At 47.7% G+C, this 420,063-nt stretch overlaps 9 protein-coding genes across 12 annotated transcripts; 5 read left to right on the top strand and 4 right to left on the bottom strand.

Moving 5' to 3' along the window:
* Positions 1–17,877: 17,877 nt before the first annotated feature.
* pi4k2a (phosphatidylinositol 4-kinase type 2 alpha) lies at positions 17,878–47,212 on the bottom strand. The gene is given in 11 exon segments (XM_052027334.1): positions 17,878–24,884; positions 26,729–26,788; positions 27,779–27,912; positions 29,431–29,530; positions 30,979–31,040; positions 33,749–33,902; positions 34,566–34,697; positions 35,948–36,149; positions 46,754–46,791; positions 46,793–46,840; positions 46,842–47,212. Coding segments are annotated over 11 exon segments (1,380 nt in total). The 5' UTR covers positions 47,133–47,212; the 3' UTR covers positions 17,878–24,725.
* cdc25d (cell division cycle 25 homolog d) lies at positions 47,131–81,184 on the top strand. The gene is made up of 12 exons (XM_052027678.1): positions 47,131–47,225; positions 61,465–61,559; positions 65,569–65,620; positions 67,864–67,897; positions 68,631–68,696; positions 69,420–69,566; positions 72,152–72,247; positions 72,688–72,750; positions 74,538–74,636; positions 76,577–76,710; positions 77,789–77,900; positions 79,976–81,184. The coding sequence occupies exons 1-12, from the start codon at positions 47,131–47,133 to the stop codon at positions 80,114–80,116; spliced, it is 1,134 nt and encodes a 377-aa protein (XP_051883638.1). The 3' UTR covers positions 80,117–81,184.
* Positions 81,185–87,706: 6,522 nt separating this feature from the next.
* Positions 87,707–96,655, top strand: pgam1b (phosphoglycerate mutase 1b). Its single transcript, XM_052027673.1, has 3 exons — positions 87,707–88,230; positions 92,354–92,534; positions 94,839–96,655. Exons 1-3 carry the CDS (start codon positions 87,817–87,819, stop codon positions 95,006–95,008), a joined length of 765 nt encoding a protein of 254 aa, XP_051883633.1. The 5' UTR covers positions 87,707–87,816; the 3' UTR covers positions 95,009–96,655.
* A 4,103-nt stretch (positions 96,656–100,758) lies between these two features.
* Positions 100,759–138,824, top strand: hps1 (HPS1 biogenesis of lysosomal organelles complex 3 subunit 1). The gene is given in 18 exon segments (XM_052027679.1): positions 100,759–100,891; positions 103,243–103,383; positions 105,053–105,195; positions 110,150–110,258; positions 113,203–113,262; positions 113,264–113,364; positions 113,430–113,466; positions 118,267–118,335; positions 120,663–120,714; positions 120,717–120,826; positions 123,846–124,025; positions 125,379–125,446; positions 125,962–126,093; positions 126,784–126,848; positions 127,896–128,038; positions 129,030–129,143; positions 133,747–133,829; positions 136,109–138,824. Coding segments are annotated over 18 exon segments (1,887 nt in total). The 5' UTR covers positions 100,759–100,774; the 3' UTR covers positions 136,272–138,824.
* Positions 138,825–138,934: 110 nt separating this feature from the next.
* On the bottom strand, positions 138,935–163,741 carry st3gal7 (ST3 beta-galactoside alpha-2,3-sialyltransferase 7). The gene is made up of 7 exons (XM_052027637.1): positions 163,609–163,741; positions 152,744–152,813; positions 150,216–150,339; positions 146,821–147,170; positions 144,940–145,126; positions 140,725–140,883; positions 138,935–139,813 (listed from the first exon to the last, which is right to left on the bottom strand). The coding sequence occupies exons 2-7, from the start codon at positions 152,773–152,775 to the stop codon at positions 139,571–139,573; spliced, it is 1,095 nt and encodes a 364-aa protein (XP_051883597.1). The 5' UTR covers positions 152,776–152,813; positions 163,609–163,741; the 3' UTR covers positions 138,935–139,570.
* A 3,665-nt stretch (positions 163,742–167,406) lies between these two features.
* On the bottom strand, positions 167,407–185,528 carry LOC127576672 (cytochrome c oxidase assembly protein COX15 homolog). The gene is made up of 9 exons (XM_052027283.1): positions 185,361–185,528; positions 182,944–183,125; positions 181,314–181,436; positions 178,335–178,521; positions 176,652–176,819; positions 174,620–174,701; positions 172,981–173,135; positions 171,023–171,136; positions 167,407–168,856 (listed from the first exon to the last, which is right to left on the bottom strand). The coding sequence occupies exons 1-9, from the start codon at positions 185,511–185,513 to the stop codon at positions 168,725–168,727; spliced, it is 1,296 nt and encodes a 431-aa protein (XP_051883243.1). The 5' UTR covers positions 185,514–185,528; the 3' UTR covers positions 167,407–168,724.
* A 227-nt stretch (positions 185,529–185,755) lies between these two features.
* On the top strand, positions 185,756–210,567 carry cutc (cutC copper transporter homolog (E. coli)). Of its 4 annotated transcripts, none has more exons than XM_052027116.1 (10): positions 185,756–185,955; positions 190,687–191,716; positions 194,992–195,066; positions 197,003–197,062; positions 198,093–198,302; positions 199,130–199,165; positions 203,448–203,581; positions 206,027–206,054; positions 208,238–208,343; positions 209,724–210,567. In XM_052027116.1, the coding sequence occupies exons 3-10, from the start codon at positions 194,997–194,999 to the stop codon at positions 209,833–209,835; spliced, it is 756 nt and encodes a 251-aa protein (XP_051883076.1). In that variant the 5' UTR covers positions 185,756–185,955; positions 190,687–191,716; positions 194,992–194,996; the 3' UTR covers positions 209,836–210,567. The 4 variants fall into 4 exon arrangements, with proteins under 4 accessions (XP_051883076.1, XP_051883078.1, XP_051883075.1 ...); XM_052027118.1 differs by having other exon boundaries at positions 185,762–185,868; XM_052027115.1 differs by lacking the exons at positions 185,756–185,955; positions 190,687–191,716 and adding an exon at positions 192,302–192,361.
* A 9,308-nt stretch (positions 210,568–219,875) lies between these two features.
* On the top strand, positions 219,876–303,922 carry abcc2 (ATP-binding cassette, sub-family C (CFTR/MRP), member 2). The gene is made up of 32 exons (XM_052027106.1): positions 219,876–220,041; positions 227,469–227,642; positions 230,052–230,198; positions 234,005–234,142; positions 237,567–237,689; positions 238,034–238,089; positions 240,109–240,334; positions 242,977–243,155; positions 245,643–245,820; positions 248,590–248,844; positions 251,136–251,201; positions 253,046–253,183; positions 256,602–256,748; positions 258,589–258,673; positions 260,159–260,225; positions 264,761–264,887; positions 266,005–266,181; positions 267,134–267,301; positions 269,711–269,894; positions 271,628–271,760; positions 272,858–272,984; positions 275,044–275,263; positions 277,351–277,505; positions 279,752–279,907; positions 280,976–281,175; positions 286,745–286,871; positions 287,340–287,441; positions 289,772–289,915; positions 290,839–290,997; positions 293,825–293,991; positions 295,107–295,301; positions 299,426–303,922. Exons 1-32 carry the CDS (start codon positions 220,000–220,002, stop codon positions 299,553–299,555), a joined length of 4,692 nt encoding a protein of 1,563 aa, XP_051883066.1. The 5' UTR covers positions 219,876–219,999; the 3' UTR covers positions 299,556–303,922.
* A 74-nt stretch (positions 303,923–303,996) lies between these two features.
* Positions 303,997–415,953, bottom strand: LOC127576874 (dynamin-binding protein-like). The gene is given in 20 exon segments (XM_052027680.1): positions 303,997–305,121; positions 306,430–306,887; positions 309,632–309,830; positions 311,355–311,534; positions 313,269–313,427; positions 313,429–313,602; positions 314,552–314,680; positions 315,352–315,456; positions 318,347–318,477; positions 319,833–319,941; positions 319,943–320,033; positions 323,235–323,252; positions 324,851–324,998; positions 329,481–329,580; positions 330,370–330,563; positions 361,377–361,654; positions 361,803–363,093; positions 377,132–377,254; positions 378,323–378,472; positions 415,839–415,953. Coding segments are annotated over 20 exon segments (4,290 nt in total). The 5' UTR covers positions 415,903–415,953; the 3' UTR covers positions 303,997–304,932.
* Between the last annotated feature and the right edge of the window lie 4,110 nt (positions 415,954–420,063).

The raw sequence follows: 420,063 nt of genomic DNA on the forward strand, positions 1-420,063 counted from the left end.
GCTGTAGGTCGGCCCTGAGTCTGTGAGTGAGCGGTGGAACTGGTGAGAACGTAGGATATGGAGGAAATTGGTGAAGTGTGGGATTGTTCTATGAGCTAGTATAGGGGGAAGGCTGAATGACCTGCTATGTTGCTTAAAAATATGGAAAATATGGAAATATGGGTCAGGAAAGATAAATGTGAGGAGGGCTAGATGATTGGTGGAATACCCAAGCCTGTCAAGGGTCATGGGTTGGCCAAGGATGGACAAGCGAACAAGGACGAGGTCCCTGGAGGATGCAAGCAGTAAGATCAGATGTTTGAGTCCTGTCTGGTGTCCTGAGAGTGATGCACAGGCTTGAACAAGCTCATGCTCACACAAGGGTATGGAGCAGGACTGGGCACATGAGGGATCAATGTTAAACCGGTTTTCTTCACCCCGCTTGCTTTACCCTCCACAACCTCCTTCCCTCCTGCCTGGGTTGTTGCTCCTTAATATTCCAGAGGCCCGGACTGGATGCAACCGAATTGGAAATAGAAGGAATATCATTCCTATTTAAACTTCTCGCTTGGTGAGAATCAGATCAGTGGGAAAGTAAGGAAATTCAACATGTCCCCGATGTCCCTCACCAACTTTTACATATGCACCGTAGATAGCATCCTGTCTGGATGCATCACGGCTTGGTACGGCAACTGCTCTGCCCGGGACCGCAAGAAATTTCAGAAGGTCGTGAACACAGCTCAGTCCATCACGCAAACCAGCCTCCCCTCCATTCACTCCGTCTACACTTCCCGCTGCCTCGGGAAAGCAGCCGACATAATCAAAGACCCCACTCACCCCGGACATTCTCTCTTCGCCCCCCTCCTATCGAGCAGAAGATACAAAAACCTGAAAAACCAGGCCACCAGGCTCAGGGACAGCTTGTATCCCGCTGTTGTAAGACTCTTGAATGATAAAGGTGGACTCTTGACCTCACAATCTACCTCGTTATGACCTTGCACCTTATTGTCTGACTGCACTGCACTTTCTCTGTAGCTGTGACAATTTATTCTGCATTCTGTTATTGTTTTCCCTCTGTACTATCTCGATGCACTTATGTTTGGAATGATCTGTCTGGGCAGCACGCAAACAAACTTTTCACTCTATCGTGGTACATGTGACAATAACAAAACAATTCCAGTCGCAAAGAAGTTCGCAAAAGGCTGGTTACCAAGGGCAGCCATGTTGGACACAGCAAGATCCCACCAACAGCAACACGGCGTCCAATTAAACTGTGGAAAACTCCTGTTGCTCGACCTCAAAGGGCAACAATGGATAAATCACCGGGAGAGTGTTAACCAGAGGGTTGTATTTAAGTTGATTGACAGAAGAACCTGAGAGGAAGATGGAGGCAACTTATTCCAATGCAAGAGGTTGACGTGATCCAGAATTCCTTGTCAGAAGTGGCAGTGGGGACAGATCTGGCTTTCAAATGGGAATTGGATAAATGCCAGAAAAGAGCAGAGCTATTAGTAATAGGGGATTGGTTTACTATTGTCGCATGTATCGAGATAAGGTGAAAAGCTTTTGTCTGAATGCCATCCAGACAGATCACTCCATGGATAAGTACATTGAGGCAGTACAAGGGAAAAGCAATAACAGAATGCAGAATATAGTGTTACAGTTACAGAGAAAGTGCAGTGCAGGTAGACAAATAAGGTGCAAGAGCCATGATGAGGTGAATTGAGAGATCAATCTTTGTAGAATAAGAGGTCCATTCAAGAATCTTATAATAGCAGGGTAGAAGCTGTCCTTGAGCCTGGTGGCACGTGCTTTCGGGCTTTTTTATCTTCTGCCCGAAGGGAGAGGAGACAAGGGGGAATGTCCGGGGTGGGAGGGGGTCCTTGATTACGTTGCCTGCTTTCCCGAGGCAGTGGGAAGTGTAGACAGAACTATGGGCTACAAAAATACGGTAGCCAAAATCCTTCTATCCAGGGTAGGGTCATCAAAAAACAAGAGGACACAGGTTTGAGGAAGGAGTTTTAAAGGGGAATCTGAGGGGTAAACCTTTTTACATAGAGTGGTTGATATCTGGAATGTGTTGTCAAAGAAACTGGTGGAATTGGATACAATTACTATTTTTAAGAGGCATTTTTCAGGCAAGTAGGCAAGGTATAGGTCCTAAAGTGGGCAAATGTGTTGATGGGCAAGAGGTTCAGTGTGGCCTTGTTTCTATGCTCTTAAGATAGGTCATCCAATGTGCCAGGACAGGAACATTGAAGAGGCTGAATGTCCCCTTTCAGTGCTGTGTGATTTACCATTCCACTGCACACTTACCCTGAAGAATGCCCCCAACTCCCCTACCCCAGCAGTCCGTCCGTCCCTCGGCACTGCACCGGGAACGTCAGCCTGCATCTGTGCTCAGGCGGTTGGAATCCTCACCTCCCAGAGTCCCACCTCTAAGATCAGCGGTAGTTTCTCTTCAATTCACTTTTCAGGATTACTGATGGGCAACTAAGCACATGTCATAAGCTGCCTTCCTGAACCGCTGCAGTGTTTCAGGTGAAGTTGGGGAGGATCCCTCAGGATTTAGACCATGTGATATCTTAACCAAGTCTAGATGGTGGGCTGCCTGGCAGGCAACCTATACAGTAGGTGGTGGCACTTCATACACCTGCTGCCCTCGTCCTCCTTGGCGGTAGAGATTGTGGACCTGGGAGGTGCTGTTGGAGTAGTCTGGGCAATTAACTGCAGTGCATTTTTGTCCCTCTGGCCCAGTCGAATTGGCCAATCAGAGGCAACCCTCCAACTGCGTCTTTTGGCAACTGCAAACATGTGACTGATTCGCCAACCAGCCTGACTGAACGACATGGACACCGCATTCCCAAACTCCCCAAGTTTCCTCCTTAATGCAAGATGCCCCTTTACCCCTCCCTACCCACCGATTCAAAACTCCCTCCTATTGCCTGGATGGACTTTTGTCTATCAAGGTGAAACTGCCCTTCAAATTGCTTGGATTTACTTCCTAATTTGCACTGAATGAGCCTACAACAGCTCCTGAACTTGTTTTGTCCTCTGACCTAATTTGATGCTTCAACCTGGTATGAAAATCATTTTGTTCCATTCACTCTCAATTCCAATGGCCCAGCAGCGAGAGAGAAAGAAAGGTGTTTGTTTCTATAGCTCCTTTCACTGCTTCAGGACATCCAAGGTGCTTTACAGCCGTGAAATATAATGTGAGCACAGTGAGCTCCCGCACACAATGCTGTGATAATGATTGGGTCATCTGTTTTTATGGCCGTCATAGCTGTAGGTTAAATATTGGCCAGAATAAGTCACTCCATTACAGGTAGGGTGTGGAGGCTTTGGGGAGGGTGCAGAAGAGGTTCACCGGGATGCTGCCTGGATTAGAGGGCAGGTGCTATAAGGAGAGGTTGGACAAACTTGGGTTTGTTTTCTCTGGAGCGGCAGAGGCTGAGGGGAGACCTGACAGAAGCTTATATAAGATCATGAGAGGCATAGACAGACAGCGGGTATCTTTTCCCCAAGGTCAAAATGTCTAATTCAAGAGGACATGCATTTAAGGTGAGAGGGGGCAAGTTCTAAGGAGATGTGCGGGGCAAGTGTTTTGTTTTACACAGAGAGTGGTGGGCGCCTGGAATGTGCTGCCAAGGGTGGTGGTGGAGGCAGATATGATAGAGGCATTTAAGAGGCTCTTAGATAGGCACATGAATGTGCAGAGAATGGAGGGATGTGGACATTATGTAGGCAGAAGGGATTAGTTTAGTGAGGTGTTTTATTTCTAGTTTAGTTAGTTCAGAACAACGTTGTGGGCTGAAGGGCCTGTTCCTGTGTTGTACTGTTCTATGTTCTAAATGTGCTGTAGGATATTTCACTTCCACCCAAGAGGGTCAGTGGGTCATTGGAGCAACTCCTGAGCCGAAAGAAGGTGCCTCCAACAATGCATCCCTTTCAGATAACCAGCCTTTCCAGTTTGTGTTAGATCTGGCCAGTTCTGGCAAAAGATCATCTGCCAGTAGCATTAACTCAGCTTTCCTCCACAGATAACTGTTGGGTGTTTCCAGTATTGTCCTTTGTGGTGGTGTTGTTGTGTCACATAGTTCCAATAGTGACTTTCCTCCTACAGACAGATCACCGGCCTTCACCACCTCCCTCAGCAGGCTCCACCACCACCTGTGTCACCCAGTCTCTCCTCACCTCCACCCCTAAACATCTCCCTTCCTTTACTGATACCTTCCTCGTTGGCTCGTTCTCCTCTTCCTCTAAATCAGTTATCTCTCTCTCTCTCTCTCTCCAAATATCTTCCCGGCCCAGACCACCTCTGTTTGATCTGTCCCATTCCTTGTCAATATATAATGTGTAGGTATAAATGTTCTGTCTCTGCTTCATTCAGACTGTGCACTCTATTCCGGTCTTTCTTCATTGCTACTCTCCCTTTCTTTTTTTCCGTCCTCTTTTCCTCTCCGTCTCTTTCTGTCCCTGGCTGTTTCATCTGTCTTTTATCTGAATTATTTAATTTACAGCAACAAGCAGTCTGTCACAGTTGGACTACAGTTAAAATCCCACCTCCCGCACACTTGTTGGTGGAGATGAGGGGTAGGTGCATCGGGGAAGATTGCGATCCAGCACGTGGGTCCTTGTGGGAGACGGATCAGGTAGCGGAGAGAATCAGAGGCAGTGAGATGGAGAGACAAAGCGAAATTGTATTCCCTTTGTTCTCCTCAACCCTTCTCCCACTCTGCAACTTAAAACAAGTCTGTCTTCTAACTTTGCCTGATTCTGATGAAAGGTCACTTTAACTCTGTTTCGCTCTCCACAGAAGTCATCCAACCTGCTGAGTGTTTCCAGCATTTTCTGTTTTTATTTCAGCGCACTCTCTGTTCTGCAGCGGCTGTGTCAACCCTAGTTATCCCCGCTCTGCATGTTGGAGAACTACCCACTGCCTCACACAGCTTATCAAAACATCAGTGGCAGCAAAACATTGGCAGCGGAGAGAGGCCCTGTTTCCATTCCCTAATTCTCTGACAGCTAGTTATGCTCTGCTCTTGTTGCAGCCCAGAACTGTGCATCCGTCTCGCTGTTCCTTGCTATAGAACATAGAGCAGTTCACCACAGGAACAGGCCCTTTGGCCCACAATGTCTGTGCTGAACACCATGCCGAATTAAACTAATTCTCTTCTGCCCACAGATGATCCACATCCCTCCATTCCCTGCACATTCAAGTGTCGACCAAACAACCCCTTGAATGCCACTATCGTCGTGGCTGGTACGGAGGCTCCAATGTACAGGATCGCAAGAGGCTGCAGAGGGTTGTAGACTCAGCCAAATCCATCACGGGCACAACCCTCCTCGCCAGAGAGCGGTGCCTCAAGAAGGTGGCATCCATCACTAAGGACCCTCACCATCCCGGAGACGCCCTCTTCTCATTACTACCGTCGGGGAGGAGGTACAGGAGCCTCAAGACCCTCACTCAACAATTCAGGAACAGCTTCTTCCCCTCCACCATCAGATTTCTGAATGGTCCATGAACCCATGAACACTACCTCGTTATTCCTTTTGTTTTGCACTATGTTTATTTTTGTAATTTATAGTAATTTTATGTCTTTGCACTGTACTGCTGCCGCAAAACAACGCATTTCACGTCATTTAAGTCAGTGATAATAAACCTGATTCTGAATTCTTTCTCCTACTAACTGGATTCAGGGAAGGATGATTTCTGTAACAGGGATTTCTTTCTTGAAATTCCACACCATTATTTTTAAATGTGTGTGCATTTCCACAACAAAGTGCTGATCTGTGACGGTCTCTGTGCCCAAGTTACAGGGAAAGTGCACAGATACACAGAGGCTCCAAGGTGGAGTCCCTGATGTTAAGTCACTCCAAGGAGTGCATGGATGGGCTGAGAACGTGCACAGGACAAGTTGCACCATCTGGTGTCTGGGAGATCATCTCTGAGACGGATGTGGGCAGGAGCTCTTAAGTTTTAGACAGAGAAAGGGAGAAAGTCTAGAGTGGAAGAATTCCACAAGGAATGATCGAGTAAAGGAGAGGGGGAAGAGAGAAGAAAACAAGGGAATAATTGAGAGGGACAGGGATCAGAAGAACAACCAAGACAAAAAGTGAAAGAGAGACAAAGATAGAACGTAGCACAAGGAATGTTAGACTAATCCCCTTTGAGCCTGTCTCACCATTGAATTAAATTACATCCAATCATTCACAATTGGCAGAGGAGGGCAAGGAATTAAATATATTCAGGAAGGAGGTAGATACACTTCTTAATGCCAAAGGGATCATGAGATATGGGGAGAAGGTAACAAGGTACTGAAGGAGATGATCGGCCATCATTGTATTGAATTGTAGCATAGAGCTGTAGGGCTGAATGGCCACCTCCTGCTCCTATGTTTCTTGATTCTCCACTTTTCTGCCCAATCCCAGTATCTCCTTATTCTGTCATAGTCCATAAATCTATGAGTCTCATTCTGGAATACACTCAGTGGGCATCCACAGCTCTCTGGCGCACAGAACCCCAAAGACTCAACCACCAAACGTAGGGAATTCCCTCATCTGTCTTCAACGGTGGCCTCTCATCCTGGGGGGGAGGGGGGGAGGAGAGGGAGGGAGGAGAAAGGAGAAAGGAGAGAGAGAGAGAGAGAGAGAGAGAGAGAGAGAAGAAAGGAGAGAGAGGAGAGAGAGAGAGAGAGAAAGGAGAGAGAGAGAGAGAGAGAGAGAGAGAAAGGAGAGAGAGAGAGAGAGAAAGGAGAGAGAGAGAGAGAAGAAAGGAGAGAGAGAGAGAGAGAGAGAAAGGAGAGAGAGAGAGAGAGAGAGAGAGAGAGGTGGAGAAATAAAATCAAAATCGTAGACTGTGAGCCTGCAACAGAAAGGAGATAAAAAGACAGTAGATAACAGAGAAAGAGGAACAGCCACAATGAGGGCGGCACGGTAGTGTAGTGGTTAGCACGACGCTATTACAGCGCCAGCGATCGGGGTTCGATTCCCATCGCTGTCTGTAAGGAGTTTGTACGTTCTCCCCGTGTCTGCGTGGGTTTCCTCCGGATGCTCCGGTTTCCTCCCAAATTCCAAAGACATACGGGTAGGTTAATTTGGGCGGCGCAGACTCATTGGGCCGGAAGGGCCTGTTACCACGCTGTAAAAAGAAAGAGAGGGCAAGAGCTATGCAATTGTTCATTATATGTTTTCAGACAAAATGCAAAATAGGAATTTGATGCAATTTTCCATTGTTCTCTGTGCATTAATTCATTGGCACCTTTTATTCACTACTGTCTCAGGCAGTCCTTTGGAATCAGGATGGTACAGCTGCCACCTCACAGGTCCACAAACCCAGGTCCAATCCTGACCTCCAGTACTGTCTGTGTGGAGCTTGCACACTCCACTTGTGACAACTCAATGAGTTGATGAGGAGGTCAAATTTTTTGACAGAGGTTTTAAGAACATCCTTGAAGCATCGGCTTGGTCTTTGTGGAAATCTCCGACTGTGACAGAGTAGAGGGCGTGCTGTAGGAGTCTGATGCCAGACGACTGAAAAATGCGATCAAAGCTTCAGTGCTGGAGATGTTGAGAAAAAAAAATGTTGGTTCTTCCATTCTGCCAATGGAGTGGGAAGATTTTGCAGAGAGCATTGCTGGTACTTCCACAGTTGGGGTGACTACTAAAAATTGTTCATGTCTCCAAAGTCTGCAGGATAGAATCACTGCTGCTCAGTAGACTGCGAGGTGGGCACCAGATCTGAGTTCCTGGCCTTCAAACACTCTTTTCCTTAATTGAAGTTAATGGAGAATTTCATCAAAGTCTTCATATAAAATCGTGAGGGGCTTAGATAAGGTAAATGGTCAGAGCCTTTTCCCCAGGATGGGGGAGTCTAAAACTAGAGGGAAAAGATTTAAGGTGAGAGGGCAAAGATGTAAGAGGGACCTGAGGGGATACCTTCTCATAGAGTGGGTGGTGAGTATATGGAACAGGCCCCCAGAGAAAGTAGTCGAGGTGGGTACAATTACAAAGTTTAAAAGAAATTTAGACAGGTAAGATTTCTTTATTAGTCACACGTACATCAAAACACAGTGAAATGCATCTTTTTTGCATAGAGTGTTCTGGGGGGCAGCCTGCAAGTGTTGCCACACTTCCAGCGCCAACATAGCATGCCCACAACTTCCTAATTTGTACATCTTTGGAATGTGGAGCACCCGGAGGAAACCCACGCAGACACAGGGAGAACGTACAAACTCCTTACAGACAGTGGCCGGGTTCAGTGCCGGCCGCTGTCTATCTGTACATGGGTAGGAAAGCTTTAGAGGGATGTGGACCAATCACAGGCAAATGGGTGTAGCTTAGAGAGACATTTTGGTTTGCATAGATGAGCTGGGCCAAAGGGCCTGTTTCTGTACTCCCAAGATAGGGAAAGTGATTCTCATTTTCCAGGGTCTCACTGGATATTAATTGTTAAGAGGTATGGCACTGGGTGGGGTGGGCAGGTTGTTAGTGGACCTGTCATCCAGATGTTTAGTGCAAGGCACATCCTTTTGTCTGCTTCAGTGAAAGCCAATGAACATCAATGACGTCTCTCTGAATGCACCTTGCTCAATGTTTATCCCTTAATCAGCACACCAAAAACTGGTTAAACAATGTGAAAATAACCAGTTAATGGAAGGTTATTGTGTGCTTTGAGATGGACTAATAATAAAAGGTGTCATATTAATGTACACCTTTCTTTCAAATGCAGAATTCCAAGTGGCTGCCTCGATCTCACATGTAGGCCTACCACCTGCTGGTCATGTTATGAACTGCTAAACCATTTCCATCTGGCAAGCTGAACTCAATTTACAGCCACACTCAGATAAATTTGGCTTGAGAACCCTTGATAGGTCAGGTAGAGCCCCAAAGGTTCTTTAAGCAGTTATCCTAGCGAGGGAAGGACTTGACATGCTGAGACTGGAATTACAAATTCTTTTGGCGAGCACCAGGAAGTTAAATGACTTTCTCAGGATTGTGATGTTTTAATCCCTTTCAATTTTGGTTACATGGGTATTAATTTCTGCAAAGCTTATTGTTAGATGTGAAGGGTTGAAATGTTTTAAAATAATGGATGCTAACATAGCGCATCTAGGTGCTGTCAACACTGAGGGAAGATCTAATAATGGGATTCAAAGTTAGCACGACAGGGCATTTGATTATTTTATCAGCGTATGGGACTATTTTAAGAATGACAGCAATTTGAATGATCAAGTTAGAAGGTATGTTTCCCTTCAAACAACTGAAATTTTATTTATGGACTTTTGTTAAAATTAAACACATATCCTTTTCGGCCACTTGTGGGATTTTGGAAAATAATGGTCTTAATAGTAGGCTAGCTTGAAGTCTCTGACCAACTACACCAACATGTCACCTGCAGAACCAGAGGAGCCAACACACTCGATCACTGTTACACCATTGTTACACTTACTGTGCCATCCTGCGCCCACACTTTGGCAAGTCCAAAAGGCAGAGACCGAAGACGTCAGCACCGGTGGTGACGACTGCAAAGGTTTGGTCAAAGGATGCAGAGCAGTGATGACATGACTGCTTTGAATCAGTTGACTGGATCATATTCAGGGATTCATTTTCAGATCTGAATGAATGTGCCATGGCCGTCACCGACTTCAAGACCTGTGTGGATGAGTGTGTGCCTTCGAGAACAGTTTTCGCAAACCAGAAGCCTTGGATGAACCAAGAGATTTGCAGTCTGCTGAGGGCTGGATCTATTGTGTTCAAGACCGGTGATCCAGAATCCTATAAGAAATCCAGGTAGAACCTTTGTGAGAGCAAAAAGGCAATTCCCTGTGAAGTTAGCGACACAATCGGATGCATTAAATGCACATAGCATTAGGAATAAAGTAGATGACCTAGTGGCACAACTACAGGTTAATAAATACGACATTGTGGCAATCATCGAGTCATGGCTTTATGACGGATGTGATTGGGAACTGAATGCCCAGGGGTACACAGTGTATAGGAAGGATAGGCGGGTAGGCAGAGGGGGAGGTGTGGCCATGATGGTTAGTAGTGATATAAAATCAATAGAAAGGAAGGACATTGGGTCAGAGGAGGTGGAATCCTTATGGGTGGAGCTAAGAAATAGCAAGGGTAAAAGGACAATAGTAGCAGTCGTATATAGGCCCCCTAATAGCAGTCAGGAAGTGGATGATAAGTTGCAGTTTGAGATAGAAAAAGCATGCCAGAGTGACAATGTGAAGATAATTATGGGGGATTTAACATGAAGGTGGACTGGGAAATCCAGCAAGGCAGTAGAACTCAGGAGAGTGAGTTTGTGGAATGTCTAAGGGACGTTTTTCTGGAGCAACTTGTTGATGAGCCCACCAGGGGATCGGCTGTTTTGGATTGGGTGCTGTGTAATGAATCGGAGGTGATTAGGGAACTAAAGGTAAAGGAACCACTGGGAACCAGTGATCACAATATGATTGAGTTCAGTTTCAAGTTTGAGAAGGAGAAGCTGATAACTGGTGTATCGATATTCCAGTGGAACAAAGGAAATTACAATGGTACGAGAGAAGAGTTGGCCCAAATTGATTGGAAGAGTAAGCTATCTGGAGGGACGGCGGAGGAGAAATGGAAGGAATTTCTACAGGAAATAAGGAAAATGCAGGATAGATACATTCCAAGAAAAAAGGTTTTGAATGGAAAAAAGGCACAAATGCGGATAACGAGGGAGGTGAAGGCTAAAATAAAAGCAAAAGGGGCGGCATACGAAGAAGCAAAAATTAGTGAGAAAACAGAAGATTGGGAAGCTTTTAAAAACCTGCAGAGAGAAACTAAGAAGGTCATTAGGAAGGAAAAGATGAATTATGAAAGGAAGTTGGCGGATAACATTTGAAAGGATACTAAGAGTTTTTTTTAAATACATAAGGAGTAAAAGAGAGACATGGGTTGATATAGGACCAATTGATAACGGTGCAGGAGATATTACAATGGACGATAGAGAGATGGCAGAGGAATTGATTGAATATTTTGCATCGGTCTTCATCCTGGAGGACATCAGCAATGTGCCGGTTAGTCAGGAGTCTCACAAAATGGAACTGAGTTCAGTTAAGATTACTAGGGAGAAGGTGCTAGGAAAACTAAATGGGCTAAAGACTGATAAATCTCCCGGACTGGATGAGGTGCATCCCGGGGTTCTGAAGGAGGTGGCTTTAGAGATAGCAGAGGCATTGGCGATAATTTTCCAGGAATCGATAGATTCTGGCATGGTTCCGGAGGACTGGAGGGTCGCAAATGTAGTTCCACTGTATAAGAAAGGGGGGAGGCAGCATAAAGGAAATTACAGACCTATTAGTCCGACGTCAGTGGTGGGAAAGTTATTGGAATCTATCCTCAAGGATGGGGTTACGGAATACCTAGAGGCGCAAGGCAAGATAGGTCCTAGCCAACATGGTTTTGTGAAGGGAAGATCCTGCCTGACCAACCTATTGGAGTTTTTTGAAGAAATCACAGGTAGGGTGGATAAGGGAGAGGCAGTAGATGTTGTGTATTTAGACTTTCAAAAGGCCTTCGATAAGGTGCCTCACAAGAGACTGATTAATAAGATGAGTGGTCATGGAATTACGGGTAAGATAACAGAATGGGTGGAGCATTGGCTGGTTGACAGGAAGCAAAGAGTGGAAATAAAAGGATCCAGTTCTGGTTGGCTACTGGTTACTAGTGGTGTGCCGCAGGAGTTGGTGTTGGGGTTGCTCCTTTTTACCTTGTACGTTAACGATTTGGATGATGGAATAAATGGTTTCGTGGCTAAGTTTGTGGATGACACCAAGATAGGTGGAGGAGTAGAGAGTATTGAGGAGACAGGAAGGTTGCAGAGAGACCTAGACAGTTTAGGAGAATGGGCAAGGAAATGGCAGATGAGATTCAATGTTGAGAAATGTGCAGTTGTACACTTTGGAAGCAGAAATAAGCGGGTAGATTATTATCTAGAAGGAGAGAAAATGCAAAGTACGGAAGTACAAAGGGACTTGGGGGTACTCGTGCAGGATACCTTAAAGGTTAACCACCAGGTCAGATCGGTGGTAAAGAAAGCGAATGCTATGTTGGCATTCATTTCGAGAGGTATAGTGTATAAAAGTAAGGAAGTGTTGATGAGGCTCTACGGGGCACTAGTGAGGCCTCATTTAGAATATTGTGCACAGTTTTGGGCCCCACATCTTAGGAAGGATGTGTTGACGTTGGAGAGGGTTCAGAGGAGATTTACGAGGATGATTCCAGGAATGAAAGGGCTTACTTATGAGGAGCATTTGTCGGCTCTTGGACTGTACTCACTGGAGTACAGAAGAACGAGAGGGGACCTCATAGCGACATTTAAAACGTTGATAGGAAAGGACAGAGTAGATGTGGCTAGGCTGTTTCCCTTGGTAGGTGAGTCCAGGACCAGAGGGCACAATCTTAGAATTAGAGGGTACAGTTTCAAAACAGAGATGAGGAGAAATTTCTTTAGCCAGAGGGTGGTGAATTTGTGGAACTCCTTGCCACGTACAGCAGTGGAGGCCAGATCAGTGGGGGCGTTCAAGGAGGAGATAGATAGATATCTAAATAGTCAGGGTATCAAGGGATATGGGGATAAGGCTGGAAATTGGGATTAGAATAGTTTTTTTTGTTCCCCCCCCCCCAATTTCTTTTTTTCCTTTTCCTTGGAGCAGACTCGATGGGCTGAATGGCCTGCTTCTGCCCTTGTCTTGTGATCTTGTGATGGCAGCTGTGGCAGGGTTTGCATGCCATTACTTTCTATAAGGCGATACCTAACAGCATGAATGGCAGTGATGATTCACTCCCTGATGAGCTCAACGCCTTTTAAGCACGCTTTGAAAGGGAAAATAACACTACACCTGTGCGAATCCCCACAGCATCTGAGACCCTGTGATCTGTCTTGGAGGCCAGTGTCAGAACATCTTTCAAGAGGCTGAACCCTCACAAGGTGTTAGACCCCAACGGTGTAACTGGCTGGGTACTGAAAACCTGTGCCGACCAACTGGCTGACGTGTTCAAGGACATCTTCAACCTCTCACTGCTGCGGTCTGAGGTTCCCACCCGCTTCTAAAGGGCAACGATCATACCGGTGCCCAAGAAGAGCAGGGTGAACTGCCTCAACGACTATCGCCTGGTAGCACTCGCATCTACTGTGATGAAGCACTTCGAGAGGTTAGTTATGGCTAGAATTAACTCCTGCCTGAGCAAGGACCTGGACCCACTGCAATTTTTCTACCGCCACAACAGGTCCACAGTGGATGCAATCTCACTGGCTCTCCACTCTGCCTTGGAGCACCAAGACAACAGCAAAACATACATCAGGCTGCCGTTTATCGATTACAGCTTGGTGTTTAACACCATCATCCCTTCAGTATTAAGGAGATGTGCTTTAAATCTTGGACCTCTGTACCTCCCTCTGCAACTGGATCCTCAACTTCCTTATCAGGAGACCACAGTCAGTGCAGATTGGCAATAACATCTCCCCCTCGCTGACAATCAACACAGGTGCACCTCAAGGATGTGTGCTTAGCCCACTGCTCTACTCTCCCTACACTCATGACTGTGTGGCTAGGCACAGCTCAGCCGCCATCTAAAAATTCACAGATGACATCACTGTTGTTGGCAGAATCTCAGGTGGCGACGAGGAGGCGTACAGGAGTGAGACAGATCGGCTGGTTGAGTGGTGTCGCAACAACAACCTCGCACTCAACGTCAGCAAGACCAAGCAATTGATTGTGGACTTCAGGAAGAAGTCAGGAGAACACACACACCAGTCCTCATGGAGGGGGTCAGCAGTGGAAAGAGTGAGCAGCTTCAAGTTCCTGGGCATCAACATCATCTCAGAGGATCTCTCCTGAGCCCAACACATTGATGCAATCACGAAGGTGGCATACCAGTGGCTCTACTTCATTAGGAGTTTGAGGAGATTTGGTACGTCACCAAAGACTCTTTCAAATTTCTATAGGTGTACGGTGGAAGGCATTCTGACTGGTTGCATCACCGCCTGGTATGGAGGCTCCAATGTGCAGGATCGCAAGAGGTTGCAGACTCAGCCAGCTCCATCACGGGCACAACCCTCCCCACCATCGAGGACATCTTCGAGAGGCGGTGCCTCAAGGCAGCAGCATCCATCACTAAGGACCCTCACCACCCGGGGCACGCCCTCTTCTCATTACTACCATCGGGGAGGTGGTACAGGAGCCTGAAGACCCACACTCAATGATTCAGGAACAGCTTCTTCCCCTCCGCCATCAGATTTCTGAATGGTCCATGAACCCTACCTCATTGTTCCTTTCTTTTGCATTATTTTGTAATTTATAGTAATTTTATGTCGTTGCACTGTACTGCTGCCGCAAAACAACAAATTTCATGTCATGTAAGTCAGTGATAATAAACTTGATTCTGATTGTAGGGCACAAGGCGGCCAATGTTGGGTGCTCTGTCAACACTCGAGTAGAAGTTTCACCTGACGACAGCTCAATGGAGTTTTTCCACCAGCCGGTTCACCATAGCCAGCCTAAAAGTACGTGCCGTTATTTTCATCACCACAACGTTGCATGATCTAACGGGCATTACAAAAATGTGTGCAGATTGTCAAGGTTGGGAAATATTTATTTTAGAAGAGATAAGATGAATAGAGGGGAAGTAGGTATGGATAGTAAAAGATTATTTAAAATATCCAATTCAAAGAATGATCTTAGCTCAGAAAACCAAGCTGTGGCATTAGTTTGGTTTTATGAAGACAAGGCTGTCACAGGAAACAGAGTGGCCACAGCGGGTAGAACCACTGCCTCACAGCTCTGGAGATGTGTGTGTGTGTGTGTGTGTGTGTGTGTGTGTGTGTGCGTGCGTGCGTGCGTGCGTGCGTGCATGCGCAAGGCTGGGGCTGGAATTGCAGGGGCTTCAACCTCAGCTACACGAGTAATGTCAGAGGACTGGACAACAGCTAAGGTTATCTAAAACAGGAGGAGGAAGAAGGGAAAAATTACAGGTCTGTTTAGCTTTAGTGTTGGGCAAATTATTAGAAGCCATTTTAATGGACAGGACAAATCTTAATTTAGGAAGGCAGCAATTAATCAGGGTTTTTTTTTAAAAAGGATATTCATTTTTTTTGAGAAAACAAGGATCAATGAGGGCCGTGTCCTTGACGTAGGCTACATGGACTTCAGCAGGGTTTTTGACAAGTTCCGTCATTGGAGACTGGTCTAAAGTCCATTGGATTCAAGGGCAAGCGGCAAATTGGATCCAAAATTGGCTCAGTAGCAGGAAGCAGAGAGCAATAATCAATGGATGCTTTAGTGACTGGAAGATTATTTCCAATAGATCTCCACAGGGCTCAGTACCTTGCTTTTTGTAATATACTAATCTTAGATTTAAAATGGGCATGTTAAATTAATTTGCAGATGAGATAAAATTGGCTGTGTGGTTACTGTGGAATAAAAAACTTTACACTGCAAGAAAATATAGCTGGGTTAGTCAGCTGGGCAAATAGAAATGGAACAATCTTTAGAAATGTGAGCAATGCACTGGGGAGGGAATACTGACAGGACATTGAAAGATGTGAAGGAACAGAAGAATGTTGGACTGATCTTTGAAAGTAATACAGATCATGGTGGCAGTTAAAAAGGCACATGGATTCTTTTGTTTTTATAAGCCAAGGAATAGAACACAAGCAGAGACCATGACAGACTTGTACACAACAGCTAGACCACAGTTTGAGTAGAGTCAGAGTTATACAGCACAGAAACAGGCCCTTCGGCCCAACTCGTCCATGCCGACCAAGTACTACTAGTTGCCATACACATTTACTCCTAGTTCTAGTCAACACATTACAGGAAGGATGGAGAGGGTGCAGATGAGATTTACGAGGACTGGAAAACTGTAGCAATGAGCAAGGATCGGACAAGATGGAGCAGAAGCTGAGGAGACATTCAATTAAGATGTATAAAATCATGGGGGGGGGGTGGGGGGGGGGAGGTGGTGTGACTGAAAGAACCATTTCCCAGAGAGAGAGAGTCAAAAACCAGGGGACATGGATTTGAAGTTATCGGTAGGATTAGGAGCAATGAAGAGTTTTTCCTAACCACATAGGAGGGGTCTGGAACTCACTGCCTGAAAGATGGCATCAATAGTTTAGAGAAAAATCAAGTGCAATGTATCCATATCTTCTGACAACACAAACCTGGTAAGCTCCGAAGGCAATGTGGGAGCAGCACAAGCAAACAGGCAAGGAAGGATCAGTCATTTGGCCCTAGGTAGGGAGCAATACTCAAGCATCAGTAACCATATCCTGCACTCATGGACAAGTTGAGAACTGGCTAAGATGGCACTGTTTGAGGTTAACAGCAACTGAGTGCAATCACATCGATCAAGGTCTGCCCCAGGACTGGCTCCAATCTTGCAGCAGGGCTCTGGTTTGATTGGATGAGGCTACCATCCCAGTAATGGGCTCAAAGAACTGAGACTTCCTGGCCTTGACATTAATGAAGCATAACAAGAAATTACGCATTAGCATAGGGGCAGAATATTTTTCACATGGCGAGAGGGGAAGTGTTGGTATTCAGGAGGAACTAAGTAGCTTTATGGATGAATCACAATAAATACTGCAATTAGTTTTAGTCTCTTTGTCCAGGAAAGAATTTGTTGCCTTTTAGGAACGCAGCAAAGGTTTTTTTGGATTCACTCTTGGGACGAGGACAGATTGAAAACACTTGGCCTAAACTCCCTAGAGATTAGATGAAAAATTCCATTGACAAAATTTGAGGTTCTTAGATGGAGAAGTTGTTTCCTTTGGCTGTAAGTACCTGACACAAAGCCCTGATTGAGATGAAATATTCTCCAAATGGGTTTGAATTCTCAACTCCAGAAGGCTGTGGATCTTTAGCTATGGGGTACATTCAAGGTGGATGTATATACTTTTAAATACAAAGGCAATCAAACAATACAAGGATCAGGCAGGGTAGTGAACTGCCTTCTGAATCCTTTCTCATAGCCTTCATTTCCTTAGGAAAGCCACCCCAAATTTCAGCAACAATCCCCAAAGCTTTAGATGTGCAAGTAAATGAATTTTTGGTGATGTTCGCTGACAAGGTAAGTTTTGACTATTCTCCCATTGAGCCTATTCCACCTTTTAGTTCGGTATGTCAAGCTTCACCTTGATTGTAGAAGATCTGACAAACAGCATGGGATTAAGACTTGTGACCAAAGGTACAGCTCCCATTTTAACACCTTCATGGACTCATGTTCTCATTCCACACAAATCTGCATTCACTTTTCATTTGTATAGTTTAAATATAACATCGCTGAGCAATACCCCCACCTATCAAACAGCTCATTGTATTAAACTCCTCCATGCATCGTGGCTAAGTTGTTTCCTTTGGTGGGTGAGTCCAGGACAAGAGGGCAGAGTTTTAGAATTAGAGGGTACCCATTTAAAACAGAGATGAGGAGAAATTTCTTTAGCCGGGGGGTCGTGGATTTATGGAATTCTTTGCCACATACAGCTGCGAAGGCCCGATCATTGGGGGTGTTTAAGGAAGAGATTGATAGGTATCTAATTAGTCAAGGTATGAAGGGATATGGGGAAAAGGCCGGGAATTGGGGCTAGATGGGAGATAGTTTAGCTCATGGTGAGGTAGCAGAGCAGACTCGATGGGGCAAATGGTCTACTTCTGTTCCTTTGTCTTGTGATTACCTCGAACCTTAGTTACCCATGAAAACCAGACCGATAAGTAGTCCAGTACAATCAAACGTAGTGCGATAACCTTCACCACTGATGCTTACGCTACATGACTGAAGTGTGAGCACTCTGGATTCTTCCCTCATTCACTTCAAATCACACCATCACAAACACTATAAAAAGAGGGCTGAAACAAATCATGTTAGAAAATTTATCAAATGCTAAACAGTAGTTTGGCAGATTTATACTTGCAGAAAGTGATTATTTGGTTCTTGTTTTATATATATATTTAAATACATTACAGAGTATACAGTGTTTTATCAGAACAGTACATTATAGATTCCGTGTCCAAGCAAAAAAAACAGTTTAAACTGGCAGAAATATTAATCGTTAACAGTTCCTCTGATAAGTAACTGGTCCAATACAGTTTAGTAGTGTTACACCATGCCTGACAAACGCTGCTGGTGTTGCAAACACAGCAGCTTGAAGCGTAGTAAAAGTTGATCTTTCCATTCCATTGGTGCTAAAACAGGTTTTTAAACTGTCACGATGCTACTCACAAGCAACTCAAGCTCCCTGATGGGAGAGAAAAGCAAGACTGATTGGAAAGGGAACCAACAATTCAGGCATGTTGGACAGGCATCAATTTCTAACCCTCTTCATAAAATGATGGCTATAGAAATAAAAAGCTGAGGTAGAACCTCAGCCAACCTATTTAAGTCAAAACTCTAGCTCCGTTCCTGAATTCAGAACTTCCCAAAGAAATGGAGAAATTACAAATGGTCTATTGAGTGGGTTGACAAGTCGCAGCAGCTGTACATTGATGGCACTATTAGTCAGCTAGAGAGCCCACCGTCACAGCAGACCACCCCTTGCAGCAGGTACACGACACCTGTGTCATATATACTTTAGACAAAGTTTAAATAACCTTTTAAAAAAATAAATTCCACATCTTAAGGCAAAAAGAACACCAAAGCAGTACCTTTACCACGGTTTCCCCACATTGAAGAATTGAAGGCTGTTGCCCAGAGACTTGCATAATAGTTTTTGACCAGTGTACACTGTGGAAAGGTTTGTTAGTTCGATGATAAAGTTGACAACTTAACAGGAGTCAGAGTATTTTACTACAAGGACTCTTCACTTCCATCCTTAAAATGTTGAGTCTCTGAAGATCATGCAAGATCAGTGGGAGCTTGAAGGAGCTTTCTACATGAGTTTGCATTAAAGCAGGATTAAAATACATTGTGTTCCCCGATGCATGGTCTATTATCTGCGCCGGGAGTCATACTTTAACTGTATTCCTACACTGTATTTAGCAATGTCTCAACTGAAACCTGCTAACTTGCAAAGATTGATTTTGGTTTCTCCAAGGTAGGAGAAAAGCTACGTTGATTTCCACATTGGAGAGTCCAAACTGATGTTGGTCAAGGACTGCATCAGGCCAGTCTGAGCCATAGATTATTTGAATATATTCTTCTGCAAACTTGAAAGAGATCTCATTGAAATAACCAGTGGTATAATCACAAATTGTTTGCTAAGTGAGTGCAACATTGCAAAGGAGCCAGATGACAAATCAAATGAAGAGAATTGCTCAGATTCCTACATTTACCATCACCAGAACCTTTATATGCAAAAGGCAATAAGTCACTACAAGCCTTCAAAAGTGAACATGCACATGGTTTTTGCAAGATGGCAAAGTATTCGAATGGGATTGACTCAGTGTTGCATTTTGACCATGAAGGAGTCCTTGATGGTTGTTAAGGGTGACAACATAATGACAGGATTGAAATCATCAATTCCCACCACCCCCCCCCCCACCCCCACTACCAGGGAGCACAATACAGCATTTACCCTCAACAAACAATTTGCTTTATTGATATTAGGAATTGGAGAATCAACCTTCCACATAAATATTTCTATCAGAGGGCAAGAATCTGATACAAGGTGTCACAACATCCTGCAAGGTGTGAAACTGCAGCATACATCTGGGACAAGAACATAACAAGTAATATGGAACAGTTTCAGCTCTGCATCAATAAGAATGTGGGTGAGGTGGAACAAACCTCAGTTGCAGCTTTTGATCAATGTGCCAACACAAACCTACAACAACGTGCTGGCATTAAGCAAATAGTTACTTACTTGGGAGTAGCTCTCAACAGCTGCCTCTCCACCCTAAACTATTTCCTTGTGTAAAAGGCAGCAAGTCACCATGGGCCCTCAAGAGGAAATGAGTGGGATTTTTACAGGACTAATCCATGGGATAAGTATTTGAGCAGCCAGTTTAGGTACACACTACTTAGAAGGCAGAGAGAAGGAGAATTTGGAAAGTTCTAGAGACAAGTACTGAGACTATCAAAAAGCAACATATACTACATATTCAGGCCTAATAAATCAAATGGATATGATCTTCAGACAGACTTAAAGGGGTAAAAATGGAAACCTCTCAATTGTAAAGGGCAAGAGAATCACACGTGAGTTACACTAAGATTTGTAGAGAGACTTGAAGTTACTATTCTGGAAAAAAATTGGTACATCATAAAATCTGCCACTTTAAGATCAAGTTTTCTTGCTTGGAAACAGATTTTAAACATGTTCTACTGGGAAAGGTAACCAATACCTGGGGAAGAGGAAGGGAACCTAAATATTGGCATAACTGACCATCCCAAACCATGGAGTGGCATGGTCAGTTATAGCAAGGGCTGGTGGGACAGACTCGGTACAAGCTGCACAATCGTCTACATTATGGAAAAAAAGGGGAGATAAGAGAGGAAGTGCATCAGAAGGAAAGTAGTACAGAACTGATGAGACTTCAACAAATTGCACCGCGTGAGGTACTGCCCATTACATTTTGTTCCTCTCCCTGTAGGGTAGTAATCACGAGAATTTTATCCAAGTGGCCATCCTGCATCTAAAACCAGTGGGTTGACAAGCTATTTGCCTTTGAGGGTATTATACCAAAGTTCAAGTACATACACAAGGACTTCGATGGGGAGTAGGAATGCACACATATCTCTCCCATTAGACCAGCCATGATTACATTAAAACTACAACATTCCATTACAAAATTAAAACTAAAATCACTCAAAGATTTCCTAATTTTATTCTCCATCCTCCACCTCTTCCCCACCCTGCTCACAACACAAAGATTAAATAAGGCTGTGACTTCAGCTAATGCAGGAAAAAAAACCCATGGGGTAATCATTTTAAAATCAGTCCTAACTGGACCAGAATGCAGAACATTTCAAGATTTATTCTATTCAGTCATCTCCACCATAATACATGCACCTTCCAGCAAGACTTCCTCAAACCAGAACTACTGTGGTGTAGAACCACTAGAAGTTACTTCTGGGATCGACAGATTGCTAGTGGTAAACCCAAGCAACAATTCAATGACAGCACCTAAACATGCTTGGCTGCATTTACACCCAGGGAAACCAATCAAAAATCGACCGAGTTTCTGTGACTATCCATTGTCAGTGTTCTACATCCTCTCTCGCTGGAAGAATAAAGTACAAATCATCAACTGAAGCTTAGTTCTTAAAAGCACCCAGCAAGCATGCTGACCAACTTAAGTCCAGTCATCCATCTACAATGATCTACAATAACGTCTACTAGATTCAAAATAGCGCAATGTAGTGCGAGGATTTATTCCATTCACTGTTTCAAATATCTTCCCAGGAATGAAGCAAAAAGCTGTGCACAACCTCATCTTTCTTAACCGTCACCCAATGTGCTCAATCATTTTGCATGGTGGAAGGCAGGGAACCCTTCCCCACAACAGCTAACTAGGTCCATTTTACACAGAACAATGCTCAAAACATCACTGAGCACAGTATAGATGATACCCAAAGTTATTTGATACTAAAACACACTTCCACAATCTCGTGTTGCCTGAAAATCTACCTAGAATTTAGGTGAAGAAACCAGCTATCGCTGCACACCTTGTATACATTAAATGATAGTGCAGGGAAAATTTTAGTGAAGTTTTGTTGATAACTCAGTGATAATTTAAAACAAAATCACCTGATGACTGAACAGACAACTTGGCCAGAACACATACTGAAAAGTTGAAGCTAGACAAATGATACAGGAGATTTGCCACAGTTTAAAGATTTATAACCCAAAATAAAATCGCAACATACAAGATGACAACAGAGGCCCAAACCACTTGACTGAATTCAAAAGTGCTGCTACTGATAACCAGAGAACTTATTGGGCTGTGGACAAATCAACATTCAGTTGTGAATGAGTAGCAACCAGAATTCTCCATTGCCATTCCCAATTCTCAGTATGTTTTCTGTTAAAGGTAACCAGGAGTAAACCGTTCTCACTTCCCTGCCCACTTCTTCCATTTTACTATGTTTCAGAGTAGATGATCAAAATAATACGGAGGGACTTATTGGGACACTTGGATCCACTGCCTGTTCTCATTTCGGTTATCCAACCCTTTCAACTCTAATGTAGAAGAGTTGGGAGAAATGGAGCAGACAAGCTTGTAACGCCGACAAAAAAAAGGTTGTTAAAAAAAAAATCACACTTAGCAATTGCATAGTTTTTCTTCCTTAAAGTACCCATGTGGTGAAGGTGGAGGCTGGCCACATTCAATCAAACAAGGTTCATTTTCCATTGACAAAGGTGAATGCAGAAAGCTAATATGTAATGTGTTCCCACTAATCAGGTTTAGGCTGAGCAAAAGGTGCACCACGTACTCTGAGCAATACACCAGGCCCTACAGCCATGACTTGGAACTGAGCGGGGAGTTAACATAATTGGGGCTGCATTGATGCAGCAATGTTTTAAGTAGCCAATGACAGAGGGAAAGGAGTATACAGAACTCCTTGCAACTGCCTCATTTCAGTAGAATATTCTGTTAAATATGGCTGAGAAAGCACTTCAAAAAATATAATAAGCTTTCAAACATTGATCACCTGCCTTCAACCTCGATACAAGTTAACCATTAATACAAATTTACAAACCATTTCACACACCCAGCCCTATCTTTACTCCAATAATAATCGCGAAGTGGATGCTATAAAACTGCAGGATTAAGTCTCAAGAATCAGCACACTTGAGGGAGGGATACAATCCATTCTGGCCCTAACAACTACTGAAACAACTGGATTTACTGCAGTAGCCACTTTAATTAAGAGTTTTAATCCGGAATTTGCCAAAGGATATCTCAGATACCATTTTATTCTGCTCTCTCTCCCTCCAGTCAGGAGATGACGGATGTTAAGGGCAACAAGGAAGTGTATGGCCGCCTCGGATTAAAGTACCTCTAGTTCACCACAGGAGCAATGTGGGCATCATTCCAATTTTTGTTTAAATATGTCAGATGCAGGTCAGCCAGTTTTTTCCAATCTAACCAGGAAAGGATCTGGCTATAAAGATCTGTGTTTGTATTTTTGGCAACACTCAAGCAGCTTATTTCTCACGTTAACCATTTAAAAAAAAATCAGAGGCTGTTATCTCCTCTCATTGTGTGGTGATGATTTCATGGTCATAATGCAGCAGAATATCAGAGAGTCTTTAAACTTTGCTGTATGTGACCAGCATCAGAGAGGTGAGGAAGCTGCCCATTCAAGAGGAACAGCCTACCTAAATGAAATATCACTTGTCTTTGAATAAAGTCTCCTTTCTGTTTGCCCAATATCTGGCTCCCACCCCATCTACCACTACTAGAAAAGCAGGATGAAAGGGAAATGAAGATCTCCTCAGTCTGGCACCTGGAAAGCAGACTATTTAAAAGACCAGCACCTCCTCCCTTTGCTCTGCCATCACCGCTCCAGAGAAGTAACTTAGTTTGGAAAAGCAAAAAGGCATCCTGTTAGGCAGAAAGGTTAACAAAGAGTATTAGCAACCTGAATAGGAATCTGCTGAGTATACTTGAGTCACAGCAAGATTAAAAACCATTAATGCCAAGAGGTGGTGCACTGGAAACAGTGGGCAGCTATAAGGACCCTTGTGCAAAGTTTTTGCTTTAACCATTATTTTGGCTTTTTTGTTTAAAGATATGTATTATATATATATTATGTGTGTATATGTATACACACACATGCTATATTAGCTTCTGATTACAGTTAGATTTCTCGATCACAATCAAACTATGTAGACTGAATGCCATTTCACATGCACACCCCTTCCCCCTACTAGAACATGTGCAACGTAGGAAAATAGAAGGTTGGGGAAAGAGGGCAGGGGAGGGAGGGAGCCACAGATGGGGTTTTATCTACAGAACTGCAAACTCATGCTGTAGGTTTAAGGCCGAAGGTTCCAAGCCAGCAATGGGAAACATTTTGATCTGGCTGGTATTCAGATCGTAGCAAGGCTGCGTCAAGCGGATGGAGCGATTATCTTATTCGTTTTCCTTTCCACAGCTACCCTCCCACATCCCAGCTGAACAGAGGTTAGTGATGTCTTCTCTCACAGATTCTCTTCACAAGTACAGCATGATCACTTCTTGTAACTGCAGTTCTCCTGTATCCTTTATACTTTTTCCTCCGTAAAAGCAGAAACGCACTGCAAATTGGATTGGGAAGGACCATGATTATAGCAGATTATTCCAGCTCTGGCATAACCATAGTTCATCAAGAATAGGTTGCAATTTGAACCAATACCATTTTAGTGCAAAAAAAAAAATTCCAGTTTTGGGGCTCAGTGAAAAGGGCAAAGTTAAGACACACCAAGAGAATTCTGTGCCCAAAACAACATAAATTAGCTCAATAGAAGCAGCATTAGAGTCCAGTGGCGTTCAAGCGTCTGAGTCGTCAGAGGGAATTGAGGAACGATGAAAAATTTCAGGGGAGGGTGCTTGAATTAAGTGCAAATCATCCAGAAGAATCCCCTTCATACACCACTTCTTAAAGATGTAGTGACATCTTGTGCAATGGTCATAAACAGGAAAAAACACAAAGATGACCTCCCTCTGCTCTCCAGTTGTGACATGAGCCCGAGTCCTTATCAGCAAGAGCCAAAGGAGACGAGAATTATCAGGACTGTCAATCAGTACATGTTCACAGGGTTGCTCTCCCTCTAGTCGGTCATGCTACCACCACGTAAAGAATGGTTTTCTGCTCTGGAAGCTTTGTGTGTACAAGTCGCTGCTGCGATGGTGGCTTCGTGTTGTTTCAACGATGACGGGTGGGATGTGAATGAGCAGCAGAGGTGATTTCCCATCCTTCAGAGCCTGCGTGAGGTTTAAGATCTTAGGATTGAGAAGGAGAGGGAGGAATGAACAGAAAATAAAACAATATGTCAGACTGGATATAACACAAGAGATTAATCACAAGCCTGTTTTTCTTCCCCCACACAGTCAACTTGAAGAGACCATCTCCAACCCTTGCTCTGCCTGAGGGGGGCAAAAGAGAATGCTGGGTATGTGCACGAGGACAGGCAGCATCTATGGAGAGTTAACATCAAGACCTACCATTACTGAAACAGCTTTCCATAGAAAGTACAGCACAATGTTGTGCCGACCTTTAAACCTCGCCTAAGACCATCTAACCCCTTCCTCCCACATATCCCTCCATTTTAAATTCCTCCACATGCTCATCTAGCAATCTCTTGAATTTGACCAATGTACCTGCCTCCACCACCGCCCCAGGTAGCACATTCCATACCCCAACCACTCTCTGGGTAAAAAACCTTCCTCTGATATCTCCCTTGAACTTCCCACCCATTACTTTAAAGACATGCCCTCTTGTATTGAGCATACAGAACCACTTTCCTCTCGATAGATACTGCCTAACCCACTTCAAGCTTTACTTCAGATTTCCAGCACCCACAGTTTTTTTTTGCTTTGGTAAGCAGCCCTTTATTACCTCACCAAAGTGCTCATTTTTCCTGACAAGACCAAAAACTTGATTAGCACGCTTTCAGCAGTTCCTCTTCCAGTCTGCCTACCACAACCCACCCCTACAAACCTTCACGGGTAAACTTTCAACAGGATCAGTGGCACAAAATTAGGAACCACAGCTGTTCAGAGGCACGATGATACCTCCAATTTCTAGTCCAATAATGTCTTTTACATTTAAAAATATCACTCAGGACATTGGTATAAGTGCGAGGGTCGCATTTCTTGGGCATTCAGTCATCTACAGATCCATCCAAATTCCTTGCTGAGTCAATTAGGAACCAGCCATTTCGTTGAGAGTTTAGCATCACATATAGGTCACACCTGAAACATCATTAGGAAAATGGTCTAGTCCTTTAATACATCCATTTGTTATACCATTCTTATCGGTCCCCACTTTTCATTTTCAAAACAAAGAAAAACAATTTAAATTCTAAAACTCCATTTGGTCTCCCACTGCATCCAGTCACTTTTGATTACAGATATCAGAACCTGCATATGGAAAGCACACAAGTGTTCAGAAGTGTGAACAAGATGCCCAGTGGCGCACTTCTAATTCCTCAGAGTGTAGAGCTCCTGTGGACATTAGGCATAGTCTTGCACACTCATGCTTTTCAGCCATAATGAGAAGCAGCTCAATAATTACAGACAGGATTTAGAGGCACCTCTGATTCTGGTTGCCACAGCTGCACATGGGACAAAAGGTTCCAAAAGAATAACCAAGGATTGAGTTATATGTTACAGTTTGCGTTCACAACCCTAGCTAACCATATCCACGTCAGGGGACAGAATGGAGGCCCTACATTGAGGGTGTGGTGGCAGAGGTGGAGAGAAGAAAGAAAGAAAGAAAGATCACAAATGGATGACTGCCAAGGTTCAATCTGCAGGAGCTCTTTCAGTAGCTGGAACATTGGTTTTGCCTGTGATTACATGGCAACTTTCCAATTTTGAGTCTGAAAGAGTCTTAAAGGACATAGCTCCACTTTCAAACTACACAAACATTCAGAATAATAAAGTAGATGGAAACCTCTAACCTCAATCTTCCTGCTGGGCCCTCAATAACTCTTGCCTTGACACACTGGGCATTCTCCCTCTCAGGGACCCTCTTGTCCTGCCCTTCTTTATAAGGTTGCTATGGATGATTCATTTCACAAGCACACTATAGGCAATCTTTGAAGATACAAGCAATGCCTCACCTGCCCTCTCATGACAGAAATTTGTTTGTAGAACTGTCCTCGATCAAAGCCAGGGTCTTTCTGCAAAAGGAAGAGCAAATGACATTTTAAACTAGCACAAACCCCTCAACATCCTGCATCCAGCACGTCAATAACTAAAAAATTCCAGACACAAATTTATAGGCCACGAGGTCTTATACAGAAGAGAAGCATCTAAAACTAGTCTGTGCATTGTTACCAGAAGATAACTGAACTTTTCCCAAAAAGTCTCCACAAAGCAGTAACCGTTGAGACTTCACACAAGATTTCAGAAAACTGCACCACTGCAAAGGGACACAAGAGAATGTTTGGGGAGTGAGTGGAAAACATTTTATTCAACATCCAAGTTCACGCTACATTAGCTAAAGCCTCAATAACCTTTGGAGCTGCAGACAGGGAGCATTCAGTGTGGCCCTGCCTATTTCAGTAGCAGCATGAACAACAATCAATAAATTGTGAATCACACTTCAAGTGAAGTCTCACAGGCCGACCACTGAAATAAGTACTGGCAATATAAAAACTCAAAATGCTCTCTTCAGCCATCACAATTTGTCAGAGGAATATTTATTCTGCAACATGGTTCTCTTAGTTCAAATGGGCAGTGCCAAAATGTTATCAAACTGCTTCCCACAGTAGTATTACTAGGCTCCTGCACTTTACCTGCTCATATGTAAATTTAATCCTGTCACCACAGACATTGCAAGTAATGAAACACTGACTCCTGAGATATGGGACAAATAAGAATACAAGAAATAGGAACATCAAGCCTGCTCCACCATTTAGTGAGATCATGGCTGATCTGGCCATGGACTTAGCTCCACCTACCTGCATTTTTCCCACAACCCTCAATTCCCCTACTATGCAAAAATCTGTGTCTTAAATATATTTAAATACCCCTGTTCCCCTTTGCTTGTCTCCCATTTGCTAAGTGCTGTACTCTGAAACTCGTTAATGCAGTGTGGAGAAGAGTCAAGTCCTGTTGTCCCCTGATAGCCAAATGCAGAGTCGTTTTAGTACGTGATAGATACTAACCTTGAAGAGCTCGTAAAGGTCCTCTTCTAAATCTTTAATAAAATTCGGGTCAGAAATCTTCGGAAGAACGAGGTCCTTAATTTCCTGGGAAAATGGTATCTTTGCTTGAGGTAGCCAGGCCCAGTAAAAAGGATCTAAATACAAAGAAAAATAACTCCCTTACCCTTCATCTCAAATGTTCTTTTGCACGTGACAATCAATCAGGCCACCTGATCATTAAAAGGCAACAATGGTCACACAGACCAAATCTCTCTCCAATGGGTTAATAATAAGCAGCAGAGATTGTGAACACCTCTTTCTGCACTCAGGCATCTTTTAACAATAATGATCAATGCCCCATTTATTTTGGGAAGATACCACCAGATCCACCTTTGGTCCCATTAGTTGACTTTTCTCATTTTTATGTGAAGGTTAAGAAGTCTATCTAAACATCTCCTTTGCATCCTAGTCAACTTCTGCATCTTGCTGCTGCAAAATTCTGGGGACATTTTAAAGTTTTAAATCTGTTGTTTAAATGCAAAATGCTGTTTAGTACAGCCTTATTTTTCATATTTCAGAACCAATCCTTCACCCTCCATGTACCAAAATTAAAAAGACATTATTCCCTTAAAGTGAAAATGTTCCCCTCACTTGGACAACCCCTTTACGTTCACCTTTCATTACACCTTTTATACTTCGTTTTTGTCATTCTTTGCACTTATCATTCTGGAAACATTTCATTTCACACCCAATTCTTGTTCTCGTGCAAAAATGCAAATGGCATTAGTCCAGAAAAGCTGTGGATGATCTAGCTTTTCCAGAAGAAAGCTATTCAGCCCACTGTAGCTAACTGGAACCAGATCCACATAATTAACGTCAAATGTTTCCAATCTTTCCCACAATCTTATTATCTCCAATTATTCAGAGAAATTCAGCAGTGATTTGAAAACAGAAAAATCTCACAAGTGACCGAGATGAGTGACCAGTGGTTGGTTAGTGGAGAAGATCGCCTACACATTGGGAGAACTTTGAAATCACGATGATTAACATCTACCTTTGATTTAACTTCTCACCCAAAGAGTCAGGGCTAGGATCTGGAACACTAGCTGAAAGGGACAGAATCAAAATGGCAGCAAAAAGAATTTGAATAAATGATAAATTTCAACATGTACTGGGAGGACTAGTTTGCAGCATTAAAAGGAAGGCAAGGATTGGGATTAATTGAATAACCCTTTCAAAGAGCCAGCACAGACAGAGGAAGGCAAATGGTTTTCTCCTAAACTGTGAAACTCTGCTATGTCAGCACTGCATACAATAAATCTCTATTGCAAGCTCTGGTTCTGAGGCACTCACACTACCTGCAACTTAAAGGCAATAGTGCTAACATCAAGCCAAATTTGTATAAAATATGGCCAACTTGGCCTTGATAATTACTTCTGGCAATGTGTTCATAATTCAATAACCTAATGCATGAAAAATTTCAACATCACACTATTGATCAAATGACCTATAATTTCAAGGCGACATTCAATACTTCTCAACTTCTTTCACAGGATTGTCTCTTCAGTTAACCTTCGCCAAGCTTGGATGTTAAAGTCCATGCAAACACTGCCAACTTAATGGGCCTGATATTATTCTGCTTCATCCCTACAACAGTATATTGAGTTACTTACATGCCCTCCAGGAGTCTGGGTGCTTCAGAGGGAATGCCAATCCATTGTCTATTGCTGCAATCTTTATAATGGGATCTTTCACTACAACCCAGTCAGGATCCTGCAAGGAAACACACAGTAGATGCTTTATCAAATTCAAACATCATTTCTAAATGAACCTTTTAAATGCGTTACACAATTAGAGAATTAGAGAGGCAGTGTTTTAAATAAGCTGGTTAAGTCGCTTTGATTGTTGGCTCTTAGCTGACTACTACAAGTACCTGCAAACACATGACTGGTCTCCAGCTGGAGATCCTGATCTGGGTTGAACAGTCTGATCCCAGATGAAGCATGATCACGACCTTATAATTTGCCTCACCTCCACCCCAATTATGAAGGGGAAAGGCAGCTATCTGAAGACCATCACAAAGTACACATAACCATCCAAACTGATGAAATGGCCAGACTGGTTTGCAATAATCACACTCACTTTGATATTTGTTAACTAGGCTTGCACAGCTATGTCATATGCAGTGTGGAGCAAGTAAGGAAATATTGTTGGCATAACACTAGGAAGTGCCTACAGATGTGGCTACAACCTCTGCTGTTTCCGTTAAAAGGACTATTTATTAAGGTCATGTTATGAAGCCATTGCACATCTTTGACATGCTGAGCTAACTGTCTGATGTGAAGCTATAAAAAGGCAACTGGGGTGACAAAATCATTTTTTAGCCAAGCATGGAAGCTAAGAAATTGAAGGAGAGTACACAAGATCAACATGCAGCGATGTCCCTAAATCTGCTACTTCATCTTAATTCACAGACCCCTTAACCTAATTTGCTTGTTCACTTTAGCCAGCTCTGCTTTCATGTGCTTAAAATTTCCCTCATCTACATTTAAATGGGATGTGCATTTAAAGTCATGTGCTCTGAGAACTCTGTAGGAAGCATAAAGGGCCATAAAAACAGAGAAGGCCATAAAACAACAAACTAAGCACTCCGGTTTATTTCTAGAAGGATCGGATTGGAAGGCAGATAAGTTATTCTAATCACAAAATTGTAGTTCAGCCACACAAGGTATTGTACACAGATCTAGTCACCATATAGTTTGGCACTGAAAGGCGATACCAGAAAAGCAAGTTATACCTACAAGTTCAGGATTATCAGGCAGTGGTGTTTTTCTTGGGGGGGTGGCGCCCAAAGGGATAACATCAGATAGATCTCTTTAAAATAATGAAAGATTTCACAAGAGTAGATGTAGTTTTCCAGTTATGGAGAGAACAAAACTGGTAGCCAACAACAAGACAGTTAAATTCACAAGAGCCTTATTTACCCTGAGAATGCAGAACTTGCTATAATAGTCAGCAATTGAGGCAACTTGCATGGTTGGGTAAGTACAGGGGACAAAGGATATGACAGGGTAAGATGAGGAAAGATGTGGAGAGGTGCAAATGAAGCACAAATACTGGTAGGTGAGTTGAACTGTCTGATGCTATCCTATTGTGAAGTTTTATATATACAGCCCATGAAAAGACCTGTCTAATATTAAATATAAAAAAAATCTACTCACCCTCGAACTGGCCCCATCCATAGGACAGTCGTATTTAATCAGCCAGTTATCATTACCCCGATCTACAGAAAGAGAGACTTTTGTGATGAAGTTTGTGGATTCTCCTTGCCACCACACACTGCCTAGTTCTATTTTTCCTCTCACCTTAGATATTAACATCTCTTGGAATTCCCTTTACAGGGACAGAGGATAACTGAACCAATCAGTTCATCCAGCATAAATCAACAACCAGAACCAGAATATACATAGGTTTCACGAGAGACTGCGGATGCTGGAAATCTGGAGCAAAGAACAAAACGCTGGAGGAACTCAGCAGGTCAGGCAGCATCTATGGAAGGAAGTGAACAGTCGACATTTCGGGCCGAGATCCTCCATCAGGACAGGAAAGGAAGAGGGCAGAAGCCAGAATAAAACGGTAGGGGGAAAGGGGGAGGAGCACAAGCTGGCAGGTTATAGGTGAGTCCAGGTGAGGGAGGGAAGGTAGGTGGGTGGGTAGGGGAGGGGGGGTAAAAGGGAGTGATGTGAGAAGCTGGGAGGTAGAAGAGGCAAAGGGCTGAAGGAGGAGGAATCTGAAAGGAGAGGACACATGGGTTTGTTTGGGTTAGAATCAAGATGGGTTCAAATATGCCCACTTGGAGAAAGCTCTTTTCTTGTAATGGTAGGGGAGCTTTTAGCCATCCTCTATCTTCAATAACAAACCAGTGTCTAACATAGTTACATGAAGAACAGCAGTACTGATCATGAGAACGGACGCCACTACAAAATAGATTTACAAGTAGCAATAATGTACACTCACTTCTATCTCCTGGTCACCACTTCACAAATACAAAATGCAAATGCTTTCTTCAATATCACTTGTGTTAGCCTTTCCAAGGAGATAGGAAGTTTATTTGACGTATAAAAGGAACTAAATCAGGTCAGAGAAATAGGGTGCAACAGTATCACCAGAGCATCTGTGCAGCCCAAGGATGAAAATCCCAGCAGTTATCCAAGGATCTTTAGGAAATAGGGGAGAAAATTGCACTTAACGTCCATTCAGCATCAAATTGTGGTAACTCTGAATAATGATGGAGGTCACAACAGCAAGCTAGGAAATCCAAAACATGAGCACAGTAGAAATGGCAACCGCTCTTCTCAAGACCAGCCCATTTTCCCCAGAGGGATTCCGAAATAAGGATTATGTGCCTCATTGCAGGGGGCAATAGCCTTCCTGGACATACAACTACAATTCAAACCAATATAGGCATCCTTAGGGCATCGCCAACATACCTCTGGAACTGGCTGCTCTCTCCGTTTATTGTCTGGTAAAACACACACAAAAACATCGTGTGTACCACAACATCGGACAAGGCTGGAAAAGCACTCAGTGGATGTGCAGTTAAAAATGGATTTGTAGTCTATGCACTTTCTGAAGGCCCCAAGGAAAAACACTGCCTGGATACATATTTGCAATATGTCAAAACAAACCATTCCTCAGGTTCGAACAGTCACATCACTAATATTTCCCCCATGAGTATCAATAAAGTTACTAACTTATAACAAATTTCTCCTGTAGATCCAGGCCAACTGATTACCATTAACATTTTTGTTTAATTTCAAGTTAGAAGTTTTCCCCCAACTTATTACTCCTTCCTTCTGAGCTACAAGTAGGTTAAAGCGTGGCTGGACTCTATGGTTGAAAATCAAACTACAGATGCTGGAACTTGAAAATAAGAACAGAAAATCCTGGAAACACTCAGCAGGTCAGGCAGCATCTGTGGAAAGAGAAACAGGCTTAACATTTCATGTCAAAGAACTGAGAAAGTGAGGAAAAAAGTTGGCTTTTGAGACGAAGGGAGGGTAGGGGAGGGATAGATAAGATATGAGGAATACCTCCAATAGTGTGGGGCCTGGTTTGGTATTGGTTTATTATTGTCACTTGTACCGAGGTACAGTGAAAAACTTGTCTTGCATACTGATCGTACATGTCAATTCATCACACAGTGCAGTTACATTGAGTTAGTACAAAGTGCATTGAAGTAGTACAGGTAAAAACAATAACAGTACAGAGTAAAGTGTCACAGCTACAGAGAAAGTGCAGTGCAATAAGGTGCAAGGTCACAACAAGGTAGATCATGAGGTCAGAGTCCATCTTATCATATAAGGGAACAGTTCAATAGTCTTATCACAGTGGGGTAGAAGCTGTCCTTAAGTCTGGTGGTACGTGCCCTCAGGCTCTTGTATCTTCTGCCTAATGGGAGAGAAGAGAGAATGACCCGGGTGGGTGGGGTCTTTGATTATGCTGGCTGCTACACCAAGACAGCAAGAGGTAAAGACAGAGTCCAAGGAGGGGAGGCTGGTGTCCGTGATGCGCTGGGCTGTGTCCACAACTCTCTGCAGTTTCTTGCGGTCCTGCGCAGAGCAGTTACCATACCAAGCTGTGATATGTGCTGTTTTCAAACTTGTGTGGTTTTAAGATTAACAAGTTGGAGGAAAAAAACAAAACCATGCATACAAACTAAAAATGCAGGTCAGAGATGCATGGATCAAATTCTGACATTTACACCCCTTGCAGGAGCCAATCCAACCTAGCCTTGACCAAACAAAGGTTTGCATTGCTATGACTAAGAAAGAACCAACCTCAAAATTGCCCAAAGTTGACAATCAGAGTGGTCAGACGCCTTCCAAGCTCACATGTACCCATGCATGCACACACACGATATCATAATAAAGAGGAAGTAATTATTCAGTTGCAGCACAGGGGAAGAAAACCCCCAGAGAAGCCACTGACCTGTGTTTCTGATGATGTAATCCAGCACTACCAGCCTCTCGAACTGGAGCTGCAGTTGTCGATTGGTCTTCTCGGGCAAAGGCTCTGCCTCAAACCTGCGCAACCAATAATCTGCATCCCTATAACCTTCGACGAACAACTGGAAGGAACCAACCTAAAAAGAAAAAGTGAAGGGGGAAACTCCTTTCAGTTTTAATGCCAAATTGAGAAGCTGGGAAAATAATTTCAAAAGATTAGCCAATAGGAATTTGTGGGGTCTGCTTATAGAAAAAAAGATTACACCAGAACCAAGGGGTTATATTGTCAGGAAAAAGAAAGAATTTGCAGCTTTTCTCCTGGTTAAAAATAGGCCTTGAAAAGACTATTTTGGAGAGGCAAGATTTAGAAGGTGGGGAAATAGAGACATAACTGTTAATGGCACAGCAACTAAAACTTAAAATACACAACAAGCTAGGATAGGTGAACTGCAGATTGCTGGGCTGGAGACAGAATTAGAAGTTAAAATCGATATATGATGGACCTGGAATCAATGTAAATCAGCTAGCACTGGGGATGGGTGGGTGCTTGGAACAACATATTGCCCTAACAGTCAACATTCTACTTTCAGAGCTCATGTGGGCAAAATGTTAAATAGAGCCACAAAGTCAAACAGCACAGAAACAAGCCCTTCGAACCTACTCGTCCATGCCGACCAAGGTGTCTACCTCAGCTGGTCCCATTTGCCTATGTTTGGCCCATATCCCATATTAAAATGGAACAAACACACGACTTAGTGCAGAAAGAGTAAACGACATGATCAAATGTTATTAAATTGTACCTTGGGAGGCAGGCCTATCCGGTGAAACCGTTGTCCTACTTTTGGAACTTTCTCAAGAGCCAGTTTCTTCCCCCGGGATTTCACTCGGTCAATTGCACTGTAGTTGAAAGTTTCACTTGCTAGATGTACTACCTGGAGAAAGAAAGAACCAGCATTAAAAACAGCATGCAACTTTAACTCTCAATCCAGCTCAGATAGCTTCAGTGTAGATTTCATAAACAGAAGTAGGCCATTTAGTTCATTTTGCCCACTCCACCTTTCAACAACGTCATGGCTGATTTGCTACCTCAATGCCACTTTCCTGCACTAACCCTATATCCCTTGATTTCAACCTTACTCTGTGAACTCCTTTCCACAGACGCAAACTTACTACCTAATCACATACAGCAATGTCATTTTGTTAGGTCATGTACCACCTGCAATGAGGACAAAAAGTTGCCAAAATTGCCATGTTGCATTAATATTCACTCAGCAATGGCTTTTATTCTATTGAGATTGGTGAGAGTTTGATAGAAAAGTACTTAGCAATGGCTATAACGTTCAAACATCAGTGCATTTTTGTGGGCCTGAGCAAGTCTGCTGCTTTGGAGCTAGCCTGGACTGCAAATACCAATGGGATTCTGTATTCTCCCCTTTATTTCCTCTTCAGTGGAAACACAAGAAACATCAATATTTACAATTGTACTAAAATAGCAAAAACAGCTGTAAAGCACATGTGGCGCTTTTTTAGGGCTGGCCAAGACTGTGGACAAACAAGGGAAAGCATCTATCGACGTACACATGCTGTAGTTTAACTTCCTGTCAGAAGAGATTAGTCTCCAGTTAGGAACAGTGGCAGGAATGAAACCAGAAGCTCACCTTTTGGGAACGCTAGGCACAAACATACACGCCAACGTACTGTGCAACAGAACTGATTATGGCCTTAAAATGATACACTTAGGGCACTGACAAACAATGCTCAACGTAAACATCTGCCCTAGCTAAATGTCCTCCACAAAACTGTACACTTGACCTGCCCTGATCTTCTTGATGGTTCAAGTAGATACCCTCTCCCCAAGTTTAGCAGTGTCCAGATGTAAAGACAGCCAGCCTTCAAGCCTCTACACCAGATGCATACAATCTCAACCAGGTTAGCACTGAGAATTCGAACAAAGAGTCAGTAAAATCAATTAGGGCTGGCCTAAGTGATTGAATGATAGCTCAGGCTGGACACCAATCTATAAAATCAAATATCTGCAGACCATCTGTAATAGTTTATCAAGGTATCAAATGGACACTTGTGGGACAGGGTAATGCCACAGACATAAAGCTGCTCTATGAAGGGAGGACAAAGAAATCAAAATTAAAGCAGGAAAGGACATGCACACGACCCAAAGCCCTACCTTAGTCCTTGGTACGATGTTAAGCCCCAGTTTCTGGTCCACCAGGCTGGCCCCAGCCTCCGAGAGATAGCCCTGATTGAGGACAAGACAGTCTCTGCCAAAGCAACACGGACAACACAGTTTCTGCAGCCATTTGGTCCATTTAGGATTCAGGTGCCCATATGGTTCCTCGTTTTTAGGTTTAAAAACACCAATAATGTTCTGTAGGTGGAGAGAAAATACAGTCCTGTCAAAATGCTTCCAATATTTGAACAGATCAGGAAAATACACAAACTTCCTTCAAAGTGGTTTTTAAGGATTTGACATTAATGACTGATTGTGCACCAGGATTAGCCCAAAAAGGCTTGCCTCCATCAGAAAAGCAACATTGATCATGATTAAAGCTTCAATGCTAATTCAGCAGATTAGGTATAGTTGTGCGTTGTAGGAGAGACCGTCACAGTCACAAGATCAAACACATGCACGACTTTGATCCCAGTTAGGATTAAGTTTCACCCAAAAACTAAATATGAACAAAATGTAATGAAGCAGTGTTCTTGCCTTGCCAGCACTAACACAGTGACGTGCACATTCTGGAATGCACTTGTTGGCACAGACAACAAGGATTCCCTATGTGCTAAACAGACAAGTCTGAATACAGCAATGAGCTGTGAAACCAAGCCCAGTTCCCACCCATTATGCCAGATAGGTACAGATCACAAGACAGCTAGGCAAGACAACCCATTCCAGGCTCATTCATTCAAATTAAACCACCATCATTTACATGTTTCCAAGGAGGTTTTCCCTCCAGCTCTCTGGTGTGCTTCACCAATCTTAAATCCATCTGTTAGTAGTATAAATCATTGATCTGCGTTTACATGTACGGATGACGACGACCTTTTAGGTGTGGATTCATGACTTTCACTTTCCCACCTTAGAAAGAAAGAGCTGAATGTAAAGTTACTCCTTTCACATTCACCACAGCCCCTGCGCTGTGTTTGTCGGTCTCATATCTCACCTTTACCCACTTTTGTTGGTTAAAACTGAAATAGTAACCATTATTTGGTTACAAAGGATAAAACAATGAATTCAGTTCAAATAATTAAACAAGTCACAGATCCTTTCATTCGTTAACTCATGCTGTTTTAACCATGGCCAACCCATTTCTGAGGTACAGTACAAGCTCCAAACTTGCTGCGCCCATTCTCCAATCACATTGCTCAATCTCCATGACTGGAGAACAGCCATTTTTCTCTTTCTTAACCCAGGCCCCTAAAGCAAATTCTAACTGAACGAAGACATGCATTTTGATAGCACCTTTTACAACTTCAGGATCCCCCAAAGCACTCCCGAGCTGAAGTACTTTATGAAGCAGTCATTGTTGGATACAGGAGTCAACTTGCACACAGCAGCATCTCAAATTGAGATGAGCAGGTAATCTATTTTTGTAATGTGGGTTGAGGGATAGATATTGGCCAGGTCACTGTGGAGGACACACAAATTCAAAAAAGATGCCATTTCACCACTTACTTCCACCACATTGTCTTAGCTTAATATCCCACCTGTGAGAAAGTGCTGAAAGTGCACGACATTGGGAGGAGCATCAGTCAAGATCATGCAACAACTTGATGATAGTGCTACCCACACACCCAAGCTGAAAGGCTGTGGGTAGACAAGACCAAGTCATTGGTATTGACTTATTATTGTCACTTGTACCGAGGTACAGTGAAAAACTTGCCTTGCATACCGATCGTACAGGTCAATTCATCACACAGTGCAGTTACATTGGGTTAGTACAGAGTGCATTGAGTTGGTACAGAGTGCATTGATGTAGTACAGGTAAAAACAATAACAGTACAGAGTAAAGTGTCACAGCTACAGAGAGTAATAGTTAGTGACATAGAGTTTAAATTTAAAAGTGTAGAACGATTATAGTAAGGGTAATGAGTCGATCTGTAGAGAGCAGCTTGCAACGAGTCGCCACGCTCCGGCGCCATCTTGACTATACTAGATTGTATAACTGAGCAATATAACTTATTGCATCGGCGATGCAAGAAGCAGTTTGATGACGAGGTCAGCGTTGGGCTTGGCGGTAATGAATTAAGTGAGCCAGCAGCCTGCTGGGCCTATGTCGTGGTTACACAAGATTACGCACCCAGGGGAGATACACTTGTGCCTCCAACCCACCTAAAAGGCATAATGAGACCATTAAACAGAAGCCCGAAACAACACCCCTACTGGAAAGAGTCTCACTAGGGTCACTCAGCAGCAGTTGTGCAGGTGGGTTGAACACATTTCTCAGTAACATGGTGCCTCAGCCACACTCAGGGAATACAGCCAGAATCCCAGGGCTGCTGCAACAAACAGTCCTCCTCATGTTTCAATCACTCCCTTTTCTTGCTGAGATACAACTCCACATGCTGAGATGTGCCTTGACTCCAAACATCAATCTATAAAGAAACATAATTTGAGACCCAATTACCTTCTTAGGTGGATGGGAAATAAATCAGGGCAGGAATCCACCCATGTCCTGACCAACATCAGGAGAACAGATCCAGTTATCACTACTGCTTACGAGAGTTTGCAGTATACAAACGGGTTGCCCCATTCCCCTATATCACATCAATAGCTTTCCTCCAAGTACTGGCTGTAGGACATCCCAACATGTTTTATGGTTGTGAAAGGTGCTAGAAAATGCAAATATTTCTTACTACCTGAACTCAAGATTTCTGACCCATGAGAGAACAGAGGGAATTTTAAAAAAAAATTAACAGGCAAGCTTCAATCCTGTCTTTGTCCAATATCTACACACCAAGGTTATGGTAATAGAAAACACAGTAGTATAGCAATTAGCGTAACAGTATTACAGTGCCAGCGACCTGGGTTCGATTCCCGCCACTGTAAGGAGTTTGTACGTTCTCTCCGTGTCTGCGTGAGATGTATGGGTTAGGAAGTTGTGGGCGTGCTATGTTGGTGCCAGAAGCGTGGCGACACTTGCGGGCTGCCCCCAGAACACTCTACGCAAAATGATGCATTTCACTGTGTGTTTCGATGTACATGTGACTAATAAAGATATCTTATGGACAATTCCCTTAACTGGCCCTCTCTCTTTCCAACTCTCAGAAATTCATTGAGCATCTCAGTTGCAATTAGCTACAGCACAGGGACCAGTAATCAAGCCTCGGACATGCGTGGATAACTGAACACAATGGCAATCCTTTATTTATCCCATCATATTAACACCCACTAGTCTTTCTTCAGCCTGATCAGAATTCTACTTGGGTTACAATGCAAATCAGAACAAAAACACTTAATTGGAATTATGGATAGACGTATGCAACCTTCTGGGCTTTGCCTCCTTTCCTCAGGACATTTCTCCTCACAAACAACTGAACCCAGTGGCAGTACTCTCGTCTCCATCACCTCAAATCAAGCTATTGGGATTTGAGCACAAAATCTAGGCCGTAGCAAGAGTGTAGTGCCCTCTTGGGAAATTCCATTTTTCATGACACAGTGATAAGTAAATTTCCACCCCGCAATAAAAAACAACTTACAGTAAGAGGAAGCTTACCACAACAGCAGAAGCTTTCACCTCTATAGGGCCAATAGCACTCATTTTACAAATCTTTCTTGAAGGTCCACAGGCTTCACTGTAGCAACACAATGGCTGAAGAACAAAATTAATTCAGGAAATAAAGCTGAGGAAGATGTTATTACTCCAAATTCCATCTACACCTGCAAGTTGCTCCAAATAAAACAATGTCTCCACTCAAATAAGATCATACACAAGACAGGTTTGAAAGTGAAATCAAAACTGGTAGGGAATTCCATTACAACAAAGGCCAAGCTGCAGTAATATATAGGACCCAATGCGATGCCAGGACAAAGTGGACTATGACACAGCCTCAGATGTCCATATGCTTATGTCACATGTAATCTCGTGCTAGGAAGGGAACAAGGTAGAGTGGGCGTCAGGCTTGTTAAGTAACAGTATCAGATGAAGCTAATGAACTTTTTGTAATAGCCACTAGAATGACACAGCAAAAGACAGCTCACCCTATTATACCTATGCTGGCTCTTTAGAAACTATTTAGCCCCACTTTATCCTTTAAAAATCTGATTCCCTTTAGAAATTTTTAATTGAATCTCTTTTTATGACTTCTATAGAATGCATTCTAAAATGCAAATCATATCCACCTGGGTACAATAAATGCATCCATTTTATTGTATGGAAATGTGACCAATGCTGACAAAGTTGGCATTTAGTGCCCTCCCTATGAGGCGGGTGGGGGGAATGCGTGGGGGTGGTGGTGTGGGGTGGGTGGGTGCCAAATGAGACAGCAATACAGAATTGGAAATAAGCATCCCGGTGATGGCACCAATTCATGGGGGCGGTTCCACTATTAGCTAGAGAAAATTTCTGTCGAAATTCCTAAATGCTGGACAAGAACTTGAGACCGTGGTAGAGCTGGGTGTTGGTATAATTGAAAAAGACACTGCTTTTAAACATTATAAATGGGAAGGGGGAAAGAGGATTGGAGCAGTTTTGACAGAATACTATTCAAGCTTTAGTTCAGCTCATGGTTTAATTACTGCAGTGACTAGCTGTCGTACGTTTGCTTTTAAATCCTGCTTATCAGGGTTTCCAGCATTGTACAGCAGATAAAACAGCCCAAATAACAGTTGACCAAATGCTAAAAACGTACACAATGGCTGTCTCGTGTGCGCCAGCTTTTATCATTGTCTGAACAGAGCAAACTAGTGTCCCAGACACAGAAAAAAAGAACTCACTGACATCTCACATTCAGAAAAGCACATCACAGTTGATCCAGGCCCTGCACTTGACCAAAACTTGCGAAACAGCAGGTCACAAGATAGTATGTCGTTAGCCTTGATCATTTTGTCAGAATAGAGCAAACTAGTGTCCCACACTAGCATCTTGCATTCACAGCTGATCTAAGCTCTGTACTTGATCAAAAACAGGGTCACACGATAGCACCTTCTCCTTTCATCTCACTTTCCTAGCCCAGACTGCTGAGGCTGATGCATTGAAAATCAAAAAACTGCAGATGCTGGAACTCTGAGATGAAAACAGAAAATACAGAACAGCATTCGGGTCAGGCAGCATTAGTGGAGAGAAAAACTTAACATTTCAGGTCAAAGACCCTACATCAGAACTTGGCCTTGCCTTCCCCTGCTTCCTCTGCTCCCTAGAATAACGTTGTTTTTGTTCTCAGTTCTGATGAAGGGTCAATGGTAAACATTTCTCTCTCCACAGATGTTGCCTGACCTGCCGAGCTTTCTCCCCCACTTCCGTGCACCTGCGCCCCCCCCCATCCCCCAGCATTTTGTTTTTATCTTAGCCTGGTGTATTATCATGAATGCAAGAACCTTAGTTCTCAGGGTCTGAAGCAATGCACCACTTCAGTTTATTAATAAGTCCCATGCCCTACTAAATTAAGCTGATGCAGGGTCTATTTTAGTCTAATAGATTGAATCAGTCACACGCATTATGCAATAAACTACACAGAGTTCCCATTCAGTTCCAATCACCGAGTAATGATCTTAATTCTAATATACAGGCCCTCTCCAGGGTACAAACACCAGACCTATGGACACCCAGACATACAAACAAGCTCCCATAAATATTAAATTCACATGAGAACCGGTCTTGAAAAGAAAACCTGTTTACATGTAACCTCCTAGTAGTAATCAGACACCACTGTCTCTCAAGAACACAGGCTCCCTGCTTCACCGTGGGAGGCCACTTGAGAGTTGCTTTGGAATCACTTCTATTGATACATGTGCTATGATACTCCATTAAACAACATAACATCCACTGACACTTCAAGCCCATCGAAACCAGCCACTGAGTGTGGGACGCCCTGATTCAGGCAGAGGAAGACAATAAATAAATGTCCAGAGAATCTGGAGCAATAAAAATGAGCTGCCAAAGGAACTCAGAATGTCAGGCAGCATCCGTGGAGGCAAAGGGATGGTCGACGTTTCAGGCCGAGACCCTGCATTAGGTCCGAACACCTCTGCCTGACCCGTAACGTCAACTGTCAATTTTCCCCCAGAGATGCTGCCTGACCTGCTAAGTTCCTCCAACTTGGTGCGTTGCTCCAGATTCCACCATCTGCGGTCTCTTGTGTGATTCATAAGGGAAGCTGTACGTAAGGCGGGGGACTGAAGATGTACATAGCTGTAGATACTGGAATCTGGAGCAACACACAGAACTGTAGGAACTCAGCGGGTCAGGCATCCATGGAAGGAAATGGACTGTCGACACTTCAGGTCGAGACCCTGTATCTGGAGGCAGAGAGGTGTCCAGTCTTAACCTGAAACGTTGACCATTCCTTTGCCCCCAGCCGGGCCATGGAGTCCAGATGAAGAGTCACGACCCAAGACCTTGACTGTCTCCCTCTAAAGATGCTGCCTGACCCGCTGAGTTCCTCCAGCATCTGCTGTCTCGTGTCGTCCATGAGGGAAACCACACGCAACACAGGGGGAGGGAAGGGGGGGGGGGGGAGAGGAGGAGGAGGAGGGGGGACAGAGAGAGGGGTAGTGGGGGGAAGAACCTGAAGCCGCACACAATGCTGGGGGGGACGGTGGAGGTGGGGGAGGGTAGGGGAGGGAGGGAGAGAGAGAGGAGGGGAGGAGGAGGGGGGTGGAGGGGGGGAGGAGGGAGGGGAGAGGGGAGGAGGGGGAGGGGGAGGAGGGGGAGGAGGGGGGAGGGGGAGGGGAGGGGGGGAGGGGGAGGGGAGGGGAAGAGGGGGAGGGGAAGAGGGGGAGGGGAAGAGGGGGAGGGGAAGAGGGGGAGGGGAAGAGGGGGAGGGGAAGAGGGGGAGGGGAAGAGGGGGAGGGGAAGAGGGGGAGGGGGAGGGGAAGAGGGGGAGGGGGGAGGGGGAAGAGGGGGAGGGGGGAGGGGAGGGGGAGGGGGAGGGGGGGAGGGGGGAGGGGGGAGGGGGGAGGGGGAGGAGGGGAGAAGGGGGAGTAGAGGGAGGGGAGGGGGGGGGGGGGGGGGGGGGGGGGGGGGGGGGGGGGGGGGGTGGGGAGGGGGGGGGGGGGGGGGGGGGGGGGGGGGGGGGGGGGGGGGGGGGGGGGGGGGGGGGGGGGGGGGGGGGGGGGGGGGGGGGGGGGGGGGGGGGGGGGGGGGGGGGGGGGGGGGGGGGGGGGGGGGGGGGGGGGAGGGGGGGGGGGGGGGGGGGGGGGGGGGGGGGGGGGGGGGGGGGGGGGGGGGGGGGGGGGGGGGGGGGGGGGGGGGGGGGGGGGGGGGGGGGAGGGGGGGGGGGGGGGGGGGGGGGGGGGGGGGGGGGGGGGGGGGGAGGGGGGGGGGGGGGGGGGGGGGGGGGGGGGGGGGGGGGGGGGGGGGGGGGGGGGGGGGGGGGGGGGGGGGGGGGGGGGGGGGGGGGGGGGGGGGGGGGGGGGGGGAGGGGGGGGGGGGGGGGGGGGGGGGGGGGGGGGGGGGGGGGGGGGGGGGGGGGGGGGGGGGGGGGGGGGGGGGGGGGGGGGGGGGGGGGGGGGGGGGGGGGGGGGGGGGGGGGGGGGGGGGGGGGGGGGGGGGGGGGGGGGGGGGGGGGGGGGGGGGGGGGGGGGGGGGGGGGGGGGGGGGGGGGGGGGGGGGGGGGGGGGGGGGGGGGGGGGGGGGGGGGGGGGGGGGGGGGGGGGGGGGGGGGGGGGGGGGGGGGAGGGGGGGGGGGGGGGGGGGGGGGGGGGGGGGGGGGGGGGGGGGGGGGGGGGGGGGGGGGGGGGGGGGGGGGGGGGGGGGGGGGGGGGGGGGGGGGGGGGGGGAGGGGGGGGGGGGGGGGGGGGGGGGGGGGGGGGGGGGGGGGGGGGGGGGGGGGGGGGGGGGGGGGGGGGGAGGGGGGGGGGGGGGGGGGGGGGGGGGGGGGGGGGGGGGGGGGGGGGGGGGGGGGGGGGGGGGGGGGGGGGGGGGGGGGGGGGGGGGGGGGGGGGGGGGGGGGGGGGGGGGGGGGGGGGGGGGGGGGGGGGGGGGGGGGGGGGGGGGGGGGGGGGGGGGGGGGGGGGGGGGGGGGGGGGGGGGGGGGGGGGGGGGGGGGGGGGGGGGGGGGGGGGGGGGGGGGGGGGGGGGGGGGGGGGGGGGGGGGGGGGGGGGGGGGGGGGGGGGGGGGGGGGGGGGGGGGGGGGGGGGGGGGGGGGGGGGGGGGGGGGGGGGGGGGGGGGGGGGGGGGGGGGGGGGGGGGGGGGGGGGGGGGGGGGGGGGGGGGGGGGGGGGGGGGAGGGGGGGGGGGGGGGGGGGGGGGGGGGGGGGGGGGGGGGGGGGGGGGGGGGGGGGGGGGGGGGGGGGGGGGGGGGGGGGGGGGGGGGGGGGGGGGGGGGGGGGGGGGGGGGGGGGGGGGGGGGGGGGGGGGGGGGGGGGGGGGGGGGGGGGGGGGGGGGGGGGGGGGGGGGGGGGGGGGGGGGGGGGGGGGGGGGGGGGGGGGGGGGGGGGGGGGGGGGGGGGGGGGGGGGGGGGGGGGGGGGGGGGGGGGGGGGGGGGGGGGGGGGGGGGGGGGGGGGGGGGGGGGGGGGGGGGGGGGGGGGGGGGGGGGGGGGGGGGGGGGGGGGGGGGGGGGGGGGGGGGGGGGGGGGGGGGGGGGGGGGGGGGGGGGGGGGGGGGGGGGGGGGGGGGGGGGGGGGGGGGGGGGGGGGGGGGGGGGGGGGGGGGGGGGGGGGGGGGGGGGGGGGGGGGGGGGGGGGGGGGGGGGGGGGGGGGGGGGGGGGGGGGGGGGGGGGGGGGGGGGGGGGGGGGGGGGGGGGGGGGGGGGGGGGGGGGGGGGGGGGGGGGGGGGGGGGAGGGGGGGGGGGGGGGGGGGGGGGGGGGGGGGGGGGGGGGGGGGGGGGGGGGGGGGGGGGGGGGGGGGGGGGGGGGGGGGGGGGGGGGGGGGGGGGGGGGGGGGGGGGGGGGGGGGGGGGGGGGGGGGGGGGGGGGGGGGGGGGGGGGGGGGGGGGGGGGGGGGGGGGGGGGGGGGGGGGGGGGGGGGGGGGGGGGGGGGGGGGGGGGGGGGGGGGGGGGGGGGGGGGGGGGGGGGGGGGGGGGGGGGGCGGGGGGGGGGGGGGGGGGGGGGGGGGGGGGGGGGGGGGGGGGGGGGGGGGGGGGGGGGGGGGGGGGGGGGGGGGGGGGGGGGGGGGGGGGGGGGGGGGGGGGGAGGGGGGGGGGGGGGGGGGGGGGGGGGGGGGGGGGGGGGGGGGGGGGGGGGGGGGGGGGGGGGGGGGGGGGGGGGGGGGGGGGGGGGGGGGGGGGGGGGGGGGGGGGGGGGGGGGGGGGGGGGGGGGGGGGGGGGGGGGGGGGGGGGGGGGGGGGGGGGGGGGGGGGGGGGGGGGGGGGGGGGGGGGGGGGGGGGGGGGGGGGGGGGGGGGGGGGGGGGGGGGGGGGGGGGGGGGGGGGGGGGGGGGGGGGGGGGGGGGGGGGGGGGGGGGGGGGGGGGGGGGGGGGGGGGGGGGGGGGGGGGGGGGGGGGGGGGGGGGGGGGGGGGGGGGGGGGGGGGGGGGGGGGGGGGGGGGGGGGGGGGGGGGGGGGGGGGGGGGGGGGGGGGGGGGGGGGGGGGGGGGGGGGGGGGGGGGGGGGGGGGGGGGGGGGGGGGGGGGGGGGGGGGAGGGGGGGGGGGGGGGGGGGGGGGGGGGGGGGGGGGGGGGGGGGGGGGGGGGGGGGGGGGGGGGGGGGGGGGGGGGGGGGGGGGGGGGGGGGGGGGGGGGGGGGGGGGGGGGGGGGGGGGGGGGGGGGGGGGGGGGGGGGGGGGGGGGGGGGGGGGGGGGGGGGGGGGGGGGGGGGGGGGGGGGGGGGGGGGGGGGGGGGGGGGGGGGGGGGGGGGGGGGGGGGGGGGGGGGGGGGGGGGGGGGGGGGGGGGGGGGGGGGGGGGGGGGGGGGGGGGGGGGGGGGGGGGGGGGGGGGGGGGGGGGGGGGGGGGGGGGGGGGGGGGGGGGGGGGGGGGGGGGGGGGGGGGGGGGGGGGGGGGGGGGGGGGGGGGGGGGGGGGGGGGGGGGGGGGGGGGGGGGGGGGGGGGGGGGGGGGGGGGGGGGGGGGGGGGGGGGGGGGGGGGGGGGGGGGGGGGGGGGGGGGGGGGGGGGGGGGGGGGGGGGGGGGGGGGGGGGGGGGGGGGGGGGGGGGGGGGGGGGGGGGGGGGGGGGGGGGGGGGGGGGGGGGGGGGGGGGGGGGGGGGGGGGGGGGTGGGGGGGGGGGGGGGGGGGGGGGGGGGGGGGGGGGGGGGGGGGGGGGGGGGGGGGGGGGGGGGGGGGGGGGGGGGGGGGGGGGGGGGGGGGGGGGGGGGGGGGGGGGGGGGGGGGGGGGGGGGGGGGGGGGGGGGGGGGGGGGGGGGGGGGGGGGGGGGGGGGGGGGGGGGGGGGGGGGGGGGGGGGGGGGGGGGGGGGGGGGGGGGGGGGGGAGGGGGGGAGGGGGGGGGGGAGGGGGGGGGGGGGGGGGGGAGGGGGGGGAGGGGGGGGAGGGGAGGGGGGGGGAGGGGGGGGGAGGGGAGGGGGGGGAGGGGGGGGAGGGAGGGGGGGGGGGGAGGGAGGGGGGGGAGGGGGGAGGGGAGGGGAGGGGGGGAGGGGAGGGGAGGGGGGGGAGGGGAGGGGAGGGGGAGGGGAGGGGTAGGGGGGGGAGGGGGGGGAGGGAGGGGAGGGGGGGGGAGGGGAGGGGGAGGGAGGGGGAGGGGGGGGGGGAGGGGAGGGGGGGAGGGGAGGGGGGAGGGGAGGGGAGGGGGGGGAGGGGAGGGAGGGGGAGGGGGACCTGAAGCTGCACCCATCGCCGGGACCAGCCGTCGGTAACGCGGGGACCTGCCACCCCCTCCCCTCCCCTCCCCCTCCCCCCCCCCCGGGGACTCACCCCCTGCCGGGTCGGGGATGAAGTAGCTGCCGCTGGAGCCCCTGGCGGATGCGCTGCGGCTGGATGCCCAGCTCCTGCGCCTGCTCGGCCCCGCCGCATCACCTCAGCGAACTCGGGCTCGTCCGGGAACTCGTTGAGGCCGCGGGGTCCGAGCAGCGGCTGCCGCTCCCGCTCCCGGCCGGCGGCGGCGGCGGCGGGCGAGCCGGGCGGCGAGGGGGGAGCCGGGGCCGGCACCGGGACCCGCACCCCGGCGCCCGGACCCCCGCCGCCCGACAACCGGGGCCCGAAGGCCGCCGGCGACGGAGGCCCCAGCTGCGCCGTGGCGTAGTAAGTGTCGGGCGGCTGTTGGAGCGGCGAGCGGAGCGGGCTGGTCTCGTCCATGGGCGCGGGGAGGCGGGCGGGACAGCAGCGAGACGAAGGGCCGAGCGGAGACGGCGGCGGGCGAACCGACTCCCGCGGCGGCCGAGCCACTGGGTCAGCTGACGGAGCGGCTTCCGGTTCTATCACAAACTTCCGGTCTCCTTCCCCACACCTCCTGGTCCTGGCCAAGGCAATGGGAGCAAGGTCCCAAACTCTGCTGTGGGGCAAATCAATCAGCTCAGCTCCACCATACCCTACCCCCTGCACCACTGCCAGACATCCACTTCCTCAGGAGGCTAAAGCAATTCGGTTTGTCCCCTTTGACTCTCACCAACTTTTACCGATGCACCGTAGCGAGCATCCTATCCGGATGTATCACGGCTTGGTACGGCAACTGCTCTGCCCGGGACCGCAAGAAGCTGCAGAGAGTTGTGGACACAGCCCAGCACGTCACAGACTCCAGCCTCCCCTCCTTGGACCTTTACCTCTTGGCTGTCTTGGTGAAGCAGCCAGCATAATCAAAGACCCCACCTACCCGGGACATTCTCTCTTTTCTCCTCTTCCATCGGGTAGAAGATACAGAAGACTGAGGGCATGTACCACCAGACTTAAGGACAGCTTCTGCCCCACTGTGATAAGACTATTGAACAGTTCCCTTATACAATGTCTAAGACCTCATGATCCATCTTGTTGTGACCTCGCACCCTAGTGCACTGCACTTTCTCTGTAGCTGTGACACTTTACTGTTATTGTTTTTACCTGTACTACATCAATGCACTTTGTACTAACTCAATGTAAATGCACTGTGTAATGAATTGACCTGTACAATCGGTATGCAAGACAAGTTTTTCATCTTGAGGACATCTTCTAGAGGCAGTACCTCAAGCAGGTGGCATCCATCACTAAGGACCCTCACCATCCAGGACATGCCCTCTTCTTGTTACTACCATCGGGGAGGAGGTACAGGAGCCTGAAGACCCACACTCAGCGATTCAGGAACAGCTTCTTCCCCTCCGCCATCAGATTTCTGAACGGTCCATGGACCCATGAACATTATTATTCCTTTTTTTAGCACTATTTATGTATTTTGAAATTTGTAGTAATTTTATCGGTACTTAGCACTGTACTGCTGCCGCAAAACAACAAATTTCTCATCATAAGTCAGTGATAATAAATCTAACTATCCTTAGAGACCTTGTAACTTGCTTATTTTACCAGAGATAACAAAGCAATTACACCTTCCAGTGAGGAAAAAACTACTCTGTTGTACGTGCGGGCAAATAAATCATTCCAGCTCCAATATTTACCCCCCACATCTCACTGCACCAATACCCAACAGCAGCATTAATCACACTGCTGTTAAGTGAGATCTTCAGAAAATGGGATCTGAATGTGGCACTGATGCCAGGGAACCAATCCTAGGACCTTCAGCCCCAAACTTCTTTCGGTGCAAAGTGCGGCCCACCCCCCACCACCCCCAGAGTTGGGCTTGCTTGCATGCATCAACTTGGGCAGATCGCTTGCCGATCCAGTCCGGCCTTCCTTCCCCACCATCAGAAGTATCTACAGGAGGCGCTGCCTCAAGAAGGCAACATCCATCATGAAAGATCCCCACCATCCAGGTCATGCCATCTTCTTGCTGCTATTGTCAGGCAGGAGGTACAGAAGCCTGAAGTCCCACACCACCAGGTTCAGGAACAGTGACTTCCCTTCAACCATACGGTTCTTGAACCAACCGGCACAGCCCTAATCACTACAGTTTAGCATCACTATGATCACTTTGCACTAAAATGGACTTCATTTTTTTTGTTTTAATTGTGTTCTTTCTTGTAAAAAACTGTGTACAATTAATGTTTTAGAATTGTAAAAAGAATGCTGTTTATCTGATGCTGTCTGCCTGTGATGCTGCTGCAAGTAAGTGGTTCATTGCACCTGTGCACACATGGACGTGTGTGTAACTTGTGCATCTGACAATAAACTTGACTTTGACTTTGAAGGATCTTGACCTGAAACGTCAGTTGTCCATTTCCCTCCACAGATGCTGCCTGACCTGCTGAGTTCCTCCAGCAGTTTGTGTGTTTGCTCTAGATTCCAGCATCTGCAGTCTCTTGTGTCTCACTTGCAGTCCAAGTTCAGGCATGCATGGCATCTACTGCACTCTAAATATCCTTGGACACCTTGTAACTTTCTCATTTTAGAACATAGAACATAGAACAGTACAGCACAGAACAGGCCCTTCGGCTCACACTGTTGTGCTGACATAGCTATTCCCTCCTACCTACAGAATGCCCATATCCCTCTTTTCCTCTCATTCATGTGCCCATCCAAGCCCTTCTTCAAAGCCCCCAATGAATTTGGCTCCACCACCCCATCAGGCAACGCATTCCAGGCATCCACCACTCTCTCAGTAAAAAAAGAACCCCTCACGTCTGTTCTGAACCTACCCCCTCTCTCCTTAAATGCTTGCCTTCTGGTATTGGATCACTCAATAATGGGAAAAAGATATTGCTTGTCCAAACTATCTATGCCCTTCATAATTTTATACACTTCCAACAGATCACCCCTCAGCCTCTGCCGCTCCAGAGAAAAGAGCCTCTCCTGATAGCGCACGCCCTCTAATCCAGGCAGCATCCTAGTAAACCTCCTCTGCACCCTCTGTAAAGCCTCGACATCCTTCCTATAGTGAGGTGACCAGAATTGCACGCAATAATTTAAATGCGGCCTAACCAGAGTTCTGGAGGTATCAGGGTAATCCCCGGCTTGATGCTGTCAGTGATGCTGCCTTTAGGAAGAGAAATTAAACTGGGATCCCATCTACTCTTAGGTGCTGCAAACATATCTGTAGGTAGAAGATGAGCCAGTGGTTCCTCAGCATGCTTCAGACACTCCTGTTCTATCCATCTGTACCCACCTAACCCCCTTGCCTACTCAATATTCCACACCTGAAGAGTCATAGAGTCAGAGTAATACAGCATGGAGACAGACCCTTCAGCCCACTTGTCCGTGCTGACCATGGTGCTCACCAAGCTCGTCCCATTTGCCCATGTTTGGCCCATATCCCTCTAAACACCCTCCTATCCATGTACGTATCCAAATGTCTTTTGAATGTTGTTATTGTACCTGCCCCAACCACTTCCTCTGGCAGCTTATTCCATATATGCAACACCCTCTGTGTGAAAAAGTTGCCCCTCAGGTCCCTTTTAAATCTTTCCCCTCTCACAAACCTATGCGCCCTACTTTTTAGTTCCCCTTCCCTGGAAAAAAGACTCTGTGTGTTCCCCCTATCTATGCCCCTCATGATTTTATACACCTCTATAAGGTCACCCCTCAATCCTCTGCCCTACAAGGAATAAAGTCCCAGCCTGCCCAACCTCCCCCTGTAACTCAGACCCTTGGGTCCTCATTGGCGAACTGTCATTTCTGTTTCTCCCACTGATGTTGCCTGACATGCTGACTGCGTACAACACTTTATGTTTTTATTTTGATTTACATCTTCTGCATTTTAGTTACTTCAGTTCTTCAGCATGCTGACAAATATTCATCCATCAATTTCTCCATAATAAAATCATATCAAGTTATTTGCTGTTTGTGCAAATTGGCTGGCATCTTTCCTACATTGTAATAGTGATTGCAATTCAAAATGCTATGGAGCACTTTGAGGTGTGAGAGGTGCTAAAGAATTAGAAATAAAAGTTCTTTTCTCTGTGAAATGACTGCAGTGCTGTGTTTTACGTGGTACCCAAAAGAAATGAAAACGCAAGGAATCATCTTTTCCCCCATTTCCTAAACAAGGGGAGGGTGGGATTAGCATAAGAGGAGATTTGTAGAATTGAACATTTGTGGGTCTACATTATCAATGCTTTGCAGAATCAGAATTAGATTTATTATCTGAATGCTGTCTGGCCTGCTGAGTCCCTCCAGCATCATCGTGTTTTTCATCTAGATTCCAGCATCTGCAGTCCTCTGTTTCTCTTAGATTTATTATCACTGACTTATTGTTGGTTTTTTTTTGTTGTTCTGCGGCAGCAGTACAGTGCAAAGACATAACATTACTATAAATTACAAAATAAACAGTGCAGTAAAAAGAGGAATAACGAGGTAGTGTCCATGGGTTCATGGACCGTCCAGAAATCTGATGGCGGAGGGGAAGAAGCTGTTCCTGTATCATTGAGAGTGGGTCTTCAGGCTCCTGTACCTCCTCCCTGATGGTAGTAACGAGAAGAGGGCATGTCGCAGATGATGAGGGTCCTTAGTGATGGATGCCACCTGCTTGAGGCACCGCCTCTTGAGGATGTCCTCAATGGTAGGGAGGGTTGTGCCCATGATGGAGCTGGCTGAGTCTACAACCCTCTGCAGCCTCTTGTGATCCTGTGCATTGGAGCCCCCTTACCAGGAGGTGATGCAACCAGTCAGAATGCTCTCCACCGTACATCTATAGAAATTTGTAAGAGTCTTTGGTGACCTACCAAATCTCAAACTCCTAACGAGGTAGAGCCACTGACGTGCCTTCTTCATGATTGCATCAATGTGTTGGGACCAGGATAGATCCTCCAAGATCCTCCAAAGCAGGATCCTAGGTGTTTCAATGCAACTAACAGAGGGTGAAATGTGATCTGCAATCAATAGCTCCTTTACACATAAACCGGATGCCAATCCTGCTTTGAAACAAGAGTCGGATTATCTTATAAAGTACTTTTGTTTTGAGGAATAAAGAAAGCTCAGCATGATGTATCTTCTCACTTTGTACTCTATCCTATTTCCCGGTCTTTTATGGATTTTGCAAAATGTGACAGCTCTGACACAACTGTCAGCAATTGATGGTCACTTTCATAGACATCTCAAGTCTGCCCATTGGCTCACAGTGATCCTTGACTACAAAGATCAATGATGATAAGATTCAGTGGATAGGATTGTGCTTTAAAGATAATAAACCATTAAGTCAAGCCTTTTCAGTTCATTCTGTATGTGGAGCCCCTTGAAAAGAGCTATTTTGGTTGTCTTCTCTACAATCCAGTGATGAACATGCATTTACATCTTAAAATCTCAGGCCTTCTTGACACATTTCACAATCAATATAAGACTTTTTTTCCATAAATTAAGTACTTCTTTAAAGTATAGCCATTATTGTAATATCAGAAATGTGCACCCACAGCAAGCTCACACAAACAGCAGTGAAGTAACCACTCATTAACAAGAAAGGTGCCATTGTGTTTAAACTACTAGAGTAGTAATCGGATAGCCAGGACAAGAGATGTGAGTCTGAATCTCACAAAGCACCTGTGAAACTAGAATGAAAGATAATATCATAATGGTGACCACACAGCTATCTCCTTTGTAAAATTCCATTTGTTTTGACAATGTCCTTCAGGGAAGGAATCCTTCTCATGTGCAAAGTTGGATAGGCATTAAAATACTAGTGAGATTTAAAAAAAATTATGGAATAAATATTGGCCAGGACTCCAGGCACTAATAGTGGTACATTTCAGGCAGAAACGGTGGTACAAATTATTCATTTTTGGTGTGTGGTTTACCAGACAATGAACGGAGAGAGCAGACAGTTCCAGAGGTAAGTTGGCGATCCCCTAAGGATGCCTATATTGGTTTGAATTTTAGTTGTATGCCCAGGAAGGCTATTTGGTGAAGCAGCAGCATAATCAAAGACCCCACCCACCCAGGACATTCTCTCTTCTCTCCTCTTCCATCAGGTAGAAGATTACAGGAGCCTGAGGGCACGTACCACCAGACTTAAGGACAGCTTCTACCCCACTGTGGTAAGACTATTGAACAGTTCCCTTATACAAAGAGATGGACTCTGACCTCATGATCTACCTTGTTGTGACCTTGCACCTTATTGCACTGCACTTTCTCTGTAGCTGTGACACTTTACTCTGTACTGTTATTGTTTTTACCTGTACTACCTCAATGCACTCTGTACTAACTCAATGTAACTGCACTGTGTAATGAATTGACCTGTACGATCGGTTTGCAAGACAAGTTTTTTCACTGTACTCGGTACAAGTGACAATAATAAACCAATACCAATACATAATTCAGAATTCCTCTGGGGAAGATGGGCTGGTCTAGATGGGAGCTGGTGCCATTCCTACTGTGCTCAGGTTTTGGATTGGCCTAGCTTGCTGGCATGACTTCTATCTTTATTCAATTGCCACACTTTGATGCAGAACGGACATCAAATGCAATTCCTTCCCTTATTTCCTTAAAATCTTTGGATAACTGCTGCGATTATTCATCCTGAGGCTACACAGATGCGCTTATGTGATACCTGCAGCGTTGTAGCTTGTGTTTTCAAGCAGGATTTAGTTCCCTTTATAGAACAAATAAGCTGCCTATCTGCTTGGTGTTGAAGAATGCATTTGCAGAATGTAATTGTGCAGTGATGATGAGGAGAGAGGCGTGAGTGCACCTTGCTGCTACTCGGTGTAAATCTATGTGTGGTGGTCATTTCTCGGATGCAGAACTGCCATTGTAACTGCATTCCATCCTTGCTGTGAGCTGGCAGTACTGCTAGATTTACATGAATGTTGCCAGGACCAGTCTGCCTGAGTTTATAGGTTGGCCAGGCTGGGTCTTTATTCCTTGGAGGGTAGGAGTATGAGGGGTGCTCTTATTGAGGTTTATATAATCCTGAGAGGCATAGATAAGGTGGATGGTAACAGTCTTTTCCCCAGGGTAGGGAAGTCCAAAACTAGGGGGCATAGATTTAGGGTGAGAGGGGCAAGATTTAAAAGGGACCTGAGGGGCAACTTTTTCACACAGAGGGAGGAGAGTATATGGAACAAGCTGCCAGAGGAAGTGGTTGAGACAAGTACAACAGTGTCATTTAAGAAGCACTTGGATAGGTACATGGAGGGGTGGGGCTCGGAGAGATATGGGCCGAACGCAGGAAATTGGGACTGGCTGGGTGGGCACCATGGTCGGCATGGACTGGCTGGGCCGAAGGGCCTGTATCCGTGCTGTATGACTCTATGAATAGTTGTACCTCTTTTCCACCCTTAAGTTATTTCATGGCAGGCACGGTAGTGTAGCAGTTAGCGTAACGCTATTGCAACGCCAGAGACCCAGGTTCAATTCCGGCCGCTGTCTGTAAGGAGTCTGTACGTTCTCCCGGTGTCTGCATGGGTTTCCTCCGGGTGCTCCGATTTCCTCCCACATTCCAAAGACGTACAGGTTAGGAAGTTGTGGGCATGCTATGTTGGCGCCGGAAGCGTGGCGACACTTGCAGGATGCCCCCAGAACACTCTACGTAAAAGATGTATTTCACTGTGTGTTTCGATGTACATGTGACTCATAAAGCTATCTCATCTCTCTGAAACAGCAGTTGACTTCATCAAGAGTCAAAGATTATAAAAAAAAACACATCTCCAGTCAATGATTGGAGAACGTGTAGGTCGACCATCCCTCTGCCTCCACAGATGCTGCTCGACCTGCTGAGTTTATGTTTTGCTCCCGATTGGAGCGTCTGCAGTCTCTCGACGTCATTGTTGTTGCACAGCCGAGACCGGTCGCTGTTTCCTCTTGTCTCACTGAACGTCGCCCGCAACAGCTTGTGAAAACCCTCCCAGCACTTTGCACGGGCTCCGACGAGAAGGGGATCTGGTCCCATTCCTCCCTTCCTCCCTTCCCTATTCCTTTGAAAGTACAATTGAGTTGAAATTTGCTTTCATCGCCTGGGTACTTTGCACGGATTTTTTTTGTTGTTGCAATTTATAACTTGCGTGAAAATTGCTTCCTTGTGAGAGGACAAGATCCAATAGCTGGGATAAAAACTGCGTCCTTGACAACCGCCTGCTGCAACGCCGGATTGCTGGTAACCGCAAGGGATGCGCCTCAGTCACCCCGGATCTCAGTCAACACTGCGAACAGCGCATCTTTGGAGGTTCCACTGCGGCTGCGAGTATTTTTAATTGCATTATTTCACCTGTTGTCCTTCTGATTTGCAGACTTGGACGGGCTTCTAAGTGGCTTTCGGTTCAGCATCGTGTGCATTGAAGAATTGTGGAAGCGGTGAAGAGCCGATGTCTTTCTCGCCAGATCCAGCTTTCTCCCCTGTCTCCTGCCTGTCCTTCAACCTCAACGGACTGTCCTGCCAAGAGAGGTAATGCCCAGAGGCCGAAAAAATGCAAAGCAAAAAGGCTGCATGGAACGGTACAGCGCAGAACAGGCCCTTCGGCCCACAATGTTGTGCCCACATAGTTAATCCCTCCTACCTACAGAATGCCCAGATCCCTCCGTTTTCCTCTCATTCATGTGCCCATCCAAGCCCCTCTTAAAAGCCCCCAATGAATTTGCCTCCACCACCCTATCAGGCAACATATTCCAGGCATCCACCACTCTCTGAGTAAAAAAAATACCCCTCACGCCTGTTCTGAACCTACCCCCTCTCACCTTAAATGCATGCCCTCTGGTATTGGATCGCTCAATAATGGGAAAAAGATATTGCTTGTCCACCCTATCTATGCTCCTCATAATTTTATACACTTCCAACAAATCACCCCTCAGCCTCTGCCGCTCCAGAGAAAAGAGCCCAAGTTTGTCAAGCCTCTCCTGATGTTAGGATACAGAATGTTAGGATAGGGGATGAGGTATATAGGAACATGTCTAAGGTAGTATGTAGTGAAGATGGTAAGAAGGATAGACAGATGGAAAGCCAGGATAATCTGCTGAACAATAGAAGTACAACAAAATTAATAGCAGATACCGGACTAATCGTACTATATTTAAATGCACGTAGCATTAGGAATAAAGTAGATGACCTAGTGGCACAACTACAGGTTAATAAATACGACATTGTGGCAATCATCGAGTCATGGCTTTATGATGGATGTGATTGGGAACTGAATGTCCAGGGGTACACAGTGTATAGGAAGGATAGGCGGGTAGGCAGAGGGGGAGGTGTGGCCATGATGGTTAGTAGTGATATAAAATCGATAGAAAGGAAGGATATTGGGTCAGAGGAGGTGGAATCTCAGGGCAGGATAGGTCCTAGCCAACATGGTTTTGTGAAGGGAAGATCCTGCCTGACCAACCTATTGGAGTTTTTTGAAGAAATCACAGGTAAGGTGGATAAGGGAGAGGCAGTAGATGTTGTGTATTTAGACTTTCAAAAGGCCTTTGATAAGGTGCCTCACAGGAGACTGATTAATAAGATGAGAGGTCATGGAATTACGGGTAGGATAACAGAATGGGTGGAGCATTGGCTGGTTGACAGGAAGCAAAGAGTGGAAATAAAAGGATCTCGTTCTGGTTGGTTACCGGTTACTAGTGGTGTGCCGCAGGGGTCAGTGTTGGGGCTGCTCCTTTTTACCTTGTACATTAACGATTTGGATGATGGAATAAATGGTTTCGTGGCTAAGTTTGTGGATGACACCAAGATAGGTGGAGGAGTAGGGAGTATTGAAGAGATAGGAAGGTTGCAGAGGGACCTAGACAGTTTAGGAGAATGGGCAAGGAAATGGCAGATGAGATTCAATGTAGGGAAATGTGCAGTTGTACACTTTGGAAGCAGAAATAAGTAGGCAGATTATTATCTAGAAGGAGAGAAAATCCAAAGCACGGAAGTACAAAGGGACTTGGGGGTACTCATGCAGGATACCTTAAAGGTTAACCACCAGGGCGGATCGGTGGTACAGAAAGCGAATGCTATGTTGGCATTCATTTCGAGAGGTATAGTGTATAAAAGTAAGAAAGTGTTGATGAGGTTCTACGGGGCACTAGTGAGGCCTCATTTGGAATATTGTGTGCAGTTTTGGGCCCCACATCGTAGGAAGGATGTGTTGACGTTGGAGAGGGTTCAGAGGAGATTTACGAGGATGATTCCAGGAATGAAAGGGCTTACTTATGAGGAGCATTTGTCGGCTCTTGGACTGTACTCGCTGGAGTACAGAAGAATGAGAGGGGACCTCATAGCAACATTTAAAATATTGATAGGAAAGGACAGAGTAAATGTGGCTGGGCTGTTCCCTTGGCGGGTGAGTCCAGGACCAGAGGGCACAATCTTAGAATTAGAGGGTTACAGTTTCAAAACAGAGATGAGGAAAAATTTCTTTAGCCAGAGGGTGGTGAATTTGTGGAACTCCTTGCCACGTACAGCAGTGGAGGCCAGATCAGTGGGGGCGTTCAAGGAGGAGATAGATAGATATCTAAATAAGTCAGGATATCAAGGGATATGGGGATAAGGCCGGAAATTGGGATTAGAATAGTTTTTTTTTCTTCTTCTTCTTCTTCCCCCATTCCCCATTTCTCATTTTCTATTTTCCCTTTCCTTGGAGCAGACTCGATGGGCCGAATGGCCTGCTTCTGCTCCCTTGTCTTGTGATCTTGTGATCTTGTGATAGCACATACCCTCTAATCCAGGCAGCATCCTAGTAAACCTCCTCTGCGCCCTCTCTAAAGCCTCGACATCCTTCCTATAGTGAGGTGACCAGAAACTGCACGCAATACTCTAAATGCGGCCCAACCAGAGTTCTATAGAGATGCATCTAACTTCGTGACTCCTGTACTCAATACCCCGATTAATGAAAGCAAGCATTCCATAAGCCTTCTTAACCACCCTGTCTACCTGTGTAGCCACTTTCAATGAGTCATGGACTTGCACCCCAAGATCTCTCTGCTCTTCAACACTATTAAGGGTCTTTGCCCTTAAGTGTGTACTGCCTCTTGACATTAGTCCCACCAAGTGCAACACCTCGCATTATCCAGGTTAAACTCCATCTGCCATTTCTCTGCCCACATCTAGAACTGATCTATATCAAGCTGTATCTGTCACCAGTCTTCTACACTATTCACAGCTCCACCAAAGCTGGTATCATCTGCAAACTTACTAACCCACCCATCAACATACTCATCCAGATGCTGGAAATCTGAAACAAAAACAGAAGGTGCTGGGGATACTCAGTGGGTCGAGCAGCATGTGGGGAGAGGGGAACAGTTAATGTTTTCAGGTCAATGAAGCTCATCAGAACAAGGAGCAAATGGCCTTCTCTGCTTTTAATTTGCCGCAAACAATCTGCTGGAGGAGCTCAGCAGTTTGAGGCCCAAATTTCTCCAGCAGATTGTCTGTTGCTCCAGATTCCAGCATCCACAGTCTCTCGTGGCTCCCGCTTTTCCTTTGCTGAGGTAGGGTTAGGGTTGTGCAGGTCGGTTCAAGAACTTGATGGTTGTAGGAAAGTAGCTGTTCCTGACCCTGGTGGCGTGGGAAGCAACCACGTCAAGCATGCGTAGCCACTCCACAGCCGTGCAGTGTGATCCCATGCACAGGCAGAGTCCTGAGGCATGGGTGGCCCCAAGGACTGCGAGGTACAGGCTGGTCACTGGCGCTGATGCCGCAGTTTCTTGCATGTAGATTGAGTGAACACACAGTGATGCTTCTCCATCAGCTCTAAGCAGTGATAAATGTGTCTGGGAGAGGCTAGGTACAATGTTCCGAACCCTTCCATTCAAGTCAGTCAGAATCTTTCTCCCTGTGTAGAAATGTTACATAAAATAAGATATTTATTTATTAGTCATGTGTACATCGAAACACACAGTGAAATATGTCTTTTTGCGTTGCTAAGAATGTTCTGGGGGCAGCCCGCAAGTGTCGCCACGCTTCCGGCGCCAACATAGCATGCCCACAACTTCCTAACCCATACGCCTTTGCAACGTGGGACGAAACCGGAGCACCCGGAGGAAACCCACGCAGGCACGGGGAGAACGTACAAACTCCTTACAGGCACCGGCGGGAATTGAAACCCACGTCACTGCAGCTGTAATAGCGTTACGCTAACCGCTATGCTACCGTGCCGCCCATTCCAGAGGACGTGCATTTAAGGTGAGGGGGGAAAGTTTAAAGGGGATGTGCGGTGCAAGTTTTTTTACACAGAGTGGTGGGTGCCTGGAATGGGCTGCCAGGGGCGGTGGTGGAGGCAGATACGATAGAGGCATTTAAGAGACTAGTAGATAGACACATGAATATGGAGGGTTATGGATCATGTAAAGGGAGAAGAGAATTAATTTAATTTGCCATCATGTTCAGAGCAGTCATTGTGGGCTGAAGGGCCTGTTCCAGTGCTGTACTGTTCTATGTTCTATGTTTACCAATTTGCTCCCAGTGGCTAATAAACAGAGGTCACATGCAGCACCCAGGGCACCAATTCAGTTGGATAACAACACACATGAAGATGTCATTGGCTGCATGACTGCTCTGGGGAAAACATCAGCCTCAGTAAAGGAAGTCGTGCCTGGGATAATCTCCTGACGGGCACTCATTCACCCAGAAAGAGTCACCGTCTAATCCAATGTAGGATGGTGTTCTGGGCGGTTTGCACATTAAAAATGTGTGTGTCTGGGCAGTAATGCCACTGAGGCAGCTTTGGCATAATTTGAGCCTGTCATTTTTTTTTCCAATATCTGAGTTTTAAATCTACTTCAGAGTAATCGGAAGACCTCTTCATATTTTTTTAAGATACCTTTATTAGTCACTTACATTGAAATGCACAGTGAAATGCATCTCTTTTGCATAGAGTGTTCTGGGGGCAGCCTGCAAGTGTCGCTACCCTTCCGGCACCAACATAACATGCCCACAACTCCTAACCCGTATGTCTTTGGAATGTGGGAGGAAACCGGAGCACCCGGAGGAAACCCACACAGACACGGGGAGAACGTACAAACTCCTTACAGACAGCGGCGGGAATTGAAGCCGGGGTCGTTGGCACTGTAATAGTGTTACGCTGACCGCTACAATAAATGAAACCTAAGCTACAAATAATCTGCTGGAGGAACTCAGCAGATGGATCAGCATCTGTGGGGTGGGGGGTGTGGGAGGGAGAAGAATGGCTGACATCTCGGTCGAAATGCTACATCAGGATACCCCCCTCCCCCAACAGATGCTGCTCGACCCACTGAGTTCCTTCAGCAGATTGTTTGTTGCTCCAGATTCCAGTGTCTGCCATCTCTTGTGTCTCCTCTTAAATGAAACTGAATTTTAGAGTAACGTTCCACGCTTTGAGTTGTGTGTAATGTACACAGGGGAAATTCTGCTGGCAAAATCCTGTTCAAGATGCTTTTTTTCATTCCTACATTAGGTGTGTGCTTGGTTGGCAAGGCTGGAGTTTGGTAATCCTTCATAATTTCTCAAGTCTAAAAACTTTCATTTCAAAAGGTAGTTAAGTCAACCACATTGTTGTGGATCTGGTGATGTAGACCAGAGAATGGCACATCTCCTTCCCTGCAGAAAGATGTGCACTTTGTGGTCATTGATTCTTACAGGACAGGAGACCATTTGGCCCATTGTGGCTGTGTTTGATTTTTTGCACTCAGTCCCACTGCCTCTGCTCCTCCCCCCCCACAGCCCTGCAAAAGTTCCCCTTTCATGTCTTGAAGTCCCCTTCACAGTTTGAGAATGTAGGGTTGGCCATTCATGACTGAGATGAGGGGAAAATTTCTCCACTCAGGGGTGGTGCACCTTTGGAATTCTCCACTGCTGAGGGCTGTGGTGGTTCAGTTGTTACGTTCATTCAAAAACAGAGATTAAAAGGTTTATGGACATTAAGGGAATGTTATGGGGATAGTGCTACAAAATGGTGTTTGAGTAGAAGATCTGTCAGGAACTGCAAGAATGGTGAAGAAGGACATCTTCAAGCAGTGCCTCAAGAAGGCGGCATCCATTGCTAGGGGCCCTCACCATCCAGGACTTGCCCTCTTCTCATTACTACCATCGGGGAGGAGGTACTGGAGCCTGAAGACCCACACTCAACGATTCAGCTTCTTCCCCTCCACCATCAGATTTCTGAATGGTCCATGAACCCATGAACACTACCTCGTTATTCCTCTTCTGTACTATTTATTTATATTTGTAATTTATAGTAATTTAATGTCTTTGCACTGTACTGCTGCCACAAAACAACAAATTTCACATCATATGTCCGTGATAAATTGGATTCTGAAGGTTCTGATGGACACCAGAGACGACAGATGCTGGAATCTGGAGCAGCAAACAATCTGCTGGAGGAACTCAGTGGTCGAGCAGCATCTGTGGGAGGATGGGAATTATTGACATTTTGGGTCAGGGTTTTGACGTGAAACGTCAGCTATTCCTTTCCCCCCACAGATGCTGCCTGACCCGCTGAGTTCCTCCAGCAGATTGTTTGTTACTCGGGCTCCTATTTTGTGTGTCCTGGGAAAATGCTTTATAAATACAAATGAAGTAGTTTCGGGTAGAACCTTTCAGAAGCAGGCCCCATATAGCCTGCTTGACAACTCTAAAAGCAGGGAGTTAAAATATTTGAAATCTTTCACACACTCTCCCTCTCTCCCTGCTGCCTCCACAAGTATTAATCTGTGTTGTTGACCACAGTGACACCCCCAAGCGCAGACTGAAGCTTTCGCCCGAGGACGGAAATCCAAGCCCTGAGGCCTTGCTCGTTGCTACGGAGACCAAAACTCCTACAGGTCTGTACAAGTTGCCTCAGCTGGTAGCTGTAGTCTGTTGCTATGGAGTCTTATTCTATCCAGGGTGGAGGCAAAGGAGGAAAACAGAATACTTTGCATGATTTCTGCTCTCTGTGTGTATTTGGAGGGAGGCTGCAACCTGACGATTGTAGGTCCTACCAGCCTCGAAATGCAGCTGGAGAGTATCTCTGCAGATATCTGTTTAACAACCATGTTTATGTGTGAGTTTGACTGTTGGCTCTGTCGCTGCAGCTTTATCTTGTGTGGGTGTTATGTGTTCTGTACAGCACAGAGTCAATTACAGGCAGTCCCCAGGTCCCAAACAGTCCTTCCAGGTGAGGCAGCGCTTCACCTGTGAGTCCGAGGGTGTCATTTATTGCATCCGGTGCTCCCGGTGTGGCTTCCTGTACATAAGATAAGATTTCTTTATTAGTCATATGTACATCGAAACACACAGTGAAATGCATCTTTTGCGTAGAGCGTTCTGGGGGCAACACTTGCGGGCTGCCCCCAGAACACTCTAACAGTTAGACCCGACGCGGATTGGGGTGACCGCTTCGTCGAGCACCTTCGCTCCGTCCGCCACAACAGCCGGGACCTCCCGGTGGCCGCCCACTTCAATCCCACATCCCACTCCCACACTGTCCATCCACTGCCTCCTGTACTGCCACACTGAGGCCAGGCGCAGGTTGGAGGAACAACACCTCATATTCCGCTTTGGGAGTCTCCAACCTGATGGCCTCAAAACATCGATTTCTCTAACTTCTGGTAACCCCCTCCCCTTCTTTTTCCTCCCCGCCCCCCCCCACTCCTTCATCTTCCCTTATTCCTGTGACTCCCTTCCCCCGCCTTGATGACCTGCCCATCTCCTCTCCTCCCCTCCCCCATCCTTTATTCCATGGTCCACTGCCCTCTCCTACCGGATTCCTCCTTCTTCAGCCCTCGGCCTCTTCTACCTATCACCTCACAGCTTCTTACATCTCCTCTCCCTCCCTCACCCACCTACCTTTCCCCCCCTCACCTGAACTCACCTCTTCCCTGCCTGTGTGTGTTCCTCCCCCTCTCCCCACCTTCTTATTCTGGCTTCTGCCCTCTTCCTTTCCAGTCCTGGTGAAGGGTCTCAGCCTGAAACGTCTTCTGTTTATTTCCCTCCATGGATGCTGCCTGACCTGCTGAGTTCCTCCAGCACTTTTTGTGTATTGCTCCAGGTAATGACAGGGTTCCGCTCCTGAGAATGGTCCATAACACGGTAGTGTAGCAGTTAGCGCGACGCTATTACAGCGCCAGCAATCGGGGTTCAATTCCCTTTGCTGTCTGTAAGGAGTTTGTACGTTCTCCCCATGTCTGCGTGGGTTTCCTCCGGGTGCCCCCCCCACGTTCTAAAGACGTACGGGTAGGTTAACATGGGTTTAAAATGGGCGGCGCGGACTCATTGGGCCGGAAGGGTCTGTTACCGTGCTGTATAAATAAAGTAAAAACCTGAACTGTTCTTCAGTCAGAAATGGTAGAACACAGAACAGTGCAGCACAGGAACAGGCCCTTCAGCCCACAATGTTGTGCCTACCCAGTTACACAATGTCCACATCCTACCACTTCCCTTACATTCATGAGCTGATCTAAGAGCTTCTTGAAAGCTTCAATCGTATCTGCCTCCACCCCCACCCCTGGCAGCACATTCCAGGCACCCACCGCTCTCTGTGTAAAAAAACTTGCCCCACACATCTCCTTTGAACTTACCCCCCTCAGCTTAAATGCATGCCCTCTGGTATTAGACATGTTGACCCTGGGGAAAAGATACCATCTGTCTACTCTATCTATGCTTCTCATAATCTTATAAACCTCTATCAGGTCTCCCCTCAGCCTCCGTCGCTCCAGAGAGAACAACCCACGTTTGTCCAACCTCTCCTCATAGCTCATGCCCTCTAATCCAGGCAGCATCCTGGTGAACCTCTTCTGCACCCTCTCCAAAGCCCCCGCACCCTTCCTATAATGGGGCGACCAGAATTAAATGAAATACTCCAGATGCGGCCTAAGTAAAGTTTTATAAAGCTGCAACATAACTTCCTGACTCTTGAACTCAAAGAGTTCAATTGGTAAATTGGTTTATTATTGTCACATGTACTGAGGTACAGTTAAAAACGTTGTTTTGCCTGCCATCCATACAGATCATTTCTTCACATCAGTGCGTTGAGGTAGTACAAGGGAAAACAATAAAAGAATGAAGAATAAAGTGTTACAGTTACAGAGAAAGTGCAGTGCAGGCAGACAATAAGGTGCAAGGGCCACTATGATGTGGATTGTGAGGTCAAGTGTCCATCTTATCGTACTAGGGGTCCATTCAATAGTCTTATAACAGCAGGATAGAAGCTGTCCTTGAGCCTGGTGGTACGTGCTTTCAGGCTTTTGTATCTTCTGCCCAGTGGGAGGGGGGAGAAGGGAGAATGTCCGGGGTGGGTGGGGTCATTGATTCTGTTGGATGCTTTACCGAGAAGTGCAGACAGAGTTGATGGAGAGGAGGCTGGTGAAGAGAAATGAACAGCAAGAATGTGTGGGAGAGGGTCACAGAAAGAGCAGTCAGGGGGGACCGAGCAGGCGAGGGAAAAGTGGCCGCCAGCCGGCCTCAGTGAGCGAGCCAGCGAGTCTGCACAGCTCTCCTGTCTCTGCTTGGCTCCACCCCCCCCCCCCCCCCCCCCCCCCCCCCCCCCCCCCCCCGATTGTTGTGGCTCCTGGGAGGGCCAGCAATTGATTTTAAGCCCATGATTTCAAAGCGATTATCTTACATTCATTGCTCCTGTGGTGTGACGTTGCTGCAGTTTATGTATCTATCCTCCACTCACTGCACTCTCCGGGAGAAATTGCTGCCAATTCTGCTTCCTCTGCTCTATAAACAGATTTTTTGAGTAAATTGGTTTTGTTTGTTGTCTAACCAAGTTTAAGATAACTTAGCTGCTTCCTTCGAGACATGCCATTTCCACAAGAATGATTTTTCTCTTCTTCCACTGCTCATAGAGTCATTCAGTCCAGAAACAGGCCCTTCAGCCCGTCATCTCCATTCTCTCAAGTGATTTTGATTCCACTATCCCAAGCTGACGTGCTGATCCCCGTTCCATTCCAGGAGACAGCCAAGATCAAGTTTGCTTGTAATTACAGCTCCCGACCTATTGGTAGCAGTCACTATCCAGGCTCATGGCTGGGACTGAAGTTAGACAAAAATGACGTGAAGTCAAAGGAAGTCCAAGAAGTTGAATTAAAAAAAATTAGGTGCGTCCCTGTGTTAAAGAACGCTAACTGTTGTACTGTTGTACTCCAGGGCAGAGTAAGTGATAGGACAAATGTTCAGTTAATCTAATTTTTGACAGTCTGGTATGGAGGCTCCAGTGCACAGGATCACAGGAGGCTGCAGAGGATTGTAGACTCAGCCAGCTCCATCACGGGCACAACCCTCCCCACCATCGAGGGCATCTTCAAGAGGTGGTGCCTCAAGAGGGCGGCGGACCCTCAACAGATTTCTGAACGGTCCATGAACCCATGAACCCAACCTTGCTATTCCTAATTTTTGCACTACTTATTTATTTCTGTAATTTATAGTAATTCTATGTTTTTGCACTGTACTGCTGCCGCAAAACAACACATGTCATATAACTCAGTGATAATGAATCTGATTCCGATTCTGACAAGAGAGGGAAATCGGTGCTTTTTTTCCAATGTGGAACACTCATTGCAAACAGGGTCACAGTTTATCTGATAGTGACACCTTTGGTGTTGCAACACCCCCTCAGTACTGCATCGGGACCATCACCTTAGATAATACACTCACATCCCTGGAGTGGGACTTAACCCACAGTTTTCTGATAGAGGCAAGAAAGCTGCCCACTGTACCACGGGCAAGAACTGAGGAATTTCTTTCTGGTGTCTTAAAGTTGACAGGGACCTTCAGAACGAGCACTAAATCAGAAGGCATGGGCTGTAAACATGTTAGTTACTCATCTGAATTGTGGGACTCTTACAGGTCGATCGCTCAGCTCACCCCATGGACCGGAGAGAAAGAGAAGAAACAACAGGTACATCGCAAGTCACAGGGCATCTTAATCCTGCAGCTGTTTATCATGTAACAGGTTTTATTTCGCCTGTATGGGAGTATCTGAAGGGGAAGGACTGTTGGTTTTGGCACGGTAGTGTAGCGGTTAGTGTAACGCTATTACAGCACCAGTGACCCAGGTTCAATTCCCGCCGCTGTCTGTAAGGAGTTTGTACGTTCTCCCTGTGTCTGCGTGGGTTTCCTCCAGGTGCTCCGGTTTCCTCCCACATTCCAAAGACATACGGGTTAGGAAGTTGTGGGTGTGCTATGTTTGGCGCCGGAAGCGTGGCAACACTTGCGGGCTGCCCCCAGAACACTCTACGCAAAAGATGCATTTCACTGTGTGTTTCGATGTACATGTGACTAATAAAGATATCTTATCATCCTGAATGGGACTTGCTCAGGTAGGCAACTTGGTCAGCATGGACGAGTTGGGCCGAAGGGCCTTTTTCTGTGCTGTGTAACTCTATGACTATAGAGTCATACAGTCATACAGCACGGAAACAGGCCCTTCAGCCCAACTCATGCCGACTGTGTTATCCAGTGAGCTAGTCCCATCTGCCCGTGTTTGGCCCATAGCCCTCTAAACCTCTCCTATCCATGTACTTGTCCAGATGGCTTTTAAATGTTGCTGATGTGCCCGCCTCAACCACTATTTCTGGCAGCTTGTTCCAAATATGCACCACCCTTTGCGTGAAGAAGCTGCCCCTGATGTCCCTTTTAAATCTCTCGCCTCTGATCTTAAACCTATGCCCTCTTGTTTTTAGCTCCCCCTCCCTGGGAAAAAGACGATGTGCCTTCACCCTGTCTATGCCCCTCATGATCTTATACACCTCTATCAGGTCACCCCTCAATCTCCTATGTTCCAGGGAATAAAGTCCTAATCTACACAACCTCTCCTTGTAACTCAGGTCCCCAAGTCCTGGCAACATCCCAGTAAATCTTTTCTGTGTCATTCCTATAACAAGGTGACCAAAACTGTATGCAATACTCCAAGTGCGGCCTCACCAACATCTTATATAACTTCAACATAACTTCCCAACTCCTGTACTCAATGTGCTGACTGTTGAAGGCCAGCGTGTCAAAGCCTTCTTCACCACCCTATCTACCTGTGATGCTGCTTTCAGCATGCTATGCCATTGTATTCCTGGCCCCCTCTGTTCCGTGACACTCCCTATAATGTGTGCACCTTTGGTAAGACCAACGTTTACTGCCTAAAGAAGGTGACGCTGGTGAGCCTTGAGGGAGAGGTCACCGCTGAGACAACCACTACAGTGTGTGCTGGGAATCGTCTGTTGGCCCAGGTTACGACAGGGTTAGCAGGTTTTCTTCTCAAAAGGATGTATGTGGAGCAGTTGGTCATTCAACAGCATTCAGACGTGTTCACAATCACTGTTGCTTGCACCAGAGCTTTATTTCCATGTGTGAAGAAAATTGAACAAATTTTCAAACACCCGTTTTGAATCCAGTATTATTACCCCGATAACATTCATATCAAAATCAGGTCACAGAGAGTCTGCTTGGGAGACTGTTCATTCAATGCACCCTTGCTCTGTGGGTTTAGTCAGTCAGTAGCTGAACCCCATGGATCATACATCTAATGGGAGATCATCTGATCAGATCATCCGGTCAAAATGTTGAAAGTTGATTTCAAGTCTCCGTCTATTCCGGAAATCCATTCTTTTAATATTTTTAGTGAAAAGAGAGATGGGAAATGTCAGCAAGTACAACGGGCAGTTTGGAAGTTTGCAGGGAGAGATTGAAATGCTGAGGTTTGGGGAACAACATCTCAACTTCCGCAGAAGGCTAAGGTAATTCGGCAGGTCCCCAGTGTCTCTCACCAATTTCTACTGATGCACCACAGAAAGCATCCTATCTGGATGCATCAGGGCTTGGTATGGCAACTGCTCTGCCCAGGACCGTGAGAAATTGTAGAGTGTGAACACAGCCCAGTCCATCACGCAAACCAGTCTCCCCTCCATTGACTCCGTCTACACCTCCTGCTGCCTCGGGAAAGCAGCCGACATAATCAGGGACCCCTCCCACTCCGGACATTCTCTCCAGACCCTGTATCAGAACAGGAAAAGGGAGATAAAAAACAGTGGTTTTAAATTGCACAGAAGCTGGGAACAGAGATGAACGGGACAAAGGGAATATCTGTGGTCAGGTGAGACCAGGTCAAACTGTGGATACCTTAGTGAGAATAATATTGTTCTTTCCTTGTAGCCGGACTCCAGCAAGGCAGACAACCCCCAGGCCGGTAAGCTATGAAAATACATCAATTTATTTAACAAGACAATAGTAAATCGCCCTGGTGTCTGTTCTCTGCTAGATGCTGACTCCAGATTTACGTATAATGTATGTGGGTGCCTTCGGACGCTGGCTCCACCGTGCCTCCTGGTGGCCAGAGGTTGCAGCTACAGCAATCCAACCAACCTGAGGTTTCAGAGTTCTGTTCCACATGCCAAGAAAGGCAAAGTCTGAAAGTATTGCAAATTGTTCTCGGAACAGAATGGCATAGCAATGTGAAATACAAACCTTTAATGAGTGGATTCCAATCCTAATTGCCCAGGTATTAAAGGCAAAGTTTACTCCAGGGAGTCAAAAGTTCGCTCTTAGAGCCATTCAGCAGAGAAACAGGTCCTTCAGCCCATCGTGTCCATGCTAACCATAAGTCTGCACTAGCATAAGGTAGTATAAGTGTGCAGTACACGGTCTGCACCATCCATATTTTAACGTCATATATTCTGCTCTAATTTCTATGTAGTTTAATTTTACAGTTAAATAGCAAATGTGCATCAATTAGGGAAGAGTAGAAACACTGGTGGTTAACTGAAGAATCAGAATTTACTTGCACCATGGGATCTGGGAGATGCAAAGAGGGCTAGTGGAATGCAGTGACAAATCCAGGCAGAGTCTGCCGTTGGTAACATGTAGACCTCGGTTTCCTGTAGATCAAATCTGATGCAACATTCTCTGGTTTATTTGCATAGACGAGGCTTCTGGATAAAATTCAGATGAACACGGAAGGAAGTTTGTGTCAACTGGGAAAGGAAAATGTGAGACTGAATGCTCTTTCTTTTTATTGTAATTGTCCTTGCCAGCCCCCAGCTCTGACAGCAGCGAATTATCAGAACCTCTCCTAGACAGTTGCATCCTTATGTGACCCAGCAGAGCTCACAGGGTAGTGATCACAAGCAGGATTCCTGCTTCATAGAGACTCCAACCTGAATTATAGCGCATCTACAGCCCGTTCCATCAAGATCCTTGTGGTCTGGAATGTTCACTGCCCCATTATCACCGAATCATTCCTTAATCTGACAGTGTAGAGGGAGCTTTACTCTGTATCTAACCCATGCTGTCTCTGCCCTGGGAGTGTGTGATGGGACAGTGTAGAGGGAGCTTCACTCTGTATCTAACCCGTGCGGTCCCTGCCCTGGGAGTGTGTGACGGGACAGTGTAGAGGGAGCTTCACTCTGTATCTAACCCGTGCGGTCCCTGCCCTGGGAGTGTGTGACGGGACAGTGTAGAGGGAGCTTCACTCTGTATCTAACCCATGCCGTCTCTGCCCTGGGAGTGTGTCATGGGACAGTGTAGAGGGAGCTTTATCCTATATCTACTCTGTACACTCCTGGACCTGGGATTATGACTAGTGACAGAATAATCGAGTCCTCAGCTCTCGTGCCCCCTTTACTCCACACTCTTCACTGAAAGAATCTCTGTCCAAGTTGAGTCCTGGGTCTCCTGGTGAGCTCAGTAGTTTTCTGCTTTTGTTCCCACAGGACTACGACAGTGAGAGACCAAGGGCTCCTCTCTCACCACCTCTGACTCAGACTGGCACCAAGCGCACCGAACTGGCAGATGGACTTCAAACCCCGGCTCAGAAAAAAAGGAAAAGCGGATTCCACAGAAACTTGGAGGGGGGACGGGTAAAAGTTGTGATTCCTGTGGATCTGTTCCACTCCCTGGGATACTTATCGGCACAGTGCAGATACACACGGTGCCAGCGAGTATGGGAATTGTAGGTCAGGTGAATATGTGGCTAAAAAGATGGTGTGTGCAGTCAGTCCGTAGATTTCTGGGATCTCTGGGAAAGACGGTAGAGATGCAAACTGGACCAGCTCCACCTGAACCAGGATGGGTCCCACATCCTTCCAGGGAGGTTTGCCAGTGCTGTTGGGAAGGGTTTAAATTCAGCAGGGAATGGGACACAGAGTAGGTGTACAGTCAAACATAGAAGGGTCTCTAGGCAGAATATACCACAGGCATGATAAGGCACGCAGTAACGAGGGACGTATGCAAGGCTAAGTTGTATCTATCTTAATGTGGAAAAATCTGACTAGCAAGGTAGGTGAATCCAGAGCAATCCAGAAATATGATGCTGTTATTGTCATTGGAGACATGGTTGAAAGAAGGGCAGGATTGGCAACTCAACATTCCCAGGGTATGGAATCTCCAGGTATAACAGTGAGGGATGTAAAAGAGGAGGTGACACTGCAGTATCAAGGTGTCCATTACTGCGGCAATGAGGGAGAATATCCGAGACAGCTCTTCAAATGAAGCCATATCTGTAAAGCTTAGAAACACAGAGGAATGGGGGCAATCATTCTGCTGGGGGTATACTACAGGTCTCCGAACAGTCAGCAGGAGATGAGGGGGGCAGATACTGTATATAGATAAATCACAGAGAGGTGTAAAATTAATAGGGTTATTGTAGAAGGGGATTTCAGTTTCCCCAATATTGGGTTTGCCTCAGTATGAGAGGCAGAATACAAGGTTAATGGCAGGGCTGTTTGCAGTGTGGAGGAACAGAGGGATCTTGGGGTCCTCGTCCATAGATCCCTCAAGGTTGCCGCACAGATCGATAGGGTTGTTAAGAAGGTGTATGGTGTGCTGGCCTTCATTAGTCGGGGTATTGAGTTCAAGAGCCGCAAGGTAATGTTGCAGCTCTATAGAACTCTGGTTAGACCACACTTGGAGTATTGTGTTCAGTTCTGGTCGCCTCATTATAGGAAGGATGTGGCAGCTTTAGAGAGGGTGCAGAGGAGATTTACCAGGATGCTGCCTGGATTGGAGAGCATGTCTTATGAGGATAGGTTGAGCGAGCTCGGGCTTTTCTTTTTTGGAGAGAAGGAGGATGAGAGGTGACTTGATAGAGGTGTAAAAGACGACAAGAGGCATAGACCGAGTGGACAGTCAGAGATTTTTTCCCAGGGTGACAATGGCTAACATGAGGGGGCATAATTTTAAGGTGATTGGAGGAAGGTATAAGGGGGATGTCAGAGGCAAGTTTTTACACAGAGAGTGGTGGGTGCGTGGAACGCACTGCCTGCAGAGGTTGTGGGGACAGATACATTAGGGACATTTAGACGGCCACATGAATGATAGAGAAATGGAGGGCTATGTGGGAGGGAAGGGTTAGATAGATCTTAGAGCAGGATAAAATGTCGGCACAACATCATGGGCTGAAGGTCCTGTACTGTGCTGTAATGTTCTATGTTCTGTGAGAGACTTAGAGGGGGGAGGGCGGAAATTTAAAAATGGGTGCAGGAAAATGTTTTGAGTCAGTATATAGATAGTGGTCCTGGAGTAGGGGCAACGCTGGACCAATAACTGGGTAACTGGTGGGAGTTTCAATAGGAGAGCATTTCAGAGATAGTGACCATAACTCTGTGAGACTGTGATTGGAGAAGGGCAAGGAGCAGAAATTAAGGGGTTTCTGATACGACCTGGCAGAATTGGACTGGGAGCAGCTGCTTGCAGGTAAGTCTACGGATGACCAGTGGGACTCGTTCAAAAACTAAATAGCGAGAGTTCAGAGTCAAATTGTTTCCATAAGGGTGAATGGAAAGGCCAACAAGTCCAAGGAACGCTGGATTTAAAGAAAAGACAGGATGTATATGGCAGTCTAAACATGGGAGAGACCATACAGGGGTATAGAAAGTGCAGAGTAGAACACACAGGAAGAACAGTAGGGGCCTAGGGGGTACTGAGGAATAGAAGGACTTTGGTGTACAGTTCCAGGGATCCATGAAGGTGGCAGCACAGGTGGGTAATGTGGTGAAGAAGGTCTATCGGATACTTTCATTAGTTGGAGCATAGAATATAAAAGCAGGGAGGTTACGTTATAATTTTCTGCAACATAGGCCAGAGCTGAAGGGTCACCGCACCAGAGGATGTGATAGTGCTGGAGATGGTGCAGTTTTTCACCAGGATGTTGCCTGAGATGGAGTGTTTCAGTTTTGAGGAGATTGGAGAGGCTCAGATTGTTTTCCCGTGGAGTGGAGACAGGTCGGGGGACCTGATTTATCTGAGGAAAGAATCAAGTAGACATGTGATACCTTCACTGTGGTTTAACCAGCCGAGGCTCACTCTCAGTGACGTGATGGGGACTGGCTGTTCCTTCTGTAACTCATTCTCTGGCAGTGAGTTGGCACTTGGGAGGTTGGAAGTGGTCTGAAGTGATCCGAACGCAAATTCCCACTCTGATTCCCATTTCCAATCCTGTTTCCAGGTGTATAATCTTCGACGATTGTTCTGCTCCCCGCAGCTTGACACTGAACAAATTCCAGACTCGGGTGAAAAAGAAATCATTGGAGACTTCTCTCAAGTACGAACCACCTCAGGCACCCAACGCTACCCCCTCACATCTACCTACCCGCTATCTTCTCCCAATCCCTTACACTCCCTCTCCTGCTCCCTCTTACTCCTTTCTGCTCCAAGTGTAGAGGGAGCTTCACTCTGTATCTAACCCGTGCTGCCCCTGCCCTGGGAGTGTGTGATGGGACGGTGTAGAGGGAGCTTCACTCTATATCTAACCTGTGCCGTCCCTGCCCTGGGAGTGTGTGATGGGATGGTGCAGAGGGAGCTTCACTCTGTATCTAACCCGTGCTGCCCCTGCCCTGGGAGTGTGTGACAGGATGCCATGTCTGTAAAACAGGAGTGTCACTTTCCCCACTGTGATGCCCCTGATCCTTGTGAGTAGAGAATTTGCTCAGGAGAGGAGTACTGAGGGGTCGCTAACTGGTGTCTCCCTGCCACTTGATCTAGGCCTGTCTTCTGCCCGTGGAGGAAGGGAAACATCAGGATCTGAAATACATCTCTGCCCAGACGGTGAGTATCGCCTGTACACGGAACAGCCGACAGCTCGCTGCGCCTGAGTCAACCTCCACAGGTTCACCATTGACACTCCCTCTTTCACTGCCCCACAGCCCCCTTCACCCCCGACTCCTTCATTTATCTTTGCCCCCCCCTTCACTCGCCTTTCGACCACCTTGACTCCATTCCACTCCCCTTCCTCCTCCCTCCAACCCTCTGACACCCTCCTTGACTCCCTTCTCCCCTTGCTCCCACCCCTGCTTGAGCCAGGTTTGATTCCCACCCTTCACCTGTGAGCTGATGGACCCATCTCACCTGGGGGGATGGGGTGGCGGGGGGAAGCCAGTGTGCTTGGTTCTATCTCCCCTTGCCCTGGTTTCTTAGGGGGTAGGGCTATCAGCCAGGGTTGCTGCTGGTTCAGGACAGGATCTGCAAGAACAGGAGAAGTGTGTTCAGTGTATCAAAAATGTTCTGCCATATACTATATAACTGTTACTTCACTAACCCACATTCCTCCTGTGGCCCTGATATCTTTGCCTTACAGCAAACCAATACTCTTGGTTCTTAATCTGACGTCTTAGCGAAGAGAGTCCCCACTGTGTGTGAGGAAATGTTTCCTCCTGTCTCTGGTCGGACCTGGCTGTGATTTTTAAAGTTGACCCTTCACACCAGTAGAAGAAATCTACTTCCAGAAGGGTCCTAACCCAACAAGTTGACCGCCTGCTTTTCTCCCTGGATGCTGCTTGGCCTTCTGAGTTCCTCCAGCATCATCGTGTTTTGCAAATCTATTTCCTCTCTGCCCAATCAAACCTTTTAACCACAAACACCTCACTTCCGTTCCCCTCAGAGGTTCTATACATCGTAACTTAGCCTCTTTATGCCGGGGATGTTCTGACAATCCTGCACCGCACCCTCTCCGGAGCCTCTCCCTCTTCCCAGTGCCTGGAATTCAGTTACTGCAGCTGGGATCTGGCTGAGGGAACAGGAGAGGAGAAAGTTGGATCACTCTGTGAGCAAGCATTTGGTTTTAGGCTTGGGCTAAGGCTCCTACAACCCCCCCTCACTCCTCCACATTGAATCTCCTGATAAACTTGTCTTCTCCTTTACTGAGGACTTCTTACAACACCCAGTGCCGTCCTGGGAGACGGCTGCACTGTCAGAACTGACATCTTGTAGCTGAGACTTTAACCAGTGACCTTGGATGGAACTGCTGCCGTGGCTTTATTTGTGTAAATGGCATCACCCACACACCCGTCCCACTGGGTCCCCTCCCCCCACTGTTCCCACCTGCCCTCCCCACCTCCCTTATTTGGTTCCAGGCTCCACCTTCCTCTCCTATCAGATCCCACCCTCTGCAGCCCTCTGTCACCTCCCGGTCTCGGTCACTGTTCCCACCCTCCCCTCCTCCATCTGCCTATCACCCCTCCTCACCTGGATCCACCCATCACCTGCCAGCTCCACCCCTTCTCCCCACCTCTTTATACCAGCTATCTCCCCTCTATCTTTCAGATGAAGGGTAAATTGGTTTATTATTGTCACATGTACCGAGGTACAGTGAAAAACTTGTCTCAACCTGAAACACCAACTGTCCATTTCCCTCCACCGATGCTGACTGACCCGCTGAGTTCCTCCAGCTGTTTTTTTTTGCTGCAGATGCCAACATCTGTAGTCACATGTGTCTCCACCACAAGTACCTGATTGGCCGTAAATTACTTTGGGATGTCCACTTTGGAAATAAAAGTCCTTATGTTTGCTTGTCTGGTGGAACCGTGGTCTCACAGAGGTTCTGGGGTGTTTTGCAGGTGGCAGTTTTGCTGGTCGGGAACTTTGACCATCTTATTGACGAGTATGTCATTGTGGATTGTCGCTACCCTTACGAATACGAGGGAGGGCACATTAAGGTATGTTGCTTACACTTGCATGCATTTGTGCTTGTACCTGTGTGTGTGTGTGTGCACGTCAATATGTGCATAGGTGCTTAAGTGTGTGTAGAGATGCATGTGTGTGTGCGCGGGATATGCATGCATATGTGTGCATGTCAATGTGTGCATATGTGCTTAATGTATATGTAAAAATGCAATCACATGTGCTTGCATGTGTGGGTATGTATGTGTGTGCATTCATGTGTGTGTGTGTGTGTGTGTGTGTGTGTGTGTGTGTGTGTGTGTGTGTGTGTTCCTTGCTCTCCCTGTGTCAGAATGCTGATGGCTAACATTTCGCTCTATAATTTTGGCCATTTCCAAGCAGGTGGATGAGAGAGATCTTGCCAAGTGCAGGATTAGCAGCCGGGTATTGAATAGGAATAGTTCACAGTGTGACGGGTAATTGGTATTTAGTTAATTATTGTCACATGCACTGAGATACAGTGAAAATCTTTTGTCTGTATGCCATCCAGACAGATCATGCCATACATAAGTACATTGAGGTAGTACAAAAGGAAAGCAGAATGCAGAATAAAGTGTTACAGTTACAGAGAAAGTGCAGTGCAGGCAGACAATAAGGTGCAAGGGCCATGACGAGGTAGATTCAGAGATCAAGAGTTGATCTTTATTGTATAAGAGGTCCATCCAATAGTCTGATAACAGTGGGATAGAAGCTGTCCTTGAGCCTGGTGGTACGTGTTGGTGGGTAAGCTGGGGAACTTGTCCTTTTATGTTGCTCTACCTGTCTCATATAATTCTCTTTCCCCTACCGTTGACTCTAGTACATTGATGTTAAACGCACCAAGTAGATTGGGGACCTGTCACTCCGTTGCAGCGTTCCATCTCCCACTCCTGCTTAAGAACATAAGAAATAGGAGCAGGAGGCGGCCATCTGGCCCGTCGAGCCTGCTCCGCCATTCAATAAGATCATGACTGATCTGGCCGTGGACTCAGATCCACCTACCTGCCCATAACCCTTAATTCCCCTACTATGCAAAAATCTATCTAACTGTGCCTTAAAAATATTCAGTGAGGTAGCCTCTACTGCTTCCCTGGGCAGAGAATTCCACAGATTCACTACTCTCTTGGAAAAGGAGTTTCTCCTCATCTCCATCCTAAATCTACTCCCCCAAATCTTGAGGCTATGTCTCCTAGTTCTAGTCTCACCTACCAGTGGAAACAACCTTCCTGCCTCGATCTTATCTATCCCTTTCATAATTTTACATGTTTCTATAAGATCCCCTCTCATTCTTCTGAATTCCAGCGAGTATAGTCCCAGGCGATTCAACCTCTCCTCACTTCCCACTTCCTAATAGAGATGGCATATGTCCCAGTGCTGACTGAGGCCAGGATTGAGCTCTGACCATAAGTGGTGCCTGGTGCGGTCAAATAACCTGCCCAATATCTCACCGTCTAATCACACATATGAATGTTGGCTCAGGCGACCCAGTTTCCAGGTGTACATCCATCACTTTAACCAGGGTTCGATGAGTAGCTCTCTCGCCTCTGAGGGCTGTGGGCTCAAAACCCACTCTGGGACTTGTGGGGAGTTATCTAAGGAGTGTAGACCATGGAAGGTGCTGTCATTGGCATGAGACGTTAAGCTCCCACTGCCCTTCAAGGTAGACTTACAAGATGCCTTGGTACTATTTTGAAGGAGGGTTATTCCCAGTTTCCCAGTCTGCTCAATGACATCACTAAAGGTCATTATCACACTGCTCCTTGTGGGATCTTGCTGTGTGTAGTTTGGGTCTTGGGTGTCAGGCACTCAAAAATACTTCATCAACTGCAAAGCAGATTGTAACAACCCTTTCAAATGGCGCTATTGAAATGCAAGTCCACCTTGATCTTCAGCACGGAGAGAGACATAGAATTTCCTTGGTTCTGGCCTTGCGGTTCATTCTGAGTCTTGTCTGCAGGGAGCCCTGAACCTGTACACGGAGGAGCAGCTCGTCAGCACCTTCTTCCCACCGCAGCTGTCACCTGATCCAGCGAGGAGGCGTACCGTCATCGTCTTTCACTGCGAGTTCTCCTCCCAGCGAGCTCCCAAAGTGTAAGTGCCACTAAGGTCCTGCCGCACACCTCCCCTCTCCTCACTGTCCCTCTCTGGATGCGGACCCACACACCTTTTAGCATCTTATCCTAATGGTCCTACCTTGACCTTGCTTAAGCCCAATGTATGTGCGCACACACGCACGCACGCACACACACACAACACACACACACACACACCACATACACACACACACATAACACACACACACCACATACACACACACACACCACACACGCACGCACGCACACACAACACACCACATACACACACACACATAACACACACACACGCACCACATACACACACACACACCACATACACACACACATAACACACACACACACCACATACACACACACACCACACACGCACACATGCACGCACACACACACAACACACCACATACACACACATAACACACACACACGCACCACATACACACACACACCACATACACACACACATAACACACACACACACCACATACACACACACACCACACACGCACACATGCACGCACACACACACAACACACACACACCACATACACACACACACATAACACACACACACACACCACATACATACACACACAGCACACACGCACGCACACACACACAACACACACACACCACATACAAACACCACATACATACACACACAGCACACACACACGCACACACACGCACGCACGCACGCACGCACACACACGCGCGAGTTGTCCCAGAAATCAACCCACAATGAGCTATTTCCCATTCATCTGCTCATGGTGTAGGGGCCTGTGTTTCTGAGCCGGAACACCGTGACTTTAGATTTGAACTGCAGACCCCAGTACAACGATGTAGGCTGATACACCACTGAGAGAGTGCCCACATTGGATAGGCTGAGTTTGTTTACCTTGGGGCAGGAGGAAGCTGAGAGGGGTCCTGGTTGAGGTATACCAAATTATAAGTGAGAAACCTTTTCCTATAGCAGAGGGATACAAAACCACAGGACCACGCCTGGCATCTCTTGCATTACAATAACTCAGTTGACTTGTTCCCCCAACATATTTCCAAGTATTTTACTTCCTCAGCTGCCGGAGTCTGAGAAGACTGGATCGGAATGTAAATGTGTATCCCAGGCTCTGCTTTCCAGAACTTTACATTCTGAAGGACGGCTACAAACATTTCTTCCAGCAGTTTGAGGTAACTCAGCTGGATACCTACATTAACGGGGCAGGCACGGTAGTGTAGCAGTTAGCGTAACGCTATTACAGTACCAGCGACCCGGGTTCAATTCCAGCCACTGTCTGTAAGGAGTTTGTACGTTCTTCCCATGTCTGCGTGGGTTTCCTCCGGGTGCTCCGGTTTCCTCCCACATTCCAAAGGCGTACGGGTTAGGAAGTTGTGGGCATGCTATGTTGGCACCGGAAGCATAGCAACACTTGTGGGCTGCCCCCAGAACATACTACGCAAGAGATGCATTTCACTGTGTGTTTCGATGTATATGTGACTAATAAAGATACCTTATCATAACATGGCACTTCCGGGGCCGGGTGGATGGATATCTTGTCCCCTTTTAATTCCCCTAATTCCACCTTTTAGATCTTTCCTGCTTCCTTTATATCCTCAAGGGCCTTGTCTGATTTCAGCTTCCTAAACCTTCGGTATACTTTTTCTTTTTGACTAAAAATCTCTTGTCATCCAAGGTTCCTGGACCTTGCAATCCTTACCTTTCATCTGCAGAGAAACATGCTGGTCCTAAACTCTAACCAGCTGGCTTTTGTAAGACTCCCGCATGTCAGATGTGGACTTACCCCCAAATTACCCCGGGTTTCCCCAGGTGCTCCGGTTTCTTCCCACATCCCAAAGATGTGCAGGTTGGTGGGCTAATTGGCTGCTGTACATTACCCCCAGTGTGTGGGTGAGGGGTAGAATCTGGGGGGAGTTGATGGGAATGTGGGGAGAATAAAAAACTGGGATAATGTAGGATTGGCATAAATGGTGGTTGATGGTCGGAATGGGCTCGGTGGGAATGGGAAGGGCCTGTTTCCGTGCTGTGTCACTCTATGACTCTATAAACCACTGAGTGCGAGAGAGAAATTCCAGGAGAAAGTGAGAGACGGAGGTGGAGAGATACACAAAGTGAGAACTGGAAGGAGAGAGGTAACATGAGCTTCAGAAAGAGAACGTGATGGGAAAATCAAATGAGATAGTGAGCAAAAGAGAGCAAAGACAAATATAAAAAGCATTGAACATGCACCTGTCTACATCAATGGTGCTGAGGTCGAGAGGGTTGAGAGCTTCAAGTTCCTGGGAGTGAACATCACCAACAGCCTGTCCTGGTCAAATCACATAGATGCCACGGCCAAGAAAGCTCACCAGCGCCTCTACTTCCTCAGAAGGCTAAAGAAATTTGGTTTGTCCCCTTTGACTCTCACCAACTCTTACCGACGCACCATAGAAAGCATCCTATCTGGATGTATCACGGCTTGGTACGGCAACTGCTCTGCCCAGGACCACAAGAAACTGCAGAGAGTTGTGGACACAGCCCAGCGCATTACAGACACCAGCCTCCCCTCCTTGGACTCTTGTTGTCTTGGTGAAGCAGCCAGCATAATCAAAGACCCCACCCACCCGGGTCATTCTCTCTTCTCTCCTCTTCCATCAGGTAGAAGATACAGGAACCTGAGGGCACGTACCACCAGACTTAAGGACAGCTTCTACCCCACTGTGATAAGACTATTGAACAGTTCCCTTATACGATGAGATGGACTCTGACCTCACCATCTAACTTTGTTGTGACCTTGCACCTTATTGCACTGCACTTTCTCTGTAGCTGTGACACTTTACTCTGTACTGTTATTGTTTTTACCTGTACTACATCAATGCACTCTGTACTAACTCAATGTAACTGCACTGTGTAATGAATTGACCTGTACGATCGGTTTGTAAGACAAGCTTTTCACTGTACCTCGGTAAACCAATACCAATACCAATACATAGACAAATAATGATTATAGAGAGCATGAGAGACAGAGAGAGGAAGAAAGTAAGAGATACACATGCCAAGGCAGGAGAAGTGGGTAAACAGAGCAAATGGACAATAAAGGAGTGATGTAGTGACTTAGAAAGAGAGACAAAGGCGGCAAGGAACAAGGGGTTATGGGAGAAAAAAGAGGGAGCAGGAAGGAGAGGGGGAAGGGGAGAGGCTTTGCACCTAGGCAGGTGGTGGGCTGTGATGATGTTGCAGGCTGTAACCTCATTCCTCTGTCACACAGACACTTTGTGAACCTCGGGGGTACATTCGGATGCTCCACAAGGATTACAGGGAGGAACTGCGCAGAGTGCGCAAGAAGGTGCAATTGGTGTCCGGGCGACGCAGGCGGAAGGAACTGTTCAAAGCGGCAAGTGGACGCTGAAAGTGGGAAGAGGTCTCTGTGGGAACAGACCATTAACGGCTCTTCTGGACCAGACCATCAAAGCCAGCAGTGACCTCTCAAGACAGCGTCTCCCTTTCACACACTGTTCAGCATCTTTCCTTCAGTACTCTTCAAAGTCAGAAACAGGAACTTGGGAATTATTGGTTCTCCGTTTGACCAAGAACATCTAGTGCCCTATTGAACGTTCCCGGGTCAGGTATATTGTGGGTTAGATACAGAGTGAAGCTCTGTGAAGCTCCCTCTACACTGTCCCATCACACACTCACATTAATACTTATATAAAATACAATCTCCCAATGTAAGGGCAGCAGGGGTTAGATACGGTAAAGCCCATTCTGTACTTTGACAGGAATCAAAAATGGAAATGTAATGTGGAATGTCTGGTTTTTTTATTGTAGTTTTTCAGATTTGAGAACCTCTGGGGGTCCTTGGGGTTTTCCCAGGTGGGGGTTTTGTGGTGGAGAATCTGCCCGTGATTGAGGGGCTGCTCCTGCAGGCAGCGATCATTGTTAGAGCCTGAGGCTGGCACTCATTCTGGGGCTGAGGTCAGAGTCAGAACGTGCAGATCAACATCAGCCGGTATGTGCTGACCCGGGGGACGAACTGGGTCCGCTTTTACAGATGTCCTCAAGTTGATTTTATCCATAATACACAAAAATCACTCAATGTGGTAAGCACACCTCCAACATGTTATAATGAATGGCATCTAAAACACATAAGACCGATAAGGAAAGAACGGTTATTAAATGTGGAGACAGAGAGCAAACTGGTTCTTCCATTCTTAGGAACGGACGTACGTCAGAATTTAGTAATATTATGGGAGCTCATCCACCTGTAGGGGTATCCATGTCAGACGTTTGTAACCTGGGGACTGAGTGCAGAGATGACTCAACTGTCTGAGAGACGATAAGAGTGGAAAGCTTTCAAATTTTTTTCTACATTACAATTTTTTTTTGGAAATCATTGGACCAAAATGATATATCCAAATATTTAATGCAATTAAATCATTACCAGTACAAAATAAATGGAGGCTATGCATTATTTGTATATGGGATGGTTGGGAATGGGTGGTCATATTGTTGTAATACTGATAGAACCATAGAAAACTACAGCACGATACAGCATGATGATGTTTGATTGATGCTTGACAAGGCTGGGACCCAAAAAGCAACCTGTACTTGTGTACAGACTATTTACATTTGAAAGAATTATTAAAACATATTTTACCTGAAGTACATTTATATTCTGAGTGTTGCATTGTGCTGTAATTTAGGCGGTTGGGGGATCGACTTTCCCTTGAAGAGAAGTCCTTAAATTGGAAAAGTCTGGGAATCACTGATTGTCGTTAGTTATTGGGTATTGTGAGCACATCCTGAACATGAGGAACTTGCATCTGTGCCTTATCCAAGACAATGTCTAAGGCAGAAATAAGAACAAGCTGGAAACAGTCAGCAGGTCAGGCAACATCTGTGGAGAGAGAAACAAGTGCTTCAGGTGGAAGACCCTTCAGCAGAACTGGGAGAACGAGAGCAAGTTAGTTGGAAGCTGCAGAGAGGATGTGGGAAAGGTGGGTAGGACAAAGGGAATATCTCCGATGTGGGATTGCTGGCAAGGAATCATAAAATGTAACCTAAATAAATGCTGGAAGTTCTCGGCAGGTCAGGCAGCCTCTGTGGGAGAGGAGCAGTGTTAACGTCACTGGCTGATGACCTTGCATAAACTCAAGCTGCCCTTGAGAGGGCGGCTGTCAGTCATTAGCTGAAGGGGCTCCCACAGAGCTGCTGGGTAGCGAGTTCCAGTGAAGGCCATTGTAGGTCAAAGGTATGATACTGTGTGTGACCCAAAGACCAATGAAGGTGGTAACCCTCCTGTAAACAGGAAAGTGTATTGGCCCAGGACAGTGAGAACAGTCTCTTGCCTTTCTGTGGAAAACACCATGGGGAATCTATGGAGCCCATCTGAGGAGACATTGAATATTTTTAGTATTGGTTTATTATTGTCACTTGTACCGAGGTACAGTGAAAAACTTGTCTTGCAAACCGATCGTACAGGTCAATTCATTACACAGTGCAGTTACATTGAGTTAGTACAGAGTGCATTGATGTAGTACAGGTAAAAACAATAACAGTATAGAGTAAAGTGTCACAGCTACAGAGAAAGTGCAGTGCAATAAGGTGCAAGGTCACAACAAGGCAGATCGTGAGGTCAGAGTCCATCTCATTGTATAAGGGAACCATTCAATAGTCTTATCACAGTGGGGTAGAAGCTGTCCTTAAGTCTGGTGGTACGCGCCCTCAGGCTCCTGTATCTTCTACCCGATGGAAGAGGAGAGAAGAGAGAATGTCCTGGGTGGGTGGGGTCTTTGATTATGCTGGATGCTTCACCAAGACAACGAGAGGTAAAGACAGTGTCCAAGGAGGGGAGGCTGGTGTCCGTGATGTGCTGGGCTGTGTCCACAACTCTCTGCAGTTTCTTGCAGTCCTGGGCAGAGCAGTTGCCGTACCAAGCCGTGATACATCCAGATCGGATGCTTTCTATGGTGTATCGGTAAAAGTTGGTGAGAGTCAAAGGGGACAAACCAAATCTCTTTAGCCTCCCGAAGAAGTAGAGGCACTGGTGAACTTTCCTGGCCGTGGTATCTACGTGATTTGACCAGGACAGGCTGTTGGTGATGTTCACTCCCAGGAATTTGAAGCTCTCAACCATCTCGACCTCAGCACCATTGATGTAGACAGGTGCATGTACATCGCCCCCTTTCCTGAAGGCAATGACCAGCTCTTTTGTTTTGCTGACATTGAGGGAAAGGTTGTTGTCATGACACCATTCCATTAAGCTCTCTATCTCCTTCCTGTACTCCGACTCATCGCTGTTTGAGATACGGCCTACAACGGTGATATCATCTGCAAACTTGTAGATGGAGTTAAAGCAGAATCTGGCCACACGGTCATGAGTGTATAGGGAGTAGAGGGCTGAGGACGCAGCCTTGTGGGGCATCAGTGTCGAGAATAATCCTGTCGGAGGTATTGCTGCCTATCCTCGCTGCCTATCCTCACCTCTGACTTTGCAGCATTCTCTCAATACTGGAAGTGTCACTCATAAATGTGTTACCTTTAAATGCATGGTCAACACCTAATACCGACACAACAATATTTCCACTCATGGGAGACTCTCCACCGAGGGGACACATGCACAAGATTAGGCGGTCGTCATTTAAACCCGATGTCCGCAGGAAGTTCTTCTTGCAGAGGGAAGTGAACCTCTGGAATTCTCTGTCCCAGAGGCATTGGGGGCATTTAAAGCAGAGGTTGAAACATTTTTGAAATCAGGGAGCCCAGCGCTATGGAGAACTGGGAGGGAAGAAGAGTTGAAAACTGGGTTAGATTAACCATGATCATATTGAATGGTGGGTCAGGCTTGATGGGCTGAGTGACCTATTCCTGCTCCTATTTTTATGTGTTATGTTAATTGCTCAGTGTGGTTCAGTTGCTTTACCCCTTCAATCCTGAGCAAAGAGATTAACTGGAGATTAGTATGTCAAGTGTAATTGATGGAACAGGCTTACTAGTTGTTTTATGAGCGTATTATACACGTGTAATTACGGTCTGGTCACCAAAGCAAATTACTCGCTCTCAATAGATGAAAGTCAGTGATGCATCATAATTTGCACTAATGATGAAATACATTTAGCAAGTGGCATTTCATTAGAGCTGTTTGCTTGAGACAATATAATTTTTGTGTTTGCCAGTTTGTTCTGGTAAAATAAAGATGTTCTCAAAGGTTTGTGCAGGAAACGTGTGTTTTCAGTGTGTGGCCTTAGCCAGTAATGCTCCTGTCCATCATGTCCTCCACATCCGCTGGGCTGAACATCCCACAATGTACCTGACTCCACGCACGACCGCAGTGCAGAAACAGTGCCCAAACATTTAGAGACAACTAAAGCAGCAGTTCTTCAAGACAGATGCCTTCTCTGTTCTAGTGAAGGATTAAACTCACTCGAGGAATATCACAGACCACAGATGAAATAGTTCCAGGCAGATTATTGATTTGTATTTCATTCTTTCACGGGATATGAACGCTGCCTGTCTGGTCAGCATCTATTGACTTTGGGAAGATGGTGATGGACAGGCGTGCTGAATCATTGTAGTCCTTCTGCTGAAGGTGTTTGCACAGTGCAGTGGGGTGAGAAGTTTCTGTGAAGCATTTCCAAGATATACATTTTAAAAGGGGCTATTGGATCAAGTATTACAAAGATATAAAAATAAACTGCTGGAAGAACTCGGGTCGAGCAGCGCCTGTGGAGTCAAAGGATTGGTTAACGTTTCCCGACGCAGGGTCTCAGTGCAAAACATCAACCATCCCTTTGCCTCCACAGATGCTGCTTGAATCGTTGAGTTCTTTCAAGCGGTTTATCTTTTACTCCAGATTCCAGCAGCTGCAGTCTCTTGAGTTTCCATATTACTAAGGTATGATATGTTTGGTTTAACTCAGAGGGTACAGCTCCCGTTGTGTGTTCAAGTCTCACTCCAGAGATTTTGAGCACAAGATCCAGGATGATACTCTGTCCTGTTCTGGATCTTTTGGATGAGTCGTAGAGAGATAGAGTACAGAAGCAGGCCCTTCAGCCCACTGTCCATGCTGATCACTGAGCACCCATTTACACTAATCCTACATTTATCCTTTTTCCAAAGTTCTCCCACAGTCCCATCAACTCCCCTCAGATCCTACCACTCACCCACACACTAGGAGGCAATTTACAGTGGCCGATTAACCTATCAACCTGCACGTCTTTGGGATGTGGGAGGGAACCGAAGCACCCGGGGGAAAACCCACGTGGTCACAGGGAGAACGTGTAAACTCCACCCAGAACAGTGCCGGAGGTTGGGATCAAACCCTGGCCTTGTGTGGCAGAGGCTCTACTAGTTGCACCAGCGTTCTGCCCGATGTTAAACCAAAGGCTCCATAAAGATCCCATGTGTCTGTCATTGTCACAGAGGGAGCTTGCGGTACATAATATTCTGTATTCTGACTGACTGAGTGTAGACTGCAAAATACGGTTCCTGATGGCCATGCGCTGAGTCACTGTGGAAGGTGCACTGTGTTTGCGGCCATCGGGCGCAGATGGGTCCGGGCGACCAGGTTGTCTCTGTCATTTCCCTACTCTCCTTCCCTCTCTATCCCTCTCCAATCAATGCCTCCCATGAAGCCTGTCCCATGAAGAATGGCCATTGTGAAAAGTGCCCCAGATCATCTAACATCAGGGCTCCTCACCAATAGCTGGCCATTGATCATTCAACAGGACCTGGTCAACATCTAGGTTTGGGATGATAACAAACCTAGGTTTGGCAAGTAATGCCACAGCAATGGCTCTGGGTCTGTACTCACTGGAATTTAGAAGGATGGTGGGGGGGGGGGGGGGGAGGATCTCATTGAAACCTACCAAATATTGAAAGGCCTGGATAGAGTGGATGTGGAAACGATGTTTCCAGTCTAGGACCAGAAGGCACAGCCTCAGAATAGAAAGATGTCCCTTTAGATCAGAGACGAGGAGGAATTCCTTTAGCCAAGCAATCAGCTTCTTCAATGAGAGGCTATCCATCTCCCTTTGAATAGCTTAGCACTATTAACATCAATGATCAGGAACTTGACTGGACCAACCCTATAAGTGCTATAGTCAGTCACTAGGTATCCTGTGATGGAGACTCACCTCTGACATTCAAAGTCTTTCCACCATGTATATGGTATGTTAAGAGTGCAATGGAATACATAAGTTAACATAAGTTAACACCAATTATACATAACTTAACCTGTGCAAAAAAACCCAGCAAAATAAACATAGAGTCATACCTTTGGCCCAACTAGTCCATGCCGACCAAGATTCACATCTAAGCTAGTCCCATTTGCCTGGTTTGGCCCATATCCCTCTGAACCTTTCCTATCCATGTACCTGTCCAAGTACCTTTTAAATGTTGTTAATATACCTGCCTCAACCACTTCCTCTGGCAGCTCATTCCGTATACACACAACCCTCTGCATGAAAAAAGTTCCTATTAAATCTCTCCCCTCTCACCCTAAACCTGTGCCCTTTAGTTCTTGATTCCCCAACCCTGGGAAAGAGACTGTGCACATTCACCCTGTCTATGGCCCTCAACATAGCAACACTAGAGCAAGATTGAGAAAAAGAGATTAAAAAATAGTCCGAGGTAGAGTTAAGTTTTTTTTAGGTCAGTTCAGGAACCCGAGGCAGTGGGGAAGAAGCTGCTGTTGAACTTTGAGATGTAGGTCAAGAGTTGTGGACTGACTGAATACTGTGTACGGTCATGCACTTTTCAGAAGGAATAAAGGCGTAGACTATTTTCTAAATGGGGAGAGAATTCAGAAATCGGAGGTGCAAAGGGACTTGGGAGTCCTAGAGCAGGATTCCCTAAAGGTTAACTTGCAAGTTGAGTCGGTAGTAAGGAAGACAAATGCAATGTTAGCATTCATTTCAAGAGGACAAGAATATAAAAGCAACGATGTAATGCTGAGGCCTTTATTAGGGGCTGGTCAGACCACATTTGGAGTATTGTGAGCAGTTTTGGGCCCCATATCTAAAGAAGGATGTGCTGGCATTGGAGAGGGTCCAGAGGAGGTTTACGAGAATGATCCTGGGGATGAGAGGGTTAACTCATGAAAAGCGTTTGATGGCTCTGGGCCTGTACTCACTGGAGTTTAGGAGGATGAGGGGGGATTTCATTGAAACCTACTGAATATTGAAAGGCCTGGATAGAGTGGATGTGGAGAGGATGTTTCCCTCAGTGGGAGAGTCCAGGACCAGAGGGCACAGCCTCAGAATAAAGGGACGTCCCTTTAGAACAGAGATGAGGAGGAATTTCTTTAGCCAGAGGGTGATGAATCTGTGGAATTCATTGCCACAGTCAGCTGTGGAGGCCAAGTCATTGGGTGTATTTAAAGTGGAGGTTTAATTAGTAAGGGTGTCAAAGGTCACGGGGAGAAGGCAGGAGAATGGGACTGAGCGGGAAAAATAAATCAGCCATGATCGAATGGCGGAGCAGACTCGATGGGCTGAATGGCCTAATTCTGCTCCTGTGTCCTATGGGTGCCCGAAATTTGTTGGTCTTCCAGCACTGCCGTAGGGGAACGCTGCCGACTGCCACATTCCAGGCTGCAGGAGTACGTGCTGAGGGACGCACTGAAGCTGGGCGCAGCCAACTCAAGGGCTCGGTGGGGAAGGACTACAGTTTAGGGTTCTTCTGCCACTGGAGAGGGAGGGGCGGGGTCAGGCGAGGAAGCCCCTTAAATATTGTAAATATGGGATTGGGGTAGCCCCCCAGGGAGCCACACGAGTGGCATCGGTGCTGTGTTTTTAATATAAAATGATCTGTATAAGAATGTAAAGGCTTGCACTGTTTTATTATTGTGTAAAGCTTGTTTTTTATTATGCATAAAGTTTATTTTGGAATAAAAAACTATGCTATTAACAGGCTATTGTGGCTTATACAGTCGAATCCAGCTGTGAGCTGTAAAATAGGGTGCAGCCTTTCCATTGTGAAGGTCACCCTGTGCTGTTACGTGCAGTCTCGGGTAGGTGGTGGTGTTGATGTTTTGGAGGGTCGAAGAAAAGCAGGGGTGAGGTATAAATAAGGAAGGGGAGGAGCAGGAACCAAGAGCAGTAGAGAGGGATGGCGGCTCACAAGCTGGTGCTGATCCGGCACGGGGAGAGCACTTGGAACCAGGAGAACCGCTTCTGTGGCTGGTTCGATGCCGACCTGTCGGAGACCGGGGTGCAGGAGGCAACGAGGGGCGCCCGGGCTCTCAGCGACGCCGGCTACCAGTTCGACATCTGCTACACCTCGGTGCTGAAGCGGGCGATCCGCACCCTGTGGGCGGTGCTGGACGGCATCGACCAGATGTGGCTGCCCGTGGTGCGGAGCTGGCGGCTGAACGAGCGGCACTACGGCGGTCTGACCGGCCTCAACAAGGCGGAGACCGCGGCCAAGCACGGAGAGCAGCAAGTGAAGATCTGGAGGAGATCCTTCGACGTTCCCCCTCCTCCAATGGAATCGGATCATGACTACTATTCCATCATCAGCAAGGTCAAATATATGTACACACACGTCTCTATCTCTATCTCTCTGTGTCTGTCTCTATCTCTATCTCTCTGTGTCTGTCTCTATCTCTATCTCTCTGTGTCTGTCTCTATCTCTATCTCTCTGTGTCTGTGTCTATCTCTATCTCTCTGTGTCTGTCTCTATCTCTATCTCTCTGTGTCTGTCTCTATCTCTATCTCTCTGTGTCTGTCTCTCTGTGTCTATCTCTATCTCTCTATATATAAAAATTTTGCTGATATTGCTCTTCCCCTAACTAATCTTCTGAAGAAGGGAGTAAAGTTTGTTTTGGACAGATCCTTGTCAAGAAGCATTTGAGAAGCTGAAAACCATTTTATGCTACCATCCTGCGCTCAAATCACCTGACTTTGAAAAGCCATTTTCATTAGCAGTAGATGCCAGTGATGAAGCTGCGGGAGCTGTGTTGTTGCAGAAGGGTGACCTTGATGATATTGACCATCCTGTAGCTTACTTTTCAAAGAAATTTAATGAGCATCAACAGAATTATTCCACCATAGAGAAAGAACTACTGTCGCTTGTTTTAGCCTTGCAACATTTCAGTGTATATGTAATTTCTCTATATAAAATCTCAGAGGAATAGATAGTGGACAGCCAGTGCCTCTTTCCCAGAGCACCAATGCTTAATACAAGAGGACGTGGCTTTAAAGTAATGGGTGGGAGGCTCAAGGGAGACCTTTCACCCAGAGAGTGGTTGGTGCATGGAATGCGCTGCCTGGGGTGGTGGTGGAGGAAGGTACACTGGTCAACTTCAAGAGATTGTTAGATAAGCATATGGAGGAATTTAAAATAGGGGGCTATGTGGGAGGAAGGGGTTGGATAGTCTTAAGTGAGGTTTAAAGGTTGGCACAACATGGTGGACCAAAGGGCCTGTATTGTGTTGTACTGTTCTATGTTCTATCTCTCTCTAGCATGTAGATAGATGTTTCCATACAGTAATGTGTACACAATAATAAGTTGCATTTGTTTTTTATTAATAAACAGATATCGTTCATGTCTGTTTCAATCGGACATGACAACATCTAAAGCAGTATTTCTGCATGATACATGGTGTAATCAATGATTATATTTGCACACATTAAGTAAAATGCATCAGTTATATATTCTCATTAAATTGTGCATGTATTGAAAGGTTTAGAGGGATATTTAGCCATAAGTGGGCAAATGGGAGCAGCTTAGATGGGAATTGGCTGGCATGGACCAGTTGGGCTGAAGGGCTTGTTTCTGTGCTGTATGACTCTATAATGTTTAGAATAAATGGATAATTTGAAGATGCATTTAGCCAGCCACATGAACAGGCAGGGAGTGGAGGGAATAGCGACCTCGTGCAGGCAGATGGGATTAACAGCACTGTTGGCACAAATCAAGGGCCTGTTCCTGTGCTGCACTGTTCTATAATTATGGATACAGTGATATTTTTAATGAGACAATGCATTGTGTATTAAATCATTAAGTTCATGTATTGCATTATGCATCCTGGAAAGAATTAGAGGTGAACAAACAGACAAGAGATGCAGGAAAGAAATGGTGAGGTTTGGGGTTCACAGTGTCAGAGGGGGAGTTGTGGTTTGAACGCAAGACAGGCGTATACTAATGATGAAGGTTCTCTCCCCAAAACATCAGCCTGCCGGTTCAGTTCCAGAAGCTGATAAATCCACTGAATTTCATTCTTTCCTTCTCTATACATTTCCTACTGTAACTGAATCACATACTGCATATGTGCTATTAAATGAAATTGTTACATTATGTAAGTGCATCTGTGTTAATGTACGGGCACTGAAAATATCAATCGCATTAGCTTTAATATATCAGTGCACCACCTTGTGTATAAATACACTTGTGAATTATAAACATTCACATATAACTTTATTGCAGATACAGTTTTATACACACTGTTTAAACATATGCATACAGACAACAAGGATGCATTAAACAGGGGCTTGCCATGGCTGCCGGAGGCAGTGTTTGGGGTAGTTGGGAAAATAGAGGGATAAAAGACCAGAAGAATACAGACTGATGTGGCCTCTGGGTGTAAAAGATTGAGACTCTGATAGATTCAGTTACAGTTGGGAAGTGGGTGAACTTCAGTAATATACCAATTCCAAACAGAGGTTATCACCTTGATCAAGAACTAAACATGGAAACCTACAGCTCTGTATTTGCATGTAATCCACCTGAACTTTGTATTGTTCCTGTGAGCTTGGAGTTGGACCATAAGATATAGGAGCAGAATTAGGCCATTCAGCCCATTGGGTTTGTTCCACCATTCAATCATGGCTGACTTTTTTTTTCAACCCCATTCTCCTGCCTTCTCCCCGTAAACCTTGCCAGTCAAGAACCTATCGATCTCTGCCTTAAATACACCCAATGACTTGGCCTCCACAGCTGTCTGTGGCAACGAATTCCACAGATTCATCACCCTCTGGCTGAAGAAATTCCTCCTCATCTCAGTTTTAAAGGGATGTCCCTTTATTCTGAGGCTGTGCCCTTGGATCCTAGACTCTGCCACTGATGGAAACATCCTCTCCACGTCCACTCTATCCAGGCCTTTCAGTATCTGGTAGGTTTCAATGAGATTCCCCCCCTCATCCTTCTGAACTCCATTGTACAGGCCCAGAGACATCAAACACTCGTCATATGTTAACCCTTTCATTCCTGGGATCATTCTTGTGAACCTCCTCTGGACCCTCTCCAGGGCCAGCACATCCTTAGATACGGGGCCCAAAATTGCTCAATATTCCAAATGCGGTCTGACCAATGCCTTAATGCCTCAGCAGTACATCCTTGATTTTACATTCTAGTCCTCTCAAAATGAATGCTAACATTGCATTTGCTTTCTTTACTACTGACTCAACCAAGTTAACCTTAAGGGAATCCTGAACTAGGACTCCCAAGTTTCTTTGCACCTCTGATTTCTGAGTTCTCTCCCCATTTAGAAAATAGTTCACACCTTTATTCTTTCTACCAGAGTGCATAACCCCACACTTCCCTCCGCTGTGTTCCATCTGCCACATCTTTGCCCACTCTCCCAACCTGTCCAAGTCCTTCTGCAGACTCCCTGCCTCACTGACACTACCTGTCCCTCCACCCATCTTGGTATCGTCTGCAAACTTGGCCACAATGCTATCAGTTCCTTATTCCAGATCAGTAATGTATAAAGTGAAAAGTTGCCATCCCAACACTGACCCCTGCGGAACTCCACTGGTCACCGGGAGCCATCCTGAGAAGGACACCTTTATCCCTACTGACTTCTGCCAGCCAGTCAGTCTTTTATCCATGCTAGTACTTTGCCTCTAACACCCTCTTATCTTGTTGCGGTACCTTGTCAAAGGCCCTCTGAAAATCCAAGTAAATAACATCCACCGACTCTTTTGGTGTTGGTATTGGTTTATTATTGTCACTTGTACCAAGGTACAGCGAAAAGCTTGTCTTACAAACCGATCGTACAGGTCAATTCATTACACAGTGCAGTTACATTGAGTTAGTACAGAGTGCATTGATATAGTGCAGGTAAAAACAATAACAGTACAGAGTAAAGTGTCATAGCTACAGAGAAAGTGCAGTGCAATAAGGTGCAAGGTCACAACAAGGTAGATTGAGGTCCGAGTCCATCTCATTGTATAAGGGAACTGTTCAATAGTCTTATCACAGTGGGGTAGAAGCTGTCCTTAAGTCTGGTGGTACGTGCCCTCAGGCACCTGTATCTTCTACCCGATGGAAGAGGAGAAAAGAGAGAATGTCCTGGGTGGGTGGGTGGGTGGGGTCTTTGATTATGCTGGCTGCTACACCAAGACAACGAGAGGTAAAGACAGAGTCCAAGGAGGGGAGGCTGGTATCTGTGATGCGCTGGGCTGTGTCCATAACTCTGCAGTTTTTTGTGGTTCTGGGCAGAGCAGTTGCCGTACCAAGCCATGATACATCCAGATAGGATGCTTTCTATGGTGCATCGGTAAAAGTTGGTGAGAGTCAAAGGGGACAAACCAAATTTCTTTAGCCTCCTGAGGAAGTAGAGGCGCTGGTGAGCTTTCTTGGCCGTTGTCCCACCTGCTTGTTACCACCTCAAAGATTTGTCACACTGTGCTTGTCCGTCTAGGACCGTCGCTATACTGACTTGACAGAGGACCAGCTGCCCTCCTGTGAGAGTTTGAAGGATACCATTGCCCGTGCTCTGCCCTTCTGGGAGGAGGAGATCGTGCCACAGATTAAAGCCGGGAAGCGGGTGCTCATTGCAGCTCACGGCAACAGCCTGAGGGGAATCGTCAAACATCTGGAAGGTAAATTGGTCCTGGTATGATCCTGAAGTGACCGACTGACACTTCTTGTGCTGACAACTAGCAGGCCTGGGACTCAGAAGTACTTTGAAGCTTCCCATGCTGTTGAAACATGCTGTTGAAATGCAAGTCACTTCCTTTACCAGTATACCATGGTACATATTTAGCTGTTAATATTGCAAACCAGATATAGCAGCATAATGCTGTTAGTGATCCAGAGGTTTGAACTAGAGATGTGTTTGAATCCCACTGAGGAAATTTATAATTGAATAAATACAAAATGAAAATGCTAGTATTAGTAACTTTAACCATTAGGCTACCATTTTATTGTTTTAAAAAAATTAACTTGCATCCTTGGGGAAGGAAATCTTTCCTCCTTGTCTGCCTACATCCAGAGCCACCAGTTCATGGGGTGGGGAATAGGCAATGAATACAATATCCATATCCTTTGAATAAGTGAATATCCACAGCACTGTTTTAGATGTGGTATGTAATCCTGAGGGGTTTTTCTATTCCCCCCCCCCCCCCCCTAATCTTCCAGCTCTTTGTACCTTTTTTGGGAGGGGTTCTGAAGTTAGTGGATAATCCCATGGAAATTCAAGGGCAGGATCATCGTTCTTGATGACTCTATAGTAGGAACAAATTGTAAGGGAAGTTTGGTTAAATCACCCAATAGCTGATGTGCCATTGCATTAGAGGGACAAAAATGTTTTGCATTGTGTGGTTAACACTATTCCCTCAGCCTGTTCATTATCCAAGACCCAGACTTCACATGGATTGGGAACCTGAGTGGTTCATGCTTTTAATTTAATCAAATTAACTGGAATTTGAATTTATAAATGCTTGCATAAATAGTCAAATTGTTTTTTTTCAAAAAATGTGATTACTATTTCAGCTTAATATTTCATTGGTATGGATGTAAATGTTGTTTATTGTGGAATGGGTTGGGTTGCCATGGTTATTATGGATTTGTTGGAAATCCTGGAAGATTTCACATTCATATCTACATAATGTAGATAAGTACACAAAGGAATTTAAAAGGCCAAGGCGATTGGAATATAAAGGGGAGGAAATTAGCCTTCATTATATAAAAACCTTGATTAGACCATTTGTAGAATATTGTGAGAATGGTTGTTGGATCACTGCAAGGATATATTGTCCTTGGAGGAACACGTGATTAAACCCAGGCTGAAAGAATTAACTGATGAGAATATAAATTGCCTTGAGTCTAGAAGATTAAGGAGTGATCCAATTGAGGCATTTTGAGATGACTGAAGGATTCAAGAGACCAGGGAGAGAGAAACCATTCTCTCTGCAGAGATTGCTCCAGCCCAAGACAGCAAAAATTCAAGATCAGCAGTGATGTCAGGAGCAATTCTGTGCCCAAAAAGCACTGGAAATCTGGAACTTTTGGAGTTATACAGAATGGAAACGGGACCTTCAGTCCAACTCATCCATGCTGATCAAATGAGAAGTTTTTGAGGCTGGGAAAATCAACTAAAGCCCAAGTCATAGGGAGGGGTTGGCAAAGCTGGATCTTTTTTCCTTGGAGCGTAGGAGAATGAGGGGTGACCTCAGAAGTTTATAAAATCATGAGGGGTATGGATAAGGCAGACTGTCAGTTTTTTCCCCAGGGTTGAGGAGCCCAAAACTAAAGGGCATGGATACAAGAGTGGAGAGATTTGAAAGAGACCCAAGAGGTAACTTCTTGTCAAAGGGTAGTGAGTACCTGGGATGAGCTGCCAGGAAAATTGAGGCAGGTACAATTGCAACACAAGCAGCATTTGGATAGATACATGGAGGGGAGGGTCTTGGAGGGTTATGGGATGAACACAGGCAACTGGGACTAGCAGGGAGGATGCTGTGGTCAGGATGGACCAGTTGGGCTGAAGGGCCTGTTTCCCTGCTGTATTACTCTAAAAACCCACAAGACTGAGATTGACAGATGGGTTATACATCTTTGAGGGGTGGGGTTTACAGATCACAAGAAAATAGGAGTACGAGTAGACCACTCAGCCCCTCAAGCCTATTCCACCCCACCATTCAATAGGATCACGACTGATCTGCCCTGGGCCGCCTCCTCTGCCAGAAATGGTTTGACTGAATGGTGGAACAGGTTCAAGAGGCTAAATGACCTCCTTCAGTTGCTATGCTCCAATGTCAGGCTAGGGTATAAAGGGTTATAAAAGCAAGGCAGGTGGATGGAATTGGGATAGGGATCATCTGTGATCTCAATGAATGGTAGAACAGCTGTGAGAAGCTAGAGTTCCTGTTCCTGATGCTCTGGTCTTTTCTTTTGATCGGTAGGCATGTCTGAGGAAGCCATCATGGAGTTGAACCTTCCAACAGGAATCCCCATCATGTACGAGCTTGACAAGAACCTGAAGCCAGTCAAGCCCATGCAGTTCCTGGGAGACGAAGAGACCGTCCAGGCAGCAATGGCTGCTGTGGCAGCCCAGGGGAAAGCCAAGAAATGAAGAAGAGCAGAGGGGGTGTAGAAAGATCAAGAATTCCATGATAGAGCTTCAAAAAAAAAATTACAAATAGTTTTGGGAACCATGGTAGCATCTAGCTCCCAATAGCATCATCCACCTTGCCCTGTGTTTACTGAGCCTGCTTGATGGGTCCTCTACACCTTTTTTTGCCCAGATTTTCTTTCCTTTTCACTTTTTTCCTTCCAGTCCTTTGTCTGTTGTGCTTGTAGTGGAATTAATCATCAACTGGCATTGTTCAGGTGGTCAATCTTCATGCCTGGCTGGCCAGTAGAGTGGCTCCTCTGGGAAATGTATTTAAAGGATGTATCTGTGGTCCTTCTGATGTTGGAGACCCATTTATTCCCGTTCAAGGCACAGATCAATCATCACCTTCCCCATTCTTAGCTCAACTTAAAGGATACCAAAGGGTGAACAGGTGCTGTCACAGAACAATCCTACTAACTAGTTGCTTTCACTGTTACTACATGGATAAGACAGTACTATATAGACCATAAGTGAAATATTTAAGTGTCATTCTGAAAAGTAGCATTGGTTGGGTTCATTGTAACATGAGGTAATGTTTTACACAGACAAACAATGCAAAGATCTCAAGCTGCATTGAATAATATCTAAGTGTTATAGGCATGGTAAAGTTAACCACTGGGGCATAAGAACACTTGGACCAATACCCTGGCAAGACTATCCACCAATGAATCCTTAGCTCCATTCATCTTGACAAGGTTACTAATAAATCTAATTCAGGTAAAATTATTTTACCCATTGAGTAGTTAGACTATGGAACTTGTTAGCTTAATGTGTGATTGAGCTGCATTTAAAGATAGGCTGAGGGGAACAAAAATGAGAGATCTTTTGATAGTGGGGAAGAGGGCTAGGAAGGAGTGTGAGCTAAATATCACCATGGATAACCAGGTTATGAACAACCAATTGTTTACTAATCAGAGAATCACACTTACCTTCACTTTAGCTAGTGTATGCAAGAAACATTAGTTAGGTTATTTCATTAGTTAAGTAGCAGAGCTGAAAAAGCAGTTCAATTCAATCTCCAAAATTTGGAGGTGGGAGTGTTGATCTTCCAAGACAAGTTAGCTAGCGCATTGAATAGCAAATTAATTACAAGGGCAATTAAAAGCATTGCTGTAAACCAGTAATGAAGGATTATTAATGTGGGCTGAGTGGCCTCCTGTCTTGTAATCCCTAGAACCACAACCTGTCATCTTATTAGTAATCTGCAGCAGAGATTTAACAAAGTAGCCTTCGATCACAGCACTCTGGTAAGAAGGCCCGTACAAAAGATGCAAAGCCCGAGGTCAGAAGCTGTCTCCTGGAATTGGTTTTAGAGCTGAAAGTGCCATCGGTTTTAGTGCGGCTGTGTCGTGCGCTTCCCCCCCCCCCCACCCGTTTCCATTATTGAACATCCAGGTGTTGTTATTCTTCAGCTATCATTTTCCCTTCTCTCAGCCCCCCGCCCCCGCCCCCCCCCCCCTTTGCTGCTTGAAGATGGTTGTGGGGCATTGCAGTACGGTACTGATGATGTCCCAGGCACATGCCAGAGCCTAGTGTATTGCACGTCTTTACATTCCAGACCCTTCTGTAACACAAATATGAATAAATGTAGCTCGGAGAACACTGTTGACTTGTTCATTGATTTGCTTGACCTGCAGGAAATAAGATCCTGAGTTGAGGTATTAACTCTGGTTCACTCTCTGGATGCTGCCTGACCTACTGAGTATTTCCAGTTTTTATTTCAGCTCTCCAGCATCTGCAGTATTTTATTATGGTTGTGGGAAATAAGGTTGGCTTTGAGGGACTTCTTTTAATCTTCATCTCTCCCTCCTCTCTTATTCTTTGTCTCCTCTAGGGCTTCTCCTTTCTTCCTCCTCCCATCTCCTTCCCATCCAGCTGATCAACAATTTATCCCAGTGGCTCATCAACTTTAATCTCTGTTCCTCCCTCCACTCTCCTTTTTTCCCCTCCCTTTTTGCTCCTTAGCCAAAGAACTAGAGATAAAGAATTCTTTTCCTGAAGGGAGCATTCTTAATCAGATCTATCACCAATTTGTATGGTACAAAATTTGTTTTGCAGCAGTACAGTCTGGAATGTACCTGTTGAAAGTTCAGTGGAAGAAAATTTTAGCCACTTTCAAAAGAGGACTTGGACAAACAACCGAGAAACTTAGATGCCCTGGGGGGGGAGTAAAATAAGGAAGGTTTAACTGGGTCTGGGCAGATATTCTGAATTGTGCAGTGTTATATGATGAGTCATTACCTTGGGAAGATGGAGCTCCTCAGATTGCTCAATGCTTCACTGAAGTGCTCCGTATTTCCCTCTGTGTCTCGAGTGTAATTGCCAGAAGGCTTTATAAATCACTTTGGGGAGGTGGCATCATGGCTAAGCTCAGTCAGTACTGAGCGGCACTTTTGAGTCACTTGCCTCAAGAGTGACCTTTGCTCTCTGAATTACCATCACTACCTCCTTAAGCTCACCTCAAAAAAAAATAAAGACACGAGTTACCATCATCCAGAAGTTTGCAGGCACAAGTTAGAGTGCAAAGCTGCTGTGCTCCACACTTCCGCTGTAGCTTTGGTCTTCTCAACAGCAGAACATCATGCTTGCATCTGGGCCCTGAGTGGTCACACTAAACTTATCAACATGAAAATCTTAAGTGATTAAGGTAAGAACTTTAAAATCATCTTCAGTTCAGTATTTTCAATCATTTGCACCCCCTTCCCTTGGATGTGATGGAGCAATATACAGAGAAACAAGAACCCAGACCTTCCCCTTTACAGGGATCTTTAAGGCGGAATGACACACTACCTCAAAAAAAAATCTGAGAAACTTAACTCGGCACCTACTACTCCTCAATATCAAAGAATCATTGAAGGTAGAAGTTTAGACAGAGAACACAATGAACAGCTTGTATTTGTCCCAATGAAATAATAACTATTCTTCAACCTACCTGTAACACTATATTCTGTTATTGTATTTCCACTGTATCTCAGGTACATGTGACACTAATAAACCAATTTACTGCAGAACACGTGGACAATATCAAATTATAGAAGAAAACCTGATCCACAAGTGACATCTTAAAACTTCACCTGGCAATAACTGTGTGTATAATAACAGCCTGCTCCATAGATCTTCCAAAAAAAAATGCAAGAAAACCATTGGATCAGGTCATGATCCAGAGAATATTGCTGGTTGGCACTCAAAATGTAGTATATACAGAGTAGTGTACTATCACTGTTTCATCTTTTCTATCTTCAGAGCATGACTAATCTTCGTCCTTCAACCAGCTCTACTATATCACCGTCAAGTTGCTGGAGCTTGCAGTCAGGAACATGCAAGGTGCAAAAACAACCTGATTAGTGCTATCAATTATGTGCGCTGCAAACTTGCATCTTTCCAAGGCTAATCTCAACTTCCCTGAGGTGATCCACAGAACTAACCTCAGGTAATATAGAAGTCCCAAGTTTTAGCTCTGCTTGGTGTGTTGTGGTTGAAGGGTTGGATAAGAGAAATTTAGTCAGTTAGAAGCACAGAAGAAAATAGTGTGCGATTTCTATTACATGCACAGATCCCCACGTGCTATGTGCTTATGAATGCTGCTTATATGATGTGCCTGTGATACTGCCGCAAGCAAGTTCTTCATTGCACCTGTACATACATGTACTTGTGCACAGGACGATAAACTCAACTTCAAGAATCTGCATGTTCATGCAGAACTGCCTGCAGCTTTAAGCACATCACCACTCACAGTAGTATTTATCCAATTTTTACATTCCAGGGACGTTCAAGCATTTTCTACATGCTGTCCTGATGAAGCTCCAGGTGGATTGCTTGCTTCTAGAGTTGGTGTCAGGCACGTAGGGAAGGCGGCCACCACTTGGACGCTCCATGCTGGGCTTGGTAACCTGGATCTGCATTGTGCCTCCAACTCACACAGGTTTACCTATCTGCAAGTACATTTGGAGAATCTTGTAGGGAGTTTGCTGGAGGTCCTCATCCATAACTTTGAGAGCCCTGGCAAATCTGTTAACACTTTCTCTTCAGGACACTTCACATCATGCCTAAAACCATTTGTACTTCAGCAGCTATGAATAAAACCACTGGACGTGATTGGTTATTTAAATAGCACTACGTGTACTTGATTGGACGAACCTACTGATGCTCTCGAAGCCAATTGAACGTTCGTGCGCACCTAATTGGACGAAGCCCAAGCAGTCTCATGCTGTTAATTGGACGACACTGGCGAGACCGTGGTGATTGGAAGAGACTGACAGGGTTGTTGTGATTGGAAAAGGCTAGGAAGTCGGGCGCAGTTGATTGGCCGAGGCTGGGCAATCGGGCGCAGTTGATTGGACGCGGCAAAGAAGCCATGCGCAGTGGATAGGATGAAGCTAGGAAGCCGGGCGCAGTTGATTGGATGAGGCAGGCAAATTAGGCGCTGTTGATTGGACAAGACGGGCAAGTTAGGCGCTGTTGATTGGAAGAGATGGACAAGCTAGGTGCTGTTGATTGGACGAGATGGGCAAGCTAGGCGCTGTTGATTGGACAAGACGGGCAAGTTAGGCGCTGTTGATTGGAAGACGGGCAAGCTAGGCGCTGTTGATTGGAAGACGGGCAAGCTAGGCGCTGTTGATTGGACGAGACAGGGACAGTCACGCGAAGCTGGCCGGGTGGCTCGAGCAGAGTTCGTTTAGTTTTGAAACTGGCCCCGTTGACGCGGGCGGACAGGTGGGGGCGAGGGGCGGGGGTCTGCGGGCGGGGGCACATTCCCCCGGACATGTCTCTCTCGGGGACCTTCGATCACTGGTTTGAAAGCTGAGGCGGCAGGGCAGTTAGGGTCCCACAGCTCCAGTGGGGCAGTTGGCGGGTCCTGAGCTCCAGTGGGGGCAGTTGGGGGTCCCACAGCTCCAGTGGGGCAGTTGGCGGGTCCTGAGCTCCAGTGGGGGCAGTTGGGGGTCCCACAGCTCCAGTGGGGGCAGTTGGCAGGTCCTGAGCTCCAGTGGGGGCAGTTGGGGGTCCTACAGCTCCAGTGGGGCAGTTGGCGGGTCCTGAGCTCCAGTGGGGGCAGTTGGGGGTCCCACAGCTCCAGTGGGGCAGTTGGCGGGTCCTGAGCTCCAGTGGGGGCAGTTGGGGGTCCCACAGCTCCAGTGGGGGCAGTTGGCAGGTCCTGAGCTCCAGTGGGGGCAGTTGGGGGTCCTACCGCTTCAGTGGGGGCAGTTGGCGGGTCCCGAGCTCCAGTGGGGGCAGTTGGGGGTCCTACAGCTCCAGTGGGGCAGTTGGGGGTCCCACAGCTCCAGTGGGGGCAGTTGGTGGGTCCTGAGCTCCAGTGGGGGCAGTTGGCGGGTCCTGAGCTCCAGTGGACCATTTGGGGGTCCCGAGCTCCGGTGGGGCAATTGGGATCCTGAGCTCCAGTGAGCCAGTTGGGGGTCCCACAGCTCCATTTGGGGTCCCAGGGGTAAATTAGCATCAGGGTGTTTGAGACCCTGTGTTGGGGTTGTGTAGTTTGCTCTGGAGGTATTCCAGTGGAAGGCTGGTAATTGGGGCCTCGGGACATTTGGGATCTATCTGGTGCTGTGTAATTGGTTCTTGGGGATATTTAGTTCTGGGGAAATAATTGTGGTCCTGAGCTCCGTTAGGATCTCTGTGGTCAGAAGGACAGTAACATTTGGGGTATTTGGGCACTTGGGGGCTGGAGTCACTCTGCCTGGCTTGTCGTGGGAGGTGCTGAGAGCTGCAGAGATGAAGTGTCTCCTGATTGCCAGTGAGAGTGCCCAGGTCCTCTTTTATTGGACGGACAAGGACTTTGAAGCAAGACTGAGACAACGATTTGAAGATTCACTGGAACAACATGGAGAGGTAAAATGGAGACTACCAATGGCTGTGGACAATTTGAGTCCAATGTAGTTACACCTTTATGGCATGTGTGGCTGTTCTTCAGTGTGGACCTGGTCACTTCAACTGTGTCACCTAAGTTTACCTGATTAACAGGACTAATTGGGCAAGAAGGCTACCAAGCTAGGAGTATTGACTCTTCCGGTGAAGACTAAACTCATGTGTCACCCCTGGATGGATAAGAGATGGTTCTAGAAAATAGTGTTGAGTCACCTCAGTGATCGGGGTTGGAATGGAGAGGAGGACGTTGTTTGTTGCACCCAGTGTGCCTTTACCTTGATCGTTCTTAACAAAAAACTAAGTCGGATCGGTGGAGCGAAAAAAAACTGCTGGAGGAACTCAGGGAGTCAAGCCGCATCTGTGGAGGCAAAGAAGAGTCGACATTTTGGGTCGGGATCATGCACCAGGACTGCTTTGCTCCAGTTTCCAGCATCTACAGTCTCTCTTGTGTTGAGTAGATGGAGTTTAAGGGATAAATCAAGCATTGAGTGGCAGAATGGGTTCAAGAGGCTGAATGGGCTCCTTCAGTTTTTTGTTCCCCCACTGGCTTCTCCAGCTGTCCCTTCCTCAGTCGGTGCTGTATGTGCTGGCGTTTCTCACAAGATCACGTGGTGACGATGAGAAGGCCAACTCTACTGTACCCTCTGAAATCAAGAACTCGGCAAAGACTGTGGTTCTTGCTTGCCTCAATGATTCTGTTTCTCACAGGGCCTTTGCTCTTGCCTTGGGTATGATATTTTGCTATTTAGAAGCAATTTGTGAGATGATTTTCCCCAACCTTTCTTTTCCTTTGGAACATCAGGACTTTTGGGAATATGATAACTAAGGAATAATCTTGTATGTAATTCGTAAGGGAAAGCTGCATCTTAACTATTTTTGAATCTATGGGGGTGACTTTTAGGAACTGGAATATTAAATGTCTCCTGTAGCACAGTAGGTGGTCAGAAAGTCATGGAGACTTTGGTGCAGAATCTAGCTGAGACTCGTGCAGAACTCTGCCCTGTCAAAGGTGCCATCCTTCAATTTTTATGCCCCCCTCAGTTAAGCATAAAAATCCCCTGCATTATTTCAAAGCAGAACAGGTCTTGCGCAATATTTGTCCCTCGAGGAGCACTTCAGAATAACTTGTCTGATATTACCCCATGGCAGTTGTGGCATGCCACTGTACACAAATTAGATGGCACGTTCTCCTACATTCCAACTGTGATCCACTGCACTTCACAAAGCACATTGCTTTGTTACTCAGAAGGTCACAAAAGGTGCTATGGAAATGCAATTTTTTTTAACTGGTTTATGTGTGAGTGGCAGAGAGCAAATTAAATTTATCACACATAGTATATTATATACAGTTATTAGCCCTAGTATTTATCCACTGGCATCTTCTTGGGCATGCTGTCTCTTTGAGCAGATTCATATGTTTTGCAAGATCAAGTTGTTAAATTGTGCTTTAATGCCTTGAGAATCATGAGCACTTGAATAACAGGAGGAAGCACTGGACACCTCTGTAACCATACTGTAACCATCAGCACCTTTAAACAAGAATATCTCAGTCCCTCACAACTAACACGTTATCTTTGTAAAGGGCAGGTACTAATTAGTAGGGACGTTTTGCAACCATCCTGTGATCAACAAATTCCCACAACTGGGAGAGATGCTAATCAGGTCAATTTATCATGATGTACAATGTGTGGGACAGCTGAGTGCACCAGCAGATCTTTTCCTTTCTGTCAGGAACGTAGTATTCTATGTTCATGACAGAACATTCTCTACATTCTACATTCCTCCATTCTCTGCATATCCATGTGCCTATCTAAGAGCCTCTTAAATGCCTGTTGTATCTGCCTCCACCACCTCTAATCCAGGCAGCATCCCGGTAAACCTCTCTGGCACCCTTTCCATAGCCTCCACATCCTTCCTATAATGGGGCGACCAGAAATGAATGCAATAGTTCAGATGAGGCCTAACCAGAGTTTTGTAAAGCTTGCAACATAACTCTTGAACTCAAATGTCTCAACTAATAAAGGCAAGCATGCCATATGCCACCTTTACCACCCTATCAATTTGTGCAGCCACTTGGTTGATATGTTTTTTCTAATCTGAACAGATAGATTTGGTGTCTCATTCAATGTCTCATCTCGAGTACTCTCTCAGCACCATGTCAGCCAAGGTTATGTGCTCAATTATGCTGTGTGGTTTAAACTCACAAATTGCCCATGCAGAGTGTGCTATCACTCAAAGAGAAATAGAAAACATTTTAAAGCATGGGAAAGTGTACAATGTTTATAATATGGATAAATTGTACCTTGTGTTTGCAGGCTCATGCCCCTGCCTTTGAGGACAGCATAAACACTCTATTTGCGCCGCTTCTCATTTCCTGCATCACCCTGAATGAGAAGATTTCTGACACGTACACCTCCTTTATCAGTGAGAACAACTACCTCTTCGCAGTTCACCAGGTAGGCCCTTCAAGACTTCCATGTGGCTATATATTTTGCTTGGATTGAATGCCATGGATTCAAGGTCTGATAGATTTTACATATAGGTTCTAAATCACGTATGTTTACAAAACAGTGCATTCATAAACTTAAGAAATAAACCAATAGCAGTGGTTTAGTAATCTGGAAATTGGAAATAAAAGCATAGAATGTTGTGAGTATCCAGCAGGTCAGGCAGCATCTGTGGAGAGAGAAATTGAATTAATATCTGACTTTTCAGCAGAATGGTAGGAATTGTTTCCGTTGTTGAGCCTTTTAATTTTTCATACAGTCCCCTCATTGCCTTTCCATGGTTCTCAGACTAAACAAGAGAGCAAGCGGGTGACATTTTAAGTCTCTCCACTGATGCTTTCTCAGATTGTATCTGACAGTGGTTTCATTGGTGGGTTATTTATAATTTTACCCCTGATGAGTTGAGCACTTCTGAACCCTCCATATTGATGTGCTCAGGACCTGATCAACTTGAGGGAGAGGTGAAAAATGAGGGATCAGCCCATCAGATACATTGAATTATCAGTATGAGGAAATATAAATATGAAGAAAGATTTAGGAGAAAAATTAAATTATCTCACAGAGCAGAATAGATCTTGAGATGATTTAATATGGTATTGTTCCTCCTGCTCACAACAACCCTCTCTCAACACAGGGGTCTACTTTACCCTCCTCCTACTTTTGTTCTTTTGCACCATCAGACCATTTTGTTCTGTCTCCACCACAGGTATCAACTTTCTGTCATTGTTGCCTTTCTCTCCAATTTTGTAACTTTTCTCCTTCTCTGCACAATTTGTGTATCTGTTACTCCACTCTTCCTTTAATCTTCTGGCTTCCATCCTCATAGCCCCTTTTCCAATTATTCCACACCTAAGCCCATTTTGATATTGGTTTATAATTGTCACTCGTACCGAGGTACAGTGAAAAACTTGTCTTGCATACCGATCGTACGGGTCAATTCATTACACAGTGCTGTTACATTGGGTTAGTACAGAGTGCATTGATGTAGTACAGGTAAAAACAATAACAGTACGGAGTAAAGTGTCACAGCTACAGAGAAAGTGCAGTGCAATAAGGTGCAAGGTCACAACAAGATAGATCGTGAGGTCAGAGTCCATCTTCTTGTATAAGGGAACCGTTCAATAGTCTTATCACAGTGGGGTAGAAGCTGTCCTTAAGCCTGGTGGTACGTGCCCTCAGGCTCCTGTATCTTCTACCCGATGGAAGAGGAGAGAAGAGAGAATGACCTGGGTGGGTGGGGTCTTTGATTATGCTGCTACTTCACCAAGACAGTGAGAGGTAAAGACAAGAGTCCAAGGAGGGGAGGCTGGTGTCCGTGATGCGCTGGGCGGTTGTCCACAACTCTCCGCAGTTTCTTGCGGGTCCTGGGCAGAGCAGTTGCCGTACCAAGCTATGATACATCCAGATAGGATTTAATTTGATTTAAGGACTGTATTTCACCTTGACTTCTGACTTGCAATGCCATTGGAGTCAACTAGGGATTAATTGAAATTGAAAGGTTAGTGAATCTCCAGCTAACCAAGGCAGTGTTGCTTAAAGATGAATCATTATCTGTTTGAAAGGACCTCTGAGAATGAAGCTCCATCATTAACCCAAGTTTGGTTCTTTTGGATTTCAGTTTGGTGAGTGCACTTATATCGCAGTGAATGGAGATGGTTCAGAGAATGAAGACTATTTGAGACGGAAGATTTTTGTGCTGAAGAAGATTATAGATTTGCGTTTTGGTTTGGTGACCTTGGATGCTACCGTCCTAAAGAAAGTGTATGTAATATTGATTTTTTTCTGGTTCAGTTTTTTCTCCTCAACTTGCAGATATTCTTTTTTTCCTTTGGTTCGTGGATTGATGTATAAGTCTAGATTGTGAGTTGCAGTAAACTAATAAACAATAGGGGGCAATGCAGCGGAGTTAGCTTTTATTCACTGCCAGCAAGCATTACTGGATAGCCATTGGGGCTCTGAAGCTTGGCCTATTTTATCTCTAACTGGAGGCAATTGAGGCAATATTTAAGTTTGGATCTTTCTGGTCTGCTTGGCTCCGTATTTGCTTAGTAATAATTCTGATAAGGAATTCAAGAGTTTGGTGATTTCCTTGCCTAGAAAGTAAAACTCAAAGTGGTTGAGATAAGTTGCATAGCATAAGTGCTGGGAGTCCCTTTTGAAATTGTCACAGCCAATTTCAGTGCCCATATGAATTTAGTGTGAATGTAGGATCAATCCTGGGCAGGCACGGTAGTGTAGCGGTTAGTGTAATGCTTTACAGCACCAGCGACCCGGGTTCAAATCTGGCCACTGTCTGTAAGGAGTTTGTACGTTCTCCCGGTGTCTGCGTGGGTTTCCTCCGGGTGCTCCGGTTTCCTCCCACATTCCAAAGACGTATGGGTTAGAAAGTTGTGGGCATGCTATGTTGGCGCTAGAAGTGTGGCGACACTTGCGGGCTGCCCCCAGAACACACTATGCAAAAAAGATGCGTTTCACTGTGTATTTCGATGTACATGTGACTAATAAAGATGTCTTATCTTCAGATATAACTACTTAAAGGATTCACCAAATTACATTGACTCTATAGCAGAGAAGCAGCTCCTCTATGTTAATTGGTCAATGCAAGCATTTATGATCCACATGACCCTCCTTCCATCCTATTTGCTGTGCTTAAGGTGCTGGCAATCCTTTGATGTAAGAGTCTATATATGTGCTACTGTTCCTTTGAATATGTATTATGAGGAAGCAAAAATAAAGAGCCAGGCAGACCTTGAAATGAGGAAATGTCAGTAAACCATCATTGAAACGAGACAAATTTTTTTGCTTCCAATCAATCTTTTTATGTTTTTGGAATGTGGACAGCATTGTTAAGGTGTTATTTATTGTCCATTCCTCATTGCCCTGCTGTAATTAAAAGTTAGTCATGTAGTATGGAATTGGAGAAACCTGTTGGCTAGGCCAGTAAAGGTTGGTAAGCTTCCTTCCTTTAAATAAGTGAACCAGTTAGAATCTTAGTGTTGGACAGCTTTAATGGTTACTTGTCTCGTGACAACCCGCCAGATTTACTGAATTCATTTTCACAAACTGTCACCCTGGGATTTTGTTCTGTGGTTTGGGTTACAAGCCTGGTTCTCTGACCACAAGGCTAACATAATCTCAATTACTTTCTTGCTTTCAAAAGTAACAAATTTTTTGTAAGATCCCTGCATATCTTTAATAGAAAGGGATGTGGACTAGTGATATGAGTGAGCAATAACATATTATTTGAATGTTGAGCATATTAAACTTTTGTCTTTGGAGTGATTTGTTAGCAGATAAATACAGCAAGTAATTATGAAAGCAAGTTGGTAAGGGGATGATGAGTAAGAGTAAGGGAATCTTGCTACAACTATGAACATAGAACGTAGAACAGTACAGCAAAGCTTTAGTGGGACCACATCTGGTGTACAGCGTACTGTTTGAGTCTCTTTACTTAAGGAGGAATATATTTGCCTTGGAGGTGGTACAGTAAAGTTTTAGGAGATTGAGTCCAGGATTGTGCTGTGAGGAAAGATGGAGCACGATGGGCCTGTGCTAAAGAATGAGAGGTGATCTTGTTGCAACGTGTATGAAATCTAGGAGAGAATGACAAGGTAGATGCTGTCAGAATGTTCTCCCTGATGGAGAAGTCTAAAGGTAAGGGGCATGGTCTTCTTATAATAGGTCAGTAATTTAAGAATGGGCAAGGAGGAATTCTTCCGTGAAAGAAGTGTATCTTTGGAACTTTCTAAGAGAGCTTTGGATGCAGATTTGTTGAGTATATTGAGGGCTCAGATGCATTTGTGGACTATAGGTTTTTGGATCAGGTGAGAAAGCAAAGTTGAAGCCAAAGATCAGATCAGCCACAATACTGAACGATAGGGCAGGCTTGAGAAGCAGCATGGCCTATTTCTACTCTTAATATTCTTAGAACACGTTAGAATCCATGTATGTTGCCCATTCGGTACAATATTCAGAGCTATCCAAAGCTAATCCCCTTCCTGTTTCTTCCTCTGATTCAGAATCAGGTTTATTATCTCTGACATGCGTCATGAAATTTGTTGTTTTGCAGCAGCAGTACAGTGCAAGACATAAAAATTACTGTTACAAAAATAAGGAAATAGTGTGAAAGAGGAATAATGAGGTAGTGTTCATGGGTTTATGAACCGTTCAGAAATCTGATGGCGGAGGGGAAGAGCTGTTCCTGAAACGTTTGAGTGTGGGTCTTCAGGCTCCTGTACCTCCTCCCCAGTGGTAGTAACGTGAAGAGGGCATGCCCCGGATGGTGAAGGTCCTTAATGATGGATGCTGCCTTCTTGAGGTACAGCCTCTTGAAGATGTCTATGATGGTGGGGAAGGTTGTGCCCGTGATGGAGCTAGCTACAACACGGGCACAACCCTCTGCAGCCTCTTTCGATCCTGTGCATTGGAGACTCCATACCAGGCGGGTGATGCAACCAGTCAGAGTGCTCTCCACCGTACATCTGTAGAGATTTGCAAGAGTCTTTGGTGACATACCAAATCTCCTCAAACTCCTAATGAAACAGAGCTGCTGGCATGCCGCCTTCGTGATTGCATCAATGTGCTGGGCCCAAGATAGCTCTTCTGAGTATTATGCCCAGGAACTTGAAGCTACTCACCCTTTTCACCACTAACCCCTCAATGAGGACTGATGTAGGTGTTCTCCCGACTTCCCATCCTGAAGTCCACGATCGATTCCTTGGTCTTGCTGACATTGAGTGCGAGGTTGTTGTTGCGACTCACTCAACCAGTCAATCTATCTCACTCCCATATGCCTCCTCATTGCCATCTGAGATTCTGCCAACAACAGTAGTGTCATCAGTGAATTTATAGATGGCATTTGAGCTGTGCCTAGCCACACAGTCATAATTGTAGAGAGAGTAGAGCAGTGGGCTAAGCACGCATCCTTGAGATGTGCCTGTGTTGCTTGACAGTGAGGAGGAGATGTACTACCAATCCACACTGACCTGCGGTTTCCCAATAAGGAAGTCGAGGATCCAGTTGCAGGGGGAGGTACAGAGGTCTAGGTTTTGAAGCTTGTTCATTAGTACTGAGGAATGATGGTGTTGAACGCTGAGCTGTAATCGATAGACAGCGGCCTGATATATGTTTTAGGCACCACCATTGTGCCCACCCCGCCTCCCCTCTTTTGTCTACCTATCACTGCCTCTGCTTTTCAGTCCTATATATTGGGCTTCCCCTTTTCCTATCTTCAGTCCTGAAGAAGGGTCCTGACCCTGAAATGTTGACCACCCTGCTTTTCTCTAGGATGCTGCCTGGCCTGCTGAGTCCCTCAGCGCCATAGTGTTTTTTCAGCCTAACGTATATTTTGCTGTTGCCTAGGTGCTTCAAAGCCGAGTAGAGAGCCAGTGAGATTGCAGTCCGCTGTAGACCTGTTGTGGCAGTAGGCAAATTGCAGCGGGTCCAGGTCCTTGCTCAGGCAGAAGTTAGTTCTAGCCATGACCAACCTCTCAAAGCACTTCATCACAGTAGATATGAGGGCTACCAGGCAATAGTTGTTGAGGGAGCTCACCTTGCTATTCTTGGGCACTGTTATGATTGATGTCCTTTTAAAGCAGGTGGGAACTTCCAGCTGCAGCAGTGAGAGGTTGAAGATGTCCTTGAAAACTCCAGCTAGTTGGTCGGCACAAATTTTCAGTTACCCTAGTCAGGTACACTGTCGGAGCTTGATGCCTTGCACGGATTCACCCTCTTGAAGGATGTTGTAATGTCGACCTCCGAGACCAGAGATCACAGGGTCGCCAGATGCTATGGAAATTGAAATATTTATCCAGTTTTCTATTTGCCTCTTTTCTCAAAAATTCCTGAAGAAAAGCTTGTTTCAAATATCCTCTAAGAAAAATCTTCTAACCCTCTCTTCATTAAAAGCCATCATTAGATGGTGACACCATCCTTCATTTTACCTTTTAATGATTCCCTACCTTAAAAAAAATTCCTCTAGGACTTTACTGTTTAAGTGAAATGTCTTTTTATGAACACACAAAACCGATGGCAGAAAAAAACTGGTGGTGTATTGAACTTGATCTACGTTCGTGATAGCCAGCCATGACTGGACACTTCACAGTCACATGAAACAAAAATAGAAAATGCTGAGAACATTCATCAGGTCAGGCATCCTCTGTGGATGAGGAAACTTGCTAAATGTCTCCAGCATTTTCTTTTATTTCAGATTTCCAGCATCTGCAGTTTTTTTAAAAAAAAATTCTTTCTCAATCTTGTGACTCTTGAGAGACAATTTAAAAAAAAGCAGGCAAAGAAATATTCAGGACCAGTCAGGGAACATATTCTCCTCTTAGACCCCTTAGATAGAAGATTAAAGCACTAAATTTGTTGTAATAAGAACAAAGTGCTGGAGATACTCAGTAAGTTATGTAATATTTGTGGAGATAATAGTGATAATATTTAATTCACCAACATTGCAGAAGATTTTTCAGTTTGTTGAGGACTGTAGATGCCCAATTAGTTTTTTTAAACCTACAACCGTTAATTTTATTTTAGGAGACTAAATTAGCTGTTTCCATCTTACTGAAGCTGTTCTGTGTGATTAGTTGGCATAGTATGTTAAAACGGCTACATTTGATCCTTTCAACCCTGCACTTTACTTGATTCCTTCGAAAACATTTCCTGTACCCCTGACAAAGTGCACTCTTACTAATGCTTCTGCCTGCTTTCTCAGGTTAAGGCCCCAAGACACTGAGCAACGGTATAAGGTATGGAAGATGCTTCAAGACCTGCTGATCACGTACAGCCATCTGAGGGGGGAAGACCAGAGTTTCCTTGTGGAGGTGATGCAATGTTACTGTGCAATGGATAATCACATCCTAAAGTAGACAATTCATGAAGGAGTTATCCTGCAGGCTTAGTAGGTAATGTTTTGTATTTAGGAAGACAATGTACCACATAGCACAAAGCCTTCATTGCCAGTCTTGTTGAATGAGGTAACAATTGCCTTATTGTAACTTAGGGAGGAGTATTGGGGATCTTGTGATGAAGATCAGAAGGAGCTCGGCTCTGATCTGCAGCTGCACGGTCTGGTGATACTTGAGTAATGGCCACAAGCATGATGGTTTTTTACTCATGGGACACAGATAAAGCTGTGGTTCCTTATTTGGTTGTCTGAAGGAAGCGTTAATGTGCATTTTCCCTGACCGATTTCATTTCTTCAGCAATGCTACTCCCATGATGTTAACTCAACTAAATTAGAAGGTTTATTAGTAAACAAAGCTTTCCACTTATACAGCTCTTTTCAAATCCTTATGATCTCAAGGCATTTTATAGCCAATGAATTTCTTTTGCTATCTGGTCAGTGTTGTAACGTAGGCCCACAGCATCCAGTTAGTGCGTAATTAGCTTCTACAAATAGCGATATAATACAGCTAATAGGAATTATTTTTCTAATTTTTTTTTCTAAAATAAATTTTCTTTCTGTAGTGATGTTGATTGAGTAATAGATATTGGTGCAGCTCTTATTTAAAATAGTGCCATGGAATTTTTCCAATGCATGTGAGAGAGCAGATTGAATGTGTGTCTATAGTTTGGTGCCTCATATGGTGATCAACCCTGAAGAGTGGATTACTATTGTTCAATCCCTATCCAGGAGCCTTTGTGTTTGTAGGGATGCAAGATGGCAATTTTTTTTTTCTTTCAATCTTTTTATTAAATTTCAAATTAACATACATAACAATAGTAATTATACACATGATATAAAGAGATCAGGATTGCAATAATAACAGTTAACGAATGCAAACACTTAGAGTAAAATATGTAATCTGAACCTCCCAACCTCTTAATAATTGAACATGAAAAAGATTTAAAAGAAATTTGATTATATGAGGGGAAAAAAACAAACTTAAAAAAAAGTAACAAAACAAAATGAATGGTAATAATAAAAACTAACCAAGAACTAAGCAAAAACTGGGCTGTTGTATTTCATTGATTAAAAAAATTATTATGTCATTAACTCCGCTCCTCTATATTAGAATAGAAAGTTATTGGCAATTTGACTTGGCTATGAATTATTATCATATTCTCCTCCTATTCTCATCATTGACAAATAGAAGCTGATCTGTGTAAGTGCAGGAAGAAAGAATGCTCTTCCACCTAGAAGTAAAGTGTAACCAGTTAATTTGGAGTACAGCCCACAGATTAAAAACAAAAATCTGAAGCGTTGCTTGTTTTTACACGGCGTGCATTACCCTCCAAGTGCAGTGTCGACAGAGTGCTGGCAAGTAAATCTATATATTGAAGGAGTAAAATAAATTTAAATTATTAAATTTAAGATTGAGCCTGGCAGGGAAGGAGATATTTTGCACCTGCTTTATAGGAGCTGAAATCATTTTAATCCATGACGACATCTGCAGTAAGTGTCTATAATTTGAGGATCTCTGGCTCAGTTAGTCAGCTGGGGTCTCAGATTTGGGCACTTGTGTATCTGGAAGAAGGAAAGTTATCAGGAAGCAGTCGCACCCCTTAGATCGTGTACTGCAGAATTGGTCAGTCGAGAAAAGTAGTGTGTAGGGGAGCTTCAGCTGTTGGAATTGTCTGACAGGCATGAAGTTACGTAGCCTGCGTGCATAAGAGCAGAGACTGCTCAGAAGTTGACCACAGAGGACATGGGATTGTGGATAATTGAGGATTGGTTAATGAACAGGAAAACACAGGAATAAAAGGATTTTTTGGATTAGGAGTCTGTACTGGGTGCAGCAGGATTGGTACTGGGGCTGTAGCTGTTCACAATCTACATTAGTGATGGATTAGACAATGAAGTGTAATATGTTTAAGTCTGCTGATGATAGAAAGTGAGGTGTCAGTGTCAGTTGTAAGGAGATGCATGGAGGCTTCAGAGATATGGACAGGCAAAGTGAAGGGGTGAGGGCACAGCAGATGGAATATAATGTGGAAAAAACCATGCACCAGTAGAAAAAATAGAAAAATGGAGTACTTTTTAATTGGTGATCTTGAAAGATATTCGAAGGGAATGGGTATCCTTGTATGTGAATCACTGAGTTAATATGTAGGTGTAGCAAGCAGTTAGGAAGACAAGTGGTATATTGGGCTTTACTCGTGTATTCAAATCCTCGTGCAATAAAGTTTTTATGGAATTATTTAGTACTTGAGTCTATATCTGGAACGTTGTGTACAGACGTGTCTTCCTTACCAAAGAGTGAAGGGCAGCGAAGGTTCACCAGACTAATTCCTGGAATGGTGGGTTTGTCTTATGAAAAGAGATCAAGGAGTTTGGGCTGTACTCTCTGGAGTTTAGAGGAACAAGCATTGATGTTATCGAAATTGAGAAATTTCTTGTGGGGCTTGATAGAGTAGATGTAGGAAGGGTGTTTTACTGGCTGCTGTTTGTCTCAAAGTAAAGTATTGGCTATTCACAACTGAGATGAGAAGAGATATCTTTACGGAGACAGTGAATTCTATACCCAAGAGGGCTGTGGGGAATATAGTCAAGATAGAGAATGATAAAGGATGAAGAGTTAGTGTAAGAAAGTGGCACTGAGGTAAAAGATCAGTCATGAACTTACTGAATAATGGAGCGGATATCGCGAGGAGGTGTGTGGTTGCTGATTGGCCTACTCCTCCTCATGTTAATGTTCCATAAAACTAATAGAGCAATGATCCACATCCAGAATGAATGGTACCAGTGAGTGATCGTAACTGGAGAAAAGGAGTGGTGAATAAAGGAGCTCTACTTCAAAATTAATTTGATATTTTTGTTGTTAGGCTGTGGAACGCCTGATCCACCCCCAGCTCTGTGAGCAGACCATCGAGTTTCTGGACCGACAAGTTGGTGCAGCAGATAAACAGTAGTTTGGAGAGGGCTAATGAAGAGGTAGTGCACACCTTTATCCTAGTCCACACCAAGCTCCTGGCATTCTTTTCAAGGTGACATGGTTTGTGACAAATTTACTTTCTCAATCTAAAACATGAATTTTTGTTATCGATTGCAGTCAACAGTTGCACCATGTAGACTTGCAGAGCTTCCATGTATGCCTCTGACCTGTGCCGAGTTGACTAATTTTATTCATAGGTTAGCTCTGCAGCACTGCTTTAGGAAAGCATAACTGACAAAGGTTCCTTTCCCTGTTGCCATCTAATAACTCCCATTCAAAGTGTACATGTGTGGCTGTTGGTGAGTCAATGTAAACCATTGCTGCCTTCAATAAGCTCGAAGATTCTGCATTTGTATGCAGGTAATAGTGTGGGAAGAGTGGAATTAAGATAGACAAGACATCTTATTGCGTGGCAGTGCAGGAGCTTTCTTATGTCATTAAGGGATTCTGAGAAGTTCTGGGTGCTTGCTTAAACAGTCACACTAGCAAGTCTCAGTAACCTGAAAAAATATGAGGTGGTGAACGTGAATGGGAAAATAAGCACCATGCTCAAGGACAGCTTCTATCCCACTGTTATAAGACTATTGAACAGACCTCTTGTACCATAAGATGGACTTCTGACCTCGCAATCTACCATGTCATGGCCGTGCACCTCATTGTCTGCCTGCACTGCACTTTCTCTGTAAGTGTAACACTTTATTCTGCATTCTGTTATTGCTTGTACTACCTCAATGCACTGATGTGATGAAATGATCTGATGGATAGCCTGCAAAACAAAAGTTTTTCACTGTACCTCAGTATGTGTGACAATAATAACCAATTTACGTAAGTAATTCAGAAGTCATTGTTGTATTCTGAGGATCTGTTCTTGGCTCCTGAAATGCTACATTTGAGAGATTCACCTCGTTTTCATGTTTTACATCTTGAAGGTTTGCTAGGAGAAGCTAGCATTTATTTTCTCTGTAATCTTCAACCTTGAGGTATATGCCAGATCATAATGACTTGCACTTCACCTTGGCAACCTGTTTAAATTAAGAGGGAAAGGAAGTTCTGTATGAGGGCTGATTGAAATCACCTTCCACTTAGATCCTGCTTCCAGGTTTGCCACCGTTTAAATAAACTTGGTCCCATCTCTTCAATTTTGATTCACCTTCCTTTGTTGAAGGTGATGATGATAGGATGTGATTCTGCAGCTCTCTTACTTCATCTTAATTCACTTTTCATATGTTAGCTTGTTAGAAATTTCAACTAGGTCACTGTTATGACTATCAGACAGATAGCTCAGTTGTTTCCTCATTTACTCCACTGTTGTCCAGGTTAAAGTTTTCTGTGTGTTGGCCTTGATTTTATTTACCCCTCTCTATCTCCTTCCACAGTTCAAGATTTAATGTGGTGTCCCATTTCTTGTCCTGCTGAGATAAATTGGAATTGGTTTATTGTTGTCACTTGTACCGAGGTACAGTGGAAAAACTTGTCTTGCATACCATTCATTCAGATCAATTCATTACACAGTGCATCGAGGTAGTACAGGGTTAAAACAATAACAGATGCAGAATAAAGTGTAACAGCTACAGAGAAAGTGCAGTGCAGGTAGACAATAAGGTGCAAGATCACAGCTAGGTAGATTGTGAGGTCAAGGTTCCATCTTATTGTACTAGGGGACCGTTCAAACAATAGTCTTATAACAGTGGGATAGAAACTGTCCTTGAGCCTGGTGGTATGTGCTGTCAGGCTTTTGTACCTTCTGTCCAATGGGAGAGGTGAGAAGAGAGAATGTCTGGGGTGGGTGGGGTCTTTGATTACGCTGGCTGCCCTACCGAGGCAGTGAGAAGTGTAGTCAGAGTCCATGGAGGGGAGGCTAGTTTCTGTGATTCACTGAGCTGTGACCACAACTCTGCGGTTTCTTGCGGTTATGGGCAGAGCAGTTGTCATACCAAGCTGTGATACAGCCAGATAAGATGCTTTCTATGGTACATCGATAGAAAGTTAACTCATTACAGGCTCATTATAATTGAATCTGGGACTTTTTGTGTAATTGGCTTAAATTTTTTAGGTATTGGTAGATAACAAGTACCAATATACCACACTAAACATTACATCTCCCAGTTTGAAAGTCTTAATAGCCTGCATGACTTAAACCACTACATGTTGGTTGCATCTGCTCTCAAAAATATACTGGCCAATCAATGTATGATTGTGCTTGAGATTTAGAAAGAATACCTAACATTCTGATTTTATAATTCAGTGGCCTGCCTTTATATCTATTCTTTTGCCTCCATAGTCGTATGCCAGTTCCCTGAGACCTTCAGACTTGCTGTCCCACTTATTTTGAGTGCTCAAGATATGTACCCAAGTGATGACAATTTGGAAACGCTAATGGACAGGTAGGCACAAGAGAGACTGCAGATGCTGGAAATCTGAGCAGCACACAAAGGACCTGCAGGAACTTAATGGGTCAGGCAGCATCTACAGAGGGAAATAGACAGTCAATGTTTCGGGTCCTGACCCGAAACGTCGACTGTCCATTTCCCTCCATAGATGCTGCCTAACCCACTGAGTTCCTCCAGCTCCTTTGTGTGTTGACAAGGCAGGGCTTCCCGGCATTGTTAAGCTCTTGAAGATGTGGGGTGTAGAAAGCAAGGGCAGAAAATCAACGAAAAAGAATTAGCAAATCATTCCACACTTTAAATTAAAAACAGAAAATGGTAGAAGTATTCAGGCAGGTCGGGCAGCATATATTCAGACAAAAGAAGGACATTGACCTGAAGTATTGACTGTTATTATTGCCACAGCTGCTGTTGGACCTGCTGAATATACTGTTCTGTATTATTTCCAATCTACAGTCTATGCAGTTGTTTGCTTTTGTATTCTATAGCCTTCCTGTGAATCTGTATTGGCTGTTCAGAATAAACTTAAGTTTAATTTATTACAGGTCTTGTGAAACAATTGACATGATGCATTACACACTCCTTTTGATTTCGGGGCCTTGAGTTCAAATCAACCCAGGGAAATTGAAATAAGTTGCCTTAGTCTGTAATGAAGTGGTGGAAGCCATATTCTTAATATCATAGTCCAGCTTTTGGTACAGTAGGACTCTGAACAGCTTTCAACTAGTTCTCTTTTTCTAAACACCAAGGTATCAGTATGGGAAAATGATACTGTGGTGGGGATGTGGGTGCATCTGCTATTCATGAGGTTCTGGGTATATTCAACGCTGACATAGGATACCTGTTATGCAAAATATATAAGAAATAGGAGCAGGAGAAAGCCATGTGGCCTTTGAAGCATAGTCTGTCATTCAGTAGATTGTGGTTGATTTGTACTTGGCCCCTACTCCACTTCTCACCGCCCCCACCCCCCCACCACCTGTTTCCCGTAACTTTAAACTCCTAATTCAAAAAACTGTCACTTTCAGCCTTAACTATGTTGGATGCTTCAGCCTCCCAGCTCTCTGGGGTACAGATTTCCAAAAATTCACAACCCTCTGATAGAAGAAATTCCTTTTTATTCCTTCTGACCATCTGAATCTGTAATCCCCTTGTTTCCCCCTTCTCCTCTCCTCACTACAAGGGAAACATCCTTTCAGCATCTACCCTGTCAAGGATTTTTAAACTTGAATGACCAACCTGCTCAACCTTTCCTCACTAGAGAATCTCAAGAATTGATGTGAACCTTCTCTGAACTATCCCTGATGCAACCAATAAACTGTACACAGTACTCCAGTGAACAGTTGTTACAGCAATACACTATTACTACTATGCTGTAAACCACTTGAAAGAAAAGCCATCCTTCCATTTAACTTAATGATTTCCTGCTATGCTTGCACACTAGCTTTCTGTATTTCATATGAAGACACCCATATCTCTCTCCATTTGAATAATGTTCTGCTTTTCTATTCTTCCTACCAGAGTAAATAACCTCACATTACCCTACGTTGTATCCCATCTGACAAATTTTTGTCCCCTCACTTGATCTGTCCATGTTCTTTTGCAGTCTCTTGGTGTCCTCCTCAGAAATTGCTTTCCTACTTAAATACTGTCAGCAAATTTGATTGCAGTAACTTGGCCCCTTTACCTAACTTTATCAATCATTAATATTGACTGCAAACGGTTGAAGCCGTCTCTGATTACTGTGCCATCCCACTAGTTAAAACCTGCCAATATGAAGATGACCATTTATCCCATAGCTGGTTACTGTTAGTTAGCTAATCATCCATCCATGCGAATATATCGTTCCCAATACTATTCCAGGTCCTCCCCAGATTACGGCATGGTTCAATTCCTGTGAACTACTTGTAACCTGGACAGTTTGCAAGTCAGAAATGTGGCTGCAAACTGAGTTCCCACACAGCAGAGATTTCTGCAGTCCCACAGCAGTTTGGTAAATCCATCTTGCCAATCTCCCAATGATCGCTCGTATGTATGGGCTGTACAGAAATTGGACATTCGTAAACTGGGGAGGACCTGTACCTCTTTCCTTGTGCAATAAACATTTCTATGATGTCTTTCCCACAGCCTCTTGGAAATCTAAATAGGCTATTTGTACTGATTTTCTCTCATTGTACACAATTCGTGTGTTTAACTATATTATGATTTTCTGATGCTAATTCCTTAATGGATTTTGGTTTATTCCTAATTCCAAATTTTAGACTAACTGAATTAGAGTTTGTTGATTCTTGTCGTCCACTCCTAAATAGGAGCATTGCATTTGTGATTTACAGTTCTCTAGAGTTAGTGTTCATGTTGACATAAAAGTGCAAAAAAACTAATTGCTGGGGCACTGGAAATCTGAAAAAAAATGCAACATGCTGAGAATACATGTTAGCACTTGTAGAGAGATAAGTGGAATGAATGTTTTGGGCCAAGGACTTTTCATCAGAAACCGGGGATTTTGTTTTCATGTGTCCCTAAACAATGGTAACTTAATTTGAAAATCTGATGCATTGTTTCCATAGGATTTGGAGAACCACCCAGAAACTGAAGAATTAATACCTCTGAGCTGTCACCTGCTGCACAAGGAGAAGGTATATTTGGACCAGCTCATATAACAGATCTCTCCATCAGGATGCCTCCTCCATTGTCTTGCATGCTTTACCTTGAGGACAGTCGAGTACTCATCCCACTTTATATTAAAAAAAACAGCTTTTTGTTCTATTTTCCTGCTCATCTGATGAAGCCATCAGTTCCTTACTCAGGTGCAGGTACCGGCTCTCGCCAAATGTCCACCCTCCAAACAACTATCTGCATGTCCTCCCTGTGACTGCATGGGTTTCCTCCCACATCCCAAAGACGTGTGGGTTATTAAGTTAATTGGCCACTGTAAAGTGCCCCTAGTATTGATGCATGATAGAATCTGGGGTGGGGTGGGGGGGGGTGTCAATGGGGATATGTGGAGAATAAAATGAGATCAGTGTAAATAAGTGGTCAGCATGGTGGGCTGAAGGGCCTTTTCTGTGTTGTGTAACTCTGTCAGACGTCTAATTCTGACTACAGCAGAAATAAAATCTGCAATTAACCTGGTTGGCATGACTCTGTCACAGTCTCAACAAATGTTCTGCAATCGCTCTCTTCACACAGACAGCACCAGAGGTCAGGATTGAACCAAAGTCAATGAGCTGTGAAGTAGCAGCTGTACTAGCTGTATCCCAGTGCTGCCCATGTAGTGATACATTCCTCCGTGTGTGGGAATGAAATCTGTTAGTGTTTGTGTTTTTGATCTGGAAAGTACATGTGTGTGCTGAGGATAAGATTGCATTTGGCTGCATTCCTCTTGTGGATGAGTTAGGTGGCTAAAGGTTGTTTGGAGGATGGACATTTGGGTGAGAGCCAGTGCCTGTGATTCTGCGCCCCCCCCCCCCATGTAAGGAACTAATAGCTTCAAGAGCTGAGCAGGAAGGGAAATTAGTGCAAAGGTGTGTTCCTTCACTGTGCATTATAAACCATGGGAGCTGGCTTGTGCCTGCTATCTCCCGATAGGACTGGATAATATTATACTCATGTTTATTTTGGTGACCCCAGGTGCCAAATCTCTTTCCCAGAAATAAGACGATGTACTATATTGTTTTGGGTGTAACTTGTCAGATGTACTTCAGCATGTGGTGAAAATGCTGCTTTTAGTGGGATAAATTGTATAATGTTTGTTTTATAGTTTTTTTTCCACACTTTGCCTGCATAGCCCTTTTAAGTATTTAAATATATATACTGGATTACTACTATATATTTTTTCAAATTTGGTTTTACTTTTCTTCTTTACCCTCTACAGGAGGCTCAGTGGGAAGTAGTTCACACCAATTCAGAGACCCTGTGATACAGGTAGGCATAACAGGTCACGTTCCAGTACCTATCTGGTTTCATTGAGCTGTCAGGTTGCTTGTCTGGTAACATCACAGGGCTGAGTTCTGTCAAGGGCTGTGTTGAGCAGCAGTTCCCTTCAGTAAGTCCTTGGAGTTTACAGATTGTGACATCTTACCGGTTTGAAGTGATTAACAGAGAGGCTATAAACAATGAAGGGAAACAACCAGAATATTTTGAATTTGGAAAAAATAGTTGGTGAGTTGTAAAAATTCCTTTAAAACATAATCTGCTTTGTTATTTATGTTGCAGAGCACATACACAGTTACTTACAGTACACTATAGAAAAACTAGGATTCGTATGTCGTATCAGTATGTCATAATTATTATTAGCTTCTCTCTGCATCGTTCAATAAGGCCAGGTACGAAAGCTGCCTTAGCTTCTAATGGTGTCGGAGAAAGTCACTTGGCCCATATTGGTCCATGCCTGTTCCTTGCAGAGCAGTCCCATCAATTCCATAATTCAATTCCCTCTCCTTATTTCCGTGTATCGGTGGAACATATTCTCTCTCTCAAGCCCATCAACATTGCCCCCCCCCCCCCCCCAATTTTGTTTTTTATTTACCTACGCAGGGGGTAATTTACAGTAGAACACCCACATAATCCTGGGAGAACATGCAAGCTCCGCACAGACAGCACCCAAGATCAGGATGGAATCTGGGTTCCTGGAGCTATTAGGCAGCAGAAGTAACTGCTTTGCCTCTATGTTTTCCCGATAGCCTTGTGACAGCACTGAGTACAAATAAGTTTGATTGCAGATCTGACTTGAGTCAATAATGAAGGGACTACTACAGGCTTGCAAAGCAAAAATGGTCTGGATTCTTGCTGCTTACAGTCATCCATTTGGCCACACCGTAAAGTCCTACGTTATGATGTTGCTAACATTTGCCTGTGGCTCTTTGGTCTCCAAACTTGTCTTTTTTCTTTTCATTAAGTTTTAATCTGTGCTTTGAGCAAGAAGTGATCTACACATGATAATGCCTTGTTTCCCGATGCTTAGGTTGCAGAAGGCACACAGCAGGCTCTTGAATCATCTTCAGGGAATTCTGTTCCCTAAGAGTTTTCCTGGATGCCAGTTTAAAGGATAATTACTGCCCCATGATGCCTCACAACATGTATTGTATGTCCCTTTGGCCTAGGATCACTCTGGTGCTGCTCACTAAGGTAAGAATAACCTGACATCACATACTGAATTTAGTACACATCTTATGCACCTTTTGGGCAATGCCTCTTTGAAGCCATCACTTCAGCCATAAATTCTGCCACCACGATTGAGTTTCTGAAGTTTGCTACGTACCGGCAACAGTAGAACACAATGAACCATGTTGAAAATGTTAGAATCAATTTATTAATAACTACTTGTAATAATAAGAGAAAAAAAAGTTAGATATCAGCCATTGACCCCAAAATAAACCCAAAGTGTGTGTGGTAAGTTCCCAAACCCCAAGTCTAGGAACAGTTCTCAAAGTTCAGTTCAGAAAGTCATGAAGCAAAACGATGAGTGAAGGCTTCTGAAAACCACAGTAGGATGTAGAGAGAATATAGAGAGAAGGAGATTACGAAATCCACAAGTTCCACAATGGAACAATACGACATATCAATCGCCGAAGAACTCTGTTGCTTTTAATCAGAGATATCTGCCGCTTCAAGGGCACTCAATATGTGGCTGCCCACAGATGTACCTGATTCCTGGTACAGGTTAACGACAAAGTGGACTCCATAGATTGCTCCAAAAATCCATACATGGATTGTATAGTGATAGTCACAACGATTGTGCTTCACTTGTAGATATGGAGACTGGCAGTCAGTGCTACCATCTCTCTCTCCGTCACGCTCTCTCTCGCACTCTCTGCCGTTGCCAGCATGTTAGTGAATCCGCCTTCAGACTTTTACATCATTCCAGTTATAGACACTTTTTCCACTCCCACTCTTAGCAGTCAGATAAAACCACAAACACCACCATCCAGGTGCCTTAAGGGGACAACTCACCAAGTAGCAACCTGGCTCGTAACAAGTTGCAGATAATTGTGCCCTAGATCAGTCATGTTTTCATTGAATGGCGGGGCAGGCTTGCGGGGTTCTTGTGTCCTTGTGTACTACTTGTAATATTAAGCTGAACTTAACACTTCCAAGAAATTGCCAATATTCCCCAGCTTCTGCCTAGAGAACTAAGTATGCTGAACCTTTTCTCCCTGCTGTAGCTTATTTCCCTTTCCATGTTCAAAATGATTCATGAAATCATTGAACGGTGTTCTCACCTAAATTTATTTTGCATGCTGTTCCTGCCACTCTCTTCCAAAACACCTTTGCTGTCTCTAATCCGCCAGATTTCCTGATTTTACTATATTAAAGGCACTATGTAAATTCAGCTTATTCTTATTGTCACCTGATGTCACACTACTTCACAAGGCTGCTTAGCCCAATCAGTCCATGTTGGTCTTTATCCTACAACTCAGTGGTAGACCCTAATCCCCGCACCTCTTCACTTTATTCCTCCTACTCTTATAAAAACTTGTCTTTAAGGTGAGAGGTGATAGTTTAAAGGACATATGTGAGGCAGGTTTTTGTACACAGAGTGGTAGGTGCCTGGAATGCGCTGCCAATGGAGGTGATAGAAGCAGGTACGATAAGATCTTTATTAGTCACATGTACATCAAAACACACAGTGAAATGCATCTTTTTGCATTGAGTGTTCTGGGGGCAAGTGTCGCCATGCTTCCGGGGCCAACATAGCATGCCCACGACGTCCTAACCCGTACGTCTTTGGAATGTGGGAGGAAACCGGAGCACCCGGAGGAAACCCATGCAGACACGGGGAGAACGTACAAACAGACAGCGGCTGGAATTGAACCTGGGTTGCTGGAGCTGTAATAGCGTTACGCTGACCGCTGCGCTACAGTGCCTGCGTTACGCTAACTGCTGCACTACTGTGCCTGCCACATGAACAGGCAGGGAATAGAGGGATGTGGACCAAGTGCAGGCAGATGGGATTAATTTAGATTTCATGGTTGGCGCAGACACGGTGGGTCAAAGGGCTTGTTTGTGTGCTGTACTGTTCTATATTCTACTCTTGCCTATATAGGAGTGCATTCCTGCCTCACAGCTCTTTGTTTATTTTAAACAATGTTTCTTCAGCCCTTTCTTGTTAAAGTCTTGTAGTTAATCTTAATTCTGCATCTTCGTATTTTAGTTCCTTTAATGTGCACCCCCACCCTTCCTGCAATAGACACTCGTGAAATCACTCAGTTTCTTTCACTTTTCTAACCAAAGTATTGCTGGATGTTCAGGTATGGTGGTAAGGTTACAGGACCAATATCCAGAAGGTTGCATTATTGATCTGGATGTGTCACTGTGGTAATTCAAGTTATTAAATAAATTTGGAAGGAAACGCTAGTTGGATGATGGTGACCATTAAACAACACTGTTGTTATAAGAACCCAGCTGGTTCACTCACGTCTTTCAGGGAAGGAAAATTGCCACTTTTACATGATTAAGCCTTTGTGTGACACCAGACCCATCAATGTGGTTGACCATCCTCTGATATGTCTTAGTGAGCTACTTGCTGCAGAGGCAGATAGGGATAAAGTGCTGGTCTGCCAGTGATATCCATATCTGCAGAGGGAGTAACTTCAAAGAAATTTCAATCTGTTCTTCGTATTTCCCCGAATTGGACACTGCCTTTGTGTGCTCCCTCTCTGTTGTCTCAATATCTTCCCTACAGTTTGGAGCCCAAACTCAATGCAATAATAAACTCCAGTCTGCACCCTCATACTTGTACCACTAGAAGAAGCTTCTGGTTCCTGATCCAGAAACTAATATAGTGCTTTACTTTATTCCTCCTCCTATCAGGTGAATGCACCAGGTTCCTTAAGAGCTATAATTGTCTCTACCCTCTGGTATTATTAAACCAGACAGGCAATCAATTATATAGACATAGCCTTCATTATAAATCAAAACAACACTCCCTGGTGCAGTACTGATATTGCCTTTAGCTTGTATGTTTTTAATTTAAAATTTGAAGGGCTGGAATTAGGGTGAAAAAATGGTGGTAGTTGAATGTGCTCTGAAATTGGACTTAATTTGTGCAGAAAGCTCTGCCTGGATGCTTTCACAACTTTAACCCCAGTGAAAGGATTATTTTATTGTGACTACTTATGAGTATATTTGATTTCTTTACTGGCAGGTTCCCAACAGTCAAGTTGCAGTGTCTTTGTATCATCTCTTGGATGCATTCACTGTGCTGGAGGCCAGACTGAGTGAGGGACAGGAGCTCGGATACTCTTCTCGTAATAATCCCAACATGTCAGACCTGAGGCAAAAGATGGATAAATTCATAAAGGCTATTGGAGTCCTAAAGCAGCAGGTAATAGGGTGAAGTGATGATATGTTATTGATAAAACTTGCTGGAGGACCTTGCTCCGTAGTGCAGTTGTTGCAAGAAAGTAGGGAGGTAGGCCAAACAAATCCAGCAAGTAGAGGTTGAATAACTCCAAACTGGAGTTTTAAAAGTCTGCAAAAAGGAAAAGAAAAAAACAAGCTTGAATGAGGATTTCTATAGTTTTTAGATTCAACAGTAAACTGATTATTATTATGTTAAAATGAAGTCACGAGATGCAGATGCTGGAATCTGGAGTAAACATTATAATGCTGGAGGAATTCAACAGGTCAGGCAGCATCTGTGGAAGGAAATGGACAGTCGACATTTCAGATCGAGACTCTTCATCTGGAGTATTGTGTTAATACTGTTCAGTTCGTTGATAACTGTACATGGTGTTACTGCCATACAGTTCACCAGCATCTGTATTAACAATCCTCTCATTCATTGATAGCACTACATACTGTGTTGGACTCCTTCCTTGACACACTCTTAGGTCCAGAACAAGCCAAGTGACAGATGCCGACACAACTCTCCATCCTGTGGTTGGACTCCATGAGTCTATTGGAAGCCTTATCATGCTGGGGATTCCTGTTTTAGGGTTTATATAAATCCCAGCCTGGAGATCCAGAGACAGGAATGTATGGTTACAGAAAAAATCCATTAATCCACTATCTGACTATTTGGAAGTCCTAATTGTTTGGCATCTGGCTCACCGGGTGATGTTGCTGCGCTCCCCATCAACGTGCTGAGGCCCCAGCTCCCACACTCCCCTTAAGTTTGCTAAGTTAACTGAGAAATTCACTATACTACTGTGTAACATCTCAAAAAAAAAAGTGAATTAGAAGAGTATTAATAAAAGAACAACGGATTATTCCAGAAAATCTGCGAGTCTGGCACCACCAAAGTCCCAAATGTGCCAGATTAACCAAGTTTTACTGTAGTTGTTTTTTAAACTTCTTCTGTTTTACTTATTTTATTTATTTGATTTTTTTTTACTTTTTAAATCATTTTTAATATCTTTTGACTGTTCTGGAATAGCAGAGATTTAATAATTGTTACTTGTCAGAAGGCAAGGCACTGCCCCAGCTTTGCCTCTAGCCAAAGACTCTCAGAGCATCCTAGGGGCTGGGACCTCAGCAGTATGCTGCCCAAAGCCTACTTACCTCTGGTCTTGCCAGAGGCTTCTCACCTAGGTAAATATGTTGATGTGGTGATGAGCCAAATGAGCCGTCACTGTGGATGGTGAGCCACATTCAGTTCGATTTGACCTAGGTTTTTCACTACACTATTTGGAGCAGTAAATGGTAAACAATGTGTGTTTTTTGATGTTTACTATAGTTGCAATCTGCCTGGATAGACTTCAAGAACAAAGCATTTTCTAAAGTCGACGCTGGAAATCCTCAGGAGTGAGAAAACTTCTTTTCAATGTCTTTCTGAATCTAATTCATCCCCTGTGTATTAAAATACTAAGTGCAGGGAATACTTGCAATACAGAAAATAGTTCCTGTGCAATGTGTTCCAACGATGGGTGCATAAAGCTTGTGCTGCTGTGGAAGTTCAGAACACTGAGCCCATTCTTGTTCCTATCCAATATCCTCGCATGCACTTTCCAGAGTGACTTACTGACTAGTAGTGAAGGTTGGTAACTAAGGTAATTTCGTCCTCACTATTCCAGGGTCATTGTGCCTCATAGTAATGCCCTATGGTTTACTCTGATTCAAATCAACACTGGCATGGACCTTTTGTGCCAAGTATAGAATACTTCAGAACTAATTGGAACGGAGTCTAAATTAGATTTGTATTTTGAAAATTAAGCTTGCAATTATTCCTTGTCAAATATTTGGACTTTTGTTTATCTGTCCTTGAATAGTCTTCAGTTTGTATGTTGGAAATTATTTTATCTTGATGTGTTGTGTTACAGTCTGTTGCAGGCATGTCGGAACGTGAAGAGCCAATTGTGTTTGGTTTATCAGCATTACTTCCTGTTAAAACCTGCAGGGGATTCTCAGCATTTGACTATCGAGTTGCAAACCAAGATGCAAAAAATTGTCCAGTATGTATTATTATTAGGCAGAAGAATATATATATATAGAGGATTTGCCTTATTTTGTACTTTGAAGACATGGATTCCTCATGATTACTTCTGTATAATCTCTTCCACTCGTGAACTAGATGACTTCAGTCTGAGGGTTGAAGTATTTGTGAAAAGTCATCTGAACTCTTGATCCAGTCACTTCATGTGACTATTTTGTATAGTATGTACCATCAAGTTCATGAGAGAGTCTTTTTTATTTTATTGAGGATTTGCTAATGAGAGAATGTGATGGGCGTTGGCTAAGATGTTCAATAAAAGGCTGTAATGTAATCATCTTGCAGTTATTACCTGAAAATCTGCAGAAGTTAGTATAAAAGAATTCAGAGAGTTTGCCAATGCAGAACAGATCAATTTAAAAGCAGCATAACTATGGTTGCTAAAAATCTGAAATAAAAACTGAAACTGCTGTCAGTACTTTTCAGGTTGATGCTCTTGTTGTTTCACTCTTCATAGATGGAGCTGAATTGCTGAGTATTTACAGCGTTTTCTGCTTTAAGTACAGATCAGTGACTGATAAAAACCAATTAGTTCACATTTTGGGAGACATTGTGTATCAACTAAAGGGAGTTCATGTAGACTAGATACAATGAGACATTATTCCAAGTAACATATCTTAATGCTGCAATGGTATCTCTTTTTCTTCTGTAGGGAGAAGCTGATGGACTGGAAGGATTTCCTTTTGGTAAAGAGCAAGAGGAACACCACCATGATCTCATATCCTTGTTACCTGTTAAAGATGAATGCTTGAAAATCAAAATCCTGCAGATGTTGGAAAACAAATAAAAATGCTGGAAAAATCAGCATGTCAAGTAGCACTCTGTAGAGAAAGGGAAACATAGTTAACGTTTCAGGTCAATGAAGCTCCATAAGATTATGCTTCCTAGCAAACTAAACAAAAATCCTTTGTACGTCTCTGGTCTATGCCAATTTCAACAATGTCAATATATGAATTGCCCAAATTGTTCTTGGTGTGCCAAAGCTAATTTTGAGGAATGGAGGGAGACTTGGTTAGAGCTATTTGAAAGGGAGAACAAGCCAGGGATCAAGCTCTTGGTCACTTTCTAAGGCTTCCTGCTAAAAATATCCTGCAAAGACACAAAGGGGCTTCTTCTAATATCCCACACAGATAGATATAGCCATGTACTCTCTGAGACTGAAAATGATAAATGATCACATAAGTGACCTGTCATAGGGCTGATAGATTTGGAGTTAAAACAGGCTTAATTTAACTACCACACCAAAGGTTTGAGCATGTAATCCAGTCTGACACTTCATTACAGCATTTTGATAGATGCTGTCTTTCAACAAGGCATCAGTTAGAGGCCCTGTCTGTCCCCTTGGGTGTGTACAATGATCTCACGGCATTATTGGAAGAAAAACAGGAAGGTTCTTCCTGCTGAGCTGTCCTTCAAGAAGCGTCCTAAGGCAGTTGATTATTATGGTTTTTAATCTCATGTTTTGTGGGAGCTTGTCATACACAATTTTCTGTTGTATTTCCTACAACCATGACTCATCTTGAAAATGACTTCATTGGCTGTAAAGCAGTTTGGGACATCCTTGGTTGGTGAAAGTTGCTGTGTAATGCAAATCTTTCTCTCAACTGATGACATAGTGAATTTAGTCATAACTCCAGAACATTAAAGCGGAAAAAGAGGTTGAATTGCCTTCAGTCTTATCACTTATTGTTGATAATCTCTTACTCCAGTGTTCTGTAAGTCCTGTACCTTGACTCCTTTTGATTGTCCTTAACTTTGATTATACCTACCTACAAGACTTCCCTGGACTGATCCATTTCATTTACGTGGATAGGACAGCGGGCCAAATGATTGCACCTTCCTTAAGTATATCTGAAAAATCCACAGAGCTGGGGAAAGGACCAATGGCTGCATTCATTAAAAACAAGGTACAGTAAAACTATGATAATCTTGTACCCTCACGACTTTGGTGCTCAGCTGGCAGATTTTCCAGACGATTGGATATTACTCAAAGTTGCTCAATAATATTGGATATTAATCAATACCCCAACAGATTTTTAGTTCACTTCTTAATAAATTTTCCAATGAAAGGGAGTTCTGAGTGCAATTTTCCATATGTCAGGTAGGTGCCAATGTTGTAACTGTACTGGCAGGAGATGCAGGTAATTCTGGAGTGCAGGCCTTCAGTATGACAGTTGGGATGTTACCTGCTCCCATAGCCTTTGCTGTGTCCATGCTCTTAGCTGCTTTTGTTAGCACATGACATGAATTGAATTGGCTGGAGACTGGATTGTGTGAGGGTGGGGATCTCAAGGAAGCTGGCTGCAGAGTGTACAAAATGTACAGCAGTTATTCACCACCTCCAGCACCTCCCAAACTTGTGACCTGTACCACCAAGAAAGATGAGCAGCAGAAGCATGGGAGTATCACCATCTTCAGTTAACTCTCAAAGTCGTAAATCCCTTACTTGGATATATACCGCCAGTCATTCATTGCTGCTGGGTCTGAATCTTAGAACTCCTTCCCCAAAGATTGTGTAGGAGTATCTCCACTAGAAGGGCTGTGGCAGTTCGAGAAGACAGCTCACCACCACCTTCTCACGGGCCTTTAGAGATGATGCTACCAGTGAGACCCAGAGACGGAAAATGAATGTTTTTTTTTGAAAAAATTCATGATCTTGTATATGTATCAGATCTTTCAACCTTCATTGCTCCAAGGGGAAAAAATCTCCCAACTTCTTACCTTCCAGCTGAAAACCATCATGCATGGAAAATTTCTTGTCAATATTTTGAATATATCCCCCTGACCAGCACTATTATTGCTGTCTAATTAATCTAAATGCGTTTTTCTAAATTTTTCATTGCATTATATCAGCTTATACGGCAGTACTTTTGACTGAAGGTCTTCTAATGCCGCTAGGTGTGGTCTCTGGTTGGCATGGGCCTCCGATACTTGCAGAAGGGGTATACCACTCTGACATTCCGTGATGGAGATTACTACTGCTGTTATTTCCTCTGGTTTGAGAATGAAGTTGTAAGTATGTTTTATTTTGAGTTGGTGTTCAAAGGAATAATTTATCTAGACACAATGTATAAGACCGTACAGCTCTTTCAGGAGCTTTCCAATTGTACGTTTGTTGGAGGAAGGAAAACTATAAACTGGCAGAATTCCTCAATAAAGTAATGTCTCATTCTTCAAAAGGATCTTATTTTTTGAAAATTCTGAGAATTGTTCTTTGTATGTTGCTCTTTTATTCCATGGTGTTTTTATGGGAGAGTCCTAACCTGTGATCTTCTATTCACAGAAGGGTTACGGCACAGATAGAGGCTGTTTAGCCCAATGAATCTGTGCAAGAGCAATGCAGCTGGTCTGACTCCCAAACTACTCCCCACAGCCCTGCAATCGTTCTTCCTTTCAACTACTTATCTAGTTCCCTTTTGAATGCCACAATTTAATCCGCCTCCACCAGCTCCTCTAGATTTCATTCCTGTTCCTGGTCACTTGTTACGTAAAACAAAAAGATTTTCTTCATGTCAATTTAATTTTTTTTTACCAATCAATACCATTCTAAGTCCTCTGATTTATAACCCTTCTACCAACGGGAGCAGTTTCTCACTACTGTCTAAACCCTTTGTCATTTTAAATACCTCTACCAGATCCCATTTCAAAATCTAGTGTTCCAGGAAGAAGAACTCCAGCTCCTTCAGTCTATCCATTTAACTTAAATCCTTCATTCCTCAAATCATTCTAGTAAATCTCTTCCCCCTCTGAGGCCTCTACATCTTCCCTAACATAACGTGTCAAAGCTGCACACTGTATTCCACAGAACTAGTGTTTTATTAATTTTCATTTGATATCCTTGCCTTTTGCTGCTGTTTATAAAACCCAAGATCCCATATGCTTTTCTCAATTTGCCCTGCTACTTTCAATGAACTACGCATACCTTCAGATCTGTTCTGACACACTTTTTAGAATTGTGCCCTCTGGTTTCTGCTTCACAAGATCACGACAAAGGAGCAGAAGTAGGCGATTCGGCCCATCGAGTCTGCTCTTCCACTTTACCATAAGCTAAACTATTCTCCCATCTAGCCCCAATTTCCGGCCTTTTCCCCACATCCCTTGATACCCTGACTAATTAAATACCTATCAATCTCCTCCTTAAACACCCCCAATGATCAGGCCTCCACAGCTGTGGCAATGAATTCTATAAATCCTTGACCCTCTGGCTAAAGAAATTTCTCATCATCTCTGTTTTAAATGGGTACCCTCTAATTCTAAGACTGCACCCTCTTGTCCTGGACTCACCCACCAAGGGAAACAACTTAGCCACATCTACTCTGTCCACACCTTTCAACATTCAAAATGTTTCTATGAGGTTCCCTCTCATTCTTCTAGACTCCAATAAATACAGTCCAAGAGCTGACAAACGCTCCTCATATGGAAGCCCTTGCATCCCGGGAATCATTGTCGTAAATCTTCTCTGAACCCTCTCCAACATCAGTATATCCTTTCTAAGATAAGGGACCCAAAACTGCACACAGTATTCCAAACGAGGTCTCACCAGTGCTGCAAAGAGCCTCATCAACACATCCTTACCTTTATACACTATTCCTCTTGAAGTGACTGCCCACATAGCGTTCACTTTCCTTACTGCAGATCCAACCTGGTGGTTAACCTTTAGGGTATCCTGCATGAGGATCCCCAAGTCCCTTTGCACTTACAAATTTTGAATTTTCTCCCCATCTAGATAATAGATGCCTGTTTATTTCTTCCAAAGTATACAACAGCACATTTCTCAACATTGTATCTCATCTGCCATTTCTTTGCCCACTCTCCTAAACTGTCGAAGTCTCTCTGCAACCTGTTTCTTCAACACTTCCTGCTCCTCCACCTATCTTGGTGTCATCTGCAAACTTAGCCACAAAACCATTTATTCCATAATCTAAATCATCGATATACGGTGTAAAAAGAAGCGGCCCCCACACATGCTTCTTCTCATTCTCCCAACTGAAATATAACACTTTGCCATTTCCTGCAGTAGTTTTCTTCTGCCAGTTTCTCTAGCATGTCTATATCCTTTTTGTCTTTTACTATGTATACTTCTCATATCAATTCTATACTTCTCGCATAATCAGAGACCCCACCCACCTCGGACATTCTCTTTTCTCCCCCCTCCCATCGGGCAGAAGATACAAAAGCCTGAAAGCACATACCACCAGGCTCAAGGATAGCTTCTATCCCACTGTTATAAGACTATTGAACGGTTTCCTTAGTATGATAAGATGGACTGTGACCTCACAATCTACCATTGTTATGACCTTGCACCTTATTGTCTACCTGCTCTACTTTCTCTGTAGCCGTGACATTTTATTCTGTATTCTGTTATTGTTTTACCTTGTACTACCTCAATACACTACGTAATGAATTGATCTGTATGAATGGTATGTAAGACAAGTTTTTTTGCTGTGCTTCAGTACATGTGACAATAATATTCCAATTCCAGCTATCCTCTCAGTTCACTACACTTCCAAATGTTATTGTCTGCAGATGTATAAATTCCACTCTGTACATCCAAGTCATTAAGATACAGTAGGAAAATCAATATTGTACTGATCCTGGGGAAATGCCACTCCAGTCCGAGAAGTAACTGTTCACCACTCTTCTCTTTCCTGTCACTTAGACAGTATTCTATCCATGCTGCTTCCACCCCTTTTACTGCATGTGATATTATCTTGATGACAAGTTTATTACTTGGCCCTTGATCAAATGCCTTTTGAAAGTCCATATACGCCACATTTTCCTCATCGGCCATCTGTAACCTCATCAAAAAACTTCCTATCAAATTAGTTAAACGTGGTTTGCCTTCAACAAATCCTGGCTGCCTTTCTCAACTTGCATTTGTCCAGGTGATAGCTAACTACTTAAGAAGGAAGGGAAACTGAAAACGGAACCACAGCTAGTTTGCCTGACATCAGTATTGGGGAAATTTATTACTGAGGAAGTTGTAACAGAGGGCTTAGAAAATAATAGTAGCATTGGGCAGAGTTATTGTGGATTTATGACAGAGACTCCAGAAATATCCTCTTCCCTGGGGAAGACCACACCGTCAGCTTCCATGAGTGGTTGTCCTATATCATCCCCGATTGGCTTCCTATTTTGCTTTACTTTCCACTTACTGTTTACGTGCCTTTAGAAGATTTTTGGATTCCCTTTAGTTGCTGCCGGTCTTTTTTTCATACTCCCTCTTTGCCACTCTTATTTCTTCCTTTCTCTTTGTATATTTGTTTTTGTAATTTATAGTAATTTTGTGTCTTTACACTGTACTGCTGCCACAAAACAAATTTCACGTCATATAAGTCGGTGACAATAAATCTGACTGATTTTTGTACTCTACCTGATTCTCACTTTCATTATTAACTTGACAATTGTCATGAGCCCTTTCTCCTGCTGTATCATTGTGGGCATCCAAGAAGCTCAGGCTTTCATTGCCCTACCTTCTTCCTTTGTGGGAATGTACCTGAGCTATCTCCTTCATAAGCACTGCCCAATGCTTACAGTTTTACTGAGTCCTAAACTTAGATGTAAAGCACCATGCTGGTAAACTGGGCTGTGTACCAGGGTAGAACATAGGATTGTGTCCCGGCTTCTTAAGTTGCATTTCTGCTATCCTATTGTAGAAAAGCACTGGTTAGAGTCTAGCTATTTCCCCTTGTGCAGTGTGGGAAAACTTCTTCATCTCATAAGTCCCTCCTAGAAAGTCTTAAACTAATACAGGTCCTCCCCAGCTTACAAACGTGTGACTTGTGTACAGCCCATTTGGGAGACTGACGGGATGGATTTGCTGGTTGCTGGAGGGCTTAGGCATCCTCTGCCATGTGGGACCTCAGTTAGTGGCAGCATTTCCACCTCACGCTGTTCGAGTTACATAACATAACCTGGTGAGGACCCATAATGAAGGACATTGAAATGCTGCAGGAAAATCACCTGAGAATTATAGGAACTTCCACTGAAAGATAATAAAACACTTGAGGTAGGAGCTTATAGTAAGAAGGCATAGATTAATGGGAGGGAAAATTTTGTCCAGCTCATTTACTGGAACTCTATTAGGGAAGTGACCTTGGTTATTCCATGTGCTTGTCTTGGAAGGTGATTTGTCACTGAACAAATGAGTAAGGAGACTGAAGAGGGACAGTAAGAAAGGTCAAAGTCGAGTTTATTGTCACATGCACACGTACATGTGTGCGTAGGTACAATGAAAGGCTAGAGAGAACACCCGGTAACGTGATGGCACCTCTGTTGCTTAGTAACTCTTAACAAAATAGATTGTGCCATTGCCCCTAAATGTTCTCTCTCTCTCTTCCTCCTCCTCTGTTACTAATACTGTAATGCTCCCAATCAATACTCTCACTGCCTCGCACCCCTCTGCTTTTCCCTTCCCTAATTTTCCTGAATACCTTTTCTACAGGAATATTTAGGTTTTTTTTGAGTCAGGTTTCCATTATACCACACCAGCATAATCCAACATGGTTAAGTTAACTGCATCAACAGCTCTCCATCCTGGTTTAGTATGCTTTTGAGATTTTATGTGCATGCACTGTAAAACCTATCTTGGAGCTTCTTGTACTCTGTTCATTAGGGATACAAGTTACCAGTCATAGAGCTGCCAGTGCTGTCGGATGACTCTGCTCCCATTGGGATGTTGACTGGAGATTATTACAGGTACAACATTGGTGCAAAACCTTGTTTAGTTCTAAAGTTGGGGTGTTGAGGCTGAGTAAAGTAGTAAGTAGAAAATCTGAAGGAGTTCTACAGTGATATACCCTATACTTCGATAAAAAGTGCCATGCTGGTAAACTGGGCTGTCAATGTAGTGCACCAGAGTAGAATGTAGGTTTGTGCCTATGATTCTGAAGTTGCACTTCTGCTATCCTATTGTAGGAAAGCACTGGTCAGAGTCTAGCTATTTCCCCTTGTGCAGGGTGGGAAAACTTCATCTCCTAAGTCCCTCCTAGAAGGTCTTAAACTAATACAGGTCCTCCCCGACTTACAAACGCCCGACTTGTGTACAGCCCATTTGGGAGACTGACGGGATGGATTTGCTGGTTGCTGCAGGGCTGTAGGCATCCTCTGCTGTGTGGGACCTCAGTTAGTGGCAGCATTTCCAACTCACGCTGTTCGAGTTACATAACCTGGTGAGGACCCATAATGAAGGACATTGAAATGCTGCAGGAAAGTCACTTGAGAATTATAGGAACTTCCACTGAAAGATAATAAAACACTTGAGGTAGGAGCTTATAGTAAGAAGGCATAGATTAATGGGAGGGGAAATTTTGTCCAGCTCATTTACTGGAACTCTATTAGGGAAGTGACCTTTTTCCATGTGCTTGTCTTGGAAGGTGATTTGTCACTGAACAAATGAGTTAAGGAGACAGAGCAGGAGTAAGAAATGTCAAAGTCAAGTTTATTGTTATATACACAAGTACACGTGTGCACAGGTGCAATGAAAAACTTACTTGCAGCAGCATCACAGGCACATAGCATCAGATAAGCAGCATTCACAAGAAAAACCAAATATAAATTATACACAATTTTTATAAGAAAGAACACAGTTAGAACAAAAAAACAGTTCATTTTAGTGCAAAGTGATCAAAGTGGTCATAGTGTTTCTAAACTGTAGTGATTAGGGTTGTGCCGGTTGGTTCAAGAACTGAATGGCTGAAGAGAAGTAGCTGTTCCTGAACCTGGTGGTGTGGGACTTCAGGCTTCTGTACCTCCTGCCCGATGGTAGCTGTGAGAAGATGGCACGGCCCGGATGGTGGGGATCTTTGATGATGGATGTTGCTGCTCTGAGGCAGCACCGCCTGTAGATACTCCCGATGGTGGGAAGAGATATGTCTGTTATGTATTGGGCTGAGTCCACTACTCTCTGCAGCTTCTTGCGTTCCTGCACATTCGAATTGCCAAACCCGACCATAATGCAACCAGTAAGGATATTTTCAACAGTACATCTGTAGAAGTTTGTTAGAGTGTTTGGTGACAAGCCAAACCTCCTTAACCTCCTAAAAACTTGAATGTATAGTCAGGTAGAGCACAAATCACAGGGAATAAGTATGGTCATTTTATTGCCATATATAAAGCATAGTTAATGAGGGTAGTACAAGAAAAGGCTTCTAAATTATTATTTAAATTATGCTTCTGAGCTGCAGGCTGAGGTTGAAAAGCCTGGAGCTCTTTAGTCAAGAGAAATGAAGGGTCATGTTTAAGTATTCAGAATTTTGAAGGGAATCAGACAAGTTGAATTGTGACATTACATTCCATGTTCCTGGGGACATAGCCTCAAGGCTTTGGATGAGAAGATCATTAAACATGTTTTGTTTTTAAATTTATTCATGAGGAACCACTGCTGAGGTCAGCATTTGCCAATTCTAATTGCTGCTGAACTGAGGCTCTTGCTAGACCAGTTCAGTGTGCACTTAATGGTCAGCCATTGTCGTACATAGTGGCAAGGGACTGAGAATGTAGAGTTGCACTTTGGTTTGGGTGCTGTAACAACATCTTTTTATGCTGGGGTTCTGATCATATGTCCTGGAGGTAGTAGGTATAAATAAAACAAAGTGCGATAAATATCCAGTCAGTACGTCAGCTTCAAAAGTGAATGTACTGGGGTGAAATTTTGACCAGCATCCTTTGCTTTTGGAACTGAAAAAGAAATCTGTAGGATTGAATAACCTAGGAGGAGATCAAATAAACTTCACAGATCAAATATTCATTGGTTCACAGCTAATGGTTTAAACAAACTATAGTGTATTTTTAGTTTTTGTGGGATAGTCTTGGTCTGGTGATTATTATCTAGTTAAATAATACACAGCTTCGTTATATTGTCTCTATAGATGTTGGCTTCTATGTTAGTGTAACCTTTAGTTTTCTTGTAAAATGGTGACAATAAATTTGTTTCACAACTTAGGAGTGATTTAATCCCGTGATTGTCCTTTCCCCAGGAAGCTGCTGCGATACTATGGCAAGAACCACAGCTTGGAAATGATAAAGTGCTTTGAGCTGTTCACTATCCATCTTGGTGTCATTCCTACAGAGTTTATCATTCAGCAATGCTGTGATCTGGCACGCAAGTTATGGGAGCCTTCTCGTATCCCCCTCTTCTGAAGTAATACCAAAGAGGAAGCACTGGAGGTGTGGTGAAAGGTTTTCTGTTAGTGGAGATGGCTGGCCCTCTGAAAATTTGCTCTTTATTTGAAATGGCTGGATATTTTCTGATTTTCTTTGTCACCAGTGGAAACTGTTATCAAATAGCTTGGCTCCAGTTACTACTAGGCATACACACTCAATTTTTATTTTGAGACACTACAACTGGAGATGAGTGAGGAGCAATGTGGTGGAGTACAGAGTCTGAGTAGATGGATCTGGGTTTGACTTCCTTGCTCTTCCCCCTCACTCTGGGTGTTAATGACCAATCCAGAGTCTGGTGTGGGGCAACATGAAGGATGAGATTCGATCCAGGATCAAGAGAGCAGAAGCAGAATGGAACTGGTTACCACCAATCCCAGTGTGTGGGGAATTACCCCAACCTGGTGTTGGCAGAGTTTCTTTTCAAGAAAGCAGATGGGGATCAAACTGAGAGCTGAGTCTGGGTGTCTTATCTGTACTTTGTATCTGAGAGAGGTCACCCCTTTGCTGCTTCTCTCCCTCTCACACACATTTCCCCACCTGTGAATATATCCTTTGCCCAGTTAAAAAGTAATGCAGGAGCTATTGTGAATATTCCACAGCAACCCAGTCATTGAGCAGGTTGTAATATGAAATCATCTACTCATTAAATATTTGTTTCAGTTATGTCAATGAAATATCAGTGGACCTTTGGACCAAGCAAGGGAGCTCAAGACTCTAAAGTACAGGGATTCTGCTGGATACAAGTTGGGCACCCTGTGATTGGTTATTTTTATGAAATCAAGTGAATATATTTTTGTAAGTCAATAGACACGATCAATGTATTTAAAAATAAACGCACTGCTTCTCACTTTGATCGTGACTGTTAACGACATTTGGTTGCGATTTTGTGCATTACTTGTCCCAGAGGCACAAATTTGATGGAAAGTGTAAAATATATAAGACATTTCTAAAACAAAAAGCAAACAGGTAGAAAGATTCAGCAGTGCTGGGAACAGCTGGAGTGGGAACACTCAGTGAAAAATCAAACCAGCCGCAGATGCTGGAAATCTAAAATAAAAACAAAAAATGCTGGGGAATACTCAGGCCACAGCTGTGAGAGGAGAAATAGTCGATGTTTCGGGTCGAAGATCCTTTGACAGAACTGGGAAGGAGACAGAAGAAGCTGCAAGGAGGGTGATGTCTCTGATACAGTAAAACCAGGGTGACCATGTGTACCTAGTCTCAGATGATCAAATACTTGCTAGGGCTGCCATAAACTGGTAGAAAAAGTTTTTGTCAAGATATCCATGAAGGACACAATAGCCAGTTCATGGGATTAACAAAAGTGACATAACGGGTTGTCATCAGAACCTAGTCCTGATGAAGATTTTTGACTGAAAACATCAATTGTCCTTTACCGTCCATAGCTGCTGCCTGACTCGTTGAGTTCCTCTGGTTCCTTTGTGTTGCTGCAGATTTCCAACATCTCACGTCTCCAAACCAAAGTCTTCTTGGGCAAAGTGACTCAATTATAGCACACGGGTGCTAACAGGATTATCAATGGAATTAATCTGCAAGGGATTTCCCTCATAATGGAGAAAGATTGCCTCTCTGAACCTCCACACTCTGTGTATTGTTAGAGCAAGTTCATAAACTTCCAGCAACCTTGACTGGCTCCAATCCATCTGTTTAGCTTGATGCTAAAAGCATTAGATAATAATTTTGAATGTCACACACAACACTTAATGTTGAATTGGAAATGGAATGATGAAATGTGATTAACTTAACCAAAAGCAGAAAAATCAGTCGGAAAATTATACACTGCTAGCCAAATAATCATTCTCCTGTACTGACCCGGTGTCTATATGACCTTTCCAAAAACAGTGTGCTCTAAAAATAAAACCACTAAATTTGGCAGTGGTGAGTAAAGATTAGATAATGTTAGTTTTCAGTTAGGGAAAAAGAGTAAATAATTGGATGTACCGTTTCAGAGCCAGGACAAGTTTGGTGGGTCCAATGACTTCTACAGTAGGATGCTATGATTGCATGCATACAACTGTAGTCAACCAGAGCTAGAAGCACTATTGAAGTAGGCTCTCCTTAAATAGGAACAGGAGGGTATCTAAGCAGAAACATGCCTCAATAAATCTCTGCTGTTCCCTGCACACTCTTGCTCAATTCTGCTATAGATTCTCTCCAGATACTGACGATGTTAATAATTGTAAATTCCCAGTTGAATGGATGTAGATAGCTTAGACATACTGGAGCCCTTTGCTTCTAGCTAACACCATACCTTGAAGTAAAGGGCTCTGGTATGTTTAAGATCCGGCTTTGATCAGAATCTGATAGTTAATAGGTTTGACAGCCTAGTTGCAACAAATGTAATATTTAGAGCTGAGAATTTATAAGTCCTTTCAACCCAGTATGTTTTCAGTAATTGTGAACAGGCAACTGATGCATAGTAATATCTGTAATCAAGCCTTTGGACGAACCTAGGCTATCCTGAGCTGTACAATACATTTTTAAGCTCAATAAAGACCAGTCACCTGACAGACTCGAAAATTAATGTTTCTTAACTTGCATTGAGACCCCATTCTTATCTGTGCTATTCAAGGTCATATTCCTTGCATTGCCTCGCAGAGCACATTTGTTTACCTCTCTAGCCAACCATTAGTCCTAAACTAACTGTTTTTCTTTTGCAATATCAAAACCATAGATACCAAAGTCATATCACATGATCTCTTAAAGTTCATTGCTAACTAAAGTTGACCATCAACTGACCTGTTGCTTCATTTCCTGGTTACTACTTAATCTTACACCCTTTTAAACTGCTATCTGTATTGTTAATTCTAATATGTAATTAACCATTGTTGGTCAACGCAAGTTATATTACCCATTTTCTCCTTAAATCTGTGTTACTTCCATTTTAAAAATGAGTGCCAGAAAAACATTTCTCTCGATGTTCTGACACAACACTGAGATGCTGATTTTGTGAAGGTGTTAAGTACATTTTCAAGTCTTTCCTCAACAAGCAAAAAACTGCAGATGCTGGAACTCTGAAATAAAAACTGAATACTGGAGATGCTCAGCAGGTCAGACAGCATATGTGGAGAGAGAATCAATTAACATTTCAGATCAATGAGCTACTGATAAAAAGTCATTGAGCTGAAACTATAACTGTTCACAAGGTCTCGAGAGAGAGTCTCTCTCTCTCTCTCTCTCTTTCTCCACAGATGCTGTCTGACTTGCTGACATGCAGTTTCCAGCATTTTAAAGCAGGTTGAGTAAACGTCCTCCTACCAGTTGATCCCACCCGTAAGGTCATTGACAACTTTTCCTTTCACCAAAGAAGCCAGGAAGATCTTTTCTTGGTTCACGTTGTGCACAGCCTGAGCATTCATTGCATCCATTCGGATGGCTTCATAATAGTGCAAAGGAAGATCGGGGTGGTGCATATCATAGCCGAATCCAGCGAGGTTAACCTCATCACATAAGTGCAAGGCGGTAATGACAGATGTCACTCCCAGTGTTGGAATCACCTGAGCAAAAATAAAAGACGAAGACAAGAAAATCACACAGCATTGGAACAGTTTTAATGGTATCCAGGTTAAACACAGCCATTCCTTAATGCACGAAAGGGATTTGTTCCTGGAAGATGTCTTTGGACAACACACATTGTGGATATTTTGGTACAGTGGATTCATTTTGGCAGAGTGTTGCACTATGCATTGTAGTAAAAATTAGAAGAGGGGTGGATGCTTCAGAAACACTGACCTAAACCATACATCTCCAGCAACTTGCTTTTGTTATTCATTACCTAGTGAAAGTGGGGGTGTGGATAAGAGTACGTGGGGAAAATCAACTTCCCCAACCGTGGGGGGGGGGCGGAGCTGTAAGTAAGGCGGCAGATGGCGCAGTTGATGCGGGCACAAAGACATCTCTGTGGATCGCACCCTCTAGTCAGGAGAATGATCTAGCCTCACTGCTTGTGGTAATACACTGACTGGCTAAAGAGCCTGTGAGTTATTCCATGTTGGGAGTTGTGATCTGGAGCACCCTACATGCGATGGCAGTGGTAATCAACTTCAATGACAACTCTCAAAGGGAATTGACCCTAATGTCCGATTCGCAAATTTTCACTGCAATGCTTTTGACTCATTGGATTCCATTTAAAGATCGATAATTCGCTATTACAAACAGCCTACCACTCTCCACTTACTGTACAAAGTACCCATAAAGCATCTTAATTTGACGAAGGGTTTTCCATCAAAACAATCCTTTCATAGATTGAGGAATTGTTGTCTACACTGACTGAAAAGGATGGCAGGACTACTTGGAGAGCAGGGCAGTGGAGTAATTGGATCATTCAATGGATACAAAGGTCAACACAGGTCTATGATTGCCTAACGATACGTTTAGGGAACTCAGGACTGACAATGTGAAGCTGTACCTGTTTCCATCTCCACCAGCTGTAGGTTGGCTCTGGAAAGCCCAGGTAGTTCATCGCAGTTTCCCTAATGACATCTAGGTTTAATATCCGAAAATTGTGTGGCTCCAAAGGGACCAGCTCAGGCACTGATTGCCAAAACCACAACTTCTGCCAAAGGTTCTATAGAAAGAAAACAGAGTGAAATTCTGAAGATTGTAATGTTTTCCTGCAGATCAGCCATTACCAAAAGTACACAGGAGCAACTTGCTCCTGTCTCATATAATAGGGTCGCATCTCATCCACTCCGCCAGTGCTGAAATCCTAATTCACCCCAGACCTACTCGTAGCCCTGGGACTCAATACCTCCCCTTGCAACTGGATCCTTAACTTCCTGACTAACAGACCTCAATCAGTAAGGATAGGAAGCAATACCTCCGTCACAATTACCCTCAACACTGGTGCCCCACAAGGCTGCATCCTCAGCCCCCTACTCTACTCCCTATACACTCACGACTGTGTGGCCAGATTCTGCTCTAACTCCACCTACAAGTTTGCAGATCATACCACCGTTGTAGGCCGTATCTCAAATAACAATGAGTCGGAGTACAGGAAGGAGATAGAGAGCTCAGTGACATGGTGTCATGACAACAACCTTTCCCTCAATGTCAGCAAAACAAAAGAGCTGGTCATTGACGTTAGGAAGGGGGGGGGGGAGGGGGGAGTGGAGGGCAGTGGGGGTGGTGGTGTGCACACGCTCCTGTTTACATCAACGGAACTGATATTGAGAGGGTTGAGAGCTTCAAGTTCCTAGGAGTGAACATCACCAATAGCCTGTCCTGGTCCAACCATGTAGATGCCACGACCAAGAAAGTTCACCAGCGCCTCTACTTCCTCAGGAGGCTAAAGAAATTTGGCATTAGGTCAAATCCCTTTTGACCCTCAACGATTTTTATAGTTACATCATAGAAAGCGTCCTATCTGGATGCATCACGACTTGGTACGGCAACTGCTCTGCCCAAGACCGCAAGAAACTGCAGAGAGTTGTGGACACAGCTCAGCACCTCACGGAAACCAGCCTTCCCTCCATGGACTCTGTCCACACTTCTCACTGCCTTGGTAAAGCAGATAACATAATCAAAGACCCCACCCACCAACATTCTCTCGCCCCCCCACCCCCCCATCAGGCAGAAGATACAAAAGCCTGAAAGCACGTACCACCAGGCTCAAGGACAGCTTCTATCCCACTGTTATAAGACTATTGAACAGTCCCCAGTACGATAATTAAGATATCTTCATTAGTCACACGTACATCTAAACACACAGTGAAATGCATCTTTTGCGCAGAGTGTTCTGAGGGCAGCCCGCAAGTGTCGCCACGCTTCCAGCGCCAACATAGCATGCCCACAACTTCCTAACCCGTACGTCTTTGGAATGTGGGAGGAGACCCACGCAGACATGAGGAGAATGTACAATCTCCTTACAGACAGCAGCCAGAATTGAACCCGGGTCACTGGCGCTGTAATAGCGTTACGCTAACTGCTACACTACAATGGACTCTTGACCTCGTGATCTACCTCATTGTGACCTTGCACCTTATTGTCTGCCTGCACTGCACTTTCTCTGTAACTGTAACACTTTATTCTGCATTCTGATATTGTTTTCCCTTGTACTACCTCAATGTACTGATGTGATGAAATGATTTGAAATGAAATGAAATGAAATGAAACAAAGTTTTTCACTGTACCTTGGTACATGTGACAATAATAAACCAATTTACCAAAAGCAAGCCCTGATGCCACCAGCCGCCAGGCAATGCTCTGCCAGATCCCACCAATTCTGCCCCAGACATGACCCTCCTGCCCCCCAACGCCACCTTTCCAATGATCTCTGCCTGGTCCCCTGTTGATGTTTGCTCCCTGTGCTGTCTTCCAGTGTGCCCAGCTCTGCACAAACCATACACACCAGATGTGGGCAAAGTAGTTTATCCACATCTGCTGCCAGAGGTGAATAGCTCCTGCACACACCAACTGGGCAGAACTCGGCGCGTATTTCAAACAAGAATCAGGACTGATAACTGTCCCGCAGGCTGCCTGCTGCAGCACCTAATGTGCCCCAGTGTGCAGTGGTAAACTTACTGGGCTGCTAATCCAGAGGCTTGCACTAATAACCCCGAGATCTGAGTTCAACCCCTACCATGGAAGCCATGGAAATGAATTCAGTTAATTCTCTGGAAGTACCAGCTGGGTTATTAGTAATGAAGACCTCAGAACTATGAGATTGTTGTAAAAACCCTTCTGGTTCCCAAGGCCCTTGAGAGAAGGGAATCTGCTGTCGTTATCCAGTCTGCCTTGTAGAGTCACAGAGTCAGACACCACGGAAACAGGTGCCTATCTGAGTCAGTCCAATTTGCCCGTGTTTGGCCCATATCCCTCTAAACCTTTCCTATCCATGTACCTGTCCAAATGTCTTTTAAACATTGCAATTGTACCCACCTGTACCACTTCCTCTGGCAGCTCGTTTCATATACCCACCACCCTCTGTGTGAAAAAGTTGTCCTCCAGTCCCTTTAAATCTTTCCCCTCTCACCTTAAACCTATGCCGTCTGGTTTTAGACTCCCCTATCCTGGGAAAGACTGTGACCATCCACCTTTTCTCTGCCCCTAATGACGTTATGAACCTCTATAAGGTCACCTCTTGCCTCCTACGCTCCAGGGAAAAAAGCCCCGTGTATCCAGTCTCTTCTATAAGTGACTCCAGACCCACCAATGTGTTGACAGCAAGCAATATGGGGCAGTAAATATTGGCCTTGACGGAGACGCCCACATCACGAAGAACATAGAACTTAACAATTACAGCACAATTCAGGCCCTTCGGCCCACAAAGCTGTGCCGAACATGTCCCTACCCTAGAAATTACTAGGCTTACCCATAGCCCTCTATTTTACTCAGCTCCATATACCGATCTAACAGTCTCTTGAAAGACCCTATCGTATCCGTCTCCACCACCATTTCCAGCAGCCCGTTCCACGCACTCACCACTCTCTGAGTAAAAAAAACTTACCCCTGAAGAACAAACAAATTTTAAACATGTATTTGCCAAGGTGTTCCAGCAACTCTGCAGAGACGAATTTAATTGATGATATTATCGACGAAACACGTTGACAGTTTGACGAAGCTGAGAAAATAAGAGTTGGCCTGACTTCAGCAGTGTGTTTGCTGTATCGACAAAGGGTACAATATGGGAGTCGAAACTGGGTTGTAAAAATATATAGGAGAGAAGGTCAAGTGAGATAAGATGCAGAGGCCAGGTTAATGCAAAATAAAGGTGAATAAATGTTTTGAATGGGAAGAAAGTTGCAAATTGGAGAGTGCAGAACTGAACTTGTAGGAGCCTGGAATAGATTGAACTCGAGTGGGAGGTTATGGGTTAATTTGGTTTCGGTGCAAACGAATATATCAGGATAGGAGAGGGAAGATCGGAGGAACAATATTCTATCTATAACCTAAGAGAGTATTGGAACTGGGGAGAGAGAGAGAATTCATGGAAGATTTTATTATATTCTGTCAAAGAAGTGCGGAGATAAAATCAGAAGATAGGACAAAGAACACAGGAACGGGCCTTTCGGCCCACAATGTCTGCGCTGAACACGATGCCAAATTAAATTAATTCTCTTCTGCCTGCACAAGGTCCATATCCCTCCATTTCCTGCATATTCATGTGTCTGTCTAACAATCCCTTAAACACCACTATCGTATCTGCCTCCACCACTCCCCCTGGCAGCCCGTTTCAGGCACCCATCACTCTCTGTGTAAAAAAAACTTGCCCCACACATCTCCTTTAAACTTTCCCCCTCTCACCTTAAATGCATGTCCTCAAGTATTTGACATTTCTACCCTGGGAAGAAAATTCTGACTGTCTACCCTATCTATGCCTCTCATAATCTTATAAACCTCTCTCAGGTCTCCCCTCAGCCTCCGATGCTCCAGAGAAAACAACCCAAGTTTGTCCAACCTCTCCTTATAGCTCATGCTCTCCAATCAAGGCAGCATCCTGGGAACCTCTTCTGCACCCTCTCCAAAGCCTCCACATCCTTCCTGTAATGGGGCGACCAGAAATGCACACAATACTCCAAGTGTGGTCTAACCAAAGTTTTATACAGTGGCCTAACCAAAGTCTTATATAATTTCACACTAAAAAAAAGATACATTTCATTGGGGAATAGAAATGTTTAGTCACCAGTGGTTCCTTTCTGACCATTGCGCTTAACCAAGTAAGGTCTGTGCATTTGAACGTTGCCACCACCAACAGTGAGGCTGGATCATACTCCTGGGGCAACTTGAGGGCACCCTCTGGGTACGCGATCCGCAGGGTGGTCTTTGTACCCACATCACCTGCATGATCCGACACTGGCCCGTTGTTCAGTCTGATGGGGTAGAGAAACAGAAAAGAAATCTCCCATCACTAAAAACATTTTATAAGCTTGTACTTCCGAAATGCATTAATCTAACTTACCATTTCATATTTAAAATTAAAACCCACATAATAAAATCCCATAGAACAAATAATACCAACATTTTGCATTGATGAATTGTAAAAAGATGGTTTGTTAATAAAACAAATTGAAAAAATTTGAAGAAATACTATTTTTCAGTAACTGAAATTTCTAATGAACTAAAATATGGTTTGAAATTAGACAAAGATAACAACTTCTAATAATGTAATCAAATATTTCTCTTGTTCCCAAAAAATGAAATAGAAATTGTGTTTAGAAAAAGGTGATCATTGTTTTCCTGCTCAGCCTCAAAAACTCCAACCTGCCAAACAAGAACTCAAGAAAATAGGAGCAGGAGTAAGCCACCTGGTCGCCTCAAACCTGTTGAACCATTCAATATGATCATGTCCCAGGCCTCAGTTCCCCTCCTGTGCTGGTTCCTCCAGAACCTGGCAATCTAGAGTTAATTGTTTTGATGCACCATAGAAAGCATCCTATCTGGATGCATCACGGCTTGGTACGGCAACTGCTCTGCCCAGGACCGCAAGAAACTGCAGAGAGTTGTGGACACAGCCCAGCACGTCACGGACACCAGCCTCCCCTCCTTGGACTCTTGTCTTTACCTCTTGTTGTCTTGGTGAAGCAGCCAGCATAATCAAAAGACCCCACCCACCCGGGTCATTCTCTCCCATCAGGTAAAAGATACAGGAGCCTGAGGGCACGTACCACCAGACTTAAGGACAGCTTCTACCCCACTGTGATAAGACTATTGAACGGTTCCCTTATAAGATGAGATGGACTCTGACCTCACATTCTACCTTGTTGTGACCTTGCACCTTACTGCACTGCACTTTCTCTGTAGCTGTGACACTTTACTCTGTACTGTTATTGTTTTTACCTGTACTGCATCAATGCACTCTGTACTAACTCAATGTATCTGCACTGTGTAATGAATTGACCTGTACGATTGGTATGCAAGACAAGTTTTTCTCTGTACCTCAGTACAAGTGACAATAATAAACCAATACCAATTAATTTGCTCTAATAACCCTCCACTGCCTACCCAGACTGGCCACGAGAAATATCAGCCCTGGTTAGTTGACAAGCAGAGCAGATTTTTGAATGAAGGAATGATGCATATAATCAGGTCAAGAGTAGGACATTAGACTGGGAGGTGAGGGTTTATTTTCTTCAGAACACAGGAGTCAGAGAAAAGATATACTAAGGGTGTGAAATTATGGGGGATCCAGACAGAGTGGATAGGAGGGAGACACAAGAGACTGCATATACTGGAATGTGGAGCAACACACAATCTGCTGAAAGAACTCAGCGGGTCGAGCAGCATCTGTGGGAGGGAAGGGATTGTCAATAGCGAAACCCCGCATCAAGAATTGATCAGGACTTGTCCCGAAACATCGACAATTCCTTTCCTCCCATAGATGCTGCTCGACCCGCTGAGTTCCTCCAGCAGATTGTTTGTTGGATAGGAAGGAGGTTTCTCCTTTCTAAGAATGAAGGTTCTTGTAGGACTTGAACAGAGAACCTGCTCGCATAATGCCCAGTGCTACAAACTGAGCCTTGACTGAGACTCTGTTGAGACACTGCCTTGATGTAACTCCAGTCACCTGATAACGATGCTGTGTTGGTCAATGTACGGTCCAAGTTTGCTGCCGCCCAGTATACCACCATTGCCCACCACAATGCACCTCTTGCAACCAGATGGTACCAGCTCCTCCGGAATCCCTCCAGAAACTTGGGGCAGCATCCCCGTGGTTTTCCGAAGCTGCTCTTCACACCCTCTGAACCCGAACGGTGGCTCATAGGTTCTGCTGCCCAGAGGTGGGCCCGAGCCTTGTCCCACAAACACCGGGATACTGCCGAGCGGTTTCCCTGGATATAGATCGGAGAGTTTGGACCGGCTGAAGTTTGACTTGCAAGGGCTGGAAACTATCCTCTGACTTTTGTTGTGAAGCCACTGCAGAGAAGGAGAGGACTTTGGTTAGAACATAGAACCATAGAACACTACAGCACAGAAAACAGGCCATTCGGCCCTTCTAGTCTGTGCCAAAACTTTATTCCACTAGTCCCATTGACCTGCACCCAGTCCATAACCCTCCAGACCTCTCCCGTCCATGTATCTATCCAATATATTCTTAAAGCTTAAGAGTGAGTCTGCATTTACCATGTCAGGTGGCAGCCCGTTCCACACTCCCACCACTCTCTGAGTGAAGAAGTTCCCCCTAAACCTTTCCCCTTTCACCCTAAAGCCATGTCCTCTCGTACTTATCTCTCCTAATCTAGGTGGAAAGAGCCTACTCGCATTTACTCTGTCTATGCCCCTCATAATTTTGTGAACCTCTATCAAATCTCCCCTCATTCTTCTGCACTCCAAGGAATAAAGTCCTAACCTGTTCAATCTTTCCCTGTAACTCAACTCCTGAAGACCCGGCAACATTCTAGTAAATCTCCTCTGCACTCTTTCAATCTTACTGATGTCCTTCCTATAGTTAGGTGACCAGAACATAGAGCAGTACAGCACAGGAACAGGCCCTTCGGCCCACAATGTCTGTTGCAACATGATGCCAACTTGAACTAAACCTATCTGCCTGCACATGATCAATATCCCTCCGTTCCCTACCTGTTCATGTGACTAAATGCCTCTTAAATCTTTGGTTCCACCACCTCCCCTGGCAGCCCGTTCCAGGCACCCACCACTCTCTGTGTAAAAAACCTTCATAAGAACATAAAAAATAGGAGCAGGAGGCGGCCATCCGGCCCGTTGAGCCTGCTCCGCCATTCGATAGGATCATGGCTGATCTGGCCGTGGACTCAGATCCACCTGCCTGCCTTTTCCCCGTAACCCTTAATTCCCCTATTCAAAAATCTATCCAACTGTGGCTTAAGTATATTTAATGAGGTAGCCTCTACTCCTTGCCTGGGCAGAGAATTCCACAGATTCACAACTCTCTGGGAAAAGCAGTTTCTCCTCATCTCCGTCCTAAATTTATTCCCCTGAATCTTGAGGCTATGTCCCCTCGTTCTAGTCTCACCTACCAGTGGAAACAACCTTCCTGCCTCTATCTTATCTATCCCTTTCCTAATTTTATATGATTCTATAAGATCCCCTCTCATTCTTCTGAATTCCAGCAAGTATAGACCCAGACAACTAAATATCTCCTCGTAGGCTAACCCCCTCATCTCTGGAATCAACCTGGTGAACCTCCTCCGTACCGCCTCCAAAGCCAGTCTATTTTTCCTCAAGTAAGGAGACCAGAACTGCACACGGTACTCCAGGTGCGGCCTGTACAGTTGCAGCATAACCTCCCTGCTCTTAAATTCAATCCCTCCGGCAATGAAGGCCAACATTCCTTTTGCCGCCTTGATAACCTGTTGTACGTGCAAACCAACCTTTTACGATTCATGCACAAGCACCGCCAAGTCCCTCTGCACAACAGCATGCTGCAATCTTTCACCATTTAAATAATAATCCGTTCTTCTATTTTTCCTTCCAAGGTGGATGACCTCACATTTACCAACGTTGCACTCCATCTGCCAGACCCTTGCCCACTCACTTAACCTATCTATATCTCTCTGCAGGATCTCCACATCCTCTTTCCCCACACATCTCCTTTAAACTTTCCCCTCTCACCTTAAAGCTGTGCCCTCTAGTATTTGACATTATATCCTGGGAAAAAGACTGTCTACCCTATCTATGCCCCTCATTATTTTTTAAACCTCTAATACGTCTCCCCTCAGCCTCCGACTCTCCAGAGAAAACAATCCAAGTTTGTCCACCCTCTCCTTGTAGTTCATGCCCTCTAATCCAGGCAGCATCCTGGTGAACCTCTTCTGCACCCTCTCCAAAGCCTCCACATCCTTCCTGTAAATGGGGGTGACCAGAACTGCACAAAACATTCCAAGTGCGGACTATGCAGTTTTATACAGCTGCTATGTGACTTCCTGACTTTTATACTTTTATAAGGAAGGCAAGCACCTTCCTTACCACCCTATCTACTTGCGTGGCCAGTTTCAGTGAGCTGTGGACTTGAACCCCAAGATCCCTCTGTACTTTAATGCTGCCAAGGGTCCAGCCATTTACTGTATCTTAAACTGATGCCTTGTTATGTGTTGGTCTAAAAGAAGAAAAAATCTTCTCAGCTTCTTATTGTTTGAGGAATTTCCCCAGGATATAGAGGAATACTATTAAAAATATTCCCTACAAGGTTCCCATCCATATCCCTCATTTTTGGAGGGAAGATGCAACCCATCAGGCAGCACCACTGGATGATTAGACCCAGGTGTCAAGGAACACGTCATGAGATGTTCAGTCCCTGGTCCCTCATGGGAGGCTCACCCATTAGATTAAGATGTATGGGTGGGATAAGTCCCATCGACCACTGAGGAACACCACTAGTCACAGACCTCCAGCTGGAATAAGTCCCATCGGCTACTACCCTCTCTTCTCTGGGCAAGCCGGTTCTGAATCCAAACGGCCAACCAGAAGACTAAAATGCATGGGATCCACGGTGAATTGGGCGTCTGTGACTAGTGGTGTTCCTCAGGGATCCATACTGGGACCTCTGCTGTTTGTGATGTAAGTAAATGACCTGGATGAAAATGTCCGTGGGTGGGTTAGTAAGTTTGCAGATGATTGTGGTGTCGTGGATAGTGTAGAAAACTGGCGAAGGATACAGCGGGATACAGATCAGTTGCAGATATGGGCAGAGAAATGGCAGGTGGAGTTCAACCCGGCCAAATGTGAAGTGTTGCACTTTGGGAGATCAAATGTAAAGAGACAGTGCACTGTTAGTGCCTTCACCCACAATAGCTTAACCAGGACCTGAGGGTTTCACTATAATGTAGACACTTGCAGAGCCAAACACGTACACCAGTTGCCTGGGGTGTGCCTCAGTGTCCAACCCTTGGATTCATCTACCTTCAGCTTCACCGCGCTCGGCCCCATCCCCACAACCACAGCGCCACCCGCGACGGCCAGTTCGAGTCTCGGCTCCCTACGTACCATGATGCAGTCGGGCGACATGCTGTAGTAGCTCCAGATGTCCTCCTGCCGCTGATAGGCCGGGTAGAGCAGGAGCAGGTAACACACGGACATGAACAACAGGCACACCAGCAGGGATTGCAACCTGGAGGGGCGAGGAACAGAGCCAGGGTGAGGGGGAGGGTGGAGGGGAGCTGGATACCCAGCCAGAAAGGGACTAGAGAGAAAGAACTTCAAAATACTAACATCTACTAACAGCACATTGAAGTGTACAGACCAGATGCTGGTAGATGGGATCAGTATAGGTTGATACTTGTGGGTCAGTATTGTTACGGACTCAGTGAAAGTCCCTTTAAGATAGAGAGTGTGTGTGTATGTGTGTGTGGGGCGTGCTTACGTCAATAGAAGATAAAGGATGTAATGACGTTGTTGAAGAAGTCAGAAGAAGAAGGAGAGAGAGAGAGAGAAGGGAGAGAGACACCAGCCTGCTAGTTTTCTCTATCCATGGATGAGAAACAATAACTGTGTTTGCTACTGAAATCCATGTATGGAAGTTGGAAGTAATCCGGTGGAGTTCACTTTGTTGCTGACCTGTAGAGGGAAACAGGTATTTGTGTGTGGACGACCACGATTCGGATGCTTTTCGGGGTGAGGAAGTCACTACCGAGTAAACACTGGAGTGTCGTTTGGGTTCCATCGTGGAACATTTGGATTTCGTATGTACTCTCTCTATGTTCTCTACATCTACGTCTTATCTTCAGACAACGGTGGTTGTTGAAGAAGCCCTTGCTCATGTTTCACCTTATGGCTTGCGGAACTGAACTTTAAGAACCATTCCGGAACTTGGAGTTTGGGACTTTGTCACACACACACACGAAGAGTTTAGTTTTGGGGTTAACGTTCGAGGTTTAACATTTTTGAATTCTAACATACTAACATTTTTACTTTTATTTTATGTATTATCATAAGTAGTAATTAATAAAATAGTTTTTAACACTGAATCATGCTCAGTGTGTTTCTTTTGTTGCTGGTTCATGACAGTATGAACAATGCGGGCCAAAGGGCCTGTCTCTGTGCTGAATGACCATAGGAGAAGACTCACAAATAACTCAAGTGTCCCGTAAAGCAAGGCCATGATTCCAAGCAACACAACACAGGTCCCACACACAGAACGCTGGAGGAACTCAACGGGTCGGGCAGCTTCTGTGGAGGGAGATGGACAGTCAACGTTTCAGGTCGAGACCCTTCATCTGGACTGGAAGATAGAGAGGAGAGATAGCTGGTGTAAAGAGGTGAGGGGAAGGGCTGGCAGGTGATGGGTGGATCCAGGTGAGGAGGGGTGGTAGGCAGATGGAGGAGGGGAGAGTGGGAGCAGCGACAGAGGCCGGGAGGTGAGGGGTGGAGGGGCTGCAGACGGTGGGATCTGATAGAAGAGGAAGGGAGAGCATGGAACCAAATAAGGGAGGTGGGGGGGGGGGGGCGGCGCGGATGGGAACAGTGGGGGGGGAGGAGGGGAAAGAAGGGTGCTGGGGGCTGGGGTGTAGGAGGAACTGGGTAGATCAGGAGGAGAGGGTAAAGGGACAGAGGGGGAGCAGGTTACTGGAAGATGGACGATTCACTGTCCATGCCATCGGGCCGTAGACTGTCCGGGGGGAATACGAGGGTCTGTTCCTCAAAGTGTGTTCGGCCTCACCTATCCCCCCCCCTCACCTGGAGCCACCTATCACCTGCCAGCTCTTGCTCCACTCCTTCCCTCCACCTCTCTATACTGACCATCTCCCCTCTTATCCTTCAGTCCAGGTGAAGGGTCTCGACCTGAAACGTTGACTGTCCATCTCCCTCCACAGATGCCGCCCGACCCGCTGAGTTCCTCCAGCAGATTGTTTGTTGCTCCAGATTCCAACATCTGCAGCCTCTTGTGTGTCTCCACAATACAGGTCCTCCCCGGGTCCTGACAGGGTTCCGTTCCTGGGAGCTTCAATGCCTGCTCACCCACCACCCCACATTCAGCTTTTTTTTTAAAAAACGGGTTAGGAAAATAAAAACTACTGAAGGAACTCGGTGGGCTGAGCAGCATCTGTGGAGGCAAAGGGCTGGTCAAGGTTTTGGGTCACCAGGACTGAGAGTGTCGCGGGGAGAGTTGAGGGAGGGGTGAGGCAGGTGTTGGGTGGGACCAGGTGAGGTGGGGCCAGGGTGACGTCGATGTAATGGATTTGGGGGGGGGGGGGGGGTTTCCAGGGATGGAAAAGGAGAACAAAGGGGGAGAGACGCCGGGTGGATGGGTGGGAGTGTGAAAGGAAGGTAGGGGGAGCGGGTTACCTGGAATTGGAAAATTCAGTGTTCATACCATTGGGTTGCCATTGTGATAGGTAGGACCAGGTGAGGTGGGGAATGCTGGTTGGGTGGAGGCAAGGTTGGTAGGTGATAGTTGGAACCAGGTGAGGGAGGGGATAGGAAGTGTCGGCTACTGGGAGAACTAATCCCATTGGCTCAGCGTGTGGGTGACGGGCAGAGGTTTGGCTCCTTCCCTGTGACGTAACGCTGCTTACCTCTCACTGAGGCAGCTTCTGGGCAGACCCATCCTCACGGGACTTAGATCCGTTCAGCCAAGTCGGAAAACTGCAATAAACATTTAGAAGGAGACAAGAACTTTTAAATAATTGGTCCTTCTCAGTGCGCTGAGGTGTCCAGGTTGGTTAAGTTAGTTAACTACTGATCCAGTATGGGGTGGCACAGTGGCGCAGCTGGTAGGGCCGCTGCCTCACAGCGCCAGAGACCCGGCTTTGATCCTGACCTCGGGAGCTGTCTGCGTGGAGTTTGCACGTTCTCCCTGTGACCGTGTGGGTTTCCCCCGGGTGCTCCGGTTTCCTCCCACATCCGAAAGACGTGGAGGTTCAACGGACACTATAAGTTGCCCCTGGGTACAGGTGAGAGGTAGAACCTGAAGGCAGTTGATGGGGAGAATAGATTACAGGGGAAATTTTTGGGGAGTGGGATAACTCTGTAAACTTTCTCTGTAACTGTAACACTTCATTCTGCACTCTGTTATTGCTTTTCCTTGCATTACCTTGATGTACTGATGTGATGAAATGATCTGTATGGATCTTTCACTGTCACCTCAGTAATGTGACAATAGTAAACCAACTTAGACTCATCAGGCTGAAACAGCCTCCTATGGTGCTTGAAAATAAACCTCATCAACGGACACTGGGGTATTTACCAATTAATCAAATCATCTTGAAATTAAAAATCTAGTCTCAGTAAAGCTGACTACAAAATTACTGGGTTGTTATTACACTATTTAATTCACAAGTATTTCAGGGGTGGGAATCTGCCTTCCTCACCCTATGTGACTCCAGACCAAAGAACAAGACGATGAATGACCCTGCCTTTCAGACCAGGGGAGAGTTCCTTGGCAAGTGACATCCACTGTACGTGAATGAATAAATGAAAGAAAAATTCTAAGTCTCTCTCTGTTATGCTAAGATGGAGCAGAAAAATAAGGAATTCTTGCTCCAAAGCCACACCCTTTGTATATACATCTGGTCCTTAATATACTCGTGGGAAAGGCTCAGGAGAGTGATTCTAGTTTGGAGGGGGTTATTTCATGAGGAAATGTTAAGAGGATTGGGCGAATACTCTCCGGAGTTTAGAAGAATGAGAAGTTGTCTTACTGAAGCAGATAAGATCCTGAGGAGGCTTGCTGAGACAGTTCTATGACAGGCGAATGACAGGACATAAGAGTCTGGATTATTGGGTTGGCCATTTGAGGCTGATTTGAGATTTGAGACACCACCCGAGGCTGGGATCGAACCCGGGTCTCTGGCACTGTGAGGCAGCGGCCCTACCAGCTGCGCCACTCTGCCGCCCATACTGGATCATTAGTTAAGTAACTTAACAACCATGTGGCCAACCTGGACACCTCAGCACACTAAGATAAGATATGATACGGTATCTTTATTAGTCACATGTACATCGAAACACACAGTGAAATGCATCTTTTGTGTAGAGTATTCTGGGGGCAGCCCGCAAGTGTCGCCACGCTTCCCGCACCAATACAGCACGCCCACAACTTCCTAACCCGTACGTCTTTTTTTGGAATGTGGGAGGAAACTGGAGCACCTGGGAAACCCACGCAGACACGGGAAGAACGTACAAACTCCTTACAGACAGCTGCGGAAGGGACCAATTATCTCAAAAGGTTGCAAATATTTGAAATCCTCTGGCAGACGGCTGGGGACGGTGAGTCATTTAAGTATATTCAAGTCCGAGGTAAATAGAGTTTTGAAAATAACGAAAAGAAAACCTTGCTGTCAACCTGAAATAATAACAGAAAATGCTGGAAACTCTCAACAGGTGAGGCAGCATCTGTGCAGAGAGAAACAGTTAACGTTTCAGGTGGAAGCCCCTTCATCAGAACTCTGTCTCTCCCTCCACAGATGCTGCCTGACCTGCTGAGTGTTTCCAGCATTTTCTGTTTTTATCTCAGATTTCCAGCATCTGCAGTTTATATGACTTTCACCACCAGCTGCAGGTTCCCCACCAAGTCGCACACCATCCAGAGTTGGAAATATAATCGCTATTCTTTTATTGTCCCTGGGGCTAAATCCTGGAAGCACCCTCCTCGAGCTATTAGAGCACCTTCACCACAAGCACTGCTGAGAGACCTGTAGCTCACCACCTCCTCCTCAAGTGTCAAGGAATATCAGGGTAACAGTGATCCCTCTGTATGATTTAAAACTGATTGCGTGCTATTGAGTTAAGACAAGAAGGAGAGACTGCCTTTGATGCATAGCTACACGTTGCTGAGACCAAATTTGCCAATTTAGCCCTGTTCCAAAGCCCAGCACACTGTTAGTGCCTTCACCCACAATAGCTTAACCAGGACCTGAGGGTTTCACTGTAATGTAGACTGTAACTTACTGCTGGTAAGTTATAGAGATTTATAGCATGGAAATAGGCCCTTGGGCCCAACTGGTCCATGCTAACCAGGTTGCTTACCTGAACTAGCCCCATATCGCTCCAAACCTTTCCTATCCCACCTACCTGTTCAAATGTCTTTTAAATGTTGTTAATGTACCTGCCTCAACCACTTCCTCTGGCAGCTTGTTCCACATACCCACCACCCTCTGTGTGAAAAAAAAACTGCCCCTCAGGTCCCCTTTAAATCCTTCCCCTCTCACCTTGAAGCTGTGCCCTTGTAGACTCCCCTACCCTAGGGCAAAACTGATTGTCCACCTTATCTATGCCCCTCATGATTTTATAAACCTCTGTGCCCTCTCCATAATGGAACAGTACAACTCACCGAACAGTACAACTCAGGAACAGGCCCTTCGGCCCACAATGTCTGTGCTGAACACGATGCCAAATTAAATTAAATCACTTCTGCCTGCACACAATCCATATCCCTCCATTCCCTGCATATTCATGTCTAACAGCCTCTTCAACACCTCTGTCGTATCTGCCTCCACCCCCACCCCTGGCAGCCTATTCCGGGCACACACCTGTGTAAAAAAAACTTGCCCCGCACCTCTCTTTTGAACTTTTCCCCTCTCACCTTAAATGCAGACAGTAAAAGTGAGGCTTCTTACAGAATCAACAGCTATAATTTCCATAACTGCATTTGTGCAAGGCCCATCACTAAAAAGATCTTGCCTAAACATGAAGCTGACAAAATTGTTCCTTTCTGCCACTTTTGGACTTCATCTCAATCCCATTTTTATTTCGGCTGCTCACTGAAAGCTTAAGGGGAAAGTGAGAGTGAGAGAGAGAGACTGTATGAGAGGGCGCGAGAGAGAGAGGGCGTGGGGGGGGGCAGGTGAGAGAGGGGGCGGGTGAGGGAGGGGGGTGAGGGAGAGAAAGGGTGTGTGAGAGACGGAGAGAGGGAGGGAGGGAGGGTGAGGGAGAGAAGGGTTGAGGGAGAGGGTGAGTGTGTGAGAGAGGGATAGAGGGGTGAGGGAGAGAGAGTTGGGGGGGAGAGAGAGGGTGGGAGAGAGGTTGAGATAGAGAGGGAGAGGGCGAGGGAGAGAGAGGACAGAGAGAGAGAGGGAGAGAAGATGGGGAGAGAGGGGGTGAGGGTGAGAGAGATGCTGAGAGGGGGGAGGGAGAGAGAAGGTGGGGGAGTGAGAGGGGGGAGGGGTGTGCGAGTGTGAGCGAGAGCGAGGGAGCGTAGAGGACTTCCCTCCCCACCTCCTGCCTCGACACACCACTGCGTCACCCTGTGTACGATGACACATTTGGACAGCAGATGAGTTGGAATGGACGGAGAACAGATGGAAGCAGGTTTGTTGGGGATATAGTATTAACAATAAACAGCTGGCAAGATCAAGTACTGACTTTGTCCCAAAGATAACTTTCATATTTTAAAGACTTCACAGTAAGTGAATAAACTACGTGAAAGCACACAGTCCTTTTTCCAAGGAGGAGGGGGTGCTAAAAACAAGCGGGCAAAGGTTTAAGATCAGAGGCGAGAGATTTAAAAGGGACACCAGGGGCAGCTTCTTCACGCAAAGGGTGGTGCGTGTTTGGAACGAGCTGCCAGGAATAGCGGTTGCGGCGGGAACATCAGCAACGTTTACAGCCCATCTAGATACGTACACGGATAGGAGGGGTTTAGAGGGCTATGGGCCAAACGTGGGCAGATGGGACTCGCTCACTGGGCAACACAGTCGGCATGGAGAGTTGGGCCGAAGGGCCTGTTTCCGTGTTGTATGACTCTATAAATCAGCTGACCATTTCATTTTTTAATAAAGACACATACATTTCCTGCCATAATCCAGCAATATATCTTTTGCTCAAGTTCGGTATTGTTGTTCTTAGACACAAGCAAAATGAATCGACTTTGCTCTGCGCTAATCATTCACAAAAGGACACAACCAGAGTAACTCCATCGTAACGTGTATCCAACCAATCTACAGTACCGCATGAACATTTCTCCAAAGGATTATCTCCAGATTACGGCAGGCAACAGCAGCAAAACATGAGAGTGGAATGACATCTGATGTAACAATGATCATAATTCTTGATTATAATGCTCACAATGAATCATTAGTGAAATGTTGACAGATTGTAACGATAGGCCTGGTACTGTGACTGAAGGCCAGATCCCATTGGTACAACTGTAGGTTTCATCAATAAGTTATACTTTGGGGGAAACAAACTGACTTCCTCAATCTGTGAACCAAATATTAAAGTGATTTCTGGATCAGACAGGTGGCATGGGAGATACCTCTCTATATATCCACCCAGTATTGCAAAAATATCGAGTGAAGGACTTAAAAGTTTGCTGCAATTTCTTGACATTTGACATCTGGCGATGAGGTATCACCAGCTCTGTTGTGAACATGCATTGGTCAAGGCACAATTGCAAATAATAGCAAATGTATAGATAACACAGCTCATATCAACCCCCATGCAAGTATATCTCCTACGACCTGGGTGAAATCTGGACCTCCAGTGCTGCCTGGGTGGAGTTTGCATGTTCTCTGGGTTCTCTTCTCTGGAGTTCCTCCGGGTGCTCCGGTTTCCTCCACATCCAAAGACTTGGCTGCGTCACAGCCTGGTGTGGGAACCTCCAACGCACAGGATCACAAGAGTCTACAGAGAGGAATGGACTTGGCCAGTTCCATCACAGGTATAGCTCTCCCCACCATTGAGGAGATCCACAAGAGGCGATATCTCAGGGAGGCGACATCCATCATCAGCGACCCCCACCATCCGGCCCATGCCCTCTTCTCAAAGCTGCCATCAGGCAAGAGGTACAGGAGCCTGAAGACCCACACCTCAAGGTTCAACAACAGCTGGTTCTTGAACCGACCTAAAAAACCCTAACATTACCTCAGACTATTTTCTCTCTCTCAACTTGCACTAGTGTCGTTATGTTTATTTTGTCATGTAAGTTATAATTTACGTTAATTTGTTTAGTTGACTTATGTTTGTAATGTAAGAGAAGTTTGGATAGGTACATGGATAGGAGGGGTTTGGAGGAATATTGTCCGGGTGCAGTTAGATGGGACCAGGCAGAAGATCAGGCGCAATGGACTAGATGGGCCAAAGGGCCTGTTTCTATGCTGTAATACTCTATGACTCTATGCTGCTGCAAAAATTGGTATTGGTATATTATTGTCACTTGTACCGAGGTACAGTGAAAAACTTGTCTTGCAAACCGATCGTACAGGTCAATTCATTACACAGTGCAGTTACATTGAGTTAGTACAGAGTGCGTTGATGTAGTACAGGTAAAAACAATAACAGTAAAGTGTCACAGCTACAGATAAAGTGTAGTGCAATAAGGTGCTAGGTCACAACAAGGTAGATTGTGAGGTCAGAGTCCATCTCAGTGTATAAGAGAACTGTTCAATAGTCTTATCACAGTGGGGTAGAAGCTGTCCTTAAGCCTGGTGGTACGTGCCCTCAGGCTCCTGTATCTTCTACCTGATGGGAGAGGAGAGAAGAGAGAATGTCCTGGGTGGGTGGGGCCTTTGATTATACTCTGGGTGTGTGTGCCTATGGCACTAAACTTGAACTTGACATGTTGATTGGTAGTTTAACTGGACATTGTAAATTGTCCCTCGTGTGTGAGTAGGATCTGGGGCAGTAAACGGGCGTTTGATGGTTGGCACAGACTTAGTGGATCAGGAAAACTGTCCCCATGCAATATGTCCCTATGATCTGTCCTTTTACCTCTTCCATTCCCACCATCCAGGGACCTGAACAGTTCCGTGAATCTTCGGCATTCTCTGTTCTACAGCTACGGGGAGAACTTTGTGCGTGTTGAAGGCTGGGCGGATAGATGTTGGGGCTGGCGTGGGGTTTAGGGTCATGGAGAACAGCCAGGAAAGTAGAGTCCACGATCAGATCAACCACAACGTTATCGAGTGGTACTGTTTTGCTTCTTCTTCCTCCCATTTTGTCTCAAGGGGAACCCACTTCGTGCCCAAGGTGCTCTCCAAACAAATCTCCCGAGGAAAAGCACTCGGAAATATTCCATGGTTTCTAATTGTGAAGGACAACTGCAGAATGGCAACCTGGTCTGTCCTGCCTTCTGGGAGATGCTACAGATTAGAACATCTCATCCTAGAACACAGCACGCACTGGTGGAGTACAAGGGAGGCACGAATGCAGTTTTGAGATAGACTCCTCCCACAGCAGGTGATGCAGCTACACAAAATGGTGAATAGTATATGTAAAACAGGAATATAATTAAATGTGTGAACCATTTTCACAGAAGGTCAACTTTATCCTGCCTTTGAATTCTTCACACAGTGAATGGTCCATCCATGGAATCGATGCTGTGATACATTGGAGGTAGTTTGGAGTGCAGTGTCTAGAGGGACTGTACGTTGATGTAAGTTGAATAGTAACAGCTTAACATGGGTACTTAGCGTAAGCAACACACAACCCTGCGTCTGCAGCCTCAGAGATACACCTCAGTTTATCATTCACCAAGATATGCATGGCTTATGTAAACCTGCAGTACTGATTTCAATAAGCCATTAGCGAATTTGCAGACCAATTTATGAAGGTAAATGTGCAAAGGGAAGATCCATAAATCTGCGGCAGGAACGTGGTTACCTGGCTGCAGAACCTTGGCTGATTAGGAGGCTCAACAACACCACACCTTATGACTGCGCTCACTGTGGTTCAGAGGGCCTGTGTAAATAAAGTGACTCAGTGCAACTGAACCCAGAGACCACTCACCTCCTTAACCACCGTAACACATCCACCACACTCCTAAATGTACATTAGAAACAAAATCCATCCTTATCAGATTACCCAGATATTAGTGAACATTGCAGCAATACTCGTTTACTCAGGTCAAGCGTCTTAAGTGTAACATGAACAAACCTGGGTGCACGTTTGCAAGAGCTCACCCAACTGCTGGATAGATTCCGCCAGTGTGCAGAGCCCGTCTTTTCCAACAAAGTTGGTTCTTCGATCCCTCTTTGAATTGGTTTGCCACAAAATATCTTACTTGAACACTAGGTGCAGCTCTCAGTTTATAATTATGAATAATAGATGTGTGTTGCCAGTTCTAAACAGATGCCAGAATCAGCAGTGTGCTAAACATTCATAGAGTCATAGAGCACTAAAGCACAGAAACAGGCCTTTCTGCCCATCTAGTCCATGCCGGCCTGGTTTTCTGCCTACTCTCATCTACCTGCATTCGGACAATAGCCCTCCATACCTCTCTCATCCATGTACCTATCCAAACTTCTCTTAAATGCTACAATTGAACCCGCATCCACCACTTCCGCTGGCAGCTCGTTCCACACTCGCACCACCCTCTGAGTGAAGAAGTTTCCTCTCAGATTCCCCTTAAATATTTCACCTTTCACCCTTAACCTATGCCCTATAGTTCTAGTCTCACCCAACCTGAGGGGAAAAAGCCTGCATGCATTCAGCCTATCCATACCTCTCATAATTTTGTATACCTCTATAAGATCTCCCCTCATTCTCCTGCGCTTCAGGGAATGAAGTCCTAACCTATTCAACCTTTCCCTATAGCTCAGGTCCTCAAGTCCCAGCAACATCTGTGTGAATTTTCTCTGCACTCTTTCAAGCTTATTGATATCTTTCCTGTAGGTAGGTGACCAGAACTGCACACAATGCTCTGTTTGGCCTCACCAATGTCTTATACAACTTCAACATAACATCCCAATTCCTGTACTCAATGCCCTGATTTATGAAGACCAATGTGCTAAAAGCTCTCTTTACAACCCTATCTACCTGTGATGCCACTTTCAATGAATTATGGATTTGTATTCCCAGGTCCCTTTGTTCTACCACACACCTAAGTGTCCTACTATTTACTGTGTAAGTCTTACCCTGGTTTGTCCTCCCAAAGTGCATCACCTCACACCTGTCCATCTGCCATTTTCATCCCATTTTCCCAGTTGGTCCAGGTTGCTTTGCAAGCTTTGATAGCTTTCCTCGCTGTCCACTACGCCCCCAATCTTGGTGTCATCCGCAAATTTGCTGATCCAGTTTACCACATTATCATTTAAATCATTAATATAGATGAAAACCAACAATGGGCCCAGCACCGACCCCTGCAGCACACCACTAGTCACAGGCATCCAGTCAGAGAGACAACCACCTACTACCACTCTCTGGCTTCTCCCACTAAGCCAATGTTGAATCCAATTGGCTACTTCATCCTGAATGCCAAGTGACTTAACTTTCTGGAGCAGCCTCCCATGTGGGACTTTGTCAAAGGCCTTGCTGAAGTCCATGTAGACAACATCCACTGCCTTCCCTTGATCAACCTTCTTGGTAACCTCCTCGACAAACTCTATAAGATTGGTTAGACATGACCTGCCATGCACAAAGCCATGTTGACTATCCCTAATCAGGCCCTGTCTATCCAAATACTTATATATCTTTAGAATACCATGGATGACATCAAGCTCACCGGCCTATAATTTCCCGGCTTATTCTTAGAGCCTTTCTTAAACAATGGAACAACGTTAGCTATCCTCCAGTCCTCTGGCACCTCACCTGTGGCTAAGGATGTTCTAAATATATCTGCCAGGGCCCCTGCAATTTCTGCACTAGCCTCCCACAAGGTCCGAGGGGACACCTTATCAGGCCCTGCGGATTTATCCACACTAATTCGCCTCAAGACAGCAAGCACCTCCTCTTCCATAATCTGGATACGGTCCATGACCTTACTACTTTTTTTCCTCAATTCAATAGACTCTGTGTCTGTCTCGCGAGTAAATACAGACACAAAAAATTCTTTTAAGACCTCCCCCATCTCATTCGGCTCCACGCATAGATGACCACGCTGATCTTCAAGAGGACCAATTTTGTCCCTTACTATCCTTTTGCTCTTAATATAGCTAAGGAAATCTTTGGGATTTTCTTTCACCCTGTCTGCCAGAGCAACCTCTTGTCCTCTTTTTGCCCTCGTGATTTCTCTCTTAAGTGTTGTCTTGCATTTCTTACACTCCTCATTTGATCCCAACTGCCCATACCTGGTATGAGTCTCCTACTTCTTCTTTACCTCGATAATGAAGGGTCCCTAAACTTGTTAGCCTTGCCTTTTATTCTAACAGGAACATACCGATCTGCACTCTCAATATTTCACTTTTGAAGGCCTCCCACTTACCAAGCATCTCTTTGCCGGAAAACAGCCTATCCCAATGCACACCTGCCAGATCCCTTCTGATGCCATCAAAATTGGCCTTCCTCCAGTTTAGAATCTTAACCCTAGGACAAGTCCTATCCTTCTCCATAATTATCTTGAAATTAATGGAATTATAATCACTAGATCCAAAGCGTTCCCCCTACACTCACTTCTGTCAGCTGCCCTGCCTCATTCCCTAAGAGGAGAGCCAGTATCGCACTCTCTCTACTTGGGACCTCTAAGTATTTATTAAGGAAACTTTCCTGAACACATTTGACAAACTCGATCCCATCCAGTCCTTTTACAGTATGGGAGTCCCAGTCAATATGTGGAAAGTTAAAATCACCTACTATCACAACTTTGAATTTCCTACGACTGTCTATCTGTCTACAAATTTGCTCCTCTAAATCCCGCTATTGGGAGGTCTATAATATAGTCCCATTAACGTGGTCATCCCCTTTTTTTCCTCAGTTCCACCCAAGTTGCCTCGATAGTCGAGCCCTCCAGTATGTCCTCTCTGAGCACTTGCCGTGACATTTTTCCTGATGAGTAATGCCACCCGTCCCTCTTTAATACCCCCCCTCCCCCCCATCATGTCTATGTCACTTTTCCCTGCCTATGTCATTGGTAACAACGTGGACCACGACCTCTGGCTGCTCACCCTCCCCCTTAAGAATGCTATGGACTCGATCTGAGACATCTCTGACCCTAGCACCTGGGAGGCAACATACCATCCAAGAGAAACAAATATACTGTATGAGAGTCTCGTTCTTGTCCACACAATCTCCTGTCTGCTCCCAGACCAATGAATCCCCTATCATTCCCGCTCGCCCCTTCTCCCCCCTTCCCTCCTGAGCCACAGAGCCAGAATCAGTGCCCGACACCTGACCGCTGCAGCTTTCTCCTGGTAGGTCCCGCCCTCAACACTATCTAAAATGATATACTTGTTATTGAGGGGAATAGCCACAAGGTTACCCTGCACTGACTGCCCATTTCCTTTCCCACTCCTGACGGTCACCCAGCTACCTGCCTCCTGTAACTTGGGTGTGACTGCTTCCCTGTCTCCCGAATGATCCGAAGGTCATCCAGCTCCAGCTCCAGCTCCCTAACACGGTCTGTAAGGAGCTGCAGCCAGATGCACTTCTCGCAGGTGTAGTCATCAGGGACACTGGAGGTCTCCCTGACTTCCCACACCCTGCAAGCGGAGCACACCACTGGCCTGGGTGTCATTCCCACTGCTCCACCTGAGCAATAATAAAGGAAGAAAACTGAACAGCACCTCACCTTAGCCTCCGCCTCTTGAGCCAAAGCCTCAGTCCCCCACTCTAACACTGGCCCACTGTCAGAATGGCCACTCCGCTTAACCCTAACTTCTTCTTATTGGCTGCTGCCAATTAGCTAATTAGGTGATCAAGCCTCCTGCCGAGTTACAGCCGCTGTGCTTGTGTCTTGACAGGGCAGCTTGGGCTTCTGATTGGTTTCCCCCTTCCCATCCTCTTTGCCCTTCAGTGAATCATTAACAGTTTTTGTGCTAAAACATTAGATTAGCTGTCAAATATTAATCTGCGAGGTACCTCCAGCCCCTACGATTCTGTCACCTAAATAGCTGTTTGCTTTGTGCTTAGGATCCATCCCACAATTTTTTTTTGCATAAAACTGTCCAGATTTAACAGTGGATTTGCCTGCACCTGCCCCAAATATCTTCTCACGCTTTCTTACCCCGCGTGGTAGCGTTCCAAATGTTGTTCAATGTACAGTAAAAACACCCCTGGTCTGGTACGTTGGGACTTTGAGGAGGCAGCACTAGAAAATTTTCCAGGCTCTCTAATGTTATGTTAGAGCCCCATCAAATATTTCATTTGCATTCTCTTTATCGTTACACAGTAGGTTATTAAATTTCACAGTGAACCCCAAGTTTAAAGGGAGCAGTTACAAGGCCCCAGTAAGTTTAACAGGAGTGTCGGAAACAGGACCAGGTAGGTTTCAAGGGAGGACAGCTAAGTTTAAAATGTTTAAGAGACAGCATGGTATCCAGGGCCCGATGTGTGGGAGGGGGAACATGGGAACTAGGGCTCCAGTGAGTGGATAGTGTTACGAGTCAGGTTGCTATTTGGTGAATGTCCCTTTAAGGCACCTGGACAGTAGAGTAGTAGTAGTAGTGTGTGTGTGTGTGTGTGTGTGTGTGTGTGTGTGTGTGTGTGTGTGTGTGTGTGTGTGTGTGTTTTGTCATCAAAACAGCAAGATTATAACAACGTGCTGGCTGTTTTGCTCAGTGAGTCGAGAAGGGAGAGAGGGACACTGACTGACTGTCTCCGTGACAATGGATGAAGAACATAGCTGTGTCTGTCACTACAATCCATGTATGGATTTTTGGAGCAATCAAGTGGAATCTACTTTGTCATTAACCTGTAGTGGGAAATAGGTATTTCTGTGGACGGCCATGTATCCAATGCCTTCAGGGTGGCAGATACTTCGGAACAAAGCAATGGAGACCATCAGTGATTGAGGTGTCATCTGGGTTCCATCGTGGACCATGGTGAATTTCGTAATCTCTCTCTATATTTTCTCTTCAGTCAACAGTGGTTTTGCGAAAGCCTTTGCTCACGTTTCACCTGATGACTTGCTGAACTGAACTTTGAGAACTATTCCTAGACTTGGGGTTTAGGAATTTGCCACACACACACTTTGAGCTTAGTTTTGGGGATTACGTTTGATATCTAATGTTTTTACTTTTCTTATTATTACAAGTAGTTAATAAAATAGTTTCTAATACTTATACATGACTCAGTGTGTTTCTATAGTTGCTGGTATGTAACAGTAGGGAGTGTGGCAAACATACCATGGGGAATTGTAGGTAATCAATGGTGTCTTTTAAAATGCATCAGTCTGGGCAGCTGCACCTGTCCAGTTGCCACATTCCTTTCCTGTGAGATTCGATCCACTCGGATTTCCTAGCAGTCAGACTGGGAATTATGAGGGCTTTCCACTATTGCTTGCTCATACCCCATCTTCTGAACCCTTTGGGGGGGGGGGGGGGGGGGGGGGGGGGTGCGGTTAAAGTCATCTTTATTCCTTTCCATCATTTTACTGGTATTGTTAGCCACAGCAATGTCTTGTTGCTGAGATGGTATCAGAGCTGGGCTCTGACCAGGCTACAAGTGAGACTTGCTGACTTTCACAGCATCTGGTTTAATTTTTAAACTTCTCCTCCTTCCGATGACTGGTTGTGTTAAGGAGCAACTTGACATCAACTTCGTCTCTCTGCAGTATGGTGCTAACTTGTCTTGAAAGAGGTTAAACCGCCAGCCTTGTCAAAAGGTGGCAATGCACTTCACCTGATACAGCTGGTTGTTTAATAATGCAAGGACCTGCCAGCAAACCTCACAACTAAGACAATCTAGACATGTGCAGCCAGTGTCGCCAGCTGTAGCCGCATGAACTCCACGTTTCAGAGCTGGGATGAGGACCTGCAATCACCGTGGTGTGTCTGTGAGGCTGAGAACTTAGTGGATAGAATGCTCCAGAGAGGTGGTCACATCACAGCTTAAGCACAGTAGGCAGAGTGGTCAGGGGAGACTTTAATCCATGTAGATTGGTCGATGTGACTGTAATAAGGAAAAAGATGCTTTTCTAGATTGAGATGGTGAGGAACCAACTAAGGGAGAAGCTATTTGGACCTCCTTTTGTACAATGAGAAAGGATTGATTAATGTTGTCAAGGGGCCCCTGGGATCATCATACTTATATTGACAGATTTTGAGAGTGATGTGGCTCAATGCAAAGCCAGGGTCTTAAAACAAAAAGGAGGGAGCAAGTTGGTTGTGCTTGATTGGGAGAAGACATTGAAAGGTATAACAGTGGGCAGGCAATGGTTAGCTAAAGAAATAGTACACAAATTGAAAAAATCTATTCCTTTATGCAGAGAAACCCAAGAGGAAAAGTGATTCATGATTAAGAGAAATTGAAGATAATATTACCTCCAAGGAAGGAATTTACAGGTTATGAAAAGATTCCACTCCTGAGAAATGTTCCTAACCTGAATTTTTCATGAGTCAGAAATGAAACAAAACAGCAATGATGGGACAGTGAGGAGGTGTGGGAAGAGTGAGCGAGTCCACACAGGAGTCCCAGATCCGCTCTGCTCCACCCAGCCCCGATTGTTGTGGCTCGTTCGTGTGTGCAGGTGCCCAGAAGTCAGGCATTCATAACCTGGGGAGGGCCTGTGTAAGACTGCCAGAACATCAGCAGGCTTGAGGGCATTTTAGGAACTAGAAAACAGCAGCAAGATCACCTCACAGAAATATGAAATGGACTGCAGGAGCTTTTACAGGTACATAAAAAGACTAGCAAAGGCAAATATAGGTCTTTTATTGCAGACACAGTCAGGCAAGTGTATAAAGGGTAATAAGGAAATGCCTCGAGAATTAAAGTACTTCTCTGTGGCTCTATTCACAGAAGGCTCACACCTGATGGATATACAAGAGCATCACTGGTCTAGTTGGTGAGCTTGAAAACAGATAAGTGCCAGGATCTGAGGTCTGACACCCAAGAGCTATGAAGGTGATGGATTTAAACAGTGGATGTGCTGGTTCTCATCTTCTAGGGTTCTACAGATTGAGGAACTGGAGCGTAGCTAATGTGATCTTACTATCTGAGCAAGAGAGCGAGAACACAAACAGGAATTACTGACCTGTTAAGCTTAGCATCAGTGGTTGGGAAATTACTGGAATCTGTAATGAAAGATGTAATAACATCTTGGAAAGCATAATAAGATTGAGTAGCTTTCTTGATAAGGATATAAAAGAAGAATGCACAGAGCTGTGGGGCAAGTTATGCAAGGTAGCACAGACATTAAGCTAACCTTTCAGGCATGAAAAGGTTTAAGGGGAAAGCAGGGGGTGGATTCAGGTCAAGAACACGCAGAGCAAGTCAGCAAGTACTGATCACAAGCATCAACTTGTTTCTCTCGCCACAGATGTTGCCTGACCCGCCGCATCTTTCCTGCAATTCTATCGATCTTCTGAAATTAGATGATGGGTCCTGGCCAGTAGAAGTGTAAAACATGGGACAAAACTTTACAAGATATTGTAAAATATTGATTTTTAATTAATCACAATATACAAGAAATATTCACTATTAATGATTTCTGGTCACGTTCCAGTTGATTAGACCTTAAATTATTACATTTCAGAAAAACACAATGGAATACTTTCCTCTTGAAACGTAGGACAGCTGCATTGTGTGGCAATGGTTTCCGGTTGCAAAGTGTGTTGGCCGAGAGCAAGCCCTTCACTAGCCCTGAACAACTTTAAGCCCTGAACAACTTTAAGAGGTGGACTGAAACTTAAAAGTTATAGCAGACAAACAGTGTAATTGTAGAACAATATACTGAAGCTAGCCCAGTGACAAAATCAACAGATAGCAACTGCAACATTGGAGACACCAGAGAATGCAGACGTTGGGATCTGGAGCAACAACCTGCTGGAGAAACTCAGTGGGTCGAGCAGCATCTGTGGGGGGAGGGAGAATTGGGAATTGTCAACAATTCAGGACAAAAATTCCTTTCCTCCCACAGATGCTGCTCAACCCGCTGAGTCCCTTCAGCAGATTGTTCGTTGCAATTCTAACATTACCTGCTATAAGCGTTTGATGGCTCTGGGCCTGTACTCGAAGTTCAGAACGATGAGGGGGGCACCTCATTGGAACCTACCAGACACCCAAAGGCCTGGATAGAGTGGATGTGGAGATGATGCTTCCATTAGGAGAGTCTGGAATATGAAGGCACACCTCAGAATAAAGGGACGTCCCTTTAGAACTGAGACAAGGAGGAATTTCTTCAGCCAGCGGGTGGTGAATCTGTGGAATTCATTGCCACCGAGGGCAGTGGAGACCAAGTCACCGTGTATATTTAAGGCAGAGATTGATAGGTTCTTGATTGGTAAGGGGGGGGGGGTTAAGGGTTACAGGGAGAAGGCAGGAAAGTGGGGCTGGGGAGAAAAAAAGATCAGCAATGATTGAATGTCAGAGCAGACTCAATGGGCCAAATGGCCTAATTCTGCTCCTATATCTTATGGTTTTATATCTTGGAATGACAGGATAGATCTACCGTACTTATAGTCTATATTCTTTAGTTTGGACTATCAAGTTATATATAAATATTTTCTCTCTCTCCACCAGCCACATTAAAAGGAAACCTAGAGAAACAATGCTGCAACAGCCAAGAGAAACCACTGCACAACCACCAGCTGAGTGCGATGTGCATACGAATATCTTACTCAGATACTGTCCTCTTCCCAAAATTCAAGGTTGCAGCAAACTGCTCAGTCAATGATTGCCATCTACGTTGGAGCACTCTTTGGAGTACAACGTGCCTGCCGTGTGTTAGAAGGGCACCTCTGGCTTCACTTTGCGATTCTGCGGAGCTCGTGGATCAGCCACAGCGCCAAGCTGAGCAGCACCAGGGATCCCGACTGGTGGGTGGCTGCCAGTGGGGTGGGGACGTAGAGCAGCAGGGTGCTGATTCCCAAAGCAGCCTGAAACAGGGCCAGACAGAATATTTACACAGTGCAACGCAATGTCAGCACGCAAAACATGGCAATTACAGCTCTCCAACACCCACCTCAAACCACCCTTCCACCTGTCAATCTCCAGCCAGTGGCTAGGCTTCAGAAAGGAATGGAATTTCTCATCAAAACCCACTTCTTGGAGGCTCTTGAGGCTAACTGGACCCCTAAAACAGGGATGGATTATCAAGCCTAGTGGGTGCACCTAAAGATCCCAACTAGAGGCATTCCTGAAAATACATAGAACATGAAAGAGTACAGCAGAGCAACAGGCCCTTCGGCCCACAATGTCTGTGCTGACTGTGGTGACAATTTAAACTAATCCCATCTGCCTGCACACAGTCTATATCCCTCCATTCCCTGCCCGTTCATATGCCTGTTCAAATGTCTCTCAAATCACTGCTGTTGTATCTGCCTCCACCACCTCCCCTGGCAGCGCATTCCAGGCACCTACCAATCAGTGTAAAGACTCGTAAATCTCCTTTAAACATTCCCTCTCTCCCCTTAAACCTATGCCCTCTAGTATTTGACATTTCCACCCTGGGGAAAAAAGACAGGTAGATGGAAAGGAGAGGTTTAGAGGGATATGGGCCAAACGGAGGCAAATGGGCTAGTTCAGGTAGGCATCTTGGTCAGCATGGACGAGTTGAGCCAAATGCCTGTTTCTGTGATCATCTACCAAATCTCTCCCAAATCATTTGACATCAACATCGTTTATTAATTGATAGGGTGCTGGAATTTACAAACCAACTCAACCTCCTGATTTCTTTATTCACCCATCTGCCTTCTCTTTCGACTACCATCACTCCAGTAGTCTCAGTTAAAGTCAGTCATCATGAAGATGCCAGTTTCTGGAATAAAGCATCCACTCATGTCCATTAGAGAAGGAATCTGCCACTCCTGATACAAATTAAGGTGAGAGCATTTAAGGTGAAAGGGATAAGTTCAAAGAAGACATAGAACACAGAACTCTACAGCACAGTACGGGCTCTTTGGCCCACAAAGTTGTGCTGACATTTTATCCTGCTCTAAGATCTATCTAACCCTTCCCTCCCACATAGCCCCCTATTTCTCTATCACTCATGTGTCTATCTAAGAGTCTCTTAAATGTCCCTAATGTATCTGCCCCCACAATCTCTGCAGGCAGTGCATTCCACGCACCCACCACTCTGTAAAAAAACTCACCCCTGACATCCCCCTTATGCCTTCCTCCAATCAACTTAAAAATTATGTCCCCTCATGTTAGCCATTGTTGACCTGGGAAAAAGTCTCTGACTGTCCACTTGATCTATACCTCTTATCATCTTGTACACCTCTATCAAGTCACCTCTCATCCTCCTCCTCTCCAAAGAGAAAAGCCCTAGCTCGCTCAACCTATCCTCATAAGACACGCTCTCCAATCCAGGCAACATCCTGGTATGTGGGATTTATTTTTAAAAACAGAGTGGTGGGTGCCTGGAATGTACTGTCAGGGGTAGTAGTAGAGGCAGATACAACAGAGGTGTTTGCTCCTAGATAGGAATATGAATGTGCAGAGAATGGAGGGAAATGAACACCGTGTCGGCAGAAGGAACTACTTTAGTTGGGCATTTGATTACTAGTTTAATTAGTTCAGCACAACATGGTGGGCTGAAGGGCCTGTTCCTGTGCAGTCCTGTTCAAAGTTTATAAAATGATGAGAGGCACAGATAGGGTAGATGGCCTGAATCTTTTTCCCCAGGGTAAAAATATCAGATACTAGAGGGCATAGCTTTAAGATGCATGGGGGAAAGGATGTGCGGGGCAAGTTTTTTTTTGACAGAGTGGTGGGTGCCCGTAACATGCTACCTGGGTAGTGGTGGAGGCAGATACGATAGTGGCGCTCAAGAGGCTGTTAGGCAGGCACATGAATATGCAGGGAACAGAGGGATATGGATCATGGCAGAAAGGATTACTTTAATTTGGCATCATGCTTAGCACAGACATCGTGGGCTAAGGGCCTATTCCTGCTGTATTGTTCGATGTTCTTGTGCTAGTGGGCTTATATCTGAGTCCAGTGGTTAGGATGACACCAAGGTTAGCTGCATCTATGCCAATCTTGCCAGCAATGCCACATCATAAGAATGACACTTTAAAAGGTTGAACCACACCCAGTACCTGCAGGTAAGCCATGGCCATCAGCGATGAAAGAGCCACTCTAGTTCTCCTGGACAACGGCATCCTGCGGGAAAGTGCGTAGAGGATGGTCACTGCTGTCACTGAGGCAATACCCTGGAAACACAGAGTAGTGATTACAGAATTAGAATAAGGATAGAGCCTGAGATAGAGGAATTGTCTCTCCACAGCCCAGTGACAGATCCAAGCAAATGATCCATAGCAAAATACATCCAGAAATCTGAAACCTGAATGGCCGTGCAGCAAAACTGAGTGACTGATGGGGACAACATGCAAATCAGAGTTAAAAGCAGAAAATGCTTGCACTCCTGATTTTCTTTCTCATCAGTGTTGTATGTTAAGAAATATCCTTTCGGTATAATCCATGCAGAGTGTCAGCCGAGCCAAATGCCCACAAGAGGTTGCTGGACAGGGACCATAACCAAGACCCCCAGCCAATTTCTCTGCCTCTTCTCCCTTCCCCTCCTCGCCAATCCTGAATGCACCCTGCTGGCCTAACTAGGCACAGCAGCTAAATGCAGAACAGGAAAGGGCAGGTGTCGTTAACTACAGGATGTCATTGGTGGTGGGTATATAGAACGAGCTGCCAGAGGAAGTGGTAGACACGGGTACAAATACATTTAAAAGACATTTGGAGAGGTACACAGATAGGAAAAGTTTAGAGGGATACGGGCCAAATGCAGGCAAACGGGACTAGCTCAGGAAGGCACCTTGGTCAACATGGACGAGTTAGGCTGAAGGGTGGTGTACAACAAAACAATATTCCATAACATGACGACTTTGAATGGATTGGCATCTGGCTCACTGGTAACTGATCCCTGAACTCCATTCCCCTTGCTTGGGTCCCGGTTTCAGCACTCCCTTGAAACTGACTGGGTTCACCGGAAAATTATTTAGCGTCAAAAAAAAAGTGAATTGTGTGTGTTGGAGTATTAATAGAATGACATCCAATAGTCCAGAAAATCTGCTAGTCCAGCACCAAAGTCTTAAATCTGCCGGATTAACAGAGCTTTACTGTACCCGGACTACAGTATAGACAGAGTGCTACATCACTTGTAGTTCTGTCCACCAGCTGAGACACACTGGGTCATGAATGGGGGTAAAACATGCTATGTTATTATTCTGAATCAGGAACCTGGCCAATATTTATCTCTCACTATTACAGAAACAGATTATTTGTAGGAGCCTGCTGTGATCAAACTGTATTGCACTTCTTCCATTACAAGACTGACTGAACTTCAGCAATACTTAACGAAAATCAGAAAATGCCAAAGAGCTCATCAGGTCAAGCAGCATCTGTGCAAAGAGAAACAGAGCTCACGTTTCAGAGTTCACCCTGATAGAAATTTATAAAAGTGAGAGGCATAGATAGGGCAGACAGAACATTTTTCCCCTGGGTAGAAACGTCAAATACTAGAGGATATGCATTTAAGGAGAGGAAAAGTTCAGGGCAAGTTGTTTTTTTAAACCCAGACTGTGGTCGATGCCTCAAACAGGCTGCCAGGGGTAGTGGTGGAAGCAGATATGATAGCGGCGTTTAACAGGCTTTTAGATAGACACATGAATATGCAGGGAATCTGAAGGCAGAAGAGATTTAGTTTAATTCAACACAGATCGTGGGCCAAAGGGCCTGTTCCATGTTCTAGGTCAAAAAGACTTCAGAATTGAGTGTTTCCAGCAATTTTTGCTGTTACTTCAGATTTCCAACATCTGCAGTTATTTGATTTTCAAGAATTACTTCAATGGTATATGGCATTTTGCAACACGAGGGGGTGGTGAAGGCAGCATTTATACAAGACAAGCCTTTGTCTGTGGACTCTGAGATCAGACAGTTAGAGGAGATGTCACCACGTGCAGCCCGACTAGGGCCCAATAGTCAAACACCCTGGAGCAAAGTGGATGTGGAAGAACTGGAAGCCAGACCTTCTGGAAATAGTTACCAGGATTCTGTGATCGAACTGAACGGTGGTTGGGTTCTCAAAGAAGTTTCGGAGAGCTGGGGAAAAGGCCAAAAGGTCATCAGGTATCCAACGCTCTCCCATTTTGGGGAAGGAGTTGTAAACAAGTCCAGCATCCAGGCCAGCAACAAAAGCCCCTGCAGAAAGATCATAGAGAAATATATTAACCACAAAATCACAAACTGGATTTCAATAGGCACAAGTCCCAAAATACTCAGGATTTCAATGTCTTGGCAAAATATTTGAAATAAAACGAGAAAATACCGTAGACACTCAGCAGGTCAGATTGGTATTCATTTATTATATTCACATGTACTGAGATACCGTGAAAAGCTTCTGTTTTGCATGCCACTAGACAAAAGGCCACGACAAGGTAGTTTGAGAGATCAAGTGTTCATCTTTCAGCAAATGGAAGGCATCAGTGTGAATGTTTCAGGTTGACGATCCTTCATTAGACTCAAGAACAGAAAGGTCATCAACTGGAAACACTAACTGTTTCTCTCTCCACAGATGCTGCCTGACCTGATGAGTGTGCCCAACGTTCGTTTTGTTTTGGCACAATTTCCATTATCAGGATAGCTACCCAGCACCAGGCAGCTTTCTTAGATTATTTGGTAAGTTCATAGTTCAAGGCTGCTGTAGTATGAGAGTTATGATACTGGGCTAGTAATTAATTAATTAAAACCAGACTTAAAAGCAACCATCCTCAAAGAGAACTGCAAAGTATCAAATTGCCACGTAATGCATGGCATAGTAGCACATTGCAGAGCTGCTGTCTCACAGTTCCAGTGACCCAGGTTGAATCCTGACATTTGGCGATATCTGTGTGGAGCCTGCACGTTCTCCTGGTAACCGCTTGGGTTTCCACCAACTGCTCTGACTTCCTCCCACATCCCAAAATCGCATGGGCTGGTAGCTTAATTAACCACTGTAAATTATGTGTACTGTAACAATTAACCACTGTAAATTAAATACTACACCATAATGTGCAGCAGAGTGGCTGAATCTAGGGGCAGTTGATAAAATGGAATTAGTGTAGAATTAGTGCAAATAGAATTAGTGTAGGATTAGCTTGACGGGTGGCATGGACTCAGTGGGCTAAAGGGCCTGTTTCCGGGCTGCATCCCTCTATCAGAAACTCTATTAGAATGAAAGTTAACAAGTATGTTAAAATGGGAGACTGTAAAGGCCCTGACATCAAGGCAGTACTTGACTCAGTGTGAATGGGACCAAAGGGCACCTTTCACAGAATGGGGGAGACAGCCTGGCAAATGGAAACCTCACCCATAGAATGGTTATGGACATTGAGAGGCCAAACACCAGAGCGACAGCAGATTCTGACCGACAGGTGTGCTCTCACCCCCACCACAAGTACCCTGACTAAGCTGGTAGACCCACACCCACCCTTGTAGATTGCCCATGGTGGTTCTGTTAGGTCACTGCCTCTTCCCCATTTAACACCTACTAGTTGTAATTTTTTAAATCCTTCCGTTTGATCAATTTACTCAACATATGGAGTCAGTTACAGATCCAGCTTAGGGTGATGTTTTAGGGTGAACACCAACCCAACTCATGCGCCTTTGTGACCATCAGCCACTTGAATAGCCAGCCAGCCGTTTACCTGAGAGCGCAGTTACAAAAACAAGTCCACCGGTGCCTTGAGCAAATCGCCTGAACAGCATCATCTGGCGAGTATTCGGCATCTACGTTAAGAGATCAAATTCATTAAAAAAGACAAATTTACTGATGGAGAGTATTGCATATCAGAGGGTAAAAATTCCTTGTTAACTCTGAACACCTGAATTCAGCTCCTTACCCAGAATCAATTGAGAGCCTTCTTCAGGGACATGAGATTCAATAGAAATGCCATAGTGTTGAAAGAGACTTTTTGAGATTGGTTTGAAACATACTAATGGGACATTTTTGGGGAAGCTTTACTCTTTATTCCGTATATTTTTTTGGCACTACAGTCTTTGCACCATTCCGTTGTTTTGTGCCTGTTATTGTGGTTATTATTACCACATATACTTTTACTCTGTGAGCTTCATGTGAACAAGAAATTTCATTAAACCCTGGGGTATGTGACAATAAAAACCAACCTAACATTGTGCCTGCTCTTAACGGGTTCGAAGTGATTGAAAAACTGTTGACTGCAGAACTAACTTACTGTACTGTTGCAAGAATCCAAAAATCTTTGTCACTTTACAAAACAAACTAAAAACCTTCTTGCCTGCACCTTGTATGACAAAGGTCAGACTACTGCCCCCTTGTTGCCAGGAGGAGAAACTAAGAATACTTGGCATATACTCTCCAGAGAATGAAAGGTGATATTACTGAAGCAGATAAATTTCAAAAGGGTCTTGACAAGGCTGGGGTGGAGGGGGCTGGGGATAACTGTCTCAAAATAAGGGGTTAGCCATTCAGGACAAAAGGGAAGATATTTCTTCACCCGAAGGTTGTAAACCTTTGGAACTCGAGGGTATATTCCCGGTCTTAATGTCTCCTCCTGGAACAATTCCACTATCGCAGAAATCAAGCTGGTAAACCTTGTTGCTGCAAGTATATCCTCTCTTCGGGAACGAAACCAAAGGGCAGCATAATGGTGCAGAAGGTAGAGCTGCTGTCTCTCAGCTCCGGTGACCTGGGTTCAATCCTGACTTCAGGCGCTGGCCGTGTGGAGTTTGCATGTTCTCCCTGTGACTGGGTGGGTTCCCTCCGGGTGTGCTGGTTTCCTCCCACATCCCAAAGACGTGCTGGTTGGTGGGTTAACCAGCTACTGTCAATTACCCCCTAGTGAAGGTGAGCGATAGGAGAATTGCAGGGAGAAGCCAACAGGTGTGTGAGAGAATAGATTACAGGGAAATAAATTGGGGAATGGGATTGATCAGGGAGCTGACACAGACTCAGTGGGCTGAATGGTGCGAGGGAAATATGAAAACTCTCAGGCGCAGTTCCACCAGGACCCTACGTAATCGCAGTAGGACATCTCTCTACTCAAATCTTATTGGCCAACTTAGAAGGGCTTGTCTTCTGAATTGCTTCCTATACATGCTTTCAATACAAGTACAAGGACACTCGGGTCTTCCTGAACAACAGTTCTTAATTTAACATGGAAATAGCCTATCTATTATAGGAGGCCATCCAGCCCATTGGTCCATGCTAGCTCCCAGCAGAGCGATCTCATCAGTCCCATTCCCCTCCCCTGTAGCTGTAATTTATTCCCACTTACATGCATATGAAATTTCCTTTGATTCTTTTGTCTCTTGCCTAAATTAAGGGATGATTTACAATGGCTAATTAACCTACCAGCACATTTTTTTTTAGGATGTGGGAGGAAACTAGACCATCTGGGAGAAACCCAGGTGGTCAAGGGGACACGGAGTAAATTCCACGCAGAAAGCACGCACAGTCAGGATCGAACCTGGATCCCTGGAGCTGCAAGGTGACACCACCACCTGGGTTGTGGCACTTCAAAAGCAATGACCCACCACCACTTCTCAAGGGAAATAGGGGACTGTCCTTGCTAGTGAAACTCACACAAAAATAAATTGCACACATCTTTGGCACTGCTTGCCTGCTCCAAAATACCAAAACATTGTTCAAGATATTTCACTGCAAATCATTAACATGTAAGGAAATGTCCTCTGTGTTACCTTGTAGGGGGGCAGGAGGAGGGACAGGCCAGTCCACAGACTGGCACAGTACAGCACCAATGCCGATCCCAGATGTGCGGCCAAGCGGTACTGACTGACCCGGGGGATGTCGTACGAATCCTTTTTCTCCTCCAAGCCGCTCTTCACCATGAACCAGCCCAGCAAACCCTGAGAAGTGAGAACGAGGTTAGGTGATAAACGAAACAGTGCATTTCTATAAGTATAGATGCAGAAAGATATTGAAAATGAAAATACCAAGTCAGTCAGCACTCTTACTGAGAGACAATACTGATAAATTTAACCTATTCCAATGCACTGTTCAGGGGCTCCTTTATGTCTCAAATAAAACCATTTCTCTCCTTGCGTTCACATCTGTTCTCTTTGACCCCACAATCTACATTATGACACTGCACTTTATTGTCTGCCTGCACTGCATTCTCTCTGTAACTGTAACACTTTACTCTGCATTCTGTTGTTTTCCCTTGTACTGCCTTAATGCACTGATGTGATGAATTGATCTGTATGAACGGTATGGAAGGCAAGTTTTTTTTACTGTACCTTGGTGCATGTGACAATAACAAACCAATTTAAAATTTTTAAATTTGAATGGGACGGTTTATTCTGATCGATGCCACTCCTACCCCTATTCTATACCCTAGAGTACAAGGCCTTTGTGACTTTGGTATATAAAATTAACAATTGCCATTTTAGAACTTTATCAATATGTTTAGATAGTGTATATTATCTTCTATACGCAATAATTATGTTCCTAAGAACACTCGTGTATAGAAAGTCACATTATAGCAGAACAGGCTGTCGTTGCCTTCAAACCACAGATTTAAACAGGTTTTCCTGATTGCGACTGTGATATAATCAATGCAGCCCATGTAACATAAATGGTGTTCCTTAACCCATCAATCACGTTATAATCAATCCACGTCATGGAAACGTGCATTATAGCAGAACAACCTGTATCGTTCCATATCAGTTTACATTTTGTTTTACAGAATGCCACAGTGAAGGAGAATTCTCCATCTGCAGTAACCCACAAAGGCAATGAGATGAATAAGCAGTTCAGCTGGCTTTGGTGACATTTGCCGAGGATGAACATTTGCCGGACATCAGCGTTTCCGCTCAAGTGACGTCAGGCTGAATGGTTCCAGTCTGTACCAAAGCAGGAATTCAAATGCAACTATATTCTTGAAGCAACAGGAACATGCCCAGCTCCCATAACCATCCCCCACCTCTGTCTAAATTTGAGATCAGTTAACTCATTATGGGATGGAGAACCAGCCTGGGACTTCCCAGGACAGCATTGTTCACTGGAAATTTACCTGTCACTACAGACATGGGGAGGCCTAAATGCCCACAGGTGTAACTAGAATTGACCATCCTAAAATACATATCAAACTGGTCAAGGTCATGGCAGGATTACATTTCAGGTAGGAAACAACATACTCCAGACCGCGATGTGTAAGAGAGCAGGGAGGGCGAGTTAACTTTTAGGTCAGCAGTCTACTGCCAGACTTCCAATGGCAGCTATGATCCTCTCTTCACAGATGCTGACTGGTTACCTGCACACTCACATCAAAAGCCTGTTTCCACCAATTCTCAGTTTGCTCTTCACGAGCCCTATAATGGTAGCAAGTTGTCGGGAACAGCCGGCGTCGGGTCAGCACCCACCTGAAAGCACACAAACCCACAGAGGCCTGCCACTCGCAGCTTCAAGCTCCTTGAGAACCAGCCCTTCCTCCAAAAGTAGATGGCTGGCAGGATGTAGGCCAACCCCACTGCCCGACCCCACATCCGGTGGGAATACTCCATGTACCAGATGAATTTGAACTCATTCAGAGTCATGTCATGGTTTAATCTGCAAAGAAAAACAACCCAGTGATGCAGCCATGGGCCAGCATATATAGTCTGTAGACAGAATGAGTGATAATCATTTTACGAACACAATCAACACAAAGCAGCAAAAGCCCTCCCTAATGAATATTTCATAAGCCTTATTGAAACACTTACTGAACAGAGATTAGGGAACATGCTCCCTAATAAAACTGGCATTGAGAGATTAAAGATTGGGACAGGATGAAGGAAGAGAGTTAAAACAGGTTCGCTAGTTAGCCAATTTTCTGCTAGAAGCCCACAGTTCACCCAGCATATAATGAAAACATACTGGATCATGAAGCTCTTCAGGTATGAGACACAGGAAAAGCAGAGTACCAGAATGACCTGGATAAAGACCCAGGTGCAACGAGCAGTTGTGATTTGAAATATGTTGCTTGAAAAAGCAGTGCAGGCAGACTAAATAAAAATTCTTAAAAGGCAACTGGATAAGTACTTGAAGAGCCGTTGGACTATCAAAGATTTGATCAAAATTTTATAAGATAGCTTTATTACTCATGTTCATCAAAACACAATGAAATACATCTTTTGCGTAGTGTTCTGGGGGCAGCCCGCAAGTGTTGCCACGCTTCCGGCACCAGCATAGCATGCCCACAACTTCCTAACCCGTACGTCTTTGGAATGTGGAAGGAAACCGGAGCACCCGGAAGAAACCCACGCAGACACGGGGAGAACGTACAAACTCCTTACAGTGTCCAGAATTGAACCTGGGTCGCTGGCACTGTAATAGTGTTACGCTAACCGCTACACTACTTTGTCTGTCCTTGAGCAAAGGAACAATGGGTTGAGTGATTGCTCTGAGGTGAAACTCGGTGACCTGGTGGTGCAGTGACCTGGATCCACAGTCACCTGTCTGACAAATGGATTTCTCTTTGCTTCCCAACCACAAAGATTGCCGATGCTCCAACTCGTCAGTAGCCATAGCACAATCTGCGATTTCACTGTTGCACAGCAGAGGTTTCAGGCAATGCAATGGCGACACCAATAACTGCTACAGTGCAGTTAAATACTGAGCTTCTAGATACTGGAACAATGGAGGGTTTATCTGGGTTGGGGGATAAGAATGGACACCTCTGGGCTCAATCCATTCGGCCCCTCATGGCTGGTCCAGCATTCAATAAAATCCTGGCTGAAGGAGGAGGAATGGGGCAGGTCTTCCTGTAACCCAAGGTCCGCCGCTTGTCCATGCCCTGGACAACTCTGTTGCTTCCAGTGTGGTCCAGAGAACACAGACTGGGACCGAGAGGTCCACTATCAGCAGAGCCGTGCCAACACTTGAGGTAGATCCCCCTCACCACCGGCCTCTCTGCTGTCAAACCTGTGGCTTAAACTGAATGTCTTCAACATGCACAAACTTTCAAAAATTGGAAATAAAAGTGTGTACCAGAGGGACCTGTGCTGCACAACCGTTCCAATACAAATCGTGCTTCGGAGGGTGTTGCATTGGGCGGCTTCAATCCCATCCAATCAGTTTATAATTATTGATGGTGAAAAAACCATGAAAGTTTATCTTCTAAATTTAGTTCTTTTTAATTTGTGTTCAATATTTTACTCTCAGATTTTCCTTCGAAGTAAGGAAAGAGTGTGCAGTCATTACATTTGGTCTTGGTTTGGCCCTTGAATGTTCACAGTAACACAATGGTTTAATGGAGAGATTGCCTTCAATGAGAAGTTAAGATTTCCAGTGGTACATGAACATATCTGTAGTACATTTTAAAAAAATGTTCCAAACTTAAATTTTTATGGGGATTTCCCCTTTTTATGGGGCAGATACATTAGGGACATTTAAGAAACTCTTAGATAGCCACATGAATGATAGAGAAATGGGGGGCTATGTGGGAGGGAAGGGTTAGATAGATCTTAGAACAGGATAAAATGTCGGCACAACATTGTGGGCCAAAGGGCCTGTACTGTGCTGTAGTGTTCTATGTTCTATGAAGGGATATTTAATGCCATTCCCTAATTACGTTTGAAAAAGTGGTGGTGTCATCTTCTTGAAACACCATACTCCTCAGGGTAGGGAGTTCCAGAATTTGGATCCAGTGAAGAAGGAATAGTGCTATATTTCCCAGTCAGGATAGTGTGTGAATTGGAAAAGAACTAGTAAGTGGTATCACATGCATCTGCTCCCTTTGCCCAAGCTAGTGAAAAATAATCACAGATCTGGGAGGTTCTTCCAGCGTAGACTGAGTGAATAACTGCAATGCATTTTGTAACCTGCTCCTCACTACATCCCTGAGATGAAGGGTCACTACTTGAAGTGTGAACTCGTTTCTTACTCCTTGCAACCTGACCTGCTGAGTTCTTTCAGCATTTTCACTTTTTATGTTACTTCCACGCTGCTAGGGGGCACAATAACATAGAGACCACGTTACCGAACTAGTAACCCAAAGGTTGGGACTAATTCCCTGAGGACACGAGTTCAGATCCCAAATTGGTAAGTTATATTTAGTCCAATAAACCTTGAATGAGAAGCTAACAGGCACCAAAAGACTACCTGAATGTTGTAAGACTCATATATGATCCACTGACGTACTTTAGGGAAGGAAATCTGCCATCTTGTAGGATCTTTCAGACAGTCCTGGTTTACAGAAACCTGGCTGACTATTAACTGCCCCCCAAAAAAGTCAAAGCTCTTCAGTTAATGAGCTACCAGGAAAGGGTTATAAACGCTGGTCTGGCCTGTGACAACCACATGCTGAGAATGGAGTGGAAAATAAGGTCAAAGATCAGGAGATTTTACCCACAGGAACTTACATCTTAAACTCTGGGAATTGCTGGTACTTCTGAAACTCTGCCTCCCACTCCGGCAGAGTGCTTGGGGGTTTCATTTCCTTGATCAGGTGCCAGTCTACCATCGATAAGCCAGACTCTGTCAGCCTGTGGGAAAGGAGGAAAGTACTTACAGCATTGTGTTCAGCAATGTACAACCACTATGGGTTCCCCACAGATTGCAGTATTCCATTGCAGCATGCAGAATCCAAGCCAGAACAACGGAAGGAGAGCCCCACTTCCCGTAATCTGCAGCCACCCTGTCACACACCAGCTGGCCAAGTGCATCAGAATCGGTGGATCTCACATCGGCCTCATCAGCCACCTCAGAACCCCAAGGACTTGGGGAATTCATTTCCAACTCTGAGAGGCTGCCCAAGTAGTAGTGCTGGTTTCAAATGCCATGGAAATGGAAAAGCAAAGCAAACAATAATCTTTTCCAACCAAAAAATGTCAGCAAACTTTTAATTCATAGAATTAGCAGTAGTAAACCACAACTGTACTTCTCAGAAAACTCACTCTAGGCTTTGGAAGATGAATCTATGGTTGAATTGTTGTACGTCACTCACATTCAATGTCACGTATTCTGAAAATTTACTACTGAATAATGCAAACCTGTTAAGAGAAATCCTTTCAACTCCCTTCACTTCCAGACTAAATCATCCTCCACCCCTTGTCAAATTGATCCTTATTCTGCTTTCTTTGATCTAACCCACCCTATCCCACTCTCTGATGACCTTGATGGAATAAGCTGTTGGATGCTCTACACAAATGTGCATTGTTACAAGGAAGACTGTATATTCCCAGCAATGAACAGTAGTTAGCCGTTGGAAGTCTGACCAATTTCTCCTTCCAAAGACCAACTAAGAGGACTCCCTTGTTCAATTAGACCCAGAACAGTCGACTTGACTGTTGAAAAGCTTTGCCATGTAGGTGACTCAGGGTACTTGAAGCTGGAAAGGCACCCTGTTTCATTTTTAATCACCAGCCCATTGCTTATCTGAATTCTCACCAATAATTGGATGAAATCATTCATTGTGGAAATTAATTGGAAATATGAAATGAAGAACTATTCCTCATATGCTGGGCTTTTAACTTCTTCCCACAACCAGCAACTCCTCTCATTTCACCATCACCCTTCATTCTGCCAAGCAAAAGCTCCACTGATTTCTGGCTGGAACAATCAAGGCGCAATCTGGCACTATCTTTTGGCTCACCCAAGGGGGTCTCAGCAAATTCAGGCAGTTTTCTTCCCCCAGTCAACTTGGCTTGCTTTTGCTCTCTCCCCGGGAGCTCACAGCACTTTCTAAAGGGTGGCGAGAGTACATACCCACATGCAGACAAAAACACACGTTGCAATTGTGAGGGACAGGCCGAGAGCATCTGTTCCTCTCCATTGTTCGTATTTTAAGAACTAACAGCATAATTAGAAAAGGAAAATGTTTGATATTGGTTAAAATGGGAAATTAGCAAAAAAAAAAGGAGGCAGAAATGGTTTCAGGAGATGGACAATAAAAGTCTGCCACGATAGATACTAACACCTCAAACGCAAACAAATAAAAAGTGTTCTGGAATAGGACATTGGTTACTTTTAACGTGGAACACCTTTACTCACCTGGTTACTCCACCGAGGACCACAGCCCCAACGACCATCCCGCTGCATGCAATCATCCACTTCCCCAGGATTCTGTTGGTGGCGGCATTGGGTACAGAGGCAGCACCAGACTGCGCTGTGGCATTTGTGACAACAGAACTCTTCCCCCGCCTCACCACACAATGCTTCCACGGACGATTGAGCTGAGAAGAAAAAGAGAACAAAAGAGTGTGACTACTCCATCTGAGACCTGGAGATTCTCATAAGGTAAGAACAGAGCATTATGGCTGTCCCAGCTATCAGATTTGACTCACTCCTCTCACATCTCTTTTCACAGAGCCCTGCTGAAGTCCACTATCATATTACATTTTGAAAATGATAGAATCAGCTTACATCACCTCTTAGGATGTGTCTTTCAGGTCACAGCTTAGTACATAAGATAATTGTGATCTCCCTTCTTAATTTTTAGCAGCAGCTAGTAGAACCACTGCCTGACCTGACTGAGAGGTGACCATATAATGGTGTATAAAATCATGAGGGGCATAGATAGGGTGAATGCACTCAGTCTTTTTGCCAGGGAAAAGGAACCAAAAATAGAGGGCATAGGTTTAAAGCAAGATGGGAAAGATTTAAAGGGGACCTGAGGGGCAAGTTTTTCCATCCAGTGGGTGGTGGGTATATGGAACAAGCTGCCAGAAGAAATAGTAGAGGTGGGTACAATTAAAACATTTAAAAAAATATTTGGACAAACACATGGATAGTTCTCACTGAAGGGCCTGCAGTGGAATGGGTCAGCAGCTTCCTGGGTGTCAGCATCTCAGATGAACTATCCCAGGCCCAGCACGTAGATGCAACCATGAAGAAGGCATACCAGCATCTCTACTTTCTTAGAATGCCCCTTCTCTGATACTATGTGTCTGTGAAGCTGCTGCAAGTAAGTGTTTTGTTGCAATTGTGCGTATATGTACTTGTGCAGATGGCATTTGAGTTGTGGAAGTTGGATTACACAAGAGACATCACGTGCTGCAATCTGGAACAACAGTGGGTTGAGCAGCATCTGTGGAGGCAAAGGGCTGGCCGACGTTTGAGGCTGAAGAAATGCACTGGGGGAGGGGGGGGGAGAGAGAGAGAAGGGCCGGTGGGGGTGGGGGGGAGAGAGAGAGAAGGGCCGGTGGGGGTGGGGGGGAGAGAGAGAGAGAAGGGCCGGTGGGGGTGGGGGGGGAGAGAGAGAGAGAAGGGCCGGTGGGGGGGGGGGGGAGAGAGAGAGAGAAGGGCCGGTGGGGGTGGGGGGGAGAGAGAGAGAGAAGGGCCGGTGGGGGTGGGGGGGAGAGAGAGAGAGAAGGGCCGGTGGGGGGGGGGGGGAGAGAGAGAGAGAAGGGCCGGTGGGGGTGGGGGTGGGGGGGGGGGGGGAGAGAGAGAGAAGGGCCGGTGGGGGTGGGGGGGGGGGAGGGAAAGTGAAGGGCCGGTGGGGGGGGGAGAGAGAGAAGGGCCGGTGGGGGGGGGAGAGAGAGAAGGGCCGGTGGGGGTGGGGGGAGAAGGGCCGGTGGGGGTGGGGGGAGAAGGGCCGGTGGGGGGGGGGGGGGGAGAGAGGGACGGCCCGGTGGGGGGGGGGGGGGAGAGAGAGAAGGGCCGGTGGGGGTGGGGGGGGAGAGAGAGAAGGGCCGGTGGGGGTGGGGGGGGAGAGAGAGAAGGGCCGGTGGGGGTGGGGGGGGAGAGAGAGAAGGGCCGGTGGGGGTGGGGGGGGAGGGAGAGAAGGGCCGGTGGGGGTGGGGGGGGAGAGAGAGAAGGGCCGGTGGGGGTGGGGGGGGGAGTGAGAGAAGGGCCGGTGGGGGTGGGGGGGGAGGGAGAGAAGGGCCGGTGGGGGTGGGGGGGAGAGAGAGAGAGAAGGGCCGGTGGGGGGGGGAGAGAGAGAAGGGCCGGTGGGGGTGGGGGGAGAAGGGCCGGTGGGGGTGGGGGGAGAAGGGCCGGTGGGGGTGGGGGGGGTGGGGGGAGAAGGGCCGGTGGGGGTGGGGGGGGGAGAGAGAGGCCGGTGGGGGTGGGGGGAGAAGGGCCGGTGGGGGTGGGGGGGGGAGAGAGAGAAGGGCCGGTGGGGGTGGGGGGGGAGAGAGAAAAGGGCCGGTGGGGGTGGGGGGGGAGAGAGAGAAGGGCCGGTGGGGGTGGGGGTGGGGGGAGAGAGAAGGGCCGGTGGGGGTGGGGGGGGGAGAGAGAGAAGGGCCGGTGGGGGTGGGGGTGGGGGGAGAAGGGCCGGTGGGGGTGGGGGAGGGAGAGAAGGGCCGGTGGGGGTGGGGGGGGAGAGAGAAAAGGGCCGGTGGGGGTGGGGGGAGAAGGGCCGGGTGGGGGAGGCTTCCCCTGGAGACAGGCCGGACTCCCCCACCCACCGACAGACAGACAGACAGACGGACAGACCGACCCTCCCCGGACACCCCGCGCCCCCTCACCGTGCTGAAGCCGCCCCCCAGCCGGGAAGCGGCCGCCCTCAGACCGCAGCGGCCACCGAGCAGCAGCATCGCCTCACCCTGCCGGCCCCTCCGGGGCAGGTCAGGGGTCAACCCATGACGCGCCTCCGCCACCGACCAATCACAGCCCGACATCCTGCCCCGTGCCCGCCCACTCCAGAACACTTCACCCTGAAATTAAATTAAATTTTATTTTTTACAATCACTCCTTCGAAGTGCAGGAGAAATAACTCAGTGACCCAGCGGTCGCCCGCGGTGAGTTTAGTCTGCTAATTTTCAACGCAGTGATGTGTGTGGGCGGGGTCTCGTCACGTGACGAGGGCCGCGCTCTCCGCCAATCAGAGCGAAGCCCCGGAGCGGGCCGGGCCGGGTCGGGCCGAATGGCGGCGGCGGCGGAGGGACGTCCGGGCCGGTCTCCGCGCTCGCTCGGTGCAGCATCGCCCCGACGGACGGGAGACGGGCTGCGGCTCCTGATGCGGCGCCCGGCGATGTTTGTGGATGGCGGCGGGGGGCGTTTTGTAAAGGACAAGCTGCTGGGGGAATGTAGCGGTTGAGCAGCATCTGTGGAGGCAAAAGGGTCGAGATCCTGTATCAGGGCGGGGGGTGTAGGGGTGCGGGGGGTGTAGGGGTGCGGGGGGGTGTAGGGGTGCGGGGGGTGTAGGGGTGCGGGGGGGTAAGGGTGCGGGGGGGTGTAGGGGTGCGGGGGGGTGTAGGGGTGCGGGGGGTGTAAGGGTGCGGGGGGTGTAGGGGTGCGGCGGGTGTAGGGGTGCGGGGGGTGTAGGGGTGCGGGGGGGTGTAGGGGTGCGGGGGGTGTAGGGGTGCGGGGGGTGTAGGGGTGCGGGGGGGGTAAGGGTGCGGGGGGGTGTAGGGGTGCGGGGGGGGGTAAGGGTGCGGGGGGGTAAGGGTGCGGGGGGTGTAGGGGTGCGGGGGGGGTAAGGGTGCGGGGGGTGTAGGGGTGCGGGGGGTGTAGGGGTGCGGGGGGGTGTAAGGGTGCGGGGGGGTGTAAGGGTGCGGGGGGGTGTAAGGGTGCGGGGGGTGTAGGGGTGCGGGGGGGTAAGGGTGCGGGGGGGTGTAGGGGTGCGGGGGGGTGTAGGGGTGCGGGGGGTGTAAGGGTGCGGGGGGGTGTAGGGGTGCGGGGGGTGTAGGGGTGCGGGGGGTGTAGGGGTGCGGCGGGTGTAGGGGTGCGGGGGGTGTAGGGGTGCGGGGGGGTGTAGGGGTGCGGGGGGTGTAGGGGTGCGGGGGGGTGTAGGGGTGCGGGGGGGGTAAGGGTGCGGGGGGGTAAGGGTGCGGGGGGTGTAAGGGTGCGGGGGGTGTAGGGGTGCGGGGGGGTGTAGGGGTGCGGGGGGTGTAGGGGTGCGGGGGGGTGTAGGGGTGCGGGGGGTGTAGGGGTGCGGGGGGTGTAGGGGTGCGGGGGGGTGTAAGGGTGCGGGGGGGTGTAGGGGTGCGGGGGGTGTAGGGGTGCGGGGGGGTAAGGGTGCGGGGGGTGTAAGGGTGCGGGGGGTGTAGGGGTGCGGGGGGGTGTAGGGGTGCGGGGGGGTGTAGGGGTGAGGGGGGTGTAGGGGTGCGGGGGGGTGTAGGGGTGCGGGGGGTGTAGGGGTGCGGCGGGTGTAGGGGTGCGGGGGTGTAGGGGTGCGGGGGGGTGTAGGGGTGCGGGGGGGTGTAGGGGTGCGGGGGGTGTAAGGGTGCGGGGGGTGTAGGGGTGCGGGGGGTGTAGGGGTGCGGCGGGTGTAGGGGTGCGGGGGGGTGTAGGGGTGCGGGGGGGTGTAAGGGTGCGGGGGGGTGTAGGGGTGCGGGGGGGTGTAAGGGTGCGGGGGTTGTAGGCGTGCGGGGGGGTGTAGGAGTGCGGGGGGGTGTAAGGGTGCGGGCGGGTGTAGGGGTGCGGGGGGTGCGGCGGGTGTAGGGGTGCGGCGGGTGTAGGGGTGCGGCGGGTGTAGGGGTGCGGGGGGTGTAGGGGTGCGGGGGGGTGTAGGGGTGCGGGGGGTGTAGGGGTGCGGGGGGTGTAAGGGTGCGGCGGGTGTAGGGGTGCGGGGGGTGTAGGGGTGCGGCGGGTGTAGGGGTGCGGGGGGGTGTAGGGGTGCGGGGGGTGTAGGGGTGCGGGGGGTGTAAGGGTGCGGGGGGGTGTAGGGGTGCGGGGGGGTGTAAGGGTGCGGGGGTTGTAGGCGTGCGGGGGGGTGTAGGAGTGCGGGGGGGTGTAAGGGTGCGGGCGGGTGTAGGGGTGCGGGGGGTGCGGCGGGTGTAGGGGTGCGGCGGGTGTAGGGGTGCGGGGGGGTGTAAGGGTGCGGGGGGTGTAGGGGTGCGGGGGGGGTGTAAGGGTGCGGGGGGGTAAGGGTGCGGCGGGTGTAACGGTGTAAGGGTGCGGGGGGTGTAAGGGTGCGGGGGTGTAGGGGTGCGGGGGGGTAAGGGTGCGGGGGGGTGTAGGGGTGCGGGGGGTGTAGGGGTGCGGGGGGTGTAAGGGTGCGGCGGGTGTAGGGGTGCGGGGGGTGTAGGGGTGCGGCGGGTGTAGGGGTGCGGGGGGTGTAGGGGTGCGGGGGGGTGTAGGGGTGCGGGGGGTGTAGGGGTGCGGGGGGTGTAAGGGTGCGGGGGGGTGTAGGGGTGCGGGGGGGTGTAAGGGTGCGGGGGTTGTAGGCGTGCGGGGGGGTGTAGGAGTGCGGGGGGGTGTAAGGGTGCGGGCGGGTGTAGGGGTGCGGGGGGTGCGGCGGGTGTAGGGGTGCGGCGGGTGTAGGGGTGCGGGGGGGTGTAAGGGTGCGGGGGGTGTAGGGGTGCGGGGGGGGTGTAAGGGTGCGGGGGGGTAAGGGTGCGGCGGGTGTAACGGTGTAAGGGTGCGGGGGGTGTAAGGGTGCGGGGGTGTAGGGGTGCGGGGGGGTAAGGGTGCGGGGGTGTAACGGTGTAGGGGTGCGGGGGGTGTAAGGGTGCGGGGTGGTGTAGGGGTGCGGGGGGTTGTAAGGGTGCGGGGGGGTGTAGGGGTGCGGGGGGTGTAGGGGTGCGGGGGTGTAGGGGTGCGGGGGGTGTGGGGGTTGTAAGGGTGCGGGGGTGTAACGGTGTAAGGGTGCGGGGGGGTGTAAGGGTGCGGGGGTGTAGGGGTGCGGGGGGTGTAAGGGTGCGGGGGGTGTAGGGGTGCGGGGGGGTAAGGGTGCGGGGGTGTAACGGTGTAAGGGTGCGGGGTGGTGTAGGGGTGCGGGGGGTGTAAGGGTGCGGGGGGGTGTAGGGGTGCGGGGGGGTGTAGGGGTGCGGGGGTGTAGGGGTGCGGGGGGTGTGGGGGTTGTAAGGGTGCGGGGAGTGTAAGGGTGCGGGGAGTGTAGGGGTGCGGGGGGTGTAGGGGTGCGGGTGTGTAACGGTGTAAGGGTGCGGGGGGTGTAAGGGTGCGGGGGTGTAGGGGTGCAGGGGGGTGTAGGGGTGCAGGAGGTGTAAGGGTGCGGGGGGTGTAGGGGTGCGGGGGTGTAAAGGTGTAGGGGTGCGCGGGGTGTAAGGGTGCGGGGGGTGTAGGGGTGCAGGGGTGTAACGGTGTAAGGGTGCGGGGGTGCGAGGGTGTAAGGGTGCGGGGTTGTAGGGGTGCGGGGGTGTAACGGTGTAAGGGTGCGGGGGTGTAGGGGTGCGGGGGTGTAGGGGTGCAGGGGTGTAAGGGTGCGGGGTTGTAAAGGGTGCAGGGGTGTAGGCGTGTAGGGGGTGTAAGGGTGCAGGGTGTAAAGGGGCAGGGGGTGTAAGGGTGCATGGGTGTAAAGGGGTGGGGGGTTGTAAGGGTGTGGGGATGTAAAAGGGCAGGGGTGTAGGGGTGCGGGGTGTAAAGGGGCAGGGGGTGTAAGGGTGTGGGGGTGTAAGGATGCATGGGTGTAAAGGGGCGGGGGTTTGTAAGGGTGCGGGGGTGTAAAGGGGCAGGGGTGTATAGGGGCAGGGGTGTAAGGGCGCGGGGTGTAAAGGGGCGGGGGTGTAGGGGTGCGGGGGTGTAGGGGTTGCGGGGGTGTAAAGGGGCAGGGGTGTAAAGTTGTAAAGGGGTGGGCGGCGTAATGGCGCGGGGGTGTAACGGCGCGGGGGTGTAAGGGTGTCAAGGTGCAGGGGTGTAAGGGTGTAAAGGTGTAGGGGTGTTTGAAGGGTGCAAGGTATGAATTTGTTGGGTGTAAGGGTGTTAAGGTGTTGGGGTGTAGGGTGGTGGGGAACAAGAGTGAGACATCAAGCATGGAACAGTATAGCACAGGAACAGGCCCTTCAGCCCACTTGTCTGTGCTGACCATGATTAGATTAGTTTATTGTCAAATACGCCAGGGCGCTCTGAAATTCCTTGCTCGCATGAAGCTCACAGAGTAAATAATATGCTAATGATAATTAGAGTGGATAGATGTTCTGCAGAGTCACACAATGTGGAAACAGGCCCTTCGGTCCATGCCAACCACTGATTTACACTAATCCTACACCGATCCCATTTTATTTTCCCCACATTCCCATCAACTTCCCCCAGATTCTACCCCTCACCACAGGGACGACTTACAGCGGCCAATTAGCCCACCAACCTGCATGTCTTTGTGATGTGGGAGGGAACCAGAGCACCCAGAGGAAGCCCACGTGGTCATTAGTAAGAACGTGCAAACTCTACACAGATAGCGCCCGAGGTTGGGATTGAACCTGGGTCTCTGGAGCTATGCAGCAGCCCTACTAGCTGCGCCACTGCGTCAGTAGAATCGTTAGATCTGCGTTCACTGATTCAACAAACAGTCTGCTGGAGGAACTCAGCGGGTTGAGCAGCTTCTATTCAGAGGTTCCTTGTGGTTGTACAGCAACCAGATGCTGCTTGACCTGCTGAGTTCCTCCAGCAAATTGTTTGCTTTTCCAGATTCCAGCATTTGCATTCTCTTCTCTCTCCCTTTGTTCACTTTGACCATCCTTTACACCTCCTCCCCCCCCCCCCCCCACCCAAATTACCTAGTCTCACCACCCTCTCCTGCCATCACCCACGAATCTACCTGGGTTTCTTCTCCCTTGGTTCACCTCCCCTTCCCTCACCTGGTTCCACCTATCAAGTACCAGACAGTCTCATCCCATGATCTCACTTCTATACACTGGTTATCTTCCCTCCACGCTCATGGTCCTGATGCAGGGTTTGAACCCCCAATGTTGACCATTCCTTTGCCTCTCAAATACTTAAAAGTTTATGTCGTCCAGGGAGACCACGTGAGTGGCAATGGTGGACTGTGCACAAAACATTGCTGACCAATGTATGGTGAATGTAAGGAGAGCCACACTTTTTTGTATTTATTGTATATAATTTTTTTTATTAATGAAGTTTATTTTTGAAATAAAAAAATATTTGCTTCCACAGATACTGTTCCACCTGCTGAGATCTTCCAGCAATCTTTTTGCTCCAGATTCCGGCATCTGCAGTCCTTTGTGGTGCCTTTCTTCATTTTTATGCCCTGCCACCCACAACCTCACTCCTCCCCCTCCTCCCTCATCGCAGCCCCCCTTCACTCACTTGCTCCTCTAGATGAACTCAGGCACCCCACTCCATCCACCTTCGTGCCACCCCCTCTGCAGTAAAGGAGTGTCACACGGTTGGAGGGAAGGTGCTGAGGGAGTGCTGCCCCATGGGAGGGGCAATGCTGAGAGTGTGCCACACTATCGTAGAGATCATAAGGGAGCCCCAGACTATTGGAGGGGGATACTGAGAGAGCGCCATCAGAGGCACAGCACTGAAGGAGCCCCACGCAACCAGAGGGACTGCATTGAGGGAGCCCCACACTATCTCTTGCAAATTTCTATAGATGTACAGTGGAGACCATTCTGACTGGTTGCGTCACAGCCTAGTATGGATGCTCCAATGCACAGGTTCGTAAGAGGCTGCAGAGGAACATAGATCAGCCAGCTCCATCACGGGCACAACCTCAAAGACCCAAACTCAACCATTGAGGAACAGCTTCTTCCCTTCTGTCAGATTTCTGAAAGGTCCATGAACTACATTATTCCTACATTATGTAACTGCACTGTGTAATGAATTGACCTGTACGATCAGTTTGTAAGACAAGTTTTTCACTGTACCTCGGTACAAGTGACAATAATAAACCAACACCAATACCTTTCCTTTTGGACTATTTATTTTTATTTTACGTACTGGTGCCACAAAACTACACACTTCACATCATAAGAATGGCAAATAGAATAAATTTAATTCTGATCAGAGCGACGGTACTGAGGGAGCTACACTCTATCGGAGGGACAGTGGTGAGGAAGCGCCACATTATCGGAGGGGTATGCTGAAGGAGCGGCAACTATCGAGGGAGCCCGACACTAGGAGGATCATGCTGAGGGAGCGCCAAGCTATTGAAGGAGCGCCTCTGTATCAGAACAATACGGTGGGTGCGCTGCAGTATCAGAAGAGCGGCATTAAGCGCCACTTGGGAGGCAGGACTTCCAAACATTGTGGGGACCTTTTTTGAATTTTCAAAACCTTTGATCTGGTGGTTAAAGCACAGATATTGGCTAATATCATTACGTGTTAAGGGTTTTTCCTTATCCTTATTTTAAGTCAAACAGCTTTGGTCTTGGTAGTGGATTTAGATTTTTTTAATATAATAAAATTATTCCAATGTATCTGTTAATTAATTATCATTTTTGATTACCAATATGGGGTATTGTGATTTCAAGTATGATTTAACAGTATGTATTTAGTAGTACTTTATCTCCTTTCTGATTCATGTACTCTGTATTTTCTTTGAGTAATTACTAAAAATTACTGTACTGGGAGGCAATATTGAGGGTGTGCCACTGTAATGAAAGGCATTTCAACTGAAGCTTAATTGTGGGTCTGAAACAATCCAGCAGCCGTAGACGGGCGAGCTGGGGAACCTCCCCCGTTGCTTGCTGCTCCCTCATCACATGCTCGGCATGGCTGCATGCACAGGGACTTCAGCCCAGCTCCTCCTCCACTTCCCTGGTCCGGGCCACTAGGTGATTTTGTCACTGGAGCAGAGTTCCCAGCAGGATTCCCAGACTGGCAGGTAACTCGCCCAGTAGCCTTGGCCGAGCCTTTCAACCCTATTGGTGTCTGAACCTCTGTTGCAGAGGACCACTCTAGCATACCCCGAGTGCAATTTACCGTCCGTGCAACAACTATTGTAGACTGCAGGGTAAGGCAGCAGCCAGTTTACGTGTCTAACCCTCTGCTGCAGGGTACCACTGTGGCATGCACCAAGTGCAATTCACCGTCCATGCAACAACTATTGCAGACTGCAGGGAGTTTACATGCAATGAGTTCCCACAAACAAACGACGCGTTTTGGCTGAAATGGTCGTAGAGGAAGCTTGCCAGGGATAACCATGGCTGATTCGGCGGCGCCGTTAAAACAGAACTAAATTGTTTTCTATTGAATGACCTGCTGTGAAAAGCAGCAAGGAGTTGCAATACCAGAAGTCACAGCACGGAAACAGGCCCTTCGGCCCAACTCGTCCATGCCGACAAGATATCCATGTTTGGCCCATATCCCTCTAAACCTTTCCTATCTATGTATCTTTTAAATGGTATTGTGCAACCACTTTACATACAGCACAGTACAGGCCCTTCGGCCCGCAATGTTTTGCCGACATCCTGCTCTAAGATCTATCTAACCCTTCACTCCCACATAGCCCTCCATTTCTTTATCATTCATGTGGCTATCTAAGAGTCTCTTAAATGTTCCTAATGTATCTGTCTCTGCCGGCAGTGCGTTCCACGCACCCACCACTCTCTGTGTAAAAAAAACTTACCCCTGACACCCCCCTTATACTTTTCTCCAATCACCTTAAAATCATGCCCCCTCGTGTTAGCTATTTTCACCCTGGGAAAAAGTCTCTGACTGTCCTTGAGGCTTTGGTGGCTTGATACATACACTTTTGTTTCTGCATACTTGTACTCCTAGGTCCCTCTGTTCTACAACACTCCCCAGGGCCCTACCGTTCATAGCGAAAGTCCTACCCTGGTTTGACTTACCAGAATGGAACACCTTGCACTTATCTAGATTGAATGCCATTTGCCCTTCCTCGGTCCACTTACCTAGTTGATCAAAATCCCCTTGTAATTTTTGATGATCTTCATCACTGTCTAGGATGCCACCTATTTTAATATCATCTGCAAACTTACTAACCACGACGTTTATCACCAGAACATTCCGTGCCTGGTTATAGATAGAATAAATATTGTCTTCTGGGATAAGGCAGGCCCCTATGAGGAACCTAGAGGAGAATGACTAAAATTTTCTTGTAATCTTAGGATTTAGAGGAATATGTGAGATTATCTCATTTTACCATTTTACCACATTCCTCTAAATCCTAAAATTACAAGAACAATTCCCAGAACAGTTAAAGCACAGGAAAGCTTTGCCTACGCTTTACTATGTTATAAGATGATGAAGAAGGTACTTTGTGAAGATGTGATTGTCAGATTATCCCCTAGTGAAAAGAAGTCTCCCCAAACACGAAGCTGAAGAATGGAGACTGCAGACACTGGAAACTCAGTGGGTCAAGCAGCATCTGTGGGGGGGGGGGGGGGAATGGATTGTTGGTGTTTCATGTCTCACCAGGACTGAGGGTTCAGAGGGAAGATGGGGGTGTGGGGAGGCAGGTGAGGGATCGGCAGACGGGGGAGGTGGTGAGGGATGATGGGCGGATGGAGCGGGGTAGAGGTGGAGTTGGGAGACGGAGGCAGGTGGATGATAGATGGAGGTAGACAAAAAAAGAGGAAGATTGAGCCAGGAAGAGGGATGGGAGGGTGAGACAGAGGCTGATAGGCAGGAACACAAAGGCTACGAGTGGTGGAATCTGATCAGGAACGTGATGATGGCAACTATTAGGGGAGAGGTGAAGGGCAGATAGAACCAAATCTGATGCTGGGAGGAGGGGAGAGCTGGTGGGTGAAGCGTGTGGGTAATGGGTGGATGGAACCAGGAGGGAGAGGGGGGATGGGTAGGGGTTTGGGGAACAGAACAAAAATAGGGGGAATCCGAAGAAACCTTGAAGGAGCTGAAACTCAAGGGAGGTGAAAACACTTCTGAGGGAAAGTTTTGCCAGGCATGAATCCATTTAGTCCCAAGAAGTTCTACTAAGATGCTCAACAGCTAATCTCTTGTATTTCTTACTATTGTGTTCATAGTGTTTATATCTCTTTCTCCGTTAGTTCTATTTTATTGACGCTGTCATGGTCAGTACTTGCGCCTCACCTTCATCGACCTCATGCCCGTGGCATTCTTCACCTCCGACAGACTGCCCTGTCCTCCAAAAGCTAGGTTTGCCTCTTCTAACCACTGTTACTTGACTTACCTTCTCCCACTCCTGTTGAAGTGCCTGGTACAATGGGCCCTAGGAAGAAGGTGACCACGTAAGAGGCTGAAGAACCTTGCACTAGTTATATTTATTCTGTTTTTCTTGCACATGTATAATTTAATTTAAGTTTATGTTAACCAATCTTTGTCCTTGTCCTGTAATGTACTGTGCCACTGCTGCAAAAAAGCTCGTTTTCATTGGCAGTTGTATGTATGCCTATGACAACAACAGACTTGAACTTGATCAAGTGCCCTTTGAGAAATGTTAATGGTTGTGTTGAGTAAGCAGTTGAGAATTAATGGAATTGCTAATGGTGCTATCAATGTGATCCACAGGTCAGATGGCACCAGGCATCCTAATGGAGGTGTGTGTGGATTCAGTGGAATCGGCCATCAATGCTGAAAGGGGAGGTATGTAGAGTATGAGACTGGGGTTCAGAATCAGAATCGGATTTATTATCACTGGCTTATATGGTGTGAAATTAGTTGTTTTGCATAAAAATCTATAAATTATAAAAATAGTGCAAAAAAAAGGAATAACGAGGTAGTGTTCATGGACCGTTCAGAAATCTGATGGCGGAGGGGAAGGAGCTATCTCTGAATCGTTGAGTGTGGGTCTTCAGGCTGCTGTTGCTCCTCCCTGATGGTAGTAACGAGAAGAGGGTATGCCCTGGAGGGTGAGGGTCCTTAACGATAGATGCTGCCTTCTTGAAGTACCGCCTCTTGAAGATGCCCTCAATGATGGGGAGGGTTGTATCCGCGGTGGAGTCTACAACCCCCTGCAGCCTCTTGCGAGCCTGTGCATTGGAGCTTCCATTACCAGGCTGTGATACAATCAGTCTCCACCATACATCTACAGAAATTTGTAAGAGTCTTTGACCAAATCTCCTCAAACTCCTAACGAAGTAGAGCCGCTGGCATGCCTTCTTTGTGATTGCATCAATGTGTTGGGCCCAGGATAGATCCTCTGAGAGATCGACGCCCAGGAACTTGAAGCTGCTCATCCTTTCCACTGCTGACCCCTCAATGAGTTACCCATTTGACTTAAGTTGAATTCATTAAACTGCCAATTATTATTTGTATTCTTGGTCCAAAACACTTCCTAAGCCAACTTGTCCCAGAGTGAACATTGGCAACTCTGACTTAGCACCTTTAATGGTCTATCCCTGCTTCTGTCTCTAACGTTTAACTTTGCTGCCCATGACCCAACACACTAGGACATCTATCACATCACATTGTGCTCGTTGACCAGCATCAGTTAAACAATACTTCAGTGTTAAAAGTAACTCCCTTGTTCTCAAATTCCTTCATGCTGTCACTCCCCACTGTCTCCGTAATCTCCTTCAACCCTCCGAGGTATCTGAATTGCTGCCTCTTGATATTAGTCATACAAATTTTTGTAGATGTACGGGGGAGAGCTTTCCCTCCAGTGCACAGGATCCCAAGAGGCTGCAGAGGGTTGTAGACTGAGCCAGTTCCATCACGGGCACAATCCACCCCACCATCGAGGACATCTTCAAGAGGTGGTGCCTCAAGAAGGCGGCATCCATCACTAAGGACCCTCACCATCTGGGACATGCCCTCTTTTTGTTACTACCATAAAGGAAGAGGTACAGGAGCCTGAAGACCCACACTCAATGAATGAGGAACAGCTTCTTCCCCTCCAGCATCATATTTTTGAACGGTCCATGAACACTACCTCATGATTCCTTTTATTTTGCATTAATTAGATTTTTATGTCCTGCACTGTACTGCTGCCCCAAAACAACAAATTTCACGTCATATGTCAGTGATAATGATTCTGATAGTCATAGAGTAATACTGCACGGAAACAGGCCCTTCAGCCCAACTCAGCCATGTTGCCTTTCAGAGCAAGTCCCATCTGCCTGCATTTGGCCCATATCCCTCTAAACCTTTCCAAATGGCTTTTAAACATTGTACCCACCTCTACCACTTTGGCAGCTCGTTCCAGCTCACTCCCACAGATAGGGTAGGCTAACCCATACCACTCCTGTAACACCATTAAACGAAAGTAAAGCATTTTCTAAGGCTCTGAACACCTCTACCAATCCCCCTCTTAGCTCTCTACCAAGGAGGATCACCAACTTTTTCCTAGTCTTTCCACAAGTCGTTAGAAGTGATATCAGGGAATGGTGGAAGGCCCTTCGCTCAAAAGGGTTTACTTGGGAGATGAATAATTATGCAGCAATAATCGTCAGTAATAATTGTTCCCTGTATTTTAATACAAAGGATGAACATTTGTCCTCATAAAACTGACTGATGTTCCTTCTGAGGGATAAACGCTGTCAGCTTGCCTTACCAAATTAACCTTTGTGGTTGTTTTCAGGGGCAAGTCGGATTGAACTGTGTTCGAGTTTAATGGAAGGCGGCATCACCCCCAGTATTGGTGAGCACCAGTTTTTCATAGATGGGTTTGGATCTCTGGCTTGGATTGGTGGCTTTTTGGGTCTGTTATTTCTAACCAATGAGGGCAGGGAAAATTAAAGTCACTGAGAGATGTTGCAAATATTCGTCAAACCCTAAGGTGTAAGATTTTTCAGTATCACACAAGACTGTGCACTAGTTCTGAGTCATGAATATAATCTTTTATTCTGTGTCTCCTTCTTAGTAGTATGGGAGCGTCAATGTTAGCACAGACAATTAGGATTAAGTGACCTGTTTCTATTGCTGCAGGCACAATGTAGTTCCCTCTCCTCTCTTGACCGATGTTTTGTGCTGGAATGCACCTCCACGCTGCCAGTCATTCTCTGATAACTTGTACACATGCATAGTCTTCATTGCACTTGGGACAGTGTAGAGGGAGCTTCACTCTGCATCTAACCCGTGCTGGCCCTGCCCTGGGAGTGTGCGATAGGTAAGGTAATGTATTTAAGCTCTAACCCACACTGTCCCTACCCTGTTTGACAGCACAATGTTGAGGGGTCTTCACTGTAAATCAATTAGGAGAATAAAGAGTGATCTTATAGCGTATAAAATCATGAGGGGCATTGTTAGGGTGAATGCACACAGTCTTTTTCCCAGGGTTGGGGAATCAAGAACTAGAGGGCACAGGTTTAAGCTGAGAGGGGAGAGATTTAATAGGGACCTGAGGGGCAACTTTTTCACCCAGAGGGTGCTGTGTATTTGGAACGAACTGACAGACGAAGTGGTTGAGGCAGGTACGTTAACAACATTTAAAAGACACATGGACAGGGACATGGATAGGAAAGGTTTAGAGGGATATGGGCCAAATACAGGCAAATGGGACTAGCTTAGGTGGGCATCTTGGTCAGCATGGACCAGTTGGCCGAAGGGCCTGTTTCTGTGCTGTACAGCTCTGTGACTGGGTTTGAGAGTAGGGAGGGGAGAGAACATTACCGTTCTGGGTCAGAGAGATCCCTCCTCATTTGTTTTACGATGCTGATTGATTGGAGCAGGTTTGCTGCAAGTGGTTAAGCAGTACCTGAGGATTCCAGTGTTTGCCATGATTCGCCCGCGAGGAGGGGACTTCCTCTACACCGACAGTGAGATCGAAGTCATGAAAAACGACATCAAGATGGCCAAAGCCAGCGGTGCGGACGGCATTGTGTTTGGTGTGCTGACGGAGGATGGAAGGGTTAACGCTGAAGTGTGCATGGATCTGATCGGTATGAGTCTTACACTCATCTTGGGTAACTGGATTCTGACCTTTAAGGTAATCGAGTAGGCAGCAGAACATACAGGGTAATATTAACCCTTGTCTGCCCTTGCCGATGACGTTCCCTTACAAAATATCCCACTAGGCCAGTGTCCTGAAGAATGCTCAGAATCAGATTTGTTATCACTGACTTACTTGACATGAAATATGTTGTTTTGCGGCAGCAGTACAGCACAAAGAAATAAAAATTACAATAAGTTACAAAATAAATAAATAGCGCAAAAAAAGGAAGAAGGAGGTAGTGTTCATGGGTTCATGGACCATTTAGAAATCTGATGGCGGAGGGGTAGAAGCTGTTGCTGCATCGTTGAGTGTGGGTCTTCAGGCTCCTGTACCTCCTCCCCGATGGTAGTAATGAGAAGAGGGCATGTCCCGGATGGTGAAGGTCCTCAGTGATGGATGCCGCCTTCTTCAGGCACTGCCTCGTTTATCCTTTATTCATCATCACTATTATCAAGGATATTGTCATTTCCTTGCTGTTCATGGGACACTGTTGTGTGCTAATTCTGTGCACTTCCTTCACTGCTGTAGTCTCTACAATCCAATAGTAATTCACTGGGATATACAGAGGCTGTGAAAGGTGCCACAAAAAAAAAATCATTACATTGCAGAGTATGGGAAATAATGCAGTGATGGGTGGATGTGCTTGCTATCAGCTAAGAGGTTTTGATGAAGGGAATGATATTGCAAGACATTCTTGTGAGACGAATGTTTATTTTCTCGTTAAGTGAGCAGATGACCATTCTGAATGTTTAATTGTTCCTTCCACTGTTGCAGCTGAATCACGACCATTGCCTGTGACTTTTCATAGAGGTGAGTACATCTGAGAAAAGTAAGAGTACCTGTTACATTGCCCAACATTCAGTCTCGAGTCAAGTCGTTTGCCACTGGTACCTCATCCTTTGTTGCCTCTGGGAGTAACTGCCTCTGTATTACGGCAGTTTGGGTAATGGAAATTTGCCCTTACGGAATTCACAAAAAACTTGAGATATACAATAAAAATTTACCCTTAAAGAATTTATGAGCAAAATAAATAACACATAAACAAAATAACACAAAATGTATACAGAAAACTGAACTAGTTTACCAAGGACAGTGATCGCAGGCTGCTGGTTCACAGCGGGGAGACCACTTTCCATTTGCTGTGGAAACTGACAAGGCGATCTCTTCTGTTGATATTTGTACAACAATACTTTACAAACATTATAACATCCATTTCCAGTTAATTAACACAAAAAACCTTTCTCTTCTGCCTACAGTATCATCAAAATCCCCTTGCCTATTGAGAGAGAAACTTCCCATAGCATCTCCACTTATAACACGGGATCCAATGGAAGAAAAGGGTTCATGTTCTGGAAAATCATGATACAGATGGTTTTCCAGGAACCTTCGTAATGTGGGGGTTCACAGTATTTTTCTAACATGCCTGGCTGGCTCCCTCCTTCTACTACCTGGTAACTTAACCAGGCTCTATTGCCAGAGTCCTAAATAGCACCAAGTCCTGCTCATTCGTGACTCTCTGGTCAGTAATCTAAATGGGGTCCTGCTTCTGGTTAAGTTTTCCTTCTGTTACTAACCAGCAACAAATGAAACACTGAGTCATGATTCAGTGTTAAAACTATTTTACTAATAACTACTTATGATAATAAGAAAAATAAAAGTAAAAATGTTAGAATGTTAGAAGTAAAAATGTTAAACCTTGAACATTAACCCCAAAAACTAAACTCTTCGTGTGTGTGTGTGTGTGGCAAAGTCCCAAACTCCAAGTCCAACGAATGGTTCTTAAAGTTCAGTTCAGCAAGCCATAAGGTGAAACATGAGCAAAGGCTTCTTCAACAACCACCGTTGTCTGAAGATAAAACGTAGATGTAGAGAACATAGAGAGAGTAATTACGAAATCCAAATGTTCCACGATGGAACCCAAACGACACCTCAGTGTTTACTCGGTAGTGACTTCCTCACCCCGAAAAGCATCCAAATCGTGTCCGTCCACACAAATACCTGTTTCCCTCTACAGGTCAGCAACAAAGTGAACTCCACTGGATTACTCCCAATTTCCATACGTGGATTGCAGTGACAGACACAGTTATTGTTTCTCATCCATCGATAGAGAAACTAGCAGGCTGGTGTCTCTCTCTCTCTCTCTCTCTCTCTCTGACTGACCGACTGACCTCTTCAACAACGTCATTACGTCCTTTATCTTCTGTTGAGTATGCACGCCACACACACACACACACACACACACACACAAACTACTAACTATCTTAAAGGGACATTCGCCGAGTCTGTAACACTCCTTATTTTCAACTCCTTCCTTGGTTTTGCTCTCTCTCTCTCTCGCGCCCTCACTGTATTCCCATTCGGTCCTGCAATCCTTGGACCCTGGTGCTTTTTCCAACTCTGGACTCTTGTCTACCTTCGATTTTAATTGTTCCCCTGTCAGTGGCTATGTCTTCAGTTGCCAAGACCCAGAGCTCCTCAGTTTCCTTTTGCCACTCTTCCTTCTTTACAATCACTCCTCAAAACTCCCCCTACCCTTTTGCTCTGGCTTCTGCCCTCTTTCTTTTCAGTCCTGGTGACGGGTCTCAGCCCAAAACGTCGACTGTTCATTTCCCTCCGCAGATGCTGCCTGACCTGCTGCGTTTCTCCAGCATTTTGTGTGTTACTACAGATCTCCAGCATCTGCAGTCTTACTGGTGACTCCTCAAAATCTACTTTTTTTCACCAGATCACCTTCTCATCTACTCTGTTCTCCTTATGTAGTTCAGTTTAATTGTTGGTTTTTATAATCACGCCTGTATAACCCCCCTGAAGAATTTTAATGCTTTAAGTGCACAAATTGTTGTTGGGGATAAGACCGGGTGCTTATAAAGGCAAAAGATCCATGAATACCCTGAGTGGTTCTTCTGGCGTAAGAGTAGAGTTGGAACTTACTACTCATGGAAAGATTTACCTCTCTTTTACTTGTCTTTACCTCTCATTGTCTTGGTGAAGCAGCCAGCATAATTAAAGACCCCACCAACCCGGGACATTCTCTCTTCTCTCCTCTTCCATCGGGTAGAAGATACAGGAGCCTGAGGGCACGTACCACCAGACTTAAGGACAGCTTCTACCCCACTGTGATAAGACTATTGAACGGTCCCCTTATAGAATGAGATGGGCTATGACTTCACGATCTACCTTGTTGTGACCTTGCACCTTATTGCACTGCACTTTCTCTGTAGCTGTGACACTTTGTACTGTTATTGTTTTTACCTGTACTACACCAATGCACTCTGTACTAACTCAATGTAACTGCACTGTGTAATGAATTGACCTGTACGATCGGTTTGCAAGACAAGTTTTTCACCGTACCTCGGTACAAGTGACAATAATAAACCAATACCAAGATGTAGAGGTGGTGGAGAAGGTGCAGAGGAAGGTTAACTAAAAGTGGCTGGTAATGTCCATCAGGAAAAGGTGGGATTAGTGTAAATGGGTGGTTGATGGTCAGTACAGACACGATGGGCTGAAGGGCCAGTTTCCGTGCTGTAGGATTCTGTAATTCCAACTCTAGTAAATTGGTAAATTGGTATATTATTGTCACATGTACCAAGGTACAGTGGAAAACTCTGTTCTGCATGCCGTCCATACAGATGATTTCATCACATCAGTGCATCGAGGTAGTGCAAGGGAAGACATAACAGAATGCAGAATATAGTGTTACAGTTACAGAGAAAGTGCAGTGCAGGCAGACAATAAGGTGCAAGGCCACAATGTATATTAAGGTCAAGAGTCCATCTTATCGTACTAGGGGACCATTCAATAGTCTTATAACAGCGGGATAGAAGCTGTCCTTGAGCCTGGTGGTACGTGCTTTCAGGCTTTTGTATCTTCTGCCTGATGGGAAAGGGGAGAAGGGGGAATGTCTGGGGTGGATGGGGTCTTTGATTACGTTGTCTGCTTTACTGAGGCAGTGAGAAATGTAGGCAGCGTGTAGTAAACACCAGAAAATGATGAAATAGAAGTCTTCAGGGGTATGAATGGTTCCACTTGGCGGGAAGAAGAGCGACCAGAATGAGGGACCATTAATATAAAATAGTCACTAATCCTATTGGAAATTTGGGAGAAACTTTTTTACTAAGAGAGTGTTTCAAGTGTGGAGCCTGTTACTACAGAGAGAAGATATGGCAAATAGTAGAGGTACCTTTAAGGGGAAGTTATTTAAGTATATAAGGGTGAAGTGTATTGAAGGATAAAGTGATGGGGTGAGAGAATAGCATTGGATTAGAAGACTGAATGGCCTGTTTCTTTCCAGTACTTTTTTGTGCAATCAATGAATAATGAAACTCTGTAGCTAGAACATAGAACAGTACAGCACAGGAACAGGCCCTTCGGCCCACGATGTTATGCCAAGCTAATTAAACGCCTAACTAAACTAATCCCTTCTGCCTACACAATGTCCACATCCCTCCATTCTCTGCACATTCATGTGCCTATCTAAGAGCCTCTTAAATGCCTCTATTGTATCTGCCTCCACCACCACCCCTGGCAGCACATTCCAGGCACCCACCCCTCTCTGTAAAAAAACTTGCCCTGAGGGCAGCACGGTAACATAACAGTTAGCGTGCCGCTATTAAAGCGCCAGCGGCCCGGGTTCAATTCTGGCCACTGTCTGTAAGGAGTTTGTACGTTCTCCCCGTGTCTGCGTGGGTTTCCTCCGTGTGCTCCGGTTTCCTCCCACATTCCGAAGACGTATGGGTTAGGAAGTTGTGGGCATGCTATGTTGGCGCCGGAAGGGTAGCGACACTTGTGGGCTGCTCCCAGAACATACTTAGCAATGCAAAAAGACATATTTCACTATGTGTTTCGAGGTACATGTGACTAATAAATAAATATCTTATCCTAGATGCATGAATATTTTTTGTTTTGCTTAATTATCATAAGGCATCAAGATAGTAAAAGCATTTCCTATAGAAAAGATAAACGAGTATGCAATAGTGTAGATTTCAAGGGCTGAGGATAAAGGAGGCTTCGTGTGCCACATTTTGTTGAATTCTCCCATCATTTGACTGAGCTGTGTCAGTGACACCTATTCATATCTGTATTCCTGCAGCTTTTGATATGGTGCACGACCCCTCCACGGCTCTGGAGAGTCTCACCTCACTGGGCTTTGATCGGGTCCTCACTAGCGGATGTGACAGCTCTGCACTTGAGGGACTGCCAACTATCAAGCGCCTGGTAGAGCAGGTGAGTTCAAGGTTTGTTTTCTATTTCTGCTGAGACTTTTATATTTGAACCATTAGCACAGAGAAATGTTCTGTGGCAAATGGCCTATCTCCCATAGAGCAAAGGTACAGGCAGAGAGCTTTGGGGTCAATGGCCCTTCTATGGCACTAAAAGTCAACGTAATGAAGTGTTAATTGATTTGCTTACAAGACTCGATAGTCTTGCCAGGCAGCCTGTTGTCATTGAAGGGGAGGCTCCTGAAAGACAATTGTGAAGGACAAAATTCTCAGTTGGATAAGAGTGTGATCAGCACTGACGTGTTGAAATAAAAACAGAGAATGCTGGAAACACTCAGCAGGTCAGGCAGCCTCTGTGGAGGGAGAAACAGAGTTAATGTTTTCAGTCAAAGATGCATTGTCAGAACTGGGGAAGGAGAGAAAACAAGTTAGTTTTAAGTTGCTGGGCGGATGGGGGGAGATGGATAGGACAAAAGGAATCTCTCTGACAGGGTGAGGCCAGGGATGTTGTGGGGATAAGATGTTCGGATCACACCATTGATTGGTCAGTGGTGGCAGATGGACAGAAGGTGAACAAAAGCTATGAAATGAGCAAGAGAGTGAGAACACAGGTAAAGGAATGTAACCTCTGCAAAATGTAGGGCAGGTCAGATTGTGCTAAGGCAGAGGGAAAATTTGAGCCAATACGGACGACTCTCAGCACAAGTAGTGAGTTCTGAATAGGTACAGAGAAAGCAAGTTACCTGAAGTTGATTTGTCAAAGGCAAGTTGTGTCTGACTAACCCAAGGAGTTCATTAATGAAATAATTCAGCAGATGTAGATTGGACTTTCAAAGGGCATTTGATAAATTACCATGTAGGTCTTTACCTGGGAACGTAGGAGAATAAGGGGCGACCTTACAGAAGTGTTTAAAATTATGAGAGGCATAGACAAGGTGGATGGTAACAGTCTTTTCCCCAGAGTAGGGGAGTCCAAAACTAGGGGGCATAGATTTAGGGTGAGAGGGGAAAGATTTAAAAGGGACCTGAGGGGCAACTTTTTCACGCAGGGGTGGTGAGTATATGGAACGAGCTGCCAGGGGAAGTGGGTGAGGCAGGTACAATAGTATCATTTAAGAAGCACTTGGATAGGTACATGGAGGGTCAGGGCTTGGAGGGATAGGGGCTGAATATAGGAAATTGGAACTAGCTGGGTGGGCGCTGTGGTCAGCATGGACTGGTTGGGCGGAAGGGCCTGTATCTGTGCTGTATTGCTCTATGACTCCAGTTATTCAGAAAGTCGAGGTATTAAGGGGGAAACAAAGGATTGCAGATGCTGGAATCTAGATGACAAACACGATGATGCTGGGGGAACTCAACAGGCCAGCCAGCATCCGTGGAGAAAAGCAGGCGGTCAGCGTTTTGGGTCAGGACCCTTCTTCAGGACTGAAGATAGGAAAAGGGGAAGCCCAATATATGGGAGGGAAAAGCAGAGCAGTGATAGGTGGACAAAAGAGGGGAGACGGGGTGGGCACAGAGTGGTGATAGGTAGATGCAGGTAAGAGATATTGAATTCTCCCACTTTAGGTAATCTCCACCCCCTTCCCCACAACCCCTCCCCCCACCCCCCACCATGCTTCTCTTCTTCCCATTCCTAGCTTTTTTTCCTACCTTTTTTCCCTCTCTCCTTCCCTTTGACCCATCCCCCGGTGGATCTGCTCTCCCCTCCTCCCCCGCACCTGCCTCTCGCCATCTCTTACCTGCATCTACCTATCACCACACTGTGCCCACCCCGCCTCCCTTCTTCTGTCCACCTATCACTGCTCTGCTTTTCCCTCCTATATATTGGGCTTCCCCTTTTCCTATCTTCAGTCCTGAAGAAGGGTCCTGACCCGAAACGTTGACCGCCTGCTTTTCTCCACGGATGCTGCCTGGCCTGCTGAGTCCCTCCAGCATCATCGTGTTTTTCATCATGAGGTATTAAAGGGACTCTACTAACTTCACTTGCAATGGGCCAAGAATATGAGACAGAGTCATGGTAAGTAGTGGACTACGGAGAAGGTCATGTAAAGGAGGAGCAAGAGAAAGACTTGAAAACAAGGGTGAGAATTAAGTTTGAGGCACTGGGGACTTGCTTGAGTCCGGATACAGGCTGCATTTCCACCACTTTAGAAGGATGAGAGACTTTGTTTGCCTATCCAGCCTCATCCTTAAAGCTGACATTGTTTTCCTGCCTCAGCCTCGAATCCTGGAGATAAAATCATCAGAAAATAGGACCAGGAGTAGGCCACTCGGCCTCAAACCTGCCCCTGGAAATTGACTCCACTGCTGCGCATCTCTCTGCATTAGCATGTCCCTGCTCCTCTATTTCCTAATTTAATCAATGGCTGTGTGATAGTAACTTTGGCCTTGTAGTAATTCCCTCATTTTAGTCACTAATTTCATTTATATTTCCATTTATATTATTCAGGCAAAGGAAAGGATAATTGTTGTAGCAGGTAAACACATTTTCCATTTCTTTATTTCTAGATTTTAATGGTTTTTATTGGGTCTGGTGGGGTGTAATACAGATTGGTATGAAAAATGATTTTGTCAAAAATGAAGCATTTTTATCTGTGGTACTTCATTTTTGACCTTTCTGGTAAGCCACGGGTTAATAACTGGGTTCACTCACAGAATGTGACCCAGTTTTATTTTTAATTTGACAATATCCAATTGTTGGGCCAAGGCATCCAGTTTAATTACAAGAATCTTTAGCTTGCAAGTAAGTTGCATTAGTAATTACATTGAGATCTAAGAGTCCACTTGTAACACTGTGCACACTACTGTGCTGTACTGTGTACACTTTTGATCATTCTGTTATAGGAACGATGTGGTTAAACTAGAATGAGGTGCAGAAAAGATTTACGAGGATGTTGCCAGGACTAGAGGGCCTGAGTTACAGGGAGAGGTTGGCCAGGCTATGAGAGGCATCGATAAGGTGGATGATCACAGTCTTTTCCCCAGAGTAGCGGAGTCCAAAACTAGGGGGCATAGATTGAGGGTGAGAGGGGAAAGATTTAAAAGGGACCTGAGGGGAAACTTTTTCACGCAGAGGGTGGTGAGTATACAGGATGAGCTGCCAGAGGAAGTGGTTGAGGCAGGTACAATATTGGATAGGTACATGGAGGGGCGGGGCTTGGAAGGACATAGGCCGGATGCAGGAAATTGGGACTAGCTTGGTGGACACCGTAGTCAGCATGAACAGCCTGTATCCATGCTGTGTTGCTTGATGACTCTATAACGCATCTGTAACACCTCTTCCCTATCGTTAACCCTCTCAGCAAGGCAGGACTTTGCACTTTCTGTAAGACAGCTGTTCTTAGAGACCTTTGACAGGTTGTTTGACCAGAACTAATGATTACAAACTGAGACTGAAATACTGGAGTTCAAGTGCACGACTCGGGCTAGTCTCTGCCAGTTAGCGCAAATAAATGGCTTGCGTTTTGGCCAATAACGGAGACCTAATTCCAAGAGGCCACAAGTTTTAGTTTACGTTGTCAGTAACGCAATGTCTAATTTTTTTTGGGTGCTGTGAAGAATATAGATGTGTGAGAGGGGATGTTATTGAAACATATAAGATCCTAAGGAGGCCCAAGAGACTGCAGATGCTGGAATCTGGAGCAAAAAAACAAAGTGCTGGAGGAACTCAGCGGGTCGGGCAGCATCTGTGGAGGGAAACGGACAGTCAACGTTTCGGGTCGAGACCCTTCATCAGGACTGAAAGATAGAGGGGAGAGAGCTGGTATGAAGAGGTGAAGGGAAGGGGTGGAACAAGAGCTGGAGACAGGTGGATCCAGGTGAGGAAGGTGATAGGCAGAAGGAAGAGGGGGGAGTGGGAGTAGCAACAGAGGCCGCGAGGTGATAGGTGGAGGTGACAGAGGGCTCCTATTTTCTCTTGTTCTTATGCCATAGGTTCAAATGATTGGTTTCTTCCTGCTGTAGGCATATGCGAAACTGCCAATGGGTGTCAATATTCCAGTCCTCCCACTCTGTACTCACTGTCTGACGTTGGTCTAGATTTGAAGAGAAGCAAAGAAACAGAATTTCAGGCAGAAGCTGATTTTGAATTGTAGTGTTCCTTAGAAGGAAGCACTGGATAGGCTGCGACTGTTTTCCCTGGAGTGTAGGAAGCTGACGGGTGACTTCACAGAGATTTATAAAGTCATAAGGTGCATAGATAAGGTGGATGGTGGCGGTCTTTTTCCCAGGGTGTCTAAAACCAAAGGTTTAAGGTGAGAGGGGAAAGATTTAAAGGGAATCTGAGGGGCAACTTTTTGACGCAGAGGGTGGAACGAGCTGCCAGAGGAAGTGGCAGAGGTGGGTTCGATAACAACTTTTAAAAGACATTTTGACAGGTACATGGATAGGAAAGGTTCAGAGGTGGGCCAAATGAGACTAGCTCAGGGAGGCGCCTTGGTCGGCATCGACGAGTTGGGCCAAAGGGCCTGTTTCTGTGCTGTATAACTCTATGACTCCCTAATTGTTTTGCACAATCAGTAAACGTTGCTGCCTAAGTGATGCAGCAGGTAGTGCTGCTGCCTCTGCCTCAGCGTCGCAGGTTCGATCTGGGTCTTGGGGTGCTCTCTGTGTGGAGTTTCTTCTCTCTAACAAAAAGTACATCTCTTATTTTTCTGCTCAGCTGGTGGAATAACAGAAAGAAACGTGCAACGGATTCTGGAAGGTTCTGGCATCTGTGAGTTCCACTGTTCTGCCCGATCTTCTCGAGACTCTTCAATGAAGTTTCGGTAAGATAAACAAAATGATTGATTCAGGCAGTGGATGTGTCGAGTTCGAGGGAAGATTGTCTGTATCTCTTGATACTAGGTTAGGAACAGTATTAATTTTTAATTCTGTTTTGCTTCGTGTTTGTGAATTTCTTTCCACAAATACACTAGACATTTAGTTTTCATTCTTTGGTAACCTGTGGTAATTTGAGTCACAATAAACAACAATCCTTAATCCATTGACCCCTAATCGTGTAGCTTAATTGCTCCTCAGTATTACATTAAATGTCAAACCCAAAATAAAGTACAGCAGACACTAGAAATCTGAAATAAACATAGAGAATGCTGTAAATACTCAGCAGGTCAAGCAGCATCTGTGGGGAGAGAGAAACACAGTTACGGGCTGTAACGAGCAGGTTCCATTTTTCATATGTCAATTTTGTCCGTAAGTCGGAAAGTACATGGAAGTCTCACACTCAACAATTTAGGAACAGCTTCTTCCCCTCCACCATCAGATTTCTGAATGGTCCATGAACCTATAAACACTACCTCATTATTCCTTTTTTGCACTATTAATTTATTTTGTAATTTATAGTAATTTTTATGTCTTTGCACTGTACTGCTGCCGCAGAACAACAAATTTCACATCATATAAGTCAGTGATAATAAATCTGATTTTGATTCTGAAAAGTCTCTCGATTATGGTACCATACCTCCACAGTACTGTAACAAATGGCATGGAAAGTACTTAGGACTGATAAGAAAGAACAATTACTAAAAGTGGGGAGAGAGAGAGTGAGAGAGAGAGAGAAAGGAAACTAGTTCTGCCGTTCGTAGGAACAAACATATGTACGTACGTCTGATTTTTGAAGTTAATAATATTATGAGAGCTCGTTTGTATGTAGGACATTTTCAACCTGGATACTCCCTCCAGGTGAAGATGAGCTTTCACCTGGTGAAAGTTATTCAGCCTGAAACGTTAACTCATGCTTCTCCCTCCATAGATGCTGTCTGACCTGCTAAGTATTTCCAGCATTTCTGTTTTAATATTAATCTGCTTGGAATCAAGGTGATTATGTTTGAGCCCTGTCACCGAGATACGGACTTCTGAATGTGCTTAAAGCCCTAAAAGTCTATTGCTGTTCTCTATAATTAAACGCAATAAGCCAGGGTCTTCTTACATCACTGCTGTGCTGGGTAGTGAGCGGTATTCTGTCCCCACTTTGTCATCTGCTTGTGTCTCATTCCCAAGTAAATCTTGCAAGCTTGACTTGCCTACCAAGAATCAACAGGGAACATTTTAACTAACCAGGCGGGTGTGATGGAGGATATGATCAGTTGGTAATGGTGGATATTCTGATGGTCAATTAGAGCTGCAGTGTTTGCTTCTTCTTCTCTCAGAAACATGTCGGTCTCCATGGGAGCTTCCCTCTCCCCGCCAGAGTACAGTGTGAAAGTGGCAGACATCTGCAAGATTAGAACATTGAATGCTATTGCCAGGGACACAGTGTAAATACCGGGAACATCCAAGCCTTGGTAAGGCAGGAAGGAAAGATTTACCTGTTTTAATGCAGATCTTATCGTTTCAAAAATGGTGACTTATTTACTACCTGGGAAAGGAGCAGACAAGTTATTTGGACTGAAGAGGAAGTCTGGCGGTTGGGGAGCCTGATTGCATTTCTCTTGCACAACATAAACTATTCGGTCTGGTTTAAAAGTTTTGCAATTGGAACCCTTCTCTGTCTATACGAAGATGGAGCTCTTCCCCATTAAAGTACATGGAATGCAATCTTCTGCCAGCATTTGCAGCTTACAGTTATTACAATTAAAAACTGTTGACTGGATGGACCCCTTCCTTTCTTCTAATATCCCCTTTTTTCCTCCTGTCCTTCAATGGTGTGACTCCTTGTTGGGAAACAGTTCCATGGTCTCTCTCTGGTACCTGACCCAATTGTGTGTAACGCGATTCAGGGTGACAGATTTCTGCATCCTTGCCTAAATCCGGAGCGGGAAGCAGTGGCAACTTCCTTTTGACCCAACTGTAGCACTCCTGCAGTCCGGCTAATATCTGGAACTCAACATAGGCTGAGGACTAAAGCTGGGGTGTTCCTGTCCTCTGTCACTCCGGTAATCCCTGGATAAACTCACTGAACCGTCAGGGAAGCGGTTTTACAGTGGTAAGCCCTGTTTCATATCCCTTCTGTGCTGAAGGACCCCAATAAATTGACAGCTTTTTCTGGTTTTAATTCAACTGCCTTTGTAATTGTTTTCATTTATTCAATACCTGATACAAAAGTCGAAGCAAACTAAGAAAGTCAAAGTCGAGGTTATTGTCATGTACATGTGTGCACAGGTGCAATGAAAAACTTACTTGCAGCAGCATCACAGGCACAGAGCATCAGATAAGCAGCATTCACAAGAAAAACATAAACATAAATTATACACAATTTTTACAAGGAAAAAAACAATTCTTAATGTTTTGCTTGTGATTTTTCTGCCTATATGGTGAGATTGCATCTTAACAATGGGGATTTTAGAATCACAGACTCTTACAGCACAGAAACAGGTCCTTCAATCCACCATCAAGTTCCTATCTGTACTAATTCCATTTACCAGTAGACTGTGCCATGGTGATTTACATGCTGATATCTGATCTAGATAGTCCTTTAATATTGTGTCTCCCCCACTCACTCAGGCACTGTGTTCCAGATTCCAACCACTCTCTGAGTAAGAAATGTTATCCTCAGATCCCCTTTAAACCTCTTTTACCCTTTACCCTAAACCTATGCCCTCTAGTTTTAGACACCTCTGCTTAAATTGGTTAATCATTGTCACGTACCGAGGTACAGTGAAAACTTGTGTTGCATCCTGTTCATACAGATCATTTTATTACATCAGTGCAGTGAGGTAGTACAAGGGAAAACAATAACAGAATGCAGAATGTTACAGTTTCAGAGAAAATGCAGTGCAGGCAGACAATAAGGTGCAAGGTCATAATGAGGTAGATTGTGAGGTCAAGAGTCCATTTTATCGTATAGGGGACCATTCAGTAGTCTGATAACAGCGGGATAGAAGCTGTCCTTGAGCCTGGTGTTTTCAGGCTTTTGTATCTTCTGCCCGATGGGTGAGGGGAGAAGAGAGAATGTCCGGGGTGGGTGGGTCTTTGATTATGTCGGCTGCTTTACCAAGGCAGCGAGAAGTGTAGACAGAGTCCGTGGAGGGGAGGCTGGTTTCCGTGATGTGCTGAGCTGTGTCCACAACTCTCTGCAGTTACTTGCAGTTACTGGCAGAGCAGCTGCCATACTGTTTGCTATTGTAAAAGGTTTCCTACTATCCAGCATATCTATGCCCCTCATAATATATCAGGTCCCCCCTCAGCCTCCTCCAAGGAAGCAAACCCAGCCTCTCCAGTCTCTGCTCATGACTTGTGCTCCACCCCGGGCAACATCCTGATGAATCTCCCAACCAGTCTGTTGAAGATCTTCCTCCTGCATTGAAGTTTCATCCTCACTTTCAACCACACTGCCAGTTTTGGTAGCAGCAGCAGATTTCTAAATTGTGATGCTTACATTTCAGTCCAGCTTATTTGTAGATACCATGAGAAACAGCGGGTCTGGTATTTCCCTCAGAACCTTACTTCACATAGTCCTTCAGCCCATATCATTGCTGATTACCAGGGTCACAGAGCTGACACCGATTACTGTTTCTCTGCTCTCCCAGAGCAACGAAGCAGACAGGCAAGGTTGAGAACCGCAATTTTAAAGGATTGTGGATGGTTTAAGCAAGGGGTTAAATGACAGGAAATGCTTTTTAATGTTTGCTAATGCAATTTTTGCAAGCAGGACCAAAGCAGTCTAGACAGAGAGAAACAAGGGACTGCAGATGCTGGAATCTAGATGAAAAATATGACGATGCTGGAGGAACTCAGCAGGTCGGGCAGCATCCGTGGAGAAAAGCAGGAGGTCAACGTTTCGGGTCAGGACCCTTCTTCAGGACCGAAGATAGGAAAAGAGGAAGCCCAATATATCGGAGGGAAAAGCAGAGCAGCGATAGGTGGACAAAAGAGGGGAGGCGGGGTGGGCATAGGGTGGTGATAGGTAGATGCAGGTAAGAGATAGTGAGAGGCAGGTGCGGGGGAGGAGGGGAGAGCAGATCCACCGGGGGATGGATCAAAGGTAAGGAGGGAGGGAAAAAAAAGGCTAGGAAAGGGAAGAAGAGAAGAAGCATGGTGGGGGGGGGGTGTGGGGAAGGGGAGGTGGGGATTACTTAAAGCGGCAGAATTCAATATTCATGCCATTAGGCTGCAAGGTTCCAAGACGGAAAATGAGGAGGAGGCCGAGGACTGACATATCAGTGATAGTGTGGGAGGGGGAGTTGAAGCGACCGGCAACGGGGAGATGCAGGTCGCGGTTACGGACAGAGCGCAGGTGTTCTGCGAAACAGTCACCTAGTCTGCGTTTGGTCTAAACAGAGGAACATAAAGGATAGGTGAGCAGAAAGATTTATTGGTATTGGTTTATTATTGTCACTTGTACTGAGGTACAGTGAAAAACTTGTCTTGCACACCGATCGTACAGGTCAATTCATTACACAGTGCAGTTACATTGAGTCAGTACAGAGTGCATTGATGTAGTACAGGTAAAAACAATAACAGTACAGAGTAAAGTGTCACAGCTACAGAGAAAGTGCAGTGCAATAAGGTGCAAGGTCACAACAAGGTAGATCGTGAAGTCATAGTCCATCTCATCATATAAGGGAACCATTCAATAGTCTTATCACAGTGGGGTAGAAGCTGTCCTTGAGCCTGGTGGTATGTGCCCTCATGCTCTTGTATCTTCTGTAGGCTCCTGTATTTAGCAGACAAGGCTTATGTACAGGACCCCACTGACCCCACTGCGTTATGGAGGAGTTGTGTTCCTATTGGTATTTTTTCTTCACAAAAATTGAGAAAATTTGTTGCTTCTTTCACATTATATTTTTTTCTCACATAAATTCCATAAGAGCGAATTTTTATTCCATATCTGAAATGTTTTAGTAGTGATTTGTGAATTCCATAAGGGTGAATATCCATTATCTGGACTGTTGTAATCTGGAGTACACTGTCTAAAATGATGCAGGGCTGACAGGGTCCCTTCCCACTCTGCTGACTCTTGGGTAGAGCTCTCTCTGTAATCCAATTCCCTGCTGTTTGTTTATTGCTCTGTAAAGTGAGATGTTTCTCGTTAAATACTTATCCAATTACTACTGCCCATTGCTTCCACTGTCCTGTACGGCAAAGCACTCCAGACCACCACAGTTTGATGTGTTAAATGTTTCATCTTGTTGATTTCTGAGTCAATCATCCTAAATTTGTGTCTGCTGGTCACAGACACCTCTGCTACTCCTTATACTGCCACAGTCATTCATGACTGTGAATATGAAGTCTAAGTTCAATTTATACTTTATTTGTGATTCACCCACATGCTGTAAAACACATGGATGAACGAAATGTTGTTTTCCCCAGACTCTCACAACAGAGGACAGACATAGAACAGAGGACATACAATAAACGCAGACAGAAAAATTGTGCAAGCACAAATCTTGCAAAAATGGTACATACAAGATACAAAATTAGTGCAAAGTTAGTGCAAAACCGAGTTGGACAAAGAAAATACAGAACTCAGTATATTGCACTAAGTGTATAAACATGGTCAGCAGCGGCCAAAGTTCTTATACACCATTGTGCAAACCAGGACTTTTGACGTGGCATTTGCCTGAGACTGCCTCCAGGTATTCAGGAGCCTGACAGCTTGGGGGAGAAAACTGTTGTACAGTCTAGTAGTTCTGGCCCAGATGCTCCGGTACTGCTTGCCTGACAGCAGTGGGACAAATTTTTTTTTTAAATTTTATTTACAGCGTGGTAACAGGCCCTTCCGGCCCAATGAGTCCGTGCTGCCCATTTTTAAACCCAAATTAGCCTACCCGTATGTCTTTGTAATGTGGGAGGAAACCGGAGGACCCGGAGAAAACCCACGCAGACACAGGAGAACGTACAAGCTCCTTACAGACAGCGACGGGAATCGAACTCCGATCGCTGGCGCTGTGATAGCATCGCGCTAACCACTATGCTACTGTGCCGTAATATCAAATCCAATCAAACTTCTCTATTCTAAGGAGAACAGTCACAGCTTCTCTAGTGACAGAATCCTGAATCATTCCCTGAATCCGTAAATCTCTTCTGTACCTTCTCAAAGACCTTGACCTCCTTCTTAATGTGTAGTCCCTAGAACTGATTGCAGTCTCTCAGCTGAGGCCAAACCAGTTATTTTTATACTTTGTAATCTCAGCCTTTAGTAATAAAGTCAAGAATCTCTTATTTTTTTAAATAGCTTTCTGAGCTTTTTCTGTCACTTTTAAAGACTCATGTGGATATAACATTTTGTTTCGCAGAAGGATAAACACTATAAGGGCTTCACTGTAAGTTGTATGACTCAGAACTCTCGGGAATGTTGGGACTTAACTCTGTGTCCCCTACTGCATTGGAATAACTTAGGGGAGTGTAGTATGAGAGCACATGGCTGTCACGTGACAGTAACAACACTGACCTCTCTGGTCGGAGGACAGCATTGCTTATCGGATCGGAAGTGACACCACTGTCAATCAAGGTTTGGCTCCACCCCACCCATCAGGTGTGGGCATAGGGATTGGCCTTGGAGAGCACCTTTGTTCCTGAACCTGTCTGACCATTGGCCTTGGTAAACACCTTTGTCCTTGATCTCCAAGCCATTGGCCTGTCTGAATTACCTAGCCGGGCTCCACCCAGCCTTCCAGCACTATAAAGAGTGTTGCACATTCCTGGCCCTTCCTCTCTCGACTGCCCCAGGATTAGTGAGACAACGCTGCAGAGACCACCGGTAAGAATGTGCACCACCACGTGGTTTGGGAGCTTCTTAGTCAGATTCCAGGGAGTGTTAGGGCCAATGCTTGTTTGGGTCAAGGTGTTCAGGCATTGAAGTGTTTATCCCTTGATAAGCTGTACCTTGTTTATTGTGTGTTTGTGTGTGTGAGTATATCTCATCCTCGTTGCCATTCCCCCTCATGTTCGCGGTCTCCTGCATGTGTGTGTGTGTGCATCCGTTCCCATTCATTCTTTCCCCGCGTTTGCCTTTGTGATTAAACTATTTTTAAGATCCAAAGCCCGTGTCCAGAGTCCTCCATCTTTAATATTCCAAAAGAACCTTTTTCACACAACGGAGCCACTCCTTTCTTTCCCAATTTAACCCTGTCCCAAAGCCCAGCAGTAAGTCTGAAAGGATTGGAAGTGGGTGTGATCACAGGCTGCTGGTAACAGCAACCAATAGGGGGTGATGTCACCTCGTTCTGATCCCACAAGATGCAAACATTACCACAGTTACCTTGACTACACCTCTTCCCACCCTGTCACTTGTAAGGACGCCATCCCCTTCTCCCAGTTCCTCTGCCTCCGCCGCATCTGTTCCCACGACGAGGCTTTCCATTCTAGGACGTGAGAGATGTCTTCCCTTTTCAGTAACCGGGGTTTCCCTTCCACCACCATCAATGCTGCCCTCAACTGTATCTCCTCTTCTCCTCACATCTTCCCCTCACCCCACTCTCTCTGCCTTCTGCAGGGACCGCTCTCTCCGCGACTCCCTTGTCTGCTCGTCCCTTCCCACTGATAAGCCCCCCAAGTGCTACACCTGACCCTACACCTCCTCCCTCACCACCATTCAGGGTCCCAGACAATCCTTCCAGGTGAGGCAGCGCTTCACCTGTGAGCCTGAGGGTGTCATTTATTGCATCCGGTGCTCCCGGTGCGGCCTCCTGTACATCGGCGAGACCCGACGCAGGTTGGGTGACCGCTTCGTCGAGCACCTTCGCTCCGTCCGCCGCAACAGCCGGGACCTCCTGGTGGCCGCCCACTTCAATCCCACATCCCACTCCCACACTGACATGTCCATCCACGGCCTCCTCTACTGCCACACTGAGGCCAGGCGCAGGTTGGAGGAGCAACACCTCATATTCTGCCTTGGGAGTCTCCAACCTGACGGCCTCAACATCGATTTCTCCAACTTCCGGTACCCCCCCCCACTGCTTTGTCTTCCCTTATTCCTGTGGCTCCCTTCCCCCACCTTGATGACCTGCCCATCTCCTCCCCTCCTCTATCCTTTATTCCATGATCCACTGTCCTCTCCCACCGGATTCCTCCTTCAGCCCTTTGCCTCTTCTACCTACCCCGTCTACACCTTCCCCCTGCCTCCCCCACCCACCTACCTTTCCCCCCCTCACCTGAACTGGCCCATCACCTGAACTCACCTATCCCCTGCCTGTGTGTGCTTGTCCCGCTCCCCCCACCTTCTTATTCTGGCTTCTGCCCTCTTCCTTTCCAGTCCTGATGAAGGGTCTCGGCTTGAAACGTCGACTGTTCATTTCCCTCCACGGATGCTGCCTGACCTGCTGAGTTCCTCCAGCACTTTTTGTGGATCGCTCCAGATTCCAGCATCTGCAGAATTTTTTGTATTACCAAATTCTTTAATGTTTTTATATTTTTTCAGCCTCCTTTACGGAACCCTCTAAAGGTTCCAGTCTCCAATTAAAGCAAAGCAATTTCTCAATGTGCAGGTGATATAAAAGCAGGGGCTTTGTTTTAGTTGGGTCCACAAAGCTCAGGTGCTCAGGACAGGCAGTTACAGACTGATTTACCAGAAGTCCTAATGGCGTACGGATTAGATGGTGACCCCAGTCCTAAATGGGCTGCTACTGTGCGTAAAACATCGGGTCATAAACCAAATGCAACAGTCAGGCGGCACAGTGGTGCAACTAATAATGCTGCTGCCTCACAGCTCCAGAGACCAGGGTTCAATCCTGGCCTTTGGGTGCTGTCTGTGTGGAGTTTGCATGTTCTTTCCGTGACTGCCTGGGTTCCCTCCCACATCCCAAAGATATACGGTTTGGTAGGTTAATTGGCCACTGTAAATTGCCCCTTGTGTCGCTGAGGGGTAGAATCTGGAGGGAGTCGATGGGAATGTGGGGAGAATAAAATGGGATCAGTGTCAGATGAGTGTAGAGTAAGTGTAGTATAGAATTAGAATAAAAATATAGTGATTCCGACCACTGTCACTGAGAATCTCATTGGAAATGAATTTTGGCTGTTGTATGAATGCTGATGTTACTTGGAGAAGCTGGGCACCAAAGAACCTGCTGCTACATAAAATCTTTGCACCAACTAGTCCATACCAAGAGTCATAGCCAGATACAGCATGGAAGCAGGCCCTTCATCCCATCAGGTCTGTGCTGACTGTCAGTCACCCATGAATCCTACATTAATCCCAGTTTTTTATTCTCCCTACTCACCTACACGAGGAGCAATTTACAGCGTCCAGTTAATCAACCAACCCGCATGCCTGGAGCACCTTCATTAACAACAGGCGTTAAATCATACAAAACTGAGTGTAAAATTGGTAAGGTCAACATTACCATGATTTTCGTCTTTTCAGTGTCCATTTATTGGTAATCTCTTATTATTGTCACATGACCCAAGATACAGTGAAAAGCTTTTGTTTACGTGCCATCCAGACAGATCATTCCAGACATAAGTACATCGAGGTAGTACAAGAGGGAAAAAAAACACAGAATATAGTGTTACAGTTACAGAGAAAGTGCAGGTAGACAAATAAAGTGCAAGGGCCAGAGCAAGGTAGAGGTCAAGAGTTCACCTTTATTGCACAAGAGGTCCATTCAAGAGTCTTATAACAGCGGGATAGAAGCTGTCCATGAGCCTGGTGGTTCGTGTTTGTATCTTTTGTATCTTCTGATGGGAGAGAGAAGACAGAACGATGGGGGGTGTGGGGGGGGGGGGGGGTCCTTGATTATATTGGCTGCTTTCCCGAGGCAGTGGGAAGTGTAGACAGAGTCAGTGGAGGGGAGGCTGGTTTGCGTGATGGACTGGGCTGCATTCACAACCCTCAGCAGTTTCTTGCGGCCTTGGGCAGAGCAGTCGCCGTACCAAGCTGTGATGTGTCCTGTGATGCATCCAACAGTGTAAAAATTAGTGAGGGTCATCGGGGACATGCTGAATTTCCTTAGCTTTCTGCGGATTTTTAGACTAAGTTCTAAAACAAAAACATGACTAGTCTGTATACCACCTTCCTCAACCCCAGGAGTCCAATTGCCAGGGAAACACTTCTGAAGCACAGTCAGCATCACAATTGGGAAACATGGTATGGAGCTTCCATAATCAACAATGTGCTAATGATCGGTAATCTGTTTCAGTGGGAAGTTGGTTCAGAGGTGAATATTGGGCAGATACTGAAGATAACTTGCCTGCTTTTTGAGATAGTCCATGAGGTCTTTCACACTGAGAGTGCCTGAGCTTACTATTTCACAATGAAGTTGTCCTCTCTGATAGTGCAGTGCCTTAGTATAGTAATGGAGCCCCAGCAAGAACCTTTGAACTTCAGTTGCTGCTCTGCCTGAGACTGCAAGAAACTACAGAGAGTTGTGGGCAGCTCAACAGATGTGCCTCCCCTCCATGGACTTTGTCTGCACTTCTTGCTGCCTTGGAAAAACCAGCCTCCCCTCCATGGACTCTGTCTACACTTCTCGCTGCCTCGGAAAAGCAGCCAACATAATCAAAGACCCCACCCACCCCGGACATTCTCTCTTCTCCCCCCCTCCCACCCCATCGGGCAGAAGACACAAAAGCCTGAAAGCACGTACCACCAGGCTCAAGGACAGCTCCTATCCCGCTGTTATAAGACTTTTGAACGGTCCCCATGTATGATAAGAGGGACTCTTGACCTCACAATCTATCTCGTTATGGCCTTGCACCTTATTGTCTGCCTGCACTGCACTTTCTCTGTAACTGTAACACCTTATTCTGCCTTCTGTTATTGTTTTCCCTTGTACTACCTCAATGCATTGGTGTAATGAAATGATCTTTATGGATGGGATGCAAAACAAAGTCTTTCACTGTTCCTCAGTACATGTGACAATAATAAACCAATTCAATTTAATTCAATTCAGAAATGTACCCACTGCCTTTTGATCCAACAGTTAACTGAGTCACCATTCACATGCTACTATTGTTGAAAGAGTACATAACAAATTACGTTAAAGGCAGAAAGTTTACCAGAGAATTTTCATCATAAGCAGTTCAATGTTGCAACTCTGAGTAAAATGGTTTTAAAGTCCAGATGAAAGTGCAAATCATGACAGATTATAATAGAGGAACTACTTTTGTAGAACACCAACAACATGTTCTAATTATTAACTTCAGGTTGTTGTTTTAATCACTGTATCAAACCTAACAATAATAAACTTAAATTAAGTAGAACCAGCAAATCGATAAGATGGTCTATTCCAAAATAAGTCAAAGACCTTAGTTGCTGAGTGTTAGTAACCACACTAAAATGTAATCAATCCTCTTTATTCTGTCCGTTAGAAATGTTAAAAAACAGACATGAAACCAAGAGGCAGAAGTTAAATATTAACTGAGGTGTTTCAAGTTGAACTGGGCTCTGATAGTTCATTGTCAGGCTGATAGTTCATCATTGTTGTATTCTCTGCTGGCTCCACCATCATTTAAGTAGCTCTTGCTTTCAAGACTTGAGTCATCGTATGGGGGCATCAAGTTGAGAAGCTTCCACTCTGAGGGCAACGTTGAGAGAGAGCACGCAGCATGTCATCTGGGTTGGATAAGTATTGTGGCTCCACATTTTGGGTGAGTGTCATTGCACTGTATCTCAATGCACATCAGTTCCTGTCTTAAACTGACTGGCTGTGAGCAATGTTGACCATTGAAGAACGAAAGACTTGCATGTATACTTCATTTTTAAGGCATCCTAGAGAACATTGTAGCCATTTAGGTACCTTTTGAAGAGTAATGTAGAAAATACAGCAGCTAATTTGAAAATAGTATGGTCCCACAAGCTCAATGATCAGATAATCTGTTTTGGTGAGGGTTGTGAAAAACTCCTATCTTATTTGAAAGAGTTCCATGGAATCTTTTATGTCCATCTTGCACACTAGATAGGTCCTTAGTTTAATGAACCCATGAACGCTACCTCGTTATTCCTCTTTTGCACTATTTATTTATTTTTGTAACTTATAGTAATTTTTATCTCTTACACTGTACTGCTGCTGCAAAACAATACATTTTTATTACAAGAGGAATTGAGTACAAAAGCAAAGAGATTCTTTTGCATTTGTACAGGGCCCTGGTGAGACCACTCCTGGAGTATTGTGTACAGTTTTGGTCTCCAGGGTTAAGGAAGGATAGCCTGGCTATAGAGGGCGTGCAGCGTAGGTTTACGAGGTTAATTCCGGGGATGTCAGGACTGTCTTATGCTGAGAGGTTGGAGAGACTGGGATTGTACACGCTGGAATTGAGAAGATTGAGAGGGGATCTGATTGAAACATACAGGATTATTAAGGGATTGGACAAGATAGAGACAGGAAATATGTTCCAGATGTTGGGGAAGTCCAGGACCAGGGGGCATGATTTAAGAATAAGGGCTAGGCCATTTAGGACAGAGGGGAGGAAAAACTTCTTCTCCCAGAGGGTTGTGAATTTGTGGAATGCACTGCCTCAGAGGGCAGCGGAGGCCAATTCTCTGGGCACTTTCAAGAAGGAGCTAGATAGGTTTCTTATAGATAGGGGAATCAAGGGATATGGGGACAAGGCAGGAACAGGATATTGATTGTTGAGGATCAGCCATGATCTCAAAATGGCAGTGCAGACTCGAAGGGCCGAATGGTCTACTTCTGCTCCTATTGTCTATTGTCTATTGTCTATTTTGCAACGTATGTCAGTGATAATAAACCTGATTCTGATGTTTCATCTGAACGACAGCACCACTGACAGTGTAGCACTCTCTCAGTACTGCACTGGAAGTGCCAACATCGACATGTTTGAGCTCGATTCTCTGGAGTGTGTCTCAAAGCTCCGACCTCCCGCTTCAGAGGGAGGTGTGTTGAACCACTGAACCAAGGCTGCAGACTGAAGTCTTCAATCATTGCCCATAGAAAAGGATGGAATGTTATTAATGACAAGGAAAGAAAGGAAAAGGATGTGATAGCACTGGAGAGAGTGCAGAGAATATTCACCAGGACGTTGCCGGGATTGGAGGACTTGGGGAGGGATTGGATAGGCTGGGCTCGTTTTCCCTGGAGCGAAGGAGGCTGAGGGGTGATCTGACAAAGGTGTATAAAATTATGAGAGGTATAGATAGTTAAAATCCTTTTTCCCATAATAGGTGTATCAAAAACAAGAGAGCACATAGAAGTTTGAAAGGGGATCTGAGGGGTACATTTTCTTACACAGAGAGCAGTTGATATCTGGAACTCGCTGCCAGAGGAGGTGGTGGAGTCAGGTACAATCACTTTGTCTGAGAGGCAGTTAGACAGACACTTAAATAGGTAAGGAATAGAAAGATACGAGAAAATGGGTTTAATGTAGATGGGACAAATGTTGGCATGAATGTCGTGAGCTGAAGGGTTCATTTCTGTATGACTCCATGAAATTGAGAACTGGAGGGCTATGTGGGAGGGAAGGGTTAGATAGATCCTAGAGCAGGATAAAATGTTGGCACAACATTGTGGGCTAAAGGGCCTGTACTGTGCTGTAGTGTTCTATGTTCTAAACTATATTTATTAGTGTCTGGTATTTTCTCAATGCATTTTAAAACCCATGGATTCCTTTTGAAGAATGATTTATAGATGAGGGTTAACCATTGTAAGGGTGTAAAGGATGAATATTCTGAATGATATTCTTTCTACCCATTCACCATGTGTTTGGGGATACAGCTGAGCAGGAGCCAAGTTTAAAAGTAAGTCTTATAATAGCATGCTTCCCTGGAATCATGCCTGATTGTTTTAGGGATTCAGGGAGAACTCACTCTCTCCGGTGATTGAGGAGAAGCTTGTGGTAAAATATTACACCATCAAATTGTCAGGTGAAAGACTGGTGAACGAGATGGTCTGTTCTCACCCTTACAATTCTCCTTGGCTTGGTAATCTTCGGGACTCACAGCACTGCCTTCAGTGGAGTGTGCAGAACTTCCCTTGTTGACCTTATTCTCTGCCCCAGAGGGTTGTGGAGGGTACATCATGAGGAGTACTTAAGGAGGAAGATGCACTTTTGAAAGATCCAGGAATTTGAAAGTTACAAGGTTGCCTATTCTCGGACTTTATTCCCTGGAATGTAGAAGATTGAAGGGTGACCTGATAGAGGTGTATAAGATCATGAGGGGCATAGACAAGGTGAAAGTCTTTTTCCCAGGGAGGGGGCACTACAAACAAGAGGGCATAGGTTTAAGATCAGAGGCAAGGGATTTAAAAGGGACATCAGGGGCAGCTTCTTCACGCAAAGGATGATGCATATTTGGAATGAGCTGCCAGAAATAGTGGTTGAGGCGGGCACATCAGCAACATTTAAAAGCCATCTAGATAAGTACATGGATAGGAGAGGTTTAGAGGGCTATGGGCCAAATGGCTGACTCTTGCTTCTCTTTCTTATGTTCTGGCGTTACGTGCCCATTGCATGAGTAGGCGCCATGATATTGCAGAACCAACAAAGGCAATGGGTTTGAACTAACACATGACCTTCCTTGGTGAATTGTCTCACACTTTCGTACTGTTCTATTATACCAGCTGTGGTTCATCTAGAGGCACTCTTTCCTCTGTCAGAAAGTTGTGGCTTCGAAACCTGCTCCAGTACCTGCAGCCCAAGGATCTAGGCAGGTAGCTAGTGCAGCGCCAAGGGAAAGCTGCATTATAAGAGGTGCTATCTTCTGAATTATTTGCTGTACTGCCTTGTCTGCCCTCCTAGGAGGCTGTTAAGGATCTTCCAATAAAATCACAGAGGGTTATGTCTTGTGATTAATATTCAACTCAAAATTGCAAAACAATTTGGCCTCTCTCATGCACATTTCTTGTGGGATTGTGCTGTGCACAGGTTGGCGACAGGTTTACATTTTAAAAAGGTAACTAATTTCTTAAAAATGTTTTATTTAGTTGTGATGTGTTTGGAACATCCTTTGGTCATAAAATGCGCAAGGCTTTTTCTCTTTTTATTTTTGTTAGGAAAATAAAATCAGTTTATTTCAGTGTTTTAGTCCCTGCCTGTATAATAGCCCAGGGTCCCATTACGGTCCATCATCACATGAGTTCTAATAACGTTTACCCCATAATCTTTTACCTTTGTTCCTCATCAGACCTTGAATTTTAACACTGTTCCAAACACATGCGCACCCCAAGGATGCGTGTTTAGCCCACCTCTCTGTTCTGTCTACACTCATGACTGTGTGGCTAGGCACAGCTCAACCACCATCTATAAATTCGCCGATGACACCACTGTTGTTGGCAGAACCTCAGTTGGCGACGAGGAGGCGTATAGGAGTGAGATAGATCGGCTGGTTGAGTGGTGTCGTAACAACAACCTCACACTCAACGTCAGCAAGACCAAGGAATCGATTGTGGACTTCAGGAAGGGGAAGTCGGGAGAACACACACCAGTCCTCATTGAGGGGTCAGCGGTGGAAAGGGTGAGCAGCTTCAAGTTCCTGGGCGTCAACATCTCAGAGGGGCTGCCTTGGGCTCAACACACTGATGCAATCACGAAGAAGGCACGCCAGTGGCTCTACTTCATTAGGAGGTTGAGGAGATTTGGTATGTCACCAAAGACGCTTGCAAATTTCTACAGGTGTATGGTGGAGAGCATTCTGACTGGTTGCATCACCACCTGGTGTGGAGGCTCCAGTGTGCAGGATTGCAAGAGGCTACAGAGGGTTGTAGACTCAGCCAGCTCCATCATGGGCACAACCCTCCCACCATCGAGGACATTTTCAAGAGACATAATCCTCAAGAAAGCGGCATCCATCATTAAGGACCATCACCATCCAGGACATGCCCTCTTCATGTTACTACCATGAGGTACAGGAGCCTGAAGACCCACACTCAATGATTCAGGAACAGCTTCTTCCCCTCCACCATCAGATTTCTGAACGGTCTATGAATCCATGAACACTACCTTGTTATTCCTCTTTTGCACTATTTATTTATTTTGTAATTTTATGTCTTTATGTCTTGCACTGTACTGCTGCTGCAAAACAACAAATTTCACTACTTATGTCAGTGATAATAAATCTGATTCTGAAAGATTTATAATGAAGAGATAGAACATAGAACAGTACAGTACAGGAACTGGCCCTTTGACCTGCAATGTCAAGGGGCAGGCATGGTAGTGTAGCGGTTAGCATAACGCTATTACAGGACCTGCGACCCAGGTTCAATTGCGGCCACTGTCTATAAGGAGTTTGTACGTTCTCCCTGTGTCTGAGATATTGAGATATTTATTTATTAGTCACATGTACATCGAAACATTGAAGTGCACCTTTTTGCGTTACTAAGAATGTGCTGGGGGGGCAGCCCGCAAGTGTCGTGGGTTTCCTCCGGGTGCTCTGGTTTCCTCCCACATTACAAAGACGTGCGGGTTAGGAAGTCGTGGGCGTGCTACGTTGGCACCAGAAGCGTGGCGACACTTGCGGGCTGCCCCCAGCACACTCTACGCGAAAGATGCATTTCACCGTGTGTTTCGATGTACATGTGACTAATAAAGATGTCTTATCTTATGTCTGTGCTGACCATGATGCCAAATTAAACTAATTCTATCTGCCTGCACATGGTCTACATTCCTCCATTCCCAGCCTGTTCATGTCTCTGAATAAATGCCTCTTAAACATCGGTATCGTATCTGCTTCTGCCCCCTCCCCGGCAGCCCGTTCCAGGCACCCGCTACCTTGTGAAAAAACTTGCTCCGTAAATCTCCTTTAAACTTGCACCTTATTGCTGTGCCCTGTATTTGACATTCCCACCATTGGTAAAAAGGCTTTTACTTTCTACCCTATCGATGCCTCTCCTAATTTTATAAATTTCTATCAGGTCATCCCTCATCCTTTGACACTCTGGAGAAAACAATCCAGTTTTGTCCAACCTCTCTATATAGCTAACAGTCTCTAATCCAGGCAGCGCCCTGGTGAACCTCTTCTGCACCCTCTCCAAAGCCTCCGCATCCTTTCTGCAATGCAGTGACTAGAACTGCACACAGTACTCCAAATGTGGCCTCACCAAAGTTTTATTCAGTTGCAACGTAACTTCCCAACGTTAATACTCAACGCCCCGACCGATGAAGGGAAGCATGCCGTATGCTTTCTTTACCACCCTATTTGCTTGTGTTGCCACTTTCATGGAGCTCTGGACTGGCATCCCAAGATCCCTCCGTCCATCAGTGTTCCTAAGGGTCCTGCCATTTGCTGTGTACTTTCCTCATACATTTGCAACACCTCACACTTGTGAGCCTTAAACTCCATCTGCCATTTCTCTGCCCCTGAGCTTTGTCCCTAATGACCAGCTCCTTATCTTGAGAGGTTTACATAGATCAGCACAACATCGTGGGCCGAAGGGCCTGTACTATGCTGCACTGTCCTATGTTCTATGTATTGGGCTGAGTCCACCACTCTAACCCATGAACAGAATTGTGATGAATAATTTTTTTTTAGTGGAGGGAGGAATGTTACTGGGACACTGGAAAAATTCCCTCACCTTTATTGTATAATTCCATGCAATTAACAGAAAGTGGGACATTTGGCCCATTGTAAGATTGCTGGTTTTTGGTAAATCCTTGTAACTCCTTCCTCATGGCACAGCTAACCTTCACGTGTTTATGCAAGTCCTTCTGAAAGTTATTTTGTTAGCTACCTCCACCCCTTTCAGACTGTTCAGTCCCGATCTCAACACCTTGTTACATAAGAAAAACCTCTGCTTTGGTTCTCTTCCAATCATCTTTAATCTCTGCCCTCTTGTAACTGACTTCGCATGTTCAGTAACTTCTCATTTACCTTATAGAAACCCTTCATGATTTTGACAGATTAAAATCTCCTTGTTATCCTTGTTCACTGTCAGGAGAAGGAGCTTTATTTGTGTTTAATTGCATTACATGTGATCTGAATCGATTCGTTTTATTAAACTGTCCCTAAGGTCCTTGCAAAATCATCTAAATTCAAAATTAAATTGTCATTGACCTCTTAACTCAAGTTTAAATTCGCTTTTAGAACTTCCACGGGGTGACCTGTTATCTGTGGCACCATTCAGATGTCCTGTATTAACTATCCAGATTGTCTTTGGGAAAGAACCAAAGGGAGTCCCTGGCATTTTTGGTGGTGTTTGAGTTTAAACGCTTGAGTAATTGAGACTTTGACCTAATCAGTGGAGATTAACCCATTGAAGCAGATTAACTTCAAACATGCATGCCTAATTTATCTCCTTCAAACATTAGTCTGAGCATTACAGAAAACATCAAAGTAAATTTTGCTTTGTGCTTGTTGCAGATTGGAATCTGCAGTTTTGTTTAGTTACTATTTCCATAGTGTCCCTTTTACCTTGTGATAATGACGAAATTCTGTGTTTGATCAGACCACCTTAGTCAAGTCAAGTCAAGGCAAGTCAAGGTTATTGTCATGTGCACAAGTGCGGTGAGGTACAGGTACAATGAAAAACTTGCTGTAGATACAGACAATACACAAAATTTAAATTATATATAAAATATAAGATTGTGAAGGCATTAAATTATTGAGGGGCTTTCCATTGAATTATACAATCAAGGAATCATATAATCACTGTGGAACAGAAGAAAGCTATTTGTCTCATCACACCTTACAGAGCCATCCATTCACCTGATGATGTTGGACTAGCCTTGGTAAATCACTCTGGTGCATTTTGCAGATAGCGGTGGTGGAAGGAGTTCTGATGGAGGGTCTTCGACCTGAAGCCTTGACTGGTTTCTCTTTCCGCTGATGCTGCTCGACTGGCTGAGTTCTTCCAGCATTTCTGCTTTTATTTCAGATTCCAGCCTCTGCAGTTTTATTTGTTTTCCATAGGTGGTGGGGGGAGTAATGTTTAGGGTGGTAGCTAAGGTCATTTGTCCTTGATGGTATGGAAATGCACTCATCTAGGCAGCTGGAGAGTGTTCCTTCACACTCCTGATGTGCCTCCTAGCCAGTGGAAAGGTGAAAGGCACTGGAGTGGAGGTTGGTCGTAAGTTGCCGTAAGATAAGGTATTCCGGTACTGAGGTGTGTTCTCCTCCTGTGCAGAATGCTTCTTTCTTGGACCGCCCTGACCCTGACCTCACAGTGTGCTTGGAGCGGACGGTGCTGGTGTGGATTCCTCTGGGCTTTCTGTGGATCTGTACGTCATGGCAAGTTCTGGCCCTCTGCAAGTTGAGACAAGTTGGAGGCACCTGTTCAAGAATCTACCTGGTAAAACAGGTATCCAAATCTTTTATTCTCTCCTACAGAAAAGTGCATTCAACCAAAGTGGTCAGTGGCAGAGTATTTATATTTTCCAGTTTAGTATATCATTACTCATGACGTGGTCTCCTCCAGATTAAGGGGACTAACCATAAGTTGGCTGGTTTTAGAACCCCTCTGGTCAGTGCCCATGTGTTACCCTGAACTGATTTGCTCATGCCTTTAATTCTCCGTTCCAGCCCTTACACTGTTCCAACAAACCTTAACACGGAGCAACAAACAAGATGCTGGAGGAACTCAGCGGGTCAGGCAGCGTCTGTGGAGGGAAATGGACAGTCGACGTTTCGGGAAACGTCTATGTTCCATTTCCTTCCATAGATGTTGCCTGACCCGCTGAGTTCGTCCAGCATCTTGTTGCTACAGATTCCAGCAGCAGTCTCCTGTGCCTCCAATTTGCTAAACCTTAACATGGAATCTTTTTGATGAACACATTACAATATTCTGGATTCTAACAGATTAACAGTTCCCACTTACACCTCTTTTGACTTAACTTTTGTTTTCTTTTCCTGAGACCATAGAATCAGAGAACCATAAATTAAGGTAAAATAAGATATCTTTATTAGTCACATGTACATCGAAACACACAGTGAAATGCATCTTTTACGTAGAGTGTTCTGGGGGCAGCCCGCAAGTGTCGCCATGCTTCCGGCACCAACATAGCATGCCCACAACTTCCTAACCCGTATGTCTTTGGAATGTGGGAGGAAACCGGAGCACCCGGAGGAAACCCACGCAGACACGGGGAGAATGTCCAAACTCCTTACAGACAGTGGCCGGAATTGAACCCAGGTCACTGGCGCTGTAATAGCGTTACGCTAACATCTACACTACCGTGCCTGCCCAGTTCTGCCACAGCAGGGGGCTATTGGGCCCATCGAGTCCATGCTAGTTCCTTGTACAGTGAACTACTCAGTCCCATTCCCCTGCTCTTTGCTTCTAGCTCTTGTAAATTATTTTCTGAAAGCCTTTGTTTCCAGAACCTTGCTGCTGTAAAGCAGGATTAGGCCACTCACCCTCTCAAGCTTTCTCTCTCACCAAATAAGATAATTTCTGAAAATCGAAACAACTGCTGGAAATCTGAAATCAAAACAGAAAATGCTGGGAAAACCCAGCAGGTCAGGCAGCATCTGTTGAGGGAGAAACAGATCATTCCTAACTACCCATTCTGCATTCCTAACTACCCAAGGTAACCTTTTGCCCGAAATAAAAACAGAACATGTGGAAAATACTTGGAGCATCCGTGGGAAAAGAAACTTCATTAACGTTTCAGGTTGAAGACACTTTGACTTCACCCTCTTGCTTCCTTCTTAAAAGCATTAAAAGGCTCTGCTTCCATGGATTTTCAGCACTGAACCTCAGGGAGGTTCCTGTGACCCTGATGGTTGTGGAAAAGCCCTCTGAAACTTTCCAATCTGTGTGCCTGTACAAGTGTCTTTTAAATGTTGTTATTGTACCTGCCTCAACCACTTCCTCTGGCAGCTCATTCCTTATACGGACCACCCTCTGGGTGAAAAGGTTGCCCCTCAGGTTCCCATTAAATCTCTCCCCTCTCACCCTAAACCTACATCTTCTAGTTCTTGATTTCCCAACACTGGGAAAAAGACTGAGTGCATTCACCCTATCTATGGCCCTCCTGATTTTATACACCTCTATAAAGTCACCCCTCATTTTCCTAATTTATTTACAGTAAAGATCTCTCAACAATGTACTGTTAAACAGGGTAGGGACAGTGTGGGTTAGGGCTTAGATACAGAGTAAATCTCCCTCTGTTCCATCACACACTCCCAGGGCAGGGACTGCATGGGTTAGATACAGAGCAAATCCCTCCCTGTCCAGTCCCTCAGGAGTTTAAAAAATGGTTACTTAGTGAATTGTGTCAGGCTACAAGTGCCTGAAACCACACGCTGGATATATCGTTATCTTCCATTGGGTCAAGAGGACAAGGGGTGGGCTAAAAAATTATAGCCTGTCCCTGGGTAATGAAAGGGTTCTGTTTTTACAGGCGTCAGCTTTGTCCATAATATGGTAACCATACATCCACAGTATTTTTATGAATGACATCCAAAGCATATAAGGACTGATAGAAAAGAGCAATTACTAAAAGCAGAGAGAGAGAGAGAGAGAGAGAGAGAGAGAGAGAGAGAGAGAGAGAACTCGTCCTGCCGTTCGTAGGAACAAACATATGTACGTACGTTGGACTCTTGAAGTTAATATTATGGGAACTCATTCCTGTGTCGGAGTACCCATAAGTCGGCTGTTCTGTGGACAGCCTGTAGTTTGAAGATGGGGTTTTGCAGCCTTCAACATCTGAGAACAGGGAAGTTACTGAATGATGAATGAAATCTTGATCTTCACCCTTATCAATAGATCCTCGCCTGCCTCCTGTTCCTGACCTCTATGGCTGAGTTGGTTTTCACGGTAATTGAAGACATTGAGATGGACAAAGACCTCACAACTGATAAACAAAACCCACTTGTGTTCTACGTAAATGGTTTCATTTACATGCTGTCTTGGGTAAGAAACAGAGCGATTTCTCATTGGATGAACTGTGTTATCAAATAATAATAATAATATCTTTATTGGTCAGATGTACATCGAAACACACAGTGAAATGCATCTTTTTGCGTAGAGTGTTCTGGGGGCAGCCCGCAAGTTTCGCCACGCTTCCAGCGCCAACATAGCATGCCCACAACTTCCTAACCCGTACGTCTTTGGAATGTGGGAGGAAACCGGAGCACCCGGAGGAAACCCACGCAGACACGGGGAGAACGTACAAACTCCTTACAGACAGCGGCCGGAATTGAACCCGGGTCGCTGGCGCTGTAATAGTGTTACGCTAACCGCTACACTACCGTGTGAATGTTGATTGGATTAGGATCCTTTTTAAAAAGAAGCAGAGTGGAGTCTCAGCATCACCATTCCCCTCCCCTCACATGTCACTCGGACAGGTAAACAGGAAAACCAGACTCATCCCCGGGAGGACTGACCTATGAGGAGAGATTGGGCTTAAATTCACAAGAATTAAGGAAAAAGGGGATCTCATAGAAACCTGCAAAATGCAGGACCGAACAGATTAGATGCAGGAAGGGTATTCCTGATGGCCAGGAGTTCAGAACATGGGATCACAGTCTAGGGAGAAGGGGTTTTCCGTTTAAGATTGAGATGGGAAGAAATTTCTTCACTCAGGGAATGTTGACCTTCTGGAATTCTCTGCCACAGGAAGCAGTTGAAGCCAAAACAAATATATTCAAGTAGGAGTTAGATATTGTTCTCAGGGTTAGAGAGATTTAAAGGACAAGGGGAGAAAGCTGGAACAGGGGACTGAATTTGGATGATCACCCATGAATCATATTGAGAATAGAAGCCTGAAGTCCCACAGCACCAGGTTCAGGAACAGCTACTTTCCTACAACCATCAGGTTCTTGAACCGACCTGCACAACCCTAACCCTCCCTCAGCAATGGAACACTACGGACCACCTCTTGCACTGCCGTGGACTTGTGTCTGATTGTGTTTTTTTTGCACTAATGTCTTGTCTTTTTTTCTTCACTGTCTGGTATAATTTATGTATAACGTTCTGTGTGTTGTCTGTACCTACGTGCCTGTGATGCTGCTGCAAGCAAGCTTTTCATTGTACCTGTACCTCACCGCACTTGTGCACATGACAATAAACTCGACTTGAATGGGGAAGGGCCAAATAGACTCTTTCTGCTCCTATTTTCTTTAAGGAGTTCAGGTCTCTGGCGTTGACACATTGAGGCAGATACAGAGCTGACCCCATGGTACAGGAGGATCTTGTCTGCATGCCATCTCATCTGTCATGATAAACACTGTCAAAATGTGTGAGGAGAGGGTGTAGGGGAGACCAGTGACAGGCAGAGAGACTGGGGGAACTAGTACTGTTCCCCTGCAGAGACACTGTGGTCTGCCATAGAGTCATAGATTGGTAAATTGGTTTATTTATCGATGCACCATGGAAAGCATCCTTTCCAGATGCATCACACCTTGATATGGCAACTGTTCTGTCCAGGACCGCAAGAAACTGCAGAGAGTTGTGGACATAGCCCAGCACATTGCAGAAACCAGCCTCCCCTCCTTGGACTCATGTCTATACCTCTTGCTGCCTTGGTGAAGCAGCCGGCATAATCAAAGACCCCACCCACCCCGGGTCATTCTCTCTTCATCCCTCTCCCATCAGGAAGAAGATACAGGAGCCTGAGGGCACGTCCCACCAGGCTCAAGGACAGCTTCTATCCCACGGTGATAAGACTAATGAACGGTTCCCTTATACGATGAGATGGACTCTTGACCTCACGATCTACCTTGTTATGACCTTGCACCTTATTGTCTACCTGCAATGCACTTTCCTGTAGCTGTGACACTTTACTCTGTATTCTGCTATTGTTTTTACCCTGTACTACCTCAGTGCACTGTGCAATGAATTGATCTGTACGAACGGTATGCAAGACAAGTTTTTCATTGTACCTCGGTACAAGTGACAATAATAAACCAATACCAATACTATTACCAAAACATGTACCAAGGTACAGTGAAAAACTTTGGTTTGCATGCCATCCATACAGACCATTTCGTCACATCATTACATCGAGGTCGTACAAGGGAAAAGCAATAAGAGGATGCAGAATATATTGTTACAGTTACAGAGAAAGTGCATTGCAGGCAGACAATAAGGTGCAAGGGCCATAACGAGGTAGATTGGGACATCAAGAGTCCACCTTATTATACAAGAGGTCCATTTCAATAGTCTTATTACAGTGGAGGTACGTGCTTTCAGGCTTTTGTATCTTCTACCCAGTGGGAGAGGGGAGAAGAGAGAATGTCCAGGGTGGGAGGGGTCTTTGATTATGTTGGCAGCTTTACAGAGGCAGCAAGAATTGTCGGACAGTCCAAGGAGGGGAGGCTGGTTTCCGTGATGTGCTGGGCTGTGTCCACAACTCTCTGCAGTTTCTTGTGGTCACGAGCAGAGCAGTTGCCATACCAAGCCGTGATACATTGGGATAGAATGCTTTCTACGGTGCATCTATAAAAATTGGTGAGGGTCGATGGGGACATGCCGAATTTCTTTGGCCTCCTGCGGAAATAGAGGTGCTGGTGAGCTTTTTTTGACTGTGGTGTCTACGTGGTTGGACCAGCACAGGCTATTGGTGATGTTCACTCCTCAGAACTTGAAGCTCGGAAGATACTGATTTATAACATTTCTTTATTAGTCACATGTACATCGAAACACACAGTGAAATGCATCTTTTTGCATAGAGTGTTCTGGGGGCAGCCCGCAAGTGTCGCCACGCTTCCGGTGCCAACATAGCATGCCCACAACTTCCTAACCTGTACGTCTTTGGAATATGAGAGGAAACCAGAGCACCCGGAGGAAACCCAAGCAGACACGGGGAGAACGTACAAACCCCTTACAGACAGACGTGTTCTGAATTATGAAGGGGTTTTTGGCAGAGCAAAAAGAAAGAATTAATTTTTACTGAAATAAGGTACAAAACCAATTGACAAAATTTAGCAAAAGGGAATGAGGATTTTATTTTACACAGATCGGTGTGACCTGGATCTCACTGTCTCAAAGGGCAGTGGTAGCATTTGCAATAGTAACCATGATAAGTGCAGAAGATAATATTGGAAGGAAATTATTTTTTCAGGGCAATGGGGACAGAGCAGGGTTAATTGGATAGCTCTGTCAATGAGCCAGCACAGGCACAATGGGCCAAAGGTCCTCCTCCTGTGCTTAAGAATGCTGTAGAAAGCTGAAATAAAGACAGGAGGTGTTGGAAATAATCAACAGTGCAGGCAGCATCCGTGGCATGAGAAGCAGTGTTGGTGTTTCAGGTCGATGACCTTTCATCAAATGACTTTGGAGTGTGCAGAGGGAGACTACTAGACCGTACAACAGATATCCCCCCAGGCTGTCAGGCTCCTGAATACCCAGGAGGCAGTTTCAGACAAATACCGCGTCAAGAGCCCTGGTTTGCACAACGGCATAAAAGAACATTGGCTGCTGATGAAAGTGTTTATACACTTAGTGCAACACACTGAGTTCTGTATTTGCTTCGTCCAACTCAGTTTTGCACTAACCCTGCACTAACTTTGTATTCTGTATATACCGTTTGTATTATTTGTACCGCAAAATTTTTTCATCTACGTTTATTGTATGTCCTCTGTTCTGTGTATGTCCTCTGTTGTGAGAGTCTGGGGCAAATGACATTTCGTTCCTCCGTGTGTTTGACAATAAAGTATAACTTGAACTTGAACTTGGCTGTGGCACTGAGCCTCTTCTTTGTTTCCACCGCTTTGCAGTTGATGGTGATGCTAATCCACGAGGGGAGAAGACGGGTCGACGACAGAAACTCTGCCTGCCTCTTCATCTTCTGGCTGCTGTCTGTTCTGTGTGACATATTTATGCTGCAGACTCTCATCAGAATGGCTGTTGATCAGGTGAGAAATTGGCTCCGATCATGGTGCTGTTCAGGCCGCAGTGACAAGTATTCAACATGGATAACGTGTTAAGATTAGGATCTCTTTATTAGTCACATGTACATCGAAACACACAGTGAAATGCATCTTTTGCGTAGAGTGTTCTGGGGGCAGCCCGCAAGTGTCACCACGCTTCCGGCGCCAACATAGCACGCCCGCAACTTCCTAACCCGTACGTCTTTGGAATGTGGGAGGAGACCAGAGCACCCGGAGGAAACCCATGCAGACACGGGGAGAACGTACAGACTCCTTATAGGCAGCTGCTGGAATTGAACCCGGGTTGCTGGCGCCGTAATAGCGTTACGCTAACCACTACACTACTGCAAATGAACGTTTACAAGAAGGTGAAGTTATTACAATGGAGGGCAGGGTATGTATAGATTTTACCTGCTGAAAAGGTAGTGAAGGCAGAAACCACTAACACAATGAAAAACTAGACAGATGTGCGTTTGAAGTGACATACTGTAGCTTAGGAGGCTCTGGAATTGGCCAGTAGAGGCAGGATGTGCTGAATGACTTCTACAGAAAGGGTGGATAATATAAAAGGGTCCTCTCTAGAGTCAGCATTGGTGGAAGTTAGGAACAAGAAAGGAGCAGTTACTCTACTGGGAGTATTCTATAGGACCCCTGGTAGCAGCAGGGATACTGAGGAGCAGATTGGGAGGCAGACTTTGGAAAGGTGTAAGAATAACAGGGTTGTTATCATGGGAGACTTCAACCTTAGTGCCAAAGGTTTAGATGGGGCGGAGTTTGTTAAGTGTGTCCAGGATGGATTCCTGTCGCAGTATGTTGACAGGCCGATTAGAGGGAACGCCATATTAGATCTAGTATTAGGTAATGAACCGGGTCAGGTGACAGATCTCTCGGTGGGTGAGCATTTGGGGGACAGTGACCACCGCTCCCAACCTGTAGCATTGTCATGGACGAGGACAGGAGCAAAGAGGATGGGAAGATATTTAATTGGGGAAGGGCAAACTATGAGGCTATGAACTTGGGAGTGTAAATTGGGATGACACTTTCGAAGGGAAATGTACTATGGAGATGTGGTCGATGTTCAGGGATCTCTTGCAGGATGTTAGGGATAAATTTGTCCCAGTGAGGCAGAGAAGGAATGGCAGGGTGAAGGAGCTATGGGTGACAAGAGAGGTGGAACAACTAGGTAGGAGGAAGAAGGCAGCATACATAAGGTGTAAGCAGCAAGGATCAGAAAGGGCTCAGGAGGAATATAGAGTAGCAAGGAAGGAACTTAAGAAGGGGCTGAGGAGAGCGATAAGGGGATATGAAAAGGCTTTGGCGAGTAGGGTTAAGGAAAATCCCAAGGCTTTTTTCACGTACGTGAAGAGCAGAAGGATGACGAGAGTAAAGGTAGGACCGATTAGAGACAAAGGTGGGAGGATGTGCTTGGAAGCTGTGGAATTCGGTGAGGTTCTCAATGAATACTTCTCTTCAGTATTCACCAAGGAGAGGGGCCTTGATGACGCTGAGGACAGTGTTGGTAAGGTTAATGTTCTAGAGCATGTAGATATCAATAGAGAGGATGAGTTGGAGCTGTTAGAAATATTAGGACAGGTAAGTCCCTGGGGCCTGATGGGATATTCCCCAGGCTGCTCCGCGAGGTGAGGGAGAGATTGCTGAACCATTGGCTAGGATCTGAGTCTTTGTTGTCCATGGGAATGGTACTGGAGGATTGGAGGGTGGAAAATGTTGTCCCCTTATTCAAAAAAGGTAGTAGGGATAGTCCAGGGAATCACAGACCAGTGAGCCTTACGTCTGTTGTGGGTAAGCTGTTAGAAAGGATTCTTAGAGATAGGATCTATGAGCATTTAGAGAATCATGGTCTGATCAGGGACAGCCAGCATGGCTTTGTGAAGGGAAGATCATGTCTCACAAACCTGATAGGATTCTTTGAGGAGGTGACCAGGAAGATTGATGAGGGCAGTGCGGTGGATGTGGTTTACATGGATTTTAGTAAGGCGTTTGACAAGGTTCCACATGGTAGGCTTCTTCAGAAGGTCAGAGGGCATGGGATCCAGGGATGCTTGGGCGAGTGGATTCAGAATTGGCTTGCCTGTAGAAAGCAGAGGGTTGTGGTGGAGGGAGTGCATTCGGATTGGAGCGCTGTGACTAGTGGTGTCCCACAGGGATCGGTTCTGAGACCTCTATTTTTATTAATGACTTGGATGAGGGGGTGGAAGGCTGGGTTAGCAAGTTTGCAGATGACACAAAGATCGGTGGTGTTGTGGATAGTGTGGAGGACTGTAGGAGATTGCAGAGGGATATTGATAGGATGCAGAGCTGGGCTGAGAAGTGGCAGATGGAGTTCAATCCGGAGAAGTGCGAGGTGGTACACTTTGGAAGGACAAACTCCAAGGCGGAGTACAAGGTTAATGGCAGGATTCTGGGGAGTGTGGAGGAGCAGAGGGATCTGGGGGTTCATATCCACAGATCACTGAAAGTTGCCTCGCAGGTAGATAGGATAGTTAAGAAAGCTTATGGGATGTTAGCTTTCATAAGTCGTAGGATCAAGTTTAAGAGCCACGAGGTAATGATGCAGCTCTACAAAACTCTGATTAGACCACACTTAGAGGACTGTGTCCAGTTCTGGTCGCCTCATTATAGGAAGGATGTGGAAGTGTTGGAAAGGGTGCAGAGGAGATTTACCAGGATGCTGCCTGGTTTGGAAAGTATGGATTATGAGGAGGGACTAAGGGAGCTAGGGCTTTACTCTTTGGAGAGAAGGAGGATGAGAGGAGACATGATAGAGGTGTACAAAATATTAAGAAGAATAGATAGAGTGGACAGCCAGCGCCCCTTTCCCAGGGCGCCAATGCTCTCAATACAAGAGGGCATGGCTTTAAAGTAATGGGTGGGAGGTTCAAGGGAGATATCAGAGGGGGGTTTTTCACCCAGAGAGTGGTTGGTGCATGGAATGCGCTGCCTGGGGTGGTGGTGGAGGCAGGTACACTGGTCAAGTTCAAGACATTGTTAGATAAGCATATGGAGGAATTTAAAATAAGGGGATATGTGGGAGGAAGGGGTTAGATAGTCTTAAGCGAGGTTTAAAGATCGGCACAACATTGTGTGCTGAAGGGCCTGTATTATGCTATATTGTTCTATGTGATGTGTCCTTCAAGGATCTGATGCGTTAGTCTTCCCTTTCTCCATTGACGCTGGTGCCCAGCAATGCTGGTAGCCTTCAGAAAAAGAAACAGTTAAGGTTTCAGGTCCAAGACTCTTCATCAGAATTTTGGCCTGAAACTTGAACTGTGTTTCTCCCTCCACAGATGCTGCCTGACCTGCTGAGTGTTTGCATCATTTTCAGATTTCCAGCTGGATTTTTTTTCCATTTCAATAGTGATTACCTGTGCTCCTCACTCCTCCACAGGGTGGTCCTCCTGATTTGCCAAGGTTCATACTATTCTGTATCGCCTACAGTCTCAAGTGCATGTCACTGGTTGCCTCCAGCATCGCTGATGTATCTGCAGAAAGAAGAGCAGGTGCGGAGAAGGTAATTTACAGTTTTCTTCTGTGTATCTCTTCTTCATCATCTTTGTCACATACTTTGTGTCGGGAGTATCGCATAACGAACCTCTCTCTGCACTGTCCCATCACACACTCCCAGGGCAGGGACAGTACGGGTTAGATACAGAGTGAAACTCCCTCTACACCGTCCCATCACACACTCCCAGGGCAGGGACCGCGCGGGTTAGATACAGAGTAAAGCTCCCTCTACACTGTCCCATCACACACTCCCAGGGCAAGGGTAGTACAGGTTAGATACAGAGTGAAGCACCTTCCATGCATAAATTACTGTAATATCAAGTACAAATTGTCCTGTTTTCTCTTTTGCAGAACCCACAGTTATCTGCATCTTTTCTCAGTGAAATAACATTCAGCTGGTTCAATGGGTAAGGGAAGTTCTCTGAATTTTGGTTTGGAGATTTTATGACAAATATGACAGTGTCGGATCTTGTGAAAATTGAAACCCACGGTATTAATCAGTGATGTGAAGGATTCTTTAGTAACTATTAAAGGAAAATTGATAAATATTTGAAGGAGACTAATTAGAGAGTTTCAAAGGGTTGGCACAGGTGTGAGGAACTATATGGTTGAGTTCTTTGATAATAAAAGTGGAAACTGGAGATTACAGATGAAGGGTCACGACCCGAAATGTTGACCATCCACAGACGCTGCCTGAACCGCTGAGTTCCTCCGGCAGTTTGTCTTTTTGCTCCAGATTCCAGCGTCTGCAGTCTGTTGTGTCTTCGAGATCACAGATATCCCGGTTTCTGCGGGGTTGGTGGGGAACTGAGCCAGGGTTCCAATTACTGAACCTGAATGAGCTATTTCAGGTATCATTCCATGAGGTGTAAAAGCCAACAGATCTCTTTAAAGGGTTCACAAATGTAGCCAATGGCTAGCACCTGTATAATATCCAGAACATAAAGGAAAGGAGTGAAAAATGGGTTTCAAAATAAATATCTACTGATTTATCTGCCATTTGGTAATTATTTTCAGCAGAGATTTATGAGGATGTTGCCAGAACTCAAGGGTCTGAGTTATAGGGAGAGGTTGGGCAGGCTAGGACTTTATTCCTTGGAGACTGAGGGGTGATCTTATAGAGGTGTATAAAATCATGAGGGGCATAGATAGGGTGAACGCACACTGTCTTTTTCCCAGGGAAAGGGAACCAAAAACTAGAGGGCAGAGGTTTAAGGTGAGAAGAGAAAGATTTAAAAGGGACCTGAGGGATAACTTCTTCACACAGAGGGTGGTGGGTATATGGAACGAGCTGCCAGAGGAAGTGCTTGAGGCAGGTACAATAATGACATTTAATAGACACTTGGACAGGTACTTGGAAAGGTTGAGATGGATACGGGCCAAAGATGGGCAAATGGGACCAGCTCAGATGGGCATCTTGGTCGGCATGGATCAGTTGGGCCGAAGGTCCTGTTTCTGTGTTGAGATATTTTATGACTCTATGACTGAGTCGTTCAGAATCAGATTTATTATGACGTGAAATTTGTTGCTTTGCAGCAGCAGTACAGTGCAAAGACATAAAAATCACCAAATTACAAAAATAAATAAATAATGCAAAGAAAATGAATAACAAGATAGTGTGAATGGGTTCATGGACTGTTCTGATGGTGAAGGGGAAGAAGCTGTCTCTGAATTGTTGAGTGTGGGTCTTCAGGCTCCTGTACCTCCTCCCTGATGGTAGTAATGAGAAGAGGGCATGTCCCGGATGTTGAGGGTCCTTCGTGGTGGTGCCTCAAGCTCTTGAAGATGTCCTCGATGGTGGGGAGGGTTGTGCCCCTGATGGAGCTGGCTGAGTCTGCAACCCTCTGCTGCCTCTTGCAATCCTGTGCATTGGAGCCTCCATACCAGGCTGTGATGTAACCAGTCAGAATGCTCTCCACCATACATCTATAGAATGAGCCAATCATCATGTGCAAGGTTAATAATCTCCTTATTTTCTGAGTAGGAGGCCATTTGGCCCCTCATGTTCATGCCAGTCAAAAACGGACTTTAGGTTGAAACCACTTCCCAGCTATTGATCCAAGGTCTGCAGTTCATGGCTCTTTCAGGTGCTCATTAAGTGTGGCAAAGTTCTTTGCTGCTTTCACCTTTTCAGGCGGTGAGTTCGGGATCCCCTCTACTTTGGTCAGGAGGACGGTCATGAGTTTCCCCGCGGAACCTTCCAAGGCGGATGGTCATGAAACCGTGGTGCTACAGTGCCTCGCCTGGTGTGGGAGTGTAATTACAGCGTGACATGTTTACATATGCAGTTCCCATTATAAACGTCTGCTGATTGTAATCCAACAAATTTACCTCAGAAGCGTGGCAAATCTGTGACAACAGGCAGTCTACCCAGATGTAAGATTTATTTATTTCTGCTGTAATCAAATTGTTGTGTATCCCGGCAGGATGATGATGAAAGGTTACAGAAAACCCCTGGAGACCAAGCACCTGTGGGAACTGAATGAGGAGGATAAATGTCAGACCATTTACGCTGAGTTCGAGAAGCACATGGTGGAAGGGCTGAATAAGGCTCGGAGGAGGAGGGAAAAAAAGCAAAGGAAGCAAGCTCACAAGGATGCTGAACAAATAAATGGTTTTAACAGAAGTGCCAGCCAAGATATCCTAGTGATGGTCAGTGAGACACCTTCTCTCCTGTGTTGTGTCCCGTTGTGTTCCATTCCCTTTGATCACGTGACTGAAGATGTGGTTCCTCCACCACACGGGGAGTCCGGCAACTTTGCAGACCAAAAGCAGAAAGTGCTGGAAACACTCAGTGAGTCAGGCAGCAGCTGTGGAGAGAAAACTAGTTAATACTTCAGGTCAAAGATCCTTCATCAGATCTGGGGGATGTTCTTGGAGCCGCCTCCTCCTGTTATCTACCAACATGAATGACCAAGATCCACATTCTCCTCATCACTTAGAGCATAGAACATGGAACAGTACAGCACAGGGCCTTTGACCCACAGTGTTGTGCTGAACTAATTAAGCTAATGATGTTTAAGTAAACTAATCCCTTCTGCCTGCACAAGGTCCACATCCCGCCATTCTCTGCACGTTCATGTCCCTGTCTAAAACGTCTCTATCATATCTGGCTCCACCACCACCCCTGGCAGCCCGTTCCAGGCACCCACCACTCTCTGTGTAAAAAGATTTGCCCCACACATCTCCTTTGAACTTCCCCCTCTCTCCTTAAATGCATGCCCTCTCAAATTAGACTTTTCGATTCTGGGAAAAAAATACCGGCTGTCTACTCTATCTGTGCCTCTCATAATTTTATAAACTTCTATCAGGTCTCCCCTCAGCCTCTGCCGCTCCAGAGAAAACAACCGACCTTTCCTTATAGCACATGCCCTCTAATCCAGGCAGCATCCTGGTGAACCTCCTCTGCATCCTTCCTGTAATGGGGCGACCAGAATTGAATGCAATACTCCAGATGTGGCCTAACTAGAGTTTTATAAAGCTGCAACATAACTTCCTGACTCTTGAACTCAGTGCCACTTACGTGTTAGTTCCTTGAAGCGGTTTGCGTTTGTGCTTGAGCCTCAGGAGTAGGCTTTGAATCTACAGTTTTCTGAGTTAGAGGCAAATGAACTAATTGTGTCACAGCTGACACCCTAGTAGGGACATTGATCTTGAATCTATTGTGTCTACATTTTTAATTCACTTTTATTAGATGTTACAGAGTAGAGTCACAGAATCATACAGCACAGACACAGGCCCTTTGGCCCAACTCACTGTTTCATAGTAATTTCCCAGTGAACAAGTTTAAGGGGAGCGTGGGAAATGGGATGCTGGTCAGTTGAAAGTGAGCATAGGAACTGAAGTCCCATTGAGTTGAATGGGAGAGCGGGAACTGGGATGCTGGTGAATCAGGAGATAACATGGAAATTGTCACTGTGAGTGGAAGGGACTGAGGGAACCTGGTCCCTGGTGAATGGATCTGTGGGAACCGGTTCCCTGGTGAATGGATCTGTGGGAACTGGGTCCCCAGTGAATGGATCTGTGGGAACTGATCCCAGGTGTATGGATCTGTGGGAACCGATTCCCTGGTGACTGGATCTGTGGAAACTGGGTCCCCAGTATATGGATCTGTGGGAACTGGGTCCCCATTGAATGGATCTGTGGGAACTGGTCCCCAGTGAATTGAAGGGATAACAGGCCACTTTATCTGATGAGCCAAATGCTATACCATTGGGATTTCCGAATGCAACACACAAAGTACAGGAGGAATCAGCAGGTCAGGCAGCATCTATGGAGGGAAATGGACAGTCGATATTTTGGCCAGACAGATAAAGGTTCTCAACCCGAGATGTCAACTGTCCACTTCCCTCCACAGATGCTGCCTGACCCGTTGAGTTCCTCCAGCGCCTTGTGTTTTGCTCCAGATTCCAGCATCTGCAGTCTCGTGTGTGTCCGGGATTTCTGGATGGTTGGATAACAGATTATTAGAGTATTATTGAACTCTGAAAATGGTCCTTCATACCTTTTCTATGTGATGCATCAAGCTGGAGAGATCTTAGATATAAGATTCAAAGTGAGAGGTTTAAAACGTTCCACAGTGCTTCACGGAATGGACATTCTTTTAAAATTCCAGCCAAAAGATAGATAGATATATAAGTACCTTTATTAGTCATGTGTACGTCGAAACACGCAGTGAAATGCATCTTTTGTGTAGAACGTTCTGGGGGCAGCCTGCAAGTGTCGCCACGCTTCTGGCACCAACATAGCATGCCCACAACTTCCTAACCCGTATGTCTTTGGAATGTGGGAGGAAACCGGAACACCCGGAGGAAGCCCACGCAGACACGGGGAGAACGTAGAAACTCCTTACAGACAGCGGCCGGAATTGAACCCCAGTCACCGGCGCTGTAATAGTTTCATCACTGTACCGTGTTGATGACCCCTCTGCCCATGCGGCAGTCCCTTGGTATTGCCCTGGACGTTCAGCTAGATTTTTGGAGTGGGATTAAGACCCACAACAGTACTCTTGCCAAAGCCCTTTATAAATGCAGTGAGATATCATTAGTCCTTGACTCAAATCTCTTCATGATGAAGGCCAAACCTCATGTCTTCCAACAGGTTGTTTGCAGCAATGGTTAGCAGCAACTATTGGTTCTGAATGTAAGAGTTGTTGCAGTTCTTAGCAAGCTGCCTATAAACACATGACGGTCAGCTACCTGACACAGGTTGGCAAGTGGAGGACTCAGATGTCTTGTTATACTGCTGCCCCGTTTTGACTGTACTCTATTTTGTTTTCCTTCCCCCTTGTTTAGGAAGAAAAGAGAAGGGAAGACAAAAAGACGAAGGCCGGGAAGGAGGAGTCAGCATCGAGGGGTGCGTCAGGGTGGTTGGTGCTCGCCCTGTTGAAAACTTTTTGGCGCATCCTCCTCAAGGGCATGGTTTTTAAAGTCTGCCATGACTCCCTGCTGTTTGTCAACCCCCAGCTACTGAAGTGAGTGGCATGATGCAGAGTTTACAGCACAGAAACAGGCCATTCGGCCAGCTGGTCCATGCTGGTTTGTGCTTCACCCAAGCCTCCTCCATCTCTCCCAGTTCCTGATGGTCCTGAAGCAGGGTCTTGATTAGAATCGTCGACAATTCCTTTCCCCCCGACAGATGCTGCCTGGGTTTCCCGGGCAGCTCCAGCTTCAGAATCTACAGTCTCTTGTGTCTCCCAGGTCTTTTCCTTTATTCTGTGCTCCCTCTTCCCATATACAGTATTTTTAGGCTGTTTACCTTCCACACCTTCACACTAGTATCAAAAACTCCAACTGGAATTTCCTTCCTATTTTAAGATGTTCCTTAAAACCTTCCTCTTTCATTAACGCTATGTAAATATCTATGCGAACCCTATCTAACATCTCTTTAAGGGTGGTGGAAAAGGTAATTTAGCAGGCTGGCCTTCATCAGTCAAGACATAGAGTCGGGACATTATGTTGCAGTTGCATAAGTCAATGATGAGGCCACACTTGGAGTATTGTGTATAGTTTTGGTCTCCCTGTTATAAGAAGGAGATAGTTAAACTGGAAAGAGTGCAGAAAAGATTTTAAGATAAGATAAGATATCTTTATTAGCACATCGAAACGCACAGTGAAATGCATCTTTTGTGTAGAGTGTTCTGGGGGCAGCCCGCAAGTGTCGCCATGCTTCCGGCGCCAACATAGCCCTCCCACAACTTCCTAACCTGTACGTCTTTGGAATGTGGGAGGAAACCGGAGCACCCGGAGGAAACCCACACAGACATGGGGAGAACGTACAAACTCCTTACAAACAGCAGCCGGAATTGAACCCGGGTCGCTGGTGCTGTAATAGCGTTACGCTAACCACTACACTACCGTGCCTACCCCAAGGATTTACAAGGATGTTGCCAGGACTAGAGGGCCTGAGTTATAGGGAGAGGTTGGTCAGGCTAGCTCTTTATTCCTTCGAACATAGGAGGGTGAGGGGCAACCCTATAGAAGTGTTTAAAATTAGGAGGGGCATAGATAAGGTGGACGGTAACAGTCTTTTCCCTAGGGTAGGGGTGTCCAAAACTAGGGGGCGTCGGTTTAGGGTGAGAGGGGAAAGATTTAAAAGGGACCTGAGGGGCAACTTTTTCACGCAGAGGGTGGTGAGTATATGGAACGAGCTGCCAGAGGAAGTGGGTGAGGCAGGTACATGGAGGGGCGGGGCTTGGAGGGATATGGGCCGAATGCAGGAAATTGGGACTAGCTTGGTGGACACATGGTCTGGTTGGGCCAAAGGGCCTGTATCAGTGCTGTATTGCTCTATGACTCCAAGTGATTCACTGTTAAATTTTGTTTGATTGTACTCTTGTGAAGAACTGTAAGCACACAATAGAAATCCAGATTGTGTCTGATGAAACATTATCTCAGCTTTTCTCCCTCAGAACCAGTAGCGTATCTTCCACAGAAAACCTGCTGCCATCGCTACCCTAGCCAATGTGTTAGGTAGGGCTGGAAGTACAACAGGGTATTGCGGGACAAGCAAAATCAATTTACTTAGTGAGGAGCAGAGGACACAGAAAACACAGCAATTTCTCCCAGTAAGTGCAATGAGTGAAGGCTATGGAGAGGGTCCAGAAGAAGTTCACCAGGATGCTGCCTGAATTAGAGAACATGTGCTATGAGGAAAAGTTGGACAAACTTGGGTTGTTTTCTCTGGAGCAGCAAATGCTGAGGGGAGAGTTGATATATGATTATGATAGGCACAGACAAAGTATCTTTTTCCCAGGGTTGAAATGTCTGATACTAGAGGGCATGCATTTAAGGTGAGAGGGGGTAAGTTCAAAGGAGGTGTGCGGGGCAAGTTTTTTACACAGAGAGTGGTGGGTGCCTGGAATGTGCTGCCAGGACTGGTGGTGGAGGCAGATACGATAGAGGTGTTTAAGAGGCTCTTAGATAGGTACATAGATGTGCAGAGAATGGAGGGTTATGGACATTGTTTAGGCAGAAGGGATTAGTTTAGTTAGGCGTTTAATTACGTTTAATTGGGTCGGCACAAGATCGTGGGTCGAAGGGCCTGTTCCTGTGCTGTTCTATGTTCTTAAGAGAGAGACGGGCAGGGACAGGCGTCGGAGTAAGGAGGCACAGAGAGGATGAGGGGAGCTAGGGATGGAGGGATTGGGAACCACCAGCCATTGGTTAGTGTCTAAAGAAGCTGAGTGCATTCCATGTGGGTGTTAGGTAAGGATTAGACCGATCCCCAGACCCTGACGCCCCTGCAGTTGATAAATCTGCTGAACTCATGAGTCATAGAACCATACAGCAAGGAAACAGGCCCTTTGGCCCAACTGGTCCATGCTGACCAAGATGCCCTATCCAAGTTAGTCCCATAATAGTCACAAATTAAGTCAAAAAATCAGTGGGCATCGATTGATATGGTGATTACATAATGAACTCTGCCTTTGTTTTAACTGCTTTTTATTCTTCTTTAATAGGCTGATGGTTTCCTTTGCCGAAGAGAAGTCCATTTACGAGTGGAAGGGGTACCTGTACGCTGTGCTGCTGTTTATCCTGGCCATCATTCAGTCAATGATGTTGCAGCAGTACTTCAATAGTTGCTTCCTGCTTGGCATGCGGGTACGGACGGCCATCATTGCGGCTGTCTACAAGAAGGTGCAGTACCAGAGAGCAGCGTCTCGACCCGAAACGCCGGCTGAATATTTCCCTCCACAGACGCCGCCTGACCTGCTGAGTTCCTCTAGCTTCTTCTACTTTTGCCTCAGTAGCGGAGATCTGACACTGGGACATTGGTGTACTGAGGATAGAAGTTATACAATCATTGGTTCATAGGGAAGTACAGCAGGGAAAAAGGCCCTTCAGCCCACTTGCTGGACCATCAACCACCCATTTACAGTAATCTCATTTCATTCTCCCCACATTCCCATTATCTCCCACCAGATTCTTCCACTCACCTACACTCTCGGGGCTATTTACAGCGGCCAATTAACCTGTCAACCCATACGTCTTTGGGATGTGGGAGGAGACCAGAGCACCTGAGGGGGAAACCCACACGATCACAGGGAGAACATGCAGACTCCACAAACGGACAGCGCCAGAGGTCAGGATTGAACCTAGGTCGCTGGAGCTGCGAGGAAGCTGCTCTACTTTACGCGCCACTGGTGGGGAAGATCAAGGGGCTGGGGTGTGCAACCTTAAACAAGTGTGGATCAAGGGGAGTAGATGTTTTGAGTTCTCCTGTCCTATCCACAAGGCACAAGTCAGGAGGGGGAGGGAATACTCTCCACTTGCCTGGATGAGTGCAGTTCCAGCAACTCTCAAGATGTTCTGCACCGTCCAGGACAATGTGACCTGTTTGACTGGCAACCCATCCACCAACCTAAACACTCCCTCCCTACACCTCTGCTGCACAGTGGCTGCAGTATGTACCATCTACAAACGCGCTGCAGTTACTCACCCAGACTCCCAAACCTTTGACCTCCACATCCAAGGAGGATAAAAGGAGCAGGTACAGGGGAACACCTCCACAGGACGGTATTCAACCCCCGATTTGGAAATCTCAAATTCAAAGTCAAAATCGAGTTTATTGTCACATGCACGTCCATGTGAGCACAGGTGCAATGAAAAACTTACTTGCAGCAGCTTCACAGGCACAGAGCATCAGAAAAGCAGCATTCACAAGAAAAACATAAATTAAACAATTTTTGTTTAATTTATATTAAATTATATGGTGGAGGGAGGGATTGTTTAGGTTGATGGATGGGTTGCCAATCAAATGGGTCACATTGTCCTGGACGGTGCAGAATATCTTGAGAGTTGCTGGAACTGCACTCATCCAGGCAAGTGGAGAGTATTCCCTCCCCCTCCTGACTTGTGCCTTGTGGATAGATGACAGTTAGAACAAAAAAATAACAAAGTCCATTTTAGTGCAAAGTGATCAAAGTGGTCATAGTGTTGCTAAACTGTAGCGATTAGGGCCGTGCTGGTTGGTTCAAGAACCAAATGGTCGAAGGGAAGTAGCTGCTCTTGAACCTGGTGGTGTGGGACTTCAGGCTTCTGTACCTCCTGCCCGATGGGAGCTGTGAGAAGATGGCACGGCCCGGATGGTGGGGATCTTTGATGATGGATGTTGCCTTCTTGAGGCAGCGCCTCCTGTAGATACTCCCGATGGTGGGGAGGGATGTGCCCGTGATGTATTGGGCAGAGTCCACTACTCTCTGCAGCTTCTCATGTTCCTGCCCATTCCATTGCTGTTCCTTCATTGCCACTGGATCGGAATCCTGGAACTCCCTCCCCAACAGCACTGTGGGGGCAACTTCACCAGAAGGACTGCAGTGGTTCAAGAAGGCGGCTCACTCACACCTTCTCCAGGGCAATTAGGGATGGACAATAAATGCTGATCTTACCAGTGTAAATAGAAAGAAAACCCTTTTCCATTCCAGTCCATTATTAGTCGCAATGTGCATCTACTCTACCACTGCAATGACAATAATTTGGGATTTAAACAGAACGTTTACATGATAAGTGGATTGATTGACTGACCAGAACAGAGAACCAGAATGAATGAGTAAATCATAATCTTCTATACCTCTATCAGGTCACCCCTCAACCTCCTTCACTCCAGGGAAAACAAGCCAGGCCTCTCCAATCTCTCCCCATAACTAAAGTCCTCCAATTCAGGCAACATCTGGTGACTCTCCTCTGCACTCTCTCCAGTGCAACCACATCCTTCCTACAGTGTGGTGACTAGAACTGCACACAGTACTCCAGGTGTGGCCTAACCAGTGCTTTGAAAAGTTGTAACCCAACATCCCAACTCTCATATTCTCTGCCCCTTCTCAGAGAATGATAGGTGTGATTGCAAAGTTTTGCAGGGCAGGACCATGGAGACAGGTGCCACATTAAGATCAGATAAGATTTCTTTATTAGTCACATGTACATCGAAACACACAGTGAAATGTGTCTTTTGCGTAGAGTGTTCTGGGGGCAGCCCGCAAGTGTCGCCATACTTCTGGTGCCAACATAGCACGCCCACAACTTCCTAACCCGTACGTCTTTGGAATGTGGGAGGAAACCGGAGCACCCGGAGGAAACCCACGCAGACACGGGGAGAACGTACAAACTCCTTACAGACAGCGGCTGGAATTGAACCTGGGTTGCTGGCGCTGTAAGGCGTTATACTAACCGCTACACTACCGTGCCTGCCTAATTAAAGGTGCTATATAAATGCAAGTTGTTTGTTTCATTGATCTAGTGGACCCTGCACACTTGCTGTGAGTTGCCGGAGGTTCAAGTAACTTGGCCGAATTGTTTGTTAGTTGAGGGGATACTCGGGAGAGGCAAGTGGAGTCAGGTTTAAGTTGGACACTGACTGAGTGGGTGTTACCGGTTGTGATTAATGAACTTTCCATTGTTCTTTGACAGGCCCTGACAGTGTCCAATGCCACCCGGAAGGAGTCCACTGTAGGGGAGATTGTGAACTTGATGGCTGTGGACGCACAGAGGTTCAATGACGTCACGAACTTCATCCATCTGCTGTGGTCAGCCCCGCTTCAGATTGTGATCGGCATCATCTTTCTGTGGCAGGAGCTGGGGCCTTCGGTCCTGGCTGGGTTTGCGGTCATGATCTTCCTCATTCCCATCAATGGAGTGCTGGCCAGTAAAAGCAGAGCCCTGCAGGTAACGAAGCGTCGTTCTGAAGTGGCCTTTGTCAAGGTTAGTCGGGGATGTCGTGGGCCCAGGGGAGGGGCTGCAGACGGGCAACTGACTACCCAGAGGAGCACCTCGGATACAGTTCAAGTTCAAGTGTACTGTCATGGGCATACGCACCCAGGGTATAAGTGCCATGAAAATTAGCTTTTTGTGGCAGCAGCACAGTACGTTACAGACATGAACATAAACAGAATTAGAATCAGATTTACTAGCACTGACATATGACGTGAAATGTCCTGTTTTGCGTCAGCAGTACAGTGCACAGACAAAAATCTATAAATTACAGAAATAAATAGTGCAAAAACAAATGAGGTAGTGTTCATGGGTTCATGGACCGTTCAGAAGTCTGATGGTGGAGGGGAAGCTGTTCCTGAATCGTTGAGTGTGGGTCTTCAGGCTCCTGTACCTCCTCCCCGATGGTAGTAACGAGAAGAGGGCATGTCCCGGATGGTGAGGGTCCTCAGTGATGGATGCCGCCTTCTCGAGGCACCGCCTCTTGAAGGTGTCCTCGGTGGCTGGGAGGGCTGTGCCCGCGATGAAGCTGGCTGAGTCTACAACCCTCTGCAGCCTCTTACAATCCTGTGCGTTGGAGCCTCCATACCAGGCGGTGATGAAACCAGTCAGAATGCTCTCCACCGTACATCTATAGAAACTTGTAAGGGTCTTTGTTGACATACCAAATCTCCTCAAGCTCCTTAACGAAGTAAAACTGCTGACATGCCTTCTTCATGACTGTATCAATTATTTTCCTCAACTGCGCTTTGATGCTTCCCCAACTTACTTCAGTCTGTGTTCTTCTGTCATTGACTCTTCCGCTAAAGGAATGGGCTGCTCCTGATCACCCTTTACTGACCCTGTTAGCAAAGCCTACGTTCCATGAGTAAGCCTTTGTCATCCGCAAGAGATAAGGGAACAGACTTCCCAGAGATAATAAAAAAATTGTGTGTACTGCCAAACCCCTCTCCTTTGTATCCAGTGCATCCCCCAAATAAACATAACGTTCTAAAAAACTAACATGTATTGATGAACACATTTCAATATTTAAATACATAAATGATGTTAGCTAACAAACCACTTCTAATTAAACACAGCAGTGATTGGCTTTTGAAATCACAAGGTGCAGGTGTGCAGACTTAGGCCCCTCTCTATTTGAACAGTACCCATTGGGGAGCCACTTGACGTAAGTGGTCAGGAAAATGGTCACTGTATTTAAACTTGCATTGATATCAGTTTGGACTTTTGTGTGTCAAAGGGCCTGTTTCTGTGCTGTATGACTCATGACTGAACTAAGTATCCCATCGCTATGGGCAGCATTGTGTCTCACAGCTCCAGCGACCCGGGTTCAATCCTGACCTCCAGTACTGCGTAGAGTTTGCATGTTCTCCCTGAGACCACGCGGGTTTCCTCTGGGTGCTCGGGTTTCCTCCCACATCCCATAGACGTGCAAGTTGGTAGGTTGGTTGACCACTGTAAATTGTCCCTTGTGTGTAGATGAGTGGTAGAATCTGGGGTGGGGGGGGAGTTGATAGGACTGTGGGGAGAACAAAGTAAGATTAGCGTAGGGTTAGTATAATGGGTGCTTGATAGTCAGTGCAGACTGCATGGGCCAAAGGGCCTATTTACGTGCTGTATGACTCCATGCCACCATTCCAAGTTGGCTGGCCTGAACTTTGCCCAAGGGTTGCCAAATCCACTCGGACCTATTGTTAGGGGTTTACCATAGGACCATAGAACAGTGCAGCACAATACAGGCCCTTCGGCCCACAATGTTGTGCCGACCTTTAAATCTCGCCTAATACTATCTAACCCCTTCCTCCCACATATCCCTCTATTTTAAATTCCTCCAAATGCTTATCTAGTAATCTCTTGAATTTGACCAATGTACCTGCCTCCAGCACCGCCCCAGGCAGCGCATTCCACGCCCCAACCACTCTCTGGGTAAAAAACCTTCCTCTGATATCTCCCCTGGACATCCCACCCATTACTTTAAAGCCACAGCCTCCCTCCCCCTTGTCTCCCAGGGCAACCAGACCCATAGTGCCCACCCTCCCTCATCTTATTGGACAGTACACAAGCTCATGACTGGATGATTGGATGATGTGCGGCTGTCAATCAAACAGGCAGAGCTGGGCAGAGTGACCTGTTGCTGTTGTCTCAGTGCTGTTCCAGCTCAGTCCCAGAAGGTACTCAGAGAGCGGGAGCACGATACTCAGTGAGATTATTACCAACAATCTTAACTTGATCTCCTATTTCGACAGGTGAAAAACATGAAGCACAAAGACCGGCGGATGAAATTAATGAATGATATTCTGAGCGGGATTAAGGTAATTTCCATACGGGGGACCCAGGCTGGAAGGTTGACAATGAATGGGAGACGGGAGTGACAGTGTGAGGGTCGGAGGTGTTGATCCTCAAGGTGGTGAGGAGATCCCAGCCACCGGTTGTCTATACCCCATGGTCACGTGTCACAGAGTCATAGAGAGATACAGCATGGAAACAGGCCATTCAGCCTGTTGAATTCGTGCTGACCGTCAACCACCCATTTATACCAATCCTACGTTAATCCCATCTTTCTCGTTTTCCCCAGATTCCCATCGACCTCCCCCAGATTCTACCACTCACCTACACACTGGGGACAAGCCGATTAATCTACTAACCTCCACGTCAGTGGGAGGAAACCAGAGCACCCGGAGGAAACCTAGACCCACACGGGCACAGGGAGAACGTGCAAGCTCCGCACAGACAGTGCCCGAGGTCAGATTTGAACCCGGGTCTCTGGCGCTGTGGGGCAGCGGTTTTACCAACGGCACCACTCTGCCACCCTATTGCCTGAACATATTAGTGAGCACAAGGACAGAAGTAATCAGAGGAAGGGCAAGATCTTTGGCCCCTTGCCTTTAAAAAGGGTCATAGATGTCCCAGACTCTTGAAACAGCCACACTATTCCATCACAGAAAGAGGAAAAGATTCGTATTGGTCTTGGTTTATTATTGTCACTTGTACCGAGGTACAGTGAAAAACTTGCCTTGCATACCAATCATACAGGTCAATTCATTACACAGTGCAGTTACATTGAGTTAGTACAGAGTGCATTGAGGTAGTACAGGTAAAACCAATAACAGTACAGAGTAAAGTGTCACAGCTACAGAGAAAGTGCAGTGCAATAAGGTGCAAGGTCACAACAAGGTAGATCGTGAGGTCAAAGTCCATCTCGTCGTACAAGGGAACCGTTCGATAGTCTTATCACAGTGGGGTAGAAGCTGTCCTTAAGTCTGGTGGTACGTGCCCTCAGGCTCCTGTATCTTCTACCCGATGGAAGAGGAGAGAAGAGAGAATGACCCAGGTGGGTGGGGTCTTCGATTATGCTGGCTGCTTCACCAAGACAGCGAGAGGTAATGACAAGAGTCCAAGGAGGGGAGGCTGGTGTCCGTGATGCGCTGGGCTGTGTCCACAAGTCTGCAGCTTCTTGCGGTCCTGGGCAGAGCAGTTGCCGAACCAAGCCATGATGCATCCCGATCGGATGCTATGGTGCATTGGTAAAAGTTGGTGAGAGTCACAGGGGACAAACCAAATTTCTTTAGCCTCCTGAGGAAGTAGAGGCGCTGGTGAGCTTTCTTGGCCGTGGCATCTTCATGATTTGAAGGATGTGCTCAAAGATAAATACGGCGTTCCCACTGACTCCTGGGAATCCCTAGCCCATGATCAGGGTGGTATGGAGAATTTTGAGGCCATGCATCAGGAGCATAAACAGCACACAGAGTGCACCACCTCACTAACTAATCACCTGCCCACTTCATCACCCCCGTCCTGCCCTCTCTGTGGAAGACCATGGTGCAACCAGTTAGGATGCTCTCATCAGTACATCTGTAGAAGTTTGTGAGAGTGTTCGGTGACAAGCTGAACCAGGACATTCCTGCATGTGGATCTTGAGCGGGAGAGAGAAACAGGATGTGCAGGGCTTGGAGACTGCGGAGGGAAGATCTCCTAAGGAAATGTGGTGCGTGACTGGAGGTGATGGCCTGGTGTTCACTGATGGGGTCCTGGTTCAGGGAGAGGTACGAGGGGATGTTTGAGAACTGACATTTTTGGCCTCCTGTGAAATTGAGATCAGTTCACCAGAACACAGCCGCATACCCAGAATCTTGCTAATTCTTTTTTACTTTGTTAGGTTATGAAATTTTATGCCTGGGAACCATCCTTTGAACAAAAGATTTTCGAAATAAGAGAGAATGAGTTGAAAATGATAAAGAAGTCTACATACTTGCTGGCTATTGCTATTTTCCTTGTTATGTGTGCACCTTTCATGGTAAGTATTGTATGTAATATCAGGATGTCTTTTCAGTGAAAATCTTGGTATGCATCAAATGGAGAGTTAGCAACAACAATGATCTGCATTTATATTGTGCCTTTAACATAACAAAATGTCTCAAAGAGTGATGATATGGAAATGTAAGGGCAGGTAGTCCAAGAATGGGGTTTTAAAAGGTGCCTTAAAGGGGAAGAGAGATCAAAGCAGAAGGGGTTGGAGAGGGAATTCTGGAGACCAGACTGGTGAAGAATGGTCTATCTGTGGAAGTCAATAATTTCAAACACTTCACTTCTATTCTTCGGGCAACAATAACAGCTTAGAGTCACAGAGACATCTGTATGGAAACTGAGCATTTAACCCACACCATCAACCACCCACTTACACTAATCCTGCACTAATCCCATTTTATTCTCCCCACATCCCCATCAATTCCCCCAAATTCTACCACTCACCGACAGACTATGGGCAATTTACACGGCTAATTAACGTAGCAAATCGCACTGCTTTGGAATGTGGGAGGAAACTGGAGCACCCGGAGGAAACCCACACAGATACAGGGAGAGCGTGCAAACTCCACACAGACAGCACCTGAGGTCAGGATTGAACTCGGGTCTCTGGTGCTGTGAGGCAGCGGCTCAACCTGTTATAGGGCGTAAAGGGTTAGTCACTGCTGGATGACATGGGTTTTAAGGCACCCATCAAGAGTAATGGTCATTTTCTAATTACAAAGCTTGCAATGCATTGCAAATCTTTTTCAAAGACCTTTAGCAATTCCTTGCTGTTGTAAGACCTAGAATTATGCCTCTCCCCCCCCCCCCCCACCCCCGTGCGCCCAGTCCAGCAGTTTAGAGTTCAGACGTGTGGAACAGACAATTTGAGACAAAATCTTTGGAGACGAAGTCCACTTTGCTTAAAATCAGCAAGAGATTACAAGCCAGCATCCAACAGCACAGTAATCCTGCAATGCCAATTAGCAGGAAACTCAAATTATTTTGAGCAATTTAATAGGCTTCCCTTATATCACTGTCAAAGTATGCGTACAAGTTACCTCACACGCAAAACCGAAGTGATCGTAAACAAACACTCGGATACCGGAAGATGGTGAGTTTATCAGTTCCCAGGGTGTCAGTCACTAATGATCAACAAATTGCAGTTACTTCCTGACTGAAATTAGTCCCAAATCCTGTCAAAGAGTTGTAGAGTTGTACAGCACAAAACCATGTCCATACTAATCCCATCTATCTGCATTAGGAACACACACTTTTATGCTTTGCCTATTTAACTGCCTATCTAAATGACTCTCACACGTAGTGTATCTGATTCCACCACATTTGACTTTATATAGAGGTGCGTAAAAACCATGAGGGGCAAAGGCAGGGTGAAAGCACGCAGTCTTTTTCCCAGGGAAGGGGAACTGAAAACTAGAGAGGATAGGCTTAAGGTGAGAGGGGGAGGATGTAAAAGGGACCCGAGGGGCAACTTCTTCATGCGGAGGGTGGTGAGTATGTGGAATAGACGGCTACGAAAACAACGTTCAAAAGACATTTGGATAAGTATGTGGATGGGTGGGACTTAGAGGGATATGGGTCAAATGCAGGCAAGTGGGACTAGCTTGGTGGGCACCATGGTCAGCATGGACGAGATGGGCCAAAGGGCCATGCTGTGTGACTCTATGACCCTATGACTAGATATCAACTACTCGTTGCGTAAAATACTTGTCCCTCAGATCCCCTTTAAAACTCCTAACTCTCACCTAACCTATGCCCTCTTGTTTTTGATACCACTAGTGTGGACCAAAGCCTCTGACTGTCTACCCTGCCTCTTATACTCTTATATACCTCCATCAGGTCACCCCTCAGCCTCCTTCGCTCCAGGGAAAACAAGCCCAGCCTATCAAATCTCTCCCCATAACTAAAGTCCTGGTGAATCTCAGCTGCATTCTCTCCAGCACAACCACATCCTTCCTACAGCAACATATAGTTTAAAAACTGATTAGTCATTTTATGCTTGGAAAGATTAATGGCAAAATTTCTTTCACTTCTCTTTGTTCAACAACAAGTAGACCTCTTGTTGAAATACTTCTGAAAAGGTTCTTGTGTTTAAGAAACAATCCAGCTCTGATCTCCTCAGAGCTTCCGCATTATCTGTGGAAAACAACTTACAAAGTTCTTTGGCACAAAGCCCACTGATACCAAAAATCTGATCAATTTCTACAAATGGTCGAATTATAGCAGAAGCCCTCTTGCAGGTCTGAACCTGGTTTTGCATGCCTGTGAAGAACGAGGACAAGATCTTGCAAGGTCTGTGATGGTGGTGTGTTGTGGCAGAGATCTCATTGCATGGACCCTCTTGTGAAACAGCTCATCAAAGCAGGGCTGTCGACTTGATGCAAAGTGCCTCCACTGATAGCGCCACTGCCTGAGCAGGGTCCTGAGTGACCTGCCGCACTCCCTCATTTCATTTCAGCAACAGTCTCTGTACTTCTCCAGAAGTTGAGACTAGTTGTCTTAAATAAAAGCGTTGAAATCCAGTAACAATTCTGCAGTCGTCATAGACTGGTTCACTCTTTCCTTTGACCACTTTTTTTGGTAACTTCTTAATTTTGTCTCGCATGATCTTGCACACATCTTGTTGCCCCATTTCCACCCAAGCTTGGTCTCGCCAATGACCAGCTACCCTGCAGGTCGACAAGGCCAGGCAGCATTTGAAAGCCAAACTTAGCCTTCTGAAAGCAAAATGTAAATTCTGGATGTCTCCATTTACTGTCCGTGCAGAGTGTTATTGGTGGAAAGGAATGATAATTCCCAGCAGGAGGTAGGGTTTGGCTTTTGTTGGTGAGTACTAGACCATGAGGATGTCCTAAAGTTCTGCAGAAACAATGAAGAGCATTTTTGAGCTCACAGTTGTGATGTAGAATACACAAGAGTCAGTTTGCTCCCAGCAAACTCCCACAAACAACAAAGAAGGCTCATTAGCATCTTCTCAAGGGTCATCTGGTTTAGATATTTGGATATTTATTTATTAGTCACATGTACATCGAAATACATGGTGAAATACGTCTTTTTTGCGTTTCTAAGAATGTGCTGGGGGCAGCCCACATGTGTTGCCACGCTTCTGGTGCCAACATAGCATGCCCACAGCTCCTAACCCGTACGTCTTTGGAATGTGGGAGGAAACCAGAGCACCAGGAGGAAACCCATGAAGACACGGGGAGAACACACAAACTCCTTACAGGCAGCAGTGGGAATTGAATCCAGGTCGCTGGCACTGTAATAGCATTATGTGTTAGCTCCTACATTACTAGTGGTGTCCATGTCCCAAGGATGGATGAAAACCAGGCAGCTTTACTGGTTGCCTGCTGTGGGTTGATAAGGTTGGAAAGTACCGTGTGATGATCCAATTCCATGTTCCATAGGTTTCTCTGGTCAGCTTTGCTGTCTATCTTGCCGTCGACAAGAACAACGTTTTGGATGCTGGAAAGGCATTCACTTCCATCTCGCTCTTCAACATACTGAGGTTTCCTCTGGCGATGATACCCATACTCATCTCATCGATAACCCAGGTACGATCTGTAGAAATTAATCTGATATTCTGAAACCCATTATCTCGAGGAGTAGTTACACAGCCTCCACTGGTGGCTGAGAAAGAACAAAAGACCGCTACGATGCAATTAATATCCAGGTCAGACTCTGGTGACCAAACGACAAGCCCAATGGAACCTGATGGAACCTGGAACAGAGAACATAGAACAGTACAGCACAGAACAGGTCCTTCGGCCCACAATGTTGTGCTCACATAGCTATTCCCTCCTACCTACAGAATGCCCATCTGCCTCCATTTTCCTCTCATTCATGTGCTTATCCGAGCCCCTCTTAAAACCCCCAATGAATTTGCCTCCACCACCCTATCAGGCAACGCATTCCAGGCACCTACCACTCTCTGAGTAAAAAACGTACCCTTCACGTTTGCTCCGAACCTACCCCCTCTCACTTTAAATGCATGCCCTCTGGTATTGGATCGCTCAATAATGGGAAAAAGATATTGCTTGTGCACCCTATCTATGCCCCTCATAATTTTATACACTTCCAACAGATCACCCCTCAGCCTCTGCCGCTCCAGAGAAAAGAGCCCAAGTTTGTCCAGCCTCTCCTGATAGCACATGCCCTCTAATCCAGGCAGCATCCTAGTAAACCTCCTCTGCACCCTCCCTAAAGCCTCGACATCCTCCCTATAGAGAGGTGACCAGAATTGCACGCAATACTCTAAATGCGGCCTAACCAGAGTTTTATAGAGATGCATCTAACTTCTTGACTCCTGTGCTCTATACCTCGATTAATGAAAGCAAGCATTCCATAAGCCTTCTTAACCACCCTGTCTACCTGTGTAGCCACTTTCAATGAACCTGGAGTTTAATTCGGGTAAATACAACGTGTTGCACTTTGGGCAGACAAATGAGGGTAGGGCTTTCACAGTCAATGGTAGAGCTCTGGGGAGTGTTGTAGAACAGAGGGACCTAGGAGTACAAGTACATGGTTCTTTGAAAGTGGCGTTGCAGGTAGACAGGGTGGTGAAGAAGGCTTTTGGCACATTAGCCTTCATCAGTCACAGCACTGAATATAGAAGTTGGCATGTCATGTTGCAGTTGTACCAGACCTTGGTGAGGCCGCATCTGGAGTATTGTGTACAGTTTTGGTCACCCTGTTATAGGAAGGACGTCATTAAGCTGGAAAGAGTGCAAAGGAGATTTACGAGAATGTTGCCAGGACTCGAGGGCCTGAGTTGGAGGGAGAGGTTGGGCAGGCTGGGACTTTATTCCTTGGAGCATAGGAGACTGAGGGGTGACCTTAGATAGGTGTGTAAAATCATGTGGGGTATAGATATGGTGAATGTCTTTTTCCCAGGGTTGGGGAATCATAAACTAGAGGGCATAGGTCTAAGGTGAGAGGGGAAAGATTTAAAGGGACCTGAGGGGCAACTGCTTCATGCAAAGGGTCATGCGTGTATGGAAGGAGCTGCCAGAAGAAGTGGTTGAGACAGGTACAATAACAACATTTAAAAAATATTTGGACAGGTACATGGAAAGGAAAAGTTTAGAGGGATATGGGTCAAAAGCAGGCAAATGGGACTAGCTTGGATGGGCATCTTGGTGGGTACTGATGAGTTGAGCTGAGGGGCCTGTTTCCATGCTGTGTTGTGATTACAGAGCCAAGTCCCCTGAGTGGGATCTGATCCCACTCGGAGGGGAAGGTGTTGCCCTCTGAACCACAGCTGATCCCCAGGAGATGAGCAGTGAAGAATAGACTGGACTCTTGAGGTGTTCTGTCAAGATTTGAAGGAATCATTGATACCTCCTTAATCCAACACATGTCGTACAATTACATTATTATTTTTTCTACCCATAGGCCACTGTTTCCTGCAAACGGCTCGAAAAGTTTCTGGGAGGCAAAGACTTGGACACATCTGCAATCCAACACAATTCCAGACTCGGTAGGTTTGCTGAATAACTCAAGAGCAGTCTAGTTATTGCTAATGGCTCGAGCAAAACTGGAGTGCATTATCCATCATTGTAACAAAACAGCAGAGAACCATGAATGAATAGTCAAAGCTGTCTGAGCAAACTGGTCCTGCAGTGAGGGGTAAATTAAGCCCGTAGACAACCTATCGGTTGTTAACCCAAACGTCTCTGCAAAGGGTGAAAAGCCAGTTCCTAGTGAAGGTATAACAACCTTAAGTCAACAGGAGTAACGAGCTGTAGGAGAACAAGCCCAGCAGATAACTAATGGTAGACAACTAGTCCGAGCTGTCACCACAGCAAGCAGAGGTCAGTGTCCCCCTCCGTGGAGGCAATCCCTAGTGTAGGTCACTCGTCCAACTCAACAACTACAGTCCAATGTCCAGAGTCGTCTCTCACCTCTGACGACGTTCCCGTTTACGTCTGTGGTGAGATCCAAAACTCTTAGGCTTCCGGCATGAGTCAAATGGATGAAAAGTGTTCTCACTCTGAGGTTGCCTGGACAACATGTCCCAGTGACACCTGATCCATAGTCTTGGTAACACAAGACAAACATGGTGCAAAGGTAGAAGGGTCGTTGACTCTGGGGTATGGAGCTCCTGATAAAACCTGATGAATGATGGCTATCTGCTGAGATCTCACATCCTGGTAACTGCCAGTCTATTTTCTAGCTATAACTGAGGCCGTCTATTGGTTTTATCGATACATTGCAATGATCTTGACTTGGAAACACAGGGCATTAATCTCAGAGTTGGAAACAAAGGGAGAAGTGACGAGATCAGGAGAACAAGGAAGATTTGAGTACAAGATCAAGGACAGAGTCATAGAGTCATACAGCAGGAAACAGGCCCTTCGGCCCAACCGGTCCATGCCAACCAAGATTCCCATCTAAGCTAGTCCCATTTGCCTACCTTTGGCCACTATCCCTCTAAACCTTTCCTATCCATGTACCTGTCCAAGTACCTTTTAAATGTTGTTAATGTACCTGCCTCAACCACTTCCTCTGGCAGCTCATTCTAATACGGACCACCCTCTGGGTGAAAAAGTTGCCCCTCAAGTTCCTATTAAATCTCTCCCCTTTCACCGTAAACCTATACCCTCTAGTTCTTGATTCCCCAACCCTGGGAAAAAGGTCTGTGCGCATTCACCCTATCTATGCCCCTCATGATTTTATACACCCCTATAAGGTCACCCATCATTCTCCTATGCTCTGAGGAATAAAGTTCTAGCCTGCCCAACCTCTCTCCATAACTCAGTCCCTCAAGTCCTGGCAACATCTTTGTAAATCTTTTCCGCTCCTCGTAAGTCTTTCCTGCAGGATGTCTGACTACAGTTATACAGGGCCTTCTTCTATACCTTGACAACCTATGAACTGATAGATTGTGTACTGTGATTGATCATGAATCATTGACATTTGTTGGGTGTGAAAGGGATAAGGTTTTGTCTGTCTTTTCCCCCAGATTCGGCAATCAGCTTCTCAGATGCGTCCTTCTCGTGGGACAAAAGTGGAGATCCAACTATTAAGGAGTAAGTTGTCCTCATGGGAATGTGGAACCTATTAATCTACCTTGTAAAGCAGCTTTGAAGGAAAATGAGGGAAAATAGGGAACTCCAGGACAGTTAGACGGACATCAGTTGCCAGAAAAAATCCTGGAGTCTGTTCTAAAGTATCTGGACCCTCAGAAAATCATCCCCTGATTTAGCAAGGCCTTCTAAAAACTTTCACCTAATCTAGTAGAGTCATACAGCATAGAAACAGGCCCTTCAGCCCAACACACCCATGCTGTCCTTTTTGCCCATCCCTTTTGTCTGCATTGGAACCATACTCTTCTATGCCTTGCCTATTTGTGTCTAAATGCCTCTTAAACATAGCGATTTTATCTGATTCCACCACTTCCTCTGGCAGCATGTTCCAGATATCAGCCACTCTCTGTGGAAAAAACATCCCTCAGATCCCCTTTAAACCACCTTCCTCTCATCTTAAGCCTATCCTTCTTGATTTTGATCCTACAACTATGGGGAAAAGATTTTGACTATCTACCCTGTCTGTGGCTCCCATAATTTTAGGACAGTCGAATATTTGGGTCGAGGCCCTTCAGTCCAGATGAAGGGTCTTGACTCGAAAAATGTTGACTGTCCATTTCCCTCCACGGATGCTGCCTGACCTGCTGAGTTCCTCCAGCATCTTGTTTCTTGCTCCAGACTCCAGCCTCTGCAGTCTCTTGCATCTCTTATAATTTTATATACTTCCGTTAGGTCACCCCTTCAAACCCCTTCGCTCCAGGGAAAACAAGCCCAGCCTATCCAATCTTTCCCCCTAACTAAAGTCCTCCAATCCAGGCAACATCCTGGAGAATCTGGTCTGCCCTCTCTCCAGTACAACCACATCCTTCCTATAGTGTGGTGACCAGAACTGCACACAATACTACTTAATGCCAGGATACATGAGCAGGTCACCTCGTTATAGGATGTGGAAGCTTTAGAGAGGGTGCAGAGGAGATTTATCAGGATGTTGCCTGGATTGGAGAGCATGTCTTATGAGGATAGGTTGAGTGAGCTTGGGCTTTTCTCTTTGGAGAGAAGGAGGATGAGAGGTGACTTGATAGAGGTGTACAAGATGATAAGGCATAGATCGAGTGGACAATCAGAGACTTTTTCCCAGGGCGACAATGGCTAACATGAGGGGACATAATTTTAAGGTGATTGGAGGAAGATATAAGGGGGATGTCAGGGGCAAGTTTTTTTACACGGAGAGCGGTGGGTGCGTGGAACGCACTGCCGGCAGAGGTTGTGGGGGCAGATACATTAGGGACATTTAAGAGGCTCTTAGATAGACACATGAATGATAGAGAAATGGGGGGCTGTGTGGGAGGGAAAGGTTAGATAGATCTTAGAGCAGGATAAAATGTCAGCACAACATTATGGGCTGTAATGTTCTGTGTTCTAAAAGCAAATGTACCATTTTTGAAGGAATATGCAAGGTCCCACATGAAAGGTTGTGACATGAAATAGCAGTGCATGAGATTGGAAGTCAAATATTAGCACATATGAGGATTCGTTAATGTACAGAAGAGACTAGAACTAAAGGGTAGATTTTCGGGGTAATTACCTGGGAGAGTGAACTGAGCCTTGATGTGGCCGGGGTAGCATGGAATGAAAGAATTACAGGCAGAAATGTAAAAGAACTTGTTTCAAGTGTGATGGGTCTAGACAAATTAAAGAAAAGACATTTCCCGTGGCTGACAGGTTGATTGCAGAGTTAAGCTGATTAGGAAAAGAACCAGAGAGGTTTTATGGAAGTGGCTAGGATTTGGAATGGTGGTGCATGGTGGGGTTGATACATTTGCAAAAGAGGGACTGAATAAGGAGGTTAAGGAGGAAAATTGAACTTGAACTTGAAAATTTATATCGATGTGACAATAAAGCAGGCGAGTGGGAGTATCGGGATGCTCTCTGAAAGTCAGTGCAGGGTTGATGGGATGAATGGGCTTCTGTACTGCATCACACTGTGAATCTTTGGAGAAAAAATGGCATTTAATTACAGAAGTAACGATCATCTAATGACAGGAGTAACAAGGTCTTACTGCAATTGTATAGCACCTTGGTAAGCCTACACCTGGAGATTTGGGCACAGTTTTGGTCTCCTTACTGAAGGAAGGATGTACTTGCCATAGAGAGAGTGCAGCGCAGGTTTCTTAGATTAGTTTCAGAGATGGTGGGTTTGTCCTGTGAGGAGTCATAGAGTCATACAGCATGGAAACAGGCCCTTCGGCCCAACTTGTCCATGCCAACTGTGTTGCCCAGCGGGCTTGTCCCATCTGCCTGCGTTTGGCCCATAGCCCTCTAAACCTCTCCTATCCATGTACTTATCTAGATGGCTTTCAAATGTTACTAATGTGCCCGCCTCAACCACTATTTCTGGCAGCTCGTTCCAAATACGCACCACTCTCAGCATGTTCTTGATTTGAGGAAGCTGTATTCTCTAAAAAACTGAGAAAAGATCTTATCAAAACAAACAAACTTCTGAAAGGGTTTGACAGCTGGATGCAGGGAGGATGCTTCTCCTGGCTGCGGGGTCAAGTCTAGGAACAGGAGGGCAAAGTTCAAAAACATGGAGTAGGCCATTTAAGATGGAGCTGAGAAATATCTTCACTGAGAATGTTTGGGATTCTCTTCCCTGGACTGCTGTGGAAGATCACTTGTGTTCATTTTAAATATCATTATATTTTAGATTTCTGGACATTGAGAGAATCAAGGGATATGGGGAGAGGGCTGGGAAATGTCACTGAGGTAGAAGCTCCTGATGAGTGGGGAACAGTCTCAAAGGGCTGAAAGGCCTCCTGCTTCTCTTATATCTTAAATTCTTATGATTTTGTGACCTTGGGTTTATTCCTGACATCAAAGCATTTCAATACCCTTCACATACATGAATTGCTTTTTTGTCATAATGCCTGAGTAACTCCAGCCAACTACCTGCCACAAACCAGTTGGATAAATAACTAGGTAATCTGTTTCTGCAGTGCTGGTTGAGAGAGACAGGATGACCACTGAGAGGAACTCCCCACTAAATAGTAGCCATGGGATTTCTTTATTCAATGCAGGCAGCATACAGAGCCTTGGGGAATGACCAATGTAGCACTCCCTCAGTAACTCACTGGATTTCGTGCTTGAATGCCTGGAATGAGAATTGAACCCACAGCCAGCACATTCAGAGGTGAGCAAGCTTCCCACTTTGGTCACAGGAACACTCAACCTCCATGAGAAGGTAACTGAATGGATGACACAAGTGAAAGTAAAGTGGAATGATTTGACAGAGACACCAGAGACTGTAGATGCTGAAATCTGGAGCAACGAACAATCTGCTGGAAGAACTCAGCAGGTCGGGCAGCATCTGTAGAGGGTTTGCATCAGTCCTGATGCAGGGTTTCGACCTGGAACATCGACAATTCCTTTCCTCCCACAGATGCTGCTCGACCCGCTGAGTTCTTTCAGCAGATTGGTCCGATTTGATCATCATTACAGACAGGGTTGCAATGCGACCAAGCCTGGAAACTGGATATTCCAGGGCATTTAACATTTTGGAAGGATAATTAGGAGGGAAAAGGAAGTGGAGAAGCTTAGCGGGGAACGCTTCTACCTCTGGGGAAATGGGAAACACTTAAAGGTCAAAGTCAAAGTTTATTGCCATATGCACAAGTACATGTGTGCTCAGGTGCAGCAAAAGGTTTACTTGCAGCAGCATCACAGGCACATAGCATTAGAGACATAACGTGCAGAAGAAAAACATAAATTAAATATAAATTATACAAGAAGGACACAATTAGAACAAACAAAGTCCGTTGTAGTGCAAAATGGACACTTCTGAAGGAGGTGGGGTAGCTCATTGGGGAGAACTTCTACCTCTGAGACAGAAGGTCCTAGAGACTTAAACACAAGGATCTAGCTGCCGCTCCCAGTGAGGACCTCTGGAAGACCCAATGTCCAATGCGACATTAACCCCATCTGCTTCCTCCAGTGGTAGGTTGGAGTGTCTCAAAGAGCCAGGGAGTTCTCCCCACTTGCCTAATTAGTACCACAAAAATAAATGATCTGGTTGTTATCATGCAGTTGGTTGTCAGAGCTTGCTAAGAACATAAGAACACAAGAAACTAAGAGCAGGAGTAGACCACTCAGAACCTCAAGCCTGCCCCACCGTTCAATACGATCGTGGACTCATTTCCTATTCGAGACCTCAATTCTCATATCTTTCTACCTCCTCTTTAAATACCCCCAATGATCGCACCTCCACAACCCTCCAGGGCAGAGAATTCCAACGATTCACCACCACTGCAAGAAGAAGTTCTGACTCACCTCAGTTTTAAATGACCGCCCCCTAACCTTGTAACTGTGTCCCCCTTGTTCGACTTTCTGCTACTCATGGAGACGTCCCAAAGGACATAGGTCAGTGGGAAAATGGTTCACTTGAATGGCGCTAGAGAAAGGTAAGTTTAGCCAGTCTTCTTTCCTGAAGCATGGATAGTTATCTCTCTACTGCCATTTGGATGTGGTCTCTCATCCTGCAGTGTGACGTTGGACATCAAGCCGGGCAGTCTGGTGGCAGTGGTGGGCCCAGTGGGATGTGGGAAGTCCTCTCTGATGTCAGCAATACTGGGCGAGATGGAGAATGTCAAAGGATTCATTAAGACCAAGGTACCAGAACACGTCAGCCACAGGTTACCCACCTCTCAACTCTCTATAGTTTTATCCATTTCCATTAACCATTTGTGGGGGGAATGTTTCCTGGGAGAGAAATTCCTCAGACCATCTCTCCAAGGTGAGGAACTGGATATTCCAGGGCATTTAACAGGGCTCTCTAACATATGAGGAACGTTTGATGGCTCTTGGGCTGTACTCCTTGGAGTTCAGAAGAATGAGGGGGAACCTCATAGAAACATTTTGAATGTTAAAAGGCCTGGACAGAGTAGATGTGGCAAAGTTGTTTCCCATGGTAGGGGAGTCTAGTACAAGAGGGCACGACTTCAGGATTGAAGGGCGCCCATTCAGAACAGAAATGCGGAGAAATTTCTTTAGCCAGAGAGTGGTGAATCTGTGGAATTTGTTGCCACAGGCGGCTGTGGAGGCAAAGTCTTTGGGTGTATTTAAGGCAGAGATTGATAGGTGTCTGAGTAGCCAGGGCATCAAAGGTTATGGTGAGAAGGCGAGTGAGTGGGGCTAAGTGGGAGAATGGATCAGCTCATGATAGAATGGCGGAGCAGACTCGATGGGCCGAATGGCCGACTTCTACTCCCTTGTCTTATGGGTGTCATAGAGCCACAGAATGAAACAGCACGGAAACAGGCCCTTCAGCTTATCGAGTCCTGCTGACCATCTATCACCCATATTAACACAAATGCTACTCAAACCCATTTTATTCTCCCCACATTCCCATCAACTTCCCCAGATGCTACCATTCCCCGACACACTAAGGGGCAATTTACAGCAGCTGATTAACCTACTGACCCGCATGTCCTGTGGGAGGAAACTGAGGCACCCACAGGAAATCCATGTGGTCACAGGGAGAACGTGCAAACTCCACACAGACAGCACCTGAGGTCAGGATTGGACCTGGGTCACTGGAGTTGTGAGGCAGTGGGTTGTGCTACTGTGCCAGTCTAGGGTGGGACTCAATGGGCCAAATAGCCTCCTGTGTCTTGGTGATGCTGTTAATCTGACTGAACTGCTTATTGAGTATAATAACAGGCTGAGCTGGAGATGCCATTCACTTGCCTACTAACTCAATGCATTCCCCTTCTCTCATGTGTCTTAGGGTACATATGCCTATGTCCCTCAGCAAGCTTGGATCCAAAACAACACCCTTCAGGCCAACATCTTGTTTGGTTTGGAACTGAAAGAATCTTGGTACCAGAAAATCTTGGAGGCCTGTGCTCTTTTACAGGACCTGGAGCTGTTACCTGCGGGAGATCAAACAGAGATTGGAGAAAAGGTACTCAGGAAAGATCGAATGGGTGGTGCTGGGTGTGTTGGGGAACTTTTATTGAAGTGTGTGCCGCAATGCAGAGAGTTGTGGACACAGCCCAGCGCATCATGGACACCAGCCTCCCCTCCTTGGACTCTGTCTTTACCTCTCGCTGTCTTTGTGTAGCAGCCGGCATAATCAAAGACCCCACCCACCCGGGTCATTCTCTCTTCTCTCCTCTTCCATTGGGTAGAAGATACAGGAGCCTGAGGGCACGTACCACCAGACTTAAGGACAGCTTCTACCCCACTGTGATAAGACTATTGAACGGTTCCCTTATACATTGAGATGGACTCTGGCCTCACGATCTACCTTGTTGTGACCTTGCACCTTATTGCACTGCACTTTCTCTGTAGCTGTGACACTTTGTACTGTTATTGTTTTTACCTGTACTACATCAATGCACTCTGTACTAACTCAATGTAACTGCATTGTGTAATGAATTGACCTGTACGATCAGTACGCAAGACAAGTTTTTCACTGTACCTCGGTACAAGTGACAATAATAAACCAATACCAATGCCAATACAAAAAAGTTGGAATACAGGGGAGTATTCACAGGGCCAGGGCTGATCTCCACCATCCCCTCCTGCCCCATCAGCCTTCCCTGTCTGTTTCCACCTATCCCCTACCAGATCCCTCCCTCCCTCTCCTCTCGCCCTACCTGAATCCATCTGCCCAGTTTTTTTCCTTATCTTCACCCAGCAGCCCCTGTCTCAACAGCTCCCCTCTCTCTCTGTCCCACCTTCCCCCATCACCCACATACCTGTCTACCTGGGCTGCGGACAAACAGTGGAGGCACCTGGTGCCAGTACAGGCACGATGGGCTGAACGGCCACCTCGTGCACTGTAGGTTTGTGTTGTTGTTTTTAAGTGTGAAGGAGTTGGTCATCGCTTGACTGGGAGGTTTCTTCTCCAGGGCATCAACCTGAGCGGAGGCCAGAAGCAGCGGGTCAGTTTGGCCAGGGCAGTGTACAGCGGCGCTGACGTCTACATCCTGGATGACCCTCTCTCCGCAGTCGACGCACATGTGGGGAAGCACATCTTTGAGAAGGTGGTCGGCCCAAATGGGCTTCTGAAGGACAAGGTGAGTCTGTGGTGGAAGGAGGAGGTGTTTAATGTTTATCAAGGCAGGGGTAAAATTCACTTTTAACTGCAATAGCACAGGGTTAGATACAGACTGAAGGTCCCTCTACACCGTCGCATCACACACTCCCAGGGCAGAGACAGCACGGGTTAGATACAGAGTGAAGCTCCCTCTACACTGTCCCATCACACACTCCCAGGGCAGGGACAGCATGGGTTAGATACAGAGTAAAGCTCCCACTACGCTGTCCCATCACACACTCCCAGGGCAGGGACAGAACGGGTCAGGTACAGAGTGAAGCTCCCTCTACACTGTCCCATCACACGCTCCCAGGGCAGAGACAGCACGGGTTAGATACAGCGTAGGCATACAAGACTACTGATACGCCGCACGGGTTTGCTTTTCTGGAGCTGGTATTTTGGACGGGCTGTTAAACTGGGACCTTGACGTGTCCTCTAACATGTCATGGACAATCCCAATGGAACTATTTCAAAACACAGCAGAGTTCTCCCTGGTTCCTGGGCCCGATGTTTATTTCTCAGCTCCTGGGATTCAGGGAGTTGGTGGGGGTTGGAATTGACTGAGCATCAAGAGGCGGGTCATGGTCATGTGGTGTGTTGGGTGGTTCCAGGATGTGATTGGACTGGGGTCTGCATGAAGGCCTCTGAATGACAGCTGCAGTAATTGAGAACTGGAGGTAACTAAGACACCAAGACAACAAGAATGAAGGCTGATCTTACTGAAACACGGAAGATCCCAAAAGGATGAGACAGGGTAGATGTTGAGACATTACCACTGGTAGGAGAGTCTTGAATGAGGGGACGCTGTACAAGATAAGGAGGTGGTGAGTTATAACTGAAGTGCATAGGAATTTCTTCTTGTAGAGGGTGGTGAACCTCTGTACATCTCTGCCCAAAGTGCTGTGGAGGCTGGAACCCGGAGGGCATTTAAAGAGAAGATAGATAACAATTTGGAAGATCAAGGAATTGAGGGTTTTGGGGAACTGGGACAGAAGATGAGTCGAGGCCTGGGGCAGATCAGCCATGATCATAGCGAATGCTAGGACAGGCTTGAGGGGATGAGTGGCCTACTCCTGCTCCTCTTTCCTTCTCTCCCTATCTTCTAGAGGGCAAAGTTTCAGAATAGAGAGTCATCCATTTCAGGTGGAGGTCAGGAGGAAGGAATGAGGTGACTTGAAGGAAATCTTCACCGCAGAGAGCTGGGGAGCAGAGTCATTGGAAACATTGAGGGTTGAGCTGGTTGACTATGGGGAAAGAGTGGGGAAGTTGTGTCGAGGCCAATATTGGATCAACTATGACCACAATGAATGGCGGAGCAGCCTTCCTCTTGCTCATGCTCTTATAAAAATACAGATTGCTACAGAAAGCCCTTCGAGAAGGCGGAGTACAAAGTTAATGGCAGGATTCTGGGCAGTGTGGAGGAGCAGAGGGATCTGGGGGTTCAAATCCACAGATCCCTGAAAGTTGCCTCGCAGCTGGATAGGGTAGTTAGGAAAGCTTATGAGATGTTAGCTTTCATAAGTCGTAGGATCGAGTTTAAGAGACACGAGGTAATGATGCAGCTCTACAAAACTCTGGTTAGACCACACTTGGAGTACTGTGTCCTGTTCTGGTCGCCTCATTATAGGAAGGATGTGGAAGAGTTGGAAAGGGTGCAGAGGAGATTTACCAGGATGCTGCCTGGTTTGGAGAGTATGGATTATGAGGAGAGACTAAGGGAGCTAGGGCTTTACTTTTTGGAGAGGAGGAGGATGAGGGGAGACATGATAGAGGTATACAAAATATTAAGAGGAATAGATAGAGTAGACACGCAGTACCTCTTTCCCAGGGCACCAATGCTCAGTACAAGAGGGCATGGCTTTAAAGTAATGGGTGGGAAGTTCAAGGGAGATATCAGAGGGAGGTTTTTTACCCAGAGAGTGGTTGGGGCATGGAATGCGCTGCCTGGGGTGGTGGTGGAGGCAGGTACATGGGTCAAATTCAAGAGATTGCTAGATAAGCATATGGAGGAATTTAAAATAGAGGGATATGTGGGAGGAAGGGGTTAGATAGTCTTTGGCGAGGTTTGAAGGTCGGCACAACATTGTGGGCTGAAGGGCCTGTATTGTGCTGTACTGTTTCATGATTCTATGATTTTGGTAATGTCCTTGAGGGAGGAGTGATTTGGTGATGTCTTCACCCCGTCTAGACCATATGTGACTCCAGACCCACCAACCTCATCAGCTCTCAACTACCCCCTCATCCCGTGAAAGGACAAGCAAGACCTGTTCATCTAATCTGCTCAGTGGATATACTGACTTCCATGGCATGGATGTGATTAGACTGAAGGCATTCCCTATTGAAACTCGCTTGTAATTTTCTGACTAAATTTTTATGTTTCCTTAAACAGACTCGAATTCTTGTGACACATAGTGTCACCTTCCTGCCTCAGACAGACAACATTGTTGTTCTGGTAGATGGTGCAGTGTCTGAAGTGGGGTCGTACACAACGTTAAAGGCAAACAGAGGGGCGTTTGCGGACTTCCTGAACACCTACGGGGAGCAGAGCCACAGAGGAGAGGGAGAGCCGACAGGTAGGGTCTGCTTCTGCGTTGTATGTCTCCAAGGGAAGGAAGGGGTAAGTTGTTTGGAATCCACCCACCTACATACTAGGTACAATTTATAGTGGCCAATTAACCGATCTGCACGTCTATGGGATGTAAGGGGAAACTGGAGCACCCAGGGGAAACCCACAGGGTCACAGGGAGAACGTGCACACTCCACACAGACAACGCCTGAAGTCAGGGTTGAACCCGACTCCACCACTGTGCCACTGTGCTTGCTGCCCCTATTCTAAATTCTTCTCAGGATAACACAAGGATACATATGTATGTCTGGCAATGATATTCATTAAAGGTATGTGGGCTTTGCAGGCTGAGCCAACATTTAATTAGCTTTATATTCCAAAATAAACTTTATTCATCATAAAAAACTATATCAACCATAAAACAGTGCAAACCTTTACATTCGTGTACGAATCAATCATTAGTGTTACCTTTTTATAAAGAACCACAGCACTGATGCCACTCGTGTGGCTCCCTGGGGGGCTACCCCAATCCCATATTTACAATATTTAAGGGGCTTCCTCGCCTGACCCCGCCCCTCCCTCTCCAGTGGCAGAAGAACCCCAAACTGTAGTCCTTCCCCACCGAGCCCTTGCGCTGGCTGCACCCAGCTTCAGTGCGTCCCTCAGCACGTACTCCTGCAGCCTGGAATGTGGCAGTCGGCAGCATTCTCCTACGGATATCTTGCAGTGCTGGAAGACCAACAAGTTTCAGGCAGACCAAAGGGTGTCTTTCACCGAGTTGTCCCTAGTTACCCCTGAGAAGGTGGAGGTGAGCTGTGTCCTTGAGATGTGGCTACACCCACCGTGTTGTTAGGGAGAGAGTTCCAGGATGTCACACATTTACATTTTCTACAAGACATAGGTTTATATACCGAGGAATTGTGATTGGGAATTGGTTTATTATTGTCACATGTACAGAGATACAGTGAAGAACTTTTGTCTGCATGCCATCCAGATAGATCATTCCGCACATAAGTACATCGAGGTAGTACAGAGAGAAAAATAACAGAATTCAGAATATAGTGTTACAGTTACAGAGAAAGTGCAGTGCAGGCAGACAAATAAGGTGCAAGGGCCACAATGAGGTAGATTGAGAGATCAGGAGTTCATTTTTATCGGATAAGAGGTCTTATAACAAGAGTCTTAAAATAGCAGGACAGAAGCTGTCCTTGAGCCTGGTAGTACGTGTTCTCAAGCTTTTGTATCTTCTACCCGATGGGAGAGGAGAGAAGAGAGAATGTTCCAGGTGGGTGGGGTCTTTGATTATGCTGCTGCTTTACCGAGGTAGCGGGGAGTGCAGACAGAGTCAATGGAGGGGAGGCTGGTTTGCACGATGCACTGGGCTGTGTCCACAACTCTCTGCAATTCCTTGTGGTCATGGGCAGAGCAGTTGCCGTACCAAGCCGTGATGCATCCGGATAGGACGCTTTCTGTGGTGCATCTGTAAAAATTAGTGAATGTCATTGGGAACATGCCGAATTTCCTCAGCCTTCTGAGGAAGTAGAGGCGCTGGTGTGATTTCTTGGCTATGTGGCTAGTCTGATAGGGTGGAAGGAGATTCAATAGAACTTTCATAAGGCGACTGGAGACATGCAGACACGGATTAGCAGGATGTCGGGAAAGAGAGGCTGTGCAGAGCTCCTTCAGTAAACCAAGTGATATCCTGCCCTTCGTCATTCCCATGGTCCTTTCTTCTTTCAGTTACCGTGGTGACAGAGGAGGATCTCACACCGGCTGAAGATCATGGGCCACAGACAGATGAGCATCCAGGTGACGCAGTGACTCTGGAGCTGAAGCGGGAGCTCAGCGACCGAGCCAGGCGCAGGACGGGGAGGTGAGCTTCAGAAGTAAAACCCGTGGCTTTCCCTTTACAAGGGCAACTGCAGAATTAGATCTTAATTCTAAACCTTCCCTATCCATGAACCTGTCCAAGTGTCCACACACAAAAGGCGTACATCCATACCCAGGGAGCCTCTGTTGTAGAACTGTCCCTCACTTTACAAAACATTTCACCCAGTACCAAAGTACCTTGCCTGAGGAACCATTCTCAAAAGGCCAGAGTCACTAAAAGGCCACAGTAAGGAGCAGGCCATTCAGCCCATTAGTTCATGCTGGCTGTATGCAAGTTGGTTTATTGTTGTCACATGTACCGAGGTACAGTGAAAACTTTGTTTTGCATGCCATCCGTACAGATCGTTTCATTACAACAGTGCATTGAGGTAGTACAAGGGAAAAGCAATAACTGAATGCAGAATAAAGTGTTACAGTTACAGAGAAAGTGCAGTGCAGGCAGAGAATAAGGTGCAAGGCCATAACGAGGTAGATTGTGAGGTCAAGAGTCCATCTCATTGTACTAGGGGACCGTTCAAAATGCAGTGATGGAATCTGCTGTGACTCCCCTCTCACCGCCCCGGAGCTGCACTCCACATTCTCACAGTCATTGCACGGATCTCCCTTCAGCCTCTGTCCTCTGGTCCTTGAAGCTGATCCTCACAACACACAAACACACGCACATACTTACTAGCACACACACAGACACACACATACACGCGCGTGTGCGCGCACACACACACACACACACACAGACATACGAATATACACACACAACACACAGACACGCACATGCACACACACATATGTACACACACAACACGCACATGCACAGACAAATATACACACAACACACACACCAACAAATATGCTCATAACACATGCATGCACACACACAAATATACACATACAACACACACACATGCACACACACACACACACACACACACACACACACACACACACACACACACACACACACACACACACAAATATACATACACAAGACACACACAAACTCCCACTTGGATAAGCAGCCACCCAGCAGAAGTTGTAAAGAAACTGATCTCCATTCTGTATTCGTTGTCCTTTCCTCAACAGAAGCAGCGTAAGAGTGTCTCTGAAGAGGTCCATGAGGATCAAGCACCTGGCACCAAAGGAAGAGGAGCATGTGGAGGCAGTGAGGGGTCAGAAACTGACAGAGGATGAGGCCATGGAAACAGGAAAGGTAATGTTTCATCTGTCCATAGGACAGCTCGTGATGGCTTGTGAGTCGTTGGTTATTAAAAATCATGGTTGGGATAGAGTGGTCCAGAATTTGGGGATAAGGGCAGAGAGTCATAGAGTCATACAGCACAGAAACAGACCCTTTGGCCCAACCTGTCCGTACTGACCAAGATTCCCATCTAGGCTGGTCCCATTTGTCCACATTTGACCCATAATTTCTCTAAACCTTTCCTATCCATGTACCTGTCCAAGTGTCTTAAATCCTTCCCCTGGGAGACGTTGCAGTCCATTGGCACCATCCTGGGATTCTAGTGGGAAATGGTCGCTGAGAAATCCACTTCCATGGCCAATTCTCAGCCCGGTCTCAACCAGGGAATGAACACATGGAGAATGAAAGTCCTTTGCCTGAATAGTCTGTGGCTTAGTGATAGTTGATCTCTTCCAATTCACTGGTGATCGAGTTCAGAAGCAGTGACAGGTCCTGTCCACAGACATTAGGAGGAAGGCATTGAAGGGCACTGAAGCCACTGGACATGGACTCCACAAACCGCACTTTCAGGAAAATTGGGAACAATGGATCAGCTTCCAGTGCCTATCCATTCTGCTTTCTCAAGAAGCGGCACAGTGGCAGAGTCCGTCGAGCTGCTGCCTCACAGCTCCAGTGACCAGGGTTCGATCCCAACCTCCGGCGCTGTCTGTGTCGGGAGTTTGCACATTCTCCCTGTGACCGCGTGGGTTTCCCGTGGGTGCTCCGGTTTCCTCCCGCATCCCAAAGACGTGCGGGTTGATGGGTTAATTGGCCGCTGTAAATCATCGCTAGTGAGTGGTAGAATCTAGAGAGGTTGAGGGGAATGTGGGGAGAATCAGTGTAGGATTGGTGTAAATGGTTAGTTGATGGTCAGCAAGGACTCGATGGGCTGAAGGGCCTTTTCCATGCTATATCTCTATGAATCCATGATATTCAACATGCAGTTGATCTTCAAGGTACAAACTATTACCCTACAGGACAAGCATCTGAGGCAGAGGGTCCCATCACCAACTACTGACATCCCCCACCATCCCTACTGACATTTAGTTACTCCACCCCGCCATGGATCTACCCTCTAGTTCCCTCCACCCCAACCTCCTTTCTAAATACCCACTTGTATCAACTTTTCCCATTCTGGTGTCTACTCATCAACCTGAAATGTTAACTGCCTCTGTCCCCATGGATACTGCTCGCCCTGATGAAAAACACGATGATGCTGGAGGAACTCAGCAGGCCAGGCAGCATCCGTGGAGAAAAGCAGGCGGTCAACATTTTGGGTCAGGACCCTTCTTCAGGACGGAAGATAGGATAGATAGATAGATAGATAGATAAGATAGATATCTTTATTAGTCACATGTACATCGAAACACAGAGTGAACTGCATCTTTTGCGTATAGTGTTCTGGGGGCAGCCCGCAAGTGTCGCCACGCTTCCGGCGCCAACATAGCATGCCCACAACTTCCTAACCCGTATGTCTTTGGAATGTGGGAGGAAACTGGAGCACCCGGAGGAAACCCACGCAGACACGGGGAGAACGTACAAACTCCTTACAGACAGCGGCCGGAATTGAACCCGGGTCGCTGGCGCTGTAATAGTGTTATGCTGACCGCTACACTACCGTGCTTGCCTTCTTCAGGATCCTTCTTCAGGTATGAAGATAGGAAAAGGGGAAGCCCAATATATAGGAGGGAAAAGCAGAGCAGTGATAGGTGGACAAAAGAGGGGAGGCGGGGTGGGCTCAAGACCTATTGTCCACCTCTCACTGCCCTGCTTTTCCCTCCTATATATTGGGTTTCCCCTTTTCCTATCTTCAGTCCTGAAGAAGGGTCCTGACCCGAAACATTGACCGCCCGCTGTTCTCCACGGATGCTGCCTGGCCTGCTCAGTTCCTCCAGCATCATCATGTTTTTCATCTAGATTCCAGCGTCGGCAGTCCTTTGTTTCTCCAGTGTTACTGCCTGCCTTGTTGAGTAACCCCTCATTCTTTGTTCTTATTATTAATGGATGTGGTTTTTTTGGCTTTGATTGACAGGTGAAGTTCAAAGTCTACTGGAAATACTTGCGTGCCGTTGGCTGGCTGTACTCCATACTGATAACACTGCTGCACTTTGCTCATAACATGGCTGTCATTGGACAGAACTTCTGGCTCAGCGATTGGACCAATGACGCCACCCGTGACATCAACTCCACCGACCTGGCCTCTGTAAGGGATTGGCGGATTGGCATCTTTGGAGTACTGGGACTTGCCCAAGGTTGGTGGGTCTTGGTTCAACGCTTGGGGTCAGCGAGGAACGTGGGCCCTTCTCAGACGTGAGATGTTAGTTTGGCCACTCCATTCGCGTTGAGCAGCATCTGTGGGAGGAAACCCACCCAGTCATGGGGAGAACGTACAAACTCCTTACAGACAGCGGCCGGAATTGGACTTCAGACCTGAAGAAGGGTCCCGAAGAAGGCAGGCACGGTAGTGTAGCGGTTAGCGTAACGCTATTACAGCGCCAGCGACCCGGGTTCGATTCCGGCCGCTGTCTGTAAGGAGTTTGTACGTTCTCCCCGTGTCTGGGTGGGTTTCCTCCGGGTGCTCCGGTTTCCTCCCACATTCCAAAGACGTACAGCATTAGATTAGTTTATTGTCATCTACACCAGGGTGCAATGAAATTCCTTGTTCGTGTGAAGCTCACAGAGTAAACGCGGTAATAGTAAACACACAACAGTAAATACAGCAATGGCGCAAATATAGTCGTGCATCTGAGGCAGTGCAAAAATAAATGTTAAAGTGACAATAACAGAAGAGGTAGAATTAAGAGTCCAAGAACGTGGCAGCATCGCCGGGAAGGGGATGTGAAGGAGGGGATTGGTTCAGACGTCTGATAGCAGTGGGGAAGAAGTTGTTCCTGAGTCTGGTTGTCCAGGCCTTCAAACTCCTGCATCTTCCCCCAGAATGTAGAAGAGAGTGGCCAAGGTGGCAGCCACCCTTGACTATACCACTATATATCAGCGGCGACACACAAAATGCTGGAGGAACTCAACGGGTCGGGCAGCATCTGTGGAGGGAGATGGACGGTCGACGTTTCGGGTCGAGACCCTTCATCGGGACTGGAAAGAAAGGGGGGAGGTAGCCAGTATAAAGAGGTGGGGGGGGGAAGAGGTGGAGCAAGAGCTGGCAGGTGATGGGTGGATCCAGGTGAGGGGGGTGATGGGCAGGACAGGGGAGGGGGAGAGTGGGGATGATGTCAGAAGCTGGGAGGTGAGAGGTGGAAGTGACAAAAGGGCTGAAGAAGATGGAATCTGATATACCCCACCAGCTCTTGCTTCACCTCTTCCATCACCCCTCTATACCGGCTCTCTTCCCTCCTCCTCTCCAGTCCTGATGGAGGGTCTCAACCCAAAACGTCGACTGTCCATTTACCTCCACAGATGCTGCCTGACCCACTGAGTTCCTCCAGCATTTTGTGTGTTTCTCCAGATTTCTAGCATCAGCAGTCTCTTGTGTCTCCACTATATATCAGGCCTGAGAGTGGGGAGGGGAGGTAGCCAGTATAAAGAGGAGAGGGGAAGGGGTGGGCCAGGGGCTGGTAGGTGATAGGTGGACCGAGGAGGGGTGAAGGATGATGGACAGATTGAGCCAGGTAGGGAGAGGTGAAGGTGGAGGCAGAGGCAGGAGGGTGATGTGGGGATACAGAGGCTACCAGGAAAGGAATAATTGTTCTGGTCACCACCTCACAGGACGGTTAGAGAGGGTATATACAAGGACTGGAAAACAGGCAGGAATCTATGCTAAACCTTCACAACTAAGACTGATATTGTCAAGTATTGTGGATGATAGGAATCTGAAATAAACACAGAAAATGCTGTATTCAGCATCTCTGGAGAGAGATACAATTAATGTTTCAGATTGATGACCTTTCGTCATTCTGAGAGAGTGAAGTGTAACATGATATCTGTTCCTCTCTCTAAAGCCCTGAACTTGTTGAGTACTGGCAGCTTTTCATTAATTCAGAAAACGCTGGAAACACTCAGCAGGTCAAGCAGCATCTGTGGAGAGAGAGAGAAACCTGGAAGGTTAACTCTGTTTTACCTTTCTCTCCCTGAATCACTGAGCATTTCTGACATTTTCTGTTTTTATTTCAGATTTCCAGCATCTGCAGTTTCTTGATTATAATTGTTGGGATTCGTTGGGCGAAGCTGCCAGGAATTGTGGAACCAATCTGGGTAGTTGGAATTAAGATCTGATGGGATGCTGTGAAAGAATTGAGGGGGCGAATGGTCTCTTCCTATTCCTTTGTAAACTGGAGATAAGGACAGAACAAATAAACGCTTCATCCTTTCATGTGTTCCTCAGGTATCTTTGTGCTCCTTGGAGTGTTCCTGATTACGGGAAGGACTATCACTGCCTCCCGGGACCTGCACTCCTGTCTGCTCCGCAATATCCTACATCTTCCCATGTCCTTCTTCGACACCACACCGACAGGCAGAATTGTCAACAGATTTGCCAAGGTGCGGTATTCCAGTTATGGCCGCTCTCGAGCCCCAGTGCTGCCTCCTACATTTGATCGGAGCCCAGTCCTGTTAAGGGCTTGACCTAAACGCTGCACTCTATATGGGACACTTCACACTCCAGACTCACACCCCAGCCTTCACCCTCCTCCCCACCCCTGACCTGTCAGCAGAGCTTCACACTGCAAAGAGTCAGAACCTTGACAGATCCCTTTCTCTTGCCTTCTTTGTGTGACGTTGTTTTATAAGTTCCCACTTGGCATGCATCCATCCCGGCAGATCAGACACTTATCACCCACCACTGGTTAAACTGCCTTCTTGGACGACTATAGTCTTGGTAAATTGGTTTATTACTGTCACATGTACTGAGGTACAGTGAAAAATTTCGTTTTGCATGCTATCCAGATAAATCATTTCATTACATCAGTGCATTGAGGTGGTACAACCTCATTTTCCCAGTGCAACAATGGCTAACACGAGGGGACATAGTTTTAAGGTGACTGGAGGAAGGTATAAGGGGGATGTCAGAGGTAAGTTTTTTACACAGAGAGTGGTGGGTGCGTGGAACACACTGCTGGCAGAGGTTGTGGGGGCAGATACATTAGGGACATTTGAGAGACTCTTAGATAGACACATGAACGATAGAAAAATAGGGGGCTATGTGGGAGGGAAGGGTTAGCTAGATCTTAGAGCAGGATAAAATGTCAGCACAACATTGTGGGCTGAAGGGTCTGTACTGTGCTGTAGTGTTCTGTGTTCTGTAAAACAATAACGGAATGCAGAATAAAGTGTTACAGTTACAGAGAAAGTGCAGTGCAAGCAGACAGTAAGGTGAAACGTCATAACATTATTAGTAATTTTTAAGAGTCATAGAATTTAAACACTGGACCACCTAACAAGTAACACCACCTTCACCACAAGACATAAAAAAGTAGAATGATTAAAATAGAAGGAATGAGTAGACGTGCAGAGAGCAGACCGCAACAAGTCGCCACATTCTGGCACCATTTTGTGTTGTGGTGAAGGTGGTGCTACTTGTTAGGTGGTCCAGTGTTTACCCCAGTAATGTTGAGGCAATGGCCGAGATGTTTCCCATATCGGAATGGGGGGTTGAAGTGTTGGAGAACCTGGAGTGGGTGGGGTTCCTCCGCACCTGTGGCTCTCATCCTCCCAGATACTGGGGGCTGTGCTTACAATTGGAGGCAGCCTTACTCAGCAGCCCTCCCTAAAGCTTTAACAGCAATGCACAAGAAGGCCATTTGGTCCATCTTGTCTTTGTTATCTCTTCCAGTTAGTCCACTTCTCCCTCTCCTCCGGTAAAGTGTTCCTCTTTCCCCAAAACTTTTAAAATTACTTTCCATCATTCTTTAAGATTGGATTCCAGATTACAACAACGCAGTGTGTAGGAAAACCTTTCCATTTGATGATGTTTTATGGCAATTGCCATAAATCCGTGCATCCCTGTTTACCCTCCCTCTCAACACTAGAACCTCGACCTGACTTGAATTAGGGGGCTGCTGCCTCACAGCTCCAGGGATCCAGGTTCAATCCCAAGCTCCGACGCTATCTGTGTGGAGTTTGCACGTTCTCCCTGTGACCGTGTGGGTTTTCCCCCGGGTGCTCCGGTTCCCTCCCACGTCCCAAAGACGTGCGGGTTGGCAGGTTAACTGGCCGCTGTAGGTTGCCCCCTAGTGTGCGGGTGAGTGGTAGAATCCGGGAGGAGTTGTTGGGAAAGTGGGGAGACTAAAATATGGGATTAGTGTGTACACTAATCCTACACCGGCACCCGAGGTTGGGATCGAACCCGGGACTCTGGAGCTGTGAGGCAGTGGCTTTACCAGATGCACCACCATGGGTGGGTCTCCAGAAGGCTGCACAAAAATGTAAACTCAAATCCCACCATGATAGTTGAGGAATTTAAATTCAAGAAGTTAAACAAACTTGAAATCTTACAGAAGCTGGCACTTGTAGTTGTGACCATCTGGGTCATCAGTGTCTGGGAGGGCGATTTACCACCCTCACTGGTTCTGGCCTGCAGCTGGGTCCCATGTTCAGAGACTGTCAGTGCAAAAGCAATTCGGAAAGAGCAATAAGTGTTTGACTTGGCTGGTGTCGCTCATGTCCCATGAGCAAATAAAGTCTTAAGACCCTTTGATTAGGTCACACCTTAATCTGCTGCCTTATTAGGAATGCATTGCAGGGCAAGGCATGTTTTAACTGTGAGTTTTGCCTTTTTCCCAATGCAGGACATTTACACCATTGATGAGGTGATCCCAATGTCATTTCGGTCCTGGCTGTCTTGCTTCTTCGGTGTGTTCAGTACTGTCTTGGTCATTTGCCTGGCCACGCCTTACTTTGTCATCGTGATTGTGCCCCTTGCCCTACTCTACTATTTTGTACAGGTAACTTTGGCAGGACTCTCACTGTGTCTATTGCAAACTTGCAAACAAAATGCCAAACTTGAACATTCATGCCCATTGGTATTGGTATTGGTTTATTATTGTCACTTGTACCAAGGTACAGTGAAAAGCTTGTCTTGCATATCGTTCATACAGGTCAATTCATTACACAGTGCATTGAGTTAGTACAGAGTGCATTGATGTAGTACAGGTAAAAACAATAACAGTACAGAGTAAAGTGTCACAACCACAGAGAAAGTGCAGTGCAATAAGGTGCAAGGTCACAACAAGGTAGATCGTGAGGTCAGAGGCCATCTCATCGTATAAGGGAACCGTTCAATAGTCTTATCACAGTGGGGTAGAAGCTGTCCTTAAGTCTGGTGGTACGTGCCCTCAGGCTTCTACCCGATGGAAGAGGAGAGAAGAGAGAATGACCCGGGTGGGTGGGCTGAGGAGCATTTCTGGAAGGGACATGATTGAGGGAAGATGTTTCCACTTGTAGTCAAGGGCTGAATTACTGTCCATCAGTATAGATCAGTCATGAGTCAATCCAATTGCGAATTTCAAAGTCAAAGCTGAGTTTATTGTCATAAACATAAGCACAGGTGCAGTGCAAAACTTACTTGCAGCAGCATCACAGGCATATAGTATCGTGTAAGCAGCATTCACAAGAAAAACATAAATTATACAGAAATAGTACACAACTTTTACAAGAAAGAACAATTTATGGGGAAAGCTCTGCCCTGGGAGTGTGTGATGGGACAGTGTAGAGGGAGCTTCACTCTGTATCTAACCCGTGCCGTCCCTGCCCTGGGAGTGTGTGATGGGACAGTGTAGAGGGATCTTCACTCTGTATCTAACCCATGCTGTCCCTGCCTTGGAGACAGTGTAGAGGGAGGTTAGATGTATCCAGCAGCACTTTATTCATGTTGTCTGACTGGGAGACTGACACCAATCAGGAATGTTTGTATAACTTCAGCCGTCACTCTCCTGCACCGTGGAGTTTTGCTGGGACCTCAGAATCCCCTCCGGCCTCAGATCATTGACCTGGGAAACCAATTGTCATTTCAGAGGTTTTACATCGTCACCTCCAGACAACTCCGCCGTTTGGACTCTGTCACCAGGTCGCCCATCTACTCCCACTTCGGGGAGACGGTGACAGGCCTGGCCTTGATCCGCGCCTACGGACACCAGGCCCGATTCCTGGACCACAACGAGAAGATCCTGGATGGCAACCTGAAGTGTGTCTTTTCCTGGATTGTGTCCAATAGGTACGGGTGCTTCCCGTGACGATTCTGTGGGGAATTGAAGATCTTGGGGAGAACGACATTGAGGTTATGTTACTGTGTGAATTATATGACATGGGTTCCCAGCACAGCATCTGGGAAACTCACTTCACTTAATTCTGCAAATCTGGAATGGAATAATTCAGTGGCAGTGACCCCGAAACCCCTGAAGTGTGGGAGGAGGGGAAACTTGCCGTCTGGTCCATTTGTGACTCTGGATCCCCAGCTGTGTGAAAATCAAAAAAAAAGAACTGCAGGTGTTGCAAATCTGAAACAAAAACAGAGATATAGACAATAGACAATAGGAGCAGAAGTAGACCATTCGGCCCTTCGAGTCTGCACTGCCATTTTGAGATCATGGCTGATCCTCAACAATCAATATCCTGTTCCTGCCTTGTCCCCATATCCCTTGATTCCCCTATCTATAAGAAACCTATCTAGCTCCTTCTTGAAAGTGCCCAGAGAATTGGCCTCCGCTGCCCTCTGAGGCAGTGCATTCCACAAATTCACAACCCCCTGGGAGAAGAAGTTTTTCCTCCCCTCTGTCCTAAATGGCCTAGCCCTTATTCTTAAATCATGCCCCCTTGTCCTGGACTTCCCCAACATCTGGAACATATTTCCTGTCTCTATCTTGTCCAATCCCTTAATAATCCTGTATGTTTCAATCAGATCCCCTCTCAATCTTCTCAATTCCAGCGTGTACAATCCCAGTCTCTCCAACCTCTCAGCATAAGACAGTCCTGACATCCCCGGAATTAACCTCGTAAACCTACGCTGCACACCCTCTATAGCCAGGCTATCCTTCCTTAACCCTGGAGACCAAAACTGTACACAATACTCCAGGAGTGGTCTCACCAGGGCCCTGTACAAATGCAAAAGAATCTCTTTGCTTTTGTACTCAATTCCCCTTGTAATACAGGCCAACATTCCATTAGCTTCATCACTGCCTGCTGCACTTGCTCACTCACTTTCAGTGACTGATGAACAAGGACTCCTAGATCCCTTTGTATTTCCCCCTTACCTAACTCCACGCCATTCAGATAATAATCCGCCTTCCTGTTCCTGCTCCCAAAGTGGAGAACCTCACACTTATCCACATTAAACTTCATCTGCCAAGTATCTGCCCACTTACCCAACCTATCTAAATCACCTTGAATTCTCCTAACTTCCTCTACACATGTCGCACTGCCACCCAACTTTGTATCATCAGCAAACTTGCTAATGTTATTCACAATGCCTTCATCTAAATCATCAACATAGATTGTAAACAGCTGTGGTCCCAGCACCGAGCCCTGCGGCACCCCACTAGTCACGGCCTGCCATTCTGAGAAACATCCATTCACCCCTACCCTTTGTTTCCTATCCGCCAACCAGTTTTCTATCCACGTTAATACCCGCCCCCCAATTCCATGAGCCCTAATTTACCCACCAATCTCCTGTGCGGCACTTTATCAAATGCCTTCTGAAAGTCGAGGTATACAACATCCACTGAATCTCCCTCATCTATTTTCCTGGTTACATCCTCCAAAAACTCCAGTAGATTAGGCAAGCATGATTTGCCCTTGGTAAATCCATGTTGACTCGACCCAATCCTATCATTGCTATCCAAATATGCCGCTATTTCATCCTTAATAATGGACTCTAGCATCTTCCCCACCACAGATGTTAGGCTAACTGGACGATAGTTCCCCGTTTTCTCCCTCCCTCCTTTCTTAAAAAGTGGGATAACATTAGCCATTCTCCAATCCTCAGGAACTGACCCCGAATCTAAGGAACATCGGAAAATGATCACCAATGCATCCACAATTTCTAGAGCCACCTCCTTTAGTACCCTGGGATGCAGACCATCTGGACCTGGGGATTGTCAGTCTTCAGCTCCATTAGCCTACCCATCACCATTTCTTTCCTAATGTCAATCCACTTCAGCTCCTCTGTCACCCTCTGCCTTTTGTCCATCCTTACCTCTGGGAGATTTCTTACATCTTCCCCCGTGAAGACAGATCCAAAGTACTTATTAAATTCGACTGCCATCTCCCTGTTTCCCGTAATAATTTCACCCGATTCGGTCTTCAAGGGCCCAACATTGTTCCTAACTAACTTCTTTCCCTTCACATACCTAAAAAAGCTTTTGCTATCCTCCTTAATATTCCTGGCTAGCTTGCCCTCATACCTCATTTTTTCTTTCCGAATTACCTTTTTAGTTAAATTCTGCTGCACCTTAAAAATTTCCCAATCTTCTATCTTCCCACTCAGCTTGGCTCGGCCATACTTCTTCCTTTTTAACACAATGCTATCTCTGACTTCCTTTGTCAGCCACGGTGGCCCCTTCCCCCTCTTTGAGTCTTTCCTTCTCTGGGGAATAAACTGATCCTGCACCTTGTGCATTATTCCCAAGAATTCCTGCCATTGCTGTTCCATTGACAATTCTGCTAGGATGCCCGCCCAGTCAACTTTAGCCAGCTCCTCCCTCATGGCTCCATAGTCTCCTTTGTTCAACTGCAAAATTGACCCTTCTGATTTGCCCTTTTCCCTCTCCAATTGCAGATAAAAACTTATCACGTTATGGTCACTACCTCCCAATGGCTCCTTTACTTCGAGTTCTCTTATCAAATCCTGCTCATTACACAGCACTAAATCCAGAATAGCCCTCTCCCTGGTCGGCTCTCGTACCAGCTGCTCCAAGAATGCATCCCGGAGGCACTCTATAAACTCCCTTTCCTGGGGTCCAGTACCAGCCTGATTTTCCCAGTCCACTTGCATATTGAAATCCCCCATAACTACTGTGACATTACCCTTGCCACATGCCAACATTAACTCACTATTCAGCTTGCACCCAATATCCATGCCACCATTCGGAGGCCTGTAGATAACACCCATTAGGGTCTTTTTGCCCTTACAGTTCCTCAGTTCTATCCACACTGACTCTACTTCTCCTGATTCAATGTCCCCCCTTGCAAGGGACTGAATCTCATTCCTCACCAACAGGGCCACCCCACCCCCTCTGCCCACCTTCCTGTCCTTACGATAGCATGTATACCCTTGAAAATTCATTTCCCAGGTCTGATCTCCTTGCAGCCATGTCTCCGTTATCCCAACAACATCATACTTACCCATTCGTACCTGAGCTTCAAGCTCGCCTACCTTATTCCTGACACTCCGTGCATTCAGATATAGGATTTTTAACCCATTTCTCCTCTCTCCATTCATATTAATGTTCCGAAATTGTGTAGTTCCTACCTGTCCTCTACCCTCTATCTCGCTATCCTCTCTCTCATTCTGGATCCCCTCCCCCTGCAAATTTAGTTTAAACCCCCCCCCCCGTGCAGCATTAGCAAACCTTCCAGCAAGAATGTCAGTACCCCTCCAGTTCAGGTGTAAACCGTCCCGTTGGAACATCTTCCCTGGAACAAATCCCAATTATCCATAAACCTGAAGCCCTCCCTCTCACACCATCCCCTCAGCCACGTATTAATCTGCCTAATCTTCCTATTCCTCTCCTCACTCGCATGTGGCACAGGTAAAAATCCTGAGATTGTTACCCTGGATGTCCTGCCCCTCAACTTAGCACCTAACTCCCTGAACTCCTTACGCAGGACCTCCTCTCTTTTCCTGCCCACGTCGTTAGTCCCTACATGGATCACAACATCTGGGTTCACGCCCTCCCTCCTGAGAATAACCTGAACCCGATCTGAGATATCCCGGACCCTGGCACCAGGGAGGCAACAGACCATCGGCAATTCCCGATCATCCCCACAGAATATCCCATCTATCCCCCTGACTATAGAATCCCCTATCACTACCGCTTTCCTCTCTTCCTTCTTCCCCTTCTGAGTTGAGGGTCCACTCTCGGTGCCAGAGACCAGACCTCCGCAACTAGTTCCTGGTAGGTCATCCCCACCAACAGTATCCAGAGCGGTATACCTATTATTGATGGGGACAGCCACAGGGGTGCTCTGCTCTCTCTGCCTGCTCCCCTTCCCTCTCCTGACAGTTACCCAGTTACTCTCCTTCTGTCTTATCGGTGTGTCTATCTCCCGATAACTCTTATCTATCTCTGCCTCCGCCTCCCGAATGATCCGTAGTTCGTCCAGTTGCTGCTCCAATTCCCTAACTCGGTCTGCTAGGAGCCGCAGCTGGACGCACCTTTTGCAGGTGTGGTCATCAGGGACAACTGTGCTGACCCTGACCTCCCACATACCGCATACGGAGCACATCACTGCTCTGTCTCCCCCATATCCTGCTCCCAGATTAGTTACAACAAATCAAGATAAAAAGTACCCACCAGACCTTACCTTATATCTCAGCAGCACGTACTCAGGCTTACCGGCTTCTTCTTAGCGAAGTCCTTGTGTGCCGAAGCCCCTTGTGCCGAAGCCCGACCACTCTGCTTCCCTCTCAGTCCGCTGCCCGCTCCAACACTGCCCACTCTAGAGGCTGTTTGCCTTTTAAGCTGCCCGCCCCGCGCCTGCGCAGTCCAGCCGCCCCACTCAAGCACTTAAAAACTTTTACAACCCTACTAAAAGCACCTTAAAACAACAAACTAACCCTAGTAAATTACACCCCTCTTAAAAAACTAAGCTCTACACTTAAAACCCACTAAAAAAGATAAAAGAAACACTTAGCTTTTCTGAGGTCCTCCGAACTCCCCTCGAAGCGAAACACTCAGCAGTTCAGGCAGCATCTGTGGGGAGAGAAACAGGGGTAATGTTTTGTCAAACTTGGATAGGGAAAGAAACGTTAGTTCAGTTCTCCTTTCCACCGCCACTCTGACTTCTGTCTGTGCCCTCCAGACCTGTTGCAGCAAGGTCCAACACAAGCTTGAGGAACAACACTTCAACGGTGATGGAGGCGAATACAATAGGGTCTTTTAAGTGACTGTTGGATAGGTACATGGAGCTTAGAAAAATAGAGGGCTATGGGTAAGCCTAGTAATTTCTAAGGTAGGGACATGTCCAGCACAGCTTTGTGGGCCGAAGAGCCTGAATTGTGCTGTAGGTTTTCTATGTTTCTATGTTCAATGTTAATCTTCCGTCTAGACACGTTACAGTCTGTCCGATTAAATACTGAGTGCTCACTTAGACAGGCACAAGAACATGCAGGGAGTGGAGGGGTATGGACCATGTGCAGGCAGATAGGGTTAGTTTAACTTGGGATCATGGTCAGCACAGACATTGTGCTGGACTGTTCTATGTTCTCCAACTTCTGATAACTTGCTTTCTCTGGACATTTCTGTAGCACCTCTGTGATACTGGTTCAGTACTTGCCCCCTCAAATCAGCACACCCTGATGAACCTTTTGCACACATCACACTTTGTCACCGACTGACTCCTCTCCATTAATAACATCTTCACAGCTGCTACATCATTACTAGGAAGCGATCCCATGACCTGCTGATACAGGGGTAGAATCCCTGAACCGTGATTGACATGGAAGCTATTCCCTACCCATGGAAGGATTTGGGCTGTTCCTGTGTGAGGTGTTATCAAGGTGTTTTCATGTTCTGTTGGGAGACTGGCCCCATACATGACCCCTAAACATCCCTGTTTGTTTGCAGGTGGCTTGCCATCCGGTTGGAATTTGTTGGCAACCTGGTGGTGTTCTTTGCTGCGCTGTTTGCTGTCTTGTCCAGAGACAGTCTGAATAGTGGGCTGGTCGGGCTGTCCATTTCATATGCACTAAATGTAAGTCTCCCGTGGCTGATCGTGGGGAACACACACAGACCCCATCCCGTCGCTGTGTGTGGGAATCAGGTACACACCCCGTCCCGTCACTGTGTGGGGGAACCACGGACACACAACCCGTCCCGTCACTGTGTGTGGGAATCAGATACACACCCCGTCCCGTCACCGTGTGGGGGAACCACGGACACACAACCCGTCCCGTCACTGTGTGTGGGAATCAGATACACACCCCGTCCCGTCACCGTGTGGGGGAACCACGGACACACAACCAGTCCCGTCACTGTGTGTGGGAATCAGATACACGTCCCGTCACTGTGGGAGGGAGTTACGACCGTGCCCCATCTCCTTCATCACGCCTCAGTCCCGTGCTGTGGTGAGTGTTGCCCCTGTGGTGGGCACTGTGTGAGCTGAAGCCCCTTGCCCCTCCCTTCCTGTCTTTCATCGCTCCTTTTCTCTTGCTCTGCTCAGGTGACGCAGGCACTGAACTGGCTGGTGAGACAGACATCCGATCTGGAGACTAACATCGTGTCGGTGGAGCGAGTGGCCGAATACAGCCAGCTGGAGAACGAGGTGCCCAGGCTCGGAGGAAGGAACAATGTCCCGTGGGGAGAGGGGAGCAACGATAGGGTGGGCAGGGTGACACCAGCCATATGGGGCGGTTAAATTACATGGAGATTGGAACCCGGGCACAAGACATCTGATCTATGCTGGGAGTTTGTCATGGAGTCACACAGCACAGAAACAGGCCCTTCATCCCATCATGTCCCTACTGACCATCAAGTACCCATCTACACCATTTACCAGCACTTGGTCCACAGTCTTCATTGGAGATTCAAGCTTGACTTGCTACTTAAATATTACCTCCACCACCTACTCAGGGAAGGTGTTCCAGGATTCCAACCACCCTCTGGATCAAAAATTTGTTCCTTATATTCCCTGCAAACCTCTTACCCTCAGCCGATGCCCTTTAGTTTTACTCACCTCTGCTACGGGGGAAAGGTTTCCTACAATCTACCCTATGCCCCTCATAACATTGCATATCTCGATCAGGTCCCCCCCCCTCCGCCCTAGCCTCCTCCGATCCAAGGAGAACAAACCCCAGCCTTTCCAGAGGTGTGGTAAATAGAACTGTACACAGTACTCCAGCTGTGGCCCAACCAATGTTTTATAAAGTTGTACCATAACTGCCTACTCTTATATTCTGTGCCCTGGCTCATACAGAACATAGATGGTACAGCACAGGAACAGACCACGATGTTGTGCCGAGCTAATTAAACTAGTAATTAAACTCCTAACTAAACTAATCCCTTCTGTCTACACAATGTCTGTATCCCTCCATTCCCTGCACATTCGTGTGCCTATCTAAGAGCCTCTTAAACACCTCTATTGTATCTGCCTCCACCCCCACCCCTGGCAGCACATGCCAGGCACCCACCACTCTCTGTGTGAAAAAACTTGCCCCGCACATCTCCTATGAACTTACCCCCCCTCTCACCTTAAATGCATGCCCTCTAGTATTAGACATTTCAACCCTGGGGATCTGTGGACTTGTACACCGAGGTGCACCACTGGCCATAGGTTTCCAATCATAAACACGACCCACCACCATCACCCTCTGCCTCTGAATACCAAGCTGATTTTGGATCCAATTTGCCAATGCCCTGGATCCAAACCTTTGGTGTCGCAGCGACCAGAGTTGCTGCCTCACAGTTCCAGCGACCCTGGTTCAATCCTGACCTCCGGTGCTGTCTGTGCAGAGTTTGCATGTTCTGTCTGTGATTGTGTGGTTTCCCCCCAAGTGCCCTGGTTTCCTTCCACATCCCAAAGGTGAGCTGGTTGGTAGGTTAGTTGGCCACTGAGAATTACCCCTAGTGTGTAGGTGAGGGGTGGAATCTGGGGGGGGTTGATGGGAATGGGATTGGTGTAAATGGAAACTCGATGGTCAGCATGGACTCGGTGGGCCAAACGGCCTGTTTCCATGCTGTCTGACTCTAAAACCTTGTTATCTTAGATTAATCCCTGCCTTTCCAGGTGGAGATTAATCATGCCCCTCAGAAATTTTTTCCCTACCACGAACATTAGACTCACAGGCCTGTATTACATGTCTTATGGTTCCACAGATCCCTGAAAGTTGCCTCGCAGGTGGATAGGGTAGTTAAGAAAGCTTATGGGATGTTAACATTCATAAGTCGTGGGATCGAGTTTAAGAGCCGTGAGGTAATGATGCAGCTCTATCAAACTCTGGTTAGACCACACTTGGAGTACTGTGTCCAGTTCTGGTCGCCTCATTATAGGAAGGATGTGGATGTGTTGGAAAGGGTGCAGAGGAGATTTACCAGGATGCTGCCTGGGTTGGAGAACATGGATTATGAGGAGAGACTAAGGGAGCTCGGGCTTTACTCTTTGGAGAGAAGGAGGATGAGAGGAGACATGATAGAGGTGTACAAAATATTAAGAGGAATAGATAGAGTGGACAGCCAGCGCCCCTTTCCCAGGGCACCAATGCTCAGTACAAGAGGGAATGGCTTTAAAGTAACGGGTGGGAAGTTCAAGGGAGATATCAGAGGAAGGTTTTTTAGCCAGAGAGTGGTTGGGGCATGGAATGCGCTGCCTGGGGCGGTGCTGGAGGCAGGTACACTGGTCAAATTCAAGGGATTGTGGGCCGAAGGGCCTGTTTTGTGCTGTACTGTTCTATGGTTCTATGGTTTATCCCCGTTACCTTTCCCAAGTAACAATACCACACTTGCTGTCTGGAAGTCTCCCGGTGATTCTTCCTGTGTCCCCTGTACACACCCATTCTCCTATCCCGGACTTGTTCTTCGTTAATGAACGGGCCTTTTATAAAACAGGAAATGTAGTGACATTTTGATTTTATTTTTATTTAATTCACATTTCCTCAGGCTCCTTGGGTACTGGAGAACAGACCAGAAAAGGGCTGGCCATCAAAGGGTGAGATCAGATTTGTGGATTACAAGGTGCGGTACAGGCCAGGGTTGGACCTGGTGTTGCACGGATTCTCCTGTGACATCGGGACCAAAGAAAAGGTAAGGATTCAGTGATCTCACCAGTTGAGGCTCCTGTAGAATCACAGACCTTTACAGCACAGGAGGAAACTGTATGACCCATGTGTTGCCTCTTTAAAAGGACCATTAGTCCCACTCACCTGCTTGTTCCCCAGAGACTTGCATTTATCCCACTACCATATGGATCTGCTTCCGATATTGTCCCAGATAGGCTGATCCACTTCACCAACCCAGGAGCAATGAAGAATCTCCCATTCTTCAGACCACTAACTTAACCCAGGCCCACCAACGACACTTTCTCTCTGTTGACTTAGTCACAGTTCCTTAAGAGTTTAGGATGCCTCTCCTTAACATAACAAGGAGGAAAACCCACCTTTCCAGTGATCCGCTTACAACTGAGGACCCTCGTCACTGGAGGCACCCCAACAGATGTTTGCACCTCTGCCTTGATACCCTCCTGCACGTGGCACCAGTAACTGACCCAAAACCCCAGCTGAGGTACTGTTAGTGGTCTGACCCTCTCCCCATCCAACCCCCCACCTCATCCAACCCATTCCCCATCCAACCGTCCCAACCCTCTCTCCATCCACTGTCCAACACCTTTCCCCATCCAACTGTCCCAACCCCCTCCCCATCTGACCCCTTCCACATCCAACCATCCATGACTGTTAGATACCCTCTCCCCATCCAATCGTCCCAAACCGTTCCCCATTTAACTGTCCCAATCCTCTCACCATCCATCTGTCCCAACTTTCTGCCCCCATCCAACCGTCCAATTCCCTCTCCCCATCCAACCTTCCTAACCCTCTCCCTCCAAATAGTCTTGCCTGATGCATCTCTCCCCAGACGGTCCTGTGTCTGAACACACTCTTCCCCAGACACCCCTCTGACCCCTTTGCTCAGACAGGTGTCTGCCTGACCTCTCCCTCTCTCCCCATCCACAGATCGGCATTGTTGGGAGAACAGGCGCTGGCAAGTCCTCTCTGACCAACTGTCTGTTCCGCATCATTGAGGCAGCTGGGGGGAAGATCCTTATTGACGGACTGGACATCGGCACCATTGGTCTCCATGACCTGAGGCAGAGACTCACTATCATCCCACAGGTAGGAAGGAAAGGCAAGAGGGACACACATGCACAGCACCTACAGCCACCCCAGGATCTCACAATGTGCTCTGCAACCGACGGTCCACTGCCGTCACTGTTGTAATATACCTGGCGGTCATTTTGTGCACAGCAAGATACCACAAACAGCAATGACTGGGTATCCATAACGATGCAATCTGAGGGAGAGTTATTGGCTCAGAACACCCCTTAAGCGGTACAGCTGGTAGAGCTGCTGCCTCACAGCTCCGGTGACCCAGGTTCGATCCCAACCTCCGGTGCTGTCTGCGTGGAGTGTGCACGTTCTCCCTGTGACCATGTGGGTTTCTCCCGGGTGCTCCGGTTTCCTCCCACATCCCAAAGACGGGCTGGTTAGTAGGTTAATTGGTCACTGTTAAATTGCCCCCAGTGTGTCAGTGAGTAGTAGAATCTGGGGGGAGTTGATGGGACTGTGGGGAGAATAAAATGGGATCAGTGTAAATGGTTGGTCGATGGCTAGTGCAGACTCAGTGGGCCGAAGGGCCTGGTTATCCTCTGTAAGACCAGGGAAAGGTCCTTTCCTTTCCGTACAGGACTGTGCGATACTTAACCAATTTAAAATTTAGCTTTGGTCTTGGGTGAGAAAAGATATACTCTCCAAAGAGGGAGGGACTGCTTCAAGAGTTATGATTGGGTCAACTAGAATTAAGAAAGCTAGAGGGAATCTCATTGAAAAGTACAACATTCTGAGAGGACTCCACGGATCAAGGGTGTGAAGGGCCCAGAGAGGGTGGGGAGGAGGTTTCTTACTTCATTCAGGAGATGTGGGCTTCACAGGCTGAGGCAGCATTTAATTGCCCATCTCTAGTTGCCCTTGAGAAGGTGGTGGTGGGTTGCCTTCTTGAACCGCTACAGTGCTTGCGGTGTGGGTACACCCACACTGTTAGGGAGAGAGTTCCAGGATTTTGACCCAACGGTGAAGGAAATTTTCAAGTCAGGACGGTGTGTGGCTCGGAGGGCATCTTCCAGGAGGTGGTGTTCCCCGTGCTTCTAGCTGATAGAAGCCATGGGTCAGAAGGTGATAAGGAGTCTTGGTGAGTTGCTGCATTGCATCCTGTAGATGGTACAGACTGCTGCTACTGTGTGTCAGTGGGGGAGTGAGTGAATGGTTGTGGGTGGGGTTAATGTTGACCGGAAAGGTTCCAGGGATGAGGGATTTCAACTCTTGGGTCAGACTGGACAGCCTAGGGGTGCTCTCCTTAGAGCAAAGAAGGTCACGAGAAGCTATGTTAGCGGTGGACAAGATCAGGACCAGTTTAGGCAGGCAGAGATGGAAGAAGGTTCTTTAAAAACTGAGAACAACGGGCGAATGTGAAAGAAAATCTCTTCTCACTGAAAGGTGTGATCCAGAACTCACTGTCTGTGGCAGTGGTGGGAAGAGGATCAAGAGATAAGATCTCTCTATTAGTCACATGCACCTCGAAACACACAGTGAAATGCATCTTTTGCGTAGAGTGTTCTGGGGGCAGCCCGCAAGTGTCGCCGCGCTTCCGGCGCCAACATAGCATGCCCACAACTTCCTAACCCGTATGTCTTTGGAATGTGGGAGGAAACCGGAGCACCCGGAGGAAACCCACGCAGACACGGGGAGAACGTACAGACTCCTTACAGACAGCGGCCGGAATTGAACCCGGGTCGCTGGCGCTGTAATAGCGTTACGCTAACCGCTACACTACCGGGTCTTCGGAAGAAAATTGAAGAGAATATTGGAGAGCAAGACCAGGGTGGAAAGACAGGAGTTGTAGGAGTAAATGGGTGGCTCTACAAAGAGCCTGGGCTTCCATCCCACCTCATTCCATGACTCCAGACACAAGGGAGACTGCAGATGCTGGAAATCTGGAGCAACATACGAAACGCTGGAGGAACTCAGCGGGTCGGGCAGCCTCTGTGGAGGGAAATGGACAGTCGACGTTTCGGGTCGAGACCCTTCATCTGGACTGGAAAGAAAGAGGGGAGAGAGCCGGTATAAAAAGGTGGGGGGGAGGGGTGGATCCAGGTGAGGGGGTGATAGGCAGGTGTGGGACGGGGCAGAGTGGGAATGGTGTAAGGTGATAGGTGGGTGACAAAGGCTTCTTCAAGGTGGAATGTGATAGGAGAGGACAGTGGACCAAGGGAAGGAGGTGGGGAGGGGAACTGGAGGGAGGAGTGTGTGCGTGAAGGGCAGATGGGGAGGGCAGGGGAGGGGAAAGAGAAGGGGTGATAGGGCTGGTAGGACAAGGGAATCTAGGATTTCTATTTCTTATGTTCATTGGAAACTGATTTCTTCTATTCACTCTATCTGAGAAAACATCTCTCGTATATCCATAAGACATTTCCTCAGCTCCAAGGAAAACAGCCCTGGTCTCTCAATCTCCCAACCAACTGACGACCTCATTCCTGGGACCAGCAATAATACCTCAGAGCAAAATTGTCCCAATCCCCCTTGTTAACCCAAAAATTTATACCAAATCCCATTAGGGCCGAGTGACCAAAGAGGGAGCTTTAAGGAGTGGCAATGGAGGAGGCGGAGGGTTTTAGGGAGAGTCTGGATCCTCCGAAGCTGTAGGCTTGGTGAAATGATTCCAGCTGGGATGATCAAGAGGCCAGAATTGAAGGTTTGGAGGGTTGTAATCCTCCCGTATCTTGTTTTTTGCTCTGGATAGCAGCATCTGTTTTGTCTCCACAACTGCCCTGTCCAACACTGTAACGTCCTCCCGAAAGCGCGTTTATACATGATTAATCTTGCTCCTCACTTTTCGACCATCCCATTTTGTGCATTGACCAATCTCGGGCCGTCTTGTTGCTGCAAGGACCCCGTGCTGTTCTCGGGTACGGTCCGGATGAACCTGGATCCTTTCAACAGATACTCTGATGAGGAGGTGTGGAGTGCGCTGGAACTGGCTCACCTGAAGCACTATACCGCCGGCTTACCGAACAAGCTGCAGCACGAGGTGTCGGAAGGAGGGGAGAATCTCAGGTAGGTCACCGTCACCACCAACCACAGACTCCCGATGCTGTCGGGCATCGAGTGTCAATCTCATGATCAATCATCATTCACATCACGTGTGTGTGTGTGTGTGTGTGTGTGTGTGTGTGAACACGGTCCTGTGTGTCCGTTAGTGTAATGGCTGTTTGGTCTGCATATGCATGTATTGTATGTACGTGTGTAGACCCACGATTGTCTGTATATTTTTTTGAGCAGTTGAATTGCCAAGGAATAAAAGGCTGGTATATGGGATTAATATAGATGGGTACTCGATGGTCAGCATGGACACGGTGGGCCAAAGGGCCTGTTTCTGTGCTGAGTGACTGTATTTAGGTTAGCTCGTATGGGCATGTGTAGATGTATATGCTTGTGTCTATAGGTGTACACACGTTTGTATTGTCTGTACGTGCAAGCCTGTGACCAGGGGTAATACAATTATATCTTATGTACATGCGAGTATACACATTGTGTGCATGCATAAGCTTGTGTACAGAGGTAGTACGTGTATCGTGTGTGTGTGTACATGAGTGCATGCATGTGCCGCTGTACATAAAGGTATACTGTGTACTTGGGTGAATGCATGTCTGTGGCCTGTACATAGGACTGTACTAGTATACACAGTGCATCTGTGTGTAATTGTGTCTGTAGATGTGTACATTGTGTGAATGTCTGTGCCTGTATATGTAAGCTTGTACATAGACTACCCTGTGTATGTGTCTGTGTACATATATGTATGTGTACCTGTGTGTGTTTGTGTGCCTGTGCAATTGTGTTTATGTACATGTGTGCCTGTGTATGTGTATGCGTGTCTATGTATGTGTCTGTGTATGTACATATGTGTCTGTGTGTGTACATGTGTGTCTGTGTATGTGTGTACCTGTGTATGTGCGTGTGTCTATGTATGTGTGTGTCTGTGTATGTACATGTATCTGTGTACGTGTGTCTGTGTGTGTGTCTATGTATGTGTGTGCTGCATGAACACGGGTACACACATGCGATACGGTGGTGGTTCACCCCCTGGGCCCCAGCGGGGATGGGAAGCCCCCGCTGTTTCCCCGAGAGCAGGCTTCCTGTGCCGGTGAGTGAATGGGTCTCTCCCCCTGCAGTGTGGGCCAGCGGCAGCTGCTATGCCTCGCCCGGGCGCTCCTGCGGAAGTCCAAGATCCTGATCCTGGATGAGGCGACGGCGGCCGTGGACCTGGAGACGGACGGCCTGATCCAGAGCACCATCCGCAGCCAGTTTGCAGACTGCACCGTGCTAATCATCGCCCACCGGCTGCTCACCGTCATGGACTGCAGCAGGTAGGGGTGTGCTTTCCTGCGGTGCACTGCTGCTGCGACGTTGACGCCACAGGCTGACCTGTGCACAGCAAGATCCCACGAACAATCTCTGGGGAGGGCGGGCAGATCACACTTTCCATCGCTGGTCCCTGCGTCTCACACCCCCCCCCCCCGCCACACACGTGTACACACGTGTACACACGTGCACCAGTCAGTACTGCTACCTCACGGCTCCAGAGGCCCAGATTCGATCCCAACCTCCGGCACTGTCCGTGTGTGGAGTTCGCACGTCCTCCCTGTGGCAGCGTGGGTTCCTCCCCACTGCCGGGGGGCTTCTGTTTCCTCTCACCTCCCAAAAAAGACGTGTGGGGTCGGTGGGTTAATTGGCCGCTGGAAATCGCCCCCAGTGCGTGGGTGAGGGGTAGAATCTGGGGTGGAGGGAATAAAATGGATGCGGTAGGGTCAGGGTAAAACTGGGTGGTCAGTGGTCGGCGCGGACTGGGTGGGCCGAATGGCCTGTTTCTGCACTGCACTTGTCCATCACAGACAGACACACACACACGCACAAATGCAGAGGTGCACACATACACAGGTGTATGTTAACACATTGACACCTATACTCACACAGGCACATTTGTACATTCATATTCATATACAAAACATAGAACAGTACAGGAACAGGCCCTTCGGCCCACAATGTTGGGCCCAACTAATTAAACTAGTAATAAAATGCCGAACTAATCCCTTCGGCCTACACGATGTCCATATTCCTCTCTGCATGTGCCTATCTGAACCTCTTAAACCTCTTAATCTGCCTCCACCACCACCCCTGGCAGCACATTCCAGGTACCCACCACACTCTGTGTAAAAGAACCTGCTCCGCACATCTCCTTTGAACTTACCCCCCTCTCACCTTAAATGCATGCCCTCCAGTATTAGACATTTTGATCCTGGGAAAAAGATACCAGCTGCCTTCTCTACCAGTGCCTCTCATAATCTTATAAACTTCTATCAGGTCTCCCCTCAGCCTCTGCCGCTCCAGAGAAAACAACCCATGTTTGTCCAACCTCTCCTTATAGCACATGCCCACTAATCCAGGCAGCATCCTGGTGAACCTCTTCTGCACCCTCTCCAAAGCCTCCACATCCTTCCTGTAATGGGGCGACCAGAACTGAATGCAAAGCACCAGATGCGGCCTAACCAGAGTGTTATAAAGCTGCAACATAACTTCCTGACTCTTGAACTCAGTGCCCCGACTAATGCAGGCAAGTGTGCTGTACGCCTTCTTTACCACCCTCTCAACCTGTGCAGCCACCTTCAGGGAGCTATATTTACACAGGCATGTGGGTGGGCTATTCGAAGACAGAAGGCTTCACAGTACAGCCCATGCCTGCCCTCCCCCCTCCCCACCTTGCTTTTCCACTGGGAGGGCAGAACAGGACAGGAACTGGTGACAGATCCCTCCCTCGCCAGGATACTGAGGACCGATGCAGTACTGAGTGTGGCTGTACGGATTGGGGAAGTCCACCCCCCCCCACTCCCGCACCTGTCCCAGCCCCCTCTCCTCCAGCCCGAGGTTTCCGAGGAGGAATCTCCACCCAATTAAAGAGGGTGAATCCCACCGCCTGGTGAAACTCTGGCGTGAAACCATCAGAACTGGGTTTGAGGGGCATAGATAAGGTGAATAGTCACAGTTTTCTCCCCAGGTAAAGGAGTCTAAAACTAGAGGGAGGAACCAGAGGACTCAAGGGACTGAGGTATGGAGGGAGGTTGAGCAGGTTGGGACTTGTAGGAGACTGAGGGGTGATCTTATAAAGGTGTATAAAATCATGAGGGACATAGATAGGGTGAATGCGCACTGTCTTTTTCCCAGGGTTGGTTCTATTGATTGATTCTATTAAAAGGGACGTGAGGGGCAATGTTTTCACACAGAGGGTGGTGGGTACATGGAACGAGCTGCCAGAGGAAGTGGTAGAGGTGGGGACAATTACAGCATTGAAGTATGGACAATTCCGTGGATAGGAAAGGTCTGGGCCAAATGTAGGCAAACGGGACTAGCTCGGAGAGGAGTCTTGGTCTGCATGGATGAGTTGGGCCGAAAGGCCTGTTTCCGTGCTGTATTACTCCATGAACTGACTGTGACAGCTTCCAGAGCCAAATAGCACACTGCTACTCCATGTCTGGGCTCACAGTCGGAGAGCGAGCAGTGAAGTGAGGTTGGGGAATGCAGAGGTTGCTGGTGGAGAAATCTCAGGCAGAATCCCAGGACCGGGGTGACTTGTTCCTCCCTGGGGTTCTGAGGCAGTTTAAGAGTCCCATCCAGGACCCACAGGCTCTGCCATGGGTGCTCGTGGAGCAGGCGTGCGGGCTGTTTGGGACGTCCCGCGCTCGATCCGCTGTCCGCACTGGGCCTCCGCACACTCCCAGCTCCTTCTCCATGTTGGATCCGTCACGGGCCAGAGATTCCCACCACTTGGAGAGGACACTGCATCCTGTTCCTGGGTGACCAGATCTGGAACGCCAACACCTTCATGGAAGACTGTGATGGGTGCTGATCATTCGTAGCTGCTTATCACCGCCTGATTTGGCACAGGAACAGAAGGGATTACACATTCCCCTGACCCTCCTCAGTCAGATGGAGACTCTCTGTACCTCAGCCCCATTTCTCCCACTGACACGACTCAACGTGGAGCCACAAGGTGGTGAAGAAGGCTTTTGGCACACTGGCCTTCATCAGTCAGGGCACTGAGCATGGAGGTTGGGACGTTATGTTACGGTTGTATAAGAGGCCACATTTGGAGCATTGTGTTCAGTTTTGGTCACCCTGTCACGGGAAAGATGCCATTAAGCTGGAAAGGGTGCAGAGGAGATCTACGAGGATGTTGCCGGGACTCGAGGGACTGAGTTATGGAGAAAGGTTGAGCAGCCTGGGGGACTTTTCTCACTGGACCGTACGAGAATGAGGGGTGATCTTACAGAGGTATATAAAATCATGAGGGGCATAGATAGGGTGAATGTGCACTGTCTGTTTCCCAACGTTGGGGAATCAAGAACTAGAGAGCATAGGTTTAAGGTGAGGGGGAGAGATTTAATAGGAACCTGAGGGGCAACTTTTTCACCCAGAGGAAGTGGTTGAGGCAGGTACATTAACAACATTTAAAAGGTACTTGGACAGGTACATGGATAGGAAAGGTTTAAAGGGATATGGGCCAAATGAGACCTGCTCAGATTAGAATCTTGGTCGGCATGGACCAGTTGGGCTGAAGGGTCTATTTCTGTGCTGTCTGTCTCTGGCTCTATAACATTGTCCACCCCAGTCCTGAAGACTCCAATCGACCCAAATGACACAAACAATTGAGGCGTTTAAGAGGCTCTGAGATAGGCACAGGAATATGCAGAGAACGGAGGGATACAGATCGCGTGCAGGCAGAAGGTATTAGGTGTCATTAGTTTAACTAGTTCATAGCAAAAGGGCAGGCACGGTAGTGTAGCGGTTAGCGTAACACTATCACAGCGCCAGCGACCTGGGTTCAATTCCCGCCTCTGTCTGTAAAGAGTCTGTACATTCTCCCTGTGTCTGAGTGGGTTTCCTCCGGGTGCTCCGGTTTCCTCCCACATTCCAAAGACGTACGGGTTAGGAAGTTGTGGGCGTGCTATGTTGGTGCCGGAAGCGTGGCGACACTTGTGGGCTGCCCCCAGAACACTATACGCAAAAGATGCATTTCACTGTGTGTTTCGATGTACATGTGGCTAATAAAGATACCTTATCTTAAAATCATGGCCCCAAGGGCCTGTTCCTGTGCTGTACTGCTCTATGTTCTATGACCACCCCTATTCTGAGGTAGTGCATAGATTCTTTTAGAGTGTCATACAGCATGGAAACAGACCCTTCGGCACAACTCGTCCGTGCCAACCAAGGTGTCTTCCTGAGCTCGTCTCAATTGCCCGCATTTGGCCGACATCCCTCTAAGCCTTTCCTATCCATGTCCCTCTCCAAATGTTGTAATTGTCCCCGCCTCTCTGGCAGCTCGTTCCACACACCCACCACCCTCTGTGTGGAAAAACTTGCCGCTCGGATCCCCTTTAAATCTTTTACGAACCCACACTGTTGGGAGACCAGTAACAACTGTTACCTTGTCTGACAGGGTGATGGTTTTGGACGCTGGAAAAATCCTGGAATTTGACAGCCCCTCTGTGCTGCTTCAAAGCAAAGGACACTTCTACCATATGGTGATAGATGCGGGCATAGCGTTGGATGGGGACACGGCCCTCTGAGGGTCTTTCTGGGCACGACCACACAATGAGGGCTGGTGCCAACCATTCGGAAGGAGTGCGCGTGTCGACAACCTGCACCTCAGCCGCTCGGGATAAGGAAGGCTCTCCCGAACCACTCTCTTGTGTAAAACAATAACCCTGACTTTCTGCGCTGTGATGAGCTGGAGATCGGGGAGGGCAGCCGCAGTTTCCACCGGTGGGATTTCACGCTTGGCAGCTGATCGGCCACGGGAGGCGTGCCTGGGTCTCTGGGATGGGCACGGAGCAGAACATCAAGGTTACCTGGCACCAACTGGGGAGCTTCCGCACACCACATGGCACTGTGCCCAGGGCCTTTACATCCACTTCACTCACCAGCTCTCCTGAGCTCGACAATCTACCCTCGCTCACAGTCCAACCTTAACATACCCTCCTCCTCAACTACCCACCTCTCCTCCAGCTGATATCTCTCCGTCCCAGCTCTTCCCCGAATTTAATTCCTATACCACCGGCTGCCTGAATCCCCCTCTACACCCCCACCCTCCCATCCCACTAACTCTAGACCCTCCCTACAAACCCCACCACTACTCTGGCTCCTCCCTACAACCCCCACCACTGTAGACCCTCCCTACAACCCCCCCGTCCCACTACTCTGGACCCTTTCTATAATCCCATTACATCCCAGACCCTCTGTACAATTCCCCACCACTGGCTGCCCAGACCGTCTCTATAACCAACCCTGTGCTCTCCTGTCACCGTGTCGACTTCTGTTCGACAATGGCTCCTGTGAGGGACCGGCTGGCGTGTTGCCGTTCGAGCTGCTTGTCCAATCCGGGACATTACGTTACATCAACCTCAGCTCCAACGCGGCATGACGATGTGGGGTCAAACGCCGACTATAGCTCCCAGCTATTTCCCCAGTCTCAGCCCGACCCGTTTGTCCTCGGCCTCCTCCACACCAGGGTGAGGCTAAACACAAACTAGGGGAACAGAGCCTCATGCTCCCCCTGGACAGTCTACAACCTGTCGGCATGGACAGTGAATTCTCCAACCTCCAGCAACCTGCTCCCCCTCTCCTCCTGATCTCCCCAGTCCCTCCTGCACCCACCCCCAGCCCCCCATCACCCTGTTCCTTTCCCCTCCTCCACCCACCCCATCACCCACACACCCCTCCCACTGGGTCCCCTCCGCCCCACTGTTCCCACCTGCCCTCCCCACCTCCCTTATTTGGTTTCAGGCTCCACCTTCCTCTCCGATCAGATCCCACCATCTGCAGCCCCTCTGTCACCTCCCGGCCTCTGTCGCTGTTCCCACCCTCCCCTCCCCCATCTGCCTATTCCCCCCCTCACCTGGATCCACCTATCGCTTCCCAGCTCTTGCTTCACCCCTCACCTCTTTACACTATCTCCCCTCTAAGCTTTCAGTCCAGATGAAGGATCTCAACCTGAGATGTCAACTATCCATTTCCCTCCACAGATGCTGCCTGACCCACTGAGTTCCTCCAGCACCATGTTTATTTGTTAAATGTTTTATCTTTCTTGCTGCTTGTGACGTTTGATGGATGAGATCAAGTCAGTGGGCTCACGAGCTGCCACCATCACAGACCGGAGTCCCTCACTGTCAAACCAGAGAGGAATTACTCTTTGGCATGCTTTGACTGATGTGTCTACCATGGCTGTTCATTAAAATGTTCATTAGACCCTTGGCCTTGCAGGAGTGCAACAGTGCGCGAGAGACGGGTGTGTCCTCTGTAGCGAAGCTGACTTCTCTGTCGAGAGTTTGGGGATTGGTCCCCTGATCCAAAGCATTCTGGAGATTGGGTGGACTTGGAACTGGGTGCCAAGGGGAAGGGTTTCAGAGGGAAGGGGACACCCAACAGAAGCAGCCATGTTATAGATACACAGGGGGGATAATCAAGAAAGATAATTGGTGGCCAATAAAACACTCACTTCCTCTCATCAACACTAAGAGGTATTTTGTTCATGTGGGGGTAATTCAGGGGCGGAGGGGCAGTTTCTGGACAACCCCTACTTGATAGGGGATCCAGGCGGCACAGCTGGTCGAGCCGCTGCCTCACAGCACCGGAGACCCGGGTTCAATCCCAACCTCCGGCGCTGTCTGTGTGGAGTTTGCACGCTCTCCCTGTGACCGCGTGAGCTCCCCCCGGGTGCTCCGGTTTCCTCCCACGTGCGGGTCGGTGGGTTAATTGGCTGCTGTAAATTAACCCCAGTGTGTGGGTGAGGGGTGGAATCTATGGGGGGTGGGAGTTGGTGGGAATGTGGGAAAAGAAAATGGGATTAGTGTAAATAGGTGATGGATGGTTGGCAGGGACTCTATGGGCCGAATGGTCTGTTTCCATTCTGTATCTCTCTATGATTCTAGACCAGCTAAAGCTCATCCGCTTTAAGTCGGAGAGAGCAGGCTCAACTATTAAGGCCTACTCAAGTGAGCGATCCCTCACCTCCCTATGTGTAAATATCACCAACAAGTTGTCCCTGTCCAACCATGTGCACACTATGGCCAAGAAAGCACACCATCGTCTCTACTTCAGAAGGCGAAGGAAATTCAGCATGTCCCCTTTGACCCTCACCGATGCACCATAGAAAGTATCCTATCCGGATTCATCACGGCTTAGTACGGCAACTGCTCTGCCCAAGACAGCAAGAAACCGCAGAGCGTTGTGAACACAGCCCATTCCATCACGGACCAGCCTCCCCTCCACAGCCTCCGTCTAGACTTCCCGCTGCCTCAGGAAAGCAGCCAGCAGAATCAAGGACCCCACCCACCCTGGACATTGTCTCCTATCCTACCTTCTGTTGGGCAGAAGATACAGAAGCTTAAGAGCACGCACCACCAGGCTCAGAGACGGCTTCTATCCCACTGTTACCAGATTCTTGAACGGACCTCTCATATATTAAAAGATTAGCCCTTGATCTCCTAATCTACCCCATCGTGGCCCTTGCACCTTATTTGCCTATCTGCACTTTCACTGTAAATGCGACACTATGTCCTGCATTCTGTTTTCTTTTTACTACCTTGATGTATTTACATGTGGAATGGTCTGTCTGGATGGCATGCAAATGAAAGCTTTTCACTGTATCTCAGTACATGTGACAATAATAAACCAATTCCAATACCCATGTCACACAAAGGCTGAAGATGTGCCATGCATCCTGAACAAGTGATACCCCATTTGACGTCACGGTGCCCAGAAGGTTCTGGTTTATAGTTTATCAAGGTGGCTGACCCACCCCTGTGGGTCCTGACCTCATTAGCCAAGCAGGTTTTAGATTGACTTCCTTCACGTAATGTGCAGGAAGTTGCAATGAAAGATTTCTGGGCCTTCCTTTCTCACACACGCACGCGCCAAGTTTTGGAGAAATAAAATCTCTTTAATTCCAGAACACACTCCCTTCATTTGTTGACAGACCCTGCACCAGGTGTTGACTGTGTTCATTGACCAGAATGAGCTGTTTGAGATGGTGACAGATGTCTCCAGATTACAGATGTGCTCTATCTCACAGTCCTATGTCTCTCACAGAGGGAGTTCCTTGGAGGTAGGGGTGTAAAGTCAATTGACGCCCATCTTTTACCAGCTTTTACTCAGCACTGGGCCTGCCCTCCACTGGCGGGATGTCCCAGGACCACATCCCTAGCCAGGACAGCAGATCCAGGTCTACCCAGGCCTAGACAGGTTTGGTGATTTTGTCCAGTGCCCAGGTGAGGCTGGGTCGGGAGGATGGACCGTCGCAATTCCACAGTTGTAGCCAATGTACAGTTGTCAAGCAGGGCGGAGAGACTGGGTTCGATGACAGACCCAGACACACAAGTTGCTCAGCCAAGGACAGATTCTCCATCAATATAACACTACCTTGTAGCACAGACAACATGCATGGTTAGGAAGCAGACGACCAACTCTGGAGCAAAGATCTTCAAGCCATCGTGTGTAAATTGCCTGGGTTGATCACTGAGAGGAGGGAGAGCTGATGGTTGTTGGTTGGGATGGGCTCTTTGCTGGGCAGATTCGTGCACATCAGGTAGATATTTGGCTTTGCATTTCTCCTGGACACTTGTTTCCCTCTATCCCACTGGAGACAGAATGATCAGCAGCCATTTTGCAACTGGTCTCCATCAGCTGTTGGTACTAGGAACACCAGGAGGCCCTTCAGCCCCTCAATCCAGTTCTATTATTCAAGGAGATCACAGTTACACCAAGCACTTGTATTTGGTTTTGAAACTCCCCTCTCCCCCAGCAATCTCCTCAGGTTTACTTTAATCGCAGTCTTGAGACATACTTGTTACCGTTGGTACTGAAACCGGGCAGTCTGACCAAACATGCCCAGGGTTGGAGACACAAGAGACTGCAGATGCCCGGAATTCGGAGCAACACACAAAGATGCTGGAGGGAACTCAGCAGCGTCAGGGCAGCATCCGTGAGGGAAATGGACAGTTGATGTTTGGGTTGAGATGCTTTTATCTGGACAGTCCGTTTCCCTCCACAGATGCTGCCTGAACCGCTGAGTTCCTCCAGCATCTCACGTGATGCTCTAGTTTCCAGCATCTTGTATCTGCAAAGTCTCTTCAAGGTTTTGCCCACTTTGAAGAAGTTTTCCTCCTCTGTCTGACGGGAGTTCTGTGAGACAATTTCTCACTGCTCCCCCTCTGTGACCTCTGCTCCTCAGTCTGGATGAAGGGTCTCGACCCGAAACATCAACGGGTCCATATTCCCTCCATAGACGCTGCCTGATCTGCTGAGTTCCTCCAGCGTTTTGTGTGTTGTGTCCAGGCCTGTAGCTTAACCAGTCCAACCAAAATACTCAAATTGAGTAAATTATAAAACTCGGCCATGTGTAGTGTAAAACACCATTGAAAATTCAATAAGGATACATCAAGCTTAAAATGCTGGCATTTATACAAAACTGTAACTGCTCTTGGAGAGGCCAATTAGTTTTTCATACTACGTCCTCATTGGCTTTGGAAACATATCCGTGGCCCCTTCACCGTGGGATCCTGCCATCCCATAATTCAGTAGCCTTTTCCCGCCAATAGGTTGCCCCAGCGCTGTGCTGATGCACAATTAGGTAGCCTTGTTCGTCGTGAAATCCTAACTTCAAAATGGTTGTCGTGGAAACAAGAGGCCGAGGGGAAAGACCAGATCGGCAAGTGACTTAAAGTTCTTTAAACGTGAGATGGCATACATTACCGGATGCTTTTGTACGATAAGAAACTGTTTGAGCCGAGATTAGTTCCAGCCTTTGTCTCAATCCCATTCCAGAAGAAAGGAGACACTGGTTCCATCGAGAGGCCCTGGTCTCCACTTCTGTCCAGTTATCATTAAGCACAAGGGGACGTCTGCCGCCGTTCCATTCAAACCTCTCCCTTGGCCTGTTTCCTACCCTCACGTGTATTCCGTTTTCCTGATGTAGGTAGCAGGAACGTAGCCCCGCCTCCCGTTGGCTTCTGCCAGCCACCAGTCCGGGTTTCCGCTCATGTCATGGAAGCGGATGGATCTGCAGCCGCTGGTTAGTGGCGATGGAGAGGCTCGTTCGCGCACCGGGCCCTGAAGTCGTAGACCCGCGTAGTAGACCTGGGCAGGGAGAAGGGAGCAGTCAGGTAGGCGACAGGTAGACCGACCACTGAACTACAGTGGTGGGTGGAGAAAATAGTCTTAGAATCACACAGCACGGAAACAGGCCCTTCGGCCCAACTGGTCCATGCTGACCAGGATGTCCATCTACACCAGAGGGAGACACAAGAGGCCTGCAGATTGCTGGAATCTTGAGCACACACGGGAGACGCTGATGGAACTTAGCAGGTTCAGGCAGCATCTGTGGAGGAAAATGGACAGCGGAGTTTCGAATCGAGGACCGTTCATCTGGAGACCCGAAACATCGACTGTCCATTTCCCCTCCACAGATGCTGCCTGACCCGCTGAGTTCCTCCAGCACCTTTTGTGTTGCCCATCTGAGCCAGTCCCATTTGGCCCATATCCCTCCCAATCTTTCCTATCCATGAACCCATCCAAGTGTCTTTTAAATGTTGTTAAGGTACCTGCCTCGACCACTTCCTCTGGCAGCTCGTTCCACATACTGACCACCTTCTGGGTGAAGAAGTTTCCCTCCAGTTCCCATTAAATCTCTCCCCTGTCACCTTAACCTGTTCCCTCCAGTTCTTGATTCCCCAACCCCTGGAAAAAAGACTGAGTGCACTCACTCTATCTACGCCCCTCGTGATTTTATACACCTCTTTCTGATCTCCCTTCCATTCCAAGGAATCGTCCGAGCCTGCTCAACTTCTCCCCCTATAACCCAGTCCCTCGAGTCCTGTACTCGTAGGTCCCTCTGAGCTGCGGCCAAGATTGAATCAGCCATGATCCAACTGAATGGTGGATCAGGCAAGAGGGGCTGAGTGGCCCTACTCCTGCTCCGATGTTTCTGGTGTAGATGGGAAGAGTACTCAGCTGCTACTTCACTGCATTAATCCACTACCACTTGATCCCTTCACATCCATAAATCTATCAGTGCAAACTAGAGGAACAACACCTCAGGTGACGGAGCACTGCGCTGTCGGAGGTGACTTCTTACGGGTGCCGTTAAACCAGGGTTCTGGCCCAGGGTAGATATTATAGACCCATGGCCAATATTTTGGAGAGAAACAGAGGAATTAATCCCTGACACCCTGGCCGAACGCAGGAAATTGGGACTAGCTGGGTGGGCACTGTGGTCAGCATGGACTGGTTGGGCCGAAGGGCCTGTATCCGTTGTTGTGTTGCTCCATGAGTTCATGAACGAACAGGGAGTGGATTAAGGAGGCGACGTGAAGGAATTTGGGGAGCTGTTGCACGGTGCGGATGGAGTATACAACAGACGAGCACTATGAGCCTCCCTGCTCTCACCTGCTGCCCAGGATCAAAGTTGTTGCTCTCTAGATACCCCTCCTGTGATGATGCCCGGCGCAGAACTTGTCTGCACTCTCGGTTCTTCCGCGGCAGCGAGTATTCCATCTGGCTGGAGCGTCTTGGCTGTCCCGCCGGGTGGGAGTCTCTGGGCTGTTCGCAGCTCGGTGCCGACGAGGCCTCGAAGGTGTAGGAGCGCTGCGTCGGGGCGGGCTGCCGTGGCGAGGGGTCGGCGCGGGGCGGGGAGGCGGTCTGGCGAGGCGGGGGGGAGGAGTACGAGACAGTGCCGCTGGAGTGGTTGACCGCCAGCACCGAGGTGCTGTTCTGCCGGGAGATCACCGGGGAGGAGCCACCGTAACCCGACTCGTTGGACGACTGGCTTCCCACCGAGATGTCAGAGTGGCTGCAGCGGGAGTTGTAGGGCTTCAGGAAGGAACTGTAGACAAAACCCTTCATCACTGCAGGGGAGCAAGGAACAGACGTCACACACAGAGCATTGTACAGACTCTCACACCCCCACCAACCCGTCCCCCGAGAGGTCAGAACTGAGCTGCAGTTTAACGGTATTACTCTCAGCTCTGAGTCAGAACGTTGATGTACAGAGACATCTTGGCATCCAAGTCCATAGCTCCCTGCAGGTGGCAACACAAGTAGATAGGGCGGTAAAGAAGGCATGTGTGCCTTCATTGGTCAGGGCAGTGAGTACAAGAGTCACGTTGCAGCTGTCTAAAACTTTGGTTAGGCCGCACTGTGTGCAGTTCTGGTTGCCCCGTTACAGGAAGGATGCGGAGGCTTTAGAGAGGGTGCGGAAGAGGTTCACCAGGATGTTGCCTGGATAAGACGGTACGTCTATAAGGAGAGGTTGGACGAACTTGGATAGTTTTGTCTGGAGCAGAGGCTGAGGGGAGACCTGATAGGAGTTTATAAAATTATGAGAGGCATAGATAGAGTAGACAGTCTTTTTCCCCAGTGGAGAAATGTCACGGAAGTGTTGCGTTTAGCGTAATGCTTTACAGCGCCAGCGACCCGGGTTCAATTCCAGCCACTGTCTGTAAGGAATTTGTACGTTCTCCTCATGTCTGTGTGTGTTTCCTCCAGGTGCTCCGGTTTCCTCCTATATCCCAAAGACGTACAGGTTAGGAAGTTGTGGGCATCCTATGTTGGCGCCGGAAGCGTGGCGACACTTGCGGGCTGCCCCCAGAACACTCTACACAATAGATGCATTTCACTGTGTGTTTCGATATACTGTACATGTCACTAATAAAGAAATGTTATCTTAGCTTTAAGTTGAGGGAGGGTAAGTTTAAAGGAGATGTGTGGGGCAAGTTATTTTTAAAAAAGGGTGTGGTGGGTACCTGGAAACTGAGACCACACTCAGACAAGCTGTCCAGAGCAATGGCTCACCACCTTCCTGAACAAAAGCCCTAAAACCTCACATGGTGAACTAAGTGTGCCCCAGATAAGCAACTGATGATAGCAAGGGCTGCCCTATTTGGAGAGTTGCGCAGGATGTTAGAACTCCAAGGCTTATAGTGTGGCGAATATAGTGGGGACACCATCGGGAGTATCTACAGGAGGCGCTGCCTCAAGAAGGCAACATCCATCATCAAAGATCCCCACCATCCGGGCCGTGCCATCTTCTCGCAGCTACCATCGGGCAGGAGGTACAGAAGCCTGAAGTCCCACACCACCAGGTTCAGGAACAGCTACTTCCCTTCAACTATTCGGTTCTTGAACCAACCGGCACAACACTAATCACTGCAGTTCAGCAACCCTACGACCACTTTGATCACTTTACACTAAAATGGACTTTTTTTTTGTTCTAATTGTGTTCTTTCTTGTAAAAATTGTGTATGATTTATGTTTAATTTATGTTTTTTTGTGAATGCTGCTTAACTGATGCTCTGTGCCTGTGATGCTGCTGCAAGTAAGTTTTTCATTGCACCCGTGCACACATGGACTTGTGCCTGTGACAATAAACTCGACCTTGACTTTGACACAAGGTACTGTGGATGCTAGAATCTGGACCAACATAAAGAATGCCAGAGGAACGGAGGATCGGGCAGCATCCGTGGAGGGAAATGGACAGTTGATGTTTCGGGTCAAGACCCTTCATCTGGACTTAGAGGGGAGAGGGGAGTCTATGAGCTGGCAAGTGATAGGCGGATGCAGGGGAGGTGGGGTGAGAGGGAGATTGAGGAAGGGAGAGTGCAGACAGCATCAGTGGAAATATAGATTAACTTATTCTAACTTTTTTTTTGAAGTAATTCAGATGTAACCAGGCAAGAAGTGGGGGGGGGGGGTGCTGATAGGTAGGTGGAGCTAGGTGGGGCAGGAGAGGAGAGTCTGGGTCTGGAAGGTGATTGGTGGAACCCAGGTAAGTGAGGGGGGAGACCCAGTAGGTGAAGTGTGTGGGTGATGGGCAGATAGGGAAACAAAACTGGTTATGGGGGGGGGGCTTAGGCAGGGGTTTGGAGAGAACTCTCTGTGTTTTCTAGTGGTCAAAGTAACGCTATTACAGCGCCAGCAACTGGGGTTCAATTCCCGCCGCTGTCTGTCAGGAGTTTGTACATTCTCCCCAAGTCTGCGTGGGTTTCCTCCGGGTGCTCCGGTTTCCTCCCACATTCCAAAAGACGTATGGTTTAGGAAGTTGTGGGCGTGCTATGTTGGGGCCGGAAGCGTGGCGACACTTGCGGGCTGCCCCCAGAACACTATACGCAAAAGGTGCATTTCACTGTGTGTTTCGATGTACATGTGACTAATAAAGAAATCTTATCTTATAAAAAGCTTGCACTGTTATTGCAGTTATACAGCATGAATCTGGCTCTTTGGTTCATCTAGTCCATGCTAAGCACAAGGCCACCACTTACACTAATCCAATCCCAATACCATTTTATTCCCATCAAACTCTCCCCAGATTCTACCACTAGTTTGTGGGAGCTTGCTGTGCAGAAACCAGCTGCTGCGTTTCTTAAAGTGCTTTGGGATATCCTGAAAGATGCTATAGAAATGCAAGTGGGAGAGGGTGCGAGGTGATCCCAGAACCTGTGACCACCAATGATGGGGCAAGGAAACTGGAGAAGGTGCAACAGACCAAAGAGCCTCCCCTGCCAACTGTTGGACCTCGTGTATAACACGCACAACATTCCGGGGGCAAAGGGGGAGAGTTTCGATCGGAAGCAGGTTAACAGCCGGCCCATACCTCCATTGTCCACCAGCCAGCGGTTCTGGCTGCCCATGGGATCTTGCTGTTTAATGACTCCAATCAGGTCTCCTTCCAGGAGGGAGACATCCAGCTCCTGAGCAGCATTGAAGTTCCGGTCGGCTTGGTACAGTTTCTCCGGCTCGTACTTTGCCAACAAGTTTGCCCGCTGTTCCGCCGTCTGAAAGGTGGCCATTGGCTGAAGAGAGAGCAGAGCATCAGAGTGGGGCGTTAAAGCACAGAAATGGAACAGGCCTTGAGACAGGAGCAAAGGGAGGCCATTCAGCCCTTCAAGCACATTCCGCGTTTCAACCAGATCATCTCTGTATCTCAACTCCTGGATTGGAGAGCATGTCTTATGAGGATAGGTTGAGTGAGCTAGGGCTTTTCTCTTTGGAGAGGAGGAGGATGAGAGGTGACTTGATAGAGGTGGACAAGATGATTAGAGGCATAGATCGAGTGGACAGTCAGAGACTTTTTCCAGGGCGACAATGGCTAACACGAGGGGACACAACTTTAAGGTGATTGGAGGAAAGTATAAGGGGGATGTCAGGGGTAAGTTTTTTTACACGGAGAGTGGTGGGTGCGTGGAATGCACTACCTGCAGAGGTTGTGGGGGCAGATACATTAGGGATATTTAAGAGACTCGTAGATAGACACATGAATGATAGAGAAATGGAGGGCTATGTGGGAGGGAAGGGTTAGATAGATCTTGGAGCAGGATAAAATGTTGGCACAACATCGTGGGCTGAAGGGCCTGTACTGTGCTGTAGTGTTCTATGTTCTATGAATGCCTTTAGTCTTTCTGATTGTTTTATGTAAACTGACCAACCTATTTTAATGACCTACCTACATGGATGCCTAGATCTACTAAGGCAGTTTGGATTTAATTGAATGACGCCTGATGTTCAGAAATCACAGAGATGGTCTCGTTGAAGCTTATTGGACAAGGCTGGAGTCACTTAAAACAAATAATCTGGTGGAGGAAGTTAGCATCAAGAGGCATCTGTGGGAGGGAAGGAACTGTCAACGTGTGGGTCTCTTACCTCAGGATGGAGCCAGAGACCTCCCTTCAGGATAGAGAGGTAGGACAAAGAGGTAAACCAGAAAGAGTGCAGAGGACAGTTACGAGGACGTTGGCAGGACTCGAGGGATTGAGCTATGGAGGGAGGTTGAGCAGGTTGGGACTGTTTCCGTTAGAGCATAGGTGAATGAGGGGTGACCTTATAGAGGTGTATAAAATCATGAAGGGCATAGATACCGTAGGGTGAATGTGCTCAGTCTTTTCCCCCCAGGGTTGGGGAATCAAGAACTAGAGGGCACAGGTTTACGGTGAGAGAAGAGAGATTTAATAGGGACCTGAGGGACAGCTTTGTCGCCCAGAGGGTGGTCAGTATATGGAATGAGCTGCCAGAGGAAGTGGTTGAGGCAGGTACATTAACAACATTTAAAAGGTACTTGGACAGGCACATGGATAGGAAAGGTTTAGAGGGATACGGGCCAAACGCGGGCAAATGGGACTGGCTTAGATGGGAATCTTGGTCGGCATGGACCAGTTGGGCCGAAGGGCCTGTTTTCCGTGCTCTACGACTCTATGACAGGTAAGAGGGGCTGAATGGTCTCTTTCGGCTTCTGTTCAAGTCTCTGAACCACTCGAGACGTTGCAGAACTCGGTGGGATACACCAACAGGACGGCCCAGAACAGAAACAATCCAAAACTCACCATTGCTGACATTTGCCACCTGGAAGACTGCCGTTCCGTGGTCTTGCGTTCGAATGGCTTTCTGGAGGAAGGCAGTGTGTCCGGGAAGAAGCTGAAGACTTGCAGTAGTTGCATGGCCTTATTGTGCTGCTCCTGGAATGAGGCCACAATGGTGGTGTCCTTACTCACCACCGAAATCAGCTGTGGAACAAAACCCTCTCATTAGTCCTCCTGCTGCGGACGGGTGCACGGTGTCAAATGTAGTTTGTTGTCCATGCTGACATAACTCTGCTCACCACCACATCATTAGGTTGCCTGTTCGTTCCCATATTGCTACCAAGATTTCACAGAAGCTCCCTCTACACTGTCCCATCACACACTCCCAGGGCGGGGGACAGCACGGGTTAGATACAGGGTGAAGCTCCCTTTTGCAGGATGTGCTGAGCTGTGTCCACAACTCTCTGCAGTTTCTTGTGGTCTTGGGCAGATCAGTTGCCGTACCAAGCCACTGTACATCCAGATAGGATGCTTTCTATGGAGCATCTATAAAAACTGGTGAATGTCATCGGGAACATGCCGAATTTCCTCAGCCTTCTGAGGAAGCAGAGTTGCTGGTGTGCTTTCGTGTCCACGTGGCTGGTCCAGGACAAGTTGTTGTTGATATTTAACCCTAGGAACTTGAAGCTCTCAACCATCTCAACACCACTGATACAGACAAGGGGATATACTCTGCCCAGCTTCCAGAAGCCAATGACCAGCTCCTTCATTTTGCTTATAGGGGATCCACGATGAGTGAGATTCCCACCCTTACTGTGGGACGAGGACACCCTGGGGTATCTGCACCCCCCGGTGGAAGGCCATGCCCAACAACATGAGGGGGAAGGGGCAAGTTCCAGGAAGGAGCAACTCCACTCTGTCGTCAAAGTATGCACCTTCCTAAACCAATAAATACGTGGACTCCATAGAAATATCACGTGAGAAAACAATAAGGTAAATAATTCTTGTTTATTCTTTTGACTTCTTGGGAAAGAGGCTGACAAGTCATTAAAAAGGAGAGAGAAAACCCAGACAGTGTCTGCAGACATCTGCCGGGTCAGAGGTGTTAACACCATCACCTGAGACTTGTGGAATGAAGTCCAGGCCTTAAAGGCAAAGGGTCTTAGGTGCTGCAGGCAGAGGTTTATAATCAGAACAACTGGAATTCTCAACCAAACACTCAGGTAAAGGACATGCACTTCAGGTGCAAGGGGAAAATTTTAAAGAAAACCTACAGCACAATACAGGACCTTCGGCCCACAAAGCTGTGCCAAACATGTCCCTACCTTAGAGATTACTAGGCCTACCCTTAGCCCTCTATTTTTCTAAGCTCCATATACCTATCCAAAAGTCTCTTAAACAACCCTATCATATCCGCCTCCACCACCGTTGCCGGCAGCCCAATCCACGCACTCACCACTCTCTGAGTAAAAAAACTTACCCCTGACATCTCCTCTATACCTACTCCCCAGCGCCTTAAACCTGTGTCCTCTTGTGGCCACCAATTCAGCCCTGTGGAAAAGCCTCTGACTATCCACACGATCAATGCCTCTCATCCTCTGATACACCTCTATCAGGGATGTGCGGGGCAAGATTTTTTTCCACGGGCTGCTAGGGGAAGCAGATACAATAGAAGTGTTTAAAAGACTTTGAGATAGACACATGAATATGCAGGGAGTGGACGGATGTGGATCACGTGCAGGCAGAAGGGATTTAGTTTAATTTGGCATCGTATTTGGCACAGACATCGTGGGCCGAAGGGCCTGTTTCTGTTCTATGTTCTGGGGGGGGAGGGGGGGAGCTAGATGCTATTAAAATACGAAGTCCTACACTGTTTTGTTCCAAGTCGGAAAGTGGATACAAAATGGATTGAGGACCAGGCATATCTCCTCTTCTCACCTGCGACAGAGGCAGAAGTCCTTCCAGCGTCTTCCCCACGAAATCCCGGTGAGCCTCAGCAAAGCCTTGCACGCAGCTGATGAAGAGTTCCTCGGTGCTCTTGTGAAACCTGGGCATGTCGTCCAGCAGCTGGGCGTTCAGAGCCTCGTAGTTGTTTTTTGGCCGCCTGCAGTTCCTCCAGGGTCCTCTTGTCCTTCAGCTTCTCGGCACGCTCCTTGCAGTTGTGGTAATCCAGCAGCTTGTCGAAGCGTTTGATCATCAGCTTGTGGGGCCCTGCGCACATCCCCAACAGCTGGGTCAACGGATCGATGACGAGTCTCTCCGTCCGCTCTTTCTGTTCGAGAATGCAAGGACAAACTGCAGCAGGAGTAGGTCACTCCGCGCCTCGAGTCTGTTCTACAAGACAGATACTGAAGTCCCACACCACCAGGTTCAGGAACACCTACTTCCCTTCAACCATTTGGTTCTTGAACCAACCAGCACAGCCCTAATCACTAAAGAATAGCAACACTGTGACTGCTTTTATCACCTTGCACTAAAATGGACTTGTTTTCTAATTGTGTTCTTTCTTGTAAAATTTGTGTATAATTTAAGTTTAATTTGTTTTTCTTGTGAATGCTGCTTATCTGATGCGATGTGCCTGTAATGCTGCTGCAAGTAAGTTTTTCCACTGCACCTGTGCGTACATGGACTTGTGCATGTGACAATTAACTCGACTTTGACCTCAATGCCCCTTTCCTGTCCCATCCACCGATATCCAGAAACCTATCCACCTCTGATCTGAATGAACTCAAGTCACTGAGCCCCAGGACACAGAATTCCCAAAATTCACTGAGTGCAAAATTTTTTCCGTACCTCCGTCCCAACTGGTCTGTGACTGTGACTACGGGTCCTTGGCCAACAGAAAGCCCCTCCCTGCGCTCACTTCCAAAGGGTTTTGTTGTGTTTCAGTGAAATCACCTCCTATTCTTTGAACTTCAGAAGGTCAACACAGAAAATGACACAAGGAAGAAAAATTCTCATCCTCGTCTTGACTCTGTCTAACCTTTTCCCAGCCTCCGAGACCTCGACGGACTTCTCCACTCCCAGTTTCCATCTCTCTGCCACTGGCAGCCCTGGTGTGTCCCACAAACCCCTTCCCCATCTGTCAATGTGCCACACAAATCCCTTCCCCAGTCAGTCCCAGTATGTCCCACAGACCCTATTCCTCCTCATCTCGTGGCTTGGCTAACATTGAATGAACAATATTCATTATTAATCAGGGACTCTATCCCAGCACTTACAAAGTCGTTGAAGAGGCTGTCACTGATGAGGCGATGAGCCTGCTGATAGTGCTCCAGATTGGTGTGGCTCTTCTCTCCGTACATGTCCAGAATACTCATCGCAGCCAGAACCTTCACTGATGCCGAGTCCTAGGATGGGACGAACAGTCAGCCCGTATGTGGGACCACACCACACCACCTCACCAACCCCCCCCCCCCCCCCGCCATCAGGGTGATGGGCCCAGTGATGTTCCCCACCTGCTCCCCAAGCTGCAGGCTGGTTTCCAGGACGACAGCCCAGCGTCGCGCCGACTGCAAAATCTCTGCACAAGGGTCCCAGAAGCCATGGTGGCCAAGGCTGTTTGACTGTGGAGGAATCACTGCCGAACCTGATCCTGATCCTGTCCGACCCTCAAACCCCTTCCCCAGTCAGTTCCTGTCCGTCCCTCAAACCCCCTTCCCCAGTCAGTCCCTGCCCATCCCTCAGACCCCCCCTCCCCAGTCAGTCCCTGTCCATCCCTCAGACCCCCTTCCCCAGTCAGTCCCTGTCTGTCCCCCAAACCCCTCCCCCAGTCCAGTCCCTGTCTGTCCCTCAATCTCTTTCCCCAGTCAGTCCCTGTCCGTCCCCCAAACCCCTCCCCCACACTCCGTCCCTCAAACCCCTTCCCCAGTCAGTCCCTGTCCGTCCCTCAAACACCTTCCCCAGTCAGTCCCTGTCTGTCCCACAAGCCTGAGGTCCTGAGGCCAGCTGCGATGTGCTGGGTTCTGAGCGGTTCACCGGGACCCAACCCCTCGGTGGTAGGGACCCACCACTGACTCACCCGTAGGTGCTGCAGATACAGGGACAGGTCTCGGATGAAGTTCTTGATCAGCCGCTCTTGCTCCCGGAACCTTCGTTCCACCTCCTCAAATGCCTCATTTCTAATCTGAAAGAGGAGAGAGAGTGAGAGAAAGTGTGAGAGTGAGAGAGAGTGTGAGTGAGAGAGAGGTGTGAGAGTGAGAGAGAGTGTGAGAGTGAGAGAGAGTGTGAGAGTGAGAGAGAGTGTGAGAGAGAGTGTGAGAGTGAAAGAGAGTGTGAGAGTGAGAGTGAGAGTTCAGTTGTCTGCCCTAGGAGATTGGAACATTTGCCAAACAGCAATCAACAGGAGGGTAGAAAACTTGTACAGGAGTGACGTGTCCTGCAATGCAATTCGTTAAAGAAACTTGCATTTCCATAGCACCTTTCATCTCCTCTCTGAGGTTTCCCAAATATTGCACAGCCAATTAGGTACCTCGGAGTGCAGTCACTCTTGGACTGAAACCTGGCAGCCAATTCTGTACAGCAAGCTCCCACCACCGCACTATAGGAAGGATGTCGAGGCATAGATTATGCAGGGCATAGATAGGGTTGGACAAGCAATATCTTTTTCCCATTATTGAGCAATCCAATACCAGAGGGCATGCATTTAAGGTGAGAGGGGGTAGGTTCAGAACAGGCGTGAGGGGTATGTTTTTTACTGAGAGAGTGGTGGATGCCTGGAATGCGTTGCCTGATAGGGTGGTGGAGGCAAATTCATTGGGGGCTTTTAAGAGGGGCTTGGATGGGCACATGAATGAGAGGAAAATAGAGGGATATGGGCATTCTGTAGGTAGAAGGGATTAGCTATGTCGGCACAACATTGTGGGCCGAAGGGCCCGTTCTGTGCTGTACTGTTCTATGTTCTATGATCAGATGCCATTTTGATTGGCCATCAGATGAAAAGGTGCGTCAAGAAACCAGAAAGACCAGTGGAGGTCCTGGCCCTCACCTCATAGGCAGGAGGGAGCGAGGCTTCGGTTGTTCGCAGTCCTGCTCAGTTCCAACAGGGGGCACTGTCATCGGTGCTGCGCGTCACATCTCAGGAAGGACATGTTGGCGTTGGGAGTCCGAGGGCAGTGTGTGACAGCATCATGGAGGCATAGGGTCATACAGCACAGAAACAGGCCCTTCCACCCACCATGTCCATGAGAGCACCTATCTATACTCATCCCATTTACCTGCTTTAGGTGCATCAAGGATTATGATTCTAGTGCTTGTCTAGATGTTGTGAGAGTATCTGCCTCCACCATCTCTTCAGGCAGCACGTTCCAGGTTCCAATCACTGTTTGGTGATAAAATCCCCCCTCAGATCCCCCCCACACTTCCTACCTCTCAGCTTAAACCTATGCCCTCTTGTCTTTGACACCCCCCACTATGGTAATGATTGTGACTATCTACCCTATCTATCCCCCTCATAATTTTATATACCCTGTCAGGTCCAGGGGAAACAAGCCCAGCCTGTCCAGTCTCTATAACCGGAATGCTCCAATTCAGGCAACATCCCGGTGAACCTGCTCTGCACATTCTGCAGGAGAACGGCTGTAGGGTACAGGATGGTATTTATCAGTTGGTAAGCTGGGCAGAGCAATGGCGGATGGAATTTAATCCTGATGAATGTGAGGTGATGTACTTCGGGAGTTTTAAGATATTTAGGATATTAAGATATTTATTAGTCACATGTACATCAAAACACACAGTGAAATACATCTTTTTGCATTACTAAGAGTGTGCTGGGGGCAGCCCGCAAGTGTCGCCACTCTTCCGGCGCCAACAAAGCATGCCCACAGATCCTAACCTGTACGTCTTTGGAATGTGGACACAGTGAATGGTAGGGCTCTAGGAGACGTTGAAGACAGAGGGACCTTGGTGTACATGTCCAAGAATCCCTGAAGGTGGTAACATAGGTAGATAAGGTGGTGAATTGCAATTGGTTTATTATTGTCACTTGTACCAAGGTGCAGTGAAAAACTTGTCTTGCATACTGATCGTACAGATCAATTCATTACACAGCGCATTGAGGTAGTACAAGGTAAAATGCAGAATAAGACACAAAAAGTTCTGCAGATGCTGGAATCTGGAGCAATACACAAAAAAGTGCTGGAGGAACTCAGCAGGTCAGGCAGCATCTATGGAGGGAAATAAACAGTCGACGTTTCGGGCCGAGACCCTTCAAAGTGTCACAGCTACAGAGAAAGTGCAGTGCAGGAAGACAATAAGGTGCAAGGTCATAACAGGTAGAGTATGAGGTCAATAGTCCATCTTATCATATAAGGTATGCGGGATACTTGCCTTTGTTAGCCGGGGCATGGAATATAACAGCAGGGAGTTTATAGCACAACTTTATAAAATATTACTCAGGTTACAGCTGAGTGCTGTGTGCAGTTCTGGTCACCACACAATAAGAAGGATGTGATAGTGCTGGAAAGGGTGCAGAGAAGATTCTCCAGGACATTGTGCCCAGGACGTACCACCAGACACAAGGACAGCTTCTCTCCCACTGTTATCAGACTCTTGAACGGACCTCACATACACTAAAGGTGAACTATTGATCTCCCAATCTACCTCGTCGTGGCCTTTGCACTTCCTTTGTCTACCTGCACTGCACTTTCTCTGTAACTGTAACACTATATTCTACATTTTTTTTTCCTTTTTACTACCTCGATGTACTTATGTATGGAATGATATGCCTGGATAGCACGCAAACAAAAGCTTTCCACTGTGTCTCAGTACGAGACAATAATAAAGCAATTACCAATTACTTGGAGCTGGTGATGGGTTCAATAACTTCCAACTGCACCTTAACAAGTATCCTGTGATCAGTTTAATTCAACCGATTGTTTTTTTCTTTTAAGAATCACCAAAAGCCCCAGCAGACAATTAAATCTCCTGTGGAAGTTCCACTGGAATAAAATAAATCACTGACCTCCAATAATCAAGAGCTCAGACATGAGTCTAGGTGTCAGAGGTCCATGTCTTACCTGGGGAGCTAAGCCGGTGAGATGCTTGAGGTGGCTGCTCACTCGGTTTGACTTCTTTATGATGGAGTGCATGCTTAATTTGGAGATCTTGTCCATCAGTGAGTCCTCATCACCCTTACGGTACTTCAGAACTGCATGGAGACACGGGAGTCCAAATCAACTAGAATTTGCACTTACTGCCATAAAACGTCCCAGAACATTTGCTGGAAGTGTTATCAACGAATGTTTAACCAGTGTGAGTGTCAGGGCTGGCGACCAAAAATGCAGTCAAAAGTTAGGTTTCAAGTACAGACTCAAAGACGAGGAGAGCTTTAGAGTCACAGAGTCAGACAGCACGGAAACAGGCCCTTCTGCCCAACTGGTCCACGCTGACCAAGGTGCCCACCTAAGCTAGTCCCATTTGCCAATGTTTGGCCCATAACCTTCTAAACCTTTCCTATCCATGAACATGTCCAACTGTCTTTTAAATGTTGCTTATGTACCACTTCCTCTGGCAGCTCATGCCATATACGGACCACTCTCTATGTAAAAAAAGTTGCCCCTCAACCTCCTATTAAATCTCTCCCCTCTCACCTTAAACCTATGCCCTCTAGTTCTTGATTCCCCAGCCCTGGGAAAGAGACTGTGCGCATTCACCCTATCTGTGCCCCTCCTGATTTTATACACCTCTGTAAGGTCGCCCCTCTGCCTCCGACACTCCAAGGACAGAAGTCTGAGCCTAGCGGGTAGGGAATTCTGGAGGTCAGCAGCCAAGGATTGAGTGTTTAAATTCAGGGAAGTCCAAAGTGCCAGGATTGGAGGAGTGGTGGCTGGACAGTGCTGGCAGCGCAGATGATTGATCTGCCCCAGTCCCACCCACAAGGAACATCAACCATTGGGTGCCCATTCTCTAGGGGTGGGGATAGTGGTGGCTCAACCTAAACAGCTGGGTAGTGGGATCAATACCAACGACAAGCCCAGAAGTCCTCTGATTTGGGATCCGCTACACCGGTTTGTCTGGCTCAGGTGAGTAAGTGAACAACTTCCTTTCCCAATGAAAATCAATGAAATATATTTGTTTCTTTAAACTTTCACTATAATCTGACAGGTTCATGGTCTCTTTTAGAGAGGCAGGGACACAGAGTGAGGGGGGGGGGGGGAGAGAGGGGGGTGGGAGAGAGGGGGTGGGAGGGGGGAGAGAGATTTGGGGGGAGAGAGTTGGGGGGAGAGGGAGGGAGAGGTGAAATTTGAAGGGGACCTGAGGGGTAAGTTTTTCACACAGAGGGTGGCGAATATCTGGAATGAGCTGCCAGAGGAACTGTGGGAGGCAGATACAATTATAATGTTTAAAAGGCAGGGAACCGGACAGGAAAGGGGTTGAGGGCCTAATGTGGGCAAATGTGATCAGCGTGGATAGGCATCACGGTCGGCACAGACGAGGTGCGCCCGGTGATTCCACGTGAGCAGGGGTGGAAATGGCAGAGTAGGAGGGAGGCGCTGCCCTTACCCAAGTCCTTCCGCCGTTTGTACTCGTTAATGTTGGCATTGAGTTCCTTCACTGCGAGCACAGCCTCCTCCAGTGGCTTCTTGTCGTGGTGTCTCTCCGGAGTGGTGTTTCAACAACTCTGAAAGCAGCAGTGGGTACCTCATCACCCTCTGAACTGGCTTGATGAGGAATGAGCCCAGGTTGATGTAGTTAGTTTTACCCCTGGTTTTTGCAAGAAAAAAGTGTATTAGCATTATTTAAAAAATCATTTAGTTGGATTAACAGGGCCTCTCCGCAGACTCAGACCTTTGTGAAGAGCATCAAGGTGCAGAAAGGATTTAATGTGACATGAACAGAGATGCAGGATATTAATTATACAGAGGGACTGGAGAACTGGCTCTTTAGGTTACGGGGAGATTTAATGGGGGTGCTCAAAATTACGAGGGGTTTTGATAAAGAGAAATTGTTTCCACCGGCAGGGAGATCAGTAACCAGGGGAAACAAATTGGAAGTAACGGCCAAGCAAAACAGAAGGGAGACGAGCAGAATTTCTTTCTGCACAGTCAGCTGAGTTATCTGGACCACACAGGCTGCAAGAATGGCTGCCTGACTCAACAGTAACTTTCAAAAGGGAATTAGATAAATACCGAAAGGGAAAAAAAAAGATTTTGCAGGAATTTGCAGGATGCCATTAAGCTGGAAAGAGTGCAGAGGAGGATGTTGGTGAGAGTTGAGGGACTGAGTTATGGAGAGGGGTCGAGCAGGTTGGGATATTTTTCACTGGAGCGCAGGAAAACGAGGTGTATAAAATCATGAGGGGTATAGATGGGGTGAATGCCCACTCAGTCTTTATCCCAGGGCTGGAGAATCAAGAACTAGAGGGCATAGGTTTAGGGCGAGGGGGGGATTTAATAGGAACCTATTCACCCCAGGGGTGGTGCACATAATGGAATGAGCTGCCAGAGGAAGTGGTCAAGGTAGGTACAATAATGACTTTTTTTTATTTACAGCGTGGTAACAGGCCCTTCCGGCCCAACGAGTCCACGCTGCCCATTTTAAACCCAAATTAACTTACCCGTACGTCTTTGCAATGTGGGAAGAAACCGGAGCACCCGGAGGAAACCCACGCAGACACGAGAGATTAAAAGACCCTTGGACAGTTACATGAATAAGGAAGGTTTAGAGAGATATGGGCCAAACATAGGCAAATGGGACTAGCTTAGATGGGAATCTTGGTCAGCATGGACCAGTTGGGCTGAAGGGCCTGTTTCCTGTGCTGTGTGATTACGGACTGCAGGGAAAGGGGGGGGGGTGTGGGTGGGGGGGGGGGGGAGGGCAAGGAGGTTCGGAGTGAGTGGATAGTCCCATCAAAGAGCCAGTGCAGATAGAAGTGGGGTGTATCGTTCTTTAATTCAGCCAAGACACAAAGCAGGTGTCCTTGGTGTACAATTACCTCATCAATTACCTCACCCAACTTCCTTGGCAAAGTTAATCTATTGAGTGACCCACTGAGCTGATTAAACTGGCTGGGACATAACTTACTGGCAGTTTTGGATTACGTTATCACAAAACATATGGTGGGATGGAGTGCTCTGTCAGACCAGAGACGCACAGGGAATCAGGTTGTGCGCTCTCTATCCTGGTTGGGAATGTTCAAGGGATGAATGGAATATTTGCCCATCATCTCAGCACAGCAAAGTAGGATCACTTATCTTCCAGCTCAACCTGAGACTGGGTAGCAATTCTTTGTATCTAACCTGCCCTGGGAGTGTGTGATGGGACAGTGTAGAGGGAGCTTCACTCTGTATCTAACCCGTGCTGCCCCTGCCCTGGGAGTGTGTGATGGGACAGTGTAGAGGGAGCTTCACTCTGTATCTAACCCACGGTGTTCCTGACATTGTTCCGTTTCCCAGCACCGACCTCTCTCCCACCCTCAGGTAGAAGAACCAATCAGAGACAGGGAATAAATCACACACTGGATCACTTGGTTCCGACATCATCAGTTGATCAACACTGGAGGGCAGAACAGATCAACAAAACACACCGGTTGGGTCGAGGCAGACGCAGGTTAATGAGTTTAGTGCAAGCTTTGTTAGGATGGGGAGCACACTGTGAATGGCAAGGCAGAGGGAAGGTCTGCAGCATGTCTGTATACAGGCCTCGGGTGTTAAGGGGGACTGAATGTGGGGACGAGTCCTGGGAATATTTTGTGAACTGCAGCGGGAATTGTCCCATGCAGGCTGGAGCTTGTTGGTACAACAGGGATAGTCACGCACTGTCTCTGTTGCTCCCTGCATCACACCCTCCCTCTCTCCCTGCACCGCTCCCCCTCCTCCTCCCCTTCCCCTCCCTCCCTCTACCTTCCCCTCCCCCTCCTCCTCCCCTTCCCTCCCTGCACCTCTCCCCCTCCTCCTTCCCTTCCCCTCCCTCCCTCCACCTTCCCCTCCCTCCTGCACCTCTCCCCTCCTCCCCTTCCCTCCCCTCCCTCTACCTTCCCCTCCCCCTCCACCTTCCCCTCCCTCCCTGCACCTCTCCCCCCCTCCCCTTCCCTCCCCTCCCCCTCCTCCTCCCCTTCCCTCCCTGCACCCTCTCCCCCTTCCCCTCCCTCCCTGCACCTCTCCCCCCTCCCCTTCCCCTCCCTCCCTGCACCTCTCCCCCCTCCTCCCCTTCCCTCCCCTCCCTCTACCTTCCCCTCCCCCCCCCTCCTCCCCTTCCCTCCCTGCACCTCTCCCCCTCCCTCCTCCCCTTCCCCTCCCTCCCTGCACCTCTCCACCTGCCCTCCCCCTCCTTCCCCACACCTCCCTCCCTCCACCTCTCCCTCCCTCAAGTGTCCTTGTTTCAATCTCTTTCAATCTCCCCCCCCACCTTTTCTCTCTACTTCCTTCTTCCTCTCTGTCTCTTTCCCTCTCTCTCCTCCCCCTCTCTCTCCTCCCCCTCTCTCTTGCCCTCAGATTTATTTAATTAAGACATCAGATCAAAACTCCAAGACAGGGAACCGGTAACATAACGGTTAAATTACTGCACGTAATCCAGAGGTAGGATGAGTGATCAGGCAACAAAACAGCCGAGGAATTTAAATTCGGTTAACTAAGAAAATCTGATCAACTCCTGAAGGGATTTGAACTTATTCCTACAGTCCAGAGCTCTGGACTACATCCAGTGTTACTTTACTCCTTTACACACCTACTGACACCTCTGCTGGATGTCTTTAGTAACCCCATGGATGGTCTTCCCTCCCCTCTCCCCTCGTACCGTCTCTCCCCTGCAACCCATGTGCATTGCCCCCACATCCAGTCCTCCTCCCCCACTGCCCAGCTCCATTCATTCACACGTAACCAATGCAGCCACAGCACAGAAATTCTATTGGGGAGGGGTGGTGCAAGCAGGTGGTGCAGAGGTGAAAGGTTGCAGGGTCGGACTTACCACTGGCGATAGATTGCTCTGTAGGGCGAACAGGTTTGTGCAGAGGAAAGAAAAGGCAGTTACTGAGAGAGAACGGCAGTGAACCCCCACCAAGTAATCCCAGCAGCACCGCAGACCCGACCTCAGGGAGCACAGCGCCCATTCCCGAAATCTGTTCGCCACCCACACAGAGCCCATTATCCTGCCGTGCTGTTAACCACAGTCCGTCCATTATCCACAGCACCCATTCCCAAGTCCCAGATCGTCCATTCCACAGAGGATCCATTACACTGACCGTCCATTCCACACACACAGTCCGTCACCCACGGAGAGCTCAGTACCACAGTGTCACTGATCACCACTGACTGTCCATTCCGCACACACAGTCCGTCACCCACGGAGAGCTCAGTACCCCAGTGTCACTGATCACCACTGACCGTCCATTCCACACACACAGTCCGTCACCCACGGAGAGCTCAGTACCATAGTGTCACTGATCACCACTGACCGTCCATTCCGCACACACAGTCCGTCACCCACGGAGAGCTCAGTACCATAGTGCCACTGATCACCACTGACCGTCCATTCCACACACACAGTCCGTCACCCACGGAGAGCTCAGTACCCCAGTGCCACTAATATTCACTGACCATCCATTCCCCACACAGTGTCCATCACCTACAGAGGGCCCATTACCAGAGTCCATCCAATCCTATAGAGTACCCATTCCACATAATACCCAGGACTGTCCATTCCCCACACAGTCTCTTCCCCACACAATGTCCATCACCCACAAAGAGCTCAGTACGTGCCACTAATAACCACTAACCATCGATTTCCCACACAGCACCCATTCCCATACTGTCCATTCCCCACACAGAGTCTATCACCTGTGGAGAGCTCATTACCCCAAAGTCACTAATAATCACAGACCGTCCATTGCCCGCACAAGATCCACTACCCAGACTGTCCATTATCCACACAGCACCCATTCCCCACAATCTCCAATGCCCATAACCCTTGATAGCCCAATCACACATCTCCCATTACCCGCACATTGTCCAGTATCCCGGACCGTCCATAGCCTCAGACAGTCCATAATCCTACACCATCCTTAACCCGACGCCCATTACCCACACAGTGTCCATTACCCCACATATTGAACATAACCCTAGTGTCTATAACCCCCAGTCTCCCATTGCTCGCACAGTCCATTACCCTACAATGTTCATTCCCCCAGACCTCCCATTAGTCCAGACCATCTACTACCCTCACACAAGAGTCCTTTACCCTCGGAACTGGAGCCAAGCTTGCTGTGCACAAGCTGTCTGCCACATTTCCTACATTACAACAGTGACGACACTGCAGGAATGTACTTCATTGTCTGGAGTGTTGTGGAGATCAAAACTCCATCCTCTAACAACCTTCCTGTCAGCAAGTGCACATCAAAAGGAATTGACTGGCTGGGCCCATTTTGGGAAGTATAGAAAGGTACTATAGAAATGCATGCCCCTTTCAAGATCCCTTCACAGCCAATGAAATACTGTTAACATGCAGTCACTGTTGCAATGTTCTGTACAAATACACCTCCTCTCACCCTGTGTTCTGTTCACACCCTTTGTCTGCTCATGTCTTACCGGAGGTGATCCAGACAAGCGTTGACATGCCCCTGAATCTCTTTGTCCTTCTCGTACGTCTCCAAGAGGGCGATGGCTTCCTCGTGGTTTTGACAGTAAACATTATACATGTCCTGCAGCTCATTCCTGTAGGACAGAAACACCTGACCTGGACGTGGGCGAGAAAGAGAAAAGAATACTCAATCTGATTGAACACTAGGCCCTTATTTCTCTTTTATCCCTCAGCACAACATCAAAGTCACTGGTGTGAAAGGGTTGGGAGGAGCAAGGAGTTCCTTCACGCTGTGATTGTGGGAAAGAGTAATTCGAGACAGGAAGTGTGTTGTGGATAGTGAGGCCATTCAGCCTCTCAAAACTGTTCTGTCCTCATGAGATCATGACTGATCTGCAAGTCAATACCACCTACCTATTTTAACTCCTGTCCCTCACAAAACCAACCCAATCCGGGCCGTGCCATCTTCTCGCAGCTACCATCGGACAGGAGATACAGAAGCCTGAAGTCCCACACCACCAGGTTCAAGAACAGCTACTTCCCTTCAACCATTTGGTTCTTGAACCAACTGGCAAAACCCTAATCACTACGGTTTAGCAACACTGTGACCACTTTGCACTGAAATGGACATTTTGTTTGTTCTAATTATGTTCTTTCTTATAAAAATTGTGTTTTATTTATGTTTTTTCTTGTGAATGCTGCTTATCTGATGCTCTGTGCCTGTGATGCTGCTGCAAGTAAGTTTTTCATTGCACCTGTGCACACATGGACTTGTGCATATGACAATAAACTTGACTTTGACTTTGAGAAGGCATGGATACTGCCCAACCTTGTGAGCATTTCCAAGAATTCCTGTCCTATTTCAGATTGATTTCTGCTTTTGAAAAATCCAGAGTCTAGAAAGCTCCAAATGGGACCCTTCAGACAGTGCCCGAGGTCGGGATCAAACCCGGGTCACTGGTGCTGCAAGGCAGCAGTTCTGCCAACTGCACCACTGTGCTGTGCCAAAATATGCCTCCCAACGTCATCCCTGGGCTGCCTGTCTCTGACCTGGACTTACCCCACCAGTAGCAGGGACGCTCTCCATCTCTATCGATCCATGCAATGACTTGTTCACTTTGGGAAGGAAGAGCGAAAGGACAAGGTAATGTGGAGAAGTGAGATGCACTATTGTGTATGGAACACCGTAAGCCAGCTAATGCAATGTTGGTCCTTATTGTCAGTGGTGGTGGGGGGGGGGGGAGGGGGGTGGTTGGAGTATCTATCTAATACACCATTTTATCCTCCTGAACTCAAGTGCACAAGCCTGGAACTGCACAGTCATAAGTGTCTCATAACAGAGTTGATGGGCAGGGGAGAAAGATTACAGGGAAATTAGGGGAATTAGGCGGAGGGGATAGCTCTGCCAGGAACTGGCATGCATCAGATGGACAAAATGGCCTCCTTCTATGTCATTAGAAGCAATGCAAGCCTCTAGCCTTTTCACCATGCGTCATTCTTCACAAATGCCTCCCCAAGATCAGTACTTCACTTCCAAAGGCGTGGCATGAGATGCAAACGTCATGTGTGAAATAGCAAGGAATGAAATTGATTTAGGAGGAAGGTTAGTGGGAATGAGGGAAACTTGGCTGGATAAACTAATTCACAGAACATAGAACATTACAGCACAGGACAGGCCCTTCGGCCCACGATGCTGTGCCGACATCTTATCCTGCTGTAAGATCTATCTAACCCTTCCCTCCCACATAGTCCTCCATTTCTCTATCGTTCGTGTGTCCATCTAAGAGTCTCTTAAATGTCCCTAATGTATCTGCCCCCACAACCTCTGCGGCAGTGCGTTCCACGCACCCACCACACTCTGTGTAAAAAACTTACCCCTGACATCCCCCTTATATCTTCCTCCAATCACCTTAAAATTATGCCCCCTCATGTTAGCCATTGTCACCCTGGGAAGAAGTCTCTGACTGTCCACTCGATCTATGCCTCTTATCACCTTGTACACCTCTATCAAGTCACCTCTCATCCTCTTTCTCTCCAAAGAGAAAGCCCTAATCACTCAACCTATTCTCAAAAGACATGCTCTCCAATCCAGGGCAGCATCCTGGTAAATCTCCTCTGCACCCTCTCTAAAGCTTCCACATCCTTCCTATAATGAGGCAACACAGAACTGAACATAATACTCCAAGTGTGGTCTAACCAGAGTTCTATAGAGCTACAACATTAATTCCCAGGTAAGCTCTGCCCTGTATGGGTTAGTGTGATAACACAGCTGTGTGTCTTGGGAGGAAACTTTGGCACAAATTAATGTGAAGATCAATAGTGGTAAACACAAGCCCAGTCCATCACAGCCTCATCACCTCCTTCCATCCAGCCCATCTTCACGGTGTGTTGCTTCAGGAAGGCTGACGGTATCGTCAAGGATGCCTGCCACCATTCCCTTTTCTCTCTTCTACCTTTTGGGAGCTTGATAGCCCGGATTGTCCAGACTCAGGAACAGCATCTTCCCCACTGCTGTCAGACTCCTGAACCAGTCCCCTCTTTCACATCCCCTACCCGGTGGGGCTGGCATGCTCTCAGACTCTCTACCCCTCTTGGTTATTCCGTTATTGTCACTTCAGCATCTCTTTTGTACTACTTCAGGTTGCACTGCAATCTTTGCACCATTCTGCTGTTCTGTGCTCATCACTGCATTTATTATTACTCTGTAAGCTTCACGAAAATGAGGAATTTAATTGCACCCTGGTGCATATGACAATAAACTAATCTTCTTTCATTACAGCTTATTCTCACAAACCAAACAAATAAACCCAACACGTGAACTACCTTAAGGAAGGTTTGGATTTTATTGCAAAATCTTTACTGCTGTCATTGCTGGCTTTCAGCTAACTTACGGAGGGTGTGAAACGCTGTGTTGTGTCAGCAGTGGGAACGAGTCATCCTAAAACTGGCTGCAAACTCATTTGTCACTGTGTATTGCGACCTGTGTGTGTTTCCCTGAAAGGAAGGCACCCTATTCATCGCAGCAGCCGCCGCATTCCTGCGCAGCGATTGGAGAGGGGCGTCAGCCCTTAGAGATACATTCCCCGTAATAGCCTGACTGTAACACACATGTGGTCTGCCAAAGACAGGCAAGACCCCACCCACCCGGGTCATTCTCTCTTCTCTCCTCTTCCATCAGATAGAAGATACAGGAGCCTGAGGGCACGTACCACCAGGCTCAAGGACAGCTTCTACCCCACTGTGATAAGACTATTGAATGGTTCCCTACACAATGAGATGTATAAGTCCCTACAAGTCCCTACGGAGAGCTGCCCCCCCACAAGGCCGACCAAGGGAACTGAGGGATGTAGGGCTTGTACAGGAAAGTGATGCTGTTGACTAGCAGCCACAATAGTATTTGAAAGGGGTCAAGTAGGCAGATGCTACTATTTCTTATAGTGAGAAGCATTGAAACGGTAGATAAAGAGAACTATTTACTCTAGTATAACCTAGACAGAGATCAATGGAGGGAATCAAGAGATTTGGAGACAGTACAGGAAGGTGGCCCTGAGGTAGAAGATCAGCCACTTTGTATCGAAAGACAGAGAAAGCACGAGGGGCCAAATCTCTTGCTGTTGCTCCTATTTCATACAGTGAGGAGTCTAGTGACATGGTGTTGAGACAACAACCTCTGCCTCAATATCAGCACACGCCCCTGTCTGTATCAACAGTGTTGAGGAGGAGATGGTTGACAGCTTCAAGTTCCCAGGTGTAAGTATCACCAACAATTTGTCCTGGTCAAACCACATAGATGCTATGGCCAACAAAGCACACCAACGCCTCTACTCCCTTAAGGTCCCCGATGACCTTCACCAATTTTTTATAGATGCACCATAGAAAGCATCCTATCCGGACGCATCACAGCTTGGTACGTCAACTGCTCTGCCCAGACCGCAAGAAATTGCAGAGAGTTGTGAACACAGCCCAGTCTTTCACACAAACCAGCCTCCCCTCCTCTGCACTTCCCGCTGCCTCAGGAAAGCAACCGACACAATCAAAGGCCCATCCCACCCCAGGCACTCTCTCTTTTCCCTCCTCCCATCAGGCAGAAGATACAAAAGCCTGAAAGCGCGTACCACCAGGCTCAAGGACAGCTTCTATCCCCACTGTTATAAGACTGTTGAACGATTCCCTAGTACGATAAGGTGGACTCTTGACCTCACAATCTACCTTGTCATGGCCTCGCACCTTATTGTCTGCCTGCACTGCACTTTCTCTGTAACTGTAACACTGTATTCTGCATCCTGTTATTGCTTTTCCTTTTGTACTACCTTGATACACTTTGGTGTATTGATACTCGATACAGTTTGGAATGATCTGCATGGATGGCACGCAAAACAAAGTTTTTCACTGTATCTCGGTACATTCAGTAGTTCAGAGTCATGTCACAAATCACTTCCTCTGAGCCCGAGATATTTCCACTGGGAATCAAAGGCCAATGGAGATCAGTAATTATCTAACTGAATGACAAAACAAACTTGAAGGGCTGAACGGCCCCCTCATGTGAACTGAATGTTGGGGGTTGATCCACTTGTCTCAAGCCTTCCCCTCCCTCTTGCCCCAGCACCCATGTTGGGTGCGAGTGACCATAGAACATACCTATGCTGTCCGTTTCCTCCAGCTCCTCGTGCAGGCGCCTGGAGACCTCGATGACGGTCTGGATGTTCCCGAAGAGAGCTTCGCAATCTACCTGCTGTAGCTGAGGGAGAGAGGGGAAGACCATTAACTGGAGGATTGGGTCCATGGGCTCCATCATACGGGGGGATCCTCAGGAGGTACAAACAATCTGCTGGAGAAACTCAGGGGGTCGAGCAGCATCTGTGGGAAGAAAGGAATTGTCGAAGTTTCGGTTCTAGGGTTTCAACCCGAAACATCGACAATTCCTTCACCCCGCTGAGTTTTAGTCTGTTGCTCCAGATTCCAGTGTCTGCATGGATCCTCAGGAGATACCTGACCATGAAATCCAGAACTTTTGGGAGGGTCAGTGCTGAGGGAGTGCTGCATTCTCAGAGGAACAGTACTGAGGGAGGGGTGGTACTGAGGGAGGGGCGGTACTGAGGGAGTGCCGCACTGTGGGGGGGGGGGTGGTACTGAGGGAGCGTCACACTGTGGGAGAGGCAGTACTGAGCAAGGCTGCAATAGCAGGGGAGCAGCTCTGGTGTGTGACTTGACAGGGAACCTGCCTGAGCAAGTATTTGCAGTGGAATTCTGCAGCCATGGTGCGTTGGTGGAGGAGGGGAACTGAACGTTTGGGTTGGTGAATGGACTGCCAATCAAGTGAGCTGCCTTGTCCTGATTGGCGCCGAGCTCCACGAGTTCTGTTGTGGGCGGCACTCACCCAGAGCAACTTGCCAGCTGGTGCACCGGTCGAGCTGCACGCTCGGCTGAGTCAAGGCTGAAAGGTTTGAGCTGGAACCTTTATGCTGCTCTCCCCGTCCGGCACCCCCTCTGGGGACATTAATCTACCCTCTTGGAAGACGCCCCTCACCCGTTTGGCTTGCAGTGGGACGAGCACTTTCTCCACACACATCTCCAGGTCCTTAATGTAGTCGGCTTCGGTCTGCAGCAGCTCCTCGATCACCTTTGCCCTCTTCTCCATCATCTTGTGTTCAGGTTTCTCCGCCGTTGCTGAGACTGGTGGTGCCTCGAGGGAGCTGTGGTCAGTCGACAGCAGCGTCATGTCTGTGGGGATGTAAAGGATTAACTCTGTGTCGATAAACACCACTTCCCCACGTTCAGAAGTAATGGCATAGCCTTTGTTTTTATTTACTCATTCATTTTCTGGGATTTGAATGTCATTGGCAAGGCCAGCATGTATTGCCCAACCCCAATGGCCCCAGAGAAGGTGGGGGGGGATCCACCTTCTTGAACCACTGCAGTCCTTCTGGTGAAGGTGCTCCCACTGTGCTGTTTGGGAGGGAGTTCCAGGATAGACCCAGCCACGATGAAGGAACGGTGCCTGACTTGGAGGGGAACCTGCAGGGGATGGTGTTCCCATGCACCTGCTGACTCTTGTCATAGTCATAGAGTCATATAGCATGGAAACAGGCCCTTTGGCCCAACTCGTCCATGCCGACCAAGTTGCCCCATCCAAGCTTGTCCCATTTGCCCGTGTTTGGCCCATAACCTTCTTAACTTTTCCTGTCCTCTTATCTGTCCAACTGTCTTTTAAAAGTTGTTGTTGTACCTGCCTCAACCACTTCCTCTGGCAGCTCGTTCCAACACTGACCACTCTCTGTGTAAAAAAAGTTGCCCCACAAGTTCCAATTAAACCTTTCCCTCTCACCTTAAAACTATGCCCTCTAGTTCTTGAGTGCCTAAACCTGGGAAAAAGACTGAGTGCACTTGTCCTTGGCAACGGAGTGCTGTTGGGAGTAGCCCGGGTGAGTAAATGCAGTGCATTTTGTAGATGTCTGCACTGCAGCCACTGTGCCCTGGTGGTGGTGGGTGGGAGGGTGTAGGGTGTTGGGGTGCCAATCGAGCAGGCTGCTTCAACCTGTCCGGTAAAACAAGGTCAGGCTTGCACTGCATTCATTAAGTAGACTGATACAAAGTTAGCCACTTTAATAAGGAGCAGAACCTACCACTCATCTTCACACTAGGGACAATTTACAGCAGCCAATTAACCTACTAACTCTCTCTTCTCTCCTTTTCCATTGGGTAGAAGATACAGGTGCCTGAGTGCACGTACCACCAGGCTCAAGGGCAAACTTCTATCCCACTGTGATAAGATTATTGAACAGTTCTCTTATACAATGAGAAGGACTATGACCTCATGATCTACCTTGTTGTGACCTTGCACCTTATTGCACTGCACTTTCTCCGTAGCTGTGACACTTTACTCTGTACTGTTATTGTTTTTACCTGTACTACATGAATGCACTCTGTACTAACTCAATGTAACTGCACTGTGTAATGAATTGACCTGTACTATCAGTTTGTAAGACAAGCTGTTCACTGTACCTCGGTACAAGTGACAATAATAAACCAATACCAATAACCTGTATGTCTTTGGGATATGGGAGGAAACTCAAGTACCTGGAGGAAACCCACGCAATCACAGGGAGAACGTACAAACTCCCACATAGACATCACCCGATTGAGGTCAGGACTGCTTGCATCGTGGTCTGGGACAGTAATTTGAATGCACGAGAACGTAAGAATTTGCAGGGAGTAGTGGACTCAGCCCAGTACTTCACAGGTACATCCCTCCCCCACCATTGATGGTATCTACAGGAGGCGCTGCCTCAAGAAGGCAACGTCCGTCATCAAAGATCCCCACCATCCGGCCATGCCATCTTCTCGCAGCTACCATCGGGCAGGAGGTACAGAAGCCTGAAGTCCCACACCACCAGGTTCAAGAACAGCTACTTCCCTTCAACCATTCGGTTCTTGAACCAACCTGCACAACCCTAATCACTACCTCAGTATAGGCAACACTGGGACCACTTTGCACTAAAATTGACTTCCTTTTTTTGTTCTAATTGTGTTCTTTCTTGTAAAAGTTGTGTATAACTTATGTTTAATTTATGTTTTGCTTGTGAATGCTACTTATCTGATGCTATGTGCCTGTGATGCTGCTGCAAGTAAGTTTCTCATGGACTTGTGCATGTGGCAATAAACTTGACTGTGAAACCGAGTTGTTGTAGACGTGAGGCAGTGGCTCAACCAGTGGTACCTCTGTACCACCCTGTGCTGACCTACCTGTGGAGATATAAAAGATGAAAACACTAGACAGGCATAACTGGAATGTTGTATCCAATTCTGGACACTACACTTGAGGGTGTGAAGGTCCCTGTACCTGCCCTGATTCTCCCCCTGTATGGCTCCAAACCCCAAAGTCAAAGGTCAAGTTTATTGTCATATACTCAAGTCCATGTGTGCACAGGTGCAATGAAAATCCTACTTGCGGCAGCATCACATAGCGTCAGATAAGCAGCATTCACAAGAAAAACATAAATTAAACATAAATTATACACAACTTTTATAAGAAAGAACAGAATTAGAACAAAAAGAAAACAAAGTTCCATTGTAGTGCAAAGTGGTCACGGTGTTGCTAAACTGCAGTGATTAGGGCTGTACCGGTTGGTTCAAGAACTGAATGGTTGAAGGGAAGGAGCTGTTCCTGAACCTGGTGGTGTGGGACTTCAGGCTTCTGTACCTCCTGGCCCGATGGGAGCTGCAGAAGATGGCAGGGCCCACCCACGGACTGTGCTTAGTTGCAAAACTCTGGAAAAATCCTCCTCTGCCCCAGCCTCAAACCACGTACCTCCACCCTGACAGATTGTGCAGTTCCTGCTGCAATTAGCGTAGATTATTTAGAGACACGGGACTGTTTGCCACCGGGAGTGTTCCTTGTGTGATTGAATTCTCCTGACTGTACATCAGTGTGTCAGCTTGTCACATCAGCCCTCTGGGTCCTGAGCTCGGGCTGATCAAGTTGCTGCCTGCCCAGTTCTGGGAATCTCCTTCAGCAGCAAACAATCTGCTGGAGGACTCAGCGGTCGAGCAGCATCTGTGGAGGAAAGGAATTGTCGGCATTTCGGGTCAAGACCCTGCATCGGGACTGGGACCCTGCATCGGGACTGGGACCCTGCATCGGGACATCTTGCTGTCCATCAGGATGCAGGGTTTTGACCCAAAACATCGACAATTCCTTTCCTTCCACAGATGCTTGCTCGACCCGCTGAGTTCCTCCAGCAGATTGTTGTTGCTCCAGCTTCCAGTGTCTGTGGTCTCCTGTGTCTCCCTGGTTACATACGATGAGCTATTGTCGGCTCTTGGACTGTATTCATTGGAGTACAGAAGAATGAGAGGAGACCTCATAGAAACGTTTCGAATGTGGAAAGGACTGGACAGTAGTAGATGTGGCTAAGCTGTTTCCCTTGGTGGGTGAGTCCAGGGACAAGAGGCACAGTCTTAGAATTAGAGGGCACCCATTTAGAACTGAGATGAGGAGAAAATTTCTTTAGCCAGAGGTGTGGATTTATGGAATTCATTGCCACATACAGCGGCGGAGGCCCGATCATTGGGGGTGTTTAAGGAGGAGATTGATAGGGATCTAATAAGTGAGGGTAATCAAGGGATATGGGAAAAAGGCCAGGAATTGGGGCTAGATGGAGAATAGTTTAGCTCATGGTGAGGTAGCGGAGCACTCAATGGCCGAATGGCCTACTTCTGCTCCTTTGTCTTGGGATCTCCTCTCCTCCCTTTCACTTAACAAAGGATGGGGTGGGAACAGAAATAGTTCATTCAGTTCCCTTGAGCTTGCTGCACCATTCAATAAGCTGATTCTCCAACTCCACGCTTCCGCTAGTCCCTGCATTGTTTGACTCTCTTGCTGTCCAAAGTCCAACTGCAGAGTTACAGAAGTTTATGATACACAAGGAGGCCATTCAGCCCACTGTGAACATGCCAGCCAAAATGGACTATTTAGGTTCTTGTCCTACAGTCGCCCAAGTGGAAACACCGCAAAGATTTACGAGAATGTTGCCAGGATTCAAGGGCCTGAGGTTAGGACTTTTATTCCTTAGAGTGATGGGGTGACCTTATAGAGGTGTATAAAATCATGATGGGCATAGATAGAGTGAATGTACACAGTCTTTTTGCTGGGGAAAGGGAACCAAAAACTAGAAGGCATAGGTTTAAGGTGAGAGGGGAAAGATTTAAAAGGGACCTGATGGGCAACTTCTTCACACAGAGGGTGGTAGGTGTATGGAACGAGCTGCCAGAGGAAGTGGTTGAGGCAGGTATAATAACAACACTTAAAAGACATTTCAACAGGTACATGGATAGGAAAGGTTTAGAAGCATATGGGCTAAACACTGGCAAATGGGACTGCTTAGATGGGAATCTTGGTTGGCATGGACCAGATGGGCTGAAGGGCCTGTTTCCGTGCTGTATGATGCTATGTACAACCAATTCCTATAGACCCCAGCATGGAGTGAGTGGCTGTGATGTTCACAAGAGGGCAAAAGGCAGAAGTGACCGAGACAGGTACATTAACAACATTTAAAGGACATTTGGACAGGTACATGGTTAGGAAAAGTATTGAGGATATGGGCCAAACACAGGCAAGCGGCACCAGCTTAGGTGGGTACCTTGGTCGCATGGACGAGTTGGGCCGAGGGCCTGTTTCCGTGCTGTATGACTCTATGACCCTAAGTGTTCATCCAGGTACTTCTTAAAATGTGAAGTAGTTTCAGGGAGCAAAATCCCTGACCCAACACTATTGTCTGACAATTCTTTTCCCTGGAATTATTCTACCAATGAACTTAAACTCATGTCCCCTAGTCCTGTCCTCTCTGCTAATGGAAATATACTGCTCCTGTTCACTCTAACCAGTCCTTGCACATATATCGATTATATTTCCTTTCAAGTCTCCTCTGTTCCAAAGGAAACAGCCCCAGTCCAAACTTCGAGCTCCCGTCCTTTACTGATCTCATCATAATGCAGCCAGTGGCTGGTCAGTCATATCTCTCAGATAAGGCGTGTTTATGATCAAACACTGATGTCCCACCACATCTCCTCTTCCTCTCCTGCCCATACTCTCAAATGCATGAGTTTTTGGTGGCATAGTGATGCAGCTAGTCGAGCCACTGTCTCACATCTCCAGGGACCTGTGCTGGATCTCTCTATGATTTAATTATCTGGCCATCTTCAGGTTGCTATTCTCGGGATTTCCTCATGCACAAATCAGCTGCCACGTCTCCTGCGTTTTAAGATTTAGATGGTGGTGAAGCACTTTGTGATATCCTGAAAGGGTCAAAAAGGGTGCTACAAAAATGCAACATGCAAAGCACTGGAGGAACTCAGCGGGTCAGGCAGCATCTGTGGAGAGAAATGGACAATGGATATTTCGGGTCGAGACCCTTCGCCGGGACTGATCCGTCGTGAATCCAGATGAAGGGTCTCGACCTGAAAAGTTGACTGTCCATTTCCCTCCATAGATGCTGCCTGACCCGCTAAGTTCCTCCAGCATCTTGTGTGTTGCTCCAGATTCTGGCATCTGCAGTCTCTGGTGTCCAAAGGAATGCAAGACTTCCTGTATATCTCAGGCCCAGTGTCTGCACTTTTATGCAATGCTTTGGGTTGTTGCTTTGGCAAAGGTAAAGCACTAAATAAATACACAGGGCTGTTGTTGCATAAGCGAGGGAATGACTGTTTCAGTTTCTGTGAAGCTAGGAGTGGCTCTGAATGAATCATGTCAAGGCTCGTCTTCTCCTCCCAGCTCCCCCACAGACTCAGAGCTAACTGACCTAACCAGTTACACCAGAAGTGTCTCCTTCATCCACATAGCGCAGGTGTGGAGGAGGCCTTCTTCAGAGGCAGTCCCTGCGGATCGAGGGAGACTGGCTTCTACTTGTGGGTTCTGAGGTGGTTGACGAGGCCGATGTGGGAATCTCAGACGAGGCAGGAGGGGTCTGATGGAATGGGTGGGTCGTTTGTGAGGTAGCGCATTCCTTTCAACATTTACACAAGGTCTCTGTGTACTCCTGATGCATAGACTCGATGTTCTCAGTACTTGGTGTTGGTATTGCCATTGGTTTATCATTGCACATGTACCAAGATACAGTGAAAAACTTAGCTTTGCAAGCCATCCCATACAGATCATTTCAAAACCATGAGTACTTTGAGGTAGTACAAGGGAAATGCAGTAACAGACTGCAGAATAAAGTGTTACAGTTACAGAGAAAGTGCAGTGCGGGTAGACAAATAAGTACAAGGACCACGACGAGGAAGATTCCTGCTGGAATGCAGGACGCAAAGCAATGCAAGGGTGCAGCGCGAGAGCCTGCATCCTGCACCAGCAGTGGGAGACACAAGAGAGACTGCGGATGCTGGAATCTGCAGTGATACTCAAGATGCTGGAGGAACTCAGCGGGTCAGGCAGCATCTGTGGGGGGGAAACAGTGGGCGTTTCAGGTCGAGGCCCTTCCTCTGGACTGAAAGGTAGAGGGGAGAGAGCAGAAAGTGGAGGGAAGGGGCGACACAGTAGCGTAGCGGTTAGTGCGACGCTATTACAGCGCCAGCGATCGGGGTTCGATTCCCGTCGCTGTCTGTAAGGAGTTTGTACGTTCTCCCGTGTCTGCGTGGGTTTCCTCCGGGTGCTCCGGTTTCCTCCCACATTGCAAAGACGTACGGGTAGGTTAATTGGGTTTAAAAAAAAATGGGCGGCGCAGACTCGTTGGGCCGTAAAGGCCTGTTACCATGCTGTAAATAAAATTTAAATTTAAAAGAGCTGGAAGGTGATGGGTGGATCCAGGTGAGGAGGGGGGGATAGGCAGAAGGAGGAGGGGAGGGTGGGAACAGTGGCAGAGGCCAGGAGGTGATAGGTGGAGGTGACAGAGGGTGGGATCTGATAGGAGAGGAAGGTGGAGCCTGGAATCAAGGGAGGGAGGTGGGGAGGGGACCCAGTGGGAGGAACTGGGTAGATCAGGAGCAAAGAGGAAAGGGACAGAGAGGGGGAGCAGGTTACCAGAAGGCGGAGAATTCAGCAAAAGGAGTACGGCTTATCCTGACATTCCCTCTCCCTGTATCCACTTCAAAACTCTTCAACGGCTTAAAGGCCTTTGTTAGTTCACCCCTCAGCTGCCTTCTCCCAAGAGAAACGCGACCCACCCTGTTCACCTTCTCCTGATGTGGAAACCCTTGTACCTCCAGTTTCATCCCTGCAAACATTCTCTGCAGCCCCTCTGGTTTGTCCACCTCTCCCTTCAATGTTTCTTGGCTGACCCCCTCAGCTGTGCGAGTTGCACATTCCCATCCTTCTATCGTGAACGCAGTTACCTGCGTGTGGAGGAGGGCAAGGGAATCGTAGGAACAGGACAGCACAGAAACGAGCCCCTTTGGCCCAGCTCGTCCATGCCGACTGTGATCCTTGCGCTCATCTCGTTGGCCCGCATTGTGTCCCTGTACGTCTGTCCTATCCAAGTCCTTGTCCAAACATCTTATAAATGTTGTAAGTGAGAAGGGGAGGGAAGGGGGTGGGGAGGGGAGGGGGAGGGGAGCGGAGGGGGAGGAAAGGGGAGGGGAAGGAGGGGGAGGGGAAGGAGGGCGGAGAGAAAGGAAGGGGGAGGGGAAGGGGAAGGGGGAGGAAAGGGGAGGGGAAGGAAAGGGGGAAGGGAGGGGAAGGAGGGAGGAGGGGAAGGAAAGGGGGAAGGGAGGGGAAGGAGGGAGGAGGGGAAGGAAGGGGGGGAAGGGGAAGGGGAGGGGAAGGAAAGGGGGAGGGGAAGGAAAGGGGGGAGGGGAAGGAAAGGGGGAGGGGAAGGAAAGGGGGAGGGGAAGGAAAGGGGGAGGGGAAGGAAAGGGGGAGGGGAAGGAAAGGGGGAGGGGAAGGAAAGGGGGAGGGGAAGGAAAGGGGGAGGGGAAGGAAAGGGGGAGGGGAAGGAAAGGGGGAGGGGAAGGAAAGGGGGAGGGGAAGGAAAGGGGGAGGGGAAGGAAAGGGGGAGGGGAGGAAAGGGGAGGGGAAGGAAGGGGAAGGGAGGGGAAGGAGGGTGGAGGGGAAGGAAGGGGGAGGGGAAGGAAAGGGGGAGGGGAAGGAAGGGGAAGGGAGGGGAAGGAGGGCGGAGGGGAAGGAAGGGGGAGGGGAAGGGGAGAAGACGGGTAAGTGAGAGGTGTAGAAAGCCACAGGCCATTAGGCCCAGAGTTTGCAATAGCTCTTTTTGTAGAGAAATCCAAACAATACCAAAGTCCAATTTGTTTTTAAACCTTCAGATTTTTATCCAATTCCCTTTTGAAAACCACAACCGAAACAGTGTCCGCACACTTAGAGGCACTCCAGATTGTGATTACTCACTGTTAAAAAAATGTCCCCAATCCACCCATGGGTTGTTTGCGGATCACATTAAATCTGTGACTACTCTCTGCTGACAGGAACAGCCTCTCCCCACTGAGTCCCCTTAAATCCCTCCACCAAGGGCTCGGTTCTTTACATGCGTACAGTTACCAAGCTCACCGAATTGTCCTGGACTGCCCTGGAATTAATGATTAATCTCCTAGGCCCTGCCACACGTGAATCACTGAGAGCATTAAAAATGTACACAGCAGTTTGATTATTATCCATTAAAAACGGAGAGATTGAGGGAACATGGAATGTTGACAGAGTTAAGAGCGATTTAACAACCATTCCTCCTTTAGCCAGGGGTACAAGCCATGTTTTTCTTCCCAGGGTCCGGTGTCTGTGGGAGGACTGTCCCTTTAAAAGTGGGGCCGGGATTTGCCAGGAGTGCTAGCATTTGTAATACCACACAATGGCCGTACATACTAGACTTGGTCTCCATGACGACAGTATATTGTCTAGCCCTGGCTGAAACCACACGTTCACTGATACAGCTGCTGGCAAGGAGCTTAACGCCTGCCCTCCGTCAGTGAAACTGTCGGCCAGCCCACAGTTTCCTTCCACCCTCCCGACTACTGGAAGACTGACCCCAGTCCCTCCCACATTCTAACCTGCCTGTCTCAGGCAGTAAACCACAGCCCAGAGAAAGGTTCCAGGCTTCAATCCAGAGAGCCTGGACACTGCCTTCAAAGTTACACCACAAGAAACTGCAGAGAGTTGTGGACACAGCTCAGCACGTCACGGAAACCAGCCTCCCCTCCATGGACTGTCTACACTTCTCGCTGCCTCTGTAAGGCAACCAACATAATCAAAGACCCCTCCCACCCCGGCCATTCTCTCTTCTCCCCCCTCCCACTGGGCAGAAGATACAAAAGCCTGGAAGCACGTACCACCAGGCTCAAGGACAGCTTCTATCCCACTGTTATAAGACTATTGAACAGACCTCTGGTACAATAAGAAAGAGTCTTGACCTCACAATCTACCTCATTACGGCCTTGCACCTTATTGTCTGCCTGCACTTTCCCTGTAACTGTAACATTTCATTCTGCATTCTGTTATTGCTTTTCCCTTGTACTACCTCAATGCACTGATGTGATGAAATGATCTATATGGATGGCATGCAAAACGAAGTTTTTCACTGTACCTTGTTATATGTGAAATAAGATAAGATTTCTTTATTAGTCACATGTACATCGAAACACACAGTGAAATGCATCTTTTGCGTAGAGTGTTCTGGGGGCAGCCCGCAAGTGTCGCCACGCTTCCGGCGCCAACATAGCATGCCCACAACTTCCTAACCCGTATGTCTTTGGAATGTGGGAGGAAACTGGAGCACCCGGAGGAAACCCACACAGACACGGGGAGAACGTACAAACTCCTTACAGGCAGCGGCCGGAATTGAACCTGGGTCACAGGCGCTGTAATAGCGTTACGCTAACCGCTACACTACTGTGCCTGTCATAATAAACCAATTTACCAACAGCCACAGTATGGAAACAGGCCCTTCAGCCCACTGGGTCCGGGCTGACCATTCACCCACTTACACTGTTCCGACTCTTACGCATTTTATTCTCCCCACATTCCCATCAATTCCCCCCAGATTCTACCCCTCACCTACACACTGGGGGCGATTTACAGCGTCAGTTAACCCACCAACCTGCACGTCTTTGGGGTGTGGGAGGAAACCGGAGCACCCGGAGGAAACCCACGTGGTCACAGGGAGAATGTGCAAACTCCACACAGACAGCGCCCGAGGTCAGGATCGAACCCAGGTTCTGGTGCCGGGACAAAAAAACAAACTGCTGGAGGAACTCAGCGGGTCAAGCAGTGTCTGGGGAGGGGCGGGGGGGGGGGAAGAACTGTCGATGTTTCAGGTCGAAACCCTGCACCGGTTCCGAAATGTCGACAATTCCTCTCCCCCCCACAGATGCTGCTCGACCCGCGAATTCCTTCATCTTTTTGTGTGTTGCTCCAGACTCCAGCAGCTGCAGTCTCCTGTGTCTCCATGAATGAGAGGAGCAAAAGCTGGATGTTTGTGGAGGACTCCTCGTGCAGGGTCCTGATGCAGGGTTTCGACCCGAAAAGTCGACCATCCCTTTGCCTCCACAGATGCTTCTCGACCCACTGAAGCTCATTTTTTACCCTTGCGAGAAAGGCTACCGTTTTACTTGCGATGTTTACTGTACCCGCCCATCATATTCTTTGCCTTCTGAAGCAACATTGTGAATACCAGCATTATCTACACACTGTTTAAAACATTCTCGTCTTCGCAAAGCTCATGCTGCCCTAAACCCACATGCTTTCTCTGCCCACATCTCTCATGTCACCCACACAGTTCACGCTCCCACCTGGATTACTACCAGCAGGAACAGCTTTTGTCATTAATAGCAATGGCAAACAGCCGGGAGCTCAACACTGATCACTGTGGCTTGCCATGAGTAACAGCCAAACAACCTGATAAACAAATCCACTCACTCCTACTCGGAATTACAAAGAATTTACATAAATTCACAACCTTCCAGGAGATACCTGGGCTCAGTGATCCTGTCTCTGTGTCCTTTGTGTTCTGATCTCCCTAGCCTAGGAAAATAATTTCTCAGCATCTCCCCAGTGACGTTCTCTAAGAATGTTCAAGTGCTCTGTGTTTTCTGTCCCTTATCCAATCCTCAGCCCACACCAGGAACCCAGACGTGCAGGGATTTGCCCCGTAACACGCTGCCTGCCAAAAGTTGGTAAATTTGAATCCCTGCACGCACTCCCGATGCCCAAACCTGATGGAACCTGTGATCAAGTAGAGATCTGGGTGATCACAGAGTGATTCGAAGGCAGTACACATTACTGGGAATTCAAAACTAGACAAAGGTTGGGACTAAGGATTTATCTCTGAGGCATAGACTCTCACACTCTGTCTCTCACTCTCACACTCTCTCTTTCACACTCTGTCTCTCTCACATACATTCACCCTCCACACACACACGCACACAAAGCATCTCTTTCTTACCTGATGCAAGTCAGGCCACCGATCTCAGTTGAACCCCACCCCATCACCCCCTACCGAATCGTTTTGGATCTCTTATTCAGTCTCCAAAGCTGCCTAGTTCCTGGTCACGTCTGCTGCTACGGAATGGGAGAAAGTTACCACCTTCTCACCCAGCCATCCACACACACACACACCCCGTCTCCCCACACCCTGACCCACAGGACTCAGACGGTTGACTGGAGAGGTCACATTAGCATTTGAATGAATGGAAATGCAATGAAGTGGGGGGGGGGGGGGGTGGGGGAGAGAAGGAGATTACCACAGCCTCTGGAAGAGAGTGGGACAGTGGAGCTGTGAATTACTGGAGTTCAGGATTTCGGACTGGAAGTTGGGAAAGACTGGTCTTTCACATTCCTGGAAAATCCCAAACCACAGTACACCCAGTGAAGTAGCTGTGAGCAGGATCTGTTCTAACAAACAGCAATAAAATAATAAACAGGTAATATTTTTAGCTATCAGCTGAGGGTAAACGTTGGAGTGAATTTGAACAGAAACTATCTTCAGGAAGTGCCCAGGTTATGACAGGTGTCAGAAACTGTATGGGGGAGGGTCACACAAACAGCTGTGGCGGGGAGACCGAGCAGGCGTGGGAAGAGCGGCCTCACTGAGTCTGCTCAGTGCTCCTAGCTCGGCCCCCGATAGTTGTGGCTCGGGAGGTGTGGGGAGAGATTATGGGGAAATGCCCCGTTCCCACCCGGCAGAAGATACCCGCAGCAGCCGGTAAATCCATCGCCATCCTTCCCACCGGTCTCCCAGACGCTCGATCGTACATAGAGGGGGTTCATAAATCAGGTGTTCGTAACCCGGGGAGGACCTCTCCTCTTCTGTCTAATCTAATCTGTCCATTTAAGGCACTTGTTCTAAATGGTGCCTCAACGGCAGTACTTCCTCGGTACGGGTACTGGATTTATTTAATCAAAATCAAGGTCAAAGTCGAGTTTATTGTCACAGGCACAGGTGCAATTAAAATCTTGCCGCAGCATCACAGGCACACAGTATTAGAGGCACAACATTCACAAGAAAAACATGAATTAAAAGTAAATTTTACAAAATAGAACATAACTAGAACAAAAAGAAACCAAAGAAAAAGTCAAAGCACAAAGCAATAAGCACAAACTTTTGTGCTAAATCTCTGGAGTGGGACCTTTTGAGTTAGGGAGCAGACTCTCATTTACACGCGTACACACATACACACACGCACGCGTGTGCAGACACACACACAATCATGTGCACAAAGACACGCGCGTACACACACACACACACAGTGCAGACATATTTTCTCACCCCATGCCTTCTTCCACCTTCTGAGCTCCTGAGCTCCAGTCTAAGCCTCTGCAATCAAATTTGCTACCTTACTTGTTTACGAGATCAGTCCCTTTCTGTAGGTTTCTCGGATTTTCCACCTTACCACGAAATCCATACTGTACACTGCAGCGAGTGCCTCATATTCCCCTGCCCTTATTATAAAATGTTTTTCTGGTTTCTACATACCTCCATAGTCACACCCTCGCCGTCTCAGTAACGAACTTCTACAATTAGCAGGGCGGCACAGTGGGGCAGCGAGCAGAGCTGCTGCTTCGCAGCCCCAGCGACCGGGGTTCGATCCTGACCTTGGCCGCTGTCAGAGTGGAGTTTGCACGTTCTCCCTGCGGCCGCGTGGATTTCCTGCAGGTGCTCCAGTTTCCACCCACATCCCAAGGACGGGACTGTCGGTTAATTGTCCTGAGTTTAGGTGAGCAGCAAAAGTATCAGAGAAAGGGGAAGTGTGAAAGAGAGCACGTTGCAAGGCCATGGGGAAATAAGACAAGGAGGAACTGGACTCATGGGATTGCTCTGCTTGGAGCTAGCACAGACGCAATAGGCTGAACAGCCTCCTATATAGTAATGGGTATGTGATAAGCCGCGAGGTAATGATGCAGCTCTATAAAACTCTGGCTAGACCACACTTAGAGTACTGTGTCCAGTTCTGGTCGCCTCATTATAGGAAGGATGTGGAAGCGTTGGAAAGGGTGCAGAGGAGATTTACCAGGATGCTGCCAGCTTTAGAGAGTAGGCATTATGAGGAGAGACTAAGGGAACTAGGGCTTTACTCTTTGGAGAGAAGGAGGATGAGAGGAGACATGATAGAGGTGTACAAAATATTAAGAGGAATAGATAGAGTGGACAGCCAGCGCCTCTTTCCCAGGGCACCAATGCTCAACACAAGAGGGCATGACTTTAAAGTAATGGGTGGGAAGTTCAGGGGAGATATCAGAGGAAGGTTTTTTTACCCAGAGAGTGGTTGGGGCATGGAATGCGCTGCCTGGGGTGGTGGTGGAGGCAGGTACATTGGTCAAATTCAAGAGATTACTAGATAAGCATATGGAGGAATTTAAAATAGAGGGATATGTGGGAGGAAGGGGTTAGATAGTCTGAGGCGAGGTTTAAAGGTTGGCACAACATTGTGGGCCGAAGAGCATGTATTGTGCTGTACTGTTCTATGTTCTAAGTGATATGAAATGACCAGAGTGAGGCTGACTGTGTGGAGCACTGGCCAGGTGTCTCACAATAACTCCCCCTGCTCCTTACCATAACTGTGGGGTCTGACAGTCTGGTTGCGAGAGCAGACTGTGCCTCGTGTTATTGTCTCACATGACCTGTTCTGGGCACAGCACATAGATGCAACCCTGAAGAAGGTGTGCCGGTACCTCTGCTTTCTGAAGGAGATTTGGCATGTCACCAAATACTCTAACTTCTACCGATGTCCTGACTGGTTGCATCACTGTCTGGTACGGCAATTCGAATGCACAGCCCGATCCATCACAGGCACAGCCCTCCCCACCACTGACAGCATCTACAGGAGGTGCTGCCTCAGGGAGACGGCATCTGACATCAAAGATCCCCATTGTCCGTGTCACACCCTCTTCTCGCTGCTACCATCAGGGCAGGAGGTGCAGAAGCCTGAAGCCCCACACCACCAGGTTCAGGAACAGCTACTTTCCTACAACCATCAGGCTCTTGAACCAACCTGCACAACCCTAACCCTCCCTCAGCAACGGAACTCTACGGACCACCTCTTGTACTACCACAGACTTGTCTTCGATTGTGTCTTTGCTTTCTTTTTGCACTAGTGTCTTGCTTTTGCAGAGACTTTTTCTTCCCACTGTTTTGTATAATTTATATTCTGTGTATTGTCTGAACCTATGCATCTGCTGCAGGCAAATTTTTCACTGTACCTGTGCCTCACTGTACTTGTGCACATGACAATAAACTCGACTCATGCAAAAGATGGTGTCTCTCACACTGCAGCACTCCCTCAGCACCACACTGGTTTGTTAGCCTGGATACGTGTGACAGTCACTACAGTACAGACAGTTCCCTGAGAAGTGGCTCACAAGATTCACTTCCACTTTTTGCTATCAGCTCGACATCCCACCCCTTAACTTCCACAGACCTCTGGAGGTATTACCCAGAGGGAAGATCGACTGCAGTTTGAACGCCCTCAGGCTCTTCCAGTGAACCACAGAAGTCAGACAGGCTGTTTCTCAGCTCATCAACACACAAAGTGCTAGAGGAACCCAGTAGGTCAGGCAGCATCTATGGAGGGACTGGTCCAGATGAAAGGTTTCGACCTGAAACGTCGACTGTCCACTGCCCTCCTTAGAGGCTGCCTGACCCGCTGAGTTCCTTCAGCGCCTTGTGTTGCTCCAGATTCCAGCATCTGCAGTCTCCTGACCTCAGCTCGGACTGTCCAGAGTTAAGATAAGATTTCTTTATTCGTCACATGTACATCGAAACACACAGTGAAATACACCTTTTTGCGTAGTGTGTTCTGGGGGCAGCCCGCAAGTGTCGCCACACTTCCGGCGCTAACATAGCACGCCCACAGCTTCCTAACCCGTACGACTTTGGAATGTGGGAGGAAACCGGAGCAGCCGGAGGAAACCCACGCAGACACGGGGAGAACGTACAAACTCCTTACAGAGAATGGCTGGAATTGAACCCGGGTCGCTGGCGCTGTAACAGCGTTACGCTAACTGCTACACTACCGTGCCTGCACCATACCGTTAGTAGCTACTGTCACAGCAGAGTGGGACGTGTACACCTAGATCCAAATACTAGCCCACCTCGGTAATCAGGATAATGCGAGAGGCATTCAGAATCAGAATCATCATCACTGACTTAGATCACGTGAAATGCGTTGTTTTGCGGCAGCAGTACGGTGCAAGACATAAAATTACTATAAATTACAAAAATAGAGATAGGAGCAGAATTAGGCCATTTGGCCCATCAAGTCTGCTCTGCTATTCAATCTTATGTATAAGTTAAATTTACATCAAATTATGTTTGTCGTGTCTGTAACATACTGCGCTGCTGCTGCAAGAAGCTAATTTTCAGGACATTCATACCCTGGGTATGTATTCCTATGACAATAAACCTGAACTCGAGAAAAAACAGCAGCCAAAGGCAAATACATAATTTTGCCAAGAGACATCAGAGACTGCAGATACCGGAATCTGGAGCAACACACAATCTGCTGGAGGAATTCAGCAGGTCGAGCAGCATCTGTGGGGAGGGGAGAAAGGATCTGTCGATGTTTTGGGTCGAAACCCTGCATTAGTTCCTTTCCCCTTCACAGATGCTGCTTGACCCGCTGAGTTCCTCCAGCAAAATATTCCATAAGATATAGGAGCAGAATTAGGCTATTCAGCCCATCAAGTCTGCTCTGCTATCCAATCTTGCCTGATTTTTTTAAACCCCATTCTCCTGCCTTCTCCCTGCAACTGTTAACCCCCTTACCAATCAAGAACCTGTCAATCTCTGCCTTAAGCACACCCAATGACTTGCCCTCCACAGCCCTCTGTGGCAACGAATTCCATAGATTCACCAACCTCTGGCTGAAGGAATTCCCTGTATTCTGAGGCTGTGCCCTCGGATCCTAGACTCTCCCACTGAGGGAAACATCCTCTCCACGTCCACTCTGTCCAGGCCTTTCAGTATTTAGTAGGTTTCAATGAGGTCATTGTTTGCTGCACACAATTGCCTCCGCTCTCCAGAGAAAACAACCCAAGTTTGTCCAACCTCTCCTTATAGCACATGCCCTCTAATCCAGGCAGCCTCCCGGTAAACCTCTTCTGCACCCTCTCCAAAGCCTCCACATCCTTTCTATAATGGGTTGACGAGAAATGAATGCAAGGTGGAAATCATCTCCCCACCTTTCTCTCCTGTAACTCCCAGGGGCACTCAACTGACCTGTGCATCCTTAATACTGTACTACCAAAAATCAGCAGACACGAGACTGCGGATACTGGAACTTGGAGAAGAAAACAAACTGTCATGGGTTGAGCAGCATCTGTGGGGGGGGGGGGGGGGGGGGGGAGGTGGTGTGAGGCGAAAGAGATGGTAGACATCTCGGGTCGAGACCCTGCGTCAATACTGAGAGTGTAGAGGGGTGGCAGCTGAAACAAAGAGGTGAGAGGGAGGGGTGAGGCAGGGGCTGGCGGGTAATAGGTGGAACCAAGTGAGGTGGGAGATGATGGACAGATGGAGCCAAGTGGCTGAGGGTAATGTATCTGAGTAAATGATGTTGGGGGGTGGGAGGTGGAGAAGGGAATCAAAGGGAGAGAGGGAGAGAGGTCCTAGGTGGATCAGCAGGAAAGGAACACAGGGAGTGTGGGTTACTTGAAATTGGGAAATTCAATGTTCGTACCATTGGGTTGTGGGCTGCTCAAGTGGAATACAAGATGTTGTTCTTCTTGTTGTACGTTCCAACCAGAAATCAGTTGAGCCAATCGGCACTTTTTATGCAGGTTAGAAGGTCTGGCTCCTTTGATCAGTGAGAACTTGCCCTTTGCACACTGGCACATTTATACAACAAGTGTTTGGTGCCAGAGTCTAACTGTGGCGCTCAGCTGGTAAGATAAGACCAAGAGCTCCGAGCGATAACAGCACAGTCAGGCGGCACGCCCTGGGTTGCCTGGTTATCGGGGGGGGGAGGGGGGAGGGATTTGTTGACACAGCAACAACACTGGATTGCCCAGACGATGCGGTGTGTAGGTCGAAGGGAACGGCTGCCCGCTCCTGGTCTGTGCCCAGGGGAACTTCCTCGCTGCTGGGGTTGAGGAAAGAAGCACCTTCCTGGACGTGACGGGGAGAACATTTATTGACTGTCCACATTTCCTTGAGGAATTACGTTTGGACAGGTTACATGGATAGGAAAGGTTCAGAGGGATATGGGTCAAATGCAGGCAAATGGGACTAGCTTAGGTGGGTATCTTGGTCAGCATGGACGAGTTGGCCAGAAGGGCCTGTTTCCATGCTGTATGGGGAGGCAGCGACGATTTACCTTCTGGTGAAGGTGCTCCCACAGTGCTGTGCGGGGAGGGAGTTCCAGGACTTAGACCCAGTGATGACTGAGGACTGGTGATATATGTGGGACTCAGAGGATCTCACCCATCCTTGCGCTCAGCGTCACAGAGAGATATGACACAGGAACAGGCTCTCCGGCCGATCTAATCCATACCAACCAGTAACTACCCATTTACGCTGATCCTACCCTAACCCATTTTATTCTCCCCACAGTCCCATCCACTCCCCCCAAATTCTACCCCTCATCCACACACCCGGGACAACATAGTGAAAAATTAACCTACTTTGGGATGTGGGAGGAAACTGAAGCACCCAGAGGAAACCTTGGCCGTTACAAGGAGAACGTGCAAACTCCACATGGGCAGCCACCTGAGGTCAGGATCAAACCTGGGTCTCTGGAGCTGCGAGGCAGTAGCTCTCCGGGATTCTCAAATCCTTCTGTGCTATCCCCCTTCCCCTTCCTCTCTGAAGCCTTCCCGAATTCTCTTATCCCTTATTTTCCATCACCCCTCCGTTGGCCGTTGTACTGTCAGCATTCTGGGCCCCTAGCTCTCAGACTCCCTCCCTACTCTCAGTCTCTCCCTACTCTTCCAAGACATTCCTTAAAAAAATAATGACCCCACCCATCCTAATACAAAAAAAATTGCAGACACTGTAAATTTGCAAGAACAAAGACTTCTCCGGTTACAGAACTTCACTCTGCCCTCCTCCCTCGTCTGTAAGCGCTTTTTCAAAATGTTTAGTCATAAAGTTATGCAGCATAGAAACAGGCCCTTCGGCCCAACTCATCCATGCCGACCAAACAGTCTATCTGAGCTAATTCCACTTACCTGCATTTGGCCCATAACCCTTGAAACCTTTCCTAGCCGTGTACCTAAGTGCAAATTTTACCAGCTTGGGTTGTTCTCTCTAGCCGAGAGGAGATCTGATAGAAGTTTATATAATTATGAGAGGCATAGATAGAGTAGACAGCCAGAATCTTTTTCCCAGGGTGGAAATGTCAAATACTGGAGGACATACATTTCGGGTGAGAAGGGAAAAGTTTAAGGGAGATGTGTGGGGCAAGATTATTTTTTTTGCACAGAGTGGTGGGTGCCTGGTACAAGGTGCCAGGGGGAGTGGCGGAAGCAGATACAATAGTGCTGTTTAAGAGGTTGTTAGATAGACACATGGATATGCAGGAAATGGAGGGATATGGATCATGTGCAGGCAGAAGGGATTTAGTTTAAATTGGCATTGTGTTCAGCACAGACATGGTGGGCCGAAGGGCCTGTTCCTGTGCTGTACTGTTGTATGTTCTGATGAAGAGTCATTGACCTAAAATGTTGACTCTGATTCTCTCTCCACAGATGCTGCCTGACCTGCTGAGTGTTTCCAGTACTTTGTGTTTTGCTTCATTTGTCCTAATTATCCCCTCCTTTGGTTCAATGATAATTTTTCTCTACTTCCCTGAAACACCCTGGAATAACTCAATTATGAAGGCACTACATAAATGCAAGGGGTTGTTGCTGCACTGCTCCAACATGGCTGCTGTCCTTGCCCTTCGCAGTGGAGAGGCCTCAGCTGCCCTCTCAGGGGGACATGTATTGGTGTTGGTTTATTATTGTCACTTGTACCGAGGTACAGTGAAAAACTTGTCTTGCATACCGATCGTACAGGTCAATTCATTACACAGTGCATTGAAGTAGTACAGAGTAAAAATAACAGAATACAGAGTAAAGTGCCACAGCTACAGAGGAAGTGCAGTGCAGGTAGACGTGAAGGTGCAATGTTATAACAAGGTAGATTGTGAGGTCAAGGGTCCATGCAAGATCCCATGACACTGGTTTGAGGCAGCTCCCTATCATCCTGGTCAAACTGCAAACTTCAATCACCACAGCAGATCATCTGATGCTTATTAATCTACACTTGAAAAGTACTTTAATGACTGTGAATAGCTTTGAGTTATGCGGAAGCACAGTGTTTAATTTTTTAATTTTTAACTCCAGCAACCCCAGTTCGATCCTGACCTCCGGTGCTGTCTTGTGTGGACTTTGCACGTTCTCCCTGTGACCGTGTGGGTTTCCTCCCATCTCCCAAGACATGCTCGTTGGCAGGTCAATTGTAAACTGCCTCTCATGTTTATATGAGGGGTAGGATCTGGGGGGGGGACGTTGATGGGAATGTGGGGAGAATAAAATGGGATCAGTGCAGGATTGGTGTAAATGGGAAGTTTATGGTCAGCATGGATTTAGTGGGCCGAAGGGTCTGTTTCTGTGCTTTGTGACTCCTTGATGCTGAAAGGATAGTGAAAAGCACCATGCAGCCAGTCCTGGTCAAATCACGTAGAAGCCACGGCCAAGAAAGCTCACCAGCGCCTCTACTTCCTCAGGAGGCTAAAGAAATTTGGTTTGTCCCCTTTGACTCTCACCAACTTTTACCGATGCACCATAGAAAGCATCCTATCCGGATTTATCACGGCTTGGTACGGCAACTGCTCTGCCCAGGACTGCAAGAAACTGCAGAGAGTTGTGGACACAGCCCAGCGCATTACGGACACCAGCCTCCCCTCCATGGACTCTGTCTTTACCTCTTGCTGTCTTGGTGTAGCAGCCAGCATAATCAAAGACCCCACCCACCCGGGACATTCTCTCTTCTCTCCTCTTCCATTGGGTAGAAGATACAGGAGCCTGAGGGCACGTACCACCAGATTTAAGGACAGTTTCTACCCCACTGTGATAAGACTATTGAATGGTTCCCTTATACAATGAGCTGGGCTCTGACCTCACGATCTACCTTGTTGTGACCTTGCACCTTATTGCACTGCACTTTCTCTGTAGCTGTGACACTTTAGTCTGTACTGTTATTGTTTTTACCTGTACTACATCAATGCACTCTCTACTGACTCAGTGTAACTGCACCGTGTAATGAATTGACCTGTACGATCGGTTTGTAAGACAAGTTTTTCACTATACCTTGGTACAAGTGACAATAATAAACCAATACCAATACCAGAAAAAAAACAGGCTTATCTTTCTGCTCTTGTAAGTGGTAGAAAAGCCTTGAGAAGTCACTCGTGTTGAGGTAACCAGCCACTTGCTCCAGTAACTATGGTATCTAGGTGATAGTTTCTAGTCAATCATTAGCCTCCTCAGAGACCTGCATTTGTATAAACCTTCAACATAGCGAGACATCACAGGAACATAAACAGACAGCATTTGACAATGGGCCATGCAAGGGGACATTAGGACAGATTGTCAGAAGCTTGATGAAAGAAATGGCTTTACAAAACATCCTTAAGAAAAAGAGGCAGAGGTTTAGAAAGACAATTCCTGAGGTTAGGAGCTTGGATTATCTAGTTTGACTCTCCATACACCTGAGCCCTTCCAAAATTCTGCCACAGGATTCTCTGATCTACGGGCTGTTCCCGGGGACACACACAGAGACGGACATCAACTGCTGCCGGAAGGTCATCAACTCGGGGAAAGACGCCCTTTGGTCTGCCCGAAACTTGTTGGTCTCCCAGCACAGCGAGATGTCCGTAGGGGAATGCTGCCGACTGCCACATTCCAGGCTGCAGGAGTACGTGCTGAGGGACGCACTGAACCTGGGTGCAGCCAACGCAAGGGCTCGGTGGGGAAGGGCTACAGTTTAAGGTTCTTCTGCCACTGGAGAGGGAGGGGCAGGGTCAAGCGAGGAAGCCCCTTAAATATTGTAAACATGGGATTCGGGTATCACCCCAGGGAGCCACACGAGTGGCATCGGTGCTGTGTTGTTTTTATATAAAACACTAATGTTTGATCCGTACACAAATGTAAAGGTTTGTACTGTTTTATTGTTGTATATAGTTTGTTTTTTATGACGAATAAAGTTTATTTTGGAATAAAAAAAAAAACTCTGCCACCTAAACTACATCACTCATCACCCCACCCCTTGCTTGCTGCCCCACACCAGCCACAAACTAAACTGTACCTTGGTTTTCAAATTCTCACCCCCTCCATTTCTCTGCCAACCCTCCTCCATCTCCGCACGCCTACAGTTCTACAACCTCTGAAACCTTCTCAACTTCCCTGCCTCTCTAAGATGCTCCTTTAACCAATCTCTTTTTGGTCATCAGACATAATATCTCCGTACACTGCTTGGTATCAACCTTTTCCCACGATGGCAATCCTATGAAGCATTGAGAGAAATTTTGGCACATTATAGGCAGCACATTGAACAGCAGGTATGCTGCTGCCTCACAGCTCCAGAGACATGGGTTCAATCCCGACCTCCAAAGCCATGGGTGTGGAGTTTGGACGTTCTCCCTGTGAGCGTGTGGGTTCCCCTGGGTGCTCTGGTTTCCTCCCACATCTCAAAGTTGGGCTGTTGAGTTAATTGGCCACTGTAAATTACTCCTAGTGTCGATTAATGGCAGAAGAATCAAAAGGAAGCTGTTGGACATGCGAGAGAGAAGGGGTTTCTGACCTACAGTGGGGGAATGAGATTGATGGGATTGCTTCTCCCAGGAGCTGAATGGAGGTGTGGAGTTTCCAATGCTCAGAATCGCAAGAGGCTGCAGAGGGCTGTAGACTCAGCCAGCCAGAGGGAGGGAGAGGGAGGGAGGGAGAGAGGGAGAGGGAGAGAGGGAGGGGGAGAGAGGGGGGATAGAAGTAGGGGGAGAGAGGGGGGAGAGAGGGGAGAGAGAGGGGGTGGGAGGGGGGAGAGAGAGGGAGGGAGAGAGGGAGGGGGAGAGAGGGAGGGGGAGAGGGGGAGGGAGAGAGAGGGAGGGGGAGGGAGGGAGGGGGAGGGAGGGAGGGGGAGGGAGGGAGGGAGAGGGAGGGAGGGAGAGGGAGGGAGGGAGAGGGAGGGAGGGAGAGGGAGGGAGGGAGAGGGAGGGAGGGAGAGGGAGGGAGGGAGAGGGAGGGAGAGAGAGGGAGGGAGGGAGAGGGAGGGAGAGGGAGGGAGGGAGAGGGAGGGAGGGAGGGAGGGAGGGAGGGAGGGAGAGAGGGAGAGGGAGGGAGGGAGGGAGGGAGAGGGAGGGAGGGAGAGGGAGGGAGGGAGAGGGAGGGAGGGAGAGGGAGGGAGGGAGAGGGAGGGAGGGAGAGGGAGGGAGGGAGAGGGAGGGAGGGAGAGGGAGGGAGGGAGAGGGAGGGAGGGAGGGAGAGGGAGGGAGGGAGAGGGAGGGAGGGAGAGGGAGGGAGGGAGGGAGAGGGAGGGAGGGAGAGGGAGGGAGGGAGAGGGAGGGAGAGGGAGGGAGGGAGAGGGAGGGAGGGAGAGGGAGGGAGGGAGAGGGAGGGAGGGAGGGAGAGGGAGGGAGGGAGGGAGGGAGAGGGAGGGAGGGAGAGGGAGAGGGAGGGAGAGAGGGAGGGATAGGGAGGGAGAGGGAGAGAGAGGGGAGAGAGAGAGAGGGAGGAAGAGGGGGAGAGGGAGAGAGAGGGGAGAGAGAGGGAGAGAGAGCAGTTGAGCAGTGGGGGGTTGGGCCACAAGAACTGCATTGTACCTGGTGAATAGCCATGGCAGGAATGAGGCTCAGCAACACTGGGTTCAGGTTTCCACAGGAGGCTGAACAACATTCTGCAGCTTGAAAACAGCTCCACTAGCTTGGCATAGAGTTACCCTCGGACCTTTTTGCACACACTCTGGTTACCAGCACAGAAAGAGGCTATGCCAGGTCTTCAAGAGTTGAGTTACAGGGAAAGATTGAACAGGTTAGGACTTTATTCCTTGGAGTGTAGAAGAATGAGGGGAGATTTGATAGAGGTTTCCAAAATTATGAGGGGTATAGACAGAGTAAATGTGATTAGGCTCTTTCCACCTAGATTAGGAGAGATAAGTACGAGAGGACATGGATTTAGTGTGAAAGGGGAAAGGTTTAGGGGGAACATTAGGGGGAACTTCTTCACTCAGAGAATGGTGGGAGTGTGGAACGGGCTGCCATCTGACGTCGTAAATGTGGGCTCACTCTTAAGTTTTAAGAATAAATTGGACAGATACATGGACGGGAGAGGTCTGGAGGGTTATGGACTGGGTGCAGGTCAATGGGACTAGCGGAATAACGTTTCGGCCCAGACTAGAAGGGCCGAATGGCCTGTTTTCTGTGCTGTAGTGTTCTATGGTTCTATGCAACCCCACACCGACTCCTTGCTGGAACTTCCCAACAAAGCCCCCCGCTCTTTCCCCAGGGCACTGCATTTGTTCTCCAGGTTTAAGTTTAGTTCCCCACTGAGTCTGCTTCCACCCCTCTCCTCCTCCACCTCCTTCCCAGTCCTGAAGAAGTCGAATGCGCATGGTCTTTTTCCCAGGGTTGGGGAATCGAGAACCGGAGGGCTTTTAGTTTAGGGTGAGAGGGGAGAGATTGAATCAGAACCCGAAGGGTAATTTTTTTCACCTAGAGAATGGTCAATATATGGAACAAGCTGCCAGAGGAGGTGGTTGAGGCAGGTACACTAACAACGTTTAAAAGACACTTGGACAGGTACATGGATGGGAAAGGTTTAGAGGGATATGGGCCAAACGTGGGCAAATGGGAATCTTGGTCGGCATGGACCAGTTGGGCCGAAGGGCCTGGTTCGGCGCTGCATGACTATATAACTCTGTCTCACAGACCCGAAACATTGGCCGTTTCTCTCTCCACAGATGCTGCCTAACCTGCTGAGTTTTCATTCTACCTGTGCCTTTGCCTGGAATTTACCCTAATTGGCTCCCTTCCTTCCAACACCAACGTTTAATTGATAACAAAAATACAACAAATTTCATTTTTGTTTTAAAACGTGCTCCAATTATTTTTCTTACTGCAGTGGTCTGGAGGTTAAATATTAATCCCAGCGATCTCCAGCCTTGGAAAAGCAACAGCTTTTTATCCATCATTGAGGACCCTCAACACCCGGGACATGCCCTCTTCTCATTACTACCATTGGGGAGGAGGTACAGGAGCCTGAAGACCCACAATCAGTGATCCAGGAACAGCTTCTTCCCCTCCGCCATCAGATTTCTGAACGGTCCATGAATCCATGAACACTACCTCATTATTTGTTTTTTTTTGCACTATTTATTTTGGTGATTTATAAGTTTTTGTGTCTTTGGACTGTACTGCTGCCGCAAAACCACAAATTTCATGTCATATGTCAGTGAATCTGACCTGAATCTGAATCTGACCCTGACCATTTTATTAAGGATTCCAATGCCTGTTTTCAATCTCTCAATGATCTTACCTTGTGACCTTGCACCTTACTGTCTACCTGCATGGCACTTTTTCTGTAGCTGTGACACTTTACTCTGTACTGTTACTGTTTTTACCTGTACTACCTCAATGCACTCTGTACTAACTCAATGTAACTGCACCGTGTAATGAATTGACCTGTACGATCGGTTTGTGAGACAAGTTTTTCACTGTACCTCGGTACAAGTGACAACAATAAACCAATACCCCTCTGTGTCACTACAATCTTCCCCCCACACTATAACTTTAAGGTGTCTCTAACTCTTCCCCTCGGTCATTGCTGATTTGAATCACTCTATCGTTGAAGTGCTGTGCCTTCAAATACCTGGACCCTGAGAATCTCCAGAGGGACAAGGTCATTATCAAAACAGGAGGGTTGTAGACTCCTGGCATTGGCAGCTCTGACTGCAGTGCAGTTGAGCACAGAGACACAAGAGACTGCAGGCAATGGAATCTGGAGCAACACACAATCTGCTAGAGGAGTCCTGATGCCGGGTTTTGACCCAAAACACCGATAATTCTTCCCACACCGCCCCCCCCCCCCCACCCCGAACAGATGCTGCTCGAGCCGCTGTGTTTCTCCAGCAGATTGTTTGTTGCAGTTGAGCGTCGGGTCTGGGTGGGGAGTACCACCCCCTTTCCCCCTCCCAGAGTAAGGTAAAGTAAGGTTTCTTTATTAGTCACATGTACATCGAAACACACAGTGAAATACATCATTTTGTGTAGAGTGTTCTGGGGGGCAACCCACAAGTGTCGCCACGCTTCTGGTGCCAACATAGCACGCCCACAACTTCCTAACCCGTACGTCTTTGGAATGTGGGAGGAAACTGGAGGACCCGGAGGAAACCCATGCAGACACGGGGAAAACGTACAAACAGACAGCGGCCGGAATTGAACCCGGGTCGCTGGCGCTGTAAAGCGTTATGCTAACCGCTACACTACAAACGGACGTGTCTTCCGCTACAGATCCGAGCACAGACCAGACACTCCAGTGCAGTACTGGCGGACTGCTGCCCTGCCAAAGGTCGCATCTTTCATGGGGGACAGTAAAACAGGGTCCCCATTACACTTTCATCCACCCACTCACCTCCACAGTTACTACCACCTGCTACTATCCCAACCTACTATCGTGCTTTCAGTACTTTTAGTTCTTAGCCAATATTACCGAAAACAATGAGCATGTACTGTTTGTTGGAACCTGCTGTTCAGATACTGCCTGCAAAACTTACACATCACCTTTAAGACACTAAGGAGCACCAGACCATATAAGAAGGTTGTAGAACAGACGGCCAAAATGTTATTCAGAGGAACTTTGAGGGGAGTAGGGCAGAGAGGGTTGGGGAGGCGTAGGGAGAAATTCCAGACCTCGGGTCCAGTCGGATGGCAGAACAATTCAAATCAGCAGTGCCCGAGAGTCCAGAACTGGAGGGCCAAGAGATCTCAGAAAGTATCCGGGTGAAGTTTGTAGGACAAGAGATCACCGAGGGATCTGTAAACAAGGCTGGGAATCTTTTTTTTAAAGAAGGTGTTGTTTAGATGAGGAGCTAATGTAGGCTAGCGAACACATGGTGGTGGGTGAATGGGGCCGTGCGTTCAGATATGGGCAGCAAATTTTTGAATCAGGTAAGGTGTATAGAAAGTAAAACGATCCAGGCCAGGAGGGAGTGCCATCAAAATCACGGCAGTGAAATCCTTAATTGGTAGCACAGAGGATTAAGGATCTTAGATTACCAGCAGTAATGGAAGGGACTCAACCACACATAATTACAGCTACGAGAGAGAGAGAGAGAGAGAGAGAGAGAGAGACAGAGAGAGACAGAGAGAGAGACAGAGAGAGGAGGGAGGGACGGAGGGAGGGAAGGGAGAGAGAGAGAGAGAGAGAGGGAGGAAGAGAGAGAGAGAGAGAGAGTTGGAGCTACCCCTCACCTTGAATCTGCCGCCTTCTGAACGCGAGTTCGCTGTGTCGGAATGCGCTGGGCGCTGTCCTGCGGTACAGGCTGTTCCTGGTCAGTGATCCTGCCTCGGTGTCCCGGGATCGCCGAGGTTCCTGGCGCTCCCAGTCCTGCATCCTGTGCGGGTGGTATGGGGCAGGCTGACCCAGCAGCACGTTACCTTTCATAGTTCTACAGGGAGACCCCTACTCTGCAGCGTGCTGACTTTCTCTCATCCACTGACCCTCACAGCACCCTCTGAGGGTCAGTGAGAGGAAGCCCAGTGTCACACAGACTGTCAGCAGCACGGCAGCTCCTTCGACGGAGTCAAGGGGGTGGGTTGGGCTCAAGAAAAACAAACAGGTGTTTCAGGAAGGAAAGCAAAGTCCCTCCCTGCTGGCAGCTTCTCCTCTGCAAACTCACACAGGGCAGGGAGATCGGTGCAGACACCGTGCCCACACATGCTCCCAGACCTGTCTCAGACCCTGCCCCCACCTCAGGAGCAAGGGGGCCCAGGCCTCGCAGCCCTCCGCCCACTGATTGGCTGATCAGAGAATGACCCCTGGAGTGAGTAATGGATTAAGTGGCTTTTCCTAGTGCAGAGCCCAAACAAGATTAGAGAGCGAGAGAGAGAGCGAGAGAGAGCGAGAGAGAGAGCGAGAGAGAGAGAGAGAGAAAGGGAGGGAGAGAGAGATAGACAGATAGATTCCTTGGAAATCTCATGTGTCAGGTTCAAGGAGCCACCAGTGAGGGCGAGGAACCTGTTTAACCGGTTGTGGAACAGTCAAACTCAAAGAAAGGAACGTGTTGGCAGTAAAAAACTACTGGAAGAACTCAGTGCGTCAGGCAGCATCTATGGAGGCAAAAGGGATGTGCCGATGTTTCAGGTCGGGACTGGCGGGGGAAGAAGAAAGATGGCCAGTATGTCGATGTGCAAGGGCGGGGTGGGAAACGAGCTGGGATCAGAGGAGGAGGAGGGGAATGACGGGCAGATTGGACCAGATGGGGGAGGAATGGAAAGGGTGAACAAAATTGTTGGTGAGTCATGGGCTTCATCCACTGGGGAAGGTTGTCCCCACTGTCTACCTGGACCCTCGCTCCTGACCACTGGAAGCGGGGAAGGTGCATCTGGGATGGTGGAACTTGAGTTCATCTCTTCCTAAATTTCCCACAACCCATCCCATCAAGCAACCTTTGCCCCTCTCCGACAGCATCCTGACCGGTTGTATCATGGTCTGGTATGGAAATTCCAACGCACAGGAACGCAAGAGGCTGCAGAGAGTAGTGAACACAGCCCGGTCCGTCACGGGCACAGTCCTACCCACCACTGACAGCATCTACAGGAGGCGCTGCCTCAAGAAGGCAGCATCTATCATCAAGGATTTTACATTTATGTTTTTCTTGTGAATGCTCTGTGCCTGTGATGCTGCTGCAAGTAAGTTTTTCATTGCACCTGTGCACACATGGACTTGTGTACGTGACAATAAACGCAACTTTTGACTTTGACATCCGGAGGTCATGCCCTCTTCTCACTGCTACCGTCAGGCAGGAGGTACAAAAACCTCACCACCAGGCTCAGGCACCATCTGGTTCTTGAATAGACCTGCACAACACTAACCCTACCTCAGCAACAGAACACTACGGACCACCTCTTGCACTGCCGTGGACTTAGCTGTTTTTTTGCATTAATACTTTGTTTGGCAGAATCTTTTTTTCCTTCACTGTCTGGTATAATTTATGTTCTCTGTGTTGTCTGTACCTACGTGCTTGTGATGCTGCTGCAAGCAAGTTTTTCATTGTACCCGTACCTCACCGTACTTGTGCACATGGCAATAAACTCGAGTCTGGGCCCCACACTGGCCTCTCGGGGTGATAGTGGAAAGGGCTCGTTCCCTGCCCTAAGGACTGGCCAAGATCGAAAAGTCATCCCGGGGTACCAGGATTCTGTGGGGAGTGCGTCCTAGGCAGGGCAGCACAAAGTCCTGTTAACGCCAGTGGAGACACTAGATGCTGGGATCTGGAGCAAAAAACAAGATGCTGGAGGAACTCAGCGGGTCGGGCAGCATCTGTGGAGGGAAATGGACAGTTGACGTTTCAGGTTGAGACCCTTCATCGACTGTCTGATGCTGCCCGACCCGCTGAGCTCCTCCAGCACCATGTTTGTTTAGTGTCAGAGCCGATTCCTGACTCTTGTCACTTCCAGACTCCACTTCCCCACTGACTGCCAGCTCCCAAACAAGTGCAGCTGGTGTTGTTGAACTTTTTTTAAAGTTCATTTCTTGGGTTGTGGGCGCGCGGGCAAGGCTGGCCTTTACCGCCCATCCGCAGGGCGGTGGTGAGCCATCTTCTGGAACTGCTGCAAGGCTTCTGGCAAAGATGCTCCCACGGTGCAGTCGAGGTCCTCTCAGGCCCAGTGGCAATGAAGGAACCATTGTATAAGCACGTGAATGGGAACCGTGGGTGGGTCACTCAACTGCACCCTTCAATGAGATCAAGGCTGATCCAACTGTTACCTCTGCATTCCCGCACACCCCGATAACCTGTCAACCTCTCGCTTAGCAAGATCTATCTACCACTGCCTCAAAAATAGTAGACCATCAGGTATAGGAGCAGAATTAGGCCATTCAGCCCATCAAGTCTGTTCTGCCATTCAATCGTGCCTGATTTTTTTCTCAACCCCACTCTTCCACCTTCTCCCAGTAACCCTTAACCCCCTTACCAATCAAGAACCTATCAATCTCAGCCTTAAATACATCCAATGATGGCCTCCACAGCCCTCTGTGCCAACAAATTCCACAGATTCACCGCCCTCTGGCTGAAGAAATTCCTCCTCATCTCAGTTTCAAAAGGACGTCCCTTTTTTCTGAGGCTGTGCCCTCAGATCCCAGACTCTCCCACTGATGGAAACAGCCTCTCCACGTCCACTCTATCCAGGCCTTTCAGTATCCGGTAGGTTTCAATGAGATCCTCCCTCATCCTTCTGAACTCCATTGTACAGGCCCAGAGACATCAAACACTCCTCATATGTTAAGCCTTTCATTCCCGGATCATTCTTGTGAACCTCCTCTGGACTCTCTCCAGGGCCAGCACATCCTTCCTTAGATATGGGGCCCAAAACTGCTCACAATATTCCAAATGCAGTCTGACCAACACCTACTAAAGCCTCTGCAGTACATCCTTGTTTTTATATACTAGTCCTTTCGAAATGAATCTAACATTGCATTTGCCTTCTTTACTACCGACTCAACTTGCAAGTTAACCTTAAGGGATTCCTGAACTAGGACTCCCAAGTTTCTTTGCACCTCTGATTTCTGAGTTCTCTCCCCATTTAGAAAATAATTCACACCTTTATTCTTCCTACCAAAGTACATAACCTCACACTTCCCTCCGCTGTATTCCGTCTGCCACTTCTTTGCCCACTCTCCCAACCTGCCCAAGTCCTTCTGCAGACTCCCTGCCTCTGTGACACTACCTGTCCCTCCACCCAATTTGGTATCGTCTGCAAACTTGGCCACAAAGCCATCATTTCCTTCATCAGTAATGTACAAAGTGAAAAGTTGCCATCCCAACACTGACCCCTGCGGAACTCCACTGGTCACCGGGAGCCATCCTGAGAAGGACACCTTTATCCCCGCTCTGACTTCTGCCAGTCAGCCAACTGTCTATCCATGCAAGTACCTTGCCACCGATACTAGACAAGGCATCTTTATTAGTCACATGTGCATCGAAACACACAGTGAAATGCACCTTTTTGCGTAGAGTGTTCTGGGGGCAGCCCGCAAGTGTCGCCACGCTTCCGGCGCCAACATAGCATGTCCACAACTTCCTAACCCGTATGTCTTTGGAATGTGGGAGGAAACCGGAGCACCTGGAGGAAACCCACGCAGACACGGGGAGAACGTACAAACTCCTTACAAACATTGGCCAGATTTGAACCCGGGCCGCTGGCGCTGTAAAGCGTTACGCTAACCGCCACACTACCATGGACTCTGCTTCTAACTTTTCAGAAGAGAGTTCCGCAGACTCACAACACATTTTGTGTATGGTACACACAGCAACAATGGTAATGGGTCACGGTTGACATGTCAATAAAAAGGAGCTGCTCTGTTCTAACAAAATGACCGTCCTGTATTGAAGCCATTTGGAGTCTGCCTACCTTTCAGAGTTTGGAACTCTCCTTCCAGTGTCCTGATGTTATAGGAATAGAATTCCAGGTTTTCCGTGGTTCCAGAAGGCAGGATTTCCTGGGACGTGGTCCTTGGGGAGTCATGGGTCTGCACCTCCGGGTCCCAGTCCGTCTCCTGCATCCGAAAGTGCAGCGAGCGAGGGGAGGGGCCCCAGCCGGGCGCAGCTGGCCCCGAATCGCCTTCCGCCTCCAGGGGAGAGCCGGACGTGTCCGGCACCCGAGGGGGACACCTGGGGTGGGTGGGCTCACTCCTGCGGGGAGGGGGCAGGGGCGCGGGTCGGGAGGGGCGGAGGGAGGCGGTGGGGGTCGGGGTGAGGGGGCGGGGAGGAGCGGGTCTGGCAGCTCGGGGAGGGGCCTGTGTCCGGCCCGAGCCCCTGGCCACGTCCTGCTCACTGCTAAAGTCCGAGATGGAGAAGTGTCGGCGGACCGGCTGGATGACCTCTGACCTGGTGGCCGGAATACTGCGGCCAAACTCTTCGATCTGCTCGGACCACTTGGTGTCCAGGTCCCCCCCTGGGGGAAGGGGCTTTGCCGTCGGCAGGATGCACCGGGACCCACCCGTTGCTCTGTGCCATCGTGCTGGCGGACTCCGGGAGTGCCGAGCAGCTTCTCTTCCTCACCTCTGACCCCTGCTGACCCTTGGAACCCCACCCTTCTGACCCCTGCTGACTCCACGAGCCCCTCCCCTCTAACCCTTGCTGACCTTGGGAGTCCCACCCCTCTGACCCCTGCCGACACCCGGAGACCCACCCCTCCGACCCCTGATGACCCTGAGAAGCCCACTCCTCCGATCCCAACTCACCCCAGCAGCCCTGCCCCTCCTCTGCTGGGGCAGCTACCGCCGGCAGGGACGGGAGACAGGGGGTCCCATCCAACCCCGGGACAGCGGCCGAGCAGGTCTGGCCCGGTCGCAGGTCCGCGGGATCCTGCTGCCCAGGGGACGGTGGGCAGCCAGTGGCCGAGCCCGCCGCTGCCAACCCTGCCCTCTCCCTCAGCTCCAGGCCAGGGTGCTCCCCGCCGGCCCCCTGCAGCCTGACGAACCGGACAGGGAAGATCCCAGTCCGGCCAGCCAGCGTTCCCTGCAGCCAGCCATCCTCCAGGGTCCCCGTGATCCGGATCCGATCCCCTTTGGAAAAGTCCAGCTCGTCCGCCTCAAGAGCTTGGAAGTCGTACATGGCAACGCCATAGAGACCCGGCCTTGTGGGTTCTTCAGGGTCCTCGACAACCTCCTCCTCAACTGGGACCTCCTCCTCTTCCTCCTCAACTGGGACCTCCTCCTCCTCCTCTTCCTCCTCCTCTTCCCCCTCCCCCTCGTAGCCTCTGGCCCCAGTCTTGGGCGACTGCAAAGGCCCCAGCAGCTCCACGAATCCCTCTGGGAAGACGCCCCTCCTGCCCTCCAGCTCCCCCTCGAACCAGCCGGGCTCTGGCAGCCCCACGATGGTGATGACGTCTCCCTCGGTGAAGTCCAGCTCCTCGGGCAGCTGGGCGGACAGCCCCATCAGGGCCCGGGCCCGCCCCAGGCCATAAGCCGGCAGCTCGCCCAGCGCCTTGAGGGAGAGCTCGCGGGCCCGGCAGGACAGGGACAGCTCTCGGATGCAGGAGGCGGGGAAGGCTCCCAACGAGCCCCAGGAGGTGCGTCCTCGGAGCCAGTTCCCATCCAGGGTGTCCTCCACCACCACAACGTCACCTGTGGGAGGGAGGGAGAGGGAGGGGGAGATAAGAGGGGAAGGGAGGTGGGGGGGAGAGGAGGGAAGGGGAAGCAGGGAGAGAGGAGAGGGGGGAATTAGGGGGGAAGGAGAGTGAGGGGGAGGGAGAGAGGGAGGGTGAGAGTGAGAGGGGGAGGGTGTGAGAGGGGGGAGGGTGTGAGAGGGGGGAGGGAGAGAGCGAGGGGGAGGGAGAGTGAGGGAGGGAGAGGGAGGGAGGGGGAGAGAGTGAGGGGGAGGGGGAGAGAGTGAGAGGGGGAGGGAGAGAGAGTGAGAGGGGGAGGGAGAGAGAGGAGGGAGGGAGAGGGAGAGAGGGGAGGGGAGGGAGAGGGAGAGAGGGGAGGGGAGGGAGGGAGAGTGGAGGTAGAGAGAGGGGAGGGACAGGAACGGAGAGACAAGGGAGGCAGAGAAAGTGGAAGGAAGGGGGAGCAGGGGCAGTGAGGAGTGGCGTGAGGGAGGGAGGAGGGAGAGGAGGGAAGGGGGAGCAGGGGCAGTGAGGAGTGGCGTGAGGGAGGGAGGAGGGAGAGGAGGGAAGGGGGAGCAGGGGCAGTGAGGAGTGGCGTGAGGGAGGGAGGAGGGAGAGGAGGGAAGGGGAGCAGGGGCAGTGAGGAGTGGCGTGAGGGAGGGAGGAGGGAGAGGAGGAAAGGGGGAGCAGGGGCAGTGAGGAGTGGTGAGAGGGAGGGAGGAGCGAGAGGAGGGAAGTGGATAGTGAGAGGGAGGGAGGCCGAGAGAGAGGAGGGAAGGCAGGGGCCACATAGGAGGCAGAGGGAGGAGGCACGCAGGAGTGGAGGGGACAGTGGAAGTGGGAGAGGAGGGAATAGAGAGGGAAGGGAGCAGAGCCAGAGAGTGGGGCAGAGGGTGGTGAGGAGGGAAATGGAGGAGGCAGTGGGATGGGGAGGGAGTGATGGAAGAAAGAGAGACAGAAAGAGTGAGCTGATGGCATATTAGTGCTAAATCTCCTCATGGAAACAATTAAAATGCAGGTTACTCTGTCTATGCCGAAGAGTGAAAGTTTCCCAGCCAACCCCACCTTCCCACACTGGGTCTGGAACCCTGCAGCTCACGGCTCTTTGTCCACAGCCCAGTATGTTTTAAACTCTAGCACCCTGTCACCCAGACCCCACCACACAACCCTCTAATCCTCCTGCCAATTGTTTTACATCTCCGACCCCCTCCGCTAAGAGAAACAGTGAGGGCCCATTTCCCTACCAGTCCCCTGCTGTGATTTTATAACATGAGATAAGATATTTATGTACATGAGACTAATAAATCGAAACACACACAGTGAAATACTTCTTTTTGCATTGCTAAGAATGTGCTGGGGGTCAGCCCACAAGTGTCACCACTCTTTCAGCGCCAACATAGCATGCCCACAACTTCCTAACCTGTACGTCTTTGGAATGTGGGAGGAAACCGGAGCACCCGGAGGAAACCCACGCAGACACGGGGAGAACGTACAAACTCCTTACAGACAGCGGCCGGAATTGAACCCGGGTCACTGGCGCTGTAATAGCGTTACGCTGACCGCTACACTACTGTGCTGCCAAGGTAAACAACAACAGAATGGGGAATAAATGTCATAGCTACAGAGTAAGTGCAGTGCAGGCAGACAACAAGATGTTGCTGCCTATCAGGAGGGAAATGGAGGAGGCAGAGGGATGGGGAGGGAGTGATGGGGGGAAAAGAGAGACAGAAAGAGTGAACTGATGGCATCAGTTAATTCTCTGCACAGTCTCCTGTATCCCAAGTAAAACAACTCCAGCTCATCCAGGCTTTTCTCCGAGTCACAATCTCCCAGAAGATTGGAGATTGCAACTCAGACGGTTATTGGAGAGTTATGGGCCAACTGGGACTAGCAGGGAGGATGCTGTGGTTGGCATGGACCAGTTGGGCCGAAGGGCCTGTTTCCATACTGTATTACTCTGTGACTCTTAAGGTCATAAGAGTTGGAGCAGGAGTGGGATCCCCAGCCCTTTGAGTCTGCTCCCCATTCCTCCAGAGGTGACCACAACTGTCTTGCACTATCCCATATCATTTGATTTAAATTTGGTGACTTGACATGTCACCAAAGACTCTTGCAATTTTCTGTAGATGTACGGTGCAGAACATTCTGAACAGTTGCATCACAGCCTGGTACGGAGGCTCCAATGCACAGGATGGCAAGAGGCCGCAGAGGGTTGTAGACTCAGCCAGCTCCACCACAGGCACAACTCTCCCCACCATTGAGGACATCTTCAAGAGGCGGTGCCTTAAGAAGGTGGCATCAATCACGAAGGATGCTCACCATCCGGGACATGCCCTCTTCTCATTACTACCATCGGGGAGGAGGTACAGGAGTCTGAAGACCCACACTCAACGATTCAGGAACAGCTTCTTCCCCTCCGCCATCAGATTTCTTAACGGTCCATGAACACTACCTTGTTATTCCTCTTTTGCACTATTTATTTATTTCTGTAACTTATAGTAATTTTTATGTCTTGCACTGTACTGCTGCCAGAAAACAACAAATTTCACAACAAATATCAGTGATAATAAACCTGATTCTGATTCTGAAATCACCAAGTCTCCACATCCCTCCAGGGCAGAGAATTCCAAAGATTCCAGAGGGTGAGAAAACTCCTCATCGCAATCCAAAACTGCCGAGCCTTTATCATGAAACCGTAACTCGTGCCTCTGGACTCCCCAGCCTGTACCCATGCTCACTCTGCACAGTGCTATCATTCTTTGCAAAGTGTTCTGTTAATCCTCCCTTCATTAGTGATTTCATAGGGTTAGAGATACACCACAGAAACAGGCCCTTCAGCCCACTGAGTCCGTGCCAACCATCTGTCACCCATTAACAATAATCCTACACTAATCCTAGTTTTTAATTCTCCCCATATTCAGTTATACAGCATGGAAATAGGCCCTTTGGCCCAACTAGTCCATACCAACCAAGACGTCTTTCTAAGCTAATTCCATTTCCCTGTGTTCGTGTAGCGGTTAGCATAACGCTATTAGAGCGCCAGCGACCCGGGTTCAATTCTGGCCACTGTGAGGAGTTTGTATGCTCTCCCCGTGTCTGCGTGGGTTTCCTCCGGGTGCTCCGGTTTCATCCCACATTCCAAAGACGTACGGGTTAGGAAGTTGTGGGCGTGCTGTGTTGGCGCCAGAAGTGTGGCGACACTTGCGGGCTGCCCCCAGAACACTCTACGCAAAAAGGTGTATTTCACTGCGTGTTTCGATGTACATGTGACTAATAAAGTTTTCCAAGAAACCTTTCCAAGTTTCTTTTAAACACAGAGTCATAGATAGAGTCATACAGCACGGAAACAGGCCCTTCGGCCCGACTGGTCCATGCTGACCAAGAAGCCCCATCTAAGTTAGGCCCATTTGCCAGCGTTTGGTCCATATCTTTCCAATCCATGTACCTGTCCAACTGTCTTTTAAAAGTTGTTACTGTACCTGCCTCAACCACCTCCTCTGGCAGCTCATTCCACACAGATACCACCCTTTGTGTAAAAAAAAGTTGCCCCTCTTAAATCTTTCTCATCAACATTCTCTCAATCAATCTCGTCCTGTCCCTTGCATCTTGTCTGTCGGCCTGCACTGCACTTTTTCTGTAACTTTATACTCTGCATTCTGTTATTGCTTTTCCCTCTGTACCACCTCAATGCACTGATGTTTGGAATGATCGGTCTGGATGGCACACAAACAAAAGCTTTTCACGGTGTCTTGGTACAAGTGACAATAATAAACCAATAACCAATTATGCTCTGGGTGAAAAAATTTCTTCCCATCTCTGTCCCAAATGGCTGATTCATTAATCTGAGAGCATGGTTCAAGGCTCCTTGGCCAGGGGAAGCACCCTCCCAGCATCTATACTGTCGAACTTTGTAAAAACACTTAAGTTTTAATGGGATTTCATCTCATTTCCCTGAACCCATGACAATACAAGCCTAAATCTCTCCTCATCCAGCAAAGCTACCATCCCAGGCATCACGGCCTGGTACAGCAATTCCAACGCACAGGAACGCAAGAGGCTGCAGAGAGTAGTGGACACAGCCCGGTCCATCACGGGCACAGCCCTCCCCACCACTGACAGCATCTACAGGAGGCGCTGCCTCAAGAAGGCAACATCTATCATCAAGGATCCCCACCATCCAGGTCATGCCCTCTTCTTGCTGCTACCGTCTGGCAGGAGGTGCAGAAGCCTGAAGTCCCACACCACCAGGTTCAGGAACAGCGACTTTCCTACAACCATCAGGTTCTTGAACCGATCTGCACAACCCTAACCCTCCCTCAGCAACGGAACACTACGGACCCCCTCTTGCACTGCCATAGATTTATATCTTTTTTTTTTGCAATAATGTCTTGTTTTGCAGAGTTTTTTTTCCTTCACTATCTGGTATAATTTATGTTCTGTGTGTCGCCTGTGCCTACGTGCCTGTGATGCTGCTGCAAGCAAGTTTTTCATTGTCCCTGTACCTCACCGTCCTTGTGCACATGGCAATAAACCTGATTTGAGGAACCATCCGATGAATCTTCTGTGTCCTCCCTGAAGATGCATCATTTTTAGGCAAGGCGACCAACTATACACCAGGTGTGCTTTCACAAAACAGTAAGGTGCCCTGTATCACTGCACCCCTTTCCGTCTCGCCCTACTTCCTTCTAGGAGTCTGAAAGGGTAGTGGGGAGAAGGGGATTCCAGCAGCTGGGAAGCAAGGCAGCAATACTTCCTCTACTTCCTCAGGAGGCTATTCGACATGTTCCCGTTGACTCTCACCAATTTTTTTTTAACAGGTACACCATAGAAAGCATCCTATCCGGATTCAGCACGGCTTGGTACGGCAACTGCTCTGCCCAGGACCGCAAGAAACTGCAGAGAGTTGTGGACACAGCCCAGTGCATCATGGAAACCAGCCTCCCCTCCTTGGACTCTGTTGACACTTCCCACTGCCTTGGTAAAACAGCTGGCATAATCAAAGACCCCACCCACCCCCGGATATTCTCCCCCCTCCCATCGGGCAGAAGACACAAAAGCCTGAAAGCACGTACCACCAGGCTCAAGGACAGCTTCTATCCCGCTGTTATAAGACTATTGAATGGTCCCCTTGTACAATATGATGGAGTCTTGACCTCAATCTACCTTGTCATGGCCTTGCACCTTACTGTCTACCTGCACTGCATTTTCTCTGAAACTGCAACACTATATTCTGTTATTGATTTTCCCTTGTACTACCTTGATGTACTGATGTGATGAATTGATCTGTATGGATAGCATGCAAGACAAAGTTTTTCACTGTACCTTGTTACATGTGACAACGATAAACCAATTAGTGGAGGACACGTCAGAGGTCCAAATTGGACAGGGCTCTAGGACATAGAACAGTACAGCACCATACAGGCCCTTCGGCCCACAATGTTGTGCCGACCTTTAAACCTTGCCTAAGACTATCTAACCCCTTCCTCCCATATATCCCCCTATTTTAATCCCTTGAATTTGACCAATGTACCTGCCTCCACCACTGCCCCAGGCAGCGCATTCCATGTCCCAACCACTCTCTGGATTAAAAAAAAACCTCCCTCTGATATCTCCCTTGAACTTCCCACCCATTACTTTGAAGCCATGCCCTCTTGTATTGAGCATTGGTGCCCTGGGAAAGAGGCACTGGCTGTCCACTCTATCTATTCCTCTTAATATTTTGTACACCTCTATCATGTCTCCCCTCATCCTCCTCCCCTCCAAAGAGTAAAGCCCTAGCTCCCTTAGTCTTTCCTCATAATCCATACTCTCTAAACCAGGCAGCATCCTGGTAAATCTCCTCTGCATCCTTTCCAACGCTTCCACACCCTTCCTATAGTGAGGTGGGGAAAGGTACTGCAGAAGCTCCTGTTTCACATGGTATTTACATGGCTGTCGATAACCTTGAGGAAAAGAGGGCCATGATCTACAAACATCCAAGCCTACCTTGCGCTCTTGATCAGCCGACTCTGAATGCATTCTGTGAGAGCCACCCTCCCACCGTGCAACAGAAGCGTGTAAAATAAATGGGCCACAGTTATTCAAGGAACTAAAGTGGGGAGTGGGAGATCAGGGACAAGTAAACTGATGCCACCCAGACCACATTGAAAAGACTTTGTCATCTGCAGGGCAAGCATTTGCATGTGGCCAGGATATTCAACTGTGGGATCCATCACAGCCAAGCTCACTCATCAACCACCCCACCCCTGTACATTCAGGTGTGTGCACTGCTCTGCAGCGGTCGGAGGACAGTGATTAGGTCCCTTGTCCCACCCCCAGGTGTACACGACCCACAGTGGCCAGGGGCAAGTTTGAGGCAGTGATTCCGAAAGCAAATCTTCCATGAGGACGTGCTGCCCTCTGGCGTCTCAACAGCGTAACTGCCCTGCGTCCCGCTCCCAGCAAATATCTCCACAAACCTGACTCTTCCCGCGTGCAGGGGCATTAAAGAAACATAGGCATGCGAACACGCACGTGAGCACATTCAGGGCGCGTAATAAGCACATGTGTGCATGCCTGCTTACACAACTTATGCAGACACAAGAGGCTGCAGATGTTGGAATCTGGAGCAACACACAAAGTGCTGGAGGAACTCAGCGGGTCGGGCAGCATCTGTGGAGGGAGATGGACAGTCGACGTTTCGGGTCGAGACCCTTCACCTGGACTGAAGGACAGAGGAGAGATAGCCGGTGTGAAGAGGTGGGGGAAAGGGGGTGGGGCAAGGGCTGCCAGGTGATGGGTGGATCCAGCTGAGGAGGGGTGATGGGCAGATGGGGGAGGAGGGGAGAGGGAACGATGTCAGAAACTGGGAGGTGAGAGGTGAAAGTGACAAAGGGCTGAAGATGGCAGAGGAGGGTAGAGGTTTGGAGGGGTCACATAAGCTAATGGTGTGTGTGAGAGAGTGAGAGAGAGAGAGTGTGAGAGTGTGAGTGAGGGTGAGTGAGAGTGAGAGTGAGTGAGAGTGAGTGAGAGAGTGTGAGGGAGTGTGAGGGAAGGGGGAGCAGGGGCAGTGAGGAGTGGCGTGAGGGAGGGAGGAGGGAGAGGAGGGAAGGGGGAGCAGGGGCAGTGAGGAGTGGCGTGAGGGAGGGAGGAGGGAAGGGGGAGCAGGGGCAGTGAGGAGTGGGGTGAGGGAGGGAGGAGGGAGAGGAGGGAAGGGGGAGCAGGGGCAGTGAGGAGTGGCGTGAGGGAGGGAGGAGGGAGAGGAGGGAAGGGGGAGCAGGGGCAGTGAGGAGTGGTGAGAGGGAGGGAGGCCGAGAGAGAGGAGGGAAGGCAGGGGCCACAGAGGAGGCAGAGGGAGGAGGCACGCAGGAGTGGAGGGGACAGTGGAAGTGGGAGAGGAGGGAATAGAGAGGGAAGGGAGCAGAGCCAGAGAGTGGGGCAGAGGGTGGTGAGGAGGGAAATGGAGGAGGCAGTGGGATGGGGAGGGAGTGATGGAAGAAAGAGACACAGAAAGAGTGAGCTGATGGCATATTAGTGCTAAATCTCCTCATGGAAACAATTAAAATGCAGGTTACTCTGTCTATGCCGAAGAGTGAAAGTTTCCCAGCCAACCCCACCTTCCCACACTGGGTCCGGAACCCTGCAGGTCACATAAGCTAATGGTGTGTGTGAGTGTGTGAGAGAGTGAGAGAAAGTGTGAGAGTGAGGGTGAGGGTGAGTGAGAGAGAGAGTGAGAGAGAGTGAGTGAGTGTGAGAGTGAGTGTGTGAGAGTGAGTGAGAGTGAGTGAGAGTGAGTGAGTGTGTGAGAGAGTGAGAGAATGTGTGAGAGAGTGAGGGAGAGAGAGAGTGAGGGAGTGTGAGGGAGTGTGAGGGAGAGTGTGACAGTGTGAGAGAGTGCGAGAGTGTGAGAGAGAATGTCTGTGTATGTGTGTGTCAGTGTTTGTGTGACTGCACGCAAGACAGTGCGCAAGTGAGTGTGTGTGTGTGAATGAGAGAGTGTGTGCGTGTGTGAGGGAGTGTGCGTGTGTGAGGGAGTGTGCGTGTGTGTGTGAGGGAGTGTGCGTGTGTGTGTGAGGGAGTGTGTGTGTGCGTGTGTGTGTGCGTGTGTGTGTGCGTGTGTGTGTGCGTGTGTGTGTGCGTGTGTGTGTGCGGGAGTGTGCGTGTGAGGGAGTGTGCGTGTGAGGGAGTGTGTGTGCGTGTGCGTGTGTGAGGGAGAGAAGGTGGGGTAAGAGTAGGGAGAAAGCACAGGCCAATTAATGTGCACAAGTCAGGAAGTTTGTCCTCAGTCCATGCTTACGGCCAAGATGTGGGTCAAGGCGGATCTGAAGGGGTTGCAAATTCCAAAAGCCCTTGGCGGCTGAATTCAGGGCAAAGTGGACCTGAGGCACAGGAACTTCCATCGATACATCGAGTGAGTGAGAGCCAGTTTAAACCAGGGTGGGTGAGGCAGGCTGGCTGTCCCCGCGACAACTGGCTCCTCTGCTGGCGAATCCGTGATCAGGCCTCAAGATCGGAACTGGAACATCTCGGAAGGTGAGGAAGGGCAAAGGGAAGCCCGGAACATGGAACCGAGGTTCAAGTGTTTCTGGAACAGAGACAGCTGCAGGAGCTCTTGAGTTATTTACATCTAATCAAAGAAATGTACGGCAAAAGCAATACATTGTAGATGCTGAATTTCTGGAATAAAAACAGAAGATGCTAGAAATACTCAACAGATGCAGGATCTGTGGAGACAAGAGTCAACCCTTCTGGTTGATGACCTTGCATCAAATTCTAGGTACTAGAATCATAGAGTCATACAGCATGGAAACAGGCCCTTTGGCCCAACCAGTCCATGCTGACCAAGATGCCCATATAAGCTAGTCCCATTTGCCTCGTATCCCTCTAAACCCTTTCTATCCGTGTACCTGTCCAAGTGTCTTTTAAAGGTTGTTATTGTACCTGCCTCAACCACTTCCTCTGGCAGGTTGTTCCACGTTGGCAGGCACGGTGGTGTGGCGGTTGGCGTAACGCTATTACAGCGCCAGCGACCCGGCTTCAATTCCGGCCGCTGTCTGTAAGGAGTTTGTACGTTCTCCCCGTGTCTGCGTGGGTTTCCTCCGGGTGCTCCGGTTTCCTCCCACATTCCAAAGACGTACGGATTAAGAAGTTGTGGGCGTGCTACGTTGGCGCCGGAAGCGTGGCGACGCTTGCGGGCTGCCCCCAAAAGATGCATTTCACTGTGTGTCTCGACGTACATGTGACTAATAGAGATACCTTTACTTGTACTGATCATCCTCTGTGCAAGAAGGTTGCCCCTCACGTTACTATTAAATCTTTCCCCCCTCACTTTAAACCTATGCCCTATATAAGTGAAGCAGAACCTCCCTATTTTTGTTTATTCAGTTTCCCTCACAATACGTGATGATGTTTGCTCCAGATTCCAGCATCTGCATTTTCTCGTGTCTGGTCTTTGTGTCGCCGTTTCTCACCCTCCAGTAGCTGCCTCCCCACCATCACACTCCCATCCCACTGTGCTCAATCTACCATCCACCTGCCTCTTGTGTCCCAACTCCATCCCTCCCCTACCTGGCTCCATCTGCCCGTCACCCTTCACGCTCTCTCTCAGTCCACCAATCACCTCTGCCCCCGCCACCATTCCCCGTCTCCTGTTTAAACTGGCCACCTCCCCTCTCAGTCCTTATGCAGGGTTTCGACCTGAAATGTTGGCAATTCCTTTCTGCTTCCACAGAAGCTGCTCGACTTGCTGAGTTCCTCCAGCAGATTGTGTGTTGCTCCAGATTCCAGGGTCTGCCGTCTTTAGTTTTCTTTTTTTTTCCCTTTTCCAAAGGTTTATTCAATGATTATGGCATCATTGTGATTTACAATACTACGGTATTCCACAATTTACTCTATTTACAGTCAATAGTTTCATATTATAACACAGTCATCGCTATCCAGAATGCTCTCGAGCCCCTGTGGTGCCCACTGGTCCCAGAAAGCCCCCAATGTACCCGTGGATACCGTGTGCTTGGACATAACAGGCTTGGACGTTTAACCCTGGGAGAGGGGCAGGCAATCGGCTTGGGCAGAAGCCCTGACTGCCCGCTGCCGGCACCCGTGATTGGTCGCCTTGGCCAAGCCCAGGAGCAAACCGACCAGGAGACACCCCCCCACCAACTGACCCCACCACTCCCCCCTCATACTCCGGGTGATCTACAGTCTCGTGTCTCCACGACATTCCGTTGGCATTCCTAATTACTTGCTTTATCTACAAATGAGCCCTTTGCAAATCACAGACCACCACACCTCTGCGATCCCCACCATTTAGATAACATTCTTTTATTTTTCTTGCTGGAGAGGTCAGTTTCACATCATCCCACGCTGTATTCTGTTTGCCAGTTCTGTGCCTACTCACTTAACCCGACGGACTTGAGGTCAAGCTCTGTTGCCCCCTGCTCTTGCCTTCAGCTGTTTGTGTCACGCTGGAGGTGAGGGGCAGATTACTGATGGTTTCCATGTGATCGTCTTGGACAGAGTCGCTGGGAGGAGGCAAGGCAACAATGGAACACGTGTCTGAAAGTGTTTGAATGGACACTGCACCCTTTCACACACAGTGCCGTTTGGAATGAGGCTGCCGTTACACATTCAGCATTGACGTAAGAGACAAAGAGAGGCCTCCTCTCAGGGAGTTGAATCAAAAACCTCAGAGCGTTTGTGTGATGGGACACGCGGCTGTGAATCACACTGACACGCATCACATGCGGCATTCTGTGACGCAATTCTTCCTTCCTGCCCCCATACCTGAGAAGAAAGGATTCAGGAGACAAGCTGCATCAGCACATTGAAATCGTGCCTCAATTGCAACACAATTGTGCCTCAGTCCTGACTCAGTTCTGGGTTAGAAAGTTGAAGCAGACTTCAGGAAGGGCAGGATGGTGCACACACTCCTGCTTACATCACTGACACTGAGGACGAGAGGGTTTGAGAGCTGCAATTTCCTAGGAGTGAACATCACCCATAGCCTATCCTGGTCTAACCACCTAGATGCCACGGCCAAGAAAGCTCACCAGCGCCTCTACTTCCTCAGGAGGCTGAAGAAATTTGGCATGTCCCCTTTGATACTCACCGATTTTTATAGATGCACCATAGAAAGCATCCTATCTGGATGCATCACAGCTTGGTACAGCAACTGCTCTGCTTGAGACAACAAGAGACTGCAGAGAGTTGTGGATACAGCTCAGCACATCACGGAAATCAGCCTCCCCTCCATGGACTCTACACTTCCCGCTGCCTCGGTAAAGCAGCCAACGGAATCAAAGACCCCACCAACCCCAGACATTCTCTCTTCTCCCCTCTCCTATCGGGCAGAAGATACAAAAGCCCGAAAGCACGTACCACCAGGCCTAAGGACAGCTTCTAACCTGCTCTTATAAGACTATTGAATGGTCCCCTAGTACGATAAAATGGACTCTTGATCTCACAATCTACCTCGTTATGCCCTTGGAGCTTATTGTCTGCCTGCACTGCACTTTCTCTGTAACTGTAACACTATATTCTGCATTCTGTTATTGCTTTTCCCTTGTACTACCTCAATGCACTGATGTGAAGAAATGATCTGTTTGGATTGCATGCAGATCAAAGTTTTTCATTGGACCTCAATTCAAATGACAATAATAAACCAATTTACCGAGTTAAAGAGGCTGCTCAAAAGAGTGGAAACACAGGCCTACACTCCCGGTGCAGTACCGAGGGAGTGCAGCATTGTTGGAGGCACCATCCCTCCTATGGGTAGTTAAACCATGCCTAACCCTCGGGTGGATGTACAGCCCCCTCGGCTGCAATCTTGGAACAACTGCACCAAGCGCTACACCTGTCCCTGCACCTCCTCCCTCACCACCATTCAGGGCCCCCACACAATCCTTCCAGATGTGGCAGCACCTGTGAGTCTGAGGGTGTCATTTATTGCATCTGGTGCTCCCGGTGCAGCCTCCTGTAGATTGGTGAGACCCGACGCGGATGGGGTGACCGCTTCATCGAGCACCTTCGCTCCGTCCGCAGCAAAAGCCGGGACCTCCCGGTGGCCGCCCACTTCATTCCCACATCCCACTCCCACACTGACAATGTCCATCCACGGCCTCCTCTACTGCCACACTGAGGCCAGACGCAGGTTGGAGGAACAACACCTCATATTCCGCCTTGGGAGTCTCCAACCTGATGGCCTCAACATCAATTTCTCTAACTTCTGGTAACCCCACCCCTTTCTTTCTCCACCCCCCCCACCATCCTTCATTCCATGGTCCACTGCACTCTCCTACCAGATTCCTTCTTCTTCAGCCCTCGGCCTCTTCTACCTATCACCTCTCAGCTTATTACATCTTCTCCCCCTCCCCCACCCACTACCTTCCCCCCTCACCTGAACTCACCTGTCACCTGCCCGTGTGTGTTCCTCCCCCTCCCCCCACCTTCTTAATCAGGCTTCTGCCCTCTTCCTTTCCAGTCCTGGTGAAGGGTCTTGGCCCGATATGTCGACTGTTTATTTCCCTCCATAGATGCTGCCTGACCTGCTGAGTTCCTCCAGCATTTTGTGTGTGTTGCTACAGATTCCAGCATTTGCAGAATTTCCTGTGTCTCAATCTTGTAGCTGGTGTCTTTCTCCTGGAGCCCAGATACACAAGATGCTAGAGGAACTCAGCAGGTCAGGCAGCATCCATGGAAGGAAATGGACAGTTGATATTTCGAAACGTCATCTGTCCATTTCCCTCCACGGATGCTGCCTGGCCCATTGAGTTCCTCCAGCGCTTTGTATCCTGCTCCAGATTCCAGCATCTCTTGTCTTGTTTCTCCAATGGTTACAGAACATAGAACATTACAGCACAGTACAGGCCCTTCGGCCCACAATGTTGTGCCGACATTTTATCCTGCTCTAAGATCTATCTAACCCTTCCCTCCCACATAACCCTCCATTTCTCTATCATTCATGTGTCTATCTACGAGTCTCTTAAATGTCTCTAATGTATCTGCCCCCACAACCTCTGCCGGCAGTGTGTTCCACGCACCCACTACTCTCTGCGTAAAAAAACTTACCCCTGACATCCCCCTTATATCTTCCTCCAATCACCTTAAAATTATGTCCCCTCATGTTAGCCATTGTCGCCCTGGGAAAAAGTCTCTGACTGTCCACTCGATCTATGCCTCTTATCATCTTGTACACCTCTATCAAGTCATCTCTCATCCTCCTTCTCTCCAAAGAGAAAAGCCCGAGCTCGCTCAACCTATCCTCATAAGACATGCTCTCCAATCCAGGCAACATCCTGGTAGATCTAATTTGGACCCTCTCTAAAGGTTCCACATCCTTCCTATAATGAGGCGACCAAAACTGAACACAACACACCGTGTGGTCTAACCAGAGTTCAATCAAGCTTCAACATTACCTGGCGGCTCTTGAACTCAATACCCTGACTAACGAAGGCCAACACATCACATGCCTTCTTAACAACCCTATCGACCTGTGCGGCAACCTTGAGGGATCTGTGGACATGGACCCCAAGGTCCCTCTGTTCTTCCACACTGCTAAGAGTCCTGCCATTAACCTTGTATTCTGCCTTCAAATTCAATCTCCCGAAGTGTATCATTAAACACTTTTCTGGGTTGAACTCCATCTGCCACTTCTCAGCCCAGGTCTGCATTCTATCAATATCCTGTTGTAATCTACAGCAACCTTCTACACTGTCCACAACACCACCAACTTTTATATCATCAGCAAACTTACTAACCCACCCTTCCACATCCTCACCCAAGTATCACCAGAGTAACAGGGTGAATTTAAGTGCTCCATCACAGGCATCTATGCCTTCAGATGCCAGGATCCCAAACTCTGGAATGCACTCCCTAACCCTCTTTCTCCCCTTCACAAATCCAAGGAATCCTTTGACCAAGCTGTGGGTCACCTGCCCTGACGTATCCTTATGTGGTCGGGGCTCAATGTTTGTCGAGTATCTGCTCCTGTGAATGGTTTGGCCACATCCAAGTTCACGTTATTGTCACCAATATCCCGACACACCAGAGCGGCTCAATGATCAAAACGTCTCCACACTCACCGCGCTTGAGGGGCAGGTCAGAGGAGGCTGAGGCGCGGAAGTCGTCGGTACAAACGCACAACCTCTCACCCGGCTTGGTGTTGGGGACGCAGACAGGCTCCACGAAACTGCTGGGGAATTGCCCTGTTGGTGGGGGAGGGAAAGGGGAAGGGTTCAGAGGAGGGGAAGGGTGGGAGAAGGGGAGGGAAGTGGGGGGGTTGAGGAGTGGAGGGGGTGGAGGGACATCATTAGATTGAAAGTTCAAATCCTCCACAAAGAATACGCACCATAAAAAGTCAGGGTTGCAATCTTCCAGTTGACATCATCGGCACAAAGGTCAAAGTCAAGGGTTCCCACTTCCAACACTGACCAAGGACAGCCCTGTCCACCTTCTCCTTGCGATCCAGAGATGGGACAGGACTGGCTCTCTGGTCCCAACTGGTCAGCTCAACCACCCAGGGAACTACAGCAAGACTGGATACTGGGCACTGGATACTGGCACCTGCCCAAAGGTGATCAACTCTTTGATGCTTCCAGACCCCAGAGTGTTCTCGGTGCCTTTGGTAATCCCAAACCGTGCAACTAATGGGGGAGCAAGAGGGGCATCTCTGGGAACCTCTGGGAACAGTCACTCTGCCTTGGATATAGATAGGGTAGGGGAGTCTTAAAACCATAGGTTTAAGGTGAGAGGGGAAAGATTTAAAAGGGACCTGGGGGCAACTTTTCCACCCAGAGGATGGTGAGTATAAGGAATGAGCTGCCAGAGGAAGTGGTTGAGGCAGGAACAATTACGTTTAAAAGATACTTGGGACAGGTACATGGATGGGAAAGGTCTAGAGGGATACGGGCCAAACATGGGCAAATGGGACTAGCTTAGGTGGCAATCTTGGTTGGCGTGGACCAGGTGGGCTGAAGGGCCTGTTTCCATGTTGTTTTGCTCTATGACTCTGTGGATCCATGACTCTAGTAGCCAGCGTCTCCCCGAGTGGCTGATTGGTTTCCATCTATTCCGTGATGCTGTGCTGGTGGAGGCCGATGGAAGGGAAGGGGAAGGGAAGGATTTAAAGGGGACGACAGTGAAGGGCATGGGCCGATCCAGCGGCCAACAGGTTCAAAAGGCCAAACGGTCCCCTTCTATTTTAAGTAAAATCCCCCGGGTCGGAGGTCAGGGCTGAAGCAGAGGCAGCGAGGGCGGAGTGTCCGCCCACTTACCCGTGACCCCATCTTTCTTCCCCAACAGCCAGAACTCGTCGACCACGCTCAGCACCTCGATGACATCTCCCCCGAAGATGGGCAGCTCCTCAGAGACGCTGGGGCAGAACTCGAAGATGGCGCGTACCAGGGACCCTGGCTCCATCCCCACTGCAACACGGAGAAGGTCAGTCATAGCCCCGGCTGACGTGACCCCAAATTATCACCAACATCTTGGCCCCCCCCCCCCCAACACCTCCAGTGGCCTCCGTACCCTCGAGCGTAGGTCAGAGGCGAGTGGCAGGTCTGACCAAGGCCCTCACGAGCTGTACGGTTTGATCGAGAGATGCCACTTCCTTTACAATATTCACCATGCTAAATCTTGGTCTGAGAGGGTTGTCTTGTCAAGAGAGGCTGGAGAGTTTGGGTTATATTCCTTAAGGATGTACAAGATCCTAAGGGGGCTTGACGTGAAAGATGTTGAGGTGTTCTCACTCGTGGGAGAATCTCGAACACAGGAGACATAGACACAAGACAAGGGGCCAGTCATTTAAAACGGAGATGGGTAGAAATTTCTTCTCTGAGGGTAGTGAATCTTTGGAACACTCTGCTCCTGAGGGTGGTGGGGGCCAGATCATTTGATATATTTAAGGCGGAGATAGATAAACATTTGAACGATCGAGGAATTGAGGCCAGTACAGATCAGCCACAATCATGGTGAGTGGTGGGGCAGGCTTGAGGGGCCAAGTGGCCTACTCTTGTTCCTATTGTCTTGTATTAGAACATAGACACTACAGCACAGTACAGGCCCTTCGGCCCACAATGTTGTGCTGACATTTTATCCTGCTCTATTATCTATCTAACCCTTCCCTCCCATTTCCTTCTGCAAGATCCACAGGCAAAGTGATTCATGCACAATAAAATGTACCACAAGACAATTTATATGCAGCAAGACCCCTGGAGCAGAAGGGTAACCTTATAGAGGTTTTTAAAGTCATGAAGGGCATGGATAGGGTGGACGGTCATAGTCTTTTCTCCAGGGTAGGGGAGTCCAAAACCAGGAGGGCATAGGTTTAAGGTGAGAGGGGAAAGATTTAAAGGGGACCCGAGGGGCAACTTTTTCCACACAGAGGGTGGTGGGTATATGGATGAGCTGCTGGAGGCGGGTACAATTACAACAGTTAAAAGACATTTGGGCAGGTACATGGATAGGAAAGGTTTAGAGGGATATGGGCCAAACCTGCCTCTCTTTTTCCCCTTCCCCCTCCCTGGGCAGGGAAGACCCCAGTAGTGCAGCCCTGGGTTAGGTCAGCAGTGGGCAACATTCTCCTGTCCAAGGACAACATTTGGCACCATCACCCCAGGAGAAAGCAGTTGTTGTGCGCTTTCCCATGTAGGCCGCCAAACTGCCGATCTAATCTACTTCAGGGCAGGTTTAGGCAATGTTTTCCCAGGATGGGAATGAGTTTCTCCAGTGAGTAGGGTTTTCCAGGCTTGGGACAATATTTGGGAGGGTTCCCCGGTGTGTAACACTGTTTGGGAGCAGGTCACCAGTTATGGGTCCTTGGAGTTGTCCCAGGATGGGACGGTATTCGGCGGCCCTTCCCACACTGGGACTTAGAACATTACAGCACAGTACAGGCCCTTTGGCCCACAATGTTGTGTTGACATCTTATCCTGCTCTAAGATGTATCTAACCCTTCCCTCCCACATAGTCCCCCCATTTCTCTATCATTCATGTGTCTATCTAAGAGCCTCTTAAATGTCCCTAATGTACTTGCCCCCACAACCTCTGCCGGCAGTGCGTTCCACGCACCCACCACTCTCTGTGTAAAAAACTCACCCCTGACATCCCCCTTATACCTTCCTCCAATCACCTTAAAATTATGCCCCCTCGTGTTAGCCATTGTCGCCCTGGGAAAAAGTCTCTGACTGTCCACTCGATCTATGCCTCTTATCATCTTGTACACCTCTATCAAGTCACCTCTCATCCTCCTTCTCTCCAAAGAGAAAAGCCCAAGTTCACTCAACCTATCCTCATAAGACATGCTCTCCAATCCAGGCAGCATCCTGGTAAATCTCCCCTGCACCCCCTCTAAAGCTTCCACATCCTTCCTATAATGAGGCGACCAGAACTGAACAACTGAACAACTGAACACAACACAGAACTTGTCACGTCAGGCTGCACCATCCTTCCCGTCACTCCAGCATCACTCGGTCCGAGATTCCCAGGAAGGAACCTCAGTCCCACCGTCACTGCTCCCAACTCCCTCTGCTGAGAGCCAGTGATCAGACACACAAAACAACGAGGCTCCGTGGGAGGACACAGTGCAAACACGCACACCCAGCTTCTCGATGGAAACCCTGGCACAGCCTCACTCAGAACCTCTCAGGAAAATTTCCTTCCTGATGGTCAGCCTTGTAACTTAACTCTTCGTTATCCCTCTACCCTGACAGAGTTCCCCATCAATTACTCACGCTCCCCATCCCATTCCCTCCCCCTCCACCCACCTCTCTCCCTATCTGCCTCTCTCCCCATCTCTCCCTCCCCCTCTCCTTCCCCATCCCTCCACCCTGCCCCTTACCCCTCTCCCCCTACCTCATCCCCATCCCACCCCACACACACACACACACACACACACACAGTATTTTGCACCTATCTATGGATTGCAACTACAGGACCTCCTGCAATTCTCGCCGTCAGGCAGTGCCAGGCGCTCGCCTCCGTCCGGGCGTGATGCAATCTCTCGCCTCCCAGAGGCCAGAAGAGGGACAATGGTCCTCAGCCCAACCGACCAACTCACAGACACTCGGCCCCACAAACATCCCGACTGTCCCGGGACACTAAGACCAACTACAGACCCCCTAAGATGCCTCAACTAACTTGAAGTCAAAAGCTAGGATTGTTTGGCTCCAAACTACTGCGGGTCAGGAGATCATGCAGCATTCAGCCAAAGTCCATGAGGCAAGAAATAACTGTAAGAGGCACCCCTCCCTGTAACACCAACCCCTCCCTGTAACACCAACCCCTCCCTCATACAGTGGGGTGTTTCAGTGTTACAGTGAGGGGTTTGTATACCCTGCACCCTCACTGTAACACTGACACACCCCACACCCCTCACCGTAACAGTGACACACCCCGCACCCCTCACTGTAAAACTGACACACCCCTCACCGTAATACTGACACACTCCACACCCTCACTGTGACACTGGCACACCCCGCGCCCCTCACTGTGACACTGACACACCCCACACCCCTCACTGTGACACCGACACACCCCACGCACCTCACTGTAACACCGACACACCCCGCAACCCTCACTGTGACACCGACACACCCCGCAACCCTCACTGTGACACCGACACACCCCGCACCCCACTGCATCATTGACACATCCCACACCCCTCACTGTAACACTGACACACCCCGCACCCTCACTGTAACACTGACACACCCCTCACTGTAACACTGACACACCCCTCACTGTAACACTGACACACCCCTCACCCCTCACTGTGACACTGACACACCCCTCACTGTGACACTGACACACCCTCCACCCTCACTGTAACACTGACACACCCCTCACTGTAACACTGACACACCCCACACTGTAACACTGACACACCCTGCACCCTCACTGTAACACTGACACACCCCACACCCCACTGTATCACTGACACATCCCACACCCCTCACTGTAACACTGACACACCCCGCACCCTCACTGTAACACTGACACACCCCTCACTGTGACACTGACACACCCTCCACCCTCACTGTAACACTGACACACCCCTCACTGTAACACTGACAGACCCCGCACCCCTCACTGTGACACTGACACACCCCGCGCCCCTCACCGTGACACTGACACACCCCTCACTGTAACACTGACACACCCCTCACCCCTCACTGTGACGCTGACACACCCCGCACCCCTCACTGTATCATTGACACATCCCACACCCCTCACTGTAACACTGACACACCCCTCACTGTAACACTGACATATCCCACATCCCTCACTGTAACACTGACACACCCCTCACTGTATCATTGACACACCCCACACCCCTCACTGTAACACTGACACACCCCACACCCCTCACTGTGACACTGACACACCCCACACTGTAACACTGACACACCCCACACTGTAACACTGACACACCCTGCACCCTCACTGTAACACTGACACACCCCACACCCCACTGTATCACTGACACATCCCACACCCCTCACTGTAACACTGACACACCCCGCACCCTCACTGTAACACTGACACACCCCTCACTGTAACACTGACACACCCCTCACTGTAACACTGACACACCCCGCACCCTCACTGTAACACTGACACACCCCTCACCCCTCACTGTAACACTGACACACCCCGCACCCTCACTGTAACACTGACACACCCTGCACCGTAACACTGACACATCCCACACCCCTCACTGTAACACTGACACACCCCTCACTGTATCATTGACACACCCCACACCCCTCACTGTATCACTGACATATCCCACACCCCTCACTGTAACACTGACACACCCCACACCCCTCACTGTAACACTGACACACCCCTCACTGTAACACTGACACACCCCTCACTGTAACACTGACACACCCCACACCCCTCACTGTATCATTGACACACCCCGCGCCCCTCACTGTAACACTGACACACCCCGCGCCCCTCACTGTGACACTGACACACCCCACACCCCTCACTGTGACACTGACACACCCCTCACTGTAACACTGACACACCCTGCACCCTCACTGTAACACTGACACACCCCTCACCCCTCACTGTGACGCTGACACACCCCGCACCCCTCACTGTATCATTGACACATCCCACACCCCTCACTGTAACACTGACACACCCCTCACTGTGACACTGACATATCCCGCACCCCTCACTGTAACACTGACACACCCCTCACTGTAACACTGACACACCCCTGGTCTCTCTCACAATGACTGCCATCTCCACCCTCTGCACCAACACCCCAGGCTCCTCGGACAGCCCCTCCCAAACCCGTGACCTCCACCATCAAGAAGCACAAGGTCAGCAAGTGCAGGGGAGCACCACCACCTGCAGCTTCCCCTCCAGGCTTCACACCATCCCGACTTGGAAACATGTTGCTGTTCCTCTGTCACCAATGGCACGGAGGAAGGATCCTTTTCTTCATTAATTTGATCAGGGATGTGTGCAGTAATGGACAGCACTGGATGGGTACATGGATGGGAACGGTTTAGAAGGATATGGGTCAAACGCAGGCAAATGGGACTAGCTTGGATGGGCATCGTGGGCAGCATGGATGAGTGGGGCCGAAGGGCCTGTTTCCATTCTGTGTGAATCTCTGAGGCAGACTCAGTGGTTACTAATTGCCCCATAACTGTATGACATGGTTGGGTATTCCAGAGGGCAGCTCAGGGGGCAACCAATTGGAAGACAAGTGTCGGCTACATCAGTTAAGGAGGGTTTGTCTCCCTTCCTTTGGGCAGCAGTGGATTTTTACATGTTTTCAACAAGGTAGCTTGAGGGTCATATATAGATCTAGGGGTGACCCAGCACCACTGCATTCACAGGGCCCTCCTGGTTGCTCAATAACAGAACACAGAACAGTGGGCAGCACGGTAGCATAGCGGTTAGCGTAACGCTATCACAGCGCCAGCGACCCGGGTTCAATTCCCGCCGCTGCCTGTAAGAAGTTTGTACATTCTCCCCGTGTCTGCGCGGGTTTCCTCCGGGTGCTCCGGTTTCCTCCCACATTCCAAAAGACGTACGGGTTAGGAAGTTGTGGGCATGCCATGTCGGCGCCGGAAGTGTGGCGACACTTGCGGGCTGCCCCCAGAACCTTCTTAGCAATGCAAAAAGATTCATTTCACTGTGTGTTTTGATGTACATGTGACTAATAAATATCTTAAATACCTTATCTTACAACACAGGAACAGGCCCTTCAGCCCACGATGTCGAGCTATTGACACTAACTCTCTTCTGCCTGCATATGGTCCATCTCCCTCCATTCTCTGCACATCCATGTGTCTATCGAAGAGCCTCTTAAACCCCTCTATCGTATCCGCCTCCACAACCACCCCTGGCAGCACATTCCAGGCACCCACCACTCTCTGTGTAAAAAAAACTTGCCCCGCACATCTCCTTTAAACTTTTGCCCCGTGTGCCCCCTATAAATGCTGGTGACGTCCAGAGAACAAATTAAAAGGGAAGTAAATGTAAAATATGCGGCTGAGATTGAACTGGGAGGGAGAGAGTGACAAGAGACAGAAATCCTGATCCAATTTTTAAGATTTTCCATTATCCCCTTGTTGCTAAGCGGCAGGAGTTTGTTTTTTTTGATTCAGCATCTAATTCAAACCATATTGACGCTGAGACTTGCCAACCCAACACTGGACGGGGCACGCAATCCATTGGTTAGACTCCTCATTGCCCCCTTGAGCTGGGAGGTTACTAGTGTTGTGTGTCTCGGTCCAATTCCACCCTCTCTGGTTGAACAGGGAGTGTATGTCCCTCAGGAGGAGGGGGAGAACGATCCAGACTTTACCCGCTGTGCAGTGGGTGGTGAAAGGCAGATCCAACGCTCGCTAGGTCATCCACACAGGGTTATACAGATATACAACATGGCCTTTCAACCCACCGAGTACTGATCTAACCATGCAGAAGCCTCGGCCAAGAAAGCTCTACTTCCTCAGGAGGCTAAAGAAATTCAGCACGTCCCCATTGACCCTCACCAATTTTTATAGATGCACCATGGAGGCATCCTATCCGAATCTTCACGGCTTGATACGGCAACCGGTCTGCTCGGAACAGCAAGAAACTGCAGAGAGTTGTGGACACAGCTCAGCACATCACAGAAACCAGCCTCCCCTTGACGGACTCTGTCTAACACTTCTCGCTGCCTCGGTAAAGCAGCCAGCATAATCAAAGACCCCTCCCATCGGGCAGAAGATACAAAAGCCTGAAAGCAGGTACCACCAGCTTCTATCCTGGTGTTATAACACTGTTAAACGGACCTCTTGTTTGATAGAATGGACTCTTGACCTCACAATCTACCTCGTTATGGCCTTGCACCTTATTGACTGCCTGCACCGCACTTTCTTTGTAGCACTTTATTCTGCACTCTTATTGTTTTCCCTTGTACTACCTCAATGTACTGATGTAATGAAATAATCCGTATGGATGGCAGGCAAAACAAAGTTTTTCACTGTGCCTCGGTACATGTGACAATAATAAACTAGTTTACCAACTGTAAATCTCCCATTTGCACTAATCCTACATTCCATCAACTCCCCTCGGATTCCACAACTCACCTACACTGGCTACCTCATTAAATATATTTAAGACACAGATTTTTGCATAGTAGGGGAATTAAGGGTTACGGGGAAAAGGCAGGTAGGTGGATCTGAGTCCACGACCAGACCAGCCATGATCTCATCGAATGGCGGAACAGGCTCGACGGGCCGGATGGCCGCCTCCTGCTCCTATTTCTTACATTCTCATGCACACACTGGGGACAATTTACAGCAGTCAATTAACCTACCAACCCCCACGTCTTTGGGATGGGGGAGGAAAACGGAGCACTCGGGGGGGAAACCCACACTGTCACAGGGAGCACATGCAAATTCCACAAAGACAGCACCCAAGGTCAGATTAACTGTAGCACTGTGCCACCGCATCTCGGCAGCTCTGAGTCTGAAGACTGGGGCTCAAATCCCACTCTGAGAAATATTCTAAAGACAAATTATCCGCCTGTTATCACCCTTCTATTTATGGGAGCTTTCTGTGCACAGACCGACTGCCCTCATTTCTTATGTTGCCACAGCAACGACTTTCTTCAAACTTAGATCGGTCGCAGTGGCACAACTAGAAGATCTGCTGCCCCAAGGCGCCAGAGACCCGGCGCCGTCTGCGTGGCGTTTGCACGATCTCCCTGTGACCACGTGGGTTTCCCCTGGGTGCTCCGGTTTCCTCCCCCATCCCAAAGACATGCGGGTTGGTAGGTTAATTGACTGCTGTAAATTGTCCCTAGTGTGTGGGTGAGGGGTAGAAGCTGGGGGGAGTTGATGAGAATGTGGGGTGTATAAAATAAGTGCAAATGGGTAGTTGATGGTCATTATGGAATTGCTGGGCTAAAGAGCCTGTCTCCAAGCTGTCTGACTCTGTAATACTTGATTGGCATGATCTAAAGGAGCAAGTAAAAGGCTGATTTGAAATAGGAGTTCAGATCCCACAGGAGGGTTGGAAAATTTGAAGATTTATTTTTTAACTGTGCTCCACACGTGACACCTCTAGTGTTAGAAAACATCCCAAGTTACATTCAGAATCAGATTTATTATCACTTATATATGACGTGAAATTTGTTTTGTGGCAGCAGTACAGTGCAAAGACATAAAATTACTATAAATTACAAAAATAAATAAACAGTGCAACAAAGAAAGGAATAACGAGGTAGTGTTCATGGGCCGTTCAGAAATCTGATGGTGGAGGGGAAGAAGAGTCTTTCTTCATGTGGTCAAATTTGAAAATTTCAAATGACAAACTGTAAGACCCTGGTGTGTAGCAGAGTTGGCCCAGGGATCGTCAGAAGGGACCCATTTGGTTTGGTAATGCAAGGAAACCGAGCATCCGCTGGGCCTATGAGTGACTCCATTCCCCACAACAGCTGCAGTGACTATTCCTTTCCCTCCGAACCGCAGAATTGGTGCTAAACTTCAAGGTGCAGCAGTTTGAGTGTCAGTGGGCATCAGTCTTGCCTGTAATGCCCGTGTCCTGGGCGTCAAAGGGCGTCTTTGACATTGAGTGTGATAGGGGTCAGAGGACGAGGAAAACCTGGCTAGTGCTCCCTCGCTGCAGGAGGTCATGTGACAGAGTTTGCTGGCTGTTAATATTTCCAAGAAGAGCTGCATGAGCAAACTTACCCAAGGGATCACTGCCTCTACCTCCCTCCACACTCTCTCCTCTCCACAATAAACCGCTACCAAACATTCATTCCTTGGGTCAATGGAGAGTGTAGGCATCTGTGCATATGCATGCAGACAAGGGCACAATTGGACAGGGGGTGGTTGGCCCCCACAGTCGAATAGCTGGCACAGTGCACTGAAGGCCAGCATTCATGTACAACAATCTGAGATGTCTTGGCATTTTTCAGGGATTAGAGAGACATGAGGCTGTTGGAGTGTGGTTGTTGGCTACATTTCAGAAGATGACCATTGGTCTGCATTTTGCTTTCGTTATTCTGGCTCCCATTTATATGAGATTCTGTTTGAAACTAAACCAAATTTGGCCCATTTCCACCTCCGCAGGCAATGTGAGGGGAAAATTTTTTCTTACACGGAGAGTGGTAAGTGCCTGGAATGGGTCACCAGGGGTAGTAGTGGAAGGAGGCAGTCTGGTGGAGTTTAAGAGGATTTTAGATCGACACTCGAATACGAAGGGAATGGAGGGATGTGGATGATACACAGGACATTCGTTGTAAATTGGCACAACATTGTGGGCCGAATGGCCTGCCTAGGGCTGTATTTATTTATTAGTCACATGTACATTGAAACACACAGTGAAATACGTCTTTTTTGCATTGTTAAGAATGTGCTGGGGGGCAGCCCGCAAGTGTCGCCACGCTTCTGGCACCAACATAGCATGCCCACAGCTCCTAACCTGTATGTCTTCGGAACGTGGGAGGAAACCGGAGCACCCGGAGGAAACCCACACAGACACGGGGAGAATGTACAAACTCCTTACAGGCAGCTGCTGGAATTGAACCCAAGTCGCTGGTGCTGTAATAGCGTTACGCTACCATGCTGCCTACGTTCACATCACCTCCCGCCACCGCCCCGCCTCAGCCCACTGTCTGTCTGAAGCCCTTGGCAACACGTCACTTCACCAGACCAATTCAATGTAAATGTGGCTGGTCTTGCTTGCACTACTCAGTACACTGGAGGCTACCCAAAAGTATCCTGTTCAGATCCCCAGAGATCTCTGTACTTCATAGAGTCATCAGCATGGAAACAGGCCCTTCTGCCCACAGAGTCTGTGCCAACCATCAACCATCCATTCCCATCAATCCAAAAATAATCCCATTTTATTCTTCCCACATTCCTATAACTCCCCTGAAATTCTCCCACTCCCTGACACACTAGGGGGAGCTTACAGCAGTCAGTTAACCTAACGGCATGCCGTTCGGATGTGGAAGGGAACCGGAGCACCCAGAGGAAACCCATGCAGTCACAGGGGGAACGTGCAAACTCCACACAGACAGCACCGGAGGTCAGGATCGAACCTGGGTCACTGGAGCTGTGAGGCAGTGGCTCTACCAGCTGCCCCACCGTGCTGCCCTTCAATCCTCTTCTTGGACATCTCCAGACCTCCATTGCTCCGTCACTGGCAGCCAACTGTTGAGATCCCAAGCTCCAGAATTTCCTCCCCCTCAGCCCTGATCTCCCTTACAATCCAACGTTCTGAACGAGCCTTTGGCTCCCTGTCAGAATGTGGCTCTGGGCCAAATTATATTTTAGTGTTACAACCCTCCTGCAATGGGGAGGAGGTACAGGATCGGGAATAGCTTCTTCCCCTCCACCATCAGATTTCTGAATGGTCCATGAACCCATGAACACTACCTCGTTATTCCTTTCTTTGTTGCACTATTTATTTTTGTAATTTATAGTAATTTTATGTCTTTGCACTGTACTGCTGCCGCAAAACAACAAATTTCACGTCATATATAACTGATAATAAATCTGATTCTGAGTGCAGCTTGGGATGTTTTACAACACTAGAGGTATCACGTGTGGAGCACAGTTAAAAATAAACCTTCAAGTGCTTTTTTTAAAAATGTCTTTCTTCATATGGTCTCGATGTCGTTGTTGTCGCTGCCTCAACTGAAGAGACAATTAAGAGTCAGCCAGATTGGTGGGATCTGGAGTCACCTATAGAGCAGTCAGGAGATCTCCTCCCTTGAAGGACATTAAGTGAATGCTATGGGTTTTAATGAAACCCCAGTAGTTACATGATTAGATTGACGTGCTTGCCTTCATTGGTCAGGGCAGTGAGTATAAGAGTCAGGAAGTCACGCTGCAGCTGTATAAAACTTTGGTTAGGCCGCATTTGGAGTATTGTGCGCAGTTCTGGTCGCCCCTTTACAGGGATGATGTGAAAGCTTTGGAGAGGGTGCAGAAGAGGTTCACCAGGATGCTGCCTGGATTAGAGAGTATTACCTAGAAGGAGAGGTTAGGATAAACTCAGATTGTTTTCTCTGGAACCTTGGAGGCTGAGGGGAGACCTTATACAAGTTTATAAAATTAAGAGAGGCATAGATAAGGTAGACAGTCAGATTCTGTCAAGGTAGAAATGTCAAATACTGGAAGGCACAGCTTTAAGGTGAGAGGGGGAAAGCTTAAAGGAGATATGCTTTTTTCTACAGAGAGGGGTGGGCGCCTGGAACGGGCTGCCGGGGTGGTGGCAGAAGCAGATACAATAGTGGTGCTTAAGAGGCTGTTAGATAGACACATGAACATGCAGGGAATGGAGCGATAATGGATCACGTGCAGGCAAACAGGTTTAGTTTAAATTGGTACCATGGTCGGCACAGACATTGTGGGCCGAAGGGCCTGTTCCTGTGCTGTACCGTTCTACGCCTATGTTAGTTACCGTTGCTGCAACTAGTTTTTTTAAACTCTGGATTCATTTAGTTCCTGAGTGTAGATTTCCCATTTGTGATTGGCGGGATTCAAACTCTCATCTCTCGACCAAGGGTCAGACCCTGGCTGCTGGTCTACTCCGCTTCTGTACCCGTCTGCATAGGAAGGGCTAATGCACACAAGGGAGACCATAAGACATAGGAACAGAGTTAGGCCATTCAGCCCATCGAGTCCGCTCCGCCATTCGATCGGGGCTGATTTATTTTTCCCTCTCAACCCCATTTTCCTGCCTTCTTCCCCGTGACCTTTGACGCCTTTACTAATCAAGAACCTATCAACCTCTGCTTTAAATGTACCCAATTGAGAGTGTGGGTGTCCAAGCAGTGAGACTTTGTGAATCACCAGGGAGAAAGGAGTTTGTTCCGAGGCAAGTGAGGATGGTCTGCGTGAGGTAGCAGACCAGTGTGTAAAGGATCAAGAGGACCCTGGGACACAACTACATGAGGTCCAAGAGGGAATAGTGAGTGGGGCTGTGGCCTTAGATGTAGGAGGGAATGGGTGAGGGTGGGGGGTGTTGGTGTACAGCACAATACAGGCCCTTCGGCCCACAATGTTGTGCCGACCTTTAAACCTCGCCTCAGACTATCTAACCCATTCCTCCCACATATCCCTCTATTTTAAATTCCTCCATATGCTTATCTGGTAATCTCTTGAATTTGACCAATGTACCTGCCTCCACCACCACCCCAGGCAGCGCATTCCATGCCCCAACCACTCTCTGGGTAAAAAACCTCCCTCTGATATCTCTCCTGAACTTCCCACCCATTACTTTAAAGCCATGCCCTTGTATTAAGCATTGGTTCCCTGGGAAAGAGGCACTGGCTGTCCACTCTATCTATTCCTCTTATTATTTTGTACACCTCTACCATATCTCCCCTCATCTTCCTTCTCTCCAAAAAGTAAACCCCAGCTTGCTCAACCTATCCTCTCCAATCCAGGCAGCATCCTGGTAAATCTCCTCTGCACCCTCTCTAAAGCTTCCGCATTCTTCCTATAATGAGGCGACCAGAACGGGACACAGTACTCCAAGTGTGGTCTAACCAGAGTTTTATAGAGCTGCATCATTAGTGTACAAGTCAGGGGTTTCTCAAAGACACGAAACTGCAAGGCTTTGGATGGAGTGTGGGAGGAACGTTGAAATGGGAGAGAGAGAAGCTGGATGTCAACTGCAGGAATATCCAGAGAAAATTTCTGGGAACAACCATCTCCTCTTCCAAAAAAAAACTCCCTCCTACACAAAGTCTCTGGAATTTGGGGACAGGAAAAAGATCAGAGGTAGCATCCCGAGATACACCTCATGCTAATGTCACTGGCCCCAGGAATCACGGATAACTGAAGCATTCCTGGTGTGAGAAGCACAGAAAGGAAAACCCACTGATGTCCACCCAAATGCTGTTGACATTCCTGCTGGACATTTAGCAACAGTTCTTGGAAGCAAGTTCAATCCAGGCACCTCCGGAACACGTCAAACAGGACAGAATGAAGACTGAGACCAGAGTCTATAAAAGGCCGAGGACTTGCGCCAATGTGAAAACCAGCTCTGACATTGCCAACTCTCCCACATTCAGCTCACACTTCACCAACTTCCTGCCACATTCCAGCCTCCCATTCCATTGGGAAACGTCAGCTGTCATCTGGATTGACATTCTGAGTCTTCAGAAGGGGCTGGTTTGAACATGTTGTGAAGTGGGGTAAGATGCTCCTTTAAACCTGCTGGCCTGGTTCGATACTTGCCCGATTACATTCACGTGGAGAGTCACATCATGTCAAAACGTGCTGTAGAAACGCCAGCTGACTTTTGAGCGGTGCATTCACTGGTGCAGGCTCAGTGACAGCCACGCTGGTTTTAGGGTGCATGCGGTTCTGTGCGTTTTATGGTTAGACCGTGCCCGTCAGAAGCCGCAGTCCCCCTGCGCAAAGTTATCAGGTCTCAGATCTGTAGGTTTCCCTCAGCCAGTTGTCCTGGACTTACCCCAGGAGGTCTCTGATCCAGTTCTCCTGGAGTCACTCACAACTTCCTGAGGGCAACACTGCAGGAGCCTGCTGACGAAGCGTCATCGCCCCAAGGCATTAACTCTGCTTCTCTATCCACAGACGCTGCCTGACCCACTGTGCGTTTCCAGCTCTTTCCAGTCCATTCCCGCTTAGTGAACGCAGCAGTAGGCTGTGAAATCTCGGTGATGGCCCAGTCAATGGGTTCAGTCACCAAACTAGCAACCCGTTCCACAGACCACATCGCAAACGCCCCTGCCATCCTCTCTTACCAGAGCCAGGAGAGGTGGCACAATGTTGCATCAGGTAGTGTTGCTGTCTCACAGCTCCAGGGACCCTGGTTCAAACCTGACCTCGGGTGCTGTCTGTGTGGAGTTTGCACGCTCTCCCCATGACTGTGTGGGTTCCCCCCACCCACATTCCAAAGACAAGCTGGTGGCCAACCGGTGGCTATGGGGTAGGTTAAGGAATCAAAGAGGGGGAGTTGATGGCACGTGGGAGAGAATAAGTAGCAGAGATGCAGGGGGATGGCATTGATGGAGCCAGTATGCAGGCAATGGGCTGAACGGCCTCCTTCGGTGCCATCAGAAGTATGAGAGAGATTGCAAGGTGCCACCAGCGAGTGGTGGAACAGTTGCTCCTCCGACCTTGTGATGTCAGAGAGGGCTGACCTCAGACCTTCTCAGCTACTGGTCGCTCCCTCTCTGGGGTAGGTGCAGGAACGTGGAGGGGGGGTGGGGGGCGTTCGCCATCTCCCACCTCCTCTCCACCCACCTCATGACACCACACCAACACGAAAGGTCACCCCCCCACCCCCCCCAACTTTCGAGTCAGACAGCCGTACAGCACAGGAAGAGGCCCTTCGGCCCTTCATGTCCATGCCAACCGTTGGACCCATCTACATTGACCCCATTTAGCCCCGTGTGGTCCGGTGCTACATTAGGAGCACCGCTCCCACATCTTGGAGGTGAGCTTGATCCATCTGGGAGCCGGGCACGTGCCCACCAGCCTTTACACCCTCAGAACAGAGAGAATCCAGGCTGGTTTTCCCTCATCAACCCCGGAGAGGAGGGCTTCCCCGGGATGCCTGTGCCAGTGGCTGAGCCAACTCACTGGACACCAGGAGGCTGGATGCAAGATGGCGTCCTTTGGCGTCAGGCTCTCAGTGAGTGTGTCTACACCTCAGTCAGAAGGTACATAGGACAGGCATGGTAGTGTAGCGGTTAGCGTAATGCTATTACAGCACCAGCGACCTGGGTTCAATTCCCGCCACTGTCTGTAAGGAGTTTGTACGTTCTCCCTGTGTCTGCGTGGGTTTCCTCCGGGTGCTCCGGTTTCCTCCCACATTCCAAAGACATACGGGTTAGGAAGTTGTGGACATGCTATGTTGGTGCCGGAAGCGTGGCGACACTTGCGGGCTGCCCCCAGAACACTCTACGCAAAAGATGCATTTCACTGTGTGTTTCGATGTTCAAGTGATTAATAAAGATATCTTTTTTAGGTTCAAATCCAACCCGGCAGGTTGAACAGACATGAAGAGGGTCTGTGCTGCATTGATGGAGGGTCCATGTATCCCATTAGACCCTGTTGTCCAAGATGCAAAATAGCCCATGGCTATTGTTTCAAAGAAGGGCTAGGGTTAGGGAGAGGGTCACCTTCACATTCTGGCTAACGTACATCCCTCAATCACCTCCGCCAACACAGTATCTGGTCGTTGTCACATTACCATTGGTGGGAGCTTACTGTGCACAGATCAGCTGCTGCGTTTCCTACACCTATACCTCAGCAATCGATCACCGTCACGTATGGCGCAGGCCCCCACCGAGAGAGCTGGGGTTGGGTGTGGGGGGGGGGGGGGGGGGGGGGGGAGGAGGAAGATAGAGGGAGAGGAGTGGCTGAGCAGATGCAAATCTTTGAGGAGATTGTGCCTCCCAATCCTGCACTTACCCTGCACTTGTGTCAGCGTTGGGCATGGACAAGCTGAGATTTGATAGTGAGGCCTTCCAAGTTATTCTGCCAGAGGAAGGCAGTTTACTCTTGTACAGGTCTAGTAATGTAGAGCCCTCAGTGCTCAGGACTGGTGCGGAGTTGGAGCAGGTCTCCTACATTGCCACAGCTCAGTGTGTAGCTCACCGGCTCGGCTTGGACATGTCGGAACAGGCAGCAGCTGCCCTGCTCACATTCCCAACTCTTACTTGCTGTGACCTGCCTGCACAAACTGTGCACAGTGCATCAGCCCCCACCCCCCCGCATCTCCAGGTTTTTGAGCTCAAGGCCGCTGGAGTGGGACTCGAACCTACGGACTTCGGTCCCAGAGGTGAGGCAGCTACACACTGAGCCACAGCGGATGCGACGCTAGAGAGAACACAACAATGGCAGTGTAGACATCAGTGTGGTGGCAGGTCTCGGCGAGGGACTCCTCCAGCTAGCTTGGCACAGTACACGTGGAGTCTGCACGCTCTACCTGTGACCATGTGCGCTTCCTCTCACACCCCAAAGACGCGCAGGTTGATAGATTAATTGGCCACAGTATTGCCCAGTCCATTGTACAAATCAGACTCCTCATCACTGACTCTGTCTACACTTCCCGCTGCCTCAGGACAGCAGCCAAGACCCTTCCTACCCCCGACATTCTCTCTTCTCCCCCCCCTCCCATCGGACAGAAGATACAAAAGCTTGAAAGCACATACCAACAGGCTTGGTATTGGTTTATTATTGTCACTTGTACCGAGGTACAGTGAAAAACTTGTCTTGCAAACTTCCACAGACATCTCATATGCCAAAAGATGAACACTTGATCTCCGAATCTACCTTGTTGTGGCCCTTCACTTTATTTGTCTGCCTGCACTGCACCTTCTGTAAGGGTAACACGATATTCTGCATTCTTTTGACTCCCTTGACCTACTTATGTATAGAATAATCAATCTACACGGCATGCAAAAGTTTTTCCACTGTACATGTGACAACAATAAAGCAATAATAAATTACCCCTGGTATGTAGGCTAGTGGTGGAATCTGGGGGGAATTGATGAAAACGTGGGGAGAATTGAAACAAAAATGGGATTAATCTAGGATCAGTGTAAATGGTGATTGATGGTTGTCACGGACTCTGTGGGCTGAAGGGCCTCTTTCCGTGCTGTGGGGCTGTCTGACTGTGAACTTTCATTTGGAAATGCTGGAAGCTCTTGCAGACAGGAGAGATGTTATTCACGGTAGTGTAACGCTTTACAGCACCAGTGACATGGGTTCAATTCCTGCCACTGTCTGTGAGGAGTTTGTACGTTCTCCCCGTGTCTGCGTGGGTTTCCTCCGGTGCTCTGGTTTCCTCCCACATTCAAAAAACGTATGGGTTAGGAAGTTGTGGGCATGCTATGTTGGTGCCGGAAGCGTGGCGACATTTGCAGGCTGCCCCCAGAACACTCTACGCAAAAGATGCATTTCACTGTGTGTTTCCATGTACAAGTGACTAAGAAATCTAATTTAATCTAATTCTCAAGAGTTTCACCCTTAGATCTTCCTTTCCCCCTTTCTGCTGAGGGCAAGTGTCAGGCACCAGATGCTACTTCCAGCCACTCTCTGCAGCAACACCTCACCACGCCAATGATTCAATTCCACTTCCTCCCATGTGACAGAATTACAGCCAGTTCCCCTTCTTTCAGTGACGTCGATTGAGGACAAATATTGGCCAGAGAGATTCCATGATCTTCTTTGAAATAGTGCCTTATGTCCACCTCGGAATGAACAGGGCCTTTGTTTAATATACCAGTAATTGGTTTATTATTGTCACACATACTGAGATCCAATGAAAAGTTTGCGTGCCATCCAGACAGATCATTCCATATACAAGTACATCAAGGTAGTACAAAAGGAACATAAAACAGAATGCCGAATATAGTCTTACAGAGAAAGTGCAGTGCAGGCAGACAAAGTGCAAGGGCCACGACGAGGTAGACTGAGAGATCAAGAGTTCATCTTTATTGTACACGAGGTCCTTTCAAGAGCTTTATAACAGTGGGATAGAAGCTGTCCCTGAGCCTGGTGAAACGTGTTCTCAACTTCAGGAGGGGCGTGGGGGAGAAGACAGAATGACCAGGGTGGGAGGGGTCCTTGATGATGTTGGCTGCTTTCCTGAGATATCTGAAAGATGGCACCTCCAGCACGTCCGCAGTGCCCTGGTACTGTACTGTGTGCCTCAGGCTAGACACCAAATCCCTGGGGTAGAGAGCTCCAATAACAGCCCAAGTCAGATCACTTCACAGGGAGCAAGTCATTTCCAGCAGTCTCCTCAGCATTCATTTTGAGAGGACTAGAACATAAAAGCAAGGACATACTGCTGAGAATTGGTCAGACCGCATTTGGAATATTGTGAGCAATTTTGGGCCCCGCAACTAGGATGTGCTGGCCTTGGAGAGGGTCCAGAGGAGGTTCACAAGAATGATCCGGGAATGAAAGTCTTGGAAGTATGAGGAGCTTTTGATGTCTCTGGGCCTGCACTCGATGGAGTTCAGTAGGATGGGGGGGGGCGGGGGGGGGGGGGCGGGATCTCATTGAAACCTACCAGACACTGAAAGGCCTGGATAGAGTGGACGTGGAGAGGATGTTTCCCTCAGTGGGAGAGTCTAGGATCAGAGGGCACAGCCTCAGAATAAAGGGACATCCTTTTAGAACTGAGATGAGGAGGAATTTCTTCAGCCAGAGGGAGGTGAATCTGTGGAATTCGTTGCCACAGAGGGCTGTGGAGGCCAAGTCATTGGGTGTACTTAAGGCAGAGATTGATAGGTTCTTGATCAGTAAGGAGGTTAAGGGTTATGGGGAGAAGGCATCAAAATGGGGCTGAAAAATAAATCAGCCATGATTGAATGGCAGAGCAGACTCGATGGGCCGAGTGGCCTAATTCTGCTCCGGTATCTTATGGAGCAGGTAGGCACAGTGATCTCATTACACTGCGTGACACATTCTCACCAGTAGGGTACAAGGCACAAGCAGACCAGGCTTGGAAACGATGCCTCCCCTGGTGGAATAGCTTGCTGTAACCCACCAGTCCTGTTGAGAGGCACATGATGGCTCCTCCCCTCAATACAGTCATGAGACAGGAAAAGTCACCATCTTTCCCACAGGATCTTCCAAATCAGGATGACCACAAAAAATCCCATGGGCCTATTTGAGTGATGACCAGGGCTTTCCTATTGGTTCAGGACCAACATTTACCCTTGACTTCTCAAAAACAAATGTGTGGCCAAAACCACACTGGATGACTTGTAGGATCTCACTGTACATTGGCTTCTGCTCCTCCAACACTACAACAGTCACAACATCGGCTGCAAAGCATTATGTGACATCCCACATCATAAAAGGCAAAAAAACAATGCAAGTTTCTTTTAAATTAAAAAAACTGCATAATTTGAAGTATTTGTATTTTGAGGGCAGTCTATACTTCTCGCTGCCTCGGTAAAGCAGCCAGCACAATCAAAGACCCCACCCACCTCAAACATTCTCTCTTCTCCCCCCTCCCATCAGGCAGAAGATACAAAAGCCTGAAAGCACAAGGACAGGCTCAAGGACAGCTTCTATCCCGCTGTTATCAGGCTATTGAATGGTCCCCTGGTACGATAAGATGGTCTCTTGATCTCACAATCTACCTCGTCATGGCCTTATTGCCTGCCTGCACTGCACTTTCTCTGTAACCGTAATACTATATTCTGCATTCTGTTATTGTTTTCCCTTGTACTACCTAATGTAATGGAATGATCTGTATGGATGGCATGCAAAACAAAGTTTTTCACTGTACCCCAGTACATGTGACAATAATAAACCAATTCCAATTCCCTCACTCTTTGGATCCCACACCACACTTAGATAGCCACATGAATGATAGAGAAATGGAGGGCTATGTGGGAGGGAAGGGTTAGATAGATATCAGAGCAGGATAAAACGTCGGCACAACATCGTGGGCCGAAGGGCTTGTACTGTGCTGTAACGTTCCATGTTCTATCATCTTAAAGGGCATGATTTTCCTTCTATATAGACTATACCATGGCCACTGAGCATTCTGAAGAAGGGTTTTCAATCTGAAACATTATCTCTGTTTCTCTCTCCACAGACGCTGCCTGACTTGCTGAGTGTTTCTAGTATTTCCTGTCCTCATCTCTCTCAAGCGAGATCATCAGAAATTCCACAGCCTGTGATCTCACTCACCTCTCTTGGTCTCGCCACCCATGCTCGCTGACCTTGTGTGGACCCAGTTAAGCAAGTCCTGGATATTAAACTCTCATCTTTCTTCCCCACTGTCCCCGTGGTCTAGACAGGGTGGTGAAGGCGGCGTTTGGCACGCTGGCCTTCATCAGTCAGGGCACTGAGTATAGAAATTGGGATGTTGTGTTGCAGTTGTATGAGACGTTGGTGAGGCCGCACCTGGAGTATTGTGTTCAGTTTTGGTCACCCTGCTATAGGAAAGAGGTCATTAAGCTGGAAAGGGCGCAGAAAAGATTTACAAGAATTTTGCCAGGACTCGAGGGCCTGAATGATAGGGAGAGGTTGGGCAGGCTAGGTCTTTATTCCTTGGAGCATAGGGGAATGAGTGGCGACCTTATAGAGGTGTATAAAATCATGAGGGGCATTGATAGGGTGAATGCACTCAGTCTTTTTCCCCAGAGAAAGGGAATCAAAAACTAGAGGGCATAGGTTTAAGGTGAGAGTGGAAGGATTTAAAAAGGGACCTGAGGGGCAACTTCTTCACACAGAGGGTGGTGGGTATCTGGGACGAGCTGCCAGAGGAAGTGGTTGAGGCAGGTACAGTAACAACATTTAAAAGATATGTGGGAAATGCAGGCAAATGGGACTAGCTCAGCTGGGCAACTTGATCGGCATGGACAAGTTGGGCCGAAGGGCCTGCTTCCGAGCTGTATTAGTCTATGACTCTGTAAACCCCCTCCATCCCTGTCAGATCCCCAGTTTACTTAAAACCTGTCCTCTTGATTGTTCCTACATTTACTCGCTTCATCACCCAAGAAATCCCTCCCTAAAGCTCTGGACTCTCCAACTCTCTCCACCTTTAAGGCATGCCGTAAAACCAGATTCTTTCACCAAGCATCAAGTCCCCAGCCTGAATATCACCTGATGCCTTGGGGTCAAATTTTGTTTGAAACTCCGGAGAAACACCGCAGGAGGTATTCCAACTCCAGATGCTTTATAACTAGAAGTTGCTGTACAGGCATTGTGTGTCCACAGGTGTAACTGGAACTTACATACCTGCAAGGGCCGATAAATTAAATATCACCTCTCTGGCTAAGATTGCATCAAGCCTGAACTCAACCCGAGATCCCTTGGCCTGTAATTCTGATCCACGTCGCCACAAATGAGACAGCTGCACTGGCTTACAAACGTCACCGTGTCTGACCCACACTTATCCCCACATAGAACAGTACAGCACAGGAACAGACCCTTCTGCCCACCACGTCTGTGCTGACCATGATGCCAGTTTAAACTTCACATCTGCCTGCACATGGTCTTCATCACGATCATTCCTTGCCTGTGCAGGGACCTGTCTAAATACTTATTAGACATTGCTCTGCTTCCATTACCTTCCCTGACTGCACACTCCCGGCATCTACCACTCGGTTTAAAATAATTGCTTTATAAATCTCCTTTAAACTTTCCCCCCTCTCACCTTCAAGCTATGCCCTTTATTATTTGACATTTCCATCCTGTGAAGAAACAGGTTTTTGTTGGTTTCGACCAGGTGGACAACCTTTCATCTTTTTCTGATCCTTCTACCATTTTTCATACCGATACAATAATTGTATTGCCAGTACAGAAAGATGAGTGTTGTGGAATGGAATCTCATTTTATATTTTACCAGACTGTTCCCTCAATCACTCCCACAGGGCCCATAGAGTCCAGATTGGCTACATTAAAGTTCCCTTTACACTGTCCCATCACACACTCCCAGGGCAGAGACAGCATGGGTTAGATACAGAGTAAAGCTCCCTCTACACTGTCCCATCAAACACAAAGGACAGGGACAGTACAGGTATCAATAAAAGAAAGAAATCAGTGAAGATTCATGAGAATTAAAGCAATGAAGAATAAAAACATTGTTAAAGGACAATTGACTATATCTGCAGACAGGCCAATTAATCTGACCCAGGCATCTGAATTTATACTTGATATCCACTCATAATCTTTATCTTTCATTTGGAAAGCAGATGACAGATTGGAATGCATCCAGAACCTTCCTTGCACATTGGAATCCAAGGAATTTGTGACTGTTTGTGGTGCACAGCTTTCAAATGCATATTTCTGCAAGCAGGTCTCTAATGCAGATCATCTACTTCCAAGGACATTTCCATACGGATCACCACAGGCAATAGCTCGTGACCATTGGGAGAGGGTGGGGAGGATGGGCAGACACCAGTCAGGGCTCCTGTGTTTTCACCTGCTGTGGGAATGCGGAAAGAGTGCTTCCCCTGGATATTTTGGCTCTGACTAGCCAGTTCACACGCTTGGTGGATAGCATGTTACAGTGTCTACTTATCACCTGGTTGTCAGAATTATGGCTATGTTTTCCTCTGTATCGTGAATAAACCCAATTCTCCATCTGGCTGAGAGCACCTGATACCAATTAGCGTGGAGAGTTCCTGCAGTGCAGTGTGTGGGAGGCTGTGGAGCTCGAGTCAGAGAGATAAAGGCCAGAAAAGAATAATAAAAAAAACGGAAAACAGATAAAACTGCAGAAGCTGGAATCTAAGACAAAGGTAGAAATGCTGGAAGAACTCAAGTCAGTCAAGCAGCATGTGTGAAAAGAGAAACCAGTCACTGCCTGTGGTCAGGGATCCTTCCTGAGAGCATTCTGTCTGGCTGCATCACTGCCTGGTATGGACCCGGCAATGCACAGGATCACAAGGGGCTGCAGAGGGTTGTAGACTCAGCCAGCTCCATCACGGGCACAACCCTCCCCACCATCGAGGACATCTTCGAGAGGCAGTGCCTCAAGAAGGCGGCATCCATCACTCAGGAGCCTCATCATCCGGGACATGCCCTCTTCACGTTACTACTACGGTAGTGTAGCTCTATTACAGCGCCAGCGACCTGGGTTCAATTCCGGCCGCTGTCTGTAGGAGTTCGTACGTTCTCCCTGGGTCTACGTGGGTTTCCTCCGAATGCTCCGGTTTCCCCCCACATTCCAAAGGCATACGGGTTAGGAAGTTGTGGGCGTGCTATGTTGGTGCCAGAAGTGTGGCAACACTTGCGAATATTCTACACAAAGATACATTATTTCACTGTGTGTTTCGATGTACATGTGACTAACAAAGAAATCTTATCTTATCATCGGGGAGGAGGTACAGGATCCTGAAGACCCAACTCAACGTTTTAGGAACAGTTTCTTCCCCTCCGGCATCAGATTTCTGAACGGTCCATGAACACTATTCCTCTTTTGCACTATTTATTTATTTTTGTAACTTATAGTAATTTTTATGTCTTGCACTGTACAACAAATTTCACGACATATGTCAGTGACAATAAACCTGATTCTGATTCTAGGTACGGGGTGGGGTGGGGGGGGGGTGGTGTTTGAAAATGGAGGATTTAGTTTTCAAAGCAGAATGGGAGGAGAAGTGCATTCAGGACCAGACATGAGGTGAGTGCAGGTGGGGAGGGTGGACGGGGGGAGACGTCCTTCCTTCCCCCTCCATACATAACCCATGGCCCACCCACTCTTCTCTGATTCCATACTTTGCTGTCCATCAAATCTCTCACAATTTTCTAGGTTTAAGAAAGCTCTTAAGTGTTAGGCTTTCGATAGACCCTGCCTGGTTATCTCCTTCATTCTCTTTTGTAATCGTGCGTTGTACCTAACTCATGCTGGGAGTGTGGGATGGGACGGTGTAGAGGGAGCTTCACTCTGTATCTAACCTGTGCTGCCCCTGCCCTGGGAGTGTGTGATGGGACAGTGTAGAGGGAGCTTCACTCTATATCTAATAAGTGCAATACAAAGCACAACATGGAGATTGAATAAGACGACTCAGGTGATAATTAGCACGAGTACTGACAAAAAAAGGTGGATTAGATACAGGATAAAGCATCCTACCCGGATGCATCACTACTTGGTATGGCAACTGTTATGCCCAAGGCCACAAAAAATTGCAGAGTTGACACAGCCCAGTCCATCATGTAAGCCTGACTCTGCCTACACTTCCCGCTGCCTTAGTCAACATAATCAAAGATCCGTCCCACCCCGGACATTCACTTTTCTCCATCCTTCCATATGGCAGAAGATACAAAAGCTTGAAAACACACACCACTAGGCTCAAGGACAGCTTCTCACCCGCTGTTCTAAGACTATTGAACGGATCTCTTGTACGATAAAGATGAACTCTTCATCTCTCAATCTACCTCGTCGTAGATCTTCCACTTTGTTGTCTGCCTGCACTGCACTTTCTCTGTAACTGTAACACTGTATTCTGCATTCTGTTTTGCTTTTCCCTTCTACTACCTCAATGTATTTATGTTTTGAAATGATCAATATGAATGGCATGCAAAACAACGTTTTTCACTGTATCTCAGTACATGTGATAATAACAAACTAATTATCTCTACACCGTCCCATCACACACTCCCAGGGCAGGGGCAGCACGGGTTAGATACAGAGTGAAGCTCCCTCTACACTGTCCCATCACACACTCCCAGCATGAGTGGGTACAACGCACGATTACAAAAGAGAATGAAGGAGATAACCAGGCAGGGTCTATCGAAAGCCTAACACTTAAGAGCTTTCTTAAACCCAGAAAATTACGAGAGATTTGATGGACAGCAAGATATAGAATCAGAGAAGAGTGGGTGGGCCATGGGTTATGTATGGAGGGGGAAGGAAGGACGTCTCCCCCCGTCCACCCTCCGCATCTGCACTCACCTCATGTCTGCTCCTGAACGCCCTCACTGCTACATCCCATCTTGCACCCTGGCCACTAGACCCCACTCTTCCTCCCCCGCCCCACCCCCCCCAATCGCTCCACTTTCCCTCTTCACCCTCTGGTCGACTGTGCCAGCAACTCACACAGCTCCTGGTCAGCAATAATTGCGGTTTCAATCTGGATTTGCAACACAATGCAGGCAGCCCGGGGACTCTCAGCCAGAGTTACTGACTCAGCTTCCCCTGGGCTGTGATCCAGCTTCCAAAGGTACCAGCGAGCAGGCTTCCCAGCCACTGCTGTCCTGCTACAATAGCCGGTTTCCACCTTCCTTTCCCCTGGATTGGCCAGGAAACAGGAAGCCAGCAAGAAAATGTCGACAGCCATCAGCGACTGAGACTCACTGACACCAGTGTCACTTCCACACTCTGCCGTGTGTCCAGAGATCAAATTCGAGAGCTGCCCGTACCCTGCCTTGGTTATGGGGAATCCCCCCAGTTCTAATCCCCTACCCTGGGACAGGCTGGTTTGTGTGCAGTCGGTCAAAAAAAAATTAGCTACCACCTCTCAGGATTGCAGTCAAGACCAAATTCAACCCACAGACTACAATTCTAATCCGACCTCCACAAATGAGGTATCAGCAACAGCTCAAAAACATCACTTATGAGGGGCATGGATAAGGTGAACGCCTCTGTCTTTTTCCCCCAGGGTTGGGGAATCAAGAGGGAATAGATATAAGGTGGGGGGGGGGGGGAGATTTAATAGGAACCTGAGGGGCAACTTCTTCACCCAGAGGGTGGTCCGTATATGGAACGAGCTGCCAGGGGAAGTGCTTGAGGCAGGTACATTAACAACATTTAAAAGCTACATGGAGAGGAACGGTTTAGAGGGATATGGGCCAAATGCAGGAAAATGGGACTAGCTTAGATGGGAATTGTGGTCGGCATGGACCAGTTGGGCCGAAGGGCCTGTTTCCGTGCGGTATGACTCCATGACTCTACTCTGACCAAATTTCCCTTCACACCAGGTTTCAACCAAACTTGACAGAGTGGTGAGTCAGCTTTCAAAACCATTCATCTATTTTCCTACAGTTATAAATATTTTTCCCTATTCGTATAAATATTTCATTCATTGAAGCAAAAAAATGAGTGTTATTGAATGGAACAGTTTTCTGCATTGGAACACCGTCTCATCAAACTCTCCCCCAGGGCATACACAGATCAGGTTAGCCATAATAAACTCCCTCTATGCACAGCAGTAACAGTGCAGGTCAGATATAGATCAATGTTCCCTCTAAACTGGAGACACAAGAGATTGCAGATACTGGAATCTGGAGCAAAGAACAAACTGCTGGAGAACTCAGTGGGTCGGGCAGCATCTGTGGAGGGAAATGGACAGTTGACATTTCGGGTTAAGACCCTTCATCCCGCTAGACTGCCCAGGGCTGGAACTGCACAGGATGGATACAGAGTAAAGCTCCCTCTACACTGTCCCATCACATACTTCCAGGGCAGGGACCGCACGGGTTAGATACAGAGTGAAGCTCCCTCTACACTGTCCCATCACACACTCCCAGGGCAGGGACGGCACGGGTTAGATACAGAGTGAAGGTGCTCTGGTGGGTATCAGCCATTATCATTCCTGAGGCAGAGGTTCCAGTGACACAGGTCCATCCATCATCACTGCTTTGCTCTGTACTACCACTTGTGGTCTTATCCCCAACATCAGGCTGAGGTTTGGGAATCAGACACAGTTCGCCACCATCTGCAGTAGTGGATGAGGAGCTTCATGTCCTGGATCGCTGCAAAATAACTTCAAGGAAAACAGCAAGCACTCATCCAAAGGTTGACACAGCACAGGTTGGTGATGGGCGAGTGGGTTAGTACCAGTGGGAAAACATTGCATTTCTACCCTTTCCAGAATGCTCCAAAACAACATAACAGCTAATGAAGTACTTCTGAAGTGTCAACACAGTTGTAATGGAGAAACCATGGCAGCCAACTTAAGCACAGCAAGCTCCCACAATCAGCAACATGATATACAATCAGGGTTACTGGCCAGGACATCAGGGCAGAACTCCCTTGCTCTCCCTTAATACGGTCCCAAGGAAGTGAGACAACAGTGGAGTAACAGTGGAGCCACAGTTCCACAGCCTCAGCAACTTGGGTTCAATCCCGACCTCCGGCGCTGTCTGTGTGGAGTTTGCACGTTCTCCTCGTGGCCGCGTGGGGTTCCTCCCATATCCGAAAGACGCACGGACAATAAATTGCCCCTAGGCAAGTGGTAGAATCTGGGATGGGAGTGTGGAGGGAATAACATTGGGTTGGGAGTAGTGTAGAAATGGGTGCTTGATGGTCAGTGTGAACAGTGGGCTGAAGGGCCTGTCTTCATGCTATCTAATGCTTCCACCAGAGGGAGACCAGATCTCACCGGGTGAATGTCCCATCGGGAAGACGGCAGGTCTGCCAGTGTAGTACTCCCGCAGCCCAGCAGTGCGTGGGGAGGGGTGTGGGGGTGTGGGGGGAGGTGATCAGCCTGGATCCTCATGGAGTGGGATTTGAAATCACAACCTTCCGACACAGAGGCAAGAGAGATACCCACTGAGCCACAGAGCACACGTAACCTAACAGAGTCACCAAGACGAGAAGCAATGTCAGTCCGACTAGCGTTTAACTCCCAGCACCACAGCCCAGAAGTGGTTGTGTAAGATGGGAGGATGATCCCACGGTGGCAAAGAGAGACAAGCTGCAAATTCACAGGAGCAATATCACATGTAAGTGCTCAACTGACAGTAAAACACTGCATCAATTTTTGTTTGTGTCTCTTTGAGTTTAAAAGTCGATGGAGGTGTAACCAAAATCTTGAAGATGACAATGTAAGTCAATTATTTCGACAGAGGAACTCCCCTGTCCCGTATGACTATGGTTCCTTCTGCTCTGCTCCAAAAAGCAGCAGCAGGAGGGGAGGAAGTAATTTAGAGCCAGGCCATTCAGGGAAATGTCAGCAACCACTTAAAGAATCACGGAGCTTTAAGGAAGCCACTCGGCCCATCGTGTCCATGCTGGTCTTAAACGGACCAGGTTGATGCAGTCCCAGCTCTTGACCCAGAACCTTGCAGGTCTAGGGCTCCTCAGGTGTTCATCTTCACACGAAGATAAGTGGAAATCAGGAACTCTTCCTGCAAAGGACGGGATACTTTGGTATCGAGGGGCAATGAGGTGGGCGGGATGGTTCAAGGGGCCGAATGGCTTGCCCCTGTCTCTTTGGAGTATTATCAGTGGAGAGTTCTGAAAGCTCCCACAAAACTATCACACTGAGTGCACAGCGCCCCGATTGGTCCGCTTCCTCAGCATCTAACTGATGGTGCTCTGTCTCTCAGACTGCTCAGCAGCTTGGAAAATTGCAAGGAGAATCTTAAAGGGTTCTAATTGTAGGTTGAATGTTAACTCAGTATAACAACACAGTAATGTAATTATAGGTCCCATCCTAAAGCTGGGTGGTGCCTGGTGACTATTCTGAGCAAAAGAGCACCGAGATCACTATTTAACTCCGGGACACTGGTGCAGCCCTGTCACTGTATAATACTGGCACACAGCCCTGTCACTGTCGACCTAGGGAGATGTCAGTCTCTGAATAACGGTCAAAGTAGTACTGATGGGTACAGGTCTCTCCGAGCACAACAGGGGGAGATGCAGGATTGTCAGGGTGTAAACACTGGATAAAGCACCAGCGGGGATGGATCTGTCATTGTATAACACTGAGATACAGAACTGGGGTAGAGTATTGCCTCTATAACACTGGGGTACGGTATCAGTGGGGATAGACCTGCCACTGTATAATACTGGGGTACTGCACTGGTGGGTACTGCCCTGGGAGTGTGTGATGGGACAGTGTAGAGGGAGCTTCACTCTGTACCTAACCCGTGCGGTCCCTGCCCGGTTTTGTCACTGCTTAATACTGGGGTGTGGGATTAGTAAGGATAGATCTGTCTCTGTGTAACACTGAGAAACAGTACTGGTGGATGGAATGTTGTCATTGTTTTATACAGGGGCAGGGGATTGGTGGGGATAGATCTGTCACTAACACTGGGATCAATATTAGTGGGTAGAGTTTTGTCATTGTCTAACACTGGGTCATAGTACTCAAGGGGAGGGGGCTCTCGCTGCTCTGTTGGATTTGAGATGGTTAATTGATGGTTCTGATTGTACTTCTTGGCGATTTCCCAATGAGCACTGGAATATACCCAGTGATATTACACATGCAGCAAATATTTTATAATATTTTTTTGGCACTTTTTCATTAAAATGACTTGCAGATCTGGGGTTAGTGCTGCATATACTGAGCTAAGCAGACTGCCTTAACTCTTGGAAAGAGTCAAGTGTGAAATCATTTTGGCAACATCGCCCCAGCTCAGCAACTTGAAACTAGGAATCAAAATTGTTTAAAACCTGGCATACGTCCGAATGGAAATGACAATACAAAACAGGGCGAGAACTGGAACAGTGTCAAATAAGTACAGTGCAACTTAAAAACATTGTGGGGAGTGTGCAGAGGGAGCTTCGGTGTATTTACTGGTGTTTCCCTGCCCTGGGAGTGTGCGATGGGACAGTGTAGAGGGAGCTTCACTCTGTATCTAACCCGTGCTGTCCCTCACCTGGGAATGTTCGATACTGGTCACAAGTGCCAAGCTGAGAAGGGCCCCTGGGGTTCCTAATCCATGACGTTACCCGTCTTGGACTGATCTATTTCAACCACGTAGGTCTTACCTGCCCTGGACTGATGTCAGCCAGACAGAGCTAACCTAAAGTGGGGCAGACAGGTACCGGTGCCCGGACTGACCTGAGCAATGTCAGGCTGAACTGGACTAGACTGAGCTGACCTCACGGAAAAGAAAATAGAAATAAAATCTGACCATCAACCAGTTAGCCCTGGAGGGGCACGCACACATCAACATGGCCTGGGGGCAGGACTGGGCACTACTGTGATGCTTCTTCTGGCTGAATAGTCTGCATACACATGCCTCAAAGAAGAATGACACACTTTTCAGTGCACAACAGCTTTGTACCATGAAACCAATACCTCCCCTGAGAGCAAGGGCTCGGGGGAAAAAAAAGTCAGATGAACCAATTAGACGCAGGGTTAAAAGTCCAACGAAAGCTCATCACTGTGATGGGCTGTCTGCCTCTGTCCAGTGAGTCTTTCTCTCTGGCCTCTTGCTGTTAATATGAACATCACAGCCACTCATTCCATGCTGGGATCTATAGCAATTGGCTGCACATAGAATAGAACATAGAGCAGTACAGCACAATACAGGCCCTTCGACCCACAATGTTGTGCCAACCTTTAAACCTCGCCTAAGACTACCTAACCCCTTCCTCCCACATATCTAGAGGGATAAATTTAAATTCCTCCATATGCTTATCTAGGAATCTCTTGAATTTGACCAATGTACCTGCCTCCACCACCACCCCCGGCAGCGCATTCCATGCCCCAACCACTCTCTGGGTAAAAAACCTCCCTCTGATGTCTCCCTTGAACTTCCCACCCGTTACTTTAAAGCCATGCCCTCTTGTGTTGAGCATTGGTGCCCTGGGAAAGAGGTGCTGGCTGTCCACTCTATCTATTCCTTTTAATATTTTGTACACCTCTATCATGTCTCCCCTCATCCTCCTCCTCTCCAATGAGTAAAGCCCTAGCTCCCTTAGTCTCTCCTCATAATCCAACTCTCCAAACCAGGCAGCATCCTGGTAAATCTGCTCTGCACCCTTTCCAACGCTTCCACACCCTTCCTATAATGAAGAGTCATATGATGTGAAGGAGTCATCCTTCCTATAATGAGAATCATGGAGCAATACAGCATCGAAAAAGGCTTTGTCCCAACTCGTCCATGCCGACCAAGATGCCCAAAGCTAGTCCCATTTGCCCGCAATTGGCCCTCATCCCTCTAAATCTTTCCTATCTGTGTATCTGTCCAAATGTCCCTTAAATGTTGTTATTGTACCTGCCTCAACCACTTCCTCTGGCAGCTCGTTCCACATACCCACCACCCTCTGTGTGAAGAAGTTGCCCCTCAGGTCCCTTTTAAAATTTTCCCCTCTCACCTTCAACCTATGCCCTCTAGTCTTTGGTTCCCCAACCCCGGGAAAAAGACTGTGTGCGTTTATCCTATCCCCCTCATGACTTAATACACCTCTATAAGGTCACCCCCTCATTCTCCTACGCTCCGAAGTCCCAGTCTGCCCAACCTCTCCCTATAACTCAGGCCCTCGAGTCCCAGCACACAGCGCCCGACGTCACTCTCCGAGATTACTCTGGAATCTCAAACTTTCCTTTGAAACAGTTTCTCCTCATTGGGAAGTTGTGGGGGGAAATGTTTCTTCGAATTTCTTGTGGATATAAAATCCCTTCTATCGTTCTTGACCTCGTGATTAACTTGCACCAAACATTCGCCTCTTCATTTGCAACAAGCTGGACTTGCTACAGATTTCTCTCTTTCTCCCTTTCCCTCTTCCAAGGTCCTAAGTCCACAAAGGAGCTCGTCCCCCGCCAGGTGAGTGTCCACGGACACTCAGAACAGTTAGTAACTCCTCACACAGGAGTGCTAATGGAATTCTCCCCCCTCCCATCGGGCAGAAGATACAAAAGCCTGAAAGCACGTACCACCAGGCTCAAGGACAGCTTCTGTCCTGCTGTTATAAGACTATTGAACGGTTCCCTGGTATGATAAGGTGGGCTCTTGACCTCACAATCTACCTCGTCATGGCCCTTGCACCTTAAAGCAGTGCAGGCAGACAATTTCTCTGGAACCATAACACTTTATTCTGCATCCTGTTACTGCTTTTTCCCTTGTACTACCTCGATGTACTGATGCGATGAAATGATCTGTGTGGATGGCATGTAAAGCAAAATAAACCAATTGACCACACGGGGGTATCACAAATGAACATGCCCCTGTCCTGATAATGAGGAGAGGGGAGAGGGAAGGCGGTGAACAGAGGAACAGACACAAAGCAGTCACCAGAACAGGAGCTCAGAAAACACAAGTGGCAGACCCATCCTCCTCAACACTGTGGGTGAACTTCATCCCAGACAGGACACAAACTGCCCGTGATGCTGTGTCAGCTATTTGACAACAGGGGCATCAGTCTCCGATCTCTTCTCTCCCCAAACCTTCCCCATCCCCTACACACACACAGAACGTGAAGTCAATTAACTTGCATTTCTATAGTGCCCCTCACATCCCAAAGTTTGCTGCAGCAAACGAAGAACTTTTAGCGGTGCAGCCTCCCTATGTTCGAAATGTGACAGCAATTCTGCACGCAGCAAGTTTCCCCACAGGATCCATGTGACAATCCACGACAAGTGACGTTGACACGAAAGGAGAATCATTCAGCACTCCAGCAGGAATTTTCACGGCTTTCCCTGAGCAATTGGTATGTTTGACAGGGCTTCGCTTTAGCACCTCGTCTGAAAGAAAACATCCCTGCACTGTCTTGGTGCGACGCTGAGTCGGCCTAGATTTTTGTGCTAGTTTGCCTGCAGTGGGACTTAAACCCACTGCATTCTGGCTCAGAGGCAAGACAGGCACCTCCTGTGCCACAAGATGCCACATTTAACAGCCATCAGCAGTTACAGACGTGGAACTAAGAAGCAGTAAATAATAACACCCACCGCCACACGAAAGTAAATCAGAAAGCGTAACCAGAGATAAGAACCGAACAGGATCCCTGCGACAAATCTTCTCCCTTCACACACAACATCCCAGCCTGAACTGCAACAGTAGCCAAGCTGGAGTTGACACAGTGACACACCTCACCACAGGGACCCCAACTTGCTGGGGAGAGGAGGGGAGGGTGGGAGGGGAGAGGGAGCCAAGCTGGGGAGAGGGAGGGGAGAGGGAGCCAAGCTGGGGAGAGGGAGGGGAGGGTGGGAGGGGAGAGGGAGGGGAGGGTGGGAGGGGAGAGGGAGCCAAGCTGGGGAGAGGGAGGGGAGGGTGGGAGGGGAGAGGGAGCCAAGCTGGGGAGAGGGAGGGGAGGGTGGGAGGGGAGAGGGAGGGGAGGGTGGGAGGGGAGAGGGAGGGGAGGGTGGGAGGGGAGAGGGAGCCAAGCTGGGGAGAGGGAGGGGAGGGTGGGAGGGGAGAGGGAGCCAAGCTGGGGAGAGGGAGGGGAGGGTGGGAGGGGAGAGGGAGCCAAGCTGGGGAGAGGGAGGGGAGGGTGGGTGGGGAGAGGGAGGGGAGGGTGGGAGGGGAGAGGGAGCCAAGCTGGGGAGAGGGAGGGGAGGGTGCCTCTCGCCTACCTGGGAGGGGAACGGGCGCCCGCTGCGCCGCTCCGGCCCCGGCCGTTCGCTACATTCGCCCGTGGAACGTTGATACATTCCCAGCCCGTCTGTTACATTGTATCAGCCTCCCTGCGCGCTGACGTCAGCGCGCCGCCCGGGGGCCCTCGCCATATAAGAGGAGGCGCCCCGGCTTGGGAATGGAGCTGCCCGCCGCAGTCCTGATGGCTTTCACCGGTTGCCCTGGAAACCAGCCTCCAGGGTTCCCCCCCCCAAACCCTGCAACGTGCATCATCGAGATATACAGCACGGTAACAGGCCCTTCGGCCCAACTGGTCCATGCCAACCAAGATGTCCCCATCCAAGCTAGTCCCATTTGCCCATAACCTTCTAAACTTTCCCAATCCATGTATTGGTATTGGTTTATTATTTTGTACCGAGGTACAGTGAAAGACTTAGAACCGCAGAACACTACAGCACAGAAAACAGGCCATTCGGCCCTTCTAGTCTGTGACGAAACATTCTGCTAGTCCCATTTACCTGCCCCCAGCCCATACCCCTCCAGACCTCTCTCGTCCATGTATCTATACAATTTACTCTTAAAAGAGCAAGACCGCACTTACCACATCAGATGGCAGCCCATTCCACACTCCCACCACTCTTTGAGTGAAGAAATTCCCTCTAATGTTCCCCCTAAATCTTTCCCCTTTCACCCTAAAGCCATGTCCTCTCGTACTTATCTCTCCTAATCTAGGTGGAAAGAGCCTACTTGCATTAACTCTGTCTATGCCCTCATCATTTTGTAAACCTCTATCATATCTCCCCTCATTCTTCTCTGCTCCAAGGAATAAAGTCCTAACATGCTCAATCTCTCCCTGTAACTCAACTCCTGAAGACCCGGCAACATTCTAGTAAATCTCCTCTGCACTCTTTCAATCTTACTGACATCCTTCCTGTAGTTCGGCGACCAGAACTGCACACAATATTCCAAATTTGGTCTCACCAATGACTTATACAACTTCACCAAAACATTCCAACTCCTATACTCAATACTTTGATTTATAAATGCCAGGATGCCAAAAGCCTTCTTTACAACCCTGTCTACCTGTGACTCTACTTTCAGGGAATTATATATCTGAACTCCCAGATCCCTTTGTTCCTCCGCACTCCTCAGTGCCCTTCCATTTACTGTGTATGTCCTCCCTTGATTTGTCCTTCCAAAATGCAACACCTCACACTTGTCTGCATTAAATTCCATCTGCCATTTTCTGGACCATTTTCCCATTTGGTCCAGATCCCTCTGCAGGCTTTGAAAGCCTTCCTCGCTGTCCACTACACCTCCAATCTTAGTGTCATCCGCAAACTTACTAATCCAATTTACCACATTATCGTCTAGATCATTGATATATACAACAAACAACAATGGCCCCAACACAGATCCCTGAGGCACACCACTAGTCACGGGCCTCCAGTCTGAGAAACCACCATCCACAACCACTCTCTGTCTTCTCCCACTCAGCCAATTTCGAATCCAGTTTACAACCTTTCCATGGATACCCACTGACTGAACCTTCTGAACTAATCTCCCATGTGGGACCTTGTCAAAGGCCTTACTGAAGTCCATGTAAACAACATCCACAGCCTTACCTTCATCTACTTTCTTAGTGACCTCCTCAAAAAACTCCACAAGATTCGCTAAACACGATCTACCACGCACAAAGCTATGCTGACTATTCTTAATCAACCCTTGGCTGTCCAAATACTTATATGTCCTATCTCTCAGAACACCTTCTAATAATTTACCCACTACTGATGTCAGGCTCACTGGCCCGTAATTACCTGGTTTACTCTTCGAGCCGTTCTTAAACAATGGAACAACATGAGCTACCCTCCAGTCCTCTGGCACTGCACCCGTGGCTAAGGACATTTTAAATATATCTGCCAGGGCCCCTGCAATTTCTACACTAGTCTCTCTCAAGGTCCGAGGAAATACCTTGTCAGGCCCTGGGAATTTATCTACCTTTATTCACTGTAAAGCATCAAGTACCTTCTCCTTTTTAATCTCTATATGTTCCATGACACTATTGCTTGTTTCCCTTCCTTCCTTATCCACGATGCCAGTTTCCTGAGTAAATACTGATGCAAAAAAACCGTATAAGACCTCCCCCATCTCCTGAGGCTCCGCATATACGACCACTCTGATCTTCTAGGGGACCAATTCTGTCTCTTACTATCCTTTTGCTCTTAATATACTTGTAGAAACCCTTTGGGTTTACCTTCACATTATCTGCCAAAGCAGCCTCATTTCTTCTTTTTGCCTTCCTGATTTCCTTTTTTAGTATTTTCTTACATTTCCTATACTCTTCAAGTACCTCATCCGTTCCTAGTTGCCTATACCTGCTATACACCTCTCTCTTTTTCTTAACCAGCTCACCAATATCCCTTGAAAACCAAGGTTCTCTATGCTTGTTACCCTTGCCTTTAATCCTGACAGGGACATACAAACTCTGTACTCTCAAAATTTCGACTTTGAAGGCTTTCCACTTACCGAGCACATCCTTGCCAGAAAATAACTTATCCCAATCCACCCTACCTAGATCCTTTCTCATTTTCACAAAATTGGCCTTTCTCCAATTTAGAACCTCCACTCGAGGACCAGACCTATCCTTATCCATAATTATCTTGAAACTAATTGCATTATGGTCACTGGACCCAAAATGCTCACCTACACATACTTCTGTCACCTGACCTGCCTGGTTCCCTAATAGGAGATCAAGTATTGCATTCTCTCTCGTTGGTACCTCTATATATTGATTTAGAAAACTTTCCTGAACACATTTGACAAATTCCAAGCCATCCAACCCTTTCACAGTGTGGGAGTCCCAGTCAATATGTGGAAAGTTAAAATCCCCAACTGTTACAACTTTCTGTTTCTTACATCGGTCTGCTATCTCCCTACAGATTTGTTCCTCCAATTCTCTCTGACTATTGGGCGGTCTATAATACAACCCTATTAGTGTGGCCACACCTTTCCTGTTCCTCAGCTCCACCCATATGGCCTCTGTAGACGAGCCCTCCGGGCTGTCCTGACTATGCACAGCTATGATCTGTTCCCTGACCAGCAATACCACTCCTCCCCCTTTCATCCCTCCCCCTCTATCACGTCTGAAACAACGGAAGCCCGGAACATCAAGCTGCCAGTCCTGCCCCTCCTGCAACCATGTCTCACTAATAGCAATAACATCGTAATCTCACGTGCCAATCCACGCCCTAAACTCATCCGCCTTACCTACAATACTCCTTGCATTGAAATAGATGCACCTGAGAACATTACTATCACGTACAAACCTTTGATTTCTGTCCATACCTGCAGACCTCGCACGATCATTTTCCTCCTCACTTTCTTCTCTAGCACTCTGGTTCCCCTCCCCCTGCAAATCTAGTTTAAACCCATCGGAGCAGCACTAGCAAACCTACCCGCAAGTATGTTAGTCCCCTTCCAGTTCAGGTGTAAACCGTCCCTTCGGAACAGATCCCACCTTCCCTGGAACAAAGCCCAATTATCCAGAAACCTGAAGCCGTCCCTCCTGCACCAACTCCTTAGCCACGTATTTAGCTGCATGATCCTCCTATTTCTAGCCTCACTAGCTCGTGGCACTGGTAGCAAGCCTGAGATTGCAACCTTGGAGGTCCTGTCCATTAACTTTACACCTAATTCTCTAAACTCTCTTTGCAGGACCTCCTCCTTCTTCCTATCCACGTCATTGGTCCCAACATGGACCACGACATCTGGCTGCTCATCCTCCCTCCTGAGAATATCAAGAACTCGATCTGAGATATGACGGACCCTGGCACCAGGGAGGCAACAGACCATCCGGGATTCTCGATCTCTCCCACAGAACCTCCTATCTGTCCCCCTAACTATTGAATCCCCATCACTACTGCTCTCCTCTTTACCCTCCCTCCTATCTGAGATGAGGGTCCCGCCTCGGTGCCAGAGATTCGACCACTACAACTTGTCCCTGGTAGGTCGTCCCCACCAGCAGTATCCAGAACGGTACACATATTGTTGATGGGAACAGCCACAGGGGTGCACTGCTCCTTCTGTCTAATCCCCTTCCCTTTCCTAACAGTCACCCAGCTACCTGCCTCCTGACTTCTAGGTGTAACTATCTCCCTGAAACTCCTACCTGTGTCTGCCTCTACCTCCCGAATGATCTGAAGTTCATCCAGCTCCATCTCCAGTTCCCTAACTCGGTTTGCCAGGAGCTGCAGCTGGATGCACTTTTTACAGGTGTAGTCATCAGGGACAAGCATGCTGTCCCTGACTTACCACATACTGCATTCGGAGCACACAGCTGCCCTAGCTGCTGCGTTCATTACCCAATCCGACTTTAATTAACTTAAAGGAACTTACCGGCCTTACCTCTCAGGGTGCTAGCTCTTCCTCAGCCCCTGCTCGCCGAAGCCTCTTGAGCCAAAGCCTCAAGGCTCCACTCCTACCCTGAGCCACTCACACACAGGCCGCCCCTTTTAGTTACCCCTCCTGATATTTGTCCCTCTTAATTACCTCAAGTACTTGCTCTCACTAATTAACCAATAAGCACGACTTTTAAATACTCAGCCCCTACCTGTTAGGGACCCGCTCCTCCAACCGTTCCCGGGCTGATCCTGAAAAGGAAAAAGGATCAGCATACTGTTTGCTGATTTCTCACTTCTTCTTGAGCTGCTTAAACCTCTCGCGTACCGTTGGTACAGATCAGTTCATTACACAATACAGTTACATTGAGTCAGTACAGAGTGCATTCAGTCCAACTGTCTTAAAAGTTGTCGTTATACTTGCGTCAACCACTTCCTCTGGCAGCTCATTCCACATACATACCACTCTTTGTGTAAAAAACATTCCTATTAAATCTTTCCCCTCTCACCTTAAACCTATGCCCTCTAGTTTTCGATTCCCCAACCCTGGGAAAAAGACTGAGTGCATTCTCCCTATCTATGCCCCATATGATTTTATACACCTCTATAAGATCACCTCTTGGTCTCTTATGCTCCAAGGAATAAAGTCCTAGCCTGTCCAACCTCTCCCTATAACTCAGTCCCTCAAGTCCTGGCAACATTCTTGTAAACCCTTTTCTACACTCATTCCAGTTTAGTAACATCTTTCCTATAGCAGGGCGACCAAAACTGAACACAATACTCCCGAGTGCGACCTCGCCAGCGTCCTGTACAACTGCACCATGATTTCCTAACTTTATATTTAATGCTTTAACTGATGAAGGCCAGTGTGCCAAAAGCCTTCTTCACTTGTCTACCTGTGACTCTACTTTCAGGGAATCATGTACTTGTACACCAAGGTCCCTCTGTTCTACAACACTCCCTGCCGTTCATTGTGAAAGTCCGACCTGGATCTGACTTTCCAAAATGCACTTATCTGAATTAAACTCCATTTGCCATTCCTCGGCCCACATACTCAGCAGATCAAGATCCCCCTGTAGTTTTTGGTAAGCTTCTTCATTGTCCACTATACCACCTATTTTAGTGTCATTTGCAAACTTATGCTGATGCATTGCTGATCTCTATCTCTCCATGTACGTGCTCCACTCTATCGTTCTATCATGGCAGTGTAGTGGTTAGCGTAACACTATCACAGAGCCAGTGACCCGGGTTCAATTCCAGCCGCTGTCTGTAAGGAGTTTGTAGGTTCTCCCCGTGTCTGCGTGGGTTTCCTCCGGGTGCTCCGGTTTCCTCCCACATTCCAAAGACGTACGGGTTAGGAAGTTGTGGGCATGCTACGTCGGCGCCGGAAGCGTGGCGACACTTGCGGGCTGCCCCCAGAAAACTCTACGCAAAAGATGCATTTCACTCTGTGTTTTGATGTACATGTGACTAATAAAGAAATTTTATCTTAACTTATCTCTATTCATCCTTCCCTCCCTGCTTCTTTCTGTATCTCCTTTCTTTCCATTCATCCATCTCTGCATCTCCCTCTCTGTTGCTTCCATGTCTTTCTGTCTCCATCTCCGTCTCTTTCTCTCTCTCACATCGATTTATATCTATGCTGCTTCCAATTCTGGCGCTAGGGTCTCAGAGAAGGTGAATGAAAAGTGTTCCCAGGATGGTTGCAGGAAGGCAAGGGGGAACAACTGGGAGAGGTGGGCAAGGTCAGAACTGGTGGATAGTGAAACTAGGGCAGCGCAGTGGCACAGCTGGTAAACACTGACCCTCAGCGCTGTCTGTGTGGAGTTTGCACGTTCCCCCCGGCGCTCCGGTTTCCTCCCACATCCAAAAATTTGTGTGGGTTGGTAGGTTAATTGGCCACTGTAAATTGTCTCTAGTGTGTGGGTGAGGGGCGGAATCTGGGGGTAGTTGATCGGAATGTGGGGAGGCTGAATAGGCTGGGGCTTTTTCCCCTGGTTTGTAGGAGGCTGAGGGGTGACCTTATTGAGGCTTATAAAATCCTGAGGGGGAGTAGATAAGGTCTTTCCTAGCGTAGAGGAGTCTAAAACTAGAGACATAGGTTTACACAGAGGGTGGTGCGTGTATAGAACGAGCTGCCAGAGGAAGTGGTAGAGGGGGATACAATTACATTGTTTAACAGACACTTGGGCAGGTCCATGGATAGGAAAGGTTTAGAAGGATATGGGCCAAATGCTGGCAGACAGGACTAGCTCAGGTACCATAGAACGATACAGCACAATACAGGCCTTTCGGCCCACCATGTTGTGCCGACCTTTAAACCTCACCTAAGACTATCTAACCCCTTCCTCCCACATATCCCCCTATTTTAAATTCCTCCATATGCTTATCTAACAATCTCTTGAACTTGACCAATGTACCTGCCTCCACCACTACCCCAGGCAGCGCATTCCATGCCCCAACCACTCTCTGGCTAAAACACCTCCCTCTGACATCTCCCTTGAACTTCCCACCCATTACCTTAAAGCCATGCCCTCTTGTATTGAGCATTGGTGCCCCGAGAAAGAGGCGCTGGCTGTCTATCTATTCCTCTTAATATTTTGTACACCTCTATCATGTCTCCCCTCATCCTCCATCTCTCCAAAGAGTAAAGCCCTAGCTCTAAGCCCTAGTCTTGGCTCCCTAAGTCATGCCGACCAAGTAGGCAACTTAGTCGGTGTGGATGAGTTGGGCTGAAGGGCCTGTTTCCAGGCTGTATGACTCTATGACTCTAAAGAAAAAAGGATTAACATTGTATTAGTGTGAATGGGTGGTTATGGTCAGTACGGTCTCAGTGGGATGAATGATTTGTTTCTGTGTTGGACCTCTCTATTTTCCTCTGGTGGATGAGTTAAAAACCAGTAGAACAGAATTAACACTTTAGGCAAAAAATACAAATAAGGATGTGAGGATTTTTTTTTACTTGGAGGGTAGCAATGATCCAGTATTCAGTCCCAGCAAGACTGCTGGAAAGAGAATATACCACCTGTGCTTTCAGAAGTTCCAGTGAGTACTGGTCCAACCTGCTCTATTCACACATCAATCCCTTCATTGAACAGGTCAGTCTGGTGAACCTTCTCTGCAGTGTCTACAATGCAGAAAGCAATAAAGAAATTTGGCATGTCCCCTTTGACCCTCACCAATTTTTATTGATGCACCATAGAAAGCATCCTATCCAGATGCATCACGGCTTGGTACGGCAACTGCTCTGCCCGTGACCACAAGAAACTGCAGAGTTCTGGACACAGCTCAGCACATCACGGACACGAGCCTCCCCTCCATGGACTCCATCTACACTTCTCGCTGCCTTGGTAAAGCAACCAGCATAATCAAAGACCCCTCCCACCCAGACATTCTCTCTTCCCCCTCCCATCAGGCAGAAGATACAAAAGCCTGAAAACACGTACCACCAGGCTCAAGGACAGCTTCTATCCTGCTGTTATAAGACTATTGAACAGTTCCCCAGTATGCTAAGATGAACCCTTGACCTCACCATCTACCTTGTTATGGCCTTGCACCTTATAGTCTGCCTGCACTGCACTTTCTCTGTAACTGTAACACTTTATTATTTATTCTGTTTTCCCTTGTTCTACCTCAATGTAATGAAATGATCTGTATGGATGGCATGCAAAACAAAGTTTTTCACCGTACCTCGGTACATGTGACAATAATAAATTGATTTACCAATTTACCAGGTACATTCTTACCAATACGATTCAAGTTGTTCATCCTATAACTGAACTCTTTTTGTACGTGTGAATGTGTTTGGAAATAGGGTGGGAGTGTTGAGGGCAGAATCGATCAGGGACTGATGCCCTTTAGTCCAGTTATATCCACTCCACCCAGAAATAATCAGAAATTACATGCTTGGGGTGTTGATGTTTCTTGTCCAATGTCCACTTAATGCAGTCTGCAGATGCTGGAACCTGGAACAAGAAACAGAACGCTGGAAGAACTCAGTGGGTCCCAGCAGCATCTACAAAGGCAAACAGGTGTAAGTTGATGTTTCAGGTCGACACCCCGCATTGGGACTGCTGCAGAGGAACTGAGAAGAAGGGACGTCATCCTTACAGGAGGCGAGCTGGGAGGAGGCATCCGTGGGAGTCAGTGGGTTTCTGGAAGACACCAGCAGCCAGTCTGCCTCCTGAGATGGAGACAGAGAGATCTAGGGGAAAAAAAAGCGTCAGAGGTGGTCCGGATGAACTTGAGGGCAGGGTGGAAGTTGGTGCTGAAGATGATGAAGTTGACGAGTTCGGCATGGGTGCAGGAAGCAGCACCGATGCAGTTGTTGACGTAGCAAAGAAAGAGTTGGGGAGGGGTGCCAGAAGAGACTTGGAACAAGGACTGTTCCACGTAGCCAGGCATAGCTCGGGCCCATGGCTACCTCATTGATCTGCA

The sequence above is a fragment of the Pristis pectinata genome, chromosome 12 (assembly GCF_009764475.1).
Source record: "Pristis pectinata isolate sPriPec2 chromosome 12, sPriPec2.1.pri, whole genome shotgun sequence".
Lineage (NCBI taxonomy): Eukaryota > Metazoa > Chordata > Chondrichthyes > Rhinopristiformes > Pristidae > Pristis > Pristis pectinata.

What these genes read in the sequence shown, in the direction of transcription:
- cdc25d (XM_052027678.1), top strand. Translation starts at nt 47,131, where the DNA reads ATGGGCGCGGGGAGGCGGGCGGGACAGCAGCGAGACGAAGGGCCGAGC. An exon ending in GGCAGACAACCCCCAGGCCG is followed by an intron (nt 67,898 to 68,630) that starts GTAAGCTATGAA and finishes TTATTTGCATAG; the next exon opens with ACGAGGCTTCTGGATAAAAT. An exon ending in AATACATCTCTGCCCAGACG is followed by an intron (nt 72,751 to 74,537) that starts GTGAGTATCGCC and finishes GGTGTTTTGCAG; the next exon opens with GTGGCAGTTTTGCTGGTCGG.
- pgam1b (XM_052027673.1), top strand. Translation starts at nt 87,817, where the DNA reads ATGGCGGCTCACAAGCTGGTGCTGATCCGGCACGGGGAGAGCACTTGG. An exon ending in ACTATTCCATCATCAGCAAG is followed by an intron (nt 88,231 to 92,353) that starts GTCAAATATATG and finishes TTGTCCGTCTAG; the next exon opens with GACCGTCGCTATACTGACTT. An exon ending in AATCGTCAAACATCTGGAAG is followed by an intron (nt 92,535 to 94,838) that starts GTAAATTGGTCC and finishes TTTGATCGGTAG; the next exon opens with GCATGTCTGAGGAAGCCATC.
- st3gal7 (XM_052027637.1), bottom strand. Translation starts at nt 152,775, where the DNA reads ATGGGTCTGCCCAGAAGCTGCCTCAGTGAGAG. An exon ending in AGAAGCTGCCTCAGTGAGAG is followed by an intron (nt 150,340 to 152,743) that starts GTAAGCAGCGTT and finishes TCGCCCCTCCAG; the next exon opens with GTTGCAATCCCTGCTGGTGT. An exon ending in TGTCGCCCGACTGCATCATG is followed by an intron (nt 147,171 to 150,215) that starts GTACGTAGGGAG and finishes CCTTCTCTGCAG; the next exon opens with TGGCTTCACAACAAAAGTCA.
- LOC127576672 (XM_052027283.1), bottom strand. Translation starts at nt 185,513, where the DNA reads ATGTCGGGCTGTGATTGGTCGGTGGCGGAGGCGCGTCATGGGTTGACC. An exon ending in TGGGGGGCGGCTTCAGCACG is followed by an intron (nt 183,126 to 185,360) that starts GTGAGGGGGCGC and finishes TTTTCTTCTCAG; the next exon opens with CTCAATCGTCCGTGGAAGCA. An exon ending in GTGGGTTTGTGTGCTTTCAG is followed by an intron (nt 176,820 to 178,334) that starts GTGGGTGCTGAC and finishes CTCACTTCTCAG; the next exon opens with GGTTTGCTGGGCTGGTTCAT.
- cutc (XM_052027116.1), top strand. Translation starts at nt 194,997, where the DNA reads ATGGCACCAGGCATCCTAATGGAGGTGTGTGTGGATTCAGTGGAATCG. An exon ending in AGTGTGCATGGATCTGATCG is followed by an intron (nt 198,303 to 199,129) that starts GTATGAGTCTTA and finishes CCACTGTTGCAG; the next exon opens with CTGAATCACGACCATTGCCT. An exon ending in AAGGATAATTGTTGTAGCAG is followed by an intron (nt 206,055 to 208,237) that starts GTAAACACATTT and finishes TTTTCTGCTCAG; the next exon opens with CTGGTGGAATAACAGAAAGA.
- abcc2 (XM_052027106.1), top strand. Translation starts at nt 220,000, where the DNA reads ATGTCATCTGGGTTGGATAAGTATTGTGGCTCCACATTTTGG. An exon ending in TACTCTACTATTTTGTACAG is followed by an intron (nt 279,908 to 280,975) that starts GTAACTTTGGCA and finishes TTGTCATTTCAG; the next exon opens with AGGTTTTACATCGTCACCTC. An exon ending in ACAGCCAGCTGGAGAACGAG is followed by an intron (nt 287,442 to 289,771) that starts GTGCCCAGGCTC and finishes ACATTTCCTCAG; the next exon opens with GCTCCTTGGGTACTGGAGAA.